At 47.2% G+C, this 493,623-nt stretch overlaps 12 protein-coding genes and 2 long non-coding RNA genes across 39 annotated transcripts; 2 read left to right on the top strand and 12 right to left on the bottom strand.

The window, feature by feature from the left end:
- Window positions 1–10,243: 10,243 nt before the first annotated feature.
- LOC106018899 (uncharacterized) lies at window positions 10,244–72,648 on the bottom strand. Its single transcript, XR_003500350.3, has 4 exons — window positions 72,371–72,648; window positions 11,721–11,815; window positions 11,303–11,577; window positions 10,244–10,319 (listed from the first exon to the last, which is right to left on the bottom strand). It is a non-coding gene; the product is annotated as an uncharacterized lncRNA (long non-coding RNA).
- Window positions 72,649–78,184: 5,536 nt separating this feature from the next.
- Window positions 78,185–163,577, bottom strand: RFT1 (RFT1 glycolipid translocator homolog). Of its 3 annotated transcripts, XM_038186169.2 has the most exons (17): window positions 163,435–163,577; window positions 162,687–162,825; window positions 155,011–155,116; window positions 123,310–123,373; window positions 115,596–115,700; window positions 94,445–94,530; window positions 94,056–94,172; window positions 92,127–92,316; window positions 91,452–91,553; window positions 90,352–90,486; window positions 89,380–89,458; window positions 89,055–89,105; window positions 86,732–86,862; window positions 85,416–85,560; window positions 83,557–83,662; window positions 82,035–82,284; window positions 78,185–81,104 (listed from the first exon to the last, which is right to left on the bottom strand). In XM_038186169.2, the coding sequence occupies exons 5-17, from the start codon at window positions 115,653–115,655 to the stop codon at window positions 80,940–80,942; spliced, it is 1,617 nt and encodes a 538-aa protein (XP_038042097.2). In that variant the 5' UTR covers window positions 115,656–115,700; window positions 123,310–123,373; window positions 155,011–155,116; window positions 162,687–162,825; window positions 163,435–163,577; the 3' UTR covers window positions 78,185–80,939. The 3 variants fall into 3 exon arrangements, with proteins under 3 accessions (XP_038042097.2, XP_038042100.2, XP_027323701.3); XM_038186172.2 differs by lacking the exons at window positions 123,310–123,373; window positions 155,011–155,116; window positions 162,687–162,825; window positions 163,435–163,577 and adding an exon at window positions 117,698–117,779; XM_027467900.3 differs by lacking the exons at window positions 115,596–115,700; window positions 123,310–123,373; window positions 155,011–155,116; window positions 162,687–162,825; window positions 163,435–163,577 and adding an exon at window positions 94,652–94,974.
- A 54-nt stretch (window positions 163,578–163,631) lies between these two features.
- Window positions 163,632–228,437, top strand: PRKCD (protein kinase C delta). 5 transcript variants are annotated; one of them, XM_027467891.3, is made up of 18 exons: window positions 163,632–163,653; window positions 200,437–200,573; window positions 204,165–204,364; window positions 205,549–205,609; window positions 214,045–214,201; window positions 214,859–214,890; window positions 215,548–215,633; window positions 216,363–216,492; window positions 217,145–217,245; window positions 218,457–218,547; window positions 219,946–220,079; window positions 220,807–220,980; window positions 221,549–221,640; window positions 223,164–223,226; window positions 225,248–225,386; window positions 226,183–226,371; window positions 226,624–226,752; window positions 227,895–228,437. In XM_027467891.3, exons 2-18 carry the CDS (start codon window positions 200,462–200,464, stop codon window positions 228,051–228,053), a joined length of 2,049 nt encoding a protein of 682 aa, XP_027323692.1. In that variant the 5' UTR covers window positions 163,632–163,653; window positions 200,437–200,461; the 3' UTR covers window positions 228,054–228,437. The 5 variants fall into 5 exon arrangements, with proteins under 5 accessions (XP_027323692.1, XP_027323690.1, XP_071900613.1 ...); XM_027467889.3 differs by lacking the exon at window positions 163,632–163,653 and adding an exon at window positions 163,661–163,805; XM_072044512.1 differs by lacking the exon at window positions 163,632–163,653 and adding an exon at window positions 188,075–188,204.
- On the bottom strand, window positions 219,767–227,422 carry LOC110353775 (uncharacterized). The gene is made up of 4 exons (XR_002404699.4): window positions 227,321–227,422; window positions 223,805–223,943; window positions 222,474–222,551; window positions 219,767–220,520 (listed from the first exon to the last, which is right to left on the bottom strand). It is a non-coding gene; the product is annotated as an uncharacterized lncRNA (long non-coding RNA).
- Window positions 228,438–230,087: 1,650 nt separating the features above from the next.
- LOC101795985 (6-phosphofructo-2-kinase/fructose-2,6-bisphosphatase 4) lies at window positions 230,088–278,764 on the bottom strand. 12 transcript variants are annotated; one of them, XR_011812609.1, is made up of 16 exons: window positions 264,665–264,904; window positions 258,766–258,799; window positions 257,827–257,943; window positions 254,789–254,885; window positions 252,400–252,466; window positions 251,045–251,119; window positions 250,085–250,141; window positions 249,640–249,761; window positions 247,762–247,969; window positions 247,048–247,194; window positions 246,316–246,420; window positions 244,501–244,630; window positions 244,046–244,108; window positions 240,910–240,974; window positions 237,416–237,625; window positions 230,088–232,909 (listed from the first exon to the last, which is right to left on the bottom strand). XR_011812609.1 is itself a non-coding variant. In XM_072044515.1 (16 exons), exons 1-15 carry the CDS (start codon window positions 264,887–264,889, stop codon window positions 237,566–237,568), a joined length of 1,572 nt encoding a protein of 523 aa, XP_071900616.1. In that variant the 5' UTR covers window positions 264,890–264,904; the 3' UTR covers window positions 230,088–232,909; window positions 237,534–237,565. The 12 variants fall into 12 exon arrangements, 11 of the variants coding, with proteins under 11 accessions (XP_071900616.1, XP_071900623.1, XP_071900621.1 ...); XM_072044515.1 differs by having other exon boundaries at window positions 237,534–237,625; XM_072044522.1 differs by lacking the exons at window positions 237,416–237,625; window positions 264,665–264,904 and adding an exon at window positions 278,606–278,677.
- Window positions 278,765–286,160: 7,396 nt separating this feature from the next.
- Window positions 286,161–288,202, bottom strand: HYAL1 (hyaluronidase 1). Its single transcript, XM_038186033.2, has 3 exons — window positions 286,939–288,202; window positions 286,697–286,786; window positions 286,161–286,611 (listed from the first exon to the last, which is right to left on the bottom strand). The coding sequence occupies exons 1-3, from the start codon at window positions 287,848–287,850 to the stop codon at window positions 286,294–286,296; spliced, it is 1,320 nt and encodes a 439-aa protein (XP_038041961.2). The 5' UTR covers window positions 287,851–288,202; the 3' UTR covers window positions 286,161–286,293.
- Window positions 288,203–288,385: 183 nt separating this feature from the next.
- Window positions 288,386–290,669, bottom strand: HYAL2 (hyaluronidase 2). The gene is made up of 3 exons (XM_005025304.4): window positions 289,489–290,669; window positions 289,053–289,142; window positions 288,386–288,922 (listed from the first exon to the last, which is right to left on the bottom strand). Exons 1-3 carry the CDS (start codon window positions 290,413–290,415, stop codon window positions 288,518–288,520), a joined length of 1,422 nt encoding a protein of 473 aa, XP_005025361.3. The 5' UTR covers window positions 290,416–290,669; the 3' UTR covers window positions 288,386–288,517.
- A 2,704-nt stretch (window positions 290,670–293,373) lies between these two features.
- Window positions 293,374–297,958, bottom strand: TUSC2 (tumor suppressor 2, mitochondrial calcium regulator). 2 transcript variants are annotated; one of them, XR_005269010.2, is made up of 4 exons: window positions 297,626–297,958; window positions 297,161–297,281; window positions 295,122–295,580; window positions 293,374–294,303 (listed from the first exon to the last, which is right to left on the bottom strand). XR_005269010.2 is itself a non-coding variant. In XM_038185775.2 (3 exons), the coding sequence occupies exons 1-3, from the start codon at window positions 297,781–297,783 to the stop codon at window positions 295,515–295,517; spliced, it is 345 nt and encodes a 114-aa protein (XP_038041703.1). In that variant the 5' UTR covers window positions 297,784–297,958; the 3' UTR covers window positions 293,374–295,514. The 2 variants fall into 2 exon arrangements, 1 of the variants encoding a protein (XP_038041703.1); XM_038185775.2 differs by having other exon boundaries at window positions 293,374–295,580.
- Window positions 297,959–298,095: 137 nt separating this feature from the next.
- On the bottom strand, window positions 298,096–302,420 carry RASSF1 (Ras association domain family member 1). 2 transcript variants are annotated; one of them, XM_038185772.2, is made up of 6 exons: window positions 302,081–302,420; window positions 301,340–301,461; window positions 299,694–299,798; window positions 299,320–299,605; window positions 298,430–298,545; window positions 298,096–298,344 (listed from the first exon to the last, which is right to left on the bottom strand). In XM_038185772.2, exons 1-6 carry the CDS (start codon window positions 302,328–302,330, stop codon window positions 298,198–298,200), a joined length of 1,026 nt encoding a protein of 341 aa, XP_038041700.2. In that variant the 5' UTR covers window positions 302,331–302,420; the 3' UTR covers window positions 298,096–298,197. The 2 variants fall into 2 exon arrangements, with proteins under 2 accessions (XP_038041700.2, XP_038041699.2); XM_038185771.2 differs by lacking the exons at window positions 301,340–301,461; window positions 302,081–302,420 and adding an exon at window positions 300,411–300,970 and having other exon boundaries at window positions 298,099–298,344.
- A 718-nt stretch (window positions 302,421–303,138) lies between these two features.
- On the bottom strand, window positions 303,139–312,187 carry ZMYND10 (zinc finger MYND-type containing 10). The gene is made up of 12 exons (XM_072044547.1): window positions 311,909–312,187; window positions 311,406–311,514; window positions 310,330–310,446; window positions 309,475–309,528; window positions 309,230–309,382; window positions 307,152–307,240; window positions 306,757–306,857; window positions 305,752–305,924; window positions 305,389–305,514; window positions 303,855–303,976; window positions 303,624–303,749; window positions 303,139–303,426 (listed from the first exon to the last, which is right to left on the bottom strand). The coding sequence occupies exons 1-12, from the start codon at window positions 312,034–312,036 to the stop codon at window positions 303,342–303,344; spliced, it is 1,383 nt and encodes a 460-aa protein (XP_071900648.1). The 5' UTR covers window positions 312,037–312,187; the 3' UTR covers window positions 303,139–303,341.
- On the bottom strand, window positions 310,948–315,982 carry NPRL2 (NPR2 like, GATOR1 complex subunit). Its single transcript, XM_038185773.2, has 12 exons — window positions 315,836–315,982; window positions 315,302–315,393; window positions 315,046–315,214; window positions 313,908–314,016; window positions 313,528–313,664; window positions 313,225–313,322; window positions 313,095–313,131; window positions 312,905–312,998; window positions 312,713–312,830; window positions 312,458–312,600; window positions 312,156–312,253; window positions 310,948–311,514 (listed from the first exon to the last, which is right to left on the bottom strand). The coding sequence occupies exons 1-11, from the start codon at window positions 315,905–315,907 to the stop codon at window positions 312,186–312,188; spliced, it is 1,137 nt and encodes a 378-aa protein (XP_038041701.1). The 5' UTR covers window positions 315,908–315,982; the 3' UTR covers window positions 310,948–311,514; window positions 312,156–312,185.
- A 77-nt stretch (window positions 315,983–316,059) lies between these two features.
- On the top strand, window positions 316,060–317,523 carry CYB561D2 (cytochrome b561 family member D2). The gene is made up of 3 exons (XM_038185776.2): window positions 316,060–316,217; window positions 316,308–316,345; window positions 316,430–317,523. The coding sequence occupies exons 1-3, from the start codon at window positions 316,091–316,093 to the stop codon at window positions 316,931–316,933; spliced, it is 669 nt and encodes a 222-aa protein (XP_038041704.2). The 5' UTR covers window positions 316,060–316,090; the 3' UTR covers window positions 316,934–317,523.
- A 198-nt stretch (window positions 317,524–317,721) lies between these two features.
- Window positions 317,722–320,397, bottom strand: TMEM115 (transmembrane protein 115). The gene is made up of 2 exons (XM_027467336.3): window positions 319,418–320,397; window positions 317,722–318,832 (listed from the first exon to the last, which is right to left on the bottom strand). Exons 1-2 carry the CDS (start codon window positions 320,269–320,271, stop codon window positions 318,634–318,636), a joined length of 1,053 nt encoding a protein of 350 aa, XP_027323137.2. The 5' UTR covers window positions 320,272–320,397; the 3' UTR covers window positions 317,722–318,633.
- A 968-nt stretch (window positions 320,398–321,365) lies between these two features.
- Window positions 321,366–489,846, bottom strand: CACNA2D2 (calcium voltage-gated channel auxiliary subunit alpha2delta 2). 7 transcript variants are annotated; one of them, XM_072044169.1, is made up of 39 exons: window positions 489,583–489,846; window positions 465,772–465,853; window positions 418,798–418,914; window positions 357,086–357,145; window positions 348,305–348,358; window positions 342,697–342,835; window positions 340,675–340,806; window positions 340,511–340,568; window positions 338,718–338,768; window positions 338,523–338,622; window positions 337,453–337,611; window positions 337,242–337,349; window positions 336,754–336,832; window positions 336,559–336,608; window positions 335,969–336,058; window positions 335,810–335,878; window positions 335,626–335,700; window positions 335,162–335,236; window positions 334,707–334,778; window positions 334,486–334,557; window positions 334,343–334,404; window positions 333,400–333,476; window positions 332,225–332,245; window positions 330,394–330,454; window positions 326,335–326,432; window positions 326,132–326,222; window positions 325,909–325,971; window positions 325,701–325,804; window positions 325,525–325,623; window positions 325,315–325,409; window positions 325,073–325,120; window positions 324,896–324,967; window positions 324,568–324,720; window positions 324,431–324,483; window positions 324,271–324,326; window positions 324,029–324,152; window positions 323,823–323,932; window positions 323,607–323,695; window positions 321,366–323,281 (listed from the first exon to the last, which is right to left on the bottom strand). In XM_072044169.1, the coding sequence occupies exons 1-39, from the start codon at window positions 489,696–489,698 to the stop codon at window positions 323,153–323,155; spliced, it is 3,363 nt and encodes a 1,120-aa protein (XP_071900270.1). In that variant the 5' UTR covers window positions 489,699–489,846; the 3' UTR covers window positions 321,366–323,152. The 7 variants fall into 7 exon arrangements, with proteins under 7 accessions (XP_071900270.1, XP_071900271.1, XP_071900272.1 ...); XM_072044170.1 differs by having other exon boundaries at window positions 348,314–348,358; XM_072044171.1 differs by lacking the exon at window positions 332,225–332,245.
- Between the last annotated feature and the right edge of the window lie 3,777 nt (window positions 489,847–493,623).

Genomic DNA, 493,623 nt, shown 5'->3' with positions numbered 1-493,623 from the left:
CAATTTTAAAAGTCATTCTTAAAGCAAAAGTGCAAAAGAGAAAATCACTACCAGCTATAAATGCTGTCACTGAAAAGAGAAATTCTAAGGACATGAATTACACAGCTACTCTTACTAAAGCTCTGCCTGTATTTTTCATGAACATTTGAGCATTCAAGTGTCTGTCAGAAGGATACTTCTAAAAAGCAAGTATTAAGCCTGCATGTTCAGGTATTTCTGAATTTATTAAGTGCCTGTTTAGGAGTTATGTTCGTTCAAGGGTGAAAATTAACCCAGTTGTCTGCCTGAAATACTAATGTAGTTTTCTGGCAAGGAAGCATTTTTTTTATTGCTCTGCTTATTGTACATCAATATACTTGATAAAGGACACCCCATAGTCTTTAAGGATTAAAAATAAATAAATCACAGAGTGACTTGCGAGCGAGCCAAGCTCTGTGTTCCTCCTGTGTTCACAGAAGGAGAGCCCAGACCTATAGAGAGATTTTTGTGCAGACCAAGGACACCAGCCACAGCAGCACCCTTCCTCCCACGAGGCTACGCCAGAGGGCCCTTATGGTGCCATGAAATGGCTCCTGCCTCAAAGCAAAGCTCACTTCCCGAGTCAATTGCCTTCATTTATTAATTCAAATCTCTGCTGAGGCTTCCTGCAATTTCTAGTTGTTGTGATTACTCTTGTACTGAAAATAGCCTGAGTGAAATGTAACTAGAAAAATATCTATTACACAACTGTATTGAACTGTCAGATAGTTTCTCAGTATTAACATGCAGTTTAAAATGTGAATAAACAGTCCTGAGGGGAAAGGGTCGTTAGTTACTAATGCACGATGCTATCTAGTTGCTTTCCAAAATTGCTGGCAGACTCTGCAGAAGGTACTCTACAACAAGCAATCATTCAAATCATTCATGCCTTCTGTCTAGCAGTGAAAAGACCATCAATAGCATCTGAAAGCTTTCAACAGAGCTGAAGAATTATTCCCATGGTCACTTCTGCACACCACAGCCCAACTAAAACAATCAGGAATTTCAGAGACAATTAAACAAGCATGAGACTGACTGCAAGCAATGGCAAGAAAAGCTTTAACTTCCATCTCACCTGCTAAATCCAGACACTTAGCTGGCATCTCTGAAGTAGAAGCAGGTGAGAGCCAACAAGAAGTCTGTAGAGTGGACTACTGCAGATGCACAAACTAGAAAATAAGATTTATAGTGGGAACTCTCAGGCAACCTCATTACGCAACATGACCCAAGTATAACATGGTTGAGCAGTCTGAACACTGAAGATCACAGCTACAAGTGCAAAAAAAAAAAACTGAACACAAAACTGAACTATGACAAATATATATAATACAAATTAGGCTATGAAAGCTAGAAAAAGAACTAATAAAATAAATAATTTAAATGAATAAATAGCAGCTTTTTAAAACTAGAAGGTGTTACTAGTAGCTGTCTGTCATAGAAAGCAGGCTAGTCTAAAAAAAAAAAAAAAGCTGTTTTTTAATCTAATGCAAAGACAAATAACATTGCTGTGGGAGAAGCAAGTTTTACCAAGCTACATTTCGCCAACTGTTTTGCTTGTCATCCGCCATGTGAATATTAGATGATCTAACAAATTCAGTTTCACTTGCCAGATATCTGTTTGTGTGTAAGAAGTAAAACAGCCAGGCATTACAGCATCAACAGCGTATGCGGCTCTTGGAAATTTTCCTTTAGGAAAAGTTTATTATGCATAGAGTTTGGTCTAGAAAACAAGACACACAGGAGAGGACAACCTAGTTAAGAAACCTGGGTTAGCCTCTCGTCATTAACAGCCTTAAATAACAAAAGGTGAGACAGAAAGAGAGGCTTAACCTCATTTAGTCTTCTAGAGAAAACCAGATTCCATCAAATATTTTAACACTGCTCATGCAAAGGCAGTAAGAGTGGAGTTAACCCTTTTTAAGCACTGAAGCAGGGAATAGGAGGTGAAATACAGTCATAAGGAAAAAAAGGCTGGGTCTACAGCAGGGTTTGCAATCATCTGCAGAGTTAAGTCAGCCAGCTTTTGAACACCAGTTAGGTGTGAACTATTTGCTAAAAACAAAGGTCACAGCAGCATACATAATATTATACAAATTTGAACTGCAGAGACTAGACAATGCCCTAGCAGAGTTCACAAAAGGAATTCAAGTTTTATAGTTTTCAGTAGCTGGTTGGCAGATTTCAATGGCTAGTGGACACGGGATTCATCAAGTCATTCTTCCTCACTGTAAGAGGCCCGTATCTTCTTGTCAGTACTACCCTAACATTCCTATCCTGTTTCATTTCCTGGCAAATTTAACAGAAAGGAAAGCACATGAGTAAGATGTGAGCAAAGCCTTACTGGAAGGGTTAGCACGGCAAAAGCACGACAAGCTGCAGAACATGGTTTAAGATTTGTAGCAAAATAAAACCTATTAATATAGCAGCAAGCACGTTGTTTGTCTTTGTTCTTTATTGCCTAGGACTAAAATCACACTCCACTTGGCAAATGCTTCACATGACTTTGTTAGTGCATTTCTTGCTGTCACTTTTGTTGCTCCTTGTAGGAATTCTGAAAGATGCTCTGTATAATTGAGTGTATGTTATCCCCCACAACGCATTCGCAGCATTTTCACAAATTCACAGCGTGGGATATTATTGTCTCCAATATGCTAGCACAAACACAAATTCATATGCCTGTATGAAACGTGATGTAGCAGGAACACTTGAAGACTGCTATTCTAGGAATAAGACGTTTAGAGGGAGAGGGACTCTCTCTAATAAAATTGATAGAGCTGGAAAAACTTTTGGGGGCACAAACACCATTACTTCAGACAACTGGAAAACTGAACAGGTTCTCTGGGACACCAGCCCTTTCTTCAGTAGGAAGAAAGTTTTAGGTTTTAGAAACGTAAAATATTTTATTTTGTCCAGGCTAGCAACTTCATAGTTGTTTACAGAGCAGGGCAATACAGAACTTACTGATGGCTCCCAGTACTCTGGTATTAGAGGGTGGGAAAAGAGGACTCTTTCCCTTTCCAAGAATGGTTTTGTGTTGTGAAGCTGGCCACAGGTCTCACAAACTCCACAGAACTGAGAAATACGAATAAGAAACACCACCCAAATGCTTATCTGAGGACTGAGCTGAACCTGTGGAAAAACATTAAATGCTAAAAACCTGGAGGTGCCCGTCCTACCCTTTGGGAGAGCAGTGACTTACAAGTTTGGTGTTAACTCTGGCTGTCCCAGAATTGAACAGCTGTGAAAACACAGCTTAAAATTAAGACTGCAGTTGCAACACTCACCCATATTTGCAGCCAGTGCTGAGGTGCCTGTCCATGGTCATGTGAGAGCTGGCAGTGGTGTATCATCACACATGCCACAGAAGAGTCATCATTGCTCCTTTCCCAGAACACTAGGAGATATAGTTCCATCAAACCAAACTAGCTTCACTTTTAGTTTGATTTTGCCTCTGCCTTCATCATCCTAAATCAAACAGGAAGGTAAGACTGACAGTCCTTGTGAACATACACAGCAAGCTGCAGCTAGAAATCTCCTTTTTAAATTTTCAGTGGGCTCATTACAGCAGGAAGCACAGTCTGATCACATGCCACATGAAAAGTTTACTGACATGTTTTCATTGTATAAGTGAATTTATTTGTTCTTCAACAAGAAACCTACCCTGTAGTGTGCTGTATTCAAAAACAACAGTGGAACGTTAATTCCCCTAAAATCATCACATCTCAGTTTTACATTAATAAATTGGATTTAAATGTTCATGCCAATGTTGCTCTTCTTTTCTCTATGCTAGACTTTCCATAGAGTTCCCACTGATTTACACAAAAACAAAAAAATGACTAGCTTTCTATTCTGATGAGCTATTTTCCATTTCCAGAAGTGAAGGCAAAGAATTCAAGTTACACTCAAATGACACTGATTTTATTAAAGCTATTGCTACCGAGTGCAAGGCTGGTGAAAGGAAAGTAAGGCTCAAACTGTTTCAAAATCAAGTAAAAGTTCCTGTAGTCATCAATGCTTGAGGAACTGCATTTGCTATAGAAAGACAAAAACTACGACTAAGAAACAAAAACAGAACCAGAAGGGAGCGATCTGGTTAAAATTCAAACAAGGACAACACAGTGAGGGTAGGCCAGAATCTGACACTCCAGCTCTGAATTCCCTGACCTTTGCATCCTCGCTCAGTACTTGGAGCCATGTGATGAATCCAGCCAGCTTCCACCACTCACAAGACAATATCCACCCTTGCATCTGACTCAGCAGGTAGCCACAAGCTGCTATTGTCTCTAGACACGGTTCTTACTGAGAACGTCACCAACACTTTAAAAGCATGAGAGGATGCGATCATTACATTAAAACTGTGAAACTACTTGCTGCTTTCTTTGCTGTATTAGGCTCTTCTCTCAGATAAATACACTAAATTAAAAAAATAACTGCTAATTACCTTTTGAGTCATCTTTTTCTTTGGGGAACTTTTTTCAAACTTCTACGTAAAAAAACACCTACCATCAGCATAGCTTGTCCTATCCCCATCAGCATTCCTTACACAGGAATACCTGCCCCTGACACCTTCAGCAAAGAAAGCCAGTCAAGAACAGTCCTTCCTACCCCTAACTTTCCATGCAAGTCCAGCTTTCTCTACTCCCAGTTTCTCATTTTTTGCTCAACCTTCCAAATTTCTTGGCAAAACTCAGTCATTGCCTAGCTCTCCTGAGCTCACTTGGCTTGCACTAAGGCAAAGTGGCTAAGACATGGACTTTCTCTCTGCAGTCTTTCCCAGCTGTGCACTGCACCTATCCCAGGAGCAGCTGAAAACACTGCAACGACCAATTACTATAATGAAAACATATTCCAAACGTGGTAGAAATGCATGCAGAATAACCAGAATTAAATGAGTTGATGTGCTAGGAAGACTAATAAAGTAATTATAACATAAAAAGTATGAAAGCTACAGAGAAAGAAAAAACTCTGACAGATTTCTGAAGCCTCTAGGTGGTTACAATGATGAACACCTTAGCTGGTCACCGTTGGGAACAGGTACCATGGAACATCTGGAACTCATGGGAACACCTGCGTACAACTCTCATACTTCAGGAGTGATTTAGGAGTACACGCTGATACCAGTAAATGCTTTCCTTTCTTCCCCCATTTTTTTGCTGTTAAGAAAAGTTTACAGCAGAAAAACCCTCTTAGATTAATTGCAGAATTGATCTAATGATTCTCCAATGCAGGTCTCATTGATCAGCTCTGCTAACAACAAGCGCTACTGACATTTTATAGAATCACCAGAAATACAACACAAGAGGAATGAACCCTCAGTAAGAGGACTTCATTGTTGCAAACTGCGTGGCCATAAAGAATGAAATGCAGTGGTAAGAAGCAAGCGCTTTTAAATGCAGGACAGATCAGGTCTGGATAGCTCTGGAAACATTATCTGTCAGCACTCACCAGCTACACCCTTACCTTAAAACACCATTCATGCAGCTGGCAGTTACAGCTGCTCTAAACTAGAAAGGAGGAAGAGGAAAGGAAAGAGCAAGGTGTTGCTGCACACTACTGAGAGCATTCTGAAAGCTCACACAGTGCACATGCTCTCCTATTTCTGTGAGGTCTTTCAATAAAAAAAAAAAAAAAAGAGTTGGCAGCTAATTCAACTCCCGCAATCCTTGTTTTCAGAGGATTCCTCAGGAGCTATACAGCCTGATTTTACTAAGAAAGTTTAATAAGCTACTTTAAAGATGTGAAAGGTTGTAAGCAGAAAAAATTTGCTTACATTCATTCTGATAGAGCTCCTCCAGAAAAAGCACTGATAACGTGTAATACTGCACAGCTCTCCATTTTAGGTAAGGCTAATACATATAATTTGAGTGCAGGGCTGCTATCAGCACGAGCTCATAGCCGTCGCATTGCAAACAGCGTAACTGCTTATGCCAACACGTGCTTGCTGTCTTCAGAAGCGTATTGAGTATTATGTATTACGTTGGATTTTGCTATGTGCTAGTTACTAGCAACCAAAATCTCATGTGGGATGATAGTTGCCAAGGTAACTACTCATCCAGAAGGAAGATGAAATCTTACTACAGTCTGTGTGCGCTCTCATCTAACAGAACACCTGCCCTAGGTAATTTAGGCACCCTGTAAATCTGAGGGGATCTCTGTGCTTTTATATCCTCAACTAAAACCTACCAGTCTGGTGGTTGCTCAGGGAAAGGGCCGCTCTGCACAGATTTAGGAATTCTGGATCATCTGCACCACGTAATTTTGGCTCTAACAGAGCTCCCCCGACCATGCGAACATTACTTTGCCTCAGCCTGCAGAACAGAAACCAGGACTACTTTGGGGAGGTCAGTAAAATTGTCTGATGAAGTTTTGAGCATCTGAAGTGCAATGTAAGTTTTTCTCAACAGAATTTTTGAGTTATAATGCACCTGGAACTGTACAATGTTAACCACTACATTTTCTGAAAAGAGTGCAGAAGAGGGTCTAAAATTATCTACATGTCTGTGGAACAAAGTCCTTTGCACACTGCCAGTAACAATCTTCCAAAGGCAACAGGTGCAGCAGCAAATACAAGGAATGTAACACAGTTTTGCAGCCCCTGAGAATCGTTCAGGTTGTCCTCCTTTCCTATGTTGCTGTCAACTACCCTGCAAGCACAGTGCTTGTTTTGTCGATCGAAACAAAGGCACCTCCATTAGCTTATGTCAAAAGGCATCTCAGCCAAGCAAAGAGATTGAGCAGGAGTTTGTTAGTGCAGAGGTGTGAGTACGGGCTGCTGAAGCTGAAGTGCATAATCCATAATTTGTATTCGAATAAAAATCTTCAATTTTTAATCTATGTACCAAGAAATCAAATACAGACCTTGAGTACAGAAACGTTTTCCCAATAGCCACAAGGTTTATTGACTGAAGTTAAGCCTTACTCGAGCTCTAAATTGCATAATGTAATGTGCTTGCAAGGGAGACAGAACTATTGGTGTTCAAATGCTAACTGCTTTTACAAATTATTAGACTAGCTGCAGGAAACCTGTTTGAAAAATCCAGCTTTGATCAACACATTTCTCTCATAACCACTGACAATTTGGTGCGAGAGATTTAACATAAATGAACATTGGCTGTTCCATACTAATAGTCAGATATGTGATATACAGAGCTGGGCAAAGAATTACCCAAGGCTTGAGAACTTGTACAAAAGTATGTGCATACTTCCGTGCTTCCTTAACTATCAAATTATTGGGTATTCTTACTTCTACTCTCCTTTCTTTGCAGTCCCACGTAGCAACAAACCAACCAACGCTAGTTTTCCACTGCAACAATCCTTAATACACAGATTGCCTTCTATTTTAAGGACATTATCGCCTCAAGGGGACTTGAACTACTGCATCCTAACAGAGGAAATGAAAGAGAAAAATAAGCCCCCCTTACAAAAAAAAAATAAAAAATTAAAGCAATCAAATAGCAAGGAAGAAAAAAGGAAAAAAAAAATGAAAGAATCAAACCCATGCATCCCATCAGGAAGCTAGAAAAAAAGATTAAAATTCAATCCATACAGTACAGTTCTAAAAGTTCAGAAGTCACAGTGGAGGCTACCGAGTGCTTCCATGAGATCCACTAAGTTTTGTGGTTTTTTTTGGCTAAATTTTTTTAGCCAAAAAATTTACTCTGTATTCTGACAAGTGCAAATGTAGCCAGCATTATCACCTGGGTGGAAATTCAGCTTTGCCTCAAACTTTCACACTAGAAAACAGAACTTCCATGACTAAAATCCTTCTACTGATAATCTTTAGGATTTCCTGGTAACATGGCGCTACCCACAAACAATACTCGAGGTTACCGTCAACATTTTGCATAGACTGGCCTAACTTGTCCCCTGTTCTCTCATTCATATTTTCCTCATTTCCATACTTTTTTAAGGGGACAGATCCAGTAGTCCAGTCTCCATCTATAGCCTTAACAAAATTGGAGTGGAATAAGTCTAAAAAAGCTCTAAAGCTGCTGTAATAGAGTGAGACAGATCATTCTTTATGGCAGGAGAAGTTACATGACACAGCAGATAAAATCCTAAGGAAAATCATATTGTTTAAAATTTATTGATTATTAAGGCATTTAAAAGTAAAAGGCATCTCAACTGACAAGCTAATACCAAATCAAGTGTCAGCCCTGGATACTTGAAATGCTTTTAGTTTTCTTCAGAGAATAACACAGTATGCCTACAAAGAGCAAGTAACAAAATGAGATAATCATTTATCCAAACTAAAAACGCATGTGTGTAATAAACATTAAAAGGGCATGCACTGATCCATATATTAATCAGATTTATAACAGACCAATTTTTCTCTCCCTGGGGTGCGAAGAACAAGGTTATGAATCACAACATGAATACTTAAAGATCACACTTGAATAACCTAATTGTGTACAACAATGATAGGATGAAAGAAAACTTAATCAAATGCTGAACTGTTGTTAGATTTCATCCTCTTAAATACAGTTTTGTGTCATGACTCTAATAAATTATTTGGATAGAAACAAATGTTGGTTTACCTTATTAACATCCCAAGCTTCCTATGCCTATTTTCTCCTTGTTTTATCTCCTCTTATGAATAGAAATAAACACTGTAGCACAGAAAACCTTCACGTTTTAACCTAAGTTTTGATTCTCTTCTGTTACAAATCACATACTTTTTTTTTTTTTTTAAAGAATAAATATAATGCCTTATCAAGAAACTAGAGTTTTGCTACATTCAAAAACTGTCAGCCAATCTTTAAATATTTATCTTCGAATTCCCCTGGTTGCATGTACTTGGGAATGTTTTCATAAATACATCAATAACTGTCTTGTACAGCTCATTAAGGAAGCTTTTTATCCTTTAGTGTAATAGTTCAGTTTACAGTTGCCTGTGAATCATTTTCATGGACTTCCATTAAGCGTGCCCTTCAAACTGCAATTATTTGTCAGATTTTGTATATATGGAAGCAATCACCAGAGAAGGCGTGAAAGCTAAGAAGATGCATAAACATTTGGAACCAGAAATTGGCCCACCTCCAGCAGTGCATTTTCTCCTCTAACACAGGCTCTGCAGAGTACAAGATAGACCTAATGGATCAACCTATGCACGGGTAGGGTGGGCAGATTGGCTTACTGGACATCCTGAATTTTGTCCTGTCAGCTACTGCCATTGCTGATGGCACAGTGGCATTGCTCTGCCTTGGAGAAGAGGAAAAATCCCAACCATGGAGAGACCAGTGGAGGTACACAATTACATCCTAGCTGGGCAAGTCAGTTTGCATTTAAGTGGGGGTGGCAAAACGCACATTGTTACCTACACTATGTTGAAGTAGAAGCTATGAACGCTCTTGAGAAGATTCTGCAGATTTCACACACGCATATGCAAATACAAGGATTGCTTTGGATTTACTATACTTACATAGAAGTGGCTAAGAGCTACAGGATTGATACATCAACAAAATCTCAGTTCACTAATGCCAAAATCTCACCCACATCAACATGTCTACCAACATGGTTCTGCCAGTGCTGACTGAACACAACAGGATACCATTTAAACCAGCAGACCAAAACCAAATAAGATACAAACAGAGAAGTGATTCTACTTACCGGACTAGGAAACCCGCTTCTAGGCACATTCTGCATGTGCAGGGACACCTCTTCGCTGAAGTTACTGTCAGGCTATTAAGACAGCCACACACTTAATTCAAATTTCAATTACATTGGTCCATATATGCCAAAAAGATGTCACAGTCTGCCTACCACATATCCAATCTGTAAGGACAACTCAGCACGGATACTGTAAGAGAAGACTAAAGGTGGATAACCTAGTGGCATCCATGCCTTTGACATCTCACCAGGCTGGTAGAGAAAATTTCTACTTTCAAATGCCAAGAGAACAGGCTATGTTACAATGAGCCAAAAAAATATGCAACAGGTTTAAAACATCAGTCCACTGCTCTAAAAACAGTGAGCGTCTACACGAGCACTCTAACGGAAACACAGAACAAACAATAGCACCCAAGGCTACACTTGATTGATGCATCTGGTAAACACAGATGTTAATAATGCTATAGAAATGGTAAGGTGAATGAAGAAAGACTTGCAGATTATTTTCTTCCACGTGGGCAGTGCTATTGGTGCAACAGCAGCCAAATACAAATATCAGTGGCTTACCAGCACCCATAGACAACTTAAAGCTATAAGAACAAATTAGATTACTTACATGAATTGTGTACTCTGACCCACTGCTGCTGAAATCAATTAAATATTTCACTGTCAAAACTTTCCTTCTGAGAGGGCTGTGGGTTAAAAGAAGTTAACATATATTGCCTATTATTGTTAAAGCAAATGCATTTCTGAATGTCAGCCTCACAAAACAAAACACTTTTGTAACTCTACAGAATACATTTCAACACGCAGACGTGTCAGTTGTATTTTGTCACGGTTTAGCATCACACTTCTCAAAGTACCAAAGCAATTTGTGACTAATGTTATAAGTACCGAGGGATATCCATAAGGATTTTCCACATTCTGAAAAGCAGTGCGGCAATTTAATTCTACAGAATGCTTAAGTTATAAAACTAGATATGGGACACCAATCAGTTAGTTGTAAACTAAAACACTACTAACATTTTTAGCAATACTAGGGAGTGACAGAAGGAATTTTGTCCAGTTACAATGCAGAAGAATAAAGGTGATGATGACATGTGCTACTTGCATTGTGCACACCCTGCTGAGTACTTCTTTCGTTTTGATACTACTGAGAGATTTCATTGCCCCTCACATATTCACGAAGGCAGAGTTGATGGACAATAGAAGGTAAAACTGGTGATTAAAGGAAAAAGCTTGTTCAAAAGTGACAGAAAACCTACTTTGCTGGCTTCCAAGGAGGCTTTTGTGTTTCTTCAATCTGGTCTAAAAACAGGTAACTCCATATTATTTTTTTATGTTATTATTATTGTTATATAGACCACATCTGAAATAGTGATAGCATGTTTTTAAACACTCCTTGACATCCAGTGCTGCCACAAATTGTATTATTTGCTTTTCACAACTAAGCAGGTAGACGAAGTGACTTCATACTGTAACACATCTCCCTAGCTATGCCGGTAGCTGTATTTTTTTTCTTTTTTTTTTTCCTTGAATACTGTAAATCTAATTACCATGTGCTCTGAGGAACTACAAAGTAGTGATACGCATTACTAACAACTGCTGTCAATAGAAGTTTTTTCTGTAGCATGAACAGGAGCTTTTCATCTTGTACAGCACTAAAAGCTCTTACCTGTGTTCCAAAATTCCAGCAGCGTTTCAATGCACAGCAACGCAGCTTTCATGGCAACAACTTTGTACCCTTGGCTCTGTAGCCTTGTGCTGGAGGAGGCAGGGATCTCTCAAACTCAGAAACAGAGCAATGACCCAGCGCAGCAACAGTGCATGTCCCGAGATCCTGATGAAAGCAGCAAGCAGGAGCATTGAGCACTACAGCTTTCATAAGTCTGGCGATCCTATAGGCTCTCAAGCAGTTGCTGGCAGTGCCCTCAGCTCCACTGGGCACATCTGGAAAAAAAATCACAACTCAGTATCCCAGCAATGCACTGGGAGACCGAAATCTAGTATCAAAGCTAAAAATACAGGCATGTGCGTTTGTGTAAGGAACTGGTTTAGATCTCCTACTTGAAATTTTTCTGAAGTGAACTTACTCTTGTAACTTGAGATTCTTCTCCACATCATTTGTGCTTTGTCCAGCTCCGGTTGGAATTTCATCTCTAGGACAGAGGTTAGCCTTTACATGCATCTAAAAGGGAAAAAAAATCAATAACAAGCATAATTTAATCTGCCACAAGCTTCTTTGTAAGAAGTCAAATTCACATTCAAAGCTGTCTGCAAATTTGAAGCATGTATTATTTATTAGTCCTACAGAGTTGAATAATGATCTTCTTGCTATGGAGTAGTGTTTACAGAAGGCTCACAGTGTAAAGGAGGAAAAACTGCACCTGAAGAAAGCTACATTTTCCTACTATTAATTTAAGAGACAGGGTCATGGCACCATTGTTCTGCACTACAAAGCCTCTCTCAGATCTATATGCAAACATTGTGTGAACAGTATCCTTGTGTGTATAAGCCTGATACTCACACAGATATAGGCTCAACCTACAGCCTCGGTGCTTAGCTATGAATTTCCAGCAAGCTGTAGTGCTGGTTAGAGCTGGAATACGTAGATAGGATCTCCCAACAACCACATCCTGCAACAACTTGCCCAAGGAGGTCTAAGCCATTCTTCCCAGGCTGCCATTGCTAATGGCCATGGAGCCATGTACAAGGTGACAAGACTAGAAAAGTCTTGCCTAAAGCTGTGTTTATAGAGTAAGGCTCAAGGTCCCATTACCTTCCTGATCTGAACCAGAGCATGTCTGGACAGTTCCAAATCATTTCCACAAGGCCTGCATCACAGCAGCATTACTGCTTAGCAAATCCCTATCACCTCTCTCAAAATACATTTCTTTCCCAGCAGTTTCTGCTTTTTAACAGAGCTGGTATTTTATTTGGGGGTAGGGTATAAGAAGAGTGAGGATTTTATTCGCTGGTTTTATTTGCTTTGCCTACATATCGAATTGCTGACAAGATTACTCCACAATTTCCACAGAACATGGGCTGTGGCAATTATTACAGTGACAAACTACATAACGCTTCAGAAACTTCCTTCCAAAGTAAACAGGCAGCCTCCATAACCTGATGGTACTTTCCATATCCAAACCTACATGACTCAAGAGCCACCCAGCATGCAGCTTTTCCTGGCACTGAGTTCCTGGTCACAAAAATCTCTCAAACGACTAACAGATAACTCCAGTTACTCAGGTGTTGCATTAACAGAGCCACTTGGAGCTCCTCTGGCCCTGGGCCTATTTCTGGTTTCCTGTGAAGCAGGAATTGAACTGCTCCACATTGCAATGATGCCTGCTGCATTACCGATGCTTCCCCAAGGATGCCAAACACCCTGCAAGGTTGTGCACGCTGCCTGCTTGGTTTGACACGTCAAGCACCTTGAAGGATTGCAGCCACAGCCCCAAGGCTGTAAATTTCTTCATTTCAAGTGTGCTTGTCCCATATGTTCAAGTGTTACACAGAAATTCAAGGACCTATATATATTATGCAATACAATAAAGCATTTAACCCGGCTGTTACTGCGTATCAGCTAAAGGGATATAAATTCTTCTAGACTAGTTAGGAGAAAAAAACATCTCTTTTTGGTTTGTGCACTACATGGGATGTTCTGGAGATTTTATACTGTCGGTATGAAGGAAGTTGCTGCACAGTCAAGCAGAGTTGATGTACTTGTGTACAGCTTCTATGTTATTTTCCACACCTATCCAAAAACGAAGCATCGTATACAGAGACTTGCACTATTGCTTAATTCACCACTTCCGCAGCCGCGATTGCTGGTGAAGCTGGTGACACCACATCGAGCAGCCTATCGTGCTCTCCCCTAAAACCAGCAGCAGGATCACTGCTTTGTTTAACTACATCTGTGCACGTTAAATTATCCTTTTTATATCCTTTTTCTTCAACAGCTGCATTGCATCTGAGAAACCTTTTACCCCTCGTACTATGTCAAATGATTAATGCACTAGCCACGCTATCAAGAATTACATTGAAATGTAGAGGTTGCAGTGGCACAAACATGTAGTTACAGCATAATTCCCGGCAACAAATTCAGTAAAATTTAATCATGCTGCACAGTTGCACTGTAGAAAAACCAGCTGAGTGCTAGTATAATCGAACTGGCAGCTTCAGGTAACACTAACCAAACCCATTTATTATTAGGATCCACAAATACAACGTGAAACCATTATTGAGAAGTTAATCCTTCTCTGAAGACTAAAAAAACTGACAAAAGGGTGTGGGGGCTGCAAAACACCAAAAGGTAAATTGAACCTTTAAAGCAGGAATATACAGTAGAACATAGGAACAAGGTCGGGACCGTACATACAACCAGAGAGACAACTCCATTGTATGTTAACCTGGACAGAAACCAAATCAAACAAAACAAGAAGCAGGTAATCTTCATAATCTTCATAGCTTCATATTTCTAAAGTTAATTAGGCTTTGGGTTCTCTTGACAAGGTGCTCTGCTGCAAACTTCCGTCTTCTTTTATTTTGCCTGGAAAGCGTATAATATCAGCCACACTATGCAAATGTAAGGTTTCTCTACAATGTGCCATGGGAGAAATTTTATACTGCATTTACCATTATCTTATTTCTATCATTCCTCCACTTTGCAGTTTCAGTGATGAACTAACGCTCATTTGAAATGTGACTGTTTTTTAAAACAGCCAAGTATCACCTCTTCTATAGAAGCAAAGCAACATGGTTTTAATTCAATGTAGACTTGGCTTCATGACAATCTGTTGCTTTTGAATAAGCAGAAAAATAAATTAGTCATGTGCAGTGCTTTGGAAGCAGAAATGCTCATTTTAAAGCCAAGACCATTAATAAGCATTCACAGCCTTACAAATGAATAATTGTAGGGAACCCAAAGGCTGGCCTGAATTTGCAGTATCAATTTAAACACATTATTTAGTCAACAAATTTACTAGAATGTAGGACACAACACATTCAAAGAAAAATAGATATTAGATGACACTTTTTGAATTGGCAAACCTACCTAGCTTAGCTTTCCATATTTTCTCCATAGCATAGATCATATTAATCCTTTGTGTTGCTTTCAGAGCCAAGTTATTCTCTATGTTTGACATATTTCAGGTTTACAGTTGTGTGACAAAAAATGTCTTCTTGCTTTGCTGACTTGAACAAAGCTATCCTAGGAATTAATTTGGTGTGTTGCATTTTAGCATTCAAAATATATTCAATGCAGAAAGTGTGTATTAATAATGAGATTGAATATCAATGTTCTAATCCAGACTATTTTTAAGGAATATGAATACTTCTCATCTCATCTGTTCTGTTTCAGCTGAATCTCTTTTGATTCATTTACTAATTTCCAGAGGAGGTGGCAATGTTGCTACCTCCTGTGTTTTTCAAAACCCACGTGATCCAAAACCAGGAGAAACAGTGCACATATTTACTCTCTTCATAATGCCAGTGGACATAACCTATGTAAATGCTTTGTGAATATCTTACCCATCCTCCTGCCTATACAATATTGTTCCTAGAAATCTATTTGCTACTATCAAATTTTCATGTGTCAAGCAATAGGTCTTTGAGACCAGCATTCTACCTAAATAATCACGGTGTTAAAGTTTTTTTTCCACTATTATTGCTTTAATCTTTCTTTTCCTTCCAATTTATCTGTTTCTTCTTATGCTTCTTCGCTTATGTCTTCCTAACTACAGGAGTGAATGGCAGAAGGCTGTTTGAACTGAGCTGTACTCATGCTTAAGCTATTTCTACCCAAGTCATGCCTGTTCACTGTTTTTCCCAGTAGCTTCCAAATTGTCTAAAATAGTTGTGATGTGGCCAGGTTTGTTTATTTCATTCATAAAGCATTTCAAACCCTGCTCTGTAACTATTTGTTTCTGAGTAAAGCAGCGCACTCTCATATAAACAGCATGAGCCCTACTACTAGGGGATGGGATTTTAATCCAGATTGAAAGGTAACGACTAATGACGTGGAACAGCCCCCTGCATATTTTAGCAAGGAGCTTCATTTTAACTTACAGTAATACTTCAGCACATCAGTAAACTAATTGTGTTAAAGGGAGCAAAATGATGCCTTAGTAAAGAGATTTCACCTTCTATTCTAGCATTTTAAAAAGAACTTGTAGAGAAATGAATTTCCACCACTTTGGTGAAAATTACTGGTAACAGGATCTATTGTACCGATAAAGCTTTATATAGCATGGGAGATGGGTACATTTAGGCCATTTTTGAGAATAAAAAAACAGTATGCATGCTCCTGCTTCATTCTGTTTTCACACTACTTACAGATTCAGGTAATAGCTTCCTGCAGAAACGACTTTACTGATTTTTGACCAGCTGGCTGGTCACAAAGTGCTGACTCCTCTATTGCCTCCAGGTGTTAAATTTCATTAAGACAGGTGGTGTATGATTAGCTGAATAGCACAAACGGTAAGGCTGCTGCAGGAATGCCACAAGATCCAGCAAGAGAGGGGTGTGCTCTGAAGAACAATCCTGGTTGCCAGCTGTTGGCAAAGATCGTGCAATACTGTATCCTGCGCCACCTCATTGCCTCTGAACTGTAGATGGTAGGAAACAAGACCACTAAACACTTTTCATTTTCTATTCATACTGTGGTAAACCAAAGCCTAAATATAATATAGCAGTCACCATTAGGAAGCTTGACACCGACTGTCTTAGCAACTTCAGTTACCATGGCATCTCCTCATATAACGCCACCCTCCTAGATCCAATGCAGAATAGTGAATACAGGGTTTTATAGCTTTTATGTTCATTCTTGTAACATATAAAGAAAAAAAAAAATCCAGAATATCCCTCATTTAACAAAGCACATTTCTCTGAATTTCCTAGAAAAAGCGTCTGAAACGTTTGCATAGTGATAAACCCTTTAAATTTCAATAAGAAAAGGCAAATATCACCCTAAGACATTTGTGCCTAAATTTGTAGTTAGTGATTTTTTTGGCTGTCCAAATGAAGACACTAGAAGTGAAACATATTTCCAAATTACTGGGCACACATCCTCGGAACACTTACCCAAACTGCTGGGTTAAAAGTCAAAAGCACAAACTTGCAGATTTGCCTGTCACTTGAACTGACAGCTAAGAGGGAAACAAGCAAACCAATTCAAACACTCCAATCCCTAAAATATATTAATTCCTAACGTAATGACTTACGAATAATGAAGACTTGGAAAAACTACATCAAAACAGACGATTTGAAAGACAGAGTGAAAAGAAATGTTACGAGCATCTACAATTCTGTACGTCAGAGACTTGCAAATCTAACCAAAAAGTGTGACTAATTCCGATTTCAGACATTCATATTTTCTGTCTTTTTTAATAGCTCATTTTCACTCCCACATATGGGCTTGCTTAATAGACCTTATACTTTAATAATTTATAGCAAAAATCTTACAGAATTATTACCAGGACAGGTATTTAAAATAACATCCATGCAACAGGAAAATGTCATGCAGCAGAACACCTCAGCCTGTGCCTGGCACAGTTTGACGTTGGAATCAGAGCTGCTGTTTGATTAACATATTTCTGAACCTCACCTTAATTTGTCTTAGCTCCCAGTTCACAAAGTTACAAATTTCTCCTCTAAAGCTTTTGGTCACGAACAAAGAAATCAACATTCGTAGAGCTGGAAGGGGAACTTCAAAAGCCAAATGCAGATGGCACTACAGGTGCAGCTGTATGATTTCGGTATGTTTTCTGTGGCACTTACCAGAGATTACATTATATGCCATTTAGCTGTATATTTAAGAGTAGATTCTGAATTGGTGGTAACAAACAGTAAATGAATGAATTGTTACTGTCTAACACTGCAGTTGTACCTCATTAAAGCTTATTTAATACTGCCTGTGCACTGGATTCTTTAAACTTTCTTGTCCTTACACAAAGTGCTCGGCATTCTGCAAAAACTCAGCACACAACATCCCTGAAGAGTGCTGGCTTCAGCACAGAAGGTACATGCCCTGTGCTCCCACCAAGGCTTCGGTGTCAAAACCAGAACCCGTAGGTGAGAGCTACCCAGGGCAGTTGATGAAGGACCACAGACTGCAGCCGAGGCTCCGCAAGCCGTGCCTGCAGACTTGAGCCTCAGGCATGAGGTTTGACTGCGCTCAGGACAGTTTTTTCTCTTCAGATTGCCACCAGGCAGGAAGTGAGCAGCCTACAAAAAACTTACATACATATTTACAGCCATTACGTGTACAAGAAGATCCATGAAGGCACTTCACAGCAGCCCACTTGATTTTCCTTGTCCTTGACACCATCCATGCTCAGCATCTACAGCCTGGCCCCCAGCCAATTTGAAAAGACCTTGCATAAAGCTTATGATACACCGTCTCTCTTAATGCTTTTGCCTTGTGCTTTATTGAAGTTATTTGCTGGTGAAATTTAGCATTTGTAGGCCTCTTGCTATTCTCCTGAAAAAAATTAGATCTGCATGCAGGTGATCTGCACCAGATACAGGCCTGATTACAACATAAATACCACTGATGAGTTCCTGAGCATACAACAAGCAATGTTCTGTACATCCCTATGACTTAGACAATCAATAGGCCTGTCTAAGACTCGTTTACAGAGCAATTGTCATGGGTGGCTGATTGGCCGGTGGTTAAAATTGAATTTAGGCTTCCTATAATTCAGAGCACAATCTATTTAACTTCATATTAAATGACAGATTATATTTTCCAACTATCTCATGCAACCTTCTTGCCACATGTCACAGCAGCAATCAGGCCAGATTCAAAGCTGGTTTGGGTTTAAAAAACAAGCAGTTTTTGACAAAACCTTCCACCTTAAATCTGGGCTTTTGCATTGCTTAGCAGCTATCACAGCCTGCAATCAAATTTGCAAGTCTGGGGTTTCACGTTCCTTTGTTTTGCCTCTTTTTTCTTATCTGCAAGCCTTTAGGAACAAGAAAACTGCCTGCACGTGACCAAGTCCATAACTGTATATTCACAAACCAGAGAACGGATGGCTATACCACAGTTGGTCATTAGTTGGCAAGAAGATTAAGATCAGTCCAGCCTCCTGGCTGGGAGACTACTATGTCTCAAATTCCACATGGCCTGGTGGTGGCCATCTGGACATCTGCACATGGCCCAGTTCCTCTCTCATTCTGCTCCAGCTGAGCGATGCTGGCCCTCCCCTGGCACATTACCGCCTCCAGCCACGTGGAAGTAGCTCTTGAAGTTCCCAGCTATGGAAACTGAGGACTGCTGCAAGTCTCTCAGATGCCTGCAGCTGTAAGTTACTCACAGAGCTCAACGGTCCCCAGAGGGAAACTGCGAGCAAGGCAGGACGCCTAGAGACGGTCCTGTGCTCCTTCCTGATAGCCTACAGGTCAGAGCCTGGCTGCTGAAATTAAGGGACCTTGCACAAGCCTTCCATCTGCAGCTTCCCTTGCTCTCAATGCCTCGCACAATTAACTACACAGCACAAGAAAGCTGAAGCCGCAAAGCAAAGCAGAAGCAGGAAGAACCTCCTGACACTCGCTCCGTCTTCTGCTACAAGCCTTGGAGAGCTCTGGCTTGGAGCAACAGTGAACAGGAATGTCTCAGGGGAACCCACCTGGACATACACCCAGAAAGGTCTAACAAACAAGTCAATACAGTGATGATGCAAATTCAGCTCAGTCCTGGGTTGCAACCAAACTGACAGAAGAGTGGTCGTGGCTTTTAGGACTCGCATGATAGTTTTAGAAACTATGGCTAAACTAAGAGCCCCTTCTGACATTGCAAAAGAAGCTTGTACGGGAACATGTTTTTGACTGAGAATCCCAGTAAGATTTTTTCTTCCCACAACCTTTTCTTTATGTTCTTTAACAGTAACAAAAGAATGTTTTACATTTTTAAGTCAAGAGGAATTGGCTTCAGGTAGGCGTTTTACAACAGGATAAAAAATTGGTCAAACGCAACTGTATGGCTTCAGAATATCAACCTCTTTGCATCAGCTTTCCTTGCAGCAAAGAAAACATAGCTCAAATTCATGCCTTGCACCTCAAATCTAAACTGCCAAGGTTAATCGGTTTTGAAGAGCCCAATATCTTCAGTCACCCTCCTCTTGTCAGCTTCCCACACTGGACAGACTCCAGGTGAAATAGACACTGAATGCATAAGCAACACTGGAGAAATCTGAACTGCCTGCACTGCTGGGTCTGATTTTGCAGTTGTGTCTTCAACCTTTTACAGAATGAAAGTCACTACAGAAAGCCGTAGCAATGCTGTGATGTAACAGCAGTGCTAACCAACAAGAATTCAGAGCAAGTTATCTGCCTAACTGAATGGACTTTTTAAATATAAGCCTCTAAAACAAATATTAAAATAAAATATAGGTCACCTACAGTGTCTATAACAAACAGAAAATACACTTTTGGGTATGCAAAAGCCCAATCCTTTTAAATTTATAAATGAATAAACACTGGGGAAAAAACACCTCACTGGTCCAAAAAACACAGAAAAACTCAGAAGTGTTGTAAGTGAATTCTTAATGTCAAAGAAAAAGAACAAAATTCTTCCTTTGACTTGCACTGCAGACCATAGCAGAAGTACAGAGGGAATGATTTCATGTTTAAAAAGAACAAAAAGGCCCAGATTCCCCCACTACAGACTCCATCCTGCATTTCCATCTAACCTACACACAGCATTCCTCTCAAATCAGAGACTATTAAATTATGCCCACAGCTATTCACAAAGCCAGAAAATCAGTCAGATTAACATGGCCTCAAACACTCCAAAAGACATTATTAATGATTTGATGCTGATTGCTGTTGGAAGCCTTATAAATTAACTCACACAAGCTCCAGCCTCTCTGAACTGATTTTGGTAGTCACCGAGAATTTTTCTCTTTTCCTCCCTGTGATATGGGAACGCTCAATACCTGATCCAGCACTGGAAGTTCCCGTTAAATCACGTTACCACATGCATTTATGCCCATGGCCAGACATGTATGGGGCTGCAGATGCTTAGGAACAAGGACAGAACTATGCAAAGGCCTTAAACAAACAAAAAATGTAACAAAATTAAATTGATTGTGCTCAACCACAGCTTAGTAGGGCTGTTAATAGAACTATTCTGATTTCTAAATTTAAATAATCTCACATATCTTTAAAAGACTGTACCTACAGCAGAAACCCTTCCAATTTTTTATCCAAACTGAGCTATGAAGCTCAGCTGAAGTCCATGTAAACAAAAGCAACCCTCATATTAACTGTATTAACTCAGAAGTATTCTTTTTTTTTCTTTTTTTTCTTTTTTTTTTCTAATATATCTTCTGTTGAATATGCTTTACTGGAATGGATAGCAACTCTGATCTGTTCAGGAATGCTTTGCTAGTCTAGAAAAAAAATATGACCTAATGAAGGATTTTTCACTGTTGGCTATTAAGGCATTGAAAAGCTCCAAATTGTCACCATTGGAAGGGAAAAAATGGCAAAAATAAATAAAACTTTTAAGCACTACAAGAGGCTCTAGAGAAAGGCAATTCCCTCCAAGTCTGCCTTGTCCCTACAGAACTGACAGCTGCTCCTCTTGACAGTTTTGGACAGGTAATGAAACTGGATGTCAGAGCAGAGTATTTCCACCCATGCTGCCTCACCAGCTTTCAGGAGTTTTTTGTAGGTATAGAACAACAGGAGGAGTGACTCGGGCAACAAGAACAGTTTTAGGGATGGGAGAAAAGTTACTGATAAACATTTTGGTCTGGCTGAGGAGATAAGGTTTCTGTTTCAGGGCATTTCAGTCCATCACAACAATTGCTTTAGGGTCACCAGAATTCAGGGGAAATCAGATCCAAGAGAAATCAAGACTGTGCATGTTCCTTTGTTCATGCTTGGCCCAAATAAGTTCAGCTACTAGAGGAAACAGCAGCAAAATCATACCCTTGCCTGCTAAAGGCAATCGAGTTGCTGGAGCTAACAGCTCTCACCAAAGGCTTGGTTACAAATCCTCTGATGATTGTTAAAGTGCCCACAAAGAACTGTCAAGTGGTTGAAACAAAGTAATTCAAACTTTCCATCAAAGTTAAAAGTGCTCGCAGTATATTGCAACCACTAAAATGACTAGTTTTTGCCAGCAGTAATTACTGAGATGCCAAAAATCAAATGATGAATTAGTTCAATAGAAAGTCCAACACAGAGAAGCGAAGGGCAGATTCATCTCATGCAGCACACATCCCCGCCCAGGACGCTGTGTGTTTGCACAGCCTCAGCACATTTCCCCTTGCATGAAGTTTGGCATTGTAACTGCATGAGGTGAAGGGCACATTTCCTTGCAGAAGCCACCACTTCACTTGCTTCTTCCACAGCTCTGATCAAGATGCATTTGCTGAGTGAAACAGAAATAAAAGCATCGTCTCAATCCTGCAGTTAGTGATTCAGTGAACCACAAGCCAGGTCACACACTGGGTGACTGCTGAATCAACTAGCCCATTAGGAGGAATTAAACGGTGCCAGCTTTGCATTCACTGCATGTCTTAGCAAATACACAATGCTGATGTGCTATATCATGTTTTTGGCTGTTGTTTTTGTTGTTGTTTTTTCTGCAGCACACATATTTTAAAGAAAAATATTTTTCTTGTGCTGTAGATATTAGAATTTTAGAATTGCAGATTTTGTCTAGGTGATGGTTGGAAGAGTGTGGGAAAGGAAAATTAGGAGTTTAAAAATAATAAAAACCACATTTATTCATGACTGAGAATCTTTTAAGTTAATGCAACAAAATACAGTTCATTCAAACAGAGGGATGAACAGAGTATCTGTTTTCTTAAGGTTCAGTAAATCAGACCTCACTGCATCTTTCTACTGAACTTCCCAACAGCTGTTGTTACTACATTTACATTTTATACATTATGTTAGTCCCTAAAGAAGGAGGAAGAAAATCCTAAGTGGTCTTTATCGGCTAACTCAGTTCCAATCTTCTTTAAATTACAATTGCTCAGTTTGCAAGCCACCTTTCTGGAAAATAAAAGATTTTTCTCTCTGAGAATTTGTTTGCAGGTTTCACTCACCCACAGGACCTGGTGAAACCTGTCTGAAGCCGCAGGACCAAGCAGCACTAAAGAGAGCATAGACAGGCATGCTACTTTCTTCCAACTGGCAGAAGCTCACTGGCAGCTCTGGCAGCAGCACCATATTCTGAATTGCAAAGTACTACTGCTAAGGTAAGAGGTCAGCTGCAGCTGTGGAAATCAGTTCATTCACCCAGCACCTTCTGTACTTCTCTCTTCATATCCCTGGAGAACAAACATTGTCCATCGTAGTAGTAACATAATGTTTACATGACACTTACTTGTAGATCTCAATGCTCTTCACAAGAGGCAGCAAATATATTATCCTGTTTTCAAGATATGGAAATGAAGTGACTTAAGGAGAACCAGCGGTTATTTCAGGAAAACAATCCAGGTTTCTTGAGTTGTAGTGAAGATGCTTTTACTGTCATAATATTTGTTAAAGCATTTCAGACAATTGTATATGGATTTGAGCACAAAAACTTACTTAACACATGGGTACATGCCTATACTGTTTAGCTCAAGAAAAAGAGTGAATTTGCTCCTATATGCTCGTTAACAATATATAATTATTGTTGCAAAATGCAGTAGTACATAAGTATATATTGTATAGACAAATTTAAAAATTCAGACACTATTAAAATATGTCCTAGTCTTGCACTGGTATTGGGTCAAAAAAGGATCAAAGAGGGGTTACTTCAACACAAAAACATTTTCAAATAACTCTATAAAAAAGAAAAGGTAAAATACATAGCCCCAAACATGCAGCTCTTTAAAAGCTTAAGATAGCTGCATTCAAAATATTTGTCCTGAAGATAAAGTGTGTTTTTACAATGTCTTCAATGTCTTTGATTGCAAAATATCAGTACAGTTTTTAGAAAAAAAGTCTGTCTCATCAATAGCCAAATGTTAGATACTGGAATGAAAGCTTCAACGATGCTAGCACATCAGAGTAATAGAAATGTTTTTATAACAGTATGAAATACCAAGATTGGTGATTTCTGTATAGTTTTGTAAACCATAACAAATTTAACTAACTGCCAAAAGGAAAGCTGGGTACTCCTTTGACAGAAAATAGCCTTTAGCTAAGACCTTTTATTTTCATGAAAGTACATCTTAGCACAACAAATCTGAGTGAACAATCATAGATACCTCTAAAACCTGTTTTTAAAACAACTACTGTATTTCCAACCAACTGCAAGACTATGCTGTAAGTTTAGTCCGCTAATATTTAGTGGTCATAACAGGACATAATAACAACTGATCACTGCAACATTGCATTTCCTTTCCATGGTGCTAGCAAGACATCAGCGCCATTGCTTCTATGGACTTAGCCTTTGCTTATATAAGCGATTAAAAAAAAAAAAAAAACACACACACACACACAACAAAACTCATTGATTTCACAAGATGTGACTGCCAAGAAAAATGTCTTTCATCACACTTCATAATAAATTTATCTAAAAAGTCATTTGTTTAAAGTATTGCCTCAGAAAGCTCCCTTGAGACATGCCATTTTGATGGCACTCTTTTCATTATTCAAATATAATGAAGTGATTCTGCATGGTTATGCTGGACTATAAATCACCACTGTAAAAAAGGCATGTTCAGCATGTTAACAGACTGAAGATCAGATTTTGAAGAGTGTTTTATAACTGCACATGCATTTTATCTCTTGCACATACATACCAGATAGCAGCTCATACTACTTTCCCAAATGCCATCATTATTAAATTTAGGAACTGACAGGGGAGGGAGACTTTAAACAGAGACTGTAATTTCACAGTTCATGTCCAGCGCTATTGCAAACATATCATCTTCATAAAACCTCTCTGTGGTCTTGCACAACCACCCTGAAATATCAGTGAAGTCAGCAAAAGAAGAAGGTAGGGTCCTCCAGGTTTTAGAAAAGCTAATTTATAACAATGCAGAAGTCAAGTGTAAGACAGTCACAGCCTTGATAATTTAGAGTGCCTACAAAAGAAAAGCTACCCAGAACACCAGCAGCAGCATTTATCACAACCAACTTCATGTTAACAAAGAATTAAGCATACATTAAGGGATAGATCTAATCAGCACCTTGAGAAGAAACTGCTCAGCTGATAGGAAAACTCACTTTTAGAGGAGAGTGAAAGGAGTCTACAAAGACTTGTCTTCTTTTCAAAACTGATGGGATTTATTTATTTTTTTAATCTATGCCCAGCTTTTTAGCTGGGTAAGCGTCAAATGCTACTCTAAAGTTGCAAGCTAAAACCCAGTGGGGACCTGTTTCACACAGCGGGTTATCCAGTGAGAGACTCATTCCAAACTTACAGGATCAGTTTTTGACCTGAGTCCTGGTCATGCCTCACAGAAGTCTGAAGTTTGCAGTTCTTAGCAGAAGCACTTCCCTGCAGGTGGGCAGGTTCCCCTTTGGCAGAGCCACACCGACCGTAAGAGCACCGAGTTATTTCAGATTCCTGAGAAATTAATTAAAAAGGAAATCTTCTATTATCAATGTAACTTTGGAGTGATATAACTTCTGGGTGTAGAGGGAACAACCCCATCTGCATATGGCCCACTGCACCGTTTACACACTTTTTCCTATGAATTTCTTCTGAAAAATGGATGTGGGTTATCAAACAGCCCAGATAAGCCCCCCCCCCCAGCACTTCAGTGAGTGCTGCAGCTTTATTGAGACCTCTGAACCCCTGCACATAAGAGAATTTCTGAGAAGATCCTAGGAAGATTTAAAATTGTACAAACAGTAGCAATGAAGTACAACCAAGTGATGGTAACTGTGATAACCTGGATAAGGCATCCAAAACCGTGATTCTGCATGAAAAGCGATCAGTAAGAGCAGATAACACACAAGTTCCAAAGACTGCACTCCAGTCAATAACGTCTTTCTCCTACTAATTATGCAGTTTTGCCTTACATTTTTATTGCCTTTTGACATTATATCATATATCCATTTAGATCTTTGAAAACCAAGCCAGAAGACACAAAGAACATTACCATCACAGAAAGACCTAATCTGCAATTAATCTAATTTAAGATAAAGTATTTCAGCACTTCATAAATCATTTCCACATTAAGGATGCAAATCTGGAACGTATGCCAAGTGAGTAAGCATGGTGGAATGCTATTTAACCTGGCTGATAAGAAAACCCTGAAGATGAATTATATATATATATACAGTGGAAAACAGAAAAGGTTAATGTGTTTAGCTTTTTTTTTTTTATCAGACTTGATAAAAACATGAGAAGGTGACAAAGAGACGATCTTAAGATGAGGACATCTGCTTAAATCTGAACAACAATTGCAGCGCTGTGTACAGTTAACAGCTCAAGTAACAGGCTGAACACCAAAATAAAGCAGACGATGCAAAAGCAGAGTCTTGAACCAATTCAGTGCTCCCTATTGTACAAGAAACTAACAAACCAACAAATTTTGCAAAACTCAACAGAAGACATGTCCCATCTAAGACAGTTGGCTTCAATAGAGTTTAACATTCGATTTGACCAAACAAATTCAGTTAGCTGGTATGGAAGCAGATGAATTCTGCTTACTGCTTTCATGGGCTGCACAGGTATCAATATGAAAAAATAAATAAATATTGACTTCCTGTAATCCCACACAGCAATATTTTTCCAGGTTTGCTGGGCAATACCCCAAAATGTTGCTTCTCTGTAAATAAATGAACAAAGGAAACAAACATGTTCCTACCCAGAAACATACAGAATTTTAAAGTAATACCAGTGTCATTGAGAAACCAGAGAAAGACATTATCAAGAGACTCAGAAGACTTTTGGCCGCATGTGTTGCATCATACTAACACCTCACAACTGTTCCTCAAAATGTTGAACCCTTACAATTCTCATCCTGGTCAGAATCTCCAAACTTATCTTTGGGGGGGGGGGGGGGGGGGGAAGCATGCTCAGAAATATGTTAAATCCTTATTCAAATACAATCCTTCCAATTTCTGGCTGTTTCTTAGAACCACAGTTTAAGTTGAAATGTGTTAGGGAAAGAAACTGACTCAAAAAAGTGTTTTTCTATGGTTCTGTAAATGTTCATAATAATAATTACTGTGCCTTTATGCTGTCTCTACCATCAGACCATTTCTGACAAAAAGGTAGAGATGTTCACATGCACATCTAATTTGATTTACAATGCACAGGAAAGGACAAAGGCTTGTTTTCCTTTTCACTCTCAACAGAGGATTTCTGCTGAGAAACAAAGGGACAGTAACCTCATCTGTACCTTTGGATAATTTCTGGATTACACTCCCAGTAAAGTGCTCTGCCTCACATTTGAGCCATTCTAGATCACAGGTTCTCCATCCCCCCACTGAAGCAGGAGCATGGTGCTGTCTGACACGTCTGCTGTGTGCTGTACCCAGCCTGGATTTGGATGTTCTTACTCATTTATAGGACTGCACATGGGATCACAATCAAACTTCATAGAGCTAAGAAAGCCTGGTACTCTGAGAAAAAAGAAGAAACAAAGAAGGTAGTTACCAGTTTGGCTAATGCCACCCATCTATTCATATTCACTGCTTCACTCTGTTCAGTTTTATCCTTGTGCTTGGTATCCCCACCCACAATGAACTGCATATGACAATTTAAACCTGCCACACTATTTAGAAAAAAAAAAATCCATCTCATCCTATAAGGCATCCTAAGAACAATTAAAAAAGAGAAGCAAGCGTGAAGGGCAACGTGGCACACACATATCTGTTGCTAAAGCTGATTGAAACATTAATTTAGGCAAGCTTCTCATTCTTGCCGTGATCAGTCAAAATCATTCACGCTCTAAAACACTGGTCATTAACCACATCAGCTATGAACTGAAACAAGGGAAGATTGCTATCCCATGGCCATCACCAAGCAGGGCCTTCAGGAACTTTATGTTTTGTAGCAATGAAATGCTACAAGTTTGGAAAGAGTTTAGTACAGCCATTAGAAATCAGCCAAGTTACTACCTGGTTAAGTTTTACTCAAACAAAAATACACACTGGAAAAGCAGAGCGTAAGTATTTTTCCTGGACAGCTGAACTCTTATCCACCATGAACTGAGGGAGAAAAACCTTATTTAAAGTCCCCAATTACAAACTGTGCTTCCATGCTGATTGCATTATACACCACAGGGCGGCAAAAAAGATCTTCAAACTACTGTCAGAAAATAAGATTAGAACTTTTTAGGATTTTATAACGAATACAAATTATAATCTGACCTAAACTCCAGTCTACCATTAAAGTTGGAAGAAAAAAAAATAAATTATATTAGGCTACATGTTGCCAGGCATTGGTTTTCAATGGGAAAAATATATCTTGACATTGAAAACAAAACAAGAAAAAATTATAAGGCAGGCTCACAGGCAACTGTGAGCAAAAGAGAAAATACTTCTACATGTCAAGATCTTCAAACTGAAAATAGTTGGTCATTTCAACCCTTCACTTTTCTTTAGGAAGATTTTCATAAAATCTAAGGAAATAGCCCAGATAGCACAAAATAAAAGACTATTTTATGTGTGACTAAAGTTAAAGAGAAGATATCAAGTGCATCACAAAGTTGTTAAATAAAACTGGAGCCAGAGTTCTTTGCTAGCTCCTTTCCTTGGCTTTTTTCTTTCTTTCACATTCTTCATCAAAAGAAAACTGCTATTAAGAGTTCCAGCCTGTAGAGCTGGCAGAGGTTAAAAAGGAAAAAGTTTGATGGGGATCCTGATTCAACCTTTGGTTTCAAATATTAATTTTAAGACTACTTAAAATACAGAACAAGACAACGTTAACAGATTGACCTCCTACTGAAATCTTGCATTCAGACTCAGGATTTTTCTTGGTTGTAAAACAGCAATGACTTTCCCTGAAAACCTTTTACCTAATAAGCAAAATAAATAAATAAATCTCATCATCAGGGGTTTCTCCTGCACCACGCTCTCTCCTTTCACCAAGTAACAGTCAGCAACTTCCCCTCTTCCAGCCCTTCTCATAGGAGTAGAAATTGCTGCGACAACCAAGCAAAGTTTCATCCTACTCTATTATTCCCAGACTGCAGCACTGAATTGTGATTTATTCCCAGTTTCTGATGGGACTGAAGGCACAACTCCACTGTGGTAGACACACACCGAATTTTAAAAGGTTTAAATAATTTGTATCACCATGACTTTAAGATACGCACTGAAATGAAGGCTAGCAACCCCCTATCAAGTTTGTCAAATTAGAAAAGCTAACAGATGTAACCCGCACAATGCTGTGAACAGGTATTAAGAGAACAAGTCAAGAGGTAGGAAAGGAAAACCAACACTTGTAAGGGCTCCCAAGGTATCTTCCCTGTATCTTACTCGATGTACATTTTTAACAGGACTATCCTTTAGCAATTCTCTACCAAAAGACAGACTGACCAACCACCAAACTACCTCTCAGGTTCAACATACTTTTCCCATTTGCAAGCTTGGAAGGGCAGGGCAGAGACAGGGAGGCAAATCATTTTCAGAGTTTAGTAATACCAAATAGAAAGAAAATGATGGTTCTGATTGCAAGAAAATAAAATCTGACTTTTTAAACATCACAGCTTTATACAGATCCTTGAACTGTGGTCTCTTAATAAATGAAACAGCTTTCAATATTCTCCTTCATACCAAACTTAAAACTCTTCACACTCCTCTCTTCTTGATGAAGTTCTTCGTTATTAGCGAAGTAAACAGAGTACAGAAGTTGCTGAAGTACTGAACAGTACCTTAATGCTTATGAAGAATAATGTACACTAATGCATAAAATAGATCTCACCTTTCACCTTTACGTTCTTCAGCTGACATGCTCTGAAATGCAGTCACTCGTTAAAACAATATATAATTTAACACAAACTCAAGGTTAAAAGGCTAAGAAAAATTGCATGAGTTTAGCACAGATCATGTTGAATCTGAAACACACCGGCCTTCCCTGTTACAATACTCAGCTGCAGCATAACTGAAAGAATGTGCTTGCAACTCCAAGGGAAAAAAACAGAGACACGCTAAGGAGACAGAACAGACTCAGGCCGGGGCATAGAGAAGATGATCCTTTTAACATTAGAAAGTATAAAATATTTTTATGCAAGGGAATAATTTCCAAAACTTCTGATGGACTACACCTAGAGGAAGAAACATCTGCTATTGTATCATATGCCAAAGTAATCTGCCTGGCAATCAAGACAGAAGTGACCTGAGGTTTTTTTTATCTTGCCAGATCTCCAACTAAGATGCATCAGGCTTTAACAGTATCTGGACACGAAACTTCCATTATGGGAACGCTCAGGAAAGGAGGAGCTGGCACTCCTCTGAGACCAGTGCAAACTAATGTCTCATTTTGACCTTGCTCTGACACCTATAGTTTGGCCAGCATCGGTTTGTCCCGTGCTCATCTGCACGTCACTACAAGTGAGTGTAGTAAAGAAGTAACCATTACATAACCATTACAAGGAGTAAGCATTAGTGGGTGATTCGAGATCTAAGGCAAGCCCCAGGTTTTGTAAAGCATTTTATAATCTTGACTAAAGAGGTTAGAGGCCCCAGAATAAGTATTTTGTAGTCCTCGCATTCATTAGAATTTCCTCTGAATATCAAATATAGAAATAATGTAAGGTATTACAAGAGCGGAACCGGACCTGCATTGTTTTATAGTTATTTCCATATCCATGAACAATCCTGCATGTTTATTGCTGGTTTTACTGCATCCTTCCCTTACTGACTTTGTACATTTTCTGAAACTCTAGAGACTCTATAGATTTGAAGCTCACTCTTTACAGTCATTAAAGCAGCAAATGGGATTTTGAGTTTGCAGTTGCAATATCAGAAATGAAAAGCGACCTCTTATATTTTACAAACTATTTGCACAGAAGATATCAGCAGTTAAACACTGAAAAATGCAAAACTATTGCGAAACAAACAGCTCTTGCAAGATACCTTGTGTTTTTATGCACAACAAATATGAAATGTGAGCGATTTAAATACCTAGGTGGATTTTACTAATAGACGTGGTGCAGTTGAACAACCTAGCTATACCATCATAATTCCCTGGGTTTGCTTTCTCATTCAAGTGTATCTCCTTTAGTCAAAACACGTGCCATGAAAACAGAAAAAGGTACTGTTCCTATTACACCAGGAGTAGCATCAACATAAGGGTTCATGCCCTGTATCTTTATGAGGTTTTGACCATAAATGTAGCCGTACCGGAAGAGGAACGTATCACGGAATGGATATATCACGGAATGGTTGGAAGGGACCTCCAAAGGTCATCTAGTCCAACCCCCCTGTTCCAGCAGGGTCACCTAGAGCATGTTACACAGGATGGCATCCAGGCAGGTTTTGAGCATCTCCAAAGAAGACTCCACAGCCTCTCTGGGGAGTCTGGTCCAATGCTCCGTCACCCAAACTGTAAAGTTCTTCCTCACGTGGTAATGAAACCTCCTGTGGTTCAATTTATACCCCTTGTCATAATCACTGGCTACCACTGAGAAGAGTTTGGCACCATCCTCTTTACATTGTCCCCTCAGGTATTTGTAGAGGTAGATAAGATCCCCTCTCAGTCTCCTCTTCCCTAGGCTAAACAAGCCCAGCTTGCTTAGCCTTTCCTTATAGGACAGATGCTCCCACCCCTTAATCATCTCAGTTCTACCCAAGTTTTGTTCTTTGTAAGCTAGTATTTTTCAATTGCAAACGTTTACTCAGAAAACTCAGAATTGTGAAAACTGCGATGACTTCAGATGAATTTAACTTCTTCCTATTCAAGTAATAAGCTAAAGAATGCTGTTAGTTCCACCTGACTAGTGTTCGGTAAAGTGAGAATTAATCTAATTGATACTTCCTCTGATCCTAAAATTATCCTCAGGAGTTTTTCAAATTTCTGTAAACATGTCTTAAGTAGGGATTGAACTTCTAGCCTAGAGATCAATTAGCTCTGTTTTTTTAGATGACATTCCTGCTCAAAATATAACTGGCAGATGTATTTCTGGTGCTAAAAAAGTTCAGCAAAGCAATGCAGATTCTACAGAATAGGACATCACACCACGAAGTAATATGAGATGCAGGATAGGACTTGATCCACACCAGTTTCCCTTGCACTGCAACACAGGAGCATATGCAAATCAGAGCAGTGGAAGAACCCACCTCCAAGCTGTACACACAGCCCCAGAGAACCTCACCTGTCAGTTACTCCTTCCTCCATGTTCCATAGCGTTTTCTGTACTCTCAAAGATCATCTACAGTCTTACAAGATAAGAACATGAGCAGTAAACTGTTAAATGGATTTTTGTGAGGAAAATACACTAATTTAAACATTTAATTGATTGGGGGTACAGAGAGAATGTCTGCTATTTCTTCACCATCTCTGGAAAGCAAACAGCTTTCACACTTTCACATTCTGCCTTCTGCAAGAAGTACAGGAGATTTTAGCATGTCTTTCACTTAGTTTCCAACATACCCATATTATACATCAAACACCACTGAAAGGAACATAAAAACTTTTACCCTTAGGTAGAGAATAAGTGCTGGACAGAAACCACATTTTAAACAAATTACTCCATTACCTCCTCTTAGAAACCTACCAAACATTTAGTAACTTTTCCTATTTTCCTGTAAGCTACCTTTTTTTTTTTCTTTATGGACAAAAATCCACTTCCACCCAACCAGCATAAATGAGTTCATGACCTCTGGATTCCAAGATATTTATACAACCCCTGATACAGGAGGAAAAAACAAGGTACATGCATACAGGAAAGCACTTGTCCTTTTTCTGCTCTTGTATGGTCTCACTAACTGCAACTGGAAAAAATCAGAGCTGCTACAAATATCTAAAAAAAAAATAAACAGTAGTTGAGTATATGTCCATTGAGCTCAACAGGAGAAGGGCCCCTCTGACAGTATTCTCTCAGCTATCCAAAGATCTACTGGTGCTCAGATGAACAAATGGAGATATTCTTACATATGCTTAGAGATCTTTCAAGTAAAAAAAATAAAAATCTTAAAACTTTTTTCCCCAAAACTTGTTGTTGTCAGATGGCTGCAACACAGCTGCCAACTACAGAATAAAAAGCCAAGCCAGTTGCAACTCCTGCTGACAGTGAAATACTTCCCACGTGACAAATAACTGATTTTGAAGCAAAAAATACACCCAAGTCATACACATTAAAAATGAACGAGCCATTTCTTATCTGTATAAAATATCCCTCCGTTCTGTAGCAGCTGGAATGCAACCTAAGTTTATTAACAAAAGAATAGTCCCTTGAGACATGAACTCACTGAATTGATTGCTGAGTACTGTCAAAAATATTATGAGATACAATCCAGACATTAAATCTCCACTACTGAGAGAGCTTATTTAATTATTTTCTTGAATGGGACATTTCTTGACATGGTGGGCAAGGGAATTCACTGTCAAGAAGGCAACATAATTAATTGTGCTGCAAGGAACATGCCCTTTCCATTATGCATTCATCATTGTGCACTCAAGATGCTGTATTACAACCAACTTGCTGCATTTCTCTTTTAGTTTTGTGGCTGTTCTTCAGGTTTCTCTCTTCTCTTTCCTGTCTTTGGAAAATGAAAGCAAGAGAGAAGATCACCTTTGAATAAAATTGCTTCTCTCCTGGTCTTAGCCGATCAAAAACCCTAGAGCCTTTTAGGGCAGAGGTTATTTGTAATAGCAAACTTTCAGAGAATTTCACTATTGGATGTAGCATTAGCACAAACAGCCATATTAAATTGCACAAATTTGATAACTGTAGCTAAAACACAAACCTTACATCACGGCATCTTTGGTCTCGGTGCACTTACTCCAAGGTCAGCCCTCACCCTCACCAGTTCCATCCATCAAAGCTAACAGGTTGCAGATCGAATCAACTGCTAAGAGGCCAGAGTGCAAGATGCAGAGTAATAGCTCTCCCACATCAAGGTTATAGCTTTTGACTTTCACTGCACAGCAGGCCAAATCTAATATTCACATGTGAGCTGTAAGAATCGCTGAGACTTCATTACAAGAAACATAAAAGAGTACACTGAGTAACGAAGAGCTCCTCTTACTTCCTGATGCATGGTTACATTGGCAGACATTGCTCTATAAGTTTGCATCCACCCACAATTTTTTCAGATAACAGAAAAGCAAATTATAAAAGCTCTCTAATAAAATTCTGCATCTGCCACACTTGCAGGGATTTTTAGAACATGGGAATTAAATTTTCTTTTATATTGTATTTACCCGCACTTTTTTTTGATGGGTAGCTAGGGATCACAGAATAAAACTATACATGGAAACGGGAACAATGAAGCAAGTAAAGAAACTGCCCTTCCTTCTCAGACAGTATCTCTGTGGGTGTAATACAGTCAGAAGACAAGCCCAAATTTTGCACAGACTTCTGAAGACGACAGCAGATTCCTGGCAACAAAAGACAACGTTTTTGATTAATTTCTGATGTCCAGCAGCTACTTCTGACAGTAAGAAGCCTTAGCCAAATTCAACCCTTGTGCAACTCCTCTGACCTCAAAACAGAAGGAAAAAATTGGTCCTTGATTTTCAGCTTTGTCCTAATTAGTGCTTGGTGTTAGCAAGGGAAGTATATATACACACAGAGCAAATCACAAGCCCAGCTTCTCCACTGAATACGGCTTGTCAGTATTTGTGATCTGCACAATGTAAGTGTTAAGTTCAACTGTTTTGCCAAGCACTTCAAGTCGGTTTCAGAGTACAACGTGACCAGCACGCAGAGCTCTCATTATTTTGCTAATGCAGTATGCTTGGTGCCTAAGCACAAAACCACGAGAGAGAAGGCTGAAGCAAAGCATCCCTCAGAAAACTGATTTAACATTTAAGGCATGCACCTCAGGCTTTGCAACTCATACTGCAAAGCTATTGCTAGCAACAGGTTAACAGGGCCTTCCCAGGAAAACTGTGCCAAAACAAATGAGAACCATAAACAAATAGAAGCCCGCACAATTTAACAGCTGAGAGGCAGAAAGCAGGACTATTTTACCAAAATTACATTCCATTAACTTGTAACCTTCAACATTTGTTATTAAAGATGGCATTTATAATCAATGTAGGGATTTTTTTTCCATTCCCTGGATTAGGCTTTTGGTAGGATGATAAACAAAGTCTATAAATTGTCTTTTGTCACACTGCTTTCGGAGAGAAAAATATATGCTAATATATAAATGAAAAATTATGGTTCGTTGTAAGAGCAACAATGAAATGCTCTATTTTGTCTAGAAACCTTTTCAGAACACGTATTTTAATAAGTAGCAAGGTGAACCAAAAAATGCAAAGTCATGATAAAGAACCTGATATTTAGGCACAAAGCGTTTTCAAGTTTTCCCTGGGGAGAAAATTCAATCTGAAGGAATTCCAAGTGACACAGGCATGAATTTGTCACCGGCTGGCTAGCTCACTGTGTCACAGCATTTTCTGATTTTCTTCTCTACATTATTTCTAATAAACAGCTCCAATTGTAATAAAGGCATTTTCATAAAGCTCTGGCATTGCAGACAATCAGATTCTCAGACCGAAGCTGTCTTCACATGGAAGAGGCAGTACAGCTCAGTGAAGTGCACAGGGGACTGCCACGATTATTTGCTACTGATCCACCCAGCTTTAAAGTCAGAGTTAGGTCCAAGGAAACATTTTAAGAAGTAGAGAATGCTGCAGAAAATCTGAGCTAATCAATAGTTCTGCTCCTAAATACCTGTTAGTACTACTGCCCTGATAAGAAACACAATTTTCACAGCAACTTCTGCTCTTTTCTGCTCTGCAGCCTTTTTCTGTCCCCTGATGGAGTCCCTTTGCATAACTCCCTACAGCGTCAGTTAGGTGCCCTGGTATTTTATGCCCCAGACTGACAAACAGAATTCCTCAAAAGCTGCCAGCTACAAATGCACCTGGGCAAGGGACAAAATATTCCTGAGATCTTTCCTTTCTATTCCATTTATGTTGATCGTTGGGCCTTGCACTCTTCCTTCCAATACAAAGGTTTTAAAGCAATGGGCAAAGCAGTGGACTTTCCTGAGACAGTGTGAAATTTCACTGAATATTTACTTAAAGAACATGTAATAGCAATAAAATTTCTTGCTAACAGACCATATAAAATTGAAAGCAAATTGAAAGCTCCAAGCTGTAACTTTGCATAAACAGTTCGTGAGCCTAGAGCAGCATTCAGGATGCTGTAACATCTCTGGGAGCTTTTGAAGTCAAGAAAATGGCATCGTCCTTCTTGCTGCCTATTACCCACCTGCCTACCTCCACTGATGGAATCAGTCGGCCAATTTATAAATTCCCCTTCATCTTTATAATTAATAAAGTGGATATGTCTACTTGACACTCCTGAAGCTCTTACAAATATCTCTTCTTGGCACCTATCAGTCCTTAAAAATTGCTGCCTAATAGAGCCAGTTTGGAAAATCTCGTGTTGCTCTTTCCCTGAGCAGGCTTCAAAGAACAACGGAGCAGTTTATAAACATTACAACTGAGCATCAATAAGTAATCAGCAAACACCTTTAGAACTGCAGCTGTTTCACAGCTCAGCATCTTTTAAAACTTTGCCTTAAAACTTAATTACTATTAGGCCCTGCTTCAAGTGCACCTTAGTGCATGTTTGCTAAAACACAAAAAACTTCAGCAGGGGCTGCTGACAGGAGTCTCTCCAGCTCGAGGTGCAGCTGCAGCCTCTCCTGCCCTAGGCTACAGTCTCACTATGTGCTGGCAAACATCTGGAGGGATGCACTGCGATATGAAATGCAGTCTCATACCTGACTACCTGCAGTTTTTTCACCTAGGTCAGGTCCAAACAAGGCAGGACACCAGTGTGAACTCAGCACCTTTGAGGCTGCCAGTAAGAAGATACCTGTATAAACGTAGAGAGACAAAATCTGGGGGGACCACACAAGACACAAACCATGAATAACAAAGTCATTCCTACAACTCCTCCCACGGGCAGGGAACAAAGAGTTTGCACCTGGTTCCCTTGCCTGGAGAAGGCAGCTGCTGTGGTTCTGGAGGTTGATCCATTTCTTTCAGCTGGGCTGTACATGGGACCCGTGAGGATAAGCCACAGCACATCCCTACAACAGCCTTACTGGGGGATGAGAAGTCTCACACTTATTTTACACTGGACACCAAAAAACATTTACCAAGTTTATGGTTTCCTCAATTTTGTTCTTTAAACCAGCCTTTATTAGCTGAAAAGAAAAAAAAAAAAGAAGAAAAAGAAGTATGGAACCCTGCTCAAACCCTGTTTGATTTGGGATCAGCGTATCATCTGGAGCAACCACCCTTCACGTTCAACTTTAATGGGGCTATCCAAAACAGAAGGATTGAGAAAGCCACAAGTTCCATTTCCAAGCAGCACGTTCAACCGGCTTATGAAAGGTTAAAATCAAGAATAAGAAAACAGCTTTATTCCTCCAGGAGTAATGTCATTTGATCAATTTAAACACAGATGTTTTGAACTCCACATCTAATAAGAAGTATACCGAGGCTCCAGAGATCTGTACCAATAGGGAAATTCCTTCCCTTCAAAATAGATTCTCATTATAATGTCTTCTACTATGCAAATATCTGACAGAGAAATTATAACAGCCAAAGTAGTGGGTGGTCTGCTTGGGTGACAACGCTGATACATCTCTAATGATAACACGATTTGTTACTGATAAAGAGCACTCAATATTCTCAAAATGCAGATGTTTACGTAGCTGGACAATCAATTGATCTGTCCATAGAGGCTGAAAGATTAATGGCTGCATACTCTAAACCAGGCTTCTGAATGCCTCGGGGGAAATAAAGGCTCATTGCAATGCCCAATTCGCAGGCATCTCTCAAGATAAGCACGCAAAATAGCTTTTTTTTTTTTTTTTTTTTAATTCCCCTGTCCTCCCCCCCCCAAAAAAAATAAAAATAAATCAAACTTGAAGTTGTCTTCTCCCTTAAAATACCATAATATTCCAAATGACTTTATAGCACCAAGCAAACATTTGCACATGAATAAGTAAGACTCGTAAAGAATTTATAAAATGAATTTCCTTAACCTCATCATTAGTCTAAGCGTGAGCAGTGCTGCAGCGCCGTGCTAACAAGCCGAAGTACCAGAGTAATGCAGTGCTTAAAGAGTGGTTCTGGGGAAGTACTCACAGTGCACTGGTAGTTCGTGATGCATCCCACTCCCTGACTTCCATCTTCCTCCTTGCTGTTGACCTACTTCATTTTCAGGTGGTTCCTTTTGCACTGGGGTGGATGCTTTTCTATTGTCTTGCAAAGATAAGGAAATTTCTGGATGGGAAAGCAACAGAACACGTTCTAGAGGTTTACCCTGAAAACAGGGAACCCTGGGTTCGTTGTCAAGAGAGAACTGGTGACTGTAACAGGTACTTCCTAACCTGTCACAAAAGCACTCCTAAATAGGGTTGATATTTGATTACATTTTACAGCAGCTACCTTGGAGAATGTAACAGGCTGCCTAATGGGTCCCCGCAAAAAGTCCCTCATTCCCCTGCACAGGAGGATTCTGTGTTTACTGGTAAGGAGCATTACTGAATAGAGGAAGAGGAGAAAAGGAAAAGCTGACTGAAATTAGATATTAAACCCTGACTTACCATGGTCAAAAGATGGAAATTGATACATCTGTCTTAAAAGATTTTCGTTAGATAGCTAAAGCTGATAATGAGCAGATAATATTCTTTTCCTTAAGTTATCTTTGCACTTCATTTTGTGCTTTACATTGCTTGTGCAAACATTGCTTGACAAGGCCAGAAGAGAACGCTGAGTACAGCACTTCCCAAGAGAAATCTGGACCCATGCTGATGTACCAGCAGAGGCCTCTCTCCAAGAAACATCTAATACCCTGCTTAGTCTTCAATAAAACCTGTTAGTACAACCACTGACTTTTAATATGCTTTGTCTTGTACATCACTTGGTCATTATTCTTTGTGAACATGTTGTCACTATTTAATTTAACTAAGTTTGTATCCATGGCAATGGCTAGGAGTTGACTAAAGAAAAAGGAATGTAGTCATAGGCCAGTAGCTCAGTAACATAAGGGAAAACAGCAGCCCATTAATGAAGGGAGAGGAGGTGAACAGGAGCTAGGAGAATGCTCACAAAAGAGAGGGGAGTTCCTCACTGAATTAGGTCTATCAAATTTAAGTGCTTACCAACACGAGTGCGTTGTGCTGCTTGATCTTCCACAGAACAGCAAAGCAGCCTGGGCTGCAGCTCCCAAACAAATTCACTTGCATGGGTTTAAAAGGTTCCAGAGCTTTTTTTTACAGGATAATACAGTTGTCAAGAAAGTGAGGCCCACAGTGAAAACTGTGCTTCTTTCCGTAAATTATCCATACAAGCAAACAGTGACAACAGTATAACCGCAACTGTCTTTACTACGTAAATAACTTACTATTAGCAGCTCAAGGCAAAATCCCAGGTTGTGAATTTATACAATTCTGATGCTGATCTTTATTGAAAACTACACATTCCACATTAGTGAGCCATCAGGAAGAAGCTTTGATGAAATTCACTCAAACTGGAAAAGTGTTAGAAGTTTTCCAGAATTACCACAGGCTACAGTGGTTAATGAAACACAAACTACACAAGCACCCTCTAGTTTCAGGTTTCGTTAAAAAAAGCCTCATCCAGGTTGTAAGGCAAGAAGAGTACCTCAAGCAGATCCATCTCACAGCTTCGAATCAGAGCTTTGTAATCATGTCTCTAACAGTGCATTGTGCCTTCCAGGTTCTGAGTCTGAGAGACTGAGTTAAAAGAGTTTAATACCAGCACAGGATATGTTATTGTGTTGTTGTGTATGCTTCTCAGGTACAGGCTGCAGCTTATAAAATACAGATTACCAGCTACTTATCCCCATTTCCAGCTAAAATGGATTAACTGTTTCTTCATAAGGCAGTAAATTCTCTTCAGTAACTAAAAGTCTCAAACCTGCTATGCACAAGAAAAAAACTGATTTCAATCTGTTTACAAACATGAAGAGTTAAAATTCCCTCTGCGTGACTGCTCTTTAAACAATAGATCTGAAATCACCTGAGCAAAACCCACAGAAGATCTTGTAAACTGAAGCATCTTTGTCTATAGTAAGATGTTGTTACCTTAATTTAACTAAATCGCTTTTGAAATCACTTTAGCTACCAATTTAGCACAATTCTCTCATAAGACTGCATACATCATCTTGTATCTTCCTTAAATAAAGCGAACAAAGCGTTACTTTTAACAACAAGAGCAGAATACATCTGTTGCCTCAAATATTCAATCAACTGGAGACTGAGGAAACACTCACTCACAGTGGCAGCTGAACATATGGGGGTTACTATTACACATATTATTAGCTCAGCTTCATATTTTACCACTTTTGCCACAATAGACAACCTCAATCTTGCTATGTAAACAGAAGGGCTATCTCAGAACTGCAGGAACGATCTTATGAGAAGCTGGAAAACATCAGTTTGGACAAGCTATTTCTTCTCGTAACACATGGTAACGTAAGATAAAAGATATATAGGCTAAAAGGTGGACCAACACTTTTTCAGTTTAGGAATCCTTCCCATTACCACGTTCCTTATATCTGCAGCATACTTAAAAGCCATTAAATATGTCCTGGGGCCTCTGAAGCATGTAATTACTAAGATAAAATATGAAAGCATCTATTGGGCTAAAGTTACGCCAGGGGAGTTTTAGGTTAGATGTTAGGAAGAATTTCTTTACTGAAAGGGTTGTTAGGCACTGGAACGGGCTGCCCAGGGAGGTGGTGGAGTCACCATCCCTGGAAGTCTTCAAAAGACGTTTAGATGTAGAGCTTAGGGATATGGTTTAGTGGGGACTGTTAGTGTTAGGTTAGAGGTTGGACTTGATGATCTTGAGGTCTCTTCCAACCTAGAAATTCTGTGATTCTGTGATTCGTCTATGTTGCCAGCTCTACGGGCTGCCAAAAGGATTGTGCCCTGTGCTACCTTCTCTTGGGCTTTGACAGAAAGATTTTATTTGTCCAAACCAGCCAGAACAGATGCATCAAAATATAGACTTTTACACCACCCACATGAAAGCTTTTTAATATGAGAACACTCAAAGAAAAGGATAAAAGTCACCTATTATTCCAAAGGCGGTGAGTAGGCACACTCAGTACTACTGCAAGTGTCTGAAATCACTCTTACATTTAGTGATATGGGAATGCTTAAAAAAAGAAACAAACAAAAAAAACCTCCATCACCCACTGGCAGCTGGGATTCTGAAGTCCCCTTCAGAAGAGCTCAGCGCCTTCCCCTCCACTCCCCTCATGAGGAAGCTGCAGGCCGCCATGAGGTCTCCCCTCAGCCTCCTCTTCTCCAGGCTGAGCAGGCCCAGTGCCCTCAGCCGCTCCTCATACATCTTCCCCTCCAGGCCTTTCACCATCTCGTAGCCCTCCTCTGGACACTCTCCAACAGTTTCATGTCCTTTTTGTGCTGTGGTGCCCAGAACTGCACACAGTGCTGGAGGTGAGGCCGCCCAGCGCAGAGCAGAGCGGGACAATCACCTCCCTCGACCGAGTGGCGATGCCGTGCTTGGAGCACCCCAGGACACGGTTGGCCCTCCTGGCTGCCAGGGCACACTGCTGGCTCATATTCAGCTTGCTGTCAGCCACAACCCCCAGATCCCTCTCTGTGGGGCTGCTCTCCAGCATCTCATTGCCCAGTCTGTAAGTCAGAAAGAAGTCAGAAGTGGTCCATGTAGCCAGACATATCCTGTGATTTTTTTCTAGAAGTTTTAGGATCACATACACTATTTCCTCAACTTCAAGATACAGCCTAGATTAGTCATAAAGGCCATCTTATCCTTATTTTCATTTAAGGATAAACATGGAGCTTGCTTATCCCTTAATTCTTTGCCGTACTCCGAGCTACCAATCAAAACAGAATTAACTCTACTGAATGAATTAATCAGTTCTATCAGAAGCAAAATTTTAAAAAGTTGCATTCCCCCACTTTTCTGAATTATTACTAAACTTGGGATTGCAAACTGAAAGAATGCATGCCAATGTTCATCTCCTGCCCAGTTAAAAAAATAAATAAAAGGAGCAAATGCAGCACAGCCCGCTGTAATCCCTTTTCCTAAACAGAGTAACACTAATCAGGACACTGTCAGTATCATTCAAATTGCAAACCAGGCAAGAATGACTTATGTCCTAGATGTTCTAGTAAATCTTTGATCTTCCAGCTTCATCAGCCTTCTACTATCTCTGATCCTTGCCAGAATTTCCAGCTGCTCCTCTATTCAGTAAGGCTGTGTTCCAATAGTTAATTTTTTATGATTAAGTGTGTGTGTATATATATTTATATATATATATATATATATATATATATATATATATATATATATATATATATATATAAAATATTCGTGGCTTTTTTACCTAGTTGAAATCTGTTTTAAGCATTTCTATCTTACTGAAAGTAGGTAATTTTACGTTTAATAGCCAGCATCTCAAATAATTATCTTTGACTTAAGTGCATTTTGTTTGGATTTCGATAAGTATTCGATATAACTTGCTCCTCTGACCCATGACAGTCAGGAAGAACAGCACCCAGGAGTGCATGGTTTGCTGTGAAGTGACTTATGGTGTACCCACAAGGAATTTTTGTAAAGTATTCCTCTCTAGGACTAGGACCACGTTCAAGACCATACAGAGAATAAAACAAAAGGCTCAAGTTGCACTTCATCCAGGCAGGCAGGTTAGATAGCTTCCAAGATGAAAGATCTAATTAAGCTTCGAGTCAGGCATCAGCATACCATTATTTTGCAGTACATTCATGTGAAGGGAGAGGGATGGCTCAAGAAACAATGTTAAATCATCACACTCCAAACCATACATCACAGCCCTCAGTCAATTTGTAGAAGCACAAGTGATAAATGAATAAATTTACACTGCAAAAGTACTTTCCAAATATAGCTGAAGACATAGGTCTCTGCCTGTCAGAATATAGTGTAGCCAGGAACTGTGGACATGCGTGAACTTAGTACATAGTGCATAGCTGTGCAGAGCACTTGCTTGCTAAAGCTACTCAAAGTACATTTACTGGGAAGAGAAAGACCAGCTAAGAGCTAACCACTGAGTAAGCATCTGTAACAACCATATGAATGAACGGTTTTAAAGAGTCAGTAAGGAAAAGGGCATCATTTCTTGCAGAAGCAGCTAGCATTTAGCAACTCCGATGCATGCAACCCCACTGTACAGTAGCTCCCTACTAGTTAGTGGGGTACGTGCATGCATGTACACATGAATACATTGCGTGTCTGTGTTTTTTTCCCCCCTCAAAGCACATTCACAGTTTGGTGTTGTGAATGACCAGTGAAATGTCATTAAATATGCTGAGAAATAGGCTGCAGATGAAACTGTCGTCCTTGATGGCAGTGGGGTTGGTGCAAGGCTTAAGTAAAGAGCAGCTGTGCTTCCCCATGCTCATTTTCAGTAATTATGCCAGTCCACAGTGGCACATTTTTCACAATGTTAATATCAGTTAAAAGGCCAAGGCAAAGCAAGTCTACTCACCTCCCAGAGATGAGAGGATAGTAAGGTGCACAACCATGCACAGAAAATACTGTCCTGAACCTTCACTAAGTACAAAACATGTTTTTCAAAATATTTTTGAACTGGGCAGAGATGGGGAAAATCTGAACACATGTGAAAGTCCAGTCCTCAAGATTTTCAGCCCAACTTCATACATGAAAGCAGTTTAGATATGGAATAGTCCTCTGGGTGATTTGTTCCTAAAGCAAGAAAGTTTGAAGTTTGACAATCCTGAACCATTAGTTAAAGCACAATATTGCCAATTCTGTGAGCTGTCTACAGCTGTACAATAAATAGCTATCAACTAAACAAGGCAAGGAAAGTTTAGTTGAAGATCACAATGTTTATGCTAGCCTTCAATAATGGAAATGGTCTAGGCCAACTGCTGTATTTTGTTATACTACTTGTCACATAAATACCATCAGGCCAGTCAACAACACGCATCTGAACATTTTAAAATTACAATTCTTTAAAAAAAATATATATAGTTATGTCTTCCCAAACATGTTAGCCTTGAACTGTATTTGTACTGCATCACAGATTTACTAACAAGCTTTAACTGGTCTTGAAAAAATGCAGCAAACAAAATATGCAAACTGTCATCAGAATAAAAGCCACTTCTGTCCTGTTAGACTTGGTGTTGAAAATAGCTCAGTGCCACTGGAGTACTGAAGACACAATGTGAAGAGAAGCTTTTCCAAGGTTTTCAATGTATTTGTCAAATAATAACTATTTCACAATGTTTCCTTCAGCCCCATAGAATTGTAAAGGATAAGCTTTTTTTTTTTTTTTAAAAAAAAAAAAGTCAAGAAATCATTAAACAACCAAACCTCTCAATTTTGAAAAATCTTAATTCATCACGTATCTCCATTTGCCTATTTGCTTAGCAGTGTTTTGCTATAATCCTACTCCTACTAAAGGAAAATAAATCTTGAAATCAACCTTTCACCTACAGAAATGGCAAGGAATCCGTTTCAGCATAGGGAATGGCAGTTAGTGCCTGCATTGCTGCTCCAGTTCTTTGCTCTCCCTTGTCTTTTCTCCTCTCAGCACTAATATGCCATAAAACTAATAATCCACTCATGCAGTTACAGCGCTTTCAATATTTTCCTTTGTGGTGCTTTGTTCCCCACCTGATCAGCTGCTGATACAGTTTTATATACACCCAGTATGCGGGTCACACAGTGAACCTGCCAGGCAAGCCTGGGTTAGAGCAGCAGACAGAAACCCGCTTTCAAAGGTAAGCCAAAAAGAAAGCACTTGCTCTACCCTGTAGTTCAGTTTACGCCCTGAAAAAAATGGATCAAAATGATTTTCTAAATTCCAGTGGCTTTGAGAAGTCTCTCACTAGGGGCCAAATCTTCTGCTCATTGTTGTGGACCAGTGTCTTAAGGATCGAAGCATGCCTATTTTTTTTCTTGCAAGCAGAGATCTTAGCAGTTGCATTAATTTTAGGTGTCAGAGGATGCTGTGTATTTTATTTCAGTTATGCCTCCTGACTGACACTGACATCAAGTTAACACAAAAAACAGTTTTGCTGCAGTTGGATGAGTTACCAACATATGTTTCCCAACTGATTATTCTGGCTTTGAATTAAGGAAGTTGCGTGTTCAGGTCTCTTCAGTGGGAAAAGTTTGTCTTGCCTTAAAAAAAAAAAAAAAAAAAAAAAAAGCAAATCAAACATGGGGCAAATCTACTGAAAAATGACAGGCTTGTCAGAGCCTTGGGTTATATGACAATTTTTTTCCCCCCATGAAGAATTTTTCTCTACCAACACAAGGGTACTATGTCACAGCCTAACCTTCCACAGTTGGATAAAGATATGCCTAAAAACTGTAGACTGCTCAAAAAGCCCAAGCTGTTACTTCCGAACAATCTCACCTACAGAAATACGTATCAAAGTTTTTTTGCGAGCAGAAATCAAATCTCCACAGTACACTCTTGAATACACAAACCTGAAACCCATTTTGGAGATGTGTGTTGGGGATTGCACCTGGACAGAAGCCTCTGGCAGGAGCCGTGGGAGCACCGCTCGCGGGGGTATGGAGGGATCTCTGATCCATTATGGATGAGCTGCTATTGAATTTAATACAAAGTAGCATAAACCTGAAGACATAATGATAGGATTTGCACTACAGTTTTGGTAACACAATGAAACTAATTAAAAGCTCATCATTAACAATCTTTGCAAGTGCGTGAAACAACTATTTAAGCTGAGACAATAACCTTTGTAAGGGTCTACACAATCTAACATCCATGATTTCACACGTTCTTTTGTTAAGTGGATCTTTCTGCAATTAGTGTCAGCGCTATTAGAAGTCAAAGATGAAAACGCTCCTCCACAAGGAAGTGTCTCAGTATAGACCCATTAAATACTTTTTTTTTTTTTTTTACACTGTTTGAAAGGGAGGAACAAGGAGGATGAAATATAAGAAAGACTCTCAAACAACTTAATTTGGAAACCAAACCAGTTAGAGGATGTTTACTGGCTTCATGTCAAAGCCCTCCATACACCAGTCTCCCCACAGAGGAAAAATGGGGGGGAAGGAGTTCAAATTCCCACCTCCCACCTTTTTAATTTGCCTGAGCAGAGCTCCATTTCCCCATTTTAAAATACTGAAAGAGAAAGGGGGCATTGACACTGCTACATTCCAAGATCTATTCTTTCTCAAATATCTTTGGCTATTAGGAAGTAAATTTAGCTACTGATCTAATTTGTTTCAGCTTATAAGTACTAATACCCAAGCAAACATATGTTGAGCAGGCTGGTTAAGAATATTTAATGAGAATTTAGTTACAGATTTGTAAATGGCAAGTGCAAATGTGGCAGTTGCCATAGATCCTTGTAGTTTCTTGCTGGCATTGAGCCCAGCAGGGCTTAAAAATATGCAATATATTGACAGGGGAAAGGAAGAAAAAATTTGAATATTACATATAGAACTTGCTGTGAAAATACAATTCTGCATATGGAACTTAATGTAAATTGTATGAGCAAGACAAAATAATCCTGAATACATTTATGTATGCTTTGTGCTGATGGGATTAATGCAAATATTATAGTCACACTATAAATTCACAATGAAGTGAATGCCTACAGGCAATTCAGCTTCCTGTCCTTGGTAGCTGTGAACAGAACTGTGCTCTGTTCTACATTTGTCAGCAAATGAAATGGTGAGGAATACTCTCTTCACTTGTACCTACCTCTTTGTGACATTTCTGCCTTGGAAACAGGAATGCCCTTTGTTTAAGGAACAGCCAAAGGGAGGCATATCACGTCCTCAACATGAAAAATAGAAAGAATGCAAAAGAGAGCTAATGGGCCATTGTTAAACCCGAACGCTAACAGAAGTTAAGCCTATTGCTTTAATAATGATAAAGTGTAATACTTTTCCCCCCTACGATTATCATATCAATTTCCATAAACTCTTGCCCCATTTTCCTTCCTAGCCCTCGTACAGGAAGGAAAAAAAGCCCCAAGAACTGAACAACTAAAGAGCTGCTTTTGAAGGAGATGATTTGTCAGCGTCGCGTCCCGTTTCCATTACAGGTCAGAAAAGAATAGGCTAGATAAAAGATTTTTGAGTTTGAAGAGTTCTTTTTTAGATGGAGTTCTTTTTTAGATGGATTTGAGTTCTACTCAAATCCATCTAAAAAGATGCACGAGGCATACGCAAGAAAAACAAGCACTCTTCACTAGTCTGAGTTGTTTAAATGTGGCAAAGCTATGAGTGCATTTTAATATTTTTTTAACATGGAAATTTGCAGAAAATCTCAACTGGACACGCTGCTTACACTTTGTAATACACTAAAGGCAAAACCCTTAGGAATTAATAAAATATTACACAGACTACTAAGACACCCCACCAAAACAAAAAATCATTGAAGAGTGAGAACAGGACAAGAAAACTATTTTCAAAAACCAAATTTACAAACAACTATTTCAAGTAATTTTTCTGTGACTGGTCTGAGAAGACTTCTGTTCAAATCCCCTTTATGGACACTCACATCCTGTGAAGGCCACACAGACAGCAGAGCTGCCACGGGGATATCCACGTGGTCACACCATCCACGGTGCCCTGTGCTCTGCAGAGGGACGGAGCAGATCGTGGGCCATACAGGCACGAATCCTTAGCTGTGTGTGGCTCAGTGGCAGCAAGTACTGCTGAGTCTCTCATGGGAAAAGCCTCCAGGTTAAATGAATCTATCTACTTTCTCAACTATGACTCAGAAGAGCTATAAAGCACTTCAGTTTTTGTGTGTTTATAGGTATTTAGAATAATGTTTATATATACTAATTAAATTTCTATAGTCCCTTCTAGTTTCTACCATAGGATTTCTTCTCATTCGTGAATGGTTACATACCCCTTATTAAAGCTGATTACACACCAAACAAAATACCTGAGTGGAGCTATAAAATCTTTATAAGAAGCCATGATCTAATACAGGATCTGTGTGGCTCATTAATAATCTGAGGAATTGCCCTGAAGAAATGTAACTGTTTTATACTATACTATTTGTGTAAAAAGCATTTTTATTGAGTTTTAAAATTACACTGGTGTATAAACTGACAATCAAAATAGCCTATAAAGAATGAGTGAATGAAGTGCTGGAAAACTGACACAAATTATGAAGACAAGGGCTCAGAGATCAGGTGAGTTACAACCAAATACAGCATCTGAGACAAGATACTTTTTCTACAGGCAATAACATTTATCACAACTATCAGCTCGAGTCTATTTCCACCCATAGTTCAAACTTTAAAGAACTTCAGATGATACTCACTGAGTTCATTCTAACTTTAACGAACTTCAGAGAATACTTTTATAAGGATAATTTTCCCTCAGTAAAGTAGGAGATGAACTTCAATGCCATTTGTCACTGGTTCCCATGGGTTCAGTGAAGAGGTTTCACTTGGCTTTTCTCAGGCAACTGGCCAAGATCAGGAATATAAAACCTTGTCTCATTAACTTCAAAATTAATTTGCACAGAATCTGTGTAAGTAGAAGTCAGAGCTCACCTTCCTTATAATGATGGGAGAACACATTATTTGGAATAGGCAGGGCAACTGGTGGTGTAGCTACTCATCTTACCAAAGAGAATTAACTGTTGAAACAGATAAACTTTCTATTTGTTGTCTTCTTGTTTCTAGAAAATGTACCTCAAGCCAGCCAACTGAGTACCACTGTTAGACACGGGATCTATGCACTCTTAGCCAATTCACACCACGAGGTCCTTCCTCCTCCCTTTGGGTCAGCACACCTAAGGCAAGCAATCGTTCCATTACATCGACTCTCATTCTACCGATCTACTGATGCCTCTGCTGAAATGAGCTGATGAAGCCCGGCAGGAGTGACGCTTGTGACACAGGATGCTGTCTCCTCCAGGTCTTTCAAGCCTACCCATGACCTTAAGGCCCCCTCAGCCAACCTATTCCTGGCAAAGTTCAAAGCACCAAGACCATCCAATGGTTTCATCTCCCCCTTCCCACAGATACCTGGCACTATTGTATCACAGGGGCTCACAACCTGTAGTTTAAGGTCATCACTAGCTTAGGCAGCAACTATTCTCAGGACATCTATTACAGACCTGCTGTATTTTCAGATGCATGAGCTGCAGTGAGCATGTTCATCAGCTGCACTTCACTTTAGTAAGGAAAAGTCCCAGTATATGGAGAAATAAGAGACAGGGAGAGAGGAACACAGAACTGTTTCCTCTTTTTTTGTTATAACTTGCTATCCACTCCACACAACAGGGAGTAGAATCTGCCCACTAACTTTAGCAGAAAGACTTATGCAGGCAGTAGGCAACTACTTAGCATGGTAATTTTTATCTGTACAGTCTGTCTTCAGGCTTCTTCATTACCTTTGCTGATGAAAGACCTATGCTTCTCTTAAACTTACACAATCCTATTAGTAGTAACTAGTATTGACATAACATTTAACATTTCTACCACTGATAAAAAAAAAACTTTAATGTGTTTATCATGTTAATTTTGATGCATAACGTTCCCCAAATGCTCCTATACTGTCTTGACATGAGCAACCATCTAAGACTAAACCCACAATTACCATAAATAATTTAACAGCCTCCCAAACACAGGTATCCTCAGGCTTACAGTTTATCTTAGAATGTTAATCCAATATTAAACAACTTAAATGTATAAATGATTGTGCAGTGAAATAGCAAATGGCAGTACATCAGGGAAAGTCAGCATTTCTAAATAGCACCCCAAAGGCAGCCCAGCTTGCTTGAGTTAGGCAGGATTGCAGCATGAGGTTTGCCAGTTCAAATCTAACCCAAATTGGTTGCAAGCAAGTTCACCCATTTAGTTGCAGCTGAAGCCCATCCGTCCATCACACAAGATTCCAGGACAAGAGCACAAAGAACAGCTAACAAGGAAAAAGGTTTTTCTTTTTTCCCCCCGTTACATTTTGCAGATCTAGAGTGCACCCCAGCTGTGTACAAGCTTGTAGCCATAATTAATATCATTAATGGTCTTATGAACTTGCATTTTAAAATAAAGAGTAAACAGATTCTTATAGAAATAGCCTTTAAGTTGTGTTACTGAGAAAAAAACATGAGCTGCAAAGCAATTTTTTAAATAAGAAAACATTTTCACTGAATGCATTGTAGCCAAGCACTTTGCCACTGTGCTACACAAAGCTGTCTTCAAAAAGTAGATTCCAGTGTATTTTAAACTGTTGTTAAGAACACTTCTACGCCAATACTCCAAGAGTATAAACCAGCTCAATTGGTTCTAAACAGATTTCCTTTTGAAGATTAAGTCTTAAAGCTTATGTTTTTCAAAGATACTTCTGACCTGTTTTATATCTGATCATGACAGAATCAGTTAACTCCTTGAGTCACAACAAAGATTTAATTGTATCTATCAGCTTCTGTGGAAGTCATTATGTGATAGTTTGGTGGGTGAGGTGTTCTTTTGCCTAAATAAACTTCTGAGAACCTTATACTGTGAATGTTACAGAATTTTTGGTAATAATTTACTTTACACAGAAAAGCTTTTGTCTGAAGAGTTCAGAAGACTCCACAGCATAGTATTGCATATACAGCATTTCTTCCAGCTTTTAAGCAGGTTAAAAAATCCTTGCTGTTCAGGGGCAGCTGCATGCACAGAATTAGTCATCACACTGATGAATTAAAAAAAAAAAATTAAAAGTGAAGTCGAGCTGCAAACTTCAGAAGCATACATACTTCTCAAGCAATTCTAGCAAACCCTGCCTTTCCATTGAGCACTGCATGCTAAAGATGAAAATAAGGTCACAACTGGAGATGTCAAATTAATTGCCTCCCTTATCTGAAAAAGTTCTTTACTGCTGCTGGTTTTCAACATGCAACTAAAAGCCTTCTCTTCTAAGGGCATCTATCTTCAATTAGCCAGTGCAGATACACCACATAAAAGAAACATTTAGTGACAGTCTCTCAAGTTGCACAAATAGATTAAAACCCTTTTAAAAAATGTCATTGTGCTACCTCTCTTCCTATCTCTAGGCCTTGCCTCTTCTAGTCACTCTCGGCTCCATTTTGATCTGCTATGTGTGCACTATTTCTCTCCTTGAATGAAGAGCCATGTCTGCTGAAAGATAAAGTTAGTAAAGTGAAATGTATGAATACATTATTCCTATATGCTCAAGTGTATCAGTAAATTCTTTCTATGTACCTAAGATCTTATTATTTCCCTTAAATCTTTCACAGAAATCTTTGAGCCTGAACGTGTTCTCAGTGCCACTGACTGCAATAGGAAGATCTTCCCAACTTATTACTGAGGCAGGATGAGCAGAGTCATTCAGCACAGAAACCCAAGTTCATCTTGAGGCTCCATATTGTCAGGTTAAGGCTAAGGCAGGACAGCAAGGGGAAAAAAAAATAAAAATAAAAATCTGTTTGTATTCAAGCACGTAAGTTCTCACTGCCAGTTTTCTAGCAGTCTAAAATTCCAGGTATCAGTAACAAAGAACAGCGTATTGCAGCTAAGGGCTCAGTCAAACAGATCAGACTCCCATTTACGCTTACTACCACTCCAGCAGTATAACAAAGCCCAGGAAAACCACTAGTAAATTGGTTCGGTATTCACTACTACACTCCTCAGTGTTAAACCCATAAAAGACCACCTCATTTAATTCCATGCTACCTCCCAGCTGAGAAGTACCAGCTCACACTGGAGGAAGTACAAGACAAGATGAGCCAGAGCTCTGCTAGCACTGCTCCTTGGCTTCTAGCTCCCAAGCCAGCACCATGCAGAACACAGAGCTCTGTAGGAACTGGTAAACAAAACGTGCACTACTCTTAGTACCTGAGAGTTCAATGTCAGTTAATCCGAGCAACAGACACACTCTTAGTACCAGAGTGACCTTCCCATTGTGTAGGGAATAGCCCCACAGCACTGACAGGGTCTCTAAATGAGCATACCAACAAGTAACTTGGAAAGGGAACGGTTTCATAAGCACCTGTACTTACACATGGCAGGACTGCTGTACTACGCACATCAGTCACATTTTCCCAGCCCCCCTCTCAGGCTCCCCTCACGTGAAAATTCAGGCATCAAAGTTTCAAACTTTAGTGCTCGCCTCACCAGGTAGCTGGCTCTGGCCAGCACTTCTCCATCCAGCCTTTGACAGCAGCAGCAGTTTTCATGTGGCCTTGCCACAGGCCATCATGACTCCAACAGGAAAGAATCACTGAACAGAAAAAAATTCCAGTTTGAAAACATTCATTATTGTGTGGAGAATAGTTTTCTTCCCACTTTTTCTTTAATCAGTAATTATTTAACAGCTCTCAAGTCACTGAAGTTCCAAAAAAGAATGCAGAACATTTAGGTGTTCCACGTTCCTTTGAAATTACAATTTCAGTTAAATCCTAATGACTTTGCTCATAAGAGGAGGTAGGGGCTACCCAGGGGCTCAAAGCACATTACAGTACAAGACAATTAGCTGCAGCCTCTGTAGGAATTGCTTGGGAAAGAGACAGAATAAACAGTCTTCTCTTGGGCTTCATAAGAATTACTGACACGCAAATTTTTATCAATCTTTTCTTTTTTTTTCCTAAAAATAGACCAATGGATAATATTAGGCTTTAGTACTACAGCCAATAATAAATGAACACATTTTACTGACTCTGCTGTATTACTGAAAGATGGCTTGCTTTTTAGACTTCAAGTTTAATCTTTTCCAGAGGGCCTTTATAGAGCAGAGGAAAAAAGTCCATCCAATTTTTATGAGAGAAACTAAACAAGTTTCCCTTGGAATGAATAATTTTAATTATTCTAGGTTAGCATAAAGGCATAAGCACTATTGTTTATCCCTAGAGCCTCAGGTCCTGGTTTTACATCCATATTCAGATTATTTCTCAACTGAAAAGCAGAATATATCCATAACTCAAAAACACAAAGTGCCTGGACAGGACTGCTGTCCTGAGTTCTGCCTGAGTATAGGAAACTTCAAAGCCTTTCTGGGAGGCTTTGTCTCCCGTATTATCTTTTTTCAAATACCATGTGAAGTAGTGGATGGCTTCAGTACCCAGGAGAGTCACCACCCAAGAGAAGACTCCAGGAAAGGGGACTTGCTCAGTAAACTCAATTCACCTTGATTGCCACTCACAAGTTGCAGCAAGCCCACAGACACCATCCTGGCAGCCCTGAGAAAGGGAAGCAAGCAGCAGGAATACAGAGGTACACAGAGCTTTGTTGGAATTGCTCCGTGCTCCTGTGTCTTTGGGAGGGAGCAAAAAGCACTGCTAAACTCACTGCAGGCAGATGACTTCCATTTCATACACTCTGTGAGTGGGGGGCTTTCCACTGCTGTTTCCAGAGTGTCTGAACCCAGCCTGCAACAGATAGAGCTGCCACGGATGATCAAGAGAGACTCAATTCTCCACGGAGCCAGGGAGGGCTGGCTGGCTTCCCCCCCTCAAGCAGGGAATTCAGAATTTGTTGAGGCCCAGCGGTTCCAGGGCAGGAGTGTTACTTTTCTGTAACGGTTGTGTGGGATTTGTGATTTTGCTTCCCCACTTTTCACTTGAGCTTGATTTCTCACCAAAGGAAACAGGCAGAGCAATGGTGCCAAAAACAGTGCCTGGTACTGAGAACTGTCTCAAAGATGTAAAAACATCCATGCTCAGGAGAGGAAAGTTTGTAGTACTGATAAACACCAATATAACGCACTGCCAAGGCCCTCCATTACACAGTTCTGTAAACCTCAGCAAAGGAGGTGGTTTCTTTTTCTGACATAGTTTCCTAAACAATATCAGTTCTGGTCCCACTCATATTTTATCTGGAGAGTGCTCACTGATGTAAGCCACTGACCTACTGCACCCACTTTAGCTGTCACTCCTCAGCAAGCTCTAGAAAAACACTGAAATAAACTACAAGTCTCCATCACTAGTGTTTCAGAAAACACTATACAAATATCACCAGAGTTCCCTCAATGGTCTTTTCCAACTCTATTTCCTGTGACAATGACAATCATCAAACTCAAATGATTTAAAAAAAAGTCATCCCCTAATTTTTTTATTTCTCTTCATATACAAAGATTCCTAGACCTTATAGCACACTTTTTGTAACGTGCAAGTCCTTCTGATATAGGATTTAATTTTTAAAGTATTTCACAAAGTCACAGTTTTTGTACACAACAGCTTTTGTTCATCTGATACTTAGAAGGTAATAAGAACAGGCATTACTCGACTGTGGCCTGTTCCTCTCCTATAGGAAGGATTATGAGAGTATATTGAAAGCACTGCAAGCCTAAAGCATCTTAAAAAACAAAATGTGATTGCCTTACTACTACTGGGTAACAGCCTGACTATAGCAGAAGTATGCTACACCAACTGTGTGATGTTTGAATGGCTTTGCTATTAACCACATCATTTGCTAACTAAATATATATAGCATGAAGCTCAAAGTTTACTAATGCTGCCTTTATTATTAATCACCAAGCGTTTGCAGTGTCTTTACTTTTTTTATACATCAAGAGGAGTTTCACACTTATTTACATATTGTTTGGAAGAAAATTCATTATATTTGACTGTACGCTTGCCTGCTTGCTTTTTCAAATAGAGACCTCAAGAATTTTAAGTATTTATGATCTGACTGCCAGTTCTGCCAACGTAACAGGATGGCTGGATCTATTTCACTTATTTTGCTAAAAGGCATACCCTTCTCCAAGTGATTGTTTCCAAAAGTGAGAGCTTGGTTTGTCTTTCAGATCCTTACCCAGTGCCCTAAGCAGTCTATCCAGTGACTCTAAACCAGAATAAATTACACTATGTCACAGTTGTTTCACTAGAGACTAGTTCTTTTCAAGAATTAGGTTCAGATTATTTTTTTTGTAGTAAAACCACAAAACAAAAACAAGATGAGCTTGCCTTTCATTTAATAGAATTAGTTCAATGTTTAACATCAATCCATCATGAAGCTAAATCCTGAACTAAGAGAACAGACTGATCTTGATTATATTCTTGGTTTCAACAACTCAGAACCCACTGCCATTAAAATCTGCCACAAACTAAGTTTTTAAGCAGCATGTGAACAGTAATACTTTCAAGAGGAAACACTCTTCCCATTGCAGTCTTAGTTGACATATCTGTAAATATTAATCACCCAGAAATTCCCACGCAAGAATATAAAAAGTTACCTCTGTTATACTCAGGAAAAATTGCTATTAAAATTGAATCTACAACTTAATTTCATTGCTACTACTCATAGCTGAGTATTTTTTCATTACTTTCAATCACACTTAGTGCTGGCAAAAAGCATTTAATTAGCTATTAAAGAAAAGAAGTTGTACGTACACAGCAGGATGATTTCATTAATGTCTCTACCAGCCAAAGGCCAGAAAATCTTGGTGTTTGATGAACTCCTCCCGAGTAAATGCAATCTCTAATCTCTGCTGAAGCTTTGAAGAGAGACAGTTACTACTACTCCACATTTTTGACTATGAACTGATTTCAAAGCATATTCAAAAGGTAATCGCTTTGGAACATGTTGTAAAGCTCTGGATACAAATTTTGACCAACAAAGAGTTCAAATCCCAAGGAAAGTCTCAATTTCCAGAAAGAGCTACTCATAGAAGATTCTCCTAAGAATCTTCATCCTTCAACTGTTCAAATAAATATAAGTCATAGGACAAAGAATCTTTATCAAAAGGTAAAGCTATTTTTTTTACTGTGCTGGCAGTGTTATGATTAAAAAAAGCACTGATCAAAACGAGACAGACTTCAGCAAGGGTTATTTAAAGCTCTGTATGTGCTGGAGTAAACCAGTACCCCATTTGCAGTTTTTGAACTTGGAGTTACTGAGGAACAAGTCACCCTTAGTGATGTACGTCCTGAAAGCGTCAGTGCCTCTGGAAAAGAATAAGCAGAGGATTTGCGTGTGCAGCTGCTTTGTTGCGCATAAGTAAGGTACACTCATATTAAATATATTAAAGCATGAAGTTAACAACCCACTGTAATCAGGATTCTTAATAAAGCTGGTAAATTTTTCAACGCAGATGTTCCCACAGAGGAATTAGATTTAATCAAAAAACCTTTTTATTTTTCCAGTAAAAAATATTTGTCATATTTTTCATTAGGAAAAAAAAAAAAACATTAAATGAAGGTAATAGAAAGTTCAGTTCTAGTTCTGTTTTCTCCAGAAGGGTATTAAAACATTTTCTTCCCTTGTGCACTCTAAAAACATGAGGAAAAAATGAAAGAAACGAAGAAAGAATTTCAACTTGAGAAGTGCTTTTTAATACACAAGTGCTACTCGTTAATTACTTTTACTTCAGTCATGCAGCTTTAGTATACAACCCATCCATCAGATGCTATGGGGCCCCAAACCCCTTGTTTCTAATGCAAGTTTTTATAAAAAGTGTTGGGATTTATTCCATTTGGTTGGTGGCTTATTTATTTATTTATTGGGGGGGGGAAGGCAGTGGGATGGGGGGCAAGCTGAGTATTGCTACCACTTACTAAATGATTTTGGCTGCTTAAATAGTAAACACTTTATTGACAGAAAACCTTTGCAAGGCAGAAGAGAGCCTCAAGCAGAGGAAACAGCTCTTCCATGTCCCATTAACTCTTCAGACACAGCACTGAACTGGTGTTTCCTCTCTGAAATAAGCCTCCCAACAAGACTTTATTAGCATGCCAAAGAACCAAAGTTAAAAACTCTAAAGTGTTGGGCACTATCAAAGCACCAACCTCTGCACCAACTGCATCTCAGAGCAGTGGAAAGAGGTCCTGGGTATCACTCCTTCCCTAAAAGAGCGGCCAGCAGGTCAAGGGAGGTGATCCTCCCCATCTGCTCTGCCCTGGTCAGGTACCTGGAGTACTGTGTGCAGTTCTGGGCTCCCCAGTACAAAAAAGACAGGGAGCTCCTGGAAAGAGTCCAGCAAAGGGCCACAAAGATGATACGGGGCCTGGAGCATCTCCCCAATGAGGAAAGGCTGAGAGACCTAGGTCAGCCTGGAGAAAAAGAAGACTGAGGGGAATCTCATCAATGTTTACAAATAACTTAAGTGTGGAAGACAGAGGGATTTGGCCAACCTCTTTTCAGTTGTTTGTGGGGACAGGACAAGGGGCAATGGCCACAAAACGAAGCACAGGAAGTTCTGCACCAAGATGTGAAAGAACTGCTTTACAGTGAGGTTGACGGAGCACTGGGACAAGCTGCCCAGGGAGGTTGTGGAGTCTCCTTCTCTGGAGATATTCAAGATTGGTCTGGATGCCTACCTGGGCAACCTGTTCTAGGGAACCTGCTTTGGCAACAGGGTTGGACCCAATGATCTCTCGAGGTCCCTTCCAACCCCTGTAATTCTGTGATTCATGGTCTTCGCTTGCACAACCACATACTTACTTTCTACGGGGCTCCCTCCTTATTTTGTATACAAGCTCTATAAAACTGTAAAGCTGCAGCTTCCTAGTATTTTAATACTCTGTTTCAAAACCCATTTCCATCAGTAATTTAATAAGCACACCTTATTGAGATGCCTGAGAATAACATAGATGGAAACCTGTAATATGCTGCTGACAGATTGTTTTTCTCAGCCTACGTACATAATCTTAAGACTAGCAGGAACATTACCATATCTCCAGTGTAGAAGTACGAGATTGATGCTGTGCTGTCAGGCAACCAACTACAAGCTAAATATCACACTTCTCAACACATGTATCTCCCAAGTTCATTAAATGCAGGAACTACATAAAGGGAGTTACGTAACAGAAAACATAACCACCAGGTTTTCAAAAATCAGCACAACAATAAAAGCATGTTTGCAAATCCAGTTAGCTAAGACTGAATCTTATACAATAGTTATGAATTCTCTCCTAAAAAGTATATAATTTCCTAATAAGATGAACGCCTCACTGTCTATGCTTAAATGTAATATCAAGTTCAAGGATTTCTTGCAGAACTGGTGCTGGTCAGATAGCTGTTCTAGTGCTCCCACAGCAGCCCAGGACTGCTTTGCCTGTGGCCTTAATGTAATTCACATAAAAACTATAAATTCAGAGTGAGATTTTCTTCCTTTCATAGCAGTGAGTTGCAGAAGGAGGTACAAAGGACCAGCAGAAAGTTTAGTGTCAGAAATGAAAGACCTGAGCGTTATGGGAAATGAATAAAATAGTCTGCATGTAACATCCCTTGAATGCCACAGAAACTGAAAGAAGGTGGCAAACTGTAGCGCCAATTTTCAAAAAGCACTCTGGGGACATTCCAGAGAAATACGGGCCAGATCTCAGGCTTCCACAGCAGGCAAGATGCCAGACACGATAACGAAAATTTAAGGATACACGCATGAACAGAACATATGGAAGAAGAGCTAACACTGTTTCTAGAAGAAAATCACAACTCACAAGCTACTAGAGTTCTTGGAAGGAGTCATGGAGCATATGGACATGGAATATACGCTTGATGTAGTCTCACTGGATTTCTGTAGGGCTTCTGATAACATTTATCACTGAAAGTTCTTATAGAATCTGCCAGGGAACAGAAAGATACAAGTTGAATGGGTTAAATATTCAGCTAACAATGATACAGAAATAAACGCATCATCTACTCCAGGAGGCCTCCAGCACGGTCCCACTGCTCTAGCTGCAATCATGTGGAGATCACAGCACAGATTTCTGCTAAAGACTGAACTGTTCAAAATATTCATAATTCATCCGGAGAAGGGTTGAACACCAAGATGACAAAGTTTGCTTATGTTACTAAAACATCTATTGTAATAAAAACATAATTTGACAGCAGAGAATTGCAGAGGGTCCTCGCTGTGTGCTGAGTGATTCTGATTAAACAGCAGACAAAATCCCAGACTGATAAATGTAAAGTAATGTATACATAGAAAGATGATCCTAACTTTTTACACACAGTGATTGACTTTGAAATTGCTATTACCACTCAGGAATGAGATTTTGAAGTTATACGTGGTTCTATAAACATATCAACTCAGTCTTCATTAGCAGTTTAAAAAAAATCAAATGCTAGGAGTTATTAACAAAGGAATGAGTGCACTGCCTTTTCTCCCCATCATAACAAAGCTGTCAGACTAGAAAAAGTACAGAAGACAGCACAGACAATCAAAGAAACAAAATAGCTTCCATTCAGATGAACAACCGAATACATCAGCACTATGCCTGAAAAGAGACAGCTAAGAGTACAAGAAAGATTTTTAAGATGCTAGAAGCCATGGGAAAGGTAGATTGGAAACAAGTGCTCAATAGCTTTCATAATACAAGAGCCATGGGATGTCAAACGAAATTGCAACATGTAATTACACTGTAGAACACATTGCCTTAGGATATAAAAGCTTACACAGGTTCAAAAATTAAGTGGAATACTGGAAGCACGAGAGAAACGTTAGTACGTGCTTATCTTGCTCTTCAGTGTTTTCCTAGGCATCCACTTGTGCACTGCCACAAACAGGCTTTAGGTTTAGGAAGGAGTATGAATATCTACTGGGCCAAACAAATATACTACAACCCACTTCACAACACACAGGAACTGCACTCTGTAACAGATTTAACTTAGATGAAGTGTTACTGCATATTCTGCGTGGTTTAGAAACAATACAGAAGAAGCCTAGGTAACTCAATATGGAACTTTCTCATCTTCACAAAAGAAGAAAAATCACTTAATGGTCCCTACCCAGCTTAAGTTACATAACCACAAACTGTCAGAAAAGTCAGGGCAGAAGCAGAGGCTGCAATAGTTTTTTCTACTGTTTTGGAAAGCATATTAAGAAATTAACCATAAAGAACACAGTAAAAGATCAAAAAAATCTGATCCAGAAACATTAAATTAAAACAAGAGACATTTTAGTAATAGCTCCAGATCTTGCAACTTGCCATATCAGGTTCTTCCTCTCACCAAGCAGAAAGGGACATTCCCTGTTTTATTGCTGTTTACTGCTTGTGAAAAAACATACAGGAAAATGCCGCTGTTGAATTCTTAGATTACTTGTTTCCAAGATTAACACTGAAGCAACAAATATGTTCTCTCAGCCTTACGCTAATTCTGGAGCAAGAGATAGCACCATCTGCTTTGACAGCACAGCTACATAGGAGATGTTGTTATAAACTTATAACAGCTCATTCAGATTATTTGTATTTCAGTGAATTCAAATCAAGGTAACAATATGCTCACAAAACAATCCAGAGCTGGGCACTTAGTATGACTACTAAATAGACAGTGAAACTAAGACAACAGAACTAGTATTTGCTGACTGACCCAAAACAAGATAGGCAGGAAGAACATAGCTTCACTCCTGTATTTAACAGCAAATCTCACTTTCTGCACAGCAGCCACACAGTTGCGCAACCACGGGAAAAGCCTTCACTCCCGTATCCTAGAGCAATATGTAGAGTAGGCTTCCTTCTCACGGATTTGATCCCTTTGAGTTACGTAGTTTCAGCTGTGTATGCAGAAGTCAAAGCACAGACAATATAACCTGCAGATCAGAAAACTTGTGATTTACTTCTGGTTCCACCACTGCCCTCATGCATTCCTTGAGCACATTTTACCTGCCTAGCTAACCACGGCTTGACATCCCATTTTCTGCCTCTTGAGTAGTTTTCCAGGCTCAGGCAGGGCATTTGCAGGACAGGTATGAAGACTGGGGGGCAGAACTGGTTTATTCATTGGTCAGCTTTTGATTTCAACATAAAAAGAGCACAACGGAGAGCGTGAAGTATTCAGGAAAGGTTGGTATCTAACCCTACCTTCACAAAGCTGAGCAAGACTTATCACAAGGTACCTTTAAGGAGTTTTGCCTATGATTTCTGTGAAATAAGGGACAGTCCTCTGGTCTGTCCATAAGTAGCAAAAAAGTAGAAGTAGGATTTGTGTCATTCCTTTTGTTTAAGGAGCACTTTTCACAGTTAAATTGAGCAACAAACCCTAGAAAGGCTTTCTGCAAGAAAGCAGATGTTACAACTGTGCAAACAAAAGCATTTGCAAATATTTATGATTTATTTATAGACACTCAATGGAAGCTGAGTATTCTCCCTAAAAAAAAAAAATCACAGAAACTTAAACAACGAAGCATATTTTTTTTCTGATATGCACATTAGGCACTGTGGAGATTAAAGCATATTCCAGAAAGAATAAAAGTAGCACACGAGGGGCCATCCAGTCATTTAAGTAGAAGAAATTTTGTATTCAAGGCCTTAAGCCACTAGTCCCAGCAGTAGGTACACATTGCTGCTATGAAATATGGTAATATCTTTTAAAACAACTTCAAATCGCTCCCTTCGACTTTTTTTTTCTTTTTTTTCAAATAAATCCATTGCATTTGTCAAGTCAGTTCATTAGAGAAGCGGGTCTTTACATTAGGAGAGCTAGAGGTTTAAATACAAGGGACCTTGGTAGAAAGAGCACCTATGGATGCCTTAAACAGCAATACTGGGAAGTGGAGAAAAAAAGAAGAAAAAAAAAGAAAAAAGGTTAAGACCATTAACAGCTCTACTATCTCCCAGAACATTCCCTTGTATAAATGCAGGAGAATAAGGATGTGAAAAGAAACAAGGAAATGCTCACAAAGTCCATGCTAGTTTTGTGTCAGGAAGGAGAGGGATGCAGCAGAGATCTGGATTTTTGCTGTGTCCTTGAAGTCAGCCCTATGAGAGTACACTTCAGTTTCTTCTTCAGACATAATAGGTTTCCGAGGGACAGCCTCGGGAAACCTGCTATAAAAAGTAAGGACTTTGATTACATTACTGTCAATATTTTAGGTTTAAAAGACAGACGTGGGAGCCCACTCAACCTTACTACAAAGGAATAGCACCATTCAAACTGCACTGCCAATATACACCAACATCCCTTTTAAATAACAAGACAGCATAATTTTTTGATCTCTAAAATACATTTCTACATACAAACTGTATTTAGGATAAAATATATCTTAATTTTAACTTGATTTTAATTGAAAAGCAAAATTTAATTTCTTCAATAAGCGTAAGATCAGACAAAGCCATCATATGATCAAGTTGAGTGTGGATGCATCATGTGTGGATGACTTCTCACGAAGCTCTAGATGATGCTCATGATGCTCCACGATAAGCTCTAGAACCAAAGCAGCAACGTGACTCTGCTCAGCAGCTCTATGAACAGAACATCCAGAAATCAAACTAAAACCACAAGCTGAATTTTTCAGTTTGCATCTTTGCAAAAAGATCAGGCAAGGCCTCTGATTTCAGCTTCCATTAACTTCTGAGCACTCCAATCGCAAACTGATCCTGTAATCTCCAGTCAATTTATTTAAAGGCATTAAATGCCGTGCAGAATCCCCAGTCATATTATCGCACAGTGCCTTGTGTAAGCTTGTGTGAAGAAATGCACATTTTACCCTGCATAAGCCACATCTAATTGAAATAAGACCACCCCTATCTTGTCTAAACCAGCAAAGATGGACACAGCTATCTTTTATAGTCAGTCCTGGTGTCCAAGCCGCCACAGGCAATGCTTTTCGTGTAGCCCATTTCCACAGCAAACACAACAGTAGCGTGCCTGCAACCTCAAGTCTTTTGTAGATTAAATTCTGTAGAGCTTATACAGAGCTCCTGGCGCTGATAAAACAAGCAAAGCATAGAGCAGAAATAAAATAATGCCATTTTACAGGGTGTTTCTCAAACTCTGGTCTACCTCCATATATTATGTCTGCTTCTTACTGTTAAAATGGACAGCAACACACCGCAGGAACCTAAGGTCATTTGGTGTATCTGGGCAAAAACATGACTTATTTTTGATGACGTATTTTCAAAACATGTCTTTTTTTAAAAAAAAAAAAAAAAAAAAAATGAAAAAGAGAGTAAACCTGTGAATTGTAAGTACTATTTCAAAGGTAGTCACACAAAGGATGAAGTTAAAGATCTACTTCTAGAAGGAGCTCAGTCTTACACACAGTATCCATTTTTTTCCTTTACCTCCCTTTCCCTCACCCTTCTCAATACTCCTAAAATGAATACACATCGAATGGATAAAGCAGTTGAATTCGTTAACATTTAAGTTTGTTCTTGCATATAGCTATGCCTTACACAGAATAAGCAATGAAGTGAGTATTCCAAATGCAGACTGATAAAAGTCTGAAAGAGTCCTCTTATTTTCAGAGCAGTGCAAGCTTTTGCAAATATGGCAAAGGACTCATTTAAATAAGAACTCACCTCTTATGTTACATCACAGCTTCTTTTCCTACTTTTCCTCTCAACATGAGTGTTCTTCATGCCAACTTTTGATCTAGCTTAAGTATCTTGTTTTTGTTTTTTTTACAATAATGGACAAAAATTTACACAAATGCACATGAAAGCTGAATAGTCTCATAACACACAATTATAGCTGTCAATGTTTGAAGTGCCCACAAACAGACAAAATGCATTGAATCAAATGAACCTGCCCATTTGCTGTCACCTTCACCTTCCCACACTGCAATTCACATTTATCATCCTTAAGTGCTTATATTGGTTTGAGATTATTTTTATTTTTCTGGTAGGGCATGAGGGAAACGGTGCAATGTTTAAAATTTAATGCGGACAGGTTGATGTTATAATCATCTGTGCCCGGAAAAAGGTACCAAAATCCAAACTCTGTTCATCTCTGGACTGCAATCTGACACTGACTTCCCATGTGCATCTGGGGGAGTCCTTTAACCTCTTTCTGCCCCATTTATGCCACCTACCAGACACTTCACTTATGCTCTAATGCTCCAAGTTACTGACATTTAAAGGGGAAATCTGCATTACTGGAAATGTTCAAAGCTAAAAGCACTCCTCTGCCTTTCAATTCTGTGAAGAGGTACAAAGTCTGGCCTAAAAAAGGGATATTCTAGAAACAAACAGGACTGCCTTTATAGGTGAGATTGCTTTAGTAAACAGGAATGCTAGGGAGAAAAACCTAGGCAATATAAGATGCCAGACATTAGATGTAGAATGTAACCTAGCGGCTATGTAAAAATAGCAGTTTACCAAACCATACCCTTTGGAAAGTCACCATAGTGTTACCAAGCAAAAAAGGCCACTCCAGGACCGGTTTTACCCATAATACTTGTTTGTGGTTCATTTACCTGATGAATCTAAATCACACAGCCTTTCCCCTGTGATTCCAGCCTCCTCCATCTTATCTTGATTAGTCTTTCCAGTACTTCTTAGTGGTTCACGTTGGCAGCACCTACCTCACTAGTTTAGTGATAACATCAAGTCACCTGAGAGGATACCTGAGAGAAATAATTAGAGTCCCTCAGCACAAAGGCAGACAGTAAGTGAAGCAAACAGAGAAAAAAATCTACAGCTTTCATGCTAGTGTAATTGATGGGAGAAGCTCGCTTGCCAGAATCTAACAGGTAATTCTAGCATGGGCAATGGAAATGAAAAGCCTATAGAAAAAGACATGTACTCAGCTACATTACAGCATGCACATGATCCTATTTGCCAAAGAAATTTAGTGTTCCATAGCAAGTAAAATTTCCTTGCACTACTGAAAATGTTAGTTTCTCCATCTGAAATTATGGCATGTCAATACTAATTTTAGTTTGATTTGATGAGGACCCCTATATTTGTAGAAGGGACAGTTCAGACCATCAGCAGCCCAGGCAATTCATTTTCCTGAAAAAAGTGAAAGGATTATTTTAAAATACCCTTTCACACATAAGTAGACAAAATAATTGAAAGAAAAACTAATTATATAAGACCCCTAATTAACCCGTTTGTCACCAACCCATCTGTTAGCACCTAGTTTTTGTCAATTTGTTACAACAAACTGCCTCATTACATTTAGCACAAATTATGAGAAGTATAAGCCTTTAACATTGTAAGGCAGCAGAAAACCTTCCCTCCTTGCAGAGAAGTTCCTAGTTGCCTAGAAAAGACAATTAGCTGTGCAGGCTGTTCGGTAGATCATTCACTCCATCTTTTGGCAGATGAAAGGACTGCAATGCTATTGGGTTCCCCTCTTCCTCCCCTACTCCACCAACTGTTGGAAACCCAGACTGCTAGAGATACGAGTCATTACAGCGTTGCTTAATCCACAAACTGACAGCTTATCATTGAACATCTCACATTCAAAAAAATGAAATTAGACACCCAATAGCGATACCTTGCTATCAAGCAATAGTGAACTTGAGGCTACCACAAGTTGCTGAACTCCAGCCCTATAGGTCTCTGTCCTCACTCAAGCCAGAAGAAGTTATTGCTGAGTTAGTTCACAGAAAAAGCAGTATCCATACCTAAAAAAGGGAAGTCAGAACATCCTCAGAAGCACCTTAAAAAAGCCACACACAAAAAAAAAAAAAAAAAAAAAAAAAACAATACTTTGACAAATATTAAAATTTACTACAGATGAAGGAAACCGCCTCATTCATTATTTACTGATCAATTCATTGGCGTAATGTATTTACTTTGTGTTTACCTTTTTACCACCAAGCTCTTTTATTAGCAGCTGTGTAAAACCAAAACAATGATAGAGAATTATTTAAATTATTTAAAAAGCAAACATGTAGTAGCTGGGATTTTGTTTTGTTTTTAAGAAGGCTCACAGAACCAAGTAAATAGTTACCACAGAATTCTGAATGCATGTTTATGAGCAGCTTTAAGTAACACAAAGACAATATCCAGCACAGTGAACATCAAGAACAGCTACAGCGTGGAACACCACAAAGGAAAATAAAATCATCTAAGGAAAGCATCACTTCTCTTTGTTTTGGGAAATGCTTTTACATAACTTCACCTTGCCATTATAGCATATTGCTTTAGGCTACATTAGCACGATGTGCCATGATATAAGCCATGATTACATCAAGCAGATAAATGGCCTTACCGGAGCTACTTCCCGGTAGTTCTCATTTGAACAACACTCATTTTCTTTAGTTAGCATCAGAGAAAAGTAAAGTCTTATTTGTAAATCCGTTTAAAGAAAAATAAAAAAAGGAATGCTTCAGTAAGAAGACAAATTTTTGTTAAATGTGTTCTCAGAAGTCCTGATTCCATCAATTAAAATATCCCCCAAAATATCCCTAATTCCACAACACAGAAACGTGTAGCAGAAATGCCCCCAACAGGAGTGGAAGCCTCATCCAAATAACATTATCAGCTAGGTCTATCCCTCACATACCTAACAGGGAGGGAGAACCTGGCGAGCCCCAAATTTCACCAACTTTTACCTGTAATTTTAGAATCAAAAGCCCCCAGAGAAATCCTTAATTGACTGAAAACTGTTTACACAAAAACAGCTTGGGGGAGGAGAATGCTTTGTACTTCACAGCTATAGATCAGATCACAAATAACAAAACCCACACAAGCTCTTCTCAAGTACTGCCAGTAAGTAGCGAAGTACACTTTCACAAACAGAGGTTACAAATAATAGCTTAGTTAAACCATTCGAGTTAAATAAAAATTATATCTTCATACTGAGAAGCAAATAAGTATGTTAATGGACCCTTCATTATTATAAGAAGTTTAACATTTAATAAAATTCATCTCACATTGTTATGCTGATGCATACAGACAGTAAATCCCACACAGCAGGAGAAAGAAAACCCCAAGCCTGGGAAAGAAACATCTGGAGAATAAGTGAATCTAGTGCTAGGGTAATGCTAACGTCAGTGCTAGGAGAATGTAACTACTGAAAGGCAAATGGAGATGAGGGGAGTAGTACAAAAGTGATGGGGGGACGCAAGGGGGAGAAAAGTTGACAAAAAACAAAAGTGTATTAGGTTAAAGCCATTAAAAATCTCAACTACGTGCTGAAACAGCAGTTATAATAAACATCACAGAGGTTGCATCATTACAAATGGGAAGGTTAAAATTCATGAAGGCTAGTCAGTGAAAAATGAACACAATTTCAAAACACATGTCTAAGCAAAAAGCAGACCACAGTTTTTAGTTGTATGTAGTTGTGTGCACGTGTTCAGTTTGGTTTTTGCTTTTTTTTTTGGGGGGGGGGCGGTGGGGGGGATGGATAGGGATTGCTGAAATTTATTAAAAAGGCTGTTGATTTTTATTAAAAAGGCTGAGCTAACTCTCCAGTATCTGGTACCAGTTCTAATGCCATATAATTTGCAAAGCCTTTTCGCAGGTCACTTTGGTTAAGAAACTCAGTGAAAATTTCCCCATTTCACTATGCCTAGAAAGTTTGTATGTTGACTGTGAAATACACTTGCCAAGCCTTCATCTCAAGCCAAGAGCTCCAAAATGCAAGTTTCATCAAAAAGGCTGACTGGCAGCATCTGCCAACACAATACATCCCTACGGAGCCAATGAATTGTCCTTGTCCCTCTTAAATGGCTTTCAACCATCAGAAGAACCTTGGATAAAATCTGTAGCACATTAAAATCCATATGAGTAAACAGAAATGGGAGCAGCTCTTTCCAGCACAGAGTTCATCCTCTAGGTGCTATTTGAGAGAGGCTGAGGACACATTCCCTAAAATGACCCTGAGCAGCTTCTACTGAAGAACTGGGTCAAATGCAGCTTGTATCTAACACAGGAGGAAAGGCTCCACTGATTTAAGTTTACCCCAGTTCTCATATGTATCTTGCACAAGTTTCTTCCTCTGGTTCTATACTGAGTTTGACTCTATACCTCAAGGCTCTTATCCTAGAGGAAATACAAGACAGTAAACACCTGTAGGGCTATATAATCTACAGTTTATAGAACATCTTCATGGAGTTTAATTTTAGTGCCTCTCAAACAAGAAGTCTTTGTTGCCAGTTCTACAGAGATGGTTTCCCAGATTTAAATGGGGAACAAACTAAAAAGTTATAATTTAGGAAAACTTCCTGCCAACTGCTACAATTCTACCACGCGCCAGCTGTACAGTGCTAACCTACCTCACCCCTGCCTTACATTTCACTCCTTTCAGATTCTTGTAGACTATCACAATCCTTTGCCTTTCTTGCACGTATTTAGCAAATATCTCTATGAGCATCTGCTGCTGTGTTACCACCTGCAGGGCAAACCCACAGTGCAATCTACACCCGTGCTTAGAACTGAGATGGATGTGCCAGAGCTAATAGGTGAAAGTATGCTAAGTAGCAAGACAGTTGCAGCTGCAGACGTCGCAGCCCAGCCTAACTTTGTAAGAGCCACAAGCAGGTGGGGTGCTTGCAAACATCAGTGCATCCAGCACTGACAACTGAACTGCCACCAGGACCTGGGCTTGCTACGCTGGATTTAGCTTAGCTCTGCTTTCATAAATCACACTCACATCTTCCTGCTTAATACAGCCTATAAAATTCCAGCCCTGAGAAGAGTGTAGTTTCGTTTAACCTTTCAATACTTTTTTTCCCCCGGCCTCTTTCTACACTTTACCTACTTTTCTGGTAACTGTAATTTTGTCAGCTCTGTAGTGATGAAATGCCCCGACCAGAGGCCAAATTCTAGCAGCAGCACCCACATGCTGCAGCAGGAGACAGTTCTTACAGCTTTGCCCTCCAGGAACACATATCTTTGGGAGCTGATAATAGTTTCACTGGTAAAATTCAGGTGCTTCTGGTTTTAAGTAGATCCATCATCAGAATTTGAACAGTTCCTGTGAAGAGAGGCCAAAGACATTCACATTTGTCTTGAACCTTCCACCGTTAAGGTGGTGATCCAACTCATTTGAGGCTCCCTCAGAGAGCTGTTTTCATACCTATCCATAAGCACAATAGCTTTGCAGATTAGAGTCTGTCCCTGATTTTAAAAATTCTACAACAAGATGAAGCAATGAAAGAAGATTACATAGAAGAAACACAAAAAAGAACAGAATAAAACTCCTTCTCACTACCCTTTCAGAAGACAGCTAAAGAGAAACAGAATTTCTGTATTTAAGAGAAGACCTACTCTATATAGCACAGTATCACCTGTTATTACAGGCACACAGCTGTCCACAGCACACACAGGCAGCAGGGTTTCAAACACAGGCATGTGTTTTACATAGGACGAGCAAGAGCACAAAGGTCTAGAAGGCTCAGACGGAAGAAAAGAGCAGAATCAGGAGCACAGAGCTTAAGGAGGAAATGCTGGCTGACTGCCTGGGAGCCATGAAAGAAGCAAACTCTCTCTTCCTTGTCTTATCCCCTTCTCGTCCATTTTGGGGAAAGGTGACTTGCTTTTTTAACACTTAACACAGCAAACATCATGATAGCTGCTTGATACGAGCTTCAGCACCACCTCCATCCTTCATTTTGGTAGTGATTATTATTATTATTACAGATCCTGGATGTGATCCAGTCTAACTGAAACCCATTCCTTCACCCAAGGACCAAGTTATTTGGCAGTACAAGGCAAACTTTGCCAAGACAGAAGCAAAGACACGTTATTAAACACACACTAAAAGTACTAAATTCAAAATCCCTCGTTTAAAACTATCTTTCTACCGCTGATGACTACAAATCTGCCTCTTGCAACAGCAAATATTGTAAGAAAACTACAAACTTATCTAGTTCATAGACTCTATAAAAAGAAATTCAGCCTTAAGTTTTATACAATGCTAAGCAATTCCTCTTCTAATTAATTCCTCTTTGTTCATTACTATATACATATAAAACACAAGTACAAAGTTAGTCCAACTACTCTCCAGTAGCTGAAATACAGTATCAGTCCTGCTTTATAGCTTTAAAAAAAATTAGAAAGTTAGGAGAAAGCTGACAGAGAAAAGAGAAAATATTGGGTACCTGTGCCCTACTTTTATGACACAAATAACCTTTGGAAAGAAAAAAAGTCTGAGAGAAACCAAATACCTACCTGGGAGAGATACTTTTCATGTTGAATGGGCAAACCATCAAACTAAAGTTCAAATGAAATATTTCAAGTCAACAAACAGAGTACTGAGATATATGAGATATATATTCTTTCCCATTCTACATATATATATATATATAAATAATGAAGTGAAAGTGTAATCATGCAGAACAAGGACAGGCTATTCTAAGCATACAGAAAGTGTCAGGATGATAAACCACATAAGCACAGAATCAAATCAAAGTTAATGGCCACTAGCTGATATTTAACTTTCTTTCATTTCTCTTTTCTTTCTGTTTTTTCATCTAGCCTGCTTGGCTAATAGCATTGCCATTGTAAGTGAGAAGCAAAGGCACGACTCAATGCTACATCAATTATTATGACTTCGTGACACACCGGTATTCAGCTGATCCCAGCAGGCTACCCTGATGCCTTATATGCAATTAATTTTTGATTGATCTAACTCACTCTGCATGTAAAATGTTCACAGACATTTGAATAATTCTATTACATGCAGATTACTGCACAGAGATCATTTGAAATTAATTGCCAAGTTATTTTAGTAAATGTAATACACCATTCCAGTCCTATTGTGGTAACAGTTATGTAATTGCTTTACAAAGTAAACTAATGAAATAAATTAACTCTCACTAATACGTGGCACAACAGGGCTCAAAAAGTGAAATCAAGCTGTAGATTTATTCTGTACCACTACAGGGTTGGGTTTGGGGACTTAACTTTCAATTGCAGAACTGAACAAGAATGAATGACCTCATAAAAAGGATTTGGTTTCACTGGCAGCAGGTGACCTCAGCAGGGAGCAACTTTTAAAAGAATTGATAGAATATAACCACTCAGTACCTTGCTTACAAAACCTAAGGACAGAGAAACCATCATTACCACAAAAGGTTGCTGGGGTTTGTTTTGGTGTTTGGTTTGCTGGTTTCTTTCTCTAGCCTAGGATCATCTTGGTTAAAATCAAACCCAGCAGTGGTGCGAATCCCAGCAGACATTGCAAGGCATAACCAAATGAATAGCCTGTTTCCCCATTAACTCACTGTATCTGCAGGACTAGGCAGGACCTGTTTGTGACCTGATACAGCTATCGTGTCCGGATTTTTAAAAGGAAGGCATTCTTCACAGGTTTCTTCTGCAAAAGATTCTTAATCAGATTTAATTTTGGGTACAGTCTGAAGTTTTTTTTATCACAATCCAGACTCTGCCATCTATGGGGAAACAGAGCTCCTACAGACCACCTGAAATTGACAGCACTAATTAACAAACTTGTTAGATTTCCTGTGTGACTTATTTCTATTCATATTTTAAATGAAAAAACGTAACAAACTATCCACAGAAGAACAGCCTTAGAGTATTTCCAGAAATTCTCCAATGTACCAGGGCTATAGATACAATCCTTGCCAGTGTATTCTTGTGGTAAACACATTATTCCTTCAAAAGGAAATTCAGAACTGTATACTACAGGTTTTTAAAAGACCTATTATTATATATTGTTATATTATCCAAATGTCAATTAACTCTTCTAAAGATTTTACATGCATACATAAACACACATTGTAATAAAACATGTCATTTAAATACCTTATAAGAAGTAAATTTGGCTCTGATGCTACAGCAAGCATGACATACTCCAAATTCCAATGGCAAAAGCTCTTTTGCTCTGTTTACTCCAAAGAAACCAGAGTAAAAATGAGTGCATATAGCAGGTGTTTTTAGGGATTCTGGACTGTCTGGAAATGACACTGAAAACTAGAATGGGCATAATTATTTAACAGATACTTTTTGTAGAATGATAATGTTTTGTTAGAAAAATCTAGCATGTGTTTTGAGTAGCTGGTACACCTACAAGAAGTAGTGTCATCAAGAACACAAAACCATTCAGCCATCCTGGCCTGTCAGTGATCTGTCAGCCTGCAGCAAAACACCTCTGGCCAAATTTCCTATAGAAAGTGGGCTAATGTTAACCCCACTCACAGGCATCAGTGCAGAAAATGCTCCATACTGTCACTTTGGCACAGTTCACATTAAGAGCAATAGAAATAATAAAATCCCTACCTGTGGACACTGACTGGAAGTCTCTCTCTAATCAAAACACCCTGGAAGTAACTGGCTACTGCTTTCTTTACTGTTCACCTGCTTAATGCTGCAAGCAAAGCTCCATGTCAACTTCACGTTGGTGCAAAAAGCAGCCGCTAGCAATTCTTGTTTTGCAGGGTCATGGCCTTATTTGAGGCTGGAATTATTCCTTGTCAGGCTTTAGAAGAGGACAGGAAAAGTTGGTCAGGATCCAAGCAAATAAAATGATGTTGGTATCAATGCTTTAAACATAGAAGTTACAAGAAAAGTGCTTTTCCTATTTGAATTTTTTGTAAAAAGCAAGTGCTAAAAATATCAGCACAGAGCAAAATTTATATTGTGGTATAGTCAAAAATCTGAGAAATCCCAGACTCCCTTGTCTCTGGCACACAAAGGCAACCACCCCAAGGAAAAAGTAAACTTTTGTTATCATAGTTACTACTGGATAGTAAAGCACAATTACTAACTAGCACAAGGAAGCATGGTAGAGGAATCTCAGTTCAGATTAGCAATACAGTGGAATGAACTAACCAAAGTGAAGTACAAGATGAAACCCCTTAATGTCTCATATGGCCTGTATTAACTCAAAATCCAAGAGCAATGTAAATAACTACAGGAGTTTACGAAACCTTAGTCACAGGCTTTCAGACTGCTGCATGCAAAATCACTAGGAACACTGAAAACATTCTAAGGAAATAGAGCTGTGGAGATTTTGAGGTGGAAACTATCACCAAAAAAAAAAAAAAGCAACTCTACCTGATGTTTGAGCAGCGTGAGTATTTTGTTTAAACATACCTTCCAAGCACACATCCAGGCATTTTGTTTAAACTTACCTTCCAAGCACACATCTAGGGGAAATCCAGCTCCTGTAATCCACACAATGGTCAAAGACATTACTACAGCAGCTCTGGTCTAGAGTTATTTTTTCCATTCCAGCGTTTACAGTATTACTGGTGGTAATAACTATGCTCTCCACAAAACAGATGTTATGTCATGACCTCTTTACTTTTGCAGGCTGAATTCAGTGCCAGCAGTGAATTTGCCAGTGACAAAACAACATTATGTTCAGCTGCAGTATTTTTCCATCTAATTCACAGCTGCAGGGGGGAAAGAAAAGTCCAAACAACCAGTCAGAACCCTTCATAAATTGTTCAAGTTATCAGGAAACTAGTTTTAGATGGCATATTTCAACTCAGATGACAGATTCCATTAGCTAGTGGAAGAGTGCATTTGCTTAAAACCTACTGGCTTTGATCCTGTCTTTTTCAGGATCCACATCGGCACTGATTTTGTAATACTCATGAACTGAAATTTGTCTGTAACAGAGAGATATTTTTAAAACAACTAGTGTTTGTGGTTCCTTTGCTGCGACCGGGTAAACACACACATTTAAGTCTGGAATTAGGTAGTGGAGTGCAATGGATCTAAATCCTGTTCTGAATTGCTTATACATGGACTTTGATCAAATAATTAGAATAACTTGGGTTGGAAGGAACCAGGAACCATGACTCTGCTCAAGAATAAACTGAAACAGGCATGTAAACTTGACATAGTTCAGAGTACAAGAAGGATGACCTGTTGGGGGGGGTCCTATAGCCCATACAGCAAAAGGACTTGAAGGAAAACACAGATGCCACCAAGAGACAGCAGAATGAGGATGGTGAGACATAATAGGCAGCGGTTTTAATTTTTTTTCTCCCCACTACAACAATATTGTTGGCAAAGGTTAGCACTCCATGTATCAAACAGTTTATACCACCTTAGGGACATTCTGGGGAGGTAAGAAATGAAGATGGAATGACTGATCTCACACAGAAATTAAGAAACCTGTAGCATTACTTCAAAATCAGTTTCAATTTGCTAAAACCACCACTGTTTAGCAAAGGCACTCTATATAAAACCTTATGTAATTTCTCAAGTGATTGTCTGAAAAGAAAGTCAAGTCACTCCTTGCAAGTATCAGCCCATTTCTATATATAGCCAATCTGCCATGGCCCAGCATGCGAAGCAGGGCCACAGTTAACCACTGGTTAATGGTTATCATAGTCCCTTTGCCTAATTCTGACTTTGTAAAAGTCCTAGCCAAAAAGATCCTGAACAGCCCACCACAAAGAACAACAAAAATATATCACACAAATTATTCTTATGTCTTACAAATTATTTCAGAAGCAAATTTGCAAGCTGCCCCTGATCTTCCATAATAAACAGTTTCCAGAAGCTACTTGGCAGAAATGTAACGTACTGAAGTCTATTAATATTTATGTGTACATCAATAAAAATGGGGTTTTACCAACAATCTTTCTCTAGCAACAGAAATGTTTCTTTTGGTTTGTGATGTTCTGACACATGCATATTTGTTTGGCATATGCATTCATGTTCATCTGGGTGCAATCTATCTGGCAGTCATTGCACATTGTCGTAACCTATACAAACACCATAAGTTTGTCATGGCAGCAAATGGCACAGAAATTGATTAAAGTTTTAACAAGAATAATTGTTTCCAAGTGTCAATGGCCAAGTGATTTATTGATAACAGACTCAGCACCAAAAAATTCCTTATTAGTTGCAGTACCACGTTAACAATAATTGGATGTACTGACTTGCTTGAATTTGGTACAAACAGCTATAACTTACGTTTATACTTATTTTCTTTTTAGGAGCATAAAAGCTTATTAACTTTTTCTTCATAAAGCTTGTTTGTAGTTAAGCAAGGTCTTCAGCTCATATTCCATGACTAATATTCTTTAATTGTAAATTCATATGCTGTCACTGTTGCTTGTCAGTTCTAATGACAGAGAAATATTGTTAACCATTGAAGAAAAATAGAGTACTATTATCTGCATTATATTTTTAATCTGATGAAGTTAATCATTGAGCAGACTTCCTACCTTTGTAAAGCATTAATTGTACTCAGACAGCAAACTTCTAACCATAATTTGGGGTGGTTTTTTTGTTTGTTTGGTTTGGTTTTTTTTTGCTAATATTCTTGCAAGTAAACTAGAATATTTCTCTTGCATAACATTGTTGTGATCTGCTTATACCTGTTGTCTATTTGCTTGATACCTTCAAGTGGAACTCACTGGTTCCACTTCATGCCCCCCCCCCCAAAAAAAAAAAAGCAAGTAAGCTTTGTATCTAGTCCAATTAAATAATCATTAAATCTATAGCAGTATTCTAATACAGCAAGCAAAGCGCAGTAATTATGCCAAGCTGACATGATGACTCTTGAGTAGTCTCAGTGCAGACATCTGTGCTCTGAACTCTGCTCCTGCACCAAAAAAAAAAATTCTTTCCAAGATGTTGGCTATTGTTACTAACCTATGGGCATCTCTACAATTTTTGCCTTAATTCTGAGAAAAAAGTATTTTCCATTAGCTTTATCAACACTAACCATGTTCATCAACTGAAATTGTGGCTAACATTTGAAAATATGATACAGATACACAAATGAAGGGAGGCAAATTAAGCAAGCTTTGGTTACCAGACACACACAAGCCTCCCTTTATACTTACCTATCCCATCTTCCTTGAGCATTACCTCTATCCCAGTTTGATGGCACTATTTCATAAGTCATTTTTCCTTTGTATCCACGTTAAACTCCTGAGTATTCAACTCCTTATTCAAGAACTGTACTTAGTGTTCCTCCATTTCAAACCTTTTCCCTTCCGTTCTATTCACCCTCCTGGAGTACCTCTATACTTACACACTTTCTTGAAGGGACATTACTGAAGACCACATCATCACTAGGTTGAGCTGTTTCTCTTTAAACCATTAATGCTGGCAGTGTTCTGTAAAATAAACGGTAAGAACCTACAACAAATATTAAGTTACGTTTTTGATTTACTCTTCCAAGCTTTAACTGAAACCGATTAAATCACTTGGTCCAAGATTGGTCTTTTTTTTTTTTTTCCACAAACATTTAGTCATCTATAAAACTTGAAGGCTGAGCTGCATATTCCCAAGGGTGAAATGTTACTGTTCTACCACTGTCAGAGCACAACTCTCTTTACCTGTATCAGTCATGACTTAGCAACAGCTTGTCAAACCAACTCTAAATCTATGAAAACAGTGATTTGAGTTTTATTACTTTAACAGCTGAAGTTCTACCTCCTCAAGCAGAAGGGAGGCTCGTTTTCTTTCACTTCTGTTTCTTGATTGACCCAAATTGTGTAAACCCTACCCATTCCCTCTTTGTCTAAAGTAGATGGAACTGTAACTGCTTTTTGCTAATCTCCTTCTTTTATTCATTCAAGATTGAGTCCAGACTTAAATTTCTTCTTCTGTTTTGACAGTGAGCACACACTTCTATTTGCAATTCATGCATTAGCTTTGCAAAAACCTACTTCTCTGTGTCCTGATTCATCAAACCTAGAATCCCCCATGCCAAGCACCACCTTGCTGTATGTCCTGTGTATCTTGTTGGGGATAGTGTGGTCTGCACCAAACTTAACCCTTTATTGCCGTATGTTCCCTGTGTTCTGTGATCCCCATTAAAGATGTACATTCCTATCCACATGGTGTGACAGCTTATGGGAGCCTCAGAGTTTTTGATTTGCTGGCCACAACTCATGATTTCTCCCATTGCTTTGCATCAGGACTGTCCTACAGCAGGGTTAGTACAGGAGAATTGTTCTTAAGGCATGACACAAAGAGGCCTGGGGAGAAGAAAGGGGTGTTCTCCAGGTAACGCAGAGGATCTCCACAAAGCAGTCCGGATTGTACCAGCTACCTCCACCTCAGTCCCAACAGTCGAGGTTTTCCCATCTAAATCCTGCACTGATTTCAACCACACCTTGTTCTACCTGCAATGTTGTTCTCAAACACCAAGCAACTCCTCTAGCAAGCTGAATGATCCAAACCACAGCACTGCTTATAACCACCCTGAAGCTACTTAAGTGTCTTTCAACCCTCAGTCTGACTCAGCTTCAATTTTCATTGTCCAGCCTGGGAAAATGTGCTTGGCACAGTCTGCAATACTCCTGCATTCCCAGGAAGTTACAGGTAAAACCGTGAAGTCTTCTCCCAGCCTCTGATATGTTCTTCTATTTTTCAAGGTGTCTCTCCAAACCGTAACAAAGAACAAAATGCAATTCTTGTTCACTAGCAGATTCAAAGAATTTAAGCTCCTTACCTCTATTTAAGGGCTGCTATCTATTTTTTTTTTCCCATGAAACAGTTTTAATTATTTCTGTCTTCTTAAATGGGTCACAGATGTAGCACATCTGTCTTCCTGGTCACTTTCCTTTCTACTTTCTCAGTTTAGGGAGATGGCATAAAACTCTCTGGAATTAAGTCATGCTGAAGGCAGACATCTGTGAACCAAGAAACCTACCTAGCAAATGAACACACAGAACAGAGCTGTATTAGATGTTTGCTTACAATGACTAAACAGGAAGTCACAAAAAGTTGTTCTACTATTCCCCACAATTACGATGTTCTGCCTTAGCTACAGCTGGGAGCACACATCTGACTCCATGGATGAAGCTCACTACAAAGTTACAAACATCCCAACAGGAAACTGGTGGTTCCTCCTCCTAGGTCACAGCAAGGCAGTGCATTAACCACAGTTCAGATCCACAAATAGAAGAGCATAAGCATCTTTTTGGGTCCAAAATGCATGAGATGAGCGCTTCTGATCAGTGTTTTGTTCAGATCCCCCAGCTGCTTATGCTTTTGAGCGTGTCTTGCACTTCACTTCCATGGCCCAGATGTACATCAGACATGGAGAGCTTCAAACTTCATTTTAAGCTTATAATGAAAATAAACTGCACTGACATAACACTACCAGAATGCAAATGAGTTGGGCATTTTATGCTGACCAAAATCCCTCTCTCTCAGCAGATGTATTGTGGTTCAAAATCACTCTGATCCTTTCTCTGCGGTATTCTTGTTATAAAAAGGCAATTAAGCCACGAAACTATGACCAAACAGCAAGAGAAATGAAATTCACAAAAAGCACTTGAAAGTTCAGGTTTAAGCACTATCCAGAAGCCAGCAAATTAGGCTGGGGTCAAGGTACCTACACTTAGGTAGTCCTTCACATGAGCTAACAATCCAACACCTCTCATGGGTGCTGAACCATTATCAACATCCAAGCTTACGTCTCCTGCCTTCTGTGCCTACTAGAGCAGGTTACCCACCTATCAAGGTGAAGTTTTAACTCCTAATTTATTTTCTTACCAGAAAATGCATACACCCCCATACTCCTCTATAAGTAAAATACTTCTGATGCTAGAAAAGGAAAAAAATAAACACTTGCTAATATTGCCAAATGCATAATTTGGCTAACAAACTTCATTAAATACCAGGTTTACTCCTGACCATTTGAACAGCATCTGCTACAACACCCTGTTTAAAAGCGAACAAGCCAGCAAGCAAAGCCCAGTCATTCCAATCCATACAAACATACATTCTGGCACAAGCAAGGAGGCAGGAGGAGGGAGGGGAAGGTGACCATGGTGTTATCACAAAAATACTGCAGTGTTTCCTCAATGAGTTCATTAGGAGACAGTGTACCATTTTCTAGGTTGATAAATGTGTTTGTACATAAGAGATCCTAGGAAAACCAGCCAAATTTAAGCTTCAACTGAACCAAAGATACCAATAGTACTCCAGTAAGCCTGCAACATTAAGAGAAAGACAAAACATACGGGAAATAAACTTTATTTGTTATCCTACTGTATAGCCATTGGATATTACAGTTGTCTGAGTGTCATTCATCCAAGTACTAAAGAACCACGTCACATGAAGCATGAAATCATTTTTTTCTCTGAAGAAAAACAGCTTAATCCTCCTCTTGCTTAAACTAAAGAATTTCAGAGAAACTCTGCAAAACAGCTTCATGAAACTTACAAACATCCTACTGTGCGTTTGACAGAAGGAAGCATCAACAAGTCAAGTTCAATCCCAACGTTGTTTAACGATGTTTGCTTCTTTATAAAGCAATTAACAGCTTTCACATTAAGGATCATAAAGATAAATAAGAAACCAGGAGACAGCTCTGTAGGTCTGTAAGTTCTGTCACTCCTTAGGTTTCCTGCCACATAAAATACAATAAAAAACACCCACTTAATTGCTAAAGATCAAGCCTGAATAGGAATGTATCCTTAATTTGCAAATGAACAATGACTAAGCCACCTTAGATGTCTTCTTGATATATGAAATTCTATTTTCACTTGTCGAGAAGAGATACCGATAAGCCATATCAATATAAAATCAAAATAATTAAAAAAAATATATAAATTCCCTTTAGTTCATACACAGCATCTATGGGAAACAAGATTTACAAGACTGGGCAGCACACTGCTTGAGCAGTGAGACCCCACATCACCCTATTTATGACAGCATTAGTAGTAGAAGTACTACCACTGTACAGCTGGGATCGTAAGACACAGCAAGACTTCAAGTTCATTTTGCTTTAGAACTCCTTCCATCTCCAAAGCACATCATGTGCAGGGCTACACAAAATCTCTCATTCTAGGAAGCAGTTATAATTCACCATACAGATTTGAGGTATTCCCACAATAAGCTCCCAGAGTCGTGCAGAAAAAGACAGACCGTAAAAAGAGTCTGAAAGTGTAACTTTTTTTTTTTTAAATTATGAATTAAGATGCCAAAGAAAAGAGACCCAAGCCCTTGCAATGTACGGAGCTGCTCTTCATAAACTCCATATGCAATAGATAAATGAAAAAAGCTGCAAGACAACTCAAAAGAGAACAAATTTAAAGGCAAACAAATAGCAAATTCATATAACAAGACAAACTGCTGTCAAGTTTATTTAAACAAATTTCATAACAACTTCAGAAGAACCAGCAAATCTCTATCTACTACCTTCCATCGAGGCCGTGGAAACACCACCATGCACTGAGTAGCACACTTTTCTTCTCCTTCTACTGTTGTATTTTGGTTTCTCTGAGATAAATTTTCTATCACTAAATCTCATATAAAGCATCTCTGGTGATACCCTCGGTGTGAAAATTACAGTTTACAAAATGTCTCTAACAGCACCAAACTGAAGACACTGACACTAGAGCTATGACTACCAGCATGAACTCCACAATGCCATTACAGTGCAGTATTTTTAAAAGCTGTCTCCGGATCTGCAGAGTTGCTATGTAATTAAACTAAAATCTTCAGACTGCATGTCTGAGAGCACTTGACATTTCTGGTCCGTTCAGACACCACAAAGGAACGCTGATCGTTATAAACACAATACTTGTACATTCGGAAACTGCCAAGTCAAGTCTTAGACCAGCAACAAAATAAACATTTGGCAAAAACATATCAGTAACCTAATGCATCATTTTAAAGTTTCTAAGCATCCAAGTTTTCCATAATTTAAGTAAAAAAAAAATGAATATAAAAGGTAAGACTGAACATGTAAAGGATCAAGATAAAAAAATCTCTTTGCAAGAAGCAGCACTTTCTATCCAAAAACAGAAGCATGTGCACAGATCCTTGAGAGGCATCTTATTAAACATTTAACATTCAGTTTTGGAGAAAAGCAGAAGTATTTTTTACTAAGACATATTTGTTCGTACTTGCATTGAAAATCTCAAAAACAAAAACCAATGGAGTGAAAGAAATTGTGTTTAACTCAACCTTCTGGAACTTCAGCATGGTTGCACTTCAGACCTGTTTAACCAGTGCTCAAAAACATATATATATATATATATATATATATTTTTTAGTTAAAGCTTCGGAGTATTTTTGACAAGTTAATTAATACCATCATTAAATAAATGACGCTGAAGGAAGTAATCTTACATAGCTAGCTTGGACACATGTTGTGTATTCTATTAACTTATCTGCAAGCGTTGGAACTTTCTGTTTAATGCTTTATCCATCAGGACACTGGTAACTCAGATTTCTCTGCACCGCATTACATTCTATTTTGGTAACAGATGGTTATTGGTATTTGGTAATAGTTGCTATTGGTCCTTGCTCCAGTGTTTTGTTTTTTATTTATGTCAGACCATTCCTTTTCTAACGAGTTAAACAGCCCACCATGCTCGCTAAGGTCATTCTTAATTACATCTTAATTAAATGTAAGCCATAAAATACCTTCATATATGTACTCCCTATTGGTAAGAAGGGAAGCTCCCTACATTACGTCTGGCAACTAGGTTATGTCAGAAGGGTATATCATAGACCTTCATCACCAAAGAGGCTCTTTGAAGAAAAGCTTGAAACAAACGATGCATGAAGAGGAAATTAGTCAGCCCTTTCACTGTGCTGGCCAGTTTAGAAGAAATAATATTCAAATAGCAACCATCTACATCGCTATTCCAGTATCGATGCTTCCAACAAACTCAGGTGGAAACCTTTTTCCACACAGATCTATGCAACAGACACAGCCCTTCACTGCCAGCACGTAAGAGAATTGTTTTGCACAGAAGTGTTTCATGTTCCTTTCTTCATATACCGGGAGAGGAACTGGCTTCTGACAAAGTGAACCAGCTTGGTCTCTGTGCAGAACATGGTAATGATGGTTGCTGCAAAGCACACAGCCCCAATGCTGATGTGAATCAGCCTTGCCATCCAACCCTTATCACAGCAGAAGAATACCTAAAACAAAGGAAACAAGCAATTGCGAAAACTAGTCAGTACAAGGTAGATAAACTGTTGCAATAAACAATAAGGTCCAACACCTCTATTGACCACGCTAATACCACCATCAAGGTGAGCACTGCAAGTAGATGCAAGAAAGATTTGCTACGTGCACTCATCGTACAAATTATTTTAGTAGTCACAACATTTGCTTTCTTAAGAACACAAAAACAAACAACTGTACAATTCCAGAAAATGAGTATTCTGTATATACCTGGTAAACGCTGAAGTTATTTACCACACAGAAGCAAGTTAATTTACCAGGAAAACTCTGCATGGACGTTTGGGTGGATGCTATCCACACAAGTCTGACGTTTTACAATAACGCATTGTGCTATTTTAAAAAAAAAAAAAAAACTCCCAAGCCAACAAAGCTCTCCTTTCTAAGGCATAAACGATTTTCCATTTGTCAAATTTCAAATTTTTGAATACTGAAATGCTACCATCTCTGTAATAACTAGTCTGTGCTGTTACCATGCTATAATCTGAATACATGCAATACTGAATACTGCTTTTAGCAATTTTCTCTTGTTTTTTAGTACTGAATTTTTGATAACAGTTTTTGTGCTATCACTATTTCAGTTACTAAGAACCGAGGATACGGATTTACGTACAGATAGCAGAAATGCGTTAAATTTTATTTTACTTGTCAGAGAGATATTCCTCTGCCACCTGGAGGTGCATCAGATACACACATGAAGTTCAATATAACCTCATGTATTTGTTTAATCTTTTAATAGATATAAGCAGCCTTGCAAGCCTGTAATGGAAGTCTTCTAGCCTATGGTTATAAGCCTTTTTTGCTAGTTATATTTCTCTGCTTGTGGAAACAAAAGTCATCTGATATTTGCTTTCACAGTGAAAGAAAGGTCTGAGAAAGACACTTACCTCTGAAAAAACAGTAATTACTCCACTTATGACATAAACGAGTATCAAAACTGGTGAAGGAAGCAAGCCTGTCAAAGGTCTGTAAGTGCTTTCCTTGAAGTAATCATAGATATAGTGGGTGCTGTGAGCAATTCGAATACCCATATTAAAGCAGTTTGCAAGGATAAAACCTACACTGCCATGCCAGTGGGTCAAGAAGTAGGAGATGCACAGGAACGTGAAGGACAAGGCCAGCATAACAAAATTGTACCTACGAAGAAGAAACAATTCAAACTATGTATACAGTTACAGTATTTACTAAATATATCTTTGAAAAATAAAAGTCCCACAATTTAGTAAAATAAGGAACAAATTCTCTCATCTTGAAACAGAAGAAAAATTTGAGAAAAAAGAAAAAATGACTGAAAGAATAGAAAATACATCAAGGAAACTAAACCAAGAACTACATGATGTTAATTAAATTCTATTGTACTATTCAGCTGCATACTCATTTCAGAAAGTCAAATTCTGTAACAATAATTAGTAACATTAAAACCTGAGGATTTTTTGCTATTTTATATTAGGTATTAAAGAAAAAGAATACTCAGCAAGATGACACTTATTTAGTTTCTGTCCAAACAGTGCCTTTGAAGCGAAGTTCTAGGTTACGACAGCAGCCCTTGCTAGTCTAAAAGGATATTTCTTTATGGAAAGCAGACATCATTAATTAAATGACTTCTTAAAAAAATCTTATTAATTTGGTATGGTCTTTTAATGGACAGCTGCTACAGAGGGAAAAAAGCCTAATGGTAGCAGAGGGGAGGCCACCAGGCTGCAACATCAATAAGCCAGGATGAACACAGAATCAAGAAATAATGCAGGCTGGAAGGGATCTCAGGAAGTCATCTCCTCCAGCTTTCTGTTTAAAGTAGATAAACCTGAATTCAGATGCACAAATTAGATCCATTCAGAAGTATAATTGATATATAGTAACTGTGCATGAAAAATTTTAACAGTTGTGAGTTTTAAATGATAGTCTGCCTTAAAAGCTAAAACTTTAGATGCATATGTATAATAAGTAAGACTTCACATTTAAATTACTTTCCCAGTTAGTCATCTACCAAAAGATGATTGAACATTTTCATTTCTTGATTTCTGACCTTTTTACCCCAACATTTAAACATTTACTAAAGCTGTCTAAATCTGCATACCAGCACCTAAATAAGGAGTTTGCGTTTCTGTGGGGCAAGGCATTTTTACACTGGTTTCAAATGCACCAAGCTCTTTATCCAGTCAGGATAAACTGATATTAAGACAATGTTCATTAACAAACATATAAAAAACAAAACTAGCATGTGTGTCCTTGCCCCTCTGTTGCACCTGGCACAAGACAGGAACAGAGTTCTTAATGGCTGCAAAAAGAAATTGGCTCTTGGGGCAGCAGGGATGTGCTTCTAAGCACATACCCAAGCAGAACAACTGTCCTCTAAGCATACTGTACACAGATTAATTACAGGAACATTCTGGGGACTCTACTACTTACCTGTCTACCTCTTCTTTGCACATCAAAGCAAACGTAAAACATTCTGTTACTCCATTGATAGCAAGAAATAGGACATATAAAGAGTAACACCGGAGGAGATTTGGACCTAAAAAAAAACCATTTAAATGATAGATTATTTCTTTTTACGAAGAGATGTAGTTTTTACACTTGTTGATAAGATAAAAAGTTGTGATGTTACTGTTGATGATAATGGAAACTTTTAAATTCATTTGAACAAGCTTCTGGTTTAGATATCTTCACAACAACATTAACAGAAAAAAACAAGGCAAAATAAAAACAAATCCAGAACACAAGGGAGGAGCAGTTATGGTAACAGAAAAGATGTCCATTACCAAAGTGATATTTTATTGAATGGGATTCCCTACCAAATTAAAATTAACATTATAAACCAAGTCATCCTTTGTACAGAAATTGGTGAAAATGAATTCAATAATGTGAGGTTCTCAAGGCAATAAAATAAGTATGTTTTGAATACAACAGCATAAAAAAACTAGAAGGCTGTTTAGCATATTCAAAACTGTGCTAGACAAAAGATATTCCGATTTTACACGTAGGAGGTAATTTATATATGACTTCAAAATTCACATTCGGTCTTTGAAATAATGTTATTGTCCTTTTGCGACTAGTTTTAACACTGGGAAAATTATTCCCATGGTTTTTAACAGGTTCTTGTGTATCCCTTAATATTCCTTCTTGAGAGCTAGCTCAACAGCAGCAATGTAGTTCCTATCACGTCTCCTCCCACTTCAGTCGCTGTCCAGTGAGCAGTAAACCCACTGCAGACACGCAAGGTAGAGCTGCTGACAGTGTTTTCAGGCATACATAAAAGCATTAGACTAGGAAGCACTCAGAAAAAAATCCAAAAGAATATATCCACAAATAAGATGGTCCCACAGCTTCTAAGAGACCAGAATTGCATCCCAGCCTGATCATACTTTTCTTAGAGCTCCTCAGCACATTTCAACATAAGGTGAGTACATATGTACAGATGCTACTGCAATGGGATCAAGTTCTGGATTTGGACAAGCTAAGAAATTCATTTCAGTGGGCGTTTTACAGAAAAAAAAAAAAAAATCTGTAAAGAGCAACTAACAGGTCATGAAAGCAAATTATTATTAAAAAGCTGTAATTCTGAAGCACTGCTTATATACATAGGCAAAGCTCACACCTAACAGTTTTTTTCTGCAAGCTATATCCATTATCTAAGTAATTGTGTGTCCTGATTTAATTTTATCCATTGTGCAATCCACACAAAGCAATCTTACAAGGGATGCTGCGTTAATTATTCATGAAAGCAACACAGCAGTGATCAGCTTCAACTTTACCAACAACATCAGGACTACTAAGAAAGTCAGATACAACAGACAGTTCAGAATGAAATGGAAGGCATTTCACAGCAACACAATCATCATTATATGATACGACATGACTACAAGTGAATGCACTAGTGCACAAGACATGAAAAAAAATTTCTTTATTCCTCCTTCCCAGTAAGCCTCCACATCCTGTTAATACCACTGTTCAGCAACATTCCAGCTTCCGTAAGAGTTGCTTCAAAAGCAACTTCACAAGCTAGAATGCTACAGTCAGAATATTCTGAATTTAAGCATCTACAACAGGACAAAGAAATGAAACAGTTTAGTCAAAATAAGGCCAGGTGACAATATACCAGTGCTATTCAGTTCAAAATGTGCAATACAACTCAGAATTATAAACTTCTTTTAATCTGAGATGATCTTTCTCAAAAAGATCAGCTGATTTACCCAAGAATTCATAATAGCTGAGCTGCAGTTTTTGTTTATAAAGAATGGCTTGGTTGCCAGCTCTACCCCCTTTACCTGTTCCAGAACTGAGCATTGAGCCTCCATAAATATCTAGAGCCAGCTGAGAAAAGGCATATCCGAAAACAGTGATGGTAAGGCCAATCAGAAGCACAAGTTTCAACAGCAGTTCTAATACATTTGCAGCCATAGCAATGTCATCCTGAAAAAAAAAAAAAAAAAGGCAGTCATTTACATGGATCAGAATAGCGTAACAATTATTTTGACAAAGCAAAACTATTCCATAGAAAAAAAAACTGCACACTGTAAAAAGGTGTTAATACTATCATTTGGTATTGATTTATCTGTACACACGGTCCTAACTTCCAACAGTGCTCAACTATTTATTATTCTGTGTTTTATGCATTCAAAAATCTAAACAACCATTAGTCACCAACATGCCCGCTGAATGGGTGCCACTGCTGTTTCCTTAAACAGTAAGAACTAAGCTCAGGCAAAGAAAAGAAGGGTGTTTGCCCAAGGCTGCAGTCTGAACCAGCAGAAGGGTCAGATTTTGATTGCTGCATGGGAATGCAGATCTGTCACACCAGAACAAGCAACTTGTCAGTTCTGCCACCTCCTAAGATACAGCTGACAACAGAGAGAAGTCAAACGTTTTTACCAGTTATGCTGTATACATACACACAGCACACTACCTCTAAAATATCAAGCACACAAATAGGTGCACCTTTGTTTAGCCTACCCATGATCTGAGGCACAGGAATTGTTCAACTGTGTGACCCTCACACCTGACTGAGAATTTCTTACTTAGAGCATACCGAAACCTGTTGTTCAACATTCATCATTACACCACAAGTGATCCTGAAGCTCAAGTAAAATACAATTCTCTTCCTAGAATTGCACTCTTTGGAAGCACTACTCCTTACTACTTATGAGCAAAACACATCTACAAGTCAGTCAAATATTTTAAAACAGCACTTGCTGCAAAAATCATGCTTTCATGATTTAATCTACAATAATTGCCTAAGTGCATCTAGAAATGCACAAGTGTTTACACCACATTGTTCAAAGCAGATTATGTTAACTCTAGTTATAATGCAATGCAGTACTATGCCACTGCATATCTTAAATTATATTTCACTGGCTTTTTACCTAGTCTTTTTTTTTTTTTTTTTGGTACAACCTCCCTTGACATATTCTCCAACTTACTTTCAATTTTAAGTCTTTATACTCAAAGACTATAGTTTTTTATTTTACGTGTTTTTTTACTTTAAGTCTTCATACTCAGTTTAAATGCACACTTCTGCCATTCACACTCCTGTAACAAAAAGCAAGCATTTGACATGCAATTAAACAAAAAAAAAAAAACATACCTGCTTCTGATCCTTTACATTCTTCCCTCTTTCCAACACCTTAGCAAAAAAGACATAAAAACTCTCTTCGATAGGCAAAAAGATGAACCTGGCCACCAGTGAACCAAGATTATTCACAATATCATATACACCTTTAAAAACAAAAGATAACAGCATCCTGTAATTTAAGACATTTCAATTCCAAGTCTTTAACAGCAATATGCATTCCAATTTAATGTTTCCACTGAACAAAGAGAACACAAGTGGAACTTAGTGCAACATTACAGCTGTGTTCCCAAAACTCTTCTGACAGTCACAGCAAGCCCAGCTCCAAACTAGACGTCTTGCCCACAGACAGATGGCAAAGCTAGAACAAGAATTTGGTAACAGCACCAAACACATTCCAAATTCGTACTGTACAGGAAGTTCAAAGATTCTGATGAAAGAAAATCTCTTCACTGACTGGGGACAGAAAGATACGGATTTTACTGGTATAAAGGAAGAGAAAGAATCCATTTTTAATGTTTTTTCTTTCTTTCTCTCTTTCTGTTTTCATTGAGGTGGACAAGAAACCCTACGTAACATTTTACCACCACTTCTATCCTCATCAAGACACTGAGCACTGCTCCAAACCCACTCAGACATGTGTGTTACTGTAACACACTGAGAGCACACGAAGTTGGGCATATGGATAAATGCTTTACAAGCTCACATTGAAATAAAGTTCTGACTGATTTCATAGGACTCAGAATCAATGTTTCCTAACACTTTGAGCATGCAAGTGACTTTGCTCTCATTGCTCTTTTACTCTTTTTAAGACTCTTGAGTAAGAGGCAGCACATTTGTTCCTCTGAGGAGGATTAGAGTGGCTGCACTTACTAGTGGCAAGCACATACAGCCAGTACTTATGGAGGAACATACTTCTGCCAGCAATTAAAAGCAATTCAAACTTGCCAAAAAACTTCTAACATTGGTCCAACAATTATAGCCTATTTTCCTTCCCAAGCTGAAAGACCCAAGGTGCTGCCAATGCAGTCATCTGTACTGCTACTGCCACACATTACTCTGTAATGACACCAAGTTGTTTTATGGAACACAGCTCAGTTTTGAGAAGTACTGCTACAAACAACGCTTCTGCTGTAATGTCTGACAGATTTGAGTGGAAGACAAAACAGAAAAAAAAAATAAAAAATGAAGAGACAGACAACTGTAATGTATCAGATACTATGCCATAATGAATTTAAAACCAAGTATTAGGTCCTTCACTTTGGCCACAACAACCCCATGCAGGGCTACAGGCTGGGGGCAGAGTGGCTGGAAAGCTGTGCAGAGGAACAGGATCTGGGGGTGCTGGTTGATGCTCACCTGGACACGAGCCAGCAGTGTGCCCAGGTGGCCAAGAAGGCCAACGGCATCCTGGCTGTGTCAGGAGTAGTGCAGCCAGCACACCAGGGAGGTGATCGTCCCCCTGGGCTCTGCTCTGGTGAGGCCGCACCTCGAGTGCCGGGTTCAGCTTTGGGCCCCTCACTCCCAGAAGGACATCGAGGCCCTGGAGCGTGTCCAGAGCAGGGCTGCGAAGCTGCTGCAGGGCCTGGGACACAAGTCCTACGGGCAGTGGCTGAGGGCACTGGGAGTGTTTGGTCTGGAGAAGAGGAGGCTCAGGAGAGACTTCATTGCTCTCTGCAGCTCCCTGAAAGGAAGGTGTGGGGAGCTGGGGGTCGACCTCTTCTCACAGGTAACCAGTGATAGGACTGGAGGGAGTGGCCTCAAGTTGTGCCAGGGGAGGTTTAGGATAGAAATGAGGAGATATTTCTTCTCAGAAAGAGCAGTCAGGCATTGGAACAGGTTGTCTGGGGAGGTGGTGAAGTCACCATCCCTGGGGGTGTTTAAGGAAAGGCTGGACATGGTGCCTGGGGACATGTTTTAGTGGGTGACAGTGGTAGTATGGATATGTTTGGATGATCTTGGAGGTCTTTTACAACCCTAATGATACTGTGATTCTGTATCTACTCATACAAATTAAAAAAAAAAAATACATGGCACCATACACACAGGATAATCGAGGATAAATTAAGTTTTCTGAGCAACAAGGTATAGTGGGAGGTGTCCCTGCCCATGGCAGATGATTGGGGAATTAGATGATCTTTAAGGTCCCCCTCAATCCAAACCACTCTTTGATTCTATCTCCTTTTTTCAATCATGCTTTGAAAGATGTCTCAAAGTCAGAAAGGCTTTGAAATCTGAGACTTTCAAGTTATTTTCAAATGCTGTAAATTATTTTCAGAATCAGATGAATAGTACCAACTAGAACACTGTGACCATTCCACAGTATCTTCACACTTACCCTGATCTCCAAAATTTAACACATTCAAAAATGTCATCACATATCGTTCACCTGGAAGTTCAAAATAAAGAACATAAGAACAAGACCCTAAGTCTTTCCTAATATATATTCAGGTACTTCCAACATGAAGTATTCAAGAGACAAGGTCAAATGGGACAGGACCTAGTTCAGGTGTTGTAAAAACCCTCAAAACTTAAATCTGAGTAGGTAACATCGGCTGCTGCCACCCTCTGAACATCACCACCCACCTATCTCAATCTCCAGCCCAATTTTGTAAATGGTATTCGCTCACCCTTCCCCAACATGCCTACACATCACACCTTACCCTCTGTCAAAATCTGCTTCAAGAAGGATTGTTTGAAGAAGCTCCAGGTCAACCGTGCTTCCTTCCAGTTAAGGAAAGTCTGTAAGAAAACAAATACTGAAAAGTAATAACCATGATAGAAACTACAGAGCAGAAATACAAAATAGAAAGTTTGTTCATTACGCTAGCTCTAACCACTCTGTATTGATGAGGAAAACCCACAACGTCATAGCTACTAATATCTAAAATATCACTAAACTCAAGCACAAATATCACTCTGGTCTGGCCAAGTAAGACTTTTTCCTTTGCTGAAAATGACTAATGTTATACATGTAGATAGACAAAAGGACCTGAATCATCTTTCTACAGAAAACTCTAGCAGAAAACAACAAAGGAGAGGGGGGAAAAAAAAGCATGCCATTATAACTTTCACTCTCATAGTAGATGTAGGGACAGTTTGAAAAGCAGTAAGTAATTTAGAAATCCCACAAGAAAGAACAACCTTTATCTTCTCAACATGTAAATCCTTTTCAGAACATCTTCCTTGCTGTGTTTTTTATTTATTTTTTTTTATTACTTTGTCCCACTTCCTTATACGAAGACATCAGAGATCTGAGTATCTGTAGGTTGCTGTACGCTACCATGCTTATTTTCTGGAAAAGCTGAAGTTCTGGTTTCTCTTCTGTCTCCTACCTGATACTAGGTCATTCTCCTTAGCACTGTAAACATTTAATCTCCAATTAATGGTTCATACAAAGCTATTGAAAGATAAACAAGCTCCTAAAAATATAAAGGGGTTAAGTTTCATAATGTTTTTCTGTTTTACTCATGCAAACCATAAACAGAATTTAATGTAAATGTTTTCTCCTAGCCATATATTCTGAAGCGCAGAGCTACCCTCAGAATGATTCATTTAACTCTACCATCTCAAAATAAATTTCAAGGCTCTCTCAACAAAGGTTTAAAATAAAAGAAATAAACTGTGCAACCTACCTCATCTTCCACCACTTTAGGTAATAGAGCTTTCATTCTAGTGACTGGAAATGACTTCTTCGTTGCTTCAGGAGATCCCAAAAACATTCCAAAATAAATTATATAGCACATTACCAGAACACTGGTATATAAAAGCTGAAAAGATAGATAAGAAAAAAAGAAAAACAGTAAAACAAAATTAACTTACAAATGCAGAAGTACTTGCTAGAATTGCATGTGGAAAAACATGCTGGAATTATAAATTCAGCAAGAACAGAACACAGTAAATAGCTTTTACTCCTATCAAATTTTAAACTGGCTGAAGACATTGATCTAAGCCACACCAAGAATGCTGTTGATTTTGATTAAAGAAAAAAATAGGTAAACATCAAGTCTTTTGCCAACTTTAGTAACGTTCTATTCAGCATTTTTAGAAAGATTATGTTAAGTCCAATTTTAAAGTCAAAAAAAGTTGACAACCGACTACCAGCTACATCTCTCACTTCCATCAGTTATAAGCTATCTACCCAGGTCACTGCAAAAACTGAAAGATAAGAGTCATGTCTGCAGCAGCTCACATTTTCTCTTCTAGTGAACTGACTGCACAGGCCACAACACTTTTAAGGTGCAAATATATTCCTTAATCATTGTAGCAAGGACAAACTTGTAACCCAAGTACATATTATGCACAATTAGCACTTTCTGATAAGGTGGCATTATAGGTTGGTGGTATATGGTGATAAAGGGTTACATAGGATTATATCCTTCTACACAGCAGAATCTGAAGTTGAACCTTAATACTGCCCAGTGGTGAGCAGTCTTTCAGCATTACAATGCATAACTGATTTAGAAAAAAGTTAATATAAAGCTTATATAAATCAATAACCTTATTTGCAAAACATGCCTTTATAGACAGAACAGGGTGCTTTCTTATACCTCCATTAAACTGACAGGGATCAAAATGTCAAGTCAGTAAGTATCAGCAAAATACTAACTTAAACCTCACAGGAGCACTCAGTCTCACCTCCCCGGTTATGTACCAGGCTAAACATCAAAGCTAATACCAAATAATTATTTCTGAGGAATTAAGAATTTATGGAGAAAGACCACAGGAAACTTACCTGAGCCAAGGAAAAAATGTGAAGGCCCCATTGAGGATAAAGGATTACTAAAACAACCATCAAAACACATTTTGACACCACCGAAAGGCTTTCAGCAATTACCTTTAAGAAAGAGAAAACAGAGAATGTTTAGCCAAGTTAACCACCTTCAGAAGCATAAAATGCTTTAGTTTCACATACAGTTTATGAACAAATATAAGACTTTGAAAGTCAGTAAGGCTATCACATTTTTTCTGCTGAGTCAGCCACCTTAGATGGCAACTTCTCTGATTTCTCTCATCTTACAGTTTGATTCCTCCATTGCACTTTCCCAGTCTTTTGCATAGGACATAAGGGGAAAAATTTTGTGTGAATCACAAGTTCATGCCAACAATCATTTGAAATGCAAAGCTGTGGAAGCCATTTGTGCCTCCCTCCAGTTAAAATCATGACTATACATTTCAAGATCATTTAACTGATAATTTGTAAATAAACCGATTTCTTTAACAGGAACAAACTACGTTACAATTAAGTCATACAATATTAAACAGTACATAGCTTTCTTATGTTATTGAACATAGGAAGATCTAGTTCAGGAATTCTTTCTTTACATGCTTTGCATCATCTTGTCAATAAAAATAATTTTCTCTCTCTCTCTCACACACACACACCTTTGTATTTAGCTTCTTTACTAACCTTAAGTCTTACAAACAAATGAGCTTGGGCTAAAACCCAGAATGGTTCTCCCAGAAGCTCAATAACTGCAGAAAGGCCAAATGCCACTACACCAGCCTGATAATGAGGAACCACAGAAGGATCAGGTACTTCAAGTAAGTGTAGCCAGACTAAGCCCAAGAAAACAGACCAAAAAACACCGAGAGGGACTCTAAAAAGTTAACATAAAAACAGTCAATACAAATGTTAATTAAGCAGAAAAAAGAACACGTGAAAAATCAGTTAAAATTTTAAGCATTGCCATCATTAAAAAAAAATACCCTGGTGAATTCATTTCTATTTTAACTACACCATGAATATATTTTTCTTTTTTGGAGTGAAAATTCAATGCATTCTTCCACCAGACACAAAACATATATACCTGACCTACTCTTTGTCTACTGAAGAACCTCACATAAGGCCACCTACTGGCATTTCTGGTTCTGTATGACTCAAGTCTGATCCCGCATCGCCCTGTAGAATACTATAAATCTCTTAACAGTGCAATTTTACTGTGATTACCAGAGGTTTGCAGACAAGCTTTAGTGTATCCTGCTGTAACAGATAAAGTTGCTACTGCTCCAGCTGCTGGTCTGAGTCTTCCAGAGAGCAACAGCAGAGTCAGATGAAGGGAATGCTCGCCTGCACCTCAGTGATCTACTGTAGCTCAAAGCCACACGGATTCGCAACTGCAGCTAAAAAGCAAAGCTAGGCACAGGAGTATTACTCTCTGCTGACAGTGCTTCAAGAACTCACAGCCTATTGCAGAGCACAGAAAATTTTACACCATTGCAGCAGGACTTATCTGACCCTCCCATCATTAGATTCCTAAGGTATTGACAACAAACTCCTAAGATGCATTTCAGATCATTCAAGAAACTATCTTCATTTTAAATTATGCTTCTCTAGGAAAAAAAAACACACGTGGTCATTTATAACTGTTATCATCCAGTGTCCATTTGAAAAGCAGTCAAACAGAAGAAAATTTATTAAAAGAAGTTACAAAGAAGAAAATTAATAAAGTATCACGTTTAAAGCTCTCTAGAACAGACTATCCCTCTCTCATATACCTGGATGCAGATGAAAAAACACAACCCCCCAGCTCCTGGGTCAGATCTAACCCGATAGAAGACCACTGTTTTGTCTTGCAGAGGCAGTTCTCCAACATATCACTCAGACAAAACTGACTTCCCAATCTATCTGTCACTGCACAGCTGCTGGATCTGACAAGGGACACAGCAGAACGGTGCGCCCAGGAGCCAGAAGGGAAAAGCTAGCCATAAAATCCCTTTATCTCCAGTGGGTGATTATGCACTCTGGCCGCAGCTTCACATGGACTTTAAGCATTCCACTTTGATATGAAACAGCACTGCCGTTACAAGAAGTGGACCTACTTATCTCCTGTTGCTTGTTTCCAACCTTTCACATGCCTCCTAACACAGACATTTACGTTTCCAACATCATTAAATTGTATTAGAATTCAAGACTTAAAAAAAAAAAAAAAAAATAGTTTGAGGGGAAAAAAATCTTAAGCAGCTTCATAAACACATATCAAGTAACAAAAGAGTCAAAATAAGTAGGCAGAGAAAGAAAAGACTAAATATCTGGGTAACAGAGCTGTCCTTTACCAGCTACAACATAGATGAAACTCCAGGATGGATAACGGAATAAACAGCACCTGATAATACCTTTGGTGACACACTTTCCTATGTGCCCCAAGAACAAGTTCATTAATAATAAAGCACCAGAGCGACCCGCTTCCTGCGGCTGTCCTGAAACGTGACTGGGATTACTAAACACTCAAGGGTGAAATAGGTACCTCAGTAAACACAACCAGCCCTTCATTTTGTATGCTCTTAGACAAGAATCAAAAATAAGTTTTAAAGAAAAAAGATTTTAACGGGATCTTACGTCAGCCACAACAGATTAATTGTTTTGGTCCAGTTTCGCTTCGTACTCCCACTCAAGCAAGCTCTGCGGAACGCCTCCCTGGCTAGGAAGAGAACTGTTGAATAAAGTAGAGTTAGCCTAAAGATAAGGAAGAAAAAAAATAATTATTTCATTACGTACTGTTTCTGAAAGCATGCAGTACAACTACTGACTTAAAAAAAAAAAAGACAACACAAGGCTTTCCGGAAAACAAAAACCAGAGTTACACACAGCCCACAGCCTACAAATCCCGAGGCCCCACAACACACACAAGCACTTTAAAAACCCGATAATAAATGAAAAAAGAACCCGATCGTGCTGGGAGCCCCCAGCACTCCTGGGAAGGAGGCAGGAGCGCGGCCCGGGCTCACCTCACGTTGACGACGCCGAGGAGCTCCCGGGAGAGATGGCGCAGGGTGAAGGCGTTCAGCCCAAACGTGACCGCCCGGAACAGCACCTGGCAAGGAAAGGAAACACCTGAGGGCTGGCTGGGGCTCGGGCGGCTCCCGCCAGGCACCCCTGAGGAGGAGGAAGAGGAGGAGGAAGATGAGGAGGAGGAGCCCGGTGCCGCCGCGCACCTGCAGCAGGGCGCTGGAGGAGGCCAGCCGGGTGGTCTGGCTGAGCACGTCCTGCGAGGCCATGGGCGCCGCCGCCAGGAAATGGCGCCGCAGTCGCGCCGCGATCCCGTCAGGAGGAGCGGGGCGGGCCGGGGCCGAAGTCTCCTTTCCCTTCCCTCCCCGCCAGCCTCGCAGGCTGGCATTTCGCTGAAAAATAAATAAGGTGACAGGCACCGAGAGCTGAGAAGAGATGCCCCGTTAAATAGCGTTTTCTGACAAAGGGGGGTTTTCCAGTGGTTTCTGAAAAATCTCCACGCGAGTTCGATCAGGCCCGTTCTGAAGAGTAAGCCCACGAGTTGTGCAGATGTAAGGAGAAGATGAAAGCTGAGGTAAAAGTGGAGGAAAAAAACCACCTCACTTAATTCTGTTAAAAAAAAAAAAAAAAAAAAAGCCTCATATAGAAAAAAAAAATACAATCTAAGTGGAACCTACTTGAATTTAATAATACACTGACTTAAAATCTTAAACAGTTAAGACCTTTCTCAGTATAAATCAGAAGTGTCCCAGACAATTTCAGATCACTATTTCAGCACCAATACGTAAAAAGAGCACAGCTGTCAAGGTTGCAGAACACGTCCCACCAGAGCGTGGCTCAGTTCAGAGCAGTAATGTTTTTATTAGCAATTCTCCAGTTGAACCCAAACTTTTTAATTCTAACAGCAGCTGTTAGAAAGTGTTCACAGGGGAAAAGGCCTACTTGATTTCAACTTTATGACAGAATACAAACAGCAACAGTTTAAATTGGGATCTTAAGAGAAACTGGAAAACCAAATGAAATTCAAGATCATGCAGAGCAGCAGTCTCCCCAGCAGCCATCCCTCCTCCGAGATGCTATGCCCACCACTCCAGGTGTTCAGAGCAACATTTTTCAGACCCTTTTATTTGGTCATCTTTGCTGATAGCATTCTTTAAACAATCTGGAAATGACGTAGAGGTGGCTGTACGCAGCAGAGCAATGTATCCTGTGAATGCTTAAGTGGGGTACTAATATTGGCAAGAGCTAACTTGCATTTCATACATCAAAGTGCCTAACAAAGGTTATTGTAAAGACAGGGCAACGAGGACAAAGAGAAGACACTGGCCTGTGTTGGTTTGAGTAATCAGACCAATGGCAGAGACAGGAAGATGATCTCACGTTTTGTGTTACGGAAGAGACTTCAGGCTCCTCCACTGCTCCTTCCTTCAGTCAGCTTTACAGTTCTCACAGGGAGCAGTTGATGTCATGATAACTCAAGCTCTGGGCCTTTCTTAGTAGAGGCAATGATGGCAGTGGAAATCAAAAGACAGTATGTTACAGTTTGTGCTGATGCCAATAGCGTGGTGAACTGTAGGCTTGAACTGTTGTATTAAAATCCTTCACAAGTTGCTATATACACTGCAGAGGGAAACAAAAGTGCAGTTGAGCATAAAGTATGCAGCATCTAACAACACTGCAGCAAGGATTCACATTGTTCTCTGCATATGCCTACATGTTCTGACAAAAATAGGGATCATCAAATAATAAAACAGAAGAAATCAGTGTGCTAACTGTAGGCAAGAGTCCAACTTTTTTGGGCATCTGTCATGGGCAACAGTGAGTGACAACTGATAATGTCTTGTTGGACAGTTTCACCTCAAAGTTGAAACAGAAACAGCTGCAAAGCACAGGGAGCTAGGAAATAAAAGGAAAAAAAAAAAAAAAAAAGAGAGAGAAAACTGCAGCTTTAAATGGTTTTAATAGGAAGTGGCTTTGCCACTTACACCATTTTGGCATTAATGCATCTACACCACTAGATGGCAAGCAGCCACAGATGAGGCAGCCAGCAGCTAGACAGTCCGGTCAGTCCCCAAAGTACGTGGTTCGTCAGAAAAAAAAAAAAAGAAAGAAAAAAAAAGAAAAAATAACTTTTTTTTTTTTTAACTAACAATTTGAGAATGGTAAAACTTATGTTAATGAATGGTAAGCCTGTGTTACTGAATTTGTATGCAGTTTGAAGAAACTTCACAAGAAAATGTGTTCAAAACCATTATCCTGCAATTCCCACAGCAGGCGATGCCCACTTAATGCATTCCTCCAGCCTCCCATCACAACGTATCCCTTTTTTGGTTGTCATGAGACAACTATTTACAACAGCATACTCTAAGATAGTTCAGTTTCCTTAACAACAAAGGAAGATAAAGTAACCTTTACAAAGGTCCTTACTCCCAAAGTTAGGCTGCATCTGGACCTAAACTAGGCTGAATGTTCCTCCAGCACAGAACAAACTATACTGCTTGGCTCAGGGCAGTCAGATAAACCCCTGTTGTATGAAAGGTACATGGAACCTCTGGAACATAGAGAACCATTAGATCTGCTCTAAAGTTAAACTAGTCCAAAAAACACCACCCAGTTGTGTATACAGGCCTCAGAATGAATTGCAACTGTTCTTATAAACTTTCAGAAAGAAAAATCTTAGTGTTTGTAACTTCATTTCACTATCCCATTAATAAAGTATTTCATGACAAAGTGATATGAAGTCAAAGTCTACAATTTTTATACTAATTGATAAAACTTTCTTGAGTACTAACTGCTCTTAACATGTTATAAGACCTTCCATTATATCACAAGGGAAATCACCTTCAGCTAAACTATTACAGCAAACTTCCTTTTGGACAAAAGCTTCCAAATCAATGATAAAGTGACAATGGGCAGCAGGCATCTTAAATCAGCATTGAGATCTTGAAACAAGACCGCATTTTAAAACAGCTCATTGCAGAACCAAAATTAAAGCCCCTGTAAAGGATCAATAGTAAACATGCAGGTTATTAAACCAAATAAACACTACGCTTTATATTTAGTAACATAACTTCACAACTTTGTCTTATTTGTGCATTTTTTTCCCTTAAATGTTGCTTTTAGGAATCAAGTTAGATAACCAACTACGAAATCATAGGCAAAGTTCTCTGCTGCTGCCCAATACCTCCTGGAATAGTGCATGATGTAGATGGCTACCTATGCTGTGAGCTAAAGACTGTAGATTTCTACAGCTGCTGCAAAAACCTTTAGCTTTGCAGTCAGGACCATTTTTAGAATGAACAACAACAAAAAATACTCAAAAACCCTACTGCTGGCTGAGCACCCGTGTCCCCAGATGGCATCCTCTCCAGTTATTTTGCACACAGAGACAAAGCAAGATCCCTGACAGCCAAAGCAAGCAGCCAAAGGCTGCCGTTCATGTGCCCAGCCCTGCTGCGTGCCTCCCTTTGCCTGGACTCTGCTGCAGTTGGAAGGAGAGGCTCCAAGGGCAGCAGGCCCTCCCAACAGCACTTACTGCACTGAAGGTTGATACGCACCCCTCTTCCCATCCCACCCCTCCAACCCGCAGCCCGCAGATACCAATATAGGAGACGAGGGGAGAGAGAGCTGGAACCATACGGCGCTGGCTTTGCAGAGCTCACCTTTGCAGAGCCCCATGCTTTGTAGGAAGCACGAGGCTCAACAGAACTGCTCTACCTCTGCTCTAAATCCACTCTTTGCCATTTCATTAATGAGGAAAAAACACTTATTTTTTTTCCCCTGGGATCTTTTCCAAAAGATTTTCCTTATACTGCTCAGAAACTTTATGTCAGTACAAGACACAAATTATGTGTTTTGTTTTGTTTTTTTTTTGTTTGTCTTAGATTTTTATAAGAATGCATGTGAGAGATCTCTTTGTTCCTGATCATATAAAGCTTGTCCCTCCACAGAAACAACTAGGAGTTTGGGGAGCAAAGCAAGGAGTCACATCTAGATTTACCAGACTAGGAATTAAACCTCATTAAGCTCTCTGGAGATCACTCCTCTCTCAGATCAGGGATGTATCTGGATGCGAGGATGTACTATTTCCATTTCAGTGCAGAACTGCAAGAAGAGATAGAAGAAATTCACAGGCCATTCACCAGCAAAGGACACTAGCAATTACTGCTGTGACAGTTTCTCTTCTCTCCAAAGTGTCCCTAAAGGGCTTTTCATATTAATGTCCCCAGGCTTTGTGGACTGAGTTAATCTCTCAGTGCATGTTATGTGCTTAAACAAAGAATTGCATCTTTTTCTGGCTACATTACTAGTTCAGCAAGGATTTCATTTATGTCTTTTCTTTGGGATTAACAGTCTCCTTGAAGAATGCAGAGGATTTTTTTCTGTAGTATGCTACATTTAAAAAAAATGCAGTCTGCTTTCTGCAGTGGCCTTACTACTAATTAACATTAACACTAGTTAACATTAACTTTGCCTCACACATTTTCAGAGTACATTGTTCTTAAAAACACTACTTACATGTAATTTGGTCAACTGTTTTGCTGCTTTATCAGTTTCACTTTTAAAATTATTTTTATTTATTGAAATATTTTAAGTATAGGGGACTTTAATATGTAATGTAAACTAATGTTCAACTCAGGAAAAGCAAAAAATGCCACAAATACACAATTCAAATAGCCAAATATTAAGGATGGGATAGCGCCAAGTTTTCAACAACTGTGTCAAATGATTACACTGCATACTTTACAATACATTAGGCAGATTTTAAGAAATAGCATATACATGTATTAGTTATAAGAGCAAAAAAGGAACATTCTGTGCAATGCTGTGTGCTTCCAGTAATCTTTACATTTTTCTTGCTCTCTTTGCACTTTAAAAATCCATAGTGTTTACAGACACTAACATCTACAAAAAAAAAAATCCAAGTTATTGAATCTGGGGGAAGTAATAAATTACAGTAGTTTTGTCACTGGAGCTGGCAAGCTCCTTACTTAAATTCTTGCAGAATTTGTACATTCCTTAAACACATACATATTCAAATCTGCACGATCTTTACTGTTCAGTATGTTCTAAATGCTAAGCATTTCCTTTGTATGTACTTTTACATGTTCAAATGAATTTGATTTTTGTCTTGCCTTCCTCAAGGCTAGAAATTCCAGTCATGTTCACTACAATCTAACATTCTCTTCTTACCTCTCTCATAGTTGGCTTAAGAAACCTTGCATCAGCCACTCACTTCAAACACAGCTTAGACAATTCATCTAACTATTGTGGCCCTGGAAGTCTATCAATATATAATGGAAACATCTCTATCTTTTGAGAAAGTTCATAATGTCAGCAGCAATCATAAATGAAAAGTTCTCAAGGTTGTTTCCTTCACCTTGTAAAATATTAACTGTCTTCATTTATCCTTCATGCCTGATACATGCAACTTCAACTATCATTGTGATAAGCATTATTTCAAGGGAACAATACATCTCAAATTGTAACTTACAAACCTGAATTACAAATGTGATGAGTAGGTGTTGCAAACTTCTTCCCTCATACACATTGTATAAGGTTAAACTTTGCAATTACGCTTGCTGTGTAGGTTTGGCTGGTGAACGCATTATCAGTGAGAATACACAAGTATACTCTGGGGGTATAATAGCCATACTAAAATTATAGAAAAAGATGCTGCAGCAGTAAGCACTTAAAAATCTCTGCTAACCAGTGCTTGGTATCTTATTCCTCCATAAGCTCCAAGCTACTTTCCTTGAAGGAAACTATATTTGAAAGATACAGAGGTGCAAAAAGCCTACAGGAGATTCCTAGTTGCTATGCAAACACATGCTCATATACACTATTTCCTCTAACAGTCATATAGAAATAAGGCTCTGTTCATTAAAACACTTCACAGCTTCTGAGTATTCATGCAGGGTGATCCTCCTATATTTTCAAATTCAGCAACAAATGCTATTACACTTGCTTTGACCTCAGCATCACTTCTTTTTGTGTGAAATGGCCTTAAGTCTTAAAATCAACAGTGACAATAACTCAATGAACATGTTAATATATTCACCCTGGAAGGACTCATCTAGCAAGTGTTTCTTCAATACATAACAGAGCTTGGGTTCTGAAAATGCATTAAATGAAAAATATTCTTGTAAAATATTCCAGTTTCTCTTTTCTTCTTTGAGTCATAGGAGATTTACTTTTAAAGAAGCTAGAAACATCAAGGAGTTATACTTTACAGCTAGTAAAGCCTTATAGCTGACACAAAACAGGATAGTGGTTTTTTTGTTTTGTTTTGTTTTTTTTACTACTTCAAGTACTTCAGTATTTGAACGGAAAAGAATCACTTAAATGGAATACCTTATAAAACCTGAGAATACAGGATTTGTGAGTCACCATATACCACCTTCAGATTACCATTGTGTGATATTACATAATACTGTGAATGATCACCTGTAGAACAAAATTAATTATGAGTCAAGTATTTCTTCATGTCATACATTTCCATCTCCCTCAAGAGCTGACTTCCATTGTTAGCTGAAATAATCCCTTTGAGCATACAGTGATCAGTTTGGCAAACTTTAAAGATTAAAATACTTCTATCCCCCTTACGGGACTTCCTCTATCATTCATTACAGTTACGGCTAAGTGAAATACATTTTGGGGTTCCTCTTATTCCTTAGTGACAAGTAAGCAATCTCTTAAAACAGTCCCAAAATGTATTTTTCTCTTCAGGCTCAGGAACTCTCACATTATACTTAACAGCTAAACTTCACTTCCAGTGCAAAACCCTGAAAATCCAATTAGAAAAGCTCATTAGCAATATGGGAAGCAAAGCTTCTCCTCCATCAGGAGATAACTTCTTTTTCCACAATCTCCATTTTTGAGAAGAGCTCCCAAGAGGACCATCCACTAAAAGGTAAATAAACACCTAAAAACAACATAGGGGGTTGAAGAAAGTTAGACTCCCCTAAATTTCAATATAGGGGAACGATCTTGAGAATCAAAATCAACTCTGCCTCTAATCCAGATCTGCATAAAGTCACGTTACTGACCTGCATTGCCTCAAACTGTATTGAAAATATGACTTCATTACATACCTTTCTCTTCAGAAAAAAAATACTATTATTCTGTCCTAGATTGAAGCCCTAGGCCATTAGAAAAGGTACTGTGATGAGCCCTTCGTTTGTTCTCAGTTCATCAGGAATATGGCGACGAAGCTGGTGAGGGGCCTGGAGAGCAAGTCCTATGAGGAGCGGCTGAAGGAGCTGGGCTTGTTCAGCCTAGAGAAGAGAAGGCTCAGGGGTGACCTTATTGCTCTGTATAAGTACATTAAAGGAGGCTGTAGAGAGGTGGCGGTTGGCCTGTTCTCCCATGTGCCTGGTGACAGGACGAGGGGGAATGGGCTAAAGTTACGCCAGGGGAGTTTTAGGTTAGATGTTAGGAAGAATTTCTTTACTGAAAGGGTTGTGAGGCATTGGAACAGGCTGCCCAGGGAGGTGGTGGAGTCACCATCCCTGGAAGTCTTCAAAAGACGTTTAGATGTAGAGCTTAGGGATATGGTTTAGTGGGGACTGTTAGTGTTAGGTTAGAGGTTGGACTCGATGATCTTGAGGTCTCTTCCAACCTAGAAATTCTGTGATTCTGTGAAGGCTACTCTCCAAGTTTAGCTGCACTGCTATCCCAGCTGGCTCAGTCTGTAGGCTTACACAGAATAAACATAGGATGGCTCAGAGTCTAGCAATGCCACCTGCCCCAAGCACTGTGCTGACGATGGACAAATAGAAAAGACAAGTGAGATCAGTCATTATAGGAGATGCCTTTCTGAAAGTCCTCAAATACAAGATCTTGCATCACACTAACAAAATCATGGGCTTTACCAAACCCCTTCCATTAAGAAGGATTGCAATGGTTACAATTTGACTGAATAAAGGGAAGTTTGTTGTTTGTTTTTTTCTACTTGACTGTATAGCACAAGCTCAGAGTGACAGGCAAAGCTAAAAAACAAAGTATATCTTCAAAAGGAAATGCAATGCAACAGCTTATTTAGTAAGGAAGCAAGAGGGGACTTTTTATTTTACAATTAAACCACAACATTTGCAACTTGAAAAAGACAAACTAGAACGTCCATGCAATTCTAAAGGTTTGTGGGTGTGGGTGGTGGTTTTTTGAAGTGGCAGCATAACAGTACGTGGGGCTAAATTCACAGCTGGAAGAAGCAACTAAAAGAAAAAGACAATGAGCAATTAATTTAGGTTAGTTGTTGCCTCAACTTCGCTATCCATTTTTTGCCTTTCCTCTCCCTCTTCAGACTCATTGTTTTGTTGCAGAGGGTAAAAATCTGCATGCTACAACAGATGTCATCATCCTCGAATCTATCCCTGACCACACCTACAAGCTGGTGGGTATATTGGCTGTAGTAGCATCAAGATACTTGGGCATAAATAATTAGGCACCTTACTTATAAAGGAGTTACGGCTTTCATGTGACTAGGAAGGCATTATAGACATTTAATTGACTGTTTCCTTTCCCTGGTAATCATCAGGGCCACAGGGGCACCTTGATGCTGGCATGTGTACATACTCTGTAATTCTTACCTTCCTAAGAACTTGTGCTATGAGAAGTTCTATATATCCTACTAGATACTCTATTTTTACTAGGAAGTCTGCATTCCTACCACAAGTCACAGCCGAGTGGAAGAGAGGTTAAAAAGGAATGCAGTCAACCCTACAGCCCGTAAGGGGGCCCAGATAAGCCAATCGAACAACAGAAGCAAGTCTTCCCAGGTTCAAGTTTACTCAAAAAGTAAACTTACATCAGAAGAGAAATCTCTCTCAGTGGAAGAACTTTCATCTTCCTGACCTCACGAGCATCATGTTAGAAACCTGAAGGCTCAGCACGTGACACACTGCTAATCTGGAGCCATAAACTGTCACTAGTGCCTTTACGAACTGCTCTGCAGCTTGTGGGTCACAGATCACACCACGGTTCTTTCATCCGTACATTTCAAAAGGACTATGTATTTCAACATACATTTTTAGCTCTCTGTTTTCATCATACCTAAAACACAATTCTTTTCTGAGAAACCAGTAATAAGGCAGGCTCATCGCAACATGTTACAGGAGTCATTTAAAGTTTTTGTAAATGGTAGAATACTCCCACTCACATCCTGAAGAATGTTGGGAGGTTCAAACAAAAGGATCTGACCATATGTCTGAGACTAAACCAGCACTGCATATCTTCTACCCACATCATACTCCTAAACCTTAATGTTTACTATGAAGCAAGTTCCTGTCCACTTGCATGCAAAACCTACTTGATGTTATCAGTCATGCTGAAAGTCCAATGCAAAGAGCGAGAAATTGTTCTGTCTGTGGCAAACTGTTCAAATTCCTTCTGTCAAATACAGAGAACCTCACAGCATAAGCACTATATAAGCACTTAAGCACATATGGCGCTTCTAGCTATTTCACTGACACCGTGCCCTGAGCCTCTGACTTCAGTCACCTCCCCCTCTCTTAGGTATTAAATTGTGCAGAATGAAGCTCGGTAATGTTGTTCATGTCTTCAAATGTGGTATGCGAATTCACTGCAGCCTAGGAAAGCACTAGTCAGGAAATTATGAAATCAACCTTTTTTACTGCAATCATGGCACTTTTCCAAACCTTTACGTCACTAATTCCATGTGATTATTGAAAAAGGAAAGTGAGCCATGATACTGAACAGTGAGATCTTATCCATTACACAAATATGGAATATATGATTTGCAACAACATCGGCCCAATACCTGATGTGCCTTGTTAATGTATAAATACAAAAAATAAGCAATCCTTTTCCCTATACAACACTGAATATGCACAGGACTGAATAGTGGGTTTTTCAAAAAAGTCCATGCAAAACTGCCCTCATTTTTTTTAAACTTGTTCTTAAATATTTAACAGAATATTTACATTTGCAGGATGAAGCCTGTCAAGTTTGACTGACAATATTAAAATATTAAAATGTTTTTTTAAACATATTTTTACCCACCTAAGAACAATCTATTTTAAGGACCATGGTCACTCGTATACATTTGTAATTAGCAATTACAATTGCTTCCCCATTAATAAAATTGTTTGCTTTAAAGTGCCATTTACTGATTTGTGTCCCCAATGTGACATTACACGTTCTTTCCTGTGCTGAAAGTGGAGAGGTTTGAAGGTGCTGTAGGCCCCTAAAACTGAGACCTACACTGGCAGAACTGCTTCGAAATAGTTATGCAATAAGTCAATGTAAATTTGACAATGGAAAACGTTGCCAAAGCAGTAAAAGCTGTTCAAATCTCAGATTTTGTTCTAAGCATATTATTAAAATCATAGGCTGCTTCCTTCTTTTTGAGTAGTGAACATAAACACACAAAGTCTCACCAGTTAAAAACAAAAACAAAAATCATTCAGTTTGTACTTTTTTTTTTTTTTCAAACCAGACTTGCATTTGGTCAATTTTCACCTGAACCAAAATCTATCGTCAATAATGAGAGGCAATGCAAAGACATTCATTTAAAGGTAATTCTATTTTCATAAATTCCATGAAGAAAAATTCTATTTCATCATGATCATCATGCAGAAGTACATGAGGAGGTTACAGCTGGGTAGTGCTGTGAAGAGACAAAAGCTATTTGCTCAAAACTGAACTGAAAAAACAGTAAGCTTCATCTTTGCTCATACCATCATCACCACTTTTGTTCTAAAAACACAAACTAAGAAGCACAGCTGTGTGAAAAACAAGCTTTATGCTAACTGCGGGACACAGGCTACTTACGCATGGCTACTCTTCCACTGATAGTGTTCTTTTTATGCTTTTTGCTTCAAAACTGAGCAAAATAGATACTCACCAAAATACGGTGAAATAAAAAGAGCAGTAAAATTACATGAAAAGTAATTGCAAAATAGACACTAGAAAAATGCTCAATTCTTATAGGAGAAAGACAGGTTTTGAAAACAAGTGAAGCTTACTGCATCAATCATTTCAAAAAGAATGATGATTCTATATTTAGGAAAGAAGTCAGACACTGAATTTCACAACCATATGTGGAAAACATTAAAGAGAAAACTGGATGGGATTGCTAAGGCAGTGTGGGACCAAGAATTTTTTTTTTTTTTTTTTTTTTAATCCACCCCGGAACACCACAGGAGGGGGGAAAAAAATCACAAAAACCTCCCCTCTGCAACTATTTCTGAAGTGAGGTTGGCTAGCAATACGCAAAAGCCGACAGCACTGTACTGCCACAGAGACTGAATTATGCTGACAACATCAGAGCTGGCTGGGCAATTTTGGGACAGTTTCCAGTGTTACTCCCCATCCTGTGCTGGTTTATGAATAAATAGGAAATTTCAGTCTAATTATCCTGTGCAATTTGTGAGATGAATAGACAGCACATGGAACAGAAAGACTTCCCAATTTTCCTTTGGAAGTGCATGGGAGGATTTTTATGGTCAATAAGCAGCACAAGCCTGCCAAAAGTTTAATGTGAACAGTAGAAAACTAGTGACTGTATTGTCAAAACAGATAAAAATAAGTAGACTGAATAGGCATTGTTACTGCTTTCTTCTGGATACGTACCAAAGGAAAGCAAAAGATAAGAACAGTCTTGCTCATAGTTCTCTAATGATTACCTCATTATTAGTTCCTTCCTTTATATGAATAGATTAAACCCAATGAAAGTTTGTACAACTAAAAAGTCAAATATTCTTTTTTTTTTTTTTTTTTTTTTTTTTTTACCTCATCTAGTTTCTGCCAAAGGGCATACAGTCATGCTGGCACTTACTCTGTAAAATCCTTTGCACATTCAGAGTATCATATCAATACTGATTAATTGTCAGAATGCTTGTAGGAGACAAGCACGTAGAAATATGACAGCCAGATGCTACAAACTGCACTGTATTAAATCAGATCTTATCATTGCTGCTTTCCCCTAGTATTTTCAGCCTGGATAATGTAACTTAAGTTGCACATACTCAATAAGCACTCCATACAGTATACATCAATATAACTAAATACAAGTCACAAAATAAAGCAAAATAAGGGGAAAGAGGGAGCTGATCATTTCTTTATAAGGTTAAAAAAAATAATAACATCTTGGAATTCTTATTTGTAAGTTATGCTGTGCAATTCCTGAACTTCCTTTTCATCCCAATGTTTCCCAGATACTTTATCCTTCACAAGACTGTTTTTGCCTCTGGGGAAAACACAGTATTTCCACTGTTCAAGCATTACAACTTGAAAGCACAGGACAGGAAATAAAGTATACTTAACTGAGTGCAACTCTAAGTTGCATTTAGAGTCTGAAATAATGTAGGGACCCTAGGAGTGAAAGTCCTCCCCTTATAAACACAGCATGGAGGTTTCAAGAGGAGGTTTCATCACCAGTCTTTCCTTCTGTCACTGAAGGAGCATGCTGGCTCTTTAAAAGGGCATCTCTGCGATCCTCTCATTTTCTAAGGCAAGAATCTGAGAGGGGTCGAGTGACTCATTAGGGCTCAAGGTCTCACAGGACTCACTAATGCTGCATCCCCCCAGGCGAAGAGCAAGCACATGTAGAACTCTGCACAGTGCTCCCAGGAGATGCATGGGAAGACACGTACAACAGCAACTGTCACCTCCCTGGGAAACAGGCTGACGAGGCTGAGACTGAAAGGACAAAGTACACACTTCCAGTTTACTGTTCTGCCTTCTCAAACAGAAAGCAGGAGTTGCCCGCGACTAAGCAGCTTTGCTAATAATTCAGACTTCCACTACCTGGAATGAGAGTTCCACTGCTTAGCAATCTGTGTAAAGAAACGGGGAACACACCTGCGTAGGTCAGAACACCAACCACGACTTCACGACCATATCTTTACATTCATCTTCTTGAAACCAGCCAGTACAGTCACGTTTCAAAGACGACAGCAGTCTTCACTGACTGATTTCTAGACCAGTTTCTCACCCTGTGACTCCTTAGCTCTTTTCTGTCACATTAGAAAACCACAAGCATTAGAGATCTTGCGCACACCTGCACAGAGAACAGTGCCTCCCACTTCAGGCCCACAGGATGTACTCCAAATCAGTCCCTACATCACGTAGTATTTCATCACTTCTGGTGGCATTGGCTCTAAGAGATTATATAATATGCTCTACACCTACATAAACAGGGCACTTATCTGCATAGTGGGTTTTAATCTAGGCTCTTTGCTTGCCAGCTGTTACTCTGGGAGACAGATAACGCAAATAATTAACGTGTAGCACATTCTTCCAGCTGCTATGCTATGAAATAATTTCTTAGAAGTTATCCCAGAACTAGATTAATACTGATTATCAAGCACTTGATAATGACAGGCAGTAGTAGACTGACAACTGTGACACTGAACTAACAGCACACAGGAAGTGCTGATTTTCATCTTACTGACTTTCTGCCTCTGTTTCTCTTTTTTTTTTTTTCTTCAGCAGTGACAAGAGTGAATTAAGAAACTTTTTTTTCCTGCATGCAGACAGTTTTCTAACTCCCCTCCCTGCACCCCTATCACATCTCTGATAATAATATCTTTCATTAGTGATGGGCCAGCACTACCTACCGCCACAAGCTGAGTCACCTTCAGGTGGGTGCCCACAGTTTCAGGTGTGCCCTGCTGTTCCGAAACAGATGCTTCCCTCTTACAGCTAACCACGCAGGCTGGCTGTGCTGCACCAAATATCCACATCCGGCTTGGCAGCCAGAAGACAGACAGTAACAGTCATCAATACACCCAGCTCCATGCAGCATTTCGATGAGCCACCAGGTATATTGCAGGCAGAATCGGCCAGGGTTTGGTTGTTACACTTAGTTGTCAGAATTAGCAGGCACTTCCCATGAAGTTTTCTCTGCCCTAAGAGCTGCAGAAGAGCCCACTGCCACTGCTTATGATGGGACAGAAGTTATTTCAGCCATTGCAAGAGCCAAAGACTTCACAAAAGCTTTTGAGCAGATCCCAGTTACTAATACACACACAAATTTACCAGGGTCTGGTAAAAAAACAAGCCTTCCACAAATGTTTCATCAACCATGAGGCTCTCTGTGAGGAGCTTGCCCAGGACCTGAAATTAGTGAATCTAGGCAATGAAGACTCACTATTAAGGAAACAGATAAGTTCACAATTAAAGCTACACTTCTAAAATGGAAGTTTAAAATTAGCATGTCTGTATGGCTTTTAAACTGGAGTACCCAGAAGCTGCAGTGTATTGGATTAGGGCACGTTCATCTAATTTTATGTAATTAACCAAGACTTAGAATTCTTTAAATAGCTAGAACTGCAGTCCTTATACTGTCTCCTGCTTTGTCCTGTACCCAATCCCATTCACCCTGCTATATTTGTGGACTTCAGTTTCAACAGCATTAAACATTCTAATTTAGTGAAATATGTTGAATTTGTTGAGAGCGCTATTTACATTGACAAAGCCAAAAATATTAGTTACTCTAAGAGCTGAGTGTTACGGATATATCAGCTGAAGGCACTCAGTACTTGGATGCAATTCCTGGAAAAGCTTCAGGAAGCTGTTTCATTAACAGTGCTAAATCAGTAGGCTTCATACTTCCCAGTCACACAGTTACTAAACTGATTTTTTTTTATTATTTGCAGAGGCTCCCAGGGTCTGATTTTTTTTTTTTTTTTTGGTAAAACTGGGACTATGTATTCTGAGCATTGAATGTTACTAGATTATATTTTATTTGTATGTGAACACAGGGATTGTGTCCTAAGTATCAGAGTATCACTGCAAACCCAATCAGGAGACTGCACTGACTTCTAAGGAAGCGTAAGGCTGCACAGCAGCATATAGATGTACTGTTCTGGGGCAGTTGCTTAAAGATGAGAAATCACGTCTGAATTTGACCTGTAAGATGGTGGTCAAGTCAACACCCTTGAAATTTTCCTAAGTGTCAGTTAAACTCACTTTCCTGTTGAATGACCTCTCAACTCCTGGCTGGAAGAATCACAGATGAAATGCTTAGTGCTAGGACCTGAAAGCCTTTTTTCTTCAAAAACTACATTTTTACTGTAATTCTGTCTCACAGTTTTGGCTGTGATGGAGTTAATTTTCTTCACTGTAGCTAGTACGGCGCAATGTTTGGGGTTTTCGATGAACATCAGTGGTATTAACACCAGGGGTTAGCTGTTGCAGAGCAGTGCCTGCACAGCCAAGGATGTTTCTGCTCCTCACAGCACCATGCCAGCAAGGAGGCTCCAGGAGCTGGGAGGGGGCACAGCCAGGACAGCCCAGGCTGCCCAAGGAGATGTTCCGTACCATGCCATGTCAGGGCTCAGCAAGAAAAGCTGGAGAAAGAAGGAGGGAGGGCACTCAGAGTGCTGGCGTTTTTCTTCCCAAGAAACTGTTTTGCATGACAAGCACCGCTTTCCTGGAAACAGCTGAACACCCATCTGCTGATGGGAAGTAGCAATGAATTCCCTGTTTTGCTTTGCTTGCAAGCAAAGTTTTTGCTCTACCTACTAAACTGTCTTTATCTCAAACCTATGAGTTTTCTTACTTACAGCTTTCAAATTCTTTCCCCCATCCCACTGTCGGGGGGAGGAAGCAAGTAGCTGTGTGGTGCTGAGCTGCCTATCAGTGTTAAACCACAACGTGCTGCTACCACGGAGCTGCTGAAAATGATAAAATTTATCAGTTAAAGAAAAGGGGAGGGGCAGGAGGAGACAGGGAAACTCATACCCATTCCTCATTGAAAGGCAGCTATTGCTTACAGCCAAACATTAGGAGAAACAAAAATCTCCTTCCATGAGACAAACAGGCTTGCCTTGAGGCTGGAAGCAGAAGGTATTTGCACGTGATTAGGACAGTATCAGTCTGCAGCCTTCAGAATGTGGTGTGTTTTCAAAGACGTTCTGATTAATCAGACTGCCTGATTTAAGTGTCTCTTCTATAACTACTAAGTGCCTTTACTACTGCCTTGTAACAGTTCATTTTAAACTGTGACTGGATAGAAGTTTGACTGTGCTGATAATCCAGTTACTTTTAGGGAATTACTTTGCATCAGTTGATTAGATTAAGAGATGAAAACAGGATTAGGCTCCATTTGCCATAGCTACATCAACATAGGCTTGTGTGCATGTCATAGGGCTTGCTGCAGCAAATGAAGCAGAATCTTCTGAAGTAAAGATGATATAGGCAAGAGCAGCTCTTTGCTATTTAGGTTAACCTGTGAATAAGTAAGGCAGGAATGCAGGGGAGGGCTATTATCTTCTCTTTGATTAACAAAGAAACAAGCTGTCCTAATAAAAACATAAGCAAATATTATTTTCAAAACTTTGTCCTGCTTCTGTCATTACAGGAAGAACCAAAGCAAGCCACATCAGGAGTATTGCTTTTTTTTTTTTTTTTTTTTTTTACTGCAACACACAAGTAAACTGTGTTTATTTGTGTGGGGTATACTTTTACCAGCCCTAACTAGACTGCCAATCTGAAAGAGTACATCAAAACAAAAAGCAAAAGTTGTGATTTTTCATGGGATTACCCCTACACACAACCACACCACCAGACGTTGCATTTGAAGGTTTTACTATTAAATAAACCATAGGTAAAATCTAGACTGATTCTCTAACCCTACATTTCTATCTCGCAGTAGAATCTGAAACTGCTTTTTAGATTTGCAATGGGAAAGATTAGATGTGTGTATTCTTATCTTTAAAGAAGAAATACTTTTTGGTGGCAAGGACATATATTTGCAGTTAACTTGCCACACATCACTGCACATCATTCGGAGATCTCTCCCAAGCATTTTAAGAGTGATTCAGCAGTAATTCCAAAGCATTTCTCAGAAATTCTTTACCATGTATGGACACAGAAACTTTTCCCCTTTTTTTTTTGGAGTATGCTGCAACTTAACAAACGAGAGTAGCAAAGCAAGATTTCTGAAGCAACTTGAAAGTGGACTGTGTTCCAGACTTGCAAATGATCAATTATTTCAGTTTTGGGCTCAGCAGTTCACCACCAAAGAGGCAATATCACCTACCAGTTAAAGAGAGGTGTGTGAGTCTAGACTCCAGGCTCCATTCCCAGTAGTGTTCAAGACCTGTGAATTCAAGCAATCGTCTACATTTCAGACACCTTTTTTCTTATTAGAAGAAAAGTATGTCACAGAGTTACTATAGCACAGGACAATGTACTATAGATACACACACAAAAATAAATTAGTTAATAGCATAAATCTTGAGGCATTAAAAGGTGAGGTATTAAAAACTAAGTTATGCTTCTATACCATGAAACATTAATAAATATTAATGTATTTGCTTTGGGAAAGGAAAGAGGTGTTGCTGAAATGAATGCACAAGGCACACAGCTCCTAAATCCTCACTGATAGATGAAGATAAGCCATAATTTCTCTTCATGGAATTTATAAAATGACTAATTACTAACTTATGAATTAGTGAAATTCTCATATATTTCATCCACTGCTATTAAAGAGGTTATTCTAAGATGATACAGGATCTCTTTGTAACCCACCACCTCCAGTCCTGACATATTTCTCTGAGATATATAAAAATCAGCTAAATAAAGTTAGCTATATGAAAACTGTATTTTTAATAAAGGTTCTGTTGCAACCTTTAAAAATGAAAAGTGTTTAATTTTCACTCCTGCCTATTCGCTACCCAGGAAATGGTGTTTTCTTCTGAGATGTTTGGGTATATGCCTCGAGCAACATTTTCACAAGCTATAGTTACGAACTTGAGTTGCAGTAACCCATACACTATACAGAACAAACAAAAAATAGCACATTCCTCTAAGTCATTGACCTCCCCGGATCCAGACAGGGGTAGTAAATCGACAGTTGGCCTTTAGGACCACAAGAATCAATAAAAAGACATAAAGCACAGATGCTATTAAATGCCTGACTTTAGGACTGAGTATTGTTTTTTATTGTCAAACTGTACCTGCTGCAGGCACCAGGTTCACTACAGACTTCTCTTTTGCATTCATTTTGTTGAACAGTAATCAAAAGTTCAGTATTTAGTGGCAGGCAGCTCAAACTGATGCTCCTGCTTACTACACAGAGGTTTTAATCAAATTAATTCTTCCATTACTTTACATATTCTCATTCACTACATAACTGCCTTGCATAAAAACATAAAAGAACAGTAACGCCATTTTGTTGTCATTAATACTCCATGAAAATTCCCTTTACTCGTTAATTTAGCAACATTTATAGGTCTTCACTGTGCAGGACTTCAAAGCAGTCTGAAAATTGTCAGATTTTTTGCATGACTTCTCATCTTTGCTACTTGGAATTACACAACTGTAATGAAAGAGGCACATTGAAGAGAATAATTCCGTCACTTACACAGCACTGGGTCAACTTGACCTTATTATAAGGGGTCCAATTAAAATTCCGTTGCCATCTAGAGTTCAAATAACCCCTACTGATTACAGTTACAACATCCAAGATAATCAACTTTCTCTCCAATAAAAATGAAGTATACTTGGTCTTTGGCAAAGATGGTGAAATCACAAAAAATAAATCCAAGAGAAAGCTGAAAAATAGTAAATTACAGACTTTGCTTGATAACAGCTCTTCAGATTGTGTGTGACTAGTCTTGCACATGTAAATACACATGCAGAAATTCATTTCTATTTTTGGAACCTCACCTTCACAATGACTTCTGGTAGAAACAATTTGTTACTACCATAAAAGCAGAGTAATGAAAACCTGAATCAATACTCATACACTTGCTGAATCCACTGCAAAGATAGAGACAAACCAAGTACAACTATGCGGAAGGTCAGATTTCGAGAAGACGTTTAAGTAACTAAGAATTATAGTGGACAATAGGAAATAGAAGGAAGTATTAAAATCCATTTGTGTGAAAAGCAAGCTGGAGAATGACAAATATAGTTATGGTATGAGATTATTCCTCCTAAATTACATGAAGCAAGATATAATCAGACAAAACTTTCTTGAAATACTAAAGTGAAAGAAAGCAAAGAGACTAATTAGGGCTTGTAGCCAACAGATGATGTAAGTATGGGAAATGACTGTACAGTCTGAAAGAATTTAGGTACATGGCTAAAAGACAGTACTACAACAGGAAAGTAGGTCCATTTATATATGTAAAAAGAATGAAAATCAGCTAACTAGATTAAGCGTAAGTAGCTTTTTACACTTTCCTATTAATGTAGGGCCATTGTGATAACATTCCAAAAATAACTGCTGATAAAGAACTAGTGGAATCCCCAGTTAGTTCTCATATCAGCCAGTCTCAATGGTAGCACACAGATGTAATATGAGTAGAAACTCAATTGTATGAAAGCTAAAATTTTTTTTTTTTTTTTTTGGGGGGGGGGGGGGGGGGGGGGGGGAAGGACCAGGAAAAACATGAAACAAATGACCACAAAAAAAGAAGAGAATGGTCTTATCCCTTATAGTCTCCAACCTTTGAAAAATTAGAAATGTTAACAATAAATAACAAGGAGCTTTGTTAAAATATATATATATATAAAATAATTAAAACAAAAACTTTAAATGATACAGTAGTTTTTTGATGCTGTGTGAAGAACTAGGAGAAAGAATTAAAGGAGACGTAATAAATATTCTATTTAAAAAGTGAAAACTGTTTTGCGACACTTGAAACTGTTTAGCTCTCCTCTGAGAAGAATGCTCTGTACAATGTATGTCATGAGATTTATTATTTATTTATTTTTTAAATTGTAGGTGGTTAAGACATGAAGCGGAACAGTAAGTTTCTGACAAGAAGTGATAATTGGCCATGGTACAGAGGCGAAATCCTACCCAGAGTTGCATGTTATCTACCAGTATTCATCACCTCTGAAAAAACAAAGCTTAAAGTTTTAACAAAGGCATTCAAATTTTTTACTCTGCTCAAAGAACTGTCAATGAAGTTAATGCAGGAAAAACTATTACCAGGAAACAGTATCTGCAAAGTACAAAAGAAAATACAATTCTGGAAAACAAAACAAGAAAAAGTTAAAACGAAGGTGAGGAGGAAAGGCAAGAAGTGGCAAAAAGCTTCTTGTTGCTTTTCCCACCCTTCTCATTGAGCTCTGTGCTAACTGATGCCAAACACACAGTGCCATTGATTCTGTTGATCATCTGCACTACAGAGCAGGGAATGCTTTGTAAAGTCATTTAACTAGCAGTACAGCTATGTTCAGATGAAATGGTTGTGGCGGCAATCAAGAGACAAGGCAGGGGGTCATTCAGCCACAATAGCTCTTAGCTGGCTGGGAAGCTGGATGGATTGCCACAGGCACAGCAACTGCCTACTGTCAATACCCAGATAACCTACCAAATCAGTATTGATCCGTGGACACCTGCCAATAACTCCAAGAAGCTTCAGTTTTTTTATCATGAGGGACTCCAGCCAATAAACATAATGCAGAATTTCAGGTGCAATCTATTGCTTCCCAACACAAGACAATTTGTCAAAAAGCTTTAAGAAGTGACATTCTGGTGACAAGAGCTACAGGTATCAGGAGCAATGCTTCATTCCAACTGTTCAGCTGCTGCAGTCCAGATCTCTGCATGGCCCAAAATGACATAGTGGGTGAGAAATATTGTTAATATTAGCAGATAGCTTGCCACACATTAGCATTCACTGGAAATGCACTCAGGAAACCCAACACTATCAGTTTGCTAATTCCCATCAGCATGAGCTGAATTTTGCTAGTGCCTAACAAACTGACTTGTGCATGGTCTTCCCCACGTTTCCTGTTCTAGATTGTGATACTATGCACCTGAAGCATGTGGAGCCAAGCATATATTCTAAGGGAAAAAAGGGTCCATCTTGAATAGGGTACGCAGCGATAAATGTTTCTATCTGTAATGAAGCATGAACATTACAGTAGCCAGACAAGGCTGTCACATCCCCCTTGTGTCACTAAGCAGCACATGGGACTGCAATCCAGTATGTTAAGGTGATGGTCAAAACCAACCTGAAAGTACCGGGGGAAACCCAAGCTACATGTCATCCTTCAGACTTTATGAAGAAGGATTTGTTCATAAAAAAAATAATTGAACAACAGGTTTTGGCCAATGATCAAATATGATAGATTCACAAAAGATGGAAAAGAATTGTAAAGCTGACAGCACTAAGAGGAACACAACACTGCCTTTTTAACTTATTTAACTGCTCTTACCATCTGCAAGGAAGCCATCAGATTTTGGCTGCCCTTCCACTGTATTCCACTTCCTTTCATCTTGAGCGTGTTATCCTCAGGCTCCCATGGAAAAGCAGCTTTTTACTGGACAGGAACGAAAACAAATAAGCTGAGAAGCTAATATAAAATTCAGCCTCTTAAAATCTCAAAAATAAGACCTACTCCCTTCCTCCCTCCATCCACCCAAACCTCGCCAGACAAGAGTAAAGTACTACTGGGTAATAACAAGTAGGAGAATGAGCTTTTCAGGAGACAACATCTTTGCTCTTACTTCTCTGAGTAGTAATGTTTCAGGCTACCCTTATGAAAAGGAGGTGACCTTTTAAAAAAAGAGAAGTCTGCTTCTTTCATCAAAATTAAAGGACATTCAAAGGTCACTCTGGAGACTCTGCCTCAGTCATAAGCAAACTGTGACTTCACTACCCTTTGTGTTTCATGCTACAGAATGGAAATCATCTGTGCTGTACATGTTAAACCTGTCATATACAGCTGTGCTTTTTAAAATGAAGATTTAAACTAAGAAAACAAATGTGTGAACAGATCACAGAATGGTTTGGGTTGGAAGGGACCTCAGAGCCTACCCAGTTCCAAGCTCTCCTCCCACCAGCCCAGGCTGCCCCAGCCCCATCCAGCCTGGCCTTGGGCACTACCAGGGATGTGGCACCCACAGCTCCTCTAGGCAGCCTGGGCCAGGGCCTCATCACCCACATAGGAAAGAATTTCTTCCTAATATCTAATCTCAATCCGTACTTTTTTAGTTTAAAGCCATCCCCCTTGTCCCGTCACCACCTTCCCTGACAAAGAGTTCCTCCCTAGCTTTCCTGCAGCCCCCTTTAGGTATCTAAAAGTCACTATAAAGTCTCCCCTGAGCCTGTGCAATTCTACTATTAATTCTTTAACACAAATTCCCTTAAAGCAGCATCCATACTCCCCCCCCCCAAAAAAAAAGTCTGTTGGACAACCCAGAATCTCACGGGTTTCCTGCACTGGGGATTTGCTCCTGTTGCTTTTTTCTTACCAAGATCATTCCCTGCTGTACTAGTATTACCTTGGTTCTAGATTCTTCACTGTACTTTTTCTGTGACCAAAGACAATGTTACTCAGCACCGCTTGCTACCTTTCACTACTCTCTGCAGATGCCATTCTGTTCATTCATACATCTACTTCTACAATGTTATTCTCTGTCAGTTACCTTCTCCAAAAACAAGAACATTATTCACATCACCAGAGATATGGCAGTGCAGCTCTGAAGAAAAGTCCATGTCAATAAGCAAGGATTAGACATACTTGACCTTTGGGCTAGAAGAAAACGGCCAAAGCATTTAAGAACTGATATCCCTAACACAAAGAAAATGAGCCATGATTTCAGATGCTGCTATGCATCCATTTCACTGTGGAATGTACAAAAGGAAATATTATCAGTGTTGATGGAGTGCCTAACTGTGGGAGTGAAATGGTAATGCTTACCAAGGATGAAATGAAGCACAATGTTTAAATGCCCACTTGTGCTCATATCTACATCAAACTAAAAATGCTGGAGGACATGAGAACCTTGTCTATATTCCCGATGTAATCCCCAAATTCTGCAGTCAGCAAGGACAAACTTGCTGAGAAACAAATTTAGCCAAGTCCAATGTCTTGCCAAGCATGGAATTAGCCATATGGTTTTCCATGTAATGCATCTAAAGCATCAATCTTTATCTGATGTATTTTAAGAAACAAGGGAATAAATGCATTTTCTTATTGCTGTGCCTGAAGGATTTTAACACTATTAGTGATACTTCTGTCCCTAACAAATACCTTCTTATATACAGCTTTGTGAATTAATTTCTAAACTAACAAAGAAAAGCCTGATCCAGAGCTCAAGCTTCCCATGAAGCATTTCCTGTCAAAGAAACTCACAGAAGCATCACTGCTCTGGTCTGTACACAGCACAGCAAGATCCTGGACCTCATCACTTACTGCTGAGGATCTTTTCCAGCACCTTAGAGCTCTGCAGTCTGGTGCAGAGCATTAACAAATCACAGTGCTTTTTGTCTAAACTAGAGTAATAACTTAGACCTAACTTACATTTACTTTACCTGCATAAGTGACAATGAGGTGCATACCACTTGAAAACCTGATACAAGAGCGAGCTGTGGAAACAGAGGTTGGAAAGAACTGCTGAAAAACAAAAGAAAGGAGTCATGGGGTCTTCTTGTCTTTCAAGAAGGAAAGGAAACAATATTCAGGTAGAAAGCAATGTTGAGAGCACTCAACAGCGCCAAGTATGTATTGGATACACACAGTATTTGTTTCCAAAGGAGTATTTAAAGCTTCATTTGTCTGCTCTGTAAAGAATGTGAAAACCACATAACAGATGTGAATCTGTTATGTAATTTAAATAGATATCATTAATACAGATACTGAAATAAATCACAAATCATGTAAAGTCAATACTAATTTAGAACACCCATGGTTCAATGAATCTCCCCCACCTCATTACAAAGACGTGCAGCAGGTGATTTTGTGAAGATAGCAGCAGCAATACTTTACATTGCCTGATGTCAGCTGCAGCCCTCAAGCATTCTTCCCTATAATCAAGGTTTGCTGTAGGAGGATGTGGGGGCTGTAATTGTCCCACTGAGGGCTTTTGATGGATGATTGTATTTCAGATATCTGGGCCTGCTATACTGTAGGTTTCTTTGATTTGGCGTTACATTAAAAATAAAACATTCAGACCTCTGCCAGAAAAAATCATTAAAATGGTTGTTCCTAAAGTGATCCACTGTAAAAAGGGAGGATTGTTTTTACTCTATGTAATTTTAAATAAAATTGAAGATACCAAATAAACACAGGAAATTTCACAGAAATCCTGGATGCATGGAATCATCCACTATGAAAGTTCTGCTAGAAAGTTGGTAGATTGTCTTCAACAGAAGAAATCACCAACAGAGTATGGGAAATTTGTTTCCTATGTCACTTTCCTTAGGTTAACTTCACTGAAGAGATTTAAGAAAGAACTGCCCCAAGATATTTGCACTAGTCTTTTGTCAGGTTATAACAAGGCAGCAGAATGGGACACATGCCTGTGCCTCAGCTGTTGTGCACAGCTTACTACAAAAAGAGAGGAGTTTGAACCTAAAGCTTTGAATGTGTTGGCAAACACGAGGTGAGGAGCAGAACTTAGTTATGACATTTTAAGCTACATCTACTAGAGCTCTTCTGAGACATTCATCTAACCTCAGCACTTGGGCCCACAATAGCCTGATTTTGCTCTTAGCATCATAGTTATGCAATCTGTTGTTTTTAAATTGCATTTTACCACCTTAAAGAAATAAATCACAGTAACTACAACAGCTTTGTTTTCCCCCAACTCCACAGAAATCAATACTTACTTGTCCAAGCAAAACCATTCCCAAACTCTTCAAAATTCACACGATGTGCACAATCGAGCACTTAGACAGATAAGCTGTGAGAGGCAAATTAACAGATGACCTGAAAATGGTATTCAGGAATAGCAATCTTACTTGCAGGGCTGTCCTGATTTCTCTTCCTTTACTAACATTACAGAACACAGACTGCTTGCTGTTTACACGTAACTTTCTACATTAACTGCTGAACTCACAAGTCCACCTACTTACCATATGTAAATTTGTTGCGTACGAATGCCAAACCACTTAAAGTTCCATTGTTTTTTTTCCTCAAGTGACATTTTTATGGCATCCCCATGACAGCACAAAGATCACTCCACGAGAACTCAGTGGTTACCATTTGAGCAAAGAAAAAAGGTTCTGCAGTCTGAGTGACACACTGTGCTCCTCAGGGGTGTCACTGTAAGGCCTACCCAGCCACACAGGAAAATATGCAAGTTTACAGAAGTATTTAAAATACAGAGGGGTCTGACTGTATTTTAAGTTTTCAAATGCTCAGATTATACAATATAGACAAAGGTGATACGATTGTTTAATCTAGGCCTCCACTTTAAGAGAAGTGCCCAGAGTAGTGACATTTACAGACTGATACAGAACTGAAACCAACCAACTTTGGATGCAACTTCACACCAGTCAATAGTTACCCATATGTACCTTCAATCTATTGTTTTACTTCATTTTGTTCTCACTGTTTTGATGAGCATCAGGTAGCTATTTGATGATGTCACATATGTCAAACATATGTGCTCCAAATTTGATCTCTATAAAAGAAATTTAGATTAAGCTTTGGAAGAGGAAATGAAGTTGCATTCTTGGACTTCTTCAATCTAAGTGTTTTGGAAACATTCGTAAAACAGTCAGTTGAAGATTATTCCATATGTTCAAAAGAAAAAGAAGCTGTTTCTCCACAAAGGCCTGTTAGAACTACTGGTACTAGAGAAGGAAGAAATATTTGATCAGTTGCCAGTGATTAAACTCACAACAGTGCTGAGTGGGGATCTGAGAACTGAGCTCAACATCAGAGCAGCTATTCATTTCTGTGAACTTGTTTATCGTTTCCCAACTTTTCAGTTCACATCTCCATTATGAAATTTCAGCCCTTCCATCTTGCCCAGTCTGGATACACTTTTCCTCGCCACCACCAGAAGTGATATATGAGTGATAGCCATAGTTTTACTACACATATAAAACACTCATTTTAAGGCATTAGCTTGAGTACCTGCATCCAGGAGTGATCATGAACTTACATTTAACAGATGAGGTAAATTTCTTATACTTAACACCTCAAAACATTTCAGTGCATAGTTTTCATGAAAGGAAGCCTTTAAACATCTTTAATCTTTCAACCTGTATTGTGATCCCTAAAGCTCTCTTTTCATCCCAAGCTTGTATTGCATTCAGTTGGCATCCTAACATGCACCAACCACCAATGAATCTCAAGTATCTGAGCTGCTTGCAACTGTCTGCTTTCCCCAGTCAAGGTGGGAAGAGTTTTGATAGCAGCAATTTGGAAGAATAAATTTTCTAACTTTTTTTTTCCTCTATTGTAATTTTACCCACCAAACTAAGCTGCTTGCTGGTAGAATATCATAGGAATGCTCCTCTTTTTTTTTCATCTGTTCTTCTTTATGGCACCTTAACACTCCACAGACTGCTCTACTTGTAAAGACTATAGCTCTAAGTCAGGCTTTGTGACTTCTTTTATCATAATAATATAATATAAACCATAAGTAAATGCCCTAATTGTAAAAAGCACATAGAACTGGTAGCTTATTAGGCTTGCCAGCATGGACAATCAAAATAACACTTACTTGAGAGCTTAGCTAGCAATCAAAGAACAGAATGCATCGACTTAACTCTAGACATTCAGCTTGCTACATTATTTTTAAGTTCCTTAAATGGCAGATTGAACTTATTACTGCCCCAGAACATACAGTTTAAATGAACAGGTGACAATTTCACTTAGGAAAAAAAGGTACGTTTTTATAACTAAAGACATGTTCTCATTCATAAGGGTACCAGTAACAGTACCATTTCTGAAGCACCCTTTATTAAGTTCTTTTTGTAGTATTGCACAGTCCATACATTGTACAAGTATACAAGGCTGGGCTATGAGCTGAACATTGATCCTGCTTAAGAACGATTTGAAAATTGTCCAGTCATAGGAAAAGCAAACATTTCATATCCTTCCCATCCGGATTAGCAAGCTATGTGCAGGCCCTCAAACTAAAAGGTATGAGACTGCACCTGATCTACACGGAGAAACTCTCAACGCTCAGCACAGCCAATTACATTACGCTGGTCTGAAGTTACTCATCCTGCTCCATAAAGTTTTTGCTTCCAACTAAAAATGCATTCACTACTTATTTTTCCAAGAGAGCTCCATTCTTTCTGTTTAGGCTTTCACATTAATTTAAAAATAAAAATAAAAAACAAAAGACTCCTAGAGATAAATGTTTGACTACGCTAGATACATATGAAATTTATGCTTTCCAATTCAGGGAGAGAAAAATCTCTTAAGTATTGTGAAACAGCTTGCCTGAATATTTTTACATGTCTTTTTGCCATTCCTTACTTGATGGCATGCCATCAGAAACAATGGTGAAACATCCAGGACACAAATTTGATCATTGCAGAAGCCAAAGACAGTAAGGGCTGTGGATGTCAACCTATTCCCCATGAAATTATCAGGGTTTAGATATCCTTGTTCCTTTTATATAGCCATAAAGCATCATGAGCTTTCAAGATAAGAAAAGATCCCTGCCTGGCTCCACTGACACTGTTAGCATCCAGGTCGCATCAGAAGCCTCTGTAGTTAAAAATCCCTTCAGAATCTTATCCATCTTCCTCTCTTCAGCTTCTTTGGGCCTTGTTTTCATATCCATAAAAATGCATTCAACTCTGATGTTTGCTCTTCTAGCAAACTTCTTGAAGACTCTGAAAACAGCCTTCCCATTCTTTCCTTCTTTACTACTGTTAGATAATCTGTACAGAAATAGCTACATTGTAGATCTGGCCAAAAAAAATAATAATGCAAAAAAGCATGTGAGACTTTATTATGACCCCCCCACCTGCATCACTGTTTCAAGATGCTACTGGGTGTTCTGCCGTGGCCCCTCGCAGAGCATATTTCTTTTTTCCCCCCGTGTTATGGAGAGAATGTCAAACAGTTTTGCGTTAAACAACAAATGTGGGTGGGAGCCTGGGGCTCTTCTCTTAGATCCCAAGACATAGTCCAAATACATAGCAAGCACCCATGCAAAATTAAAATAATATTATTAAAATATTTTTCATGCTGCATCTGTTCTCAACACCCACTATCTTGCTCCTGCCTTGGTACTCTTGCCTACTGGTGTGAGTATTTCAGCTTTAGATAGAACCATTTTAGGGAGGGGGGCCAGGAAGGTTAATGTCAGTTCACTTTTATTATTCAGATTTAATATGGCCAAAATTAAGGACCTCTCTTTGTATAAGAGCAGGAGGTCTCTGAATCTATGTTCACAGTTTTAATAAATAGGCACAGCCTGTGGTAGCAGACAAGTTCATTATTACAGAAGCGGACTGCCATGTGAGCTTCAGCAACACTTCCAAGACTATGCCTATGCAGCACCTTCAGGAAAAAGTGTTTTTGCTGTCTCTTAAAGATGCTCTTTGATCACTCATGTCTTTGGGAAGGCTGCCCATTTAACGTGCTAGGATAACTCTGACATTAAATGGATTTGAACTTTCAAATCTGTCCATGATCCAACTAAAATTTTGAAATGAGAAATATGTTTCTGTGGCTCTGCTTCTTAGATGTCCTGTCAGCCTAACCATTTCACGTGTAACATTCTCTAGGTGACCCTGCTTGAGTAGGGGGGGTTGGACTGGATGGTCTCTGGAGGTCCCTTCCAAACTCAGCCATTCTGTGATACCAGTCTTAAATTATCCAGTTCAACAGACAGTTGTACAATTAGAAAGTCAGTTCCAGGACCACTGTAGTGAAATTGTTTCTAAAAAGCTATTAAACTTACATAAAGGTGCACTTGTCAGCTCAGATTCCTCACTTCTGTTCAATATGTGGCATATATTTTCTAAATTAAGGTGACTGAATTTTATTGTCAGCTGTGAACTGGAAGAGTAACAAGGCTTGTCAAAGCATACAAGACATCACAATGTCATTTTTGAAGTTTTCTACAACTTCCACTACTTGAATAATTAAATTTGAACTTTTTGTGTGTGTGTTTTTGTTATTTACCTCATACTTGAAACTGATACTTTCCTGAACACATAATACTCACCAAGACCACAGGAAACAAAAGTATTCAGTCCAACAGTCCCTCTCACTGGCAGCTTTTATTACCACTGAAATGAGAAAAAAATATATCAAAGAAAATATTTTATTACAGCTCTTCCTATTCTTTCTTTTGTAATGAAAAGTAAGATGAAATGCAACAGGGAGAAAACAGGGTAAAAATGTAACCATTCTAACAAAAACATCTAAGTTTACGTATTTCCTACCCCATCCAACTCAAGAATGGAAAAAACAATGGATTTTTTCCTCTCCTCTCAGATATCTGAGGTTGGCCTGGCTTCAAGTGGGAGGCTGGGCTTGATCTCTCTTTCAGATTGTTCTGACTCTAATCCCCTCAGCAATGCACTTTAAAATGGCTAGAAACTGCAGTGTAAGGAAGGATTCCTGTGACCAAAGTACCTCTCCTACAGTGAGGAGCTTATGTGCTTCATTACTCTACAATTTGACATCAGTTTGTTCACACCCAGATTCTACTGCAGAAATGGGGTGACAGCAGAAGTCACACTCCAGCATTGATGCACAGCAACTGCCCTGAGCAGTCAACTGGGATCCTGCTTCAAGGGTCATTGGGAACAACCTGCAAACCAGTCACCAGCTGGATTTCCCTGCAACATGAGATATCCATGAGGTATTCATATATTTAATGGCTGATAAAGCACCAGGATGATGATACACTTGCTGAGAAGTAGCCTCCTCTGTTTGGGATCACACTTCAAAGGAAATGGATGTAGCAGTGAACAGCTGATGGTCGAAGACTATGTGGTTGAATGGACTTGTCCATTTCGTTCCTTAAGAACATTCTTCTACTATATAGAAGCATCTCAGCCATCACAGACCCTTTTCTAGGGTGTTTCCCTACACTCTGAGGTCTTGCCATTTACAAGGAATATCAACACAAGTTTAGAAGGTCAATTACTGTTAAAGTACCTGAGAAGTCCATTTCTTTTTTTTTTTTTTTTTTTTTTGTCCTCCTTGCAACAAGACAAGAGTTCCATTTATTCTGTTGCTTTGGATTTGCACAAGGGTAACTCACTCCAGTAGCTTCAGCTGAGTTATTCTGGCAAGAACCCAACGTAAGCAAAAGCAAAATCTAGTCTCTCATTTGTTCTTATAAGGCTCCTGATCCTTAAATATCAGGCTGTCTAAAACCTGTCCATAGCCTTCAAGTCAGACAGAATAAAAATTGAACATGAAAAACACAAGTATGCCAAATAAATATGGTATTGTTCTATATTCTACCAACTCAAAGATGCAGAAACTTGTTTTTAAAGAAAGGTCATTGCGTTTAACAAGAAGGCACTCTTAAGTGGGTATAGCTTACTACTGACACTGCTGCTTCCTCTTGGTATTTTTGGGCAAACTGACAATCTTTTCTTAAATGGAAACCACAGCTCTTGCCTACTGTGCTTCTTGAAAGGATTTAGAGTTTTGACAGCTATTATAAAAGGTTGGGTTTAAGACAGATAAAGCATTTACTTCTGAGGTTTCTTAAAGCATGACTTATGAGAATACAAAGTCATCCTGTGTATCATGGCAAGCTCATCACAGAAGACATCACATATTTTGCTGTCTAAAAGTAGCAGCATAAAGCTTGTTAGTTTTGAGGTGAGGGCTCAGACAAGCAGCCTTTCTTTTGCAAAGATTTCCCCCCCTCCCATGCTGCTAATCATTGCCTTAAACTCCTTTTCTGGGTTTCTCTCCCTATCAAAACAAATAGAAAGTGACAGTAGTGACACCAGTGATGGATGGACTATGTGATCCACAATTATTTCCTGTTTCTCTCCAGAGACTGGGCTGAGTAACAAAATTTGAATTTGTATTTCCAGTTATATACCATTTATGAGAACATCAGTGACCAGCAATGAAACTTAATACCATACCTTCTCCCCAGTTTAGTTATTTGGACCCAAAACACCCAAGTACAGTAGTGTACAGACACCGTATCTGGAATGCAGATGTCTTCTAAGATGTGGGTCCTCTGCCTTGCTGCTCTGCTAGAAATGAAACTGCAGAGACCAACAGCCTCAGCTAAAAGAACGTTACCAGTTTCCTTCATCTTTTCAGCTGCTTTGTGCACTGCTTTGTCGAAATTAGCCAAAACATCCACAGGATGCATTTTTTCCCCTACAGTAAATGGTAGTGAAAACTCATAATTAAGAGAATGCAGCCTTTACAAAATAATAATAATAATAAAATAAATAAATTATAAAAAAAAAAAAAACACCAAGGAAAATCTTTCAAAAGATACAGAAAATATTTAGATCCAGAGGAACAGCATCCCTGAGCATCTCAGAGACACTGAAGATGAAGTTAGAAGACTATTTTCTAACTGGCCACTGTAAAGGCCTCATCTTCACCCAGGCACTGGCAGAACATCCTGACCATCTGCTGCGCCAGGTTTCAGAGATGCTGAGCAGTCCCAGCATGACAGACAAATTTCCAGACACGCTGCAACATTTGGTAGGGTACCAGCTTCGCCATAAATAAGCTGCACACAGAGACATTTTAGAATCATTCAGGTTGGAAAAGACCTCTAAGATCACTTGGTCCAGCCTTTAACCAGCATTGCCAAGTCCACCATCGAACCACGGCACTAAGCTCTACATCTAAAAGGTTTTTGAAGACCTCTGGGAACAATGACTCAACCACTTCCCTGGGCAGCCTGTTCCAATACTTCACAACCCTTTCAGTGAAGAAATTTTTCTTAACATCCAGCCTAAACTTCCCCAATGCAACTTTAGGCCATTTCCTCTCTTCTTACCACTTAATGTTTGGGAAAAGAATCTGATCCCCACCTCACTACAACCTTCATTAAGGTAATTGTAGAGGATGATAATAAGGTCTCCCCTGAGCCTCCTCTTCTTCAGACCAAACACCCCCAGTGCCCTCAGCCACTCCCCATAGGACTTGTGTCCCAGGCCCTGCACCAGCTTCATGGCCCTACTCTGAACATGCTCCAGGGCCTCGATGTCCTTCTGGTAGTGAGGGGCCCAAAGCTGAACCCAGCACTCGAGGTGCGGCCTCAGCAGAGCAGAGCCCAGGGGGACGATCACCTCCCTGGTGTGCTGGCTGCACTACTCCTGACACAGCCAGGATGCCGTTGGCCTTCTTGGCCACCTGGGCACACTGCTGGCTCATATTCAGACATCTCTTGACCAATACAGGCAGCTGTCCAGCCACTCTGCCCCCAACCTGTAGTGCTGCTTGAGGTTGTTGTGCCCCAAGTGCAGGACCCAGCACTTGGCCTTGCTGAACCTCATACAGCTGGCCTCAGCCCATCAGTCCAGCCTGTCCAGGTCCCTCTGCAGAGCCCTTGTACCCTTGAGCAGATCAACACTCGTGCCTAACTTGGTGCTATGTACTTACTGAGGGTGCACTTGATCACTTGTCCAGATGTTTTCCTATAGTGAGACAGGGATACATCTCTATTTGTAAGCATAACAAAGGCATGAATCTCTGATGGAGTATTATTCACTAAAAACCAATGCTACATTTAGTAGAAATAGGTTCTTGTTTTATCAAAGGGTTCTGAACCAACAATTGAAAAAAAAAGTAATAAATGTCTTTGAGAGTGGCTCATTTATCCTACTGAATTTCACATTAAGAATTCCATCCCCGCCTGGCATGTGATTGCCACACATTATTCTCAGCAGCCAAACCAGTGACCAGCACAAGGCTGTAGCAGACACCAAATTAGCCACTATGGATTGGCAGCTCTGTGCAGGTACTGCAAGCTCAGCCAGCAGCGAGCTGAAGTACCATGCCAACACAGCTAGTCGGGAACAGCAAATGACGAAAGAAACAGAGCAGTTGTTGAACATTGCTCTGCGACTGCGCAGTCATTTTAGCTCTAACAGCTTCTTTTTGCCTGCTATAATTTAGTGAGCAAAAGCAGCTAGGAGATAATAGTCCGTATTAAGAGCTATTCAGGACATCTTGACCAGAACACTTGTCACTTCTAAGAAGTTCCTCAGCACTGCTAATTAGTCCAGTTATTAGGACCCTCCTAGTTTTCTCAGCTGCAATGCATCTGCTAGCCTAATCTCTCACCAAAAAAAATCAAATACTTGCTTAATTAGGCCCTCAGGACCCTTATCACAAGTCTGTGAGGCTGCTAGCGATACAATGAGCTGCTGCATTAGTGATCTAACATATGGTGCTAATTTCAAAATAACTAAAACAAAAAGTCATTGGGTTTCTTCCCTTACATTTATTTACAGGACATACATGAAGCATTTAAGACAAGTCTTAATAGGCTTTGTTACATTTTTCTTTTCAAGAAGGTCAAGGTATCACAAGCAGGCCTCCATCATTTAGGCAAAATTGGAAGTAAACAGATGAGACAAGTGATGTAAGATCATAACTGTATCAGAGGATGACAGGACACATCACAAGATCAGCTCACTCACCCAGATTTCCAGCTCTAAACAATGCAGTTAAGGTCAAAGCAGACCACTTACAGTCCTGAAAAGTCATAACAAAAAAATAACACACCACTTAGTCCTTCCACAAATCTTTAGTTTGGAATAGAGAATTGGAATAGAGAAGTTATTTAGAGTTTAAACTAGCATTTGTATAGCCCTGAAAAGATTTCTACAAAAGCCAGTATCTGAGAATAGGAACAAGACAAAACCTGTGTTTTAAAGAAGGATGAGCGCTCTCTGAAATAACTCAGCTAAAATAGACCATTTCCTATGGTAACGATTGGTGAAATCTGGCCTTCCACCCTCCCTCTTATTAACCATGACCAGTACTGAATAAAGAAAATTGCGGGCAATATACACATTTTACGGTGAAATTAAGGACAGATCTAAATGATAACAATGCCACAAGTCAAGACAATACATGTGATATTTCTGAGGACCACACCTCCTCACACAGTTCTGTTTTACCAAGGCTATAAATCTCTCTCACCCCTCTCCCTGCTTGGCCACACTTCTATAGGGAATTTTTGTTCCTCCCCCTAAGCCCCAGAACAACAAATAAAACATTTGTGGTTGGATTCAGAATTATGAATTAATATCCTTGTGTAATTTAGAAGTTCTACCTAGCCAAAAGACAACATAAGGTTCAAAGGTTCAGGAAAGCTTCTGAACAGTACGATTATTATATGAACAGCTTTAAAAGTTAATATATCTATTTTTATATCTTTTAAAAGAGGAAAGACAGAGAAGTTTTACACATTTTTGCAAAATGCTAGCTGTAAATGGATTTGTTTTTCCCAATTGTGTTTATCTTTTTTTTTTTTCCCCTAGTTCTTAGACATTCTTCAAATAGACAGTACAGTTAATAGCTTCTAACTGCAACTTCCAGTTAATGCCAATTTCCTTTATTTTATTTTTTTTTTTTTCCTGGATAAGGTTTCGTGTGCTGTTACTTTACAGAATAAGAGCTGTGCTTTCAAACTTCCAGGGTTTCGGCTTACATTGGAAAGGGGTAAAATCCCTTCCTTCTGCATGTTCAAGTCCATTACAGTACAAGAAAATCTGAATAGGAAACTGAAGGAATAATACATCTCTCTAACATATAGCTAAATGAAACCAGAAGCAACCCAGCAATTCAATGCCACTGCAAAGATATGGCTGTTCACTTGGCTGTTCTTGAAATCAAAGCTTTCATCACAAACTGGAAAGAATCTGTCCCCACACCTTTAAAAAAAAACTTACACCTGAAAAAGTATTGGTCTGGAACAAAACAGATGTAAATAAAGACTGCTTTGTATTTTCTGGTGAGTTCAATCTCCTCTTGTAAAGCTGCAAGCTGTTACAACACATGTTATTTATTTTTAGGATTAACACAAAGTTTTAAAGCATTAAAGCTTTCTTACATGTATTCCAAGATTTGTTCTAAATCAACATTTTTTCTTCAAGTGATTGTTTGAGTTGTGATGCTTGAAACTTCAAAATGATGTCATCCCTGCTAGTGTATCTTTGAGTTTGAGCCTTCCACCATTCACGGGGGGCAAAGGGGGGTGTCAAACTTGTGCTAGTTTCTACTTGACCTTCATTCACAGAATTCTGATTTTAAAGAAAAACAACTTTCGTTTTGAGAGACAGAAAAAAAAAAGGATCTTCTCATCTCAACTTTAAGGCAAGAGAATTAAATCTGACCTTCTATTACAGTGTCTACTGTTAATGATTAAAGATGTACAACCTTTATTACACAAATATGAAAGGACCACAAGTATTATCATCTCCTGAGAAAGCAGTTTCCCTTCACATTGGTACTGTATATAGTTCTTGTTGTTATTAAAAGAACTGTACCTTTGCCAATCATACCTGAACACTAACATGAACTTCCCATGCCTGTGACCCGACCCTTCCCATATTCATATGGGCAACTCAAGGACCCCAACAAAGCCTGATGTTACTGCACCTGCACTGGATCAGAAAGCACAGATACAGCTTTGTTAGCATTTTCTGGAAAAAAGGATGTTTCTCCTGACTAAACTTCACTTCCATTAATTGCTGTCTGCTTCCCCATACTCACCTTCGGTTCTGATTGGAGCAGGAACTTTCTCCTTATTGCAGACTGCTCTGCACCAACACAACTCCAGTGGTTTATTCTGAGGTGGCTTACTTTACCAATAACTTCAACAATATCTAAGTGCACTTCACACCTACATGAGACCTACTTGAAACATCAGCACTCCCTTTATGTCCAAGTGCCTTTTGTGAAACAGCAAAGTGAAGTTAACATAAACTCTTGCACTGGGACACCAGCAGGCTGGGTTAGCCTGTAATTTGTATTCTTGCACTGTTACTCCAGGATGACTGCATAGCTATTTGCAATGCCATAAAAAGGTACAAGAGACCAAGCCCTGCCCTTCTTGGTCAGTCATGACCCTGTAATTTGTGGTAGCAACAATCTTAGTATAGCAGGAGGGGTGTGATGGCACCATGCTTAGGTGTTTCATGCGTGCCAATAAAATGGACCAGATGAAAATGTTAATCTACAGCAGGAATGAGAAGGGTTGCTGGCAGGGCTCTGCTCCAGCTAGTCTTCCAGCTCATCAATCATGTCTCTTCTGCAGGGTCGAGAACACAAGTTTTCTTCCCAGCTATTCTGCATTTAAACATGGCCTTGTCCATGTTCTGCCATGTAACATTACCTGGAACTGTGCAGTATTACAGAGGCTTAGATACCACAAGGCAGGCGTACTCTGTGACATTTTATTCTGCAAAACCATTAGCACGATTGCTAGAAATACATGCAGGCGGCTGAAAGCTGAACACAAAGGCTCTTCTTAAGGAACAGGTTTCATAACTAATTTAAGACGCTTTTTAAAGTAATAGAAATAAGTAATGAAATAAACAGCTCAAGGAATTAAGCAATAGAAATAAGTAATGAAGAGCAATTTGAATGTACCTAGGGATGATTCCTGATTCAACTCACAAATCGGTGAGCTCCCAATCACACATCTTTTTATTCATCCATCATATAGTTTATTTTCTTCTTCCCTTGATATCATAGACTCAAACTTCAGAAAAGCCACTGGAGCATGTCAGCAGCTACAAGTATGTAGAGATTGTATAAAATCTACATAAAAACCCAGATAAGGTCCATAATATGCTATCAAATACACAGGGCAAATAAAAGTTAATGCAATTATACCAAAGCTAAAAATCTATCCAGAATTCTCTTATATTGTTCATCTTTCTCTGCTGTGTGGCCAAACAGAAAAATTGCGTAGTTAGTTGAGGCTACAAGGAAAATATAACAATGCTCACAAAAATGTCGCTATCTTATCTGAGGAAGTCAATCAGGGAGAAGGGTAGTTTATGAAGAAAGTTAAAAACACAGCTATAAGTGCCTGCTGGAAATATAAAAAGGTAGAAAAACATTTCTAAAATGTCTTTCTGTGTATGTACACAGGTCATCAAAACAGACTTCTTTTGGCCCAGCCATCACTCCTACAAAAAACATCTAAAACAACCAAAATTCAAAGCTGACAATAGCATAGCTTAACTCAGGTTACTTGGCATCCACAGCACCCCAGGAACAATCAGTAATTGCAGGTAAAAGGAAAGTGCCAGTTCTAAACCCTCTCCTGTGCAACTCTTGTGACTGACAACACTACAGGCCTGTTAAAAAACACAATTGTACTGCAAAAAAAAAAAAAAAAAAAAAAAAAGAAAAAAAATCAAGTGTTGCTTCACTTAAAACCAAATGATGAATGGAAGTTTGTTTCATGAAGATTGTTCACATGAATTCCAGTCTTCTCATATGTAAGAGATGGACAAAGACAATCAAAGGCCTAATAAGACTCAGACCTGAAATTCTGTACATGCATATTGTTAAACTTAAGACCGTTTAAGACTTCAGGGCCTAGGCCATATTCAAGCATGAAAACTTCAAAACAAAGCCTTCCATAAAATTTGAGCTCTGCCTTAAAACTGTATTTACAAGCAGCTATTATAGTATTGCAATTACAACCTCAATTGAAGGCTAAAATATGCTGAGATATGCAATAAGGTTTACATGGAAAATAGCTGATAGTCTCAGGGAGAGTCATAAACCAAGCGTTTTTGCAATATTATTTCTTATTATGATGATTAAGTATAAAGTTTGTAAAGGAAAGAAATGGTTTGAGGAAGGCAGAGAGTGTCAGTACCATAAAGTGCATTCAAGCAATTTCTTTCAACAGCATTTGATATGGTAGAATGGCTGAGGAATAACCACTCACCTTTGAAAAACAGTAGGATGCTTTTGAGTGAGCAGTGGGTAATTCTGGTCAACCTATCTAGGAACTGTCATCCTTTGAGGTTAGACTACAGTTTGTAAAACAGCAGTATCAATTTGCATTTTTTTTTAAGGCCCAAAACAGACCCAAAGCACTACTGAAGTGCTGGAGATCTCCAACACATCCCAGCAGAGGCTGATACTATTCCAGATGACTGAGAATAGCTATTTTGCCAGGCAGGTTTTCAACCGTACTTGAAGATTTTAGTTCTTAAAACAAAGCAAAAAACTCACTCTGAACACACCACTCAAGTTTTCTTTGCTTCCTGACAAAGTAAAGATTATTTCCCCAGGCAGTTGATCTATCAAGGCTTTGTAGCTCTTAATTGCATTTTAAACAGACAGACGCTCCGTGATGCACTCTGCGTGGTGAAACAGAATACACATCGTGAAATGTTCTCACTATATATAAAGAAATGCTTTGCTAATGTAACCCACTGATTAGTTCCTCCGCAAACAGCGAGAAGCTATTCTCTAATGCCAGGGGAAAAGATAGGAAGGGAAGAGCTGACTTGTACAGCTCTTGTACATGACTGTACAACAGAACAAGCAGAAAGCCATTAAGCCTCCTCACAGCGCTCCTGAAATAGAAAGCTCACTCAAAAAGAGAAAAGATGCCAGGGTTTTTGGTTATTCTGAAAACAAAAGGTATTTTGCAGGGCTATTTTGTATTCTACCCCATCTTCCATTCAAGGAAGATTGCCTACACAAAATGCTTAAATAACAGTAACAGGATCATAAGTGGAATAAGTGTATTTATCATTCTGATTTAAAAGGAAATAATAGCATATTCCAAAGTGAAATACTAAGCAGAAACTGTAGCCCAAGTTTTGCACTCTGTATCTGGCTTAACTCTGCAACAGTAACAGCTTCAGCCCATTTGCTCCTAATTCATAGCTTTGGAAATGCAAAATTTAATGCCCATTTTCACACTTCAACTTCTATAATATAATTTGTGTTTTATGTATTTTCACTGTCAGGCCAGTAGGGAGGCACAATGAATACAAAAAAAGCATATGAAACAACATTAAAAAATAAACTCTGGCATAAAATATGAAATCCCCCAAAAATTTCCTTTACTAGAGAAGCACCTTAAAAGATTAGTCTGTAGAGGATGAGGACTTAGCCTTTGTTAGGCATTTCCAAGGTGCTCTTCTTGAGAGTTCATCTGGTCTCTGTGAATTTGCTCTCACTGTTACAACAGAACACCTTACCATCCACAACAGGAACCATCCCTACCCGGTCATATAACGGCTGCAACACATCAAATCATACAAGAACTGCAATAGTATTCATTACAAGCAGGAGAGCTCTTGCCAAAATTCACTCTGTTGGGTGACTTAATTATTCATCCAACATTTAAGGAATAATAATTTAAAAACCAAACAAAGCCAATCATACCAAAAGCACTGCTTGTGCTGAACACCTTGTACATTAACATACCCTTTTAGCTAGTACATTGACCCCCACCCATCATCTCAATATGAATGTGTTCATACATGCTCACGCTTTCTGTCCTATCAGATTCCCAATTGTTTGTTTGTTTACACCCTAAGCTTCTTAATTGATAGCCTAAGGTGTCACAAGTTTTCTGTCTAGCATGCTTTATGCCGAATCTTCAAACAGTACATCTCAAATAGTGCTTTCTGAACAAAGGACCCCTTAAATTCAGTCAGGTACAATAGGATGATGTGGTGGGCACAATTACCATGGCTCTAGATGTTCTTCCAGAAACTTGAGATAGCTTTGCAGTGACTGAATGAAAAAAGTGAAGAACTTGTGAAAAAAAAAAAAGTTTAAACAATAAAGACAAGAAATCCTCAGCAAAGACCTCACAGTTTCATGATGCATTAGCAGCTGAGTTAGTTTAAGCATTAAATGTTTGCTTTTATGAAGCACACAGTATTCTTAGCAGAGAATGGGATAAAACACACCAGCGCATCCCCACTCTGACTAGACCCCTGAAAATGACAGGCTGCATCTTACTGACAAAACTCCTGTGACTTTGGTATTATGGAAAGTTAACAGCACTCCACTAATGTCTCAACTTCTAGCTTTGAAATCCCTAAAACAAACCATTAAAAAAATACTGTGGTCCAAGGTGCAAAATGCACATTTCCCTTTTATTTTGCTTCCTTGTCTGTTGCTCCAGCTAATAATGCTGTTGAATGTGGTTAGTGGCACTGGCACTTTACCTCAGAAAACTGTAATTTAAAAATGGAGTTGTGTTTTTCATCATCTTCCCTCGTACAAGAATCAATTCAGTGGAGAACAGAACTAAAAACTGCTTTCATTTTGCTACACAGAAAGGTTAAGGACCAAAACAGAAGGAGAACTTAGGGCACTTCATTAAAGCCATTCATTTCTCTGAACCTTTCTTCCTCTCCCCCTCCAGTTACGCCTAAGTCCCATCCTCTTGTTCCTGTGCATACTGGTTACAGTACTTGGATTTCAAAATACAAACCAGGCAAAACTAAAAGCAGCTACACTCAGCTTCCACATCACAGAAGGTAACTCTACAAAGAGATGCAGGGCCTGGAGAAGAGGGCACCAAGGATCTCGAAGATGACAACACAGAAATAACTCTTCTTGGGATCCTAAAGCACAGGCTTTCCGCAGAGATGACAAGGAAAGCCTTTCTTTCACATACTAGAAGATCATTAAGATTTCTGTATGTTTTCACTGCAACTACTGCAGAACACAAGAAAGGGTAAGGAGCCAGAGGGAAAAATTCTTCCACACAGACTTAAACTGTCAGAATGGAAATGAAGACAAGAAGTCACAGAAAGGGGAAAAAAAAAAAAAAAAAAAAAGGGAGCTGAGCTGTGATAATACTGTGTGACTCACATGCTTTAACAAACTGCCTTCAGAAATAGTGTTGGGCAGGGTAAAGGCTCCCTTGTCTCTTTTCCATTTACACATTCCCAAGACTTGCTGCAAAAGGAAACACCAATATTTTCCTCCAAATCTTTAGGGAGAAACAGCTTCATGTTTTTGCAGCTGCACTTGCCAGAATGCTGTTCCCACCAGTCCCTCATGCTTTTTCCTCAAATGTGCCACAGTTCAGATTCCTTTAAGAATAATTCTTGAATCCACTTATTAGTGCCCAGAGGAACATGCTGGGGTGGTTTAACATCAATAGGTAGCTCAGCTCCATCACAGCGTGCTCTCTTATTGAGTGCACCCTCAGTAAGTTTGCAGATGACACCAAGCTAGGTGCGTGTGTCGATCTGCTTGAGGGTAGGAAGGCTCTGCAGGAGGATCTGGATAGGCTGCACCGATGGGCTGAGGTCAACTGTATGAAGTTTAACAAGGCCAAGTGCCGGGTCCTGCACCTGGGGCGCAATAACCCCAAGAAGAGCTACAGGCTGGGAGAGGAATGGCTGGAGAGCTGCCAGGCAGAGAAGGACCTGGGAGTGATGGTGGACAGTCGGCTGAATATGAGCCAGCAGTGTGCTCAGGTGGCCAAGAAGGCCAACGGCATCCTGGCTTGTATCAGAAACACTGTGACCAGCAGGGCTAGGGAGGTGATCGTCCCCCTGTACTCGGCTCTGGTGAGGCCGCACCTCGAGTACTGTGTTCAGTTCTGGGCCCCTCGCTACAAGAAGGACATCGAGGTGCTTGAGCGGGTCCAGAGAAGGGCGACGAAGCTGGTGAGGGGCCTGGAGAGCAAGTCCTATGAGGAGCGGCTGAAGGAGCTGGGCTTGTTCAGCCTAGAGAAAAGGAGGCTCAGGGGTGACCTTATCACTCTGTATAAGTATATTAAAGGAGGCTCTAGCGAGATGGGGGTTGGTCTGTTCTCCCATGTGCCTGGTGACAGGACGAGGGGGAATGGGCTAAAGTTGCGCCAGGGGAGTTTTAGGTTAGATGTTAGGAAGAATTTCTTTACTGAAAGGGTTGTTAGACATTGGAACAGGCTGCCCAGGGAGGTGGTTGAGTCACCATCCCTGGAAGTCTTCAAAAGACGTTTAGATGTAGAACTTAGGGATATGGTTTAGTGGGGACTGTTAGTGTTAGGTCAGAGGTTGGACTCGATGATCTTGAGGTCTCTTCCAACCTAGAGATTCTGTGATTCTGTGTGTGATTCTCTCCTTCCTCAGTGGGACAGGGGGAGAAGATGGTATGAAAAATCTCATGGATCGAGGTAAGGACAGGAAGATCGCTCACCAGTTAGTGTCACGGGTAAAACAGACTCTGCGTAGGGAGACCGCTGGAATTTATCCCCAGTTGCAAACAGACGAGAGCAGGGAGGGCTGAAGACCGACCAAAACCACCTCCCTCATCCTCCGTCTGCTGCCTCCCCCCTGCAGCAGGGAGCAGGGCTGCAGTCAGTCCCCACAGCATGGGTCACCACCTGCCCTTCTCCACATGGGGTCCCTTCCTGAGCCGCTCCTGCATGGGCTGCCCACAGCCCACAGCTCTTTGAGTGCTGATTGATGTGGGCCCGCACCACAGGGTCTGTCCGTCAGGAGCCAACAGCCCCAGCACAGCTCCCCCCAGGCCTCCTGCTCCTGCATGGGCTCCTCCATGGGCCATGGCGTGGGGATCTGCTCTGCGTGGTGCCCGGGGGCTGCAGGGCTCAGCCTGCTCCACCATGGGCCTGCTGCCCCAGCACCCTGAGCACCCCCTGCCCGCCTTCCTCACCAGCTTCGGGGGCCACAGGTGGTTTTTCTCACTCCTCTCCCAGCTGCAGTCACACTGCCTTTTTTTTTTTTTTTAACCCTCTTAAATCTGCTCTCCCAGAAACTCAGCCAGCACATCTCAAGGCTCAGCTCTGGCCAGCAGTGTGTCCTTCATGAATCCAGCTGCGACTGGCCCTCGTCTGACACAGGGCAGCTCCTGGTGACCACTAAAGGCCATTCCTATAGCTTCCCTGCCATCAAAACCTTGGCCTGTAAACTCACCTCACACAGACATAGCCCCATTTCAAACGGATGATTCTCCCATCTTACAGTTGGTACAGCTCCTGCTATACTACACTGCCAAAAGGAACCCAACACAGTTCAGTGACTGCAGCAACTTTTTTTTTTTTCCTATTTCTTCTCCTTTTTCAGGATCCATAAGCACGTTTATCCTTTCAGAGCTCACAGAACAGCCCTGCAGTCTTCACCCAGATTGTACTTTAATGAGACTAGAAAGACAAAACAGCCCTGTAGTCAGCTTGAACGTGCCCTTTTGCTTGACTCTACCTGCATAAGCAGTCAATCTAGTAGAGGGAAGAGGTCAGCTACAGGTTGACAATATGAATATGGATGGGCTAAATTTAAGTAGGAGGGCTGATGGCACAAGGCAACAGCAAGTAACATACATGTCAGTTCTTTCTGACATGAACTGAAGATACACTTCAGTTCTTTCCCTTGTAAGTGCTTTGAGTTTAAAAACAAAAAGATATATTACAGGTTCACAGTAGCTATGAGGTAGCCCTGCACATTAACTAGCTATACTCTGACTTGTAATGCTTGCCTAACACATTGGTAGGGACATTCCAACATCTTAAAAGCAGGATTGGTATTTTACAGTGATTAAGACCATACACAACATCTGGTGCAAAGAACAGTAACCATCGGGTTCGTTGCAGGCCTTTTCTCTTTGAAATAGGTGTTTGGAAGCACTCTGCCTCCAGATTGTGCCAAAATCCTTTAGAAACTCTCACTAGCACTTGCCTTAGAAATAAGGACTACACAATCAAAATAGTCTTGGTTGCCTCCACAGCATCACACTGCATGTAAATGCAGTTCAGTAGCACAGTGCACAAGATGTGCCAGTAACCTGAAAACAGGTGTCAGACAGAAACACCGCTCTTAATAGAGGAGAACTTCCCTCCACTCTCTCTGGTCCACTTTACAGGTACTGCAACCAAAATAGCGCACGCTGTATTTATAGGTCCACAAAGTACTCCAGGAGGCTTAGTCATCAGTGTGACGATGGACACACCCCTCCTTCAAGGTCTAAAAATAGGAGACTGTTAAGGACTTCTGAGCTGGACTTGGTAAGCAATGTAGTACTACTCACCGTCAGCAGAGAAATGTTATTAGCTTCAGGTTTCCCTGCAGTTACTTACCCAGTGATACCTGACTCCTCCTTAACTACTTGCCTGGAGCATAGCTAATGATTACATGATTAATCTGTACAACCCTTGACTCTAAACAAGGGCTGATAACTCTTGTTGACAAGAGCAGTTGACAAAAGTGCTTTCCTAGTCCCTCCAACACACACTACTTCAAACAAAACACATTCTTAAAAGGCAGAGGCAAGGACAATTGAGCCCATTTGTATTACTTAATTTTAAGTACACACATTCACAGGCATGAACAGCAGAAAATGGCTTTGCTGTCTTCAAAGCGAAAGTGAAACTTGAACTTTGCTTCAAGTGAATGGAAGCAGGTTACACACCTGGTAAAAAAAAGTTCCAATATTAAACTTAAAATGGTAACAAATCCTGAGCTTTACATGCAATCATTTCCCAAGACAGGTTTTAGCAGAATTAAGGGGTTTAAAAAAATAAAAAATAATGAGAGCTCACTTGGTGAAACCCCTCAATCCCAGTTTTTGTGCCTTTTTTCATCAAACCTATCTGGTGTTTCTCAGCTTGTTGACAGTACAGACTTCATTAATCCAGGTCTTCCTTCCACTGCTCTTTCAAAGGGTGCACCAAAATGAGATTTCCAATAAGTCACAGCTGATGCATTCACAACTGAACAGCCGAAACACACAAAGGGAATTATTCCACTTAATCCCCTGTATAGTATCTATTTCCTTCTTTGTTCTCCAAACCCAAAACACTGACCTCAGCTCTCATAAAACTTCATACACCATGCCTAAAACTCCTGGTGATATCGGAAGTTCTACTGCTTATCTGCAATTAGCTGCTATTTCAACTGCCAAAAATCATCTTCAGGATTAAGTGCTCTGCATCCTGTTATGATTGCCTCTCTCTTCCATTTGTGTGCCAATGGATAAAGAGCATTCAAGAGCAGTGGGGGGAGAAGCAAGAAAAATGAAAATAAGCAACCAAAACAGCCACGTATCGTACAGACTCACCACCAATTTCCCTAGAACATGCATTTTTTTTTTCCTTTTGCTTGTTGTGGTCTAGAAAAATGTGGAAGTGTTCTGTGCAGCTGTAATATCAGAGAAATAAATTACTTAAGCATCTCGCTTTACCAAACTAGTACTTCCACACAGTGTTACAACAGAACAGTTTCAGACCACGACTGTGGAATGAAAGTAGTTAATTCAGATAATAATTGTCCAAAACCATCCTGATTAATCTGCTAGACACTATTTCTATGAAAAGCACCTTCGCTAAAATCCCCAAGAAAAGCAGGTCAGTGTTTAACCTCTGCTGTACAAAAAGAAAGTAGGATAAGCAACAGAATGATAGACAGGTAACTAACTGGCATCCCAAATATGTTTTCTGACAAGTCGTCTCCAGTGGAAACAGAAGCTAAGAATATAAATGGGCAAAACTCCTTCCATTCTGGGTGTTAGTCTTGATTTTAATACTTAATTGACAAACTGCTTAACTCCACCAGTTTGCACTCTTGCTGCTGACAGATGAGGTTGACATTACTTATAAGAAAGGTTTGAGAATCCACCTTCAGGCATTTGTCTTCATAAAGCTAAAGGGAAGATGGTAGCACTAAATTTGTGACTGTGCCCAGAGGTCTAGAGAAGATAGACTTCATTTTGAATCCTTTTTCTAGCATACACCTACCTAGATGCATTTTATTTAAGTGATTTAGTTGATTAAGTCCTCTCTGTACGTAATTTGAACATACACTTTTGAATTTTAGATGCTGGCTGAGCAAAAATAAAGGATTTCTGGACATGGCTCCACTCAGGACAGTGTCAAAAGGGCACAGACTTAAAGAATCTTTTCCCACAAGGTGTGTCCCTTCCCGGGTTGTCATCCGACAGACGCATGAGAAACACCCACTGACCACAGAAGAGAATAGCCTAAGGGACAAAGGTGACAGCTGTACAAACATATTTTCAATGCCAGGTTTATCTAGGACAGTGAAATATTTGTTTCTCAGCCTTCTGAAGCATCATACATGGTCATCTCCCACCATTACCAAGAGAACTGAAAGGCAGAGCACTGCAATATCTGATTTCACAGAAAAGCCAAACGTCTTGTAAATGAAGAAGTCAGCTTTTGCCTGCGGCAAAATTTACAAAACCTCTTGACACTGCTTAAAAGGCTGGGTTTGTTTTGTTTTTCTACCTCCTGGCTCTCCCTTACAAATACTTGGGCCACATTCAGTTTTAGCATCCAAATTACAAAGTATCCATGGCATGCTTGACACAGCTCCAGGACAACAGTGTCAGGCAGGCTCCTCTCTGCTGCAGAATGGCACAGTCACCAGCATCTGCCAGGACAGTCTGCGACTTCTCTCCAAGAGTGACTCAGTGCAGAAAGAAAAGCAGAAGAAGGATGTAAGTAGAAGGGTGAAGCTTTGTCTCTGTTTGGCATACAAGGGAAAATAAGTTAACTCATTGAACACAGGAAATCAGAAGGAAATAATTTAGTGAAGAAATGGGGACTCCCTTTAGTAACTGGTCCAGCATTAGTAGAGGAAACAGTTGATGAGTTAGATTCTGATAAGGCCAAAGGGACCCTGCCTTGCTTGGGTACTTACTCACCAGTCATAGGTGTTAACATTTGGCCTGCATCAAGATGAATCCAGAAACTGATAGCTCAAAGGGCTAAGTAATAGAAGGGCAAGTCATAGAAGGGATTTTTCACCCTTATGAATAGAAACCAGTCTTGTCCTCCTTTACTGCTTCTATCTTGGGCCTTCAGACTGCCTGTGAACTACACTACAGGAATCAACAGAATTGGAGGAAAGAAATCTGCTGCCTTCCACTAAAACATGTCCTTGAAACTCTCAAACATTGACAGTTTTACGAACTGAGGTTGATGCAAGTGATAGGAACATAGTCCTGTGCTCTCTGTTCTTATAGTTCAACTTAGGTTTTTCTCGACATTATTTTAAGCAGTGCAATTAATTTCATAAGATCTTAAGAAAACCAAGCAAACTTGAACAGAATAAAAGGTACGCAGCAGAGCTGGTCAGAAATCCCTCCACGAAGTACTAAAATAGAACTTCTGATCAGGGAAAACCTACCTGGGTGATGGCACTGGTGCTATTTTGCTGGCTTCCAGTCAGAGTCACCACAGCACACCCTGAGGTGCCAAAAGAAACTTAAATCAGCCACCACTAGTTACGAAAAACCAACATTTACTGTGCAGTGGAAGAAAGGTGAGGGCATAAAGGGGAAGTCTCGCAGTGACACAAAAAGTCTGGATCACAAAAACCTTGGGGCATTGGCAGCTTTTTTCAGGTTCCAGGACATGTGCTCAGTCTGCATGGCCAGACCATTCAAGACAAAACAAGCAGGCTCAGAGAGGAGAAATGTTGAAACTGCAGGCCAGATGGTATGAACGTTAGGTGACGTGTTTTATTCCTCAGCCCAGACAAGCTCTGAATACTCCTCAGCTAAATGCATGCTCCACTTAATCTAATTTCTCAGGTGTCAAGCGGCTTTAAGACTTGCATGGCTTAACATTTGTGAAACCTTCTGAAGACGCAAACAGAACTTAAATACCAGTGTACCTGAAACTAACAGGCTTTTTCCTGTAACTGTCACATTGCTTACATTGCACCTGAGTCACAGCATGGAAATCTTACTGAGGCACAGATTCTCCTGGTAAGAGTATCCACATGAAAACAGGAACATAAAAAAAACAAGAATTACACCTGAGTCAGCATCAACAACCAGACTGAATCACTGTCAGGCAAACAAGGAAGTTAAAACTGTATAACAGGTATTTTGATTGGAAATTTCCTCTTTCATATAACTTGAAGTATTTTAACGTTTTTTTGTTGCAGAAATTGATCAGAGGGATATTGTGGAACAGACTCATGGAAAATTAAATGTTCTCAAAGATAGGTATCAAATTTACAGTAATAAGCTGACGTCCCCTAAAACCAAACACTTGGCTATTGATCTATAGTGATAGAAATTTTTTATTTTTTTTACTTATTTGATAAATAACAGTGCAGACATGAACTTATGTGGCTAGAACAGTTTTCCCATCATCACATGTAATCACATTATTTGCTTGTTCAGACTACAGCACCCCAAAATTTCTCCAAAGAAAAAACTTTCCTGGTATAGAAAACCAAAACCAAATGCAGAGAATACACATGTAACTGCATAAGATATGCTGACTTTTACCCTAAAAGGTGTCCAATGCACACTGAGTAAAACATGAGTATTTGTATTTCATAGGTGCCATGGAAGGGAGCACGTTGCCTCTTTAGCAGGTAAAACAGCATTGTGAGAGTACTGTAAGCGGAGAATAATCCACGCTGGTGAAACCACAAGAATGGAAAGTCAGGAGAGTAGCACTGCAGTTACGTGTGATGTGCTTTGTCCAGGTACCTTGCATCAAAGGTTATCCTGTTCTTTACTGTTGAAGTGCCAGAGGATTGGAATTCTGATTGCTGTACTCACAGCTGAATTTACCAGTCTTTGCTTGAGCCAAAGGCTTCACACAATCCTCAGACATATCCTCTACAGGCTAGACCAGATAGACGGAACCCATGTTAAATTCAGGGGTATTCTTCACTCTTCTCACCCAGTAGGTCATCCACTGGCCTTAGCACCCAACCTCTCTTACACCCAATGTGCTTACAAAGGAAGTTACTCTGCACCACTGAAGTCACAGGATGGAACTGTCACCAACTGCACTTAACTTCTCCATCAGCTTCGGCTTTTGATCCATAGCTTGGTCTCTGGCAACCCATTGTACGTGGCAATGATTCTACACATTAGGAAACCTTCATTTAGCCATGACATTTTGCTACCAGATTTTACTGGCACTAGTTAAAAAAAATATTTTCCATTTTTACTGAGTTAGTGTTATTAAAATTAAGTATTCCTAATCAAACATATTAAACTTATAAACTTACTTTATAAATACATACTTTTCAGTGGTCTGTGGGGATAGGAAAAGGAGCAATGGCCACAAAGTGGATCATGGGAAGTTCCACACCAATATGCAAAAGAACTTCTTCACAGTGAGGGTGACGGAGCACTGGAAGAGGCTGCCCAGGGAGGTTGTGGAATCTCCTTCTCTGGAGATATTCAGGACAAGTCTGGATGCCTACCTGGGCAGCCTGCTCTAGGGAACCTGCTTTGGCAAAAGGGTTGGACCCAATGACCTCTTGAGCTCCTTTCCAACCCCTATAATTCTGTGATTCTGTAAAACCGTTTTGAAAAAAATAAGTGTTTCAACACACAGCAACAAAAGACAATATAAAGTTTTCATGGTGATTTGGACAGAAAAGATAAAGCAAATATAGTTCTTAATTTTAATCTGATTACAGGTCATAAAAATGATTCCCACTAACCCTAAAGTTTGAGGAAAAAATATTTCCCTTGTAGACTTCTTCAAGAGGAGGTAGAAACTAGATGGACCCTGTTTTTAAAATCAATGGCCTAATCAAATGTTTCTGGCAGACACTGCATACGATAAAAAAGTACCTTAAAAATACTATAAAAAAGACTATTTTAGAGTTCTTTGAAAAACGTTGGAGTGAGAAAAAGTGAGATTTTTAGTGACTTGCTGTCATTGGTCAAGTAGCATTAAATAATTTTTGTCTAGGAAATACTTAGGGGAGAAGAAGCTTTCATTATTCTGAATCTTTGTTCTTAAAATGGAAGTATGAGAAACAATCATCATTCCACTCAGTTCATTCCTGAAGAACCCTGGAGCTGGCATGTTCACTTCTAAAGAGTCTGAAGTAAACAGACAGATCACGGGTAAAGAAACAAAAGGCATTGCCTATATCTTTTAAAAAGTCTTTCTGTGAAAGAGACCAAACAGTCTGCATTAGTGGCGTCTACATCTGTGATGTTATTGTAAAGTATTGCGGGTTTGCATTTTTTTTTTTCTCCTGAAGGAAACTCTTTTTTCACCTGGAAGAAAACATTTCAAATCTCTAGCTAGCAAAATCAGTTCAGGAAGGATCCTGAAGATAAACTCAGATCATTCTGGGTTGGGCTGAATTTCCTCTGCCTTACTCTACAAATTTCTCTATCCCAAATCTCTTCTAACACCCTTATCAACCTCTTGAATAAACCTTACTCCTCACTTGCCTACCTCACCCATGGTCACTCACCTGTCCCTTCACCAAGGAGCATCCTTCCCTTTTTATTTACATGAGTATCTCCTTCAATATATTCACATCTTGAATTTAAGAAGCTATACTACTAAACTGACTACTATGTCATTATCTAAACCACTCAGCCATACTTTCTACTTATTTCCTTCCCCCTTAGAGGTCATGTCTTTTAAAATCATTAATATTCTGAATTTAGACATGGTTGCTGAAGAGGACTCCTTCAGGTACAACCACAGTAAACAATAGTAAATAATAATAAATTCAAATGGTTGCATAAGAATGTCAGCTATCACTGAAGCTTCTAGCCACCACAGCTGCAAGACAAAAGCATAAAGCTATGACCCAAACACACTCTAAATATTTAGAAAACAAATTCCTTCTTTTCATTTTTTTTTTTTTTTTACATTTTTTTCTTGATTTCTAATAACTTCAACAGCAAAATTATCAGCCATGATGCTGTGACAATTTCAAGCCAAAATTTGGCAGTCATTTGACAGTACGTGTGATAGCAAATACCACTGGGAAGAATCACATAATGAAAAGTGTTCTTTCCACACTTCTACACAGGTTCATCAGGTTAGAATGCAACATCCTGTTTTGTTTTGTTTTTGTTCTGGTCTTTCAAACTTATTTCTTCTGCTTATTGTAAAGCACAAACCGAAAATAAAAGGGTCCACATGACAAGTGTACTTTGCAAAGAACATAATAGGATTAGGGAAACAGTAGCATTCCTTGTTGAAAAATCACCTTGCTCCCTATTTATGAAGCTTGGACTTCACTTAACTATTTAGGAAAGCGTCTTACAGACCAGCAGGCAGTCACAAGTGGAAGGCATGGAACACAAGAGAATCAGGCCACAAGTGCAAGGAAAAATGAACTTCTTTCACCTCTGCTGTGCACTACTGAAAGAAAAAAAGTAGTGTTTAAACAATTACTGTGGACTCATTAAAGTAAAATATTCCATCTCACTCCCCAAAACGGTATTCAACAACCAGAATGAGTCACATAGAAAGAACATGGGAAATGGAAAGGAAGCACAACAATATAGATGAAAAAGTTCACATCTAAATGATATTCACTATCCCAATTCATCAAGAAATCTAACTCAAGTCCAACTTATCTCAAGATGTTGAATTACCTTGATGTCCCTTAGGAGTTGTATTTATGTCCCACTTACTACATTCCTGCTGTCAAAGACAAACGTGGTTTATTTCCCTCTGCAAGTATATTGGAACAACAATACAAAACAGTTTTCCTTACAGGAAAAACAGAAATGTGAGCCTTTTCCATTCTGTGAGACTAAGATGAGCAGCTTCTAATTCATGAGGAAAATCATCCTGATTTTGCAGCCGATGTTTGCAATGAGTAAGAGTTACAAGCTAAGTGATGAAACTTGACACCCTAGGCAATCAGATCTTGACAGAGAAAACAAGCTTCAGGATCTATGGAAGTGAACTCTGCACTATATTTCCATTTGATGTCAAACTTCCTTGTGGATAAAAGTCCTGAATATATTTTTAATGCATGCCTGCATACCACTGCCTTAGACAGTTTTCTTCAGGAAGGCTCATTTTAGATGTTTCACTCACAGTGCAAATAAACAGTACAAAAAGGTCACTAACTTTAAGACTTTGCTTGCTTTCACCAGGACCTGCATTCTTTCATGTCCCCTGGGGCCTATTTGCATGAATGATTTTGTATTTGAAGTTCCTTACCTGTACTTTACATATGTCTGAGATAACACAATACAGTAGCTTAGAAGAAGTTACAGAAGTTACTCTAGACTTAAATTCTTTGAAATGAAGTTTTCAGCAGACAGTGCTCAGGGTTCTCTATTTTAATTGTTCTTCATCTTTTTTCCTCAGTGAAGAATGTTTTTGTTCCCTGCTTAAGGAAGAGTGACCCTCAAAAGTAAGCCTGATCAAGGACTTCAGACGTTTCACCTGAGTGCTCTATGAGGTTGTGCAGAGCTGCAGTGAGGCATCAACATAACAGTAAGAGCTTTTCCTCAAAGGTGTCCTTTTCAGACCCCTCTCTTTTATCTTGTAATCCCTAGATTCAAAGCCTGGAAACCCCAGTATATCAGGACCCCACTTAAACACTGGCTGAATTGCATCAAATCTTCTTTTGAAACAATCAATGGTCCAGAGCAGAGTTTTAAGTTACCAGGGTTATAAATGACAGATAATACATGAGTAAGAAGGAAAGAACAAAACCACAAGAGCACAGAGAGCTGAGCTCCCATTCCATTCTTCCAGTCCATACAACACTTAATGCATTTCACTAAAAAAGAAATACGGTAGTTATAACTAAATAACATATAACAATCCTTACAATTGTCCTGGTTTCAGTTAGCACAAAAAAACTTAAAGTGTCAGATTACTTCATGCTCCACAAAGGTCCTTGATATGTAGCTAGCTATTCTGAAACACAAGTTAACAAGAAACTAGGCACCATGTTCTGCAAGCACGTGCTCTGTGGATGAACTCTTCAGAACAGCAGCAGCTTGTAACTTAAGCAAACCCAGCTTTTGCACACTCGGGTGTGGTTGCTTTATCTTGATTCTACTTGCACTGCAGCTGAACTTAATCTATTAATATATAACAGTAAGGAGACAGCAATGAACTTAAAACAATAGGTAAAGGGTATTAGTTTCATCTTAGAGAAAGCAAGTGATCGCATGACAGCCCTCCTACTCTGCAGACACTTTACCCTCTGAAACACACTCCAACTTCATGGGCTCACAGAAGACAATCTCTCCCAAATTAGGCACAGTTCTGGCACAACCAGCCCTCCCTCATTTGCAGTGTTAAATATAATAGGAATCAGAATCCCCAAACCCAGCACGTTTCTCTAAAGTATATTCTGAAGTAACGAAAGTTTCTAGAATACAGGGTGGAAACATAATATGAAAACATAAGAAACCAGCGCAAGAACACTAATTAAACAGATACCTGGGTCAAGGTAATTAGCGGAGTCTTAATAAACCCAAACTCACGACTTGTCAACCTTTCTAGTCCCTCAAATCAGATTGGTTAGAAATGCACAGATCTAGATATATCACTCTACTATGCTGAGACAATATTCCATCAAATGATCTGCTATAAGTATTCTTTTGTACATCCACACCTCGCCCTCGGCCACATGAGTTGGCTGCAACCAGCCACAGGGTACCCGTGCCAGCTATTCCTGCCAGCAGCACGGCTGCACCACCACTCTCAGACTGATGCTACACGTTCCCACCACCCCACACCCATGTACGTGCTCAATACCATATGCTCAGATAGAATCAGCCCCCACCTATACTTAACTGGACCGCTTCCTCATTACTGTGGTAACAGCATATGCAGATAGGGAGTCAAGAAAAGGTGAGTCCAGGCTTTTCAATCGATTCCACATGACAGATGAGAGACTTGTTTCCACCAGCCTATGCCTGAAACATGACATTAAATTACCTATTAAACCAGCTACATGTTAACGAGTGTTGGAAAACAAGACAGGTTTGTGTTCAGTCCAGAGCTGCACTGAACCTCAGGTAAGTAGCTTATGTGCTTTTCTGTCTCATGCCAAAACTTCCAGCAGCTTGCAGAGTGAAATTTGAAACTTGGGAAATTATGTACAGCTTAATATACCGCATACAAAAGTAATAGCCATCACGAATGCACATCCGTATTTACCTGGAAGTGAAACAGATTTTCAATAGGAATCGTCACAAAAAGACTGGGGTACCACTATGCTCTGGCACAAGAATTTCTTGACAATAATGAGTTGAAGCATCTCTGCAAAGTAGATATCAGTCTATGTGAGTTTCTGTTCAGAGAAAGTATATTGCAGACATTAATACAAATCTAATTAGCTGTTGCATCTACACCACATGTTCCAGCGCCACTGATTTATTGAGCTTCTCAGAAAATGTACCTGCTACTGAAAGTTTGAGCCAAGAGCTGTAGCCATGTAATATTTTTAGGCTCCGAACAACAGCTTTGTACTTATGTCACAAAGAGAAAAGCAAAGTGATCTGCAATGACTCTTTGTCAATCATGGTACAATTTAAGACATGAAATTATAATTCCATGCTGTCAAGTGAATAGTTTTAGCCAAGAGTTTCTTTTGTTTCTTAGGGTTTGCTTTGATGTTTCTGCAGTATCTTCAGTGAAGTATTTTTGCAGCTTTCTTTTAATGAAACAAAAAGAAGAAAACAGTACATTTCCCAGCAACAAATAGCTACTCAATTTACTGAGGTTTTTTCAATTCCTGTAACTAAAACACACGATACATTTCACCAAAACCAGAACATTATTGGTATTAAAACATGGATTAAGTTCAAAAGATAATTATTCCTAATGCCTAAGAAAGTGTTCCTCAATCTGCAATGACAGTTAATAGCTAAGAGAACAATTAGTCAAATTGTCCTGAATGGGACAATATTCCAGTTGACCTTCTCATAGTCATTAGTATGTCACTTCTGTTAAGGAGGAAGGGAAGGAAAAAAAATAAGTCAGATTTCACCCCCTCCCAGTAGTATTAAAAATGGATGACTTCTGGGCCAGTTATATGAGCTCCTTTAGAAATCCTTAAACAAACCTTTCATATAGGAAAACAAAACAAAAAAATGTCTGTTTTTGTTTGTTTTGGAAAAAAAATCAAGCTGTCAAAAAGTTCTTGCTTTATCCGCAGATTTAAACACTTAATTCCTTTGTTTTACTTAAGTGAATTAAGTCATACTAGCAGGTACTGCTATCACTTTGCCTTTCAGTTTTGTTATTGCTTAGGATAATGAAACAAGCTAGTTCTTCTATGCTACTTCATGTCACCGCAGCCAATGCATTACCTCCCTCACAAGAAGAAAACCTTATATATTTCAGAAATACAAGTTTCAGAGTGTATAAACTTCTATCTGTTGACAAACTACATGGTGAAATATTAAGTTTGTTGTTAACGGCTCAGACAATTAAACTGTGTGCCACTGACCAGAAAAACACTGTCATTGAAACCTGTTTCACATAGTTTGATTTAGGGTCCTGAAGAGGTAAGTAACAAGCCCCTCGAAATGAAAAGGCTTTAGAAACATGAAATCACATTTTACATTTTTTGCTGTTTAGTTTGCATCAGGTAAACAAAGATAAAAAACATACCAGATATTCCCAGTATCCATGTTGAATACTGTGCTAAAATTCCAGTAATAATAGAAAGTTAGTTCAAAGTTGCCCAAACCAGCCACTATTCTCAGCCTTCTCAACATCCCAATCACTCAAAGCATACCAAATTTCTGGCTAGCTATCATTTTAAAACAGGAAAAAAAAAAAAATAGGATTGTGAAAATACCCTTCAAACATATCACCATTAATCACACTTGTTGTACTGGACAAGTCTCCAAAAGCAGCATTTACATTGTCATGTGCAGACTCGCTGCTTTAAATGAAAAAATTAAAAAATACACAAGCTCAGCATTATGGACAAATAAAAATATTTAAATGAACAGCTAATAGGCAAGAAGTGAACAAAAGAAGTTATATATATATAAATCTCAGCATACATCAAAACTACTAAGAGCTACAAGTCAGTCTTTTTACGCAGGCAGAAAGTAACAGGACAAGGGGGAACAGCTTTAAACTAAGAAGAATCTAAGAGCAGAGAGATTTGGATTAGATGTTTGGAGGAAATTCCTTACTGTAAGGATGGTGAGGCCCTGGCCCAGGCTGCCCAGAGGAGCTGTGGCTGCTCCATCCCTGGCAGTGCCCAAGGCCAGGCTGGATGGGGCTGGGGGCAGCCTGGGCTCGTGGGGAAGTGTCCCTGCCCATGGCAGAGGCTGGGACTGGGTGGGATTTGAAGTCTCTTCCATCCCAAACCATCCTCTAATTCTATGACAGTTACAGACAGTGGCTTAGTCATATACTTAGCCTTATGTTTTTCAACAGCCTGCTAATTTTTATGTCTTGGTATTTGCCGCATACTGTTAATCTTTTGAATTATTGTGCATTCAAGTAGGTGGATTACATAGTTCCAGGGAAATTCCATTAGAACTTATCATAAATGAATGCTACCACCTACTATATCATCATGTTTCTGTTGTGCCTACACATTAGTTCGCTCCACGTATTTAACTAGTTTTTCACTAAAGCATTTCAACTCTGAAATTGTACTTTTTCTAAGATGTACTTCTGTACATCTAAATACATTTGAAGTGTACTTTTTCTGTAGATAAGCATCTATGAGGAATTCACTTCAGAAGAATGAGTCATTCTTGCATTTTCAGTTTGTGATGACTGCACTCATGCTTCTATTAGGATCTTTTGCAAGTTCCTAATTACTTGTATACCTGCCTTGATTAAATAAAGATTAAGAATTAAAATCACAACTTTATGATAAAACATAACCTAAGCGTCCCAGTATTAAATCATCTGAAGAACGACTTGCATAAACAATACATTCGTATTCAAAGAATACACCCTGGAGCACACAATTTCTTCTCTGAATATCTTGACTTTTCATCTTTCTTGCCTCCATACCAAAAGAAAAACAGAGACTTTTTTTTTTTTTTTTTTGCTATTACAGATTAAAAATAAATTCACCCAGACCTTGTTAGACAGCACAAGGAATGGATTACTCCAACTAGTTCAAAACAGCACTTGGGTTTTGGCACAAGCACAGATCTCAACTAATGGTGGCTCACGGATTAACAAAGCAATTAAGAAGATAGCTAACCATTCTCAGCAGAGACTTAATTTCGCCTGAGAGGTTTCAGGCTGAGATACAAAGTAATGCAATCTGAAAAGGAGCCACACAAGTTTCCTGTCACCATTCTGGCAACAGCCATCAGCTCTGGAGTCACTACTCCCAGCAGGAATTGAAGAGTTAAGTGTTCCATCTCCAACAGGGACATCTGTTTCAGCCATCTACAAGGTTCCATCTTGTAACCATTTGATCACCAGAAGCAGGACTAAAACTATAGGTATCTTGCATGTTAAGAAATACCCGTAGGATGAATTAAGAGGAACAAAACAAAAAGAAAAGGAAGAGAGGAACAAAGAAACATACATATAACAGAAGGAATATCCAACAGAAGGATATGCCACAGATGACAAAACCAGCAGGAAAAGTCCCCGAGAAGAAAACAATGAGTTAAAGAATAGACAGATCTAAGCTGGAACATTTAGACCTGTGAGCAAGTAGATCCCAGATTCCAGCTCAGACTTGCAGCCAGCTGACAGTACGTGGGAGCAGGCCACAGTGCTCAAGTACCCACTTCCAGGCTCCATATTGCCTGGAAACAAAATAGTTCAGATTAAAGTGATGTTAAAGCTTTCTGCTATGCTATTATACTTCCATAATTTACTGAAATGGCACAAACATAACAAACAAGGTGGCTGTAAGCATTTTTTAAAGTAGCACTTTTAAAAACAAGACTTAAATGTACCTGAATGGGAGTGGCACTTTGAACACCTTTCTTCCTCCCATCTCCAGAGTATCATATAACCAGAATCGGAACTCAGTTCATGCAGAAAGCAAGTCTGATCTTGAAAAGACTTACTGTTTGGAGTAAGCTCAGTTTTAGAAGGTAGACGAGTGAAACGTAGCAGCCAGCCCCAGTCAACTTGAAGACCAGGGGCACACTTACAGACAGGCTTAACTTCAAAAACAAGCAGTTGCAGTATGTGACATGCATGTCTCCCCTTTATAATATACTTACATACATCATACTTATATATTTCACGCTTAATTGCACATGGTCAAAAAAGACATGGAGCAAATGCAAATTGAGCCACTTAAACTCCACATGTAACTGCAATCTAATTTATTCAATCATTTTACATTAGGCTGTTTCATGCATTCCAGAATCATCACAACAGCTCCAGCTGCCAAAAGGCAGAAATTTTGCTACTGTCATTCTGTTCTCCATTTACCCTGCATCTCTTAAGCATAGAAATCTTTCATTGAGTCTATGTAATTCAACAGAGACAGAAAATTGACCATGTTTAGAACAGTTCAGTAGGAAGGGACCTACGTTGATCATCAAGGCCACATGTGTGAACACTTCAGGGCTAACCCAAAGTGAAAGCACATTACTGAGGGCACTATCCAAACACCTCTTGAGCACTGACAGCCACGGGGCATCCAGCACCTCTCCAGGAAGCCTGTCCCAGTGTTCAACCACCCTCACCCTAAATAACTGTTTCCTAACAACCAGCCTGAGCCTCCCCTGCTACATCTTTGTGCCATTCCCATGCGTCCTGACATGAGAAAGAGACTGGCACCTGCCTCTGCACTTCCCCTCCTCAGGGAGCTGCAGAGAGCCATGAGGTTGCCCCCAGCCTCCTTTTCCCCAAACCAGACAAGCCAAGTGGCCTCAGCTTCTCCTCACAGGACATGCCCTCCAGCCCTTCTACACCACTTTTATTGTCTTTTCTGGATGCTTTCATGCACCTTTACATCCCTGGAACCCAGAACAATGCAATATGCAAGGTGAGGTCACACCAGCACTAAACTTAGTGGGACAATCACATCTTTTGACCATCTGGCCATGCTGTGTTTAACACACTCCAAAATGCAGGGGTTTTGCCAGGACAGCTTAGTGACATTTTAATGAGTTAAATCTAAGAATGGAGTACTTCACCAAGCATCAAGGCTGGCACAAGGTACCTAGTGAGAACAAGAAGACAGGAACAAAAAGATGAGGGGTATGACTCCTCATTACAGCAGCAGTGAGCTGTAAAGTTTGTGTTAAGAAGCACGCAGGTAGCAGGCAGATCTTTAGAATTTTTTCCCCTTACTTCACAAAAGTATCCCATGAGTTAAGTCACACTTAAGGAAGATGTCAAGTATCCACAACAGCAGTCAGCACCTACGCAAGATAAAAATCATCTCACCTCCACTTGTGGAAGCCGTGTACAAAGTACCTCCACACATAGAAACAGCTTGGCTCAGACTTTCTGGCTACTCCCCAGAAAAGTCAAATGAAACTGATTTTATACATGTTTGCTACCAAACAGCTGGGGGAGATGTCTATTTCCCCTCCCACCCCCCCAAGGGAGCGATAAAAAGCTATTCTATTTGCTTTAATTCCCTCTAGTTAATGCAGAGGAAACACATTCTTCTATAGAGCAATTCAGAATAGGAACCTATGCCAGGTGCTCTGAACTGTTGGTAGAGGAAAATTGCTTTCTAAGTAACTCCATGGAATAACTACTTTAAAAAAAATGAAAGTAATATCAAATATATTCCTACAGCCCACTTTGCAACATGAAAGTCATTTAAACACCAAAAATTCAGTTAGTCCTATCTATTCCTAAAATGACAGAAAACAGAACTCCACATATGTGCGTGTGGCATTTTATCAAAAGAAAAAACAAAAACACAAAGGACTTTCAGAGCTCCTATGGAATGTTGTCATAATTCCTCAAGGCAACTAGAACAGCCTTAACAACTCTGTAGTTCTTCCAAGTATAAGTGCAGTGCGGTCTAGGAGTGCTTTCTACCTCTAGTATAAAGCAATTGCTTTTTAGCTACACGTTTGCATGCTCTAAGTCTCATAAACAGATTAAACTTCTGTTTTTGTATGGTTACGTGATGACTAAGATGAGCATCTCCCTCCTAGTATTCTAGAAAACAAAATGAAAGCCTGTAATTTAGCTAACTAAAAAAATTTAAGACAAGTTCACATCACACACACATACACACACAAAAAAAAAAGACAAAATACCTGTATTCATGCTAAACCTTCTACTTCTCTAGTTAACAAAACTTTGTAAAAATAATATAGGTTTTAGCAAGAAGAATTCTGCTGTGACAATTCAAGAAAGCATTTGCCATTTCCTTCTACTTACACTGAAGTTATACTCCCCCCCTCAGTAAAAAGGCAAATTGAATGGTTTTGATGGCATGTCATGTTCACAACTCCCAAATGTCAACGTTTAGTTGATTATTCTCAGAATGTCATCTGAAGCAGGAACTTCACCTCATCTACCTACAAGCAATTTTTAGAACATTTGCTTCTAGTCCTGCTATAAACTAGCTGTAGCATGATAAGTTAACAAGAGAAGTATTTAAATAATCCTGCTTTATGAACAACCTGATAAACCTTAACATAGGAATGTTATAGGCTATCCAAAACATGTCCATTTATGAAATGTGATCCCACACAATCCAAAAAGGAAATTACTAAACAGCATCATCTTTTTGTAATTTGGTGGTCTTCCCCCTCCTCCCCCAATAGATATATGGAGACTAAAGCAGTACATCTGGATTTTGATCTGCCCTTCCCCATAGGACAGATTTAAATATATGGGCTTGTTTCAGAAACACCACTTTGTTCTTTTTCAGTGATACTTTTCTACTATACAATGCATTAATCTACATTTAAATAATATAAGGCACACAGTCAACCTGAATTTATTCTACTGCTAAGGAGGAAGGCAAAATCAGTAACACGGGGAATAAACAATGGTTCTCAAGCCCTTGTATAGGTTCAAAACACCAGAACATTTTTCCCCCCTCCTGAAAAGCGTGAGCAGGAAGATACACATTTAACCAGACCAGGAATGACTTCCTCCCTCCCAGTCTGGACTTACCTGAAAACAAAGCTTGGACAAACATAAGAGAAGCATTACCACCTCCTCCTCCAAATCATTTGTATCACTGGCACGTTCCGTATAACTGGCTAATAAAAGCTCCCAGACAGTTCTAAATCTGCAGGTAAAATACAGCCTTTTCTACATTCAAAAATAAAGAAATGTTAAAATAAGTCTTGCCTTCAAACTTCTTGAATCTTCTTGCCTTGAATCTTCTGCAGCCAACAGGAGAGTAAAAATAGCTGGAAGTATGGCAGGTCCGTTCTTCTAAAAGTTCTGTAGTTATCTACAAACAAATCAAATAAACTTTGCTGTAGTGACAGCATAATAAAAATTAGTTAATATTTGAATACTGAGTGGGTCTTCCATTTACCTTTGTCTCATGAAAAAACACAGATCTTTATAATCAGAATGACTGATGGTGAACCATATTTCATATCAGACTGGAAAAAAATCTGGGGTGGCTTAGGACACAAAGCCTACTGAAAAAAATCTAAACACGTTCAGGGATGTTGTAGATAATTAAGAAAAAAAAATAGTTTACAAAAGCAAAAGAGATCCCAGAGCAACTGACCGTGAAACATTTAAGTATGCATACTTTCAGTGGTGTTACTTTTAAACTTGTATAAGGGTCAGGCCAACAACAGCCAGAAGCATGTGTGTGATCCCATAAACACTTTCTAAATGCAGAAAAGCAAGGCCACACCTTAGAATTTAGTAGACACAGTTGCATGAAGAAGTAGCAACTCTACAGCCTTTTTTTTAAGAGAAGAATTGTAACCTCACAAATTAATTTAGACAAGAGACATAATGCTATCAAATTACACCAATGGCCCAGTTGCACATAGACCAGATATGCAACAGAATTTATTCAGGAAATGTCTGGAGCACTGATCCTGGTGTTTGTGACAGTATAACCTATCTCTGGACACATCTGCAAAGTAGCTCTGCTGCAGGTAGGCTTTTCATCTTTAATTCTGCTGCTATCAGCCTCAATTTATTTTTTTTTTAATGCACAGTAAAGTCCTCAGGGAGTTAATCATTTTTTTTAGCCACTTTCTAAAGATTAAATATTTTATGTCTTTGCTATTTAAAACCTGATAAAATGATGATGTCAAACACTACCCTTCACCCCGCTACCAGTAGCGGTAAGAAAGCACAAGTAATAGGAGTTTGGTCCACTCGTTATTTGGCAAACTCAGTGCAGAACTGCTGCTTCCACCAACACTCCTCACCACCAGGTAGTGTGGATAAGAGCAGCCTGTTGACATCTGTCCCTGAATTCGCATGACTCAATGTCTATGCCATGACATTACAAAGCTGTCCACTCTGCTGAGTCTTCCCTGCGTGGTTCAACAAAACTGTGATGTATCATGTGCAGGTGACTCCCGTCTTCCATTCCACCCGCCTCCTGTGCAAACACACAACCTGTAGTTTCATTACTGATACTTGCTTTCATTTTAAGTGTTTACTAGGATCTACCTGCATACTATCTTGTTTCGCCGATACTATGCTCAGCTTTTGATAGCAGCACTTGTACCAATAAAAATAAACCCAATTAAACAATTTTCACAGCACAATAGTTGTCTAAACAGACATGTCTGAGTACAGGCAAGCAGAAGGATAAGGAAGGACAGCCTGAAAGAACATGAAAACAAATTTATGATGCATGGTGTTGTTCATTAACAAGGAAAAATACCCAAGCAGAAAAGAATTAGCATTTGAGAATTAAGTGTTAGAAGCACTAGGTGCCAAAAACCAGTGCTATAACTAAGATTTATAATTACACAACCAGCTGATGAAATTAGAATTCAGGTACTCCCATATTCTCACACCAGGTTGCAATGGGTCATATTTTTCTTTTTGCAAACAAAAGCCTTGCTCCAGTCACACTGTGGGACTGATCCATGTTATTGTTTGCACAGTCTGATACTCTAGCTAAAGCATTCTAAGTGGACAAAAAGAGCAAAAAAACATTAACTCCCTTGTGTCTTGCATTCGTGGATAAATAATCATTCATAGTAATAGAAGAAATTTTAATTTATAACTTCTGTCTAACAATCTGAAAATAGCAAGCCAGCTGAAAGTGCCAGATCAACAGTCTGACCAGCAGAACTTTCCTCCTTTTCTTGTCCTTCCAAATTCACAACGAACACGATGCAACTCTGATCCATAGAAATATCTCTAATTAAAATAGGGTTCCCATCAAAACAAAACTTACAAGTATTATCCTAACATCTCACCACTTAATCAGTTACTACCATCGGCCAGAATTTCCTGAATGTTGGAGCCCTTGATACCTGACACCCTTGAAACATCATCCTTACAGAAAAAAAAACATATTCAGCAGAATTGTATTTCTTGGTTGGTTGCGTGTTGATTCCTCTCAAGTGAGTAGCAAAGACATAAGGTAGTTAGTACCAGCTGAAATCATGTGATTTCTAAATTAATTGACTTGATGGTCTCCAGTTGGTTCTCATTGACTGGTGATTTAACTTCAGCTGCAGACCAAAAAGAATCATAGAATATCCCCCCTTGGAAGGGACCCATAAGGATCATCAAGTCCAACTCCTGGCTCCCCACAGGTATACACAAAAATTCAGACCATGTGACTAAGAGCACAGTCCAAACGTTTCTTAAATTCAGCCAGGCTTGGTGCAGTGACTACGTCCCTGGGGAGCCTGTGCCAGTGTGCGACAACCCTCTCAGTGAAGAACCTCTTCCTGATGTCCCGCCTCAGCTTGACACCATTCCCACAGGTCCTATCACTGGTGGTTAAGGAGAACAGATCCTGGACCTTCCTCTCCACTCCCTGTATGAGGAAGCTGTAGGCTGTGATGAGGTCCCCCCTCAGCCTCCTCTTCTCCAGGCCCAGTGCCCTCAGCCGCTCCTCATACGTCTTCCCCTCTAGGCCCTTCACCATCTTGTAGCCCTCCTCTGGACACTCTCCAACAGTTTCATGTCCTTTTTGTGCTGTGGTGCCCAGAACTGCACACAGTGCTCGAGGTGAGGCCGCCCAGCGCAGAGCAGAGCAGGACAATCACCTCCCTCGACCGAGTGGCGATGCCGTGCTTGATGCACCCCAGGGTAGGGTTGGCCCTCCTGGCTGCCAGGGCACACTGCTGGCTCACATTCAGCTTGCTGTCAGCCACAATCCCCAGGTCCCCCTCTGCAGGGCTGCTCTCCAGCATCTCCTCACCCGTCTGTATGAGTGGCCAGGGTTGCCCTGTTCCAGGTGCAGGACCCAGCACTTGCTCTTGTTAAACTTCATGTGTTTGGTTTTTTTCAAGTTCAACCGTCTTCTTGATGCTCCAGCAGAGCTGTGACCGACCCCACCATGGCTGATCCTAGGACCTCACTAAACCATCCAATTTGTAGTAGCAATAGGCGGTACGTACAAAGGGCATAGACTTAATCAATGCAAGCCTATGACCCACACTTTAAGGGAATTCCTCATTCATGGGGAATAATTGCAATCCCCTATCCCCATCGTGAATGGGGTTCAATGGGATGTGGGAGAAGAAAAAACCTGACCAGTACTCCTCCCCTGCCCTGATAGAATTATTTCTATCTATGGTGTCTCTACTGCACAAACAGGATTTTAATTTCCTGAAGCTTACACAAACATCAAAAATCAAATGGAATTGTTCAAGAGAGCTTATAAACAAGAGGTCAGAAAACCACGTTTGCATTATTTATGACACACAACAGTTCTTGCTTTAATACTCACTGAAATATAAAATCAAGTAGGAATAGACTGTGGTCAGCAAGAAAATTGCATCAGTACGTACACTTCCTCATTCTACCATTCTATTCACTTCGCAAAGTAAAGCTATCAGAAGGGGAAGCAGAACCACTTGCATTGCTCAAAATCAACACTGCCAGCGAGTGTGTTGAAACTCAATGTAAGGGAGTGTCTGCAATAAATACTAAAGTCATTTTAAACAAATTCTTCTGAAAAAAAATTGATTAAATTAAGTTACTACTACAGCCTCACATGTTCAAGTTATCAGCTCCCTACCATCAGGAAAAGGCAGTGGGGTTGGATATTGATACGATCTTAAGAGATTCTGAGGTTTCTTTTATTTGTAGCCCAATTTTTTCCATTTTTAGGGTAATCCAGATCACATCTGCAAATCTTCTACACAAGCATGTGGAATAGATTTTATTTATAAAAGAGGAAAAAAGTGCCCAAGACTTTCATGTAATTACTTTCTCAAACATGTGGGCCTTTAAAAACAAACATTGTAAGAATCAGCAATGCTCTCTAGGCATGAATCTCAGCAAAACCATCAGAAAACTATTTTCTTGCCTCATTTATAAGTGAACCATATTTTAAAAGTGCCTTCAAATAAGTAAAACTGCAGAGTGGTTGAGACATAAAGCTTATCACAGTTTTAATCTCAAATTCTTAAGATTCACATCTGATAACCAAACTGCTCTGCAATAAGTTACTTATACAAATATTTAGAAATTCACAGGCTTGTATCTGGCACCAGAATGCCCCACATTCTGGGGCACAAGTCAACTAACATATATCTCATCCTCCAGGAAAAACAAAAAGTCATGTTATTTAAGCTCTACTAAGCACAGAAGATTATTCAACTGCAAGTTCTAAAACATAGTAAATTTACTTACAAAGATTCTAGCTCCTCCTGTTTGTAGCACCCCACCACAGTGTCCCACCTGACCAACTACAGCTTTGCACAGGCACAGTAACTTGCACAGGAGCAAACCCTTAAGCAGGAAAGACCAACTCAGCTGCAGATCACAAGGAGCAGCACACTGATTAATAAAGAAATTCTTCTTTTTTCAGCATAGGAACTAAAATAATCTGCAAAATTAAGCTGTAGAAGTTAATTGAGATCATTATGGAAAGAATCTATAAAGTTTCAAGACTTGAGAGGAAAGGAAGGGTAATTCCTGTTTCAACTGAACATCAGCCCAAACGTATATGGCAGCAAGACCTCCACATGATGAAATTCAGTAGCTGTTTTTGTCACGGCTAATCCACAAAGAATTTGTGTTCTTGAAGGAGAGAGGTAGGAAAAACTAGAGGAAAAGCATTATACATAAATCAGGTCTTTGACCTTAACCTTGAAGGGGAAAAAAAAAAAAAAAAAAAAAAGCTGAATAAATGACTATGCATAATGATCAAAACATTTCAAGAAGAATCTACTCAGTAGACCACAGACCCGTGCAGTGGGTAATGAGTGGAAACCCCCATCACTTTTAGATCATCACCAGACTCCTTTTTTCTCACCCCCATCACTACCAGAAAAGGGGAAATGAAAGCAGGCATTTGGTGGTTAAGCTTGGAAAAGAGAAACCAATGAACCTCTGTCACAACGTGGAGCTCTGTGAAAAAGAAGCTTACAGTAACTGCCATGATTTTCTGTTCATCACATCATAGAACCTGAAGCAATATTTCTGGATAAATAATCATCTTTACATAAATCACTTATCTACCAATAGAATTAAAATCTGATCTGTTTGCTTGAGGTAATAGACGCTGTAGATACTAGTGATTCAGCTCACAAAATGTAATCACACGCTTTTAAAAAATGTTTTTTTACCCAAATATCTCTGAAATCTTCAGGGGACTAGTTCTTATTCTCCATTATGAATTTTATTTACTTTTTGCTGCAGAAAGCTTAATTTCCCACTTTCCTTTTTAATATATGTTCATGAAATATATCACCACCTAACTTCACCACATTACATGCCAAAAATTAAGTGGCTTCAGGCAAAGCAGGTTTTCCAAATGGGAGAATTCAAAAGAACTCAGCTGCAGGAGCCCCTGCTAGTTAATTTGATAGTACATCTCCTCCACACATTTTTCTGTACAGAAACAGTGTCTTACCATGGGTTTGTGAGTTATTGTGCTATCTATTCAGCTACACAAGAGATGAAATGCAAAGAGAAAAAAAGACTCAGGATGATTTAAAACAGTATCTCAAGGCACATTTCAGGACAACAGAACAGAGTAACATCCACATCCCCTGTCCTTTTTTTTTTTTTTTTTTAAACGATTTACCTCTTACTTGCCCTGAAATTTCAATGAAATCCGGCATACCTTACCATTTACCCAGAAGCTGACATAGAACACCAGTAAATACTGTTCAGCAGTACTGGGTTTTGTCCCCTTTTCAGTTATCCTGAGTATGAAATATGTTAATAAAGCTTTCTGAGTTGTATCAGGATCTACTCTGATGAAAGAATTTCCAGCTCTAAGAGTGTTACCATGTATTTGCAGTGCTGAGTTTTAAAAGCAAAATTACACAAAATTATCAGCAGGAGTTTCTCAGTACCAGGAAATACCTCAAAGTTCTAAAAAGTCACATTCCCCTACTGGTTGAGAAGATCCTCCATTTTGTTTTCTAAAGGCCAAATTTTACATCTCTACTCAGTCCTAATTAACATTTAACCTACTGACTGACTAATCAAAGACATAAGATACAAATCTCTTTAAGCCTTGCACTTTACTCACAGTCTGAAACAGGAATGACGATCTGTTTCAGAAACACTTTAGCCAAAGTGATACTCTAAATAATTGAAAACCTGGCTTGTATCAGAAACACTGTGACCAGCAGGGCTAGGGAGGTGATCGTCCCCCTGTACTCGGCTCTGGTGAGGCCGCACCTTGAGTACTGTGTTCAGTTCTGGGCCCCTCGCTACAAGAAGGACATCGAGGTGCTTGAGCGGGTCCAGAGAAGGGCGACGAAGCTGGTGAGGGGCCTGGAGAGCAAGTCCTATGAGGAGCGGCTGAAGGAGCTGGGCTTGTTCAGCCTAGAGAAAAGGAGGCTCAGGGGTGACCTTATCACTCTGTATAAGTATATTAAAGGAGGCTCTAGCGAGATGGGGGTTGGCCTGTTCTCCCATGTGCCTGGTGACAGGACGAGGGGGAATGGGCTAAAGTTGCGCCAGGGGAGTTTTAGGTTAGATGTTAGGAAGAATTTCTTTACTGAAAGGGTTGTTAGACATTGGAACAGGCTGCCCAGGGAGGTGGTTGAGTCACCATCCCTGGAAGTCTTCAAAAGACGTTTAGATGTAGAACTTAGGGATATGGTTTAGTGGGGACTGTTAGTGTTAGGTCAGAGGTTGGACTCAATGATCTTGAGGTCTCTTCCAACCTAGAGATTCTGTGATTCTGTGTAATGCAACTGTAGTTAACAAATGGCTTGCTGCATCATTATACCATAAAGTCACAAACTAAAATGAACTCTCTCTGACCACTTACACTCCCAATGAACAGGACGTTAAACGGAACACATTTTTTATTTTGCCAAACTTCACTGGAAGTATTGAAATGGGGAAAGCCACTTGGCAAAAGTTAGTGTATGCTTTTCCCCTCTCATTCAAAGTAGTTTTAGTTTTACGAACATAACATTCATGAGTTGCTCATGCATATAACGTTCCTCAGATTTCAGCACCAAGACAAGTAATTTTAAGTAAGGGTCCTCATGGAATTTATTACAGCATTATGGTTAATTCAACAACATTCTGTGCCAAAACAAGAAAATATTATTTATTATTTGTAAGCTAAAAACAAAAAACACTAAAGTAGGCCTAAGCACACGTACAAAGTACCACATAGTTTAATTTGCAGCAGAAATAAAAAGCAACCAAAGACTCCTCTGCTCTGCTGCCTTCACCAAATTATGATTTTCACTGTACCCACTAGAACTCTCAGCTGGTGGTATTTTTGTGTTAAAACTAGAGTTTAATTTAAGCTCCCCATATATTGCCCCCCCCCCCAAAAAAAAAAATAAAAAAATCAGAAGTCTGAGTTACATACACATCATAACCTTTCAGATTTGAAACGACACAAAACAACCGATGAACTTCTAGAGTACCTCTTGAGCATGAAGTGCTCTTCTGGAAAAAAGCTGGACACCGAACCCATGGGATGTGGGTTTTGGAGATGGCTCCACACACAGCCTCCTAATGGCCAGCTCTGGCACCCTCAGCTGCCATACACGGCCTGGCACCTGCCTGGAGAAACAACAGCGGCTCAGAAAACGTTGGGAGTCACTGCTTTCAGCTAGATCAGAATGAGCTCATTTAAGATGAAAACGCAAGAGTAATTACACCCGAATTAGTAATACGTTTACCCCTATGAGCTAGAAAATGATGACAAAGGTCTGCTTTGGTTCCTTCAGGAGGAAGGCAGCATTTTCTCTCCTATTTATTATGTTTGTCATGCTCCTGTGTTGTAACCCAACCCCAAACCACCTCACTTCAACACTCAGGAGCTCCATCCCTCAGAGTGTGAGTCTGAGGACAGCAGGGCCAGGACAGTGGTGGCCTGCGGCCTCCAGCACCCTGTGGTAAAGGCGCTGAGGCAACACCAGCGCTCACAGACCTAGAGCCTACCCAGCTCTAGCCCTATCATTAAAACAACATCCACGGCTTATGAAACCACCAAAATTTATTTTAAATAAGAGCCTGGAAGAGGAAGTGGTGCGGCGAGGCAGTGGGGAAGCTTGAACGCCGCTCCCCACAGGGCAGAGGCACACAGCAAGCGCTCTGCGGCCGAGCTCCAGCTCCTCAGCCCCAACCTTAGCTCCACGTCTGGGCCCAAAATAAACAAAATAAAATCACCTCCTCCCCTCAGCCCCAACCCTGCGCCCGCAGCACGAGCACGACACCAGTGCCTTTGGCCAAGGGGCGCTGTACTGAGGGACACCGCGAGGGCTGGGGCGTCCCCAGTGCGACGGGAAGGAGGGGACCGGGACCGGGGACGGGACTGGGGACGGAGACGGGGCCAGGCAGCACCACCGTCGCCTTTCTCCGGGGTGGGGCGGGGCGGGCGACCCGCAGGTGAGTGCGCGGCCCGTGGGCGGAGCGCGGGGCGGGGAGCGCCGGGCCCGGGCCGTGGCGGCGGGGAGCCGGCGGTGGCTGCCCGCCCGTCTCCGTCTCTCGCTCAGCTCGCTCCCCGGGACGGCTCCCGGTACTCGGCTCCGGGCAGGCGGGTGAGTGCCGGTACTTGCCCCCGCGGGTGTGTGTGTGTGTGTGTGTATGGGGGGCGCTCCCCCTGCTCGGCGGCTCCTGCCCCGCCCGGCCCGGGGTGAATGAGGAAGCGACGCGGGCTCCGGCTTCCGTGGGGCGCACGGTGGGGAGAAAGGCGCCCGGCCCGGCCCGGCTCGGCTCGGCTTGGCTCAGCCCGGCTCGGTGCTGCCGTGCTGGGGCGGCCGTAGTGGGGCGGGCGGGACGGAGCCGTGTCCGGCCGCGGGTGGGTGCTGCTGCTGCTGCCTCCGGAGCGGCGCCTCCATGTTGGGCTCGGGGCCGCCCGCACCCCCGCGGTGCTCCGGGACCGGGAGCCCGGGACGGGGCCGCCCCCGCTGCCGCCTCGCCGGGCACCGGCCGGAGCGGGGCAGGGCGGACCCGGGGAGGAGGTCCCGAGCTCCCCGCGGCTGTGTCCCCGGTACAGACACGGAGTTTGCTCTTGGCACGAGCGCCGGCTGTGATAACAGCAACTTTGGGGTTCTTTTTTCTTTTTTCTTTTTTTCTTTCTTTCTTCCCCTCGCTCTCCCGGCCCCGTGGATGCTCAGTTTCAGTGCAGCCGAGAGGCACGGTGCTGGAAGCGGGCAGTTTCCAGCTGATTTGTGACAGACAGTGAGGGAGCAGGGAGCGGGCGTGCCAGGCGTGCATCTCTTAAAAACCCCCTCTCGGTTCATCACTAGGGAATTCCCCGTTTGCGTGAGGGGATCAGCGCTAAAAGCAACGGGGTTGTGACACCGGCTGGTTTCGCCTGACACCTGTTTGCTCGGGGGCTGCTGTGACCGCTTCACCTCCGCGTTATCTGCCCAGGTAGCGCGGGGTGGCCGGGGGTGCTGTGCCCAGGAGCCTGCCCCTCGGCAGCTCGAGGCCTTGGGGGACAGAGCTGGACCCGCAGAGAAGGCAGATGTGGGGAGAGCTGTGCCTGCGCTCTTCCCAGAGTTAAATATTGCTTTAAAACCCGAGTTACAGCCCTTAAACATCTTGCCGAGTAGCCCGTGTCAAAATTCTGCATGCTCGCCTGCGCCCAGCTTTTGTCAGATCTTCTTTGCGCCTTGGCCCCGTATGGTCATTAGTCTCATTAACCATATAACAAGCCAGGAAATAACCCGACCCAGTTTTCTGTCCGCAAGGTAACGCCGTGCAGCATTGTATTGATCAAATAGGAAGAAATATAACCAGTATGGGTTTCTGACCAAAAGACTGCGAAGTGCTTCTTAACTCATTAAGCAATAATTCATAAGCATCACTTAAAAAAGGTATATGCAGCATTTCCTAATTATTTTACTTCCTGAAAATTAGAAATTTAATTAGAAATTGAAGTGGATATTTAATCTTCAGACAGATTTTCAGTTACCCCAGGATGCTGCCGAGGGAGCTCTGGGGAAACAAACAAACATAAGAGACTGCAACGCATAAATTTACGTTGTGGGTTTGTTGTTTTTTTTTCTTTTTATCCTGGGTTTCAGGATAAAAATCTGTTTTAAAAATACAGCTATGTGCTTTAGTTTAAAAAATGTTTAAATATTGTCATTTTTGGTTTTGATCTTTATAGTTTTATGATTTTTTTTCTGATCTTTTCAGTTATCTCTTTGTAAAATTGACTATAGCAGACCTCTATAGGCGTACGATTATCAGAGTAACATGCATAATATTTGAAACTAACAATTTAAAAAGTAAAAAACATAAGCAGGTATTTCACTCGGCATTATGTGTATGGTTATATGGATTCTAAACAGTACAAGTTATCAGTACTTTGAAATTTTCATCTTACATCTAGGAATATGGATTTAAGTATGTAGGAATTGCTGCCACTCAGTGGCTGGTACAGAAGCGTCGGAAACTCTTCTCGCTTATGTAGCTGTGATGTATGTGCAGTTGCTGAGTACAGCATAAGGTAATTCTGTTCCATGAATCCGTGTGAGATACTTGATCAGGAAGATGCTCGTATTGTTCTGAACTGTTCTCAAACTCTTTTCCATCTTGTATTTCATAAGTTGTGACCCTCCTGTATAGATAAGTCTAATGAGAGAGGGGTTACAATTTTCTTATTGAATGAAATAGCGAAATAGCATTATATAATAAATCAAAAAAATTGACCGCACAGCTAGTTGAAAAGGTATTGTGTAAAGAAGGAATTCTTTTAAATCTATTTCTGAACTGTAGAAAACTTAAGTTTTGTAGTTACTTTTGTTAAAGAGAAACTTTTAGAAGAGTCTGTCAAAGAAAACTTGGCGTGATGCTTTATAGATTAAGGGAACATCAACAGAACCTGGAAAGATGACATCTTTTATTGAAATAACAGCTTTCCTCGGGAAAGCATACAAACTCTCAGGCCTCCGAGTCTATTTTGTCTAAAAGCTGCAGTCATTAAAGGTAATCTCAAACTGAGTGCTTTAGGACCTAATCGTTAAAGTTAACCATCCATCCTGGTTTCCATCTGAAGGCCTTCCATGCCACCCTCTCTGTGCTTGCTCCTCTGCCCCATGGCCGTGTTGCCCGTCTGTAGCTGGTGCTCAGCTCTGGCTGCTGCTCCTGGAAAGAGGAGCCCCTGCAGCACCCCTCGATCTGCAGCTGCACTGTGACCGGAGCTGGGACTGCAGCGCTGACCTTCGGTCCACCGAATATCAGTAGCATCTGCAGTGAAGCTGCAGTGGCACGAGCCGCAGTGTGGACTGTGCCGTGTAAATGCTTTCCAGGTGTTAGCCAGCGCTGAGGTATGTGCCTGTATGGGGTTCATTGACATAGGTATTTAAGTTCCCTGAAGCTAACTCAGATGTGTCTGTGCATGCTGCAATCAAAATGCATGAAGTATCTATAGTCTGCCATCCCCTTCATTAGATATATGAAGTACATATTTAACCTACCATAAAAAGAATGGAGGAAGAAAGGGATAGGGCAGAGTTTGAAATGTTTATTGCAGATGAGTCAGAGCTGAATGTGAAAGATGACAAGTGACTTACCAGTGGAGTCTGGGGGTTAGCTGACTTCATCAGGAACCAAATCCCTCCGTTAATCATCCACTGCTGAGAAAAGTAATGGGATTTTTATTCTGGAGATGTCCTTGTGTCAAATGCAGCATCTCCATTCTGGTTGTTAGGTTCTGGCCAGGAGGCATCTAATAAACACCAAATTCATTTGTGTTCCAGCAGTTGTTTTAAATGTTTTCCATACTCTGTGAGAAAACCTCTCAGCTTTCTCTGAATCTTCCTTTACCTGAACGATCTGAGTACAGAATTTTACTTTGTAGAGCTCTACACAGAGCCAGAGGGGTGAGCAGGAACAGGGAAAGGGGGAAAACTATCTGTCCTGTGCCCATTCACAGGTCTCTGGGCAGCACAGGAAAATTAATCACTCCACATCCGCTTGGCTGTGCTTTGCAAAGATACAATTAACAGAGATGAGCCTGGGAGAGCTCTTTACAGCCTTGGTAAAGTAATACTGAAATGGCTTGTGTTATGTTCTCATTTAAAAAGCAGTTATTTTTAACTGGAAGAGTTTTTGTGCTTTATTACAGAAGCATTACCACTCCAGACAGAACTGAGTTACTCTATTAACTTTTTATGGTATTCTTTGAGCAATCTTGCAGAAGTGCTCTGTAGGAAGCAGTGTGCTGTCTCTAGCTCTACAGGGCCATCTAGATTATACGCACTGCCTTCATGACTAGAAACTGTGCTGGTGTTCTGCTGCTGTTACCAGTCACCGGTAAGGGTTAAGAAATGAGAGAACTGGCACAGGGACATCACAAATCTGTCCACAAGAGTGGTGCAAAATGTATTTCTGGTCCAGCTAGACCAGACTGTGCCACTGGAAGTATCCCTGACGAGGAGAATGGAAATACAATGTGTGTAGCTGCATGTTTCTGATTGTTTTCTTTTTTTTTTTTTTATGATAATGTATGTAAAGGAAGCACTGTGTTTACCTTTCAGTGACAGAAAGGTGCCCTGCCTTCCATGCAGTAAGTTATGTTTTGAACCTATTAAATTAGCTGCTGCTGTTTACTGATTGATAAAGGATTTGACTGTTTCTGTCTCGAAGGTAGAAGTGAAGTGGGGCAGATGTATATCCACAGTTAATGTTTTTGCTGGTAATTTCTTTGCCATTGAGTGTAATGCTCTATCAGGAAAAGTTTATTTAATGATACTCAAGTGCAGCTGGTATTCATCTGATAATACTCGTGATCTATAAAATCTTGGAGGGACTGTTTCAGATAACTTCATAAAGCTGGTGCACATTAGGTGTTTAAGCCTTGCATGATGCTTGCCAGACTTCTAAGGGAGGAGGATGCGTGCTTACCATCTCCTGCCTTTTGATGAGCCATATATTAGATGTATCTAAAAAACAAAAAGCAGCACCTCTCTGTATGCCCCAGAACAGGACTATTTTGAATTCCAAGGTGCTACCACTTGTGAGAACAGAACAGATATGCAACATATATTTCTGTCATGCTGTTGCTAATATGTTGTCTTAGAGCTGTGAGTGATATCTGGTCTTGTGTGGTTGAAAAGTAACCAAGCAGCGTCACTTTTACCCTTTGATAGTGAGAGAGGAGTTGGGATAGCCTCTGGGAGCATAGGTGACAGGTCAGTATTGCACCAGGCATTGTGTGTAGCTGTGGAAAAGAGACCCTACTAAAACAGCTCTTCCCAAAACACTTAGGATGCGTGCCACTCTTTTCTGAGAAGTACAGTGTGGGCTGAAGTCCTTCCAGCTGCACTGGGCTCAGAGGAATTGCCTGAACTGTCTGAAATAGAATCCTGTTTCGCATCTCCCAAATGGCTGCAAACCTCTAGATTGGTTTGTATATGTGTGCATAAGTGGCTCTGATTTCTGTTGTGTTCAGTCTTCTTCAGCCTCATAAATGATATAAGTGTTAATGGGCTTGGTTTAATCCCACCCACCTGCTATAAGTATGGGGTATCTTGAAACATACACAGTAAATCTAAACCTCAGCCCCAGCTTTGTTCCCCACCCCTGCGCCATCAAGTATTATGTGCTACTGATTTGGAGCTGAAAGCCTAGACCTGTGTTGGATTAGCCTTGCTTTTTGCTCTATGACAGCTTTGTAATGATGAGGTGACCAAGAGAGAAAATTGCATGGTTTTTAGCACTCAAGTGTCAAGTTATCTTCTGAGCATTTGAAAATCTTTTTTTTTCTTTTTTTTTTTTCCCCATCAATGCCTGTTTATTAGATCTGATATTGATTACACAAACAAGGATTTTAGTAGTTCCTTATCAGATTCTCTGGTTTCTCTTGGAAGTGCAGTTTAAGCTTTGCTGTAGTTTTTCGGCCTAAGAAATTCATGAAATCTGTGTTTGGTCATTACTTCTTTATACTAATTTACTTCAGTGCATCTGGTGTTTTAATAGTCAGGGTTAGGCAAGAGAAAAAGTATTCTTGGTTGTGACATCAGGCTTGTCTTTCAGATAATAAGGTGGTGGTTTTAGGTTGTTGTTTTTGTTTGTTTTGTTTTTGAAGATTGAGATGCTTGAAGATGTAGGTAGATGCTTGAAAAAGTGATCTGAAATGTCTCATGGACAAGCTCAGTGTTCAGCTTGGCTCCTGTAGACTGCCTTTTTCCGGGAAATTCCCCAATGAGTACAAAGGCAGTGTAGTTAAGTTATTGCTAATGCATCATGCATCGTTCAGTAGCTTGTGTGAGCTGTGCTTTTCTAACAGGAAGCTGTATTTGATTTTTATTTTTTTTTTTGAATAAGGGAGGAATCCTATGTTTCTTTCCTAAAATTCTTCTGAAAAAGCCCTCTGCACAAAAATTTGGTAAGAATTTAGAAAACGTGGTCCAAGCAGTTGCTAGTAGAACCCATTGCATGCTTTTTAAACTTCTGTTATGAAGAAAAATTACGACGAACAGGCACAGTGCAATAACTGAACGATTGTCATGTTTGTCACGTGACACTGTAGGGTTTATCTCAATTTTTTTTTGTTTCTTTTGTAATGCCTCTGGATGGCTTTGCATTTTGCTGGTATGACTAAGTAACTGGAGTGAGAAGTATTTTGTACCTTGTTGATTTTGTTAGTGCCTGTTGAAGTGCAGAACTCAAGATTTCTCTCGCTAAAGAACAGTTGTTTGTCAGAGTACATTCCTGGAAAACTCTTGTGAAAGTAAGGTTTATTCTTGCTTATTTTTAAAATTGTGTTTAACGTACATGCCTGCAAGAGAGCACAGATGGTTGTCTTGCATTAAGAAGGTGCTGCCAGGATTTTTGGTGTTGATAATTAACTGTTCCATTTATAGATTAAATAAATAAATAATCTTGCAGTAGGATCTGAAACCCTCCATCGTGCAAGTAGCTCTGCATGTGAAGGAGTAAATTTATTATAGATGCTTTCAATACTGATAAACATCTTCCCTCCCCCCATACTTTTTTTTTTTTTTTTTCTCTCTTTTTGAATAGCACCACTCAGCGAGCAGAAGGAGCAGTCTGATAATAGGTTCTCACATCCAGTGTGCTGGTCCATTAATGCAGCATTTTTGCTGAGCTGTGAATTGCTCAACAGCTGTTTTCTCGTGTATCGTTGGCCAATGACTTTGGCCTTCCGTGAACTCAAGTGGTCTTACTAATGAGTCGGGAATGCTGCAGTGCCCGTGGATGCTGATTGCCAAATATCTGCGGCTGATTTGTCTGTCAGGAAGCTCTGAGAACTCTCTCATATTACACTTGCTTATGTTCCTCGATAACCTACAATTTCTGTTTGACAAGCATATCATGGCTAACATAAGCAGCAGTGTCCGAAGGGCAGGAGCTTCTTAACATGTGCCTAAACTCTTCCAGGTACTTTTAGAGTTAAAGTTAATTCAGTTGTGCCTTGATCTGTATACAGTAAGCCACTGGCACTTGGATGTGCCTTCTTCTGTTCTCTCAGCCAAAAAGGAGACTCCAGCATCCCCGACTGCCTAGTTACTTCAAAGCTAGCACAAGGGTAATGGGAGGACAGATAAACACCAAGGGATCAGTAGGCAGCACTTGTGTCCTGCCTGGAAAAAGCTTGTTGGAGAGCTAGGGAGCAGGGAGATGCAGCTCGAAGCAACGTGACAGCCTTCCCCTAAAAAAGAAGCACCTTCCGCCATGTACAACCAGTAAACGTGCTGAGACCAAACCCAGCACAGACACCAGTGTTTGCAGTGGTTCCTAGAGGTCTGCCATTTTATAGGAAGTTAGCTACAGGCTAACCCCATCTTCTCCCCAACAGCAGAAAAGAAATTTCATAGGGTAATATTGTTAGATTTTTTTTTTCCTGGTAGATTATTTTTTTTCTACAGGCCTTTTTGAAGAAAGGTATGATTTGGACCAAAGGATTTATACATCTTCCTGTTAATCCCTATGGGGCTTGCATTAGGCCCTTAGTCATTTTTGTTTTTCATTCCTCCAGTTCCCTTAGGCCCTAGCAGTAAGAGAATCTGCAATCAATTTGTAGCTCTCAGCACATCTGTAATTGCAGAGTAGCTGTTCGGTTAGCAAGACTTGCTTCATTGCACTTGAGAAAAGTATGGAAGGTTCTGTGGGAATCTGATTGTCCCCATTTATTGGGTCTCATTTGAACAGAGGTTGCTTTCTTCTTCGGGAAGTCAGGGCACGTCTGCATCAGTCGTGTTGGCTGGCCAAGCAGTCTCAGCTGTGACTGCTGACTGCTGTGGTGGTGCCCTCACAGCCTCGGCGCAGGTTCACCAGAAGGCATGGCTGCAGGATGGTTTGTCTCACTTTAAGGTCTGTTTCACATGCAGTTATACTGCTGTCATCGCATCTGACACGCATGCTTTCGCATGCAAATATCTCATTACGCTATTGCTAGCCTCGTTAAGTACTTCAGCTAAAATAAGCACATACACCAAAAGTTAGGACGAGTTTCATTTAGGCTGGATGGTAGCGCTCTGTGGCGGCTTAGAGACCATCCTGTTCTTTTCAACAAGCTTTTCCAGGTTACTCTACGAGTTGAAAGGTCAAGTTACTGGATCTGCACCACCAACTTGCCTCAGCACAGGACCTCATGCACCTGCTGAAGACATCCATTGAAGGGGAAATTGGGGCAGACAGAGCTGGCTGCGGCAGGAGCCCCCAGGGCTGTGGGGCTGCCTGGTACCACCCTGCCCTCCTTGGCCTCGTGTCCCAGAGGTGCTGCCGGCCCCCTCGCTTCAGCCTTACAAACTCCAGCTCCTTCCCAAAACCTTTGTAATACAGCCCAAGTGCCTGCCCGCTGGGGCAGGGAGAGGAAGTCTTGCTGTTGTTTTCTGTTTCAGTTTAATTTGCAAGTTCTCTAATTTCTAGCAGTGCTGCTAGGACTTTAAAAGCAACCCCAGGAGTTTAATGTAGTCCATACTGGTATCTGTCAGACTGGTTTTCTGACCTATTTTGGGGTATTGCAATTTGGGATTAATGTTACTTTCCTTTTCCAGTGGGTGGCAGTTGAGGCAAAGAGAAATGTTTATTTGCTTGGAAGTTTATATAGATATGTATTTAAGGAATGGAAAGCAAAGACAAAGCAGACCAGCCCTGTATGGCCGACTGGTCTCTCCTTATGTCGGTTCTTTCCTTTGTTATTGCACCTCCTAGCTGGGGAGAAGGACAAATCAAAGGAGCTCTTGTGACCCAAATCCGCTTTTAGTTTCAGTCTCCTGTGTGTGTGTTGTTCTGTTCCTTGTTTCCTTCTTCTCTTACTGCTTAATAACAGTGAGCCCAATCTTTCCATCATTAGAGCTTTGCCTTATGTAAACCTCATTTAAAAACTTTGAAACAGAGAGCTGCTAACTTTTTGCAGCAGTGTTCAGCTTCTGAGATCCGTAGTTTGATATGGAATGCAATATGTAGTAGCGCTCATTGCCATTTTTCTCTGAACTCAAGCCAGAAGAAAAATCTAAATCACATTACAGTAAGTGTTTTTAGTGTTTCAAGAGCTGACGACAATATAACAGCCTCAGCAGTGCTGACTTTATATGGTTTTTCTTCTGACCAGATGCTCTGAGGCATTTCGTGGCCTGCATTACATTGCCTTTGTCACTGGAGTGCTTGGTACATTTGAAATGGTTTGTGAAGAAAGGAGCTTTGTGGGTTTTTTGTCAAAGGTTCCTGTGTGGATTTTCAAAATACTCCCGGCCAGCAGCCAGGAATGGCCTTTTTTCTTCAAAAGCAAATCTTGACAAGAAGTCTACAGTACCGATTCTTACAAATTGATTATATATAAAACCACTAAACTCTATTTCCTTGAGGGGCAAAATTGTGACAGAAAAGTATTTTCACACGTTTCTTGTACGGTTGGCATATATCTTAGTTACAGCCGAGTTTCAAGCATGTGTTATTGAAATAGCAGACTAGATTGCAAGTGCTGCGTAACTGAAGTACAGAGTAGTGTATGTAGCGAGTATAAAATTATAAATGAAATATAAATGAGGTATATATTTATGGAAATATTAATATATACTCTCATCTGAAAATTACTGCATTTCTAAAAGTGGTAGAGATTAGGTTAAATCTCCTTTTTAAAATGTAAGAATATGTATATCAGTGCTGAAACCATCAGGTTGAGAATTGCTGTTGGGTGATGAGGAATAATTTGACGGATTTTAAGAAGAACTAAATTTCTTTTTTTTCTTTTTCCCCAAGCCATTAAAGCAGTGATAGGGCTTTTCCACTACTTTCCAGTGCTTTACATTTTGGGTAAATACTTAATGCTGCATCAAAAGCAGAAGATGCCTCTTATTATAACAATCAATCCCCATCTTCTCCCTGAAGAAAATGTGGCCTTATATAGTTATTTAATGTACCTAGGCCAAAATAGATCTAGTTAAATTGGATAACATTGTTATCAATTCATTTCAACAGCTTTGCCAAATCCAAATGGAGTCAGCTTATCACAGCTAAGCCTTGTCTAAGCTTATGTGACACTCCACTTAAAGTCAGTTTTTACACTGATGCAGTTAAATACAAAAGCTTCTGCAAACAGAGTCATTATAAACACTTACAGTGATTATCCACTTAAGTGGATACAAATTCTTCTGCTGTTAGAGCAAAGTTCAGCCTGACTGAGAGATGAAACCTGTAAAATGATTTCAGATTCTTACCCCTTCCGGTCACGTGAAATAAATGAGAAATTAATTGCCAGAGCAGCAATGAGTTGAGTTTCATCTGGTTGATAACAAAACTGATTTTACTTATCAGCAGTACTCGTTGGTTATAATGGCTTAAAATGGAAATCTTTTTTTTTTTATGCTGAAAATACTCTGAAAGCCATGACATAGCATGTATTCAGTTTTGTCAAAGGGACACAGTCAAATAGAAAATTGTTTTCCCCCCACCCCTTTTTTTTTTCTTTAGAAGACTGTGAAAACGTCTGTGGTGACTGTAATGTACGTCAGTCACTAGAAACAAAAATCACTTATTTTCAATTCCTTCAATTTATTTAGCTGTCAATTATCTGATTGCCATTTGCTGAAAAAAAAGTAATTGTTTTTATGTTGTTGTTGCCTTGACACCTATGTCCAATTGACAAATAAATCTTATTTTAGGGACTAGGGAAAGATATGTGCATCATTTCTAGTCCAGATTAAGAGAGAGATCTAGTTGTATTATGGTTTAGATCTTTTTTTCCCTAAAAATTTGATTTCCTTCCTACTTCTGGTGCTGCTTTCCAGTGTGAAAGTTGATCCTCATACTAGAAAAAATTTTGAGGGAGTCTCAACGGAGAGATATTTTGTTTGTTTGCTTAAAGCAAACCGTGAGGGTTGTAGAGCTCTGTTTTAAATTAACAGCTCCCCAAGCTGGGCTGCACGCTTAACGCTTTTCAGACACTGTCATGAGGCAGTAGTACAAGCATTCAAATACTTCAAAGGAAAGACAGCCATATCTAGAGTTATATCTTAAAAACATAAAAAAGGCTGTCAGGCTCATGTAATTGAGAATGTTTGCCATAGGCAAGGTGTCCCAGACAGACTGAAATGGAAGAACGTGTGCTCATGCTGCTCCATTTAGTTTTACATTAGTTACCAAGGGAACCCTATTACCTAATAAGTAAAAGTTACAGGAAACTTCAGAAGATGCCTGTTTGCGCCTCTGTGCTTGGGTATTACTCCTCTGGTCCCTCAGCCCTTGTTTGGAGTTCTAGACTCAGTAAGTAAATGAAGAAGCGTGTACTTAGGGTCTCCTGATCAGACACTTACTTTGGAAAGTCTGCTTGATGTCACTTAAGGATTGCTTAACCATTGAATCTCCCAAAGTAATTTGTTCGAAATTTTGCAAAGCTACAAAAAGCAAAAGCATATACTTTGCAGTGCATCAGTCTCTATACGTTTGAAGTTGTTTAAAGCCTGTGAATAAATATGATAGCACAGCTTCATCTAATGTGTGTGCTTGGTGCATGAAACAACTGGGGGCAGTGACTGGGGCTGGATGTGGGATTCTCAAGAGATATTACAGAGAGACTACTTCTGTGCCGGATTGAAGAAGCCTGTTCTGCTTCTTCATGACCCCCTAACATGCTGTGTTGTTGGAGTAAGTTGCTTGCTGGTTGCTTGCTCAGAAAAATATGGGTGATGCATTGTGTTTTCTTCCATCGGTCACTCGTCTTACCTATTGCAGTAGCCTGAATGCAGGAACATCTTTGGAAGACCTCACCGTAGGATGTCATCTGCGGCAAGCCCCGTCTCTCACAGGGCAAGTGCTGAGCCATCTGCCTGGCTTAATTCCTCTCATCCAGTGTCGCAGGATGGGTGGTGCTGAGCTTGGCCATGTGTGCTGCAGAGCAATCCCCGGTTCTGAGCCCCTCTCTGTTGGAAACCGGAGAAATCTCCGGGTAATTGCTGACATACAATATTGCATCAAGGCTGGAACAAAGATGAAGTCAATGTTTCTGCCAGCATCCTGGGGGAAAAGCAAATAGTCTTGAGACATTGTGGGTTTTCTTGTACATTCTTTAGGGCTTTATGGTGTATTATAAAGTTTCTAAGTTTTTTTTTTTTTTTTTTTCCTTTAAGTTAGACTTTACAGCAAAAATTCACATCCTGTATGCCAATACAGGTGGGTTAATAAGATGGGGAGGGAACAAGAGGTGCAACTGAGAAAGAGGGTTTTGCCATCTTGGAAAAAAAGGCTGGAGAAGCTTTTTTGGTTCATTTAATCTTTCAACACATCTTTTAACAATGTGTTGGAGATGTCAGTGTTCTGACCTGGCCTTCTGGAGCACAGCACACGCACTGTGGGCAGGCTCTGTGTTTTCAGGTGCTCCTACATCATAAAAAATAAAAATAATAAAAAATAAATAAAAAATGCACAAGCTTTGACTTTGAAACAGTTTTTAAGACGTTTGGTTGTGTGTTCCAAGTATGCAAATCCAAATGCTGTGTTCTTTACAGGTCAGCAGAGGGGACCAAAGGGGCAGCAGTGATGAGGCTGCCACGGTGCTTGGGGGATGTTGCAGCAGTGTATGGGGCTTGCGGCTGCACCAGTAAGAGATGAACCTCATCCTTTTAGTTACATCTGGTGCCAAGAGTGCTAGAAGTGGCCCATCAGGGAAAGCAAAATGCTGTTTTATTTCATGACCCATGCAAAAGCCAGAAACCTCTGCACTTTGCTCTGCCTGGAGGCTTTTTCTATCGCAAAAACGACCAAGTTTATCTAATGCTGTTGGACTGCAGTTTGCCTACGCATACTCGAGTGCTGTACAGCCCAGCATATCAGGAAGGAGTTAGATAGTGACTTGAATTACTTGGGTTCACCAGTCTTTGAACAATATTTGAGGAAAAACAGATTGAAAGCAGTTAAACCAGTTTTTATGTTGCACCAGATGTGAAAACTAAGATCCCAGTATGGTCATAATTTAGCTGGCATAATAGCGCTCTCATTGGCATTGAACATAAAGGTTTATTTATGCCTTACTTCATGCTCTAAGCTTGTGGTTCAGCGATGGAGGTTCCCAGGCTTTAGCCAAACAGCCTGTTTGATTTAAGTGTCAAAGAAGGTGAGCATTTTCTCCTGTTGCAAGTGTTTGAAGCAGTAGCGTTGCACCTGTTGGGGGACACTTGTTGAGAAAGAAGAAGAAACAAACAAAATTACATTGTTATTGAAATTGATGAGTTCAAAACATAATTTTGATACTGCTTTAAGCATGAGAGAAATTAGAGACGTCAAATTTTGTGCTTTTTCCAAACTGATTTTCACATGACCTTCTGGTGACATCAATTTTAATAGGTCATATTTCACAGAATTCTTTCAAACTGTCCTTTCATTTTTCATTTTGTATTCCTAGGATCCATTTTTTTGTCCTGTGCTTTGCCGAAGCTCCAGCTGCTGTTCAGTATTTTTGTCTCTAAATGACATTTTTTACAAAGAAGATTTGCAGTGAAACCTGTAAATCAAGAAACTCCAAAAAGCCTTGTTTTTCTGTCATTCACCTTGCTCTTTTCTTTGCCCTCTGGTTTCTGTGACACATAGTAGCGTAATTTCTGTGATTAAATAGTATGTAAGTAGCAAACAGTCCAAAGCTTTTCTGGGTTACTTTGATTTTCTCTGACATTTTTTTCCTTCCACAGACTCATGGCAATTCATGTGAGTTCCTAGGAAACTTTACTTTTCCACCAAGAGTTCATTATTAAAACAAATAACCAATTCCAGCAGACATGCTAGCAGGATGCAGTATACTGCAATTTAATGAATATTTGAGATCATTGTTATCTTTACCCTTAATTTGCTATAAGGAACTGCTGGTTTTACATGTGTCCAAATTTTGGAGAAAACACTATTTGATGGTCTCAGAAAATGTGTATCTAATTTATTCAGCAGTGGTTTATAAAACTCTGGAGGAAAAATGTGATGTGATCAAAAAGGTGCATTTTGCCCGGAACAAAGTCTCTCAAGGCAGCCAGCAGGGATGAGGATGTTTGGGTGCTTTCCCACTTCTTTTTTTCTCCTTTCTTCTGAATTGAATCTGTTGTGTGTTACTGTAAGGTCCCCTGCAGTTTGCAATCTGATGTTTCCAGGATCTGTCACAGTAATTAGTTTGCTTGTATGAATCTCTTCAAAGAAGAAAATTATATTTTTTTTCTTTTAACTGCTGAAGTTATGCAATAACTTTTTCAGTGGGTATATTTTCATCAGCTATCAACGCAGGCAGCAGCACAGTGAGCTGATACGCAGAAGTAGCTTATAGATTGAGGCTTTTTCCTTTTCAGAAAAAAAAAAAAGGAAAATTCTTTGGATAATCAACAGAGCTCTGGATACTTGGTGTGAAATATGGAGCAACTGCATTGCGACCAAACAAGTCTGCAAGTGTGTACAGTTCCCTGCCTTGAATTTGTGGCAGCTCCTGATAGTTTTGTTTAGTGAAATATTTTAAAAGAACTGGTATGACATTAGTGTCAGGTGTAAGGGTATACAAATAAAGTAATGTGTTTCTATAAAACCCCACCTTTCAAAACATTTTGGGGTATGGAAGTTTTGGTTCTTTCACAGTGGCTGTTTTGTCCTTCTTAGTTAGATTTTCCTGTGCTTGAAAGGATCTTTGTTACGCTCTTTGGCTTCTCTTGCTGTTGATATGCAGGGCAGGGGTTTTCCTGTTCAGGGAAATGTTGGCTGGACTCAATGTGCTTTTTCCAATAAAGCTCATCGGGCAGGGTGTCATCGTGGAGTATATAACAAATTAGGTTTTATTCAGCTGGTATACTTTGGACCTTTAACATGTTCTCGTTTATCTCCCACTCACAGGAACACCCTAACATGGCAGCCTTCTAATCTTTTTCAGATTACAAAGCATTTGTTATGGCTCCAGACTTTGGCTGAAACTTAATGACGGGCTTTGAACTGTGTTTTTTTAGTATTTTTTTTCTTCCCCAGTACTTGTGGAAGCATTCAAGCTCCTGACTGTTCTCAGGGGCTAATATAACTTCCTACAGAACAGAAAGATCTCTGTTGAAGGAGTGCTCGCTTTACTTCATTTTGCAAAGTTGCATCTATGGCGAAATCCTAACTCTTCTCTATGAAGGTGAAGGTTTCATCATTTTGAACTCTTCCTCTGGGCTTGCTCTTTGTGACCAAGAGAAGACCCCCCTTATAAAACATAAAGGTTCCTCTTTTGTCTGCTCTCCCACTTGTTTTCCGTTGTTCCTATTGTATTTGTCCAAGTTCAGGAGACTTGGTGCAATAAAGCTATAGCACTTGCAAGAAGCTTGTGCCTCTTTGTCAAGAGCCACATGCACTATTTCAAATAATTGCTCTTGACTAAAGTGCGAGTGCTCGAGAGAATGAGGAACAAGCAGTTCATATTGATTGTTGCTCCATTTACAGTGTGGAAAGCTCGTCTCCTTTGGCTGTGCCCAGTTTATCTGGAAAAGCAGGAAAAGTTTTCAAGCTACAAGGCTCATTTAGATGGATTCTTCTTGGTTTTGCTCAGTTGTCAGCTATTATTTCCTGGCAGGTGCACGCACTGCGTCTGCTTCCTGAATGGGCTCTGTCAGCGTGACTTAGACTTACCAAAGCCTGGGTCTCAAAAGTTGTAGGCTATCTAAAAGAAAACTCGTATGTCTGAGAAGATACTACCAAAGAAAAAAGAGAAAAAGAGGTAAACACTGAGTCTGTGGAATTTTTATCTTGTTCTTTATTATTTGAATTACATAGGCTAGGTTAAATTTTTGCAGTTAGGCTGTACTAGGAACAGGCAGGAAGTAAAGATTGTTGTGCTGAGAGAGACAAACCTGGTGGCTTGTTGGGTTAGCACATTACTCATCTGATACCTCATGTATTCAAGGAAAAATCCAAAGCTGATGATGTGATTGTTTCTGTCTTGCTTGAGCACAGTTAAATGCAGCCTATATCCAAGAGTTTTAGAAGAAAGAAAGAAATCCTTGCCAAGTGTGAAAGACAGGTATGATGGGTGAGTGCTCTTGGCAGACAAACTATTTCATCTATTATGCAGCTATTTGAAGTGGCAAGCTTCCAGATTTCCGCATATAAAGGAAGATAATTGCCTAACAAGGTCACTGGGAACAAGGAATACAATGTGAAAAAAATTCTGTCCTCCTGCCCTTTGGTAGAACAGGTCCTTTTATTTCATGGTTCGTTGGCAGGACCCACTGGGTCAAAATGAGGCCAACTCCAGCCAGTGTATGTATATTGGTTACGACTCCCATCACTTGCTAGAAAAATGAGTTTATGAAATGTTGGCCAATGCCCAAATGAAGGTTAATATGTGAACTGCATCTGGACCACCTTCTGGATATGTTCATGGTGCAGGCTGTAGCTTTTATGGTACCTCCTGCCTTAGTGTATAAAGGCTGCAGGTGCCTGGGTGGGTTTTGTTCTCATCCTTTAATTCTCTGTGATTATTTTTTTTATTTGTATTTGCTTAAACTGTGCTCTGAATATAGTAATTTTCTTGTTTGTTTGTTTTTTATATTCTTTGCAAAAACTCAAGTCAGTCGGCATGTCGTTGAGACATGGAATCATCCTCCTTTTAAAGGAGGGAAGCTGCTACAGGAAAACTAAATTTCTCATTATTTCAGATGCTAATCTCCTCTTTTGTTTTTAATTATACATGTGTCTTCAAAGGACATCCCAGGTGACGTCTGATGTCTAGCCCTGTCCTAAGAAAGAGCTGAGTTGGTTTGGGTGAAACTCTAAAAACACCCTGTCCCTTTGAGGCAGAAAACCAGTCTGTGGAACTTTCATGTGGTGATTAGTTTTAGGCATGGTTCGAAGTAACTGAAAACAAGTCTAGCAATCAGAGAAGTTAAGCAACTTCAACGGAGTTTACTAGCAGTCATGCCTGTAATGCATGTCACAGGCTATTATTGCTGTTTTGAATGAATCATTTTGGTGACAGAGGTCATAACTTAATTCATAGCTGTATATATAAGAGCACAGAACATGGGAACTACCTGTTAACTACTTCTGCATTATAGTATATTTTTACTGTCTCATCATTCAAAAATGTATTTTCAAAGGAAGAGGAGTGTTCTGTTAGAACTATGTGCTTGTAGAGGTTAAACTGCTTGTATTCAGATTTTTATCTGGTGCCACACTGAAATATTTATGTTATATTCAAATAATACATGTGGAATAGAAACAGTGAAGCGTCAGTCTGCTTCCAGAAAAGTTGCCTGGTATTTTCTCAGAAGGCACAATCTTTCTTCGGCTTCCTGGCAAAAGAGGAACTATCATTTGGAAATGAGCCAGTGATCCATCTAATGAAATACCATAGCTCAAACAATAATCAGCACCAAGTGGGAGATTAAAAAATCCTGTAATGTATGGTTTGCTGTTATATAATTTTTTCCTAAGAAAAGCCCCCTGTCACCCTTACCAAAAACAAAAACCAAAAAACAAACATATATTGAAATGGAGCATTTATGGGGGGAAAAGATCAGCAGAAGGAGCTGCTGCTGAAGTTAGCTTGTCCTTGCAGATTTTTTGCATCAGCAACAGACTACAAATGTGAAGAATGATTGTAGCACTGTGATGTTCCTCACATCCTCCAAAAAAGCCTCAATATGACTTGGTTCTATTTTAAATATTTTTTCACGCAAAAATGTTTTCATCCAGCATTGTAAGACATCAACACTACAGGCTCTAAAAATCTAAACTTGCCTTAGCAAATGGCACGTTTCTAGATGGGAGTGCTGTGAACCTTTGAACTTAAGCTGTTATTTTAAAAATCTAGTCCTTATGGGCTGCATGTAAAATGTGTCCAGCAAAAAAGCAGGATCAACTGAAGTGACTTTAATTAACGTCAAGTTCCAGAGGTGTTAAGTCCTTATAGAAATCTTCAGGCCTCAGCAAAAGTGAGCAAAAGTGATTTGAGATTTATATAGGTATAGATATTTCATTATATCTACTAAGCTTTTCTAAAACTTATGTTATTTTCCCCTGCTTAGAAATGCTTCTAGAAGCCACAGTTGCAGGTTTTGGATCTTAACAGAGCTTGGACAGCAAGGCTGGACAGGGAAGACTCCCATGAATAGACTTTTGCAGCCAGGGAGATGAGCGATGAAGGCAACAGATAAACTTCTCCACTCATTCCTTTGAACAAAGATGAAGAAGAAAACAAAGGCAAAGTATCTCCTGCTCCTGTAGATGCTGGGATTTATGTAGGGCTTGAAGGCTGCAGGCAGCCTGCCTAACTGGGCTTGGTGACTGATGGTAGCTGCCTAGGGCAGCAGTGTGCTAGGGTGTTACGGTTTGGTGCCTTCTATGAATGTGTCAGAGCACAGTAAAGTGAGCCTGTCTGGTGCCAGAAGGGGCATACCAGGGGCATAACAGCTCCAGTTCTTCGGGGCTCTCCCTGTCTGCACCTCAGGACCACTCCTTTCCATCCTTCCCCTTAGTGCAGCAGGAACATCCCTTCTCTCCTGTCCGTGAGCTTAAAGGCCATACAATTCAGCTTTGCTTAAATTGCTGCAGAGCTGGGATCCTTTTCAGGGCTGTTTCATCCAGCACATCCAATCCTGGCATGTCTTGGCATCCGCCTCCTCCTAAGAAGACGTGCACTTCTTTAGGAGCTCAAGTGAAGCAGCTAATCATGGTCCCTGGAATGCATCCTGACAGGGATGTCGCCACCTCTGAGGAGCATGAGAAATGATGTTGGCAATATCTTAAGGTCGAAACACTTAACACATGAGTTATTTATTCCCTTAAATCGTGGAGTGCATGATTGCCAAGTTGTAGCACAATGTTTCTTGTTTTTTTCCACACTGCTTAATGGCCTATGTTGTGGAACTAGGAGTTATCAGGTAAAAATTTTAAACATCGTATCAGTCATGGTGCTTTGTTCTTTAGTATGGTTTCTTAATAAACTGCATGTTCCTGTCTACTCCCCTAGCTTCCTTGAGCAGGAATATTTATGTCTCTAAGCTTTGCAAAATGTAGTATTTAAATCCTGAAGTGATGGTTGCTAACTGAGGTGTGATGAGAGGAAAACAATTCTTCTAAGATATGCTTAAGGGCTTGTCAGTTGAAAAATGCAAGCAGACTAAAATCTCTGCTTACTGTAATCCAGAACTCACTGCGTGCAGTCTGCTCGTTTGGTGGTGATGGATCTTAGATGTGTTGTCCATGTCCCCAAATTCAGGCCATCAAAGTCTGTCCCCTGGATGATTAAGACCTGTTGTTTGGAAATACAGGAGAAAGCTAGCAACAAAAGTGATAATTGTTAAGTTCCTCTGCATCTTTCCCTCCCACCTGTTGCTTTTTTTTTCTTCTCCTAACCCCCTTCTAGACACAGTTGTCATGCAGTTTTCTAAGCTGTTTTACCCTTTTGGCTTCCAAACATGTTTGAGTCATTTGCTAAGCATCTACATCTCCCCACTTTATTTCGTGGGTTGGCTGTTGCTGACTTCTGTCTGCACACCGTGTGGTCCACAACATTTATTTCAGCTACCAGATAGCACCGAGGAAACAATCTTGAGTTCTTACAGAGCTCTGTTTTTGAGTGTGTTCTTTATCTCTGTTAGCTGATCTTAGTCGTATTTTGCATTACTTATGCTGTTGGCCCTCAATGTAGTGTCTGAGCATCTCTTTCCTGGTAGATGCTTAGATGTTACTGTGGAGTGTTTGTAAACTTACAGGCAGTGTCTGGGAATGTTTGGTGTGTTCCCATAGAGCTGCACTGTGTTTTGACAGCTGGTTGATGCAGAGCTTCCAGTGCTACCACTCTCTCTGCGATTCCTCCACCAGTTACATGGCCTGCGACAGTTCTGCAGATGTGGCTGCGATTGACAGTCTCGATTTTAAAATACAGGCCCTTCCATGTAGCTGGGGTTTGTGGGGTTAGTTCAGCCCAAGTAATTTTGCTTTGTTGCAAGTTGATGTGAAAGTTGGTGTCAACAAATTTCTTCCATGCAAAATATTCTAGTTTGCATCTCCAGCCTTCGTAATTAAGCACTGTGGCAAGTATGTGTTTATTAGGGCTAACTAAGGAACAGAGGAGTTGAAGGGTTGTTCAAGGTCCTGGTGCATTCAAGGTTAAACTCAAGGGAAAACAGTACAGTTCTTGGGACCTTGGCTCCTTTTATGGATACTAAACCCTCCCTCCATAGTAGCAGAAGTCACTGATTACTGCTATATAATCTAATCTCTCCATGTTCTTGTTTATTTTTGGATCTGAGGTTTCAGTCACTGTTGTTTGCAGGGAGTCCTACGAATGGTGAAACCTGAAAGAAACGAAGGCAAGCTCGGTGTTTGTACCAGAATAAAAAATGAAGACCCTTGGCTGTAGTGTTCTTCGATGTAAGGAATTTAGATGAGGTGTTGTGAAACTTTGATCAAAATAATTCTTTGCTTGTGTGCAGGAAAAAGGAGAAAAGAATGAGTATGTTTTTAAGCCTGGTCTTGGCATCAATCTGTTCTGGATAAAGACTCTCTACAGACACCTTCTAGCCTGGTGGCTAAGTGGATAGTGTAAGAAACTCTTGCAAAAATGTACGTTGCTAATGCTGGTTATTATCTCAGGAACAGAATATCGTAAAATAAATTAATCTTTCTAGTATAATGTATGTGCTTTTTTTTTTCCTACTTCCCTTGGTATTTCCATACTCCATTAGTCATTATATTTAGCTATGTATACTTAATGTTATTTAGTGTGCAGGTACTGGTAGAGGAAACTTGGGTTTATCAGGGGTGGCAGTTTTATATAAGCAGGCTGTGCTTAACACTGCATGGTATAAACTGAGGACTTGTCAATTGAGGTGCTATTAACATCTACATCAAGCTTGACATACAGTTGTAGCATCCAAAGCTAGCATGTTCATGCACCCTTCAGTTTTCCCCAAATCATCCTTTTGTTTGGTTCCAATGCCCAGCCACCCACCAAGCCCATTAAATTGCTCTGGGCTTCAGAGGACATCGGAATCTTTCTTGGGAAATGTTTGGAGTGGCAGTGGTTTCCACTAATGTTTTTAAAAAGTGATCTTCATAGATTTGCATTTAAAATCTATGAAAGAAATTGAAGAGGGCCAAGCATTTGCATTTATCATGATACCATCTTAAAAACAGTATTATGGTAATTCTTACTATATTTTGCTGGCTGCTACAAAGTTTTAAATATGATAGGTTATCGACATATTAAGTAGCTCTTAACTTGGTAGGAATATTTTTTGCTCTTACCATGATCATAGAATCACTTTTGGTTTTCAGGCCATGTGGAACAAACTTGTTCCAGGGCCCTAGAAAAGAAAAGCTTTTGATAAACATGCCTGTTGATTATTCTTGCTTAATTGTATAGATATGCGTCTCAGATGTGAGTAGGCAGTCTACAGGTGCCTGGAAATGCTACTTGGAAATTCAAAGCAGTTGTTTTCACCTTACTCTTAGCTCCAAGTTTGCTGATTTTGTTTCAGATCTGAAAAAAAAAAAAAGAAAAGGACTTTTGTGTCTGGAACTTTTAATGAGTACTTGTAATGGGAGATTACCTGTCCCTGCAACTCTGAGCTATACGTTTACTTAGTCAGCACTGTTGGCCCTTGGCTTATGAGTAAGTGAGGAAGCCGGGAGTTTCTGCAAGAATGACTCATATCAAGGAAGAATTCTCTTCTCATGTCTGATCATAAGAACAAATTAATTAACCTACTTACATAATGCATCTTCCCAAAATTGCTGAAAGATTGTTGATTAAAATTCTTAACATAGGTTCAGTAACTGCCTCAAAAGTAGAGTTGCTGCTTGGAACCTGTGACTGGCCATCCTGGCACCTTCCTTACAGCGCAACATTGATTTTTCTTACTGATTATTTTTGAAGGAAGTTGTAAAACTTCAGACTTTTATGACTTCAGATTATAATCCTTGGATATGATGTCATCTTGCTTCTAGACAAGCCTTTCTCAATCCCTTTGGGTAGCTTAACTTTCTAGTAGGTAAATGTTAGAAAACTGGAAAGGGGGCATGAAGGTCAGCAATAAGTGGATTACAAGTCTGAACCAAGTTACTTTGACTCTCATGCCAAGATCATAAATATATCACTGTGCTCCTCTAAGCCTGCAATAGGATCTGAAATAACCATTTCTTTGTGTAGCTGTTGTGACTTCAGTAGTTGATGCTAGAGAACATTTAACTGTCATCTTGTAACCTTGCTACTCTACTGCAAATTACTTGGAGAATCTCACTGTTTTCTGTTTAGGGAGCAGAAACTCCAGAACCTCTCAGGCCAGCTTTTAAGTTGGGTGAACTCTCTGCTCCTTGGGCAGTGCCAGAGCTGTGCAGCATTGCACATCAGCACTGAATACTTGTGCCATTTGTTACGTGTTTGTGTCTGAGTCTTCCAGAGGTAGCAACCTTCAGAAATTTAAATCAAGCCTGGAATAACTACGGATTTAAACTCTTGTACCTCCTAATGTCCCCATTTGTACAGGTCTGCCAATGTTAATTGATGCTGCACTGAGCCTTTTAGTTAATGTTATGTATTTAGAGAAAGGTCAATATACAAATCCAGTTTGCAGTGTGATTAACACAGTGTATTAGCACAGGCTGATAAGAGTATGGTTAGCACCATATTTTTAAAAGGAGCTATCAGTTTCACCTAATTTGCTCATGCTAGCTGGGTGTCTTCCGTCTATTTATCTTGAGCAACCTGGGCTGGTTCCTGCCTGTGGCAGGGGGGTTGAACTGGATGATATTTAAGGGTCCCTCCCAACCCAAACCATTCTGTGATTCTATCTTCCATTGTAAATTAATGCAATTGCTCAAAAAATGTGTTTAGCTTATTTGCAATGACAAAAAAAAAAAAGAATCTATCTTCACCATTTTTTCTATTTCTTTCTTGAGAAGTACTTGCTTTATTTTCCAAGTAACTTTTTGCCCTATAAAGAAGGGCAGAGCAGCACAGATGCAGGCTTTGGTATTCCAGAGACATCTGCATAGTCCTTATGGGTAATGTCTGAAGTCAGCAATTTGTTCTTACAGTTCCTCTCCTGTAAAATGGAAAGGGAAATGAAAGCAGCTTGAATGGTCTGTATCGTTTTCTTGAGATGTGTAAGTTGTTACTACGTGTAATTTTTTATACATCCATGTTACACAAGCAAATTTATACATATATAATGTAATACAACCAAAAGGGAAATATTTATATAAAACTGCCCAGTAAGTACAGGAATGTGCATTGTGCTGTATGTCCATCAGTAGCAGCTGAAACACTTTTCAGTTTCACTTATGCATAGATATGGAAATTCAATAATGCCTTTTGTCTATTATACATATTATTATATGTATACATTATACATATCTGTATATGTTTGGTAGTCAAGATTATATCAAACTTTATTGTACTTATTAAATATATATTAAATACCATGATTGCTTTATGCAAATATTCTCAGAACTTTTTAAAACTGGGGAAAAAAAGTCCTCAAACTTCAGCAGAACAAAATTTTTGCATGGGGATATAATTATGTAAATGATCCTTGTTCTTTGGGATATCTGAGTTCTGTTCATATGGTATGTATTTGTATATCGTAACCAATAACCAGTGTTTATCATTACACACCACAAATGAGCACAGGGCACCGACAGCTACAAGAGAATTGTGAGGTTCCTTTTCCCTTTCACATTTCCTCAGATTAATTTTAAGTGCTCCTCCCACCCCACCCCCCAATTTTGGCATTTTCTGACAGTTAAATTTTGTGGCTTTATTTTTAGGTTTATTATTTTTATTTTTAGTTTCAATTTTAGAGCAGTTAAGAGGACCCTAACCACTAATGCCCTAATTAGAGAACTGTGTCTTGCATGAGGAAATTTGTTACATGAACATAAAAATTATATCTATGAAACTAAAACTACTTTAAAAAAAATTACAATAAAAGCAATACAGTTTTCAGCATAGCTGTGTTGCAGTTCAGAGTAAATATTTGTTTTTTGAATATTCCCACAGAGGCAGAGTGGGGTTGTGTATTAGAGCTGGAAATGTAGCTCTCTGCAGCTCTTTCCCACAGAGTTTGTTCATTGGGCCAAAGTTGATTTTGGTTTTGTTTACTCCAAACAGAGAACTCTCAAATTATCCATGACATGGACTAACTTTTCGTCAGAAGTGGGTTACATCCACTTGCCTCTTCTCAGTTGTGTGGCTTGCCTCTTGGTCCTGGTTGCATAGCAAGTCTGTGGCTTCAGCAGTAATTACTAACACGGAAAAGCAATATTAGAGCAGCATTTATGTACTTAGCGTCCTGTAGTGCGAGCAAACATACAGAGCTCTGGGGAAGCGCCAGCACCCTGTGGCCAGCGGAGTGCTGAGCACTGTCAGGCAGAAAGGAGCCTTTGGGGCTGAGCTGTGCTGGCGATGATGCTCGCGGTAAGCAGCGGGAGAGCTACGTGCCAGCACCCCCTGCTCGCTCCTGTGAGCCGGGTTGGCGGCTGAGATTGAAGATGTGGCCACCGCCGCATGGAAGTGAAAGGTATTTCAGATATACAAAGCGCTGGGGTGATTAAGTAAGTTGTGATTAAGTAAGCTGCGGAGTAAATAGCATGAAGGAGCTGCCTGGCATTCAAGGAGGAAAGAATCGAGACGGTATGGGTAGAGCTAATACACAGAGGAAAGATTTGGAGGCAGACTGTTCAGGGTAGATCCACTCAAACAAATTACACCATGTGGAAAGCGAATTTCCCACTTCGCTGCCTGGGGACATGCTGAGAGCCTTTCCATGCTGAGAGTTAAGAAAGGGATCTTGTCTAATTGCAAGTGGGAACATTGCATTTGGAACCGCTAAGAGCGTGTTGGTCTGTGTGCTTCGCTCCCCTTCTTCCTTTCTTCCCACTCTGCTGTCTGTCCCTTTTTAAAATGCAATCTCACCGTGAAGATTGGGCCAAGCTTTGTGTGTGTGGTGTATGCTATTGCCTTAGTGGCACTGTGGTTTGTAGCTGCTTGGTTTTCTTCTTGAGTATGTCTGTGTCAGTAGCAGCCATACGCCATCCTTTTTAGCTTCACAATCTAACAGAAATGGCATATCCTCAATGGTATGTTCCCCAACCACAACACTATACACAAGGTGGTATCTGGTGCTAGCAGTGATTTAGCAAGAACTGTTGAAGATTGCTATCAGAATTAGCACAAAGGAGCACTTTTATGGCAGGAGAATGCGTGCAGCAAAAAGTCAGACGTACTTGAAAGGTGCAGAGAAAGTAACCAAGACTTTAACTCACTTATCCGTTTAGTGATGGAGGAAATGATAAGCTGTAATGAGCCAGGAAAGCTTGTCTGTAGGAAAATCATTACATACTCCATTGCTTCTGTGGACTAACTGGGAATTGGGAGCAGAATCATAGCACAGTTTGTGTCAGGTACTTCTTGGGGTAATCTACAGATACCCTTACTTGTCAGTAGCCTATGTCTTTTCTTTCTGCAAGTAGGTTTTATTCAGATTGCAAAGGTTTTTTTGTTTGTTTGTTTATTTTTCAGGGTGCTCAATAGTGCAGGGACCCAATCACGTAATAGAACAGATGCTGACTTGCAGTGTTGAGGGAAGCTCTTGAGTATATGTTTTATATTTCTGTGTGTGGGTTTATCTATCTATATGTATGTATGTATAAAGTGTTTTTCTTATGGAAACCAAACATCTCATTTTTAGACAACTCTAAAAGATTAGTAGGATGAGCACCGGAGTGGAAGCTGGACAAAGTCATGACAGACCATTATGCATCTAATAATTTGGTTTGTGCTTTTCTCCAGAAGTTTGAATCTTTCCAGGAGTAGAAGTAGCATTTCTGGAAGGTGGCCAGGGGGTGTTTTTAATAGCACTCATCCCATAGGAGAAATTCGGCTCTCTCAAAACTCAAAATAGCTGAGTATGCAGTGGTTGTCTTTTCAAAAAAGATTGTGGTTCATCTAAAGCTCCAGGGATTTTTGTTCAGTTTTTCTTCTTTGTTTACTGTGTTGTGTCCCAGACATGTCAGTATTTAAGTGTTTTCTTCCTCAATAAGGGTACTAGAATGATGTGTTTTTATTTGTTTAGTCAGAGATAAATTAATATGGCTCATAGACGCATAACAAAGTGTTTTAATAAAAACAGCGTCTGAACTGTTGTGGTGTGTGGAGTTTACCTGTTTAAACCACAGAATTCAGGCAAAGGTCAAAAATAAAAGTTTGCTCTTAACTTCTTATCTTGTGGGTTAAAAAGGAAGGAATAAAGTTGGTATTAAATAGTACATCATCTCACCCTGAGTTGACGCTATAACTTGCACTGTAAACTGTTCTACTTTTAAGTATCCTTAACAACCCCTTATGCTTTCATTGACTGTGCTGTTAATAAGCCTTCTCCATATTTTTGTGCATATATTTTAGCTGGGGATGCCCATTCCACTGTAGAGCTTTAAATGTTTATTTCCTCTAGAAAATGACCCAGAGAGAAGTTGAAAAGCATTTGTGATTCCATTTTCCTGCTTTTGGAAATCCTAGCTGGAGATTTGAAGTTACAGGAGGATCAAAGACTTCTAATTAAAAATAAATTTCAGTTACACTTACTCCTTTCCAGTTTCTCCTTATCAATCATTCATTATTTAGCATCAACCTGTACATACCCCAGTGTCACTTGGTTGTGCTTATTTCATCACTTTGTTACAAAGATGAGAGATTCTTTTATAAGTAGCAATGCAGATATCCCTCTATGGCTTCATTGTTTATTTTCAGTTATTAAACCAAAAAGTCTTGGATCAGTGGATGTTTATTGGTTATTTATATTTCTGATATATTTTTTGGCCTTCATATTTTAAGTAATACAAAAAAAAAAAAAAGAAAAAAGGATACAAGGATGATTCCTGCCTATGGCAAAGAGTCTTTAAGAACCAGGAAGCAGTCAGGAGGAGAAACATGGCACTCAGCAAGGCAGATTCATCCTGTCTTGCTGTCTGATGTCTGATTGAAGCAGACTAAATGTTTTGGCCCTCAGGGAGAACATGGCTTCTCAAAAAACAAAAACAAACAACAAACAACCCCAGCAATACCAAATGCACTCAGGAGGGAGGATTGGAACTGTTCCTGCAACTCAATACGCAGCAAATGAGCAAAAATCTTGGCTCCTAAGTCTTGTGTCCTTTTACTTTAAAAGCCCTGGTTAAAACCATGCATCCGTGAACTGAATATGGATTTCATCCGACGAGGTTATCTGAGCAGCAGATTTCCAGTGTGTATGAATGATGATACAGTTCTCTTGGCTAATGAATATTGTAGCTTTCCAGATACTTGGAGGGTTAGGTCATAGTGCTGGCGGTAATGCAAATTTCTGGCTTGAAGGCTTGTACTCTGCAAGAGGCACTTACGCTGCACAGTCTGCTGGTGTTTTTCAAAAGCCCAAAGTAAAACTGTTCTCTAGTTACAATGTTCAGAAGACTTTTTTTTGTGTGTGGTTTTCTTTTGTTTGTTTTGTTTCTGTTGAATACACAATTTCTCTTTTTCCATTTTTCACTTCTTTATTTTTCATATAGAGGTAATAACCTGGTACATTTGAAATAAGACAAAATTCCAATTTCCTTTTTTTCTTAAGCAGGAATCAGCATACTCTCTTTATGATATTTTGCAGTTTGTGTCAAGGGAAGAGATGGGAGATGTATTTTGGGTTGTAAAAGCTTAGCTGAAGTGTTGTCATGTTTTCCATTTGATTTGAAAATGTTGTTGGCACTTTGTATTATTTGGTCTGGGAAATATAGCTTAAATTCCTGGCAATTTATAAGCATGAAGAAAATAAGTTTTATGTGCATAGCTATATACCAGAAAGAAAACCTAGAATGTTACACTGAATCCTGGATGAAAACACTGAGTGGGAGTGAGGATGGTGCACAGCTCCTCCCTTAGAGGTTTCTGAGGGACCAGACCAACTAATTGATACTCGCTGCATATTTAGTTCTTTGCATAACCTGCTGGCAAGAACGGTCTTAAAGGACCCGAAATGTAGTATCTTCAGCCATAATGCCTTCATTACTTGTTAGTGGTATTTTTTCTCTGTGAACACATAATTCCAAGGCTTTTCTCAGAAGTGGGACAGGAAGAAAATGAGCTCTTCAGAAATCACCGGAGTGAGCCTGCCTGAGGAAACTTAACCTTGTGCATGCAGAGCGTGAGCTGATAGCTGTCTGCGTGATGGTTATGCCCGAGAAGACAAAAAGCTCCCGTATCAAAAGCTGAATGCGGAAGAGGTGATTGCTTTATGGTTATGGTGATAGCTAAATAGATCCTGTACAAAATGCTGGATTCTCTTTGGTTACCTTCCTCCAGTTTGCTACGTCTGCAGGCTGCAGGAGTAGCTCAGCTTTCCCAGCGCTTGCTGGCTCTCTCGGAAAAGTCTGAGGAAAAGTCCAAGCCTTCTTGCAGAATTGCACGCTGCCTTTGGAGAACTCGTATTCACGTGATAAACTTGAGGTACAGTTTTGCAATTTACTTGTGATGACTAAATGCAGGCAAAGTCCTTGAACAGAGTTGAGGAAGTGGGAGCCGAGGGCTGGTCGGGGACATGCGGGAGGCATCCAGGAGTCTGCTTGCTGGCAGAGCTAGACCTGGCAGGGAGCTGGGGCTCCAGAGCCTACTAATGAAGGGAAGGAGAGGGGTAGCCTCATCACTTTCACCTTAATAAGGTTTTGCTATCAAATGAAGGGAATTGTGTTACTTAATTGCCAAAAAGCACCCAAACTTCAACTTACTTCCCTTGTCCAAAAAAGCTTCCTGATTAGTCTACTAAGTTATGCGTGTATAGAAGCAGCGTTTGCCTCCTACCTGATACTTAGGACATGCTCCTATTTCAGAATGGGATTTGATATTAATGAATTGTAGAGCTTCAGAAACATCTGACTAGCCAGCCACGTTGTTGCAGTCACCGCTTATCAACTGGTGTCAGCTTGTGCCATCAGAAGCAATGAACAAAGCCTTTGGGCTTCAGGCAGGGTTTGTGCTCTTGCATCTTTCTAAGGTCTGGTATTTGTGCTTTGAGTTAGTGAAGAGGATTCTTTGGCAATCTTGTTTCAGAACTGATTTTGGTAATGGTGAAAAATAGCATGCCTACAGCACGTTTACTGCGTAGTCCTGTGCCTTCAATGAGGAAGGAGAACTTGGGGGTTAAAAAAAAAAATGTATTAAACTTACTATTTCTACTATTAAAGAAAAAGCAGCTGACAGTACTTCCTCACCATCAAGTAGTAGTTGTGGAATATCAAAAAAGCCAACTTTGGTGCTCTGAATGTTCCCTTTCCTTTTCCAAAAAAGGGCATTCAGTGTAAAAACGCTTTTTTTTATCTTGCAGCATATGCTGTGTAACAGCCTGTCCTGCTGTCTGTTTCAGACTCCAAAATTACCTCAACTGGCTGATCTTTTGGTGTAGAACCCAGATTTGTCTTACTCAACACACTTGGGAAAAAAAAAAACAAAAAACACTTTAAAACAGTCAACTGTTGTTATTGGGCTAATCTTATGTTCTCATATGCTCAAATAAATTGGGCTGCTTGTCTTCCAAAAAAAATATAATAAAATCAGGTCTGCACTAGATCTTCCTTGCTTACTAACTGCATTCCCCTCAAGCTTTTCAGGAGTTTGCACTTCCAAGATTTAGAGTTGGCGTGTTCAGTAAAAGGTTTCTAATGCTCATATTGTGAAAAGCGTGTCATAATAAAGATAGGGAAAGCACCAGTAATTTTGGGGGGGGCCTTTGGGGATTAGTGGAAGTAGATTTTTTGGGGGGAAGTACCAACCACTTATAAAGTAGCCATAAATTCAGGCAGTTTGGGGACTGTTGGACGTGCCATAGAGGCATGGAAACTCTGAATTATCTGTGCTTCTGGCCAAGCAGGAGAGACCCCAGGAAGCATCTCTTGCTACGTGACTTATCTAGATGGATTTTCCCCATGCTGTTGCTACACAAATAATGAAACATTTGACTATGTCATGCTTCTAGTCCTGTCCTAACCAGCAAAAGCAGAAGTATTTGAAAGAAAATAATGGGGTGAGGAGGGAAGAAGGAAGTTGTAGCTACATTTTTTTCATGTACATGTATAGGATATTGTGAACCAATCTGCATGCACTACTTGAAAAACCAAACAGACTCCAACATTTATATAACTTTCACTAGAATTCAGTGTACAGGATTATCATTTTGAAATTATGAACCAGAATATATATATATATATATTCATCAGTAAATTTAACAGCAAGTAAATTGAATTGTGTTAAATTTCTCATTAATCTGTTTCTCACTTTTCATAGTCCTCTGGTGTAATTATTTCAAAGTGTTTTATGAAGATACATTGTTTTGGAAATATTGCTGCAGAAGTTGTAGGTGGTTGGGCCACTTTAAAGATATTCTTTTCATGCTTGACTTCCCAAAGGTAACTGCATTTTGTTAAATATTTCCTAACCCATTAGGTGTATTGCTTTTCCTAATCAATTAATTTTGCTTTCATCAGTATAGTCCACCGGTTCGAATCTTAAGGTCTAGTTTTATTTTGTTTGTAAAATCTTCTCCATATGATAGTTCATCAAAATAGTTGCTGTGAAGCTTCATGCATGTAATTACTACTCTTGGATTCCATAGACAAATGAAGCTGTTAAATTAATAACTGAAGTAAATAAAACTTTCCATAAGAGATAATTGTAACCTGAGTGGCTAAACCTGAATAGCAAGTGGCTAAATCCAAATAACAGTGAGGGTGATGCTGGTGCAGGGGCCGTAGCTTTCACAGAATCACAGAATTTCTAGGTTGGAAAGAGACCTCAAGATCATCGAGTCCAACCTCTAACCTAACACTAACAGTCCCCACTAAACCATATCCCTAAGCTCTACATCTAAACGTCTTGGTTGCTTCTCCTTTTCCTGCAGGGATGCACATGCAGCATGTGAGGTCAGCCCTGTGTGTTGGAGACTGCTCTTCAAACCCTCTGTGGATTTTAAATTTTGAAAGCAGTACCTGCAGATAATGTTTTTTGCAGCCCTTGACATCTGTGAGCGCTCAGTTTCGTGATGTGTAGTGATGCAGCGTTTGCTGTGAGTACCTTTCTCCGCCTTTAGCTGAATGGCAGCAGTGCAACAGTCTGCAGTCCTTAGGGAAGTCCCGCTGATAGAGTGCTGCAGTGTATCTTCTTGACAAGGCTGCTAACAGCAAATATAATAAACCTTTTTTAAACTGACTTCCTTTTTAGACTGACTTCTTCCCACTGAACACCAGGTAGAAGCCAGGACTTTCAACAGAACCTCCTAAAATTCTCTGTAGAATGGTTGCAAGTCTGCAACTTAAGCAGTGATTACCATCATTGTTACTTTGGTCCAGTGATACGTCCTACAGCACTATTACTGTTTCTCCTCTCTTGCAGATGGGATTCTGATCAGCTCAATGAATACCTGTGAAGGGAGAGGTGTTCAAGGACCGTAGCCAACCTGCTTCATATTCTTTAATATAAGCAAAAAGCAGCATAAAAGGGAATGATAGAAATGTAAACATGCACGTTATTGCTATGCACAGATGTAGGATGCTAATCACATGTCCAGCATCTCTACTTGCAGCCTTTCCTGTGTTATCATCCTGACAATAGCACAAGCACCTTTGTAGGAAGTACACAAAGAGGAGGCAGGTTCTTCATATATATATATATATGAAATATATATATGAAGAAATATATTTCATATATATATGAAATAATATATATATATTGTATATATAATATATATATATATGAAATAATTCATATTTTTGCATCTTAAAAAGGAAAAAAGGTATTGGTGCATATTTTCAGGGATGACCACCCATCAGTCACTGATGCTGGCTGCTGGTGTTGGTGTTCTCCAAAACATTTCTGTGTCCTCAGAAGTGGTCACAGTGAGGAACTGAGCAGAAAGCAGTCGGGTTTTTTTGCCATCCAGAGCATTTCTGTGAGACAGCAGGGAAAAGACATGACTCTGCTGCTTTTACATCTATTTGCAAAAAGTCAGAACTTGGTTGCTTTTCAGACTACTACAAGGAAATCAGTCTTGAATCAGAGAGGTGTTTTATCCTTTGCTTTTCTCTTGGATGTATAGACCTGTGTTGGTGATGGAGCAACCTGCTCTCTCTTTGGGCCTTTCAGTTTTCAGTCCCTTCGATGTTCTGTTCTTGGCCTCTGTCAGTGTTTCCTCCTCCACTGCTTTGATGTTACTTCCTGCTCCATGTAGAAGTCACAACTGCCTCTTTGTTTCTGGATTGTGTTAGAGGTGGCTTGTCCTCTCTATTTACAACAAGGAAGAGTTGTAGCAACAAAGGAACTCTGACAAGTAATGCCTTCAGCTGCAGCCTGAGTCCCCAGTTGTTGTGCACTGTTGGAAGGAGAGAAACTGCAGAATTTAACTTTGTCCCTTGTGTCTCTGTGGAGAAGATTGTTACTGTAATATGAAGTTTGTGCTAGCAGATGTTGTGAAAATTCTCCTTGGAGTTTTTTGAGATTGAATATATCCAGAAGATTTCCTTAAAACTAAGCATTACAATCAATTCTATGTGAAAACCAACAGTTTGTTTGCCCAGTAGATGTTGGCATTGAGAGGAAGGCGTTCCATTTTTTCAGTATCTCTCCACGTTTAGTATAGTCAGTGGTAACACGATTGATTTTCTTTTGATATTAAGAACAGTCAAAAGCCTCCAATTCAAAAGCTTCATGGAAGTTACTGTGGATTTTACAGAATCTACTCCAGATGGTGTTGAGCACAGCTTTAGCTTGCAGCAGGGTGTGTCGGGGATCCTTGAGCGAAGGAATATTGTGCTGGACAGCATCAGAGAGCACACTGAGTCAGGTCAGGGTGGTCATCTCAGTGTACTGCATACAAAACAATGCTGCTAAAGCATTTTTTCCCCTATTTTTTTTTTTTTTCTTCTCAGCTTCTAGATAACTGCAACTGTTTGATATACTGAACCTGTAGTTTGGAGTTGCAGTACTTTTGGAGTTTGCGTCTCATTTTTTCCACTATTTAGTTTAAATAATATCACACCCTGTAGGGAAAGCAATTTGGCTTTAATACTTCTAGCAGCAATACAGGTCATATGAATAGACAGTAAAATCTCCATGATCTCCATGTCCTAGCTGGTGTTTTATAGCAGCTCAGTTCTTGACAGATACAGCTCTTAAAACTAGAGTCAACACTTTTCCTGTCGCTTCGGAAATAGTCAAGAAGACCTAAGAGGTGCTTGTGTCTAAGATGCAGTGAACAAAATGCACGTATTGCTCTGGATGTTTTTGCTTTTCAAATGTGACAAAAGTTTGGATGAGCACATTCTGCAGGGATTTTGAGAAACTTTGTTGAATTAAAGTGAATCTCTGTGTCTGGGGCTTTGCTGCCAAAAACAGTTTTAGTGAGGTATGTTTTTGTTTTTTCATAGCAGTACAGCCAGTACATGTCAACTGCAGTGTCTTAGCATAGACAGGGATTGGAAAACGTAACTGAGGAGCGAATCCAAGCCCTCCTTTCTCACTTAACCTCCCTGCATCACAGTACAGTCTACCACATATAATGAGATTTTACATGAGACCACTGTACATCTCTACTTTTCTGAAAAAAGCAGAATGTATAAGGACAGAGAAACTTGGCAGGAACAGGTAGTTTGTTACGTGAAACTCAGTTGTTGAGATTTTTCTGTTAAATGGGAAGGTAATTTCTACTTTTCTTCAATGCAGCTTTGAATTGAGCTCAACTTGAACATCATCAGAAATTCCTGGGGTTTGGTGTTTTGTCTTAACTCCTTTAATTGCTTGTGTTTAGTACTGCATTTCTGAGTGAGAATTTGAGATTGCACTGAAGCCAAGTACTGTGAAGCTAAAACAAATAACCATAGTCAAAACTAAAAAACAGCTTTTGAGAAGCAGAGTGGAAAATGTGGCCTTCAAAGTAGATTTTGTATTAGGCCACCAGAAATGAGGAAGATTATGTGATTATATAAAGTCCATGTGTTTTTTTTCTACCCCTTTCTATTGTGTCTGTGTATTGGCTGTTGAAGTAAATGTCAAGTGACAAGCCTTGTGTTCCATTTCAGGACTGATGTTAGTTTGATTCAATTTGAGTGAAATCAGTGCAATTGTTAGTTTAGCTTTGTCGTTGCCTTCCAATTTTTTGTTAGTATCATTCCAGACTTACTGGAAATTGTGGTTTCTAGCTGGGCTTTTCCTTCCAACCTGAATTATCCTGCAGTCTGTGATTCTATCAAATCAAATTTCCTGTGGGAGCTGTGCACTGACCTACCCAGCTTGTTTCTACCTATGGCCTAACTGGGTCTCAAAGCTGTTTCCCCAGAGGTAAAAGATTATGAAATCTGGTTTCTTTTGCATCTACGTTGAGTAGTAACTATTTGTTATCCAGTATTGGCGAGCCACATAGCTAGTCACTTGAGGGTATCTCTGAGTGTAGCAAGCATGAGGTCTCTCAAGCAGTTAAAATATGTTCCTCATTAAAGCTCTTGATGAACATTGTTGCATTTGTCAAAGGGAGGTATCTGATGGTATTTGTTAATTTTTACAAAGCTACTTTCTGTCTTTGTGGGGTCATCCCAATCCCCAATCTCATCAACTGGTGTTCCAAGCTATCTTAACCAGTGGATTAATGTGGAAGGGTTGTTGTTTTACTCAAAGTATGGATATCAGGCTGTGGGAATCTGAATTATAGTGGTGACTTTTAGTTGCTCAGTGGGAAAAGCAGCAGTGCCAAGTAATCCTAAACCTGCTTTCTAACTTTGTTGTACTCTACAGAAGAGAAGGTAGGGAAGCAGTCAGTTAATAAAAAACAGCTCAATAAATGTTAGAAAGTAGTAAGATTTTATTGAGAATGGTTTCCACAAAGGGAGACTGCATGATGTGCAGATAATGGTGGTAGGAGCTATATTCTGTTTTGCTCCAAAAATTGATTTCGCGGTCTTAACTAAATGACTGTTCTGGGCCTTAAAAGATATGAGAAGGATGTTAATTGCTTCTCAGGTTGTTTTATATATAAATTTAAAAAATGAAAAATGCAAGCATATGCAGTATTGCTTGAAGTGCTCTTCCTAGTGCTGGTTAACAATCTACAGATAAAAGGCCAGCTCAACCCTGTTTTTTTTTTTTTTTTTTTTTTTTCTTTTTCCTGTAATCTCTTCCTATTACCTTGTTAACTCTTTTCTCCTAATCCAACCTGTTTGTTCTCTGATTGTGTTTCCTTGCTAGCAAATTCATTCACTAATTGTGTCTCCTTGCTAGCAAATGACTGTTTTCTCTTACCTTCTGAACACCTTATTTTTGCTTCACAGAACAAGTATTGACATCTGAGCTACAGGGCCTAGCTGCATTGCTGAACATGCTGCAAGCTGTGAACTGAAATCTGCTCTGAGTTCAGGAGCTCTTGAGTACGAGGGAAGACGAGTGAAACACCAGTTGCTGGCTTAGAAATTGTAGGATTCTTGTGTCTTGGGTAAAACCAAGTGACACAGTACTGCTGTAGTTTTTTCTACTCCTTTTGTCTGGCATGTGTTCCCGCCTTCAAAGAAAGACTGTTCTTGAAGTTTGGTGTCTCACAGTTTGCATCAGTAGCCCTGTGATGCATCCTAGGAGTAGTACAGCACCTAAAGCAAAGCAAGGCATGGAGTTGTGTGTTGTTGTTATGTGTGTTTTGGTTTGGTGGTATTCTCTGGAAGGTACATCACTTTCCACATTAAGTAAGTGGAAAAAAAGTAGCTTGAACTCATGATGTACGAACCAATTACTCAGCCTGTTAATGTTGACCAAGCAATTACATGCAGTGCAATTACTTGATCGTGCTTAAGAACATGTTACCCTTACTGTACAGCCAGTAGTGCTTTTTGCTGCAGTGCCCAGAAGTTATGTGTACAGTTCAATAGTTTCTTGGATAATCTTTATAAGTAAAATTAACAAGGGCATTTCTTTTGCGACTTGATTGGCAATTGAAGCATCCAGGTATTCTGAAGCTTTTTAAGGTTGTGTAAGGAACTGAAAAATAAAACCTTATACACCCCCCCAGAAAAAAAAAAAAAGTGTATATATATAAAAACAGCTTTAAGAGATAAATTTTGCTTGTATTTATGGCACCTTGCATTATGAGAGATATAGGGAAAGGGATGTGTGGAACAGACAAAACCATTCTTCCTCACTTTTTATTTCCCAACCCAGCCCTTGCTCCAGTCATGGTGGTTTTTGTTGTTGTTTTTTAACACTTACACAATGTAGCTTTAAGTTCCGACATACTGAATGATACTTAAATATATGCATTCTATGATACAAGTGGCTCAAAAACCTCCATAATTAAAAATCAAAGGATCATCAATGTGTTAAGAAATGCATGCAGTTTGTCCGCTTGAGTTCTAAGCTGTCTCTTAGTTTGTGATCTACTTCTTTGATAAGAGTGTCCATCTAATTGTGTCTGTTAATGAGTAGGGTCTCAGCCAATTAAAAACTGAGGAAGGTCTAAGTCGAAGGTATAAATACTACTTGTTTTTAACAGGATACAGTTAAAAGTGGGTCTTTAAGTTCAGTCTGTGATTAAACGTGATGTTTTTTGTTTCAATACATACCAGTTTTAGGCTTATGATCTCAAAAGCAAATGTAAGACTTGCAGACATCAGTGGATGGGTTGTGTTGGTTATGATGGCTGAGAACTGTGTATTGCTTTCTCCTGTGTCTCACACCAAGTCTTTTATTCTATTCTTTCTACACAGGTGTGCATCAGCATTGCTGTGAACAATGGCCCCCTTCTTAAGGATATCTTTCAACTCATTTGAGCTGGGACCTGTGCAGAATCAAGGGGACCTACAGCCTTTCTGTGCTATCAAGATGAAGGAGGCATTGACTACAGGTGAGGTTACAAACGGTGATGCCTTTCTGAGTATGAATAAACTGTTGAGAAATACTGCAATCCCTCTTAGGCTGTGAGTAGTAACGAGTGCTACTGTTCCTGTCACACCAAGCACTTCAATACGGGCTTTTCTTTCAGAATGCAAGAAATAACGACTATTGTTTTTACCCCCATCATAAAACGAGGCTTCTTAATTAGAACTATCTTATCCTGCATCAAGAATGCTCAGCACTTGGTAGGATGAAGTCCAAGCTTTCTTGTCTCCCGCTTCACCACCAACACATAAGTATTCACAAAACACATGGTGAAGCAGCTGAAACAGTTTCAATGTCACTTCTGCACAAGTTAAGGTGCATTGCGAGTTTTGTATGATGTACGTTTGCAAATGTTAAATAAAGCATTGTTCTCTCCAGTTCTGCAAGAAGCAGACTGCACTCACAAGTGCTCTGCAAGGGAGATAGTGTAGTGGAGTGCCATGAAGAGGGATCTGAGCTGCAACAGGTTGAAGAATACCCTCCTCAAGCACAGAGGATACCTCTAATACACTGTTTGTATTAGAGGATGGATTTATTAATGAGAAACATAATTTGTTGCAATAGTAACTGAGGTGTTTTGGCAGAATTATTTGCTTGGAATGACTTGCACCCAAGGTCTTGTTAGCATCTCTGTATTCATCAGGCCCTAAGTTTTCGAAGACCACTTCTTCACAGAATCTGGTCAAAAGCTTTGTAATAGTTTCAGACATTTACCTAAAATATGTCACTGTAGCCAAACAGGATGAGAGAAAAGCCTAGGAATTGCTGTACAGGATCAGACAGGGCCTTTTAAATCCTGCCTTATGTCTTTAGGGCTTCACAAAATGCCAAAGAATGCACAAAAGGGGTGAATTTTCTTCTTCCTCACAACATGATTGAGCTATCTCCTTTTTGTTTAGATAAAGGCTCCAAAGCAGCTGTTTCTTTGTGTGTTGAGAGACCCTCTAAAGAAATGGTGCTCAAAGCGTTGTTCCTGTTGGCATATGTGGAGAGGTGGAAGTGGTCTAAATAAATCCCCTTTAAAATTTTGCAGCTTATGTCTCCTGATAAGTGTAATCATCCCACCATTTCTCTTCTCTGCTTGCATGTATCATTGAAGCACTTAAAAGTGGGGGAGAAAGGTGCAATGAGCCTGAGCGGTGACTGACTGGGGAAGGGAAACGCTCAGGAAAAGAAATGGTTGCACCCATTATCAGTTTGACAAGATCTGGAATAAGTTCAGTTGGATTTGCATGCTGAAGCATGATTGAGGAAAAGCTTATCGTGTGAGAAGAAAATAATTTGCCTAATGATTAGGCATGAAGCCAATTTGCAAACATGTAAAGCATTTTGAAGCCACTTGTGGTAACAGAGAAATAAAGGATGCCTGGATTCAGGAGGGGTAGGAAAAGTGTTTTTAAAGGCTGTTCTTTTCTGAGACTGAAGTGTTCATTTTCAGTCAGATGTTGTGATTCATGACAAGTCTTGATTAGTATGATTTTAATTCCAAAAGCAGTGTGGTCAGGCTGGAAATTGTTGCCAGTAATTCAGGCAACTTCTTTTAGTTCTATGTGAGGTAAGAACATGGATAGTAACTGCTCAAAACAGATCTTAATTGGGATATGAGAATAGGGAGACTTCTGTGAATGGACTAAAATAGTTCTCCCCTCTAAAAATCCAACAAAAAAGTATTAGCGACATGTCTGTAAACTGCTGCTGCTTCTGCAAACTGTGAATTACTGTCAAAGGTTCTGCAAATAGCTGCAATTTTTCATGTTCCCAAGGATGATGGCTGAAATGTGCCTTTATGATGAGAGGGTATAGCTTTAGCAATCCAAAAAATAGGCTCGTGTAAAACCCTTGTTGTGCAGTCAGCCCACCCTTAATTTCCCCTTGCCTTTATTGGCTATTTTAATAATCTCTAAATGATGTTCTCTTTGAATTTTCTCTATATATTTTCACCATAATATTTACAAATTATTCCATAGCTATGAATACCAAACCTACTTCCAGAGCCTTGTACTTGGATCACTAAGATTTTTTTTTTCTGTCTGCAAAGTTCCCCAATTTCAAGATAAAAACTTTTGACTGAATAGAGGAGGAATGGTCAAGTTTTCTGTGAAATGGTGGAGGTCCTCAGGTGGCTGTTTCTGAGCATTTTAGAATGCCTTTTGGCAAGCAGAGTTGGGTGTGCTTGTGAAAGTTGTAATTTGTAATGCTGTTGTTGGCAGGCATTCCCTAATAAAGAAGTAAAAGGGTGCTACTTGTTCCTCTCATTTGGATAGCTCAGCGCAATCGAGCAAAGGGTATTGAGCAAGTGATTACTGAATGAATGCAGACTTTGCCTTGAGTTTCCAGGAAGTTGTGGTGGTTTTTCTTTTTTTTTTTTTTTTATCCTTTTTTAATAAGATGCATCTAATTCTTCCCTCATTGAAGTGAATGGAAATTTGATTGCATTTTAGGAGGCGTATCACACTGCAGCTTGTTGAAGAAGGGTCGAACTATTTAATCTGCTGTGTTACTGCCTTGATATCATAAGAACAGGTTACACACTTATCAAGAAAAAAATGGATCATTCAGAGCTGGAGAGGAATTTAGAAAGCACTTTCATTGCAGCAAATAATCTTGATAAGTAGCAGAAATTGTACAGAATGTACAAAATGATATTCAGTTACCTGCGTACAAATGGGGAGTAATAGGCTCGGGAGCAAATCAGAGCAACGTTGAGGAGGTGGCACCATGTACCAGAGTCAGAGTGAAAAATGGATGCGAGTGCTTGGGAGGCTGTATCATTTCGGGTGTGTTGATGGGACTACTGAGAGACTCGGGTCAAGAAATAGGCTGAAGCTTGTTATAGATAGGGGCAGAAAACAGCTGATTGGTACACTAAGGTAAAGACAGGAAGAAATGACATTAACTGGTAGCAAGAGAGATAGAAATTGTATATTAGAAAAATCATAATCTAATAAGAATAGTGTGGCATTATAAGACTTGAAGGAAAGAGTCTGTAGAGATGTTCGTACAGGAAACTAGGTAAATGTTAGGTGGAAAAAAAATCGTTTTGAGGTTCTTTCAGTCTTTTCCTTATCCTTTAAGTATGCAGGGTCTGCATGTGCTAGAGAAGACTGATAAAGCTTTGTAATACCATTTAAAAAGTGGCAAACGTGGCAGAGAGAGTACAACGTCAATCAAGTGACTTGCTTATGAATAGAAGTGAAGTGTTGGGATAACTTGGATGTGGATTAATGAAATGTGAAGCTTTTCATCTCTCAGCCACTAGTATCAATTTAAACTTAAGTCAACGTAAGATCTGTCTTAATTTACCTTCTAGTGGTAGGTATTCAGTGTGATCAGATGGCACGTGATGGAGATTGATGCCAAAAAGCAGACATGCAAATATTCCCTGTCAAGATGCAAATAACTAAACCCGCTTCTGAATTCCATAATGGGATTTGTTCCTCCTGGTCTCTCGGGCTGCACGTTAACACCTTCACTGCCTTTGCATGCACTGTCTGTCAGGGTAAACTTTGCCTTTTGATTTTTTACCATTTTCTCTTATTTTGTGTGTGGCTTTCAGAGAGAGGAAAAACTTTGGTTCAGAAGAAACCCACTATGTATCCAGAATGGAAATCAACTTTTGATGCCCACATTTATGAAGGACGCGTGATTCAGATTGTTCTCATGAAAGCAGCAGAAGAGCCATTATCTGAAGTGACTGTAGGTGTGTCAGTCCTGGCGGAGCGGTGCAAGAAAGGCAACGGCAAAGCAGAGTTCTGGGTAAGGGAAAAGTTTGATTTCTTAACCCTGCTGACCTGTTTATGCTTCTTTCAAACTGAACAGAGACCTTATGCCTATGGGTGTTCAATCTCTTTAGCATGTGTGGCAGGAGTTTGTAAGACAATTAATTTAGCAATGTACAATCAAAGCTCAAGAAACTGACAATAAAATCAATGGCTTTGGTATTTGAAATACTGATGTAAGTCACACCGAGAGCCCATTTCAAAAAGCTTAACAGTCATTACAGCAATTAGCAAATGTTTAAATTGGATCTAATCATTGTGATTCATCCAAAGGTGAAGAAAAGTGAAGCTGGTTCCAAGGCATTTCAGTTTAGAATTCCTATTTTACAAATTTATTTTTACAGAAAATTTTACTTGGGTTAATGCTGCTGCAATTGGCATTTTTTAATCCCCATTCCGCTTTACTTGTATCTTATCTGCCCACTAGGGCAGTGAGATTTATGGAGATATATCTATTTTAATTTTTCTTGTTTTTTCCAAGTTGCATTCACCAATTTGTTATTAACCCAGTGGTACTTTGCTCTTTGCTAAAGTGAGGACTGAATTAGACTCTTTCATGCTTAATAGCTTCCTACCTTGTAGGAAGGCAGCAGGTTAAGCATTAGTGGTTGCTCTCTGAGCCCAGGAACTGGCCTAAAAGGCTTTTCTTTTTGCTGCAGTGAGCTTTGTAATGATGCTGGTCTGTAGGACGTTCCAGAGAAACCATGTGTAATAGTCTGGTGGGAAAACAAAATAAATTTTGATACTGCCGCTATTTTTCTGATGATAGGCAATGGTATTTGATATTTCTATGGTTTGTGCTGTCAATAAACATACACGGCATTGTATAGACTTTAAAAACTAAGTTCCTGTGCAAATTGAATTTATGAAAAGTAAAAATAGATGCTGACAAACTTATTTGCAGAAAAGGGAAAGGAACATGCAAAAACAATGTGAACTTGGACTGCAATGAACTTTTGGGTAGACATCAAAGCAATGAAGCATACTAGCAAAAACAATAGAATAAAAGCACCTGGTTCAGCTGCAGCAGTGAGATATAGAAGAGGATTGTAATCCAATAGTTACTGAATATTATACTTTGATTCCCTAAAAAGAGCTGTATAAATTCCTGAGAGTTTCAGTCAGCCACATGCTTCACTGTTGGTATCTTTCTTTCCACAGCTTGATCTACAACCTCAGGGAAAGGTGCTGATGGCTGTGCAGTATTTTTTAGAAGATGCAGGTAATGTCAAATTTGTTTTCAGTTGCTTTTCTAAAACATGGAATGTCACTTACAAAAAAAAAACATCTGTGGTGCTGGGTACAATTTTCTAATTCTGTTAATTTGTTTTGTAGTGTATTTGTTTTCTGGAGTCAGGGGCTGCATTTTTTAATCTCTAAATGCCTTCATACTCTGTATTCCTGTTGCATTCAGCCATTTTAGGGTCATTAGTATGTCTGTCCTCATGTTTTGATGTAATAGATAAGTATAAGACCCTAAATAGGCATAAATAAGTTAATTTTCTTGTTCTGATTTATGTGGTAAACTTTTGTGGATTGGGGAAATAGGTCTGAGTTTCCTGAGATTCAATTGTACTATTTGTTAATTGTGGAAGCCAATCGTAGCAATGAGTGAATGGTTAAATGTTAAAATGCAAATCTAGTCAATGTTTTGCCATATCAGTTTAAAAAGCGAACAAGCTGTACGTGATAGAAAGTTACACATGCTGTTTGGAAAAGAAACTATGAGGTAAGAGGAGATGGTTAATTATGAGAGGGAAAGCTTTAGGTACACTAACAAAAACAAATATTTTAGCAGAGATTTGTGTAATTTTCCTAAAGGAAATGATGTAAACCTCACAACTTGCTTAACCAGTGGTTAAAACTTTCCTATGCTAGAAATGACAAAACTATTATTTCTTGGGAATTAAATTGGTCTGACGTTTTAGCTTATCAGTCTTGCATGATTTTATACTGTATTTGTAAATCATAAGTAGAAAGAGTAAGCAGTATGTCTAAAAACATTGTTTGTGGGTTTTGTTGGTGGTGTTTTTTTGTTTTGTTTTTATTTTTTTCCCATATCTATACAGTAGAACATAGTTCTACTCTCACAGAACAGCAAATTGTGGAGGTTTTTTGTACCATATGTGCAATCCGTGTAAAAGCTGCTGGAAAAGCTGCTAAAGATAGAATGTGATATGCAGTAAGTGACATTTCAGAGCTGACATTTTAGCTTTGCAATGGCAAAAAAAAAAAAAAGACAGCCAGCCTATCTATATTCTCATTACTTTGGTCTCCTTTTTGAAAAGCTAACTCTTTAAAGCTAAGTGTAGTGAATCTGAAGAGCCCGTAAGTAAAAGTAAGTCTCCTAAAGCTTAGAAGCTCTGTTTATGTATGCATCAGTAGTATTCTGGCTTGTATTCAAGCTGTTATGAACCATGATGTTAGAAAACTTTCATCTTGGACTTCATCATGGATTTCCCATGCACGGCATTATGCATGCACTGATACTATGAGGATTTCTCAGTTTAGTAAGACATACAGAAATCGACTTGTCCAGGAAGCTCAAAATGTTTCTCAACCGAAAGTGCACAAAAACAACTTCATTCTTTTTTTTCAGTTGCTCATTTAATAAGTCTGAAGCTTATTTCCTTTTTCTCCATACAGATATAAAAAACAGTAGAGGCAAAATAAGTGAAAACCTTCTGTAATTTGCCATCAGATGCTAGGAAGAACAGCTAATTTGTGCTATAAGTACTAAAATAATTGTACTTAGTTATTTGTCAGAATAAATTTAAAATAGATACAATGCTCTTTAAAATGCTTGTCATTGCCTTTATTATTAGGGATCGCAGATGGCAGTGGATGAAGTGTAAATACTGAACAGATCTTTAAATCATCCAATCATACTTTAATTGGCAAGTCGAAATTCATGTGCTAATGTTCCTGTTCGATCTTCTACTTTGCAAGAACTTCCTATTTACCTTCCACTTTACAGGCAGTTACTGATCACTAACTTTTTCATAACCAAACCACTGAGGCAGTGGAGACTGCTTGTCAAGATGCAGCTATACAACTACATTTTGTGAAGGAAAGTCACTCAGCCTGACACTTGGAATGCTTGCATCAAACATCAGTACAGTGTAACACACTAACAGTCCTCAAACTCACAGGCTTCCCTTGTGTCACTATATCCTTGCTAAATTGGAAAACATTGCAGTGATTTTGGTTCATCCTTGCACTGCTTTAAATGTTTTCTGTAGTTAGAGTAGCTGTTACCAGTACTAGAGCGGAGAAGTTTGTTAGTGCATTGCAAGGATGTTTGTGTTAACTTCCATTCTTCACATTGCTAAAACCCTTAGTTAATAGTTGAAAGCTCAGAGATTGTTCACATTCCTTCCTATGTACATACCATTTGGTTTTCTCTCTGACGTGCCTTTCCATGCAGAACTAGATGGTAGAGTGTCTTAAATGCTAAAAAAGGCTTGTTCTGAAAGTGGTATTTCAGTTGTTCCCTGGTGAAGGTATTGCTACCAGCAGAGCCTTTGAGTTACAGGTGGTAGCTTTCGTTTGAAAAACTCCAAGCACATCGCAGAAGTGACTAACTCTTTCTTTGGCTTGCTTTGCAGATGAAAGCTTTTGATTTCCAACCCTTCCTTCTAAGCAGAACACATTCTGCCACCTTTAGAGAAAACTGCTTTTCTTTGCTTCGATAGTAGGCAGCAGTGTTGAGAAGTAAGCATGTTACTGCTCCCTTACCAGATTTACTGTTAGAGAATAATTTTCTTGGAATTAGCTGCTACTGAGGTCTGCTCCATGGTGGGCTACACTGAGCCATTTCATTTGTATGCTCCCTTTGCCTACTGGAGCCTGGTCGGCTACTTTAGAGGCACATATGAAAAGTTTTCCCAGTTTTTGATGCATTTTTCTTTCTAGACTCTGTAAAACAGGGACTGCTGAGCTCCCTGACTTAGAGCTGTTAAAGAATTTATTTTGTCTCCTGTCCTGTGGTCTGAAAATAAGTGCTGGAAATCAAAGCTTGTCTTCTGATGTGTGAAATATGAGAACAGGATGTTGACCCCCCACTTTCATTTCAGAATGCTGTTTTCTTTCTGCCCCTCGTTCTCTTGCTGTAGCATTGAAAATAGCTTCTAATTCTGTAAGGCAGCTTTAGCTTTAATAGGTGGAAGTTGCAGTGCGTTTAATGCTTTGCTTGATCGTTGTTTATTTAAATGTAGTTAATGACCTTACCGAGTAAGAAAACCCAGGATCACCGAGGTGGCTTACTGTACTACCGAGTGTCTCTCTCTGTGTTAGCAGCCTCAGAGGTTTTGGAAATACGTTTTTTTTGTCTTGCTTTTGAATTCAGAATTACTGTTTTCCTGGCTTCAGCTTCCTGGAGAAAGGGTTAGTGAATTCTTTCCTTCAAATGCTATCAGGTGGATCAGATTTGCACGGGAACATTGTATACCTGAAGGATCCAACTTCTGGGAGAGGAATATGAACTGGAGAGCTGCAAATATTTTAGATGTGTTTTTCTTTGTGTCTGTTGTGATGAGTGATAGGCAAGTGTGAGATCTGATAATTTTTCTGAGGTATCTGAAAAATAACGGTGTAAGTAACAGATTCTCTGAGAGCACGGTCTGCATACCGTATGGGTCTAGAATCTGATATAAATCAGGTTTCTGTGTGGGTGAGGCATGTTAGGGAAGAGTTGTCACATTATCAATAAGACATTATGAGGGCTAAAAAGCCAGAAGTGATCCCTCATGGAAGTGGAGAAGTTGGTATGATTTGATCATTTAACTGAGACAACACGATTTCTAAAATGTGGTAATGTGATGGTTATTCGGTGGCACCTTGCATCTGCTTAGTCTGCATCTAGAAGTGTGATTGCATAAATGTAATAAAAACATCTTCTGGCTTATTTTTTTCTTTTCAAGGAAATCAAACTTTCAAAGATAAAGTAATTTGATAAACGCAAAGTTGGTGTGTATTTGGTTGGGAAGGTAGCTGATGTGTTGTGTAGAGCTGAGGAAACGATGTAGTATCTGTTCGTAAGAAATTTGACTTAGACTCAGTTTGTTTGTGTTTTTTTTTTTTTTTTTAAGGACGTTTTTTCTGTAACTTTGTAATTTAAAAAGTGAAAAAAGAAAAGAGGTGTTTTCCAGTTTATTCCCTGGCTAAGCGCCGGTCAAAGTGGTGTGGGCCCGGCGCGTGTCCATGGGTGTCCTGGTCTGCATGCCAAGGAGAGCCCAGCACACATCTTAGTACAGCAGAAATGCCCCAACTCTTACTTGTTTTGTATGTGCCTTTGTAACGAGGGCAACAAAGGATTCATAGCAGTGGTTTTGAGACCATGTTAAAACTTATGGTGTTAGTTCCTGGGCTGGGAGAGGTAACGTGAAGTTTTGTGCCAGCTTTGAGAGCCATGGCTTGTGCAGGATCAGACTGTTGGTGTTGCTGCTTCGTGTCAGCAGCATAAAATCCCCAGGTATTGAGAATGGAGGAAATGGCTTAAAAAGAGAGAAATACACGGCACTGCTAATGCCTTGTGTATAAGGTTGGGTTGTGAATATTGCACAACCCAAAATGATTTAGTGAAGCAAATCCGTGTCACAGAAATGTAGACTTTTGGGAAACTTGTACGTCTGTAAATGTTTTTCTGTACAGATCTATAAAGCAGTCCTTTCCTGGACCAGGTTAAAGAGCAGTTCTCTTCTGAGGTAGTTCGTACCAGGAAGGTTTCCCTTGTGAGAAATAAGCTTTTCTTTTTAATGATTGCTCTGTGAGATTAATATTTTTCTTGACCTGAAGGGCACGCTTAACTTTCAAACTAAGCCAAGTGCAAGGCGGTAGACCTGCAGAAAAAGACATTGAACAGAAATGTCGGAACAGTTTATAGTTTATGGTAAAGTTTCAGGCAAATCTCTTTCAACTCGATCAGCCATTTAGCTCAGGAAATGTTTTGCCCGGCCCTGTTTGAAGCAAAGTCCCAGTTCTCAGTTTCTGACAGTAGCACTGTTATCTTTTCTCTGTTCAGCTTATAAACAAAACCACGAAACGAGCAAGTTAAAATGAAAAATGAACTCTGAAGATGGTAAATATTTTTCTATTCCTTCTTTTTAAAGCTCTAGCAGGGTTATTCTGGAGGTTGTTTTCTTTTGTCCTTGAACTTCAGAGGTTGAACTGAGACAACTTGACATCTCGCCTCGAGGTTTATTACAGTTCGGCTGAGTCCTAGCGATGTTGTTTTAGGTAGCTCAGTAAATGCTTCCCAGACGATGATGCTTTGCATGTTAGGTTACTGGCTGAAAGGACCACAAAATGGCCTGAAGGGCTGGCACTGCAGTGAAGTTGTGTGTACAGGGCTATGGTTACAGCACTTCTGGAGAACTGCAGCATCAGTTCACAGACGTGCTTAATGGTTTCTTAATGAATATGCGGCCCAAAGGAGTGTCGGGTCCTTTTATCAGATCAGCTGCAAGTTTTGAGGAGGATCCTTGAAATATGTGAACAGCGTGTTGGTGATAAATATTAACCATAGCTCTCAGCAGAGGAAATAGATGATGTTTAATGGTGTGTGCTGGGTTCAAAATGATTAATTTGGGGTCCAGGCTGCAGCTGCTACAGAGGTCACCAGGATTTTAGTTGCTGATTCAGCTGTTCTGTCTGAGATGGTTTCTGACTGTGTGCCGGCCCAGCACAAGCATTTTATCTGTGTGAGTCTTGGTTGGAGGGGAGCAAAGGCTGTGCCTCTGCTTTTCTTCCTCTCTCTCACCATCTACACCCTGCTGCTGGAAAATTCACTTCCGTGCAATTGTCAATTCTCTCCGTATCTCTAAAATAAAGCCTCTGTTCCCTAGCTGAGTCTGTTCTTGGCTGAACTTCTGAAAAATTTCTGGAGCAATGCACATTAAATGGTAACTTGCTAAACATACTCAGAACAGATAGAAATGAACTATGCTATCGTTTCAGAGCTATCTTGGGTTCAGATGCACATGACCTGCAGCTGCTGTCCAAACCTTTCAGTTTCTTCAGAAGCATACAAAAATGTTTTCAGCTATGCTTTGATATATTGGTTGGTTTTGGCAAAGGTATTTAATAACGCAGCTGCTTGTGAAGGCTGTGTGTTCTCACATGCAGGTTTTGAAGTTTTGCTATGCTCAAGGATTTTTCACAAAGTTATGCTTAAGGAAAACATTTATTTTCCCTGATTTTTTTTCTTTGTACAAAGAAAGTAAGTGATGCAGCCCAGTTTAATAATTATCCTTTAGAAATGGATGTCAGTCTAATAGATTTCTACTAAGTTCAATATCAATTTCAAGATGGGATAGAAACACCACGTTTCCCATATGGTTTCTCGTACCCTGATCGAAAGTGTTGTCTAGGAACTTTGCACGCAATATCAGCAATGCCAAATTGCTGTATTATCAATGTGAGGGTGAAGCTTTATCCTGTTGACCTGGTGAATCCTGTTTGTTTCTCATTTAACACTTTGATTTCAGACATTGGGAAGATTTTTGTCCCTAATCTGCTCCCTCACAGGGTTATCTTAGAATACACGTGAAAAAGCAACACGCCTTCCTCTGCTTTGTTGCTGTTGCTGATGGAATCCCCCTCCTGAAGACATCCTTTCCATGGAGTAGACAATAGGAAGTTCTGCCAGCTCTCAACATCATTTTCCTTGCACACCCATTTCAGTGTGTGGTTTTCCTGAAGCATTTGAGGGACAGTGGGTGAGGCCTGTGTATTTGCTCAGCAGGGTTTAACAAAAAGATAGTGCTGTTGGCAGACATCGACAAACTGAAGCACAGCAGTTGATGGGAGTTTTTGCTGGGTGAACTCAGTAGCCTGTTTGAACAGCAGAAATGAATCCTGTTCCTGGAGGGGAAGTGGTGTGTGTAGTGTCAGGGTGTCATCATGCACCTTGTGAACTTTTCAGGGCAAGACAGGGTGGGGTTTTCTTTGAACCAGATGGTCAGTTTCTCAGAAAACAACATTAATACCTGGTGGTAAAAACCTCTATTGATCTCCCTTTGCAGTAAAATGCTCGGTCTTTCCTTAATCCCTGAACTGACTTTGCCCTCTCTTTTCTAAGATGTCAAATGCTGCTGCGGGCTGATGAATTAGCTCAGGAGACTCAAAATGGTATCGAATGATAGATTGTGCTCCAGGTTCGGTGGTCTGTTGGAATAGCAACAGTGGCAGCCAGCTGATAAAATGATGAAGAACAAGCTCAGCTAGCAACAAGAAAAACAGGGCTCCTGGGTAACTTTGCAGTAAATGCAGGCATTGTGGCTAATGTGACTTGGCAAAGGAATCTCTTTCTATCAATATAGAAAGCAACGTGCTGACTGATATTGATGCCAGGCAGCAATGCCATGGAGCAAATCTAAACCAATTGTGTTGGCAGTGGAAAAAATACTTCCAAGGCTCTCTTCTTACTCCATTGCCGTGGAAGCTTTCACCTTGCAAGCTTTGCAGCACCTCCAGCCTGGAACCATGTCTGCGTTGTTCCAGGTTATGACCCGAAGCTGCTGACCAGAGCTGATGTGGTTACCAGCCCGTTTGCTCCCATTGTAGACTCAAGCTTTTACTTTTTTTTCCCCCTGCCAGATGGGGATTATCCCTCATCAGCTCTTCCCTATCTGAAAGAAATGTGCCCTACAGTTAAATTACCAGTAATCCCAGTCTTCTTTGATGCACCTTTAAGTGGTTATTTTCATTACAAACTCCTCCTGTTGTTTTCAAAATGTGTAAGTAAAACTACAGAGTCTTGAGTTGCAGCTGAAAGATTGTGATGTAAGAGACTCATTTTTGGAAGATAAACTCAGAAGCTTCCTTGGAAATTGGTGGAAATAACTAGAACCCATAGTGAAGGGCCTGTATGAGCCAGTTGGACGCAGATCCTTAAATGTTCATGTGTTGTTTTTTTTTTCCCTTGGGTAATATTACACTGCATGTAGTACTATATGCTACTGTATATCTCTAGCATATACTGCTGCTACTAGAGTATTTATAGGACTATATACTTATAATCCTATGGTGGCTGGCAGGGAGAGGAATGAAACTGGGATGTGTTGACAAACAACATCAAGACTTGTCATGAGTTAGCACAATGGGAATATCTAATTGAAAATTTCACTTATCCTCACTGTGTAATGATCTTGGAGGCCAGAAGAAACTCATCATTCTGTCAAAATGGAAGTCATGTGGCCCAGTGATGACTTAAGGTCAGGTTCAGGAGGGCATGCAGAGCATGAAGATATTTTTACTGATGGAGAAGACCTCCTGCTTCCAATGAAACATTATGATTTATGCACGAGATAAATTAAGTAGCAAAGCTTATAAATTTTCAAGAAACATCTGTAGTTGTCATTTCTCTAGCAAGGCTGCACAACTTTTCCTGATTCCTCCTCTCAACTTGTTGGCTGAAGGCTTCCTCTGAATGAGCAGGAGTAGGAACTGCCTGCAAACAAGAGCATGGAGACCCCTTAGGAACCAGCACGTTTGTGTGCTCCGTCCTTGGTGGACTGACAGTCTGCAAGGACGCATGGAATAGAGACATGAGCTGGAAACAGAAAAACAAACTGAAGGTTTTGGGGAAGCACGTGTTAGTCTTTGTCATAACTTCAAGAGTTAAAAGTATGCCTTGTCTTCCTTCCTCCCCCTTAGATTGCAAACAGTCGATGAGGGAAGAAGAAGGAACAGTAACTATGAACAGGAGAGGAGCTATCAAGCAAGCGAAAATCCACTACATCAAAAATCACGAATTTATTGCTACCTTCTTTGGACAACCCACATTTTGCTCTGTCTGCAAAGACTTTGTATGGTAAGAAGGAAGTGTTAAGCTTCCCCCACCCTCAAAGGATTAGTAATTGTAAAATTCGCTTCAGGTGTATTGAAACAAAACATGACGTATAAATTCATCTGTGGTATGAAAGAGATGGAAATAAGTTATTTACTATGAGTATTGTTATGCTTCAGAGCTATAGTCATCTCTTTCACATTAAAAAATAGATCTGAAATAACTGGCAAAAATTCCATCAGCATCACAAGTGAAATTTGGCCTGTAACCAACAGCAGCTCTTTCACGAAAGAGTGAGATGGGTGGAACTGACAAAATAATGCTGACTTTGAGATATGAGGTGGCTGACAGCAGAGAAGAGGCCCATCAAGAGCAAGAAGCTGGGTCCCTTTCATAGGAAGGCTGTTTTTATAGTAAGTCAGATCAGGACTTCCCATGTAATTGAAACTTTGTCTTTTCGGGGTTTTCCTCCTAATGTGATGGTCTTTCAAAACATTCTACCTTTTCTTATAAGCCTTGCCTTCCTAAGACAGAGGATTCTGAATACCAGAAATTAGTTCAGTTTCTTAACTGGAACAAATATTTACGTAGGCAAAGAATATATTTGTTGACACGGTAAAATAAAATAAAAACTTTCATTCTAGCAAGCTGATATGACTTCCTATATCGTTTGTTTTTCAGGGGGCTCAACAAGCAGGGATACAAATGTAGACGTAAGTTGATTTTTGCCTTTTTCTTGTATGACCTTCTACATTATTTTATAGATCTAGTATTCACTATTGAAAAATCTGTTAATGTGCGTGGCACAGTGCATGATCACCATGTCTGTTAGTAGATGTGAAACAAATTTTGCATGGTAACTTAAGGCTGTACGTTGTGATTCCTACCTGAAATTTCAGTGTCAAAATTTAGACTTAGCTATTCTTCTCATGTGTGTGATGCATTTGAAAAGTTGCAGTCATATATGACAGCAGCTTTTGTGAAACCTTTTCTAAAATGAATTACAATTATTGATGGGTTTTACAGCAAAATTCAAAAGCACTTTTTAACTTAGCATATATCTCTGTGCAGTACTCCAAACAGCAGGGGAGGTATCAAAGAGGATCAAAAGCATAATATTGTCCTCTTATTATCAAATGCTGACAGCATTGTCAAGTGGAAGCAGATTCAGTGTAGAAATGGAGGTTATGATAAAAGAGAATGGGGGGAGAAACAGCTTTAAAAAATCATCATCTTGATAGAAATTATTTTGATGTGTATGGTATGGTGGAAAGGAGTGTGTTTCTCACGTTGTGCTAAGAAATGCAAACACTTCATCCTATGTACTTATCTGAAAAAATCCTTTTTTTTTTCTTACGCATGTCTTGAAGAATGCAATGCTGCTATTCATAAGAAATGTATCGATAAAATCATCGGGAGGTGTACTGGTACTGCAGCCAACAGCAGGGACACAATGGTAAGAGCTGGAACAGTATATTTAGAGTGAAACTAAATACTCTTGAACTAACAGAACCTGTAGAAACAGCCAAGTCCATTTTGGGAGCTACTTGGCTGTACAACTAAGCTACTGTCTTCTCTATATGATTATATGAAATGTGTAGTGGAGGAAACTTTTAAGCAAAAAAAGTACTTAAAAGCCCTGCAAGAAGAAGGGTAGCATTGCTTGATTGTCTCTTTCCCTGCTAGATGAAGGATTAATTTATAGAGCAAAAAGGATTGTGGCAGGCTGCAAAATCCCAGAAGGATGAATTTTTCTCATGGATATGTTTTGTGTGTGGTGTGTTGCTACACCTAGAGGCGCATTGTGAGGGTGAAATGACATCTTTTCCTGATGTTCTGTGTGCATTTTGCAGCCTTCATCAGTGTACAACATCGATTTCACTCTTGTCAGGACCCTAAAATCTCATGCAGTTGTCTCAAATATCTTTAAACTCCAAGCAGTTCATGCATGTAGCTTCATGTTCACTGCTAATGTGGTGAGATGTAAAGAGATGCTGCTAAAAGCACAGTTTTGTTCAGTTACTGTCCAGTTAGGGTGGGATGTGGACCCACCTTCTTACATGCAGTATGTTAAGGCTGGGGTATTGAGGATTAAATTGTTGTAGCTTTGTAATATCCAAGCTATTTTCTGTAAGAAGCTGGTCCTGTTTTGGGTGAAGTGGCTCACCCCTCTCCCTGCCCACAGTTCCAGAAGGAACGTTTCAACATTGACATGCCTCACCGCTTCAAAGTTTACAACTACATGAGCCCGACCTTCTGCGACCACTGCGGCAGCCTGCTCTGGGGGCTGGTCAAACAAGGACTCAAATGTGAAGGTATGGAGGCAGAGGGAAGGCAGCTGGGACCTCTTCCTGCTTTTCCAGTGTGGTCTCTCTCTCTGCTCCCCGCTAGCGATTAGCTATTGCTACACATGGTGTATTTGTATGTGTGTTAGAATGAGATTTATCTCATGCATGAGTTGTTTAAACACTATTTTACTAAAGAGAAAACTAGGCACTTGGCTCATGTAACAACTCAGCCAAGGCGAGCTTCTCATGCAGTCGGAAATCATGGTAGAAGTATCATCTTGCATATAATTGAAATTACTTCTGGAAATAGCTGAAATGTGGTGAGTCTGACTCAAGGTAGCACCTAGAAGTGTCTTTAAAGTGTCCACTGTAAATACCGTTTTTATAATTCTACCACAAAACCGCAAGATGATCTTTTCTTAAGATTTTGGTTAAGATGATCTTTTGAAAAGAGTTTGAGAAGAAAAAAAAAACACACAATTGCAACTTCTTCCTTTTGAACAGATTTTTGTAGCCTTCATTGGCTTAAAGACTAAAATTACAGCTTCATTAAGAACCATAAATCAGTGTCTAATCTGGGCTTGCTATAATGTTTATGAACTGCACAGCAAAACAGCCATTTTGTTGTAATGTTGGCCGGTATTTTCCTGATCCTTGTGTAACTGTACATTTCTTTTAGAATGTGGGATGAATGTGCATCATAAATGTCAAAAGAAGGTGGCAAATTTGTGTGGAATAAACCAGAAGTTGCTAGCTGAAGCTTTAAATCAAGTTAGCCAGGTATGCTTTATTGCTGTTTGTCATGCAGTTTGGTTCCAGAGCTTTTTATTTATACTTCACTTTCCCATGTCACTTTTATGGGGAATGGAAATTTGGGCCTGAGGCAATGGAAACAGCTTTCTCTTCTTATTTTGACCTATAAAGAAACTAACAAAGATGGCAATAGCCTAGAGGAGAAGCTGGGGGAAGAACATCCCACCTGACAAAGAATTTTTAAACAGAAGGTTTGTGTTTTCCTGAAATACAGCTTGGTTCTTTGACAGTGCCAAGGTTATTTTCTCCCCTTGTTTGATTGCATTCAAACAGTAGTAGCATAAAGCTGAAGTCTGTTTGCCCATGAAGCATGTTTACCCATGCTTCAACTTTAGAATTCCCTTTGAATGCTAAATTAAATAAGTAAAGAGAAATAGAGCAGAGAGCTCCCATTTTTATTAATCCAATATATATACACACAGAAGAATCCTCTGGAATTAACATGGGCCCCACAGTTTACATTGTTGGTCTCCTGCTGCAGCATCGCCATCTCTTGTGTACGGATTACTGTCAACTCTGACTTGTAAATAAAGATTCAGACACAAGCTCTGAAATTAAAACAGGAGAATATATCGCAAAAGCCAACAGTATTTCCTTTGAGCTGAGCATTCCTGAGCTTTCACAGGATATTTACTTTGAAAACAGCGAGAGCTGTTACACCAGCTTTTTCACGACACAAAAAAAACCTCGATCTGCTCATTACTAAAACTTGATCTTGGGGATCTTTCATACATAAAATTTGTTTGCATGTGCTCAAGAAGTATGTCACATGCTGCCTTCAGCGTGTTCAGAGTGACAGTGGTTCCCATCTTGTTTCAAAACCTTAATGCTAGTCCGAGGGGATGCTTTTCCACAGTGAATTCAAAGCAAGCAATTATTCTCACTGTGGATTCAAACTGTTATAACTTTCATAGTTTTTGAACAGACAATTACATAGACTGTTCAGGAATTTTAATATTTTCTTGCAGTGAAGGAAGTAAAGCAATTGGCTGAAGCTGTAAAAAGTGTGGCTAAATAGTCTGAACTACGTTTTGAGGAGAATTATGTACTAGGAGTTAATTATTTAAAAGAAATGATCATACTGCCATCTGCCATCATGTTGCATTTAACAGCTATTGTTGTAAATATTTCTAAAGTAATAGTGCAAATATAATTTCAAATGTTCCTTTCCTCCTCAGAAATCTACACGAAGGTCTGATTCTGGATCTGTAGAAAGTGTTGGTATTTACCAAGATTTTGATAAGAAACCTAAAGGAGGAGATACAACAGGTGAGAAAAATGGTTTTGTTTAGCTATTTGCCTACTGGACTGTACAAACTGTCACGTTTATTTATTCATTCTTGCCTTATGTTAGATAATATTTTTTGAACAAGATAATATTTTTTGAACAATATTTTTTTGTTAAAAAAATATATGCACATAATTCTTTTTACCTGGCCACACAAAATGCTTATATAGTTTTTGACAAACCCCAGTATTTTTTTAGTCCGTGAGCATACCCACTTTTATGCAAAATGCTCGCTTTATTCTTTGTGGCATGGTCCCCCATGGTGGGAGCGGAGGATGGCTCGCTAATCAGACTACAACACACCTCTCCCTTCTGTAACTGAAATGTCATGAATATTGTTAACTAACTCAATTTGTTCACAGAATGTTAGAAGCCTTTGTACAATACTACAAGTTTTAGGATTTAAGCCAAAAGACTAGTTGCAGTTAAACAGCTGAGGTACTTCAAGGGCCTGGAATAGAGAATAAGCTTCAGCTTCAGAATAAGGGTTTACTTTTTTGTGGTTGTTTTTGTTTGGTTTGGTTTTGGTTTTACATTGCTAAAAGAGTTCTAGCATTGTAAAAGTCTCACAAAGCTGAACCCAGCACTCAAGGTGCATCCTCACCGGAGCAGAGCACAGGGGGACGATCACCTCCCTGGTGTGCTGGCTGCACTACTCCTGACACAGCCAGGATGCCGTTGGCCTTCTTGGCCACCTGGGCACACTGCTGGCTCGTGTTCAGGCAAGCATTGACCAGCACCCTCAGATCCTTTTCCTCTGCACAGCTCTCCAGCCACTCTGCCCCCAGCCTGTAGCCCTGCATAGGGTTGTTGTGGCCAAAGTGCAGGACCCAGTATCATCTCATGATTGTCGTCAGAGTTGTCTTGGTGGCACAGGAGATCTGTGCAGAAGGGGTGGAAAAAAAAAAATAAAAACTGTTAATTTTACGATATAATCAAACCTAACCTGTATGTTCATGCTTCTTAGCCAGGATCAAGCATAAATCAGATCTTTTCATGGCCTCTCTGCTTAGAGGGACTCTTTTTCTATTAACAGAAGAAAATACAAGCCATCCTTGTGAAGTATTCTGTTCTCTAACCTATGCTGTGAATTTTAGCAATAGGGGAAATTTAGGACCCTTTATTTTTGTAATTCCTGCTTATGTGTTACTTAAAGCCAGCATCAGAAACAATCACAGATCCAAATGCAACGTTAAGAAATATGCTTCAGTAACTTAAACTTTATTGTAAACTACATGATTTGATCTGTATGTTTAGATTTGCCAGTATCCCAGCAGCAGATGAACTGAAATAGTATGTCAGTACTTAATTCCTAATAGAGAATCTGAGTCATGCAGTTTTTCTGCATATACTGAACTTTAAACTCCCTGTTTTAATAGGAGATAACAGCCAGTACGATAAACTCTGGGAGGGAAGCACAGCCAAGACAGCATCACGAATTGCAAGCAGGAGAAAATTCAACATAGACAGCTTTGTCTTCCATAAAGTATTAGGGAAAGGAAGTTTTGGAAAGGTATGTAACAAATTTACAGAGCTTAAGGTGACTGCCTTGCTTGATCTCTGAAATATTACGGGCTATTTTTGTTAACCAGAAACGTCTTACGGCCACTTGAGTAGATAATATTTTAAGAGAGCAAAATACAGCCATCTCTGTCAAAGACATTAGAAGTTCTTTACCCGCAGCTTGTCTGAACTCAGAAGTGTTTCATAATGTACAAGGGGTACAACCCAGTCAGAGAAATAGCCCTTTATCCAAAAGGGCAGTTATGTTCACATGCTGTCTACCGAAACGGCCTCGTAATGCTCCAGTGCAATGGCAGGGGAAATGTGGGGCAGCAGCGTGACCTTCCACTCCCATCTGCCTCCGCTCCTTGTGCTCCGTGCTTACTCTGTGCTTGTCCAAGGGTGATGTGACCTCCACAGACTCTGTCCTCTGTTGTCTGTGAAACTCCAGCTGTAATGAAGGAACAGACTTTACACGTCCTCTGTTCTTACTCTCACAAGTCATTGACAGAAAAACCGCCCTGGAAGCTGCTGTGCGTGTGTGTTACAAGGTCCTTGTACCCTGTCTCCTCACATCTGCACCCAGCAGCTTCACCTTGCCAATCTCACCATTTGCATAGCTGCCACAATTACTAAAAAAAATGAACTGCTATAAACACCTTTGACTTCTCCTTACTGATACCATCAGTAACAGGTTTTGCTAAACATGCTGTAATCTCATCTTTTTTTTTTTGTAGGTTCTGCTTGCTGAGCTGAAAGGGAAGAACGAATTCTTTGCTATCAAAGCTCTGAAAAAAGATGTGGTACTAATTGATGATGATGTGGAATGTACCATGGTGGAAAAGCGGGTTTTAGCACTTGCATGGGAAAATCCATTTCTCACGCACCTTTACTGCACGTTCCAGACAAAGGTAAGGGGAAGGGGAAAAAAAAAAAAAAAGAAGGCGAGGGCAGCACAACAGATGTTGCCTTTTAATGGATGCTATTACCAACAGTCAAGTGAAAATAACTTTAGTGATACAAGAGTTAAATCTCCCCTTCTTGTGTTCTGTGTAATAGTTCACAAGCCTGGTGGAAAGTAAATAGAAGTGCGATACCCAGATATGCTGAAGAGATCAGAATGAGATCAGAGTAACGTCTACATGATCTGGAGTAAGAGACAGATTAATTTAAAACCTTGATCCTAGCTTTATCCTCATTGAAGGGAACAAAGATGACTGTCACAGGTAGAAGTCAGGAAATACATTTGAACGTATATTTATATTAAATCTAGAAGCCCACAGAATACGAGGTGAGCTCCTTAGCCTTGCAAGACCATGCTACTCAACCCTGCAGCAGCCTCGTGCATTCTTAGGGGTGCACGAAACAGAAATAGGACAGCAGGGAAGTGGCTGCTGGGTCCCCACTGCCAGATTGCTACTCGAGGTGCGGTTGTGATAGCATCAATAATGTTTCCATCCTCTGATTATTTGCAAACAGGATCATCTGTTCTTCGTTATGGAGTTCCTGAATGGGGGAGACCTGATGTTCCACATACAAGACAAAGGGCGTTTTGATCTCTACAGAGCAACGTAAGTCTACAGCACTTCAGTCCCTATCCCCGTGAATTGTTATAATCTTCGTGGTTTTACTACTTCTAGTTCTGCACCACTTAGCTGTTAGTCTTTCACTCATGTTTCAGTGTCTGATGGTTGAAAAAAACGTGTTTTATAGGCATTAGTTTGATACAGTGTAGCTCACTTAATGACGTATTGAGTTAGGTTTCCTTCATTTGCATAGCAGTGTGATGTTTTGCTTGAAAGGATACACCTGTATGTGGAGATGCTAGGTAAACCTCAACATAAGCCAGCAATGAAAACACACAGTCTTAAAGCACACTAAAGCTGTACTGTCATGGAATAATTAATTTCCTAAGAAAACAGCACTGGGGAACAGGGGGAACCTAGTAAATAATACATCACTATTACTGATAAGTTGACATAATAGTACAGGAAGATAAGCTGCACTTTCCACAAGATACTAATTAAAATGGGAAAGCACTTCATTTAACAAGTGTCATTTTGTCCGTTACCTATGGCTTGAAGGTAACTGAAGCTGAAGACTTACAATTATATGATGGTTTTGCATCTTTTAACTGTAACTTTTGGTTTTAGAACAATTTGAATGGGTTCATGAAAGACCTTAAAAGTAATGCAGGGTGGAGTAACAGATCTGCCCAAAAGCACCAGCATAACCGACTAGAAAACAGCTTGCATTACTGTGCTAACTAGGAAATACAGATCAGATTGGATTGGATCAAGAGGACCAGCATAAAAAGCAGCCTGCAGTAGCCAGCCTCGTGGGTCAGAGCTAGCTCTGTTCTGACTCTCCCCAGCAGAAATCTGGACAAAGTCCCCCAACTTACTTGTGTTTCAGCAAACTTCTAGCAGCTTCTCCTGGAATTTTCCTTACATATTTCTCAAGTTTTGGGTCAACATTCATTCTGCAATACAGAAGTGGGAATCACTTTTTTTTTTTTTTTTTAACAATTACAAAGTTTACATTCCAGGAGCAGGAGAAAGCATTCCTTAAGAGTTTTTCCTCACGTTCTGTGGATTAACGCCACCTTTTTGAGGAGAAACAGCAATGCTTTCTGTCTGCTGCAATTGGGTGGCTATATGAGCGTAGGTAGTTGAGGTCCATTTCAAATTTAACCACTAATGTGCCATCCCTCCTAAAGCCACCCCATGAGTGCTGACTTCCCAGCAGCTATCTTTCCACAGGCATATACATCTCTCTCTCCTAAAACTGAAAGAGAAGAAAAGGGAGAGTGTTCCCCAATGGAAGGGGAATGAAGCATTAAAGCAAGCTGGTGTCCCCTTTACTGTTTGGCGTTAGATACCACAGATGCATGGTGAAAATTAACTTGCAGATTATAGCATCCATCCGCATAAATACAGGTGTAATATTAGACATGGGATTTCTCTTTCGTAGTGTTTAAAGAACTGTACAGTGACTTTCACTGCATGAAGTTTATGGCAGCTCTTTTGGCCAGCTGCTTTGTCTGATGTTTTAACTGAGCAAGACAGAGTAAAAGATGTTTTGATCTTTTCAGGTTTTATGGAGCTGAAATTGTGTGTGGGCTACAGTTTCTTCACAGCAAAGGCATTATTTATAGGTGAGTACCAGCTAGCACCGGCGTGGGACCTATGAATTGTCTTAGCACTTCATGCATGCTTGAGTTACTGATTGATGTAACGAGTAAAAGCTGTCTGTCAGAGTTCTGATGTTATTCCAAGGGCATTAACATGCCTGAGATGAATCTGTATCTTTGTGTCTTTTCCTTGGCAACCAGAATGATGGAATGTTATTTACATTACACAGAAGCAGTTTTGTCTGTTATTTTTAAACACTCCCTTCACATCACAAGTCGTTCGAGTTTGGTGGCAATGGTGAGTGTCCTTGAGGGCCTCAATTCCTACCAGTCTTGGAAAACCACTGAGGTGGAAGTCTTCTGCTTTTACTTTCTGTGTCAAAGCAGAGAGTTGATGCTTCTGCCTCACCAGATTCTTAAACAGCAAGGAGCAGATCCTGACCAACTGTTTCTTAATGTAAATATCCACATTACAGGAGGTCAGAATTTTTTGTTTTGTTTTTAAGATGTGTTTTTTCATCTTAATTTCTATTCTCCAGCCTTTTCACCCCATCCCAGCTCTAAAACCCTGTTTGGTAACTACTTGCACAGGTAGCTCTTACCTCTAACAAACAGGTTTGAAGGATAACAGGTGCGTGCTTGAGAGCAAATGCTGCATGGCCTTAGGTAAAGGTGCCCCACGATGTCCACTATTGTCCGCCTCCCTTTATAAAAACAGGAAATGTCTGGTGGAGCACCGCCCTGTGAAGCAGTTTTCTGAAGTTAGACTTGTATTTCACCAAAAAAAGTGTTTGTAAGGAGGATCAATGTTACCAGAAAACTTGTTGATGAAGAAAGGTGATTGACCAGGACGTGCTGTTATCCACAGGAAGTCTTTCCATCCCAAGTTTTCTATGTATTTTTAGGCTTGCTGTTAAATTCCCCTGTGTTAAATTAGTGCTTCTAGAGTGAAATTTCACAGTATGAAATATTTTCAGACAAACTGGTACTGTTTATCAACAGGACATCAGCAAAACCAAAGGTACTTTTTTCCCTCTTGCACAGGAAGTTTACCGGTATAGTTACTGACCCCGAAGGTAGTGGTTTTGGGTAGGTCTCACAATGCAACACCTTCACACCCATACAAAAGATTTTAGAAGTTGCAGCTAGGTGAGTGCAGTGCCCTACATACAATGAGCTTTTCTTGTCTCAGAAATATATTTTTACTCAAGGTGAACAGCAGCTGACGTCCAAACCCAGGGTTTGTAGCACACTGCGTTAGAGTAGGGGCTCTTGGTTCAAGCTGCAGCTCATCTTTTTGGCAGCGTAAGTAGCTGATATTGTAAGCTCAAGTTAAAGAGAAAAGAGTGCCCTGTTCTTATGTAAAATCTGCCCTATTCAAGGCTTTCTTGGTAAGCAGAAGGGCTGTTCAGTTTCCCTTCAGCCTGCCCTCCTCGGTATGTGCTTTTGCAGCCAGATGGACAAAAAACACTTTGCAGTCAAAGGGAGGGAATGTAGCTTTTGGAAACTGCTGTTAAAAAGCGCTTATTTGATTGAAGATTGTTATTCTGTAAAAAGGCATGAATAGGCACTTCACAGACTGTGGCCACAGCACATGAACCCCCTTGTGCTGTAACTAGGAGCAAGTCACAGGTAAAATTAAAATTAAAATTGGGCAAGCTTTGAATATTCATGCCCCAAGAATCCAACAATCCTTCTTTTAAGCTACACAGTCCGGTATAGTGCTGCTATGTTAGCTGGTGAGGCGTTCACTCACACCTCCGTCCAGAGGCAACAGAAGCACTGGGTGTGACTTTGGATGTAAAAGCAGATGACAAAGATTATATGGGCACGCTACATATACACCTCAGCCACTTTCTTATGCTTACAAGAAATAATTCTTCTTTTCTCCTTACCATCTTCCAAGTACCAAAGTACAATTTTGCAGGTATTATGTTGATAGATAATTATTTCCTTGAAATCTGTGAAGAAACTGCATGCATCTGAATACAACAATGACATACTTGTCCTTAAAAGATGCCTCTTTTTTAATATACCTTTTGCAGAGACCTAAAACTGGACAACGTGATGCTCGATAAAGAAGGCCATATCAAAATAGCTGATTTTGGAATGTGCAAAGAAAATGTAGTTGGTGAGAACAAGGCAAGCACGTTCTGTGGGACCCCAGACTACATTGCTCCTGAGGTCAGTACATCACTGCAACATACTGCGTGGCTCGACTTAATAGAGTGATGTTAGAATGGCCATTGTGATCTTTCTTCCCTTTAGAGAATAACAGTTCCAAAACAATAATAACAACAAGCATAGAAAAAAATTAGATGCCTTCTTCTGTAGAGGGTTCTTAAGATAGAATATTTACAAGTATCTACAATGTTTTAATAGGTTTTGAAATGTTAAAAATTTCAGTTGTTGAAAAACTAGTTTTCTCTTCTGCTTTTACAGCTAGCATACATGCAGGACTCCTGCAAAATGAGCATGTGCACTGCAGATGATAAAACAGCCAGAATTCAAAGGAGAATCTTAGAGTTAAATTCATTGTGTTCAGAGTTGGCTTTTTATCTGATTTGCATAGTAGTCAAATAAGATAGTTAGCTTTTAAAGCTATAAATGTCAAAGTCTGTTGGTTAATAATCTGCTTTCATTGCCACACGTTCCTCCCTTCCCCTACTTTATTATCTTGTAATGAAACTAGAGCAGATGTTTTCCAACTACATGGTATTTAAAGTCAATGGAGGAAATTTCAGAATGAGAGCAAAGATCTGTCCACTGAGCTGTCCACATTTCCACAAACAGCAGCTGAGCAGAAAACTACAGCTGTACTTCAATGTCAACAATCCTCTCAGACTGCTGCATTTTTTCCCCTAGATATGATAGTTATTAAAGATTCCCTCTTAAATTCACTGATCTGTTTTTTTGTATGTGCTTCTGTCTTTTACTAATTACCCGTATTTCTTCCCCTGCCCCTCTTCTGTGGAACAAGATTCTGCAAGGCTTGAGGTACACATTCTCTGTGGACTGGTGGTCATTTGGGGTCCTGCTGTACGAGATGCTTATTGGACAATCCCCTTTCCATGGGGACGATGAAGATGAGTTGTTCGAGTCAATCCGAGTGGACACACCTCACTACCCACGCTGGATTACCAAGGAATCAAAAGATATACTAGAAAAGGTAAGGCTGAAGATTGATGAGTGGGTCAAGGTCCAGTATTTCTTCGAGGGAGGGACAAATCTAGGCTTGTAAAAGGAGCTGTTTATCCATGTTAGCAGATTACTTTTACAAATGGAAAGCCAGGTAAACTTAATACTAATGTCTGTATACTGTTAGCAACTTCTGTTTGTTCAGGAGTATACCAATTATTTCTTCCATTGCCACCTACCTTTTGAGCGGATGTAAGGCCTTGTTGGCTATCTTGTCTTGCAGCTATTTGAAAGAGATCCAACAAGACGACTCGGGATCACTGGGAATATCCGAGACCATCCTTTTTTCAAAACCATCAACTGGGCAGCGTTAGAGAAGAGGGAGGTAGACCCTCCTTTCAAGCCAAAAGTGGTACGTGGATTATTCTGTGTTTCTGTAATATGCTACACATGTCTGTTGGTCACCAACTTAGGGGTGATGGGTGAATCCTCCAAACATCCTTATGGTAGTTTATTCTGAAACCTGAAATCTTTTCTACCCTAAAATCTTCCTATTAAGACCATCTTCCTATACAGCTTTAAGGAACCTCTTCACTACTGTTGTCTTCAGGAAAATAATGAATAGTGCTGCTATCCATCCTTTTCAAATCAATGGAGGAATGCAATGTTTTGTATGCATTGATGTTAGCACTGTTGATAGCACTGTTAGCGCTTACTGATAGTTAACTTTAACTAGACCAGCTCAGAAAAAGATGCTTTCTCCATATTGGTGAACTTACAGCTACTTTGAATGCAAATCCCTAGTGTTACCTGAAAAAGTGTGTAAAGAACAAGCTATGCATTGCTTGATCTGTGTCACCCCAGGCTTCCACTGCTTCATCACAAGCCATTAAAAATTCAAATGAGTTTTCCTCCACCCCAGTACCAGAATGGATAGAACAATCTGGAAGTAAAGTACATTTTAAAGAATGCTTACATACTTGATGCAGGGAGAGGTGTTCCATTTGAGAACAGGAGGCTTCATGTTGCATTTCCCCATACAGATGGACTCTGGAAGTTTAAGAATCCTGCAAACCATAAGCTTTGAAGGTTCAGAATGTAGAACATAGTCTTAAATAATATGAATTCTTAGGAAATATGCATAAATATTAGTTTTATCTAGACACAAAGCAGCTGCAATAGCTGAACAAATGCAGACTTTAAAATGCTTCAGAAATTAAAAAAAAAAAGTTGTTAATGGCAGGGAATGTTGGGTTTAAACGTAGATGCATTGATTTTTGTCAAGATAGAATATTTGGCTAATTCATTGCAATGTTATCACATATTCAGGTGGCTCTTTTCCAAAGCAACCCAGTGCTGTTTGTTTTCAACCAACAAGTAGTAATTTCCCGGTTGTAATGTTATATTATTATTTAAAATAGGCAAGGGGATTTTTTTTCAACATGGTTTGAAAAATAATTTGCTAAGCTTTCATATTTAGCAATCTTTTCTGGAAAAAAAAAAAAAAAGTTTGCAACTATGTCTCACACTATCTTCCCTCTCTGTTTAACACAGAAGTCAGCAAGTGACTACAACAACTTCGACAGAGAATTTCTAAATGAAAAGCCAAGATTATCTTACAGCGACAAAAACCTGATCGAGTCTATGGATCAGTCTGCATTTGATGGATTTTCTTTTATCAACCCTAAATTTGAACAGATCTTAGAAAAATGATCTCTGAACAGTCGGACTTTAAAGCAGGGTTAAACATTAAGAACAGAAAACTCCAAGTGCTAAGTGTTACCGTTCCAACGATGTTGTCAATACTTCAGAATAATAACACAATAGTGTGATTAATTATGTCTAGCTGCTGATTTATTGGCAGTGTTCTTTTATGCATGGTTGGGTTTAAGGTATGTGAATCATGTGCATTATTTTCTCTATTTGGGAAAATGTAAATTGTTTGGTTACTTGAATGTAGTTATATTATATATATATATGCTGTATATTTTGCTCGGAGGAAGACATTGGGGAACATAATATGTCTTTTTAAAAGTGTTTTGAGCCCTTGGTTCTTTTATTTGTCTTCAATTAAAAGAAAGTTATGTTAAACTTTCATTCCTGGCTATGATTTTTTTTTTTTCCCCTAGAAATATTCAGTTAAACTCCAGTTCATTTAATCTACAGTAAAAAATAATAATTTGCAAGCCCTCTTCACTTACAAAGATAGTACAAATATTTTAGGAGAACTAGTGGAAATGAAGAATTAAGGAAACGCAAAGATTCATAGAACAGTCTGGAAGCTTGAGATGCTTAATTGTTAGTGGCAAGGGGGAAGTGCCACTCTTATGCTGGAGTCTCTTACCCAAAGCAGCCAGTGCCACTCCTATGGCTAATATCCTTGACTATTGCAGTTAATAAAAACCTCAAGCCTTTAGCTTTACAAGTCTGGGAAAAAATTAGAAACAAATTTTTTTTCCCCTCCACCAAAAGGGCTTTTAAAAAAATTGATGACAGAGTGAGTAACTCCAGTCAACTTTGACCTCTGCAGGTCTCCAGCTGCAGTGTAGCTGGGAAGTATTCTAGAGCTCCTCTCCTTTCCTCTGTGTGCCAGGCTTTGGTGGTCATTTTAAACACTTACTCTGAGGAAGGAGAAGCATTAGACAGCTTGGTCTAAGTATCCAGCAGCAGCATACCACCAGAAAATATGACTTCCACTGTTAAAAGTCCAGTTCTACAGCGGGATCTCGGTTGAGGTGTTTTTCCTCCAAGTAGTAGCTGCTGTATGCTTTGCCAGCAGCAGCACCTTGATTACACCATCTGAATGGGGGCACTGACCTGCTACAGGAGCCTGCTCAGGTTGGAGCGACCAGAAATGAAAGCACCGCAGGCTGTACAGCTGCACGGCCTCTGGACTGCCTCTGCTGAACGGCTGTGCCCGAGGGCCACCTGGTGGGCAGCAGACAGAGAGATTAGTTCATGCATCTCAGTCCAGGAGAGTCCTCACACTACACCGAGAAATTAATAACATACTGAAAATTAAAGTTGTTTGTTGTTTTTGTTTTGTTTTGGTCCAGAAAGCAGCCTGAATGCGTTAAAACAAACAACAAAGCCTCCCACACAAGCATACAATGTACAGTTAAAGAAAACACTAACATATTAAAAAACACCATAGCAGAGAAAATACAATGTGAATACCACGCAGAAGTACAGTGATCAACAACACGCAACAATTTGAGGATGTAACGCTAAACTACAAACTGTTAATTTTGTCCTTATCTTTCAGAATGAGAAGTGCCCCTGCAAATTACAGGCCATGTAACCTATACATGCAAATACATACCAGGAAGCAGCGTTTTGCTGTTGATTTTCAGCCTCCTGAAAAATACCAGCAGCATCTGGAAGACTATGTCAGAACAGTGTAACTTTAAGCGTATGAGTCAGATCTTAAAATACCAGTCACAAGGAGAAGCTAATAATCTTCTTACCTTTCTGCTCCACCGCGTGGACAAATCTTGATGTGCTTTTATTTAATGCATTCTTCCAACTTTTCCCTCAGTTACTGAGTTTGTTACTCGGATAAAATAACTGTAATTTAAGTAAAGTTAGTTATTCTACCAGCTGCTTAATTCTTCTGTTTATGTATAAGCTGTTTTAAACAAGCTACAATTCCTGCAGGTCAGAAAGCTGGGGAAACCAGCTGACCTGGAGGAACCCTCACCTGGCACTTCAGCTGCTGTACCAGACACAGAAAGAAACACAGCAGTGCAAGGTGTAGCATTTGATCTTTATTACTTGGATCAAATGTCAAATGATTACATTTGTCTGAAAGATTACAACGAAGGCCAATGCTGTAAGAAAAGATAGTTTAACCCCATTCTAAAGACTGCATCTGAGCCAGCAAGTGTACTAACAGTCAAAAGGTAGTAAAATACACGTGGGTATAAATATGCAAAGCCAGGACAAGGATTTTTACCTCCCCTATCGGTGACAGATCAGTCAATATTGCATGGTCAGGAACAGGAAGGGAGGACAGACGCAGCTTTTAGACAGGGACGATGATCTGCCATTCATAACAGTGCCTCCCCAGAAAGGTAGTTAGGCATTGGGGAGAACTGCTTCAAATTTACATTCATTGTCTACATTTGCTCTTACCAGCTAGAAAGGGTCAGATGCAGTCAATGGTTTAAGTACCTTCCTAAAGTAGAACAGACAACTTCATGTTTTTTTCTCTTCAAGTATCAGCATAACAGTTTATTTACACTTGTATACAACTCTTTTTACTGAACACCCACTTAGTAAAACATTCATCACAGTATATTCAAAAGCAGGCTATAAAAATACCTACTATACATAAAACATTTAGCCTCAGGGAATTTTACAGCACCTCTGAAAGTTTAGAGGTAAAACAAAGAAAAGGAGAAAGGGGAGACACCTCCAGCTGTGCTTGCCAGTGCAGAAGGGCAGCCTTTTGGCTCCCCTCTCACTAGGGGAAACCTTTCCTTCCACATTTCTTCAACCGGGTTCAAGTATCACACCCTGATAGTAAAACCCTGCTTTTCTGATACAGTATCCCGGATCTGTTGCCTGTAACTCAGAAGAAACCCTGACTCTTTCAATTTAAAGTTGTCAGACAACTCCTGGTCATGGCTGGATGGCAGAGCTTCGGAGGAGCGAGGGCTGCCTGGAGCACTGCCCCGCTTCCCACGCGAAGCACGCACGGTATCAGAGGGGGGGGATGTTATTCCTACACTTTTGCCACAAAGGTGGCCTTGTTTACTACGCATCAATAAATTAACTACTCTGAGTAGCGCTGTGTGGTCTCTCTCCTCAGATAAGAGCTATGAACACAGCGGAATTAACAAAGATCTGAAATGCGCGTTACTGAACTAACGGATCACACACACAAAGCTCTAGACAGCAGCACTTGAAGCAAGTGTTTCTGGTCATTTCACGCCCTACCCATTCCTCTTCTGAAATGGAACCCAGCGATGTGATATGGCTTACTTCCAGAGCTGAACATATTGCTGAAATTAGCTTATTAAAACAAATCACAACAGCAGCACATTATCTTATAAACCCTGCACAAACAGAAGACAACGTAGCCCTTGCCTGCAAAACTACGAGGGCCCATTATTTCACACAGGAACTGAGCAAACAAACATAAAAGTTTCTTAAAAAAAAAATCAACAATGTACATGGTAAAAGTTCAATCAGTTGAAGAAAAGTCCTTAAATCAAAAAAAAAAAAAAAAAAAAAGCACGGTCTATCTACAAAAAGATAGTTCTCACTTCAAGAACTAAGAGCCAGCAACAGTGTTGGCAGCTCACTTCAGTTGTCTGGTAACACATACAAAATACATTGATTTAGTACAGTTAGAGGGTCGTAGCCTCAACAGACATACAAAATTCCATTTTTAGCACTGGAGTTTCACAGAGAAATATAAAAGAGCAGCAAAGAATTTATATAGTGGAAGGTTGCTTAAAAACAATTAAAAAAAAGGTAGGTGCACTTTGTTAAAAAACAATTTCAGAATTTACCTGCAGTTTTTCTTGCATGAGCTGTAAGAAAGGTTAAATGCCACCTAACCTTTCTGTACTGTTTCCTGATATACATGTTAGATGTGGCTATAAGGAGAATCATACATGTTGAAATTCATTCCAAAAACTGCCAAAAAGTCATAGCACTAGTAAGAAAAGCAGCTTCTCCAGCCTTGGCAATCTGAATCCTTCTTCCCTACCTCCCAGTCTCAGAAAGCTGCTCCTCCTGTGGCCACAGCAGAAGGGGCATTTCTCTTTCTAGTTTCACCACCTGAGGCTGCTCTCCTGTACTCACACCTGCATCCCACAGCCATTACTTAATAGTGTCCTCCACTGTGATCTAAATACATCTGGCTCCTGGAAACATTGAAATCTTGCTAGCACCGCAGAAAGGGGCAAGTCTCCCCATCCCATATAAATTTAAGTTGAGGTTGGCAAACCAAAGATCACTGTAAGACGTGACTGATGAGCTTTCCAATTTAAAGTAGTTTTGCAACGTGAATCCTCCAATGCTCAAAATGCAGAATTTCTCCTGTTAAATACGCCATCAAAAAAAAATCTTCATGTAATGCTAGGCAACCATTCACAGTAAAAATAAGAGGAACTCTTACAAAAACATTAAAGAAAGTAAAATCTAGTTAAAATCTGACAGTAAAATTGACACGGGCAATTAGCCATCTTGCAGTATTCCACAGATGAACAATAAAAGCTACTGAAACTGCGCAAATTTACATATGAAAACCTAAAACCAACATTACTCTGCTTCTATAAATCTTTTTTTTACCAATACCTTTCGGCACTGGGAGTTAACCAGAACTACAGGTTTCCTCCAAAGAAGCTGAATCACATTCGAAATGTCTTAAAGTGAAGGGGAGGCGCATTTGTTCCAACTTGCTCAGCGTTCAGCACGCCGTCTCCGCTCTCAGGGACCCGAGCTGCTACTTAACGCTGTCGTGGTGGAGGAAGGGCTGCTGCCACCAGGAACTGCAGCTATAGATGGTTAGGTACTGTCCTCAGAGCTTCTTCTCTCGATCGGTCCACGCCTACATTCTGCAAATTTAAAGACAAAAAGGACTTTAAAGCACGAGTCTCGTGATCAGACACAGCTTGGCTCAACACACAACTATTACACAAAACAAAAATTAAGCAAGTTTTGATGCTTATTTCCTCAACGTCTCTTGTAAAACAAAACAAAAGGTCCCAGCACAGACTAGAAATCAGAAGCCAGGCTCTGACTTCGTCCCAGCCTCCACGTGCTTCGTTGAGACACAACACAGGCTCTCTCAAATAGCATCTCTAAGACACATATCACACCAGGTCTCTCCACACTATATGGAGACCACACTGTTACATTTAAAAAAATAAGTTATAAGCACAGTTTTTAATCATTTTTTCTAATCACTTCTAGCCTTTCAGACACGCATACAATGTAAGAGAAAAACTAAACCACACAGCAAAAGTCATAAACCAGACAAAAACTGACAAAATCTGGAGGGAGGGAAAGCCACCTCTCCTTTGTGTCAAGCATGCTTCAAGGAACGACTCAACATCGACAGCCAGAAAGCTGTTCTGGTCCTGTCTGTAAGGAGCTATCTCACTGGGAACCCTGAGTAACTCCCTAAAGAGCTGGTAACATAAAGTTTAAATGCACTTTGGGACATGTGGGCAGATTAGCATGTTTCCCTGACATCAGGTAACGTTCCAGTGGTTTTATAACCACATTGAGTAGAGCTGACTTTCAAAACAAGTCTCTCTAGTCCAGCTCGAGAAGAAGAGCCTCATGCAGAGAGGGGGACTCGGTACCGCTCCCAGCCTGCAGCCACACAACTGCATCCCTCAAAACTACCCCACGAAAAGCAAACCACTCCCCTCTCCAACCCAGGTTCTAGGATTTTCAGCCATTCCATAACTAAACAAGATAAACGAGTAGTACCTGATTTGATTCGGGGCTAAAGTGTGCCAACGTCATTTCTGCCCTCGCTGATTCTCCTGTATTAACGTCAGCCCTTTCCTCTCTGCCCTTGGTAAATCAGCCCATCTTCCACCATAAGCACACCACATAAAACTGCCTGGGCACACACAAACGCTGCCTGCCCCACTCTCCAACTGCTCTCTCCGAGGAAAGCAAACAATGCTCCTGTTTCAGAAAGACGCTTCCACAGGCAGCATTCCTTCTAGAGCAAAGGATACAGAGACAGCATTGGCATCTAGGAACAAGAGGAGCTGGCAGAACAAGTCACACTCTGCATGACCACAATGGAAAAAAAAAAAAAAACACCACTGTGTTGGCATTTGTTTTATTTGTTCATATTTTCTTAGTAACTGATGCAACATACCCAGAAATTCCTTGAGACTGTGGAGATGTCTCCACAGGCAATCTGAGAACATTGGCTAACATCTTTTAAGCTGAGCATCTGCTGTTGATTCAAAGAAAATTAAATGGAGCATGAAATGGAGCAACATGCAGGAATCCAGAGGTACTGGAAATTAAGGCCACAAGCAACAAGAACTAGACAGCTACAACACAAAACTAAGAGGAAACAACGTGGTCAAGGCAAAAGATTCCTCTCATCGAGTTAAATAAGGTGTGTCAGACAAAAGAAGCATCCTAGCGGCTGGGACAGCCACAAGAGGGAACACAGATATGCAGTTAAAGCTGGAACAAGACGTCCTCCAGAGTGTAGGCGAAAAGGGAAAGGCTGTGGAAGCAAAGCAGAGCGTTTTGTTTCTTCCACCACGTGGAAGAAACAAAACTTGTGTAGGACAAAGCCTAATAAATAAACCCCGGGGCTTATTAGACAAAGAAGGACCTAGCTCGAGACCAGATCAAGTGAGACTTCAAAAGGGACCACCATCCCCTTGAATGGGAGGTGGATTCCTACCCACAGCAATCACGTTAGGTTTAATTACGGCAGCTGGGACTGTGCTCCCACGTGGACTGAGAGAGACGAGCGTGCTTACAGAGGACACAGAGGTTTTAGCCTTACTTTTAGGACCAAAAGGTGTCCCCACAGCCATCCAGCAGCACCTTACCCAAACACACTTGGACAAAATTACAGTTCTGGAGCAGCACCACTGCTGCTGCGTACTGGGGAGCGCAGGAAATGCAGCAGGGGGAATCCAAACGACAGGCACCTGGCTTCGAATGCTACTTCTACCAAGGCGTAATGGGGTCTCGCAGACTTGGAACATGACATCAGGTCAGCCAGCACCATCAGGCACATTTCTTTTAAGATTCAGAAAGGCCAAGGTTTCTTAGACCACGAAAATATCCATAAAGAAGATAAAAAGCTCAAATTGGCTGGGTGAGACACCAGAAGGTGCACCTCACCGGGTCCTCTCTGGAAAGGCTCAACACAAACACATCAACTCAAACACACTCCGACACCACTGCTTCTCCTCTCCTCATCATACTCTCCCTTGTTTTGTGCTTTTTTTCCCCTACAGAACAAAGCATCCCCCAGAAACAAAGTGCTACAGATTAAAATGGCAGGCTGTCCTGTCTGCAAGTTTCATTCTGATTTGCTACATGCAATCCTCACAACAAAGCCAGAAGATTTTGCAATAAAGGGCTCCTCCAGGGAAGAGGGTTCTGAACCGCACGGGAGTCACGAGGAAAGCCAAAACAGATGAAGTTAATAAGGACCATCCCCAGATGAAGAACAAGCATAAAGAGGACCATGCAAAGAAGTGCTCTTATCAGCCAGGTTCCTCCTGGTGAGCTACAGAGAACTCACTGTCCCTTCCCATTCAGCATTAGGCCTTTCTTTTACTAAGAAAATAATTTAGGGAGGACTACTAAGCAATGCTGCCATAATAGGAGACCCCTCAGAGGGCAAAACTGCTTTTAAACCCCATGTTACTCCATTATACACATCTGCAAGAGGTTTTTTTGTTTTGTTTGGTGTGGATTTTGTTTTAACCCAAAATTGAACGTGTTTAGCTTAAAATTGCACAGTATGTCCTTAGTCACAAACCACGGAGGTGAAAGCAATCCAAGCCAGCTCTGAGTGGTTTGCCAGCACCTGTGGAACGTGTCCCTGTGACCTCTCAGGGATGTCACCTCAACAGGCAGAAAGAAGCAATCGGGCTCCCTAATTAACTGTGCTAGCAGGTACAGCAGCCTCAGGTCTCCTTCTCCATGGCATATCCAAGAGGCTGCAGCAATTAAACACAGAAAAGCGACAAGAACTCCTACATCATAATCACAACAAAGAGAATTCCCATTCCCCCAGGCCAAGCCCATGCTGCTTTAACTAAATATCAACTGGTACAGCAGGAGGCCCTCCGTCCAGGGGCTCTTTAGTTATATTAGACATTCCTGAATGCTAGAAACCTCAGAAAATTGCAGTGTAACTTCAGAAGTGCAAATGCGTAACACTTTTTTCCAAAACCCCAGTCCTGGAAAAACATACCGTATGAGAAACCTCCCCAGCAGATAAAAGCGTTCCACAACATGCCACTCTTGCTTATGCTCAAGACACAAAGACCCCCCTCAGAAAACAGCTCAAGGACTCGGTGATTTACCGCCTTTCCCCAGCCTCAATGCTACATAAACAAAGCTGCTTCGATTGCACAATGCCTCAGCCCATCTCATTTTGCCCACCGTAACATCGCAGAGAAGGGAGCCAAGGCATGACACCACATCGCAAACAAGCTGCGGTCCCTCCAGCATGGGAGAAGTTTTGTTGTAATTCTGTTTAGGATGCATACCCTGCTGTTTTGAGATCATGCGCCTGCTGGAGGGTGGAAAAACCTCCTGTTTCCATGCCTTTCAAGGCAAGTCACAACCTAGCGAGCAAATAATCTGCCTAACGCTGCTTCTGCTTTGTGAAACAGTCAATGCTTCTTACTGCACCCTGGGTAAAATTCAGCACTATCAGATCCAGTACTGGTTGCACCGAGGCACTCATCCACTCCTTGCATTTCAGCAGAACAAAAACCACCTACTTTTTCTTAGTTCCTCACTGAAAGGAAATTTAAAATTACTTCTGCCAGCAGGCAAGCTCTGAAGCCCAGTTAATGCAGAACAGCTGTTAAGGGAAGTCATTCGTATATTAAAAACACTTTTACACATTCCTGTACCTTCAGTAACTGTTGCAAGCTTAAGAGAAAACTTGCTGCCCTCTTCCAAACAGCGCATCATTGATTAGCACATCTAGAACACTAGTGCTACAGATCAGCAGGATTAAGGCTGTACAGTAACTATGGATTGTTATTTTATGCTACGGAGCAGTCCAATCACTCCCGAGGGCACTGAAGTAGATAATAATGGTGCCTAGAAAACAAACTTCAGCTTTTTCGTATCTCATGCATGATGTCGTGCTTCACAGTTTTCACAAACACACTTCAGCTAACATCAAGTGATTGTTGGCTGTTACAGTAGCTTTAAAAATTCATGCTGCAGGATCTTTGCATTACAGCAGTTTACAAAAACAGCTTTCCAGTGTCAGCCGATTAATGTTTGACAACCCATCCGCAATAAATTAACCAGGGCGATGCAGTTTTATTGTGATTTGATAATTTTTTCAAGCCATGCACTGTACAAAGATTTACTTTGGGTTTTGAGTTGTTGGGTTTGTGGGTTTTGTGGGCTTTTTGTTTGTTTTATTTCAAAGTGATTGGAATGATTTGCTTTTCAATTTATTTTGAAGTAGTAGGATGAAAACAGCACCCCAAGTTCGATAGTTGATCAGGACACGGGATTCACTGATGAGCAGGGACTGTTACAAGAGCTTCCTCAGGAGGTCTGGAAATGTCTACATTCTGTATAATAATAAAAATACAGAGGAGAATATTTATCACGCAGCAGTAAGACCAACAAAAACACCAATCACTTGCACCTTCACAAGTACACAGCTGCATTTACAGAAAAACAGAGATTTTTATTTTTAATGCCCCCGCCCCAGAATGCAGCAGACTGAGAGCTGGCTGGTGTCCCAGACCCAGACAGCAGGAAAATGTACGTACAGTAATCACTGATCCCATGCTGATGCCACCAAAAGCTCAAGTCATTCCCATTCAGGAGGAAGTCTTTTATGGGCCCAGGCAGGAATCCACTTAAACACATACTCCAGCATGTACACTTCTATCCAAATAAGCAAACTTTCAGTGCTTTGCTAAACTATGCCACGTGCTTCCTTCCCAAGCTTTAACTTTGACTGTGTGATAAACAATGTGTTATACCTGCCTCTTCCCAGACACCTTCATGGCTCAAGACTGATTGCACTGACTAGATCTCACCTCATTTTGCAGAGGTTGTAGGGAGAGAGAGAGAAAAAAAAGTAAGATGTTCAGTGCATCAAATTATTTTAAACAAAATATCCCTCCCCCCCCCCAAAAAAAAAAAAAAATCACGCTAGGCAGCACAGCTTTGACTCTGGCCACGCAGAACAAGTCTCAGGAATCAGGCCTGCCATGGTACCACCCCACGTAAATCCAGAAGGCTGTTTAGTTGCTATTCTCCGTTCTACCAAGAATGCAGATTATGAGAAACTGGGCTGAAGGTCTTTCTAAGACTTTGATCTAGGATTTGGCCTGCTTTAGACTAAACCACTGCCAGTTCCGCTAACACATTCTTCAGGCTTCACGCTGACATGCTTGACGCTGTGGTAAGCAAACTCAGCTTTCAATAATCCTCCCTCAGTTCACCCCCCCCAAAAAAAAAAGGAAAAATAGGATTTGGATTTGTTGCTCTGAGCAATATCCCTTTCTGTCACTTACCACCTAAGACAGAAGCACAAAGTAGATGTTTTACCCCAGCACTTGCTGTCTAACCCGAAGAGAGGACCCAAGCAATAGCTCAAGTAGTTCCCCTGATTTATATTCAGTAAAAAGACTGGACTCCTTCATTTGAAAAGGTCAGGAACTTAAGCTGCTACAATGCTGACAAACGCACAGCTTCAATCCACTTGAGACAAATCATCCTCACAGAGCGAGGTTTACACATACTGTAAACAAGTACTCCAGTACTCTGCCTGCAGTGTGAAAAGACGGCTTTTCAGCTGAAGCAGATAAGGAGCACGTTGTCCTGAAACACGGACTACAAATTACTTGTGGGGGCACAGAACACTACAGTAAGCAATTCTTAATCAAATAGTTTCATTGTTTAACAATGTCGTTATCTGTGATGCTAAACTTAATTAAATGCTTTGACTTCAATAGAGTATTTGAAAATTTAATTTAACAGAAACAATTACCATTTGAGTAGCTTATGTAAATGAAAGCTTTTGAAATTCTCAGAGCCCTCTGAGCAGTGTTTAAATGCAGACAGAATCAACCAGCCCCTCCATCCAGCTATCCTAAATGAACAACGTATCACCACCGTAACTCCACTGCTTCGGGTATCTTTCTGGGGGCAGGGAGAAGGGTGTTCAGGGGATTTTTATTAAAAACATCACTGTGTTGGTTTTTTTTTGATTCATTATGTCAATCTATTTCTGTTCTAAACAAACAGCTTTGTGCCTTTGTGTGCACTGCAGTGCAACTGTCCGTATGATCCCCTACGTGCACCTGAAACACAACTACACTCCCATGCCAGTTTGCTAAACATGTTACAAGCTTTCCCCCAAAATTAATGCCTTCAGTTAGAGAAGTGGTATTTTCAACAGCAATTCCCAAGAAACTTTAGCACGTTGTAAATTCAGCACCGGTATTTTATCAGACAAACTATAGATGTTCACTTGATCCGCCTTATTTAACATAGATGATGTTAACACCTGCTCTAAGACATCTTTTTTTATTATTATTATTTTCACAACACTTTTAGGCACTGTGAAATCAGAGCAGATTTCATGAACCTAACAAACCAAATGAAGATGCGAAAGTGGTAAAGCACAAAGATAAAGAGGGAAAGAGAAAGACAGAGGAAAAAAGTAACATGACTACTGGATGGAAAATGTCTTTGCTATGAACGACCAAAAAGTCAGTATTCTGATACTCAAAATGCCTGAGTCATTGAAACAAAAGTTCTCTGCAGACTCTTCCAGCATTTCTGCACAACTACCACAAACGTGTACCCTCATGTAAGGTGTTTTGTGTCTTGTGCCGTACTGTAAACACACACATAAAGAACACATTTATCTTTATATTCTTTTTCACCATAAGCCATTGTTCTGAATGACTGAATGTTCTGAAAAGCCCTTTTTTCTCACTTTATCAGACTGACTTTTAATTCGCTAGTAGGCATGGCTCATACCCTCAGCAAGGACCCACTGCCATACCTAGTGGCATTAGCATGAGGACATGCAAGGGAACAGGAAATTTTTAATCATGACACACTTCACATAACTTTCATAATGCAGCAACGGAAGAGTTGGACCAGATGATCTTTGAAGGCCCCTTCCAATTGAACTTTTCTATTTTAAGAGCTTTGCACAAGCAGCAGAATCAACCCAAGCACATGGCACAGGGAGAATACGGAGCTAGCACAGCCTGCCATTCTACCTCCACTTCCAGTTTACAAACACACTCAATTTCCTTTTCCCCAGTTCTGCTGTATCCTGAGACCTAGCGTTCCGTTCCACCATTGGCAGCACCACCAGTACTGCTTTACTAAGTGTACAGTAATAACCACAGTGATGAAAAAACCTAATGACTTCATTACCGACTCTCCAAAATAAGTAACAACAGCATATTCAAAGTAATTCATAACTTTTTTTTCATAGCTTCATAGAAAGCTTTTCATAGCTTTCATAGTAATTCATAGATTTATTTTTTTTTTTTGACTGCACTCTACTTACGCTGAATGACAAAGCCTGGAAGAACTAAAGTTTTTAGATTGATATTGTGTCTTCAAATTTTCATTCATCTCTATACATATTTTATTTTTTTAAAGATAAGCCACTACTTCTGTTAGAGCTTGTAGGTAAATTTGCTCAATAAAAAGGATCCCCACCCCCACAGCAACACGCATGAAGTAAAGCTGGTAAAATGTAAATAGGTAAAATTAAATTTGCTCTGCAGAGTTACTAAATCATTTCTAACCACATGGACAATGGAAAAGAGCTCAGTACATTATGTCAAGTTGTCTGATTAAAAAATATTCTTACCTCAGGTTTATCTCTGTGTGTGTTTACAGCTTCAACATTCAGGAATATAGATTCTACTTTACATCCTGTTGACAGAAAAAAATTTTAGAATTTGACCGTTTTAAAAAATGAGGTCACAGTTAAGATGCAATCTAATTAATCTAATTTTCAGTTTGTAAAGGTTAAACATTGATTCATACCAGAATTTCCCAAACTGTGAACAGATAAGTCTATTGAAATGAATCTATTTTGCCAGGATAAATACAGTTCTCAGTCTTACAATCCATACCCTATTCTGACCTTAGCTTTATCATTATTTGCTTTGAAACACAAATTCCCACTTTTAAACATACAGAAACTAAAGCATCCAATCAGAAAATTCTTCTCTGTAATTTTGCATTGGTTTTTAACATCCTAGACTTATTAGAATTTCACTGTAGTACAGAAAACAAAATGCTTCCATTTTTTAGAACATGAAAATGATTACAAGGTACACCTTGTGTTGCTAGCAACTCCTGTTCCTCATGTGTGCAAAACAAGAGTCTTAATCTGCAGCTATATTGGAATTTGCCTTCTGGAGAGGATCTTCTCCTCTTCACCCCAAAATTGAAAACTTCAGAGAGTAAGAAAAATTAAGTGTTCAGAAGACACAGCTATTAGCTAGTACAAGCTGACCCACATAGAGAATAATTACTCAATACACTGTGACCACACCATTTTAAGCAACATCAAATTGCCAAACACAGTCAGATCTCACATGAACATGTTTTTTTATAAAGCTACCTAACACAGCATTAATAGTTAAATTCCCCTGACACATCACACATAAAACATCTACCACAAACAACAAATTAAGTTTTTAGGAAATAAGTGAACAGAAAACTCTGAATTCATAACATACTCCATAAGACTGTTGCATGCCAGAAAAAGGTGACTTCAGCCTTTCCTTAGAAAGCCACTGCACTTCAATAGACTAATACAAAGTAATATGGCAAATATTTGCCTTTCCTTGGGGAAGCAGATTCTGAGGAGCCCCATTTGTCACAAACACTGAGCAAACACCACAGGAAGGCAAACAATCTGAAATATCCAATAAAAAAAATAAATGGGGGGGGAGCATGCTTCTCACACTGGGAGAGTACCCTAGTCATCTTTCTGTTCATGGATTCCTGCAACTGAGCAAAAGAAAGCTCTGATCTCCCATGCTGGCCATTGCTACGGCCTGGTTACACAGAGGCCTCAAAAAAAAAATTCCCTATCGTAAAGTTTAAACATAAACCAGAGGCACATGAGTTACTCCACAGGTAAGTCCTGAGGTGCATATTCCTAACTCACTTTTAACTACTGACGTGCAAGTTCCCAAGTACAGCAAGGTGCAATTCCTCTCCCCTGCGTGTTCCCAAACAGACCGTCTGCTCCTCAGCCCCCCATAAATACATTGCACTCCCTGGGCTGAGCTGTAAGGGTCTAACTGATCCTCATCCAGCTGTCAGGCCCTAACAAAGTTCCCCTTCTAAAGATCAGACACTGCAGCTTCAAACGCTAGGAAGAGCAAACCCCTAAGGGAGATGCCTCCCCAGAACAGGATTAGCTGGAAGGTGCGAAATGCACCACGTTTGATCATGCATCCTGCCCTGCTGGGACCAAGTGAGGCATCAACTTGAAATTAGTTTGTAGAAGTATTAGTGCAGAAATATTTCACACAGCCCCTGTATTTTGAGATGGTCAAATTCCAGGAAGTGGGTCAACTGAAAAGTCCTAATCAGACATGTTTCAAACACTTTAAAAAAGAAACACAGCACTTCTTTCACTGAAGTCAAAAGGTCAAGGAGAATATTTCATACTACTTCTTTTCCTTCCTCATTTCAAGTGCAAGTAAGCACTGAAAACATCCAAGCCCTCTTAAAGTTTACGAGCAAAGTCACACAAGTTCCCACTAAAACAAAAAACAAACACACATACGAAAAACAAACAAACAAACAAACAAAAAACCTATATACACGCAAAAAAGACCAAAGGACTACCTCTCTGTGGAAGCAGTCCATGACTACTGAGTCGAGATATTCCAGCTTCCAAAAATTGACTGTATTTTAGAAAAGTATTAACTGTCCTACATCTTGATTTTCAGAACTTCAGCTTGTCATGCAAGGCTAGGAACACCAGATGTCACCAGAGCACAGAGTGTTACTACTTACTGCAGGAGCTAACTGCAATTAAATGACAAAAATCTCTTCTGACATTTCCCAGTGTAACCACTAGTTACTGTGTCTCAACTTTATTCGAAACTAAACCCAAAACAAAGTATGGTTATAGACTGCTTCTTTCAAAGCAGATAATCAAAGACAAGTTTGCATTTTCCATGAATAACTCAACTAGTTCTCAGTTGGTTGGTTTTTTTTGGTTATGTATTTCATGGGTACTTTGTCTTAAGTGTGATTAAGTACCAGAAAATACAATTAAGCCATCACTTAAAGAAAATTAACAGCAGGCACATGCTAAACTTAAAGCAAAACTTAATTAGCAAGCAGCCTACAACCAGTAAGAAGTGCATGTTGCAACCCATACCCTGCACTCTACAAGCTAGCAACAAATCTCAGCTAAGGCCCCCAAGCTAAGACCTAATAACAGCTGCTGACAAGCATATGCCAGAAGCAACAAACGAGAAAAGCTCCTGTGGCAATGTGAAGGAAGGTCTACAAACAAATACTTCAGGAAAACAGAACAAAACTAGTTGAAGGGTAAGGGGAACAGTTCATAATATGTTTAACCTACATTAATTTAGATTTGTTTTCTAAAGCACAATACCCTCAAACACATCAATAGGAACTGGGATCTTACTGTACGAGAGCTAAGTGGCACAAGTTAGTGAAACAGCCTATGAGCTGAATATCCAAGACAATTTTCCATTAGCAGCTTCAACCACTGGTACTTCCAGACCCCCACTAATAAAAATATATTTTTTGGCATAACACAAAGAAAATAAAACCCAAAAGATTAGTTGATTCTAACAAAGCTGCACAGGCAGACATGCAAAGTCAGACACGTTTGATTCTCTTTCACAGCAAAATAGATATTTTAATTGAAATATTTCACAAACTTCACCAATGGCACAGACATTAGGGACACTATATTTAGTCTTTATGGAAATTCTGCTTACCATAAGCCACTGGGGTTAGCTTTAAGACAGTATGTAGCGGGCACTTCAGGTAAGGCAGTTGCTCTGAGAAATGAAACACCAAATTATATATAAAAAACACAGATTACAAAAACATTACCTCTATCATTATGTTACAGGCCAATCACTTAAAAGTTTCTTTTTATCTGACAGTGTATCTATTTTATTCCCTACCATACAACAGACATGCTATTAAGACAGAGTAGAAAAACAAACGTCACAGCATTTCAGGTGAGAAGCAGCTCAATAAAATCACCTACCAAGCTACATGAGCAGATCAAATATCAAAAATTATAGTTGTATACTTGCCTAGCACAAACAATTCCCTTTATCGTCACGGCACGGTGGAATTCATGTTTTGGAACCTTAATCATTAATTTTCAAACTAACTTAATAGAGGAAAATAGACCATTTGTAACTTATCGAGGAAGACTTACCTGCAGGCTTGTCAAGAAAATATGCAAGCAAACAGCGCATGACAGCTTGGTGACATATGACAAGCACATTTTCCTGCCTTTCAAGTTCCATAATTACTGGCTCCAGTCTCTGAACAAGATCTTCATAGGACTGGGGATGGAGAAGCAAGGGAAGAAAAAAAACCATAGCATATTAAAAAGGGAACACTTAACAGGTATATGTATATACATTGGAACTTAATTTTACATTAGCCATTTTCTAAACGTTATATTAGGATGCTGGCAACTATTGTAATAATTAATAATTTTCCTGAAATTAAAAACCACCGTTTAGATCTTTCATATATCAAAGAGTGCACATATAACTAAAAAAAATAATATATCCCCTTCATGGAAGGACTTTATTAAATTAGTCACTATGTTCATGAATTTCCAAAAAAAATCCCTAGAATTTAATTCAGAACATCTGCAAACATACAGGTTAAGTCTTGCACAATATTTTCCATACCTCATCTTCAAAAGCATCTCTCTTCCAAGCACAAATCTAGGAAGCCCAGCCTACAGCCATCACACAAACAGTTCACAAAGCCTAACTTGTTCAGGCTGCCCTTTGAAAACAAACCATGGGCTAGACAAACTGGTATGGCAATGGCAGCCACCGTCTCTTCAAGTCACAAAGCAGGAGGCAGGATCACTCTCACACCACGTCCCGAATAGTACACGCACAGCAAATCTGCTGCTGCAGGTCAACACCAAGGTTTCTATACGTGTGCACTCAAGTTAATCTTCACATGCACAGCAAACAATATTTCCAGGATGCGTCACGCATTACACGCAGGGAGCACAACACGTCGCTGGGGCCCAGCAGAGCAGGAAATGATGGCAGCAGAAGGCTTTCCCCTCGTCCCAGGCAGGCGAGGGGCCTGCTGATCCAGCCCTTGTCATGGGAGCCACCGGTACCTGCTGCATGGAAGCTGCTCGTGACAACCACCAAGATCAACCAGACCACTTGAGGCAACACAGTGCTTCAAGATGCCACCATCCCAGAGGAGGCTTCAGTTCAAAAAAAAGAAACACTTCTTTTTCCAATGGATTACGAGAACTTTGCAGCTGAATGACTGCCTCATTAGTAAAACAGGGGTCACACCTGCAAGCACATGCTCACATGCTGCCCTCATCACCCTGATTACTCTTGACTGCTAGGCAAAGATCTCACAGCTCTGGTTCCACATTACCAAGGGTGCAACACAAACGATGGAACAGCTGCTCCAATTACTCTCCTGCCCCGCTGCCCTGAATCCTAAGCCTTTAGCACCCACACCCAGGCCATGTGGCATCTGGTAATTGCTCCACTGGAATGGCTTTGCTTTAGAAAAGCTGCCAGCAAGTTACTTTCCCAGAGGCAAGGAGTTTATTAAAGTGAAAGACCAATATGGCTATGGATTTCTGTAACTTTTCAGCCTTAACTGCTTGTAGAATAACTATTGTCTATAACAACAATGAGTAGAAAAAGGTAATCTTGATAGTTTGCATGTGCAATATGCTGAAACTTTGCAATTAGTTTTCCTGCAGTATCACTGCAGGACCAGCATCAAAACGATGCTCACAAGACCAAATACTTCAACTGTTTTTTTAAATCTTTTTTTTTTTTTTTTTTCAAGCCCTGAATCAGACTAAATGGTTTCAAGCTCCGTCCTTACAAATCCCTATGTGCCTTCCCCTGGAGACAGAGACAACCTTTTAATTAACTTTAAAACATTGCTCTTTCCTAAAGCCAGCATGCCTGCACTCAAGAAGACAAGGAATTCAGTCACCTTGGGAGAAAAAATAGCATACCTCTCCTTTAGGGTATCTGTATCTGTATTTGTCTTGGTCTCTCAGTGCAAACTCGAGTGGGTAATTTTCCTGTATTTCTTCATATGTCATTTCTTCACACACGCCCTAATAATACAAATAATTACAAAGGTAATACAAATAATTAAAATATGCACGTTTCCAACAATGCAGAAAGCAGATGTCACTGATAGTAAGATCATATGTAAATGTCATTTGACAATTGTTTTCATTTAATCTGGCACTTAGAACATCTTCACGCATGACAAATGCAACACCTGGCTAGACCCAGACACCGTTACAATGAATTTCTAAATCACTCTATGAGTAAAGCTACATATATTGCTAAGCAAGGTCACTATGTGAGCAAGGTTACATTTTATCTATTGCAGCTCCTTTGTATCTTACAGATGCAGTCTGAAAGTGCCAACCACCAGTTTGGTTTTGTTTGTTTGTTTTGTCTTTCTTTCCACTCCCCCCCCCAAAAAAATTTCTTAGCACTGTTTCTTCTACTAGGGAATGTTTTACCAGGAAAGGCAAACCAAAATTAAATTAATTATTACATGTTTATAAAATATTTAACCTGGTAAACAGGAATTAGTTTTTCTAGCCTCTTAGAACCACTGCTTAAATGAATTTCTATCCCATAAAAGGCATGCTATTATAAAGTGACATATTTCCTTCATCCCTAGCAAAGAAAGAAACAGTTTAGACATTTACAAAAGATGGACTTACTGCATCTATCTCATTCAAAACCTTCCACTGTTCATAAGGCACTCCCAAAGCTTCAGCAGTCTGAATTGTCCTTTTCATCTGACTGGTCCAAACTTTCAGATCCTTGATATTTTGCTCATTAATAAACTGTGCCAAGCTCTTGGCAAACTGAAATAAAAACCATGAGACACTGGATGAGGGCTCAGAAACAGGACACTACATTCAGTTTGGAATCCGCAGGCTCTAGCCTCTGTAAGCTCATTATAAAACTTTTCTACATGATCTGTCAAGTTTTTCCTAATAAATAAATAAACAAACACATGTTCTGTTAAGCCAAGAGGAACAGGGGAGGGAAGGAAAGGAGTACAAGGAAGACACAAGTGTTCTGCCATTCTATCTTTACCTCCAGGAATTTTCCCTTCATCTTTAAATTGTGAATTTTCCCTATTACCAAACAAGTTAGGAATTTACAAAAATATAATTCAAATTATAGCCTCCCTGACAACTGCTTTGTGATCTAGGATAAAAAGGAATTTAAATCAATGACAGACAAAAGAGCTGATACCAAATCACAGCACAAAGTGTGTCCATCCATGTACACAGCTAATAAAATCTTTAACCTGTTAAGAGGAAAAGGGTGTAGAGGCAGAAAGTTGTAATTACACAGCACAGGCTGTACACATATGCAGAGATACAATCTAAACCCAGAGGCATGCTTTTTCTGGAGGTACTTACTTCTTTACCCCTGACAGACAGTCCAGGATCTCCTCCTATTCTCCCTTTCAGATTGAGTTCACTTTCTCCATGTCGACAGAGGTAGATTGACCGAGGAGTCACATGGATATTCATGAGGTAGTAGACAATCCTGCTCTGGATGTGATCCATCACTCTGTTCACAAGGTAACTCCTTCCAACATCCATAATTTTAATATAAGAAAGATCCCTTTCATAAGCAAACAACAATGAAAAATGAAGATTCCATATAGTTTCTATCAGCAAATATCACAATCTTCCCACGCCCTCTCTCACTATAAAACTCAGAGAAAACAAGCCAAAGCAATAAACAAACCCTCCATTACCCATGGAATATGTAGTAGTCCTAAGGGATAATCCTCAAATGGTGACAGGAACATCGCAGTACCCTGGAAGCACAAGATTAATTCTATTCCTCTTCCACATGTGAGCTCCTCACAAAATTCCTTTTTTGTTCCCTTCACTTGCAGTCTGTGTCTCAAATCTAGATCCTGTTCTTGGGAAATCATCCCTCTACTGACAGGCAAATTCAGTATAGGCACTCAACAGCAGCAGCTTCAAAAAGATTTCCAGCTGTTTTATGATACTCAATATTTTTCTCCAGGTTACAAACGCTTTTTCCCACAGCAACTATTTGCCTGATTGCACCCAAGTTCATAAACTCATGGTCTCTGGGAACCCTTCCAGAAAACCTGAAGCATCAGAAAGACTAGGCACTAGCCTGAAGCAGGACATTTTCTCAACCACTCTAACAACCGTTTATTAACAGTACTGCAATTTACCCTACTACTTTCTCTCAGCATCAGAGAGGTTATAATTTCAATTTTCTTTCCTTATCCTTTCTCATCTAAGCTACAATTTCAGAATAGCATCTAATTTAAAGGAGGACAAAAGTCAAATAAGCTGAAAATAACCACCACTGTTTTCTGGAGATGCATGAGACATTACACTATAATAACACAAGAATATTTGTAATAAAACCAAATGGAGGTGATGAGAAACAAGCATCATCATCTCATCTTTGACTGTATTCTTTGGAGTTAATCATTACTGTTTCACACAGGCACAACAGTTAGGTCCATCACAGATATTTCATGCATGAACTGGTCTAAATGAACCAGCTTCACATTGCTTACAGTCAATTACATTAAAATGTAGCTCAGCCTTCCTATAGCACTGGTCCTTAAACAAACCAGGAGCCCCTGGTATGACTGCAGCTCAAAATGAAATCCTGGACTGTACCAACAGAAACAGGGTTCATCCTCACATGATTTGACCCTAACTTACTTTATAACGTTGAAAGTTAATGAAAAACAATTGAATGCTTTGGCAGGAGGGCAGATAATCTAGATATGAAACTTTCTCACAACCCTGCATGTACAGCATTATTTGCAAGGGTAAATGAATACATTTAGAAATCACATTTAAGAACAATATGTTCCAAATTCATCCAAGCCATGTCAACAAATTAAGTTATGCTTACAAATCACCCAGGCTCCTGCTACACATTAAAAATAATATTATTTTTTTTTAAAAAAAAGCAACAACTGACCAGTACATCTCATCTGGAATCATTTACAAATGGTGGTTTTATCCCAGAAAAATCACAGCATTCTCCAAGTGGGAAAATCAGGAAGAACATTGTCCCAGAATAAACTCATAAGCCAATTTTCCCTCAAGCAAACGTGCTTTCAGGCTACACCTCCAGAGTCAACTGTCTCTCATTTACCAGTGGAAAAAGATGTCAGGAAATGAAAACCATGACTAGAAAGCCCCCATCCCGAATATGGGATCCTCCAACCTCTAATGAAACGTCTTATTATAACCCAGTTGTGATCACAGTATTACTGAATCTCTTACTTGTCAAGAGTTTCATCTAACGTCTCGTATGAGTTCTTGTAGCATTCTATCCTTTTCATGAAATCTTCAGTTGCTTCATCGTTACTACAATCAACATAGTCTGGACTACCCAGCTTCACTTGCTGTTTAAAACAAAAACAGGAGATTAGTACATAAGTTTATTTCCCTTTTTAATGGAAGTTTAAGTAAATGAGGGCAGGGGCACAACACAACACAAAAACTTATTTATTTTGTTAATTAGAATATATGTAGAGCAAGAAGATTTGTTATTCACAGAATTTAACTTCTGGGATAAATACAGATAGGAAAATAAATGAAAAGTATCACACTAAGGGGAGCTAACAGTTTTTGCTACTGGAAGTTCTTACAATTGTACTTGTATACATACTGAGGTACTTTAAACCTCTTGACTTAGAGCAGTTCAGGCAAACTTTCCTGTACTCACCACAATGTTTGCAGCAATGACCTCTGGATCTACACATACTGACTCCACAAAAAAAGTCTTCAGCCCGAACAGGAAGTCACATGTACAGAAAGAAGGAAGAAAAGAAGATGAATTGGATGGACACCAACATGGACAAGCATCAGGCTGACCACTTCTATGCTCTTTTCTAATAGCGCTTGCTTTGGACACTTTCCTCCATTGACTCAGAAGTTCTGCTTCTCCAGGCCCTCTCAGCAGAAATGGATGGCTTACAGTTCCCTGAAGCATCATGCTTTACACCCTTTGCCCCATCAATGCTTGTAAGTGGAAACATTTTGGAGTGAGAATAATTTAGGATGGAAGACGGAGAAATAAATGGAGAGGATGTAAGTTCAGCCATACAAACGGTAACTAACACTTCTGAAATAATAAAGTGGGAACCTTTCAATTAATGGAGTAGTCTCACTCAAGAGGTTTCTGCTTGGCTGTCTCAAAGGTTTGTGGAGATGCAAGGTTACTAATAATCTTCCATTTGCTGTAAACAGCTACATGCAAAACAATCCTGGACGGAAGGCAGAAAGACACAGGAAGTCTTTGGTTTGCATGGAATTAACGCAGATTTCCCTACATGTTTCTGCAGGAAAAACCTGGCCAACACTAAGAACCACAGTTTTAATAGCTCTTGCTAACAGTATGCTAAGAATTACACCTCCAGGACAATGCAAGTGAAGCCCTAGCATAAAAGAGATTAGCTCCGAAGGAGTACAAACATTAAAAGACAAGAAAAATGAACATGGGGCAACTTTTCATCACAAGCAATGCTTGAGGACACAAAACACCACACTGACTGTACATCTAGCAATGATGTGCCTAATGCTAGTGCACGTCTAAACTCAGACTACAGACAGAGCGAGGAGGCAAAACTACCACCGCCATGCTTGTCCAGGCATTAACTAAGAACGTTTCTGCTTTTTGACTCACCTTATACCCATTTTCTTCTCCAAATTTGTAAATAGTTTCTCTACGTTCTCGAGTTGTATTTGTAGCATCAAAGACCTAAAAATAATTACAGAGAAAGAGCAAGGGAAGAATTAGAAATGTATCATAGCCTGTGAAAAACGGTCAGTGACAACAAAAACAAGAGTTCAAAATCCCTCAATGTGAAGGAATGCAACAAAAATAATTCCCTTCCCTTCGTTCTGCTACCTTTTATTAAGTCAAGACACTGCTATTCCCAGAAAAAAAAAAAAGACGTAATTATGAAAATAAATTTATTTTATCTGACTCAAGGCCATGCTCTTCTTACATATCTGTCTGACCACAGATGATCACAAATGGAGGCTACATTACATTTCTATAGCAGCTTCTCTTGGTGATACACAGAAAGAAATCTTTGAATTTTCACAGTCCCTTCTCAGAGATTAATGCTGTGGCTCTTAAAAGGTGCCTCAGTTCAACAGCTTAATGGCTTGAAAACAAGCCAAAGAATACATAAAAAAGATGGTGAAATCAATGATACTGAAAATACAAGTGTAAAACTATGCAGAAGACCTGCAAGACTAGCAAATCCTGTCTGTGAATTATAAGGAAAAATGCAGAGGCTTTCCTGAGAAAATATGTTTAGCATAGAACATACCAGCATTTTACCACAGTATAAAGTTTACCTCATACACACAAAAGAACTTGTAATTGTAGCTAATGGTTTTCCCTGTTAGTTCATAAAAACACCAGAGTTGTGTCAGTCTAGTCTTTAAAAAAGCAATGTTATATATTTCAGGTGAACGTACAACATACACAACAGTGTAGTTTGTTGAAATTCTTATATTTTGCATCCTGTTAAATACTCAGATATACCATAATTTAAACTGAGTCTTTTTTGCTCTCTTCAGAGATTTCTTCAGTGTCAATAACAAAACTGCCTAGCAATACTGAGGATGCTTTTTGTTCAATAAGTCATTACCATTCACTCGAAACACTAAACTTATCAAATAAAAACACAAGTGCAAGAAAAAAACAAACCACAACAAACACAAAAAACAGATGTACAGATGCGTTTAACAGAACATTACATAGAGTGGAGAAGGTAGACAACTTTATTAGTGTCATCCTATCCCCGGTTAACCCCTCAAATCAAAGGTGATTGCCTAGTATAATCCTCACCCTAAACTTCAGTGCTTCTTTCACTGCAGCAACAAGGCTGATCTAATTTACAAGAAAAGAAGAAAATCTGATATACTGAAGAAATACTGGAATATCTCAGATTGCGTATTACCCAGCAGAGAGACACTGTTTTGTAGAGAAAGATCTCAAGAATGTGTCTTCATCAAGAAACTTACAGCCACGTGCCCATTTTCTTCACTGAGGTACTGTCGGACGTCATTCAGCGCTGCTAAGGCACACTGTCTTAAGAATGAAAAAGAAGACAATTCAAATGCTAGTAGAAGTCATCTTATCACTCATGTCTTGAGATCAAAGTGCCCTGGAAATATTACATCAACTCCCTCAAAAACACATATTGCCAATCAGTCCCTCTGTGAAACAGGAGAAAACCGACAAAGGTGAACAAAAACCAACAAAGGTGAACAAAGCCCTAGTGAGGAAATACGGTGATGGCTATCTGCCTAAAAGACCAGTCCCATGCTCCTCTGGGCAACCAATACAGCTAGACATCAACACAGAATAGCCAACAGCTATTCACAGATAGTTGCTTCCTAGTTTGATTCTCAAAGAGAAAAGAAAAAAAAAATTAACTTCAGCCTTTCATCTTGTTTCAACATTCATTTCAACTTGAGGCCACAATAGACCTTACAAGCATTTTTCAGTAATTTGCTTCTCTTGTTAACTATTGCATAAAAATTGCTTGTGGCAAAAAATCTGCTGAAACAGAGAGCAAAACAAAGTTAGTGTCAAGTATTAGAGAGAGAGACATGAAAATAATGCCCCATTGTAATCACCAACCCAATGTAATTTGTACTGGAGACTGCTGAAGAAACAAACACCAAAAAAATCCAACCCCAACACTTCATACTTGTGTTAAATCTGGACAGGGATAAACTCATTATCATCTTTCCTATTTGCCCAGCACTGGTGTTATCTCCAAAGTCCATTATGATTTGTAACAGGTAAGTAATACTGTGGGCAGAATTAATAGTGTATGATTTGCTCACTAATAGAGCAAAGCCCCATTTATTTCAAAGAACAACAATCTGTTTGAAGGGCCAACAGAAGAATCTGCCCATTTCAACAGCCTTTCTGTGCATAACTACTCTGTTCTAACTTCCAGACTGAAATGCACCACTATCACTTTATGTATGTTCTGAATGCAGAACTTTATTTTAAAAAGAAAACGTTTCAATCCTGACAGTATTTCCACATTAGTGTGGCTAACAGATGTCAGGAACTGAGATTCATCAGTCAAATCTTCACTAAATAAATATAAACTCATTGCTTACTAGGCAGATTAGCTCTCACAGCCCATTTCATGGGCTATTCCCCACCATTTAGTCTAATAGGTGACATGGAGGCACATAAAGGTTTCTTTCTACCACTAAGCAAAAGGCAGATGCTAGCAAGGCTAATGCACCACTCATCTACAAAGGTTCAGAAGCTTTTATGCAGGTTATAGCAGTCCTTAATTGCTGCTGAAGTGGAAAGGAAGGGAGAAGAGAAAGAGGACAAGCAGAAGGGGAGCCACAAAACAAAGTCCAGACAGCAGGAAAGTCCAGGTATTTTTGATGCTTGACCTGAAACAACTTAAAACAAAATACACTGTATTTTAAGCAGCCTAAACAAATGACATTTACATTCCTCTTTTCCTTATCACTTCACGGTGTACTAACTCTTCTCCTGAGCATACAAAAATGTACAATGAAGAAAATCAAAAGATCATCCTATTGAATCTTCCATAAGAAAGGCAGCTTCCCCTAGCTCTGATCTTTTCTTCCTCTATTCTTTCTTCCAAAGGTACTTTCTCTACACTGAAGAGCAGATTCCTTCCAGGAAAGAGGGGAGCCTCAAGTGCTTCTGGGCACAAATGCTTACCCCAGGCTCACCTTCTTTTGTACAATATTAGCAAAGTATTGCAGTTGCTCAGGCACTGCAATGGGCTGAGTACGTGAAGCACCTGTGTGAAGGCCAAAAAGACAATCTCAGGGAGAGAGTGCTAGTGCGTCACTCCTGCTCATTTGAGTGGATAATGACAAATGCATTCAAAGTACTTTAGGTGAAAAATCCCAGTACGAAATCCTGAAAGAAAAGGAGCTCTGTGATTTTTCTTTTTCTTCATGATCCATACAACCATTCTGAAACGGCATTATAGGAATTAGATAGTGAAAAGGTCAAGCCTAGTAACTGGTACCTGACAAAGAGGTTAAAAAAAATATATAATAATTCTCCTTTGTTTTGTGAGAATATTTCCTGCAATATCCATATCAACAACAGCTTACCAAAAGGCCAAAAGGAATCAAGTTTGAGTATTTACCTTCTCCACATTTTGATGCTTCAACTGAAGCAGTTAGGAAAAAAAATATCCTAGGTTTTAAGGAGTCTAAACAAATCGCTTTTCCATCCCTTCTAGATTTCTTTTCCTTGTCATTTCATATTGCAGTCTCTTAAGGGTCTTTTGAAGCATACAAAAATGAAACTCAAAGCAGTATTCAAGAGCAAATTACAGAGTACCATTATAATACAACTCGCATTGTATAGCCAAACACATTCAAAACTTACTTCCTGATTTTCAAGCCTTCTTCATTGTCAGGCAGGAAGAATTCAAAAGATTTATATTTCTTCACCAAATCTCGACGATACTGACCGACATTAAATTCTGCCAAGAAGAAAACAGTGTTAGTGGGAACTAACAGTATTCATATAAAAAGGATAAATGTTATGACAGCTTTGAAACCAAACTACCTGAGAAGATAAAATAATTCAGTGTGTTTTTTTTTTCTACTTTTAAATACAAAGACCATAGAAATGGCAAAAGCGTATTTGAGCTGTAGGCAGCTTCAGTGGAGTCACTTGACCATATGGCTATGCCTCTCTCTGCCAGTTCGCCTGAACAACAATAAAAATCTCTTTTCCTGTTTTGTGAGGGTGGCTGGAAGTCTATTTCAGTAGTCTACAATGAACAACTCATAATCTAGCTTTTCCCTTCTGCACATATGTGCAATATTCTGACAGCACTTCCCGAAGCTTTCGGCTCTTATTTAAGCAAGGAAGGGCTCTATACAGGACTAGCCCACCTTGCTTTTGATAAAAGACACTCAAGTTGTGGAAACAATTTCTTAAGGACCTTGCTCCTTAAAATAGTTCTACTCCTTAAGGATCAGTATATACCATTTCACAACCCCTGTTCCTTTTACTAAAACAAAACAACAACATAAAAAATTTAAATGCTTAACTTGGGGGAAATGTCACTATAAGTACTGAACACAATCTTACTATCATCTGTTAGCAGTGGTCAAAGAAAAGCTATTCCTTATCTGGGCAAAGGTCTACGTGTGTCTACGTGTCACCCTGTATCAGAGAGGGGATTAGGGCAAGGCAGCTCTGTTTTGCAGCACAGCAGGCAATGACATTGTACCCTAATTAACTTCACTCAACAGCTCTTAAAGTAGGTCTCTGAAATGCAATTAATGTTTAACTTGTTTTCTGACCTATAGGTTTTCTCTGTTGAACTGCAAAGCATTTTTGTTTAATGTTATATCAGACAAGTACTCTGAGAAGCTGCCAAGGTATCACTACTTGCCCAACTTCATTTCTAGGGAAAGAAATAACTGACATCATTACTGAAATGAAATTAAGAATTAAAAAAAAAAAAAAAGGATTAAAAAGCTCAATTTTAAGTTTTCCTGACAGAAGCATATAGACTGCTGTTTGGATGAGGGCAAGGAGAGGATAAAGAATAATCATTATTTGTCCCCTCAAAGTTGAGTTTTGTTTGAATTCTACAATGTTGATGCATGAGGTGGATTATAGTATAAACCAGGTTATTTTGTGACAGGTTTAATGAGTATTGGCCATACTGGCTACAGGAAAAGGTGACTCCTTGTAAGAAGAAAAAAAAAAAAAAAAGAAGAAAATGCAAGAAGTTCAGATGACCCATGTTGTCAAACCATGGCCCTTTAAATAAACAAAAATGAATATTTTTATATCAAATAATAGCTACTGCAAGAGCAGTGTCATGCACAACAAAGGAAAAAGTGCTATCTGGTGACATAATCTTTCGTCCTTATTATTAGCACCTACCTCTGTGGAGTTTTACAATGCTAACTGCTATCACAAGTACCACACAGCTGAAACTATTCAAAAAGCTTCCGAAGGTTCAGTATCTAAAATCCACACTGAAATACAATTCTATTCAGGCATCTAATTGACCTCATTTCCTTCAAAAAGCCCAGACAGAAGTCCTTTGTGTTTTTAAGCATTTAAAATTCTTAATGACAAAGGATTTTGGAAGGAACAAAAGACAAAACAGAACTGATGGCTTAAAACATTTAAATAACATCAACCCTGGGCTATTTACCTGCAAGGTTTGTTCTTGAACTCTGCAGCTTGCTTAATGCATGTTGCATGAAAAGACGGCATTTATCTTTCCTCTGGTTTACATGAACTAATAATTTTAACCATCTGTCTGAGGATAAAAACTGTATTAGGTACACACTAATTTTAATGCATTAAGAGCCAGAGGATAACAGATGTTAGTAATACTTGATAGTTATCACATATCACTCAGAGATTCAGTCCCAAACAACAGGAAGCATGATGCCGTGTGCAATCCAGTCCATCAGTGAGGTATTTTAAATTGATCTCGGCTTCAGTAACATTGCATCACTGATGACCACAATTATCAGACTGTGGTTTTCTAAGAAAACCCTGTCACACTTTCTAACAAAGGCAAACCATAACCAGCAACCTACGATGGAAGCCCATGTACTAACTTCATGTTCTGTATTTTTGTAAAGAAAGGCATCGGTGTTGTAACAATTTGTTAAGCAGCACAGGTATTTTCTGATGTGCTGCTTCCTATAACTGAAACAGTCCACTGCTACCTATTTTACTTTATTCAGGGTATGTACAACCAGCCACTGAGTCAGATGTGGACAATATTTTATGTTGCCTGGTACTACATTTCTGCTTTTCAAAGTTCACATAGTAGAATGCTCAACACGAGCACATAGCCACGGTGTAACCAGCCTAAGCCACTGCTTCCCACTCAAAACACACATATAAAGTCCTTAAGAGAATGAGAACAAGTGACTGGTTCAGTTCCTTGCACTCTATGTTCAGAGACAGAGCTGTAACCTATTCCACAAATACTGCATAACAACACATTGTTTAACTGAGAATTACACATTGCACAAAGTTCACAGAGAAAAGAAGATGAAGAAGACAGAACTTTAACCCAGAAGTGCTGACTGCTCATCAGCTTGTAAACAAGCTTCCTTTTCAGCCCCATACAGAGAAGGGAGGGGGGGAGCAAATGAAGAAACAAAGTGTTAAGGGGAAAAGGGCACTGTTGATGTAAGCGTCTGTCAGAATATGGAGGTAAATTAACAGCCACCAGAACTTGATCAATAAACATCTAAACAGATGTTTTACAGTGTATTACATTAAAATATAAAAATAAAATAAAAATAAAATAAAAATAAAAGCAGACAGATTCTAAGTAGTCAAACTGAGCAACAAAATTACTGGGAATTAGGGTTATAAAATGCCTAACCTCACCCCTGCACTTCTGATGCAAACAAAAGTCAGTCCATCACCTTTTGTAGGCACTCCAATCCAATTTAAATATCGTGTCAGCTTCTTCGAGATGTAGGTTTTTCCTCTTGCTGGCAGACCCACCATGACAATCAGAGTAGGGCAGTTGGTCATACATACTGAAACAGAAAACCAAGACAGTTATTTACCAGTAACATTCCCACAAAGCGAAAGCTTATACTGCAGCAGCAAATTACAATCCGTGTGCTCTCAGAGGAAGTGACTGTTCAAGCAGCTCATGCACAGTGTCGCCCTGTTTCAGGGGTTTCTTAAGCAGGACAGTGGACCTAACTGGGATTTGTAGGCTGTGTGGAATTTCAGAAAGGAAAACCAGTGGCAGTACAATGCTGGACACACAAGTTGTATATGGGTAGAAGACAAAAAACAACTGTCTCTTCAGCTATGGTTTAAGACATACAAAAACAACAGCAAAAAGGACAGATGTGACCTTCTTAGGGACTTCACACACCCCTATGCACCTCAGTTCAGTGCTTGCATTGAAAGGAACTGCAAGGTGTACACAATTTCTAAGATAACTTTTAAATCCCTAGGACACCACCTCAACACTGTTCAACCTTTTCTTGGTTTGGAGAAAAGCAAGGATGACATATGCAGCTTAGTACATTATGGTGTGACAAGGTGCTCAGTATTTATGATTTCTCCTTCAAATATTGTTAACAAAAAATCTCTCTTGAAACAGCACAATTTAACTGCTCTTGGTTGGTTAGTAGAAGACATAAAGCATGAGTATGCTAGGCTATGAAGAACAATAATTGGATGTACAGATGTATATAATCACTCAAATCAAAGAGAGAGTTTTTAATTTAAAAAAATCACTGTACAAAGTTGGAGGAATTTGTGTCTATAATCTGAACACCTTGAGGCATTCCTTTCAAACGACAAGGGTTTTGCATGTATTAATGGTACAAAACTACAGATACCTTGCATGAATCTATCACCGCTACAAGGAACTGCCTAAAAAGAAAGAAGATATTAAAGTGGCTCACAGATCGCCCACATTCTGTATTTCAAAGGGCATTAACTTGCATACCACAATCCAGATGTGCACCAGTTTCCTCAGTCTCTCCATTGAGGAGCCCATTCCCTCCAAGAGACTAAACCTCAGTGTCTCACCGTAACGTGTAACTAAGCTTTGCTGCACTGCTATTGCCTGAGATTCCCAAAGCCTGGACTCAACCAAAGTCCCATCCCACTAAGTTACATGCGTAAATCTTGCACAGCAAGTCCGTCAGAAGAGAATGAACAAATTAGCTAAGACAGATGCACTTTCTTAAACACACACGGGAAGAAAAGGACACAACACCACTTCTCACAGGAGAGCAGGCAAAAGGTGTACTTAACCTCAAACCCGTGAAAGACAGGCTACTCTCCATGCAACGAATGTGACAAGGGACTGAATGCAAACCAAAGCAGATCCATCCACACACATGCAGGTCTCCAGGAGAACACTGATAGAAGCCCTAAAAGTTAACTTTGCTGTGCCCAAGTCTATGTAGAAGGATTACATTTTCTTGTCCGGCTTCCTCTTTGTCCCACATTCGTGCCTGGGAACTCTGACTCCAGGAGGAAGGCAGGCTCTGGGGAAACAAAGTCTAGGAGGTGCAAAGAGGACAGTGCTTACTGAGCTTAAAAGCTTTGCTTCTGGTTTTGCAGGCACAAAATAAATAAAAATAAATAAATAAAATAAAATAAATAAATGTGGTGAGAGAAAACCAGAGCCCCTAGAATTTTTAAGGGAAGCCATCAACCTTTGAAGCCAATGTGAAAGGTCCTTCATCTGAGATACCCAGCTTGAGTTTTAAACAATCTTCCAGAGTAATACTGCAGTGAAATAACAGTTGGGAGAATGATGACAAAAAATCAGGATCTGCACAGAAAGTCTACACACACTGCCTCAGGTCCACTTGCTCTCCAACAAACCTGTGTAAGCCACACTGGCTTCCCAACCAGGCCAAGCAGAATTTACCAGCTGACATTACCCAGCCCACCTCAACTCTTTTCCTTTTCCTGTAGCAGGCCACACAAATCTACCCATCTCATGATGCTTTCTCCCACTTATTGCCCAAGCCTGGCACCTCATGTGCATTTTCACACAGATTTCCTCACAGAATATGCAAAACCCAACAAAATTGCCTGTATCCGAGGCCTATGCAGACAGATTAGCACACGAGTCCCATCTGCTGCTCCGATCTCTGCACAGCTGCTCAGTGTGCGACCCCAGGGCAGAACCCAAGGGACTTACCGGCTGGTCCTGATCTAACAAGTGGCATTCCTGTTCTGACGAGGTGCCAGGCTGCCCGAGCGTCCCCTTCCAGCAATGTTTTTATTCCTTCTCTGCCTCACTGTAGCATTATAAACGCAGGTAGGACTCAGCACAACAAACACTGGTTTTTCTTTCCTTCCTTATCATCTTGTATAGCTCAAAAGGCTCAATTTTGCTCATTAGCTTGGTAAAATAGTCAAGTCTAAAGCAAAACGGTAAGTTCTAAAAATGTACCAAACACTCAAAAGTTAAAGTTATTTCAAGTATCCTCCATGTTATCTGATTGCAACTTTCTCAATAACGTTGCAAACGCTTCTTACTGCAAGTGGGAAAGAACATTCATTCAAATGAATTCATTAAAATGTCAATGTCTCAAAACTCTCCCCTTCCTTTAAAGAAACATAACCAATTTTGACATGAGGATGTGAATTGTTTAAAAAAAAACAAACAACAAAACATAACCACACAAGTAGCATATAACTAACTCCCCAAATAAAAAAGCCTCTATGGTTTAACATCTTTCCCAATGGCACAATGCTCAACTTCCCTTTCCACGGCACCCCTCCATCATTCACTTCACCTAAAAAAAGCTAGCAGCACAAAAGCAAAAGGAGCGTATCATTGCAAGCTGCAGAAACAAGGCAAAATCTACTCTCATGAAACCAAACTCATTTTTTAACACCGCTTCAGGAAGACAAACCCTGAGGGTTTCTGCCAGCGCCGACCTGGGATGTGCCATCAACATTAATTAATTGTGCTAGAGGAACAGACACAGTCAGAACAGCAAAACAAAACTTCAAGGGCTGTATGCTGTCACATAAGGAAGATGCTCTACTGCTTTATTCATTTTTTTTTTCTTTAAAATATGTTTGCACATAAGGTTGCAAGCTTACAAACGGCAGCATCCAAAAGAAATGTATTTTTTGATTGAGGGGACACAACAAGCACACACACACAGAATCACAGAATCATGGAATATCTCCAGTTGGAAGGGACCCACAAGGATCATTATCTAGTCCAACTCCTGGCTCCACACAGGCTACCCAAAAATTTAGACCATATGACTAAGAGCACAGTCCAAATGCTCCTTAAACCGTGACAAGCTCGGTGTCATGACTACGTCCCTGGGGAGCCTGTTCCAGCACACGACCACCCTCTCAGTAAAGAACCTTGTGAAGAACACACAACAGCAATCAGTGAAGGGAAATGGCCAAGTGACAAAGCACATTAAAACCAAATATCAAAATTTAAGCAAAGTCATCACCTCAGCTAAAAAAATTAAAAATATACACTGAACAACACAGCAGGCTGCATCTCAGTGTAAAATTACAACTGCCTTTCCTTCTAATGTTATACACTGAACAGTCAAGGAAAAAATAAACTACATACTCGTTTCTTGCCTCTTAAGACTCTTATTGTGAAATAATGCAAGATACTGAAGAAGGTTTTGAATCTGAGCTGGGACACCGTATGCCCTAGATCAGCTGCGCGGAATTTCAATAGCCCTCCAAGTTTGCATCATCACGTGAAAACAGAGTTGATTAGTTTCAAGTTCATCCACTACCTACCATATTATCAACAATCCCTTTTCACCTAAAATGAGACTTTTTTTCCCCATATTTGTTAATATTTACAGTGAGGTAGTTTTTTTGTATGAGGCTGCTCTAGTTAGCCATGTGAATTTTACTGAATGATTCCTGCTGTTGCAATGGCCTTCAATGCACAGCCTGCTCCTGTATGATTTAGAGGCTCACACACAAATGCCTTTAACTATATGCCAACACAACCACTCTTCCAAATCACACTAGGCTCACACGTTTTCCCATATCATTTATCCAACTCAACTAATTATTTTTCTTTTCCTGTTGGTCAATACCAACAGTTTGTCATCCTTCTTTGCATGTTGCAGTGAAAAGTTCCCTATTTGGCGCTCTTCCTCCCTCTCCTATACCTGAAGGAGTCCATCCTCTTCTATTTCTCCCCTCTCCTTTTTCCAAGCCACTGGTTTCGAACGGCACTTTGGTACGAGGGATTCATACTTGTCCTCTGGCGGCCAGCCTTGTGCCACCATCTGCTCGCAGCAGCTCTGCCACTCACTTGCTCTGGGCTAACATTTGCTTCCTACAGCTTTGACGCCACCAGTGATCGCCCTGGTGTACATCCTGACCTCATTCACTTTCTCGATCTTCAGTTCCTAGGGCTGGGACTACCGATACGTAAAAGCAGTGTCAGCTCACAGGGCAGAGTTCTCTAGAGCAAAGATGACCTTAATTTGATACTCCTCATTTCTTTTTGGACCTGATGTACATCCACGCTGCTGTAGGAACAGCAAATAAAACTCTTTAGAACGACCAAATTCCAGCTCTGGGAAAACAGAGCTGTTAACCGCAGCTGGGGGGGAATAATCTTTAACCATAGGAAGCTCAACGTTTATCTGCCACTCTGTAAACATCCTCTGCTGGTCTCTCAGAACAGCTTTCGCTGTACCATACTTTGCTATTTATGTTTAATTCCTGTGCTTGAAGCCCATTCATTGAGCTTGTAGAAGTCCAACGGCCAATGCCAAGAGTAGCTCCAGTGCAACCCATTTAGAGACAAAACCTTTAACAGACCACAAGAAGATGAGTGGAAGCTATCAGTAGAAATGAACATCTCTACTGCCCGCGTCTTACTTTGGTAGGTCCTTTAGAATAATTATCTCTATTTTCATCATCTTAGCAGCTGTAAAAGCGCAGTCTGCTGGGTAGGGTACGTGCAGTCAGAACTCCTTGATCTTCCTCAAAGACTGATGATCTGACTGTCTGATGCACAGACTAAAAGAACCAGTGCTTCAAAGACCTGCAACAGCTACAACCCAGACACACCTAACCAGGTTTCTTCTTCCTCTGATAATTTCAGCTGTTAAACTTCTTAGAAAAACCCAGAAAAAGCACTTAGAGTAGGTAAACCCCTTTGAACACAGATCTGCTGTGTCCTCCCCTGGAACCATGCACAATTCTGCTCAGCCACCTTCTAGAACAATGAAAACTAACAGGCGGTGCAGGTCAATGTCATCAGCAGTACGATGAACTAAAAACTCAACCAAAAAGACACTTGAGGAGTTCATCTTGCTTAGCCAAGAAAAGGAGATGTCAGAGCAACCAGCTTCACCGCACCCTCCAGGAAGCTGAGGACCAGCAAACTACTCTAGACTTGAGCTCACCGTTTCTGAGCAATAATCCTAACCCGGGTACAGGCAACAGCAGAGGGCTGGAACTGGTCAACCCAGCACTGCCAAGGCATCGCCCCATCAGGGCAGTGCTGAGTCCCACAGCTTGGCCACAGGGCCTGTGGGTCACGATGCTCATCGGAGCACGAGGCGACACGTCCTATGTAGACATGGGGGATAAAGGACATGGACAAAGGAAAAACTACAGCGTGTTCTCAGCAGGCTGATGCAAGGGAGATGGCTTTTATCACAGAAGAGCAAGCCCTGCCCTCTCTAGGCTGCCTGAACTTAGTGGCTAGCACAAATGGCTGGAGACGTACTGGAGGTACACTGCGAGAGCAAATACAAGCAGGATTAAAAAAATCTCCAAACCTGGCTTCCTAGCTAAAAGGCTTCTCAATTATAATGGGTCATGGGCATCCAAAGATTACTGAAAGTCTACAAAAATAAAAAGACTTGGGAAATAAATTTTAAAAATCTGATTTCTTAGTCGAGAGAAACTACATAATTCCATCAGGAAGACTCCATATGTCACCAGGCTGCACGTGACCAATGCGCGATTTCGGACTTGGTTCTTTTATTTTTATTCACGTATTGGTAAAGCACAGTGTTTGCATCAAAGCCGTGACAAATGCTGTTTTGTTTGGAGAAGAGCTGCCGTGTTACAGCCAAAATGAGGCGTTCTCCTTCGCCTGCTTGCAACAGCAACCACACACACTTCCCGAACCTTTCCTTACTGCGGCATTCTCCTGTTAGTGCCTGCTATTCTGCAGATGCTGGAGCAATGTTTCACACCGAAACACCAGCCTGCTTACCCAGCAGAAATCCAGACGGTTTAGGCTATTTATTTTTTGTCCTTTTTTAAGCACAGGTTGAAAAGCAACGCAAGGAAGGAGAAGCCCGTGGCCGCCTGCCACGGCGGCGGAGCCCACAGCGCGTCCTGCGTGACAACCGCGCACAGCTCGCCACAAAGCCCCTTTTGTCTGCAGGGCCGCCGCAACCTGGACCTGGAGGGGGGAACGAAACCTCTGCGAGACCTAAATAAGAGTTAAAGAAGTATGAAAACACAACACACGCTGCCAGGCAGCTCGCTAACAAACGCCACAGCCCAACCCCTGCGAGCCCCGCAATACGAGGAGCCATTAACTCCCGCGCCAGATGGCCGATAAAGCAGCGGCTTTAAGAAACAACACAGGAATATGTTCAGGCCCTTCTTCTGGAAGCATCTACCGAACGCGGAACCGCAGCGATCACAAGAAACGCCCCACGCGATGCCCCTTCCAGCAGCCCCCCACCCACCACCCCCATCACCACCCCGGCTCGGGGGCTCGGTGCCCGCCCCGCTCACCGCCGCGCTGGGCGCTGTGCCCCGCCGGCAGCCCGTTGTCGTAGGGCTCCCACGTCTTCTGCAGCGGGTTCTGCGTGAGCTCCCGCGACGGCGACGCCGCCGCCGCCGCCATCCTCGGTCGCCTCCCGGCTCCCGGCGGCGCCGCCCCCCCGGCACGGCCCGGCCCGACCCGCCCCTCACAGCCTCGAGCCCCCGCCGTGAGGGCGGGCAGCGAGGCCCCGTCATGGCGGCGGCGCCACCTGCCTGCCAGCGGGCCGCACGGGGCAGCTCGGTTGGGACCAGGCGCCCCTCACAGAAGGATGTGGATGTGGGGTTCTTCCCACAGGGGACAGTCCTCTGAGTGTGCTCTCGGCAGCCAGCACAGTCAACCCCCAAAACAACACTTCCACACAAAGCTTCCAAAAGGAGTGTTAGGGCTTCACAGAAACCCACAGCCGGTCAGCTAAACGTTGGTTTAGAAAGTCAGGCACTGACTAATGCATTTGTTCAGTTACACTTTCTGTCACAAGGAAGGCTAAATAAATACTGGTGCAGAAAATCGTAAGGAAACAGCAAGTTCCTAACGTCTTGTGGTGTGGCTTAAATGCAGCATACAGCTGCCCTGTTTCACATCAACATTACCAGCTTTATAGCTCCGAGAAACCCCACACCTATGTTCACTGGTGGACTTGCTGGATTAGCCTCACCCAGACTAAGCAAAGTCATTACAGAGGTGAATATTTCACTCTTACACACACCTCCATCTTCGTATTTTACACACAGATTCTCAGGGCACTTAGCTTACAGTGGTCAAACACAACATGCATTTTCATTGCCTATCGGGTACTCAGACACTTTGACATTAGCACATATACATGTATAAACATGACTCAGTATGTCTGTGTGAATACATATATTTAAATACTAGTCAGTCCGAGCATCTAAGGATCATTTTCTGTTTTTCTACTCGACCGCAAGCCAAAAGGTAGCTTTTTAAACAACAAAAAAATCTGTCCCCGGAGACACTGGGTAAGACGCTCACAGGAAAATTGATGCTGTTCTTCCAAACCCATGTGTGCTTGACCTGCCCTTCCCTCTTCACAAAGTTCATTTCCTTCTCTTCCAGATTGATTACAGTTTTCAACCCTTGGGGCCTGCGCTATGTTTTTATGTTAGCAATTCTTTCTTGATTTTGTTTTGACTCGATAGCTGACGTAGGGGGGCAGAGGGGTTACAGGATTTACGTTATAAGGGTCAGAAAACAGGGAGCAGAGAGAGGAAGGACTTTATGAACATTTGAAGGCTTCCGTCTTTTTTTTCTGTTAAGCATGTATTTACTTCCAAAAGATATCAAAAGCGCCCGTGAGCAGGAGCAGCTTAATCTGTGTTCCAGGTCAAATCCATTGCTCCATCGCCTGTGTGTTGACGTCGCGTTGCAGCCAGCTGAAGGGTCGAGTCCAGCATCAGCCCCGATGTGTCTGCCTCAACCTTCTGATCAGGGCAATGCCACAGGGATGCTCCAGCTTTCTTACCAGTTCTTCCAGTAAAGACAGCAAGTCCACAATTAATTTAACAAAGTATTAAGAGAAAAAGGAGATTCATGCCAGCAATGGAAAGGCACTTCTCAGGCCTGTCGTGCATTCATTAAGTAGAAAACAGCAAGGTGCCATCTCCCTCCAGCCTCTACGAATGAAGTTGGTTTCTCCTTTCTGCAAATCACACAAGAACCGAACTCCACTCAGACCTACCTCACACCTAAAAGCACTGACCTGATGTTGTTAATACAAGAACAGCATTCCTCAAAGGCATGCAGGGTGAATTACCAAATTTCTAAATTTCTAAATCATGCCCCAAACATCAGGCATACCACACACAAACTTGCTCTGGCAGATTTAAGGCTGTGGCACCTGTGCAAAACTTAAATAAGGATTTGTCCAGCTGTTACAACCTCATGGTTATGGTCATGGGCTACTGAGAAGAAAGACAAAGTGAATACAGAAATATTGTGCCACTCCTGAGGTCTTCTTTCAGAACATGGTTTTCAAGGGCACTTGTTGAATTCCTAGACAAAGACAAAACAAACATTGCTCAAGTAGACTCCAGATAAGTGATGTAGATCAGCTTCTACACAATCACCTTGTCATCAACCCCTGTCCTAATAGAAAGGCTGGAGAAACAAAGTTGGTTTCCGCAGGTGAACTGTTGGAGACCTGGCTTCGGTACAGGGAAACCACAAATAAGCCTCTGCTCTTTAGAAGGGTTTTACGCAAAGCTTCTGCTCTCAGGGCCACGTTGAGCTGAAATCTTACCTGCAAAAACACCTCTCTGAAGAGAGAAAATGCCACAGAGAAAGGCAGCATTGGAAAGGAACTGCTGCATAGAAATAGAGCACGCTTGAGCAAACTATCCAAGCTTTACTTACTGTTTTCAAACAACTGGCTGACAAGACAGGAATGTCTTATGGCTTCATGCATACAGCAAGTGGTAATTATTTCTCTGAGACAAGGGAAGAGAAAAGAGGAGACTGCAACAAGGCTCCTGCCTGATTGTACAGAAACCCTACCTTCTATCTGTAAATAAGTGGGATCATATTTTAACAATACAATAGAGTTCCACTATATCTGCAGCTTACTTTCATGGGTCTCTTTTCCCTGCTCAAGATGTCACTTTGTAGCCTGACAGCCTGTAAGACACCCATAAACCACCCAACATCTATGGCTTCTGTCTTTCCACCATTTCTCTGGCAGCACCAGCTCACTGCTTGCAGTGAGAAAAGAAGACTTTCCAGTCCTCCAGGTGTCCACACCCTCGCTACGCCAAGCTCAACAGATACAGGTCATGAAAAACCAGTTCACAAACCTTTCTGCAGAGCAGAAGATTCTGCTACTGGAAAATATATTTGTAAAACGCTTAAAGAACACGCCGCCAGCCAGAGGTCAAAAGAAACGCTGTACAGAAACAGGGTATTTACAAAGAAGTCAGCACGCTGAGCCAAGCCCTGGAGATGAGGCATGTGCAATGTTTCAGCTGAGTCTGAGCAGAGCTGGGAGCGCCGTGACAATATCCTGTTCCCACTCACAGCAAAACGAGAACTGCCTTCTTCGGGGAAGTTCCTGAAATACACACGGGAACGCCTCCGAGATAAAGAGATGGTAAAACACAGGCTTTCCGTTTTCGCTCCCCTCTTATCGCCCTTGTTTAAACAAGCCCTGGGATGCTGGCCGTGCTCTCCAAGACACCGCGAGCCGACAGCACGTAGGGATCCACCGGGCGTTATGCTACCGGGATCACCGGCATGCCTACAAGGAGGACACTACCCTAAAACTCCCAGACCTTTTGGCACCACAACGGTCAGCTGCGGGCCCGGCCTCCCCTCTCCTCGGGGAAGCCCTTCTCTCGCCCCAGCCCGGGGCCGAGCTCCGTGGGCGGCCGGCAGGCGGCACCCCGACACCGCCCGGCTGCGCCCTGCCCGGGGGCCGGGCTGGTGTTAAAGGCTGCCAGCTCCGGGGGCTCAGCTCCCGACGGAGAGTTAAAGGCTGCAGAAGGGTTATCAGGAAGAAAAGTCTCATCCTGATTTTTTTTTTTTCCCCTTAACCAAACACAAAAGAAAATCCTTTTTTTTTTTTTTTTGTATATATTAAACACTAACAAACAATATTTCTTCATTAACCTAACACATTTCTCTAAAGAATTTCTCTTCCCACAATGTCATCAGGTATGCTTTTTACCCTGCACTATCGGTTATTTACTCAGCACTTTGAGGAAACCAACAGCATCCAACCTCTACGCACACAACTGGCAGTACACAGCTAGCAGAAGCCTAAATCCAAGCGTTCCCTATTGCAAGCAGCAGGCTGCTCTGCCAGCTGAAAGAAGCAGGTAGGAATTAGCATGAATGATCCCACCTTCAAATAGGCATCTTCATTGTCTACATATTGCAATGGTGAGAGGAAAGAGAAGAGCTAAGAGTCCTTATTCCCCTTTTAAAAAGTTGTATATAGGGCTGTACATGTCTGCAGCTTACAACTCTAAAAGACTTCAGCCACACAACACAAGCTTATTTTAAAACAATCTAAGGAGGCACAGAAGAATACAGAATTTGCAAAGAATACAAAATTTACATGAACATTATTTCAGAAACACAGGCACGCACCAGCACAGTCTTCAGACACACACATCTCTCACTTGTCCAGCGTCCCACCAACACTCCCTGCTTCCACGCAGGCCGGGTGGACATACCCAGCTAACTGGCAGCCTGCTGTGCTTGAGTCACGGTATTTGTATGAAGCCCACAGGATAATTCCTACCCAAGTTATAACTGATTTTCTATTTTAATAAAAGAAATGATGTCACATCTACCTTTAGCAGGCTTGCAGTGGTCCTTCATTGGTCAGATCTGTGCAGCTGGAAGGAGAATTAGAGGATCACATAAACTAATTCAGCTAAACAACCTGAGGACAGCCAGCAACAGCTATCTAATATACAAGGCAGTTGCAACACTGCGAGCCAATTAAAAGAGATGGTGACCAAACACACAGCTATGCTTCACACTTTTGGTTCACAAGGAACACTCCAGCATTTCAGAACTAGATTTTGGGTGGAACGGGAGAGATTTCTCCCCGCACACCTTATAAGCAACAGTGCTGCTTTCATTTTGACCAAGCACTAGCTGTGGTGCTGATACATGGTGAAAAGCTGCCGCTCGAGGGTAATGACAGCATCCAAGCTTGCACCTGCACTGAGTTTCAGCTATAATGACCAAAACTACCATAGAGCAGATGGGATGCTTGGCCCTCTTGATGACAGCTTATTACATCAGTGCCTCAGCTGGGAACACACTGTTCCCTCCCCTGGGCAATTCCTATATTCCTGAAGTTTCCTGAAGTACGGATCAGGCCCAGCAGGTTTTTCTCTCAGTGGAAGAGATGCCTTTAACAAGCTGCGTAGCTATGTTGTCACCTTCGTAAGGCAAGAACTAACCCGACCTTGCTGTGAAAGGAGCCAAAAAGGTAGCTCTCTTCCTCCTGGGCTGTTTGTGAGTTCCTGGATGATGACAAAGACGATGCCTTCAGAACCATCATCCTGCCTTCGGAACCATGCATCATTTAACTCATGATTCCTCATGAGTTAAGGAACTTCTCACACAGTCTCCCACAGAGAACAGGATGAGTTCCCCCAAAGGGAGCTTAGCAAGCACAGTGAGCAAATGGGGAAGAGAGCTGTAATACCATCATAGCAAAATGACATACATTGATTCATGCCTTCTAAGGTCAGTTTCTCACAACTTTCCAATACGTCACCATCTTAAATGAAGATTTCCCATCTCCTCAAGATTGCCAATGGTTTTCTCCACAACCAAAAGTACCATCCATTTTGTTTTCCTATTCAGCCTAATATCACAGGAGTCAAACCAACAAAAATGAGAAATAGCCCACTAAGTCCTGAAAAAATGTCAAGCATCCCACATTACGGGTTCAGCAGGTTCCCCATACCATCTCCATTTGTCTTTCCGTTTAGCACCTGATTCCAAATCAACTGTAATCAAGAGGACCAGATATTTTGATACACAGGCCTAGCACTTACTCCATTTCTTTTGAGAAGAAAAAAGTTCATTACTGGTACCATTCACTCCATGTCCTATTTCATATCACTGCCTAAAGGGAAAAAAAATTTAGTTCTTTTGAAGTGGACCTGCTACCTCAAAGACAAACGTAGCCTTAAGGATTCAGGACTTAAAATAATCTGGCTTCAACAACACACACCTATTGATGTTATTTTTATGAGTGTTTATTTTATTATTGGACTTCCTGGCTACAGTTCAAGCTATTAATGAGATTCAGGGAAAAAAAAAAAAGTCACCACACTCTACATGAGAGTGAGCTACTACTAGGAGCAAGACATCTCTTCAGTGCTAACTGGGGATTAGATTTAAACAACATCCTAAATCCCATACTGACAAAGCTGTATAAATATGCACACTAGATTCCTTAAGCTGAAATAAAATAATATTCCTTAGCATACATAAGAAAAACAAAAAATCATCTAAACAGAAGACATTGGTATAAAGTACATCAGTGAGAAAACGAGTTCATACCTATTCTAACAGATCTGACACAGGGGAAGATCTTACAGGGCTTAGGCACTCGGGAGCCTCAGCCACACTTCTTGGCTGGAGAGAGGACTAATTCCCACACTAATTTGCATTCATTATATTTCCTTTATCATCTGCTGAAACATCATAATAGATATTCATTGTGCATGCAAAACAATGATGTATCCCTTACAGCGCTGTTTATGTGTGGCTTGATTCCAGCATGGTTATGTGCTTTCAAAAGCATAACAACCTAGCGATCAAGAAGCAAGCACTTGCTATATAAGGGTTTTTATTTCACGAATTGTATCAATAAAGCCTTGAATAGCTTTCTACTGAACGCATGCATTGTGCTGTATGCACATAAAACCTATCAGGCAATCAAGATAACTTGGAGTAGATGTGTTATCAGCAGAAGGTCATGTCACCAACACGGGAACCGCATGAGAGTCCAGGGATATTCACATGCACGTTACTGACGTCAGCAACAACAGCAAAATACACCTTGCTATACCAACACTCTGATCCTCGTTATCTTCATGGGAACCACTCTTGAAAGCATAGCCTTTCAGAGTAGTTTTATTATTTCTGAATGTATAAACATGTTAATTTAGATATTTTTTACATTCCATTACATTCATACCTGGAAAAAAAACATGTTGATTGGCCATCGTGGTTTTCCTGCAAGGAAGGCTAGATCACTAATCCATTACACCTCCCATCCAAGCAGCCACCTCCCACCTTCAACTCAGAGCATGCTGAAATGAGTTCCCTGAAAAATTAGGCTAGACCTTCAAGTGACGCTCCCAGATATGTCTTAAAACCATTTCCATCATCACAACATTAAAGCAATGTTTTAAATCTTCCTGTTATGATGCAAGATAAAGGAAAGAAGGCATCCATTATTCATGCTGAGTGCAACCCAGTTTTAAGAAACCCTTTGTAGCTTACTGTACACCAGCAACTTCAAACTATTTACATGAGGGGGTGGCTGCTCCTAAGAAGAGCAGAAAAAGGACATTAAAACCCGTGGTGTTTGCACAAATTGCCCATTTGCATTCACAGGTCTAGAGGGCAGCTGGAAATATAGAGTTTCCAAGAGGTAAACCTGCCATGGAAAGTCGTTCCTACACATTGTACTGGTAGTTTCCGATGTTGTTACTACAGCAACAGCACGTACAGCATTGCACAATCTCTGGACGGCTGGTGGGTGTACCCTGAAACATTTTCCTCTTCCTTGGTAGGGTGATACAGCAGCAAGGCCACTTCCCCCAGCTGTATCAGTTACCTGGAATCTGTGATGCAACCCAGGACAGCCAAAGCTAGAGAAGCTTGAAATATTTGAACAAGAAAACACAAACACATGCTTGCATTCACTAGCATGTTTGTCTTTGTGCCTCTTGAGGCTACATGAGAACAAGTCTACAAAGTGGTCTGAAAATGTACCTGTTACCTTGAACCTCTCTATTCCTTTGCGGACACACAAACATGAAAGAAAAATCTTCCCAATTCCTAGCATTTGGGTTTGCTGTTATGAGTAAGAGTATAGTTAAAAGGAGCACGAGGGAAGGATCAGCAACTTTAAATAAAAGAGAGAACCCTTCTCTATACTGAAAGGTTTATGAATTATGCTCACTTACAGCTAGTTTCGTATTAGGTATTTTAGCATTTATGATGTATACATATCCTTTGTATACATATCTTTCATTCAGCTAGGACACAATGAACGCCACTTGTTTACAACAGCTAAAGCTGTGCTGCTAAATGTAAAACACAGCAGGGCAAGGGCAGATGACTTCTAAGAAAGAAACTTAATGCTATCTTTAAAACCAAACGCTATTGACTGACTTCAGCAGTAGAATTTCTCAGGACAGCCATTTAAAATAAAAACAGCTGAAAAGACTAACTAAATGCATTGGGAAAGAAAAGTTATATGGTGAGCTGGAAAAGGAGAAATACATTGACAATAAAGAACATGCAGAATTTGTATTGGATTTAAGCACATGACGTACGCCAAAGGAATAAAAACAACCAAAAAGGCTTCAGGATGAAGCTACCCATCAGATGGCAGCGTTTTAAAAGACAAGAAAGAAAGGGAACTCGTGAAGCATGGGAAGGGGATTTGAGTTTGAAATATCGAGTTACTACTGATGGAGAAATCAAAGAGAAAAACACCAGCAGAAAGACAGATGCAGGTCTGGATGAAGCAAACCGTCAGAGGTATAGAGTGCATCTGTGAGTCATCAGCACATAATAGAAGTTGAAGCCATGTGAACGCCTGAAATAGGGCACGGGTAGACAAGAGCAAAGCAAGGTCATGTTGTGGGAGGAGGAGGAGGAGGAGGAGGAAGCATGGGCTGGGGGGTGGAAAGAGTATCATAAAAGCAAAAGCAACGAGATGTTAGAAGAAGCAGTGATTATGCAGAGAGGTCAGGGAGAACGAGGAAAAAAACATGGCTCTTTGAACATTCTGGTTCCATCCATAAGGTGTGAATTGGCAGAGACCAGTATGAAAGCATCTAAAGTGGACTCAGAGCAGACATTGAGTTGGAGGTTGTACAATCTCATGTTGTTAGAAGGACAGGACTTGTCCAAGAGCTAGAACAAACAAAAAAAGAGGTGAGTACAGTTCCAACAGAGTATAGCATTCAGCATATATTGCTGTTTGGGTAAGCGGGTCACTAATGGAAAAGCCCATGGTGGTGGAAGCAAAAAAGTTAACGGGGCAGCAGCTGGGCCTGAAGTCCTGCACCCACCCCTACAGTTACTCCCGGTTTCATGTGCATGCTGTAGGCAGCAGAGATTGGAAGGCGGGTTTTTGAAAATGAGGAATAAATCCCCCTGGAAAGGCAGCATGGAAAACTGACACTGACACAAGGAGCAAAAAAAAGAAACCTCGCAGCATACATGACGCCAGCTGCCTCTGGAAATGTTCTTGAGCTCTGCGGAAAGGGAGCGTATTCATCCAAATGAAAATACAAGAGAGCTAGAGCAAAGCTTCTCAGCAGTTTATAATAAAAGCTAAATTCACCTCAATTTAGCAAGCTGCAATGCTGTCATATAGCCTAAAACCTAGCACTGGAGGCGACAAATCACCAGACAGACATACCACGATCCTAATCACAAGCAAATCTGTGTCTTCATAGCCTCCAGGGCAGATTTCTCATTTTCTGTGTGTTTTGCAAGTACAGCTAGATGGCTTATCAGCTTCCTGAGACTAACAGGATCAATACGTAGATGAGGAAGCTTAATAGGGATAATAAAATTACAACAGCCAAAATAATCTAATTTGTGAAGTGCAGGCAGGCTAAACAACAGAAATATTACAAATAAAAACTGCTGCAAAGGGGAAACATTTGCCAAACAACAGTTGCCATCAAAATATTAGCAAAGAAACCATTTTTGTTTGTGTTTAAAAACAAAATCCCACAATTCTCTTTATATTTCTAAAAAGAGCTTTGTTTCAGCACCAGCCTCTGTAGAGAAAATAAATCATAATGAATGACTGCAGAGTGAAGAAGGCCATACTCCAGCATACGGGAGAGACTGGCACCACAGTATGTAAATACACATCAAAATAATTAAATTTTAATATAAGTTGAAAGCAAATAGCACGCGCAGCAGCAGCGGTAGCAACCTGACAAGCAAGTGACAGATGCTTCAGGTTAGGAGCACCCACATTATTTTGTTGAATAGCATTAGCCACAGCCTGAAAAGTAGTTCCTGAAAGAGACAAAAAAGACAAAATAACACTCGAGGAACTGGGGGGGGGGGGGGGGGGGGGGCAAAGTTCCCTGCGAGGTAAAGCAGAGGGGTTTGCTAGAGGAAAAGGAAACCAGGAGGTTTGGGTGCCCAAACACAATCCTGAATATTAATGTTGTTAGAAGACTTTCATCTCCCAGCACAAACAGCCTCCCTCCAGTATGTGAGTGGGGATAGGCTTCATATAATTCACTTCATGTTAGTATTCAGCTATTTAAAGGGGATATGATGGTGGAGCAAAACCAAAACAGATCAAATGCAAACGCATGTACCCTCCACCTCCCATGAAACACCAGCTGTTCAGGCTCGCTTGCTCAAGCCCTGTGCCTTCAGGAATCACACAGCTGGGTCATTAACCGATTTGAACCTTTTTGGACACAGGAGAGAGGTCTCAAAAACATTAAAATCTCCTACATTTTAGTGAAAACTGGCTACCAAAAGAGAAGAGCTGCCCTGCCTGCACTTCAGCCTTCCCCATCAGACATGAGACTGGCACTGGATGAGCCCAGGTCCTCAGACCTGACCCAAACCTGGGGAAGAACAAACAGTTACAGCCACAAGACCTATATCCATGGGAGATACCTCTTCCAGAACTGCTTGAATTTTAAGTTTCCATACCCTAACCCCCTAGTGGAGCATTTCTCAGAGAAAAAATAAAATGAAAGAGAGGGAGAGAAGAAAAAGAAAAAACACAGCTAGATCAATCTCCTACAAAAAATAAGGAATGACTTTGACTAACAGGAGAGCTGCTTTCCTCCACCACGAGGGCTGCCTTGGTGCTTGTTCCACTCCTCCTTCATCCCTACCAGCCTGCCTCTTGCAAGCCACCTAAGTTTTTTTTAATTGCAAGAGGTAATGAACCCCTGAAATCCCCCCATTGTTTTGGGGAAACCAGTTTCACACTGATAATAGAAAAACTACAAAGCTCTTCTGTCTTTCTCCCTCCTCAGCGCAGAAGGTAGATGTTGCAGAGCTCCAAGCTGAAGAATATCCATCGGGTTCCCATGAATGACAAATGTTGCTTGTTATTAACTGACAACATCGATCAGGTCTCCAGGGATATATGATCAAAAGAGAAAACGTAAGAGGAAGAAAAAGGCAGCCTTAAATCCAAATATTGTTGTGGCAGCAGTAATTGTCAAAAACAATCTCAGATGCATTAAAACAACTCAAATTTTTAATTAATGTCAAAAGAGGTGTGCATAGCCATATGGAAGCTTTTAACTAAATAAATCACTACAAATATTTTGTCCCTTGCATCATTTGACATAGACTACCCATGGCAAACTGGGTACATCACCCAGCAGTGAGGATTTCTTGCTGTTTACGGAAACTTTCCTGCTTATGCACCTAAACACATGCGGGATCAAACCAAGCCTTGGCAGTTTCAGTACAGACAAATCCAGCTCACAAAACTTACTGCAGATGGAGCAACCACCCAAGTGGGAACCCATTTCAAAAGGTGCCCCACCACAGCCCATCTGAGCGGGGCAGGAACGGCGCATCCAAGTGACGTGCCACTGTCACCACGCGGCTTCACGCCAACCCCGCAGCAAGCTGAGAGCCCCCGAGCCCTGGCAGCCCAGCGATCGCCGTGCTGGGGCACAACACACAACACAGCCAGCCCCGAGCCCATGGAGAAGAAAGAGGCTTGACACTACGCAGAGAGAGGAGAAAATGCACATCGGAAAAAAGAATAAGGTTGGGAAGAAGTTTGGTGGTCCACTATCTAGTGACAAGGGGAATTAAGGGCTTCATGGCCTGTAAACAAGATAGTAACGTCCTGAATCATCTGAAAACTAATGCCATGCAGTCATTTCAGATATCTAAGTGACCAGTCGTGCTGAAATTATACCCACACGCACAGATTTAAAGCTGCAACCAGCACATTTTATCCACAAGTACACTCATGACAAATACATCCAATTTTATTAATAAAACATTACAAAACAGCCCTCTTACCCATCACGTGGAGAAAAGTCAGTGCAATTAGGAGACTCGTGTGCATTCAGGCCCTACCACAGAAGTTGCTCACTGAAAGATTTCAGGCTCATCACAGCGCACAGATTCAGCTCCTCAAATATTACGGATGCCAGCGTCCCGAAGAGCCCCCCCTTCACCAGCCTCTCAAATGAGAGTGAGGTTTTTGGGCACAGCAGAACCTCAAGGGCACTTCAAACCACACGGGTAACACAACATACTCCATGCAAAACCAGAAACATTGCTTCTCATCGCGACAACACGAGCTCACAGACCCACCAGGTCGGAGTGAATTTACCCAAACCACGCTGCCACACTCAGCAACTCCAAGGTTAGCACTTCACCTGGCAGCACATTAAATACGTCTGGGGATCAGTATTCATAATTAGCGTGTGATTACAATATTTAGGGCCAGGGTTTGGCAGGCACCCAAGAACAAGCCTGGTTATTAGCCAGCCCGAGCCAACGCGGTCTCTTGGGGTGAGCCAGGCCAGCACTACACCAGAAACTTCCTCTCCGTGCAACCAAATCACACCAAAATAACCCCCCGGCCTCTGCAAATACCAGTGCGTGTGGCTCCTTTCCATGTCCCCACTTTGTGCGCCTAATAAAAATTGAGTAAAACCAGGAATCCACTTAGCTTACTTAATTTCAGCTGCTAGAGAGCCCGATGAGACGGATGAGCGACTTCAGACTTCTTTATTCCCTTTTACCCTCTTGTAGGATTTAATCGCTGGACCTCTTACGCTCTCAGAGAACACAAATCAAGCACTGCTTGTGACAGAAGGTTAGCAGACAATTATTTGACCCAAAATGGGACAAAAAAAAGGCTTCTGGGAAAAACCAGAGCAGACGCAAGGAACACAGCACTTCCCATATCTGTGGCTGCTGCTTCCTCCACTGCACGTTGAGAGTTTTTGTCATTTCTGCAACATTTGCCTTGTGAACTTTTCCATGGACCTGCCCCACGCAGGGCATGGAAACAACAAGCCTACCCAATATTCTGTACGCAAAGCCATAACCAAAAATAACACATGGAGCAAGAAGGTGAGAGTACCCCACCAAGTCTTTCCCTTCAGAAAAAAAAAAAAAAAAAAAAAAGCAGAAACCCTTCTGATCACGCTTTCCAGTGTTTAAAGTCCAATGTAGAGAAAAACAGCTGGGACAGAGCGCTGTACACAGCTCGAGCCCTACAGAAACCCCACAGCCTCAGCGAGCACCCTGGGCTGTAGCCACGGCGCTCCGCCGGCAGCGAGACACCAGGCACAGGCTGCACTGACCAAATCCGTGATTCAGAAGAGCAGAAGGAACATTGATGCAATCCAGTTGAGAAACACACTGCTGTAACCAAGCTGATTTTCTTTTTTTAATTAGATGGATGACTAAAAAACCACCATAAAACTGCTAAAAGCACTTCGCTTAATCCAACAACACCCTGCTGCTGGGCTATGTTTGTAAAACTCCGTGCTTTTTCCTAACAAAATGTCCTGTTTCGCTCAGTCCAAGCAGACCCTCCCTCCAAGTGACCTCGCCAAAGCTCTCAAACCCAAACCCTCCCCAAAAAGCTCCCCGCGCGGTGCCCTCATCCTGCATAGCGATCCCTCCACGAACACCCTCATTAGATGACGGCTCCAAATGACCGGGACCTGATGCAAATGGATGCTGTTGCTTTTAATTGCAGCCATAATTATGGGAGTGCCTCGCAGCTGAGTAAGGCCACATGAAGCAAACTTACTGCCAGCCTCGCGGGGAGCCCCGCGCTCGCTCCCCCCCCCCCCGGCTCCCCCCGAGTGACCCCACTCGGGATCGCTCCCGTTTGGCTCCTGCTGCTGCCGCCCCGTTGCTGGCGGACACCTGGGGAGGTTTCACCGGGAACGAGCGGGGCTTTCAGCCCCAGCCGGTGCTGCCCCGGCTCCCCCTCCTGCCCCAGGCTGCGGCAGAGCCCGGGGGGGGGAGCGGGGCAGCCCGGATCCCCCCTAAATAACCAGTGGGGACCCCAGAAAGGGCCGGATCCCACCTCCCCCCCGCTGACCCGGGGTCGTAGCGATCTCCTCTCCCCCCCCCCCCCAAAAAAAAAAAAAATAATAATAAAAAAACCCTCGTGGGTCCCCAACGCCCCCGGGTCCTACCTCTGCGCTGCCGGCCCTGCGGGCAGTGGCGGCCCCACATCGGCGCCGCTGCCTCCGCTCCTGCGGAGCTGCCCCCGGCTGGGCGCGGAGCGGGGGCGGGACCGGGCCGGGGCCGAACGGGAGCGGCCCCGGGCAGCGCCCCCCCCCCCCCCCCCTTCCCCTCCGCCGCCCGCCCCCGCCGCGGAGGAAAGGGGCAGGTGCGGGAGCGGGGAGGGCGCAGAGCCCCCAAGGGACCCGGGGTCGGGGGGCTCCGAGCCCGGCAAGGAGCTCGAGGGGCAGCAGCCCGGCGGGGGGGGGGGGGGGAGTAGGAGGGTTTCACCGTAAGATCGAAAGGGTTGACGCAGGGAAGGGAGTTTGTTGGTATTTTTGCTTAAACTCCACGTGATGTGTTAGTTATCCCCGGGGTAGGATGGGTTTTAGTAACTCCTTCGTCCTCCTGCCTGGCTGCCTCCAAAAGTGCTGCCTGGGCTGGTTCCAGGCCAACGCAGGTACCCAAAACGCTGCAACCGTCCTGGCTCTGCCTGGGAATCACCAGAGGTGTAAAGCTTCAGTTACCAAAATGCAGCTTCTTGGACGTTAATCACTCACAGAGGTGAAGTCATGTGAAAGAAAGGTTGTTTTTTTCATAAACACCGAGTGTTTATGTGCTTATCTCCAGATGATGATGCCCCCTGCAATGAGGAAGCTCGGTGCCCGAGGTCAGCACCGTGCTGCTGGCGGTGCCACTTCCCCGTCGCGTGTGTGAGTGACTCACACCCAGCTCCTGCTGATCCCCTGGTCCTGGGCTCTACCTAAAAAATCATCAACCTACTCAGAAACCCCTCTGGAAACCAGATTGTTAGGGACCGTGGGGGAGTGGGGTGAAAGAAGTTGCCCTGGAATCAAAGGGGCAACCTTCTGTTCTTTGGGGGAACCCTCAACGTAAGATCCAGCTCCTTGTGCATCCCCTGGAGCACCGAATGGCTTCTAGGGGTGCCTCCGTGTGAGTGGTGGGCTCTGTGGGAGGCAAGCAGAGCTTCCTGCCGTGCCCACCTCCTGGGCAACATGTCGTCCTCCCTATCTCCCCTGTGATTCTGTCTGGACTACTGATACTTCATTTGCTTCACTGGCACGGACAAAATAGTGCAAAACACGATTTGGGGCTTGGTGTGCGACTCCTTCCAGCTTGGGGCTGCTGGCTGAAGCTGTCTGGGAGTTGCTCCATGAGAAACATCCTCAAATTGCACCCCCCTCTCCCCCCCCCCCCGGGACAGGGGCAAAGCCCTGTCTTGTCTGGTCTCTCCCCAAAACATCTTATAGTTGTGGTTTCTGGGTTTAGCAAAGTCTTTTCCCAGCATTGCCATTAAAAAAAAAAATGTTTAAAAAGAAGTGTAAAAATATATATATGTTATTTTGGTAGGTGGTATGAAGCCACATGAGGAGCAGAGAGCCAGGCCGCTGCAGCAGCCACCCTGCATATTCATCCCTCTGTCCTTGGCCTTAAAAAATGAAGGAAAAAACAGCAAAACCACACGTCTGCAAGGAATCCTCATTGCTTAACGTAGATAAAAGGGTTCAAAGTTCCCCCCTCTCCCCCCAGCCAGCGGGAAGCAGCTCAGTAACCACACCAGGAACTTCAACTGCTCCTCTGGCAGAAGAAACGCTCCCGAGCACCAACAGCAAGGAAAGCCTGTAATCCAGCCTGGGCTGCAGCACAGCCCGGCACTGATCAAAGGGCTCCCGCATTTTCTTTCGGTGGTTTTTTTGTCCTCTGTTTGGCCAATTCTCTGCTCCAGCTCCACGGGCTGGGAAGGGCAACGCGAGCGCTCAGCGCCGCCGCTCTCCTCCCAGCGCCCGCTCCGGGCTTGCCCTCTCTTGTCCGGGCGGTGTGTGCAGCCAGCGAGGCTGGATGCGAGCTGTGCTCATGCGCTCTTAAAAGGAAAATACGGATCGACTGGGATGGAATTTAGCTAAAGGAGCTGTTGGAAAGCTGGGGTTTCGCTCAGCACCCGCGCAGCCAGCGCGCCGCGCAGGGGGACGGCTTTCTGCCTGAGCTAGGAGGGCCCGAGGGAGGTGGAGTTGGTTGGGCTGGCGTGGTGAGGAAGAGATCCAAGGAACAAAAAAAATCAAGATAAGCACTCACACGACTCACACCTGGGATTTTTGTCTGAGCTTGTTCTTGGATTAAACCGAGCAAGCAGGGTCATCCTTTGGGCTTACTTGGTCCTGTGCCCTTCTCTGACGTTTTCGCGAGTTAACTTTCTTCTGCTTTAGTGGAAGCCAGTAGCCTTTCTCTCTGGATCTCTGGATGACAGTAATTTAATGATGGTTAAACCCAGGGAGGTTTTATAACTATTTTAGCTGGCTTGTAGTCAAGTTCCTTGGTTACAATGGAAGGTTTAAGCTGTTGGTCCTTTGTTTTTGTTAAAGCTCTTGGGAATTGGGCAAATGCAGGACTGTATTGTAGCTGGCTGAGCCAGGCAATGCAACTATTATTTTTTTTTCCTTACAAAGACATTTTGCAGTCTTCACCCAGACAAACTGCAAGCTTTTAGAAGTGTAAAAGGCAGAAATATCCATCGTCGAGCCAGCAACGAAAGGTTAGCACACTGCAATTATTCATGTAACCACATTGTACCTCCTTTTTCCTTTCTCTTAACTCCTTCATCTGTCCAGACAGTAAGATCTTGCAAAAATGACGTGGGCCCTTGTCCCGAGGCGCAGGAACACGTCAGGGTACCCCAAGGAGACTGCAGAAGTCTGGGAAGCTGAATCTTATCAAGTGGGAATTCTCCCCTCGCCCAGACCCCAGGCGCTCGCCTGGCCTTTCTCGGGCTCCGTGGCAGGGGCCGCCTCGTTACGTGCATTGCTGGCGTGTTTGCCTGGCTATTTTTGTGCTGCTCACTTACTGTACGTGCAGCTGCAGCCGAGTGCTGAGTCTCTGTCAGGGACAGCTGAGATTTTCCATAACCTTTGACTAAGAAATAGCCGTGTCTTTAATCGTGGCCCCTCTGCACAACAGGTAGCACTTGGGAAGATTACATAAATATTACTGCATTAGACACATTTTCAGCACATTGCCAAACCATGGGAGAAATTAATAGTCTGATGTATTCTCTGTTTCGATTAGGGAATACTCACTGATTAACCTCCTTGTTATTTTAAACCTTTATATGGATTTATCTAGCAAGAACCCAGACTGAGGCACCCTTAGGAGGAGATCCCCCTCCTCTGTCATGCTGGCAGGTATTTCCATATCAGCCTGCATGTGAAGAAATAGTTTCTTCTTGTTCAGAAAGCACAGCTGGGGGTTGTTTTGTGAGCCCCAGAAAAGGGGCACTCCCGTTATGCCTTCTGGCCATGGCAAAAGAGGAAAAGGTTGAACGTCTCTTCTGCCCAACATCCTCAAGGGTAGCTGCTGGCGGATGTTGGTGGTGCTTCTCCCTGGGCTCACCTGGCTTTGTACACCGATGGGGAGGGTGCAGCTTTTCAGATGAATTCATTCCATCTGGGTGCCATTTCTGTAAGCGATCAAGGCAAACCGAGCAAGTCTTAGCACACAAAATAAAAAGCGATACGAGTATTTTTCAATATGATTAAACCCAGCATGTTTTTTTGGCTGAAAATCTGCTCCACCCAGCTCATTTTGTTAGGGTGGCAGAGATGCGGGGAGAGCAGAGTCCCTTCCTTCAGCGAGGTTGCTCTGCTCCAGGCCAGCGAGTGCTGCCAAGAGGCAGCTGTGCCCCAGGAGCCGTTCGCACAGCCCGGGGGAGCGGGCTGGTTTCAGGTGACCGTCTGCAAAGGTCACCACCTCCACTGTTTGGTGAAAGAAAAATAAGTTTTAACACAGCCCACTCCTTGTCCCAGCTGCCTCGGTGATGAGGAAGTGAACGCAGCGCTGAGCGTGGTGCAGATGCCTTGCACCCCGCATGTATCGGGCATTCGTGGTCACGCACCCGCTGGAGCCCTGCAGCAGCCACATAAAAATGTTCTGGCTGCCGTCCGTCTGCCACCAGAGCTGCACCTGCTGTGCTGGGTACTGCTGTCTGTGCTGTGCTTTGCAGGTTTGTTGTTGGGGTGAGAAAAGCTGGGCCTAGAGCTATTCAGCTCCCTGCTATCTCGGCTGGGATCTGCGTCGTGCAGGTATCTGGTGATGCATATTAAAGCAAGTAAGATAGCAAAGCACATGCTCTTTGCACCGAGGGTCAGATACAGCCTGAAGGTTTTCTCCCCTGCCCCAATTTCAGTTTGCTTTGTTTTGGCCAAAGCAAGCCCCAAACTGCCCAACAGGGCAGGGGGTTGCAGCTGTTTCATCCTAATTGGGAATTACGGCTAGCAATCTGTCAAATCAGGCTTCTCCTCCCAAGAAAACTCAGAGCCAAATGCTTGGCGGTTTGTGCAAACTGCTTTGCTGTCAGATTTGATATAATGTTCAGTGTTTAGGTTTGCTCACAGTGTAGCATTGGAGCATCGGAGCAGCGTCTTGGAGCGCTGTGTGCCTGTGCATTTAATGTGCCATGGGAGGAAAACTCGTCCGCAGGGCGTTCTGTAAAGCACAAGCCAGTCGGTTCACAAGTCTGACGCTCCTTGGGCTGTTGATAACCCTCCTGTTGGCTTGCCAGCACTAGCACAGGACAGTGATGAGCCTGTTTTTAAAACCCCAGGGTGGAAAATAACCAGGAGAGGAGTTACTGCCAAGTCCGAGCAGCAGAGATGCTGCAAATAGCGCAAGTGTTGTGCCTCGCAGTAAGCGAGCTTCCCAGCGCGGAGGCATTTTTGTTTACATAACCTGAAGCAGGCTCTGCTGTTTGGGCTGGATGTCTAAACAGTTGCTGAGAGCCAGCAAGCCATGCCTCAGGGTTGGCAATGTATTATTATTATTTTTTTCCAAGTAACTTCTGAACTTGCAGTCCGCTGAGCTGGAAGGAGCGCTGGTGCCCCTGGAGCGAGGTCTGTCCCGCACAGGCCGGCTGTGGAGTCTGCGCCCCAGAAAGAGACCAGGGGTCTGGATCTTTCCTAGAAACAGCAGAGCGAGGCAAAAGAACAGAAGTGGGAGGTTTTCAAACGCCAGATCCAAATAGGCTGCAATCCTCTGTCCTGTTGGACAGTTTGGGGCTAGCTTTGGCCAAAACAAAGCAAGCTGAAACTGGAGCAGGAGAGAAAACCTTCAGCCTCTCCTGACATCGCCACCGATTTCCTGGCGTATTGTATTCGCATTGTATTTCCAACTTGTGGAGGGCTTTCTTCTTTCTCTTTTACGCGATCTCCATGCTTTATTCAATCTGTACTTTGCCTTTCAGCTGAACTACTTCATGCCCTAGTCATACCAAAGTATTTAGGGGCTTCTGACCATTAGCATCTTTGTTCTAGGTCCTACAACATTCTTCCTCATTTCAGAGCAATCCACAACTCAGTTTTCACTGTTTGGGATAGTTAAACCATCCTAAGCACTGAAGATAGATTCTCTTCTGGAGACAGCACGTGGCTTAATTTACCTAGACCAAAAATACTCAACAAAATACTTTTTGAAATGAAAAAACAGGCTCTGTAAGGATGGATTTAAGCGACCGTCTGTGTTTCTTGGAGCAACGCTGCTCTGAGCATTGCAGATTTGCTCACTCACCATGAAAACCGCTGTCTGTGCACGGTGTCCCTACCGTGTCCCTGTCCTCCTTGGAGCCAGGAGCTGGTGATGGGACACCCAGTGTTGGGTGTCTCTGGCTATCCCGTAAGCTGGCCTCCAAGGTTGGAGGCACAGCTACCGTAAGGATGACTAAAACAAATCCTTTTCAGCACACTGAAAACTACTACTTGAAGGTGACAAGCCTTGCTGGAGCCCAGGCTTACATTATTTCAACACCAAGAAAATGAGCTCGTCCACCTTGCCAGCCTGGCTTTTGCTCCAGGCGAGCCACGAGCCGGCACCTGGAGGCAGGGTTCTCGCGGTGCTCACACAGCTCCTGGCAGTGTTCAGACATTTCTGCAGCTCGAGAGGCAGCGTCTCATTCCTGGTGCCCTTTTCAGTGCTTTGTTCAGGTAATGGGCTGAGTTAGCCTAAACTTCCATGCCCACGAGACTCTCCAAAGCAGCCCCTAACACCAGAAGCCAAACACCTGAAGCACGTGGGATGACAAGAAGCTCCAAGTACGGAGCCGTGACACCTTCCAGGCATAACGAGGACTTGGACATCACAGTTGTTTTCCTTCTGTGAATAGAAAGGTGAACTTTGATACAAATACCAGATTCTCAGTAGCTCGGGAGGGACGCAGAGCATTCATTGAGTTGAATCACGTTCTGCATACAAAAAATACTAAGATAATATTGTTTCCAATATTTACACACAGCGTTTGTCAAGGTCTTGCTGTGAGAATTAGATTAGACAATTCTTTCCAGGCCAAAATCCAATTATGACTAAGTTTTTAGAGGGAAAGAGCTTGGCAATCAGGTGGTACATGCTTCTGAAGCCTGTGGCTGGGGAACCAAAGGGTCCAATCGCATCTCCATCATTACCTCGTCAAAAAATAAGGAGGTGTGAGCAGGATGGATACCTACAATGTCTCTGCAGGAATCAATCAAGTTGTTATTGGGGTACACACAAGGACAAGAGTATGGGCAGCCAGCCCCAAATTATTTCAGGTCGAGGCTGATGTCGCCAACTGCTTTGTAAAAGACGCTCATGCTCTGGAGAGAGCATCTTGTAAAGGGATGTCTGGAAACGTTTCTGTGTCAGCAGTGTTTGGTTGCCAAAATGATGCCTGATATCCACAGGCGACCTTTTATCACTGCAAAGACTTGTAAAGAAAAATTTCTGAACTATTTAAAAATCTTCCAAAGTATTTCAGTGGGTTTTGAACTCATCAGATGAAAAACATAAAAATGCAACCCTGTGAGAGTGGCTTGTAAGGACAAAGAAGGGGCATCAGAGACCCACAGCTGCTTAGAGCAGGAGGTAATAGGAAAAGGACTCCCTGAGTTGTAGATGTCGCTTCTGTAGCGCATCACCACGGCACAGCCATGAGCTGGTGCCTGACCTGGCCTCAGGAGTAAATATCAAGTCCCTAAATATCAAGTCCCTGCCTAGCAGTTCTCCTTCCTTCTTTATGTCTACTTATCCCCTTCTTTATGTCTACTTTCTTCTTTATGTCTACTTATCTTTATGTCTACTTAACCCTTGTCACCCTGCATTGCTCTGTAATTCTATGCCTCTTCAGAACTGGAGTCTCGAATTAATTCTCTTCTTAACATTCAGCTACAGGTTTATTGACTCCTCAACTCTGCAGTCGTAACACCCGGCGTGCCCTTGTGCGTCGTGTCCTCTCCTGCAAGGACAATTCCCCACGTGGGGAGGTGCCTGGGGAGAGCAGCAGGGCAGTGGCACCCAGGGCTCTGTATGGGCTGGAGCAAATCAGAGGGGATGGGTGCAGCGTGCCAAGATGCTGTGGGGCATTGTGGGGTGCTGCCAGACCCCACACCCCACTGCCAGGCCCTTTGCAGTGTCACGGGTGGCCCTGGCTATCCCCTTACCAACCCTGCCACCACCAGCAGCCGGAGCCACAGCGGAAGGACGCAGCAACACTGAGCTATGCAGAGCGGTTTTATTTTCAGCCTGGGCTTTGCTTCCTCTCCTTCCCAGCTGAGTGCGAGGCGGTGCCACCCTCCCCACCTTGTGTGTGCCCAGCACGGGGGTGGGGACGGGACGCGGGCAGGGCTCACGGGGAGGCACGCTGGGTGTCGCAGCGCTCTCCCTGCCAGCCGCTGTAGCACTGGCAGCTGAAGCCTTCGGCCAGCTGGGACGTGTCCACGCCAGCAGCCAGGCTGCGCACCACGGGCTGGGGCTTGGCGGCCGACAGGTCGATGGCGAAGCGGAGCGGGTCGAGGTGCAGGAAGCTCTCCTGGTCCCCCCTGCGCACGCAGCGGCCGTGGCCCGAGCAGAGGCTCTGGCTGCACAGCTGGGCGCTGGTCGTCACGTTGACGATGTAGTGGCCCAGGGCACCGTCCAGGTAGTCCTTCAGCTTCAGGCACGTCTCCTGCACGGGGAGGTGGTATCACAGCCCCATCGCGGTAGGAATGAGGGTCCTGAGGTCCCTGACCCGCCTCCCCTCCCCAACTCACCTTGGAGGTGCTGTAGTTGGAGCTCCCCCAGAGCACGATGCCCGCAGCGCCCTGAGCCGCGCTCTCCCCGATGGTGTTCACCAGGTCCTCCTGCGCCCGAGGGGAGAGGAGAGGTCACCTGGGCACGCCGCCACCCCACCAAAAGCCACCTGGCTTCAAGCCATCGGCCACCTTCTCCCAGCACAGTGCCGCAAAGCCCCAGAGCACCCCAGTGCCCTGCACCCCGTCCCCACCAGCCCCACCTCGGAGAGGAAGTCGATGGTGTTGTCGAAGGCGATCTGGGCGTAGGGCAGGACGGGGATGGCGGCGGCGAGGACGCCGTCCTGGACGGCGAAGGCCTCGGCCACGCGGTAGCGGACGTAGCTGAGCACCTTGCCGGTGCCCTTGAGCTGCGTGGGCAGGTAGATGCTGGGGTACAGCGCCCGGCTGCTGTTCCAGAGCCACCCCAGCTCCTGGTTGCGCTGGCGCTCCACCGCCGGGCAGCTGCCGTCGTACTGCGGGCTGTCAAAATCGTTGTTGTAGCAGTCGGGGAAGCCGTAGAAGCCCCAGTAGCCGCCGGGCCGCAGGCGCTCACCCAGCTGCAGCGTCTGCTCCATGAAGTTGCGGGCGGCTTCCTCGTACTGCTGCTGGGCCAGCTTCTCCACCAGGCTGGAGGGCCACTCGGGGTGCTGCTGCCTCACCAGCTCCTCCGATCTCTGGCGGTAGACGTCCATGGAGCCCCAGTCGCGGACCCAGAGCGGGCGCCAGCTCTCCCAGTCGATGACAGCCAGCCCACCATAGGAGGCATCAGGCAGGGCGCTCTGCACATCGCTTGCAGCCTGGCGGAGGTGGGCAGCCAGGCTGGCGTTCTGCGGCAGCCCCCCATCCACCGGGTCCCCCTGCGGGGAGTAGTGCGGGTAGAGCCCCAGGCGCTGGCTGTAGAAAAGGGTGACGTCCTGCCCCTCGAAGGCCTGCTGCGCGTTGGCCAGCACGTCGAAGACGCCGAGGGGCAGCGTGACGTTGTGCCAGCGGGCGCACGGCTCGCTCGGCACGTTCCACACCGTGACGAAGGGACGGCCGGCGAGGACGGGACCAGGACCCGGACCGGTGGTGGTAGCAGCAGAGGTCGGGGTGGGCAGGAGCAGCAGGGTCCAGCAGTGCCACCACCGCCACATGGTGCCCGGGGACGGCGCGCTGGGGGCACGCGGGGCTTTTATGGGCAGCCCGGAGGGACACGGGGCTGCTGCAGGGCCCGGTGGTGGAAACCGGAGGCTGGCACGGTGGCGGGCCCTGGTTAATCAGTGACACGGGGGGGGGGGGACACGGGACAAGGTCGGGCTGAGGACGGCTCCGCGCCGGGACCGCCCGGTGCCCTCCGCGCCACCCCCCCGGCACCGGCCACGCTCGCGGGGTGGCGCCAAATCCGGGTGTGGGCGTGGCCTCCGGTGGCTGTGGGCGGGGCTAACGCCGCGGTGGGCGTGGCCTCGCCCGGGGGCGCGCCCTTGGTGCTCCACGTGTGTGCCCACCCCTCCCCCAGCACCCCCCAGCCCCAGCCCCAAGGAGCCGCTGTCGCTCGGCGCCGCTTCGGCTTTAATCGCGGTGCGGCCACGCCGCCCCCGTCCCTCCCCTTACAACAGGAGAGGCCCCCCCTGTGCCCTCCCTCCGTCCCCAGCCACCCCCCGGTGGGCACCAGCCCCCAGCACCCAGGGCAGGAGAGGGGTGACCCCCACCCCCCCCACCCCAATAAGCTGCCGAGCAGGCGATTTAGGGCCAGTGTCCCTCAGGTCCGCTACACCGCTGCAGAAAGGGGGTGCTGGGGGGCCCCGTCGCAGTCCAGCGAGGCTAGCACCAGCCCAGGAGCAGCAGCAGCAGCAGCACCCCCAGTCCCATGGGCGTCGGGGGGCCGGGGGCTCCCCCACGGGGTCCTGCTGGCTGCTGGCAGCTGCTGCCCTGCCAGCCCTGGTAGCAGTGGCAGTGGAAATTGGTCCGTAGGAAGCGGGTGTCAGCGGGGGACAGGCGGCCCTCGGCCCAGAGGAGGGGGTGCTGGGGGTGCTCCGCGTCCCGGCGCCGCAGCTGGAAGCTGCTGGGGTTGAGGTGCAGGAAGACATCGGCGGAGCTGTCCTGGCGCAGGCAGCGGCCCTGGCCCTGGCACAGCACCGTGCTGCAGAGCTGCGCTGCCGTCGTGACGTTGACGATGTAGCGGCCCAGGTCCCCCTCCAGGTAGTCCTTGATGGTCTGGCACGACTCCTGGGGAAAAGAAAAGGGGTCAGCAGGGGCATGCTGGGGTGCCCCAGGGTGCATCCCAGGTGGAGAGGACGCCCTGTCATCAAGCTGTCAGTGCCCTCCCACCCCTCACCCAGGCAGACCCCAAACCTACCCGGTTTTTGGTGTAGTCTGCGTCACCCCAGAAGATGACCCCGGCTGCACCCAGCGCTGCACTCTCGCCAATGGTGGAGATCAAGTCCGGCTGCAGGGACAGAGCCTGGTTAGTGCCCACGGGCCCCATGAAGCACAGGGTGTCCCAAAGAGACCCATGCCACGGGGTGAGGGGACTGTCCTGGCTCCTCAGAGAGGAGCCTGCACCCAGACCCTCCTCCCTGGGGCTGGACCGACCAGCGCAGGAGCCGAGGGCTCTCACAGCTCAGGATCCCAGCTACAAGGACCCATGCGTCCATTGACACCTCCCAAGGGAGGGGACATGGGGACAGCGGCCAGCACCCTGGCCAGCCCAGAACCTCTTTCCATCATGGGTTGAGGCCACCCATGGCTGGGATGAGGACAGCCCAACAGCACGGCCCCGCTGCCAGCCCTACCTGGCTGAGCACGTCCATCTTGCGGATGTAGGTGGGCCGGGTGTAGACGAAGACGGGCAGGCTGTAGCCATCGTGGTGCTGCTGCGAGATGCGCATGGCCTCCATCACCCGCGCCCGCACGAACTTGCGGCTGTTGGGGGTGGAGGCCAGGAGGGGGTCGAGGTAGATGGAGGGGTAGAGCGCCATGCTCTCCCTCCACAGCCACGCCAGCTGGTCGTTGCGCGTCTTCTCCACGTCCGGGCACTGCCCCGTGTAGCTCTCCTTGTTCTTGCTGTAGTCGTGGTTGTAGCAGTCGGGGAAGAGGTAGAAGCCCCAGAGCTGCTTGGGGCGGAAGCTCTTGGCCGAGCGCAGCGTGCTCACCATGAACTGCCGCGCCGCCGACTCGAACTCGAAGACCGCCTGCTTGTTCACCTCCTCCAGGGAGCGGTGGGGCTGCCGCTGCACCACCAGCTGCCGCGAGACCTCCTGGTAGACGTCCTTGGGCTTCCAGTTGCGCACCCAGATGGGCCGCCACTCCTCCCAGTCGATGACGGCCAACCCCTCCTTGGCGGGCGAGCGGATGTACTTGCCGATCCCCTCCTGGAGCCGGGCGAGGTGCTCGGCCAGGCTGCTGAGCTGGGGCACGCCGCCGTTGATGGGCACGCGCTGGCTGGTGTAGTAGGGGTAGAGCCCCAGGCGCTCCTTGTAGAAGATGGTGAGGTTCTGGTCCACGAAGCCCTCGTTGGGCGACGCCTGCAGGTCGAAGATGCTGAAGTCCAGGGCCACCTGGAAGCGGGGCTTGCAGTCCTGGGTGGGCACGTTCCAGGCCACCAGGAACGGCCGCCGGGTCAGCAGCGGGGCCGCCGACGGCTTCTCGGGGGGCTGCCGGGCCAGGGCGAGCAGCGCCAGCCAGGGCAGCGCCAGCGCCGCCGAGCAGCCCCCGCGCATCGTGCGGGCACCGGGCGGGGGGCGAGCCCGGCCCCGCTCCGCTCCCCTCCCTCCGCCGCCGCCGCCTTTGTCCGGGACAAAGCCACCGGGGCGCGGCCGGCGCGGGGCAGCCACGTGCGGCGGGGCCGCCCCCTCCCGCTCCCGGTGCGGGCCCGGCGCCGGAGCCCCGCTGCCGCCCCGCGCCCCCTCCCCGCCCGCCCCGCTTGTGCCGCCGCCGCTCCCCGCAGCCGCTGCCCGGCCCCGCCGCCCGCTCCGGCCCCGCTCCCGCCGCGCACCCCCGGCGCCGCCCCCCCGCCGCCCCTTTTAAGGCGCCCGGCGCGCACCACGCCCGCCGCCGCGGGGGTGCCGCCCCCCCCCCGCACCGCCCGGCACGGCCCGGCCCGGCCCCGCCCGCGGCTCAGCCCCCGCTGCGGGGGCGCCGCTGCCCGCGAGGAGCCGGCGGAGCGGAGCGGGGCGGCCGGGATGCGGATACCGGGGGGGCAGAGCCCCGGTAACGGAGCGCCCCCCCCCCCAAGTGCTGCGCTTGGTACGGCCCGGCCGGCCTCGCGCCGCGGGGGGCGGGGCCTGGGCCAGGGGCGGGGCCGCCGGCAGGGGGCGCCAGGGGGCGGGGGGGGCCGGGGAGGTGGCACCGGGGGGGGGGGTGGCACCATGGGGGGGGGTGGCACCAGGACAGTGGTGGCCCCATAGCGGTGTCCTCAGGGTGGTGTCCCCAGGGTGGTGTCCCCATGGCCATGGTGTCCCCAGGGGGGTGGTGTCCCCAGGGAGGTGTCCCCAAGGCAGTGGTGTCCCCATGGCCATGGTGTCCCCCCATAGCAGTGTCCCACCACAGCGGTGTCCCCAAGGTGGTGGTGTGCCCCCATAGCGGTGTCCTCAGTGCCATGGTGTCCCCAGGGAGGTGTCCCCATGGCAGTGGTGTCCCCCCATAGCGGTGTCCCCAGGAAGGTGGTGGCCCCAGGGTGGTGTCCCCAAGGCGGTGGTGTCCCCATGGAGGTGGTGTCCCCACAGCGCTGTCCCCATGGCAGTGGCACATGTCCCCACCAGGAGACAGGCCGTCCTCAGCAGGACGCTCGGTGCTGCCAGCTCTGCTGCTCGCCCCCTGCCCCATCCCTGGGGACAGGGACAGGGAGCGGCAGACACGGGGACACGGTGGCGGTGGCTGTCCCCACGTCCTGCCTGTGAGCAGGGTGGCCGGAGGGAAGGCAGCGCCTGAGCGTCACCGCCAGCGGGGATGAAGTCAGCCCCAAGACAGCTGCGGAGAGGCTGGGCCACCACGGCCCCGCTGCCATCTGCTCCTGGAGTGACACGGTGGGGACACATGGGCTGTGCCGGGACCCTCCCTGCCCTGGTGTCCCTTCAGCAGGCAGCAGGGACAGGGCCCAACCAGCCTCGGTGCCCTGCAGGAGCCCCGGCTGCTGGGTACATGGGGACGGCAGCTCCCCGCGGTGTCCCCATCCCTACCCCTGCTCACCCCCTGTCCCCGTGAACTCGCCACGAGGACAGGAACGTCCCCCAGCAGCAGCGGTGGCCCCCACCCACCCGCTGCCGGTGCCGCCAGGATGGGGACTGCGGGGACAGGAGCCACCCAGCCCGGACAAGGGTGGGAAGCCCAGGGCGAGCCCGGCCGGCGCGGGGAAGGAAGCGGGGCTGAATCTCCGGAAGCGCTCCCCGGGGACGGGAGCGCCATCGTGTCACCGCCCCGAGTCCGTCCCCGTCCCCTCAGCGGGGTCCAGCCCGGGCGATCCCCCATGGGTGGCTTTGGGGCTCCATCCGCGTCCAGCCTGGGATCCCGCAGCGCCCACGGTGCCGCCAGCAGAGCTGCCAAAAAAACTCCGCCAAGAGCCAAGAAATCCACCCGGCGGGCACTGCCCTTCCCCTGCGTGCTGCCTGCTGGGGCCGTAAACAGGCACAAGAAAATGCCTCAAATTTTCCATCCCCGTGCGCCGGGGGCCGGGTGGCACCCGCGGTGGCTGCGGGGTCAGGGCCGGGCGGGCTGTGGGGGCGCAGGAGCGGGGCCCAGCCGCGTGTCGCAGCGGGACGCGGAGCTGCCCGGGGCTGAGCCAGGGCGGCCGCATTGTTCTGCCGCGCCCGGCCGTGACGCCCGCCACCGGGACACCGCGGGCCGTCCCCGCCGGGGTCGGTCCTCACGGGACAGCGGGCAGAGCCGGTGCTCCGGGAGCCGTGGCAGCATCCCCACGAGCCGCGTAGGTTGCTGTCATGAAACCTTTCGTCAGCGGCTCGATTTCCAGCCGGCCGGCGTGGAGGAAATGATGCGAGGCACATGCGGTGGCAGGAAAAGGCTCGCGGGGCTGCGGGGTCGAGCAGGATGCAGGGCTGCGCTGAGATCATGCTCGCTCCGTCCGGCAGGGCCGGGACAGCGGGCGGCATCCCGGCGTGGGGTCACGCCGGCGATGAGAAACTCGTTAGCTGAGCGCAACTGACGAGGCCCCGATTTGTCAGGCGGGTGATTAAGGAGCGGACGCGCAGATCCTGTCCCCGTGGGGCTCGGCTTGAGTCAGCGCAGCGAGGCCGCACGCAGCCAGGGCAGGATTTCCACTCGGTTTGGGAAGAGGAGCCGGCCCCAGCAGCTCGTTAAGCAGCAGGTCCCAAATCCCAAGCCGGGGCATCAAAGGGGTCACCACTAACGGCCTCGGCAGCAGGAGCCCTCCCTGCTGGTGCTCACCCGAGCAGCCTCCTCCGCGTGCTCCTGCCCACTTGGGAAAAAATCCGTGAGCGAGCAGAGAGCTTAGCGGCTCGGACTCATCCAGCACCACGTTCACGAGCCCCCACCCGGTGCCGGAGGACGCCGGGAGCTGCCGGGTTTCGCCACCGTTTTGGCACCAGGCAGCGAGAGGCGGCTGTGGTTTCGGAGAGGAGAAGCTGAGATTCCTCGGGTCCCCGCAGCCTCCCTCCTCGCGCGGGCTCCCGGCCGCGGCCCTCCCCATTGAGCCGCTCCCAACCTTGCGGGATCTACAAACAATTTTATTGAAATTTAACAAAAGTAGACAGATGCACTCGGAGGCAGAGGAAGGGCCATAAATAGTGTACGTTTCTCAACCCCCCCGCTTCCTATCCACACGCTAGAGGAGCAAGAACCCTAGTGTCGGTGAGTACGCTTCGGCTACACATCCACACGGGGAAGCACAAAGTTGCACAGAGGTGGTAAAAAAAAAAATAACACACGGCAAGGAAACCTTCCTTTTTTTTTTCGCTTGCTCCAACGACACAGTGGACACAGATACTATTTACAGCGATCTTCACATTTTTCCGGGTGCCTTCAGCCGCTCCCGAGGACCCTCCAGGCTGGGGAGGAGAAGCAGGGCGAGGCAAATCGGCGCCTGCCCGCACGGCTTCGCCGCCTCTCCTCGGCGGGGAGAAGAGGGTGGGAGAAGGCGAGTTTCTGGGGGAAGCGCGGCTCGCTGCCCTGGGGGAAGGGAGGAGGGGCAGGGCAGCCTCTCAGCGAGAACAAAGCGGCCCCAGAGAGGCGGTTTTCCAGGAGATTGCGGTCTGAGCCCGACTCGGAGCAGGTGGCGTGAATAAGAAAATCTTCAGAGGGGGATTGTTTGAAGACAGACTCTTTCAAGCAAGCGGGAGAACAAAAGATGGGGAGAGAGGCGCCCAGCATCACAGTGTAGACCAGCTCCCCGCTGGAGCCCTGCCCGGCACATCCGCCTCGCCCTCCGTGCCCGCCCTGTCACTGGAACAGCGGGTGGGGGACGCGGAGGGAAGAGGTGGTGACAGGAAGACGGCAACAGCCACGCCGCGGTTATCTCCCCGGAGCCAGGAATGTGGCCCCGCGCCCGGGGCCGCTCCGGCTGGGCACAGGGATGGATACGGGATTGGATACATCCAACGCAGACGCCGATAGGGCCGGCGGCCAAGCGCCAGCAGCTTAAATCAAAAAAAAAAAAAAATAATCGAGGTAGCGAACGTCTGAAGTGCTTAGAAAGTAAATAAGTTCTGGGATGAAAGAGCAGGGAAGCCGGGCGGGCTGCTGCGGGAGCGGGCTGCGGGGCAGGCTGACACAAGGCTCCTTGGGGCCGTTGCCAGTCCCGCAGAAGCCGGCCCGGAGCCCCGGGGCCCGCTGGCAGAGGGGGAGAGATTTTTGGGTGCGGCTGAGGCGCCCCCGGCCTCGAGCAGGAAGGGTGAGGAGAAGAGAGCAGGACCTTCCGGAACGGAGCAGAAAGCCTCCCGTTAAAGTGCATGGCGTTTCTCCTCCTGCCGCCAGCTGGGGCGCGGGGGGAACCGTAGTTCACATGGCCAGGGAGATTTCCAAGCCGGGGCAGGCCTAGCGACCGATTGTTTGCGAGGGACGGGGAGGGAAGCGATGATTTCCTTCCTGCCGGGCTCTGCCGAAGCCGATCCCATCGGGAGGGAGGGCGAAGCTGAGGCGATGCCCGGCCCCGTGGCAGCGAGGGGCCGTGCTCTGCAGGAGCCAACTCGCTCCCGCGGCGCGGGCGGGGAGGAACCCGGAGGGCCCCACGGCCGGGCAGCGCGAGCAGGGAACGCGCACGAGGAAGGGGCAGAGGTCCGAGGGAACGGCACCCGATCTCCGCCCCGAGAGGAGCGCAGCACCCACCGGGCGTGCTGCCAGCCCGGCTCCCGGTCCCCCTCCGTCAGAGCCAGCGGGGAGCTCCGCGCAGCGCCGCGGTGCCGGCCTCCTCACCGCCGGGCAGCGGTCACCTTGCCCTGGCTCTCCCGGGGCATACCTGAGAAGCAGGGGGCTTTGTCTGCTGAGCAGCGCGGGCTCGCTCTCCCTTTGCCAGCTCAAACGCAGCAGCTCGCGTGCAGTTCCAGTCACCCATCCGAACGTCGGCTAGAGGCTACGAAAGAGATTTCAAGTCTTCTGACTCAAGCAGGGGTGTTTGTAAGCAGTCGTTGCACGAGGTCACCCATCTCCTGCGAGGAGCAGCAGCCAAGCACAGCCCGGCCGAGCCCGCTCCGTCCCGCCTTGCCCCCGGGCGAGGGGAGAGCCACAATCCACGTCTGAGTGTCCGAGCGTCCTCCTTCGTCCGAGCGCCCTCCGCTTCGCCGGGAACTCGGGGCAGCCTCGCGCGGTGACACTCGGGGCAGTCCCGCCCGTGGGCAGCAGCACCCGGCGGTCACACCTCGCAGATGATCACGGGGAAATCCACATGAATGCGAGGGTGCTCCAGTTTCACTATACCCTGAAAGGAGAGGCAGGGCGGTGGGCAGGGGGACAGAACGAGCGCTCTGGAGGCAGATGAAGCTCCGCGAATTGCCCTGTACGGTGTCAGCACCACGAAGGGCACCGTGCCCTCGAGGAGCTGGGCCAGGAACCGGTCCCTGAAGCCGCTGTGGCACCGGGTACCCGCAAGCAGCAGCGTGCAATGCAGAAGCGCTCTGCCCTTTGCCCTCATCCCTGGAGAGCCAACGAGGCGCGGCCGCTGCCGCCCACGCCGGGTCTGGAGCGCAGCCGGGCGCGGGAGGAGGGAGCCGCTCTGCCAGGCACTGCCCGTGCAGCAGCTGAGGCGTGACTGGCAGAGAGCGGCTGCCTGGGCTGCTCCCCCGGCACCTCGCATCCACGGGATTTAAAAGACTGAAAAGAGCTCTCTGAGAGAATGCAGCGAGGGCAGCTGGCACGCAAGAAAAGCAGCTTTCTGTCCAGAGGGGATGCTGCTGAATGCAGGCTCCGTCCACGCCAGCTACAGGCGCCTTTCCCATGCCCCGGGGCAAGCGTCCTCCTGTCACAGCACCGCCAGGACCCTCTCGCTGGGCGGCAGCGTGAGCAGGGCACCGTGCCCGCCGGGGCAAGAAGCACGTGCCTGCTTGGCAGGAGCAGGATAAAGGCCCACAGAAAAACCTGGCCCCGTGAAAAGCCGCTCTGTGCCCTCTCCAGCTGGGCCAAGCTCTCCCACTGGGTGGGTTTTAACCTGCACCAAGGGCTGGGACGCAGCTCCCTGTCCATGCCCCACCGCTGTGAGAGCAGCAGAGCCTGTCCTGCTGGGGGCTGCCCACCCCTGGAGCACACCAACAGCTCCCCCTGGGCTCACGCCTGCGTCCTGCCTTTCTGTGTACCTCAGACTCCTGCGGGGTGCTCTGCAGCCGGGCTTCCTCCTCCCTTCTCACTATTTACACCCCTGAGACGCTCCTCTATGCTTCAGTTGTCTTTCTCCTGCACCCCAATTCGCATCCCGCCTCCTGCCTGGCTTCACCATGTTCACTTATATCGAGGGAGTACTAAATCCTGAGCACCTCCGAAGAGGGAAAAACATCGCTGGCAGCACTGTTGTCACCACCGAGCTGGAAGGGGGATGGGCACGCTCGTGTCAGCACATGACTGGCTTTGGCTGCTGTTCCCAAACCCTCAGCTGCGATGTGACAGCTGTGCGAACACCTGCGCCTCAGGGCAGGTGTTTGGTGCCGGGCTGCCACGGCCTGGTGCTGCACCCTGCCACACACGCCCAGGTGAGCCACCTCCCGGCCTGGTGGCTCTAAAGGACTGGGGCTCTGCTCCTCCCTGGAAAGGGAGCCTGGAGGCTGTCACCATCTCTCCCTCTTCTACCACAGCCTGGCAAGGTGACGTGGGGGTGCTGGGACACCCAGCAGCTGCAGCTCGGGAGTAGGAGCTGTGGGAAAAGCAGAAAGCCAACGCCCTGCCTGCAGTACGGTGCCCTGAGGTTTCCTCCTAACCCTGAGGCATGCAGGAGCTGCTGCAAGGCCAGGACCGCGGGCGCAAGCAGGACGTTTCACCACCTGCCTTCCCCCGCCCCTCTGCGCACAATACCTGAGGTATCAGGTTCTTGTGGATCCTCTTCAGCTTGGCACGCTTCCTCCCGTTCTTGGTAACGATTGTCTCCTCATAGAACTCGTGGGCAAGGTCCCCGTCCTCGTCGTAGTACATGGAGCTGCGGGAAGGCGCAGGAGGTCGTCAGAGGGGCGGCTGCTCCGGGCCATCCGTGGGGCCAGGTGGGGAGGCGGTGGCAGGGGCGGCCCCTCCCATCCCGTGCGGTCCCGTAAGGCCCGGTCCCAGCCCCTCCGGTCCCGGTCCCGGCTCCAGCCGCGGGCCCAGGGATGCGCCGCGGGCCCGCTCCGGGCGGCGGCGGCGTTGCCACGGCAACGGCCCCTTAGCAACGGCCCCCCTAGCAACCACCCCATAGCAACCACCCCATAGCAACCACCCCGCGCGCCCATTCGCTGCCCCGTTGCCATGGCAACGCCCCCCCCCCTCCCCTCCCGTCCCGTCTCTCACCCGCGGCGCGTGAACACGAAGGGGGTGGCGGCTCGCGCGCCCCGCGGCCTGGCCAGGGCCTGCTGCCCGCCGGGGCCCTCGGCGCCGCCGCCGCCGCCGCCCGCCGCCGAGGAGGCGAAAGGCCACAGCCCCCGCGACTTGGAGCCGCTGGCGCCCATAGCGGCGGGGCCCCGAGGCGGGGCGGGGGCCGGGCGGCGGCACCGAGGAGCTCCCGGCCGCCTCCTGCCTCCGCCGCCGCCGCTGCCTTGCGACACTTCCGGCGCGCGGCGGCGCCCCCTGCACGTGACACAGGGAGACCACGTGACACGGGGAGGCCGCGTGACTGCGGCGCCCGCTCCACCCCACCCCTCCCCTCCCCTCCCCGTCCCGCCGAGGCCGCGGGTTCGAATCCCGGCTCCGCCACAAGTCGCACACAGAGGGCCTGAGGCGCGGGGGTGCAGCCGCTTTATTCTTGTCCCCCCCGCCCCATCCCGCCCCATTCCGCCCCATCCCGTCCCGTTCCGTCCCAGTGACGTCCCCCCGCCGGCAGGTGTCCGTCCTGGTGCTGCTGGTGGTGGTGACGGTGGCGGTGGTCACCACGGTGCCCTCATGGCCAGGGCGTCCTGCATCTCGCGGCGGCAGCGGGCGTAGCGGTGCCGGACGCGCCGCACCTGCTCGTCCTCCTCGCGCTGCAGGATGCGCAGGAAGTTGTGCAGCTCGGGCAGGGTGAAGGCGTCCCACTGCGGGGCACAGCGCGCCTGGCACCGGGCACGACAACGGCACCGTGCCCCACAGCGCCCGGCCCCACACCGTCCCCGTACTCACGTTGACCTCGCCGCTGTCGTTCTCCTTCAGCACGAAGCTCAGCGCCTTCTCGCTGGGGCCGGCCAGCAGGCGCAGCCGAAGCGGCTGCTCCTCGTCCGAGAGCTTGCGGAGGAACACTGCGGGCAGGGGGCTGCGGGTCAGCACCGCCAGGGTGCTGCTGGCACCGTGGGGACGCCACCAGCATAGGGATGGGGACACCACGGGGATCAGTGTTATGGGGACACCAATGCCATAGGGATGGCACCAACGTCATGGGGACACAGTCACCAAGGGGACACGGTCATTGTCATGGGGTCACCACCACCATAGGGATGGGGACACCACCATGGGGACACAATCACTACTATGGTGACACCACCACCACCATCATGGGGACACAATCACCAAGGGGACTCAGTCACCACCAAAGGGACACAGTCACCATCATGAGGACACCGCTGCCATCATGGGGACACAGTCACCATGAAAGGGACACAATCACCATCATGAGGACACCACCAGCATCATGGGGACACAATCACCACCAAGGTAACACCACCACCACCACCAAGGGGACACAATCACCACAGGGACACAATCACAATCATGGGGACACAATCACGAGGACACAATCACCACCATGAGGATACCGCCACCAAGGGGACACAATCACCACCATGGGGACACAATCACCACCAAGGGGACACCGCCACCACCAGAGGGACACACATCACCCACCACCACGGGGGACACTGCCACTGTGGGGACACTGATACAATGGGGACACCACTGTCAGGGGGGACACCACCCTATAGGGCCACTACTGCCCGGGGAGTGCTGCCACCACAGGGCCACCACCACGAGGCCGGTGCCGCTGCGGGGACACCATCGGGACCCCCCCCAGGCGCTACCTTGGTCATCCTTCTCGGACCTCTCGAAGAGGGCGAACTTTCGGGGGTCGTCCACCACGGTGAACTTCCTGAGCAGGGCGCTGATGACCTCGCTGGCACGGGTGTGCGAGAGGATGTGCAGGTGCTTGACGGTGCCGCGGGGCAGGTAGAAGGACGTGCGGCGCTTCACCCCCGGCCCGCGCTGCCCCGGCCGCCCCCCAGGCCCCCGCTTGGCAGCTGGCACGGAGACGGGACGCGCCAGCTTCAGCTGCACCTTGATGAAGCCGGTGAAGGAGCCGTCCTTGTTCTGCCGCGGGGGGAGACGTAGGGGTGGTGAGTGGGGGACCCAGGGCAGGGCGCCGCGGTCCCCGATGTCCCCCCCGCTGTCCCCGTACCAGGCTCATGAAGAGGTTGCTGTTGATCTGGCTGTTGTACTCCTTGATGCGCTGCTCCACCTGCACCGGGTCCAGCTCGGCCGTGTCCCAGCTGCTGGGTTCATCCTGCGGGAGGGCAGCGGGGCTGAGCGGCCACCCCGGGGGGACACCGCACGCACAGCCGTGGCCCTACCCCATCAACAGTGGACGGGGCGTGCGGGGTTGCATCAGCCACCGGCCTCATGTCCCCTCCCGGCATCCCAGATCACGGCGGTGTCCCCGAGGCAGCCGCCAGCCCGGCACCGGGACGGGGCTGGGTACCCGATGGGGACACCCCGGGGGTTTGGGGCAGCCCGCCTGGAGCCGCTAATGAGTATTTGGCTAATGAGTATTTCCGTGGTGCCGCGGGGCTGAAGCGCAGCCTGGGGGGGGGCTGCTGGAGGGACCCTGTTTGGGCATGGGGACAGCTCAGCGCCCTGCTCGCCGTGCTGCAAGCCCCGCGCACCCCACGGGCGCCCCGCAGCCAGCGTGGGCACCCCAGGGACACCCCAAAACCCCCCCGATGGGCACCCCACGGGCACCCCGCCCCAAGCCATGCGCGCCCCCCGCGCTGCCCCGGCACGCAGCCAGGACCGACCCCCCCCAACACCGTGTGTCCCCCCCCATGACGTCACCCCCCCGTGACGTCACCCCCCGTGACGTCACCCCCCATGACGTCAGAGGCGGCCCGGGACCGACCTGGCGGCGGCGCGGGCGGCGGCCGAGGGAGGTGCGGGCGGTGTAGAAGAGCTCGGGCTCGGAGTCGGAGTCCTCCTGGCTGCAGTAGCCGCTGCTGGCCGCGCTGCCCCCCGTGCCCCCCGCGCCGCCCCAGCGCAGAGCCAGCGCCGCCGCCGCCGCCGCCCCGCAGCCCCCGGCCACCGCCCCCGGCCCTGCCCCGGCCCCGGCCCCGGTCCCGGTCCCGGTCCCGGCTCCGGTCCCGGCCACGGCTGCGGCCCCTGCCCGGGCACAGGGGCTCTCCCTGCCCCTCGCCAGCCCGGCCGCTCCGGCTCGGCTCCGCACGGCCCCGCTGCGCCCCGAGCGCTTCGGTGCCGCCGCTCGGCCCGGTCCCGGCGCGGCTCGGCTCGGCTCGGGCCCCGCTCGGCGCGGCACCGTGGCCCGCTCCCGGCGCGGCTCGGTTCGGCGCGGTCCCTGTCGCGACCCCAGCCTCGGCTCGGTGCTGCCCGCTCCCCGCTGCCCGGCTCGGCTCGGCTCGGCGCGGCCCCGCTGCTGTCCCGGCTCGGCTCGGCTCAGCACGGCTCCGCCCCGCCGCGGCCGTTGAGCTGACGCGGGCCGGGGGCGGCGCGGCACGGCCCCGTTTCCGGCGGTGATTTCACCCGGGCAGGGTGCCCGAGGGGGTCCGGGGCTGCGGGGGGGCACGGCACGGCACGGCACGGCACGGCATGGCACGGCATTGTACAGCACAGCATGCCTTGGCACGGCATGGCACGGCACCGCACACCTTGGCATGGCACGGCACAGCACAGCTTAGCGCACCTTGGCATGGCACGGCTCAGTACAGCACGGCACAGCACAGTATAGCACACCTTGGCACGGCACGGCATGGCACGGCACGGCACAGCCCGTCCTGGGTTTTGTCCCCCCCGCCCCGTGTGCCCCACGTCCCCTACCACATTCGTGTCCTTCTCCAGCTCCTGCTCGGTGCCGTCGTCCTCGTCCCCGGTGCCCAGGGGCCCGCTGCAGTCCAGCCGCACCAGGGCCCGGCACCGGTAGTGGCAGGTGAAGCTGCAGTCTGGGGACAGGGACAGGGGGCACAGTGGGGACACCAGCACCGCCAGACCCCCAGCTATACCCGGGGGATTTGGGGGTGATTTGGGGGTGCCCGCCCACGCTGTGCTGGGGCACCCAGGGCCAGCACCCGCGTGGGACCCAGTGCTGTGCTACGCTGCCTGCTGGTACCGGGGTGCCCCCGTCCCCTCCCCGGGCTGCTTGTTGGGGATGTTTGGGACCAGGACCCTCAGTTTGGGGGTGCTTGGTGCTGGGACACCCACTGCCCGGGGGGTGCTCAGTACCGGGATGCTCAGTATGGGGATGCTCGGTACCGGGACACTCACTGCCCGGGGGGTGCTCAGTACCGGGATGCCCACTGCCCAGGGGGACACTCGGTATGGGGATGCTCGGTACCGGGACACCCACTGCCCCGAGGGGATGCTCGGTACCGGGATGCTCGGTATGGGAACGCCCACTGCCTGGGGGGATGCTCGGTCCCGGGACGCTTGGTCCCGGGATGCTCGGTCCCGGGGTGCCCGCTGCCCGGGGGATGCTCGGTACCGGGATGCCCGGTACGGGGATGCTCAGTCCCGGGACGCCGTGCCCGGCGGCGGGCGACCGGGCTGGGGAGCGCTACTCACGGCGGCACTGGAGGCTCTTCCTGCCGCCCCCCCAGATGAAATCCCCGCAGAGGTCGCACCAGGTGTGGAGCCCGCGGCGCCGCGGCTCGAAGCGGTGCCCGGTGCCCGGTGCCGCCGCCAGCCGGGGCTCGGGCCGTGCCGCGGGGCCGTGCCTCCGGGCCGGGCTGATGCGCAGCGCGTTGGCTCGCTCCAAGCGGCCCCGGCCCGGCCGCGGCTCCGGCTGCAGCTCCCGCAGCTCGATCAGCTCCATGGCCCCGGGAGCCGCGCGGCACCGCCGGGGAAACTGAGGCACGGCCGGGGCCGCTCCACGCCCCCCCCGGCCCCGGCGAGCGGCGGCTGAACCGGCGGCGGCTCCGCTGGCTGCGGGCGGCGGGGCGGGCTGGAGGCGGGGACGGGGCGGGGGGCCCGGGGAGGCCCCGCTCCGTGCGGTCCCGGGACCGGAGCAGCCCCGCTCCGTGCCTCAGTTTCCCCGACGGGGCCGCCCCGATCGGCCCGGGGCCACCCCCGGGTCCCGGCGGCAGCGGCACCCCCGAGCCGTGCCCGGGGGCTGCCAGGGGGCAGCGCTTTGGGGCCACCCGGTGAGAAAACGCAGCCGGTGGCACTGCCACCTCCACCACCCTGGCCACTGGGGAGCAAAGCCCAGCTCCCAGCCGGGCTGCTGCAAGCCCCAGTGACACCAGTGACAGCACTGGGATCCCCCTCAGTGCTCTGGGACCAAGCCCTTGGTGCTGACGCCCCAGGAGAGAGAGAGAGAGAGCATCTTCCTCGGAGCCTGGGAGATGGCAGCCGCTGAGCACCTCAGAGCCTCGCCTGCTCGCTCAGGTCCTCGTGCTAACCACATCCTCTGCCTCCCGCCCCTGCTGCTCGAACGGCACGAGGTGGCCTGGGGGCCTCTGCGCCCCGCTCACCGCAGGGACGGGCTCACGCCCTGGCTGGGGTGTGGGGTGGGCTTGACTTTTTTTGGTAACCACAAGGGTATCAGGTCTTGTTCAGGTTTTCCAGGATTTCTCGTGTTGCATCACGGAGTAAAAAAAACAACACACAAACCTGCCCCCGGGTGCAAGGGAGGGGAGGAAGTGGTTTATTGCATTCGGAGAGGAGAAAAGAGGGGGAGCCGAGCCCCAATGGGGTGCAGAAGAAGAGGGGGTGGTGGGGAGAGGGAGGCTGAGGCTGCAGGGGGCTCGGCGAGCAGCAGGTGGGGAGATGTTGCTGTGAGCCCACCCCGGTGGTCCCAAGGGGCTTCTCCTCCTGCAGGTCCTGCTCACGGGGCACCCGCTGTCCCCCCTGCCTGTGCCAGCAGGTCGCAGGCCTTGCGGTGCTTCTGCCAGTGCTGGACCTGGCACACCCTGCAAGGGGGAGGCACGGCTCAGGGCTGCGCCCGCTCTGCTGGGAACTGAGCGGTGCCACCACCACCCCCCAGTGCTGTAGGGACACCCCGACCCCGCAGCAGGAGCAGGGTGCTCGCCAGCGTCCCTGCCACCAGCACCTCGGGGACACGTCCCCTCTGCAGGGTGGGGTGACGGGGGGCTGGGGGCTGCCTTACCGCGTGCAGTACCACTCGTTGCGGCAGCGGGAGCACCGCTTGGCCGCCTCCACCCCACACACCCGGCATCGGGGCTTGCCGGGGGCGAGAGCCTCCAGCAGGTCCAGGCTGTACATCTGCGCCCACCTGCAGCGGGGACAAAGGGGACAGGGGGCGAGCAGGGAGCTGTGGCGGTGCCAGTCCCTGCTGACTGGGACAACTGGTCACACCGGGCATGGGGCAGGGCCTCACCTGCGTGCCTGGACCTTCAGCTCCCCCTCGGTGGGGCTGAAGGCGTGCTTCACCTGGTGCTTGGCGATGGCTTCCCACTTGCCCGCGTTTTTCCTGAGGAGGTGGTCCCAGATGACGGGCACCTGGTGGGAGAGGCAGAGCTGGAAGGTGGCAGCACAGGGACGGGAAGGGACAGGAGGGCAGCTGGCCCCGGGGACAAGGAGCAGGGTGAGCAGAGGCAGCACGCAGAGGTGCAGGCACAGCGCGTGTTTTTGGTTACCCTAAGGGGCCGGATCCCCTTCCCTGACAGAGGTGAGGAGCGTTAGGTGAAAGGGGCACAACCTTCAGGAGCAGGAGCTCGGCTGCGAGGCCCCAGCTCCCAGACAGAGCCCCGAGCTCTCAGCACTGCAGCAGGCACTGAACCCAGCACTCCGGAGCCGTTTGCCTGAGCAGATTTTTCCACTCGTCACTTCCCTGAAGGCGAACACCAGGGGAAGGGCTGCTTTTTGCAAAAGGGAAAGCGTCGGCCCAGAGCTGCGAGGAGAGGAGGAGGATGCTTCAAACGGTGCTGGCAGCTCCAGCCAAGTAAAAAATAGCCAGGCCTGGGAGGGGAGGAGGCTGCTCGGGGAGAAACCGAATGGAAAAGACTTTTCTCAGCTTGGCTCGGTGACAGGGAGTGAGTTCACTGCTTGCTGGGCAGAGCGTGGAGCCCGTGCGTGCGCTTCCAGCTGGCTCCCCCTGCCTGCCCTTGGCGGAGGCAGGAGCAACGCAAGCCCAAAAGCAGAGCTGTGGTGAAGAGCAGCAGCCCAGACAAGGGCTGGACGAGGTCCCCAGCGTGACGGATGCCTGTCTGTGCCCCACTGACACGGTGGCAGGTAAACTGGGGTGCACAGAGATGCTTTAGAGACCTGCCCTCCTCTTTACACAGGGTTTCTCCCCCTCAGCTCAGGAGGAGGCATCAGAAACACTTTTCTCCAGGAGTTACCGCTGCCCAGACTGGAAGACTTATGGACCCCAAAATGCCTGAAGACCATCTCAGGGCCCATCTGCCAAGCCCCAGGCAGCAGCAGGGAATCGGTCTGCCTCCAGCCCCTCTCCTCAGAGCACTGCCTTGGCGTTTTTCTGCAGGCAGCGTGCCAAGCAGCCCTTGGCCAGGGCTGTGGAAGGGGCTCTTCCTAGGGAAGTCCAGAATCCAGCAGGAAAACAACGATAAATGTCAAACAGTTCACTGCTAAAATGAGCCGGGGTTGTCTCTGCCCTGTGGAGCCACCACCCCGACGACTCAGTGCAGTCTCGACAGCTGTTTACAGCCCAGCTTTTATGCCGTGAGGAGTGACTGCTTGGCCGCAGCTGTAGCAGAGGAAGGGCAGGAGAACTGGATGAAGTGCGAGCCAACTGAGCCGGCAGTAATGGTGTCACAGTGACACGGGTGCTTGACACTCTGCCACCTCTCCAGAGCAGAGTTTGGCAGGAGGAAAAAAAAGGGGAAGGGAGCGACAAGGATCAAAGTGGAGCAGCTGGAGAGAAGAGCAGAGCTGGAAGAGCCACCCCATACCTGCTCCAGCACGAGATCCTTTTTCGGCGGAGCCGGCTCTGTCACCGCGAGGTGGCTCAGAAACCTCTGCATCTCCACCAGGTTGGGCAGCTGGTCCAGCAGGACGTCTGTCAGGAACGCCCGGAGCTGCGGCCACGCAGGGGGTGAGAAGAACAAAGGGAGAGAGGTCAGGACAAGGGAGCCAGAGCTGGGTTATGGGGCTGAGGAGTGAGAGGGCTCCGGGTGCGTGCTGGGCACCTGCAGGGGCACTGTCAGAGCAACTCACGGGGGTCCCAAGCGGTGCCCAGGCAAATGCAGCCCTTGTGCTGCTGGCACGGTGTCAGACCCCGCTGCTCTCACACCGCTGAACCCTACAGAGCCTACCTTGAGGAGCTGGCTCTTGTTGAAGCTGTCGAAGTGGTATTTGTGCTGGCATTCGGGGCTGAGCAGAAGGTTGAGGAGGGCAAGCCACACCTGCCCGTCGAGCTTGGTCATCTTCGCCTGATCCTCAGGGGGCACCTCGTACCACTCATCGTTCTCAAACTTCTTGAGCGTGCCTGAGGGAGAGACAAACGTGGGGCTCAAGGGAGAGACAGCTTGGAGGTGGGGTGCTGCCCTGCGCTCACCTCCTTGCTCTGGCTCAGGCAAGCCCCCCAGTTTCTGCCTGCCTCAGCTTCCCCAGCCCTTTGCTCAGCACAGCAGCCTTCCTGGTACAAAACCAACGTACCAGAGAGCACGGAAAGCACAAAGAACGCGTCTTGAAGCAACAGGGCTGTGGCAGGAACTACAAGATCCCTGCGATATCACCTTCTGTACTCGGCCAGGTACTGACGAACACTAGCAGATGGTGGGAGCCCAGCAGAGAGGCTGCAGAGGCACGTTTTGGGGTATCAGCAGGGCCAGTACCTGCTCTCCCTGAGGTTCTTCTGCCAGTGAAAGCCAGAAGCAGAACGACCATAACAGACGAGACACAACAAGCGGCTGTGCTACTCTGGGGGATGGAGGAGGATGTAACCCTGCATCTGCACAGCCTGGAAATGCCTTTGTGCTCTGGTTCTTTCCCATCCCTCCCTTGGGGGCCTGGATCAAAGCTCCTCTGACACCCCAAGCTTGCAGGCGGACAGAAGGGATGCGTTTCCTGTCCGGGGGAAGAAGGAAAGCCCCGCATCCAGCTGGGCTCCTCTCAGCAGGCACGGAGCCACGTGCTTCCCACAATCTCTTCCTCTCTTGCCCGTGCTGTGAACCCCTGCTGAGGTTCCTTCCCCTCGCAGGGCTGCAGTGGGGAGCGCCGCTTCCCACAGGCTGTGCCCGCTCAGAGGGGCGCTGCGAGGAAGCTGGGGGGCAGCGGGGGCCGTGGCTGGCTGCAGAGCTGCAGGACACGCTCTGTACCTGCTTCGTAGCAGCTCCAGGGGCAGTGCTCCACCAGCTGGACGAGGAGGCAGGGCAGGTTGTGGGTGTTCAGCATCCGTGTCAGCGCGCTCAGGGGCAAGCTGGAGATAGAAGAGAAGGGGTGAAATGGCGCGCTCAGACCACGGCCAGAACAGATACAAACGCTCCCCGAGGCAACTGGGAGAGGCAGCAGAAAAACAATGATGGTCAGAGCAGCTCCTGTTCCCACAAGTACCACAGAGCAGGGCGGAGTGCTGCTGTATTCGCCTCCTGGGGCACAGCGCCGCTGCCACCACCGACACAGCCAGCGGCTGAAGGGGGCCCAGGCCTCCAACCCGCAGGAACCTCAAAAAGGGCTGCTCAGGGCACGTCCCGTGCCGCCCCTGGGCACCCACCTGTCCACCTGGTCAGTGATGTACCGCAGCACTGAGAGGGCTTTCAGAGAAATCTTAAACTCCATCGCCTCCGCCTGCTCCTGCAGCTCCTGCGGAGGGGCAAGCACAGACTCAGGATTTCAGGCCCCGTTTCCCCGGAGCTACGAGGAGGCAGCTTGTTGGCTGCACATCAGCAACCACGGGCTGGGGAGGAAACCAAAACCCCATGGAACAAACTCTGGTTCTCATCTGGACTGCAGCAGCGCTGCTTCTTTGCCAGAGCAGGGACAGGAGCGCTTGCAGCTCATCCCTCATCTCCCTGCCCGTTACAGGCCACAGCGGGTACCGGCGGTGCCAGGAGTGCCACCCCCTGCAAGAGGACAGTCCCAGACTGCTGCTCTCTCCCTCCCTGGCATCACCTCGTGGCCCAGCAGAGACACACGAGGCTGCAGGAGAGGGGAGCTGCATCATCACGAGGACGAGGAGGAGAATCTTGGCCCAGGCACAGCCGCAGTCCTGATCTGACCCTTTTCTGGGGCTGCCTCTCCCCTCCAGCTCACTTAGGGCCAGCAGAGTACATCCCTGTGGCTAACCCAGCCCACAGCTACGCAACCCAGCTTCCAGTCAGCGTGGGCACCACCTCCATCCTCCACGCGGCCCGGCTAGCAGCCTGCACACCCTCTGAGTCAGCCCCTTTTGAGACCACCACGACGTTGGGGCTGCGAGGTGCCAATTCCTTCTCCGCTCCCCTCCCAGCTGCTCGCCAGCTCTCGGCTCTGCGTGCAGAGCTCTGACCTCAGCAGCTCCCATCAGACGCCACTTGCATTCCTCTAAAGCTTCCAGGAAAGCATTTTGGGCTCTCCCCCTCCCACAGGTCACCGCCTCCCTCTCCAAACTTCCCTGGCAGAGCGGCAGAGCTCGTGGGGCTGCCCACGGGAGCCCCGTTACCCCACAGCTCCCGCTGGTGGCTGGACCTCAGCCCTGCTGCCACAGCGCAGGGACCATCAGTGCTGCTGGGTGCCAGCGGAGCAGTGCCCCAGGGTGACCACGGCACGCAGCTGTAACAGCCAAGGGGCCCCACGATGCAGGAGGGGGCAGGAACTGCTTTTTAGCACGGGGTTATTGTATGCGGAGAGGCTGGGATAAATCGGAGGAAGCCAGGCTTCTTGGGAGGCGAGCGCTTTTCAGAGCCCAAGTAGCCAGAGAGGATTGTTCTTCCTCGAGTTGTGTCAAAGCACAGAGAGCCCTCGCCCCCCCCCTGCTCAAGCTGGGAGAGCATTTCCTGGAAAACATCCCCATTGTGCTCAGGAGCCCTCCGCTTCCTTCCCCTTTCTGCGAGAGGAGCACGTGCTCAGGCAGCAGGCCAAAGGATGGAGCAGAGGGGAGGTGCTGCCAAGTTCGCAGGCTATCGCTTCAACTCCAGCTCTCCAGATGCTCCTCGTGATCTGCACGGCTCAAGGAAAAAAATTTAGGTGCTGGGAAGCAAAAGGAGCTCCCGCAGCAGGAATCTGTGAGCAGCCACCCTGAAACACCCGACTGGGAACAGCCCTGGACTCGCTGCTGGCCCGGACCAGCGAGGAGAGGAGGCGTTCCTCAGAGAGCAGAGGAAGTTAGAGGGAAATGCAGCAGGGCAACCCCTAGCTGTGTCACACGTGGAGTTACGGATGGGATTTCTCTCACAGTTAACCCTGGCTGGCTCCAGTGGCAGCCTGAGATCAGGTGGTTTCACCAGCTCCATGGAGACGTCACCACACAGCTTTCAAGAGCAGCAGCAAACGGCCAACCCCCTGCACTGATTACTTTGCCTAATTATCAACTCTCCAGCTGTCCCCGAGCTCAGGAATCTGTCCTGCAGGCAGCCTGAAGCTGGCACTGTCACGAGGCAGGGAGGAAACACAGCTGTGGGGTGGAGGGAGGAGCACGCAGCCTGTCCGAGCTGGGCACAGATGATCTCTAAGACCAGAGTGCCTCGGAAAGGGCAGGAGGTGCCAGTGCTGCAGCCGAGGCTTCCTCTGTAAGAAAACCTCTCTGGGCTTCTTCGGGCTGCCTGCTGCCTCCGTCACTTGTGTCCCCAGCAAGCGACAGGACTTTCTCCTCACCTGCATGGACGACAGGCTGACCAGGTCCTTGGAATTAAGCTCTTTCTGGGTCGCTGCCTGTCCGTTGGTGCTTCGAGCTGCAAGCAGGGTCAGCTTTCGGTGGCAGTAATCGATTAAATCCAGAACGCTGTCCTCTGCCGACTCGCAGATCTCCTTCACAACGACAAGAGGTTCACAGGGAGCCAGCCCCCACAGCCCACAGCCGTGACTTCCCACCCTTATGCTACAGCAAGCTGAACGCTCACCTTGTGGAAAAACACCGTCTGCAAGAGGTTGATGATGGAGGCTTCGTGATACAGCTGTGGGGGAAAAAAACAGCAAGTGGGTGACACGGGCAGTGGGATGGGGCGCAGGGTGAGAAGCTGCTTCTACAGCCGTGGCCAAAAGCCAGCGTGGACAGTGCTGTCCCGAGACCAGGAACCAGGAGATAACTGGCTTGAGGCAACGCTGCAGACAAACAGCTGCTCGGGGAAGACACTGCCCTTCCCCAGCAAGGTGTCACTCTGGAATGAAAATTGGCTAAAAGTTCAGAGTTTTGGGGCAGATTTGCCTTAGATCAAGGGCTGCATCCCTCCACAGGGAAGCCAACTTACTGAGATCACTCTCTTGCCAAGAGTGGCCCAAGGGATCTCTGCTCTCAGTAAGAAAAAGCTACTTTTTTCTATTTTTTAACGAGGAGGCACATAAGCTGTGGTTAGAACCACCAGAGAAAAAAACAGTGCTCAAAGAGGGGCAAATACACCCGGGGCACAGCTGCTCAGGAGCCAGGATGGGGAAAAGGGTCTAGCCATTCCCTGAGAGGGCTCCTCAGCACCCCTCCAGGAAGAAGGGTGTGGGGGGCACTTCTGACGATTTTCCAGGCTCCGATCTGCTCCCGGTCACAGAAAAGGCAAGGACATAACAGGGACTGCCAAAATCCCAGGGGCTGTACTTTTCTTTACCAGACAAAACAAAGTCCTGTGGGGTCTGTTAACCAGCAGGTACAGAACCTGCTGTCAGGAGCAACATCTCAGCCTGCTGAGAGGTAAAATCACAGCTCTGAGACCCCCAGCACAGGATTCATTTTTAAATACAGCAGCGTCTGCCCAGTTTCCACTCACCACCATGTAGATGGGAAAGGTGCTTCTCGGGTGGAAGTCCTCCAGCTGGCACAGCACGGGAAAGACCTTGTGCTTCCAGACCTCTGCTGAGATCAGCTCCCCGATGAGAACGGGAATCTGGACAGGAGTGGAGCCTTTCAGACGGGCATGAGGCAGAGGGGCCAGGCTGGTGCCCAGCACCCCGTGGCCGTTTTGGTCCTGGAGCACCCAGCACAGCACCAATTTGCTTTCTTACACCACCAGTTTTTGAGCCTTCCCTTCGCAGCAGATACTGCATGAGTGGGAAAGCCTGGGAAGCCAGGGGACCGGGCAGAACTGCTATTTCCCAACACTACTGCCACGTTTTATCACCCACGTTCAGTTGTACAGACTTTGGGGAGGCATCACAAATCAACAGCTTTTCACTGAGCCTCTGGCCTCAGAGACCAGAGTGCTGCTGGGGTTAAAAAGGGGAAAACGTCCCCAAGATCTGGGCAGTGCCAGGGCCCTACACGTCCCCGTGCAGCCCAGGATATTTATTTTGTGGCTGAGCCACCCGGGTATGGGGCAAGGAACTGCAGCCAGTGGGGTCAGCACAAACCAGCACCTAGAGAGGAACCAGAGACCAACAGGCAGGAATACCACAGCTTGGCTTTTAATTATTTTTTAAAAAAAGCAACATTGGCAAACCACCAAAGATCTTTGCCAGCAGATTCTTCGCCATCGACGGTTTATCCCCAAACTGGCCGCTGTCCAAAAGCCGATCCCAGCTGGAGGCTGAGGGCCTGGCACAGGGATCACTGCTGCCCCCACCCGCCGCCCTGCCTCACACCATCCCTCCTGACCACGCAGTTTGTGATTTTCTCATACACAAAGAAACTCAGGGAGGAGTACCAGGAGCACACAGCACCCGCGTGGGGCAAGCCCCGAGAACCTGCACTCCTCCAGCAGGGACCACCCGGCCCCTGCAGCCAGGCACAGGACATTTTGGGGTGCTCGCTGCTGCCTTTCCTGACAGAGTGGGGACGGGCCAAGAGCTGGGGGAGCAGGGACAGGGCTGGGCAGAGCCGGGTGCCCCCCGGCCACCCGGGGCTCACCTTGGCATGGCTGACGAGCAGCTCGGTGAGGAGCTGCTCCTGGCCGGCGGCGGCGCTGAGGATGGCGTGCATGTTGAGCTTCTCCACGCTCTCGTGCTGCCGAAGCCACCTGCGGGGCAGCGGGGTCACCCCGCAGCTGGGACCCTTCCTCACACCTCCACAATCCCCAGTCCTCAGGGGACACCCCAAATGTACAGCCCCATGTTCCCACCACCCCACCCCAGATTGGGGCAGCCCCAGCCCTGGTGCCCCTCCCTACACCTCTCCCAGACCCTAAACATACTGGGGGGAGGCACACCCCACATTTACAGCCCCTGGGACCCCTGCTCACCCCCCTCCCAGAGTCCCTGGGGACCCCACACCCCAGACCCGCAGAGGGACACCCCACACTTACACCCCTCAGCCCCGCTGGGTCCCATCCCCTCAGGAGACCCCCAACGCCCCCCAAACTGGGGACACCCCAAATTTGCCCCCCTCCCTTGCCCCTAGGGACCCCCCCGCACCCCTGCCCGCCGGCATCCCGCAGCTCGGTGCCCCTCAGGGCCTGCACCAGCGCCTCGACCTCGGCCGGCAGCAGCAGCCCCGCGGCGGCCATGGCGTCTGTCGTTGTTGCTATGGCAACGGCAGCCATGATGGCAGCTGGGGCCTTCGCTGCGCCCTGGGGGCGCCCAGCACCGTGTGGGGACACAACAGGGGGCACTGGGGGACACAGGGGGCACTGGGACAAGGGGGGACAACTTGGGGACACACACGGCGCACGCCCCGGCCGGCCCGGCTCCGTCACTTCCAGCACACGATGATGTTGGGGTCGTTCTCCAGGCGCTCATCCAGCTCCTTGTAGCTCATACCTGGGGAAAAATGGGGTGCCTGGCATCAGTGCCGTGTGTTCCCTCCTCACACCTCATAACCCACCCCCCTTGAGCTCCTCCATCTCCACCTGGACCCCATGTGCCACTCCTCTGGGGTTGAATGGCTCCCGAAAGGTGAGGGGGGGACACCCCAAAACCGCCCCCGGGCACGCAGCACCCCCTGCCCGCCCCACGGCTCCTCACCCGTCTTGCAGCAGATCTCGTCGTAGCTGTGGCAGCCCGTGTAGAGCCGTGCCGGGTGGCTGCGCTCATCCCGGGCCACCTTGACGGGGTATTTCTGCAGCCGCCGGATGAGCCCCTTCATCAAACCGAACTGGATGAGCCTCCTGGGGTGAGCCAGGAGAGAGAGGGATGCGATGCTCAGCCCTCAAACGTCCCCTCCATCCCCTGCCCATTCCCCCAGCCCTCCCGCATCACGCCCCTGGATGGGGCTCCGACCTCTCGTCCACCCGCTGCAGCTGCAGGGTGTAGCGGGAGATGAGGTCTCGCACCGTCGTGCCAGGGCTGAGGCCGCAGTACAGCTGGAAAACATCCCTGAGGCTGGCTCGTTTGTGCCCTGCGGGGACAAAATGCTGTCAGCTGCCACCGATGGGTCCCCAAGCACCAGGACGCCACGCGGGAGCAGCGTACCTGGCTTGGTGACGTAGGACAGACACTCCTCCTGGAGGCACTTGTCGTCCACCAGGTCCTGGACCTTCGGCGTGGTGCAGTAGACGTTGGAGTACTGGGGAGCAAGGGACGAGCAGCTTGGTTTTGCTGTGGCTCAGGAATATGATGGGTGTCCCCCGTGGGGCCACCCCACCCGTGGCTGCCAGCTCACCTGGAGAATGGAGACGAGCGTGACGACCCCGTAGTACCTGCAGGGCAAGGGGAGAGGTGAGAGAGGCACATATCCCAGCCAGTTCCCTCCACCCCGAGTCAGGGCCGGCCTCACCCCCCTGCGCACTCACAGCAGGTTCTGCACAGCGATGCGCACCAGGTTCAGCTCCACGTCGGCTTCAGCAGAAATCTTCTGGACGTGCCGAAACCCGTCGATGTAGGGCAGGATCTGGGAAGGGGAACGGGAGGTAACAGGTAGCAAAATCCCGAAGGAGGCACCCATAGCATCACCCCGCTGCCCACGAGGCTTCCTGGTGTGCTGAGCGACCAGGTCACCTGCAGCCCCGAGCACAGAAAGTGGGGAGCGCTGAGCTGTGCTGGGCACCACAGAGCTCTGGGGCAGCTCATGCCCTAAGCACCCTCCCCGCACGGACCTGCTGCGTGGTGAGGTCCCACTGGGAGTTGAAGAAGTCGTCCTTATCCTGGGTGAAGACGGGCACGTCATACTCCTGCACAATGGGGGGGTCCGGCCGCTGCTCGATCACCTTCAGGTGGATGGTGTTCGACTCATCTGGAGGGGAAGGAGCCTGAGTTCTCACAGCAAGCCCTGCAGCTTGCAGCCAGCAGTCCCAGAACGCCTCAAAGCTACGTGGAGGAAGGTGGCTGTGGCCAAAAACCTCATCCCTCTGAGCCAGGCTGGCTCAGGCAGGCCCCAGCTGCGAGCACAAAGTGCCAGAAGCAGCACAGGGCCAGCTGCTGCCTCTCAGCCCCGCTCTGCCCTCGCTGCCTGGCTGGGCTGCGCTGCAGCACCTACCTATGGGCAGGGTGCACTTTCCTTTGGCGTTCAGCTCCTCCAGCAGGATGGTCATGATGGGCACCAGCTTCTGTTTGCTCTCCTCGTTGGAGATGAAGCCGCTTTCCAGCTAAAGAAGGCAGGAAGGAGGTTGAGTCAGCTCCTCCCAGAGGGGTCACTGACTAAGGCGCTGCATGGCCCAGATGCCACCTTCTGTCAGCCTGAGTGAGCCTTCCTTCTAGCAGAGCAACAAATTGAGCCAGGCTGCTGCTGGGATGCACCATAGCAACAGCAGAGACCCCGTACCACCACCAAAGCAAGAATCTTCCCAAGGAAAATAAAAATAAAAAAAAAAAACACAACAAAATAAAACTGCAGAGCAAGAAGGAAGCAGGAGACTGGGGAGCCCCCTGCTTGATTCAAGACCTGCAAGAGGAGAGGCCTGCTGAATGCTCAGGGAGAAGTTTGGGGACATTTGTAACCCTTAAAATTCAGAACAGAACACAACGCCATAGTTCAATTGGAAGGGACCTACATCAAGGCCACGTGTGTGAGCACTTCAGGGCTAACCCAAAGTGAAAGCACATTACTGAGGGCATTATCCAAATGCCTCTAGGGCACTGACAGCCACAGGGCATCCAACACCTCTCCAGGAAACCTGTCCCTGTGTTTGGCTGCACTCATGGTAAAGAATTTTTCCTAAAGTCCAGTTTGAGTCTCCCCAGCTGCAGCTTTGTGCTGTTCCCATGCATCCTGACATCCATTACTGGGGGAAGAGACTGGTGCCTGCCTCTGCATTTCCCCTCCTCAGGGAGCAGAGAAAAAAGGAGGTCGCCCCACGTCTCCTTTTCCCCAAACCAGACAACCAGAGTGTCTTCAGCCTCTCCTCACAGGATGTGCCCTACACCACTTTTATTGCCTCTTCTGGATGCTTTCAATCACCTTTTAGACTGGGGAGCTCAGAACAATGCAATGTGCAAGGTGAGGCTGCACCAGCACTGAACACAGTGGGACAATCCCATCTTTTGTCTATCTGCCACCACCAGCACCCCGAGGTCCCTCTGCGTGTGGGTGCCAGCCCCACAGCACCCTCCTCAGCCACAAACCTGCCCCGGGGGCACCGCGGGGCAGGCTGAGGAGGGGGAGCCCTGGGGCTGACCTCCAGGGTGGTGAGGTAGCCGGCCAGCTTCTTGACGATGGGCTCCAGGGCGCAGGCCTTGGCTCGGGCGTCGCAGACGAAGCCGAGGTTGAAGAGCAGCGCGTTGCGGCTGTACTTCTTGTGCTCGATGCAGACGGGGCAGCCGATCAGCTTCTTCTCCATGGCCGTCCTAGGGGGAGGCAGCAGAGCCTGAGCCTGGGGGGCCTGGCGGGGAGCAGGGTGCGCTGCCTCGCCCCCCGGGGCCGCGGGCACTCACACGGTGATCAGCTTGTTCTGCAGCTCGGGCTTGGTGATGACGAACACCTGCACCGTGTCGAACAGCTCCCGGGAGATGAAATCCTCGGGAACCTGCGGGGACACAGGGAGGGGGTGGAGGCACCGACCCTGGAGGGCTTTAAAAGGCGTTCAGATGTGGAGCTCAGGGATATGGGTTAGTGGGGACTGTTGGTGTTAGGTCAGAGGTTGGACTGGGTGATCGTGAGGTCTCTTCCACCCTAGAAATTCTGTGATTCTGGGATTTCAGTGATTCTGGGACAGCGCCCTGGTGACAGCGGAACGGACGAACCCCGGAACCAGCCCCGCGCGGTGCCTGTTTCCCCGCCGGACACATTTCCCCGCAGCACCGCGCTCCCACCCCGCCGCCGGCCCCCCTTTACGGTAGCGGTGTCCCCTCGCCGCGGGTCCCCCCGGGTGCCGCTTCCCCGTAGAACCGTTCCGCCTCGCTGATGTTCCCCCCCCCTCGGTGCCGCTCCCCTCCCTCCTCCCTCCCCTCTCCGCCGCCCCGCCGCACCTGGTAGGTGATCTTGGGCCCCAGCGTGGGGTGGAACTCGCTGAAGAACACGCACTCAATCCTTCCCCCCATGGCCGCCCCGCTCCCGGCCCGCCCCGCTTCCTCCCCTCGGCGTCACGAAGGGCGGGCCTCAAGGGCGGGCACCACCTCTCTCACCCAATCACCGCGGCGGGCGCGCTGACTGACACCCGCCCCGCCCAATAGGCGCTCTCCTCTCACCCCCTCCCGCGACGCCGCCGCCCTCCCGGCTCCGCCATGTCGCTGCCGGCCGAGGGGGAGCCGCGGCTCCTCCGCTCCCTGCGCGCCGCCGCCGCCGCCGCCGCCCACGCCGCGTCCCTGGGGCTGCCCGCGGGGGTGGCCGCGCTGGCCCGGCCGGGCTCCAGTGAGTGCGGGGGGGTCGGGGAGGGGCAGAGCGGGGAGGCCCCGAGCCGTGCCCCCGCCTCACCCCCCCCCCCATCTCCGCTCCCCTCAGGCCTCTTCTCCTGGCACCCGCTGCTGATGGCGCTGGCGGTGAGTGGGGGGCGGCGGGGCCGGGCCTGGGGGCGCCTCAGGGCCCCCCGCTGAGCCCCCCCCTCCCCGCTGCCCCCTCCTCAGTTCTCGCTGCTGCTGACCCAGGCGCTGTTGGTTTTCTCCCCCGAGGCGTCCCCGCTGCGCTCGCTGTCCCGCAAGGCCAAGGTGCGGGCGCACTGGGCCCTGCAGGTGCTGGCGCTGCTGTGCGCGCTGCTGGGGCTGGCGCTGGTGGCCTACCACAAGGAGCTGCAGGGCAAGGGGCACTTCCACACCTGGCACGGCCGCGCCGGGCTGCTGGCGGTGCTGTACGCCGGCGGGCAGAGCCTCGGGGGGCTGCTGCTGCTCTACCCGAAGCTGGCCCGGGGCTGGCCGCCGGGGAAATTGAGGTTGTACCACGCCACGGCGGGGCTGGTGGGCTACCTGCTGGGCTGTGCCAGCCTGGTGCTGGGCATGTGCTCGCTCTGGTTCACCGCCGCCGTCAGCGGGGCCGCCTGGTACCTGGCTGTGCTCTGCCCGCTCCTCAGCAGCCTGGTGGTGATGAACCAGGTGAGCAACGCCTACCTGTACCGCAAGCGGAGCCAGCACTGAGCCTCTCCCGTGAGTCCCGCAGCGGCAGCCCCGTGGGCCGTGCACCGGCTGGGACGTGCCCCACAGCTGGGGATGCCGCCGGTCCCCGGCCCTGGGCAGGGGAGGGTCGGGGATCCCTGCTCCTTCCCCCTCCCTCCCTGTCCATGCACAAATTCCCGTGCCGCGGGGTTACCTGCGGCGAGGTTTCGGCCTGGCGGGGGCCGGGGGGTGTTTTGCAGCCTGCCGGGGGCCAGCTCGTCCTCCCAGGGGTGCATGGAACAGCGCAAGCACAGGAGGGACCTCAGCAGGCAGCTGCACGGGCTCCTGTCCTCAGCACAGCCCCGGGTGGGAGCTGGTGGCAGGGCCCGGGGACGGTTCCTGGAGCAGAGCGACCCTCAGGGAGGCTGGAAGCCACCGCAGCACCTCTCCTCCCGCCACAGCCCGCAGCCTTCCCGGCCCCAGCGTCGCAGGGCTCCGTGGGCCGCGCTGGGACGGCCCCGGGGCTGCTCCCCAACGTGCTCCCGGCAGGGCCGGAGAGCTGGGAGCAGCACCCGAGCTGGGAAACTCTTCTGTATCCAGAGCTTTTATTCAATAAAGATTTCAGGCAGCTACAGCGTGGCACGGCCTCCTTACTGCCCTGGGAAGGGCCAAACTGAAGCCCCCCGAGCACCCAAAGCAGCACCAGCCACAGGTGGGTGGTTGGCAGGGCCCCTGCACATCCCTGGCACCGAGCAGCCCCCGTTTGGGGAGAAAACTCCTACTCGAGGCACGGCTCGGTGCCCCGGCTGCGGCGTGGAGAGGCCAACGAGTGCTCTTTCAAAGAACTGTTTATTGATACCGAAACGTCTGTGTTTTCCCTGGGTGACAAAACCTTCCCGCGTGGTCCTTTAGAAAAATAAACTCGCGCCGCCACGGGCTGCGGCCCAGAGCCCGGGGCGAGGAGCTCTGGGGAGCAGCCTCTCCCTCCCTCGCCCAGGACAGCCCGGCCACGCGGAGGGAGCAGGACAGAAGGGGGAGCCCGTTTCTACTTGAAGGAGAGAAACCCGGTGCCAGAGGAAGCAGCTTGTGCCCCGCTGTAAAAATTAATTCCAGCTTCTAGGATAATCTGGTGAACGGATTAGTGGAGCGGCAGCTGAGGGCACCAGCCCCTGCTGGGGCAATGCTGCAGCAGGAGAGGAAACAGAGGAGAGGCAACGCCACGGAATGAACGCCACGGAGCCAGGGTCGATCCCTGCTCCGGGCGCTGGCCCCACGCGGGAGCTCCGTCGGCCTCCTGCTGGGGCAAAGGGAAGGAGGGTGGGAACGGGCAGAGGACTCTGCAAAGCCCCCCGAGCCTTCCCGTTCCCGAGATCAGGAACCAAACGAAATCGAGAAAGGAGAAAACGAAGTTTCGAGTGCAGAGAAGCGAGGAAGCGCGGTGCCACTCGCTGACTTGGCTCCCCGGGTGCCCAGGAGGTCCCTTCGCGGCCTCGGAGCAGGGGTCAGCCTATGCGGACCGGCCCGAGGTCTCCCTCCGGAACAAAGCTCCCGGCGCGGGCATCCACATCCACGCCGGGGGGGCAGCGAGAGGCAGAGCCCCACGGCGCTCAGGCCCTCGGTGCTGGGCTGAGGCAGCCCCTGTCCCCGGGCCGGGAGCGTCCCCGCAGGCAGCGTCCCCGTGCGGGCGTTGGCGGCTCTCCCGCGGAGCTGGGCAGGGAGGACGGGGCCGGCAGGGCCGCAGCTCACGGCTGGGACGGGGCGTCCTCAAAGCTGATCAGGCTGCTCTCGTGGCCGGCCGCCTTCCCTGCTGCGGTGGATTCGGCGGGCAGCGGGCCCTCGCTCTTCACCACCACCTCCTCCTCCTCGTCCTCCATGCTGGGCCACGCCGTCTGGTCCTCCACGCGCTTCAGCCGCTCGTTCAGCGCCTTCAGGGCCAGCTGCCTGCAGGGTAAAAGCGGGTGGACAGAGGGGTGAGGGACGGACAGGGAGCATGGTACCTGCTCTTCCCCTCTCCTCTCACCCCACGCACAGCCCCGTGGCAGGGGGAGCAGCGACCAGCACCCACGGGCTGCCCAAGCTGGGGCTGTGGCAGAGGCGGGGAAGCCAAACGGAGGCACCGAGGCGCGACATGCAGAGCTCCCTCGCCACGTGCTGTGCTTGGGGGCTGCTCCAGAAGCAGAGAGGAGCGAGGCGAGCAGCGAGCTGGTGCCTCACCCCGTGACCGAGCTGCCGCCGCACGTGCGGGAGGGCCGGGTCGCGGCGCTGACTCAGCTCGCCTCCCGCTGCGCCACGGTGGCGGGGAGGACACGGCAGCAGGAACCGCGCCCCGCTGCCCGACACACCCCTTCCCCGGGACCCCCTGCTCGGCCCCAGTGCTGTGATTTGGGCTTGGGAAGCGGGTGGGCAGCTTGCAGCGGGTGCGAGCCAGCTGGTGGCCCCATGGAGGAGGCTCCCCTCAGCACCCTGACCCCAAATCCCCCCCGCATGGAGACTCTGGGTCCCGCAGCAGTGCGGGGCCGCTGTTACCTTCTCCTCTCGGCGTCCTGGGGGTCCGTTCCCGGCAGGCTGATGGTGATGGAGGAGGGGGCGCCCACGTCGTAGCGCTTCACCGTCTTCCGGCACAGCCTCACCTTGACCAGCAGCCCGTACACCAGGTTGGCCGCCAGCCCCACGGCGGGCTGCAGGATCTCGGGGAAGAAGGTGGCGAAGGCGAAGTGGTCGGACATATCCCCGCGGCCCCGGCTGTGGCGCTGGTAGAAGCGCAGGTAGACCCAGCTGGACAGCAGCCCGAAGCCGTAGGACACCAGCGCGGCGCTCTCCACCAGGGCAGCCAGCCGCAGGGCTGCCAGCAGCAGCAGCAGCAGGGTGGGCGCCGCCTTCACCCTCACCTGCGGCACCCTCAGCACCGTGCTGTCGCCCATCGTCTGCTTCAGCGCCACCAGCACGGCCGCCAGGAAGCCGGGCACGCCGTGGATGCGCACCTCGAACAGGTAGGCCAGGCGGAAGGTGGCGGCGTAGGCCAGGCAGTAGGCGCAGGCCCCCAGCAGCCCCACGGCCGCGTTGACGGCGGCGTAGAACAGCAGCAGCTCCAGCGCCCCCCACAGCGGCTCCAGCAGCCTCCCGGCCGCCGCCACCGTGCCCAGGCTGAGCGCCACGCCGGCCGCCCGCCGCTCCAGCAGCCCGTGGGTCAGCAGCGTCCAGAGGCGGCAGCCGGGCGGCAGCAGCAGCCCCGGGGTGACCGCCAGCGCCGGGGCCGTGTCCAGCGCGAAGGACAGCGCGTACAGCAGCAGCACGGCGCCGCTCAGCGCCTTCACCACCACGCTGCTGCCGCCCAGCGCCCGGGCCAGCTGCTGCCGGGACACCGGCACCAAGCGCCGCATGGCGGGGACAAGGCCCCGGTGTCCCCCCCCCCTCCCCGCTCACAGGGCCCGGCCCGGCCCCGGCGCCGCTCGGCCCCCGTCAGGCCCCGCCGCTGGGCCAGGCCGGGCGCGGACAAACAGAGGCGGTGCGCATGCGCGGGGGGGGGAGGGAGGGAGGGGAGGGAGGTGCGGGAAGGGGAGGGGGGGAGGGAGGGGGCGGGGCTTGGGGAGGGGGCGGGGCTTAGGAGGGAGGGGGCGGGGCGAGGAGGAGGCCACGCCCACTGGGAGGGTGGTGGGGGGATGGGGACATGGGGACATGGATAGGGGGACATGGGCATAGGGACATGGGGACATGGGGGGACGGACACATGTATGGGGACATGGGGATGTGGATATAGGGACATGGGCATATGGGGGACACACGGGGCACAGGGGACATGGGACAAGGATATTGTGGGTATGGGGGACACAGGACGTAGATATGGGGGACACGGACACGGGACATGGATATATGGGGGATATGGATGTATGGGGACATGGGCATGGGGACATGGGGTGAGTATGGGGTGGGCATGGGGGCACAGGGGGTGTAGGTATGGGGGATGTGGGTATGGGGGACACGGGCACAGGGGACACGGGATACGGGACGAGTATGATATGAACATGGGGGGCACAGGGGACATAGATATAGGGGATGCAGGCACAGGGGATGTGGACGTGGGGGACATGGGGACACAGGCAGGGGACATGGGGGACACAGGGGACACGATACAGGGGTTGGGGGACATGGTTTGGGGGCACAGGTGGGCACAGGGGGGTTGTCCCAGGGGGACACGGACACGGGGGACATGGGGGAGTCACGGGGGATGTGGGCATGGGATGAGGAGAGGGGACACACAGGGGACACGGCCCCACGGGACACGGGGACGAGGGGACATGGGGCTGGGGGGAGCCCGGGGGCCCTGCCCACGGCCTCACAAACCCACCCACACCCTGCCTGCATCCCCCCCCCAGTCCCTGCTGTGTCCCCCAGGCCCCGGCACAGCAAGGGGACACAACGGGGTCCCTGTCCCCCCTCCCACCCCCCCCAAGGGCAATGACGCAGCCACCGCCTGTGAAGTGAAAATATGAACATTATTTAATAACTGAGTCTCTGTAATAAACCATTTGAAAATATTTTACAAGGAGTCACACGCACGATATCTTACAAATCGTCTGGTTGTTGGTTTTTTTTTTTTTTGGGGGGGGAGTTTTCCAACTCTTCTGTACAAAAAAAAAAAAAAAAGAAAAAAATAAAAATAAATTAAAGGAAAGTAATTAAAAAAAAAAACAACCCAAAGCCTTTTGGATGAGCAGAGAGAAGCTTTCGGGGTGGGGCAGGGGCAGGCCACGGCCCCGGTTGGCGGGGCGGGGGCCGTGACACCCCCCCCCTCTCCTGGATTTGAACGCAAAGGGTGCGACATGTGCATATTTATAGGGTCTGGATGGTGGCGGGGGGCTGGCGCAGCACCTAACTAGACTACAGCAGTACACACACTCCCGGTAACACAGAGCCATCTGCTCAAACACGGGGCCCAGAGACAGGAACCAAACACACACCGAGAAAGCGACAAGCAGAATGACCATTAATTAACCCCAGCGCTAATTAGCGCCTCCCCGGCCCCCTCCCCGCCGTCCCCGGGTGGTCCGTGGGTTTGCTCCTGTCCCCACATCCCCCTCCCATCCCTCCCACCACCCAAAAAAAAAGCCCCATGCCCGTGGGGCTGGAGCTGGGGGCACCCAGCGGGGACCTGGTGGCACCCGGCATGGCCCCGCTGGGGACACGGGCGGCTCGGGGACAGGCAGCGTGTCCCTTTGGGGCACAGCGTGTCCCATTGGGGACAGGCAGTGAATCCCTTTAGGGACAGAGTGTGTCCCTTTTGGGGTCACACAGCTTGTCCCATTGGGGACACACAGCGTGTCCTTTTGGGGATGCATAGCGCATCCCATCTGGGGACACACAGCGCGTCCCATCTGGGGACACACGGTGCATCCCTTTGGGGACACACGTCCCGTCCCGTTTGGGGACACACAGCGCATCCCTTTGGGGCCCGGTCCCGCTGGCCGGCACACGGTTTCTTTGGCAGGGCGGGACGGAGGGGCCGAGCAGGGCTGGGGCGGGCGGACGGGAAGGGTTTCACAGTGATCTGCAGAACGGAAAAGAAAAAAAAAAAAGTACTTTTTTTTTGTGTTTTTTTTTTTTTTTTTCCTCCTTTTTCACCCCAATTTCTGTGCCCAAGGATGAATGAGAGCAGATGAGCCGAGAGCGGGGACCGTGGGCTCGGCCCCGTCCTGGCAAAGGCGACGCCTGGCTCCCCGCAGGGACGCTGCCACCCGCCGCTGTCCTCCCGCACGCCCGGGGGGCCGGACCCCCCCCAATAAATCATACCGACCGTCTCCATCACCTTCCCTATTTTCAGGTTATATTTTTTCCCCCCTCTTTTTTTTGTTTTTTCTCATTTTTTTTTTTATGTTTTTTCCCCACGTGTCCTCGTCGCTGGCCACAAACGCCGTCGTTCTCCAGGCTGAAACTCAACGTAGAAAGATCTGGTTTAAAATCTTCAGGCTAAAAAAATAGGCGAGGGACCAGGGGGGGGGAAGGATGATGTGGTGTGTGTGGGGGGGGCACAAGGCGGGGGCTTTCCAAGTCCGAGCGGCCAGGGCGGCCGGACGCCCTCCTGTTTTTTTTTGGGGGGCCCCTGCCCGCACCCCGGCTCTTCTTTGGATGCGGCCGTGGGGAGCGCAGGGGGGGGGGCGTCCCCGGGGCTGGGGGGGGTCCCCAGGGAGGTGGCTCCCGTCCCGCCGGGGCCTCGGGAGGGGATGGAGATGGAGGCTGAGAGAACAGGAGGGCGGCGGGCGCGGGTTAAAGGCAGGCGGCCGGGGGCAGCGGGTGCCGGCTGGCGCTGGAGTAGAGGAGCAGCAGCTGCAGGGAGAGCAGGACCCCGAGGGAGGGGGCGAAGGAAGCCCCTCGGCCGCAGTCTGAGGTATCTTCCTGGGGGGGCAAAGGGAGAGCGGCCGTGGGGCACCCCCGGAGCTGCCGCCGAGCCCCAGGGGCACCCGATGTGACCCCGCTGTGCCTCGTCCCCTGCCCCCACCCCCCAGACCCCCACGGTGCTGCCCACCAAGACCCCCACAGCTCCGCTCCCCCAGGGTCCCCCCCAGGGCTCCGATCTCCCCCCGGGGGTCCCCCCACAGCTCCATTCCCCCCCCAGGAGGTCACCCCGTGGCTCTGCCCCCCCCCAGGGATCCCCCGGAGCTCTGCTCCCCTCCCCGTGGGCAGCCCCCCGCCCCGATCCCTCCCCGCGCCCCCCACGTACGGTTGCATTGTAGTCGAAGCAGATGTGGGGGCCTTTCCGGTAGCGGGGCCTGTCCACCAGCTCACACTGGTTCGGGTCTCTCGGGGGAGCTTTGCGGGTCAAGGAAACCACAGGGACCAGGGTGGTGGTGGCGGGGACGACCCCAACCACGGGGCAGCCCCCTCCCCCGACCCCACACCCCCCCTGCGCTCCCTCCCCCAGCCCCCCAAAGGATACCCCTGACCTCCGCCTGCAGCAGCTTGACGGACTCGCACTGGCTGCACAGGGGCTTGTCGGCCACCACGAAGAGCAGGTTGGTGTTGGCCAGCCTCTGTGCGTGGAACAGCCTGGGGAACACGAGATTGGTCACCGTCCCGTCCCATTCTGTCCCCAAACAAAGCCTATGGGGCCACGCAGCCCCCCAGCCGCGGGGCCAGACCCACCTGGAGCAGTTCCCACAGTCGATGATGGCGTTGTAGGTGGCGTTGACGGTGCTGAAGTAGTACTGCGTCTGCTTCATGATGCAGCTCGTCTCCCGGGCCTCCATGCTGTCCGCCGTCACGTCCTCTGCGCCCGCACAGAGCCGTGGGATGGGGGCACGGGGGGCACGGGGGGCCTGGGGCTGCGTGTCCCCGGCCAGGGGGATGTCACCTGCCCGCCCCCACGTCCCCATCCCTGCACTCACCCGTCTGGAACCAGCTGCTGTAGGTGAGGCCGTAGAGGAACTGCTGGAAGAGGGACCTGGGGACGCAGTGCATGGCCACATGAGCTGTGCCAGCCCTGGGGACGTGCTGGTGTCCCCCAGGGGCATCCCAGGGAGGGGACGCAGCACCGATGGCACTCACCAGGCGGCGGCTGAGGTCCACCAGGCGAGGTTCAGCAGGTCGGCCACGGTGGGCTGCGAGCAAGGAGAGGGGCAGGAGTGAGGCAGCGGGTCCTGGCGTGGTGCCGGGGCACCCCGCGGGTCCCTGGGGGCACTCACCACGAAGACGCCGCGGGGCGCAGCCCCCGTGTTGCTCTGGGCCTCGGGGGCGCAGACAGACTGGAAGTCGTAGGACTCCTTGCGGGCGTAGAAGGAGTTGTTGTAGAGGGCGGACATCAGGTTGGCGTCCACCTCGCTGAAGAACTTGCCCACCTGGATGGGGACACCACAAACTGGGTCTGCACCAAGTCTGCACAGTGGGACCATGCCTCCGGGTCTCCCACGGCGGAGACTCGGGGTGTGTAACACCACATGTGGCACGAGGCTGGAGTCCTCAGCTCCCTCGTGCACACCAGGAGAGGAGCGTTTTGGGGGCTGCAGTGCTCACCTGGTACCAGTGATCCTCCTGGTTGGAGAGCACCAGGAAGCCTCCGTCGTCAATGAGGACGCAGATGAGGTCCTGGGGAAGGAAAACGGGGTCACCCTGCGGGGAAGAAGGGGGACAGGGGCCAGCAGGCCCTCCCCCCGGACCCTCGCTGTGCCCCCAGCCCTGCCCACCACCCACCTTGTTGTTGGCCTCGCAGTCCATCTCGCAGCTGCTCGAGGGGTCGCACTGTCAACCGAAATGGGGTTAGGGGAGCCGTCCTCCCCTGCCAGGGCCACCCGTCCCCAGTGGGATGTCCCCAGTGAGCCAGAGGGAACACGGGCAGCACAGCCCGGCAGTGCTCCCCAGCCACCTCCCCGCTGAGCAGAGCCCAGTCCCTGTCCCCGTCCCCATCCCTGTCCCCGTCACTGTCCCCAGCATACCCGGCGGGCGCCCAGCTGGTCGCGGTCTGTCCGGTTGCTTGCCAGCACCTTGAACTTCTCCGCCCAGGCCTCCAGGTCCAGCTTCACCCCCACCACTGGGGAAGAGCAAAGGGGAGCCGCAGGCAGCGGGGGGGACGGGGTCAGCCCCGGCTCGGGATGGGGACAGGGCTGTCCCCAGCCCAGCAGCACCGGGACCTGGCCCCTGCTCACCTGCCGGTTTCAGCGTCTTGCCCCCGATGCTGAGCTCCACGGCGGTGCTCACCAGGATCCCGATGGTGTTGTTCTCCAGATCCAGCCCCCGGTATCCGGCTACAAAGGGCAGGGGTGACATGAGGGGACATGCAGGGCCAGCCTGGGACACCTTGCGGCACCCCGCTGGCACTCACCGTCCCGGTAGGGCGGTTTGAAGATGTAGCCCTTGTTATCCAGGCTCCGGCGGTAGAAGCTGGCATTGAAGGGCTCCGGTTCCTCCTCCCAGTCATCCGCAGCCCTGGAAAGGAGCAGACATGGTTGTGGATGTCACTTGTCCCTGGCTCTGCCATCAGATGTGTCACCACGAGGGGCTGGCCACGCAAACCCCGCCAGGACACTCACTTGTTGGGGAAGACGCGGGTGATGCCCCCATCGGTGGCTGCGAAGACAGCCAGGAGACTGTACCTGCAGGGAGAGGGGACGGGGATGCCGGGAGTTGGTGGGGTTTTGCTCACCCCCCTGGCTCCATCCCTGTCCCCCGTCCCACCCCACGATGTCCCTGAGCCCCTCTGCCCTTGCATCCCCAGGGGCGGCTGCGGGGAAGGGTCCCCTGGCCCCTGCCTACGTGTTGAGGTCCTGGTCCTTCCAGACGCGCTCCACCAGCTGCTGCGTGATGCCCGTGTCGAGGATCAGGTTGTGCAGGAGGAAATTGTCACCTTGGGAGAGGAGGAGCAGGAGGTGAGGGCCGGTGCCCGCAGGGCCACCCGCGCCCCGGCGCTGCCACCCCAACGCCCCGCGCCCTGTTGCGAGCCGGCCCTGGCTACTCACACTGCTTGGAGTCTGGGGTCACCTTTTCCATGAGGGCAATAAAGTTCTCCAGGAACTCGGTGTTGTTATCCGACAAGTCGAGGTCTTTGCAATACTCTCTGGGGTTTGGGTGACAACGTTTGTGGTTCGCAAGGATGGAAAAGGTAAGGTCAGTTTTCCCCCCGCGCTGGTCGTGCTCGTGTCCCCTCTCCTGCCGGGCTCTGGCCGGGTGCCCACGGGCCCCGTGTCACCTCCTCGCCCCGTGGAGAGCCACGCCGGGCTGCGGGCAGCTCTGCCACCCGCCGTGCCCCTGGCTCTGTCACCTCTGTGTGCACTGCGGTGCCACCAAGGCGCTGTCACCTCCCTGGAGGTGTGTGAGCCCCAGGGCTGCCCTCGCAGGTGCTGGATGATGTCTGAAGGCATCTCAGTTTGCCCAGTTTGCCACAAACTGATGCACCCCTGCCCCTGCTCTTCCCGTACTGGGAGAGTGCCACCACTTCAGCCACCGCGCCCCGTGTCCCCGCTTGTACCCACCAGCAGCAGGACTTACCTTGGGCTCACGCTGGGGACCCTGGGGACGGGGAGGGCAGCGACACCGTGCCCACCCGGCCCTTTGCACCCCAGGGCCAGCTGCTGGCATGTCCGGGGCGATTTTGGGGAGGGGGCTGCCTTGGGACCCCCTCCCTGGGTCGCCGCGTCCCCGCTCAGGGGGGAGCAGCCACCTGCACGGCCACGCAGACGCGCGCGGACACAGGGACTTGCACACCCATGGGGAGAACACGGGATATACGGTTTCTGAAAATGACCACGTTGTAGGGCACCCCCTGGTTTGTGCTGGCGGGGAGGGGGCTCACGGAGCTGCTCCCAGGATGTGGAGCGCTCACCTCGAGTTCCAGACCCCCCCTTTTTATTGTTTTTGCACCCAAAGCTCTGCAGATCGAGCTGCAAAAGCCGTGCCCACCCCTGCCCCATGCCTTCCTAACTAAACAGCCCCGGGGGGCAGCGCGGGGCAGAGGCACTCCTTCCTGCCCCACCTCCGGCACCATCCTGACCGCATTGATGGGCTGGGTTCATAGCAAGAGCAGTTTTATGTTTCTCCTTAAGGTTCTGCTTTGGCTCCTGCATTTCTCAGACCTCACCGCCCTGGCGCATTGCACCTGAGACAACCCCAAAGCCACCTGTGACCGCTCTTCAGCTGTGCATTTTGAGTGATTTTTGTATCGAATCAGTAAACTGAGCAATGACCGCTGAGGGCATGGGGCACCCGTGGGTGCTGCAAGCAGCCGTGCGCTGTAGGATCACCCCGCTGATGTCCCCGCGAACCGCAGCCATAAAGTACCCACCAGCAGGCCCCATAAATGTGAGGCTGGTGCCGTGCCCAAGGTTTGGGGTACGCCGGTGCTGGATGGGGCACAGCGGTCCAGGTGGGGCAGGAGTGCTGTGGGCAGCCAGCTGGCTGGGCTTATCTGCAGGGCTTTAAACTAGCCGTGGTGGGGAAGGGGATGCGCCCCTGAGTGCAGGAAGCATGCCTGAGAACAATGTCCCTCTAATTCACAGCTGGGAAATACGCGTGACCTGTCCCAGCGTGATCAGGAATAGTTTTGGAGACGTGGTGTGACCGACTGCCCTGCTGAAGTGCCTTGACACCAACGCATGCAGCACGGGAAGCAGGCAAGAAGAAGTGCAAACCACGGTGCAATTAGACAAATCCGAGCTGATTGCTGCCACAGAAACGTGGTGGGACCGACCACGTAACTGCAACACCGGGAGAGAGGGCTGCAAGCTCTTCAGAAGGGATGGACAGGGAAGGGAGGGGGTGTTGCCCTCTACATTAGGGAAGGGATTGTTTGTGAAGAGAAGCCTCTGAGAAACAGCCAGGGGCAGGTGGAGAGCTTGTGGGTGCGTTGAGGACTGCACCAGTAAAGGCCAGCTTCTGGCTGGGGCCTTCTCCAGGCTGCCTGATCCATGGAGCCTGTGGACGAGGCCTTCGTGCTGCAACTACAAGAAGCGCTGCGCTCACACGCCCTCATCCCCACGGGGGACTTCGACCTCCTGGGTGTCTGCGGGGAAAGCTGCAGGGCTGGGAGCACCCCAGGAGGTTCACAGACTGCGGTAAGGATAACTGCTCCAGGTGTGAGCCAAACCGCCCAGAGGAGAAGCGTTGCTGGGCCTGGTGCTCACCAGCGTGGAAGAGCTCACGAACGAGGTCAAGACTGGAGGCAATCTGGGCTGCAGTGACCATGCCCTGATTGGGTTGGTGATTTTGAGGAATACAGGGCCTGGCAAAGAGCAAAGTGAGGCCCTGGGCTTTCAAAGAGCAAACTTCAAGCTATTTAAAGACCTAGGAGCTGAGACCCCCTGAACACTGTCCATAGGGACAAAGGAGCTGAGCAGAGCTGGAGACTCTTTAAGGAGGTTTTCCTTAGCGCACAAGAACTCTCCGTCCCCCTGTGTAAAAAGGCAGGCAGGGAGGGCAGGTAACTGGGATGGCTGAGCAAGGACCTGCTGGTCAGGATGAGGCACAGGCAGTGGGAGCAGGGACGAGTGGCCTGGGAAGGGCACAGGGATGGGATCAGGAAAGCCAAGGCACGGATGGGACTGAGCTTGGTGAGGGACAACAGGAAGGGACTCAGCAGGTTTGAGGCCATCCGATGAAACTAAACACCTACAAGTCTATGGGGCCTGATGGCATCCATCCCAGGGTGCTGAGGGAACTGGCTGATGTAGCCGCCAAGCCTCTCTGCATCATATGTGAAATGTCCTGGCAGTCGGGTGAAGTCCCTGGTGACTGGAAGAGGGGGAACATCACTCCCATTTTTAAAAGGAAGGAAAACCCAGAGAACTACAGACCAGTGAGCCTCACCTCTGTGCCTGGCAAGATCATGGAACAGGTCCTCCTGGAAACTACATGTATGTCGAGGCATGTGCAAGACAAAGAGGTGACCCGAGACAGCCAGCACGGCTTCACCAAGGACAAATCGTGCCTGACCACTCTGGTGGCCTTGTGATAGAGTGACTGCATCAGTCGGCAAGCTAAGACCAACCAATGTCATCTGCCTGGGCTTCTGCTAGGCCTCTGGCGTGGCCCCATATGACATCCTGGTCTCCAAATTGGAGAGAGATGGATTTTCTGGGTGGACCATTCAGTGGGTAAGCTTGAGAAGTGGGCCCGCATGAACCTAGTGAGGTTCTACAAGGCCAAGTGCAAGGTGCTGAACCTGGGCTGGGTCAATCCCAGGCAGGACAGACTGGGAGAAGAACCCACTGAGAGCAGCCCTGCAGAGAAGGACTTGGGGGTTGTGGTGGATGAGAAGCTGGACATGAGCCAGCAGTGAGCACTTGCAACCCAGAAGGGCAACTGCATCCCGGGCTGTGTCACAAGGAGCGGCCAGCAGGGCAGGGAGGTGATTGTCCCCCTCTGCTCTGCCCTCCTGAGGCCCCACCTGCAGTGCTGCGTCCAGGCCTGGGGCCCCCAGCACGAGAAGGATGTGGGGCTGTTAGATCGGGTCCAGAGGAGGGCCACAAAGCTGATCAGAGGCTGGAGGGGGAGGAGAGATTTAGATTGGATGTTAGGAAGGAATCCTTTCCTCAGAGGGTGGTGAGGCACTGGCACAGGCTGCCCAGGGAAGCTGTGGATGCCCCATCCCGGGAGGTGTCAAGGCCAGGTTGGACGAAACCCTAAGCAACCTGATCTGGTGGGTGGCGTCCCTGCCTATGGCTGGGGGTTGGAACTGGGTGATCTCCGAGGTCCCTCCCACCCCGGGCGCATCTGTCTGTCTGTCTGTCTGTCTGGGATTTTCAGAAACTATACCTATATATGCACGTGCGCAGCGGGGCTACGCCACGTCCATATATACCGCGTCCATACAGAGCGCACCGCGCGACCGGCTGGGCACGGATGAGCAACGCCGTCCCCGTGGGGGACCGCAGCCCCCGTCACCGCACGGCACGCGGGAACACGACACAGACAGCAGCGGGGGACAGGCACGACGAGGCGAGGGGAGGTGGGAGAATGGGGAGGGGGGGTCAGCGGGGCCGGGGAGGGGATGCACACCTCGGCAAGCGCACACACAGAGCTACCTGGGAGCAATGAACACATGTCCCTCCGACTCAAAGCTGTTTGGCAGCAGGTATTCAAAATCTGCAACAGAAAGGCGACGTTATCCGGCGGGGGCTGCCAACAGGGCGCCGGGGGGCGTTAGGAGGGAGAGAGACAGACAAGAGAGAGAGGGCAGGGAAAGAGACCGGCTGCGTCGGTGACAAGAGAGAAAGGAGAGGCCGTCGTGCCGGCCGGCCGCCCCCCACGTTGGGAGGATTTGGACCGAATTGGCTGGTTGGCGGCGCGAGCGCGCTCGGCTCGGCGGGGCGGCACGCGGGGACACGCGTGTACGTGCTCACACACATATATAGGCACGCGTCCACGTGCGTATATATGCGCGGCTGGTGGCGTCTCTCTCTTATTAGGGTCATCGACAACGGGAGGGAACCGCATGCTGTGCTCGTGGGCGCAGGAGAACCACCGAAACACTTGGTCGTCAGAGAGAAAAGGAGATTTCAGGCATCGGCATGGCCAAACCGGGCACCTTGACGAGGACAGTCCAACCAGCGGCTCGTCCCCAGGGCGAGGGGACGCGTAACGCACCGCGGGGTCCTGCCGCGGGCACCCCCCTCCCGTCCCCGGGGCGGCGGAACCCCCCGGGGACGTGCGTGGGGAGGTGCCACGGGACACCCCGGGGTCCCCACGGTGTCACCCCCCCACCCCGGCGGGCACCGCCGCCCCCCTCAGTGCGTTGCGCGGCCCGGCCCGGCCGGAGGTTGGACTGTTGCTCTCCGAGGGCTGTAGGCAGGGGCTGGGTACAAGCCGATGAGAGGAAGAGGAGGAGGAGGAGGAGAGGAGTACAAAACACTCGTACTGAGCCCATCCGCATCGCCATCGCAGGGGCGCCGGGAGGAGGCAACTCAAGGCTGATGGGACAGGGCTGAGGGGGACGCTCGCGCCTCCGCCTGCTGCCGCCCCCGATCTCCTGTCCCCGCTGTCCCCTCCCCGTCCTCCCCACAGAGCCATGCAGGTGCCGGGCTGACCCAGGCCAGGGGATGCACCCCACACGGCAGGGGGACGCGGGCCACGTCCCACCATGGGTGGCATCGGTGACAACCACAGGGAGACCACCCTAAGCCCCCCCTCCACGCCGAGGGGCTCCAAGTCCCGGGGTGAGAGCTGGTGCCGGGATGGGGCCAATGCCCAGGGACACAGGGACATCGGGGGCTGCCCCAAAAAGCCCGACCCAGAGGATGAAGGTGGTGGCGGGAGCGATGTTGAGGGCACCGCCAGGGTCCCTGGGCCCTGTCCCCCCACCCCGCACCCCCCAGCCCCGCTCTGCACAGCCCTATCCCGTTCAGGTTGAGTTGTCTTAGAGGGGGGGGAAGCGAAGGAGCCGGGGTCGGGGGGGGGAGAAGAGAGCTGGAGGGGTGAGAGCAGGGAGAGGGCGGCAAGAAGAGGGATCGGCGGAGGAGGAAGAGCAGGATCCAGGGCTGGCTACGAAAAACCTCATCAATCAGAAAGGGTTTCGGATGAGACCGGCTCTTGAGCGGTGTCAGGTCGGATTTCGGAGCGATGCACGGGAAGGGAGTGGGGGTAACCGTGGGAAAGCTCTCATGGACATAACAAGACATGTTGCTTCCAAATAAAGGGGGGGCTGGAGGAGTGGGGGACGAGGAGGAGGAGGAGGAGGAGGAGGAGGAAGGAGGAGGCAGGGGGTCGGTGGTGGTTTGCAGGTTCGGCAAACGGGCAGGGAGATGGGCAAGCAGGGGGGGGAGAGGTGGGGGAGCCGTGGAGGCAGGGCTGGGGGGGCCGGACACGGGGCAGGGACGGGGTGGTGAAGGTGAGTGGTCTGAGACTGAAAATACTTGCCCTTCATTTTGATGTTTGGTACTGTGTGAATCCACCATAGAGAGAAAGCAAGAAAAACAACAAACAAAAAAACAACAAACAAAAAAAAAGGGGGTTGGGTGGAAAGGGGGAAGGGGGGCACAAACAATATTTTATTCAATCGCCGTTTGAATAAAAATATTGTGTATCATAATCATACCAAAAGGAAACCTCTTGCAAAAAAACGACATGAAAAAGAAAAGGAAAGAAATAAAAAAAATAATAAAACCAACCAGTAAAGAAACCAAAAGGCCACAGTGAAATAATAAAAAAGATGCCAAGATATCACCAGAGAAATATATAGATATATATTCAGTACTCCAAAGGAAAATGAGAGTCAGTAGCAAACACTTGCAACAGTCTTGATACAGCAACGCTCTCGCTGCGTCAGCGGGGCATGCAGAAAGTCCAGGCTGGGGGAGGCGGGGGGGGGGGAGCGGGGTTTGGGGTTTGGGGACCCCCCTCCCGGGACGGGCCCGGCGCGGTCCCCGCGGGGCGCACGGCGGCCGGAGGGGCCGGGGGGCGTCGCTGGGGGCTCCACGCCAGCCCCGCGACGGGGGGAGAGGGGTTTGGGGTCCGGGGTGGGGTTAGGGGGGGGGAGAGAGAGAAAGAGAGGGGGCCAGGCTAACACACAAGTACACGGATTAATTCGAAAGGAAAGGCAAAAAATCGAAAGCAACCCAAACCGAACTCATCGAAACGAGAAGAATGGTCGAAAGCAAAAGAAGAATCGTAATAAAACGAAGGAAATAAATAAATAAATAATAATAATAATTAAAAAAAAAAAGAAAAAAGACCCATGCAGACTTTCACAGGCTTGCAAGTTCTCTGGCTGCTGCAACGCTCCCTGACCCCAGCAGGCGCCTGCCCCTCGGGTGCTGGGGGCGCATCGTGCCGGGGTGCAGCCCTGGCACCCCCAGGCGCAGCTGGCCCCTGCCTCAGCGTGTGTGCGCTCACCTCCTCACGCCTCTTTCATTTATTTATTTTTTTTTACTTCTTTATTTATTTTTCATTATTATTTTGCTTTCCTCTCACAGCTATTCTCATCCCTTTTCTCATCGGGCTTCGCTTCGTTCTGTCCCCCCCCGACAGCCGTTTCTGGGGGGGCCGGGGCAGAGGGTGTGCGGGGGGGCACGGGGAGGGCAGGGGCTACTTACACTTCACTTGCAGGATCTGGTCGCTGAGGTTGGCCTGGATGTAGTAGGTGCTGTAGGGCGGCAGGACCAGCCCCAGGCTGCGGAGGGGAAAGCAGACGGGCGGCGTGAGGCTCAGCACCCACCCGGTGCTGTCCCATGTGGGCACCCACCGACACCACGCGGCACCCACGGGTGTCCTGGAGTGCCTGAGGATGTCCTGGGCTGTCCACGGACATCCTGGGGCACCCAGGGCTATCCTGGGGCACCCAGGGACATCCTGGGGCACCCAGGACCACCATGGGGCACCCAGGAAAATCCCAGAGCACCTGGGGATATCCTTGAGCGCCCAGCGACATCCTGGAGCACCCAGTGATATCCTGGAGCACCCAGGACCACCAGGGGGCACCTGGAGCTCCCCAAGACCATTCCTGGAGCTCCCACAGACATCCTGAAGCACCCGCGGATGTCCTGGGGCCACCCCCTGAGCACAGGGAGGTGAGGAGCCTGCCCAGCCAAGGCTGAGATGGGTACCAAGGGTACCGAGTGCCTGCCGGGTACCAAGGGAGATGCGCGTGGAGGAGGGACCAGCTGTCCCCACACAAGGGAGGAAGCCAGGAAGAGCCACAGCCCTCGAAGGAAGAGCCAGGAGCTGCCCGGTTTGGGGAGAAAGAAGAAAACTGTTACGTGGGCACCAGCTCCGGGTGAATCCGTGCACCGGGAGCGTCTGGTGCACCGGGTGCTGGGGATGACGTGGTGATCCTGAAGGTCTCTCCCAGCCTGGATGGTTCTGGGGGTTCTGTAAATGTGGAGGGAGCTCTGCTCCCCACCTCCAAAGCAACCTCCTGCGCAATGACCTGCAGCCCCCAGTCCCTGGGACACGCTCCTGGTGGCCTCGGGGACCTCTGGAGCTTCAGGCACGAGGCCACGTCCCCCTGCCAGCACGGGTCCCGCCGAAGCTGCTCACCTGTAGTTGGTGCTTTTGATGGGGGCCCACGTGTAGGTCCTGAACACCTCGTCGATGTATTGCTGCGGACCAGAGGCAGCGAGTCAGGGCTCTGTGGTGCCGGGACCGTGGCTCCGGCTGTGACCCCCTCCCCTGCTAATTACCTCGTCCAGGGACTTGATCAGGGTCTTGATGAACCTCTGCCCGTCGTTTCCATCAATCATGCTTCTCCGGATCTGGGGGACACAGGGGAGGTGACTGAGGGCAGCCCGGACGGGGCGTGTGGGCCCCCCAGCACCACCCAGGGGACTGTAACCCGTCGGGGATCGGTGCCGGGGCAGCGGGTGCCAGCTGTGCCCCGCCACCTGCCCCAGGCTCTGCCCACCTCCTCCTTGTTCTCGTCCTCCAGCTCGGCGTCCAGGAAGTCCAGCGTCACCGGCTCGCGGAAATTGATGATCTGCAGGCAGAGAGGGAGGCACGGGAAGGACTCAGGGCTCCCACAGCCGCCGCTGAGCCCAGACAAACTCCTCACAGCCTGCGCGGGGCGGCTCTGCTCCTCCCTGTGCCACGGTGGGAGAGACCCCGGGGGCACAGCATCCCCTGAAGCAGAACGGGGACAGAAATTCCCCCGTTCCTGCTGCATTAACACCAGTGATGAGCTAAGAGGGATGCTGCTGCCAGCGAGACAGATCCACCCTGCTCGCTGCTGCCGCCTTGCTCCCTGCCCGGTGCCCAGTGATGAATCCCCTCGAGTAGCCGCTCTGCTTCTCCCTGCCTCAGTTTCCCCCCCGGGGGGCAGAGGCGAGGACCCAGCAGTGGGGGGAGCGCTCCCCTGCTCACCTGGGGCTGCAGGTTGGGGTGCAGCAGCACGTAGCCGTTCAGGTCGATGGCGAAGACGTAGCCGTTCGCCCCCAGCTGCGGGAGGACAGGAGGGGTGAGCGCAGCCTGGCAGCTCTGTGGTGTGCCATGCCCACGCCACCCATCAGCTCTGCAGGCTCATTTTTGTTTTTCTCTCCAACCTCCCAAACTCAGCTCCAACCCCCCTTTTGCACAGCACTGTGATGGGAACACAGGGGCAGGGAAACCCAGAGCTTTTTCCTCTCTCCCCGCCTTTGGATTTTGTCCTCTGGGCAGTTCCCACTGACTGTGAATGGTTCTGCTCTGTGTCTCCAAGTGCCACCCGCCTGCCCCCACAGTCACTGCCCCAAGGACTGCTGCTGCAGCTCTGCCAGAGCTGCCCACGCCGCAGCAGGGCCGTGGGGAGCCGTGGGGCAGGGATGGATGGGGAACACCCCCCCACGCACATTGTAACGTGGCGTCAGCTTCTTGATGTCGTTCAGCGCCACGTCGATCCCCATCACGCCCAGGATGAGCTGGTTCTGGAAGGAGGCGAGGGGCAACAGCGTCAGGGCTCGGGCTCTGCCCAGAACCCAGCAGGCAGCACCCAGGGGTGCCAGCACCCCATCTAGGGTGCGAGGCGGCTCCTACCTTCCTGTCGCTGCTGTCCTCGGTCAGGTTGAACACCGGCAGTGTGCCTGTCACCACCAGCCCCAGCCCCTGTGCGAGCACAGAAGGGTGTCAGCCAGCCCCTCGCTGGCACCTGGGCGTTGTGGCCCTGTGGGGGCTGCACGGGGCCGGGGTCCTCACCAGGGCATCCTGGTAGACGTTGGTCCACTGGACCTGCTTGGCTCGGTTCCCAGCCAGGACCATGGGTCTGCCCAGCACGTCCAGGTACTCCTGTGGGGACAGAGGGGACGGAGTGACACCGGGGCCCTGCACCCGGTGCTTGGTGATGCCCCGCTCCCAAATCACAGCTCAGCACTGGGTGCCCCGTGTCCACCACCCGTGGGTGCTGCCACCACCAGGAGCTGCCCCGGGAGCAGTGGCTGCTGCTGGCAATATCCGAGGGGAATTGCTGCAGCAGGAATCCCCAAGCGGGGGTGCTGATGTGCCAGCAAGGCGCTGCTCGCTCTGCTCCGTGCTGGGAAAGCAGCAGGGAAGGGGCCTCCAGCCCCGAGCAGCCCCGGGGTCACATCTGTCCCCGAGGGGAGTGTGGGGACCCTGCTGGGAACCCCACAAAGTGGTGCCTGGTAAGGGAAAGGGGCAGAGGGTGCTGCAGAGGATGACTTATTCCAGTGGCATCATGCTCTTCGCCAGCATTTTGGGGCTGTGCAGCACTTTGGGGTGCCTGGGGAGGGCGGCTCTGCCTGCTGCCACGTGCCAGCACCCTGCCTCACCTGCGTGTTGATGCGGATGGCGCCGATGGAAGGGATTTCAAAGTAGTAACCTTGGAAAGAAAGAGAAATGCAGGTAGGGAGCCCGCCACCCTGCAGTCCATCTGTCCTGCCATCCATCCTGCTGTGCGAGGTGCCTGCACCCTGCTGGGTGGCCCTGCACACCCCGGGGACACCCGGCACCAGCCCCCTGCTCACCTTTGTTGGCACACGCCATCCACTGCAGCGGGGTCACGTCGTAGTTGTGCTGCCCGACGGAGAAGGTGAAGACACGCACCTGCGGCACAGCGAGGCTGTGAGCTCCCCTGAGGACATGGGGGCAGCACTGGGGACCCTATGGGGGTCCCTGGGCTCGCCCGGCAGCGCAGAGCCCCGTCCCCACACCCCAGGGTGTGCTCCCACCAGGGTGGGTGCTCAGGGGACCTGCTGGCCCCATCCCTCCCCGCGCACCAAGGTTGGTGCTGGCAGCGGCGCAGCAGCCGCCCCATTACGGGGGCAGTGGCTCGGAGCAGGAGCGGGCGGGCTGGGGAAATAGCTCCTGGCAAATGAGGCGGAAGCCGGCAATAAAGCTGCAGGATCCCAGCTGGTCCTGCTGCACGATGCCACCTCCCTGCCAGAGCCGGGCCGGGCTCCGTGCGCACACGCGTGTGCCCGGCTGTGTGCTGCACGCAGCCGTGGGTGCTCACCGTTTTGTTGGGCCAGTTGTACTTCTCGAAGACGTCCTGCACCCGGTCCTCGCCGCCGTCCGTGAACATCATGATCATCTTGTTGCAGTTGGCCCGCGTGATGTTGGACTGCGAGGCAGAGGGGCGGCGCGTGGGGCAGGCCCACGGGCGCAGCCTGCCCTCCCCTGCCAGCCCGCAGCCCCGCTGCCCTCCCCACCGGGCCCCAGCTCACGTTCTGCAGCTGGTCGAAGGCGTACTCGAAGCCGGCCTTGTAGTCGGTCGTGCCCTTGGCCACCATCCCCTGCACGTCCTCCTTGAAGACCTTCTTGTTACGGATGTTGGCCTGCACCAGGTGCTTGAAGCACGACACCGGCTTCGCCTTCTCGTTGAACTGGGAGGGAGAAAAGAGGGCAGCGAGTTTCAGAGAGAGGATGGGGATCCAAAGGCAGCCCCGGTGGGCACAAAGCACCCGCGGGCTGGAGCACCCCACACGCAGTGTCCTGGTGGCACAGGGACAGCGGGACGAGTGGGGACACCGGGGTGACCTCAACCTGGTGCAGTCAGAAGCCAAAGCCATCAGCCACTGATGCCATTGTGCTCCCTGGCTTTGCTTGTGGCCAGGGGTGCAGCATCCCCGGGGTGACAGCCACCACGTGCCCAGCGCTCCCCAAACCTCCTGAGACCCCTCAGTGGCATGTGGGGTGAAGGGCAGGGCTCAGCCCGGCACGTCTCCCCCAGCCCCTGAGCCTGGGGCTGCCCTGGCTGGGTTCAGGATCCAACCTCCAGCACGCCAGGGCTGTGGCTGCTGCGGGGCTGTGGCTCTCCTTGAGCTGGCCTTGAGCTGAAATGCATCCAGCAGCAGGTTTGGGAGGATTTCTTGTAAAAGCCATCAGAAGAAACAGCACTCGCCAGATCTTTGAAGGATAATTGTGGCAGGGACTGCTCAGCGCAGCCCTCCTCTCCCCCTTGCCCATCAAAAGCCCCAGTGATTCACCCTGCCTGGATTTTGAGGCCGGAAAGGACTTTTCTGATTGTCTTATCTGCCGCGCAACAGCCTGGCTCTCCCAAAGCCGTGAGCAGCCGATGCCACATTTCGGCTGCCCGACACCACCGGGGCAGCTCCACCAGGAGCCCTGCAATCGTGGTGCTTTTTGCCCACTGCCACGCACAGATGAGCCCCTGGGTTCATCTTGTGGCAGCTCCGGAGCTGGCGAGGGGGCTCTGGGGGTGCTGGTGAAGGAATTGCCTTCCCCTGGCTGGGCGCACGGGGCAGCTGGGGGTCCCACGGGGCGCAGCGCTCACCGAGGCCACGTTGACGTAGTCATCATCCGAGAGGGTGTCCAGCATCTCGTACACTGAGGTCTTCATCAGCTTGAGGGTGAGGCCGCTCACGCTGCCGCTCCTGGCCGCAGAGAGGGGAGCTGGGGGCTCGGCAGCGCGGGGCCGAGGGGGGGCAGGGGGGTCCCCGCAGCCCCGCCGCCCGCCCGCCCTACTCACACGTCCACGATGATGACCATGTCCTTCGGGGAGGAGGCGCCCTGGATGTACCTGTGGGACGCAGAGGGGTCAGTATTTGGGGCGGGGGGGTCCCGCAGCCGTGCCACGACCCCACCGGGGTGAGGACGAGGAGCAGTGCGGCCACGCCGCCGCTCGCTGCCGCGCCAGGCTGCCGAGCTCTAAATGCCGAACTCCTCCATCATCGCGGGCCCTTTCCTGCGCGCTGATTATGCTGACACACGCAGCCCTATTAAGATGCTATTTACCCCCCTCCCGGGAGCTTCAAAGGCCAGGCTGATGAGGTTATTTTTAGCTACCAGGAGGAAAAATAATGATAACACGTAAATCATCCCCCCCCTGAAAACAACGAGGGAAACCTTCCTCGCCCCTCAAAGGCAGCCGGGCTGCTCCCTGCCATGCCCCCAGCCCACGGGATGGGGATGGGATCTGCTGCTTGTCCCCCCTCCTGCTGCCCCCGAGCTCTGGGCCCTCCCTGCAGGCTGTGGGGTCGCTGCCGGGTGGCTGCAGCCGGGCCGGGGGCTCAGTGCCTGCCCGCTCCCCCCGCTGGGCTCCCCGCAAACTAAGATGCTGCTTGTAATGGGTTGTGGCAGCGCATTTATCTCCGGGTGCCCCGCTCAGATTAATACCCAGGGCTCCGCAGGAAAAGGCTTTATTTAATAGGGCCATTTATCAAGGGAGGGGAAGGGAAGCGAGCGGCGCTGGCGGTCCTGGGCGCTGCGACGGCTCTGCCTGTCCCCATGGGGGCTGGAGGCAGGACTGGGGACATGGGGACCTGGGGAGCAGGACCTGGGGACCCGCTGTGCCCCACAGAGGGCTCTGGGGGTGGTGTGGGCTGCGTGGTGCACCAGAGCCCTGAGCCCTGGTGGGCAGCAAAGGGGTGCCCCCACCCCGAAGGGTGCTGCCACTGCTCCACGGCCAGGTGGGTGAGCATGGGGCCAGCTGGGCAGCTCGTTAGCCCCCCCCCTAATCAGCAGCCCCCAGAACACCCAGCGCCCTCCTCTAATGCCCCCCCACAGCAGAGAGCAGTTAGTATTAATGCAGAGAAATCACAGGTAATTAGCCTGAATAATGGGACCCCTCATTTTCTGACAAGGAGAGGTGGAAACGGGGCACAGCTGGGAACTGACAGGCACGGATGCTTTTTGGGGACCCCCAGCATTGCTGAGCCCCCAGCCGCAGGTGGGCAGAGCAGTGATTTTTTTTTTGGGTGGCCCTTTAGGAGCCCAGGAATTGGACTCGATGGCCCCATGGGTCCACTGGGGACACGTCGGCCTGGGCTGATGGTGCGTGGCTCCGTCACGCTCAGCTCGGTGCGCAGCCAAACCGGAGCTCGCAGCTCTCACTCGGCACCGGCTGGCTCTGTCTCGGCTTTTTATCACCCCGTCCTCCTGCCTCGGCTCTTCACGAGCTGTTCGCAGCCCCGTTTAAACGGGGTCTCTGCGGGGACGCCGCTCGTGGGCCAGGCACGGGCGTGGGGCCGCAGGGGGCAGCTCTACCTGCTTCAATCTGGATCTGAGGATTTATCTCTCCATCTCCCTCTGCCTTCCCGGAGCCGGGAGAGGGGAGGGGAGCGGGAGATGAAAGCTGCAGCTTGGATGCCCCTGCCTGTGTTATTGTATCCATTTTCCAATGCCAACGATGTGTGAAATGAAAATTGGACAGAGCTGGCTGCTCCCGGAGCCGGAGTCTGGCGTGCCGGGGGGTGGCAGGGAGGGGGAACGGGGGTTGGGGGGGGGCCCTTCCTGACCCCCCCTAGGCCCTTGTCCCCTTACCAGGGCCGTCTGCGCACGTCGTAGAGGTCGATCTTGTTGGGGGCTCTCCACGGGGTGGCTGCGGGTGAAAGGTGGGCGGTGAGCGAGGCGCTGCCACCTCCCCAGGGACGCCATCCCCGCTTTGGGGGGGACCCTGGGGACAGAGGGACGCCCCCGCCACGCACCGGGGTAGTAGCGGGTGACGCCGGTGGCGCTGCCGAAGACCTGCCAGAGCAGGGAGGGGTCCTCCTTGCGGTTCTCAATGAAGACGTCCTCCAGCGCCTGCGTCCAGTTCAGCTCGTTGAGGATGACGGTGGCTGCAAGGCACAGAGCGGGCGGCTGGGGGACAGGGACAGCGCCGTGTCCCTTCTTGTCCCTTCCCCAGGAGGAGCCCAGAGGGGCCTGGCAGCCCTCACCATGTCCCCCCTGCTGCCCCCTGAGGGGCTCAGCTCCGGGAGGGGACGGCCACCACCGCGGTGTCACCCCCCTCCCAGCAAATGCCTCCTGGGACCGTGCCAGCCCCGGTGCCAGGGACAGCCACCAGCGGGCCACGCACGGGCCCTGCTCTGCATTCCCGCTGGCCCCCGCACCTGACGCAGAAGCAATTAAGATGCCGGCAAACAGAGGCTTTAAATTATTCAGCTATTAAAGCAGAAGATAAGCTGCCGGCAGCCGCCGCCCGTGGTTAATTAAACGGGGCCGGTGGAGCGCAGGGAGGCTGCCGGGCAGCACGTGGGGACAGCAGGATGTCCCCGTGGGCACGAGGACCCTCCTGGCACCCCCAGCTCTCGGGGAGCCCCACGGTGTCCCCATATCCTGCTGACCACCCCAGCCAGACGTGCCTCCTGCCATGAGCCCCCAAACCATTTCCGAGCCCGGGGCCACACTGGGACATGGCCACAGCCCAGGGACTTCCCACAAAGTCTCACACATTCCTAAATACACGTATAGATATATATACACCCTCATAATATAGGCATATATATATCTATATGTACCCTCCCTGTGCACACACAACCCCCAATACCATCCCTGTGCACAAACTCAGCCCCTACGAAGCATCTGTGTGCACACAGGGCTCGGGCGGCTGGAGATGCTCCACGGTGCGGCTGCTCTACGCCCTCCTGTCCCCGTCCCCACCTCGTCCCCGTCCCCAGCAGGGTGAGCCCAGCCCCGCCCCGCCGGAGAGAGATTGCGGCTTTAATTAAAAGTGGCATAGTAAATAAAACACATATAGGATGTAATTTGTGTGTGTAGCCAGGGGTGACGGCGGAGGGCGTCTCTGCAGGGTTTTCAGCAGTGTGCCAGGCAGAGATAGCGCCTCTCCAGCGGGCCCCGCGGGGACGTGTCCCCGGTGTCCCCAGCCCACCCACCATCCCCGCAGACCTGTGGCCCCATGCAGCTCCCCAAATCGTGTCCCAGCCAAGCAGGGGTTGGCATGGCTCTGGCCGGGCCAGTTGGTGAGCAGGGGGCTCGGGGTACTGGCTATTTCATCTCCCCCCGCTCTCAGGATTTGCTTCATTAGCTGCCTGGCCTGTGCTGGCTCGCTAATTAAACTAATTGCAATTTCTCATTCTCGGGGTGAAACCGTTCCACCGATGTGGCTCTGAGCGTGCGGGGCAGAAGCAGGAGCTCAGCCCCTGTCACCTCACCAAGTGGCACCAAGAGGGGCCAGAGGAGGCGAGGGGGTGCGGGGGCCAGCAGGGGCTGTGCCTGGGCGCAGGATGAGGCCAGTGGCTGCGGGGAGCCGGTGTCCGGCCGGGAGCGGTGCCCAGCTCTGTGCAGAGCAGCCACTAGAGGGAAATGCAGACCGACCGTCACCGTGTGCCACCGCGGCAGGGAGAGGCTGGAGAGCTCTGCAAGCTCGGGGACTGTCACCGCCCTGTGGGGACACGCCAGCCTGGTCCAGGACCACAGGGTGGTGTGGCGTGTCCGTGTCATCCTGCACAACTCCCTCATCCATCCATCCCTCCATCCATCCCTCCGCCACCCTGGTCTGATGCAACCCTTTGGTCCACACCGAGCACGGAGCTGCTGCGGCGCAGGGACCCAGCGGGTCCCTAACACGGGGGGACGGTGGCTGAGAGCCACTGGGCCTGGCAGGGACCCCGGGGACACGGTCCCCAGGGCTGTGGCACCGAGAGCCGGCCACGTGGAGGCTGTGCCCGGCCTCGCAGCACAGAGCCGAGCGGGTCGAGGGCACTCACAGCCTTTGTAGATGTCCGTGGGGATCTGCACGGCGGCGTATGAGTAGTTAACCTTGGTCTTGAAGTTGGCGTCGTCGGTGAACTCCAGCTTCAGGGAGTTGGACTTCTCCCGCTCGATCTCTTCTCCATCAGGATCGTCCTGGGGAAAGAGCAGAGCGCGTGGGGACACCGGGGACGTGTGGGGGGTGTCCCCACCCAAAGCCAGCGCCAGCCCATCCCGCGCAGACCGGCAGTGCTGGCTGGGGAGGCTGAGCTCAGCTGAGGCTTGGCACCGGGCTTGGTAGCACGGCAGGTCTGAAACCAGAAAAAAAAAAACCCACCCGGGCAAAAAAAAAATAATAAAAAGCCTTGAAAATCAATTAGCAGCAAAAGGCAACTATCAAAGAACAAATTAAAACGGAGTGCAGCTTAACGCTCTGTCAATAAGCAATGCAAACAATATTTAATTATGGTGGAGAGATGGCAAATTCCCCACTGCCGGCGCTGGAGTGTGCTCCCTCCATCACGGCCGCTCCTCTACCCCAGCACCGAGCGGAGGGGCCCTGGGTGGCAGCACGGGGACGTCCCCTGCCCGAGTCACAGTGACCCTGGGGACACAGGATGGACCTTGGCCCGTGCCTGCAGGACATGGCGATGGCTGTGCAGGAAGGGAGAAGAGATCTGCTGTCGTGCTGGGGGCGAGGAAAGCCAGGGGAAGGTGACAGTCCTGAGCCCGCTGAGCTGCTGCACCCCTGCCGTGGGCACAGGGGTTGGGACAGCTGCTGGCAACCAGAGGCTCAGGGCGGGAGGAGGATGAGGATGCTGCCCCTCGTGCTCCCCAGAGCCATCAGCTCTCCCACCAGCACCTTCCCAAAAAGAGCCGGAGTCACAGGAGGACGCGCGGAGATGCCACCTCCCCCGTGACAGCTCGGGACAGACGGCCAGGCGGTGACATTCCCCTGACATTGGGAGGGTGGCAAAACCATTCGCCACAGCTCGGGAGAATAACAGGATTGCTATGCAAGGTTTGGTTTTTAATTCCAGCAGACGCATCGGCAGTGTCAGCACGCTGCAGAGCCGATGCGACCGCGGGGCCGTCGGCCGCCCGGAAAGATGCTGAACTCAATTACGGCTGCGGGAGCCCAGCAGCAGGCAGGGGACGGCTCTGCCTCCCCGGAGCGACGTCGCCGAGATTGAAATCCAGATTACACTCTCCATTTCACGTAAATCCTGAGAAAAGGAACGAACCTGGCTGCCTGACCCACCGCAAAGCCCCAGAAGAGCTCGCCTGGTGCCCTTGGCTGAAAAAAGGCCGTGGCTGTGCCGTGCGATACCCAGCGAGCAGGTCTGGCCACAAACGTGGGGCTCAGCTCTCCGTGCTGCGAGCCTGGCGTGTCCCTGCCAGGCCTCATTTAGGGCTGAGAACGGGCTTTGGAGGGATTTGGCAAACTCTGGACAAAGCCATTGCCCTGGGGTGCCTGCAGCACCCAAACCTCTGCTTTGCCACCCAAAAATCCCCTCCCGAGCCCTGGCGACCCCCAGCCTCACCCCCGCCAGCAGGAACATCAATTCCCCGCTCTTCCCCCCGCACTGCTGAGTTTATTCACAGTGTCACCGGAGCCAGAACCCCTGGATATAATTCCCGGTCCCGTGTTTATCATTATTCCCTGATATCACCCACATGCGAGGGGCTAATTTGTATTCTCCGAGGTTCGGTGCTGTCTGGCTGCTCTCATTCATGTAGCTGTAAAGAGGCGTATGTATAGATCTCGGAGACAAATACGCAGCTATCTGTACACAGGACACTTCATGCATCACTGACACCCCTACAGCAAGCAGACCCACGGCGAGCTGATGTTATCCGAGCTACGTTTACCCTTTATCCATAAATCTCCTGACCCCAGCTGAGATAGCCCTGTTGAAGCCAGGCGGAATTTGGCTCCTGGGATGGGGTCATCGCTGCCCAGATGAAGCTGCCCGAAGCCATCGCCAGCCCAGGCAGGGGCAGCAGCACCTCGGTGCTGGATTGGGCTGAAGGAAACCACATGGATGGGGCCAGGGGAAGAAATCCCACATTAAATTGGTGGATTAGAGCAAAGGAGAAAATGATTCAAGCTCTCCTGGATTTACATCGCTTTAACTGAGAGCACCTTGCCGGGTCCCTAGCTGGATTTTGCAGCGTTTCTCATCATTTCCTTTCACAAGGACTCCAAAACATCTATTTTATCTTTGAAATGTGACGATATGTCCAACAGAACATACACAGATGCTACAGATCTGAATGCCTTATTCGATACACCCCGCTAGAAGCCTTTTCTTTGGCAATGCCTCGGTATCACACCCATTTATTGCTTCAGCCAGGAGCTGTCGTGCTGGGAACTTTCACCACCTCCAGGGCTTTAGGAGCTGGCTGGAAAGCCACGGCCTGTTTCTAGTTTCTAGTCTGTTTCAGGGTGTTTTAGGTTGGATATTAGGAAAAACTTCTTTACCGAAAGGGTTGTGAGGCATTGGGATGGGCTGCCCAGGGAAGAGGTTGAGTCCCCATCCCTGGAGGTCTTTAAAAGACGTTTGGATGTAGAGCTTGGTGATATGGTTTAGTGGGGACTGTTAGTGTTAGGTCAGAGCTTGGACTAGGGGATCTTGGATGTCTCTTCCAGCCTAGACAATTCCATGATTCTGTAGTTTTTCTCCCCTGTGTTCCCCAGATCAGTGAGGAACACCCAGGAACCAGCACTTTGGGCAGGTTTTACCCCGAATTTCACCACTGGCGATTCCCTTTCCATCTGCTCCCGATGGACGGGGGGCACAGAGGAGCGGCGCCCCCGCTGCAGTTTGGGGTTTGGGCCTCATGACCTGGCACAGCCCTGCTGTGCCTCAGCGAGGCAGCTCCAGCGGATGCGAACGCCCCCGTCCATCTCCATGGGAACGAGCCACCGCCGCTAATGAGGGCTGCTTAAATGTCAGCGCCGATGACAAACGCCCGGCTGATGCGGCCTGTGGGTTCGGCCCCGCCGCCTCGTCCCTCCTCGCCATGCCGGGTACACCCCGGCACCCCCATCCTACCCGCAGCCCTTAGCAAGGGCAGATCACCCCAAAATCTCTCATCATCTGTGGAAATTTCCCACCGATCCGCATCAAAAACCGGCGAAATGTGAATTTCCAGGCGCTGCGGCTGCTCGGGCTGATGAAGACGCCGAGCACGAGGCCGCGGGTGGCTGCAGGCCCCGCAGCAGGCCCCGAGCAGCGCCAAGGTCACACAAGGTGGCGGGGAGGAGAGGTGGTGACAGCACGCCCTGCTCCTCCTGGGGCCCGGCAGCATTTCATCCTCAGCACTAGGAAATGAGGGGGTGGGGTTTTTTTTCTTACTTTTGCCAGAAAGGCCAGATTCTGGGCGGTGAGACGGGGTGGGGAGGGAGCGAGGTGGGGGCCGCGGGGCTGCCCTCTGCTCCCACAGCAAGGCCCATGGCACCGGCTGAGGGACCCCAGGCACTTGCAGAAGGGCTCTTCTCCACCTTAAATTCCTCAGCTTTTCCTGAAATCCAGCAATTTAATGCCAGGGAGGCAGGCAGCGCGTTCTCCAGCCACGTTCCTGCTTTTACAGCAGCACAGGTTATAAATAACAATCAGCCTCTCCTGCTAGCCGGCTCCCCGATCCCCCTTCTCTCTCTCTTTTTTTTTTTTAATCTTTGCCAAAGGTACTGTTTAGAGATCTTTCTAGACCATTTATTTTTAAATTACCAGCCAGAGGAGAGAAGAAGGGGGGGGGGGAGGGAAAAAAAAAAGAAGAAAAAAGGCAAAAGAAAGAAACTTCTCAGGCTGATAGCTTATCGGGAGGAAATCCAAATGTCACATGAGTCGAGGAAGTTGGAAGATTAAATTTTCCAACCCCCTTCATCTGCTGCTGACATTTCAGGGCTCGTTCCCCCTCCTCCCTCCCCTCCGTGCAGCCGATGAGCGGTGCCGGGGCTGGCGAGGGGGGGAAGGTGGGCAGGGGGTGCTCCGGGTGCTGGGGCAGCAGGACCATGGCTGAGCCCTGCAGCCACCGGGCACCACGAGGAGCAGATCCCCAAATGTCTTGGAGAAGCGAAAATATTCTGTTCAGAGGGCGACAAAATGAAAAGCTCCGACCTCTAATTGCTCTAAGTGCCGAGTTCTGCTCCTCGCCACGGGCACGTTCAGCTGGCACAAATCTGCATTTCCCAGCCCAGAAATGACTCCGAGCCCCCTGCGTGGCCGCAGCAAAGCCCCCCTCCAGCCCTGCCACCTCTGGGTGCCGCAGGGTCAGCAGAGCCACCCAGCACGAAGCCCAGGTTTGCTGCCAGAGGCACTGCAGGGGGATCAGTCCTGCAGGGCACAGGGATGGGACGAGGGCTGGGGCTTGCACAGATGTCCCCCCACAGGGCAGACACCAGGCCCCGATGGGTGCTGCCGTGCCACGGAGACAACTTTGCAACTGCAGCAGCAAAACCCAGCTTTACAGCCCGGGAAACCCTTCCAGCAGAGAACAGCACATCCCCGAGGACGCTGGCCTGATTTTGGCATCATCCCCTGCCACACACAGAATAATAAAAACTGAAAATCGCTTCATTTCTGCGCTGCTCTGCCTGTGGTACCCAGCCGGGAGTGGCTGCTGATTTCAACGCTTCTCCATGGATGAATTTTGCATCCCTTGCTAGCAGGAAACGGTGAAAACTTTGCTTCTGTAAACGTGTGGAGAGCCGTGTGGTCCCCCAGGAAAATTTTCTGCTATCCCAGTTGTTAAAAACCACTACGAAATCCAAAATCTGTTTAGGAAGATAGTGCGAGCAAAATGAATAGGAAGCTCATTTCTTCCTCCCCCTTGTTAAAACGTGGCATAAGGCTGGTGAATAAGTCCCAGTTACATTGAATAGGCTTTGTCTATCAGAACTAACTTCATTTCAGCCAGATCCTACTCAATTTAAATATAAGAATTGAGGCAAAATAAAGAAAAGATGGAAAGGCCGCTATTTAGTTCGATTCAGACCTTCTGGTATCATCTCCCTCCTTTTTTATTTCAGCATCCATCTCCTTTTCTCCACTTTTGACCCAAAATCTGCTTTAATGCAGGGGACAGTCGTGGTGGGATGCAGTGAGGATGCAAAACCCGCCCTGGGCTTGCCCAAGCCCAGGTCAGACTTTGCTCCTGGCAGGGCCCGTACAGCAGCAGGCAGGATCTGGCCCTGCTGATCGTGTCCCCAGCGTGCCACCAGCATGGGTGACGCGGGCGAACGCCAGCCCCCTCGGGAGCACGGGCAGCACGGAGCTGTCGGGTGCGGATTTCAAACCCTGATTGCCAGAAATCACAGGACGGCTGTGCCGGGAGGGGGGCAGAGAATTAGCTTCGGTCTCTAATTAAAGATTTGCTCTTCATTTGAATTTCAGATGCCGGCTTTAATTTTAGAAACTTTGGCAGCAGCAGAGGGACCTGCCCACCCGGCTGCTCCCGGGCCCAGCGCCGGGGGACAGATGGATGAGGACGGCCATGCTGTGCCCACCGCGGAGCTTGGGACCCCCGGGGCAGCCCCGCCAGCGGTGTGGGACAGCCCCAGAGAGGGTCGCAGGGAGGAGCCCGTGCCCGCGGCGCAGCAGGGGTACTCACGGTACTCACGGTACTCACGTATTCCGTGTCTGCCTTGGAGTCGTAGTACTCGATGTCTTCCTCCTGCAGAGAGAGGGGGGAGCTGGGTTAGTGCCCATCGCGGGAGGACCCCCGGGGGTCCCCGTCACCACCCCCGCTCCCTCTCACCCATCCCTCTGCGCCTCCACCAGCCACTGCACTGCTGGGGACACCGCACCGCCTGCCCCAGGCTGTCACGGGGACGGTGCTGGAACCCTCCATGTCCCGTGCCTGCCCTCCGAGGACCTGGCTGCCTCCTGCGTGGCCAAACAGCCCCGGGACAGTGCCACCGGTGTGGCACACGGCTGAGCGTCCCCGCAGCCGGGATGCTGCGGCAGAGCCGGGCAGAGGAGCGCAGCGGGGTGGCCGTCCCTTCCTTCCCGTGTGCCTGAAACTGGCGAGCAGCATCCCCGCTTCCACACAAATGCGCGCCGTTAATTTGGGGTATTTAGAAGCTATTTAGGCAGAAAGGTCTGCTCAGACTCCTCTTGCCTGCCTGCTAGGACGTGAGGCAGCTGATAACATTCATAAAGAGGCAGGCAATTCAGGGAGCGGTAATACTGTCAAAACAGAATTTCATCTCCCATCAAAAGGGGTAATTAAAGGGCACTTGGGGGCTCTCTTCTGCGTGCAGGGATGCGAGCGTGAAGGCAGGCGGCGATGGCGGGGTGACACGTCTGTCTGCTGCTCCAGCAGCCCGCAGCAGCCGCCGCGCACAACCAGCCCTCTCCCCTGCGATGCTCCGCGCTGCTATTATCTAAAGAGGCAAGTCAGCCACGCTCAGAGTAGCCAAGGAGGATGGAAACCCAGCTTAAGGAGATGGGGGCAGATCGCTGAGCCACCCAGGAGGGGAGTGAGGCTGGCGCAAAGCCCCTAGTGGCTGCTGGAGGAAAGCCTGGGGCGGCCGTGCAACCAGAATTGGGGACGGGGGACAGTGTGGCTGTCCCCAGCACGCTCAGCACCCCGGCTCACTGCTCCTGGTGACGCCCCAGCAGGATGGGGACTGCCAACGGTGGCTTCAGCATCCTCCTCTGCAGCCCCTCCGGCTCCGACTGCCGCAATAAGGAAGAGCCGAGAGGGGAAAGTGATAGAAAAAAAACCCACCACGAAGCAGCATCTTCCAATTTCTGCTATTAAAAAGCCTAGTCATTAAGGGAATGTACTTATTAATTATCTGTGATTTGTTGTGAAATGCTGAGGGGTTTACAACAACAAGAAGAGGGAAAAAAATTAATTTCTCTGCGGATGGCCTCCCGGCACCCTCCTCGCACCGCCGCGGCCCCGCGCACGCCCCTGCCCCTTGCCTGCGCCGCGTCCCCCCAGGTCTGCGGCCATCTGCACGCCGTAATTAAAGGAACCCCTGGGAGACCCGTAACACAAACGAGCTAATTTCATGTCTAATGATCTTTAATCAGAAGTGAGTGTGACTAACAACAGCCATCCAGAAGGTGCTTTGTTATTCATTTTATCTCCCGTTGGCTCCTCCAAAAAGCTCCCTTCCCCGCTGGCACACGGCGGCCCCGCTCCCGTGGTGGTGAGGGGAAGAACTGGCCCCGGTGTCACGGGTCCATGGGGAGCAGGGACCTCTCCCATGGCTGGGGAGTCCTAAACCACGGCATTGATGACGCCAGGAGCAGTCGGGTGCCCTCCTGTCCCCACTCCATGCCTCGAATGAGGTCTGTGCAGGACAGCCAACGTCACCGCAACCCCATCCCGTGCCCCTCGCAGCCATCCCAGGGATGCTGGCATCTCCCGAGGGGAAGCAGGGAGCCCCACAATTTCCTCTCCCTCATATTTGCCTTTAAAGCCACGTTCTTCTTCTTCACATAATCCTCTCTTCCTCCTCCTCTGGTCCACATTAAATCAAGCACATGGCCTGTGTAAATAGCACTGGTATTTCTGGAGTCTTTCAGAATAAATACCAATAAAGAAAACAAGTGGGGGAAGATATTGAGGGATTTCGGGGTGAGAGCCCCCAAGCAGAGCCCTCTCCTCTTGCCAATGAGCCTGTGCAGGAGCACTTTGCTGGTTTGAACTGGTTAAGGGGAGGCAGGCACTGGGTTAACTGCCCGTGTGCTCCCCCGCCACCCCCCGCAGCAGCTGCGTGATGGCACCGCGAGCATCGCTACAGGAGAAGCACGGGGTAATTTTAGTCTTCAGGTACCTGGAAATTACCTTGGGAGCTAAGCGCAATCACGGAGCAATCTGCACAAGCTGGTGAAGCCACCCAGGAAGCAGGGTGCTGGCACCAAGCCCTCACATTTTGGGGTCCCCTCCTGGATGGGGCTGTGGGGCTGCTCCGGGCCAGTGTCTTGCTGGGGACCCCAGCCCCGCGTGTCTCCCCTGGGTCCTCCCGAACAGCCCCAGTGCTCCCGCTCCTCCAGCTCAGCCCCTACATGAGAAGCTAATTAATTAAAGCAGCCTGTGAGCTGCTTGAGAGCTACAAGCCGATTCCTCTCCAGCTGCTCGAGAGGATGCTGTTCCAGCACTGAGAGCCGCGCCACGCGCTCGGAGAGGAGGTTTGAGCTCCGAAACACAAGGACAAGAACCAGGGCTGGAAAGGCTCCGGTGCCAGCACAGTGGAGAGCCCGTGGGGAGAGGGCACCATCTCCTCCCCAGTCTCCACAGGCACTGAAATAGGATTTTTTTTTTTTTTTCACAGTTCCAGCAACTAAAAATAACACTGGAAAGGTCAGCGCCCTGATGGCAGCGCTGCAGCCCGGCGGGGTTGAAGCCACGGTGTTATCAGCCCGACGAGGTGGCCAGTGGTGCACGTCTCTTCTGCGGGATGGAGCTGCAGCAACCATCCCACAGAAGCCTGGGATGGAGGCTGCAGCTGCAGCACTCGTGTTTGTGGGATGGCTGGCACCTCCCCGACAGGGACGAGGCGCTTTGGGCACTTTGCAGCCCATGCCATGGGCTCAGCCCGCTCCCCAGGGCAGTGGTGCCTGGTCAAAGTGGGTACGCTGGGCACCCCACACTCACTAGGGTGAACTACAGCCTCCAGTCACTTCTGCAGCAGCTGAGAGCACAGCTGAAGCCTTTGACACCTGCGCTCATGCTGGGCTCCAGAGCTCTTTCTCCAGCTTTTCTCACCCGAGCTGATCTAATGCTTCTCCCGTGGATCTGCCGTCCCCCTCTGGATTTCTTGCTGGTGTCTCCTAAGGGTCATTCTGCTAATCCTAAACCCTGGGGGCACTGCGGCTCCTAAACGAGACTGTGCAGGTAGCTCCCGCTGCGCTGCGTTGACTTTGGTCCCTCTCAGCCCCCCGGCCGTGGGTTTCATTCTGCCGAGCAGCATGGGTGGGTGACCCCTGTGGCCACGAAATCTCTTTCCAGACTTAATTAGCTCGGGAAGAACCAAATCCTGCATCGGTTTGCCTCCGAGGCCGCTAGGAGCAACTCGGAGGGTGGTGGGGAAGACAGAGCCGGGGGATGGGGATGGTTTGTGCCATGACCCAGGACACGCTGGAGCCTCACGGGCCAGGTTTTGGTGCTTGGTGGCTGCTCAGACCCGGGCACAGCCCGGCCCTCCTGGCCTGGGGCTGGTGCCACCAGCGCCTGGGGAGAGCAAAGGGAGCCGGTGCGCCCGCAAAGCGCCAGCCACTCCGCTCACACACAGCTCCTTCCACTGCCATCAGCATTTATAACGGGCAGTAAATATTTACAGAGTTCTTTGTGTCCCTGACCCATTAAGCACACAGAAATAACAACAGGATTTGCGTATAAATGCACCTTTCCTACGCAAGCCAGCCCCCGGCGCTTGGTGCAGCTCTCGCCAGTGTGTGGGGCAGGGTAGGGACAGGGCATTACTCACAGCCGCCGTTCATTTTCCACGCTGTGATGCATCTTGCCAAGGCACAGCCACCACGGGCTGTCGGATGCACCAGAACATCTCCCCTCGCAGGCCCCTCCATGCCAGCCCCCTCAGCGCATTTAGCAGCGCAGCCCATTCCCAAGGACAGGTGGAAGCAGGCATCATAATCTCCCTTGGCATCTTTTTTTTTTTAAAAAAAAAAAGCAATTTCCTCCCTCTGCCTCTCTGACAGAGCTGGGGAAATATTTAAGTGACCCGTCAACACTCCTCTCATCTCCCCAAGAAGACGCTTGATCTGATCACGCCTCGCCGACCATCCGTCACCACGCGGCACCTCCCGTCCTCATGTGCCTGCCTCTTCCCTCCTGGGCACCACGGGGACGGCAGCGCCCCTGGGTACCGGGATACCCTGCCCCATGGGGCACGGCACGGCACGGCATGGTGCAGAGGAGAGCTGGCAGCTGGCGTGCCCACGGCACAGTCCATCCCATGCCAACAGGGTGAGAGGAGCCCCTCGAGGCATGTCCACTTCTTTGGAGAGCGAACAGCCCGGCCCCGCGTTTTTTTGTGAATGATTTTCTTGTTCTACTTTTGGCCAGAATGGCTCTACAGCAAGGTTGGTGCTTTAACACAGTAATTCTCAGAGCGTAATGAAAGCTGACATTATATCAAACACAATAAAGACTCTCAGTTGATGGAGATCATTCCTGAACACACAAACCCATTAAACTGAAAAAAAAAATATCAATTCTACACACTCGCCAGCCAAAAGAAAATGTGATTTGTTATCTAAAAGGGGGTTATAAACACAGCTTCAATGCACTTTCTGTGCTGTAATGAAAACTGGGTTTGAAATGGCAAGACGACTGCAAATTAGAGTATTTGATTTTATTTTCTAACTTTTTAGGTAAACCTTCTACAAGGGCAAGTGCAAGGTTACGGCGACGATCTTTCTGTTCTCAGCCGATAAGTAGGATCTGTAATTAAAGGAGGAGAAAAATGAAACGGGGATAAGGAACTTGCATTTGCCCTTCTAAGGAGGCTTTGAACGCCAAGCCTGGTGCAGCCCTGGAAAACAGCAAACCGGGGGAGAGAGAGAACCAGCCAGCAGCATCTCGGCACGGCGCGGTGCAGGCACGGAGCAGGGCACCCAGCCGCGCTCCCCCACCACCGTGCCGGGCTCTTCTGCAGTCCCCACCGAGAGCCTGGGAGAGAAATCTCTGCTATTCATCCTGTCCTTCCCCATTTGGCAAACAGTGATCCCGTTTTCCCCTGAGTTTCGTTTCTAATGGAGCTTGAAATTATCTGGGCTTTGTTATTTGCTTCCTTGTTTGCACGTGGGAATTATTGATGGAGGGAGCACCGCGGGGCTGCAGGGAGGCCTGGGCTCCCTCTGCCGCCTCTGTGGCACGGCACGGCGACCCCAAACCTACCCCGAGCAGAAAGCGCCGTGCTTCACCCTGTGCCTAAAGCCTGCTGTTTGGTTGCCCACCACCTGGCGTGCCTCTCTGTGGCTGAGCTGCTCGGCGGCTCCGAGCGGGACCATTTTGGGCAGCAAAAGCCCAGAGAAGAAAAACCCTGCTGGAGAAATAAAAATGGCATTTCCTGGAGTGACGTTTCTGACAGCCCCTTCTTGCAGCCCGCTCTACCTGCAGCTCAGCGGGTGGCAAGTGCTCTTACATGAGAAAGGGTCTGCAGGGCACCGACCCCTTCAAGCGCCCCGATTGGGGTCGCTGGAGCAGCCCCAGGCAAGGTGCATGCAGCACAAACCCCCACGTCCTCACCATGGCAAGCACTGGGTGTAAATTACGCCATCACGCCAGCCCAATGCAGCTCGGTGAGCATGCTAGGTGGGAATCTGCTTGGGAAATACGCCCGTCATAAAGGGGTGGCATGTGGGCTTGTTACGGGGAAGCTGTCCCATAAATCGCACGCTCGGAGAAGCAGGGACAAAACAGCACAGAGAACGTGGTGCTGAAATGTGCCGAGCCCTGCGAGGGGAGTTAAATCCTGAGACGATTTCCCTGCCACTGGGATGGAGCCCGAAGAGAAGCACGTTGTACCTGAAACACAGGGAGAGAGGGGAGGCAGAGGGGCAGCAGGAGGAAGAGGAGAGCTTTCTGGTGTAGCAGTGAAAAAATGCAGTGAGGAAGAAGAACTGGGAGAAAAACAACAGTAATAAACATTTTATGAAGCAGAAAATGGCTTATAAAGAAGTCAACTTTTAAAGGCAATTTATATAATCCTGCCAAGTGCACATAAACGTGGGCTTGGCTTTCTGCAGGGTCTAAGTGTCCCTTAAAGGGACAAATAGCTCTGGCCGTCCAAAAAACCGACACGCGGCCACCACGCTGCCCTGAGAAGCATTTTGCAGGCTGCGCCTTTGACTTCATCCTCCAGATCTGGCCACGGTCCCTGTGCCCACGGGCTCGGCTGCCACCACCGGCTGGCGGTCACTGCCCTGCGCCCAGGCTGGGGTTGGCACCGCTGCTCCTGCGCCTGCTGCTGAGGTCTGGGAGGGGCACGCAGGGGGGAAAACCAAAAAGCCCAGCACCAGCGAGGAAAAGAAACTTTGCGTGCAGAGATCGGTTCTGAGCGACTGCTGGAAGCAGCCTAGCAGCCGTTTGCGCTCCTGCTCTTGTTTCATTTTCCCCTGAACTTCCATAGCAACCCATCTGCAGCGAGCGACTCTAATGTTTAATGGTCCTGCCATTAGCACTAATGCATTGCAAACACTCAGCATCTGCCGTCACGCAGTCAGATGGAAACACAAAAATAACCGCGCTCGGTGCAATCTGTCATAAACTCCAGCTTGGGGTTATAAAATGACACGCTGCGAGGGGAAGGGAGAGCTGTGGCCCCAGCCAGCCAGCCGCCCGGCGGGGGAGCTGCGGCCAGCGGTGACACCGTGGGCGCTGCGTGCTCCTCGTCACCCGTGGGTGTCCCCGCGGCAGGGCCCGGCACAGCCCCGGCGTGCAGCAGGGCAGGAGGGATGCGGAGGGCCGGGAGGTGGCACGCTCGACCTGGTGGCTCGCAAAACCCTGCAGCCGCCGGTCCATCAAGCGCCCCAGCCTGCTCTGGGCTGTCCTGATAAAGCTGCGGCGAGCTCCGTGGTGACGCATCGCCGCACATTGTTTCTGGGTGACTCGCTCCTAATTACCTTGATTAAGTGGTGGCAAGCGGTGCTGTTAAAAATATATTTTTTTTTTCCTGCGAAAGTAGATTTCTGAAAGGTTTGTGCCGCGAATGGCAAAATGAGCCAGGAGCTCCCCAGCGCTGGGGCTGTTCCTGGCGTGGTTTTCCATCACCAAGACCGCCCTGGGAGGAGAGGGAGCGATTTGGGGCTGCAGAGGGGGACCTGCGGCACGGCAGCCACCCGCGGCTCCTGCAGGGATGAGCAGAAGCACCCCGGTGTCCTTGCTTTGGCTCTGCTTGCCCTGAGCACGGGTGGCTCTGGGGACAAACGACCTGACAGAAGGAGCGGCGCCAAATGTGGGTTTTCCATCAGCCAGGCGCTGAAAAACTGAGCATCCACCTCGCCCGGACCTGAAGCATCTAAACTCCAAGCCAGCCGTTTCTGTGTAAGATGGGAGGAAATTTGGGCTAAAACCTGCGTAACTGCTGAGGGACAGACCCAGGGGAGGTTTTCTTCCACAGCTCAAGGTCCTACTGAGCTTGGAGGGGCATCCAACCCCAGCTGCTGTGCTCACCCAATCTTGTTATCCTCTTAATGTCTCCTCCACTCATCTTCAGGCAAGAAGTGACAGTAATTCGGCAGCGCTTTCACGCAGAAAGGCCTTGGTGACCGTGGGTACCAATGACAGTTGTCTGCAGAATGGGACAGCCAGCGAGGACACCTCACCTTTTGTAACTGAGGCAAGAGACATTGACGTGGCTGCCTTCACCAACGGCAGGAGAGTCTACTAGAGCAGGAGTTGGCTTCAGGTCTTATTCTCTTCTCCTCCACAACTTCTCTTTCCACCTTTGGTTCTGTTTGCAAGTCCCGTGGAGACATCTAACCACTCTCGTTTGGCCAAACCCCCTTTGCTGGTGATGGACTAGCAGCAGGGGCAGGCGCAAAGCCCCAGCCACACGCAGGGACCGGCGCAATGAAGGAGAAGAGGTTCCTCCCTGACAAATGCCACTGGTGACCAAGCTTGGGGCTCGTCACACAGAGGAATGTGTTCTGGGAGCCCGGTGGTGACGGCTGTGTCCTTCCCAGGGGCAGCACTCACCCCAGCACCCTGGCACCCCAAAAGGGCCTGGCAGCAGGGCTGGCCCCATGGCTACTGCAGGGGGGTCCCGTGGCAGGGCAGGATCCGGCCCGGCCTGGAGGAAGGGGTGGGTGGCTCAGGTTTTTTTTATTGTAGGCTCCGTTTGCACCGAAAGGAAAACAATCTTTCCTTCCTTTTGTATTACTGCTAGAATCTGAGAGCATTTCCAGGCAGAATACTTCAGATTCCCGCTGAGCGTTATCACTGCCATAATTACAAAGTCAAATGCAATCATTAAAACAACATCTTCCCTCTCCCAGCCGAGATTGCTCCTTCCCCCAGCAGCAGCCCTGCCTGGCATTGCTGTCGGGTGCCGCAGGCGGGGCTGGCACGTGAGCCCCTGCCCTCTGCCAGCGCCAGGCCGGCTGCTCCCACCCTGAAAACCCCTCCCTGGTACCCAGTGCCAAAACGTTTGACTTTGTTCAACCTTCACCTTCTGCCTGCTCCCACCAGAACTGCTTTGTTGGCTTTTGTTAGGGCTGGGGTTGGGCAGGGCCGTCCAGGTGGCACGGGCAGCACCCGCTTTAAAAATCAGGGGGAGCAAGGAGGGAAGGGTCAAGGGACAGGGAGCAGGAAGGGGACATGGAGCGTGTCACCGTGAGCGTCCCCAGCACCTCGGGGAGCTCAGGGGCCAGGAGGGCAAGTGGAAGGAAGGTTGGGGTGAGCGAGCCAGAGCCTTACCCGGATGTTGTCCTGCCAGTGGTGGGCTTTCTGGAACTTCTCCGCGGCGTTGGCCAGCCTCTGCAAAGCAAGAGAGAGAGGAAAAGTGAGCGTGGAGAACGTGACACGAGTCGGGCAGTGCCCGTGCCGAGCTGGGGCACACCGGTGGCAGCAGGGGACGTGGCTGGGGCAGGAGGAGATGGCGTGGGCAGCACTGCCTGGGGAATGGCTGCCTGGCACAAGGGGCTGCGCTGCTCCCCTCTTCGGAGCAAGCCGGCATCCCCGGCAGGACCACTGCCACCTGAACTCGCTCAGGGCTGCACCACCTCAGCTCGGCTGATCAGTACAATATTAATTAGCCATTAGGCTAATGAGGCCGTTGTGTCATCCCAAGAAGGCTCCCGAGAGAGCTCACGGATCGTGGGGACATGCAGCCAGCCCAGATGTGCCCTGCAGCCGGCGCTGCTGCAGTACTAATCCCTCACTCCCCGGGCACCGCTGTCATCGGCGGGTCCCCAAATTACTGACACCCCCTGAGCCCCAGGATCCTACAAGAGCGGGGCAGCAGCCTTAACCCAAAGTGCTCCTGGCACAGCCCCGGGGCTCAGTTGCAGAAGCAGCCGAGCCAGACCCAAGTGCAACGGAGGGGAGAAGACCCCGGCGTTGCCAACTCATCGCTCAGCACCTCCGCCAGGCACCAGGAGCGCAGCGAAGCGCAGGGGCCGAGCAGGCAGAGATGTGAATCTTGCCACGTGGAGAACACGGCTTGTTCTTATCGGGCGCACGGGAATGCGTGTTCCAGCACAGCGCAATCTCAGCCCGGGCTGGTCAGAACCTCCTCATTTCATCTCTTCTTATTTTTTCATCTTGATTTCCAAAGCGCCTGCTTTCAACAGCTGGTGGCCATGGGGGGAGAGCAGCTATGGGCTGGGTGCTGAAGTTAAACGCCTCCAGCTCGGGGCACTGCGAGGAGAGGATCGGGGACATGGTGGCCAAACAGAAAAGCCAAGGAATCTCTCCCTTTCGGGGCGGTTTTGCCCCCACGGGCTGGCGCGTGGTGTGCAGGATGCCCTGCAGCTCCAGCTAGCAAAAGCTGTGGCCCAAATCCCGCATCCCCTCCCCAGCAGCTTTTGTGCTCTGTTTATACACTGAGATGGCTGATTAAAGGCGAGCATTTATTCCGAGTCGCATTTAAGGCAGCGGTGATGAAATATGCATTTTTCTATACTTGATAAGAGCATGTTTGTTTATTGTGGGCCCGGGGAAGATTTATGGACATCTTTAACTATTCATTGCCTCGTGCGAAGTGCCTGCAGTGTTGCAAATGGTGCACTAAGTGACTGCCGCACCCGCTACAGGCACTTCAGCGGAATATATTTTTCCACTGGAAAATGTTAATTTGTCAAGTGGATCTGGACATAACTTTGTTTACAAAAAAATGAAATAAAATAATCCAGATGTTCTTTTTTTGGATAATCGGTACATTATAGGGATAGGGGAGCTGGCAGTAGGGTGGCATGGCCATAGTAGGGTGCTGTGCCAGCCCTGCACAGGCTCCTTTGGCTCCAGGGGTAAAGGAACACGGTGCTGGAGACTGAGAGCTCGAGGAGGGAAGGGGGAGGCTGGCACTGCCACTCTGCTGCCCGCTACTGTCCCCCTCCAGCTCTCCAAGATGCGAGGGGTGCCCGGTGGGGCCGGCCACAAAGGCAGGCTCAGGGAATAGTTCATCGTGAATAATGTGATCGTGATCGATACAGCTGAAGGATTATTTCTAATCCTTACTAACGATTAAACCATTATTTGTCAAGTGCTGCGGATCAATCGGTCCATCTCCAGCCGCGCTGCGTGCAGGGACTGCCAGATGCCCGAGGTGCTCGGGCCACCGAAAGCTGCTCGCTCGCAGGCACGAAGAGCTGCTGCAGCAAGTTCTGTGTGCCCTGGGCTCTCGTGCGGGCTCCCAGCCAGCCCGAGCACAGCCCTGCCTGCAGACACGGCCAGTGGGTGAATGGAAACTGGCTCCCGAAAAAGCAGCGGGGCTCCACCACCCCAGTGCCATCGCTGCTCCCTGTTGGTGCTCGTCCCGTGTCCTCCATGGACAAACGTGGCTGTTATTTGTGCGGTTCAAGCAGCAGGAACGATTAGAGGAATTACCAAAAATACCAAAAACACCACAGCGGTGTGAACCACCTGCCAGCGTGGCCAGAGGACAGGGCCACACTGCCAGCAGGCTGCACTGCCCCGGCCGGCGCACTCCGAGGAGCGCGGTTCGTCTCCAAGGAGCCACTGAGGGCTATGGAGAGGAGATTTAGGGGCTGCAAACACTGAACCGAAACAGCTCTGCTGGGCAGAAAAGGCCAGCGGGAGATTTGCAAGGGATTGCTTTCTCAAGATCCCGACAGCGACTGTTTGTTGGGGGGCCTGCAGGGTCTCCGTCGCGCCCCGGCTGCCTTCATGGGGCACTCCTCCTGCCAGGGCCCCGCTCCCTGCGTCCGAGTACAGGGCTGCTGCTTGCCCTGTGGTTTCCCAAATAATGGCCCGATGCTCCCCGCTACATCTCTCTTCCCAGCCCGGCCGTGGCACATAAGTATGCCCAGGATGTTCCCGACTCGCTCAGCTCAGTGGATTTAACTCAGGAGGCAGCCGAGCAGAGACTGGAGAGCTCCACGGAGAGCCCCAAGGCCAAGGCTGGATTTATAGAACAGGATTACGGCAAACCCTCTGCAATGGGTGGCCAAGCAGCGGAACAGCAGGAGTGCCACCCCGGTGCCCCACGCGTCCCCAAGGAAATAAAGCACCCACACCCGTGCTGAGGCTCCCAGGGAGCTGCAGAGCTGGGGTAGGACAGGGGGGCTGAGGATTTTTGTTCATTTTGCTGTGCCCTACAAAAACACATCAACTGGAGGCTTAGACAGATTAATCTACCCACGCTGCGATCCGCTGCACACGGGAAGGAATTGAAACATGCTCCAAGCTGCATTTCCTGCTGTTCCAGCTCAGCACCAGCTGAAAGGTGAGCAGAGACTGGGAAATGTGGCTTCGCACCCTCTTTACCTCCCCGCTGTGCATGAGGGAGCCTGGGGTGCTTTTCCCAGCTCTGACTTCTCCCCAGAGCCCCCGAGCGGCTGGTTTTGCTGCAGTGGGGAGCTGCTGCTGCTAAGCCTTCATTTTCCCTTCCGCTCTCCGTTATCACCCTCATCTCAGCGCCTCCGGAGCGGCACGAAGTGCATTAACCTGCAGCACCTGAGCAAACAGCTGGCAGGAGAGATCCGTGCTGAAGACGCAAACAGCCCCTCGCCGCGGGGCCGCGGAGGTTCGCACCGCCTCGCGCCATCCCAGCCCTCCTCCAAAAGCAACAAAACACAGGGAAAAGGTTAACAAGGGAAGGCTCAAAGCAAACAAGAGGAAGCCAAGCAACACCCAGCCCGGGCAGGAATGCGCCCCGGCAGCCCGTTCTCCTCCAGGATGGAGGAAGGAGCACGGCACAAGCCTCTCCTCCACGCCTGGGGCACCCCAAACTGCGACTGCCACCACAACCCCACGTGCCCCGCAGCGGCACGGTGTGTGCACCATCCGAAATCGCCGAGCAGCACAGGAAGACAACCCCCCGATACACACCCAGGGAATATAAATCTTCAGTAAACACCGCGAGGCAGCGAAGCATCTCATCCTGTAATAATCTCCGAGACAGTTGATCCCAGGGCTCTTATTACCCCAGCAGCCATCATCTGCAATCCAGTCGGCAGCCGGCTTAGCCATGGCCGGGTATTGATCAGGGAGGCGGCTGCACAAAGCGCGGCAGCATTTCTCTTTCACGGCACTAACTTGTTTGTCGATAACTCTTTCCGCCGCGCAGCACGGGCCGTGCTGGCAGGGAACGGGGTGGCTGGAGCCCTTCTCTCCTCCCCTCGTGCCCAGATCCTGCCCACCCCTGCGGGAGGCTGGGGTTGGGGCTGGCTGCCAACGCTCTCCTGCTTGGCGGAGGGCGAAGAAAGGCACGGTGCTCAGCAAAAAGCAGGTGGCCAATACCTCAGGGACTTCCAAATCTGACTCCCAGCCCAGCTGGTGCTCACCGCTGGGGCCTGGTGCAGCAGTGAGCCCTCCTCAGAGCCCACCCAGGCCACCAGCGAGCCTCCTTGTGCTGCTGCAAGGGTCACAAGCCCAAACCTGGGGCACTGCCAGCCTCGGAGACACTGCAGACCTGGCACAGGTAATCCATGGCACCAGGAGCCCTGAAGACACCGCTGCGCTCATCGCCTCAGTACCTCACACGGCTCCTGCTCCCCTGCTCCCCTTCCTCTAGCGGCACCAAACACCAGCACCAGCCTCACTGGAGCACTGCAGCAGCTGGAGCGAGGAGCTGGGCACGGACACCTGCATGCACAGGGAGCCCGGGGAGGGATGCTTGGAAGCTCACCCTCTTTCCTGTAGAGTGCCCAGTAACGGGGAGCCCTGCTCCAATTTGCTCCGTGCTCCTGAGGACTGAGCACGAGCATCGTGAGCCCTGTGTGGCTCTGCAGAGGGGAGAGGGGCTGTGGGTGCCCCTCTTATGGCCCAAGGTCCCTGGTGCCAGTCGCCGTGTCACCCCGGCGCCAGCCCCAGCCCCTCCTTGCTCCAGCTCCAGCCCGTTCAGCCCAGCGACGCTCCCTAAATCACATTCAAATAATCCGCGGAGCTGCAGTTCCGATCATCGAGTGGGACTTGTCACAGTTCAAAATCCATTACCAGAACCACAAGGCATTTCACCGGCAATTATAAAAGATAGTTTCACTTAAAAATCGATTTTACTTAGAGCTCGGGGGAACGGCTGTTTGGGAACAGGACGCACCAAAACGGCACAGGGCCCAGCAAGGGAACCGGCACCAAACCCAGCCCTTCTGACCCCAAATCCCACATCCTGGAGCTGGATGCCAGCCTTGGGATCGCTTTTAGGATTGCAGCACGGCTACGCTGGCCTGTGCTGCTGTGGATTAGCCGAGCTCTCTCTGAAATGATGCTGGTGGCTCCCCTTCTGCGGACCCAGATTGCCAGAACCAGGTTGTGCCATGAACACCGGGAGGTATTTGGGCTGGCGTGCGTGAGATACCAGTCAACAAACCGCCCGGAGCTACGATCAGCCTGCTGACACCCTACATCTGCTTAAGCCGCGCCGAGGAATATTTTGAGGCATTTTCAAAATAATTGCGAGCGTTTTCTGCCTGTGCCGGGCGGCTAATTAAGCGGTTTGCAAACAAAGCGAGATGGCGAAAACGTGCGGGCTGCGGAAAGCCGGGGCACCCTGCACGTGCACGGCTGCCTGCTCGGCACGGGCTGCCCACGGCCTTCACACGGACGTCGCTGGTCTGGCCCTACACTCACCTATCCTCTCACCTGCAGCCTAAAACTGAGCAGCTTTGGGTTAACTCTGCCTTTTTCCAGCGCAGTGAGTGCAGCGCACAACCAGCTCCTACAGGGGGCCAGGGTAAGCAGGAGCCAAGTGGGAGCAAACCCCACTGAGGATGGGGCCGAGCCTGATGCCAACACCAAGCAGGGAGCTGCGACCTCGTGGCTTCACCCCAGGCCTCTCCATTTTCTGGCTTCCTCCGAGCCCCGATGCTCCTCTAGCATTTTCCCAATGAGCCTCAACACAGAAACACTTCAGGACCTGCGGGGCCCTCCCCTCGGTCCCGCTTCAGGCATGCATTTCTGCCTTCCTGCTAAGCCTAAAAACGCAGGCACCCTGACACTTTGTGCTTTAAAGACCAGGCTGGGGGAGGAGAAAAGAGCAGGAGAGCTCCCCTAAGGGAAAAGCCATCAGCCGGAACAAGATTTCAACAGCTACACGTTTCCTGACCTTTTCCGCAGCCGTATCTTTAATGTTGCACGGCCGAATGTGATAAAAAGAAAAAATTAATAAAAATGGATTTCATTTTTTAAAAAAGGTCAGGACATGTGTTACAGGGAAAAACTCATTTGGGTGCGTGCCTTCCACCTCGCCGATCCCGGGCCCTCCCCTGCCTCCCAGCCGGGCAGTTCTGCGTGCAGCCAGCAGCTCCCTCTGCTTATCGCTGTAAATTTGTGTTTTTTTCTTCCCCTGCCAGATGTAGATTTGGGAACTGTAAGCCCAGAGGTGCTGGCAAACGCCTGGGAGCTGCTCATACCTGGTGGGGTTCTGCCTGTCCGACCCAGGGAGGCAGAGGCCCGTTCCTGGAAGCCAAAGCAGCCCAGCCGCAGGCTGCAGATGTTGGTATTACCAAACCTGCTCGGCAATTAGAGCAGACTTCTGGCTAACTTCCTCCTCCTTTCACCATTCCCCGATTTTTTTAAATATATTATTATGCGTTAAGAACAAAACATAATTCATCAAAGTTAGCAAAAAAAAAAAAAAAGCAACAATTGCTGCGATAACATCACACTAAGTTATTAAGCGGTGACAATGGGGGACAATTACAGCGCACGGCCCGTCCTACGGCACCGCCGTCGGGATGAATCGAGGCAGAGCAGGCGCTGAATGGAGAGGAGCTGATTAACGGGGGCATCGCTGTGCCGCAGCACAATGCCTGCCATTCAGCTGGGCAGTGAGCGCCCTGCGTGCTGCTGGGGGCTGGAGAGGGAAGGTGGAAAGGCAGAAAGGAGAGGTGAGGAGCAGCAGAGACCCGGCTCCTTTGTGCCTGACACAAGCACGCTGCGTTTTTTCGGGTCTGTTATCTCAGGTGGTAACTAATAGGATGCGAGGAAGCGGCCCCGAGTTGCACCGGGGAGGTTTAGATGGGGTACCGGGATGAATTTGGGCATGGAAGAGCTGCTGAGGCACTGGGACCAGGTCAGGACAGAGGCACCGTCCCTGCAGGATTTCAGGGGTGTGTGGGTGTGGTGCTAAGGGACGTGGTTATGGGGTGGACGTGGTCGTGTTAGGTGGTAGCTGGACCTGATGGGCTTACGGGTCTTCTCCAGACTAAAGGCTTCTATCCACAACGCAGCATCCCCACCTAATTCTGCTCCTGCGATGCCCAAAAGATTTTTGCAATGGCTCAGCCATTCATGGGGACTGCTGGGGGATGCTTGCAAACCTACAGGCCGGGTCTTCGGCTGGCACTGAGCATCCTGTGCGGCTCGGAAAGGAGCGTGGGTGAGCTCCCTGCACAGGCTCAGCCTGCCCAGTCCTGCCAGCCACGTCAGGGAGCAGCCTGGGGACATCGGGGAGCAGCACGGGGACATTGGGGAGCAGCACGGGGACACTGAGCAGTGGAAAGCTCAGAAACGGGTGGCCAGACTTCACAGCTTGGCACACCTGTGAAAACAGCGAAAGAATGTGCAGCACTGATGGTGCTGAGCAGCACCGAGCACTGCCCACTCCTGTGCCCCTTCCAGCGTGCCTGGTGACGGATCCTGCCCGTCCCTTCCCTCCCTGCCAGCCCAGATTTCTTCCCAGCGGTGAAACGCTGGAGCCAGCGCTGGGTTCCCTGCTGCTCCAGCGGCTCCGACTCTCTCCTAAGACGTTATTTTTACACTTCTCTTAAAATACAACACTAAGAGAGGCTTCTTGACTATATTAACATTAGGAATCTAATCAGCAATCAGACAGCTCATAATTTTCTGATTAGCTCTGATTATACTCAATCTTTAGGAAAGAGAGAAAAAAAAAAGAGGAAAGAGAAAGAAAAAAAAAAGAAGGAAAAATATAAAAATATTCTCTGCTCCGTTTCCCCACCCCAATTCCCTCGCCAAGGCACAAAGCCATCGCAGCAGCAGGGCTGGAGGTGCCACCACGCACCTGCCCTCTGTCCCCAAGGCTCAGGAACCAGCTTATTGTCCCCGGGAAGGGGCTGATGGAGAAAACACCAAGAGAACTGGAACTGCTGGCAGGCACGCAGAGAGCTCTGCTCCACGGCCTGGCATCTCGGCCAACGTGCTGAAACTCAGGAGGGAAGGATGGCAGGGAGAAGGAGATGGTCTGCCTGCGGGGAGCTGGCCTTGGCTGAAGGGAAGAGCTGGAAGGGGGAGCTGAGGAGGAGGAGGAGGAGGCTGAAGATTGTTGCAGGAGGAGGCGGTGGCCACATGCGGGCTTGGTGGGAAATGACAAATGCTTTGAGGCAGCCCACAGGACAGACCCCAAGGACGCAGGGTATGGGATGGCCAGGAGCGGGGAGGCAAAGGAACGAGAGGCCAGGGGACCCAAGTGGCTCCACCTGTGGGGCTGCCATCACAGAGCAAGCTGCTCCTCCAAAAAGAGCAGTGAGGAGGACTGGGGGAAGCTGGAGAGGTGTCAGGGCCCTGGCATCAGCTGGCCAGGCTGGTCGGGGACACACCAGGCAGGCACTGATGGAGAGCACGAGGCAGACTCATGTGGGCCTGCCTCCGGCCGCACCAGACCCTGCCGAGGGGCCTCTGTGGCGACCTCTCTTGCTGTGCTTTTGCGAAGGACGAGGGCAGGATCCCTGGGGCTCACTCCCGACTGCAGCCAGGAGAAAGGACAGTGAGGAAGGAGCCCCGAGGGAGGGGAGTGCAGAGCGAGCCCCACGCCTGGAGTTAACCAGGCGCGCAGGCTCCACGTCGGAGATTCGCTCCCGACTGCAGCAAGCGATCAGCTGACGCCGTGAAGCATGAGATTTAATTATTTGTATCATAGTCATGGCCGGCATAACTACAAATGATATTAATGGTCATAAAATTGTCCAGCTGGCTCTTCAAACCCGCCGCCGCGCCCAAGCTGCCTTACGGGGGCTGCGCGCCGCAGGGCAGAGCGCCGCGGCCCTGTCAGACAGACGCCAGCTGGAGGGGCCGCCCCACACCTGCCCGGGATCACTGAGCACCAAACGCGCGCTTCATGTCTTGAGGACAGGCCCGATAATGAGAAAGGCTCCGTAAAAGCTGTGGCTGGCCACACGTTCGCATCGGTTGTGCTGAAGCTGCCGGCTGGCAGGCCGGGAAGCCACTTTGCTGCGATACTAGGCCCAGGCCTTCCCCTGGCCCAGCGCGGTGATGGCAACATCACCAGGTTTATCTGGGCTGAGCAGAAAACACCTCAAAAACCCCGCTTGGGCTCCACTGCGGTGAAGGAAAAGGCGCAAACACACCCAGACTTGGCTCCTCCAGCCCTTGCTCACCACACGTCCCAGGAGGGCAGAGTCCTGTCCCCAAACTTGCCAAGAAGAAGCCAAGCAGGAGGTTTGTGCCTTCGCTGGAACGGACGAGGGAGGGGATGGAGCCCTTCTGGGTGCCCGTGCTCCAGCCCTGCTGCTCTCGCCTCCCATGTGCTGCGCTCCAGCATCCACACGGACCCGGCGGCAGTGAGCGGGGCTCTGTTGTTAACTGGCCTCAGAGCAGGCACAAAAAGCTGCCCGAGTTCACGTGGACGGGGCCTTCCCCCCTCCCCATGCCAGGAAAGTCTCCTCCTTACACTCCAAACCCTGTAATCACATCCGCAGAGCCCTCTTTTGTAAAGCAGCCTCGGAGATGTAATTAGTTTGAGGTGACCTCTGGAAAAAAAAAAAAGTTCAAGTTTAAAAAGAAAATCTCTCCGGTTAATGCTATGCAAATTGCCAGAGAGGCAATCAGGCTGACTTTTAAACACTGGCCCCCGTCGGAACGGCTCACAAGACAGCCTTATTGTCTCTCTATCAATTTGCATCTCATTACCCACAAGGCGCCGCTCGCTGGAGGTAACCTTTTGGGGAACACGCCGCAGCGGCGCGGAGGCTGGGGACAATATGGGGACGCGTGTTTACACGGCCTGCGGGTGCCCGGGCAGCTGCCAGGATGCTGTTGGGAGGCTCAGGCCATGTCCTCCCTTGGCCTCGCTCCTTCCTGAGGCTTGCTGGGGCTCCAGCCCTGCCTGGAGGCACCGCAGGCTTGAGGACGCAGAGCAGCCATCTCCCAGCGCCAAGAAGCTGGCACATCCTCAGCAAGGGCGTCACCGAGCAGCAGCAGCCGGGGTAGTTTTCTTCTTTCTGATGGAGCCACGTTGTCCTGAGCTCCGTGGCCTCCTCCCCACAGTCCCCACCTGCAGTGTGTGTCCCGATGGGTGCCCGCACGCTCCCTGCGTGCCCGCCAGCCCCTCCTGCGCAAAGCCCGCGTGGTCTCGCCCGCAGCAGCCGCCTGCCTCCGCCCGCCCGCTGAAGATGCTGCTGAGCATCCTCCCGCACTTCCTAACGCCTCTGCCAAGCCTCAGCGCCTTGGGGAGATGGGACAAAAATAGCGTTTTTCTACAGGAAGGAAATGAAGGAGATGTCGCAAGCAGCGCGTGCCAGCAGCAGAGCCCAGCCTTTCCTAACCACTGCTGCGCGGCACCAGCAAAATGGAGCCGGCCAGCTCCTGCTATTTTTAAGCACTCGCTGCAACGTTCCCAGCGACAGCTGTATTCCCTCAACACCCACGAGCAGGAACTTTTGCAGGTCTCCTTCGAGGCGTTTGCACGCTGGCACCCCTGCCAGCGGCACCGCTTCCTCCTCTCCCCGCGGCAAGGAGCCCCGCGGCGGCACAGCACCTTCCTTCGCCGCTCCACCAAGCCGGGGGCTGCCGAGTTGCTAAGAGCTCGCCAGGGCCCTCCACCAACACGCCGTGCCACCCCCGCCGCCCCGGCCGGAGGTGCCGAGGCAACAAAGGGACTTCTAATAGGCAGGAGAGCACCACTGCGCCGAAGAAAACCCGATCATTTAAAACCCTTCTGAATAATGGTGCTGCCTCCCCGCTGCTCAAATCAGCCTCGGCATTTTGTTATTATGATAACTAAATACAGAAGATTTTAACAGCTGGAAATGCAGCAACAATATTTAAAAGAGTTTTTTTTTTTTTTTTTAAATTGTTGGTATTTTATTCAATAATGGTAATGGGCTTTTTTTTTCCCCCTCTTTTTCTTTTAAAGGCACAAGGTTTCCCCGCTCCGTTGTTTTTGCACGGTGCCGGTCGGGCTGCGAAGCCAGCTCCTGCCTGCTGATGGCAGGCACTTAATACACGGCGAGGCCAGGGCTGGGCAAGGGAGCTGCTGGCGGATGGATGCACAGAAATCACGGCTCGCTGCTCGGACACCTCGCTCACGCTCCGGCGCTGCCTCCCGAGCCTTGCAGGGAGCCGAGGAAGTGCCAAATGGGGAACTGCTGCCCGGGAGGGGCACAGCCAAAACCACCGCAGCAGCTGAAGCCACAGAGCCAGCCTGAAGGTGGCTGCAAGCAGGGGCTTGGCTGGGACCTGGCGGTGGGACGGTCACCTCCCGATGTCCCCATGGAGCCTCCCTGCTTCCTCCGGTCCCGAGCAGCCCGTCCCAGAGCAGTTCATCCCACCTGGGGTTCCCGATGCGCCACAATCCGTTTGTGGTGTCTTACCAAGGAAGTAAAAGCCTGCTTGCAGTGTAAATACAAAGGGATGGTTTGTGCTGTGACATTTGGGGTTCTTTTGCAGCACTGCATTGTGATAATTTAGGAGACTCGATTGCCTGTGGCTCTCCCAGTTGTCACCACGTTGCACCGTGAATCTGGCTGTGGCTGTGCCATGCCGTGGCTCTGCTGCCCTTCCTCTGCCTCATCCCCCAGTGCAGTCCCTTGGCATCATCTGAAGCCTCACACAAGGAGAGCGAAGGCTCTTGGGACCCTGAGAGCACTGGGATGAGCCAAAACCCATTCCTAACCCCCTGTAAAATGTGTCCACACCCTCGCCATACCTGGATAAACCCTTTTCCTTGCTTGATACTCATCTCTAAATGTTAATGCCTCCTCCCTCTGAGCCGGGTGGACGTGGCAGCTCCTTCCCCAGCTCCCTGGGACAGAGCCACTTGGGTCACCCTGATTTTGGGAACGGTGACCCGTCAGCTCCGGCCAGAGATGGGCGAAGGGGTAAGGTGGGTGTGCCAGGGACAGCGCCGCACTGTGCCTGGGATGGGGATGGCAGCGGGCAGACAGGGCACAGGCAGCAGGGGGAGAGGGCAGAGAGCTGGGATGGGGGGGATCTGGGGGACTTCAGGAGAGGGGAGGGTGAGGAACGGGACAAAGAGCAAGGGCAGGGGAAAGCGGAGAGGAGGGGCTGCTGCCGGCGGGGAGGAGAGCGCTATTTTAATCCTTCATTCAGAGCCCCAGTGCCCTTCACCCTGATGCCTATTTAATGTCATCCCATTCAGCGAGTGTCCCCATGATCTGGTAATTATCTTTTACTTACAAAAGAGCATCTCCGTGTCACAAATACTCCCCTCTCCGGCTCTGCCACAGATCAATATCTCCTCAAGGCCTTTGCCTTTGTTTGGGGGAATGGAATTGATTTCTCCGAGAAGCGAGGGGAGGAAAAATATATAAATAAGTGCTGCAGATGTGGCTCTGCCCGAGCCCTGCTGAAGGCTGTGCTGGGCAAGCAGCTAAGCAAAAAGAAAGCGCAGGGACCCCACCTCCTGCTGCAAGGATTGCGTCCTGCCCGCTCTGCCTGCTGCTGCTGGACTGACTGCGGGGCCACTCGTGTGTTTCTCGCTCAGTGTGCACGCACCTGGAAAGCTGGAGCCAGAAGAAACCTCCAGGTCAAGATATCACCAGCTCGCAAAGGTTTCACAGCAAGAGAAGCGTGGAGGTGCCGATCTGCCAGCACACACGAGGATGTGTGCGTGTCCCACCTTCACGTGGCTGAAAATCTTGGCAGAAAGGAGCACGCATTTACCCAGCTGAAAGCTGAGACCCTCAGACACGGGTGCAGACAGAAAACTGCCCTGCTGGCTTGCTGCTAGCAAGTGGAGGATGGAATGAACGTAAAGGAAAACACCAAAAGGCTTAGTGCCACGCAGGACACACGGCCTGTGGAAGCTACAAGACAGTGCTACACGGCAGGACTGACTGTGGCCATGGGCTGCCTGCAGGAACCTCGAACACAGGGCAGGAAGGGCCCTCTGGGGTCCATCCACTGGGCCACAACGTGCCCAAGTGGGACCAAACCCTCCCAGGTGAGTATTTTTCCAACCTATTTCCAAGAAACTGCCAGTGATGGAGTTCCCACGGCCTCCCCAGGCAATCTATCCCGGTGCTTAACTACTCTTACAGTTGGCAAGTTTTTCTTAATATCTAAGGCAAATCTCTCCCACTGCAATTTAAGCCTATTACTTCCCATCCCATCTCCAGCGTGCATGGAGAACGGTTCATTACTTTCTCCCTCCCTGCAACAGGAACCTTTTATGTATTTGGAGGCTGTTACCGTGTTTTACCTCAGCCTTCTCCCGACAAAACAAACCTTTAATTCTAATATCTGCAAGCAGGCCCTTGCTTTCTAATCCTCTAGTTGCTCTCTCTGTCCCTCTGTCCGTCTGTCATTTCTCTGTGTCCGTCCGGAAGCACGCTGCCAGGAACTGGCCCCAGAGCCAGCAGCGAGGAAGAGCGAGGGTTACGCCACCTCGCCTGGACAAGACACCATCAGTTGGTGTTTTTCTCCTCTTAACACACCCCAGCAGTGTTGGGCCATGCTGAGTTTGCAGTCTTTAGAACCACTTTGATCTATTTCAACCTTCCCCATCATATCCTAATTTGCTGTTGTCCAAATGGGAGGAAAGGAAAAAAAAAAGACCAAGACTGTGGGGAAGAGTGAAAATTTTCCATGAGGAAACCTGTGGCAACGCCTTTCTTCCAAGGACTTCTAAAACTGCGTTTGTTCAGCTCCTCAGTCCCAGATTCTCATGGTTATAAAGCACCACTCAGCTGCTGGGGTCTCCTCATGCCCTGAACCACGAACGAACCTCGAACCATGCTCTGCCCTGCAGCAGGATGAAACCCAGGACAAGCAAATCGAAGGCAGTGCTTTTTGGGAACAACAATTAGGACCCATCACGCATACTGATGGAGCTCAGAATTAACTGCAACCTTTCAAGGAAGAGATCGAGGCACTCTGGAGCACAAACATCTCACTGGAAGTGATGGTCCAAAGACACTAGTTTGTGCTCAGGAAGAGGCGGTAAATAAAAGTGTCACATTAGCCCGTAGGTCTATAAATCAGTGGGTCCCTCATCTGTGACAGTGTGTGGCTCTGCTCGTGCTGAGCAGGGAGAAGAGGCAGACGCGGGGCAAAGAAGAACAACAGCGGCTGCTCGGAGCACGGGGGAACTCGGGCAGCAACAGTCAGAAACGATTCAGGGGATTTGATTCTCTTAAAGGAAAAAGTGGTTTTAAAGAGAGGTGTAAACCCCCACGTAACAGAGAAGAGACCTCTGAGCTCAGTGATTGGAACGCTCAAATCTGATGACAAGAAACATAGCTCCCTGTGGAACTCAACGCCTCGAGATGTCGAGGACACGAGACTTTTTTTAAGGAACAAAAATCAGATTAATCGGAGAGCATCATTGGTTATGCGAGCTGAGATCAAAGTACAGAGGAATGCAAGTGCTATCACTCAAGGATTTATACCTCCCAAGTAACTGCTTAGGATTAGAAAGAAATTTCAATAATCTGCCAGCTAAGTATGCATTGCGAGAGTAATAATCCTTCTCTTTCCAAACATCTGCTACCAGCTACTAATGGAGATAGTAATAAGCTAGGTGGATCATAAACCTGACCTGATCTGATTGTTACCTTATAAACTGGAACATGAGGGTGTGATCATTTATCCCGGGGTAACGTGTCACCCTCCAGGACCACGCCACGCAGGAAGCTGCAGGAGCAGAGCACCGGGATGCCTTCTCCTGGAGTCCCGACCTGCAGAAAGGCAGACCCATCACACGAGCTCTTGCAAGCTCCCGTGCTATTGATTTTTATATTATTTCTTGTAGACGCCTCTACTTGCATCCTAAAATCAGGCAGACAATGTATATACAAAGCAACAGGAGGACGGGAGCTTAAATGTGTGCAGTATCTCTGTGGTAGGTCTGCAATTTCCTACCACGAATTTGAGCTGTTGCTTGATGTAGCGTCAAACCCAAGCAAGCAGAATGAGCTCGTGTCTTTCGTTTATCTAAGATAAACCGAACCTCACCGATGCTCTTCGCTTTCTCTTTCTCTCTCTGCCTTTTTGAAACGTTCCTCAGGCTCCTGACACCACCTGGATGGGCTGGCCGAAGAGAGGACGTGTGGAAATAACAGCAGGGAGGAGAGACACAAGATGCATGAAGAGGAAACAGAGGGAGCAGAATTTTAATACCAAAGCATCCAATATAACTGTTTTCCTCCAACAAGCTTACACTGAAAGGTTACTTCTGTCATTAGAGATGGGTGAAAAATGTCAGTAGTTTTCAGAGAAAAGTGAGTAACATTTTTATTCCCTATCACCTCCCCAGAAAGTAAAACAAGGTGAAACAGGAGCTGGGAGCAGCACCTGCCTTGTTTCACCCCCTGCTCTACATGTGCAGTATCAGCACAAAACACGTAGGAAAGAAAAAACCATCACGGTACTATTTCCTTCCGACTACAGCTTGGAATACAACAGCTGCAAAAAAATAGCCTTGGCTGGGCCTCTTAGGGGCTCGCCTACCCCAGCAGCTGGTCTGGAGGCAATGCCCTGTCCTCAGACCCTGCCTCCCAGCTCTCGGCAGGGCTGGGACGTGTTGGTGGCACACAGCCCCTCGGGAGGTGACATCCTGGGTGGCAGGCAAGGCTGCTCCCTGCTGATCAACCCAGGGCAGCCTCCCATGGCTGCCACCGTACCGCTAGGCCCAAGGCTGCAGAGCTCAGTGCCAGGGCACTGGTAACACAGGCAGTGATGGGAGGCCATGGGCACACCGCGGTTATTCTGAGCCCCCGTGGTATCCTCCACCAGGAGGCTTTTGTACAGGCCAGAAGGTCCAGTGTGGTCCTGGCACCTTACAGCTCTGCCCCTCCCAAGCTCCTGGGCAGACAAGATCAGGCCCTGCTCTTGAGTCCTCTCCATGGGGGAATCAACACTGTGGAGGTGTTTGTGGTATCAGGTTGGAAGGAGTCTGGACGTGTGCTGGACATGAAACCTGCGGCCTGAGGCCTGCTCCTTCCATCGTGCTTCTGCTCGAGGTGCGGGCTGCAGGCACCTCTCCTCCGGCCTGTGGCAGGGAACAAGTGCCCTGTGCCTCTTGGGCTGATGGCCTCCTTCAGTGCCACTTCTCAGTTTTACAGGGCCTAAAACGCAGTTTCAGGGGAAGGATGGATGACAGCTCTTTCTCCAAACTCCGCTCTGGAGGAGCAGGACACGAGCCCAAGCCCCACCACGTGCTTGGCCGCAGGAGCCCTGCTCTCCAGGCACACCACGGCCAAGCCCGATGAAGCCAACTTCCTCAAGCACGAAGAGCACGAGCCACCACAGCAGCATCCAACACAAGCGCTTTGCTATCACCGGTTTTGATGATTTTTTATGATTTTGATGGCCTCTGGTGGCCGAGCGCTGAAGAGTGACGTGAATGAAGCATTTGCCAGTCATCCCCGTGTCCCATCCATCGCCATCCCACCAAGCCCTCCCTTTGTAGCCCACATTTCTCCTGACACAAATTAATCCCCTATCGATTGCCGGCTTAAGTGGAGCTGAGCTGCTTATCGCTGCCTGCTGCAACCACCGATGCTCGTGCACCTCCTGGGCCAGCACAGGAAAGCTCAGCCCCGGGGACACCGGGCTCGGCTTCTTCCCACCGACCCCTCTCCGTGAAGCTCTGTTAGGTTGCCACCTCACCAAGAATCGCTCTGGTGGGTGCCTCCACTGCCGGAGCTGCCCCGGGGGCCGATCCTGTACAAGATGTGGGAGTGTCACTGTCCCTGCCCTGCCTGTCACTGCCAGTGACATCGTCGGAGCTCGTCACACGTTTCCTCCGCGCATGCTGGGCGCAAGCAGTGGAGGGGAAGCATTGCTATGGGAACGGGATATCTGAGCTGACAGCAGGTGGCCTTTGTGGGGTGCTAGGAGGACAGGGACACGGCGGGCACTGCCTCCTGGTTTAGGAGGCTGCTGTTTGAGCTGTGCTGGGAAATGTGCTCTGGAAGGGGAAGGAGATGTCTCAAGAGCTGCACCCGGAGCCATTGCCACATGCGCCCAGGCCAGCTGGGTTCTGCCTCCCATGTCTCATGCTTCATGTCCTGCTTGGAACCAGGCATTGCTTCTACTGGCTGTGGCAGAGTGGAAAAAGCAAGGAAGGAAAAGAAAGAGTTTTGTGAATGGGGAGAGGGAGAAATGGAGCCGAGCAGAGTCCAAGTAAGGGGCTGAGGAAGGTAGAGGCAGGAGCAAGCAGAATGTGCTGTCCTGTCTTTGCTGAGATGGGAAGCCTTCTGCTTCAGGCAGCTCAGGTTGCCCTATGGCCAGGAGAAAAGCGAAAACTGAGGATGCAACTTGCATCATTTTTCCACCAAAACACCTGGTTTTACATGAAAGATTTGTGGTCGCCTACCAAACTGCGGGGTGCTCAGAGCTGGGTACTTCCAGGTCCAGCCCTCCAAGCTATGTTCAAGCATGTGCAAACCCTTCTTGATCATGAGCTTCCAAGACTCACCTCCAAAAGCTTCACCTTGGCACACGTGTAGCACAGAATTAGTAATGAATTTGCTTGAGCTCTGAGGAAAATGGGCAACAGAAAAAAGCCACTGAGCCCAGCTGGCCGGTTGCCAATTTGGGGGTTCAAAGCTGTGGCTTCCCATGACCTTCAGCACATCATTTAGTCTCTGTGTGTCCCAGCTGGTTTCAAATGAGAACTGCAGAGAGTGCTGCAAGGCACAAGCAGAGATAAGAAGAACAGCACCAACAAGGGGTTTTTGTTACAGAAGTTGACCCAGAAAGTTAGAAAAACAACAAGCAAGCCAAGTCTGCCGTGTGTCAACCTGAACGTTTCCCTTCATGTTTCCTTCTCCATAACACACAGCATCATTTCAGAATTATCACAGAGGACACCCGTTGCTTTTTCTTGCCTTATTCTGCTCTTTTTTCCTTTTAATGGTGAAATCTGTGCTCTTTTGGAAAACAAAATCATCTGATAAAACATTCCCCTAGCCTGGTAAAAAAAAATACATCAGATAAAACAAAACCATCCAGCACCAGGCTTTAGTGCTGCAGAACTGATGCCAGAGACCTGAATGATGCTCTGGTCATCTGCACTGGTGAGACCCCAAAACCAGAAGGCTTCTGACTTGGGCAGAGAAGATGCAATTGCTTTTTAATTTGCAAATTGTGCATATTTTCCTTATGATGTTTACGATGAGCTACAGATTGGTGCTATGCCAGTGATCAGATAATTGCAGAAGAGTTAGCTCCTGTCTAGGGTACTTTAACCTTGCTGCTCATACGCAGCAGTGCAACGGTTTGAAGTCCAACTCAGAAGCACTTGAGGGTAATAAACGGGAAGAGGGGAGGGGGGAGATACACTACACTGTTATGATTCTGCAAAGGTTTCTGTTTTCTTTCTTGTTATCCTAATAACCCTTTTATAGAGCACGTTGTTGGCAAGGCCCTCTGCTGAGGCAGCCGGTTCTGTGTAGGCACAAGACAATTTGCAAAAGCAATAAACCGACATTCAGCTGAAAAAGCCTGCTAGAAAGATGAGCCATCAGCAAATCCCCCTACACATGCATGGCCTTAAAGACACATTGGGTTTATATTGCGGTTAAAAAAATAAAGCAACAACAAAAACAAACAGGCGCTGCACTGCAGCGGCACCTGCGAGCCGCACGGGCTCTGCCCAAGCAGCCACAGCGGCTGCTGCTGCACTCACGGACGGAGGCATGGTGGCCTGGGACGTGCTCCAGCATCACCGAGCACCGGCACCCCTTCAGAAACTGCTAACGAAGTGTCCTGCAGACAGCCTGGTTGCCTCTGCCGCGGCTGCGAGGGCTGTCTTCCAGCTTCTCCTGGTCGCAAGCCTTCAGGTTTCCAGCCTGCAGCGATGCCTTGGAATTTCTTGCTTACTCTGGGGCTGATGCTGTGCTTGAGACCCAACATCCCTCTCCCCCTCCTTGCATGACACCCCAGTGAAGCGGGCACAGCCGGCACCGTGCACCTCCCTCCTGGTGCCCACATCTCCCTGTCCCGGCAGCTGCTGCCCCATCACCGAGATGGCTGAGGAGGACAGGCAGCTGCTCCCAAGCTGTTGCAGTTTCCAGGGCACCACGCTACTAAATAATAAATAATAAATAAATCTCTGCTGCGAGCTGCAGCTCACCAAAGCCCCACGTGATGGCATTTCCACCCAGGGAGCCTGCAGCCCCTGCGAGCCGCATCGTGTCAGCAGCTCGCGGCCATCCTACAGCCAGCGGTTTCAGCTCAGACTGCCTCACCTCTTGCTGGCCAGTCCGCAGCGTGCAGAGGAAGCTCGTGTGCTCACCCTGCTCTTGTCCTTCCACCCAGCCTCGTCACGGCTGCCCAGTCCTCAAGGTCATGGGGCTGCTCCTTGGTGACAGCCAGATGCCCTACACGCACGCTGCATGTGGCACCCCCATAGATGTGACTAGCACACCCCCTTGTGTGGCCAGGCCGTTAATTAAAAATGAAAAAAAAAAAAAGAGAGGTCGATTTGGAGAACGGAGGACAGCCCCAGAACATCCTTCAATCTTAATAGCGGCGCGCACGCTAGTCCTTTCTGTAAGGACTTCATTGGCTTCAGAGGCGGCACGCACGAAATTTAGCTTTAAAGGGTCTCTGGATAGCCAAGGACACAGGGTTCCAAAGAATAACTCATCAGCTGAGGTGTAAAGAAGAGCAAAATTTATTGCATTCAGAGCCAGGCTGGCTGGAGAAATCAAGTCGGAGAAAATAGAGACATATTACCAGGGCAAAGCCTACCGAAGCCTTCAGCCTGCACTTCTGCACACAGCTAATCCTGCTAACATTGCAGCGGGAGCTGAGTTTTTTTTAATGGGCAAGCTATTTATGGAGAGCTCGTCTGGCCGTTTGTCATCTCCCTAAGATCCTGTTGGAGGAAAAAGCCTCGTGACCCGGAGGCCTGCTGGGCACGCACGGCAAGCGGATGGCAGCGCGAGCGGGGAGAGGATGGGGCTGGACCTAGCGGTGCCTCTGACAGCCCCGCCGATGGGCACGCAGCATCTCTGCTCCTGCTTTGGTGCTCACGTTCACAAACTGCCCGGCTCGAACGGCTCGCTGTGCTCTCCCCGCCCTGCCACATCCCTCTGCAGGGCCTCGTCCCCGGGATCACCAGGGATGCTTGCACCGCGTGAGCAGCGAGCAAGGCGCCGGCCTCCTTTCAGCACCCACCTTCTCCCCAGGGATCTCCTCCACGCAGTGTGGATTTTTATGGACAACCACCCGAGATGGGGCCTGTGGCCTGGCCGTGGCCGGTGGGCGCGGCAGAGGGGTCATTTTTTGGGAAGGCAGGTGGGGAGGGGGAGAGCAGCAGCTTGCTGCACGCTGGAGTCCTGGCAGCCCCACTCAGCGGTTTGTCAGCGCTCCCTCTGCTTAATCCTCTTTGCAGAAGAGCATCTTCTTTAAATAGGATGATTCTTATTAAGATAATTAAATCCTCCAGTGAGAGCTGAACTGACCTCCCTTTCCCTGCTCTCCGCAGCCCGTTCCCCCAGCACCAGGCTCCCTCGTCCCGCACTGCTCTGTCCTTCCCACACGCTCCCTGGCCTGACTCCACGCTGCCCTGGTGGTACACAGCCCCCCTCCCCAGCCCCAGCTCCCCACCCTGCTGTCTCCCACCTGGGCACGGGCTCTTTGCCATCGCCTCCCCGAAGCACTCTGCTCCTGAAGGCATCCACCACGCCTGAGCCTGGGCAAGCAAGGGCTTTCGCCGCTTTAGCTGCTGTGCAGCTCCCAGCCAAGTTTTAATTTCTATCACCAACCTCAGGAAAAGGGAGACACCAAATCCCATCTCACACCACGGCTGCAGGTACACTTGCGTTCTCCACCCACTTCCCAAAATAAGGGCATCTTTCTAGAGCCAAAACTTCAGGGGAAGGGGAGGGTCGAGGTTCTTTTCCATGTTTCATGTCCCTTTTATTTAAAAAACGCTTTATGCAGCTGTCAGAAACCAAAATGAGAATTTCTTCTTTTTTTTTATTTTTTTTTAGCAGTCTTTGAAATAAGGATGCTATGTGGGATCAATTTTTTATGGCAGTAAAGTAAAGGGGGAAAATAGCAGCAATTTTCTCTTTTGAACATGGCCTATTTAATGGCATGGATGTCACGGTGCAGCTTTATCCAGAGAGAGGGAGAAAAAGCCACAAAATGGTACTGTGGTCAATCAAAGACTTCTACACTACAATCTGCTTCTCCATCTCTCCTGCAGCCAGCTGAGATTTCCATCACTTCTCCTCTTAGCCTTTATTCCCAGCTCTCCCCTCCCCACAGCCCTGACAGAAGTTAAAATCAAGCACTCCGGGCCGAGATCCAGGGGCCGCTCCACGGAAAACACCGGCACAGCTCTTCAGAAATCACAGAGAAACGCGCCAGCTCCATCGGTATTTTGGGTTCTGGAATCCCAAATACAGGTTTAGTTGCACCTGACGCAGCCGTGCCAGCGGGCACCCAGGGGAGCGGGGCAGGGATGGGTGCTGCCACGGGGAGAAACCTCCCCAAACCCCGCAGGCTGCCCGCAGCCTCGTCCCGCTCCTCGCGCAGCACCGAGCCTCGGAAATAATTAGCAATTCCGAACTACAAAACGTTGTCCCAGTGGGATAATAAACACCAACATCTGTCAGAAGAGCTGCGCCTATCAAATCGCCAAGAGAAACATTTTTCTTCTCACTCAATTCACAGCTAAATTGAAAACAACCCCGGAAAGTATCCAGTGGCAGCGGCTCGCTATCCATCTCTGCGAGCGCGCAAGCTGTTCACCATTGCAGGAGCAGCATCCTGGCCACGCAGCGATCGCTCACTCAAATTAACAAATCATTTTATTTAGATATGGAAAGAATGCGTAATTGACTGATGGTGTGCTCCCATATGGCACCATACACTGGGAAAGAAGTACAATATTCAGTCCAGCCCCCGCCTTGGAGCAGGCACGAAGCTCCTCGCCGTGTGCTGGGGAGCGCCGCTGGTCTCGTGGGGTCCGCGTGGGGACGTGACGGAGGGGCTCGAGGACACTCCAACTGAGCGTGCCTCCTGTGGGGTGTTTCTACCTGCGATGTAGGAGCGGTGGTGGTGGGCAATGAGGTCCTAGCTCCTCTAAAGCCAGGTCTTCCTTCTGACAGTGACCTGGAGGCGGTCTGCTCGTGTGTATGACGGAGGGAATCACCAAAGCACTACGTGTGGAGCTCAGCGGTGTTCCCGTTCTGAGTGCTGGAGGGCAGCACTCCTGAGCCCACTTCTCCCTACGCAGGGCAAATCCACCTGCAGATCCAAGGGGCAGGGGTGGAGGGGAGGGTCGGAGCGGCAGCCTGGCAGCCCAGTGCAGCCCATCAGGCAGCAGGGGGCTCGCAGCGGCCGCTTTGCTCCTGGGGACGGATGCCCCGGAGTAGCGTGAGACATAAGCGTGATTACGGCTGAGTACACCACCAAATGGAAAGAGAGGAAGCAAAGAGGCGGTCTCTCTCTGCCAAATCTGGGAAGATTTGGAAAAGCTTCTCTTCAAAACTGATGCGCAGGGTTCACTCCCCGCTTGGACCCAGCAGCACGCGGGGGTGCACAGTGCCCAAATCCCCGATGCCACCGCATCCCCCGAGGCTCTCGGCAAATCCAGTGCTGTGTTTGTGGTGCAGGAAACAAGCAGTTGCCAAATCCCAAAAAGAGAGTGGTGATGTCGGCAATAATCCCTGCAGGGGCTGAGGAAGTATCTCACCTTCCTGCTCTGCAGCACCCCCAGGGCACAGCAACGAGACCCGGGTGCCGCCGCAGCTCAGACCTGGCTTAACACGCACAGCCGATTCTCCAAACTGATCTAAGGTTTGCCTACAGGGAGCGTGAAACAGAAACAAAGACCCAAGAGAAGCTGACGGAGATCTGGCCACCTTTAGGCACTTTGTCAGTGAGTTTTGCCAGCCACGCACAATGCTGGGCAAAACGTCACTGCCCCAAAACGTCAAAACTGTTCTGACTGCATGGTCGGAGGTGTTTCAGCAGCGGAGCAGCAGGGCTGTGGGTGCCGGCAGCACAGCGTGCCCCGGGAGGATGAGCAGAGCAGGGGGAGCTGCTCGCTGCCTCGCTGCCAGCCCCAGGAAGACCAGTGTCAGAAAGCAGCATGGGCAGCAGAATGGGGTATAGGAAGGAAACGGGTCGGGGACATGCTGCGGAGTGGCCGTCCCCGTTCTCCTCACGCAATCCCCGGCAGCTCCAGGCAGCAGCAGCCCCAGTGCCCGTCCCGTCCCCTTCTGCCACCCCTGGGCACAGCGGGTGGGATGTGCCTTGTTACCGAGGCACCTTGCAGAGCGTTTCAGGCTCAGCAGGTATAAAAGACCTCGCAGCCAAAGCCTTGCTCAGGTTTGCAGCAGCCTCGAGAGCATCCTTGTGCTGCAGAAACTGGCGCGACTGGCAGCGGCGTCACCTCCTGTCACGTCAAACAGGCGCTGGTGCAAAGCCTGCGGCTCTGCAAGGGCTGCTCCTCCTGAGCGGCCAGGAGACAGCAGGGAAGCTCATCCTGCACACGGAGAGATGGCTCGGGGAGCCGGGTGACATTTTAAGACCTTTGCAGCAAATAAATGAGACAGCGAGACGATTTCATGGAAAGGGAGCCGGAACCTTGCCTCTTCTCCAGCACACGCTGCTGGCTGCGGCTCAGCCAGCGCTGGAGCTGTTGCTTCGTGGCCGGGAGCCTCCAGCAGCACCGACCTGGCACGAGCTGCCCAGAGGGTGTTCTGCAAGCAGACCGACAGCAGCACCAGGAGCAGGTTCAGCACATCACCCTCCTCATCCCACCCTCCTTGTCTCACTTCATCTGGCTGAAAATAACCCAGGCACAAACCCGCGTACCCCACGCTGCAGGAGGCGTGGAGACATCGCCACCAGGGCCACCTACGTGGTGCTCCCCAGCTCCAAGAGAAGGCACGGGCTTGGGGCAGGAATTCTTGGGAGAAGCTGGCAGGTCAGACTCCACAGCTCTAAGCGTCCCTCCCGGCCTTTGTGCCTACGAATCTCTGGGAACCGGGGAAGGAGCAGGGAGAAGACGCTCCCCGAGTGCTTACAGGAGGGGCAGAGAATGAAGGCAGCTTTGGCACGGCGAGGGAGCTGGCAGGGACGGTGTCAGACAGCACGCTGCTACGGAGGGTTCATTGGCCGGCAGGGCAAGGCGGCATCAAGAGGAAAAGAAAAAAAGGAAGAATATGCACAGCCCTGTCCAGCACCGGGATTTTGGAGGGTGCAGACTGATGCTGCAGGTACACCCATGGGTAATGCAGCCCAAGGCCCGGGCTGGCTCAGCAGCCCTGCTGCCCCGGCTGCTCCGCACACCTCCGAGCGCGCTTTGGCACCAACACTGCGCCTCGGCACTTCTGGCTGACTTAGAAACCCTGGAGATTAATGACCAGAAGAAGGAGTCTATCTGTCAGATAAAAGCATTATGTTAAAAGCATGACAGCAATTACGCCAGTATTAGTCACAAAACACTGCACACTCGGAGATTTTAAGTTGGGCTCCTTGTTTCTTTGCTTTCCTTTTCCCCTCCCTGCCCAGATTTGATGTCCACACTCTCCCCGACACGGCAGCAGCACACCGGCCGTGGTGAGTACCTGGCTGCCCAACGGGATTTCAGGGGCAGGTCATACCCACGGCCACAAAAGGAAGATGCTAACGTGATTTTTTTCATTTCCCACCTCTTTTAGCAACTACACAGGTCCTTCTTGTGAATGCAGCAGTCTGACACACCTTCGTGAAGGCAGGAGAGCAGAGCAATGCGACCTGCCTTCCCTCGTGCCCTGAAACTCAGCCAGTGCCTAACAGAGATGCCGGTGCTGCCCTGGGGAAAGGCAACCCTCTGCTCTGCTTCGTGCTGTGCAATGTGCCCAAATGTCCCTGGCAGAGCAGGGTGAGGCCACCCGAAGAAGAGATGAACCAGTTTCAACCAAAGGCTCGCCCAGCTGGCACGTGGCGATGCTCCTGCACCTTCCTGCCCTCCAACATCCCACGACTCAGAGACCGAGTTCATCAACGGCAGTGCCAGCAGCAGTCCTGATGGTATTTTCCTCTTATAAATTTGCCTAATTACTTTTGGAGCCTTTCTAAACTCATCTGGCAGCAAGTTCCACCGTTCTCCTCCCTCATGCCACGGAGGAGCCACTGCTTGTTTGCGCCACGCCTGCCATCTGTTAATTTAATTTGATGCCCCAGCTTCTGATTAGCAGAAACAAGACGAGTCATTTCCTGGTGACCTCCCAGTGCCCATCCCCGTGCCGTGCTCCCCTGGGCCGCCCCCCACAGCTCAGCACTTGCACCTCCTGCAGACCTCGTCGCCCTGGTCACCTCCTCTGTCCCTGCTCCTCTCTGCAGCAGGGAGTCGGAGCTGCACGCAGCACTTCTGATGCAGACACTTGGTAAACTTGTGCAATGGCCTGTAAGAGCGTTCTGGGTTTTGTTCTCTTTCTTTCCTAAAAATCTGTTACTTCTAGTTTGCTTTTTTGGTCAGGCACTGCCGTTGTGTTCTCAGCCTCCTTTCCCAGACACCAACCAGCGCCAATCCTCCGGGGAATTCAACAGCAGCTTCCCTGCACCATAAAAACTTACTCCATCCCTTTCAATCCCTCATTTACCCCATCGCCCATCTCCCCCCTTATTCTCCAGCAGCAGGTTAATTCCTTAAAAGCCTGTGGGGAGGTACTGTAGCGGTGCTCTCGCCACCCAGGCAGGACACCAGTGTCTCCAACACTGGTCCAAGGCAGAGACCTCCAGGCAGCCTTCCTGGCACGCTAGTGGTGACGTGGAAAATTTGGGAGAGAAAAGAAGGGAGAGGGACCCACAGCCTCCAACAACGAGGCTTTGGGGTGCTGCCTGCGAAACAACCTCAGCCCCGAGGGCAAGGGAGCCAGGAAATGGGGACATTGACATGGGGGCACCACCATGGGGGCACCAATGCTGCTGCGTCGCCGCTCTGCGGACCAGCAGCGCCTGCGCCAGGGCTTGCTGTCCGTCCGTTTGCTCCTCGTTAGTGATCTCCAAGGTTACGGTGACTTTAAGTGAAAGCAGCCATCAGGTCTCATTGCAGCCCCAGATGTCAGGCCAGAAAGCAGGTACGCCGTAGGAGTCATCCCCTAACGCTCGCGAACAAGCTGCTGGGCTCATTTCGCTGCTCACTCTTCTATGCCAGCTAATTACTGGATTGTCAGGAACACTGATGCATGCTCCACTCACGGCAATTCAATTGTCCTCTGCACTCCTTGCGCCTTATCAATATATATGCAGCTAGATGGTCACTGAAATCGCACGGAGGCGGTGCAAAGAGCTGCCGGCAGGAGATGGATCCCACTCCCAGCACGCTGCACGGAGAAGTGTGCTTCGGGAAGAGCAGAGGGAGCGGGACAAAAGGTGATGGCAAGTGGCAGGTAGCCTCGGAGAGGTTGGTTGTTAAAGTGAGGGAAGGAGAGATGACAATTTGCAGAGGGAGAGGAGAAAACAGGCAGCAGCCTCAGGGAGCAGCACTCTGAGGACGATGGCTTGGAGACGTGGGAGAAGCGTGGGAAGGGCCCGGGGAGGGAGTCGCAGAATTTGGGCAGGTGAAACAGGGCAGGAACAAGCACCAGGGTCCGGAGGTGAACCGGAGAGAAGGTGGAAAGTGAAAACAAAGAAAAACATTTCTGACCATGGGCACGGCCAGGCTGCACCGTGGGAAGGAGGCAGAAGACACGGGCAGGGAGGACGCGGTGACCTGCGGGGTGCCCGGTGGCACGTCCCCAGGGGGTGCAGCACCTTGTGCCCCGTGCCGGAGGAGCCCCGCTGCTCACCCCACCGTGCCCTTCACAGCGCCAGGTCAGCAGAACGTGAACTTCACCCAGCTTCAGAGTGCTAAGTCAACGCATCCGATGTGTTCGCAGGGATTCAGGGAAATTTCACAGCCCTCTCTGAACAGCTCAGTGTTTTTAAAGTGCACAGTCACTAATTTTAGCGTCACGGTTTGCAGCATGCCGAGCGCATCCCATGAGAACGTAAAGCCAGAGCTGCTGGTTTTGCATAATTCTCCCCAGAATTCAAATGCCTGGAAAAGCTTTACCCGGAATACATATGAACCGGGAGCAAAAAGTCACCTAAGAAACATTTCTAATTTATGAACTGTCAGACAAAAATGTCTCCGAATTAAAAGATAAGGGGGTTTAGAAGATAAAGGGCTCTGCATCTGACACCCTCTGCAGCCTGGAAGTATCCATGTGATCCCGCTCCTAAATACAGATTTTCACACTGTGCCAGCACGCGGGAGCGATGGGTTGGAAGGCACGGGCAGATGTGCTCCAAGACAGAAGACAGATGTGCTCCCAGACAGAAGTATGGCAGGAGTTTGAAACTGCGGCACTTATTTAAAAGGCAGCAATGCATTATCCCTGGAGGGGAAAAAGAATTTAAATAGTTTAAAGAAAGAAAACAGGATGATTAATTAAACCTGCTATTTCTGGAAAGGACCTGCCAGAGCAGATGCGCTCTGGTCCTTCCCTGGGGACGGTTTACAAAAAGGGAGCCCCGTGGTTCTTTATTCCCCAAAGCTCCACGTTCCTACAGATGGCTGCACGCTCATTTTCTCATTTTCAGACACCCGTTGCTCGGGGGGCACCAGGGGGCCCTACCCCATGCTGCACAGATCGCCCACCTCCAGTGCTGGGTCAGCACCACCTCCGTCCGCCCTGCAAGCAGCCAGGGAGCCTCTCGGCTCCTGCTCTGGGGGGGCCTGAGAGCTGTTTCCCAGAGGCACAACTCCCCCCGGACTCAGCGTTGGTGCTGGCACCAAGCCCCGCACGTGGAGCGCGGTCGGTGCGGACCAGCCCCGCTTTCCATCCGTGCCGGGATCTGCGCGGGGAAACGGGATCAGAGCAGCAATCGTGGTGGGGAAAACCCAACCAACCAAACCACAAACCTTCAAAAAAACCCAAAACGCACCACAAAACCCCAGCGCACGTTTCCTGCTTGAGGCCACCTCCTCCTGGCTGCCCACCCGTGGTGACGGGGACCAGGGAGGTGACACTGCGGCACCGCACCGATCGGCACCCCGGGGCGCTTCCTGCTCCCTCCTCCCGCAGCTTCTCTGCTCCCCTCCCTCCCTCCGCTGCAAACGTGGGGAGGGAGAATGACAGATGCAATATTTTACGAAATGAGATAATTACATAGCAGCCACATGGGGAGATTAGATTAGCAAGAGATTTCAATGCGAGGATATTTAATAAGAACGAGACGCAGGTACACGGAAATGCAGACAGCAAAAGGTCATCATCATCATCATCACGTGGAGATCATGGAACAAAACGCTTATGACCTACACAGGCTTTGATGCTTACCGCAGTAATTCTATTGTGATTACAACACAAATAGGATTACTCCGAACAGGAGATATATAGCTGCACGCAGCCCAGAAGAATTAAAAAATAACACGATGGTGACTACAGCAAAGTAATTCAGGAGCTCTGTCCTACTTCCAGCCCACCCCGCCTCCCCTGAGGTTCGGGGGCTGCCTTCCCGTTGCTTTGCTGAACAGCAGGGAAGGGAGAGCTGGCAGAAAGGCAGCTCGGTGCCTCGCTGCAGCAGGACGAGAGGCTCGGCGGCTCCGCCACCAGCGCAGCAAGCCCCAGTGCTGGCACTGCCTTCATTTATCGGCGCCCCGGCCTTTGTTAGGCTAATGCGAATCCATCTGTCGGGATTACCATCTCGTGGCTGTCCAAAAATTCCCTCAATGTTATCTGAAGCGCTGGGGGGAGGGTGCTGGGAGAGCCTGGCCGCGCGGTGGAGCTGCCACGGCCGTGGCGCTGCTCGGAGGGGTCCGATAGGCGCGGAGATCGATGGCACAGATGAAGTGATAATTTCACAGCGATTAAGCCACACTCCGTAGGAGCCTTCATTAAAGTCTGCCGGGGAGAAGAAGCCAGGCCTTTTTATTCTGTATTTTTTTCCTTATTATTAACTCTCCGAGCATGTTCCAGACGTGCCTTAAAGAGGGCCCTTCCCCGCGGGAAGGTCTCAGCCCCCTCAAGCTCACCCTGACAAACGCAGCAGCTCCTCTCAGCACCGCACAGGAGAGCTCCCACCTCCCTCCACCACCGGCCTGAGGTCCTCCCGTGCTGCACATCCCCATCGCATGGGCTCCCACCAGGCTCCGGCACAGCCTTTGGGGGCTAAGAGCGCCTGCTGCTCCTTCTTGTGCTCCCCACGGGGCCAGCACAGACTGAGCTGGGATGGCCACGGCTCACTGCTGCGTGCCCAGCCCCGGGAGGAGGTGGCTGGCTGGGAGCTGGCCCCAGAAAGCAGGAGATGGAGGAAGGACGGGCTGCAGGCAGCTCCATCCCAGCACAGCACCATGGGCTCGGGCTGAGGGAGCGAGCGGTCCGGAGCTGGGAGCAGCTCGGGGACCCCAAATACAGAGGCACGGCTAAATGCAGGCACGTTCGTCTTCGCCAAGACAAATTGCTTTCAATAATCCGGAATTATTTCTCTTGGGCTTTTTAAAGATTTCTCAGACACGTTAGGACAGCCGGGAGCACAGATGAACTATTTAGTTTCCTTGATAGGAAAATGTTCTCTGCACACAGCCGGGGAGACTTACAGGAAGCCCGACGGGGAAATCTGTGCTATCTTCACACGGAGATGCACAGAAATGATTAATCTAAACGTAGCCATGATTTATTGTCCCAGCCCAGGCAAAAGGCCCCAAACACTGATAACACCGCTGCGCCCAAAGCTAATCCAGGGAGCGGAGCTGCCTCGTGGGAACCCTGCCTTCGCCAGCTCTTCACCAGCCACCAGCATCGCCACCAGCAGCAGCAGCTCTGCGGGTTGCAGAGGTGGGACCTGGGAGCCCAGGACTTGGTTCTCAGCTGGGTGACCCAACCAGGTCTCCGGGACCTTGCTCCCCTTGTGTGGCAGGGGAAAAGGCGTCCTCCCTCCCTCAGGGTCCTGCCTATGGGAGGGTTTGTGTCTGCAGAATTTGTGTCTCTTGGAGCTCTGCACTGGGTACCTCATCACAACGTCACAGCTAGACACTGAAATTTCGCCGTTTTTCCCTTTTTAAGCTGTGTAGAAAGGCTGAAACTTGGGATTGGGATCATTTCATCTGAACACCTCAGTAAGACATTAAAAAAAAAACAAAAAAAAAAACACACACACAAATGCTAAGGCACAGCAACCTACCAACAACAGTGTCTGGGGAGGCTGTACCAGCAGGATCTGGATGACTTTTTCAGCCCCAGGAGAGTGTGTCAGCGTGGCAAATCACTGCACACGTATCCCCAGTCTGACAACAGCTGGGAGATTTAATAAGTCTGGGGGCTGCAGTCTGAAAACAAAGCCATTCCCCTCGGGGCCCTGGGTCTTGGCTGGGAGCACCTCCTTGTCCCTCGGGAGGAGGCGACAGAGGGGTGGGTGAGGCTGGAGGACAGACAGACACAGCCAGGAGGACAGACGCCGCGAGGTCTGCGTGTCACCGCTCCGTTTAATTGCACGTAATTATTTTAACGACGACCTGGATCTGAATTCTGGTCGGCCACCGAAGGGTGGGTGCTCGTCTGCACGCGGTGATGCCAGAGGGGTGCACGCAGGAGTTAGCACGGGCTCCTCCCCGCAGCATGAAGCCGACCTTCCTGCGGCTGGAGGAGCCGTGAGGTTTCCTCAGGCCAGCGCCGAGGGTTTTGTCCTTAGCAGCTGCTGAAGGGAGAGGGGCTGACGAGCTCGGCTCTGTGCTAGTGGCCGTGGCGAAACCGTCACCCATCTGCTCGAGAGCTTTGATACTATTACCAGGCTAATGCCAGCCAGCAAAATGATTAAAAATGCTAAGGCTGGCAAAATGTGCAAGGCTTTGAAGAGCGTGCATCAGAACAGACTCCGCCGCGCTGAAACAGCCCCGGGCTCTGCAAATCCATTTCTTCCTACAATTGTGTTGAAGCACTAGTTTATCTCCCTTGTTAAGTAACCTGTATCAAAACGATCTGAGGAATATTTTTGAAGTTTCTGGTGACCCAGTTCAAAGGAACGATGTGAAATTTATTTGCCTGAGCCAGGCACATGATGTGGGGAGGCGACGCTTCTCATCTGCATAGGGGCCTATAAATATCCTTATGCAAACCACGGCCAGTCTCTCTCATTAATGCCAACAGGACCTGAAAATAATGTTAAATACCGAAGGGAAGAGGAAATTCAATTACTCTCATTCGACACTGAGCAGGAGAGCGCCCTTTAGCAATTTAGTTTGTGAACTGCAAGCGGCAGCAAGGTGCTGGGGACACGGAGGGACACGGCCTCGCCGAGCTGGGAGCGGGCACGCCACGGGGACCCTGCGGCCAGGACCCGCTCAGCTCTCACACAGCACAGCTGTCAAATCATCATCTCCATCATTTGAAGTTAGAGAGCCTGAGAGCAATCCCATGCCACCATCCCCAAGGTGTGCGGGTGCTTCGCTCCCCTCTCGCGGGGCTGGACTGCTGAGCTCCGCCACCCACCTGTGAATCTCTGGGGTTAACAGGAGCTGTGAGCGTGCTGTGAGGACACTTGTGGGGTCTGAGGGAAAGCACAGCAGCAGGTCTGGCTCAGGGCACCCTCCTGGGGCAGTAACCGAGGCCAAACACGCTCACTCAGCCCCTGAGCAGTGGAGGCACAGACCCCACCACGTCCTTTAGCTCAGCCCCTTTCTGATGTCCTCTCCACGTGCCCTCTGCAAGCAAACCTGCTCGACTCAGGGCCATAACTCCAAGGACGTTGGTACCGTCCCTTTGGCGTGCCTTTACGATATCCCCGCCTGCCTTCCGAGGCAGAAGGAGCAGAGCAGCACGGTGCAGCCAGGATCAGAGCTGGAGGAACGGCAGCAGAGCCCCAACAGCTCGCGGGAAGAGGCGAGCGCGCGGTGCCGCCAACGCCTCTCCTGCATTAAACCTTTCGGAACGACTCTCGTTTCCAATCTTGATGCACCCTATGGAAAAATATGATAGGTTGTTCCTCATCTCTCTAATGTACTTTAAATAGATGATGTTCCAGATGGTATTGACATTGCTAAACAAATTGTGAAACCCACATGCCAAAAATACTGTGGGTAAACATACTAAACCACCCCGTGCAACAAAAGAGGCTAAAAGAACCGCAATCATCATCAACTTTAAATGCTACTCACATCGCGGAACAGGGACTGGGCTTCAATTTTTGTTACTTTTAACAAAAATAAGAGAGTACAACACTAATCAGGGATGAGGCTCGCAGCACGCCGCAGCCCGGGCCGGGGGCAGAGCCGCCAGCTGCGGCGCCTTCCACCTTCCGCACGGGGCCGGGTGCAGCTCAGGTCAGCGAGCACAGCGCCAGGGACTCGCCTGGGTTTGTGCCTGGCTGGAAAGCTGGCGAGACTCAGCACAGCTCCTAGCACGCCGTCCGCATCAGCACTGCTCATCCTTCTTGCCCCGCTTGTGCCAGCACGGCCGGTTGGGGATGCAGAGGGAGAAATGGGGTGTGGGGAGGCTTGGCGCAGAGCAGCGCGGTCCCCCCAGCTCAGTTTCTGTTGGGAGAGCAGTTCTTGTTACGAAATATGGCTGACTTCAGCATAAAAGAGGGAAATTGAGTTTCAAACCAGAACAGCTGCTTGTAGTTAGCTCCAGAAAGAACCACAGAAAGAACCTCTTTGTGCTCTTAATGCTGGCAATAAAACCATCCGTGGAGTACAAATGGCATTTGGAAAATTATTTGGAGGAATGGCACCTAGCAAAATACTTTGGGAACCTCCTCTGCAAGGTCCTCAGAGTGTGTTCTGCCACTCTGGGGGTGTTCAGATAGGGACTGGCAGAAGAGCAGCACTCCCTGCGTCACCAGGCACAGGTCATGCTTTGGGCACAAGCTGCTTGCCATTAAATACCTTCTCTAGAAAGGGACCGGGGCTTGTTCTCCCAGCAAGAACGATTCCTGCCTCGGGATCAGCTGCTCTCGAGCAGCCAAATGCTTCGGAAAGGAGCTCAAGCACTGCGAGCACGCAGCCCGTGAGGTACGGCCACGTGTGGCACGGAGGTGAGGGCTGCACAGCCGCGCTCCGAGAGCTCTGCCGGCATGGCCCTCCAGCACATCCTTGCTATCACGGAATGAAAACAAGGCAGTGAAGAATCCCTGCCATTCCTCACCCTGACTGCCCCCCACCAAAGCACCCGTGACTCCCAAATGAGTAGGGGAGCATGCCACAGCCACAAAAACACACCAACCAGGTAGGAAGACGCTGGTTCAGTAACGCAAGTGGAGGGGAGGGAGAAGCTGTTGTATAAAACCAAAGTGCCACGGAGCGAAGACACTCCAGGCTTGATGCTGAGGACAGGACACACCTCCCGCTCCTCCCTGAAGCTGCGTGCTGCCTCCTGAAGCTGCTCCAGCTCGGCTCTGTCACCTGGTGCCTTGTGCTGTGGGGAGGGGACAGGCAGCCCTTCGACAACGATGCACTTGGAGACGAGGAGGAATAAGAGGCTCCGGAGAAACGCAGCAGCCACGGCACTGCCGCAGAAGTAACGACAGCTCGCCTCTTACAGGGCTGCTCCCAGCCTCAGCACCAGCAGCTTCAGCACAGCGAGGGCACTGGGTTTATGCCGGATGCTGCAGCAGGGCTCCGTTGTCATTTAGTATTAGCGTTACCATTAATTTGTTTCACCTAGCTGCAGAGAGAAGTGCAGAGGAGCTTCTCGAGCAGTTGCCTCACCGTGGGCAGCCACGAGCTGATGGTACCCTGCTGCTGTGCTGCACCACGGCCATTTGGGGCTGCTGGGCTTCCCCTGCAATGGGAGAGGCTGATCTGGCAGCAGCACCCTCCCAAAACACTGCTGCTGCTCCATCCCCTTGTGAAAGCATGCTGCTGGCTCGGACACGTTATCGCACCACCTTATACTTGAGTCATGGAGACAGCTTATATCTCACGTTAATAAACCACCATCACGCATTTCTTCCTTTTGGGGGGACACCGAGGTTCGTTGCCAGGTCCCATGGGCTCTGCAGGAGCTGGCATGCCCCTGACCACGTGCAGCGTGGGTGCAGCTCTCCGGAGACCCCAGTGAGCTCGGAGGAGAGCTGCACAACTGCAGGGCCACCTCTCACCACCCGCTCATGCAGCCCCAGCTGCAGAGCTCTGGCCTTGACAGCTTCTGGCCATGCCTGTCAACGCCCGATGGAAATTCTCCCTCCCAGGTTGGGTTACGCGCAGGTTAGGAATTTGGCTGGTCTGTTACCCCGTACTGACCATAGCAACAAATACAGGAAAAAATGAAAAAAAAAGGGAAAGGAAAATGCAATCTGTGGAAAGCAAGAGCCTGGTGACCTTGAAATGCACGTTGAAGCTGTGGCAAGAAGCAGGAGATATATCTTCCCTTTCCCTCACACCAATGGCACCTTGGTGCCAGAGGAAGCACCAGGACCTCAGGTTGGGTTCTCCCCAAAACTCCGGGGAGCATCAGCGTCCCCAGGGAGGATTCATGGCAGCAAGTTGGCCCAGGAGGCTGAGCGGACCTGGACCAGCTGCATCCTGCTATAGCCTATTTCCAGGCTCCAGACAGCACAAAAATTGCGCGAACAGAGGATCAGGAAAGGATGACGGGTGTCATCGAGTGGTCTCAGCCCTTCCCATCACTCTGCTTGTGTCCCCCGAGGCCGTGATCTTCAGCCCTCACCCTCCCTTTGAGCCTTCTGCCCTCCGTCACGGCAGCTCTGCAGCCGGTGCCGTGCCCTGTACGTAAAAATCACCAAAACGCTTCCTGTCAGCAGCCCGAGCCCTGCTTCCTTCCCATTTCACTGCCTACCCTTTCCTCTTGAAGCAAATTAGATTTTCGTATAAAAATTAAATTCTCATTAAAAAATGAAACCGCCACGCGGCCGTTTGCTGCCCGCCTCCCCCAGCTGCCCCCTGTCCCTCCCCGGGGCTGCCCACGTCCAGCCCATCAGGGCAGGAGCAGAAGTTTTAGAGAAGGGAGTCATTTTATAAAAAATCAAGAAATGACTTAACTCTCCCAGTTCATTGCTTCACAGCCATCCGGGAGAGATTTAAAGAAAAAAAATGCGTGTTTTCTGTTGCCCTGCTCTTCATTCAGGTGCAAGGCTAGGGTTTTTCTAGGGACCTTTGGCCAAGCGACCCAGGCACCTGGACCCGTCTTATGCTGAAGCTTCAAACAACCCGGGCTTCATGATCACCAACAGCTCTCAGAAATCACCCCAAACAGGTGGGTTTGGGGCAGGCAGCTCGTTCCCTTTCCTTGCCATCAGCCTGGCTGGCTCCCAGCTCCCCGCTCCCCGCTGGCAGCTCCCCGCGTGCCGAGGCCGGCAGGCTCGCCGCAGCCAGCCAGGCGCTATAAAAAGCACGAGATTCCCATTATTTCCTCTTCCACGACGGCTCTTCCAGCGAAGTGCTGGCTGGGGTTCAGGAACCTGTCAGGGGAACCAGCGGGCTGGAAATCAATTCCCTAATTGCCGTATGTCAGCAGCCCCACACGCAACCAGCGCTCTCCTCCCGTCCCATGGTGGGGGGGCGGTGTCTCCCTGCCCACCCGGGCAGCCCCTCGCCCACCCCACGGCGTGAGGCTCAGCTGCTGCTTCGGGAGAGCACGTCTGTGGTGCTGACAGCCACGGTATGAAGCTTTAATGCACAATTCCTGCAGCTCCCAAGCCAGCGACGTGGGGCAGGGCCGTATGCGGAAAGCCACCGGGTTTTGTTTGGGGTCGCCTTGGGGCTGCCACGGCCGCAGAGACCAAGCTGAGCCGAGCACAGCAGGCCACGCAGCGGCCTCAGGCAGTTCCAGCAGGACAAAAAACCAACCCGCTTGACTCATCCAGGCCAAATTCTGGGCATCTCTTGACAGCCCACCGACCCGGAGGCACTCCCAGCAACCCAGAGACCTCCCAGCTTGCTGCTCCAGCTCTCCTTCACAGCCAGGGAACGGAGGCACCAGACCACCTGTGGGCGTTTGGTTCAAGGTCACGAGGATGCCATACAGCCAGATAAGTACCCGGGGCCACCGTGCCACCCACAGGGCCACCTCCTCGTGCCCCGTCCCTGTGGCATGCCGGCCTGGCCCTGCAGCATGCAGAAGGAGCGAAGGGGCACGGGGCCACGCGGGGCAGCGAGCAGACACGGGGCGCTTCTCTGAAACAAATTGCTTCTCGGCAGAACGCGGCATCATTCAGAATAAGCAAATAAAAGCGGCAGCAGCTCGTTCGATGAGATACGTAGTGACTTATTTTCAGATTAGATACAGATGCCAAGCCTGGATGTGGATGCTGAGAGCCGTGCCCTGCAATTACCGCAGCGAGCTGCCGAGAGGTCTCCGCCGGGCAGCGGCTGCTTGTCGCGGACCAGCAGTCCATCCGACTGCAGCAAATCCGAAGAGACAGCATTTCTACTTTTTTTTTTTCTTTCCATCATTTATTCTTACATTTTAAAGATGCTAACGAATTCTGCCCTCCCCAACCCCGCTCCTGGTTTGAGGAGCCACGAGCCGTAGAGGGGAGCATGGCACGAGCCCCATGGTTTTGCGGCATGTCCTGCCTCCACCTGAGCTCCGGAACGAGAGCTCGCAGGGGCTCTGCTGCCTCTGCTCCGCTAAATTGGATGTCATCAACAGCACGTGAGCAGCTCTGCTCCTTCCCCTGCCTCGAGCAATGCTTCTCCTCCTGCAGCAAGGAGGAACACGGGCCTGCTGTCCCCACAGCGGTCACCGGCCAAGGGAAAGGGCAGGACGCCGGGGTCGGGTGGTGGGACAGGGAAGGGGCTGGAGCAGTGGGCACCCTCCTGTCCCCAGCAGGAAGAGGAATAAAACATAATGAATAAATAAAGGACCTTAAAGAGATGTAAAATGCTGTCTCATGTGAACCAGACCCATGGGGGAGAGGGAAGCGGCCGCCACCTCCGGCAGCCTGCAGGGCAGCTCCGCGGCTGCGGCTCCATGGCAAAGGGCGAGGGGAACGAGGGGCCGGGAGGCAGAGCAGGGCGCAGGGCGCGCTCCTCGCCGGCTTCCCAAGGCCATGACCTGCCTGTCACTGCCCATCACCGCCGCCTTCGTGGGCAGCAAGAAGAAACCGCAGCCGCTGAGCGTCCCCGCGTGCAGACAGCGCAGCCAGGGAAGGAGCTCGGGGCGAGGGGGGAAGGCAGGCTCCTGATCCGAGGCGACTGAGGACACGCCACTGCTGCTTAGCAGGAAGGATGCTTGCAGAAAGACAACCCCCCCCCACACCCCTGCCACCCACCCGAACGCAGGGGAAAGGCGAGACCGGAGGCAAGGCGCATCCCGGAGACCGTCCTCCAGCACCCGGCACCCGAGCAGGGCTCCTCATCGGGACATTGAATTCCTAAAGAGTGGAAAGCCACAAAAAGAGAGACAAGGAATGGAGTGAGAGAACCGGAGCCGACACAAATCGGATGCTGGGGAAGGCAGCAAAACAAATAGCATCCATTGTTTGTGCAGCAGGCTGGAATAATAACGTTTGCTCGGCCAGCCTCGCTTGCCACCCCGCTCGCTGCTGTACCTCCGCAGAGCTAGAGCGAGGCACGGAGGCAGGCTGCTATTGTAGCTGGAGTGGGCTGAGTCCTATTCACAAAATTCAGCAAATTGGGGCTATTTTGGGACTTACTAGGCATTTGCAAACAACTCCATTTGGTATTTGAAAACATGCACCGAGCACCACGAGCCAGCAGCAGTGACAGCCCATGGGCTGCCGTCCAAGGAGCATCCGACAGTGAGAGCCTGCCTTGGAGCTTCCGAACCGGCGGCTCACCCAAAGCATTCAGGGACATCAAAAAGAGGGGGGCAAGGCTTCCAGGGCCCAGTCACTGGCTCACAACCAGCAAAAAGCTCCCGTGTGGCACTGGGGAACCTCAGCCCCGCAGAACTGTGGCCCTCCCCAGCCAGCAGCGGGGCTGCTGCACCTCTCGCTCCGCTCCTCTCCTGCTCAGGGCGTGCAGAGCCTGGGCGCTGGGCTCCCACATGGCCGGATCCCAATCTCGGCTCAGACACCCCATGCCTCAGTTTCCCCACCTGCAAATAATCCACCCCGTTGGGTCTGACCAGCACTGTGAGCCAGGGGAATGAGCTAGGGCCCGATTCACTGCCCAGAGGATCTGCTGGAAATCTTCGCCTTGACTTTCACAGGCTTTGGGTCAGGTGCCAAATTATCTACTTCCCTACCCACCTCCCCTTTTGTTTATTTATGTCTTTATTTTAAGGGGGTAGCTTTATCAGACTTACTCCAGTATTTCTGGAAGCAGGACTGGTGGGAAAGGTCAGCAGTGATAAAACTTTAGACCAAAATAGGAAAAAAGTCAGAAAATTCACTGAGACAACCAACCCTGCGCTGGTCTCCCGAGGAAGGACTTGGCAAGCACCACATCTCTGTGCCCTGAGGGCCAGGAGCCGGTCATGCCAGGCCAGAAATAGGAGCTGATTTCTGCCACGACCCGGATGCTGCTTTGAGGTCCTCCAGGAGCAAATCGCACATCCAAATTCTGCACGATTCTGTCAATAGCAGAGCGCTAACAAGAACTTTCCAGGGTAAATACCGCAGCCCGTGGAAGCTGTTCTCTGCTCCGCTGAAGTATGAGGACTGAAACGGCTCCTCCGGCTGCCTCGAGATGCAGCTGAGCCCCGGGAAAGCCACGTAGACAGCAGCTGGTGGCAGCACAGCAATTCGCACTGCTCCTATTGGGAAATCATCTCCCCGAGGAGCCCCAGCTGGGCACCCACAGCAAAAAGCCCACCCGAGGCGGGTCTCACATCCACAGCTCAGGCTCAGCTGCCAGGATAGCTGCTGGAAGCGCCTTGTAACAGGGAACTTGCACCAGCCTCAGGAGCTGGAGGCAGCGGGAGTGTGCAAAGGATGCTGCTTGGATGGAGAAAGGAAGGAGCCTGTTTGGAGCGCGGGTACGTGCCGGGGCCACGGTGCCGGCTGTTGTGTGCACGCGGCTGTCCCCGGCGCAGGGCCGCCGGCTGCAGAGCGACACGGGCTGCCCGGTGTGGGGAGAACAAATTATTCATGAAAAACACAGTTGTTAAGCCACGTGGCAGCGCGTGTAGAATGAAAGGCAGACGAGAGAGGGACTCAGACCCCGCGCTGCCAGCGAGGCCGCTCCGCCTGGCAAACTGATCAGCGAAACGCGTTAGCTGGGAGAGATGAGAGATTAAAAACGTCACCCGGAGTACAGCTTCTCCTATAATACCCTTTCACGTTACGATCCCAGGAGCTGCCTGACACATCGAGTCAAACTGGAAGTGCCTCCGAAGGGTGAAGCTGCCACCGCAGCACGTCCTGCTTTCCGGGCCAGGTCTGACTGCAGGTGCGAGGCAGCGCTCTCCAGAGCGTGCTGGGGCAGCTTTGCCAGCAGCGAGTTGTACGAGCCTGTCACAGAGACAGCTGGGGGCATTTTGGGGGTGCAATGCACACCCCAGGCTTATTTCTACTCCTTGGTCTCCCACCAGTTCGCAGGGCTGGGATTGCTGGTGGATGGCGGGGCAGCCAGGGGTTGGACACAGGGAGCACAGAAACGTGGTCGGAAAGGAGAAGAACAAACCATCGCCAGCAGAATGAACGCTGGAGTGGTGAAAGGAGCTGTTTTCCTCGCTGTGCTCTTTGAAGGACAAATGGAAGAGCGACTCCAAACCCCCAGCACTGCAGTGCAGAGACCATGGAAACCAGCTTAGGTTAAGCGGTGCTCGCAGCTTGGAAATTTATTGTCCTTTCCAGGTATTTCCAAGGCCCTTCGCAGCAGGGCTGGAAATTTTCACAGTCACTTATGAATTTATCCTCACAGCAGAGGACACGGGAGAGCTTTATCCTCCGGGGCCCCTTTACATATTTAGAAACCCATCCAAACTCGCCCAGGAGGCAGCAGCAGAGCCAAGACCCACGCTGTGGCTCCCGGGACCGCCCCGCACAGCAGCTGAGGGCCAGGCAGTCCCCGTTTAATGGGGCTGTCCCCACTCCCCATTTAATGGGGCTGTCCCCACTCCCCACTCCATGGGGCTGTCCCCGTGGCCACGGTTTTACCTCCAGCAGCACCACGGCAATGCTGGCACACAAGCAGCGGGGTGGGCACAACACAACGGGACCTTCCCAGCCCCAAGCACCGTGGTCTCATGGGGCTGCCCCTTCCCAAACCCCCTCCAGCGCTGCAAAACGGCAGCTGGCGGCTCCTGAACAGCTCCCTCTCTCAGCAACCGGCATGAGAGGATTGTTTGCAGCACCCTCGGGTTCAGAAGAGCTCGAAGGCGCTGCCGTACAATCAGCCACGCTACCGAGTAACTCGCTGAACCGCAGCAAGGGTGGTACCCGCGGAACAGCACATCACAAATCCCATAAATCACTGAGCGGCAGCTGGGGGAGTCACAAAGCTCTTAAAAAGCCTCAAAACTCACCAGTGGCCACCTCCCCGGGGGCTCTGGGTTTCAGGTCTCGCTGCCAGCCGAGCCGCCCTGCTCGCTGCATGAGGGCACTGCCAGCCCCCTGCCTCCTCCCTGCAGCAGCCACGAGGGCACGCTGCTAACGCGGCCCCACTGCTCTGCCTCAGAGGTTTGCCACAGCTTTGGGTGAAGAATGATTTGTTCTTCCCCATTTACCTGGAAATCGCATCGCACTTGGACAAATTAGGATAAAACAGGGGAAAAAAAAGTGATAATTATGCGAAGAGAAGACACAATGACAAGCTTTTATAAAAGATAGTGGTGAAGGAACGGGAGATAACCACAATTCATCTCCTGCAGCACAATATGCCTCTCCCTCTACCACACTTACTTGCACTTATCTCCTGTTCTAAGCCCTTTAGGGAGCCTGGAGAGGTTTCCTTGCCCTTCCCCAAAATATTTTCCCTTTCTTCCTCACCCAGGACACAGCCTGGCCTTTCGCTATGAGAAGCTCTGTCCGCTTCCTTGCAGATGCAAAGGTGGCTGTTGGAGCAGACACCATCTCCTTGACTGACCAGTGAAGGCCTCCTTGCTTTTAAAGACAGAGAAAGAAATTTCAAACCCCTTGGCTGGCCACAGGCACACGGATGGAGGTGGCGTAAGGGAATGCTGTGTCCGGAGAGCAGGCTGCTGAGCGCACCCCGTGCTGCCCCTCGGCACACAGCAGCACTCGAGGGCAAAGCGCCTGCTCCCAGGCACGAGCGAGTGCTCCCAGGAGTGCCCTAGTTAGCAGGCAAAGCCCCTCGCAAGCCCTCAAGCAGCTCCGTTTGTTTTTACAGCGCAGAACGCAGATTTATTCAATGTAAATTTGACCTTTTAGCCAAAAAAAAAAAAAAAAAGGCAACAAAAAGGAGGAGACAAAAGCACGGGTTCACCCACTCGGGGCTGCCCAGATGAACAAACGCTTGACAAGCACTCCCCCCGTGCTGTGCAGAGCAGGGCGAGGAGCAGCTCCGGGTGTGGATCCTGACCCTGGACGGGTCCTCCTGGACCCCACACGGGTCAGGGGGCTCCGATGGGGCTGACACCAGGGACCCCGGAGGTGCAGAGCTGCCAGCAGCGTTGGGCTCGCTCATTTGGGGCTGCTTAGGGATGCCACCAGAACATTTCTGCCCCAAGATTAGATACAAGATACATGTTTTTCTCCCCCATTTACAGACTCCCACCAATTTTCCAGCAAATCCAGTGGTGCAGGCAGGGCATTTAGGCTCAGTAACACAAGGCATTGACAGGCGAACGGGAAGGGACTTGGCTGGCACACGGCGCTGCCAGCTCTGCCCCCAGGCTCACAGCAAAGCAGGGCATGGCACGCAGCAACACCTCTGCACGTCCAACAGCCCCCAGCCCGAGCCACCTGCTCCTGGGGACAGACACCTCGTGGTGGAAAGGCTGCTCCTGTTTGTCCTCTTATCCTGCAGTGGCAGGATGTGGGCTTTCCGTAACAAGTGTAATCAAAATATTCCCACGCGTAATCGCTGAAGGCATTATTGCAGGATATTTTTCATATCTCAATTAGAAACAAACTATTCTCTAGTCTCAGTTTAGCTTCAGTCTCGGATTGGCAGGGATGTGGCATTTTAATTTCCAGAAAAGAAAGAGCAAATCTCAATATAAAGAGAGAGGGAAAAGGCAGACATGCTGAAAAACAAGAGCATAAAAGGAAGAAAATCCGGCACAACAGCCCTGCACAAAACTAGCAGCGCACAAGGAGAAAAAAAACAAAACAAAACCACAAACCCAGCTCCAACCATTTTCCTTTGTAATTTGCTTAAGAGATTGAGAGCACAGCCCTAAAACGGCAGCAGCCAGGACGAGCAGAGCCCCGGGCGCAGCTGCCCGGGAACCTCACCGCTGCGGCAGCCGGGGGCCTGGGGCAGCACCCCGAGGTCCCCACACTGGCCGTGCAGCACAAAGACATTTGCACGTGTGTGGGAGAGCTCCTGGCTCAGAAACCCTCCAGCCCTATTGCAGGAAGAAAAAAAATCAAGGCAGGCAGAGGGGTGCCGGCTTTCCCTGAGCTGCCCAGCAGACATGTTGGGGTAGGAAGCGGCCGCGTGCCCCCCACCTGCAGGACACGGCGCACCCTGGAGAGCTCTTGGCACATCAAGAGCTCAAATGCAAAGTGGCCCAGCCTCTGGTTGAGCGCAGAAGGGGACGGGCTGCAGCTGTCCCCTTGCTCTCCACCATGTGCCCACAAAAAGCCAGGAGCTGAGCAAGAAGCCCCCAGCCCCTGTGGAGAGGGCGAAGGCTTTGCTATTGCCCTGCAGCGGTGCTGGCAGCAAAGGAAATCCAAAACCAGCACGTCACTGGTGCAGTTTGGGAAAGAGGGTGAAGAAAAGTGGGACAAGGAGGCTGAAAGAGCCCCAGGTAGCTCCTGGACCCAAGACATGTTACCCTGATGGGCTGTCTACGCTGCAAACTGGTTGCAATGGGACCTGTGGTTTTGGGGGGGATTTTATTTTATTTTAGATAGTGCAGAAAAGAGGCCACCGAGCCAAGACAAGAGCAGGAGGAGGATGCCAGAGACATTGCCCCATGACTTCCACATGTCTGTGAGCTCGTCTCCCCCTTGCTCGTGCAGGGGGCAGAGGCACAGGCAGCCAGGGCAGGGCAAGGGGCGAAGTGGAGGAGTTCCAGCCCCCATGGCACACTCCCAGCTGGCTGGGCTAGCCCTGCTTCCCAGAGCATTCATCCCACAAATGCTCACAACGTTGGCAGGTCGTCAGGCCCCCAGGTCCCAGAGGTGAGGATCCAAAGCCTTCAAGACCTTTCAGAGACCTCCAAGCTTTGCAAAGCAGCACCACGGCACTTGGGTCCCCCGCTGGCTGGCAGCCTGCAAAGCCCACGTGTAAAACTCTTTGGGTTCCACCAAAAACGAAGGAGTTGTTTCTCCATCTCTCTGTCTGCCTCTGATGACAGATCATTATACTTCCCATGGCACTTTGTGATGTTTGGGTGATTTGAACATAATCAGGCTTAAATGCAGGCAATCAAAGAGAATATGCATTCGTAGACACTCTGATTTCCACACACTGACTACCAAATTGACATAACTTACTACTTTTATTCCAGAAAATGGAAATAGAGGGGTCAGGTTCTTTTAATTGACAGAAGGGGTAAAGTGCATGAAAAAAAACCCTACCGTCTACTTAAAAAAAATGTTTCTTTTTAAATGGAGAAGGCTCAGAGAGCGATAATGAAGTGCAGGGAGGGAAGCGATAGCGAAGATGCGCACACACCTCTCGTGCCCAAAATTCCCACTGGAGCAGTGGGCTGATTCATCCTCCCATTACTAATTCAAAACCCTATATTTTATATTCAAACAGCCGACAGAGTTGAAAAAAAGCGGAGTAGCTGCTCCTCCTCCCTACAAATCGTGCTGCGCAGATACTGAGCGGCTCAGGGCAGGGCAGGAGGCGCCCGCTCGGGAGGAGCAGCCCTGGTGCTCGGGCTGTCTCAGCCTGTGCTGCGCTGGTAAGGCACAACCAGAAAGTTTTTTTTCTGGAAAAACGAAGGGACTGCTGCAATGGAAGTGGCATTCTGCGAATGGCCTAAAGGCAGACACAGCTCTCCGCTCCTCAGCCTGAAAGTTGGCAAGCACGCGTCTCACAACATCCACCTGCAGGAGGGGAAATCATTTTCCTGCCCTCACTAATTATTGGCTTAAATCTTCCTAAAGCAAGGAAGAGAGCAGCCCCGGCCATTTATCTTCTCCTCGGCTCAATTTACAGATGCTCAAATTGATCTTGAAAACCTCCATCATTCAAGTAAACCCAGCGATTACAGCGGCAGCATTACACGAGCACGGATTATTACAGCCACACAATCAGAGCTGCCGCTCGCGTCCATAGCAAGCTTCCTCTCTTTTTTGCATCTTGCTACATTTCTTGCTCTGACAGCATCTCTGAGCAATAAGTCCCGCACCAGTTACAAGCCATATTAAAAAAAAAAAACACATTAACTTGTAGTAGACCCGCTTGCCTTTTAATTACACCCCATACCCCGTGCTTTTGCTTGGGAAGCAGGGGCTAACAGGACCACGCGGATGGTCTCTTTCAGCACATTAACACTTCTGCCTTATTGTCTTTTTGATTTTCTGGACTCAATAATCTTAATCTGTTTCATCTAAATTTTAAAACTGGGAGAAGAGTGATCTGGGGAATTAGTCTAATTTCAAGCCTTCCTAAAACAGTGGAACAGACATTAAGAGAAAAGCCTAAAAGGATAATGGAATTGAACAATGAGCACCGATAAAATGAGACAAACTTGATTGCTTTCTTTTATAAAATTACAAAATCAGTGATCAGAGGAAAGAGGTAGATGCCACACTCAGATCTTCGTGGAGCTTTGATACAGCACCTCAAACCCACGTTCTCAGGAATAAATTACCGCTGTTTTCCGTACGAGTGCCGTTACTTTAACTGAAGGACCAGAAACAAAGCTCGCTGGGTCACTGTTGAGAGCAGAATCCTATTAATTAACCCTTTATAAATAATCAGCAGAGGTTACGAGCGTGCCAGAGAAATGAGCGGTGTGTGTTACAGGCGGGTAGCAACACCTCAGCAGACGGAGCCGCCGCCGATCAGCAGATAGGGCTGCAGGCGACCCGCTGCCCCAAGCTGCGAGGCGGGGATGAATCATTCATTGCCCCTCGCCCCCTCCCGAACCACAACAAGAAACGTGTCGGGGCGAGGGGCCCAATTTCCGAGTCGCAGCCCCTCCGCCACCGCACCGGGAAGAGCGGGAGGTGGGCAGTGAGAGCAGCTGGTAACACCCGAGCCACCTCGCCTGCCAGAAGGGCTGCTGCTGCAGGAAAAAAAAAATAAATCACATTCTGAAGTTTGCCCAAGCAGGTAATGCAGATGGCAAAGGGCTATCCTGCACTTCTGTGCTTCCCGAGGAGTGAATGCAGCGAGGATGAGGGGACTACAGTAAGGAAAGGGCCAAAAGCCCTCCTCAGCTGCAGACTCTGTGCAGAGGAACCCCATCAGGAAACGGAAAAGCTCCCCTCTTTGCCACCAAGCAGGTGCAGCTGCTCCTGGTGTACTCCAGCTTGTGCACGATTCAATTTTACAACTTTTTTTTTTTTTTTTTTTTTTAAATGCCCTTCCTCACTGCAGCAAAAGCAGTAAAGGAATCTTAAAAAAATGTGCCTGAAGTGCAGACGCTGCCACAGGGGAAAATACCCCAAAATCCCCGCCCAGAAGGCCAGGTGTGAAGTTCCAGGCTCCTATGCCCTGCAAGAAGATGTCAAATCTACCCGAAAAGCAAGCTGGATTGATCCATGCACTTCCCTTACACGCTGTTCTACACGTTACTGCCCCCAGTTTGGCAGTCCCCGTGCTCCTGTTTGGTTACCCTGCGCTCCTTATTTTGGCTTATTTTGGCAAAGAACAAAGGAAGAGGCACCAAGCACGAGATGACCCAAGAGAAAGGCTCTGGCCAGACGATCAGACAGGCTCCGGTACTCACAGCTTCACCCACTCCTGCAGCAGCTGGAAGGGAGATATGGCAGGGTGCAAGCAGATCAGCACGTTGCTACAGTGTGCTGAAACCAAACTCCTTCTGGAGGTGCAAAGCAGCAGGATGAGAGCCAACGGGCACAACAGGGCCAATTCTGATGGATAGCAGAAGAAAAAAAATCATGGCAAGGTTGGTCAAGACTGGGACAGGGGCCCAGGGGCAGAACCTTCACCCTTGGAGACCTGCAGGGCTGCACTGGAGGCTGAACTGACTTCGAAGGAGGCAACCCACAAGCAACAAGCCCTGGCTGAGCAGCTAGACCAGAGCGATGGCCCTTGGGCTGCTCGTGTGCAGGCTGTGGGGAAGCTTGGCCTAGGAGCTGCTCCATGGCACCGAGTCGCTCCCGTGCCAGCCACCAGCCACAGCACGAAGCTGGAGGCTCGATGGGGAAAGGACTTCAGGGACTGACTCCCAGCTCGTGAGCTCTGTTTCCAGAGGTGCAGCAAAACTTGGTTTGTTCTGGTTTTCACCACACTCCTCTCTTTCATGAGACGCAGGAGAAGTTGTTAATCTGCCGCTGAGCAGCCCCCAGGGAGCAGGTTTCTCAGGCACATCCACAAGAAGCACAGCCAGGGGCTTTGCTCAAGGGAGTCAGACACAGGCTACAAAAACCTTCCAGGTGCACAGAGGAGGAGCAACACTGGGAATCGGGACACTTGCTTTAAAAAACACCCATGTCCTAAGAGAGAAAGGGTCCTTGAGGAGTGGCTACTGCCACTGAAATTCATTTTCCTGGGAGCCTGCGAATGACGGCCTTACTTGTTAGGAAGTCAGCGATGTCCCTGGAGGTTAATGCTACCCACCAGGGAGAGAAGGAAGAAAACGGGGAGAAAACAGAGCAGAATGTGACATTACCATTTCTTTTACACCCCTGGTAGGAGGGGAGACCACTGATCCAGGAGCCCGCTTCTCTCCTGGCTCCCTCCTCTCCCTCCCCATGCAAATTGCAGCTGCGGCATGATGAGCGCCGGCACTTCTGCATTTCGGCTGAGCGCTACGGATTAGGGAAATTAGGCAGCAGCCTTCTGCAGTGCCTCCGCCAATCAGCCCCGCGTTCCCTGCCTCATCGCCGCAGCCATCAGGAGGGAGCCTCATCTGGAAGAGGACCCGCGGCTCCCAGACAGAGGCAGGAGTTCAGACGCAAGAGCCTCGCGGTCGTTACCTCTTCCCGAGGAAAGGGGACGGCTGAAATCCTGCCACGAAAGATTAACCACGCGCTACAGACGCTGTCCAGCTGGTTAGGAATGTAGTGGGTTTACGTGGCAAGGCTTTGGTAGCAGGGGACCATAGAGCTGCCCCGTCCCTGGCAGTGCCCAAGGCCAGGCTGGATGGGGCTGGGGGCAGCCTGGGCTGGGGGCAGGGGTTGGGACCGGGTGGGCTTTGAGGTCCCTCCCAACCCAAACCATCCTGCGACACCCCGGTGGGACACTCATCCCATACCTGGGGGGAAGAAAACGTGGTTAGGCCAGCTTCTAATAGGGTGCCTGGCTATTTGCCTAATTTTTTCTGAGTAACCTTGTGGCAGGAGCTGCAAAAGTTCTCAGTGAGCAAGGCAGCGTGGGCCACGAGGCCAAGCACTCATCGGGGTCTGTGTAACCAGCACCAAAGGCTTAACCTGAGCAGAACACCGGTGGGCTTCCACGTACCAGGAGTCCATGTCGCAGGGGATCGTGGCAGGAAGGTGACTCCCTCTGGGGGCAGCTGCTCACGTGGGACAGGGCTGTCTCCTCCAGGCTCTGCACCAAAACCTGAGCACCAGGAGCACGGTGATGCTGATCTGAGCTGCGCGGCACAGAGCTGCCAAACCCGCGTGCACCACCGTCATTTCCAGCCCGAGACTGAAGCAGCAGCACTCTTCCTAATTTGCCTTCATCGAGGATGAATTTTAGATAAAATTCAAGCTGATTAATGAAGAGGAGGCTAAGCGCTTCCAATCAGGGTGCTGCTAGGACAGTAGCACTGAATCCCTCGCTGTCTCCTCTTACACTTCACGAAGCTGCACCGGCAGGGACGGCTCCTGCAGGCAGCACCCACCGCTGGGTGAGGCCGTTCCTCAACACACTGCCCTGCAGGATGGCACGTGCTGAAGAGCTGGTATTGTCCACAACGCAAACCTGGCCTCCTTCCCACCCGTGCTGGGGAGCAGGGATGGCAGCTCTGAGAATATTCGACCTGCCTGCGGGGACTCCAGTTCTCCAGGGAGATCGCTGAGCCTCTGCATCAGGGCTGGAGAAGATTCACTTCTCTGTCTCCCCTCCGGGGAATTCAGTGTCCACACGTGCATATGGGAGCAGCCCCAGCCTTTCCCCTCGTTGCTCTGACACCTCTTACTCACCCGACAGTACTGACAATGGAAGGAGTGCCAGGAACAGAGCCAAAATCTTCCCATCACTGCTGGCTAAATCCTGCAGCTCAGTTCTGGAAGAATTTACAACCCAGAACTCCAGTAGGTTCCCCCTTGCCAAATCATCCTCAAACTCAGCTCCAGACACTCCCAAGATTTACGGTGTAACACAGCAATCTTGGGGGGGGGGGGGGAAGAAAAGAAGGAGAGAGAGAGAAGGCATTTATGGAAGGAGCAAGGAGGAAAAACTTTCAGTAAAGGAAAATGCAGCTACAATACACTGGGCAAAAGTATACCGCCAGCAATCAGATCACAAAGAATTATCATTATTAATGATACAGCGAACAGCAGAAAGCTACTGAGCTTCTGTGCATATCCTGCTGCTTTAACTCCTATTAAAACTCGTGGCAGCAAAGTCCTTCTGAAGATTCTGGTCCTGCCTCTCTGCCTCAACAAGATCTTAAAGGTATGGACAACACAGCACAGACCTTTGACACTGTTCTTATTCTCATGGCCTTGGTGAGCAGGCACACATAAAGGACGTGGTGGGTTTTGTTCTGGAGGAGCCAGAAGAATTTCAAAGCCTCCAAGATATTTCCCTCTGGATGGATCTCCAAGAAAAAAAACCACACAACACAGCCATCCTCTTTGTCAGGACAATCTCAGTACAAGACACTTCAATACCACCTCCACCTCTCCCTTAATCCATGCGAGCAGTCCTAATTCTCCATCTAAGCCCTAGAAGGAACCACAGCGCCAAACACCTGCACCCACAGCCAAACAGCAGCAAAGCACTTCTACCAGATATTTTAGCAGAACCACTGGGCATGGCGAAATAGCCTCACCAATGTACAAAACAAAAACGTTGAGTCTTCATGGAAACAGCAAAGCCTACGTGCCAAGGGTGCTTCATCTCAAGAGCGTGGTGAAACGTGGTGAAACGAGGACAAACGCACAGAGCAGCGTCCAGCCCGGACTCGGCCATACCTGCCTGTCTGCACGCCCCGACACCACGCAGCAACAACCGCGTTTCCAAAATGTGGCAGTGCCTCCCGCACCGAGCAGATGTGCGGATTCTGAGCGCCCCTCAGCCTGCTGATGTTTTCTGCTCAGGTGAGGCAGGTCCCGGGCTTGCAGGCAGCAAAGGGGCCGAAAAGATGCACGTCCACTCGCCTCCGGGCAGGGCTGGCAGGGATCCTGCCCAGCATCCCCCGACTGCTCTGGTGCTGGAGCAGGGAGCCCCTGTCCTCTTTGTTAAGAGATATAATAAGGCGAAATTGCTGTCCTAAATATTACTAAAGCGCTGGCTGGCATGTTTAATAAACCTTTCCATTTGGGTAAATTAGCACTCATCTGGACAAGTGCTGAAGTGCTGTTACTTGAAGAAAAAAATCTCAGTGCTTGGAGTCTAATTTAAATAATTATCAGCGTATTTCTGCTCTGACTGTTTTGCTGAAATTACCAGGAGACTTGATGCAGTCTGCGTGTAAGTGCCTTTTGTCTGCACATAATTTATTGACCCCATTTCAGTCAAGCTTTTGGCCCGCTCGCTCCCGTGCTGGAGCACTGCTCACCGTAACCAAAAAGGACGTTACAGCCAGACACAGTAAAATCGATAACAACTGATCTGCTTTTATGGATTCTGAAAGGGACCTTGATAAGTTGCCACCTCGCCTTCTCCACATCAGCTACGTCTCAGATCTGAAATCTTCTTCCCCGGGTGGCCGGCTGAGGGCCACCGGGATGCTCAGTGCCCTGCTGGCCCAGCAGGTCAACAAACCCACGTGGTATCTGGACGTGTTCTGAAATATTGTACTAAATGCAGCAGAAATCCCCCGGAGGGTGCCTATCGGGTCTCTGGAACCAGCTGTGTCCCGTCCTGGAGGTGGATGCAGCACCGAGCCCGGCACACAGGGACAGAACCACCCTGGAGATCTGGCACCCACCTCCAGCCACGCTCTTAGCACGATGCCTTGGGATCCAGCACGCCAGCCCCAGGATTTGATTTCCAGCTTAAAAAAAAAAACAGAGAAAACGCCCTTTTCCCCCACTTGTTGTTGGGAAGCAGCACCGCTGCTTTGTGCTGGCTGCTGCTCAGAGCCCGGGAGGGGGCGAGGGCTGCCCTGCGGAGATAAAGGTGACGCTCCCGACTCGCTCCCCGCTTCCCAAGCTGCATAAGCATTCAGGCAGCGCTCCTGCCATCTGCACCTTATGGCTGCTGTGACTCGGCAAGCTTCCCTCCAGGGCACAGTCTGCGAACCTCACATCCACCAGCTCATCAATCCTCGGCTCTCATCAAAAGGCAAAACTTATAAACAGGCCCAGACGCTTCTCCCGGCTTTAATGGAGGCAGCTAAGGAGCTGCGATCATTCGATGTTTCCCGATGATAGCGGTGATGCCTGAGGCCAGCAATAATATTACCATGAAATAAATCTGCAGTGATATAATTAGCAGGGATGCTATTACAGCGCAGGTTTTAGGGATGCTCGGCACAGAAGGAGCAAAGCAGCTCCTCAAACTGGGACCTTGCAGAGGTTCTGGGTTTGAGTGGGAGACAGAGGGTGCGGGAGAACCCCCTCAAACAGCGCGGCAGTGGGGACCATCCCCAATAATCCCTACACAAATGAACCTGGCTCTTTGGAGCCAGATGTTATGGCAAGCACGGTTCCCTGCCAATCTAGGGGTTAAATCCAGCTGACTTTCTTCTCTTTGAAGTCCTTGTGCAACGTTCAAGAAAGCCAGGTCCTGCTCAAACCCACAAAGTGGCGAGGAGGCAGCGGCTCTGCTGCATCCAGACACCCCTGCCGGGCTCTTTGCCCCTCCGTGCCGCACTCACTCTGCACATCACTGGGGACTGCAGTGTTGGGATCATGTTTGCAAATCGCTGCTTCTTACAGCCTCTGGCCTGCGATGCACTTGGTGGGTGTCTAAACGAGGACAGTAGATGGAGCAGATGGATGCAAAACAACGCCACTCTGAAGTCGGTCTGGTGGGAGGAGGAGGCTGCTGTTTTCCCTGGTACGCTGCAGGACAGCCCTGCATCAAACAAACAGCTGAGAACAACATCCTGCTCGCGCTTCCACTGCTGCCTATCAAAGGTAGACAAATACTGCCAGAGAAAATGAGGAGGAGAAGATGGAAGTGTCTCAGACAGGGCGATGTTACTGAGAGCTGCTGGGAGCTGACACCAACCCGGTGGTGCCTCTGCTTTCAGACACAGCACAAGTAAGAGCATGAAGGATACAACGAAAGCAAAAATGTTTTAGGAGCAACGCTTGTGGAGGAAGGGAAGGGAAAGAAGAAAGGCAACACATGGCCAGGATCGATCCTCGGGGCTGATGAGACCTCCCTTGGGCGGTGGTGTTAGAGCAGCACATGGGCAGCGGGGTGTTGGGCAGAGCTCCCGGAGGGCAGGGACACCCTGGAAGGGATTTTGTCCCTGAGCAGGACGCAAATCTGGGAGCTGGACCTTCTCTGCCAGTGTCCACACGGCATCACACCGCGTGGTTTAAGCAGTGACAGGCTGGGGGAGGCTGAGCACTGATATCATCCTTTATCTGAGCTGGGCAGGAGCCACCAGGGAGGCAAACGCTGAAGCAGGGAGGCTGTCCTCAGCTAAGGCTCGAAGACACTTCATAATTTTTAAGTGTGTTTCCAAATCTGCAGTCAAATCCTAAACCTTCCCTCTTTTTTTGCTACAATAAACTTTATCTGAGAACGTAATCTAGTAATAAAAAATGGTTTTAAAGTGATCTGACAAGCACTGGAAACCCCATTTCTTTTAGAGTGACAACTCTATTTACAGCGGTGCATGCATACACTGTTTTATATTCAACATGCACTCCAGGCCCTCGAGGTTTGAGACATATCCACTCCATCCCCTTGCAAGAAACTGCTTCAGCAGTGAGAAGGTCCTCAGCAGGCAGAAATTAGGGGCAAAGACTGCTTCCAGCCTGGGGTCTGGGTGTCTCCCGGGACACGCTGGGGGAGCTGGCAAAAGCAAACACACAGGGTGCTCTTAACCAAAACGTGTGAGGAAGCATCAAGGTGACACAAAACCAGATCTTCTCACTAGAGCCGTGGTCTCCGTGGGACACAGAGGACTTGCAAAGAAAGTTAGAGCAGGTCCCAAACTGGCCAACTTTTCTTTGAAATTGGATTGAATCATAGGGGAAAGGTTGCCCCGCAACCTCATGGCTTGGAAAAAATCTCGTGGAAGAGAGAAGGGGACCAAGCGTATTTCATGTTTTCTGTTAAAAAGTTTCACATTCAAAGCCTGCACGGGCCAGGAAACAATGGTGCCAAACCCAAACAGAGCATGGAGAAAGAGCTTTGAGCTCCAGGGAGATTTTATTGTAGCAGCTCAGCATGAAGGACACCTTGCAGCTGACGTCCCAGAAGTTAATTAGGAAGCACAGCTCCTGTTCCCAGCGGAATCAAGGACAAAGCGTGGTGTCTCCAGGCCTCAGTTTCCCCGTGCATGAAGCTGGAGCAGCCAAATTTCCTACAGGAGCTCACCACTTGCCGCAGTGAGCTTGGGAAGCCAAACTACCAGCACCTGGAGGCTTGCTTACCTGCTTCCATGCTCCTCTAACTGCACAGCCATCTACTTTCTCTTCCCCATCATGGTTTCCCACTGCCCCCCCAGGTGTTGCAAAGCTCAGTATCTTCTGCCATCTCACCCGACCTCCTCAATCAGCAGAGACGGCTTCGCTTGGCTGAGAGGAGAGGCAGGCACGGCTACGACTGGCCACAGAAAGCATTCAGACCCGCTTTTCTCCCTCTATAATTAGCTGATATAAAAGCTGTGCCATCTACTGGTGCGCAGCACGAAGCACTGCTCGCAGCACAACTTCAGGGAAGTTGCTGCTACCACCTACCACTTTCTCTCCCCGCTGTGCCAGGGGGCCGGGACGCGTGGAGCTCTCTGCCTGCTGCTGCAATCCCAGCGGCCACCGACGGCTGCTCTGCAAAGAGCAGACCTCAGACGCTGGCACCAAACCTGCATTAAGCTGATAGCATCTCTTTAGCGTTATCTCTGGCTCTTTATCACAGCTGTACGTGCAGTTTAGGTTCTTGCTGCCTTTTTTTTTTTTTTCATTAAGATTTGCTAGATGTCACAGCTGATTTACGCGTTGCCACAGCAGCACTCAAACACCTGATGGACATCGGCTGCTCCGGGAATCTTAGGGCAGCTCCTTGCTGTGGGGCAGAGCTGGGCACCGACGTGTTTCAGGCTCGCACAGCTGCACAGAGGGAAAGCCAGGTGCTGGGCAAGCGTCCCCAGCCTGTGCGAGCCGTAGGACACCCGCCGAGATGAGCCACGCCAGTGCTGGTCGGTGTTTTGTGGGCTGCAGAAAGGGGCTTTGCCAAATCCGCTTTCTTTAGGAAAAGAAGGTGGGATTTGAAGAGAGCTTTTGAGAGAAGAAAGCCTCACGCAAGCCCATTAACCTGCAGGACCAAGCCTCCGCCCCCTCAGTCATCAGAGCCTTTAACTTCCCTACTTGTCCGTAAACAGAACCATACAAATAATTGATTTTTTGGTTCAACTAGGGATGAAACCCTTAAAAAATCCTCATTCAGCTGGAATTGAATTCAAAATGATTCAATTTTTCTTCCCAGGTCAATTATTCCCACTCAATACAAGAGCCTTCCATCCCAGATGACGCATTTCGAGCATTCAGGGGAGAAGGCATGAGAAGAAACCAGAGCACAAATGGGTGGGAGCCTTTTCCGGCCAAGACCTTGGCTTCAGCGAGCTCTCCAAGGACATGAGCAGCACAGGAGCAGGGGCCGAGCTTCCCAGCATGGGGACCAGACCCACAAATGTGGGGCTGCATGCTCCCCGTAACACTGGCAGTAATCCCAGGGGAACAAAGACCCCCCTGCCCTCTCCAACCACGCACAACCGAGTCTTGAGGCCACCGGACAGGACACAGAAGCCACTCCAGCTCCCAATCTGCCATGGAAATGGATTTTCTCATGCCGAAACCAACCAAGGAAATTCAAATAAATCCCCTTCTCGGTGGCATGGCTTCCTTTAGTTTGCCACCATTGCAATCATTTCTTCCCAACTGCGTTCAAAATTTGCTTCACAGAGAATTAAACGAAAATTTCCTTCCTTAGCAAAAGAGACCCACTCCTCTATCCCTTCACTCACCATTTTGGCACCTGTCCATAAACCGTTAAGTTTTAGTCAGCATCTTTTCAACAACCCCCCTGTGCATGGAATCAGCCAGCCCCAAGGAGCTGGAGGCTCAGGACCAAGTGGATGGATCCGAGCTTTGAGCCGGCTGAGGACTGCAAACACTCTGAATTTCCCTGCAAACATCAATGGCTTTGGTTACCTTCACCTCTGCGGAGAGTGCTTCAGAAACCAGGAGAAATTGGAAAACAACACACGAACTGTCAAAGCTGTCAAAGACACAACATGGTGCTTTAGGAAGGAAAGGAAAATGTTCCTTCAGCACAACTCATCTTCACCCGGCCTCGGAGGGCTCCGGGACCTCGATATCTTCACTCGGGTGGCGCCGCACTGCTTTGGAGAGGCTGCAAACCCCTGCCCAAGGAGCTGCGAGCTGCAGCTGTGCGAAATTTGGAAAGCGAATGCCCAGGGTGAAGGTGAGCAACAGCCTCAATCTGCCACGGGCAGGGGAGGACAGAAGTTGCTCCGTTCACTCCTTGCTGGCAGCCTGAGGACCCTGAAGGCTCAGACCCCATGGGGAGACTCACTGAAGGTTTCAGAAGAAGAGAAGCGCTGCTTTTCAGCCCCCTGCCCGCAGCTCGGAGTGTGTTTGTGCTGCTGAGACCCCGGTGGGTTCAGGATTGTCCCAGTGGGATCGCAGCAGCCCCGCGGAGCCCCGCAGCCGCAGAGCGCTCACGGAGCTGTACGGCACGTGGGGCTGGGCTGCTGCCAGGCACTCGGGGGGAAAGAAAGGGAAACGCTCAACATAATCTGCATGAAAGTGCAGGAAGCCCTAAATCGTGTTAGCGCTATTAAGAAAGCCGGTTACATCGCCCAGCAAACCGGCCCAATACAGTTTTGATAGACTCGTTACAAACAGCTGATGGTCCCTGATTAGATTAGACAATAAACCCCCGTCCTGGTGCGCGGGCATTGTTCGGCTCCCCTCTGCAATCTGTAAATTAGAATTCCAGACCTGGGAGATTGGATTCAAATTGGATTACTGGAGCAGGTCCAGCCCAAGAACAATCGTGCGGCAGAAGACACACACACACACACACACACACATATGTGCACGAACAAATAAATAAATAAACGGGGACAGTCGGCCAGGATTTGATTAGGAGGGAATTAAAAATAGAATCGGAACAAAAGCCACCAAGTGGCAATCAGCAAAGTGGGAAGAGCGACGGATTTGTCGCTGTTAATCCCCAAGGTGAAGAGACCACATCTGTACCGGTCGCTGCTTCAGCCGAAGCAAGGTGGATGCCGGTCGTGGGCCCTCCTCCACGGGTGCCAAAGGGACGCAGGACGAAGCCAGAGGCTCGTGCCCATTGCTGTGCAGCCGGAGCAGCGTGCACGTGGGCCACATGTGCGTGGTGGAGCCCCCAAACCCCCCAGAAACACAGGCAGCCTCCAGGAGGATGGAGGAAGAGAAACCAGGGTGCTGCCCGCACCGCAAGGGCAGAGCCTCCTCTGACAGAGCTGCTCGGAAGAGGGCTGAGAGATGCTTCCATCGTGCCAATTTTTGCAGCTCTTTAGACAAGTGAAACCTTTTATTGTCCCTATCAGGAAGCAGAAGAGCTGATAAAGGCTCTGCTCACCACGTACCTGCGAGGGAAATCTCGGGGCGATCGGAATTGTTACAGGGATAAACCTGTCCAATTAAATCCCTTCTGCACTTTTGATATATGCTCGTGCCAGCTGTAAATGGAGCCTGGAACCCGTCCCAGCCGAGCAGTGGTGTGCTGAGCACTCAGCTGGGACTGAAACACAACCACACGGCCCCACGGACCAGCTCTCACCCCGAGAAGCTGCCTCGGGAAGCGCTTTGCAGCCCCACGCCCAGCTCCCCCTCGCCTGCCGCCAGAGGATCCTGAAGCACGGCCAAGAGCTGCCTACACCCTCACGTCGGAAGGAATAGGCGAGGAGAAAACGCCAGGAAGGGGGAAAACCCAAAACGTGAGGGCGGTAGGTGGAAATCGGAGACAAAACTGAGAGATTCGCACTCGGAAAACTCCAGCCTTACTCATCTCCAGACCAACATCCCCGCTGCGCACCGAGTCCTGGCTCTTCCAGCCACCCCTCCTCAGTGTCCCAGGCAAAGGAAGGGGGGAACGCCACCGCCTCCTAAAGCTCAGACTCCCCAGCCCCAGGAAACCCTTCCAGCCATTCCTACACGCTGGCAGAAAACCAGAAAATCCCCAGATTTTTTCCTTTGTATTCCTTTGTCCCTGGGGGTGTTTACGGAAAGGTCGGATGCGGCGCTTAGGGACACGGTTTGGTGGATGATAGGTGGACGGCCGGACCAGGTGATTTCGGGGGTCTTTTCCAACCTTAGTGACTCTGTGATTCATTTTGCTGCAAAAGAAAATGCCAAGTGCGGGTTTTCCTAATCTTCTTGCAGGAAAATCTCAAAGCCTTCAGCGAAAAACACTGCGAGCTCTCACACCTCAGCTGAAGGAGCAGGAGCGGTGAACCCTCCTACCAAAGCCCTCCTGTTCCCCACAAGCTCAGCCCACACGGGAGCTAAATACATAGCAACAAAAATAGGCAGCTCAATTCCACAACAACAGAACAAACAAGAGCCGCAAACTTTTCCCCTAACCACTGCTAAGTGCTGCCAGCTCTCCCAGCAGCCTGGAGCCACGCTGGGTGCACCAGCCCTGCTGCAAAACACACACACATGTGCCATCTACACGCGCAGACACCATCAATTCTGGGGCGTGAAATGCCACTTTGCTGCCCGTTTGCTCGACGTGTAGCACAGGTACCTGGATCCTACAGCGAGACCCTGAATTCTTCACCCTGAATTCTTCACAAAAGCAGTTACATCCTCAGGTCTTGCAGGGCGGCCCCAGCTCTGCCACGTGCACCGCAGTGGGATGAAGACCTGCTGGGAGGAACACCAGCACTGCCAGCCTCACCGCCAGGACCGGGCTGCCAAAAAGCCAAAAGGCCACCCCGGGCCCCTCTGCGGCTCCGTCTCCACCCTAGTGCCCTGCGGTGCCTGGTGCCAGAGCACCCAGGGGTTTGTGCCGTGCTTCATGGAGAGGGAGGTCTCCTTCTGGAGGGAACGCCAGCACAGACAGCAGTCTTCAGGCAGGTCACAGCGTATAAATAGCTCGCTTCAGGGCATAACCCACTCGGTAAACTGTGGGATGTGCCGTTCTCAGGAGGCAAGCAAATTGTCTGTGTTTAAATATGTGCAGGATGAAGCAGTCATCATCCCAAGCAGCCTTCACAAGAACTGTATAAAAAGTAGAAACAAGCCTAAAACATAGCCTAGGATCTAAAATTTCCATCTTTCATCCGCCTCCTCCATCAAATCACAACTCCCTTCTCCCCCAGTCTGCGGAGCTCTGGGAAGGGACAGACTCTGCGGCACAGCTCGTGCACTTCACCTATTTCGACAGATCCGGGGTGTCCCCAGACCTGGAGGAGAGGGGGAGCACTCCGAGACGGCGTGCCATGAGCAACGACCTCCTCCTGGGGTTGCTCCCCACCACCGACCTTTTACTGCAGCGATGCTTTGGTAGCAACAGAATTATCTGAGGCGTTCAGGTTGTGCGGCAGAAGTAACGCCAAGCAACTCCTCAGCCACCTGCACTGACACTCCCCGAAGTCTTTCATCACCTCCGTAGCCCCGCTGCCAGCCTCTCGCTTTGATCCCAGCTGTGTGAGTTTCCAGGACAGATGAGGAAGCGGGTCCGGGCTGTGGAGATCTCCTTGGTGGTCATGGGCAACCGATGGAGCTGGGGCCTGTGGGGACACGGTGTGGCACCCAGGAGCCACCCGAGCCCGGGCCACAGCAGAGCACAAAGCGAGAAGGGCAGCAGCCCTCAGAGGGAGGGAGGGATGTGGGAAGTGCAGGGAAGGAGAGAGGCACTCGTTCTGGGCACGCGGAGGAGACAAGTGGCTGGGTACAGTGGCATAGGAAGCTGGGGAATTGGGGAAAATGAGAAAGGCTGCGCTGAGAGAAGGCAACCAAAGGGTCTGCAGAATGCCCTGCAGGTTTGGGGACACAGAGGTGGCACCCAGCCCATGCGTTCCCCCAGGTGACAGCTTTGCCCTGGCTCAGTTGTGCCCTGCCAGCAGCACACTCTAACGGGGCAGGAGGCACTCCTGACTCTCCTATGCTCCGAGTCACCCGAGCCCACAGCGTTGCTGAAAGCAGGACTCCTGGAAGACAAAAATGAAGGCGGTGGGACCCCTAAATGAGTTCAGAGAAGTCCTAGCCTGTAGGTACACGTCTTTCAGGACACGTAGAAAAGCCAGGATGGCTGCAATACACTGAGACACCAAAGAAGAGAGAGAAAAATTAAGCTGGAGAAGAGTGGCAAAAGAGCACGTTTGGCGAACAAACAGCCTGTTGAATTCCAGTCTCAGATGATGTCGAGCCGTGAGCCAGCCAGCTGTGATTCCCAGCACAAGGAAAACACAACAGGGATGACACACAGGCATTAACTCCCCAGCAGTCAGCTGGCAATCTGCCACCCCGCTCCTTTCCACAGGGTAAAAGAAGATGCTTTTCTTGGCCCTAATGAGCGCAAGCTCACCAGCATGGGCAGGAGGAGCCCGCTGAGCCTGTACCCGTGCAGGTACCCACCTGCTCTGCTCCTTCCTTATCCCTCACCCCTGAACTTCCTCATAATGCAAAAGAGACCCTAAAGCAGACTGTGAGGGCAGGCTCAGAGCAATGAGGTTGTTGTGGAGAAAGGACACTGGAGGACACCGTGGAAAAGGAAAGCTAGAGCTGATGCAAATCCCCACCAAGCAGAGGCTGCTGCATGGGACACAAGGCAGAAGCCCCCTGGGAACCAGCTGGAGATGCTGTTCTGGAACAGGTGGGAATTGCAAAAACATCCTCCTAGGAATTTTTCTGTCCTAGGATGAGGCCGACATCAGGTATGGTGGTCTGGAACAAAAAGGGAAGGGCAGCAACCAAACAACCAGCTCCTCACAGAGGACTTATTTTTTGGAAGCGATCACCCTCGCTGCCACACACTCCTGGCCCCAGCAACTCCTCTGAAATGTAGGTGGGAAGTCAGAGGTCCTGCAGGGCCAGACCCACGGCGCAGCACCACGGCCACCTGTTAGTGCCTTGTGCTCGACTTCTGGCCCTAGAGACGCAACACGCCTCTAGGCGTGGTTTCTTGGTAAGAAACCAAGTGTCATTAATGAATGCTCTGCACGCAGCTGAACTTCCATAGCGACACGTTCATATTTTCACTAAGAAACAGGGAAGCGAGCTCTTTGATGGCTGGGCTGAATCACCACATAAATCAGAGCGCCACTCCTGCACTGAGCATCCCTTCTGTGTGCCTGAAGGCTAGCACTGTCCTGCAGAGCCTCATCAAAGCGCAGGAAACATCCCTTCCCTCTTCTGCAGGAAAGGAAGCAGGGAGGCAACTTTTCAGCAGAGCAAGCACACGAGTGACGTGGCAATTTGTACTTCAAGGAGAGGCTCCGTTTCTCCCTCCCCACCTGCCCTCCCTGATACACGGAGTCCCACCTGATTCAGATGCTGAAAAATATGTTTCAAGAAGTCATCATCACTTTTGTGAGTCATGAGAGAAGGGGAGGAAACAACGCTGTGAGAGATGAATCAACGAAGGGGAGAGTTCAGGCAGAAGAAAACACAGGCTGGAGAGGGGAATAAGCTGTGGGAGCCCCTGTCCTTTGGAGAAGCTTAGCACAACGTGGAGGATGTTCAGAAGGTCCAAATTCTCACCCGTCTCCATTTCCAGATGTTGTCAGCACCACCAACCCGAGACACCCAGGATGCACAGGGGAGCTGGATGTATGAGACTGCCCCATCCGGCAGCTGCGCTCTGAAGGAGCCCTCTGGAAAGGACTAATTCAGGTCAGTGGATTCCAGCAGCACCACGTGTGGATTGCCCAGTGAGTGATGCCACAACCACTCCTTGTGGTTAGGTCCAGCAGCAGGTGAGCCCTTAGCAAGGCACCAGCCTCTCCTGGCCAAAAACCCAAAGGAAAAGGAAGTCCAACCGGGAGACAAACAAGATTATTTGTACCACAGGCACAGGTCCTAGCGCCAGAAGGTGCACAAACTCTCTTTGAATCTGTGAGTCATAGAAAAGGGTAGGAAAAAACATAGCTGGAATTCAGATGCCACTGTGGAAACCACTCAGCACAGTCGTGCTGCACAGCTCTGCCTTGCTGCCCTGTCCCCAGCGCCGGAGCCCAGGGGCACACCACGTTTGCAGCCACCTCCTGTCACCCTCTGACGGTCCTTGACTCAGACACCCCCAGGACTCGGCACCCCCCTACCCTACACAGTGGCCCCTCACCGCCCTATTTCAGCTCGGCACCTATTTCAGCACCACTCCTCCCCTCACCACGGGGCTTTGTCCTGTGCTCCCACTCCTGCCTGTCAGGCCGAGGGGTGACCCGGAGTCTCTGTGGCCATACCCCATGTGCAGACACCAGCCACGCTACCTGCTCCGAGGTCTCCTGGTGGCTCTCACCCCATACCAGCACTTGCAGTGGACTGTGCTGCCAGAGATGCCCTGCACGGCTCCATCCTGCTCGCTGCAGGCAGGTATTTGAGAGGCTGCTGCAGCTCCTGGATGTGAAAATCCCAACCCCATGGCAGCGGTGAGAGTGCCTGCGTCTCTCCAGGAAGGCAATGGCTCGTCCCTGCCCGGTGGTGGAGCAGAGCCCTGCTGCTGCCTCGTTACAGCCACTGCCGGGTTTTGCAGCGCCGGCACCACGAGTAGATTACCTGGCTCCACTACAGATAAAGTGAACTCATTTTAAAAGGAGTATTACAAAACAGGACAGTAGATTGGAATTGTACGTAGGCACCCAGAAGGGCAACTCACACACGCAGTCAATCACAGGATTCAAGTGCCAGGCACCAGCACAAACATTTCAGTTCATGCTCTCCTAAACAGGAAAAAAAAACACCCTACTTGTCTGAAACGCTTTCATAAGCTATTGTAGGCACACTGGAAGCACCTTTGCTCCCACTTACCACATACCCAGTTAAATGACTGGGTAGAATTTGCTGCCAGGCTTTTGCTGTCACTCGTATTCTTGTGGCAGCACCTTCAGGTGTTAACATGCCAGTGGGAAAAGATTAAAAATCCAGAAAATAAAAATCCAGAAGATACCTGCAGTAGACCCACACTTCCTTGCACGACAGCTGAGACATATTCCAGAAAACATCCATATGAATAAGAGCAATTGCAGGATGCAGCTCCCAGAAAAGGCCACACAACTGGAGGAATTACTTTGAAGCCGAGATGATAACGCCACAACAGCATCAAACACCTTTCTTAAAACTGAATGTATCACTCAGAGCATTGCCACACAGGCCCATCGTCTTACCTTTAAAGCACGGACTTTCTTGGCCAGCAGGCTCTCGATGTCTCCTGCAACCTTCTCCACTAACTTCCTGGGCACATTCTCCTTGACTTCAAACAGGTTTCTGTTCTCGTTGTAGATCTAAGGAGGAAAACAAAAGGCAGACAGTCAGTGTTACGGGGCTGTACAGCAGCCTTGCCACAGAAAAGCCAGACCTCTGCCACAGAAGAACTTCAGCCATGTGGATCAGGCAACAACGCAAGCTGTGGAAATCAGGTGGTGGAAGGCTTTGCAACCAGCAAAACGCAAGGCACCTGCTTCATAGCTCCTCTCCTTCACACGTGCTGGCCACAAGCATCCCCTCACACAAAGCTGAGCTGCCCACCTTGCTGCCCAGCTCTGCTGGGCCAAACCAGCAGTCCCACAGAGCCACCATGCTTCCTCCTGTGCTCTTCCACATCTCCACACACCCCTACAGCCACCGGCAGCTCCCAGGTCCGATACCGAGCCTGGCAGCCCCGACACAGGCAGCAGCGGGTGCCAGGACCTGCAGCAAGGGGAGCAGGGGACGTGGGGTAAAACCTCAGCTCTAGGCAAGCCATAACGATGTGGCACCCTCAGACAGACAGGATTTTGCCAGCTAGCCCAGAACCCAGCCAGGCCTTGGTGAGGAAGGCGGGGAGAGGCACAGACACGTCTGGGGCAGGTGAGGTTACCCAGATTTGAGTGTTTGCACTCAAAACCCACAGCTGAGACCCAGGAGCCTGCCCTGCCAAGCCACGTCACTCAGCTGGAGGACAGAGGCAGCCCCAAAGGGAGCACGGTGGGCATCAGCACTGCCCCGGTGAGAAGGGAGCAGTCCCAGCACAAGGCTTCTGAGTCGCCAACCTCTCGGTCACCTCCTCAGAGCATTTTCTGATCTGTTAACTCTCCGTCTGCACAATCAGGTGCCACCAATACAGGGAGGAAGAGAAGAGCTTCTTGCAATCATCTGAGATTAGGAAGAAGTCCTCGTGATTTATCTTTTCTTAAACAAGATGCATGAAGAAAATCATGCGGCGCATACCACAGACCTCCTGCTTCTCTCCGAATATTCCTGGCCCACTTGCAAATATCGGGACTTGCAGACATGAAGATATCCAGCAGCAGAAAGCCCTCCGAGGAGACCTGGGCCTCCCCAAGGACACAGCTGACTCCAGACTTCACTGCGACTTCCACGCCACGCACACCTAGCCCCGGCCCGAGCCTGCATCCTGCTTGGGAGCTGAACCCTTGCGCCCCACCTGCCCAGAGGACCTGACAATGTTCTTTGGAAGCGAGGTGGTGAGATGGGGCACAGCACGCAGCTCAGGGCAGGATGGAAACGCCACAGAAGACACCGTTCTGATACACTGTGGAATTACTTATCCCACCCTTTTTTCTTTTCCATAAGGTAACAAGCTGAGCAGGAAGCAGCCCTGCCCGCTGAAAAGCAGCTGAGGAGGGGTCTGCCCCCCCCCCCCAGCCTCCCCTTGCCTTTTGTGGTTAAACAAAGTGGTTTCAGAGGTTGAATCCCCAGGAGAATGCTCTGAACAAAGCGCAAGGATGCTCTTTTGGCTTTGCACGGTCCCTCCAGACCCGCAGGGTTAATCTGCAGGTTTCAACTGCCTCCTGCAAGTCTCACTGCAGTCCCTGCTCTGCCCGAGCTCCTCCTTTCTTCTACACCACTACGAAATTCCTAACAGGACTCCTCCCTCATCGGTTTTGTACCCAGACATGCTGTCCCTCCATCCTACCTCTGCTCCAGGCACCTAGTTTTACCCAAAACCCAACCAAACCCTGCGGGATTCAAGCCACATCCCCGAGCTGCTGGGACAGGTAACCCAGCGCTCCTCCACCAGCGGGACCGCACGCAGAAGGCTCAGAACTGCTCCTGAAGCTGCTGGAGAAAACTGCACTGCCCTAAATTCCCCCGTGGTGACTGACCTGCGAGAGCAGCGAGCAGACACGCAGCAAGTCAAGGCTCTTGCTGCAAGGGCTCCTCTCAAACCACTCTGGTCCCCAACCCACCTGTGCTCCGCATCATTTTGGCACCTCCTGCCTTGCACTGCAGGGGATGCTGCAGCACGAGGCCACGGTGCAGAGGCACCCGCAGGCTCCAGCAGGGATGGGTTTTAGGTGTCCCACCCCAGCCAAAGCTGCAGGCAGATCCTGCTCCGGAGAAAAGCATCTCACGTCAGCACACAAAGGGTTAAAGCGGGGAAAGCTCTGCGCAAAGCAATATTCTCTCATATTCTTGTTTTTTTTTTTTTTTTTTCCCCTTTGGTAAGTAACAGCACAACAAAATAATGTGTTTGGAAGGCGCGCGCTACCTCCAGCTGAGCAGCGGCAATTAGGAAAGCAAAGAGGAGCAACCTTCAAGGAGAACGCTTTGGGTAAGGAGGGCGTCCTGACATTAGTGCTTTCCTATTATGAAACAGAAAATTGGCTCCTATTGGTTACGGGCAGAAACGGTGCCTGTCTGCAAGGGAGGAGAAACAGAAAAAGAAACCAGGAGATGTTCCTCCACGCTCCCTGCAGCTGCGGAGCTCTGCAGTCGTCCTGGCCAGGCAGTTCATCGGCGCTAATTAGAGCAATCCAGCATGAATTAACGGTGACCATACGTGCACAGGAGAGCAGGGCGATGAGCGGCAGCGCTCCGGGCAATTAGGGTAGGATGGAAATGCTCCAGTGGAACAACTCGCGTTGGGTTGCTTTACCTATCTAAGGTGACATTTCCCATACCGGGTTTTTCCTCAAGCTGAACGTGAGGGAGAATTCACCGGCCATAGAACGATTCCTCAGCTATGAAGGAGTCTTTGCTTCGTCGTTTTTGCACTCAGTTTCGTCCACACCAGACAGCCGTCCTCATTGAAATTCTCCTCTGACCCGCTGCTCTGGGACGCGGGTTGGAAATCTGTGCCAGCAGTGACCTTGGGGTCACCGTACCAGTGCTCAGGGGGAGAAGGGCTGGCGGCCCTGCCCCTGAAGCCCCCAGTGGAGCAGGGATGGGGACCGAGAGTGGGGTCACGGCTGCAGACCTTGGACGGGAGTGTGGGGAGCGCTGGGGCTGGACGTGGGAGCCAGGGACCAGGCACGACCGCGGAAAGGAGCCCAGCAGGGGAAGCAGACTGAGCTGGGAGCTGGCAGGAGCCAGGGAGATATTAACGTGGGCAAAACAACAGAAACTACCAAGCTGGAATTTAAAAAAAAAAAAGAAAAAAAAAAGAAAGGAATGGTGGCAGGTGAGGGGGGCAGGAAAATCAAACGCCTCGAGACAGCCCATTTTCATCCAAAACGCTTCCAAGTGTAGTGCAATTGTAAGCAGCTGAGAAGATCTACAGCAGCGAAGTGCTAAGTAGCCTTACTAAAAGGCAGAGCTGGTAACACAACCAATTATCAATACACATTCGCAGCAGCAACAGTATAATCGAAGAAGCAGATCTGATACCGCCTCGGAGCATTCATTCTCTAAATTCACTTGTTTGCCTTGCTCCCGAGGCACAACAAATGATGCTCATCTCTGCTATTAATTCCCTCTGAGCCTATACATTCAGCGAGCTGTCAGGGCTTACAGCAACCATTTGCCACTTCCCAATTCCCTGGGCGGGCACCCAGCGCCGTGAAACCCCTGGCACTGGCACGACACACCTAAAAGGACGGGTCCTTCAGGGGAGGGAGGCCACAGACCAAAGAGCATCCCCTCAGGGCACGGCAGCCCCATCCCCTGCACCCTGCCTGCAGCAGAGGTGGGGCTGTGCCATGTCGCACCCTACAAAGGCCAAACGCCAGGAAAATAAAAGGCTTTTTCCTCTGGACATCGTTACGGGGCAGCAGGGGACAGTGATATCCTCCTGCTCAGAGGGATATCTCAAACTCCTGCAGCCAGACTCGTGCTGATCAGCTTCATGTAGTGACCCAGATACGGTCTCTGCAAAGGGAATTGGTTGCTGCAGCAAAGACTGCAGCAGGACACCCTCCCTTGGAGGCCCTGCCTGCTTGGCCACTCACCCAGTGCCTCTCCTGGGGCTTTTTCCCCGAGCCCTGGGGCTCCCCTCGGGCAGCCGGATCCTGCGGAGGCCGCGCTGCCCCTTGCCACCTCCTCTGCCTTGTCCTTTGGCTGCTCCCAGCCTGCGGCTGTGCTCGAGAGGGAGAGCAGGAAGCAAACAGCTTGACATTTACTCACCCCATCTCCCTCTCCTCGCGCAACGCCACTTCCCTGCTGCGCTCCTTCCTTCCTTGCACACACCTGATGCAAAGAGCGCGCCCTCCGAGCAGCTCTCCACTGCTCTCCTGCAGAAACGGGACAGGGAAACGTGCAGTCAGGCTGCTCCTCGGGGATGGCTGGCTACAACTGGAGCAAACTAACCCCAGAACCGTCTCCATCCCTCACTACAGAGCCTGCTATCAGGCAGCAGCAGCACAGAGGAACCCAGGGACAGACGGGAGGACAGCCACCCACGCAGGGACAAAGGTGGCACCAGCTCCTGCGCTCCCGTCCTGCCTCGCATGGCACCGGCACCCACAGCTCCCATCCTCTGCTGGGCTGCTGCTCCCTGCCTCCGGGATCACCAGCCTCTGGGGATGAGACTCCAGGCCTGCCAGCCCCGAAATGGGCCTGAGACTGCTACGCACAATTTAGCAGCTAGACAGGGATAAAGGGCTATGCGCGGTTAGCCTGGATTATATAAAACCTCTCCTGGCCTGGGAAGCTGCTTTCAGCCTTCAGCAGCCCTGGACAGGGAGCACTCGGATTGACAGACCTGCCTGGGCATCTGCAAAGACTGAATCTGCTGCTGGGTGAGTCAGTAACACCCAGCTCCAAATCCGGTCTTCTCCTTCCAGATGAAGCGCCTTGAAAATAAATCATCACGTGGCTGAAAACGCCAGGGCTCAGCCTGGATGCCCGCTCTGCCCAGGCGTTTCTTGCACCCCCAGGGCTGCTCAGATGGCGTGGGTCTGGCTGCAAGGCCAGGGCTCGAGCCCACCGCAGCCTGCTGTGGGGGAAAGCAGATACAGGATCCCCCAGCCATACCCAGATGCGTTCAGAGATCACACGATCTCTAAAAATATGCGCACGTGCAGTACACCAAAACATGACGAAGAAGCCAAAACAAAAAATAACCTGATCTTTGACTCCAGCTGTTCTCTTGGTGATCCAGCACAGAAAAACAAGCTTTAGAAAGGAAAATAAAGTATTTTTAAAATATGTCTGAATGGCTTTCCTTCAGGATATGCAGAAGAGTTTAACCCGTTTCATTAAACCACGTCCATACAGAACAGCTGCAAATCTTTAGCTCAGCATCACTAAAATTGTACCTGGAATACCCCAGGAGGGATGCTCTCGTGGATGAAGATGTGCTGCTCTGCTGTATTTCATCTTTATGCTGTTCCTATCAGGACTGGTGCCTCTGCACTATGGATCATACCCCATTTACCCAATTGTCACCACGAGAATAAAATTATGTTGTACCAAAGCAAGGGATATATCAGATCAAAAGGTACATTGATAAAGCAGTGCAAATCCTGCCACGTGAAGCTCTTCCACAAATGCACGCTTGATTTATATCGGTTCAACTCAACTCAATTTCCTGCCGGTTTACCTATAAGCAAGGATTAAAATCAATTTCAGAATGGGTCATCAGTTTAACTACAAAAAAAGTCAAAGAGCTCCCTTGGGCAGGCAGCACGCGCCCTGCTGGAGCACCACGCTGGACCCACCAGGACAAGGGGCGCAGGAGGAAGGGGACACCAAAGGAGGGCCAGGAGGAGACAGGGGAATGGGGCAGGAGGCGTGCTGGGGCAGGGGCTGTGCTGGGAACGATGGCTCTGCAGGGCACGAGGATGAGATGAACCAGAGATGAGGAAGGTTAGGGAAAGACTGAGTGAGAACCTAAACACAAATGAAAGCGACGTTCACCTCGCATCGCCTGCTCTTCCCAGGGCTGGCTACCACAGGCGGCCGCGGCTCTCGGTGATGGAAACTCCGGATAACTCCACTGACGTGGCATTAAACCCAATCTCCTATTAGAGGTACGGCGATTGGAATTTAGGCCAGCACACATCAGCAAACAGCAACAGTTACCCCTACAGCTTTCCGCAGTGTAATGATGTATTTAAAAAAGAAAAAAAAGAAAAAAAAGGCAGTACTTTTAAAAATAGCAATTTTGCAATTCTCTTTATTTACCTTTTGATGTAGGTTTTGGGGCTCTCTCTGATCTTCAGGGATTCATGTTTACAAGCTTTTCTCCCTAATCTCCAGCACTAGAAGCATTTCTGTAAATCCACAGACACTTGGGAGCAGGGCTGGAAGAGACCCGTGCCTAATCCACCCCTCTGGCTCACACAGGGCCGACCCAGCCCAAAGCCCTGCTCTCACCCACTGCGAGGCAGAGCCCAGCGACCCAGCTGATCCCCTCCAGCATTTTCCCAGCCAGCCTGTTGGAAAGGTGTGAGCGATGTCTAATAGGAAGTTCTCTGTTGGGGCAGAGGCTCGTTAAGTTTTGCCGTATCCCCACGGGAAATGGAGAGTAGATTTGTAGCCAGTTTTCTTCCACACATTTCCAAGTTTATCCCTTCTCCTCTTGGTGCTCCCTGAGCTAGCGGGGTGGGGCGAGAAACGGAGACTTTAACAAAAATACACCAAATATCTAGAGATTTACTTAACAAGGTGACCGCCTGCTTCAGTTTTCAGCACAGTCACTGGAGAGGTGTAGGGCAGGACGGACATGCACCCACATAGATCCCACAGGATCTCTCCTCTGAAGTCAGCTTCCAGAGAGCCAACATCTGAATGGAGAAACTCCATGAAAAGACTTAGAAACCTCCGCAGCATCACGGAAAAGAGGGCTGGAAGGGATCACATCAACCCGTGTAGTCCCAAGCTCCTCACGCACCCCAGCTGAAGGCAGTACGGATGTGTCTTTTCTAACCTAACTATCGCTGTTACTCCTACCGTGTTTCTCTGAGCTGTTCTTTAGGTCTCCCAGGGATGGGGATTTCACCGCTCTGTAGGACAAAATGCTCTCCGATGTCCCACGATCTTACTCGAAAACGTCTTATGATGCCTAATTTGAAAGTCCCTTGCTGCAATTTAAAACAATGTTCCTGGTGGAAAGATCCAGAATTAATGAAGAACAGGCACTTCTGCCTCGTGCTGCTGTGCCCCATTACGTACACAAGGATTTATGTCCCACTTCACTTCCTACTCTTGTGGGCTAAAAACCTCGGTTGCTTTTGTTCTTTCCCCACAAGGCAGCGTTTTCCATTCAGGTGTCTTGAGTTAAAACACCAGTGAAGGCAACAAGTAGGATGTGCAGTTGGTCAATTCTTCGCCAGGGTGCTGTTCAGAGCAGCCCACCAAAACGTTATCTGGGCACCCACCAAAGCTGGGCGCCTTCCTCATTGGCACACCCAAAATATGTGATTATGGCAGTGAAAACCTGCAGAGGTCAGGCAGGGGCAGCTGTTAGCCCCATCCTGCTGCTGCAGCCCCCTGCTCCAGCTCTGCCTGCCCTGTGCCACGCGCACGGTCCCTCCTTGTCTGTATGATCTCGGGCAAATTCATCTTCTCATGTCGGGACTTCTCAGTGACAACAATCCCGACCTCCCTCTTTGGAAATATCTATCATTAATTTTTGCCAAGTGTTGCGGAAGCCTTAGAGGAAAGGCAGCGCACGAACACAGAGTATTATTATTCCATCGGGAGCCTCCAGGCGCAATAAAGCTACGAGCAGAAACAGAGCTCTTGGACGTCTCCAGCCAGAGCCACAAAATACCGGCAGATCTTCTCAGTTCTTTCCATCAGCATCAGGGAGCGTGCACGTGGCCTCTCATCACGCACCCAGAGCGATGGCCCTGCCACTCGGACCTAAGATAACACAACCAGGGGAGAGCAAAATGGGATGGATTCAGATCCACCCTGAATAGGAAAACGTTTTGGAACAGCATTGGGCAGCGTGCACAGGGAAGTATTAGTCTCCTGCTGTTCCAACAGAAAGTTAATCAGGGACAGAAATTAATCCCTCCTGACAGCATGCTGCCAATTTCTGATTTCATCCCCATTTGCTTGTGGCTTATCATCAGGGGAATGGGAAACCTGTAGCACAGACAAGCCCGCCACGTGCCTCCTCCTCTGGTAAAGGCTCACGCCCGCCAGCCACGGCTTCCCTTGCCCTCGGAGCACCACGTACCTGCGGTGTGCGTGCGCTCCCTCACACCCTGCACACTCACCCATCGCCACGCAGGCGGGCGCAGGAGGAGAGCTGTTTGTGCAGCGTGCGCCTTTCCGTGCCACCGTGTGACTCTCCTCCCAAAGCGAAGCAGTGAGCTCTACAACAGGCACTGCTGTTTCCCAGGGCCGTGGGACCCAGCCTCCTGCTCACCCCACAGCAGCTTCTCCCAAGCCAGCGGATCCCAAATGGGGCCCCACAGCACGGCACCAGCACCGTGCTCACCCCTGTGCACCCCAAAACATCGCCGCTGCCGGGCCAGCCCGAGGGCTGCCCTGTAGCAGAGGTTAGCCAAGCACGTAGGGAAAAACAGGTTGGGAACTCTACCCCAAAACAACAGCACTGACTGCTTTCGTGTCATAAAACCAGACATTGATATAGACCACAAATATCCCTGTGTGTTCAGGTGATCAATAGACATCTTAAAGGATCGCCAGATTTTCACCACAAACGTTGCAATGGGACACACGCCTCACAATTCACCTCCCCGCTTAACGCCACTCCCTTCTCCACCATCTGTAAGTCTCCTCGCCCGACTTTAATTCCTGCCGAAATGAGGAACTCGGCACCATCGCAGCGCCCCGTGCAGCACACCCGAGCGACGTGCCGATGGGCAGACAGACAGATGGACAGCACACACGCCGCCAGCTCCAAAAAAAGGGTGCTGGTACAATCCCGGATCTCAAAAAAAACCACCATCAGGCTGAGGAATTTCACAAGTAAGTGGTTTTGCATGAGGCTGGCTCGATAGGACATAATTGACTCTTGTTGCAAAGAATTAAGTGCTCTCAGAAGAGATGTCCATTTTAATGCCTTTTTTTTTATATAATTTTTTATTCTTGCTAATGAATTAAGCCAAGATAACACCAAGCAGTTCCCAGATGAGGCTGATTGTCGAGCAGATGAAGATTTTATCGATATGTTTCTTCCATTTTTCTTTTATGCTCAACTTGGAAAAATAATAATAAAAAATGCAAGCAACCAGAAATGCCTTTTCCTCCTTGAAAACGCATAGAGCAATCTCTCCAGGAGATTCCTTTCCCAGCTATATTCATTATTGCTGCCTCTGCATGGCTTCTAGTTATGTGTGCACTGGAAGAAAAAGGGGGAAAAATGCCCAAATTCACAGAACTCCTTTATTACAACCTCAGGATGCTTCTGTGAACGTTTTAAATAAAATGACCTGTAAACCTTTAAAGCGATTAGCAGTTTGCTAACATGAAGGGCAAGTCAGACCAACACAGAAGAGCAACACAGGGTACTCCTAGGCACAATGTGCTCGCCGTTTCCTTTTTCTTTCTCCCCTTCCCTAAATAGAGGAACACCTCCACTTCACCCTCACCTCCCTACAAGCCCACTGCCCTTCCAGTTCAGGGACTCGTGTCCGAGCCTGCCACGGACCTTGCTTCCTGAAGCTCATTTCTCTGAGCTGCAGAGCACACGTGCTCCGGATCTCGACTTGCTCCAAAAATCCCTCATGCGCAGCCTGGAAACGTCAGGCTCTGCGGCTCCTACCATCGCTTCGCTGGGTTCCTAACGTTTCCTCAGACCCTCCCATGCCCTCCTGCTCGAGGGCTCCCTTCTCATCTCTTCAGCTCATGGAGCAGAGAAACCAAAGGCCCTGGAGGTGACCGTGCTGGCCCACAGGCTCTCGCTTCCCAAGGAAGAAGGGCAGGGGATGTGCTTGCTCCCGAAGCATTTCACAGGCCAATTTCTGCAGCACGTAGGTAGGAAAAGGAGAGGAGAAGGCAGGGAGAAGAAACCCGGGCTGGGAGGCAGGGCGGAGCTGCTCAGGAATTCAGCACAGCGTGCAGGGCCAGGCTGGACAGCTGCTGGGGCCGAGCTGCGGAGTCTCACACAGCAGATGGTGAAGGAGCTGTGATTTGCAGGTAATCTAATAACCAAGTCGTGAGAGCGGCGAGGAGATGAGCCACGGGGTCACCAGGGGTTGGCACGCTTCCTCCCTTTCTGTAGGAGTCATTGGACACTGCGAAGCAAGGACATGAACTGCCTCGCTCGCAGCTCCAGCCCCCAGCAGCTTCCTAAGGAAGAAATTTCCGCAGGGCACAACCCACAGCAGGAGCTTCGCCCGTGCCCGTGGACCGAGCCGCGGTGGGACCGCTGCCACCATGGGGCTGGCCACGTCCTTCCCCCTCCCCATTGCCACGGCTCCTGGTGCCCGGGCAAGCTGCAATAAGGCTGCTCAAGCCACTGATCCAAATAAACAACCCCATAAAAATTGCCAGCTGGACATAAATCACAGCACATGGGGCACGCCGTGCCAGCCCCAATCCCTCACCGCAACGGGGGCAGCTCCCGCAGCTTGCGCCACCACTCCAGGTACAGGAGCCCTGCGGTACCAGCGAGGGGGGAGGCGAGAAGGAAAACAAAACCCCCCAAAAACCGGGACAAAAGCCCTCCAGTGAAAACAGAAACCACTTTTCTAGAAGTGCTGAAATGCCAGCACTCACTCACTACAGCCCCCAACAACAAAAAACCCTGCTCAGATATTTTTTTTTTATTAACTGTCACAAAATGATGTAATGCATATAGTGTAATTATGCTTAAGTGCTTTCCATGTTAAATGTCATTTCAGTTATCACTTTTTAAATGCAATTTTTATTGAGTGCACAATAATAATTTAGCAAGTAAACAGGCAAGTTACAAGAAAAGAGTGGAAGTGCAGGGGGAGGTGGGAAAGCCTCAAGTGTGACAATGAAATGCACTGGGGTATGTGGAGCTGTTACTTCTGAAAGCCTGGAAAGAATTATAAAAAAGCCATAAATTACAAGGTTGCAAAATGCAATAAATTACAGCCTCTACAAAAGGCAGATAATGGAAATGAGAAAGGATAGTGGGAAGGGGGAGGGATCGACATAATTTGTCACCACTGACCCCAGACATCTGCACAGGCTGCACAGCAAAGAGCACCGGCAATATTTTGGTATTTCTGACTCCTCGCACACACCAGTCCCCAGAGGCCAGCGGGGGGTCAGATTTAGGGACGATTCCCTCAATTGGCACAAACGCAGGAGTCTTCCTCACGGAAGATGTATTTTCCCCAAACCTCATGCTCTCTCTTTGCAGCAAAGGTCCTGCTGGACACCGGGCTGTCCCTAACCCCACAGCACACCTGAGATGTGGCAAAGGGCAAGAGAGCCATGGACAGACCGGAGAGAGCCCAAGGAAGGGCCACAAAGATGCTGAAGGCACCAAACATCCCTCCTGGGAGGACAGTCTGGGAGAGCTGGGACTGAGCCTGGAGAAGGGGCTCAGGGAGAGCTCATCTGTGTCTCAAATCACTCCAGGGGAGGGAGTGAGGAGGATGGAGCCAGGCTCTTGGCGCTGGGTGGCCCTGCTGGAGCACCAGGGGGGGCACCAGGTGGCCTCCGGAGGTCCCTGCCAGCCTCGGCCACGCTGCGAGCCTGTGACCAGCGATTCAAACACCTTCCAAATCCCTACGATCGACCACAGCTTTGGCATAAAAGGGCGAAGCCAAGGCAGCAGCAAGCAGAGAAGACCGACTGCACGGCAAGACGTGCCGACAACGCCAAAGCTGCTTGGAAGACAACGCCGAGCCACGCTGCAGGAGCGCAGGGTGCGTGTGGGCACCATGATGCTGGGTGCAGGAGGCACAGCTCCCCGCCAGTTCCACGGCCGGCTGCGTCCCCAGGTTGGGGTTTCAGGCTCTTCGAAAGCAAACCGCTGACAGGAAGGAAAACCCACCGGAGTAAAACCAACAAACAAAACGCAGGCAGCCAAGTTCTGAGAGCGGAGATGAGCAGGATCTTAATCTCTGGAAAATTAAGTCGGAAGAAAATGGAACAGGCACAGATTTTGGCTGACACAGAGCATCCTCCTTTCGGGAGTGCGTCTGCCAGGTTTGTTTGATTAAAACTTTTCAGGATGGAGAGATACGGCTGGGAAGGGGAGTGTGTTCATTACCGCAGCGAGAGTGAGGAGGAGGAGGGAGCCCACTGTTGCTGCAGGACTGTTTTTAGTACTAACGCTAGCAAAGAGCCCCAGCGGATGGGCGTAAAGGGAATTTGCAGGTTATTATTTCATTCCCCAGGGACTGTGCTTTTTGTGTTTGTTTTTTTTTTTTTCTTCAGGAACTTAATACAGGGTCCACGGTGCCCACCTGAGCTCTGGGCTTACACCACAAGCTCTGAACAGCCTGGCAGTTGATTGTACCACCTCCAGGCCTCAGGGGAGAGGCACTTGGAAGGGCTCACTGTGCCTAAGATGAGGTTTTACGACTGCAGCGGCAAGCCCTGGACGCTCCTCAGCCAACGCCGAAGGGGTAGGACAGGCTGAACACTGCCAATGGCTCCTCAAGGGCCTTCTTGAAATGAGATTGGCAGGGCTCTGCCTCGCTCCCAATCTGTCCACTCTTTTCGCTCTGCCCGATCCAAGCACCACCTTCTGAACCCCAGCAGCAGAACCGAGCTGTGGCTTCTCGTGTGCTGGATGCAAGCTCCCCCTGTGCCCATGTGCTGGGTGCGAGTCGCTGATCAGGGCAGGGTGAGCAGGGAGCCGCAGGTGCCAGGCTCCAGCACTTTTTTTCCCCAGCAGGAGCCGAGCACCAGCACTTGCCCTGAATTGAAAAAATAATAATGAAAAAAAGATGTGTTTCAGAAGAACAGGGGGGAAAAGGGTTTAAAGGCTTCCAAAAGAAGCAGCAGAAGGTTGAAGGGAACGCAGTTTCCAAGAGAAGGACTGAACCCCGGGGTCTGAGCAGCCCAGCTCTGCAGGACTCGTCCCTGCCACCCTCTCCCCCATCACAGCAACTCGCTGCCCACCCCGGTGCCGCTGCCGCAGGGCCCCGCTCCGCTCCTCTCCGCCAGCCCTCCCTCGGCCCTGCTTCCAGGAGAGCAATGAACAAGGACAGGGCTTTCAGTGTCCCCTCGGCTTGTCGAGCTGATCGGCGCTGTGATGCCAAGTGGAACAGAGTCACTGAACTTTACCGGAGACGCCCGGGGGCGATGCCAGCGCCGGCAGCGCACGCCAGCCTCTCCTGCAGACAGCCCCGCTGTTGACGCTGGCGGCCACAAGGTCGGGGTGCTCTGCTCACAAGTCCCACCAGCCTTGAGGCTAACGGGAGCCAAAATGCCAGCCAGGATCCCCCCAGCAGGACCAGTGCCCAAACCCAGCCTGGTTCCTTCATTCCCCACATCTCTGCGCCATCCTTGCCTTCGTCCCCGTGCGCTAAGCACCACAAGATGTCCTGCAGTCCTCCGGGCAATCAGCCCCAGCGCTGCTGAAGACACGCTGCTTCCTCCCAAGCCTAATGGGCTGGGATAAAGCAAAGCCTGTCTTTTTTTTCCTCTTGCCCTGCTTTTTGCCTCCACAGCACAGAGACCTCTCTGCGCACGGCCAGAAGACTGCGAGCCTGTCGGAGGAATGTGCTCTGCACCCTTCTGCCTCAAAACCTGTGTGGGCAAAAAAGGGAACTGACCGTTTCATTTCACGCTGCCCTCCCAAAGCACTCCTGTACCCCCAGGTGAGGTTTCCAAGGCTTTGGTACCCACTCTGGGATGGGATTTTTACAAGGTTTCCACATGAGCGATGAATCCTAAATAAGGAATAGGGCACAGACGGGTAGAAAACCCACCACATCCCAATAACCCTAAATCTGGCCCCTACCTCATGTCTTCAACCATGACTCGTTCCCACAGTGTTACAGCAACTAGAAAATGTTTTGGTTTCTTGTAGGCCTGGCACTACAAATTCCTACCAGCCTCCACCCAAAGCTGCTCAATTCCTCTCCCCTCTCTTTTTTTTTTTTTATCCCTGCCTGTGTCCAGCTCTCCCTGAAACATCACGTGGACAGAATCATCCTACAGCTCCTGATTTGGGGAGACAGAGAGTGACGGCCCCAAAGCAATCAAAACCGAGGGCACGGGGCAGGAGAGCAGGCGCGTCCCACAGCAGGCTGCCCCCAGCTACAGCCGTCCCCTCCGAGCGCCTCCCCGGCACGGGTACAGATGGGGGCTGCTGAACGTCCCCATCAAAGCGAGCAGAAATCAGTGACGTGCCATTCGAGCCCTTGAGATAATCCTATCTAATCAAACAGACCCGGAGAAAACAGCATCTTACGGGCCATAAAACACCAGAGGCTTATTCCCCTCATAAATACCGCGCCGACACCACTGCTGCGACAGCCCCCGTGGCTCTCCCTTCCTCCTCTCCCATCCTTCCACTTGAACGCTCGGCTGCTGACAGCTCCTAATGACTTGCACTCGGACGCAGCCCCGAACTGCCTAATCAGGGTTACGCTAACGAAGCAGCTCTGTCCCCCCAGCCTGACCCCCCGGCACCTGCAGCAGAGCGCGGTGGGTACGGCCGGTTCTCCTCCGCAGCCCAAACCAGGGCCTTGGGTTTGTGAGGCTGGGGGCTGCCCCCCGTCCCCAGCCCTCCTCCTGGCAGGACGAGGCCCTGTGAGGATGCAAAGCCACAGCAGCCCCGGCTGCTGGATGCTGACAGCCTGGTGCCAGCAGGTTTTATCCACCTGGGAGCATCCCACGTGGCATGGGCACGGCAGCTCTCCGACACCCAGGGCCGGTCTCACCCTGCCCTCTGACGCTGCAGCTCTCTTCCACGCTCCTGCAGCTCCTGAAATTAACTTCAGCTGGTGAAATGGAGCAAAGAGTTAGGCCAGAAGCATCCCGTGGGGCTGAGCTCTTGCTCCCTGTGCTACTGACTTCACCTACAAATTCCCAGGAGCCTCCCAGCAGTGCCCAGTCTTTCCCCTGAAGAAAAACCCCCGTACTAAAAAGAAACCCAGGAGGCACTCAGGGGGCTGGGGACCCCCCGCTCCTCCTGCAGGGCAGAGGAGCTTCCCCGTGCCTGGATGAGGCGAGGAGGGTGGGAACAGCAAAGCCGAGGGGAAAAACAAACCAACAAAGCAGCGCGTAATCTGCATATTTCACCATTTGGCGGAGGGGATTTTTTAATCACTTAATAGTTTTAATCCTTTATCAGATGCTCATCTAAGAGGATTTCGCTGCACATACAAGATTTGGTACAAATTCATTTGCAGTAAATATACTCATTTAGGAAGTTTATTTCCCGCCTGGGCATCGAGTGGGGCGAGCTGGCTGCTGCTTGACAAATTCAGCGAGACCTTGCCGGACCCCCTCCGTGCCGCCCTTCTCCTGGTTCTTCCCAGCCAGCATCTCTGCTACAGGAGAAAAGCGACATCTGCCAGCGCAGGGACACCAGGAGGACAGCTGAGGTACGGGCTGCCCCTCCGGAATGCTCCCCGAGCCCCTCCAGCCAGTTGCTTGAGGGATAAAAGCAGAGGTGGCACTTGCCAAACAGCTTCACCTGTCCCCAGAGCAGCAGCAGCGATGGCCAGGGAGCAGCACCACGCTCCAGGGACTGTACGTCTGCTTCCCCGAAGCCAAAGGAGAACAAGTGCCCCTAAAACGTCCTCTCTTGTCCACAAAATCTGCTGTGAAAGTAGTTGCCCAGTAACAACTGTGTTCATTACAGCTCAATACCCGAGAGCAAACCGCGCAGCTGAAATCTCCAATTCTCAAGCTATCTTCGGGGAAGGAAATGGGAACAAATACTAGGGTGAATGTACACCTCTCCGAGGCTCTTTTAATTTACCAGTGGCCAGCAGATATTGTTCATGTTATCAGAGCTCTGTGCTCCGCACGCACACAAGGCAACTGTGGCGGAGCAGTGAAGGCTCTCCGACCCAAATACAATTCCTGGGCTATGATGATGCCTCTATGAGATGGCTTAAAGCTACAGCCCAAGCCTGCTGCAGGGCAGATGGCTTCTGGGTTTTGTTTTTTTTTCTCCCACCTCAACACCTTTTGCCACTGAGCATCTCAGCCACACCAGGGTTGAGAGCCAAGAGGCAGACGGGGTGCCCTCAGCTCCTGCACAGCCGTCGGCAAACCCCAAATCCAAAATGTGGGAGCAATTCTGGATGGATTTACACCAGGAGCTTCCACCCAGCAAGCTGCTTTCCCTTCTCTGGGACACTGTTGACACAGTCCTGGATGCACAGTCAGCTTTCCAGACAAATCTCAGAGCAGATTTTGTCTCCAGGGTATGCAAAGCCTGCTGCAAGCACTGCGGGGCAGAGATCTCCTCCCTGGGCAGCAGCGAGCACCACGCACGCTGCAGCCACGCGCAGCTCCTGCTGGAGCATAAGTAAGTCATAAAAATACTGTGCCCAGTTCGAGCCCTAGTTAATTCAAACAAGCCCACCAGTTTTGACAGCTCAGTTCGAGTGCTCTGGTGCTTGAAATGCAAAATACAATATAGTCCATTACCCTGAGTCTGCAGAGAATTATATCTGGGTTTTGCAGTTTATTCAACAAATCCAATAGACTGATCCTATCCTATTCCCTGTGCCTTTAAGACAATCCAAGAATCTATTTGCTTTCCTCTTTCCACTTGGATGAGAGCAGTGATAAGTGCTTTGGGAGAGAGTGCCCACTAACATTTATTCACTGTCCAGCCGTGGCTGCAGTGTGCGAGCGCTGCCTGGGGCTCAGCAACACCCCTGCCCTGCCTGCTCACCCTCCCTAGCATTTTCTTAACCTTTACCTTTGCTTTTGGAATAACGAGGGCGTAAGGAGAGATCCCCATGGGTCCTTTCCTTCTGCACCTCTCCAGCATGTCTCGCTGCCCAGGCTCCAGCCCTGCTCACACGGCCCCTACAGGTCCAAAAAGCTGACACCAAATCTGCAGTTTGGGGCTTTTACTTCCCCGCACAGACATACCTGATGCATTCCGGTAGCAATGTGCACGTGCCGCCTCCAGGGAATTTATTTTCCCCCTATTTGCCAAGATAAACAGCATACCAAGCATGAAGGGGGGAGGAGACAAGGCTGATTTAAGTGATTTCACTTTGCAATTTTCTGTGTTCTTTTTAAGTCGCTTATCCATTTCAGTGCTCAATATTCGGCTCTTTCCCTAATTAGAAAATCGCTAATCTGCTCTGAAAAATGTAAAAGTGAGCCTTGCTTACGTGCATTGCTTGGAATATGCGAGTGTGTTGGGTTTTGTGTTGCTTTCCAGCTCTTTTTAAAAACCTTCTGGTGTCTCCAGCTGGCATCACTTGCTCAGGTTGATCCCTCCCCCGGTCCACACACACCTAGAGCATCCAAGAAACGACTCCTGCTCAGTTTCTCGTGCCCGCACCAAGGCTTTGCATCCTCATCCTCTTCTCTGCCTGGGAGACGACTCCCAAGCAGAACACGACCTGTTTGTCACAGAACACCCCAAACGCCAGCAGCTCAGCAACTCTGGGCAGGTACAAGGAGGGGATATGAAGAGGCACAGGAAGAGCAAAGCAGCCTGGCTGAGGATCCAAGCACGGAATTATTGGATTTGCATGCTGGTACACCCTCAGGACCACGTCTGGCGCCGGGCAGCAGTGAGAACGGGGCTGCTCCGTGCAGAGCCAGGAGCTGGGGGTGCCTGCAGCACAGCAGGGCTGGTGGGGACAGGTCCCACAAACAGCCTGAGGCACGGTGACAAGGCAGGGGCAGGATGCCCAGCCAAGAAGAGAGGGACAGAGCTGCAGGGACCACCTGCAACATAGCTCCAAGGTCCAGGAGCCCCAGCCAGGGCCTGGGCACCGTCCACCACCTCCTCTCCTGGTGTGCTGCTGCAGATCCCAGCCTGTGTAAGCAGCGGCGGAGGCAGAGGCAGCCAGATCAGTCAGCCTAGCACAGGACTGAGAGCAAACTGGGGCTGAGCGATCCCAGCTCAGCACGGCCCCATGCATCAGGAATTCAAGGCCTGCTCGGCGGTATAAATCTGGCTGTCCTGAAGGTCAGCAGCTGGTGGCCTTAGAGAGCAGCGTCTAGCCTGGGTGATTCATCACTACCCCTTCGCGGAAGAAATCCCATTAGCAGGTAACACGGGGAGCCCCGAGGGGCAGACGCTGGTCAGGGGCAGCTCGTCCCCAGCAGCAGCCCAGGGATCAGACCGTGGCTGCTCCCCTGGGGCCTCCCGGGCAGAAATGGCACCACCCCATCAGAGCACGCAACCCCGAAACAAAACAGATCCACAGCACTGCTCGGCCAGCAGCTGCCATCGTACCGAAGAAAAAAAAAAACGCCCACGTGCTGCATAACCAGCAATCGGGGAACAAAAAACCCAAAGAGCTGGCAGCAGCTGGCCTGCAGAGCTCCACACCTCACCTCCAGCGGGCACCCCCGGCCCGGAGCAGTGCCCACAGTGCTCTTCTGCCCAAACCTGCCCTCGTGCTGCACGAGCTGCCCTGGTGGAAGAAGTCACAAAGATGTGCTACCAACAGTGCATCCCAGCACCTCGGAGCCCCTGTGTCACACAGTTCTCCCCCGAGTCACTCAGTTTTCCCCCATGTCATTCAGCTTTTTCCTGCGGTGCTATCTGCCCACGAGCCTTTCACAACCCGTTGCTTTGCTGGGAGCATGAGAGCGACTTAAACAGCAGGTAGACAGTCACCTGCCCTATCAACAGGGTTACCTGAGACATTTTGGGGAAAAAGGATAGGAAAGCTAAAACCCAGGCCCACCCTGCACACACGGGCAGGTTTCCATGAGTCCTCTCCCACCCATATTGCTTGCGGGAGAGGAAGGGAACGCAGCTGCTGTCAGAAACCTTCCTAGCCAAACCACCCTGCTTCATTACCGTTTGTCACCTGCTCAGGGAAATCACTTGTCACAAAAATTTTCTTTCCCACTTAAAGACTTCAAACTCAATTTGTGGGCTGGCTCAGCAGGCTGCCGTTTCCCTTCGGAGCGGAGGGGCCGGGCGCCGAGCTGCTGGGTGCAGCTGAAGGGCCGGCTCGGCAGGCACGGCAGCCCCATGGCTGTGAGCCCACGCTCAGAGTTTGGCAAGGTTGAGGTGTGGGGAATGGGGGCCGATGAGTCCCGACCGAAGCGAGGGCTGGTCAGGAGAAGCCATCTGGAGAGGTGTTTGCACAGTGGGGCCTGCTGCTGGAAGGGCTGGGGCTAGGCCGCAGCTACGGCCAGGCTGCAGAGCCTCTCTTGTAGAAGCTGCCCTAAAAAGCAACGCTTTCCGAGCACAGAGCAGAGGGAGCTCCTTGTCACAGACCTGTATTTGACCCATGCAGCAGAGCCACAGCGAGGGAGCGGCGGTACAGCCGGCACTGCCACCGCGCTCCTGGGGTAGGACAAGAGAGTGGCAGTGGGCCCGACAGGCTCATGGGCCCGGTCACTGCAGCTGTGAAATAAGGCAAACACAGCTCTTGAGAAAAGGTAGAGAAACAAATAACGCCGTGCCGTGAGGGGAGCCATGAGCACAGAGATGTTTCGTGTCTTCCCCGTGGTCACCGAGCGAGCTGCAGAGCACAAGGCAGAAGTCAGAGCACCCAGTGCCCTCCCCACCACCCCATCCTGCCCTTCAGACATGAAATGTTGGAAATACCAAACCTCCCTACCACGGATCTACTCTAAAATTACTCCTGCTTACTGGCATTGCAAAGAGGGATTAGGAACAGCTACCCCGCTTGGTATCGAGCAGTCGGTGCTGCTCAGCCACACGGCAACGTCGCGATAGCACAGAGGCAAAACCATCACTAAGACTGAAGAAGAGTCCTGATTTCTCTAGGTTGCCTTTGCTCTAACTAGCTGCACACAGTGGATTAGGTAAAATTAAACATGAATCTCGTTATTTTGGCATTTCAACAGACTCTTCTTTGAAGACACCGCGGGCTCGAAGGCGCTGAATCCTGTGGCAGGGCGAGCTCCACCTCAGCACCCTGCGTGGCCAGGCACAGACCCCCACACCTCTGGGCACGAGCCAGCACCATTTTCCTCCACTTCTCCAGAAATCCGGCAAAGATTTCAGGAAGAAAGGAATTTTAAAAGCATTTCATCATCAAGAGTTAAAACCACTTTCTCCAGCCAAGTGCTCTAGCCAGGCAAGCAGAGGGGACAGCATTCACTGCAGCATGTGGCTGCAAACTAAAGATTCCCGTTTTAGAAGAAGATCTGGTGCTCCCATGGCTCCAACACGTTCTTTAAATCCCCGTACCAGAGACTTACTCCAGCTCCTCTCTCCACAATGGATCTTTAACTTACTAGTAACCCCACTAAATTAGTTACACAAGCAACCAGTTCCCTTTTAATTGCTTTATAAGACAGCGGGTCTTCCTTTTAAACGGCTGATTAATTGCCGCACTGCCCAATGCAAGGCTGTGATTCGCTTCTCTCTGCAAAGATTTCGCAGAGGAGCCCGAGGCTTCCACATAAAGAAGGGATTGACACCAAAGAAAGTTGACTTGCGATCCAGCCAGGAGTGAAGCAGCCAGCAGCCCTGCCAGGTAGCCCTCCCTCCACCTCCCCCCTGCAAAAGCTCGCAGAAATAACAATGGCAACTCTCATTTTTCAGGCAAAATGCAACATCCGTCAGGGAGATAGGGCTCATTTAGTTTTTAATTCTTAATTTACCTACAGGTTAAATCCAGGCAGGGAGCCTGATGTTGGAATGAATTGAAACAACTGTTTTAACACAATCCAGCTTCCTCCACAAAGCTCTTCCATCTCCTCACCCACCGCCTAGGAGAGGGACCAAACTGGACAAGAATAGGGAGATTAAGCAGAAACAAAAGTTGAAGTCAGCACGAGGCTGGGTTACTGCAGGCACGGCTTTCTGCCGTTGTCACATTTCTGTTTGTTGTCCACAATCCCTTTAAGGTGGCTGCATCGTGGAGCCAGCATAATCCTGACTTTGTAAGGGTTGTGTTTTTTTTTTTTTCCCCCTCTCCTTTTTTCACATTGCCAGCAATTGATTTCATTTAACATTTTCATTCCTCTGCCCGCTGTAAATAACCACTTGGCAGTTGAATTTCTCAAGTAGAACAGGCAGCGGCTGCTTACTCTCTTCCTGGCAGCTGGGGGGGAATCTGGCAAGCATTAAAGCAAGAAGCCGTTTCAAGTAGCTCTGCAATGTGCAGGAGATTACACGGGTAGTGCTTGGAGTGGAAGAAGTCACAGCATGGAAAGGCCGAGAACTTGCTGCTGAAATGCTTACCCCAGGAGCCTGGGGGCTCAGCCCCCCAGTGAGCATTTCACCCCCGGGCACGGCTGCACCCCAAGACCCCAGCACAGGAGCTGCAGAGCCGCGTGTGCCCCCCCCCAGCCTTCTTCTTGCCGCAGCGGTCAGACGAGGGAATCAGCGTTTTCCACCCTGGACGGCTGCGTGCACAGCTAAGTGAGCGCAAAGTATTAACAACGATTAATTTGTAAGGGTGGCTTTTTTGCTTTTGTTCAGGAAGTCAGCAATATTCTGAGCGGAGCCATTAACAATACCAACAAGCAGAGCCTGTACCACAGGCTACATGGCCTAATTCCACCCTGCTTATTTTATTTTTTGCAGGGATGCTGCAAAAAGAGGGGGCAGCGTCGAGCCTGGCCCTCCCCTTCCCTCTGCACCCCGCCAGGAGCAGCACAGAGGCAGGCAGGGCTGACCCCCCTCTCCCAGCCTGCAATGCTGAGTACACGGCCGAGGCTGTTCTCCTCTTTTATTATATTTATTTTAGCAACTTCACGCCACCCCTTCTTTCCCCCCAGTCGACAAAAAGCGGCGCAGAGCAAGCATGGATAATTCTCATCCCATTTTATTTTATTTCTCTGTGGCGTTTCTGTTTGCTTTGGAGAGGAGGGGGCTGTTGGAGCATGTGTATTGCTTTGCAATTACAAATTAGCTTTTTAAATGAAGTGTGCTGCAAGAGACCTGATATGCCATGTGCGAGCGTGCAACGCAGCCTCTGATGAGGCACAAAAGTGGAAAAAAACCCGAACCTACAAACAAGTACCTTGGCACTGCTCGCGCAGCCCGATGCGGCTGGGGAGCTGCGTGCCAGCGCCTGCGCAGGGCAAGATGTGGTCGCAGACATGGGCCCCTCGGGGCCAGCCAGGCAGATTTTTTCACCGAGTAAATGGAAGCAGCTCTTGACAGCAGGAACCAGGTCAAAGCGCAGCCCCGTGGCCCTCAGGCTTTTGGGGAGAGGCTGAGGGGAGCGGAGCTATGTGCCAGGGGATCGCGTGCAGGGACGATTCGATGTGCTTGGAGTCTGCCCACGGATCCAGGGAACCAGTAATTGCGTATGGAAACGGGAACCACCTCCTCCCCGCTGCCTGCTATTAGCGAGCCGAGCTGGTACCTTATTGTTGACAAACGCTCGGTTGCAGCCGTGCAGTAGCCATGTCCCAGCCTCTCTTCTTTCATCACCTGCAAGCGTTGCCGCAGCGAGCGGAGCCGGCACAAGCGGCACGAGGTTTCAGCAAGCGCGATCAGATATTCAGCACAAAAGGGAAAGTTGACAAATGATCAAATACGGTTGCATCTACAGTCTGCTGCTCACAGACAACTGACAAACAGAACACAAATGGCGACATTCGCTCTCTGAATTAAAAGGCACTCTGAGAGCAGTCACTCAGCTCAAGAGCCATAAAAAAAAAAAAAAAAGGAAAAACAGCAAAACTTAAAAAACCTTGTTTATTGCTCCCAAAGCTCAGTGAGCTTCAATCCAGAAGTGGTTCCTGAGAACAAGAACACAGCTCGCTCAGATCCCCAGTGGGAACCTTTTCGTACCACTTCAGGGTTTCCCTGCAGCGGATGCTTTACAGACACAAGTGGGCTTTTAGTGTATTTTGGTTTAGGACATAAGCAAAAATCTGCCTCGAGCATCTGAATGATAGCTCCTGAGCCCTCCCTCCCAGGTCCTGACCACCGTGCCCCATCCTAACCCCCCTCATCTTTCCGTTTCACCAACCTCTGCATAACTCAGCCACCAGGGAACGTTTCAGAGCACTACCCTGCCACCCATGGCCTCACGCTGCCGACGTGCTCCCCTCCTTCCCTCACCCCGTGAGGGACCCTGGCTGCTCAGCCCCACACCGCAGGACGGGCGTTGCTGCCACGTGCCCGTGTTCTGCCCCACAGAGCCGGGTGCATTTTTAAGGCCCCCTCCTGTGCCTGTTACTGCTGCCAAACTTTTTCTCTGAGCTGTTAAATCACAAGCCTCTGAACAAGCCGGCACTGTGATTTAAGAAAATCACAAGTCATGTTTTACAAAACGGTGACGAAGCCCTTCCCTCTGTCCTTCGCTGAGCCCGTTTGTTTCAGGTGCCGTGTCCCGTCCCCCCACGCAGGCTGTAGCAGCAGCTGCGAGCAAGTTCAATGTCGGATGAAAAAAGCTACCTTGAGAGTCACAGCATATTAAAATTAACAGCCACTGCAGTCAAACGCTGTATCTCTCTCCAATCTCATTACGAACAGCTTGTAACATAAAACAGGATCCACTTCACAATATTTCATAGCGAGATCCACAAGGAAATACAGAAGAGACAAACGCATGTCAGAGTTGGCTTTAGCGAGGAACGGGAACGTGAAGGAGAGGAGGGGAACCAGGTGGCCCCGGGAACACCAGCCCAGCCCAGCCCTGGTGCACTGCTCGCTGCCTTGCCTAGCAGAGTCTTCTTGGGCACAAGGAGAGCTCAGATTTGGGCTTTCTGCTCCCAATCCGGAACAAAGCTACAAAAATCCAAGGTAAAATAAATGAAGGCGCTGAGCCTAGAGCCAACCAAGCAGGCCGCGGACTCACCTTAGCCAAAAAGCTCACGCAGCCAGTGCCCTAGTTTGTCCTGGTCAAGCGTGGTTAATTGAATTCCTCAGGGTGTCCTGACCTCGTTTCAGCAGCCGAGCCACGGCCCGCAGCTCCATGTGTGCTGGGCACTGTGCTTCGAGCAGCCCCGCGACCCGCAGGTGTGGTGCATGTGCCCGCTACCCCACTGCACAGCTCACCATGCCAGCCCCACCAGACAACACAACAAAGGTGTTTTCACTGGATTCTGTGATGGAGGAGGCTGTGGAGGAGCTCAGAGCACCAGAGGGGAGCCACAGCCGTGCAGGGATGCGCATCTGAGCCCTCCAGCCCTGTACCTGCACTGAGAAGAGGAGCCAAAGCCCACCCAAGCTGCTTGCCTCAGCCCAAATCCCCACGCTACACCTCTGGCATTCCTCTGCTTAAGAGCACGACTCTCCAAAGCATCCATTTTACGACCTCCTACGCCGTCCTGACCAGAAGCCCACCTCTCCTTTGGCAGCGACTATTTGGAGAACGGAGGAGCGGGCTCGTCCCATCCATCCAGGCCAATTGCGCTTGCTAGACACTCAGCAGCCCGATGCTTCTTGGAGAGAAAGCGCTGCTGTCAGGAATGGCAACAGGGGAAATTGCTCCAGCAGAGCAGCCTGGCAGCACACAGTGCCTGCGAGCCCCCAGAGCCAAGCTGGGAGCAAAAACTGAGAAACTGAGGAGCTCTGGGGACAAGCTTTCACCCCCATTTCCTCACCGGCCACCCACGCCAACAGCAGAGCTCCCCGGGACGCAGCTTATGGGGGGACAAAGCAGCTTGGAGAAGGGGAAGCACAGCCATGCAGGGCTCAGTCTGCTCCTCTCCTGATAAATCTCCTGCAAAGTCCCTCGCTGGTGGCACAGACTTTGCAGCACCATGCTGGGGACCCCAGCCCCCTGCACAGCCCCGCACCGACCCGACCTCTGCAGGCAGGGGCACCCAGCCATATACAATTCCTCACAGCTGCCCACCAAAATCTCTGTCCCCTTTTATCCTCGACGGGAACGGCTCCTCCCTACAGCCAGTTTCCTGGGGAAAGGCAGAGCTGAACCCCCCCCAGCACGGCTTCCAGCATCACCAAGCGCAGCAGCGGCGTTCATCAGGCTGGCAGCACAGCCTCAGGCCGCCGGGTAGCTGGATGTGCTCGGCCTGGATTCGCTCTCTCCCAGGAAATGATTGTGATTGTCAGAGGAGATTGCTATATGATTATTAATAACAACACCACAAGGAAAAATAGAAGGCAATCAGCTGAGCCGGGCTGGGAGGGGAAATGGGAGGCTTGCAGCGGTAGCGCTGGATTCTGCTCCAGGCCCAGCGGGCTGCGAGTACCTGGCTCCGTGTGTTCGGCTGTAACGCAACTTCATTTTGCTTTCCCAATGAACAAATTCCCCAGGTGCCACACCGAGAGCTAATAAACAGCAGCAGAAGCACTGAGGGATGAAGAAATGCAGGCAACGGAGAGGATTTGAGCAGGTGATTTGCAGGGAACAAACACCGGTGGAAGTTGCTCAAGGGAAGTTCTTGCACCGAGATCAGGCCCGGGGGGCACACAAAGTGATGAAAAGGAGCCCTAAGCTGGGTTTTAGGGTATCGTCCATTGCTTGCATGGAAAGAAAAAAAAAAAAAGCAACCATAATGCTGCCACATCGTGCCCTAAAAGGCCTTTCAGAGCTGTGTTTTTATAGGGACTGCAAGGGTTTCTAGGGCACAAGGCATGGTTTGTGGTCAGGCACCTAACAACAGAGAAAGGTGCATTCGCAGGTACCCAGAGGGCCCCGAGCAGCCCCACAGCCCCCCTGCTTCTGGTCTCTCCCCACCGCAGTGGTTCACAAGCCTGCAACAATCACCCCTGCTCCAAAACCTGCAGGTGGAGGTCCCAACAGGCTAAATCAGCTGCCCAGGACCAGGCACGGGGCTGAGCACACATGAAGGCGACATGCAGCACCTGCCAGGTCCCTGCTCAGTGCCTTCACCCCAAAACACCCCCCACACCCCGATCCCAGCTGATCACCCCACCAGGGGACAGAGGCACCAGAGCCCCAACTGCACGCAGAACATGTTCCAATAGGGGCAGGAGGGCCAGAGACGCCACAAATTAAACCCTCCCCGAAGCGGGTGCAAACCTCTCCTCTCTGCTCCCCTCGCACCAGCAGGGTGGCTGCGAGGGGGGATGAGGAGAAGGAGGAGGAGGAGGAGGAGGAAGGCTCTCCCGCCTACAGGCTCCCCGGGGAGGGAGGCAGGCTGCCAGCTGGGCGGTGGGATGCAGCTCCCGAAGCTGTGGCTGTGCAGGCGCTAATACTGCAAAAGCTAATTTTACAGAGTTCCACTCTGCGGACTCCTCTTTGTCCCAGGATTCCTCAGCCTGGGAGATTAGCAGTTCAGAGAAGGAAGGGAAAAAAAAAAAGTTATTTTAAAATTTAGCATAAACTCGCTCAGACTCAATGAGCGAGGCAGCTTGGGAGGGTGGGGTTGGGTGCAGGAGGAAGGGCGCAAATAAACGAGAAATAATTGAAAGGCTGGGAAGAAGAAAGAGCCTATCTGCCACCCCACAACCCTCAATACTCGCTTTCATTTTTATTCTCCCCTTCATGCCTCTCTGCTGCTTACTTTCCATCCTTCCCAAGATTTCTCTGAGCTCCAAACTGTGCTCCAGTCCCTGTCTGCTTTCACCTCCCTCCCCGCCAACCCCAAACCGCACCGAGGACCTGCTGCGGTGCCACAGCCCCCAGGGGATGTCCTGAGCCCACTGCCGGGATGGGGCCTGGAAAGGAAGGTCAGCAGTGAGCAGAGTCTTGTGCAGCCCCCCCGGTGCGCCCAGCCCCACTGGTCCCTGCTGAGACCTCACAGCCCTGGCCCCCGTGCCCCTCTCCAGCACATTTGTCCTTGCAGCACAGCCAGAGGGATGGAGGAAACTGCTCTTAAAGATAAGAGGCGGAGACACGGCCTGAATTGGAGAGTGCCTGAGAAATCCAGGCCAGCTGGAAAAATTTGCAGAGGCAGCTAAATGGACACGGAGGAGCCAGGGGTGGGAGCGAGGTTACAAGGCCAGAAGCAGGGCTCCCTGCAGGGAGCTGGGCACGAGCCCTGCGCCCTCCCAGAGCTACAGCGGAGCCCCAGGAGCCCGGATCCTGCAAACGAGGTGCCACAGCAGCACTTTGCACCCACCCAGCCTGCACGAAGGAGGCTGTATCCACACACACTTGCAGCAAGGAAAAGACAACAGCGAAACGGCTTCGGCAGGAGTTCATTACACTTGTTTATCTTCATTTTGCCTCTAACAGATGAGCAGCATAATGGCTCTGGCTTTCCTGGATGCCACAAACCCAGAAACATCCTAATGAAAAATAAATGTATTTACAGGGAGACGTCAAAACAGCCCAAGACAAGTCAAAGTAATGTGCCTGTGCCGGGAACGAGCGCTTTTATTTCATCGCCCCTCCATGGCCTTCAAGCAGATCACGCAGCGGAGAGAGATAAATATTTTAAACAGCAACACTTCAGCGATGCACGGTTGTGCAAGACAGGGAATAATTAGAAAATAAATTACTTTTTTTTTTTTTTTTAGCACGGTAATTCCAAGTGTTGAATGAATTAGATTACTTGACAAACTCCAGACCCACGCAGGGATTCTGCGAATAGCAGGAGTCCTATCCAAGGAGGTAGAGGAAGCTTGGCCTTCAAAAAGAAGCCAAAATACAGATAAATGCAGGTTATAGAAAGCGTTCAAGATCTACCTGGCAGCCTTCATACATCTCAAAGATGCAAGGCTTCTTCTGGCCTCACCCTGATGGTCTAAAAGCAGGCAAATCTCTTGGGGTGCAGGAGCAACAAGCAGCAGGAGGCACCCACCTCCTGCCCCCCAGCACAGGCTGCTGGATTGACGGGGCCAAGGAGCCAAGCCCTGGCCTCTTCCCAGCCCCTGAACATTCCCAGCACCTGGAACAAGGGGACAGAGGGGTTGGGATTACCTAGGACTGCTTCTCCTTGTCTCACATGCATAGATGTGAACATTTCCCTCAAATCCTGATTAATTACACAAATGTTGCGATGATTATACAGGTTGTGGCGAATGTGCACGTGCACTTTTTATTGTTGTTCTGACAGCATATTGCTCATTTGGAGGAAGCAGTGAGATTTTCACTTGTTCCAGTAAGGAGGACTATGATGGCTCTTCCCCAGGCCGACCAAGGAGCTGCGCCAGGCGACAGCCAGCTCTGCATTAAGTGACTTTAAATATATATATTGCATATCTGTACTGTACAGTAAGAGCCCAAACTGTGCAGGGGTACACGGAGAGGCCTTTAGGCACCTAAAGCTTGGAGGTGGCAGGGACATGTTACTCTCCTGACCCTTTCAGTTGCATTAAGTTTATCCTAAGGCAGAGCTAAATGGGAAGAGCACTAACCAATTTCAACATGGAAAAAAAAACAACCCGCAAGTCCTAATGAGTTGCCATTGGTCCCAAATAAAAGCATTATGAAGTAGAACAGGGATGTTAGTAACTCTGAAATATGTAAAAGGCACCATGCAAAAACATACATGATGAAGTCAGGAAGTTTCATGTTTTAAGACTGAACTGGAAACAAACGCCAGCAGTACCTGCAAGTTGAGACGAACAATGAAACCCTCCAGAAATTCAATTCCGTGGTGGATATATGATTTGAGACTTCTTAAAATGCATTGTGTTTTAAGGTGAATTTAAGTAATATATTTTAAGAACCCAAAGGATCTTAATCATGACCGTTATGTTTTTGCTTAATACAATTAAAAGAACAAGGCAGAAGAGGAACTTTTATGAAGAATATGAAGAATGACTGTTATGAAGAGTAATAATGAAATTTATGAAGAATAAGACTGAAATAACCACAGTTTAAAAACCAAACTCACATGATTCAATGAATTTAACAAGTAGATAAATTGTACTAGTTTGTTGGAGGGCGGAACTGAGACTTTTGTTTTTATTCTGAGAACTCCTTAGCCTAACAGAACCATACATCATAGCACGCATTCAAAAATCAGGCAAACTCAGGGTTTAGAGCTCCAAGTTGGAACTGTAAAGCTTCTGCTCAAATTCCACTGATGCATGCTCCAAAACATTATTCACCTTAGCACAGTTTTTCTCCCCCAAGGAATTTCCTTTGTTTTCAAAATTGTTAAAAAGTAATCAAGTAGCCCAAGGAGGAATTTGCAATGCAAGATTTGTTAGCACTTTGAAGTTAAGCATCAATCTCAAACCATTTAAAAATGCTTTTAAAGGCAAAGCTACTAACACATAAAAGCCGAATTTGCAGCTGTTTCATACTGCTAGAGCAGCTGAAGCGAACTCATGAATCTGGCCTTTAATTTGTAATTGATTTTGTGACTTGCAGTGAGCTCAGGAACACAGGTCGCTGTGTAGGAGATGAGGGAGAGATCAGTCCTCCAGGAGCATCACCCCTGTGTTTGCAGAGCTCCCTGCAAAACCTCTCCCCCAGGATCACAGCAGCAGCAAGGCAGGGGAGTAACCTCAGAGGACAGCAGACATCTGGTCTACCCTGTAGAAGTGGTTGTGGCCCACACCTCATCTGCATCAGCCACCGAGGCAGCAGAACAAGCACACTGCACGCAAATCGCCTGCAAAGAGGTCTAGTGCGACATTAGACCCCGCTTTGTTGGTGCTGTGCAGCTGACTTAACTTCGTATCTAATTACTGGGCTACAACAATCATTAATAATTTACGCAAAGTATGACCTGGTTGCCTCCAATACCGCCTGTATCAAGATTGCAATTACATCAATGGAAAATTTGGTCTTCATTATCTTCTTGTTATTATCAGCTGGAATGTAGGAAGAACTGTCCGAGATAAATACCTGAAAGGACCTGATAATTAATAGACAAGCTTGTTCAGATTTGCTTGTAGACCTTCAGAAAATTCCTCCACCCGTAATCCTAAATGCTACAAACATGCAGAGGTTACGATGCACACTACAAACTACGAGCTTAGATTTCAAATGAAAGACTCCATCTACCCCTACAGAAATGATCAGTGTCAGGACAAGATCCCTTGAAAATAAGCTTACAAAGCAAGGCGGTCACAGGGGCGACCCAGCTGGCAGGATGGTCCTGTTGGTGCCCAGCAGCTACCCCAGGTTTGTCTGAGCCTGCAGCGTGCTTTCTGGGGATGCAGGGAAAACCTAGGAGAAGCTGCTCTGCTCCTTTTGCTTTAAACGAGTGAGGTATAAATATAGAAGCCTTGGAAAGGTGCCTCGGGTTTGCTGCATTTCAATTGCCATAACAATTGGATTATGATCCTCATTTATCCTCATTGACAAAGTAATCGAGTTTGGTCAGCGGGATCTCTTCCCTTCCTCCTGGAGACCACAGATGGGTGACGTGGCCCCAGGTCTGTGGGAAGGCAGCAGGGCCCAGCTCTGGCCGGCACCCAGCACCTCCAAAGTCCCCCAGGACAGCCTGGGCAACCCCACTGACCCACCACGTCCCTCCAGCTGCAGGACTTGGGGCTGTGAGCTGCTTCTAAGGGAGCGGGGCACAAACATCTACCATGGCATAGGGCGCCTTGTTTGACCCAAACGTGCCTTTTCCTTTTTCCAGTCACTTAGGTTGGAAAAGAACTTCAAGATCATCAAGTCCAACATCTTCACATAAATCCGAAGCATGGAAGCACCTGTTGGACAACAGAAACATCTAAACAGCAGCTACCAGGGAGATTCAGAGGTTACTGAGGCTGTGCCACTCCTCTCCCCCCTGCTCCTGATGCTGCAAATACCTGGAGCAGGATCTGTAACCGCGACTTGAAGTACCCTCAGCTCAGAGATGCAATGTTCAGAGAAGGACATCTGAGGGAGAAGGCATATGAAAACCTGCTCTGAGGGATAAAGGAGGAACACCACGCTTTTAAAAGAGAACAGGTCTGCAATAGATATGTCCTATAAGACCATCACAAAACAGAGAGGAAAAAAACATGGTAAATATTCTACAGCACATAAAAGCAGCCCTAGAGATGTCCCAGAACAAATACAGGGGAAGAAATTATTACATATAGCTAACAGAGATCCACATTAGCAATAGCATTACAAGAAAGATTACCTCCGTCAAAGCCAACCCCTGGAGACCTTCTTAGGCTAATGTTTGTCCTCAACAGCTGCTCTTAAAGTCCTTATGAAACAGGGCCACCTCATATTGCAGCACCAATTTCGCTTCTGCTCACTCTTCCAAGGGAGAAGTAACAAGAACTGAGGCAGACCCCAGCAACTAGAAGCAGCCTGAGCCCTAACCCCCTACCCCCATTCAGAAGCTTGGGGAAGAAAATAAGATTTAAGTGAGTTCACCTGTGTGATTTCTCCAAGGCTTGCTGGTTCTCCATAAAGAGGGCTGTAATAGCAGACAAAAGCTGAAACCAGACATCTGCCAAATTTCATTTTTCTATGAATCCTAGCAAAGCAGAGCAAAGCCCTGTAGTGCCCGCTTGAAATGATGTGCCCAAAGTTTTTCGTTACCTTCAGTACAGGCTCATTTCTACCTATTGAGTGTCAGCTTCCAAACACAATTACAAAACAATCAGCGTGCCTATTTTTCCTTTGGTTTTTACTTAAAAATGACAAACCGCAGGCAATTTGCCCCTAGATTTCTCTGAGGCAGGTGTTACCGGCTTTCATCAGCTGTGAATTTGGAAGTGCTCATGGCCGGAGGGAAGCCCACCGACCTATTTCTATTGTGGGGAAGCCACGCAGAGGCGAGGGGCCTTGCCAGGCTCATGGCAGGGACAGGCTCCAAGCACAGATGTCCCGACTGCCTGCCTGCTACCTGTGCCACAAAAGCTCTTCTTCCAAGACCATCTTTCCTTTGCCAGCACCCCAGCTCAGGTTTGCGCTCTAGCTGAATTACGTGACTAATTGAAATTTAGCAGACCTCCTGCCCGATCCAGAAATTAGTTTTCACTTTGTCTTGAAACCTGGAACAAAATGCCAAGCTAGGAAAAAAAAAAAAAGGTCAAAACCCATGTGGTATGTGATTCTCCCAGCCAGAAGCGGCTTACTTGGCTAACAACCAGCCCAGAAAGCCTTTCAACATGCTCACCCCAACTCCAGATCACACCAGAAGTGGCTAACGTGTTCCATTTCTGTGCTGAAGAAGTTGGGGTTGGTACACACGTGGCCTCTGCAGTTGCCAGTGAGGTCTGCAGAACAACTCCTGGTGATTTCAGGAAGAGCTGGGGCCTGGCAAACTTCAGTTCCACACCAAGAAACACGGCCTCTCTTGATCAAAGAGTGAGGGGAAAAACAGGGGAAAGTTTAAAAACCACAAAACACCAAAAACCACGTAACATTCCATCCCCCAGCCACCATCCTCATGCATTTCACTACTCATCTAGGTAGTGTGAATTTAAGAGATCTTAATTATTCAATGTGTGGTCTATGCATCCCCAAAGCACAGAAATATTCAGATAAATATTACTTCTGATCTAGCTCACTGCAACAATATTAGGAGAGTTGCTACATGATATTTTCTGCAGTCTATTGTAAGGGTTAAAGCTAGCCACAAGGTTTAGCCAGGGATGCTCAGTTAACAAATGTTTTGTTCGTTTTAGAGTTCGACCTGAGCACGCTTATTATACACTATAACAGAAGACATTTATAATTACATTTTTTTTCTGTATAATCGTTTCCCTTTAAAAACAGTGTTTGCTTTCTGATGAAATATGCAGACATGCACTATAGCTATTACTGGTTTCATAAAAAAAATAAATCCAGCATGGAATATAGAATTTGCAATTTTACAGGGCTTCTTTAAGGTTTTTGTTTTGTTTTTCCTTTTTTTTTTTTTTTTTTAAATCAGTCAACAAGCCATTTCTTAACGAAACAAATCTTGTTAATGAGAAACTCATGTCAGGGAAGAAAAATTCTACCCTTCTGGATTTTAATATGAGCCTGTTTCTCTTTTGTGCATGTGCCCCAATTTTCCCTTGTCCATTTTCAAAAGGATTCATGCACACTTTGCTCTCTGGAAATGGTAGGACGGCATTTAAGTGGAGGATGGACAGTTATTATCACCATCAATATCCACACAACCAGTAATTTTGTTAAATCAGACCTCCAGCCCCACAGCATTGCTTTTTAATCACAGGAACTACCAAGTATTTTTACACTGTCCAACACAGAGGTGACAAACGACTTCTCTGGCTGCTCTCCTTCCTTTGAGGCACAGGACATAAAACATACACCAGTTGAGAGAGGACTGCATGGATTATCAGACCAGACTGCCTACGTTCTTTGCTCAGCTTTTCTTCCTGCTTTATTTTGGACACAGTCAAGGGACTGCGGGAGATCCTGTGAGCATAGAGTGAGCAAACTGAGACACCAATATATGGCATTACAGTGCATTGCCAGAGCAAGCCAGCTGCTGAAGTGAAGAAATTTAGCTTTGCCCCACCACATATTCAAGATTTGCAGATGGATTTTTTTTAATGTGTTTATATGTAACTCCTAATCATACAGAAATCTGCTTTTGCCTACGCTTCAGCTTGCCCCTATCGTAGAATACAGTTCCCAGGTTGTTGCGGACCAAGTGGTGAAGGTTTGGAGGTGCCCCAAGGGGTCACATCAGCTCACCTCCACCGCTTGCTGGAGAAGACCAGCACCCAGCAGCTGACACGCTGGACTCAGCAGCAAATGGACACACCAGCAACGAACCAACCCACCCACGTTGCAGGAAGCAACCGCACCTGGACTCCGGTACAGCTGACTTGCAGCTTTAACGCAGGCAGGTGGAGCTTGTTCCAACACCAGCACGCACAGATTGAAGCAGCTAACTTTCACCACTTCCTGCACAGCGGTGGCACTTGGGAGAAAGCTCATAGTCAAATAGAAATACAGTATCTGCAGTAAAATACATACAGAATCACCGGGAAAGTAATTGCTTTTGGTATAAATGGTCTTTAAAATTTTCTCCAGCATAGCAGTCCCTTCAAAAATAAAAAGAATAAATTTACTGCATGTGAATTTATTCAAAGCCAGTAGATTCAGTATAATGAAATCCTCCTAAGTAAATATCTGATAAAGAAGCAAACACTTAGCACTTGACCCCAGGAGCTGGGGTTTCTTGACACACGGCTCTAATGCGAAGCAGCAGGAGCCTCGGGACTGCGGGCACAGGGCAGCAAGGAGCCTCCAACAGAGGCTCAGCTCCAGGGAGGTGCGCAGGGGAGCACCACCAGAGGTGTTCTTTGTTCTCTGCAGGGGATGTAAAAGCTCCCTACCTCACCATCTGTGCTGTACCCTTCATTTTCCAAGAGCCGGGAGACCCAACACAGCTACATCTAGCACAACAGATTTCTGAGATCCTTCCCGATTTGTTTGCCCTGCTGCCCCAGGTGTGAGTGGCAGGACACCTGGGTTTTTCCCTATGGAGTCAGATGGTCCTCGTGAGAGCTCCATTAGACAGTTAAAGAAGAGATGGAAAAGGAAGTGCCATTCAGTTGCATCAAAAGCTCTCCATTCCCACGACCCTCAAAGCTTGCCCAGAGCATTGCCTCTGCTACCACATCCCACCAGGAGCTGAAGGTCCTCATGCCCCACAAGGCTGAGCATACTGCCAGCCACTCTCCTGGGGATGGGATCCTCCCAGATCCCAGCTTCAGCATTTTGCTGCTCACGTAGAGCACCGCAGGAGTCCCACTGGTTCTGAGCAATAGCTGGGTGGCAAATCCTGCTCCTGCAGCAGTAACTGAGGCCAAGGTCAAGCCCACTGCCAGCACCACCATTTTAAGTATGTCACAGAAGATGTACTGACAAACTTCCCTGGATTCATGCCATCACTGTATACAGCACATCACTTAATTTCCCAGAAAAGCCTCTTGGAGAAGCATATGGGAAGTTTTCCCATGAAAAACGACAGCGCTCAAAGGCTTTTCTAGCTAGAAACCACTCAACAGTATCAGTCACTACTGGCATCTGGGATACAAGCTTCGAAGCAGTTAATCTAGTGTTTTAGCTGGAACCAGTTTCCTACTGACACTGATATCCAAAGCAGATAATTGTTATTCCAGAACGCAGAACTATTAGACAAGGAGAAAAGGAAAGAAGCAGCCCTTGCAGCAGGTCCAAAGAGCAGCACTGCCATGCTGCACATCAGCTCCCGAGCACTAGAGTCGCTGCTGCTCCTCCTGCGAGCCTTCCACACGCTGACCCACCTGTACAAGTGCTGGTTCTCCTACAGCACCCATCCAGACCTGCCACAGCTGCATTTAGGATCACTGACTCCCCTTCTGTGGCCTCCCTCTATAGGGGACTTTTAAGGCAACAGATAACGCAGTGCTTCACAGCCTGCTCATAAACCACCAGGACAAGCCGCCAGCTAGGTCCCAAGCTGGGAAAAAAACACCGAGGCCAAAAGTTTTCACCTGAAAAAAGACCGTCTTTCATGTCTTTTTTTTGGGGGGTAGGAGCGCAATGACTCCTTGTCTCCTTGAAACTGGAGACAAGAAGGATGGAGAAAAACAGCATGAACTAGAGAGGAGCCAGCCTTACTGTGCAAGGCCACCAAGATGGAGCCAATTCGGGGTGAGACTTGAGAAGCCAGCGCTTCCTTCCTCCATCCTCATCACCTCCCCATCTCCAGCACCCCAACTGCCAGCAGGGGCCTCAGCCAGCCTGAAGGGTTTCTGAGGGCAAGGCTGGCTTCTCATCCTGACATCCCAGCGCACTTCTTATCTTCCAGGCTTGCCTCCAGAGCCCTGAAGACCTGCTGGTTATTTTTCAGGGTGATCCACCAACACCAGCCTGTGCAGAGCGGACAAGGGAGCTCACGCCTGTGTCTGGCTTAAGGGCACCCAGGTGGCTGTGGGTGCAGGCACCGCAGCACACCTCGCACGGCTGCCATCTCCTGCAACAAGAACGGTCGCAGCTCGCTCCGGGTACCAGCATATGTTTTAGGGATGAATCAGATTGTAACCCATATGTTAGGGAGACAGGCCAGACTCCTGAAAGAGTGGGGCCAGGAGATGGTTTCTGCTAGCAGAGGGCTGGCAGTTGGAGGTTTGCATTGAAGTTGTTACAGCTACAGCTGCGATGAAAAATCCTTCCTTAATGCTGTTTTGCAATAGCGGGAGTCTGAGTCCTCACTGAGTTGTATAAGCAGAGAGGCCAAGTTGAGAAGTGCTGAAAAACTGCAATTCCCTTCCCTCCTTTGGGGTGCTGCAGGTCAAGGCAGAAGCACGACAGCAAGGAAGTTTGCCCTGATGCTGCATTTGCTCTGTGGGGTATGCAGAGATCATCTAGTCCCTGGGCCATCATTCTGGCATCTTTCATGACCACTGAAATCTCTTTTAAAAGAAGAAGGTTTTATTAAAAAAGTTAGCAGACAATCCAAATGTCAGAATGGAAATCCAGAACAAGGTTAAGGATTCCTTTTTCCCCCTCCGTACAGCTGCACTAGAGGTGAATGAACACCAGAGCGTTTTGATTTCCTGCCTGGTTTCAATAAATGTTGCACTCCCAGGCACCCAAGGGACTGCTGTGGTTTGTCAAAACCAATTAATTTTCTTCCACAGAATGCTTCGGGCACCTCAAAATGTCGTTCAAGAGCTAGCACACATCTAAGGAGGAGGGAAAACTAGCAATCGAGCGCTGCTCAGGCGCTGCATCAGGAGCACAGCCCTGCAAACTCTCACCAACAGCAGAGGCGAGGCAAGAACCAAGGCACATCACCTGCTGACGGGAGGGAGCCGAGCGCAGGGTGGCAGAGAAAACCCCACGTTATAGACCCCAGGAATATAAAAAAGAAGCTGCCGCTTGTGAAACATGCCAGAAATAAGTCTCCAATGGGAGAATTCAAAGCTGAGGGTTTGTCTTTCTCATTCGTATTTCCTAGGATCTGTTGCTCAGTGCTGATAGATGTAGTAATGAGCCAGAGGTGACAAATTGAACAGTTATTAAGGAAGACAAGTCTTTGAGTTGGGATTCCCAGGTTCCTTTCCCAGCCCTTCATCAGACTCAGTGTGCAGAGTAGGGATTTCCCTCGTCTAAGCCTCAATTTACCTACTCACAGCGTACAGACTGTGATGTTTTCCTTTCCTATATTGGGAAGTGAGAGCAAACTTGTTTGCAAGTAATTTTAATAATCAGCCATGAAATGCACTAGATGTAAGCATGGTATTATCATGCTATGATTTCTTTTTCAATGAACAACAAGACGCAGAGTATAAGAATATATTGGAGCTATCATTTATACTCAGAACCAGGCATACGCTGTTTTGATGCTGTGAATGCTCTCCGTGCATATACCTCCTGTCTGTTAGCACCAGATGTACAGCAGCCATCTCTTCCCCCACTACAAAAGGGAGGAATGGAGAAGAATGTGATTTACCAAAACGCTAATGCTCCGCAGAAGGGGCACAGGACAAAAGACAGGTTGAATTTTAAACACGTTGTCTGGAGCACCCTAGGCTCACCCTGCTAGGGTAGGAAACAAGCAGCTGTTGATGCTCCCCACAAGCAGTACCATAAGGCCCAGCCTAATCAGTGCCAGGGGAGCCAGGAACTGAGGCTCCTTAGAAGATCTCAGGGCCCTAACCTCAGGTCTAGTGTCATTCCTGATGACAAAAACAGAATGAAAGAACTTCCAGAATTTAAAATGACAGCATGCAGAACAGCGAAGCGAGTTTTAGTGTAACAGATCTTTAGAAGAACCAGGAATAAATCCACCTTTCTTCCCTTCTGTTCACCAGCCACAGTGTGTTCAACGGCCTATTTGTTTTAAAGAGTAATCCAACGTTTATCATTACAATATTGTATGCTCCTCAAGCCACGTAACCCCCTGCTGTCTCCTCCTTCTCTATTTACCTGGCCTTACAGTCCCAGCAGGGAACAGAAAACCTGCTCCCTTGCTCCCAGCGACAAGCGGAGGCTTTGCTTGGGCATCCAATGGATGAGAATTAACGCTACAGCTTACATGGTCCCTAGAGTGGCTCCTCTGACATGTACAAGCACCTACGTCTGCCACCCATCATCCAAGGACTCACCCAGGCATTTAGGGAACTGCCCTGGCAGAAACAACCATGCCTCTAACTCACAGCACCTCTTTGTACAGAGAAATAATCCCACATTTCATTCAGACCAGGTTTTTCCCAGCACTCTTATTTGATGTGTAACCTACGGTCAGTGCCCCCAGAACATGATGCTGTTGGTTATGGTAGGTGCTGAACAAAGACATCTGTCTTGGATGCTTACAGGTATGAAAGGTCAATTAAGAAACAAAAAAAGTACAACCAGAAGCCCCATGAGTAACTGAACCAAAAGCACCAGACAAATAAAAATCCCCACACAGAAACACCCCCCCAGATGTATCAGAACAAGGAGATGCTGCACTTGTGTCAGCTGGAGCTGCTCAGCCCAAAAGAGCAACAGAAGGAAAACAAGAACCCATAACCTCAGCATCGCCTCCCTGCTTCATCTCCTTCCTTCACCTGCTTACCTTCCTGACGCCCTCAGCCTCTGAGTCAAGCTCTCCCATGGAAGCAGATCACCAGGATTTTCAATGCAAACAGGCTGGTCTAATATCAGACTCCTCTCTCTCTCCCTGCTTCTAGTAGTGTTTTGACTCTAAATAATTAGAAGGAAATAAGTAACAAAACCAGCAGAATGATTGCGGGCCAATAGGCCAGCACAGCTGGGTGTTTGCAATAAGGGTGCCGTTTGAGTTATTCACATCAGGTGTCAAAGGTAATCTGTTGTAATGAGAAACAGTAAACGTGCTCACTTAACATGCAAGCCTGCAGCTGCCGTTTACCAGGTTTAAGCCACACTAAAACATAAAAACCACAAATGTGCCTTTGAAAGCTCACCTCTGCTGTGTTCTCCCCCACCTTTCCAGCCCTCCTCCGTTGCTTCGTACAGAATGACAGAGAAATGACATTGTACTGCTTCCCCCATACAATAACCCTGAATATCTAACAGTTTCCTTCCCTAAAGCTTTTAGTGCAGCTGCACGTTTCCACACAGGCTGCTCTGCAGCCCAGCATTTGGAAGTGCCGGATCAGCTGCAGGGAGCGTGGGATTCGGCAGGGGCTGATCCCAAGTGTTGGCCCCACCAACATACCAGGGAGAGAAGCACAGGACCACTTTCAGCCTATAAATAATGCCTAAAACCTGAAACTCTGATGGAACACACATTCTTTCTTTATTTTCTATCTTGACCTGTGATGAAGTTGCATTTTTGGTTACCAGCTCCTCTCACAGGAGACTCAATCCCAGGCTACATCAATTCCCCTGGGAATGAAAGGGAAAAGAACCATCTGGAGAGAACAATAAAACAATTAACTTTCCATTAAAGAATAATCTATGTCTGTTTGTAAAGCGGCAAACTTTGATGATCTCCACCTAATTATTCACTTTGCATTCCAGTAGGGCTGGTCTAGATTTTGCCTGTTGGCTTTGAACAGGTAAAGATGTGAGGACCACACAGCCTCCTCCAGCCAGGGGCAGGACAACCAGGCCAAGACATCTCTGGAGACGTTAACCAAGGTCTCCTCGTCCCCAAGGCTTCACACAGCTGCATAACGGCAGCACCACCAACTGCAGCAGTTTGCTGAATATTCATGAGCATCACAGCCACATGGCCACGGACTGGAGAAGTACGTCGGGGACGTTTTTGGACACGATGTGCAGAGAAGCGCGCTCAGGACCGTGCACACCTGAACATCAGTCTGTTGAACACTGGGCTCGTTTCACTTGTCGCTGACAGCAGTATAAATCAGAAATGACTCCATAAAACTCAGCAGCAATCCCCTGCTTTTGCTAACTCACCAGCTAACTGCAGGTATATTATCTTTCCAGAGTAATTCTGTAGAGCGAAAGGGTTCAAAGCGAGGGTTTTAAGGACTGTTTCTGTGCCTGCCACCCCTCCACACACATCCCCCTCAGGACACATGCTGTACACCTGATGGAAAGCAGCCTGGGCCACACCACACATTTGTTAAGTGGCCACAGGCAGCTCGACCACCTGCCTCAGTTTCCCAGTGGGTAACACCAACGAGCTCGTACGCATGCATGCCTGCACCTCCTTCCCCTTTGCACTCTGCTTTCCAGCCAAGGGTTTCAAACAATTGGGAAGGACCAAATATAGTTTAAACTAAAATTTGCTACAGCATGAACACGCCTTTTTGGTCACCCAGGTCACTCCTTTAGGAAACCCACCTGGCACTCTCAGCTTTCCAGCCTGAGAACTCGCGCACCTAAGAGCTGGCGAATAGCAGGACAGTGCCTGGGCAATGGTTTGCTGCTGCTACTGACTGCTGGGGTCAGGCTCCATGAAATAGCACAGGTGAGAGTAGCCCGAAGGCCTTTTAGCCTCAGACTTCCAGCCTGCCCTTCCCCAACAACCATAAGCCTCATCTTCCTCTGCCAAGTACGCCTGCTCTCTCAAAGCTGGGCTCCCACGTCGGCAGCAGCCCGGCCACGCACGGCACGGGCACAGCGGCTCGGGGCAGGGCCACGTGCAGCTATAAATTATTCATGCACGTTACTCAAATTATGCAAATGTACAAAAAGCTGCAGCATATGTTTCCCTGACATCTTCCCTTCCAGTATGGATGCAATGCGGTTGTCGCAGGAAGAAAGAGGGACAAGTGAGACGATGGGTGCAAGGGGCTGGCAGTGCAAGGCACCGGCCTGCACGACGGGTGAGGGAGGATCTCCCTTCCCAAACCAAGCTGCTACAAGGACGAGCACATTGAAATGCCCCTCCTTGCACGGCCGGTGCTGAGCAGTGCTGAGGCTGCTGAACGGCCCAGGCAGATTAAAATAAACCCAAGCTGTTTGGAACGAGAACGCGTTTATCTGGCATCGCGTGCTTCCTCTTATCAAACACGGGGAGAGCACAGCGACAGCGTGCAGAAGTGGGCTGGGGGGAGACGGGGAGAGGAACAGCGAGCACCAGGCAGACACCAGGCTCTGCCCTCAGACCCCTCCTCTCTGCCCCAAGCACACAACACAGGCGCCAGGCTCTGCTTCTCCCCAGCCTGCAGCAGGAGGTGGACGTCTCGAAAGGAAACAGCTGGGTGTGCTCTGCTGCAGAGCCCTGCAGGCCAGTGTGCACATCGTGGTGCTGGACTGAGTCTCAGAGGCTGGCATCCCACTCCCACCTCTGCCACGAGCCTCACGTGTCCCAGGAGCAGAGCTCTGCCCTCCTCTTGGGGCCTGCCCTACCCAGCAGCTGCAGAGAACAGACGCATTGCTCAGTGCACGCAGTGCAACGACTCTCTAACAGGGTTCATTTAAAGGTACCATAAAGGCTGCCCAAATTCTCCATGCCTAGTGAACACCTGGGTAACTGTTTCTATACCCAGGGATAACAAGAGTGAGCAGAACCGGCATTACACACCTCCTAGGAAGGCCTAGGCTACATTACTATTGTGCCAATAGTTAGCCAAGATCAAAAAGGTGAAGAGAAAAGCTCGGCAGCCCCTTTGATAGAAGCGCCTTACCTCCTAGTGCTGGCATTAAGGCGATGCTAGCTCTGTACCAGCTCCTGCAGCCACGTGAAGCACTCGGCACTGCAGAGACCCCATCGCAGGAGGGGAGCTACTGCAAGCGACTGCAGCAGCGTGCGAGGTGGATGCTGCTTCAGCTCTTCAGATCCAAGCCAGAACTCTGCTCGTATGTGGTGGGATTGTGCTTTTTTTTTTTAAACTAAGTTCTTGTTTTTGCAGGGCTCAATCACAGTTCCTCACCTGTGGCTGCCTCAACTCAAAGACGGCCACATTTCGAAAACCGGAGGTGAGACATCAGAGGAGTGCTGAGCAGAAGGGACAGGCAGCTGCTGTGAGGCAGACAATGGTGCGGGGACACCTGCACGGATCCTGGTCTCTGGGCCCCCAGCCCCAGCCAGCAGGATTTGTCCTCCCCTTTCACAAGAGACCAGATCAATGAACTGCAGCACTGCTGCCAGGCAGAGATGCCAAACTGGCAAAAACAAAGCTGAGAAAACAGCATAAGGTAACAAGCGAGAACAGAAGACGGAGAAATGAAAATGCACTCAAGTAAAATGAGATGTTGATTACAAGGACAAAGTCCATCCACTTCTGCCACAGCACTTGCAGCAGAGCCCGGGAGGGCCATCTGGACTTTTATGGACCGGGTATTTCCTCAGTGCCATCCGAAGCTAAGCCCAGCAACCACTCATATCTGGGTGAGGCGGATCTGAGCACTGCCTCTGCCCTCCTGAGGGAAAAGGGAAGGTGGTTACAGGAACAGCTGCTCGGACTTCAAAGTGGCCCATTAGCTCTGCTCATCCAAGCCACAGACAGACCCAGCTCTGCTACCCACCTGCGCCTGCTAACGCCTTCCTGCAGAACCGGGAAAGGCACAGAGAAGTGCAGAAAGGGAGCTCAGCACTTACACAGCTCAGTTTTTTCCCCAGCTATTGTGAAGGCTTTGGTTTCCTCAGTAATTTTCAAAGAAACTAGCCCATTAACAGGCAGCCACGGATAAAAGATGCTGAGGAGGAGGAGGAGGAGGTCTGACGAGCTAGCTGCTCACTTCAGGAGACACAGGATCTAACAATTTAGGTAACACGCAAGAGGAGACTGGCAGCCTCAGCCCACTCTGCGGCAAAGGAGGCTCAAAACAACCCCAGGTGGTGGCTCTGGCTGGTCCCACCTCAAGCACCAGCACAGTAGGACGCACCAGTAAGTCAGGGCATGCTGCACCAGCACAGGATGGAAGTGGCAGAGCTCCAGCATCAGGCCTGCGGATGGATTTGCAAAGGGACACAGAGAGGCATGGCAACAGCAGTGCAGAGACCCAAGCCCAGCACCAGCCCCAAATCTGCACTGCACGTTGTTCATCCTGCCTCAGCGCTCTTCATCTGGTCCAACCATCCCCCTACTACCATTGTCACCCACTAAACCATGTCCCCAGGCACCATGTCCAACCTTTCCTTGAACACCCCCAGGGACGGTGACTCCACCACCTCCCTGGGCAACCCGTCCCAGTGCCTGACTGCTCTTTCTGAGCAGAAATGTCTCCTCATCTCCAGCCTGAACCTCCCCTGGAACAACTTGAGGCCATTCCCCCTCGTCCTGTCTCTAGTTACCTGTGAGAAGAGGACAACCCCCAGCTCCCCACACCTTCCTTTCAGGGAGCTGCAGAGAGCAATGAGGTCTGCCCTGAGCCTCCTCTTCTCCAGCCCAAACACCCCCAGTGCTCTCAGCCGCTCCCCACAGGACTTGTGTCCCAGGCCCTGCAGCAGCTTCGCAGCCCTGCTCTGGCCACGCTCCAGGGCCTCGATGTCCTTCTGGGAGTGAGGGGCCCAAAGCTGAACCCAGCACTCAAGGTGCGGCCTCACCAGAGCAGAGCCCAGGGGGACGATCACCTCCCTGGTGTGCTGGCTGCACTACTCCTGACACAACCAGGATGCCTGTTCCATCACCTGCTCCATCACCCTTCCTGGCACTGAGGTCAGGCTGACAGGCCTGTAGTTCCCCAGGTCCTCCTTATAACCCTTCTTATAGATGCTGTGTTTTGCAGCATAAGCACTGGAAAAATAGCAAATTCATTGACTTTGGTCAAAAGTGAACAACATTTACTTGTGCCAAAATACTGGAAGGAACAGAAATTTGGTGCACTGTAGCAGGAAATGCCAAAACCAAACATTTTTTGTCCTACAAAGTAATGAAGAGTCCACTGCAGCCATGGAGAAGGTCACTAAGAAGAAGAATAGAGGATGGGGAGCTGGGTTTTTAACGTAATATTCTTTACTGTAGAATAAAATTATTTGAAGAATTTCATCCTCTTTAGATAGAAGTTCATGGTTCCACGTATCGTTGTGCCAGCCAGTTATATCTGTACAGATTTCTGCTCTCTATTTCTGGTGATCCACGAGGGCGGCGAGGACGGGGAGGAAAGGCAGCACGCCCGCTTCTCTCCACACACTGGGATTTGCTTTGAGGCACGCCTGGAGGAACCGGCCAGCCAACAAACACAATGCTGTACCACAAACACCAGCTCCACCGTGCAGGGAATCAGTTCAGCAAGGTCAGAGTCCTCCCGACAGCACTCAGATGTATGTGTGGCGACATTCGCACTTACACATTTTCAAGGTCTGGACTTCAAGGAGAGAAGCAAGGAGGTGTCTCACACCTGAAAGGCAAGCCCCCTGGCATGACCCTGTTGCATCTCAGAGGTTCTCACCCTCCTCTAATTGCCACAGAAAAGCACTCTGCTCCAGCAGAGAAACATCTGAAAGGAATAAGCTTGGATAATGTCCCCAGAAGCACGAGATGACTGCCTCTTCAACCTGCACGTGGGGAGCGAAGCAGTGACATCCGACATGTAGCACCCCAACTCTAAGAAATTACTTCAGAGCTAAAATAAAAAAACCCTTCTTGGGTGGGCAGCACTCCAGCAAGATAAAATATTCAGCACCGTTATGTTCCCGGACACCATATTTCTGACAATAAATTTCATGCCTCATATGCCACAACAGTTATACGATTTCAGTCAATAACCGAAGAGCAGGTCCACTTCCACTCACAGCAACTCAAGGAAAAGTATAAGTGCACCTGACAAAACCCTAAGCAGGGTATTTCATTACCGTTCACCAGCCTGTCACAGTGCCAGCCGGGCCCCAGCTGAGCAGGGAAGCTCCGTGCCTGGCTCAGCACCATCCCCAGCGCTCCCAGGCTGCACGAGCATGTCCCGCTGCAGGTTCCTGGCTTCAGAAGGACCAGTTTGGCCTTCTGTGACACCACAGCTCTGCCCCACCTCTAATACCCCTCCCTGTGCACTGCATACCCCGAGGGACTCTGCAGACACTTGAAATGTCCCAGACTAATGCAGCAAACTGAACAAGATGAGCAAGCTTTGGGTAAAATCAGGCTCTGCTCCCAGGATCTACCTGCCCCATTTGCCTCACTCCTCCTTGCCCCAAACAGGGCTATTCCTCCTTTACTTCCTGAGGTGTCCCAGTGGGTGCTTCCAGCTAGATGGTTCTTCCAGCTCCTGTGATTTCTCAGAAAGCAGCTTTGCAGCTTGGTACCCTTCATCCTGCTTGCAAGCCTCCATGTCGGTGAAGCTCATCCAGGTCATGCCCAGGCAGTGCCCTTTCCAAACCCAGACTGAGTTCCAACCCTACAAATTCATCACCACCAACTAGATTTCCACCACGCAGAATAGGGATTTATTTATTAAAATTCATGCCCCCAAGGGGGTTACAGTGCCACTATGACATTAAGCACTTCCCACAGTGCAACCCAGGCACATGTGTGCAGGAAGGACTTGCTGTGAGCACAGCTCTGCGTTCTTCAGGATGAAGCACTCTGTGTAATTCCACATGAGCCCTAGCAAGCAACGTGGTCTTTATGAGAAGTGTAATTCACTCAATATTCCATTTATGAATCAAACCTGAACTCCACATCCCAAGTTCCCCCATAGAGACCCACAGAAAGCCTCCACTAGGCTTTGCTGGTGCTTTAACAGGTGCATGTTAGAATTTGCAGTAGCTCATTTCTTGGCTTCTGGTGGTTTATGCATTCAACAGGTTCAGTAACTGTGCACGGCTCCTCACTTCAGAGGAAGGTTACAAAAAAAATTAAAACACAAAACCCCAAAAACTTCAGTCCTTCTGATGTCAGGTTATCTTGTGTTAATCCACTGCAGTGATGCACTATGTTCTACCAGAAGAATTAAGCAGAAAAAGTGGGAAGCTCTCTTACCTGTAATTGACTGACTGGCCAATAGGAGTCAAGTGCTGGCAAATTGGAGGTGTAATTTCTCTTTAATTACAGCATTAAAAAAATTACATGATATACCTATTTAACATGCAAAGGAGCAAAATCAAAGCTAATAAGAATAAATTGTAAGAGAGGACATGTACAAAGTGTAGTAGCTTTTTCTTTTTTTTTAAAATGTGCTTTGCTAAAGAGTATGGTGCCTGTTGTGCCTACGTGCTGCCTGGAATATTTGCATCCTCGGCTCTGATTGTAACACCTTGCCAACATGCAAACTGCGCTAGGCAAACGCACAAATGCAATCAAAAAGGTTTGGTAAAACCAAAATGGTGTACATGCTTTCCACGCTGCACATGAAGTTTGTATCAGTTCCAGGGAAACAAATGCAAGCGAAACCCAGATAAACCATTCTGAAGCTCAAATATGAATGTAAATGAATGGATGAATTATGAAGAGTTTTGCAAGCCTTCGATTAAACTCATTTTAAAATGCATTTAAAAGAAACCAGTGCAACTTCTGTGTTTAGACAATGGATTACAACCAGCAGTATAGAATATGAACAGCTCTGTTGAAACCTGTACAGCTACTGGTGTAAGAAAGGGAGAGGCCCACAATCCACTGGCTTTTAAGAAGAACATGCCACTGCCATGAGAAATACAAGTGTCCTCTATGTTTTGTCACCCTAATTTCAACTAATTTGGTTAGTGTTGTCACCCTGATTTCAATTTACTCCATTTCAAAATAGCCAAACTTGACAACAGTGCTGGGAAGGGGAACCTAGAGGGATCCTAAAGATTACAGAGCTCAACAAAATCCTTCTGTCACTGCCCCAGCCTAGCTCCGAGCCATCGCTGCCAGGACGTGCAACAGATCTGGCTCCTGCCAACGCTGCAGCCAGGCCCTGTGCTAAGCCAGAGGAGGCAGCAGGAGGCAGGGGACAGCATACATTCTGGTCTGTGGTGCCTGAGGACAGAAGCCAGGAGCTACAGCTTTACCTGCAATCTATATTCAGAAACGCAGAACTTTCAACAGCTAGTCCAAATTATCCTTTGAACGCTTCTTTGTCAACAAAGTTTGGAACTGAAACACAAATTAAACTACCTTCAGTCCCTGGAAGAACGGCTGGGTGGAAGGTGCAGTTAGCGTGCCATATAGAAACACAGGTACATGCTCGGGTAGCAGTGACATGCAGCCTTAGAGGAACAGACAGATGCAAAACACGCACAGCCACACGCTTGATGAAGGCATCGAATCGACTTGCAACCAGAAGCGCAGCCAGCCATGCCCCTGCACATGGAGTGAGCTGAGAGGTGACTTGCTGCGAGTGTTCACACAGGTGATTTCTGCAGATGAGGACGTTCATTGCTACGAGGAAGGCAGCACAGGTAAAAGACGGACAGCTTACCCCTCTGAGCTGCTGGACTCCACCAAATATCCTCATCACTCCATCAATCTCCTGCTCCAGCCTTCTGGCCCAGTACTGCATACTGCAAGAGACAGAGAGAACGAGAGGAGGAAAGGGAGAGAAAGAAAGAGAGAAAGTCAGAGCCCTGACACTCAGTAGATAAGCAAGGTAATTAAAGGGAGAGGGAGGAAATCAGTGCCCTCAGCTAAGTTAACAGCTCTGCTCCTGCAGCACCGGGCGCAGGCAGAATACCAAGAACACGCGGCTTCTGAGAGCTACGGCTGGGGCAGGCTGTAAGCTTCAGGACTCCAGACCAACGTATGCAGAAGGCACCGCAGAGAGAAGAGGGAAGAAGCAGTACAACAAAAAAAAAAAGTGTATTTTTTTCCCTTCGTACATTAACAGTTGCAGTAGCTAATTACTTAAGCCCAGAGTGCTGAATGAGGTCTAAGTGCTGCGGTGCCTGCTGCAGAAGGCAGCTCGCTGCTGCAGCAGGGATACAGGATGAGAGGTGCCCGTCCCAGAGCACCAACAGATCACTGCTGCGGTGTCTGGGGGGCTGCTGAGCCTGGCAGAGCCTGCCAGACCCCCTGTGGGGATCTCCTCGGTCCCTCCATCCCGAGCCCTGCACAGCAATCCTTCCGGCACGCACGACACCCCGGTGTAGGCAGCCACACAGATTTTCGCTTACAGCAATGACATCAAGTTAAAGCAACAGCAAAACCACTCTCCTAAAGCCCCAGAACTCGATAACCCTCCTCCTTTTAATGAGATTTCCAGACTCCAGCCCCTGGCCACGCAAATGTCAGATCTCCCATCTGGCCCCGAAGAGCGATGCTGGATTGCCTCTACCCCACTTGTTACCACAGCCGGCGCTTTCTCCACAGCAACATTCATCCCTAAAGACAGCAACGGACAAAGCAGTGAAGGAATAAAAGGGACAGAAGGCAAGGCCAGCATCATGGCAAAGGGATTACGTGGGCACGGAGAAGCTGGGAGGGAGCAGAGCAGCTTGGGGCTTTTGCTCTTTCCATCAGTTCACAGAATGTTTTCACTCTTCACACCACGAGAAGTTCCCCAGATAGCGTACGTGCACTCCTCAGCCCTGCGAAGCCGCTGGAGAGGCTTTCCTGGAGGTCAGGAGGCAAAGAAACAACTAAGAAGCGAGGACACGGAGGACTCCTAATTATACAGCGTTGCCCCGAAGTGGAGCAAGCTGGGCAAAAATACCAGAGCAGAAACAACCTCGAGACAACCACCAACTCCACACTCAAAGCAGGGCTGAAGCAGCACTGCTGGGGAGTGAGGAGACGAAAAGCAGGCAGGAGGGACCAGCCGACGGCTGCACAGGCCAGTTAGTAACTACAGAGGCTATGGATGAACCCAAAATTTAACTGCACGCTCCAAATCTTCAGCATTTACCTGTATAACCTACTTCATTTCTAACATTTCTGCAGAGGCGATGCTGTCTTTTTCCTTTGGAGCTTTACTGGGGAGAAAACGCACGCCAGGTGATGGGTATAGGAGCCAGCAGGCCCACCTTTCGTTTTATTTTATTTGCTATCAAAGGTTTATTCAGGTTGGCCAAAGTTACTCATAAATCTACTGAAGTATTTTCCCCAAAAAATATTTATTTCTACATAAGTTGTTCATTTTAAAATATGCCTTGAAGCACCACAAGTGATTTTATGAGCTCTTTTTTTTTCCCCAGTTTATCCAGTGAACCAAAATAAATTAAAAAAATCAATTATATGCTCACACTCACACTCAGCCACGGGTTGAAGAAGCCCTGCTAAGGACTTACGGACCTAACACCTTCCCTTTGCTTCCAGCTCTGGGTACAATCCTGCCACTCGGTGACACTTGCCCGTACCAGCTCCCTCCAGGAACACATACACCACCACGCCACGCAAAAACTGCAGCCCATCTTGACCTGTATCCACCAACGCTAACAACTGCTCACATCCCCACAAGTATCGTGTCCAGCCAAGCCGTCAGAGAGGGCTAGGGATGCAGGCAGACAGAGGCATCGGCGTTATTCTGCTGGCATCTGCAAGAGAGACACTGAGTGCTCAACCAGACTGAGATTTAAAATTAAACTTAGTCAGCAGATTTGCTCAAAAATAATGTTACAACTTATTCCGCCCCCTGCCCCCAAAAAAGTAGCACTATTTTAGGGAAAAGCCACCAGATTTTTCATTCATGAGAAAGCCTGGAACTTGCTTTAACTGCGCAGCCTCACGTTACCTGGCTCTCAGCCTTACTGACCCGTGGTTTCTCGGAGTCCTGGTAAGCCTTTAGAAACCACTAACCAGAAATAAATGTGCACTACACTGTGAAAAAACATGGGATTTCTGCAGAGTTGATGCCAGATTTCTAGAAGCACGGCTATGTGACAGCTTTTCAGGTAGCGAGCATTTTTTTCCAGCTAGCACACCCCTTTCCCCACACCACTTGCCAAAGGTTTTGCACGTGTCTGACCCGGTGCCACATCCCCGTAGCCCAAGCAATGCCCATGGCTGGAATTCCTCAGGCCACATCCTGAATTTGTGTTTGCATCTCACTTGCCATATATTGAGTTGAAAACCGCCTTTGCAAAGAAAATAAACACGTAAACCCCATTATTCTTCTGTCGTCGTTGACCTTCTGCCTCCTGTTTCTGCCCCACAGCCGCCGCACTTCAGATTTTATGGAAGAAGACTGTAGCAAGGATGAAGAGGGTAAGGAAATTGATAGCCTATTATGAACATGGAGATTTCGCTTCGAAGCGTGTCTCATATGGAAGCTGTAAGCAATAAGACATGACAGTCATTGCATTCCTGGGCCATTACCGCACGCCTCAGGTGGCGTTACAGGGCTCGAGGAGCGATAACTCCTCAAAACACGCAGCCTGGAGTCCCCCACTGCTCCTGTGAAGTGGCATTTACAACAAAGCACCGAGCTCACAGCCGATGCACGCGCTGGGAAGCCACTGGCCTGGATGCAGTGCTGCTCACGGACAGCCACAAGGCCCCCTGCACCAGCCTCTTGCTCCATCTCCCCTTTAAACTGAAGGTGACTTCCAGGTCCTCAGTAGTGAGGAGAAGCTCTCGGAGTTGGAATCCGAGCAGGAATGGAGGGCAAGGGGGCCGGGCAGTTCCCCCAACCCATCCCCTCCACAGCGGGGATCCGCACAGCTGATCCATGACCCCATCACCTTGTGTGGCTCTGCCTCCGACCAGGCTCTCCAGAGGTCTCCTCCAACCTAATGCCTCTCCATATGGACAAGCATGACCATGCACATTCAGGACACACGCTATTATCTCTTGTGTTAAAAAAAAATAATTGTTTCCTTCCCCTGTATATTTTACAACCTCTTCTGCAACATGTAACAAGGGACAGAAATGATTTCTGGAAACACAACACCATTTATCTCTGTCTCTCCAAAGAAAACTACAAAAATGCTAATTGATTTCATCATTTGCATATTTGATTTTTCCTAAAGATGAGATAAAATGGGCTTTAAAAAAAAAAAAAAAAGGCAGCAGAGCTTCAAAAATACTCACTGCGACAAGCATCGCACAGGAGACACGTCCAGCAGGCAGGAAGCAATGCATTGCACCCACGGCACCTGCACCTCGCCGCTGCTCACACAGCCCCTTACTTGTGCTGGGGGTGCCCCGGGTGAGACAAGTGGCTGTGGGGACCCCACTATGGGGCTCTGCGATCCCCCTGTCATCCCACTGCCGCTGGGGTGGCACCTGGTAGGGCCCCTGGAGCAGCGCCTGGCCCCTCACAAGTGCCTCCTGCAAAGGTGCTGGGAAAGGGTAATGGGAGGAAGAAAACAAGGTATGTGCTTGAAGACAGTTTTCTTTTTTTTCTTTTTTCTTTTTTTTTTTTGTTTCTTTTTTTCTCTATTTTATCGGAGCAGCCTAAGGAGAGCACTTGCTTAGCTGTGGGCAAGAGAGAACGCTAAAAAAAAAGAAAAAAAGTAAAATAATAGGAGACACCATCCTTTTCTCTTGCTGCCTTCCTGGCCCAAAGAAGAGAAAGATTCATCCAAACATAAAAGGACCAGAGGAAATAACTACCTGCTCGGTAGATATACTGCCCCAAAGCTTCTCCAGTTATACTCAGTGTTCTGTACAAGCATCCACACTTCATGCAGCGTGTTCAGCCAAGAATGTTTCACTCTGATTCATGCGCTTTGGTTCAGTGCCCAAATATTGCTATCTAATACAGTTATTAATTACTGTGTTGTCTAATTTTTGCTGTGCGGGAACTTCTTATAATGGGCTTAGCCCTTCACGATGCTTAATCCTTACCTATAACAGCACACGTGGCAGCACACAGGTGCATGCGTGTACGTGCGCACTTCGTGTCCTGTGAGTTTCCTTCATTTCTTACACACCTAGGCTGTAAAGCCCCCCAGCAGCTAATACTTACATGATGAGCAAAACCAAGCTTTGTTTTATTTGTATTTTTTTAAGATACAACTTCCAGAGAGTACCCATTGCCTACAAAACAACCAGACAAATTACTGACCATGCTTCCAGACGTTACCAAGCCACGCACACTATTATTTTCTGACTCCTTTTTAATTTAAAGTATGTGCACAGGTGTTTCTATAAAGGAGAGGTTGGAAAGACAAGTCCAGCAGGCAAATTTTCTTAAGATTTGTCAAGATGTTATTCACCCCTGCCATCTGGTCTACCCTGTAATAAGAAAGGATCTTTGATATTATTATAGGAGGGAAGAAAAGGACAAATTGATATCAAAACTACATCCAAAGGCAGATCTTTAAGAAACACGAAGGGAAAAGACAATAATATGTTTTCTGCTTTCAGCTCTACCAACAAATTACTTTGTTTTCCTCAACTCTAAGCACAAAGAAGCAGGCACAGAAGTTTGTGTATCTGTTGTCTTTCCAATTCTTATAGCAAGGTATGTTTCTAAAAAAGTGGCAAACCTCCTACCAGATCCATCCTGATCCCAGTTTGATGCCCCCCAGAGTACTCCAATATAATAAGAAGGGTAACTGGGGAGTCCTCTCAGCCTGAAGGTTAGACAGAACTGGGCAAAAAGGGAAGGGAAAGCAGTCCAACAACTGTACAGAAGATTTTCCATCAACAATTCTCGAGCACGAATATTCATGCAGGTACCTGTGACAAAAAACGACAGCAACCACCAGCTTGCTACCTATGAGACTTCAGGCAATAGGAAAACCATTCCTTAAGCAGGATTTCTGTATTGGGAAGCAGAAGTATTAAATATCTAAGGCCAAACTCCCTCTGGAAATGGAGCACATGGTCAGTGTTCAATCAGACACGCATGGGATGGCAGGGCCCTTGGGAATTCTTCTGCCACAATTAGCTGCACTGGGACACGAAGCATTGTCTAGCCTGTTCTTTAAATCCTCCGCTGAAGGTGAGCCCAGGATTCCCAGAGCATCTTATTCCAGTTCCATTCTTCACTTTTTCCACCCTAAATCTCAATTCCCTCTTCCACTTATCCCACCTACAGCAGACAGAAAACAATTTTCTTCTGACAAGCTCCTCAGAACTGCCAAGTCATTGTTCTGTACCATCCTTTGCCCTTTAATTCTCTCCTCCTCCAAACTCTTTTTTCTTCCCCCAACTTTCCCTCCTTTGCACTGCTTTACAGACCTCATCCTTTTTTTTTGCCCAGCTCTGGATTCCCTACAGTTTGTGCCTATCTCCAAAGGCTCAGGCCAAAAAGTGAGATCAGACACTCAGAAGTCCAGCACGGTGCCGCATGGGGACCCATCACCTCCCTGGTCCTGTCCTGGGAAGTGCTTTATGCTGCAGAATAAACGTGCCCTTCTGCTGCAGCAGCGCTTTGTCGACTCAGTTTGTGCTCTGCTATAACTCTCCAGATCCTTTCTGCCACACCGCTATCCAGACAGATATTTTTTAGCCTGTATTTGCACATTGGATTTCTCCTTAAGTGCAGCACTTTGCATTTGTTTTCACTGAATTTCATTTTTGCTGATATCAGGCTCTCCGCTCAATTTTTCTAAATCATTTTGAGTTCTGATAATGCCTTCCGAAATACATCCAACCCCTCCCAGCTCAGCGTCGCCTGCAAATTTTATAAGCGTATCGCCCATTCCATTGCTTAAGTTATTAGGGAAAATATTGACTAAAACCAGGTCCAAGGCAGATCCCTGCAGGAGCCCACTTGAAATGTCCTCCCAGCAGGAGAGAGAACCACAGTAACCATTCTTGGAGAGCTACGTGTCCAATCAAAGTATTTTGAATTTTAAACTTTACAAAAAGCTGATTTTGAGTACTTGATATGCAAAGAAGCCGTAGGCCAAAGGATAATTCAGTGAATAATTCAGAGCGTAAGAGCAGGATTGAGGAAAATCAATCTGTTTGTAGATGGTTTGCCAAGAGAAAGAGGAAAAAGTCCCCGGATGCGCTGTGCAGGGCCACCACGCAGCCACTGGACCCCTTTGATCCAACCTTTGAGCACGTGCCTCTCATTGACACTGCAATAAAACGAACAAACAGCAACGTAGTGACAGCAAACACCTCCTGCAGCCAGCGAGGCAGACTGCTTCCCAAGAAGCTCTTTCAGCCACGGACCACCCCGTTCCTCCCACCCGCCCCACGACACGGCCACCCCGTGATGGGCACTCGGGCGGTCAGAGCATCGCACGGCGGCGCCTCCGTATCAGGATCCCCGAGCACAGGATGAGCACGAATCAGTCTTCACAGTCTCAGGGGATGAATCTGGTCTCAGCGCATGGCCACTGAGTCCTGCTTCTCTAGGAGGAGGCCGAACCGAGCACCCTGACGGGGCTGGTTTGCTGTTTGCAGTCAGGACAGGGAACAGCCTCAGCAAGACATTTGGTATGTTTGAAGCCAAAGCTAACCTGAAGTCTTAGTATCCCTGCTTTTATGAAAGTTGTGTGTTCTTGCTCCTATTTTACATCTGAAACCCGATTTCTGTCACGCTTGCTGATGCACATCAGGAGCAGCAGAAGCCCATGGGTTCCCCCATGGCTGCACTCTCACTGCACAGGCTTAGGACTGGGCTCCTGATCTCAAAGCCTGTCACAAATCTGGACTTGAAACACAATGAATTAATAAAGAAGTGAATAGGTGTCAGCTTTATTAAGCAAGCTATCTGCATAAATTTCACCCAGTGCAGCCACCTGTCATTTTCAGAACCCCCTGAGACCCCCCACGGCCGGTACCTCTCCCACATTTCTTTGCAACCCATTACACAGATGAAGTTTTTTTCACAAAAACTTTCCCCTCACCAACTCCCTCCCTGTTTTCCAGACGCAATCTGAGTAGAGGCTGAAGAGCTCCCATCCCCCACGGCAAAGATAAGGTTACAGAGGGTAGGTCTTAGTAAGGATTTTGCAAGCAGCATGAATTATTAAAGTCCTTTATGATATAATGACAGACATATCAGGTTATTTGTTTATTCCGTGTATAATTTATGACTCTCTTGGGAGCTAGACAGAAGTAGGGTAGATCGTTGCATCTTCTTGCTCATTCCAGTAAATCCTCCTCACCAGATGGGAGGCTGAGCCACCCCACAAGACAGCGCAGCCGCACCTAGCGGGATTCACACTTTTCAGCTGGGGATAGCAGAGCTTTTTGCACAGCCTGGAGATATAGCACAGCTGTCAGCTGAGCACATCAGGGACAAAAAAGTCCAGCCGATATTTCTGTACCGTGCCACCGGAGCACTGTCACCTAAAGGACATGCACACAGCTTTGTGAGGAGCTGCTACCAGTCGCCCCGTGCTCCCCTGTCGTTGCTCAGCCACAGGATGACTATCCGAGCTGACCCCGGCCCCTCAGGACTTGAGGGTCCTTTACAACAACCACCTCCTGGCAATGCAAATAAGAAAAGAGTGGAGAAAATAAAATCATTGCTCTCGCTTTGGCCATTTGTTTAAAGAGTCCAGTCAAGCTACGAAGCTAAGCATGATACAGAAGCTAAGCACGATACAGAAGTGCCATGCCCTGATTGCTGGAAAGGAGCTCTGAGTGCACACATTGTAGTCATCCCCTTCTCTAGTGTGCTGCTTAAAGGGTGAGGGAGAGACGGTATGCCACAGCGACAATCGGGGAATAAAGGACTGACCACAGCCGCCGCCAAGAGCTTCCCAGAGAGCTCCTGCTCACTCGAGGTGCTCCACCCAAAGATGCCGCCAGCAAGCGTCACGCTTCTAGGAAGAGCTGCAGCAAAACATAAGCAGGCTGAAAACAGCAAGCTGGGTAACTCTCACTAGCCGCAGGACACTGGAGGACTGCTGTCAGCACCCACCCTTCCCATCAGATTTCAGCTGCTGAGAAGCAGATTACGCAGGCGACGATTAATCAGATCAGTAAAACACAAGCCACGTTAGGGAGTCTGAACTACCGCTGACTTGTCAGACCTATGCCAAATTTGTCTCCAACCTCTCTTTATCAAGCGAAGATACTGTTAGCCTCTGCCCCGAGATCTTCTGCTACAAGAGGAAAGCCAAACGTCCTCTGGGTCTGCCTGGGTGTCGCTGTCACTAGATGACTAGCTAGTTAAATCCCCCACCTTAAACAACCCTCTCCACACCATTCCCCTACCTGAGAGATTCCTGGCTCCTCAGAGAGCGCCGTAATCATTGTTATTATAAAGCACTTAGCGATGCTCACTCATTGCATCCCTCGCCAGCCAAACACCCAGAACCCTGTTATTTTGCATGCAGTCGCCTTCACTTCCAGAAGCTGCTCATTGTGCTGCTTCCTTTCAGCGGTGAAAGGAAAAAAAGGGGTGGGGGTGGAAAGCGTTTTAAAAAAATAATAATTTACTGCGTTTTATGCCATTACCTTACTACTTGGTGATACACATCTAAAAGCTGTCTGCGGGACCTCCCCACTTGTAAGGTGGCACCCAGACATGCTGTGCAGCGGGGATGCTGGAGGCACGGAGCCCAGTTTGGTCCCAGTGAGCACCGCAGCAGCAGGGGGGAACCTGGCAGCTTTCACAGGTCACCTCCTAGCTGGGAGGAACGCTCCTTCCTCCACGGGGAAAAGCAAATACAGCCTCTCCTTTGTAAAGGCCACAAGCTTATTGGAATTGCAGTTGTGGAAGCAGACTGGAAGACTCAGAAAGTACTGCCAGGCCTTGCTGTACACGCTCAGGACATTGGTCCATCAGGACCATTTTCCCCATCGCCAGCAGCAGCTAGCTTTTTGTGCCAAAAGGGATGCACCCCCTGTCCTGGAGAGCTCTGTGGATTGGGGATGCAGTGCTGGAGCACTTTTGGGCACAAGGATGCTGTGCCAAGCACCTTAGGGGTTCCCACCCCAGCAAGAAAAAACTCTGATCTGCGACAAGCTGTCTTCCCCTTCAAAAGGGAAGGGCGGCCAGGAAATTCTGCTGGAGCCTAGGCACTGCTGTGTCCCTTCCCTCACCAGATGCCTCAAGCTAATGAACAAGCAATGCACCCACGACCAAGCTCCAGTGATCACGGTTACTGCCCACATGCCCTCCCCTCATGTATCACACTTAGAGCGTGGATGGTGCAAGAGCCCAAATGTCACCGTGAGGGGACCGACCAACATCAAACTGTCTAATCCTCCCAGTGTGTCTGACAAAGATATCTTCCTTTTTTTTTGGAAGGGGAGAACTGAGCTCCAGGGTGCAGCAGTAGTCCCAAAGCCAGACACTTCCAGCAGCAGAGCCAGAAGTGATGTTTGTGCTCTGACGATGGCCCTCGAGCACCAGATCTGGCAGCTCGTCTGCCCATCAGTGGTCCAGAGCCCATCTCCTCCTGGCCCGCATAAACACCAAAACCTAAGACTACGAGATAATTCTCTTCTGCTTCATAAGCGAGTATCGACATTAACACCCGAACCAGCTGACATCCCACCGCCCCACTGCCCTGCACTCTTTTCTGCAGGAGACAAAGCCCAGCTGTTCCTGCGGTCGTCTCGATGGGGCTTACGACATCACCAACCCCTTTCTATTTAGAATAATGACTTCTGCCACACGCCAAGAGATTTGAAATTACCTGTGAAATATATTTCCCTAGGCACAGGCTCAAGAAGCATGTAAATTACCCAGCTTAATGGCCTCGAGAATTTCTGAGACACACACACAGAGGGGGAAACGTTCAGATGGTCTCCCAGGTACCAAGCAAGGGGATGGATGTCCGTCCGAGGGGTGGCCAGGAGCTGCTGCCCTACAGTTCCTCCAATACCCAGTTCCACCAGTGAGCATTTGCCTCAAGGAGGCAACAAGCACAAGAGATCCAATCCTAAATGAGTGCCTCATCAGCACAAAAATGCAATTTTAAAGAGAGCATTTCTTGGGAAAGGTGCCTGACCGTAACTCAGATGGGACGGGCAGCCAACACAGGGCTTATGCAGCAGAGGGCACCCATTTCATTCCCAGAAGCCCAGCGCTGCGGCACGGGGAGCACTGCAGCACGCCCTCTCACCCTCCAACTAACCTTGGAGAACAGCACCATCCAAGCTTTGATTCCCAGGCATCTGCCAGAGAATAATGCCCTTCAGAAGGAAGCCCTTCTCCCACTACCCCAAAGAAACAGACAGATGCTCGCTCCCTAGAGTGCAAATCCCCCTGGCCATGTTTCTGTTCTTGTACTTGAGCTCGATGTCTTGTTAGTACACTGCAGAAGAAACATTTATCCAGGAGAAAAAAAGAGCATGGATTCATTTGAAGGAGCAGAAGAGAAGGAATTATGTGATCTGGGTTCCATTTACTGCTCCACCGCTGACATCTTTGAGCCTTCGAAGCCTTGGTTTCATCAGCAAAATGAGCAATGGAAAATGAGCAAAGGGAAATGGAAGCACTACTGCAAAGTGCAAGTAAAGACCTTTATCAGGAGTGGAAGACAGACAGGACAAGATGCTCATGCTGTGGTGGGGAGTGGATGGGGGACAACCCCAAGGGCATCAGGACAGTTATTGGTCTCCCCAGGGAACAAGCCTGAGGCACACAAGCTTTGCTCCTGATGCTAGCCAAGACTGACGGCTGGTCACCTTTTAATGTGTCATGGATGGAAAGTAGGCCAGAAGAGCAACCGGGGATAAGAGAACACCTGGAAGATAGGCCTGGCAATGGAAAAAATGGGACAGATTTGCCTGGTGTAAATCTTCAAAGCAAAGGTGTAAGAGAAGGTCTTAGAGACTCCTCCAAAGGCAGAACCTGCCCTCATTCGCAGCCGAAGCGTCTTGCTAACCCACATGCCAGCAGAAGACATGGCATCACTAAGATTAACACTGCAGCAATTTTAACAAATAACAGTTTGAGCTAATTTTGTCACTCACAAGCACTGCACCAAAGGCTGAATGAAGCCTGTCTGGGCTCCCCGAAGCGTCCTGTGCTGCAGGTTACCGACGACACGGCCCGCTGGGGCTTCGCTGGCAAGCGGCTTGGTTCCCTGTCCTGCCGCAGGCTCAGGGGAGAAGCACAAAGGTAGAAGGGTGAGAACCTGGGGGTAAGGACAGCCTAATAGGCAGAGCAAAAGTTGTGCATGAGCAGAGCAAAACAAGGAATTCACTGCTGCTTCCCATCAGCAGGCAGGGAGGCAGCCCCTTGCAGGACAGCACGGCTCATCACACATCAGCTCCTTGGGAAGAGAAACGCCAGCACTGAGTGCCGTCCTTGGCTGCACAGGCGCTGCTCTGCTCTGCAACAGCTCACCCCTGGTGTTAATACCAGGGATGGTCATCGAAAACCCCAAACGTTGCACCGTACCAGCCTTTATGAAGAAAGCCTCCAATCCAGCCAAAACCAGGTCAGCATCATTGTCAGTGAGGCAAGTACTCAGCTATTCAGAAACTATTAGAAGATAAATATTAAGCTAATACTTAAATTTCCCCATCCCTGGAAGAGTTTAAGGCCAGTCTGGATGGGTCTTTCAGCAACCTGTCAGGTGGGAGGCATCTCTGCCCATAGCAAGCAGGTGGGATTAGGTGGGCTTTAAGGCCCCTCACAACCCAAACCATTCAGCGATTCTGTGAAACCTGAATACCACAGCAGGAAAAAAAAAAGTGAGGGAGGAATGACATTGTAATAAATAGAGTCAAGCCAAATGAGAAAGCAAGATTAGCTTCATGTGGAAAATTAGACAAAAACACATTATATACTTGGAATGTTGGTTGCTTTGCTCATGGGATCTGGAGTTGGAGCTCAGTGCACCTCACAGACTTCAGAACATTTCAACAAATTGACAATCAACAAATTCACCCAGTGCTGCCAATTGGCTGCTCCGGTGCAGGCCAGAACTGCTCTTTGAGCACCTTTCCCAGGCAGCCCCCAGAGCAGCGGGCTGTGCACAGGAGCCTTCCACCCACCATGGAGCACACGAGGCATAGGGATGGCAGGGATGCCACGCTGCCCCAACACAGCATGGCCTCGGGTAATGCCTCAGCTGGAGCATCTCACCTGCAGCTCGTTCAGCTCCCCACGGCCATGCGGGAACACACAGCACGCCTCTGCAAAGGGACAGACACCATCTGCCAAACCTTCCCCTTCCGCAGCTGCCTGGTTTTCTCCAGAAGAAACTTCTCGTACAAGAACCCTCGTCCTACGTTGTGGGATCCAATAATAACTTTGAAACGGCACAAACACAGCAATAAGTAGATTTAACGAAGAAGGAGAGTCAAGTATTACACCAGCTACCACTAAAACACTACAGCGTCTTGTTTCGGCAAGTGGCAAACCTCCTCCTCCATCACACAGCTGTGACTCCAGAACACGACGGGGGCTGGCAGCCACTTCCTGATGAGAAGAAGGCCACGCACTCAACAGTCACCAAATAAGTGACATTTATTAAGTGGCTCTTATAGAACAAAAAGGGCCGCTTCCAGTACACATAATCGCATCCACGAACCGGCCCTGCTTTCAGTGCAAGGCTCCACTCGGAGCGGCGCAAAGAGACAACAGGCAGGAGAAGCAGCCTCGCCTGTGCCTCGGGGCCTCCCAGGAAGCCAGGAACAAGCACGGCTGCCAAAGAGGCTCCATGAAAGAGGGCTTAAGCTGGCTCAGCAGCCACAGGGGCAGAACAAGGCCCTGCAGCAAGATGCAGCTTCCAGCCCCGGCCACACCACCCACCTCGTCCTCTCCCTACCTGGGCACAGGGAAGCAGTGGGATGCAGAGGGTGCAGGGCTCAGCTGCAGCACCTCAGGACGTGGCAGGAGCCACACCTCATGAAGAGGGCCCCAGTCCATGCAGGCGGTAATAAGACAGAGACACAGAGCTGGTTCGATTTTTCTCTGAAGAGCAGACCAAAACAAATAAACATAGCAAGGAACAAGTGACACAGAAGGCTTCAATTTAGCCTGAGCATGACGGGTAAAAAGGCAGTATTGGTGGCAGAAATGCCAACGCATCATTTTTGTTGCCAGGTCAAACAGGAGGGCACGTGCTAAATGGGGATATTTAGGAACTGGGACCAAAGCACGAGCAGATAGTAGAGGCGTTAGATAAATTTCTTTTCTCTACCTTGCAATAACAATCAAGGCAGAAGCAACCACCACCACCACCACATGTACTAACTAAGAGACAAAGACCTGAAAGCTATCCCCAGAATAATCCCACAGCACTTGGCACAGTTACATCAGGGGATGAATCTGGCCTGGTATCTCAGAAATAAATGTGATGTTTCTCAGCTTTTAAGCCTACCGTAGCTGTAACAGGGCACAGCATGCAAGACTGACAATGGCAAATTCTTCAGCATCAAGTATCTCAGGAATAAATCCTGCGTCAGGAAGAATGGCTCAATCATGAGCTGTCCCACAGCACACAGCCAAGGAGGTGCAGGAAAACATTCATGGCCGTGCACAGAGAGCCCATTTGGGGCTGATGCTGTTTTGTTTTTGCTCCTGAAAGCGCTGTCATTCTGTAGGAGGCAAAATAATGTCATCAGGTTGGTCACTGATCAACACTTAAGATCTCCCAGCAAACAAAAACAGAATAAATAAGAACCAAGAACTGGATGAACAGAAAATATTGATTTATTTTCCCCCCCCCCACACACTCATGTAATCTACCTTTCTCCCCAGAGCAGGAAGGAGGGGAAAGCAGGGTGCCCACAAAGCTGTGACACACGCCTGGCCAGCTGGCAGCTCAGCATCCTGAAACTCTTTTCAGCTTGCAGGTCTTGAATAATTAAATGCTGCTTCTTCCACTCTTTTTCCCTTGCCACATGTGACACAGTGCTGCAGGTTTACTTTTACATGGGCAGCAGGTTTCCCCTGGCCCCTGCAATGGTCCTAGAAGCACACGAGCCCACACATTGCTTTTTCTTTTTTTTTTTTTTCCCCTGCCAATCCCAAGAACGAGACACTACAGTGAATGCTCAGAACAGACCTCTAATTTATAAGACTACCTCAGACATGACCAAATGGTACTTCGGCTTCTCCTGGGTCTACTGAGTTTGTTATGGAGCAATAAAAAGATGTTCAACCACTCACAGCCCAGAATCTGACTCAATGTTCAACACTGATAAAGTTGAATATTAGCTGCTTCGCTTGGCTTAAGTCCGTCTCTTTTAGTGTCCGTGTTACAGCTGCCAAAAATTTGACTGAAACGCACTATGTGCTAGCAATGCAAACAGGGCTCTGCATTCACAACCCTCACTGTATCATGCCGCTGACAAGTGGCAATACTTGTCTCAACGGAGATACTATTACATAAAAGTTAATAGATACGAGAATTCAAATACAAGAATACTTCTGATTCAACAGAAACAAAATCAGCGAGAGATTTACACATCTTCTAGACTGTAAATGGCATATGCAAGGTAGGCTCTGAAAAAATATTTACAAATATGCACCTTGCTTTTGTTTCTTATTTGGAAGACGTACAAAGAAGGCTGGCCTGGCTGACCAGGGATCTTCTACCGGAGCTTGGGCGGAAAAAGAAAATGCTGGAAGCAGGGTCAGGCAACGTGGAAGGAATACAGGGACACTGTTCACATCTGTAGGGAGAGAACTCGTGTGGCCAAAGCTCAATTAGACTTGAAGCTGACCAGGTCTGTGGGAGATAAAAAACAAACAAACAAAAAAAAAACAAACAACAACAAAAAAACTTTTTATTAAAATATGTGGACAGAAAAAGGAGGACCAAAGAAAACATAGGTCCTCTACTTGATGGGGAAGGTCACCTCACAGACAAGGACGTAGGAAAGCAGAGACATTTCATGCCTTCTATGCCTTCATCTTCAATGCTGATGATGGAACTTCAGGACCCAGGGTGCCCTGAGCAGGAGGACCATGATGGTGGGAATGATAAACTCCCAACCAACCCTGAATGTGTGCAGGATTTACTGCTCCACCTGGATCCATACAAGTCCATGGCTCTGGATGGGATCCATCCCAGGGTGCTCAGGGAGCTGGCTGATGTCATTGCGGGACCTCTCTCCAATATTTTTCAATGATCTTGGGAATCTGGAGAGGTCCCAGTAGACTGGAAGCTGGCAAATGTTGTACCAATTTTCAAGAAGGTTAAGAAAGAGAGCCTGGCAATTACAGGCCTGTCAGTCTCACGTCAGTGCCTGGTAAACTCATGGAGAAGATGGTTCTTGAAGTTATTGAAGCACACCTGGGGGACAACGCAGTCATTGGTCCCAGCCAACACGGGTTCATGAGGGGTAGAGGTCCTGCCTAACAAATTTGATTTCCTTTTATGACAAGATCACCCGTCTAGTCGATCAAGGGAAACCAGCTGATGTGATATTTTTGGACTTCAGTAAAGCTTTTGACACGGTTTCCCATAGGATCCTACTGGACAAAATGTCCAGCATACAGCTAAATAAAAACATCATACAATGGGTGAGCAATTGGCTGACGGGTAGGGCTCAAAGGGTTGTGGTAAATGGGGCCACATCTGGCTGGCAGATGTGACCCTCAAGGCTCCATTTTAGGGCCAGTCCTCTTCAATGTCTTTATAAATTATTTGAATGTAGGACTAGGTGTTTTGAGCAAATTTGCTGAGGACACTAAACTTGGAGTTGTGGACTCTGTTGAGGGTGGAAAGGCCTTGCAGAGAGACCTGGACAATCACCAACCTCATGAAGTTTTACAAGAGCAAGTGCGGGGTCCTGCACTTGGAACAGGGCAACCCTGGCCATTCATACAGACTGGGCAATGAGATGCTGGAGAGCAGCCTAGAAGAGAGGGATCTGGGGGCTGTGGCTGACAGCAAGCTGAATGTGAGCCAGCAGTGTGCCCTGGCAGCCAGGAGGGCCAACCGTACCCTGGGGTGCTCCAAGCACGGCATCGCCACTCGGTCGAGGGAGGTGATTGTCCCGCTCTGCTCTGCGCTGGGCGGCCTCACCTCGAGCACTGTGTGCAGTTCTGGGCACCACAGCACAAAAAGGACATGAAACTGTTGGAGAGTGTCCAGAGGAGGGCTACAAGATGGTGAGGGGCCTAGAGGGGAAGACGTATGAGGAGTGGCTGAGGGCACTGGGCCTGGAGAAGAGAAGGCTGAGGGGGGACCTCATCATAGCCTACAGCTTCCTCATGAGGGGGAGTGGAGAGGAAGGTCCAGGATCTGTTCTCCTTAATCACCAGTGATAGGACCTGTGGGGATGGTGTCAAGCTGAGGCAGGGGAGGTTTAGGTGAGACATCAGGAAGAGGTTCTTCACTGAGAGGGTGGTCGCACACTGGCACAGGCTCCCCAGGGATGCAGTCACTGCACCAAGCCTGCCTGAACTTAAAAAGCAATTGGACTGCACACTTAATCACATGGTCTAAAATTTTGAGTAGACCTGTGTGGTGCTAAGATTTGGACTCGATGACCCTTATGGGTCCCTTCCAACTGGGGATATTCTATGAGTCAAACTCAACTCTAGGTGCTGGATTCTTCTGCACTGCAGAGTACTAAGCACCCACGGCAAAAGAAACAAGAGTCTGGCAGCTTGCTTCAAAAGGAAAGTAGCAGGACCCAGCCCTGTTACAAGCTGAAAGGGACTGGTATGTAGAAGGAAAATCATGGTCCTCATTTGTCCATTCAATGGAGATTCAATACTCTCCCAATTCTTTCCACCAATTGAACAATTTAAGGTTAACTTTGTGCTTGGAAGGCCAAGAGCTGATTGTCACAGCAGGACCGAGGCCAGCCAGCACCCAGACCCTTACTGCCCTCACCTTCCCTGCTTGGAGAACACAGCCTTCATGCTCCCAGGGCCACAGGTCTTCCCAGTCATCCTCTGCTCCACAGCTCTGCTTGCAGATGGCCAGCAAACATGGGATCTCAAGAAGCAACCCATCACACTAGCATCCCAAACTGAGTTTGGGTCACAGAAGCAGCAACTTTTGTCAGTGCGGCTTGAGCAGCAGACGTGGCTGCAAGAGCCCCCAGCTCTCACCTTGCAGGGGCAGCACACTTGCAAGCCTTTCAGCCACACAGAAGAACTAGGAAATTCTGGGTTGGTCCGTTACTTTGAAGGATTCAGATAAGAAAACCCCATAGAAATGAGCATGTGCTTAAAGGAAGCCACCCCTGTGACTAACAATCCCATGGATGGGAAGCTGACTACCTTGCTTGTGAGCTTTCCACCTTCTCTGCCCTTGTGCCTGTACTCCCCATCCTCCCCCCAGCCCTTCCCTAAAGCACTGACACTACACGGGTTTTTGCTTTGATGCAAAGTATGACCAGCTAATTAGCATTTCGTTGCTCTGCACACCCCAACGTGAAAGCAGCAGCCTCGCTCCATCCCTCCACCCGTTCCCTCTCCCTTCCTCCACCTTCTCAGCAGAGCACAGGAAGCTGCAGCGAAGAGGCTCATATTACAGGGACTTCATTGCTTTTACAAAATTTACTAGCACGCTGTGAAGCCTCATAAATAATTCAAGATAGACAACCTTCGTCAGGTAAATGAACGTGCCTTTTGTAATCCATCCCTCAGCCTATCTCAGCGATACACGTACCGACTGTAGGGACAGTCAATGATGCCTCGGGAATTCCCAAAGTGTCAGCACAGGAGAGGGCAGCACACCAGCTTCTGGCACCAGCAGTACCCAAGGAAATCCAAAGTCTGCCCAGTGGCTTCAGCAGATTCATAACACATAACAGACAGCCTCGCCACAAGAGTAGCTCCAGCCTAGTCCATGGAAAGCAGCTCCACCCCTAATGAGCAGAGATGGACCATGGCAGGGGGCAGGAGGCTCCTCCATTGTAAAGATCTCCTCTTTGCTGCAAGAAGTTCAGGGACTTGGACACAAATCAGAGCTGAAGTGCATTGCATCCCATCCTTCTTGGGTTTAGCTCCACGTGCGCTGTTGATGCACAGAAGCACTTGACTCATTAGAGAGATGCAAACTCAACTTCTGCTTTGGCAACTGCGCCCAGGGCTTTATCATCGTCAGAGCTATTCCTCTAAATGGTTTCACAGAATCACAGAATTTCTAGGTTGGAAGAGACCTCAAGATCATCGAGTCCAACCTCAGGGTTTTTATCCCTGCTCATCCCGATCTGATCGCTAACTGCGCTTACTTCCTGAATTTAGATTTGTGGGTCTACTGAAAGTTATGAGGAAATCCACACGCATTCTCCAAAGCATCAAATGATTCAGCCCAAAGAAAGCCCTGCCAATAGCTCGTTGATACAAAGCAACTCTCCAGTAACAACACTGTGTACAACCCCACTCCCCATGCAACGCAGCAATAATAAACTTGAGGACGAAGGCTAGATTACAGGAACAGTTCTGAAACAAAGTACTACCAGCGCCCCAGACAGGAAAAAATAATTCTGCTAACAAAACACATTTTGCTTTCGAGAGGCTCCTGGAAAAGTAAATATCGAAACATTCAGATACTGTCCATTCTTGCTGATTATTTCACTCAAGTATTTCGCTTGGTTATGACTTTTTCTTTTATTTCATCCACTTGAATATTTCATCGGCGGAAAAAAAAAGTCTAAATTCTACGGTTTGTGCACATGTACAATGTTACAGTGCACAGATGCCCCAGCACTTAAGCCCTCAAGAGCCTTTCTGATGGCTTTTGAAGCAAAACACCAGGGGGGTTGTTCAAGGATAAACTCAGGTTTCCATTTAGCCTCTACATAACCACCTTCAGCTTTCAAGGGGCTGTTGCGCACACACACACACACACACACACACACAACACAGGCACAGCTTCTTTACAACGAACCTTCTGAACTGTGCATGCCAAGCACTACGCATCAGCCCATTTCTACCCTCAGGTCTACGTGCAGGAGCCTTATTGATTTCAGTAGGAACCCCCATGCGCTCCTAAGAGCTTGTATCATCTCTTTTTCAGTGTGTACACTGGGTTGAGAAACTCAGACTCCTGAAGCCACAATCTTGAAGAGGATCCCTGCAGGCAGGGTGCAGGGCTGAGGTGTCACAGGGCCAGGAACAGGGTCGTCGTGCCCAGCTCTGTGCGATGCTCACCTGTGCTGATGGAGCAGGCTTCCTGCCCTGCTGCCCCAGAGAAGTTATCGTGCTGAGGAAAGGACAGGACGGAAAAAGGCACAGGACAACCTTGAGAAGGTCTGAAGTAAGTTGTTAGGCCTCGTTAGCCAGTTATCTCAAGGAATACGCTTAATAATTGAGCCAGGCTGGTGACAGTGTGCACACTGACATGTTGTGCCACAGCTGCCCGCTTCTCCTCAAGGAAGCTGTCCCTGTTTCCTTCCTTAAGCCCAAAAGGGAATTCATATACAGCTGTTCCCAGTGCGAGCCCTGAGTAGGGAGCATTCAGAATTGGTAACGGGAGGGGAGAGAAAATGTTTATAATGCCAAAAAAAAATACTGCAAATATACTTCAAAAGCAGCACACGGCCCTCTCCCAGCTGCCACCCTGTTCTCTCCGGGCAGCTCAGGGTGCCTCCGTGCACCCCAAAGCAGCCTCCACCACCGAGGCACGGCTCACAGCGGGTGGCTGTGCCTCCACAAAGGCCACCCGGCCCTGAGAGAAGGAGCGAGGCTGTCTGTCTGTCTGTCAGTCCCACAGGCAGGCTGCCCTCCCTGCGAGCTGTCTCTCTGCTCAGCCAAGTGGAGCTGAAGACAAGCAGGGCCATCTCCCCACTTCCTCTCCGCTCCTTTCCAGACAAGTTCCCTTCCCCAGCATCAAAACCATAATTGGAAGAGATTTTCTGGCTGCACAGCAGGCGGGCAGCAGAACAAGAGACAGGGCTCCCCCTACACAGCATCCTGCAAACCCTGAAACATCCAGTCCTAATAGAGTTATTTATTTCAAGCCCTGCTAGCCCAGATGTGCCATCACTACCAGCATCGTTAACCTCATTTGGGGTGAAGTGGCGAGCACAAATCAAAGCCTGCTGAAAGGAAGCAATTAATTTGGTAGAGGCAACCTCAAGCTCACCCTCCAGTGGTGACGGGCACCCATCAGGCCTTACCCATCTCAGCAGTAGCCTTGGTGGCTCCGCATCTGGCACAGCACTGGTACCACTGCGAGCTCGCTGCCCAGAGCTGCTGTCTGCATCTGATGAGCCCAGACCTCGTGCTGGAGGGGCAGGACTGGATGCTGGTCCCCAGGCCAAGGCTTTGCCCTGCAGACACCCTGCTGTCCTCGTGCCGAGCAGCCAGAGACGTGGCACCAACGCCCGGCCCCGCCAGTGAGCACGCAGCCATTCTGCACACACACCTGCTTCCTCACGACGAGAGGCAAACGGCTCACCACCCTCCAGCAGATGGTGATTTTCTTTCAAGTCCAAGTGACTAAAAGCCTTCCTGCAAAGTGAGGAGGGGTCATTCCCTCCCCAGGCAGTAACCACATTCTCTGCCACTTGCTAACATAAGGAGATGGCAATACAGGTGCAGGACTCCCCCAGTTGACCAGGCTTTCAGTTTCCTAACACCAAACCTCTGAAACTCGAGCAGAGGTTGTCGCTGTGCTGCCACAGGAATCCCTCCGTGTAGTATTTACAAGAAAAATTAACAGCAACCAACAGCTTTTCTTCCCACAGCCACTAATCCCATTGACCACACAAATGTGTATTCTCCTACGTGACCATTCCTAAAAAGAGCCTCGTCAGTCACTGGACATCACCTAACATGCCCGCCCAAGTGGTTTTGTTCCAATCTGGGATTTTGCTTTTTAAATCTCAATGAGAAATTCCCCTTCGGACAACTGGCTGAGCCGAGCCTTCCTTAGCTCGGCATAAGATGATTAAAACCATGCTACCCAGGAGGAGAGATAATGTGGAACAGCAGAGATTTATCGAGGACAAAACCAAGAATCAATGCACAGAAATCACTGACAACAATTAATACAAATGTGGCAAAGCAAAAAAAAAAAAAAAAAAAAAAAAAAAAAAGTCTGTTAACCCCCCAGATCCCCCCCCCCAGCAAAATATCCTAATTATTCAGCCTGATGCAGGTCAGAGCAAATCGGCTCCAGCTCTGCTTAAAAAAAGCAGCCTCATTTCTGAGAGCCCTACAGTAAAACATGACTTAAGTGATTCACGTAGAAAAACTCCGACGACAAACAAGGTTTCTAATCAACGCTCTGTCATTTGCTGTTGTTGCAAGGGTGCATTGTCTAAAGGAGAAGAAAACGGGCTCGTAACTGGAAGATTTTAGCAGCCCGTTTCACCAGCACAACTCAGCTTCTGACCGAAAAACCTTTCAAAAATGATTTAAGCTGTATCCAACACTTTTAAAAATAAGTGCACAGAAAGGGTACTACTCAGAGGGGAACAGTCAATTAAAGAGTGTTATCTGAGCGCTGGTGCCAGCTACCATTGCACTTCTTTCTCCCATTAAATATTTCTTCCCCGAGAAACAATCACTGAAGCCCTAGGGCACAGCGCGCAAGGCGTTTCAGCCCACATGTTACAGGCATTAACCTACTGCCCAGCGATTGTGCATCATCATCAAATATCCATTCGTGACTCTTCTTTTTTTCTGGGTTCACAAAGCAGGTCACAAGGAGAATAAAGCAAGCAAGAAGATACCAGGTCAAGCTGAGGTCTCACGCCCCTTCTGTGCCTCTTCTCCGCACGCAGTCCATCAGCATCACTTCCCAACAAAGATACATGCAAAATTCGTGGCCTTTTTAGGACCGTTCCTTCCCGTTTGGGAGAAGCTACCAACAGTACAGCTTCGCCACCAAGTTTGGTTTTTACGCATCTCACCTCTCTTAGTACAGGACCAGGCCCGTGTGGACAGCACCACTGATATCAGAGAGCACAACATCTTTTCCTAGTAAGCCACACCAAATTATCTGAAATAAAACTGCTTTGGCTAAAAAGCTGGCACAGTTTATTAGAACAATACAGATAATCATCAGTCTGGGTGAGGGGAAGGCCAATGCATTATTTACAAATTACACGTCTCCTAAGGATGTCTCTCCTGGCACAAGAGCCTTCCTTGAAAAACTTTCTGCAGTTAGAGGAAAAAAAAAACAAAAAAAAAACAAAAAAAAAAACACAGACACGTTTCTGCTTTGTAAACTGGTACCCAGAAGAGATTTATTCCGCAATATGATTCTGCACTCAGAATTCAAGAGGAAAAAGCAACAGCTTACAACCCCTGAGAAAGCTGCTGCAATATTAAAAGCATCCCACCAACTTCATCTGCGCTTCATCACATCCATAATCCCTGCTACTTCTATAGGAATTCTCTTAGAAGTCAGGATTATTGGTACGAGAGAAACGCCGGATCAGGCTGTGAGGCTGTGGCACTTGGCAGAGCACTGGCACGTCCCCTTCCCTCCTCTCCCCCTGTAGGTAGACATTTCTCAGGGTCTTATTCTGAAGAATTTCTGCATTTACCTGGTGGCAAGAAAAGGGACCCCACCAGCTCCCAAAGGTCAAAGCTATTTAGAAATGTGGATGTGAGACCCACAAGAATTCAGGAGGAACCCGAGGGAAGGGGAGCTCTTTCTGAAGGACGGAGCCCCGACCACCATCCCTGCCGTGGAGCCAGCCACTGCCTCGGGGAGCTCCAGCCCTCCCGAATAAACAACGCCGCTTCTCCTGAGAAGAAGGCTTAGCAGCAGAAGGCCTCAACACACGCCTGTAGAAACGTACTTTGCGACGAAAGACGTTCGGCTAAAAAGCACCGGAAAATACTTTTTGTGACATAGGCACGTAGCACATCCCTATCCCCAAGGAAATCACAACTGAGGAGAAGATTGGGGCAAAAAGCAGCGGCCGTGCACCGGGGCAGCGCAAAGTTACGGGCGACACCGCGGCGATTAACTCCATGTCATTGAAATCTCTCTCTCCCCCTCCAGACACGCAGGCTGTGAGGACACGGAGCCAGCCCAGGCTCGGCTGCCTGCTTTGCCTTCCCCCCCTTTGAATTTGGTGTCACCGAGCGGTCCCGCAGCACCCCTGGGCGACACCCCGTGCAGAGGGGGGCACCGGGCACCCACATCGCCGGATGCGAGCCGGCTCCCGGGCGCCGACTTCCAAAAAAGCTCTTTTTCTCCCCAAAAGCTATTTATAGCCCAGCCCCGCCGGCCGGGGGCAGGGGCTGCGGTGGCGACCGGGGCACCTCAGGCACCGTGCGGCCGCTCCGAGGCTCTCCCTCCCGGGACCCCAGCGGGCTGCCCCCCGCCCCACACACACCCCATACACACCCCATACACACCCCATACACACACCCCGCCAGCCCAGCGGCGAAGTTTGAGCTCCCCGCTAACTTCGGGGCCGCTCCGCACCCCCCCGGGGGGCTGAAAGGAGCCGGGCAGCGCCGAGCCGCTCCCGCAGCCGGGCGACCCCCGCGGCGGTGCCCCCCAAAAGGGCTCCCCAGAGCCGGTGCGGGGGTGTGTGGGGGTGTATATGGGGATGTGGGGGGGGGGTGTGGGGGTGTCCCGGGGGCGGCACTTACGTGTGCTGCTGCGGGAAGCTGTAGCCGAGCGCGGCGGGGGCGGCGAGGAGCAGCAGCAGCAGCAGGGCCAGGTGGCCGCAGAGCGCCGCGCTGCCGGTCGGAGCCGCCATCGCCATGTTGCCATGAAAAAAGCGCGGCGGGGAAAGGGGAAGGGGCAGAGGCGGCCCCGCGGGGCGGCTCCCCCCGCCGCCGCCACCACCACCAGCAGCAGCAGCACCGACACCGCCAGCACCCGTGCGGAGAGCGCGGCGGTGCTGGGGAGGGGGGGGGGGGAAAGGAGGGGAGGGAGGGGAAGGAGGAGGAGGAGGATGAGGAGAAGGAGGAGGGCCGGGGGGAGGAGGGGAGGGAGGGACGGAGGCGGGCACCGAGCGGCGGCCGCTCGCCCGCTGCCTCACGGCCGGCACTGAGCGCCCGCGCCCCGCTACTTTGCCTCAAATAGGCGGGCGGCCCGGCCCGGCACCACACGGCCCCGCCGCTGCTCCGCCCCGCTCCGGCCCTGCTGCCACAGCGCCTGCGCTGCCTTATCCCCCCCCGTCATCCCCAATATCCCCCCCATCATCCCAAACATCCCCCCCCGGGGCTCTCCTTCAAGCCCCGGGCCCGCTCCGGTACCGGGAGTCCGAGCCCGGCCTGGGGTTGTTCGGTCCTTTGAGCCCCCCCTGCCCCGGCCCCGTAGGTGCTGTCTGGCTTCTGGCAGAGGGGCGAAAGAAATGTTTGGCAAGACACATTTGCTGTCGTTTGCCCAAGTTGTGTTGGAAGCCGGCATAAAGCCCACGCTTGAATCCAAAAAAGTGAATTTCCAAAAGAATGGGACGCTGACCTGACGCGTTCAACACAGAGGTGGATGCGCACAGGAACTTAATGCCTCAATAAAATGTTAGCAAATACTTCGGTGTTCCCTTTCCAGCTCCTGCACTGTGTGCAGGCTGTGGCTATTCTTTGCGTGCCCTTCAGGACATAGCGTGTTTTTGCATCCTATATTTCCGCAGCGACAGCCACATGTAGCTGAAACATGGTTTGTGTCACACACAGAATCACAGAATTTCTAGGTTGGAAGAGACCTCAAGATCATCGAGTCCAACCTCTGACCTAACGCTAACAGTCCCCACTAAACCATATCCCTAAGCTCTACATCTAAACGTCTTTTGAAGACTTCCAGGGATGGTGACTCCACCACTTCCCTGGGCAGCCCGTTCCAATGCCTAACAACCCTTTCCATAAAGAAGTTTTTCCTAATATCCAACTTAAAACTCCCCTGACGCAACTTTAGCCCATTCCCCCTCGTCCTGTCACCAGGCACGTGGGAGAACAGGCCAACCCCCACCTCGCTACAGCCTCCTTGAAGGTACCTGTAATGACCTGTATGGGTCATTACAGTTGAAATCACAGTTACCGAAATGTCCAATTTCCAGCCTCCAAGTATGTTTCAGCAGTGGTAAGTGGGTAATCTCTAGTGTATACATGGGAAACAGAGCAACAATACGGTAAACGTTTTGTCCATTGCTTACAGTTATCAGCAGTGGGTAAATGCTCTTTGTCATGCAGAATTTGGATTTCCAAACTTTTGAAAAATAAATTCTGTTGTCTGTCACACTGGTATTTTCTTTCCCAGATGACGTGAGCTACTATCTGTCCAAAAAATAAAATTTAATTCAAGATATGGGCCCACAGCGTCCAGATTTCAGGTTCCTGTTCTAACAGGATACCCAAGGTCTCCGAGGGAGCACAGCAATTGCCAGACCATCCTTTATAAAATGGGATTTTCTGCACAATGCAATCTGATCCTTTGTCCTGCAGGAAAAGCCCAGGGACACAGCTTGTATTGCCATGGCTATCAGCTGCTTTTCCAAGTGCCTGGCGTTCAGCAGTTGGCTGCTCTATGACTGCAAATGCATCGCATGCACGCAGCAGCCCCGGTGCTGGGTGCTCCAGCCTGCTGTGCTTAAATGGCGTGTGTACAGAGCAACTCTCGATCACAGGCACAGTAATCCAGCATATGCCGAACTGCATGGGTGATTTATTTCTCTGGGATGTGGCTCTCCAAAATCCCCACAATTGTTTTGTTTTAATCCAGATATCAGTATCCTTCAGAGCACAATCTGACCTTGCAGTCTTACAGTAGGAACAGACCTCTAGATGACAGGTATTTACTTTCAAATGTTGCTGCGTGGGTTTATTAACAGGAAAGCCTTGCCTGAAATGTCCCTTAAAAACAAAAAAACAACAGCAACAACAACAAAAAAACAGGCCTGCACTGCTGAGATGGACATTTTGTTTTAGGTTTGTTGCAGTTGTTTTTTGCTGTTATTTCAAATGTTTTTTACTACGTTGTACTTGTTGCTGTGATCTCTGCAGCCCATAACCAGGCAGGCTGGGTAGAAGCAAGCTGCTTGGAAACAGTCCTAAATGTAAAGGGGCAATGATGGAGTTAGCCAGGACACAGCAGGAAGAGGTGTTGGTTTACACCTGCATGCAGCTGCATTAACCCTGCCACCTCACAACCACTGCCCGTTTCTCAGGGCACAAATGTGTATGAATTTATCAGGGGGCTCCTTTTACTACCACCTGGAAAAATGCTGTAAGTTTATTTTCCAAGCTGTGCACTTAAGAGAGGAACATCCAGAACCTGCATAAAACTCTACATATTATAAATACCTTATGCCAAAAACCTTCAAAATCCATGCTGCCCTAGAACAGAGGGGGCAGATCAGTGGAGTTATCTTCCGCCCTATAGTGAATGACAGGAAAAACAGCCTTGCTACATTATCCTTCACATTTTCTTCAGCTTGTGCTGCTATGCTGCAGCTTCTTTGAAGCCCTGTCCAAGCTGCAGCCCCAAGCACCACCAAGGCACGCCAGCTGGGCCTGCGGCTGCCATGTGGGCTTCATTTGCCCTGAGCCATCACCTCTAGAGCTGCTTTTAAGCCAGTGTAGGCTCTCAGAGCAAATGTGAATCAGCCTAAAGTTGCAATGAAAGCACTGTAATCTCTACAGGATCCTGCGAAATTCAGTGTGATACCTGAAATGCTGACAGAAGTTGCAGAAAAACAGGCAGCACCACTGGCGTTCTCCCACGTCTTTCAGTGGAGAAGCCAGGTAGGTGGAGGCTGTCTAAGTTGTTCTTATGGCTGATTTATTTGCAAATGCAGGTGAATGCTAGAGGGATGAGTTTAACTCTACCCTGACTGATTCTTTCACAGGAAAAATGTGAGCCTTTGCAGTCAGTAACCGCTGCATGGGCACATTTTTTTTCTTACTCTTTCAAGTAAACCAAGTGTGGAGAGGCCCCAGACCTCCCCTGGCTGTGCTTTCATGCAGGACCTGAGTGAGAAGGAAGAGTCATCCACACCGTCCTCACAAAGCACATCCCCTTTGTGCAGAGGGAGTGAGAGGAATGAGGCAGCAAGCAAGTAGCTATTCATTTCACCCCCCTCAGTAATTTACAGTGAAATGATGCCACTTGTGTACTTCTGGTGGGCACCTGCAGGGTAGAGGACAGCACATCTCGGGGTAGCACAGCTCTGCTCAGGACCCTCCCATGAAGGTGATTCAGTGTCCCGGCACACAGGCTTCAACTTCAGGCAGTCTGGCACAAGCCCCCAGCTTGGTACATTGAAGGCGGTCAAGCAGGCAACTATATCAGTTGAAACCTGAATCATTTTCATGGGGTTAGCCCAAGTCCACACTTGTGTAACTGCCAGCACAATTCTGCCCACCATGGCTAAACGTGTGCCTGCACCTACCTTCCTGGCAAATCAGCCGCTGAGTGAGAGGCTGGAAAATGGTGGTTGACATCCCATTAAAGGGAGTCAAATAAAGGAACAGGTAATTAAGAGTGAGCAACAGATAATAGCTAATACACATCCTGACTTTAGAGGTTTATTCTTCCCATTCAGGGTTCTTAACCCTGAGCTACTCAGCTAATGCATGGGTTTGCATAGTGCCATGCAAGAGGAGAAAAGAAGGCACTTAATGTTGATAAAAACATAAGTACCTGTTGTCCTTACCACAAGTCATGCAAATACACATTGAGGAAAGGAA

Source organism: Anas platyrhynchos, chromosome 13 (assembly GCF_047663525.1).
Source record: "Anas platyrhynchos isolate ZD024472 breed Pekin duck chromosome 13, IASCAAS_PekinDuck_T2T, whole genome shotgun sequence".
In the NCBI taxonomy this organism is placed as follows: domain Eukaryota; kingdom Metazoa; phylum Chordata; class Aves; order Anseriformes; family Anatidae; genus Anas; species Anas platyrhynchos.
Note: the sequence above shows the minus strand (reverse complement) of the source record. Positions and strands in the feature narration are given on the sequence as shown.

Excerpts from the sequence above, each read along its gene's own strand:
- PRKCD (XM_027467891.3), top strand. The coding sequence starts at position 200,462 with ATGGCCCCCTTCTTAAGGATATCTTTCAACTCATTTGAGCTGGGACCT. Across the intron at positions 204,365-205,548 it reads ACGGCAAAGCAGAGTTCTGG|CTTGATCTACAACCTCAGGG; the intron begins GTAAGGGAAAAG and ends TTCTTTCCACAG. Across the intron at positions 223,227-225,247 it reads AGCAAAGGCATTATTTATAG|AGACCTAAAACTGGACAACG; the intron begins GTGAGTACCAGC and ends TACCTTTTGCAG.
- LOC101795985 (XM_072044515.1), bottom strand. The coding sequence starts at position 264,889 with ATGACGGGGCCTCGCTGCCCGCCCTCACGGCGGGGGCTCGAGGCTGTG. Across the intron at positions 249,762-250,084 it reads TCATTGCTGCAAACATTGTG|CAAGTGAAGCTGGGTAGTCC; the intron begins GTGAGTACAGGA and ends TGTTTTAAACAG. Across the intron at positions 247,195-247,761 it reads TGTCTGTCAGGGGTAAAGAA|TTTGCCAAGAGCTTGGCACA; the intron begins GTAAGTACCTCC and ends TTTTTATTTCAG.
- TUSC2 (XM_038185775.2), bottom strand. The coding sequence starts at position 297,783 with ATGGGCGCCAGCGGCTCCAAGTCGCGGGGGCTGTGGCCTTTCGCCTCC. Across the intron at positions 297,282-297,625 it reads TTCGTGTTCACGCGCCGCGG|CTCCATGTACTACGACGAGG; the intron begins GTGAGAGACGGG and ends GCCTTCCCGCAG. Across the intron at positions 295,581-297,160 it reads ACAAGAACCTGATACCTCAG|GGTATAGTGAAACTGGAGCA; the intron begins GTATTGTGCGCA and ends CTCTCCTTTCAG.
- RASSF1 (XM_038185772.2), bottom strand. The coding sequence starts at position 302,330 with ATGGAGCTGATCGAGCTGCGGGAGCTGCAGCCGGAGCCGCGGCCGGGC. Across the intron at positions 298,546-299,319 it reads GTCCGAGAAGGATGACCAAG|TGTTCCTCCGCAAGCTCTCG; the intron begins GTAGCGCCTGGG and ends CCCTGCCCGCAG. Across the intron at positions 298,345-298,429 it reads ACGACAGCGGCGAGGTCAAC|TGGGACGCCTTCACCCTGCC; the intron begins GTGAGTACGGGG and ends TGTGCCCCGCAG.
- HYAL1 (XM_038186033.2), bottom strand. The coding sequence starts at position 287,850 with ATGTGGCGGTGGTGGCACTGCTGGACCCTGCTGCTCCTGCCCACCCCG. Across the intron at positions 286,787-286,938 it reads CCATCGACTTCCTCTCCGAG|GAGGACCTGGTGAACACCAT; the intron begins GTGGGGCTGGTG and ends CCTCGGGCGCAG. Across the intron at positions 286,612-286,696 it reads CCAACTACAGCACCTCCAAG|GAGACGTGCCTGAAGCTGAA; the intron begins GTGAGTTGGGGA and ends CTCCCCGTGCAG.
- TMEM115 (XM_027467336.3), bottom strand. The coding sequence starts at position 320,271 with ATGCGGCGCTTGGTGCCGGTGTCCCGGCAGCAGCTGGCCCGGGCGCTG. Across the intron at positions 318,833-319,417 it reads CAGGACGCCGAGAGGAGAAG|GCAGCTGGCCCTGAAGGCGC; the intron begins GTAACAGCGGCC and ends TTTACCCTGCAG.
- RFT1 (XM_027467900.3), bottom strand. The coding sequence starts at position 94,714 with ATGGCCTCGCAGGACGTGCTCAGCCAGACCACCCGGCTGGCCTCCTCC. Across the intron at positions 89,459-90,351 it reads CTAAAGTGGTGGAAGATGAG|ACTTTCCTTAACTGGAAGGA; the intron begins GTAGGTTGCACA and ends GTTTTCTTACAG. Across the intron at positions 81,105-82,034 it reads TAATTACTGTTTTTTCAGAG|GTATTCTTCTGCTGTGATAA; the intron begins GTAAGTGTCTTT and ends CCTTTGTTTTAG.
- ZMYND10 (XM_072044547.1), bottom strand. The coding sequence starts at position 312,036 with ATGGCTGCCGTTGCCATAGCAACAACGACAGACGCCATGGCCGCCGCG. Across the intron at positions 311,515-311,908 it reads CGGGATGCCGGCGGGCAGGG|GTGGCTTCGGCAGCACGAGA; the intron begins GTGCGGGGGGGT and ends GCTGCCCCGCAG. Across the intron at positions 306,858-307,151 it reads ATCACTGACCAGGTGGACAG|CTTGCCCCTGAGCGCGCTGA; the intron begins GTGGGTGCCCAG and ends TTCTATCTCCAG.
- NPRL2 (XM_038185773.2), bottom strand. The coding sequence starts at position 315,907 with ATGGGGGGAAGGATTGAGTGCGTGTTCTTCAGCGAGTTCCACCCCACG. Across the intron at positions 315,215-315,301 it reads CAGAACAAGCTGATCACCGT|GACGGCCATGGAGAAGAAGC; the intron begins GTGAGTGCCCGC and ends GCCTCCCCCTAG. Across the intron at positions 313,323-313,527 it reads GGGACCTCACCACGCAGCAG|ATCCTGCCCTACATCGACGG; the intron begins GTCCGTGCGGGG and ends TCCCCTTCCCAG.
- CACNA2D2 (XM_072044169.1), bottom strand. The coding sequence starts at position 489,698 with ATGGCGATGGCGGCTCCGACCGGCAGCGCGGCGCTCTGCGGCCACCTG. Across the intron at positions 336,833-337,241 it reads ACAACTGGCCCAACAAAACG|GTGCGTGTCTTCACCTTCTC; the intron begins GTGAGCACCCAC and ends GCTGTGCCGCAG. Across the intron at positions 336,609-336,753 it reads GATGGCGTGTGCCAACAAAG|GTTACTACTTTGAAATCCCT; the intron begins GTGAGCAGGGGG and ends TTTCTTTCCAAG.
- CYB561D2 (XM_038185776.2), top strand. The coding sequence starts at position 316,091 with ATGTCGCTGCCGGCCGAGGGGGAGCCGCGGCTCCTCCGCTCCCTGCGC. Across the intron at positions 316,218-316,307 it reads GCTGGCCCGGCCGGGCTCCA|GCCTCTTCTCCTGGCACCCG; the intron begins GTGAGTGCGGGG and ends CGCTCCCCTCAG. Across the intron at positions 316,346-316,429 it reads CGCTGCTGATGGCGCTGGCG|TTCTCGCTGCTGCTGACCCA; the intron begins GTGAGTGGGGGG and ends CCCCCTCCTCAG.
- HYAL2 (XM_005025304.4), bottom strand. The coding sequence starts at position 290,415 with ATGCGCGGGGGCTGCTCGGCGGCGCTGGCGCTGCCCTGGCTGGCGCTG. Across the intron at positions 289,143-289,488 it reads AGATGGACGTGCTCAGCCAG|CCGGACTTGATCTCCACCAT; the intron begins GTAGGGCTGGCA and ends CTGTCCCTGCAG. Across the intron at positions 288,923-289,052 it reads CAGACTACACCAAAAACCGG|GAGTCGTGCCAGACCATCAA; the intron begins GTAGGTTTGGGG and ends TCTTTTCCCCAG.